This window comes from Pezoporus flaviventris, unplaced genomic scaffold, assembly GCF_033815535.1.
Source record: "Pezoporus flaviventris isolate CSIRO_AGI_PZ_B2104156 unplaced genomic scaffold, CSIRO_AGI_Pfla_v1 ptg000036l, whole genome shotgun sequence".
NCBI classification, from domain to species: Eukaryota; Metazoa; Chordata; class Aves; order Psittaciformes; family Psittacidae; genus Pezoporus; species Pezoporus flaviventris.
In genome coordinates this window covers 44,083,177-44,632,950 of record NW_026892584.1, presented here as the reverse complement: position 1 = coordinate 44,632,950, position 549,774 = coordinate 44,083,177, and the positions used below count along the sequence as shown (strand labels likewise).

General features: G+C 40.7%; 7 protein-coding genes and 3 long non-coding RNA genes across 25 annotated transcripts; 4 read left to right on the top strand and 6 right to left on the bottom strand.

Moving 5' to 3' along the window:
• The first annotated feature begins 35,206 nt into the window (after nt 1-35,206).
• Nucleotides 35,207-36,482, top strand: LOC133274678 (uncharacterized). Its single transcript, XR_009745207.1, has 2 exons — nt 35,207-35,315; nt 35,595-36,482. It is a non-coding gene; the product is annotated as an uncharacterized LOC133274678 (long non-coding RNA).
• Nucleotides 36,483-43,596: 7,114 nt separating this feature from the next.
• On the top strand, nt 43,597-102,153 carry RHOJ (ras homolog family member J). Its single transcript, XM_061464209.1, has 5 exons — nt 43,597-44,393; nt 90,255-90,313; nt 95,651-95,815; nt 97,170-97,265; nt 98,442-102,153. Exons 1-5 carry the CDS (start codon nt 44,219-44,221, stop codon nt 98,586-98,588), a joined length of 642 nt encoding a protein of 213 aa, XP_061320193.1. The 5' UTR covers nt 43,597-44,218; the 3' UTR covers nt 98,589-102,153.
• Nucleotides 102,154-111,228: 9,075 nt separating this feature from the next.
• Nucleotides 111,229-114,010, bottom strand: GPHB5 (glycoprotein hormone subunit beta 5). The gene is made up of 2 exons (XM_061464304.1): nt 113,520-114,010; nt 111,229-111,614 (listed from the first exon to the last, which is right to left on the bottom strand). The coding sequence occupies exons 1-2, from the start codon at nt 113,721-113,723 to the stop codon at nt 111,426-111,428; spliced, it is 393 nt and encodes a 130-aa protein (XP_061320288.1). The 5' UTR covers nt 113,724-114,010; the 3' UTR covers nt 111,229-111,425.
• A 22,913-nt stretch (nt 114,011-136,923) lies between these two features.
• Nucleotides 136,924-212,555, bottom strand: PPP2R5E (protein phosphatase 2 regulatory subunit B'epsilon). Of its 8 annotated transcripts, none has more exons than XM_061464200.1 (14): nt 212,119-212,555; nt 209,188-209,351; nt 167,615-167,811; nt 155,419-155,520; nt 153,278-153,370; nt 148,731-148,861; nt 148,588-148,647; nt 147,838-147,946; nt 146,813-146,866; nt 146,658-146,708; nt 145,474-145,593; nt 144,225-144,352; nt 141,707-141,808; nt 136,924-139,121 (listed from the first exon to the last, which is right to left on the bottom strand). In XM_061464200.1, exons 2-14 carry the CDS (start codon nt 209,342-209,344, stop codon nt 139,022-139,024), a joined length of 1,404 nt encoding a protein of 467 aa, XP_061320184.1. In that variant the 5' UTR covers nt 209,345-209,351; nt 212,119-212,555; the 3' UTR covers nt 136,924-139,021. The 8 variants fall into 8 exon arrangements, with proteins under 8 accessions (XP_061320184.1, XP_061320186.1, XP_061320187.1 ...); XM_061464202.1 differs by having other exon boundaries at nt 209,188-209,348; XM_061464203.1 differs by lacking the exon at nt 146,813-146,866.
• Nucleotides 212,556-240,527: 27,972 nt separating this feature from the next.
• WDR89 (WD repeat domain 89) lies at nt 240,528-257,718 on the bottom strand. 4 transcript variants are annotated; one of them, XM_061464191.1, is made up of 2 exons: nt 257,598-257,718; nt 240,528-242,200 (listed from the first exon to the last, which is right to left on the bottom strand). In XM_061464191.1, exon 2 carries the CDS (start codon nt 242,167-242,169, stop codon nt 241,000-241,002), a length of 1,170 nt encoding a protein of 389 aa, XP_061320175.1. In that variant the 5' UTR covers nt 242,170-242,200; nt 257,598-257,718; the 3' UTR covers nt 240,528-240,999. The 4 variants fall into 4 exon arrangements, with proteins under 4 accessions (XP_061320175.1, XP_061320178.1, XP_061320177.1 ...); XM_061464194.1 differs by lacking the exon at nt 257,598-257,718 and adding an exon at nt 253,756-253,829; XM_061464193.1 differs by lacking the exon at nt 257,598-257,718 and adding an exon at nt 247,926-247,997.
• Nucleotides 257,719-263,620: 5,902 nt separating this feature from the next.
• LOC133274669 (uncharacterized) lies at nt 263,621-268,268 on the bottom strand. Its single transcript, XR_009745205.1, has 3 exons — nt 267,444-268,268; nt 265,664-267,405; nt 263,621-263,703 (listed from the first exon to the last, which is right to left on the bottom strand). It is a non-coding gene; the product is annotated as an uncharacterized LOC133274669 (long non-coding RNA).
• Nucleotides 268,269-271,749: 3,481 nt separating this feature from the next.
• SGPP1 (sphingosine-1-phosphate phosphatase 1) lies at nt 271,750-288,432 on the bottom strand. The gene is made up of 3 exons (XM_061464195.1): nt 287,545-288,432; nt 275,436-275,525; nt 271,750-273,146 (listed from the first exon to the last, which is right to left on the bottom strand). Exons 1-3 carry the CDS (start codon nt 288,157-288,159, stop codon nt 272,595-272,597), a joined length of 1,257 nt encoding a protein of 418 aa, XP_061320179.1. The 5' UTR covers nt 288,160-288,432; the 3' UTR covers nt 271,750-272,594.
• On the top strand, nt 287,756-315,866 carry LOC133274672 (uncharacterized). The gene is made up of 4 exons (XR_009745206.1): nt 287,756-287,890; nt 295,668-295,875; nt 305,628-305,735; nt 315,732-315,866. It is a non-coding gene; the product is annotated as an uncharacterized LOC133274672 (long non-coding RNA).
• Nucleotides 315,867-320,689: 4,823 nt separating this feature from the next.
• On the top strand, nt 320,690-506,243 carry SYNE2 (spectrin repeat containing nuclear envelope protein 2). 4 transcript variants are annotated; one of them, XM_061464199.1, is made up of 115 exons: nt 320,690-320,835; nt 338,962-339,077; nt 347,496-347,557; nt 348,197-348,292; nt 348,556-348,633; nt 348,723-348,815; nt 350,132-350,313; nt 351,510-351,706; nt 352,177-352,277; nt 353,042-353,143; nt 353,923-354,060; nt 354,955-355,119; nt 357,028-357,140; nt 357,837-357,993; nt 359,705-359,801; nt 359,961-360,148; nt 360,297-360,461; nt 361,719-361,892; nt 363,667-363,822; nt 364,094-364,267; nt 365,458-365,592; nt 365,747-365,902; nt 367,075-367,286; nt 367,553-367,628; nt 368,705-368,823; nt 369,388-369,511; nt 370,366-370,523; nt 370,977-371,124; nt 372,793-373,391; nt 374,255-374,434; nt 375,427-375,577; nt 378,118-378,276; nt 378,965-379,126; nt 381,595-381,696; nt 382,950-383,150; nt 384,129-384,294; nt 385,019-385,131; nt 385,887-386,089; nt 386,459-386,578; nt 386,672-386,960; nt 387,715-387,884; nt 389,749-390,061; nt 390,783-390,947; nt 391,849-392,205; nt 392,667-392,801; nt 393,650-393,811; nt 395,033-395,179; nt 397,999-398,154; nt 398,557-398,822; nt 399,952-402,061; nt 403,558-403,880; nt 405,402-405,546; nt 406,281-406,496; nt 406,855-407,120; nt 407,806-407,959; nt 411,278-411,433; nt 414,256-414,396; nt 414,777-414,959; nt 415,503-415,640; nt 417,044-417,229; nt 418,633-418,755; nt 420,092-420,274; nt 424,114-424,236; nt 426,492-426,686; nt 427,265-427,339; nt 428,718-428,837; nt 429,499-429,606; nt 432,737-432,952; nt 434,722-434,889; nt 437,149-437,261; nt 437,512-437,653; nt 438,621-438,752; nt 439,326-439,478; nt 439,724-439,930; nt 441,080-441,181; nt 442,436-442,555; nt 442,724-442,924; nt 444,492-444,665; nt 445,213-445,344; nt 446,657-446,853; nt 447,907-448,039; nt 448,723-448,905; nt 449,329-449,475; nt 450,825-451,001; nt 452,777-452,932; nt 455,117-455,266; nt 459,299-459,469; nt 460,289-460,422; nt 460,734-460,938; nt 462,899-463,078; nt 463,723-463,851; nt 464,914-465,068; nt 465,390-465,531; nt 466,724-466,818; nt 468,790-469,024; nt 470,488-470,682; nt 471,410-471,535; nt 473,398-473,553; nt 477,264-477,422; nt 478,405-478,571; nt 490,375-490,537; nt 494,182-494,369; nt 494,533-494,683; nt 495,162-495,344; nt 496,501-496,638; nt 497,523-497,717; nt 498,514-498,796; nt 499,153-499,221; nt 500,023-500,159; nt 501,055-501,184; nt 502,339-502,550; nt 503,025-503,213; nt 503,896-503,985; nt 504,188-504,234; nt 505,192-506,243. In XM_061464199.1, the coding sequence occupies exons 2-115, from the start codon at nt 338,999-339,001 to the stop codon at nt 505,415-505,417; spliced, it is 20,559 nt and encodes a 6,852-aa protein (XP_061320183.1). In that variant the 5' UTR covers nt 320,690-320,835; nt 338,962-338,998; the 3' UTR covers nt 505,418-506,243. The 4 variants fall into 4 exon arrangements, with proteins under 4 accessions (XP_061320183.1, XP_061320182.1, XP_061320181.1 ...); XM_061464198.1 differs by lacking the exons at nt 363,667-363,822; nt 504,188-504,234; nt 505,192-506,243 and having other exon boundaries at nt 427,265-427,348; nt 503,896-504,156; XM_061464197.1 differs by lacking the exons at nt 392,667-392,801; nt 504,188-504,234; nt 505,192-506,243 and having other exon boundaries at nt 427,265-427,348; nt 503,896-504,156.
• Nucleotides 506,244-511,619: 5,376 nt separating this feature from the next.
• Nucleotides 511,620-546,884, bottom strand: ESR2 (estrogen receptor 2). 3 transcript variants are annotated; one of them, XM_061464187.1, is made up of 9 exons: nt 546,765-546,884; nt 542,944-543,416; nt 536,674-536,849; nt 533,853-533,969; nt 523,756-524,055; nt 518,622-518,760; nt 517,028-517,161; nt 515,195-515,369; nt 511,620-513,177 (listed from the first exon to the last, which is right to left on the bottom strand). In XM_061464187.1, exons 1-9 carry the CDS (start codon nt 546,765-546,767, stop codon nt 512,988-512,990), a joined length of 1,707 nt encoding a protein of 568 aa, XP_061320171.1. In that variant the 5' UTR covers nt 546,768-546,884; the 3' UTR covers nt 511,620-512,987. The 3 variants fall into 3 exon arrangements, with proteins under 3 accessions (XP_061320171.1, XP_061320172.1, XP_061320174.1); XM_061464188.1 differs by lacking the exon at nt 546,765-546,884 and adding an exon at nt 544,679-545,138; XM_061464190.1 differs by lacking the exons at nt 511,620-513,177; nt 515,195-515,369 and having other exon boundaries at nt 516,976-517,161.
• Between the last annotated feature and the right edge of the window lie 2,890 nt (nt 546,885-549,774).

The following is a 549,774-nucleotide window of genomic DNA, read 5'->3' as shown; positions in this document are numbered from 1 at the left end:
TAATTTTGTTGGTTTTGTGTTTAGGTGTTCGCCCCCCTCCCCTGCACCCTCCCATCCCCTCCCCCCCCCCCCCCCCCCCCTTCCCCCAGCACCTCCTCCTTCCCACGCCTGGGTCTTGGTCCAACAAGTGACACTGAGGTCACCTGAACAACTCTGATTAAAGTTAAGCACGTTTAAAATCTCTACCACACCGGGAGCGGCTGCAGGAGCAGCTCCTTCAAGGTGGGTGTGCAGCAGCTGTCCTGCCCGCGGGTCCTCAGGCAGCTTCCGAAAGCGAGAAAGTCTGGGCAAATGCAAATCGGGAGCAGCTCCACTGCAAGCAGTGTGGGGATGCTGAAATAAAACTTGCTTTGAGAGGTGAAACAGACCCTATTTGTCAAACCCTTCTCGTTTTCCATCGCAGCTCTGAAATCTTCAGGGCTCTCATTAGGGTGTTGTGGTTTAAAACATACTCCTGCTGAGCTCAGCCCCAGATACAGGGAAATTTCTCTCCTGGTAATTGACGACTGGACAGCAACACCTTCATTTCTTTCAAGTGAGCAGTAGCCATAAAAACGTCTCTACACAGGCAAATACTGTGTGACTATCTGGACAGTATTGCCAGGACCTCTGCTCCCCAGTTCCACCCAATTTGAACCCAATTTGAATTCTACTCATTTCCTATCCTTGTTTTGAAACCCAGAGTTGCCTACTTCCCTCCCCCCCCCAATGTTTTGATTAATGCTTCAGAGGCTTTCTTTTTCACTCTTTCTACTAAACCTCTCCATTGCGGTGTGGCAGTCATGCCAGACAGTCACTTCATCCTCCCTGCTTCATGTCCTCAACTTCAGATCCCCCCTATTAAGTTTTTCTGCTATATTCCCTGTGGTGCTAATTAAACAATAGGTTATGGAGAGGGACAAGCTCCAAAGTCACATATTTAAATGTCACAGACATCTGATGGAATAGAAAGGGCAGGACATGTGGTGGGATGCTTGCTTCTGCATCAAGGTAGCAATAAACTCCAAAGGACACCTCTTTGTTTTTTTTCTGAAATGCTAGATGAGGCTAAAGATAATCTTGAAATGAAAAGTCTGATAAAGAAAGCAAACTGGAAAGTGACTCTTGGGGAATCTGCAAATTGTGCTTGGAAACAGCATCAAGCCACCACACAGGAAGCTGTCAGAAAGGTTTGAGGTCAGTGTGAGTAGAAAAAAAGGCAGCTAAGCAGTTTCTTTCCAAATAAAAAATACCCCAGTCTCAACCAGCTGCTCTTAAATATGGCAGAAAATCCACTGTGATTCAAAATGTAATTTTTATTTTTTTGTTTTTAATCCCAGAACAGGTAAATCAATAGCTAAGTGTAACAACATTCCTGATGGAAGATCAGAGCATACCTACTCCTTCTTTCTTCTCAGCTTTCAAGCTGTATCTCTTTAAGCAAATAAACTAGCTTTCCTTTCCTGAAAGGAAAAAGGCTAAAAGGGAACAAGCACATTCCTGTACCAGGGCAAAAGAGAAATGATGATTCCTTCCTCTTCTATTTCATCATTTCTTCTGAAATTTGAAGCACCCGCTCAGGGCGATTTACCTCTTTACTGGCATTTCAGCAAAAGGCACTATACATGCAGTGGGCAAACACTGACTCCCACAGCAAGTGGAGACAGAGCATGCTGTGAAATTCAGCTGCATCTGGCGAAGAGCTGACCATCTGAATCTAAACCTATAGGAGAGCGTTATATAGTCCCCTTCAGGAACTATTAAACATTTCAGAACTGGTTCTCATCCACAGCACAGAGCTTTAAAAATATCTTCCATGAATTTATGAATTGAAGAATCATCACCTGGGACTCAGGGGGCTCCTAGAAAAGAGGGAGGCATAGGCCAGCATAAATGGGTCAGGAACTGATTCACCTCAATGGCCTTAGTCATTAAAATGTAGGTGCTGCTGAACTGATTTCCAGCATTGTCTCTGCTTTCAGTGTTTGTACATAGTAACGTGAGTCAGGTTCCCTGGGACCCCTTTGGGCCCTCAATGACCCCCACCCATATAGATCTAAAAATACTGTGAGCAGAAATGAGTGGTGGGATACCCTTGGCAAGGCTTAGAGCTGCTTTCTAACCCAGGTGCACACAGAAGACTTTCCATTCTAAAAATCATAATCAAGATGGACACAAGCTTTAATTTTAAAACACACAATTCATGCAATCAGCCCATGAATTCCAAAACTAGCAGTGCTTGATTTCCAATGGATTTGTGTCTCATGGCTTACAGGTATATTGCTGAAACAAGGGCTAAAACTGGGAAACAGATGCCAGAGGGGGATGCTTGAAGCATGCTAACCGTAGGAAAAGGAGGTAAAGCTTGTTCCTTAAAGTCCAAAGAATCTGCACAGAAGAATGTGACAAAAGAAATATTTCTGGTATCTGTGAGGCATGAGCTCCTTAATAAATCTTTCTTCATGGTTAAAGCACACTCTTGTCACATACTAGAGTGAGGCAACAGGTGAGCTCCTATTACAACTTTCTTCACCTCAGGAGGGAGGACCATAAGGTCAATTCTGTTCTAATTTCTCCAAAATACTACCCAAGAAGTATTCATGGGACTCATCAGAAATCTGCAGGAAGCAAGCATCTCTGGGCCCACTGTCCCTTTCGCCACACAGGTAAAATCTGAGTTTGACAGTTACTGAAGTGATGCATCAGATCTGCTATGCATGTGAAGCCATTTCTTCATTTTGATTGGACAGTAGCCTTCAGAAAGTAGGAAACACTTCTGTTCACAGCAACAGCTGATAATATCAAGAAAGAATACTTAGGAGAAAAAAAAATGTGGGAAGAGGATATAAATTACAGTTTCTTTCCTAATTTTTGTCTTTTGCTTCCTCACCCACTAGAAATTTGGAAATGCAGTTTGACAGAGAGGAAAGCAATAAAAACTTTACAAAAGTTGTTGCCTTTGGTATAATAATTGATGGAAAATATCAATGAAGCCTCAGAGCCAAAGTACTTGCGGTTATCTGATTTGGCACTAAGGAGAATTCTTCATTCTCTGTTGTGCTGTGCAAGTCAGTCTGGACAGCTAAACCTGGAGGCTATGGATTTCCTGTCCCTTAGCTCCTTTTGCAGTCCAAAGCAAAGAGATGCAGAACTTATGTAAGGCAGCAGCATTCAGAGAGGGTTATATGGCTAAGTCAAGCACACAGGAATTAGAAACAGTTAAGGCTTCCTGTGTATCATGTGCCTAGGATATGCTCACGATGGTGCCCAGTGAATGGTTTTCAAGGATGGTGTGATGCACTACATTCATAAGAGAGAAGCAGCAATATCTTTATTGGTACAAAACAGCAATTTAATAAAGTTAGATGGTAAATGCAACAGTGGTTTTAACAAGATTTGATGACAAGGTGCATTTGGTTATTTACTGCAGAAAAGACAGGGTCAGACAAAACTCCCACTGAGTCACGAGTTTCAGAGAACACCGCTTTGCTTTATAAACTTCTCAGAGAGGTGTCTAGGTGCAGTTGGATCCAGACTTAGTCTCAGACTTGGACAAGGATTTATGTCTAAAGAATCATATACGTGCAATCAATCCTTTATATCACTTAGCTAAGATTTCAAAGTTAAGCATGCTATTAATCACTTACCAAGAATCTGTCGTGGTAGGGAATCTGTGCGCCTTGAGGAGTAACCTTGAGTCCATACTCAAAGGGAGATCCTGGCATGCAGCCCACTACCATGCAGGAGAGCTCAGCAGGCCCTGGGCTGTCCACTCTCTATGGAGTAAGATCACTGACTCATAGTCACGTTTGCATACCACTACAGAAATTTGGCTTGAGTTGGGACATGACTAGGATTGTGGTTGGGGATGGTGGTGCACACTGTTCAGATTAGCCTTTTGTTACTGTGTTATCTGTCTCTCCCAAATTGAGCTGAAGAGCCATCCGGCCCCAAAGGAAGCCATTACCACCACCACTGATGGTTATCATTTCAGCAGTGCTGGGAAATAAAGGTCAGGGGGATGGGGAGCACACCAGTACTACAGGTAATGGTTTAAGTCTTTTCCCTTTATATTTCTCATTCAACATGGCTCTGTGCCATGTTCCTGGGACACCAGCCAACCTCTGCTCAAGATAGCATGATTAATTTCTCTGTGATACTCATTGCTAATCTGCTGGTGCTTCGTAGGCATCAGTGACCATCTTCTGCATTTTACCTTGTCATAGAGGGATCAGACAGGAAACTGGAGCACAGTGAGATTAAGGTCAAATTCCTCTGGTAAGTCACAGTGTCCAATTTGAGACATCCAGGATCCAATAGCAGATGATTTCCACTTTAGAAGATTACATGTTTAGTGTCCAGTGACTTCAATTACAGTTGTGAGAACAAAGCATTTGTCTAGATCACAACCTGTGCATTTCCCATGAGCTTATGAAAATAAAACAGGAAGAATGGGCAGTGGAAGACACCAGGTTTGAGTGACTTGCACAGCTTCATGGAAGATCCCTACAACAGATTTAACAATTCCAGCTCATTTGCTTTTAACATGAGACTTTTTATAGACCTTGCCTTATTGCTTTATACCTTCCACCAAAGTATTACAAGCTGAATTTGCATAGAACTTGGAAGCCAGGGGCGGAAGATGTATATACACACACATATATGAAAACTTCTGGGAAATGTAGCTAAAGACCATATTGCAATGACTAGACACGAGGACAAAAGTGCTTAGAAACTCCAACTTCACTTTTCCACAGGCTTTTCCTCAGCCAGAATCTGAAACCTGGGGGAAAAAAAGTTATGTTAAAATATTATCAATTTGTTAACATTGTTTTTCATATTCCTTCACCTGCTTAGGCTGTGTTTCAGCTGTCACCAGTCCAGCTGTGCAGCCACAAGGAGCCATTAAAGCTTCTGAAATAACCTAAAATAACACCTCAAATTTAACAGCATCAAAACTTTCGAAGTCCATTATCACAGCATCAGACAGGTACTGCAAGGTCCAACCAAAACTCCTGTGGACTTTCTCCCTGGAGAGAAGAGAAATTTCTTCTTTTCAAGGGTATAGGGTTCATATTTCTAACCCTGCAAAGAAACCATTACAAATTACATTTACAGCTAGAAAACAGCATGATAAGAGTGAAAGTTTTCATGTCTTTGATACTTTCAGGAGAGAATAGGTGGCAATCTCAAACTTCAACTTGGAAAGGAGAAGAGGAAAGAGTCCTCCAAGTTAACCTAAAAACCTAGCAAGACCAATAACACAGTATAGAAGGGGCACAGTCACAGCAGTCAGTGGTGAAAACAGTTGGTGTTCAGAAGGTCAAAAGGGTGGAATAAGGGGAGGAAACATTATTTCAGTATAAGGACAGCAAATGTCAGCACCGAGGTTAATCACTGGGGGCTCTAATAAGCCTGAAGCAAATTCCACATCTAGGGTTTCCTCCTGAGAAATAAGGTGAGGGGAACCAATAACTTATTGACATATTTCACAGCAAAATAACTGGATTATTTACAGAAACAGAATAATATTACTTTCTTGCCCTTTTTTTTACAGGGGAAAACATTTCTACCCTCAAACAGGTAATGCCTGAAATAACAATAGTGTGAAGATGGGATTACAGAGATGCCCATGCTTCAAAAAGTTATACTCTTCAGGTTATTTTTGCCAATAGCTGAATCACATAAAAGATTTAGAACAGGAAACAATTCAGTTGTATCATAGAAGTGTTGTGCATTTAAATGAATGTCCAGCTAAAAACACCTCACAAAAATATCTTCTGTTTCTCCTGGCCTTTTTGACTACTCCTAAAGTTTTTGTAGCCCAAAATAATCCATGCAAGCATGTTCTGAGGAAATCTGTAACAGAGGAAAGAATTCATGGTCTCACAGGTTCTTCCTGGGCCCGTTTTACAATACACAAAAAACTGCTTTTCCCTCCAAGGAGCAGTGTTTATTGGGATCTTTGGAATACTTGAATGAGCAATAAATCCTTGATGTGGTAAGGGCAGGGAACTCAGAAAGAGATGATATCCTAATAGCAAAAATGCACATTTTTTCAGGCAGCAGTGGATAATAGTCTGGATTAAGTCTAAGGGAGGCCCCAGACAGCAAGCATGATATCCCCCTTACATCCCCAGACCTCCCAGTCCCACCAGCAGGGGGGTGGGGTAGCATGAAATGAATAGGTGCAAATACTCACCACTCTCCTTCTCCACCCACGGTCACACGCTGGGGACCGGAGTAAAGCAAGCACCCTGCTGGAGGATGGAGCCATTTTCTACATCAGAACTGTTTTCCACGCATCCTGCATGCTCAGAAACATGGGTTGCTTCATGGGCTCTGATCTGAGCATGTCTCAAGGCTTTTTGAGGGACTCCCAAGGGAAGAAACTTTACTTTGTTAAACAAGTGAAAGCTGAGAGTCTGTAATTCTATGGCTCGAGGAGCAGAGTCTCTAGGTCTGATTTTGGCTTCTTTTGTTGTTGAATCCTTTTTCCTTCCATTTGGTAGCATGCACATGTGGAAAGCAGTCAGGAAAGCTGTACTAGCAGGAGGGAGGACAGACCAACCAGTCATCAGTGGTGCATGTGGCAAAAGGTGTGGCAGGCTGGACAATCTGAAACAGTCTGTCACTTCATTTTCCTTCCCAGAGGTGTTACAGGTTACTTGGCAACTCATCTGGACTCTTTTCTATGTGAGAACTGTATCAGGTTCTGGAGCTGCTTCTTAATTGCTACAGAAAAAATCCTTCTCCAGAACTAGAAATCCACTGTGTTCATCACAATTTACTGTTACAGGAATGCCTCTGAGAGCCTGAGGATTGTGCATCAAGTACACTAGAAAAATCTCAAGACTTTTTAGCAGCTGAAGCATCAACATAAGTGGATGACAAATTATCCTGAAAATTATATGCTTTACAAAAACAAAACAGCTTCAAAAAAATGCTTTAAACACTTTCAATGCTTTTTATTTGCTTCTAATGTAGGATGTTCAAGTTAAGTATTTTATTTATTGGTTTTGTTGGGTTGTTGTGGGTTGTTTTTTTTTTTTCAATTTTAAGCCTATTTGTGTACACTTGTTTATTTATAAAAGAATGTATTTGAGAAGAAAATGACACCAGGGCTTACCTCAAATGATTTTTTTTTCTTTTTCTTTTTTAGAAATTGTCAGTAGAACTCAGCAGGGGATTAAATTCTGAGTTTAAACATACTTCTTAAAACTTGTATTACTGGGAAACCAGTAAAAAAAAATAAATTTCTGTGGATAGCAAACGAAGACAGAACATTTGGGCTATCAAAAAAAAAAAAAAATATCAGGGTACAGCCTACTATCAGACTTTGACATTCTTACTGCCAGCCTGATACTTCACTGCCTCAAATTCCTTTTCAGACACAGAGAAGGATGACACCAGATGCATATCTGCAATCAAGCCTTGTTCACATACTTCCTCTTCAAGAGATAGCTTTGACACAAAACCTTAATTTCAATGTATAGCGCAGCAAAACCAATTACCAATGGATGCATCACATGACAGTGTGTGATCTGATGATGAACTGATCATTCATGCCATCGTGGAAGACAGAGGGTCATCACCCCTTCCATACATGTTATCCTTCAAGTTATGTCTAACTGCAATAGGAAAAAAGAAAATTAGTTATGAGTCCTTTATCCTAACTACTAAGACAAAAATATCTGGGTTAACAACATATATTGCCTTCTAAACATCTAATTCAGCTAAATATTTTTGCACCACTGGAGTTTTCCACTGAGCCCATTGCTAACATGGACAATGCAGTTTAGGTGTCCAGCCTTAGGATGAGCGATAGCTGGCTGTCCACATTTTCTTCGGATTAACTCTGTGCAAGTTTTCATTGATTTTCACAGAAGAAGAAGGAAGCCTTTAAATTGATATGTTTATTATAGTGACTCTTCAGAGAAGTTAAAAAACTTAGCATGGAATTGCCTTTTTTTTAGTGTAGTTAATCTCAACCTGTAATTTTGCTGGCAGTGTTCTCTCACATTATGTTTTATTAGGATTTGCTGCTGGCACTGCAGAAAACATGACATAGGCACAGAATTTGCTGACATACAAAACTTCTATAACAATAGCATCGCTGCTACTCCAGCAATTCTTTGGAAAGCAGTAACGTCTTATATGACTAATTGATTAGCATGGAAAAAGTGTCCCTAATTTGCTGTTCTGTTGAATACACAGAATAAAACAACTCTTCACTAACACAGGCAGGTCCAATAAATGAGGTGCTGTTTAAAATGCAGTTCAGACTGAATTAAGTATTGAAAGACACCAAATTCTGCTTTATGAGAAGAAAGATATGCTAGAGCATCAACCAAATAACTTTAAAAATAAAAAATAAAAAATCTTTCAAGTTATCATGTTCTGGTTGCTTGCCTTAAGACTGTGAATATGCAGGTAAGCAATGCAAGATAAAACTCACTTGTGTTTTTATAATGAGTGGCCAGTCCTAACCTTACAGACCTTGTACTGCCTGCAGCATCTTTGGACTATGGAAGAAGTCTTAATATGAGGTGTCCCTTGAAGTCAAATCATTGCAGCAGGAACAACAGCATGGTCCCTCCTGGACCAGGACACTTATCCCAGCACTCAGGAGACACCAGAGCTGTCACAAAATGAGAAAGCAAGATTAACACATACATGTAAGCACAGGGAACTGCTCCAGAGCTTGGGCCATAGTAACCCAAGGCTGGTTTTGGAAAAGGTCTATAAGCATCAAAGTGGAATTTAATTTTATTACCTGGCCCTTAGGCTAAAATCGGGCCCATGTATGAAAAGAAATCACTGTTAACGTTAAGAAGGTAGTCAGGTACACGCAGAAATAGGAGCATATTTCAAGATGAAGCTATTGTAGCAATTATCTTTTAGTAACTTAAACTTTGACATCTTTAAGAGGTTCATTTTCTCATGCAGGCAAACCTACAACCTAATAGAAACAATTAAAACTAGGCTGCTTCTTAGAGTGCATTGAAGGGAGTCTAGGTTTCCTCATGCATATATGGCACTTAAAGGAGCTGTCTGTGAGCCCGTGCTCTGGGATGTCTCCTGCAATCTGTTTAATAATGCAGAGCTGTCTGTTAGGATCCCACGAACTGGGCAACTGACAGAGGTCAGAAATTCCAGGCAGCAGCAAATTTGACATGCAAGTATTTGTACCCTTCTTGTTATTTTCCCCAGCCAACAAGGCTGAGAAATGCTCCATAATAACCTCACCCATACTCACATGCATTTACCATTAGGATAAATGCTTGGGAAGCATCCATCCCTCATTGCTTCAGGCACCATCTAAAGACACCTGACAAAAACTATACCTTCCCTTATTGTCTGCAAGTTTGAAAAGCTATATCCATTTTTCTTGCGCAGACATTCTGCTTTACTTTATAAACTCTCTTACCTCTGCAGCACCCTGCTACAGGACTGGCTGGCTGCAGTTGTATCCCCTTCACCTTCACCTTTGCTGCTGCTAGACAAAAATGAATCAGATTCCTCCTGCCTTCTTATGACAAAGGTAGAAAGAGGGCTCAGGGGAAGGAAGATACCGTGTGCCACTGACCCAATTAGAATTTTTCTCTGACTGTTGGGGCTGTTCAGCTTGGAGAAGAGAAGGCTGCATGGAGACCTCATAGCAGCCTTCCAGTATCTGAAAGGGGGCCTATAGGGATGCTGGACAGAGACTCTTCATTAGGGACTGTACTGATAGGACAAGGGGTACCAGGTTAAAACTTAAACAGGGGAAGTTTAGATTGGATATAAGGAGGAAATTCTTTAGTGTAAGGGTGGTGAGGCAGTGGAATAGGTTGCCCAGGGAGGTTGTGAATGCTCCATCCCTGGCAGTGTTCAAGACCAGGTTGGACAAGGCCTTGGGTGACATGGTTTAGTGTGAGGTGTCCCTGCCCCTGGCAGGAGGGTTGGAACTAGATGATCTTAAGGTCCTTTCCAACCCTAACTATTCTATGATTCTATGATTCTATGACCAAGTACTGCTCACAGCATCCCAGATGCACTGGCAGGCAGAAGCTCTGCAACTGCTAGAGGTTGCTCATTTATTTCAAAATCATAACTGATACTTTATTTTGGAAAAAATTAAAGTTATTAGGTTATGTAAAACCCATTTTATCCTGAGGCAGGTAATTAAATCAACTTCTTGAAACTTAGAGCATCTGTACATTTTAGCCAACAATTTGCTTTGACATTGCTTTATTCAAGTAGTTCTCCTCAGCTGTATTACCTAATTATTTAGCATCAACTTCCTTACCATATTTCCAAATGCAACTCAAATTAACTGTAGCCTGTAAAAAACACTTCACCTAGAACAGTTATCTAGCTGCTTGTGTGTGACAGGAGTCCATAGCAGGCTATAGTTTTCCAACTTTGTGTGCGAAAAGAGGAATTGCTTCTGCAGTCAGTGCTGTAAATATAGAAAACCACGTCTCCCTCAGAATGCGTATATGAATAGTCCCACATGCAGAAATATAAATGATTGTAGCCATAATAATTATCTCCATAATAAATATTAATTTTATTTGCAAAGACCACAATTCATCCTTGCACTGTAGCTCTTCACTGAAGTCTTTTGCATTCAGTAATCAAATAACTTAGGGACTGGTTTCCTCCATAATGAAGAGCAGCATTTGACTCTGTACTGCTGAATCTAATTTCCATCAGAAAGATATAATTACTTTAATTTCTGGTTAGAAAACTGGAATTCACCAATACAAACCAATTTGCACCATGTTTCAAGTCCTTTTTGAGCTACAGATCATACAAAAATAATCTGGTTCTTAACTATATCAATTTCACTTATCTTCACCTTGAAATAAACACAAGAGAGACCTAAATAAAGCATAACAGACTTACACAGTCACTAAATCTTGTGGACAAGAAGAATCCTGTATATTTTGTAGGATACAGGATTCCCATCCTGCTGTTTTCAATCAAACAGCTTTTGAGATTTTTCTCTGCTAGGAGTAGAAATACACATTTGATAAGTATAAACCTAATGCCCCCTGTTGGTTATATATAGCTAAAAACCTAGTCTCTGCACATAAGGATTACACCATCTCCTACTGCTAGCAGTAGGATGTGCACATCAAAGATCTTACACAGGGGCACAGACTATGAGCAGGACACAAAGACTATCCCCTTGTCTTGACCTGGAAATAGCATCGGAATTGGAGACATGCAGCAGGGAATTGCCATCTTCTCACATTGTGCTGCAAATGCTGCCACTAAAACAGCTACATTGCAAGGAGTGCTGTGCTGTCCCCTGTTCTTTGAGTCTGTGATGTTACAGACTCCATGTTCATCAGAAAAGAAGCCCAGAGCTAGATACCAGCAAATGTCAGCCTCCTCCTGGAAACACATCTGGTCTCTACCACCAAATACCTAAATTCCCCACAGCCATAGTGACTTTTAGTACTGATGTACAGCCAGGAGCAGGAGGCATAAATACCATTTCACTCCTTTACCTTAGCTCCCAGAGCAGGTGCCTCTTATTGAGGGATAGCCTCACCTTTGTCTTCAAGTTTAAAGCAGATCAGGATTTGGACTCAGAGGGACAAAATAAACTGCTTAGGAAATGACAGAATGTTGAGATGAGGGAAACATCAGCAGGCATTTTGCAACTGCAGGTAGCCCAGCGCATGCCTATCACTGAACAAATGTGGCAGGGCCTTTTCAAAAATACAGAGCACAATCTCATACCCAAACAAACCTCATCTCCCTCAGACACAGCACACAGACAAAACCAGTACCTTTGACTTGTCTTGCTTAGAGGACGAGAGAACTATTTCTTGCTGCTTGCCTTAACCCTCCACACCTGGTGGCAGAGTTACTCCTTGCCCAGGCTGGGTGCAGCCTTTCTCAAGGCACCCAGCTCATCTCCTGCCAGGCCCCTGAACACTCCAGATGAGAGCCTGTGAGCCCCATAAGTGCCACCCAGTCCCTCGCAGACTACCAAGTGTTAATCAGCGGCACCACAACTCTTCCTGACTGTGAAAGGTCCCTAGAGCTGTGCCTCTCTACACGTCCATAGCAGCCACCATCAGAGTGACATGGGGACACCCACCCTGGGCATAAATTCTCCCAGGAGCTCTGCAGGCTGCAGAACCAGACAGGCTGCAATGGAACATGCAGCTGCTGCAGCACTGGCAAAAAACGGGCCCTATTTATCCAGTTTTTATTATTTACGGGGGAAGGTGGGTTGGTACTCATTTAATCACGTGGATCCCACCCTACCTAGACCAGATGGGCAGCTGGTACAGGTTTTGATATTGCACCCTGGGAGCCAATGCCTGTGAGCAAAGTCTTGGAGTACCCACCCTTGAGCCATCTCAGTCCTCTGCTGAATTTGTCTAAAGCCAAGTCTCCCAAATTCCCCACCTATGCCATAGCTAAGCTCTGCTAGAACTGTAAAATACAGAACCAACCTTTCAGCATTTATCTGAGTCAAATCCAGCAAAGCCTCATCACTAAAACAATTTTGCAATATCCAGTTGTTCCTTGAAGAAAAGCAAATGTAATTTCCTCTCTGCCATTAATTAGGAAAAAAACCTACATTAGACAATTTCTTGGTCATTCAAAAGGAGGTATGAACCCCATTGTTAATTAACCTACAATATTTCTTTGCTGTTTTTTACATAAAATATCTCTACTGAGCCACTCTTGAACCACCATTATTTTTATAGAATTAAAATGCTGTTTCAAGTTCTATGATGCAGGTTTGAGGATCTTCTGCTCTTTCTAGAACTCCACCCTCCTGCCACTTTAAACTAAATCCAAGACACCTCATCAGTAATAGAGGGGAGACACTGAAAAGAATATTTGGATTTATCTGCTTAAGTGTTTTGTGCAATCCAGTCTGACTTTATTCCATGCTGGAAAGGCTGATGTTTATCCTCAAACGTAGTTCTTTGTGACCCATAAGACCATGAAATAAGAAAAAAAAAAAAAACAAACTTTTAAAATAATTCAGAGTCATATCCCTAAAAGATTCCTGCAGATCTGCCTTTGAGGCTTCAGGGAGGGAAGGAGAATCCAACTGCACAAAAGCTTTAAAAAATCCATGAGATATGCTACAAAACTCTGTAACCTCCCAATGAAACTGAAAGAAAAAGAGCAAAGAAACACCTGCAAAGCAGCACTGCAAATGGTGTGTGATGCAAGCAAACAATAAAGAAACTCTTGCAGCTTTTAAGGACATCAAGTGAAATGCAGAATGCTCAAAGTTGGCTGGGCTTGCTCTGCTCTTTTTTTATTCAATTTTTCAAGCTCTGATGTGCAAAAAACTTTGTCTCAATGCAAAGATTTGAAGTCCTGCAGGACTGATTGCCTGGATGGTTTTGTTTTGAAGCTGTCTAAAGCTTCCCCTGTCACCACTGCTTCACAATAAAACATATATTCTCTATTGCAGGGCTTAACAAATACATTTTCAGCTGTTATATTTCCCCTCCCCAAGTCAGACTGTTTTCTTCAGGCTCCAAATAGATGCAGATTTCATAGAGAGATCTTTAAAAAATAATGCTTTCCTTAAAGAAAGCAGTAAGTTAAAAGCCATTTGCTGTCTCCTGCTGGCAAATTTTTGCCAACAAAACCAGAAAACATCATATAATAGGAATTATCTGTTCTGTAAAGCCAAATTGTCTGCCTCTTCTAAACCATTCTTTTGTCCTGGTTGCATCAGTTCCTAACACTGAAGTGTCTCCATGATTTCAGCTGCCTTCCAGTGGACACCCAAACCTAGTCCCATGAGCTGAGCAGAAGACAGTTAATGCACATGACGGTTAACAACAAAGGCTCTGCTGCTTCCCTAGGCACTGCATTTCAGCTTCAGTGCTTGGTCCCTGCTCTTACCCAAGACCAGTTTTCCCTCTGCTGAGCTCCAGCTGTTCCTGTGTCCTCCCAGCTCATAGTGAGTATGTTTGGCTTTCCCTCCTTCTGCAGCATTTCTTTCTCCCTCCACCTCATACTTTTGTTCATCCCACCCTGTGCAGCCTGAATAGAGACTCAATGTAGAAAGTATTAGCTCTGATTCCTCTTACTCAAATCTTCTTCTGTGTTTCCTTTACTCTACCTGCTAATTTATTTCTCAAATCCTGCAGTTCCAAGTCACCTTTATGTTCTGAACTTCTGTTCACAGTAACAACCCCAGAAACGCAGATCCTGTGAGATACCCCTTGGAGAAAACAGTAAATTGGTTGATTGATGGCTTGACTTAGCTAGTGAAGATTTGGGAAGTGCTTTAACCACGCTTACTACAAGCACGATGACCAAGGGCATGTGGGATATGCAAACCTGGCTGGAAAAGGGTGCTTAGGCAATCAGGGAGTACCCGAGCAGGACTGTCATCTCCTGAGCTAACTCGAGCTACCCATGCGCTGGTCTGCCCACATGCAGCACTGGATCTGCAGCTTCCCATGCACCTTGTCACCTATGGTTTAGGCCCTCGCCCGTCCATTCAGACAAGTGACAGTGAGCCCTTCCAGCCTGCGCAGTGGATTTTTTAGGTGAGCCGCAGCTTGCGCAGAACTGGCCCCACCATTTACACCTGAGGTTTAACTGCCACGGCCTAGCGAGCTAGGATGGTGACAGCAAAGTGCTCAGGTCGTAGGTTTTGTAAGAGTGTCCTTCTCTTTGATGGAAGACCGTACAAGGCCAGACGAGCTCCATCAGCCAGGGTTTGAAGATAGGAGTTTTCCTTCTCCTATGAGGAAGGCCTGTCTTCGCTAACGAAGATTCAGGAAGGGCTTTAACCCACACATTCTGAGCAAGACTGTCATCTCCTGGGTCAATCTTGAGCGACTGCTATCACGAGCCCACCGAGGCTCTGGCGGCACTGCGGTATCGCTACGTCTAGGCAGGATTATGATTTAGAGGCATTCAGTCATAAACCCGCACATAGTAGCCTCGCGCCAGTGGCTCCTCAGCCAAGCGCACACACCAGGGGTCTGAACCTGCGGTTCCTCTCATACTGAGCAGGATTACCACACTGTAACACCCCATGTCTGAAGAGGCTCCCAGTTCTTAAGGAGTTTCTCACAGCAACTTCACTATATGGTTCTCGGCCACCCACTTTGCATACTCATCTGCCATTCCTCCCCTCTTTTCCTCCCATAGTCCTGAAAATGCTTCTTTGTGCATGGCATGCTGTGCTAAGGTCTTGGATGTTATGCTCCCTTACTCTCCTTCCCCAGCTGCTGGGATGGGAGCAAGGTCTGCTGATGTTATTTGCTGTTGAAGAAGAACTGGCTGCAAAATATATTTTCTGTTTCCTTAATCTCCAAATCCAACCATAGGATTCTTTCACAAGCCTATCTTCATATCTGTCTCTGCTAGCTCACCCCATGCCTCCAGAAACTTCTCTTCGTGTTGTTCTTCTTACTGCCTAAGAAGACATCCCTACACCTCCTCTTCCCAAATCCCATTTGAGACCAAAAACCTCCTCATGTGACCTAATCCCTCTCCATTCCATTCCCTGTCCTGCGTACAGGAGCAGTTCGTACACAGAACCAGAGCATAACCCCTTGTTTCCCTTTGGTGCTGCAAATCAACTGCCACTTCTACTTCCCAGCACTTGTGTATAACCTGCCTCCCTTTAGAGGTGATATGACCCAACTACTTGCAGTGTTTACATCTATCCAGCAGCTTTTGGTAGAAAACATTTGTGCATCTCTGGTATGTATACTTCTGAGGTTTCTTGAACTGCTGCCCAACTTTAATTAAATTGTCAAGCCCCTAGATTTTCTGTATTACTCCAAATTCCCTTGTTAACACAGCTTACTCACCATTAGCTTTTCACAGCTGCTTTGCATTGTAGTGACATTTTCACTAGTTCACATAGATACATAAAGCTGTTCTCTTCAGTTAGGCAGCCCCAAATAGCACAAAGGTGACATGGGTCTATGCTGACTTTCAATTTCCTCCTGTTTTCCTAGCTCAGAGAATCTCAAATGGCAGATTATGAGGAATTAGTATCTGGAGCATAAGTAAGTTTTGCTAGAAATTCACCAAGCTCCAAGACACATATGTATTCCACATTTCTGCAGGACTTCTCATATGTCTCACTGCTTTCAGAGGCTCGGAGGGATCAATGTGTCAAAGACAGCACATGATCCTGCCTGGGCCGTCAGAAGCAGAAGCTGAATACTGCTTCCTGCTGAGTGGATCATAGAATCTTTATAAAAGAATGCAGACCTTAATAAATAATAGAAAAATTTGTAAACTTGCTTGGAGAGGGCTGGTGAAAAATAGGTGTATCCTTATTTTATGTCCTTCCAAGATTCTCAAGTAGCTGTCTGGTTCAAATTAACTTCAGACAGTTGTTAAGTCATGAAGTCTTTTCAAGTTATAGTTTCCCTTTTTGAAAGGTATTTTGATTAAATGTCTTTTCACTTATCAAACTTGAAACGTGGACTATAAAATCTAGGGGGGAAACCCCAATAAAACAAACAAAAACAAAACCAAAAAAAACCAGAATTACATATGGACTTATCTAGACCTCTGGGATATTTTCCAGGCAGGCTAACACAAGACAATGTGCAAATACACCACTCCAGGTCCATTGCTGTGAACAGAGCTAATCTAAATAGCATCAGGGAAGTGTAAGAGCCTCTCAGTACAGTCAAACTGGATTATTTAGCAAGTTGCAGAGAGGTCTTTCTTTCCTAACAAAGAGTTGGGAATGTCTTTAACTAAACTGAACCCTCACTGAAGCCCTACCAGTGGAGATGTCCTGACGGTGACTGTACCAAGGAGCTGGGGAAGTATTGACATGTCTCCTTAATTGGGAGCCGCAACCTCTCAGGACTCCACTGGGTATTTCTAATACGAAGTTTCCTGAGACTTATATACCCACATAGCCCAATTTAAATGCTGTAGTGGTCTGAACCATCTATTTAAACTTTCCACTGGACTGCAGCACATACATTTCTTAGTGCTCAACCTGTCTAAACACCAAGGATGCAGAATGATACCTGAGGCTGAGGAGAAGGATACAGGGATGCTTCTGATTCCGATTCCCTGGCAGCAGTGAAAATGAGCATCTTGGTGATCTGTTTAAATCAGAGATATAAAACTAACCCATTGTTTTTTTCTGCCTTCAAGCGCAGCTGTCATCAAGAGAAAGTCAAGCCACAAATGAGCTCATATGACCAGAACCAACCACAAATGGTTTACTGCTCTGGTTGTTATTTCATGAAATATGTGAATCGCTATTAAGCTTTTAAAGGTATTTTCAAGAGGTTTTATGACATTTCTTTGTAATTTTTAATGGTTACTTTCAAAATGTGATGAATTTTAGATTTACATGGGGGAGGGTGATACCTAAATGCACCACCTTGCTGTTTCAATACATCCTATTCTTTTTGTGTTTCACCTGCAACCTTTATCATGCAGATTACTGTAACAACAAGCTGTTTTATTTTCTTTCATGATGCAGACCCGGAGTAGCTCAAAAACTCAGGTGTGTTGGTGCTGAGAAACATGCTAGAAGCAGCAAAGCTGTTGTGTTTTTACAGCATGAAATAAAAACATGAGGACAGGGTACTGAGATACTACCTCAGGTGAAAGACCCATTGTCCTATTTCCAACATTAGCCGAGAACAAGCGTAGGGAAAGAAATACAAGGACATAGCAGGCATATGAACATACAGTCCCAGGTTACTCTCCAAAGCTGTGATATTCTGCAGCTCAGGAGCTTCCTAAGCCAGAAGTGACTTCTCTGGATTTAATATCTACAAGCAGGATTTTCTTCCATGAGTTCATCTAGCTGCTTTTTGAACACTGAGCCAAACAACTGAACCAAAAGTTTTCTTTGGAACAGTAACCTGAGGAAAGCAGCTGTCTAATAAGTCTTTTACAAAAGGTATAATAAACCTTGTGATGTTCCACAATGCCAAATGTAGAGTCCTGCACGTGGTTTGGGGCAACCACAAGCACAAATACAGTCTGGGGAAAGACTGGATTGAGAGCAGCCCTGCGGAGAAGGACTCGGGGTTGTTGGTTGACAAGACGCTCAACATGCAACAGCAATGTGCACCTGCAGCCCAGTAAGACCCATTCACAAGGGGGAATGGCTTTAAACTCAAAGAGAGTAGATTTAGATTAGATATTCAGAAGAAATTCTTTACTGTGAGGGTGGTGAGGCACTGGAACAGGTTGCCCAGAGAAGCTGTGGCTGCTCCGTCCCTGGCAGTGCTCAAGGCCAGGCTGAATGGGGCTATGAGCAACCTGGTTTAGTGGAAAGTGTCCTTGCTTATGGCAGGGGGGTTGGAACTATATGATCTTTAAGGTCCCTTCCAAGCTAAATCTGTGATTCTGCGATTTTATGATTCTATGATTCATTATTGATGCACTTGGATTCCAGGAAAAAAAAAACATGAAAATAAACTGTGCCAAACAATAAGCATTTTGCAAAGAGCTAACTCTTACACATATAATTAACAAGGTGTAAATAACAAGACCATTTTCTACAGTTCCCTCAGGCAAATTCCAGTAAGAGTCCTGCACTTAATAGAAAAAAATCTAATTGCAGGCAGTTTATTTTTTTTCAGTTAAAAAAAAAAAAGCATCCCGTATCAAACAGCACTGCCAAGCTCTCTCAGAAGATGAAAGAGAGATCATATTTCTTGATCTTTTTCCACTATTTGCAAAATATATTTTCCCAAAATGAACTAATTTTGCATGGATTCCCAAAACCCAGGTAACCAACAATTGCTGACTCCTCCCAGGCCAGCCATTGGAACACTGAAATACAATGGAATGGCCAAGGAGAGCTGAGTATCTGGCATGGTTTGGCTCTGCATTTCTTACTTCACAAATGCTCCTCAGCCCACACAAAGTTAATTTATGCCTGAAAATACCTCCTTCTAATTGTTTTCCCCTGCCATAAACAATCTGATCAAGAAATCTGTACAAGGTATATTTTCTCTTGGTCTGTATTTAACCACAGTAGCATATTTCTACGCAAACATCACTGTTTTATAGATGTGCTGGTGCTGTTACAAGCTTTTCTTATTACTGCTTCTAAAAGCTTATGGTCAGAACCAACCACAGCTTTTCCTGTATGAGTACTCATAGCTAGACAGAGACAGATGCCATTGCGTGGTATGGGATACATCCTTTCCAATCTGTGCATTGTTTACTTTTGCAAATTCAAGACTTCTGAAGGATAAACAACTGATTTCCCGCTTTTGCAGCTGTGTAACTTCAAGCCTTTGCACAGATGCATCCTTTATATCTTGTTTCAAATGAATTGGCAAACCTTGAAGGGAAACTATGTTTTTGGCATCTCTGAATCATAATGAAATACTTCTTTTATAGATATGTGACTTTCCGATGACTTTAAAGATAGCTGTGGTTTACTCTTCGATCACACACACAATGCAGATGTAAACTTGAGGTAAGAGTTTTCTTATCAAATCCATGTAAGGATCAAGACCACCCAGAAGGGCCAGCTAAGCCTGGGACCCTGGTTTTGGAGAATAAAAAGTAAGGCTTTTCTTATGATATTATATGAAATGATATGATATCAGTCAAAATACAGGAAAATTATAGACTCAACTTTTACCATCAGCTCCCTGGAACCAGCATTAAAGGATCATGTCAGTACATAACATTTCAATGAGACTACTTTTCTTCATATTATAATAATGTTACATTCTCAGTCAATGTTTTTGTTAAAATGTCATTGTGTTAGATGAGCTGTTATTGTTTGGTTATTGGTTCTGTTTTTTAAGCAAGACACATTGAGGAATTATTTTCTTTTATTATGCTATAACCTGTCTGCTCCCAAGTAACTGCTACTACCTTTGCTGCAGAGCCACTCCTGCAGGACCTTTGCCACATGCAGGAACTGCTGACGGGCTTCCATTGCCTTAAAATTCATTTCCTTTTTTGGTTTTCATCTTCTCTTTTGTCTTGCTTTTGAACCCTTTTGGTGTCTGAACAACACCTGCACAGTGAGATGAAATCCAACGGAGAGGACACTCTGAAATGCTCATCAGACCATTTCTGCAAATGACTACTTGAAGCAGGACTGAATGAAGTAGGTTTTCCGATGGATTAATTGCTGATTTTTGTATAAGATCCCATCACTACTTCTCAGCCTGATCCTGAACCCCATAAAGGCCACCTGTGACAAGGCAGAAAGCTGATTGCTAAGCTCCTTTCCTTCAGTGGAGATCTCACTGGTGGAAACATTTCAGCCTCTCTACTTGAAAGCAGGGGTTAGCACACAGCATGGAGGCACAACAAGCTCTACTTGTGGGGATGGCAGGGTGGCTTTCCTCCCCACCGGCTCCCTTTATTTGTTCAGCACTAAAATCTTTAAATCCTTTAGGAAGTAAGTCTTGATTAGCTGAAATGACTGTCACACAGACTGGGGTGGGGACAGCTCAAAACTGTTATGGTTCATCTGTACAGTTTCCTTGAAAATTTTCCTAGCACATGCAGGGGTGTTTTTTCCACCCAGAAGTCCTCACTCCATGTCTATGGCAGACAACCTTCCTGCATGATCCTCTACAGCCTTCAATCCACCCTAGAAGGATGAGGAGGCAGCAGGACAACATCTGGTACTTCACAGGTTCAGTGAATAATACTTGACCTTAGGCTTCCCCAGGGCTCACAGCTGAGGAAGACATTGGTGAACATGGCCAATGTCCCATTAGAGCATTTTCTAAGGTCAGGGAGGCCAGAGTGACATAGCTGTTGACTGGCACTAACTATGTCCAGACTTCAGCAGAAGGGTAAACAAGATAACCAGAAAAGGTAGAACTTGGTGAATTTTCAGCCAATTTGGTACTATTTTCCAAAATGATGTTCTTGTGATTTTTGTCTATGAAATGTTTCTACTGCAGATCCTCACCTAAGCACCCGAATTAGGGATTGCCTAATTAACACATGTGAACCCAACTACAAGACAGAGCATACTCACTACTGTGACTGAAGAGATTAGTTCTGAAAGTTTTACCCACACAGACATAATTGTGTTTCAGGATACGTGAAACCAGCCGTGGGAAAAAGATCAGCAAGCATATGTCAAAGGATGTGAAAAAAACCCAAACATTTCATCCAAACTCCCTGCTGGGCACAGAGTATTGCACCTCGTCACCTTCCGAAGGTAAATTTTTTTTAAGTTTTCCCACCCAACCACAATGGAGCTGTCTGAGCAGTTTTACCCAGATCCCCAGCTGGTGTAAGACAGTGTGATCTCCACTAACTCTGTTTATGTTCGTGGAGGATTTGGCCCAAGGTGTTAAAATATTTACTGCAGAGAGACTCACAGATCTGTTATAATTACATTTTATCTACTGATCAAACCTCTGACTGTTCCTAGTGCCTTAATTACCAAACTTGGATTACTTCCAGAAAGAGATAAACACCACCAGACAGATGGGCAGAAAAAGGAATAATTTAACATTTCCCTGGAGAAATGGCAGAGAAGAAATCATTTAACAATAAACAGAATTAAGCAAAGATTAAGATGTTCAGTACGCATTATTCGTAAACAAAATCAGATGCACTAGAAAGGGGCACAAGCCATGTTATACTCCCATGTACCTAGCTAGTTCGTGGTGCCTGCTCACTGAAGCTCCTCTCACCCAGGATCAAATAACCCTTTTCACTGGACTTTTAACACTCCTTACATGGGTTACCCAGAGGCCTGGAACAACACAACATTGGGAATTTTTTCTTGTTATTTCACCTGAGGTTTTACCTTCTTTTGGTTTTCACAACCTCAGCTTTAAAAGCTCTGTGACTGGTGATTACAGTTCTACTACACTTGTCTTGCACTGGTTTTGCAATAATTTGTTCCATTATTCAACTGAAGATGGAAATTAAAGTAACACACTGGTAACTCATATTAATCAACACAACTTCCTAATTCTACAAAAGGCCACAAGAAGCTTTCCTTAAACATCAGGAAAGCAAAAAGGTATTCAGAAATTTTGCAACAAAGAATACACACCAAACCCTTCTTTCAGTGGCTAGGGTGCCTGGGGTCCATGAGCAAGAGCACCAGGAAATCTGTTTCAAGTCCTTTCCTGGATGTATATTGTGCACACATGCTCTTGGCTGTCAAAGAGCTTTCCATACAGACCTCACATGCATGTACTCAGAAAACCCCAACCTAAACAAAACACTGCTCTGCCTACACTTTTCCTACACAACAAGAAGTCAGTCTATACATAGACAATAACTGGTTTATTTGCTGTACTGCTGCAAAGTGCTCAGAGATGGGAAGGATGTGCCAATCTTGCAGACACCTTGTTGGGTGCTTCAAGCAGTGTGGTATGGTATGTACTCCAGCTGGTGGCTTTTAATTTGCTGTCCAGGACCTGCAGATTAATTTTTAAGGATCTCAAATGGTTGAAAGAAAATAAGATTAACATCCAAGCATTTAAATGTACTTCCATAGAAAAACCATAGGAATCTGTGTATGTTGTACTTTGATTAAGTAAAAACTTTCTGCTATTAGCTTATTAAATCTTAAACTTATCAAATCCATGCATAGACGTGGTGCTTAGAGACTTGGGAAGTTGCGAATGTTCCATCACTGGAGGTATTGAAGGCCCGGCTGGACAGAGCCTTGGGTGACATGGTTTAGTGTGAAGTGTCCCTGCTCATGGCAGGGGGGGTTGGAACTAGATGATCTTAAGGTCCTTTCCAACCCTAACTATTCTATGATTCTATGGCTTAGGCATGGATTTGGCAGTGTTTGATGTATTGTTGGACTCGATGATCTTAAAGCTCTTTTCCAACCTAAATGATTCTATGATTCTATGAAAAAAGTTGGAAAAAAAAACTGTTCTCAAAAGGCAATGTGGGAGTGTTCCCTATCTCTATACCAAATCTATGAAAAAAGCCTGAAGGAAGATGAGCATGTGTTGCTCTGCAGGCTCATCTTTTCTGCTCACCTGCCTCTACTTCCTATGGGAACTATCTGTCCAAACTCAGTAAGCAGAAAGGAAGTTCAGCCTGAATCTTACCAAGACCCCAAGTAGTATCCAAGAACATAATGTATGTGTAAAAAACAGGGACTAAGAGTGAAATATCCCACTGTACAGTCATCAGTGGACAGGCAGTGTCAAGAGTTCAGTTCATTTCTATGAATTGGTTCTTAGGAGACTTGCCAAATAACACGCAAGGCAATGATTTCACTGCTGAAGTGGTCATTCCTTCAGTGTAAAGTAATTAACCAAATCTGGGCCTTGTTCCTGCAAAGCACCCAAGCTTGCCTCTTCCTGACTTAATTTGGTCTTTTATTTTGTTATTCCTGGCACATAATATAAAATATATCATGTTTCCTAGAAGAATAAAGGAAGTGACATACTTTGCTCGTCAAAGGTGACAAGGCAGACATAATTAAAATACAGATGTTTTGAAGATACTGCATCTGATGCTTTTTTTTTTATTCCTCAAATCAAAGTTAACTCTAAAGTCATTTGGAACTTTAAAATGAGCACAGATTTCCCAGTTACATTATTACAGTTTTAAAAATAGTCCCCTACATCAGATGCAAAACAATTTATCTGCAGTATTAGTCTTCATTAGTTATATTACTAAACTACTCAGGAGGCTTAGCTGTGAACAGCAATCACCATGAGAAAGTCTCTGTACAAGTAACATAGACAATCATCTTTTGAACTGTTTTTGACATTTACAGAATTTGAGCCAGATTCATCCAAGGAGCAACACAAAAGAAATGATTGAAATGACATGCTGGGTCAATTTAGTCCTCTCCCTCAAATCTTCAGTCAATACTCATCTATTTTCTTAGATGCATTTCCCATTTTCCCTTTTTAAAAACATCCCGTGTCATATATCATATACCACCCCTTAAAATTTGGAGATAGGCTAAAATCTGCTTTTACATTTTTTAACCATCCAGCACTCCCTCTTGGTCTTTACAGTGATACCAACTTTTTCCAAAGTAGCAAAAATGAAGCAAGGCTTTAGTCCCAGAAAAGTTTGCTGTTAGGTATCGAATGGATTTCCACCCCTCTGGCAAAGGAGGCCTCAGCTTCCATGTCCTTTTTATTGTTGGTTTGTACTGTGATTTCTATACCTCCACAAAGCCAGAATGTCCTTTCAGTGTTCCCAGTAGACTGACAATTGTAAACCATATGTATCTTCCTGAGTCAGCTTCAGAGGACCAGCAACCTGCCACCCTGGGTTATAGAAGGCCTAACTGCTGAACTACCAAAATTGCTTAACTAGGCTTTATTTTAAAAAATAACTCAGTCTTTATTATTTCTGGGTGGTCAGTATCAATTTATCATCTCCAAATAACACACCATGGCCAACTTCTGTTATTCATTTGATGTTTCATATTATCAGGGATGCTTTCTTGCATCTGAGTGTTAGATATGTTTATAGAAGTGGTGTACCACTAACTTAGTGAAGTCAGGTACCAAAACAGAGGATTTTCTGCATCAAAGGCTATCCAACACCTCTAGACTGTTCCTAAGTTCCCAGTCATGCCAGTATTACATTGGCAACATTGCTGTTATTGCCCACTTTTACTTTTTATTTAGACTTACTTTTAGGATGCTAGACGTCAGGACAATTTTATCAGCCACAAAAGAAAGAAAAAAGTGACTGTGTACATCTTGTGAGATGTCTTCACAGCTATGGTTTGTTAAAAGTTGAAATAGATCTTGCTAGTATGACAGTCCTTCCTAACCATGAGGACCTCCACCATTTCTTCATTATCAGGAGCAACAGGACAGAAGAGTACTGAAGCCAGTAACCCTGCTTCCCCTTAAAACATAGGATTCATTTTTCTCGGTTTAACTTTAGGTAGCTTACCCAGGAACCAAGATCTGTGCATTTTGCAGCTAACCTCCAACTATTTATTGCATACTGGTATACTAATGGGGTTTTCCAAACGACTTTCTTTTCACAATATTTCCAGTGACCCTACAATTAAATCTTCTACTTTCAAGTACTTTTTAAGGGAGAAAATGGGTATACCTGCACAACTGAGCTGCAGTTCCTCCTGTGAACCTCCCTTATATTGCCTCCAATACTCTATGAACTTGGCTGCAGTTCTTGTTAATTAAGTCTGCAGACACTTGACAGAGAGCTCTCTGAAATGGGAATATTTGAAAACCGGGGTTTGTGACCATCACATTTTTTCTGCTGATTTAATTTCTGCTGACAAAGTACTGAAGGAACAAAGAGATCTGTTTTAAATAATCGGAGTATATGACTTGGGAACATGATGCAGCTGCTTTAGTAATAAGAAAAAAGAACTACTTTAAAATGCTTTATCTTTAGCATGGAAAAGCATTGCAGAAAGGTAGTGGGAAAAGAAAGCTACTTACCACCAGCAAAGGTTACTTAAAACTCATGGTGTGAAGGAAAGACGATGATGGCAGTATTAAAAGAGGGATTTGATTTGGCAACCTTGATCATTGCTCTGTTGTCACTTCAACACTCTCTGTTGTCAGTTCATCACCAATGATATATGCAGGCAAGCTGGACCAACAAGCTCTGAAATGCTCCTGCTGGCAGCTCTCAGGAGAGGAGCTCTTCTTAGAGCAGCTAATGTCTGTGTATGCCTTACTAAGTGCAAAGCACAGAGAGCCCGAAGTGGACTGGTGGATGCAGCTAGTGCTGGGGAGGGGGGCACAGCACAAGAGGTGCCAGAGAATGGGAGGAGATGGACACAGGGAGTGTGGCTGAGGGGAGATGGCACAAGAGTGAGCTATTGCAGTGGAAGTGTCCAGTGCTTGGGAGGCAGATGGGTGAGGAGAGACACGGGTCTTCAACTCGCATAAACTATCCACCAACTTCAGCACATCAGCTCACCAGACCACTTTAAACCACGTGGAAACCTGTACCCAAATACTCTTCCGTGAGTGACATAGGAGGGTGGATTTACAAGCAACAATAAGGCCATGATGCACACCATGAGCAGCTCCTCCAGCATCTGTGCCAAAAAAAGTACTCTGTCTGTCATGCAAAGCTGTGCTGCAACTCAACACGGAATAGCAAATAACAATGATATATTCTTCAAAGAACTGGTATGAAATTCTACAGGTAGTCCCTTTCTGTTTGCTGCAGTAACTAGTGAAAAAGGGAATCCCGATTCTACCATGAGATAGAAGATTTCTTCTGTGGTTATTGTCTCTATACAGATAAAACTAGTAACTGGAAATAGCAATGTCTTTCCAACAGCTTTCTTCACTGTGTGGGCAGTAGCACAGCACACTGCAATGTGTACTGTAGTTAACAATGCTACTGGTTTTACTCTGAAAGAATAATGTCAAATTAAGGGGTTGATCCTGCAAACACTTAAAACTGCCCTCACCTTCAGGAATTCAGTCATCCCTTTGTTTCCTTTAGTGTGTCAACTTGTATGCCCGTGCACAGGACCTACATTTTATAGCGAGCGGCTAAGGTTGAGCCACAATCCTACACTGTAAAAAGAGAGAAGCTCATGAACAACCACAAAGCCATTACAACTCAGTGTTAAATGAACAAATATTTCATGTGATGTTACACATCAAAGGTGTTAGAAACTGAAATTCATTATCACAAGAATGATGGGATTTCCCCAAACTTTAATTTTCTAAGCTGTGAGAAGCAGACACTGTAAAGACAGATCCAAACTAGCAATGAATTTAATCATTTTCTTTCTTTAATGCAAAGACAGGCAAAGGGAAAATTGTAAAGTTATTAGCGATGCAGGTGTCTTCTGATTTCTGTGTTCTTATGGCTTCTGTTCTTGTGTTCTGAATTAAAAAAAAAAAGAAAAGATACAGTTATCAGCAGCAAGAACAGAATAGTTTCCTTAAAGGATATTTGTGTCAAACATAGCTTATTGAGGAAGTTTATAGAAGCATCATGTCCCGGTACCTAATCCACCAGAACAGGTCAATAAAGCAATGCTAGAGAAAAGGAAACTTTTCTAGAAAATAAACTGTTTGGAAAGCTAATTCATTTTTTTTTAAACTACAGGATTCATTCTTTTTTATTTTTTTTTTTTGGAGCACCAGGGATTAACGTGGATATGATTGAAGCTAGAAGTTGTGCATTGGCCTTTCAGTTCTTTCAGGCCATCACTGAGTGCTGGCAAAGGGAGTTTGGCTTTTCAACAGTGGGAGGTGGACAGCTGTACACCAAGCCAACATTGCCCTTCCGGAATATCAAAATACCAAGAGCCAAATACCCAATTGTTTTGATACCACTGATTGTCCAGTGTGTGCAATTCTTGCCTGACAGTTACTTTTCCCTCTGCAGCCCACCCTGACTGAGCCACTGCTGCTGTCACACACCCTCTGCATGGCCTCTCCCTGCTGTTTTGTTATCATTCAGGTCCCATCACTGCCGTTGTTTCTGATTAATCCTGAGGATGACTCAGAATAGTTGGCATAATGCAATATCTTTTTGCTGCTACTTCACATGAAATCACTTGTGTTGCATACAAGGAGGGTAAACAGAGTACCTCTCCCTTTTAAAGGTAGAAAATGAGAATCTGGGGAGCCATTAAGCTGTCAGTCTGGAAAGAGACTAGTGCAAATTATTAAACAATCCGCTTATAAACACCAGGAGAGCAATAAAGGGATTAAAAAAAAAAGCCAGAGTGGATGTGTCAAGAACACGTTGTACCAAGCCCAAACTAATTTCCCTCTTTGGCAGGATTACTGGGAAAGGAGAAGGTAGTAAATGTTGGATATCTTGATTTCGGTCATGAGAAACTAACAACGTATGGTTTCCAGGAGCATCTGCCTGCAAAATCATGTCCCAACAAGTTGTCCTCAGACTGATAGCATGTGTTGTCATTGAGCTCCTGGAGTGGTCCATCCTGCTCAATTGTACTCAATATTTCCATTAATTGTGTTAATAATGAAAAGTAAAATTTCAGGAATATGCAGGTGGCCTCAATTAAGTTTGCACCCACCAAGGAGGGCAGGACGTGCCTGTGATGCCCAGTAAAGCAGAGACCACAGATAAACCAGAACCACCTGTGGCCAGGCACGGGGTAGGAAACGTGATGCTGATGGGGAAGGGAATGCTCTCCTCTCCCATGCTCATAGAGCTAAGCCAGATCAATGATCCATACCCCTATGCAGTTATATACCCCTATGAATATAGGTATATGTTACTGTGTAAATTAGAGTTAGCTGTCAATCTAACCTAATTTGAGATTAATTAGTGACCTAGTCTGCCTTTGACTAGCTTCTTCCATATCCTCTGAAAAGGAAACAACTACTGAAATTAAAAATAAAAAAAACAAGATATCTTTCATGGGCTGCCACTAAGATCTTATTTAGGTAAGACAATGTGCCCCCAGCCCTGTCCAATGCTGTTATTTATTTTAGAAAAGTTAGAAACAAATATGTGACTTTATGTTTAAAGAAAGCAATGGCAGCTGGTAACATTGACAGGCAAGCTCTGTTTTTCTGCTATTTACTGTTATAAGTGGTATTGATAAGAGAGCTAGAGGGAAGATACACATTCCTCTCCATCTGCTTTATTATAGCACTATAAGACACAGAATGAAAGGTCTCCATAGAATCAAGTGGAGAAAATAATAACTAGGTGTGAGATAAGGACAAAATCTAACTTGCACTTTTTCCATCTCAAACTCATCCCACCATACCTTCCAGAAAGGTGGTGTCAGATGTGGAAACCTTCTGCCAGGAGAATTTGATCCTTTTCCATGGTGCCATGGAGCTTTCAGATTTCCTTCCTATTTTAGGGATTTATTAAAAACAAAGTCAGTCAGATAGATGAGTCAGTGCATGGGAAGTCTACAGCAGTGGGTACCCCTTTTCTAAGATGGGTAATGTCTGTCTCCTCACCAGGGAAGCTCCCAGTCTCCTAGAGCTCAGAGCAATTCAAATCCCGGTTAAAAGGCTTTGTTAGTGTGCAGGAGGGGAAGGCTCATCACTGATGGCTATAACAGGTATCTCAGGTGAGATAGTGGAACAGCACCACAAGCAAGCAGACTCAGTTCCTCCTCCACCCAGTGCCCCCAAAGGTCACCTTTATTCACAGAAAGAAAAATATCATTCCCCTCATTTCACAGTTACAGAATAATAAAATTACCATGAAGCACTGGAAAACATGAGAGATCATCTAGCACTGAAGCAGGGAGCTATCCGCAGGTAACCCACAGTCAGCACAAGGTATCACTGGGACTGTTCTCTGTGCTGCTTCATGACGCACTCTGAAAGGGGAGTAGCACTGGTTTCCCAAAAAGGACCACTCCCCATTTAACAGTCCTGAAAGCTGTGTTTCATAAGTAATCTCTTGGAAGGTAATGGAATGTCTTGTGTTAATATTACGACCACATTTTTGCTTTATATATATTCTCCCCATGTTTCTGATAACAAATTAGGGCACTGGAATGGGAAAAATTCAAACAACTCCATCTGCTTTCACTACTTACTCTGCTAGCCCCCAGATTTAGACAAGTCAGTAGCAGACTTTCTTAACATCAATATCAATTTTAATTTCATGTTCTTGTTCTCTCACCCAATGTCACATTGTTTTCAGAAAGAATCAGCGACAGCCAGGCCAAACAAGCAGTCAACAATGAAGATGTTTCTGTTCCCTGTCACATTTCAAACTTACTCTCACTCACCACAAAACTCACAAAGGAGGATTAGAGGAAAGAAAAATTAGCAGCCACTTCCCAATCGTTTGTTAACAATCATTCCCTACCATCAGTTCAGTTTCTTACCCTCATCATATTTTGATTAAGAGTGTATTGGAAACAAAAGGAATCCTCCAGAAATCCTCCTCTCTGCCCTCATCTCAGCTACAACAAAGGGAGCAACCATCTCCTCCCTGTGCTGGCATGGAAAAAATGCAAAACGCATCACTCATGGAGGGCGGATAAACACCCAGGTTTAGGCTACTGCTTTATTAAAAGTCTCTTAATGACCACTAGATGGGGAGAGAAACTTACTGTCCCTGAGACCCTGGAAAATGTGTGAGCAGTGCAGCGTGTTCTCATTCCAAACCCACAGTTTTTAACCTGAGCTTTTCCTTCCCTCAGCTGCTGATGAGTGGTAGGGCCATGAACGAGATACGACTGGAGACAAAGAAATCGTTCAGTATGACCTGCAAGCTTCATTTATGGTCTGTAGCTTTACTGAACTCTGTTGTAATCCCTGAGATATCGGACCTTAAATTTGTTGATGGTGCAAGGGTGAGTTTAATATCACACATAGGAAATGTTGTCCCAAAGTAATTTTTAGGGGAAAGTAAGTTCCTCTTTGGTTACTAAATAGAACATACTTAAAGAAAGAATTGGGTTTGCAACTTGAGAGTCCCAGGAGAGAAGGATCAAATTCAGAAACTTTAAGAAAGATAACTGAAAGACATAAGATATGAATCATCCCTCCAGTTATTTCAGACATGTGTATATTACATATTTCCAAAAATTTAGTCATCTGTGTTCTCACTAGATAAGTACTTATAGCTGTGTCTGGAGTCTTTGGAGGAGTAGATCTCCCTGAGGAAGTAGCAGTTATTCTATGCTGATAACACCATAGCCAGACCCCCAACTCCAGCAGTTTTATGAATTGCATCCCACCAGTTGGCATGAATCTGGGACTATGTGTCTATATATTGCCATTGCAGAGTAATGTGGACCCTAGCAGTGTTAGCTCTAGACAGCAATACAGGCAATATCAGGCTTCAAAATTTTCCAGTGAAGATATACAGGCAACATCAGGCTTCAAAATTTTCCAGTGAAGATATACAGGCAGCGACTTGATGAAGGTGCTCTGCACTGCAGTGACTAGTCTACTAACACGCAGCTGGCTAGTTTAAAGCTAGATTGGGTCTGTCTCTATCACTCTGCATCACAGATATGGCTTCAACATAAACATGTCCTCAGAAACCCAGACTACTGGTTTTTACTTCAAAGACAGAAACAGAAGTTCTCCTTCTCACTTGCAGTCTTAGCTGAGAACTACAACAGCGCCCACAAGCAACTGTGGTTACTATAAAAAAATCAGCCTGTTAGTCACCTTTCAGTAACAAATACCTTGAAAGCACTTGGCTTCAGTTACTGTAAGTTTCTCACTTCATGCATGGTAGTAAACAACATCATCCTTCAAACAAGATGTGAAGGTTGCCATGGAGCTCCAAAATCCTTTTGGTCCAAAAGAAGTTAACATTTTAACAATAACGTTTTGATGAGGATATTGTGTGTGGTCTTTTTCCTCCACATTCCCTGATAGAGGGATCATTACCTATGACCAAATAAGAGATGTACTTGGCAGCTACAGCACGCATCTGCCAAGTTCAGTGTAATGTACTTCCAAGAGGAACATCTGGCTCTCTAATTTTGTTCCTTGGCAATGCAGCTGTTGTCTATATGGCTGGTTACCCCTCTGCTGGCAGCTGTAAAACTGCATTGGGGCATGCTTTGGACGCAGATTGTTTCTTTATGATGTCTGGATATCCTTTCCTTCATCTCACACTTGCCTACACCTAGGAACGATTTTGCTTTGCAAATGAGTGCAAGGTGTAGTCCTTCAAATTATGCCTCACTGCAAATGGAAGCAGCCAGGGAAGCAGAGCAGCATGGGACAATTTACACACTCACTAGGATTAGCAGCAAGTGTTAGTGACCACAGGAAGACTACTTGCGGTTAACAGGCACACATAATATTATATGCTGTCCCCACAGAATATCAGAGAGAAAGGAACTCCTGTCTCAATCGCAAAGCCATTTCATGGAAGCCTCGCTGAGATCTTGAGTGGATCTGAGACAGAAATTAGCAAGCTTTCAAGAGAATTCAAATGGAAGATATATCTGTTCAACAATAGTAAAAATACACGATGCACATTTGGGGTCACCACCATTAAATCCACACAGGGAGAATGTAGCATTAACAACTGCAGCACTTCTTAAACACACACTGACCACTGGCACACTGTGTCACCTAACTGTCCAGTGCATCCATAGCTTTTCAGAAACCATCAAAGTTTTACTCCAAACACAGAGGATAAACATCACAGAGCAATGGCCTGGGGCTAAAAGAATCAGGGGTTTTCATTTATGCTGGAGGAGAAATTACTAGGTGGGAGAACCAAGTCATGAGCCAAGAACAGGTGAAAATATGGATAGTACCATGGATACCTTAGAACTACCTTCAGCAGGTAGATTGGAGAAATGAGCTATGCAAGGGATGTGTGGAACAAATTTGCTTAATGCTATACAGTATCCACTGCTGGACAGAGGTTCATACTCCACAGTGCTGAGCCACTAGATAGTACTGAATGATGCTTTTGTGTTGTATAATGTACCCTTCCACACCAAAGGGGAAACAGATGAAGGAGGTGTTTGCAAACTGGGAAACAGCAAAAGAGAGAAGAGATTGTAAACTATTGAAGAGTGAAGAATCAGTATGGAGAGGATGGAGTTCTTGATTATAGCAACCAGATCATAGCAGGAATGTGGGGTAAAGTCATGAGACTCACTGCGAATGAAGACATATTTTCTGAGAGAGCATTTCAAGTTTGTCAAGGAATGATAAAAGGATGTCCTCCTTTCCAGACAGAGCATACACTGGGTGAACATTGCCATCAAACTGCGTTAGGGTAAAGGAACCTGAGACAAAACACCACATGAAAACAAAAGTCCCCCAAAACAAGAGAATACTCAGATTTGCACATACTGTGGCCATTATCACAGTGTCTGGCAAAAAATAAAAAAATAAAAAAAAAAGGTAATTTAGATAATTTGAGGTGTCCAAGCATTTCTATGCACAGTGTCCTTGTACCAGAAGTGGGCAGAGCAGGAGCAAAAGGATCACAAGAGCACTGGGAGCAGTTTTCCATGGAAACAACGAAAAACATCAGAAGATGAAAAAAAATCTGCCTCAGATAACAAAAGAAACAACCCTTCATTTTAATTTAGTCTACAGGTGACAAGGGCATGTCCCCCCAGGAACAGTGACATTAGGGGTGTTAAAAGCCTCCTGCTACCTGCCAGCTCCACAGAGAGTAGGAGTTTTTGATACACCATGATAACAGAGGTTGGTAGCTCAGGGTGACACAAATCCTGCTTTTAAACTGTAATGTTTCCACTTTAATTCTTCATGTTTTTTCTGTCAAACAGTTGGAGCATTCCCAGGATTCAAACCGCAGCTGGCCCCTGACACTCAGTATAACCTTCTGAGCAGACAAACCCACTATCTTCTGTCAGGTACAGCCGAATGTTTGTTACATCTACCTGGTGAGTTGCTATGAAAACTAGTCTCAAATTAATAAAAACCTTAGCAAAAAAAATGGCAAAGGGTCAGACCCAGCTCCACATTTGTGGCTGCTAATTACAGAAAGGGAGGAGAGGCTGGAATATCACCTGCTCAACCGCACTCTTATCCAGAAAATGCCTTTGCAGCTGGATACACAGGTTAACTGTGTGAAGAGAAAGAGAAGGAGAAGCAAATAGCTTGTTAGGATTTGAAAGCCCAAGTCTTCCCCTGCATCATAAAAAAAAAGCTGTGTGTATCCACAGTGGGAAACAACAGCTGTTAGCAGTTGCCTATAGTGAGAGGTAACCTCATGGTTATGTGAAATTGCTTGCCTGATCAGATCTGTCCTGCTCAGGTGTAAAAGTGTTTTCTATTCTCTGGAAGGAAAGAGAAGAGGTGGGATGCTGTTGTGCAACTGAGAAGATCTCATAGCTATATTGTCATAATCTCTTGGTTTTCGAGCCCATGTTGAATCCATTCTTTTCAAAACCCCAAACTTGCCAACCTGTTGGTTCCTAAACTGATTTCTGTCGGCTGGGAACCAAGGGACTTGCCAGACAAAGAAATTCAGTTGCAGGGAAGTATCCAGAATTAGATTTTGCCCCTTGGGGCAGAATGGCTGCAGCTGATGTGAGCTGTGTCATGCATGCTGAAAGAGAAAATACATAGCGTAGAGATAAACTTAAAAATTTCCCTTCTGTTTCACTGTAAGGCACAAATAACTCTTACTTCCTTTGCATTAACACAGCTCAAATGTAGATATTAAGATGATGCATGTTCTGCAACTTGTATTTTTAACCACAGTGGTTTAAAATGCATGTTGATTCAGGCTGGATGGGAGGAAAGAAACTCTTTACAATGAGGGTGGTAAAATACTAGAACAGGTTGCCCAGACAGGTGGTGGATGCACCATCCCTGGAGAGATTGAAGACCAGGCTGGATGTGGTTCTGGGCAACCTGATCTAGCTGAAGTTGTTTCTGCTCATTGCAGGGAGGTTGGACTAGCTGACCTTTGAAGGTTCCTTCCAACTCAAATTATTCTATGAGTCTATGATTCAAGCACAGCCAACAGGGACAGGCAACAACAGGAGAATGAAAGAGCTAACCTAAGGAAAAGCCCGTTTGTCTTCAGATTTTCACTGCTTGTGTCTTTACAGTCCTTGATACAGCTGGGTAGATGGGTGGAATATACTTTTCCAAGTGACATTTCCAAGCAAACATCTCTGCTGTTATGGAGAAACATGGATGAGTCCCAGCCTGAGCCCATGGGTTGTCTACCACGCAGTGAATTGGCACTGGCAGGACAGTTTTAGCACTGTACTGCAGAGTGACAGATCCCACAGCACAAAAATCCTATAAACAGCTAATCTGGCCCTGATTTTCCTTTCAGAGCAACCTGCTGTAAGCATAGCACATGACTCAAAGGTGTTTAACTTAACAGAAGATAACCACGGATGTATGAGCCAAGGGCACAGGCTGCTATTTCTAGCAACAACACTACTTCACACGTCAACTGGACACTTTCTCTTCTGGTTCCCCTAATGTCGTTTGCACCTTTAGATTGTATATGCTGTGAGCCTGGGGCTGCTCCCTGTACTTTTGTATAATTAATACTTAACAAAACATGAGCACGTTTCCACTGCAGTCTTCAAAGCACTGCTGAATGCAAATTCTACATGCCAGCACAGAGCAATAGGAGCAGGGGACACAGTAACAGGAGGACAAGTAAATTAAGATATTATTATGCAAACATTGAATGTGAACAGAAACCAGACCCTTTCCTGGGATAAAAAATACTAGTTAAGTTTTATCTTGTTTCCACAAGCACGCACTCACCCCAGTTCCATCAAAAGCAAGGCAGGCAGTGACATGGTTGAGTGCTGAAAGGCTGTTGCCCTGCTATTCACAGCATGACAAGTTGCAGAAAGATCTGTCACATGAACCCACTCTTGTATGATTTCCCAATGGACTGTTTTCCAATTCTCCTCACCTCAGTGTAAATTTGGAAAAGGACTGTAACTGAACCTGGTCAAAAAATGTTGGAAGTCTCATGGGAAGAGAAAAACCCACAAAGTTTCTTCCATTTTTTCTTTCCTTTTTTTTTTTTCTTTTGTTTTCTTTCTTTTTCTTTTTATTCCATAATCAGAATACAGCCCAAGATGGTCTGGATAAAATAGAAAGAGACATTGAAACGAGGGATGCCAGTCCAAGTGGTATTTCCAATCTGGAAAAAAAGACTAACAGTGCTCAAGACTCCTAGGAAAGAGGAGAATTGTATATAAGCACCATGCCAGTACTGAAGTAAATAATGAATTACTTAAACTTGGGATTATTATTTATATTATTTTCCAGTAGCTAATACAGCAGAATCGGTCTCAATGGCTACTTGGAAAGTAGACAAAGCTCTGAAGATGATCTACAGGAAGGATTAAAAATCACTGGAGCATTTCAAAGTGTAATGGTAAAGGCTGAAATGAAACACCTCATACCTGATGTTTATTTGCCACCAGAGGAGAGGGATCTCACCCATGACAAAGGGAAAGACACAGCTTCTTCCAGGACTCCAGTGCTTTTCCTTCTCAGATAGAAATGAGACATGGCTGATAGATATGCAGAGAGAACAGGAAGGATTGAAATGCTTTTGGAAGTCATCAGGTTCTTTGGCTATTGTGTACCTAAACAGCACCTGCTGCATGGGGCTCTCAGCTCAGCTGATGATGGTGACAAAGGCTGGTGGGCTCAGGACTAAATGTGGGAGCCTGGCTGTGCTTCACCATCATCACTACCTGTGTGGCAAGGCATTAAAGAAAAATTGCTCTGTAGGGTATGATTACAAGTGGTTCCTGCAGCAGTGTGCTCTCAGGCCACTCAGATGCTTGAGTGGAAAAAGAAGCCACTCTGTGAAAAAAGGAAGGGTTCACACCTGGGTCCCTTGACAAAAGCCAGAGCAACATCTGGTCACACGGCTCATATGAGCACAGTGAGCCCAGAGCTCTGGGAAAAGCTTTTCCAAGAAAAAATTCATACTGGGTGATGCCTACTGAGATCAGGCTGTGTCTCCAGATCACCTGCATTAGTTACAACATGTAAATTGGGGTTTTTCTGCTCCTGTCACTCATGAGCAGCATCCATCAAAGAAGTCTGAAATTTAAATTACAGAAGTTTATCAGCTGCTTGCTGTTATCAAGTTAGTTCTTGTAATGTTTTGGTTCATATGTTAAATAAACCCACTTATTTTGAGACATCTGTTCATCTCCATACTGCACTGATCCCCTTTGGAAAGAGGACATGTCCAAAAGCCACTTCCACAGGTAATAAAAAGTTACATGTTTCGTTTCATATTAGAAAATGTAGAGTGCATCCCTGCATAAGCCAAATAATCAGGTCTGATGCCTGCAGAGTGCAAATCAGAGAGACAAGAAAGAGAATAGATCCCCCGTTCACCTCCTGGACATCTGCTGAAGCAAACAGCCACCTGTATCTGACCATTACCATAACGATGGAGACTTTGCAACCTCTCTGATGTGCCACAGGACCTTTGATGCCAATGAAGTTCAACAAAATTGGAGATTCTTGAGAGTCAGCTTTGCCTGCTAAATCTCTTGACATATCACCATTGCAAAATAGACTTCCATGGAGACAACATGGTCTCAAGTGCTTCTGAACTAAAAAACAACTCACCAGGATTCCTGCCATGTAATGGCAGACACTGGAAGCAACACAGAGAGCTCTGAAGTGGTGGCAAATGTGCAGCCAGGCCCATTTGACATCAGTGTGCTACTGTGAAAGAAAGGCAAGCAGGGAAAGGGAGCCCTGACCCTTAAAAACTTCATGGGGCAACATCACTTAATTGCAGCATGGTGCAGGGCAGAGCACCCTACTGCAGTATTTAAAAGTCACAGTTCCCCAGTGACGCATTATATCTAAATTTCACAAATGGCCACTTCTAAATAAGCAGAGCTTCCTCTGCTTCCTCCCGAGGGATGTCAGAGCCCTCTCATCGGAGGAATGAGCCAGACAGCAAGGAGAGAGGAGGCACAGAAGGGTGAAAGTTTCTAAATCAGCCTGAGAGCACCAGAAACGCCTATAGCAGCATGCCTGCAAAGCTGCGACTGCAGCTCATGCTGTACACAAACCCAATATGTTATCACAGGTACATTAACAGCTGTGCTACCTGCAGCAAGAGCACTACAGAGCTGCATAGATCTCTTGGAAAGCACTGGAGTATATGGTTTTGAAAGCACAGGAACACATTTCCACAGGTTCAGATAGCCCAGGCTGTGGCCCTAAAGCTAGGTGCAGTTTGTAAACACTACAGGTAGCTGAGGAGGGATGCAGGGCTGTGCTAGTGCTTTTGGGTCAGTAATATGATCATCCATGGTGGAGAGGAACTGAGCCATAGGCATTTGCTGGAGGTGATGGCAACCTAGTTCTCCCCTTCGCAGGGAGTTCTGCAGAATCACTGCAGCCACTCCCCGGGGCTCTCATGTACTTCTCTCTGACATCCCAAGGTACTAAAAATGTGTCTGATGGCTTGTGACTACTTTTTCCCCTCTCCCTCCCTCTTCCATTGCATGTTCAGGTACTTAGAGGCCCCAAAGCATTGACCTAATGCTCTAACATTAGGCCTCATGCTGTTTTGGGCATACATTTCAGCAGCCTAGGTAGGGTGCCTACATTCTTCCCTTGTTTTACCACCACATTCAGACACTTTTAAAACAAGAAGGTGATCTGGGAATGTAAATAAAACCTCCGATTGCTACAAAAGGAGCAAAGCAACCTGCTACTACCAGCATTCCTCTCATTAACTCTATCACTGGTGGAAAGCCAAGCTATCCCTATAGTGAGCTGGGGGAGGTCAGCCAGCTAAAAAATAATGTGAAGGGGATGGGGGAGGAAGTAAAAGAGTTTCCTACGTGTTAACTCCTTTGAAAAGAAGCACACTATGAGGTTAAACCAGACACTTTCTTGGTGACAGTCAGCAAGTAAATTGGCTTTCTCTGCCATGGACACACACCCTTCAAACAATGCAGGACCTGGTCCCTGCCCTGAAGATTAACAGTACAAACAGGAAGAAAAAAGGGAAACGTTCTTCATTCCTGTTTTACACATGAGATAAGGGCATCACCTAAATGATCTGCTCCACCTGCGCAAGTCGGAGCAGCAGGTTTGAAAATGGTGTTCCCAGGTCTAATTGCAGTGCCTTTGCCGCAAAGCTTTGCTGATAATAGGCTCAGCAAGGAGACAGAAGAAAGAGCGTGACATCCCTTAGCTTTCCATTTTGATTCTCCTCCCATCTGCCTGTTCCTGGAATGTGGAGACAGCACCAGCCTTCTTCTTATTTTTGAGCAGAAGAAAAATGATCACATGAACCACAAAAGCACATTCCCTCCCTGGAAGCAGCCTGCTCCCTTCTTTCCAGGAAAGTAAAACTCTGCGTGAATGTTGTATGAATCAGCCATGTGTTCATTTCAATGATAAAGCCAGCTTGGCAATTTGGCCTGAAAAAGGGGGGAGCTGAAAACCTACAGATTCCAATTGGCACGTTTTTAGACACTAACTTTCTGTGTCTAAAAGTTGGAGACTTTACATTTGGTCACATCTCACTTGGGAAAGTTTCTCTGCTTTTAAAGAAATTGCAGATTATGTCCCAAGCATTACTCAGAGGTGAACAAAATAGATTTGCTCTTTAATGACTTCACTGCATGCGTGCATACACGGTGCTAATTGGTCACAAGTTTGGTGTCCTCAGTGGAGCTTGATTTCCTGATTGCAGCCCCTTTACATTCCTAGCAGTTCACCATCTGCAGAGATAAATGCCATTTCAAGATGCAGAAAAGGCATAGATGGGGTTCCTACTCGCTTGACTTCCTGCTGTATTGCTAAGCCTTAAAATAAATATCATTTAGGGAAAAAACCTCTATATAAAACATTGTAGGTAGGGAGGAATAAATTCCCTAAAGTGATACTTTTCCTCCTATGCTAATCCCAGGCTGAACGCTTACACTTCTCTCCACTGTCATAAGGAGAGAGGTAAACAGCTTTTATCAGCCATCAGCTCTACTCTGGGGAGAGGGATTGGTAGGAGACATAGGATGGGAGGGGTGAAGAAGGGTGTGGAAGGGGAGAGGAGGAGACAGAAGGGGATGAAAGGGAAGGGGAGAGGCAACTTTCATGCCTCCAAGGAAAACTCATCCTCAGTGTCCAAATACAAATACCTATGAACAGAACAGCTGGAAATCCAGACTCTGGACAAGTAGCACCAGCTGTGTGGATAGGTGAGTAACACAGCAAAGATCTACAGTGAGTGACACAGAATGAAATGTAAGGTAACAAGATGGGCAACATCAGTTCTAGTTGAAAACCGCTCTTCCCATTCACAAACATGCAGATACACCATGTGCGATTCTCATTATATAGCATCTGCCTCTGGGAAGCTGCTGGACATGTTCTGATGGACAGGACATGAATCATCCTTTGAGTGACCTCATCTCCCAGAAGTAATTTGTTTCATAAGCTCATCTTTCCCATAGTGTGTCTGGGAAATCCTGTCACACAAATTGTATCCATGGAAGCACATGAAACAGGGAAGACCCCACTGCTGTCATGGACCACCATGGTGGTGTAATGGTGGTAGTGTGACTGATAGTGTGTAACAGCTGTAAAGAGGCTTGCTCTTACTCAACAAGCCTCAAAGGTGGACGTCATCACCTGCCCTTCAGCAAGCTGCTTCTAAAAAGGCATCACACGGAGCATTTCCAACCCTCCTGTGCTCACTGATAAACTGTTATGTTTTTCTCCTTTAGTTGCTGCTTCTGCTTTTCAATACATCAAATTCACTTGAGGTCTCAATGACCACTTCACTGGAGTAGGAGGCTGCCTAGAAAACAAGGAAGAGGAAGAAAGGATGGAAGCAATAAGGATAATTTAAATTGTTTAAATTCAAAATGTAGAGGGACATACAGGCAACCCAAGAACAAAGAGGAGCCACATCAAAGATGTTCTATCTAGGACTAGGGGTCTCCCCTGAAAATATGGTCACTGTGGGGATCTCTTAAAGTCCCAGATTCTTTTAACTGCAAGAGTCTGGCTCTTATCACAAGTCTGGAAAAGGTCCTGAATCTGATCACCAGGGAAACCAGGTTTTGAACAGTACAGTGATAGTTAAACTGAACATGGTTCTGGCATGTTCAGTCCAATACCAACACAACCCCTACCCTAAAAAATTCTGACAATCTAAACAGATTAGACAATGGGTAAGAAAAAATGTGAGATTTGCCTGAGGTTAATTTAGAATTCAACAGTAGCACCAGAAACCTCATTCCCACACCAACACTTGTAGGTGGAAGGAGGGTGGCTGTACATGGCTGTTTCTAGCTGCAAGACATGGGGAGAAAAGCTTCACTGTAGTGCAGCCACCTTCAGAATTCCCCACCCCATTGTGCTGCCTGTTCTCATTAGTGAAAATGTACAGACAGATCTGTTTGGTTTAGGTCAAGGAGGAATGATGAAAGGGAACGTTTAGGAGAACAAGACGTAAGGAAAAATAAAGCCCCTATAAAACCAAAGTGGTCTGGTCTTGTAAGGAAACCAGTTAATGGAGAAAATTCCTCTGAATGTCAAGTTTTAAAGTGATAAGATTGCACAAAGGAAGACTGCTGCATTGTAAGAAGGGCTAAAGAAATGTGGGAATGGCAGGGTTGGCCAGGGGAAGAGAGCAGGAAGAGCGTTACAGAGCATCATATCCTACAGTGCCTTCAGAGAAATATAGAATAGAGTTAATTGGCAAGCATATTGCTCATTGAAGAGCTAAGTAACAAATTCACAAGTCCTTCATCTCCTACAGATCTCACTAAAATTTCTTGCACTAGCCTTGAATTTGCTAATTCCCAAGGAAGCCGCCCCAGGGATGTCCTGTCAGACCAGTGCTGATGAAGATGCAGCTAATGCTTCCATACATATATCTGGAGTTGGACATACTCCGCAGTCCTAGGAATAGATCTGCTGCCATTTAATTTGCTAATTAATGAGAGGTCAGAGGCACTTCATCTATAGCAGGGTTCTTTGCTTGAGAAACTTTGCTAGAAAACATCTCAGGTGACATCTTCATACCACAGTGTTAACAGCACCTGGCCCTATCTATTTTTTATTTTAGTCTTCTTTCTTGCCATGGTGGTCTTGGCTAGAAAGTAGTAAAATGAATAGGAATAAAACTGTGTTGGAGAACCACACTCATTTAAACAAGCTTTCCAAGCATTTAGAATAACTGGATTCACGTTTTAAATTCACCCAAGTTTTTCCAAACTTTGTGGCTTGGAACCAGCCAGCTCCTATTGGATTTGTGAGATGGGAATGACAGAGATCTTGTGAGCAAACCTGACCAATTCTAACCTGATTAGTGAAAGAGCAAAAAAGCCCTGGATCAAGATAAAATCACGAGACCTTCTGAGCTTTGCTAATCATTACTGATAGCCCTGTGACTTCCTCATTGCCGTTTGTAGGCAGCTTCATCGTGCCAAAGTAGTGCTTTTATCTACTCAGCTACAAAATCGCTAAACAGAGCCAGAGGCTTGGAGTTTGACCTCAATTGCAACTAGAAAGAAGCTTAAAGAGTAAATCCCTGTAACACTGATACCCCTCACTATGACCCAGCTGTTCTGCTGATGGTGGAAAAGATCAGCAGAGTAAATGCTTAGAGAATGAGGATTTAGGTGGTCAGAGCTCACAAGTTTTCTTGGGTAAACCTCAGCCCTGGGCTGTAGTTTTGAAGTTAAGAGGTCGCCACCTGAACTCCTAACTGTGGGAAACCCTGTAGTGATGCCCTGTATCGGTGGTTGTGATGCTGAGCCTAACACTGTCTACTGAGAAACCTGGTGTCAACACAGAAGAGGACATGAAGAAGATTAAGAACATGGGACATTGTGCACAAATTACTGAATGACCAAGACTCCTGATAAGAGACAGGAAGTAAAGCTCCCTGGGGCTCTCCAGGTAAATAAACCAACCTTGTTTAACACTGCTTACATGTTTTATCCATTTGTCACTTCTTGGAAAAGGTGTTCAAAGCATGTCCAGCATACAGTTAGATCACTGAAGAGCTCTGACAGTGGTGGGGCTTAGCCTGTCCAGGGGAGACTGCAGGTGGGTCTGCTGTGTCCCTTCACAGCAAAATCATAGATCATCTGGTCCAATCTGTCTTGGCAAAGTACGATCTAGACTAGATGGCCCAGCACCCTGTTCAGCTAAATCAAGTGTCCAAAAACTGACGAACACACAGTTTGGGGTTAAAGAGGTTCATTATTGAGGTTGTGTTTTACTTCTGCAGTCTGGGGCTAAGACAGTTTCTTTGTAAGGTTTTTTGGTGTTTACACTTTCAGGTGCGCGTTGCTCCAAGCCTGTATGTGCTTTTGGGCATTTCTTTCCAAGCAGGCATGAGCAAGGCAGCGGAAGCGTTTAGCACCAGTGTGCTTCCCGGTGGAGTCCCAGCGGGGAGTGTTTCCCCCTTTCAAAGCCTTCAATTCTCGTGGAAGGGAAACACAGCCAGTGGGATGTGCTGAGCTGCTGTACTGGGGTTTATGTTAGTGTATGGCTCGTTTCTCCTGGAAATAGCAAAATCTTTCCTGTGCAAGGAACAAGGAGCTTGGCCCCTCATGCGCATATACATTGTTATGTATTTAAATGGAAGAAAGACTTGGGAGGCACTTGAAATGACAAAACAAAGTAGGAGAGGGGACAGGAATCACATAGTTCAAAGCTGGTTTTCCACAGATTGCTATGTGGTGTTTTAACTTTTTATATTTTTTTTTAATTTCTGTTGCTTTTAATTTCACATTTTTTTTCTCTCTCTCTTGTATATACGTGCATACTCTAGGAGGGGAAAAAATCCCTCTTTTTGGTTGTTTGTGTGTGTGTGTGTGTGTGCACGTGTGTTTGAGAGGAAATAAACTTCCTGAGTGCCCAAATTGAAAGATCAATTATTTATTCTTTATGACAAATTCTTTAAAGAGCTATAGACACAGAAAGATGACCTTAAACTATTACCTGCCTACTATACCTCCTGTCTGCCTTTCTACCTCCCCCTCTTCCCCTCCCAAATGGAAGAAAATATCTATCCAAGATCAGAGGAGATGGCATCTGGGAACGACAGACAACCCTGAGACATGAGCACAGCCTGCAGCCTCCCTGTACCCCGCCTGGCTGTGTAGGTCCAGCACCCGTGACTTCCACAGCCTCTCCGAAATCCTCCCGGCCGGTCCCAGCGCTGCAGCCCAGAGAGCAGCTGGAGCACGGGATGGAGCAGGAAGCCTAAAAACTTGGGTCTGCAGAGAGACCTCTAGTGTTTTTCTTTCTCCATGTCCTGGCAGAGTTCCTCCAAAGTACAAATACACACAGAGCTCCCATTGTTTGCAGCCCTTCACAAGCCCACTGATCCTAATATGGAATTCAGCAGGAAACCCATGATTTCCTGACACACAGCAAGCTGAAGAAAGAAAGGAAAAACTCCATTAAAAACCTCCAGGCTCTCCTCCATGTTAGAAATGAAATGGAAAATGGAGTGGATTTAACAGGAATCCCTGATTCCTGCAGCCAAGCTGGAGGAAGGGAAACGCGAATCAAAGCTGCAGGCTGCTGATATTTTTTAAGTCGCAATAAATACTGAGAACTCCCAAGCAGGATGAAGATTTCCTGACTCTGACGAGTAAGAAGGGACAGATAGCTTTTTAATGATATTTCTCTCTGTATATTTAATTTATTCACCTCCATGATTCTCTTTACTGATCTGGTAATTGTTAGAAGTGGCTGTGACAGCCTGGAAACATTAGTATGATTTCCTGAGTTTGAGATTTGCTGCCCCCCCCCCCCCCCCCCCCCCCAAACTCAGGAAAAGTCAATACAATCGCACTTCATTTTTCCTTCATGTGCACTTGGAAGTCCTGGGAGAAGCAAGAGCAGCGGCAGCAGCAGCAACAGCAAGAATGAACTGCAAGGAAAATGACAACTGCACTGACGGGAGCAGCAATAACGCGAAGAAGATGTTAAAATGTGTGGTGGTTGGGGATGGTGCAGTTGGGAAAACCTGTTTGCTGATGAGTTATGCCAATGATGCCTTCCCAGAGGAGTATGTCCCCACTGTGTTTGACCACTATGCAGGTAAGAAAGCATTTTAAAAGAAGTTTAATTGAGGATTGCAGCAGAGCCAGGTGTGAGGTATGTGAGGTAAAGGAATCTCAAGGAGAGGAGAGGATTGTTCAAAGGGGGTGCATGGGTTACTTCTTGTCCAAGAACGTGATTCAGGCCTGGGTGGTAGCCAGGCAGCTTAGATGGCAGCTCATATATTTGGGGCAATGCAGGATTTATTCAGAGAATTTATTTGTTTGTTTCCAATTTTTATTTTAGTTTTGGTGAATAACCAGTGTTAGGGATGCAGTCAAATCCCCTGGGTTTTTGGGACAGCAAATACAATTCTGCCTCCCTCAATTTTTATTCTTGGTTTGCTTCTGAAATTCTGAAGTTATGAACTTTGCAGGCTGCAGTTATAAAGACTACATGTATATACACATAAAAATATGTGCTATTGGTGATCTTGTGCTTCATGGCAAAAGATGCATAGACTGCAATATTTATATCCTATTTAAGCAGTAATCTTTGAGAATATATCCTATTTAAGTAGTAATCTTTGAGAAAACCAACATAGTCTCTTTCTGTGCTGTCAGAGTATAACTCCTTTCAGAGACATTTGTTACTCCATCTATAAATAGATTTTAATGCTATAACTTGATTGTAGGGAAAGCAGAAGTGGTGATTGGTTTGAGTACTTTCTTGTGAGGGAATTTGTAAGTATAAGAAAAAATATGAACATAATCAAGATCATCAATGGTGTTCACTGCATCGCTGTGTAAAACAGACTCAGATTTAAGTACAATATTCACAGGCCTCTTTCTGTAGCAATTACTTGCATTACCCAGCTGTGTCCAAAGTTACCATGCAGCTGGTGTGCTAGGCTAAAACTGTTGCTCAAACTTCTGCTTAAATTTTCCTATCCCAGATTCTGCTAGTTTTCTTCTCTCACTGCTCCTTTGGCTTACAGTTGTTGTTTATGAGATCCCTGAAAAACAAATTCTAGAAGCACTGCAAAACTCATTGCTTATCTTGCAGCAACAGTTGGAGTTTCCCTCATTCTCTCCCCACCTCCTTAAAAACTGAATTTTCATGCCATGGCTTATCATAGATTTGGTATTCTGTAATGGGAAAATCTCTGCTTTCATTCTGGCTTCATGTCAGGTTTAGCGGATGAACTGGCCAAACAAGCAAGCTGTGTAATTGCAGAATCTGATCTGGAAATGTGAAGTCCTGTTCCTCCACAAGAGTGGGCAGCATCACTTCTAATGCAAGCAACACTTTCTTCCCTCTACCCTTCCCACCAGATAAACGGCCATTTAAAAAACAAAACAAAACAAACCAAACAAAAACAAAAAGAACCTTTACCCAAACAAGATATAGGAAAGCATATTGCATGTTCTAAACACACACTTGCATGAGCCAAAAACCCTAAGGAAGCCTGGCTGTGCAAATCTATGACTTACAGTGCAACAGCACCCATTTTCCTGTGAAACGCTGAGCTCTCTTATCCCTCACAGCTTCGCTTCTCAGCTATACACCAGTTGCAGCCCTTCTTTCTCTCTGTGCCCTGCAAATACCTCTGTGTGCAATAGCTGGTGCCAGACCACCTATGCATCAGCCTGTGGCTGGGTGGTTTTGGTGTGGAGCGTTGGGGCACATGTGTCCATGGAGCTGTGCACACACACAGGTCCTGATGCCAGACAGGCAGTCTGGCACTCGGTGGAGGCACTACGCTGAGTTTCTCTTCCCTACCCAACTGCAGGTGACTTGCAAGAGCTTGCTTCAATTTCCTTCCCTCTCTGCCAGAAGTAGTAGAAATTGCCAGTGGGCTCAAAAGTTACTGACAGAGAGGAGGGCTGAGAGAAGGATGGGAAGATGAAGAATGTCACTGTGTAATCCTTATTTCCTTAGGGTATCAGGTAAAAGCAGCATAAATGCAGTTTGAAATCAAGCTACATTTTCAGGGTTTGAAGAGTTAGACATCTAAAATATCTCCAGCTATTTACAGCACATAAATATAAACTAAGAGTGCTTTCAATGACAAAGTTCAGAAAGATAAGGGAAAAAATTAGCTTCGTATATTAACATGTTATTCTAAGAAAAAACCTATTCAGCGTCAGTGGTCAAAACTAGTACTGATCAAAGATGTAATTTCAGGGTTTTGAGAAATCCCATCATTTATTAAACCAATTTCACTACAAAACTGCACATAGAATTGAGCAGTGGAAATTACTTCTGGAGCAGAAAAAGTCCCACTCATAAAACATAAAAATATTACATGGCATAAAACAGAACATAATTTAAAATACTGTGGGTATTGAGAGAGTAAAGAGCTCGCTTGGGGCAACCTTACTGCTGAGATTACAGACTTCAGGATATTCTGTAGCAGCAGCCCATTCAGCCATGGCAGCCCATAGTCGAGAGGAAAGGTAGTACAGTAGTACCATGGGCACAGCGGTACCATGGGCACAGCAGTACCATGGGCACGGTGATACCACAGGCACCATGGCATGGAGGGAGCCTTCATACATGGGCAGATCCTGCAGGGTGGTTGAGGCTCTGTAAAATCACATTTGAATTTACCCCAGGGAACCAGTTTTTCTGCCCCTGCCCTTGCCTCTGCCAAATCCAACTGTTTCAACTTTTCCAAACAAGCTGAAACTGTTTGATTCTGGTCTTCCATGCTGGAAATGCTCAAAAGCAATTAATTGCTACAGATTTTTGTGAAGCTGCACTTTCCATTGAAGGTTTTTCACCCACACGTTGTTACCAGCAGTGGTGCGTTAGCAAGCTCTCCCTCTTGCCTCACCAGGTCACAGCCTGGTTGTGAGTCCCAGGGCATTTACCAATTTCCTTCTTTCTAATGGAAAAAGTAGGGAGAGGGGAAAGCATTAAAAATTGAGGACTCCAGTGGTGATCTCAGAGTAGTTTCTCACTGACACAACTCCAGCAACTCGGGGGAGACAGTGATACTATCCAGCCCAGCATTGGGAAAAGCTCCAGATGCACCACTGCTGTGGCCAAGGCATTAACCATTCATGGCCCTGCAGCTACATGTACTTGCCCTGCTGTGTTGCATCTTTTTAGCTCCTTCCCTGGGCAGGTTTCCATGGGACAGGTGAAGCAGGTGAACATACTGACAAGGGTGGCCAAGAGGAAGCAACCAGCATTTCAAAGGGCTGAGCTCCAACAGTATTAGACCTGTACAGTACTTATTCAGTACCTTTCACATGAAAGGGTTTGAAAAAAACTACAAAATTTGGGCCCAACGTCCCTGTAAGAAATCAAAGGCAGTAGATGGATTTCACCTAAGGAATGAGCAGGCTTCCTGCAGACAACTCATGCAACATTTACAACTCAGATATGGTGCTGTCTGGGAAGAAAAGCTGTTCGTGTTTCACCATGCATGCAGCTGCACTGTGCCAAAGTCCAAACCAGTTATTAGCTCCACACTAGTAATATTCTGCCACAGATTCCACCCACAGTCCACAAAAGCAAATTTGTTCGGGGCCTGTTGCCAGGCTTGGGAGTGATGGATGTAGAGCAGGGTCAGAGGCAATGCCAGACAGATGGGAAAGGCGAATTTGTTATTTGGATACAAAAAAGGTTTATTTTGTTGGATGTATGGAAGTTTACAAGTTTGGTTACCTATCAAGGCATTTTGAAGAGGTTTTTCTAGAGATCAGAGCCCTGGGGTTCCCTCACATTTGGTGAATTTCCAAAGGTCCGCACTGAAAGGTTTTAACCACGAAGTAAATGCTATTTCTATGGCAGGCAAACCAAAGTGCTATCCTAGTGACAAACAGGATATTACTGGCAATAACTGTAACAATAGAGGCTGTTTGGATAGTGAGTAGATGCTTTAACATGCTGGTTCCATTCTGGCTTTCGAACATCAGATGCCGATTTTCCATGAGCAAAGGTCTCTCAGTCGGGGTGACTTGTATTGTGTCTAGCTATGTGAGGTTATAAATGTTTAATTATGGCTGAGGTTGTACCAACAAAATAATTCAATTCAACTAGCAAAGTTGGTTTAATAATACCAAAATTAACTGGCTTGCTCTGTGAAATAAAGAAGTGAGATGTGTGCTGTTACTTAGGCAGCCACCAAGCCTCCCATTTGGTATTCATGAACCCTAAAACCCCAGCAATTTTTAGCATGAAATTTATTCCTCCATAAGTTTATATTCCTCCATAAGTTTATATTCAGGCTTCCCAAAGAGTCGGTCAATGCCCCAAGCCTGTCAGTGCTTAAGAAGGAATTGAACAATGGCCTAAACAAGATGCTTTAACTTGGTCAGCTTCAAAAGTAGTCAGGCAATTGGACCGGATGATCACTGTAGGTCCCTTCCAACTCGAATTATTCTGTTCTGTTCATAAAGTAGATATAGAATAAATATGACCCTCCCTCCCCTCATATGTCGGGACAAACTGGTGAACATTTATATAGTGAACCCATTTGAAAAAAATTAGCAGTGGCATGTGATCAGCTAATGAATAGCATACAGAATAGTTCAGCCATGACTGAAGCTCTGTAAATTAAAAGCAATACAGAAGAAGACAGATGTTAATTACTGTTAGCAGACACGGGTTTTGTTCTTTAATGATGATTCAATCTAATTTGTCTGACTTTGCACTGAAGTGGGCCAGGGTGCTCACTGGTCTCTCAGAGAAGTGATCACAGCCTTACTAGTCAGGCAAGCCATGCAAGAAAAGAGTCTTTTTCTCTGGCATTTTTATCAGAATAGGAGCAGTACTACTACTCTTGCCCATAGCAGATCCATAAATACATTAAACCCTGCCTGTATGCCACAGCACTGACTCAAATCTGTGCTCCTTACATCCACGCATGAAAAAGAGCAGTTGGAAGTGTGCTGTTATTGATCATGGCGCTGTCAGTGGCTGGCCACTCTCAGTCCTGGGGCAGGTAGGAGCACCCAAGGGAGACAGCTCATGCATTGAGAAGCTTTGCCTTGCACCTTCTCCCCATGTGGGAGGAAACACTAACCAAGACATTGCAGAAAACAGATGGGAACTGTAACTCCCAAATTTCTCCATTTGCAGTCACAAAAGCACATCTCTCTACACTTTTGATGTGCTAGTTATTTTTAATTGATTGCTAACTCACACCGATTTCAACCCTGCTTGCCATCATGTGTAAGCAATGGCTGAAACCCTAAACCATTGCTTTATTTCCCTGTTGAAACTTTGTTAGACAGGAAGAGACTGCCTAAGGAGATTTGCAATTTCTGTATGGGTGCTGCTGTGGGAGCCTTCACACTACCACATTCTTGAGGCAGTTGTCTCCTATAAAAAGCTTTGGTAGCAAATTAGACAAACCCTTCATGCAATGTTTGGGGTCATTAAACTGAAAGAGCTATAAATAGCACTGGAAGAGAGCTGTAATGTTTATTTGCACAGATGCTTGCAGTGTGGGTTGTTTGGTTTTTTTTTTCCTTTTAATGTTCATCCAGTTTTGATGGCACAGATTTGAACTTTATCCGTGAGACAAGAAAGCAGTGACTCTTTTAAGATCTGACTCTATTTAGACTAGCAGCTACAGAACAGATATTTTAATTTTGCCTCTCAGGAGCTAAAAGGACTTCTCTGCCAATCTTCCTGGTATCATCCAGAATAAATGAGGGATCTCAATAAAACATGGAAGGTACAACACAACAAAAACCCACCAGTGCAATTCAAAGGTTTTCATAGCTGACTCTTTTGAAGATAAATTTTACAGAACTGCTAATTCTTAGATTCCCCACAGAAGGTTTTATTTTGTCTTGTGTCACATAAACCAGAGGAGTTCTAGTGATCCTCAAGCTTTTTCACATCCAGGAAGACTAGACAGTCTTCGTACCAAAAAAAGGTGCTTTTTTCCTGAATCACCATGGTTATTCCACATTCAGATGAAACAGGCACCTTATACATCCCCAAGCATCTTAAGACCTTTTCCTTCTGAAGGTGTTTTAGTGTATGCAAAGACCTGAGATAACTATCGCTCATATCTCTCTTCCTCACCCACATCCCTGTATTGTCCTGCGGGTGCACAATCCACTTGGAGCCCTTGGAGACACTGGTGTGTGGATGCTTTGTAATCCTATTTACTCAGGGCAGATTGTTTCTACAGCAGTGGTCTGAGCACTGTGGTGACAAAGTCCCTGTTGTCCCCTGGCATTACTGAAATGCAGCTGTGGCTGGGTAGGAGTCTGCAGCACCTGAACTGCTTCCTACCTCTGCTTTGTTACAGAGCTTCTCTTTGTACTGTTGCCATTCCTGGTTTGATTTTACACTGATAAACTTTATGTTACAAAGAGACACAATAGAGCTCTCCACCTATCCTTCACATACCCACCAGCATCCTGCTGATCACCCAGGACTCAGCCCAGAAGCTGCTACAGTCCTATGAAGAGAATTCATTTCTTCATCCAGTATCAGCAGTCAAATAGTTATCCTTGTGTGTCAAACACAGCAGGGAACACTGGCCCATGAACAACATTTACAGTCTAAAAACTAGATGTGGAGAATAAGCAAACTACAATGCACATCAGGAAGGATAGTGCCGGGAATTAGAGGAATAGATGAAGCAGCCATGTTATTTCATCCAGACTTATCTACCTTAAATTCCACCTAAGCCCCTCTGTCTATTAGTTTGTATTAGCTATGTGGCGTTTGAAGGGCAATAGGAAATACAAAAAATACTAAGCGAGGAGTTAGACCATTTGTATGTGTATTAGTGGTTTGGATGTCTTATGATGGGGGTTTTTTTTAAGGTCAGTCACAGTCCAGAGGGGATGGGTTGGAAAGATGAGAAAGTCAAGTGGCTTAAAAAGAGATATTTGTTTGCATGGCATGTGATTAACCCAGGGATCTTATTACTGTACAGAAGTTACAGAGGACAAAATTTTAACAAGGTTTGGAAAAAGGAAGATTGGACCAGATATCAGGGAGATTGAGTGCTATCATAAGCTAATGAAAAAGATTTCTGCAAGACACAATAAAATGTGAGCTACCACCAGCTTCTGTCAGAGGCCAGGATAAGACCTAAATTTTGTCTGATGAATGGCAAATTATCTTAAACGTGCCCCCTGCTACCTCAGAGATGAAGACTTAACTCCCTGGGCTGTGAGTTTGGCCCAATCCAGCATTCTTGTACTCAGTGTTGTAGAAAGTGACTTTTTGGAATCATTCTTCTGATAAATGGATGGGCAAATATATTTTGAAATTTTGCTTATGTAGCAATGGACTGCTGCAAAGAGACATGGAGCACAAAAAGTATTTACAGCAGAAGTGACGAGAAAATGACCCTTTCCTTGTCACTACTGCAAGGTAGTCAGTCTTAGTTTTTCCTTCCACTTCTTTGTGGAGGGAAACATTGCAGGAGGTGACATCAACTGAGAAAATCAAAACTGAAACTGTGGCTTCTGGCCCATGCAGGACAATCTCTACAACTGAACTAACAATCTCATTCATTCATTATCTTAAAATAAATAATCAGCTCGGTTCATGTGGTCAGCCTTCTACACCACTTAGAAGGCAAAACCACTCACAGATGGTGCTCGAACAGGTGTGTGTTGACAGCCAGGTAGATACAGATACTTTCCAGCAGCAGATGCTCCACATGCAGGAAAGAAAAACAAAAACTTAGCAAAGAAGTCTAAAAAACAAAAATTCCTAGACATGTACAAAACTGACTCCTTCATCTCTGCAGATATGGCAGCCTTTTTACTAAATCATCGTAACAATGGCTTAGTTACTGAGTAAGTCAATGCAAAATTTCTCCACTAAAACTTATATCTCATTTTCTGTTCTCTTGATAAACCTTGATATCTTGATGTCTGTGCTCGTAATACATATCGTTATCATCATGCACCACTGTGTATCTTCTGCCCTGCAGGCAGTGCCTTTTCCTATGTTCTAACTTTCCAGTTGTTATGGCCAGACCTAATGACATCATGGAAATGGCAAGGGATGAGGAAGAGCAAACATATTTCCTTCAATTGTTCTGTTCAGACAAAGTCATTAAACAATAATGACATCTCCTGTCAAATTCTTATTTATCTTTGCAATGAAAAAATCCAAGTTATTATATTTCTAGGCTGTTCTTAAGAGTGACCATTCACAAGTCTCCTTTCAGATATGTTGTTCTTGTGTCGCAAGCTATGGGTCTTTCAGCTAAGTTAGGGGAGAAGTTACTGAAGAATGAAAGCTTTATGAATTGCCACCCCAAGTTTTATCCCAAATGTCACTGAGTGAATGAATTCTTGACCAGATTTATGAAACTAACTGGCATTCATCTCTCTTTTTTCCCCTGGATAAGAACAGGGAAAATGGGGTTTTAAATAATGTCCAATAATTAAAAGCTTAAAAAAAAAAATATTTACCTTATTTATTATCCAGTACCACTTGCATTCAAATTCAGAATTGTCTCACCCAAGACAAGCCATGCTATCAGCAGTCTTGGCTGAATGCAAAGACTAGATCTTAAGTGCAATTTCTACATGCACTACATTCTCAAGCACCATTCCTCAGCCAATGACTTTCCCACGTACCTACGTGGACAAGAAAGCTCTGCCGTATCTGAGAATGAATCATTGTTACTGCAGTCCCGAGCACCATCTATCATGTCTCAGCAGTGAGGATACAGCCAGGTAGGTGCGACAGGAGGGAGGGCCCAAGGATACAATCTAACCATGTGGTTGCTACCACCTTTGACTGAAATGGATGCAGTTTTCATTATGCAGTGATGATTTTTCCTGAGTATTTATTTCTTCTGTAGCATACATATTCACAGATTTATGAATAAGAGCAAAGCCCTTTTCTTAGTCAGATATCGCTTTTCTTAGTCAGATAGCACTGTGGGCATGGAAAGTTGTCATATGAAAGTAGGCTCAGAAGGGTCCTGGGGGACACAGTACCATCTGCACCCTGTGGCACTTGCTGGAGGTGGTGGGCCCAGCTAGTCCCCATAGCCAAAGTGGTGTAGCTGGGATCCCAGGTAAGGGAAAGGCACGGAAGACCGTGAGAACTCGGTATTTCAGCTAGCACAGCTCCCCAGACTTAGTGTGGGCCCAGTGCAACAGCAAATCCAGCAGCAAGGTTGCCCAAGGTTTGCCCTTCTGCCCTGGGGACTGGCACAGCAATGAATCCAGAAATATGAAACGTGCCAACTGGTCTCAGGGGAGGGGAAGGATGGAAAAACCATTCACTCACAGGAGAAGCACTGGGAAAAAAAGAAAAAAAAACAACTCCCAAAGGAGGGAGGTAGACAGCTGTAAAAATATTCCCAAGCACAGTGGCACCGGAGGCACAGTCAGAGGGTGATAGCTTGGGAGCAGGAGAGGAAGAGCTGTACCAGGATCCTCACTCCTGATTTAGGACAGCATGTGAGTTTATCATGGAAATAACAGTCCCAGTCATGAACATAGGAGGCAGCACTTAAGCAACTGTAAGAGTTAAAGAGGGATGTGTAGAGGGGCTGGACAACAAGATCCTGCCACAGTGCAGAAGGATTCCTGAGATGACTCACTAAATTCTGAGGGGACAGAGGCCATGTCACTTATTAAATACTCTCTGGCACAGACATCCAGCTATAACTTTGAAGCAGTGATATTAACGATATCTGCTAATGCTCAGCTTTCTGCAGACTTTAAGGACAAGAACAGCTTCAGCAATGAGTGGGAAAACATACATGTTCAAACATAACATTAATTTTTATCCCTTGGGAGATGGGACAAAAAGAGCATCTATTTACAGTAATAATTCTGCTTTGCTGAGAACAGATCATAAGGAAAATCCCATTAGATTGGAAAATGTGTTTTAAGTTCAAGGACTGTCCCATGCTCCAGTTCCAGAGTAGGCAGCCGTCCAGCTGCTGTGAGCAGTTTTGTCCTCAAAGGCCAGACCCTCCCTATTTTGGACACTGGGTTTATTATGAGCAATCTCCCCATCTCTGTTTCAGAACTGGCTAGCTTAGCTCAGTATGTTTTCCTCCAATAAGTAGCCAGAGTCAATGTCTTTTTCTAATCTAATGCCATCCAGAGGGACCTTGACAGGTCTGAGAGGTGGGCCCATGCAAACCTCATGAAGTTCAACAAGGCCAAGGGCAAGGTCCTGCATGTGGGTGGGGGCAATCCCAAGAACAAATAAGAGGCTGGGTGGAGAATGGATTGAGAGCAGCCCTGAGAAGGACTTGGGCCTGTTGGTTGACAAGAAGTTCAGCATGAGCAGACAGTGCTCTTGCAGCCCAGAAAACCAACTGTATGCTGGACTGCATCGAAAGGAGCATGACCATCAGGTCAGGGAAGGTGACTCTGACCCTCTGCTCTGATGAGGCCCCACCTGCAGTACTGTGTTCATCTCTGGGGTCCCCAACACAAAAAGGATGTGGACCTGTTGGAGTGAGTCCAAAGGATGATCAGAGGGCTGGAGCAACTCTCCTATGGAGACAAGCTGCGAGAGTTAGGATTGTCCATGCTGGAGAAGGCTTCAGGGAGACCTTTCAGCTTACTGGTACCTAAAGGGTATGACAAGAAATCTGGACTTTTGACAAGGGCCTGTAGTGACAGGACAAGGGGGAATGGCTTTAAGCTCAAAGAGGGTAGATTTAAATTAGGTATTAGCCCATGGCAGGGAGGTTGGAACCAGGTGATCTTTAAGGTCCCTTCCAGCGCAAACCATTCTATGATTCTACAATAATTCTGGGAGGCCAGTTGCTTGAGACACCGTCCATGAGCAGCAAAATACAGAAACCTGTTTTTTCACTTAAAAAGTGAGGTGTTTCCACCAGGGAATCTCAGCTCTGGAGTAAACTCACACTGAAAAGGCCTCCTGAGACCATCTATTTTTTTGCTATATGTATCAAGCAATGGTTTGTGGAAATAATGCCCAGGATTTTGTCTTGGCCATTTGAGCTTAGACAGGAGTGCTGCTATTGACAGGTTGGGTTGTACAATCCTGCTTCTCAAATGGTCCATATAGACACAGAAATTTCACTGAGGACTCGGGGTCTATCTACACGTAGATTAAAAAATGCCTTTAGAGAGGTATTTTGTAATTGTGTCTTTATTTTTGTTTATTTATAACTACATATAGATCTTTTCATCAAAACACAAAGGATACTATAGAATTGCTTGTAATTTCTATCTAGTTTAACCCCTGAAACCTGAAAACCCATTAAAATTTTCAACAAAAACATGAACAAAATCTAGAAGGGCATTTGTATGCTTTTTTTAAGCCCTTAGAATGATCCTTTACCTTCACAGCGCTGATGTGCTTTGCTCTATGTATATAACCAGTAAATCTCAAAATCAAGTACAATTCCCTTTATCTTGTTGTCTTCTAGTTACTGCTCAGAATATTTTAAGCCTGTTCCAGGAATACAAGGGAGTAACATCTCTCATTAAAAAATACATGTGAAATAAAGCTTTAAGAAAGCAATTTGCCAGGAGTACTGTCCACAAAAATAGGCTCAAACTCAACATTAGAAGGGGAGTTCATATTCCAAAAAATATTAAGCTAATCTTCCACAAACCAGACCTTATGGAAGGACTCCAAATTAGCTGAGCCAGTGCATGACATCATTAATATGGAGATTTTCCCTTGCCATGCATAGAAATATTCTCTGATGAAGTGTGCCACTCGGACATCTTCTGGAAATTTACCTAAACCTAAATTGTTCAGTTTGGTTGAAGTCCAGAGGGGTGAGGTTGCTGTGGTTCTTGTTATTTTAATATTTTAGAGTGTTAAGTGCATTTCCTCCCTAACCTCTCCCTCCTGGGAAATTGCTAAAATGGTGAAATAATTCATTCTTCCATTATTTGAAGCATATCGCCGCATTTATTTCTTTTCCTGTAAAGAGCTCCTTGTAGCAATACTGTCAGTCCCTCCTGATGCTTCCAAGGAAGTAAGAAGAGAGTAAGAAGGAATGTTAATACAGAATGAGGTCTCCAATCTGAAATAATGTTTGTCAGAGGAAATCAATGCCAAGAAAATGGTGGAACAGGAATAACTTTTGTCTCCATATGGTGCTCCCAACCATATGGATTATGGTTTCTCTCCCCTGCCATCTATTTAAATGCATGAATGTGAGAGATTAATACAAAAAAAAAAAACAAAAAAACAAGTCTTGCAACAATTTTACAAGGAAAAAAATATTTTGGTATTATGCTTAACAGGGTGGAAACTGCTGAGGACACAAGGGATCCTTGTCCCTGGCTAAGTGTATTCACAGTATGTCGCAGTGAAGTGCCTGAGACAACTCATATAAAGAGCACCTGACTAGAGAGCACTTTGTACCTTCCATCACATTAAGTCCTTCCAGGTCTTGATCCCCTTTACTGCAGTTCCCTCCATCTTTCAGAATGAGTAACTGTGTTTCCTTTTCTTGGTATTTATTTTCCACATTGCTATTTTTAGGGTCTTCCCGCCTGAAATAATAGAGAAAAAGAAAGACAGTTTGTCTTTGCAAAGTACGCCTTGATGCAGGATGGGACATGGAGCTGCCCAGAACTAGATATGGGTCCTGCAGAGCCATCTCTGAGATACCTTGTTCCAGAACCAAGCCACAGACATTGCACATATTGCGGCTGCCCCACAGGCACTGAGTGATAATTATTACCTTGTGTCTCTTCTGATTTCCTCAAGCACTGTCAAGAGGGTGAGGGTTGCAGCCAGGCAAGACATGAGAGCAGATGTTCTTGCCTTCTGACAGATGTCAGCTCTGCCCAATGGAAAATGCCAACTGAGTTGAATGAAAACTAATGTGCAGCCAGTCAGGTTTGTGCAGTACAGTCATGGAACCACCCCTCAGTGACCGCTATCTATTACAGACACTGCAGAGATTATCCAGCAGCCATGTCTTTCCTGGCAAACTCCTACCACACATATAATAAAATAATTAGCTCAGCATTGTGTGTAAGCTATTGAAGGTCAAAAGAGCCAAGGAGCTGCCTGAAAACAAAAAAACCCAGAAAACAAGGATGATGGGAAAGAAATGTACATCCTTAGAGGATGGAGGGGAAAGGTATGCTTAAGAGAAGACAGTCCAGAAGCAACCCATAAATCGTAAACCAAGTGACTTGTAACAACTATGTTTTGGGCAATATGACTCATGATTTTGATCTTTTGGGGTTAGCAAAAGTTCTCACCAGAGCATTTTTGACAAACTATCCCACCAGGAGAAAATGCTGATTCATGAAAGCTGAAGCATTTTTTTAATACTTGGAAGGACAAATTCTTGAGATCCAGGGCCCTTTGGTTATTTCTGACAGTGCAGCAAGAAAGACCTAAATTGAAAACATAGTATCTGAAGGTTTTGTTTTCATTCCATTGTAAAATGAAAACAAATTGTAAAACCTCAGAAGTTGTCACAAAGCAGAATTATCTTCCCCCTGGCCAGTTCTAGTTGGTTACTGTTATTATCCGTTTTACAGTTACTGTATTGTAATCATTATTATTCAAGGGCAAACTTACTCCCACTTCCTTTAAAATAAATGTTTGTGCAATAGACAAAAATTTCCAAGGGAAATACCTCAAATAATGTGAGTTCAGGTGTGGTTTTAGGCTCTTTCAACATCAAGAGCTGCAGCCATTTCAGGGAGAGGTTAGCAATCGTTGCAAGCCTTAGCAAACCTAATGGTAGAACCAGGCAAACTCTTAGGAGAAAAGTCTTCAAACTGTCACTCACTGTGTCTTTAATATCTTTGGTACAGGCTAGCTACAAAGTGAGTTTTTTCTCCTCTTCTTTGATGACTTTTGTCATCACATTACTGACTAATAAATCCACATTTCTGATTAATAAGACCACATACTTTTGATTTCCAGGAGAAGGAAGTTATTCCAAGAGTTTTCAAAGGTTTTCAAAGTATATTTTCTTTCCACCAAAAACAATCTTGCTTCAGTGAGTGTTTCCCAGAGTTAGTGACACTGGAACAGGGGCTTCATCTGTGATGCCCAGTGGACATGGAGGGACATGTCTGTGGTTACATTCTAGTAATGCTGCTTCTATATTATGGAGGGAATATACAGGAAGGACCTGATTGGGAGCTCATGCTGTATAAAGTTAGGAAGGGCATTACTGTGGCTAGGGAAATTGAGTTATGTACAATAAGTCTGAACTTGAAATTCAACCTATATTGCAGTTTCTGAGACCATTTACAGTCTGTTCACTTCCAGTATCCCCCCTATATAGCTGCATTTTTACCATCTGTCACCTTAACAAACCAAGATGCTGCTGTTTGATAGAAAGGATTTATTCCAGAGTTTAAAACAGTCTGTCCTTCCCAGGAGCTTCTCAACAGAGGGCTCAAAATCCTGTCCTAGTATGAATTACATCTGACCTAAGTAAGTTCATTTGGGGTGTCTGAATTTCAGAAGTTTGAATTTCAGATTTTCTATATGAGCAACCCTTTTTAATGTGCTCCTGCTGTGAGCTGTCGGGCAAAAATAAAAACAGAGCCATCAGAGGTAATGAAAAGGCACCACCAATTGTGCCTAGTATATTTCTGCCATAGAAGAGCTGGAAACATAACCTGAAAGAGACTGGTTTCATTTCCTAGTGAGCATGGTGAGTATGGGTACCTGAGACTAGATATAGTCTCTATTAGCTGTAAATATTTATGCCTATGGCCATAATACTGGCTTTTAGTCTGATGATCTTCAGTATGAGGAAATGGTGGTAAATACATTTTGATACTGAAAACAGAGGAAATAATATTTAAGCAATCCTTTTGAAGGTTAGCTATGAACCCACACAAACTGCTGGGTTCATCTGGAAGGCTCACAGAGCTGGGGTCAAGCAAATCTAAGTCAGGAAACCCTTGAAGTGAAGGAATGTGTGGCATATAATAAAACGCCAACAAGTAGATGAATAAAGTAAGGGAAAGAAAATAATTTCCTTAATGCATTTCTGTGCAAACTGCTACTCTCCCCGGAAATCAGAATGAAGATATTTATGACACACAACAAATAAATTCTCAAGAAGGAAATAACAATTTTCCCCTTACGTATCAGCAGGAGATGCAAGGAAATGTTCATATAATAATAATTGCATGATCTATTTTTGAAAGACTTATTAGATTACAGAGAATCCATATGTTGGCGATGTTGATTCCCAGATTTCTTCCTCTGTTATATTACTTTATATATGCAGTTAGAGAAGTACCTATAGTTTCCACTTCAGGGAATTTTCCTCTAAAATATTTGCATAGATGCCTTTTGATAAGAAAGACAACAGTCCTAATGCCACCATTTCACAAATGCAACCCCTATTAGTTTTGGGGGCTAGTAAATGAGCATTATTTCTCTCCATGGTTTTATTAGTATATACAGAAGAAAAGAGGGTCATCAGCAGGGGAATATAGATCCCATCTTGGCATGGGGCAGGGGCACTCTGGCGTTGGAGAATCTCCCAAATACCTTCTCAGAGAAAAGCAACTCTTCCATAATCCCAGTAAGGGCCAGACTACACCAGCAACAATAAGAGAGAACAGTAACAGGAACCAGAAAGGGCAGATCACATGAATAAAATGGGCAAAGCCAGGAGGGAACCTGGACCTTGACATTCATGCTGTATAATACAGTCATTTTGGGGTAGAAAAAATGTAGTTGGATGGAAGAGTTTTCTCTCTTGTCTGGGCACCTCAAGCTGTGGCCAGATATGAGAGGATGGAAAATATACATCTTCCTCTGTCTCTTAAGGCAACTTAAGTCAGAGTTTTTGAAGGCACCTTGTAGAGCTGGCTACTTTATTCAAATTCAATTTGAAAATAAACATTTTGGGTTCCTTGGAAAAATCCCTCCCCTCATTTGATTCCCAAGAGGTTCAAATCCCCTCATTCAGCTTCCTGAGCTGCTGAAGGCTCCCAGTTCTTATATGGCCAAAAGTCCTCTTACAGATATCAGCGTCTTCTCTGCAGGATGGCAGTAAGCCCATCCCTCAGCACCACCTCATTAGATTATAAAATGTTTCATTCAGATGCTGATTAAACCTTTAGCTATAGAAACACAAATGCTAAGCAGGAGTCTCAATATCAGAGATTCTTAATAGCTGTAGAAGATCATGTTAGACATACCACAATTTGTGCAATCACCCATTTGGAGGGAAGACCACAGATTCCCTTAGGTCAGCAAAAATATCTGGTAAATGGGTGATGATCACTGACACAGGGAGTGCAATGGATACACTCCAGATGCCTTTTCAATATCCAATGGGATTTATGTCCACCCATTGACAGATGGAAAACTTCATTTCTGGGGGGGGGGGGGGGGGAATACACACACACACACATACACACACACACACAGACACACACACACACATATATACACACACACATATATATATGGGTTGAGTTTATAGTAAGGTAGCCAAGACTAGATTTTCTTTTTGTCATCTTCCTATTTCTAGAAATACCTCCCTCTGCCCTCTTGGAACTGCAGAATGTACATATCCCAGACATGTAGCTGGCTTTAAAAGCCCCAGATCTTAAACTAGGAAGAAAACTATGGAGATCAATATGTCTGAAGAAACAGGGGTGGGAAAAACTCCAGAGAAAAGTGTTTATGAAGGAAAGCAGATTTTCTAGAAAAAATCTGCAGTTTGCCACATACTCTCAGGTAAGGAAAGAGCTTTTCCAAGTGAGAGAACATACATGGCAACAGAGGCTGGAGAACTGTTCAAAAGGATACAGCCCTGGGACTGCTCTTGAAATTGTTGTTTCACTTTGTTAAAAGAATTACAAAGTGAATAGTAAACTTATGATGATGAAATTATACATAGGATCAAAATAAATTGTCCCCAGTGTTTCCCTGCTATTACAAGCAGACATATAATTTCTCCATAACCAGCCCCCAGATTGCTTTAACACTGGCTTTCTGGATACCAATTCATCATTGACCAGGTATATCCTGTGAGGTGTCTGACTTCATCCCTCTTGTTATTAAACAACAGGGAGTCTGCTCAGACACCCTCAGCTGCCTTGCAAACATAGCAGTAATCATTAAGCATTTTAATTTAAGAAGTTTGAAGAGATATATAGGTATACAATTCCTGATGGTTTTCTCATCTTAATTTCTCCAGAGTGTCTTAGCAGTGGTCAAGCCTTCTGTTTTTCAGAATCTCCTCCCAAACTCAAAGTCTGAAGATCCTGTGTTTACAGAGGAATGTCACTGTTCTGGAAGGGAAGAGATTTTGAGAAACCCCTTTGTTCTGAAATCCTCTTAAAACCAATCCAAACCAGTTTCTCAGTGATTCTCACTGGTGCCATATAAACAAGATTTGATTCTTGTATCTTTTCCATTTTCTCACTGTATCTTTGCCATTTCCCCACAGAAATAGCACCAGATGGACATTATTATTTCACACTCTGGAGACTTCAAATGTTCATCAGCTCTCCCATTCTGTGAGCTCTCATTACCAAGAGCAAGAGAGATTTCTGTGCTGTTTGGTCAAAACCCACATTTCATATATGACCACAGCATAATAATGCATACACTGCCTAATGTTAAACAATTCATTGCACACTACTGAATGCTGAATAATAAAATGAGCCACTGTCATTTTAGACTATCTTGATCATTATAGCCCTACGGGCAGGAGGCATCAAAGTTAATAGAACAGTATTTAATATTAAGTAGTAGGATATATTAAGTAAATATTAAATTTGACCCATAAACAATCTCTAGTATAAGCACAGTAATACATGAGAGCTCATGGGTTTTACATAAAAGCAGGTTTGTGTCAATACTCGTATTTTATTTGGAGGGAAACTGGCATTGGGAGGGTCACACAGCTGCAGAGCAGGAATCAAGGCCAAATCAACTGTGTCACAGACCAAAGCTTTGCCCACAAGCCACCCTGTCTGCCATTCCATGTGCACACAAGCTGCTCCTGCCTTCAAGTTTCACCTGGAAGAGTTCAAAGTTTCAGCCCTTTTTCCTTTGCCAAAAACACTTCCCAGCTGGCCATATACATCATGATTGCTTCTCTCTATGTTTCAGCATCTGTTCATTGAAATACGGTCTTCTGAAGGCAACATGCCTGTTGTCACAGCTGGGGATTTCATCCTGTGCCCCAGAACCTTTCCAGCTGGGCAACCAGGCTTTCCCTTTACTCCTCTTCAGGCTGTTTCTCACAGCCTGGCTGTGTCCATACTCACACAAGTGATGGAGATTGTTGAAATCTGTCCTGAGGGAAATAGCAGAAATAGAGTATGAAGGACCACAGACCATTGCAACCTCATGTGTTTTCTGCCACTAACAGCCACCCTCCATATCTACCAGCAAGACTTCATTTAGCCCCCATGCAGGTGTAAGCATATGTTTGCCTCCATGCACATCAGGAGGCTGAACCCTTAGGAAAGTCCTTTCTATAAGTATGTTAACAGTCTGGGTTTAAACAGTAATTAGAGATAGGCACACACTTGCGTATTTTGCTGAAACAACCCCAGAATGAAGAAAGCCTGAATTACACAATAAGAAAATAACACTCTTCATTTATTAAGCATGTCTTGACAGTCCATAAAAAATTTCTGGAGCTTTCCTCTTGCCAAATATTTCTCCCACTTCATACCATAGGTATGCTCCTGTTGTGCTGGGAGCAGAATGGCAATATTATGACTCATTTCATATTGTAGGCTGAAAGTACCGTATTTTGTTTCAGAAAGAAAGGCGTAAGACTTAAAAGGCAGCTTTATGTAAACTATACTCCAGTATATGCTGGAGCGTATTTTGATCAGTTGCACCATCCAGTCCCTTTTCAGCTGCAGCCCTGGCTGTTCTTATTTTTAAATTTATAACTGTGCTGGGAATATAGTGTGTCCAAATTAACTTACAGTGAGGGAGTTAAATGATTTTTTTATGTTTCCTCCCAGAGTAATTCTCATGGCAGTAATTGCTGCCACACACTTTTGCCATCAATCCAATGCTGTGTCTCTGCTAAAGCACTCAGGCATAGATGAACTGATGCTGCTCTTGTGTCTCATCAGGGCTATTAAAGCAATCCAAACCTTTTTGGTTTTCAGTCTACAGGGAGTGGAAATTATCATTCTCCCTCTTTGGTTTTGCACAAATTACATGGGGTTTGCCCACCAAAACTACCATGGGCTGAAGGTTTAGATATAAGTTTGTTTTGATGGTGGGATGGAAGTGAAAAGTAAATTAATTCCTCAATTTAACAGATCATACAAAATGCCTATGTTGTTTGGTACCCACAGGTTTCATTCATAACAATCAAGCATTGTCCCTCTACATAGGCACAGACATCAGGTAGCACCACTGATCCCATCATACCTGAACTGGAAACTTCAGTAGGGCACATGGCAATTCTTAAAACATCCACAGGGTTAGAAACAAACTTTGGGAAACAAGTTGAATCTGCAGTATTTCTAAATACAACTGCCATGTCTCAAAATCAAAGGTGCATGGACTGTTGCTGATGTTTACTCTGTTAAGTGTCCTAAACACCAAGCATGCTTTTCACTTGTGACAAGCGAAGACCACATGGCAGGGCTTTATGAGCCACACCAGCCAGCTATGATTTCTAGGGCTTGCCTTTTGACGGATAACATCAGTATACTTATCTGGAGCACACAGAAATCATGTAAAATGTTGGGGGTTCCTGTACATCCAGGCCCAGCAGCTGAAAAGTATGTTTCCGTTCTGCAATTCAGATTTTATACCTGTGGTTTGTGTTTAACCGGAAAGGGCCCTGACCACGCTCTGCACAACTCAGCAACCATTACACATCAAGGAAATCAAAGTAGACAGGACAGTGCTTTAAGCCTCCAGCCTGCCTTGGATTGGTCTCTAGCCAGAGATCCTTCCACCCTCCTCAACCAACTCATAAACTCGGAGCTTTACTGGGATCAGCTGCACCTGATGCTTTTGGTTCAGGACCACATTACTCAAGGGAACTTTGAGTCCCCAAAAGGGTCTACTCCAAGCAGATTTTTTTCCTCATATTAAACAACAGTGCAGAATACAGGAGACTTCCTTCAGAGAATATAGGTGCAGATAAAGCCTTAAAACTGTTGTTTATGCAGAAGCAGCTGGATGGCAGACAGAGGCATTTTACTTTTGGCAGCAGCATCCTTACTAGTCCAAAAACATCACCCCCCATCTGACTCTGCAACCTGCCTACCTCTGAGACAGCGCCATGCTCCCGTGGGTGCAAACTGGGGTTGCACACAGCACCTGCGTGAACAAGGGAAAGGGGACTGCAGGATTAAACAGACAGGGTATCAGGGTGGAAACACATGTCCTGTAAGACCCTTTCTCTGTATCGGGTCATTCTTCCAAAGAATGCTCGTGAAATGGAAAGTATCCCAGAAGGTCACAAAAATAATAGAAAGTTTAGAAAATAAGGTCTGTAGGAAAAAGCTTCCACTATTATAAACATCAAGGCTGGGGATTGTGTGGAAAAAAATAATACAGTCCAAAGGGACTAGCAAGGAACAGAGAATAGGAAGCTGAGGGCAGAATGGAATCCTTTTTTAAGGAGTTCATATTGACAGAATAGCCTAAATGACATCCAACAGCCCAAAATCTAGAAAACAGGTTTTTAGTTAATTGCATACTCTAATCTCTCAGCCAGCTGTAAAACTAGATAAAATGCTCTATGAAATTCATGTGGCACAGTCATTGCATACACTGCCAAAGCAAGACTGAGCAGGAAGTGAATGATCATTTACATGGCCCAGCAGCACATCTTTACCTCTGAAAGTCATACTATCAAATTTTCTTCTGTTTATCTGGTTGAATAAAAACCTACAATAATATCCAACAAAAGCCATTACACCCTCAACCTACTGTGATGGTTGGAGAGTGAAAAGGCACAGTAAAACAACCTTCACAGCATCCCTCCTTCTTGAATTCAGTGAAAGGCTCAAGTAGAAGGGCATGTCTTTGATATCCCATTTGCTGTGCATGTCTTTGATATCCCACTTGCTGTTATTATAGCCTCTGGTTTTCAGTTTTAAACCTTCTAATGGTGCAGTAATGAGCTTTCCGTCTCTTTGCTGACGTGGTTGATGCCTGCAGGTTATTGAGTTTAAAAGCCAAAACACACATAGAAAATTTGCTTCAGGGTTGAAAAAATATATATCATATTGGAAGGGTGGGATTCAATTAGCTTTTGTTCTCCCAAATCTCACATAAATAAGCATGCTCATATATCTCTCAGTACAAGGCTAGCTAAACCAAGAGTGCCTGTTCAAACTGGAATCCTACTAGTCCCTGGTGGGTGGCAGGAACATATGTGCAAGTTACTAGGCTTGAAATTTAGTACTTTGCTTCACAAAATGACCACATGGATCACATGAGAGATTGCCACTCACTGAAAGAAATGTGTACGGGGCCAAATCCTGGCAGCCTTAATCACATGGGCCAGTGTTTGCCTGTTCTGGGGCTGCAGCTGCGTTCATTGTTGGTACCTGCATCAGGATATGGTGCAGACCTGTTTTGGTCTTCAGCTGTCATTGAGTTGTTCTCAACAAATACACAGCAACAATCTGTAGAGATTAATGCAAGATAAAAATAATAATAATAAAAAATCCCAACCACACAACAAAACAAGTAATTTCCAAATCCTGTCATGGATAATGCTTTATAATCCATGAAATAGCTGTAACACAAAACACAAAAAAAAAAAAAAGAGGGAGAGAATTTAGGGTTTTTAATTATCCCTATTGCTACATTATAACCATATAATTATACACCAAAACACATATTCTGCCTTTGTAAAATTTCTGGTGTCATTTCTCAGCCATTCAAAGCAGCCATTAAATGATGTTAAGAAACAGTCTACATTGTCTGCTGTATTGCCTGCCTCCTTCTCCTCTGCTTTTGTGTTTTCTTCCTCTTTCCTCCTCCTCCTCCCAGTCAATTTCACAACTATAAAATATCACTGCCTGTCTCAAACTGTGGAAACTGTGAGCAATTCCACGGAAGTCAAACCTAACGGAGGTGGAATTCTTCAAATGGTGAAAGAATCTCATGGTCAGAGAAGGGGTGAAAGCCAGTGTATGGCAAGCGTCTTAGTCACTAAAGCCAGTAATGACAGTGAGCATGGAAAAGCATTGCTCACGATGCTGATGACATGAGAAGAGAGTGCTGTTAATCTGCAAAGACTGCCTGAATGTTTTTCTGCATGTGTGTGTGAGGGGGTGTGCATGTAAATATGCGCCTATTAAAAAAAAACGGGAATTTTAGAATGCTAATTATTGGTGCAAATGAGTCCCCTACTACTACAGCTTCCACGCCTTCTTGTAAAAGCAGGTGCAAATCTCGTTTGTGGAAAACAATTTATATCTAAATATATATGGCCAGATGGGCATGGTAACTCATTGCTGCTTCAGTCACAGAATCACTAAAAAAAGGTATTATTAAGACGGGCCCTTCCCAAACTATCCAAGGACTAGTGTCTGATTTTGGTAGTTGTTTAAAATGATGTGATGTTTTGCTTGATATAGAAAATCAAAGGCACAACTGAGCTTTCTTTCAGAGCAGCACTGACCTCTCGGGACAAAATGATGGCAAATTTTCAGAAAACACCAGGAGAGCTTAGAAAAGCTCATCACAATGCTTTTGCTGTCATTGCTCCGTCTGATTTCCTCGGGACAGCTGATGGACAGCTGTGCCACTGGAGGTGGAATTTCAATTAATGACTTAACATTTTAGTAAGTAGGGACTGTAAGGAAAACTTAGGGAAGCAAGACAGCCATATTAGCCATATTTATGAGCTTGCATTCAAGCTGGGCCTGTAAAAGACAATGCAGTCTTTTCTGTTAAATATGGAAAGCTGAGTACAACAGAGCCATTTTCCTAAGCATGTTGTAGACAGTGGAGCCATTGGCTGGTTTTCATGTTGTGCAAAGCTCAGTCTTGCTGCTCATAGCAGATGGAGTCCCCATTATATTCCAGAGGCAGTATGCACACATCTGTGCGTGGCATACAGTCCAAATTCACCTCTTTTCTGAAGTAAAGATGAGTCCAGTTTCTCCAGTACTTAGTACTTCTGAAAGCTTCTTCCTGAAGCATATTTTTTTTTCCTTTCCCCTACTTTCTTTGTCCATATGTATGAGATGAGCAACACTTCTTGTGCCTGGTCAGAAGCCAGGAAAGTATCCCTGCCAGCAAGATTAGCTGGAATCATCTTTATTTGTCATTACATGCAGCCCATGAGCTCACCTTCAGAGCAAGGGCAAACTCTGCTCTGGTGATCTGAGAGTTCAAAGCAGTGCCCTAAACTTCGCCTGTCATTTGGTGTTGGATCACACTAGCCATGTGCTACTTGAGAGGTGATTTCTATATAGCCACAGAAGGGGCATCACCCCATATCAGACTTGTACTTAACAAGTTTGAAGCTGCTGTAATTTATCAACAGGACTAAACACCAAATGAGCATTTTCTTCTGCTTTGGTTGACCTTAAACACCAGTTTAAGCCATCTAATAAGTTTAGGATTATTTTTCTTTTTTTATATTCAAAGTGACAGCTCTTGAGCCTTCTTGGCAAAGTGCCATTACTATCCTAAAGAAGGATCTCCGAAACCAGAGTATGATGGAGTACAGAGGGGGTGTGCACACATATCTACTTTGCACACTGATTTCACTTTTAATTGTGACAGTTAACCCTCATTACTGGGTTATTATTACACTTCTAGTTGTGTATGCTGTGAATCACAGTCAGCATCTAAATTCAGATTAGGAAGAGTCTTAAAAGCCAGTTCCTGCTTCCAATACAGTCAACAGGACTTTTCCATTAACTCACTGGGATTCAACCCAAGAGGGACTTCTGAAATGCTGAAAATACCAAAGAACAGTAAATATAACCAGAGTGATCGGCTGAGTGCTCTGGGCATATAGGCAAAAGTCACAACAACAGGAGAAGAGCAGGCTGGATAACACTAAATTTGGTAGCAAAGTTGGGGGAATTTCTCTACATTTTTAAGCTCACACAGTGATGGGAAAAAAAGGCAATTTACTTAGATTCTGAGTGTGCTTAACATATTGTCCAACTGTTTGCTGACATTTAAGATTTTCAAGTCTCGTGTTGAAGCATGACCTTGGAAAGCCTAGAAGGGAAGCAATCTTTTCGGATCAGACGCCTATTGAGAGCACAGCTCCTACATGTATCACTGACAGAAGGACAAACAGCCTCTTTGGCAGGACAAACTTCTAGGGCATTTTCTAGCAGCAGCATCTTTAAGAAATACAGAAGTGCTGTGTTCTCACTTAAAACTCACTGTCACAGACCTTATGGAAACTGTGTTGACTCAATTCTCATTATTGCAAAGAAAAAACTTGGGTGTACACACATACCACAGGTCCTAATATCTGAAACTAAGTGTCAAATATTATTTTAATACCTGGTTTGCCATTAAAAAGATTTGAGAGAAAATAAAGATTCAGTTAAACATTATTTTATTTTTACATCATTTATTCAATTCTGCATCCTCCAAGATTCACTGCATATGCAACACACCTATGCAAACCCTATGAATTTCTATGCATTTTTGAGCAAGGCTAATCATCCTTCTGGTTGGTGTCTAGTTGGTTGAAGATTAGGGGTTTACATGAATACTTGAGGGTAAAATTCTGGCCCTCATGATAGCAACAAGGTAGGATTTAGTGCAGTGGAAGAGTGTAAATGTTTGGGAGAAAAAAGGAAAATTAGACTTAGGCAATACTCCTTGAATAATAAAGCAATGCTAGAGTTTCCAAAAAGCTCAAGACACTTACGAAGTACAGCTCCCAGTGAGAATTGGTGGCTTTTGCGCTTCAGTCGTCTGACTGTCTTTCAAAAGCCCTCACTAAGACTCTTTCCAGCAAAAGAAAAAGCAAGGCAAATGTCTGACTTAAAACCACATGTGTCCTCTCCCAGCAGTCAGAGAGGTTCTGCAGGAGCGCACACATCTACTCACACACATCCAACTGCAAAATTAAGGCCAAAGTGTTTACCAGTGGAACCTTCCCAGAATATTTTTTAGATCTGTTTGTATTAATGTCAACACTGGCTTCTAAGTTTTCCTGTGATTTGATAGTAAGTGACATTTAAAGGGACAAAAGATCTTTTTACAGACAGCACAACATGGCCAGTCATGCAACTGTAAAGACTGTAGCGTAAACACGTGAATCTAGAGACGAAAGCGCCATATCCGCTTGGATAAATGCTGTCATCTCTTCAGTCTTGTGCAAGGAAAGCATGTGCCTGTCAGATATGTTCCCCTGTCTTTTAATTCTCCTGTCAGCACAAGCCTCAGCTCTTTACAAGTCCCTGTGTATTAATAACCTTCCTATGAACAGTTTATGCCCATAGAAGCAGATTGACAATTAACTGGATTTGGACTGCACCCATAGGTTGTGCCACAGGAGGGGGAAAAAATTGTACATCTTCCACCCAGGACTAAAAGGTGTTCTTCCTTCTTTTCTGAGGTGTGGATAGAAGAAACTGCACTACCTGCCACTCTCAACAGAACTGAGAACTGATTTAAAACAGGCTTCCTTTCCTCCCCCTCCTCCCCCCCCCCCCCCCCAAGTTTTATTCAGCTCAATATTCTCAAAAAAAAAAAATTAAACCCCTCCTTTGTCTGTCTTTAGAGAAAATTAACTGGTTTCACCTTTCAAATACAACACTCAAACTTACAGACTTCCACTCAAAAGGAAATTTCTTAGGACATTTATGTTGTTCATTTACAGGAACATATCATGAAAAGCCAGCATAAGACACAGGGAAAGACTTCAGCATTAATCCACTGAGTTAGTTTTGGTGCTCCAGGCACCTTGTTGGTTGGAGGGACTTCAGAAGATTCATTGCTTGAAGAGCACTGCATTAAACAAAGCCATAAGCACATTAACCACCCCCGTGTTTTCCTCTCCCTGTTGTACACAGCGCAGCCGAGGAAGCCACGCAGTTATTCACAGTGCTTCAGCTGTGAGCTGCAATGACAAACAGCAAATCTGACTCATTGTTGATGTACCTCCATTACCAAGTGTGTGTAATGAGCTGATATTTTATGGGTATTTCCTAAGCACTGTAATATGAGTCCTACATATCCCCGTGCTGGAAGTTAGCCTGCCATTCCCTAAACACAAGCCTCCGTGCTGCAAGCCAGCCTGGAGCAGCAGTTGTTGAAAAAGGCTGGAATGCTGCGGTGTGAGTGTGCACCACATAGTAAGTGTGGCATGGTGGAGCAGGGCAGGACTTTGCTCCATGTCAGTGTGCACGGGGAGGGTGCGATGCATGAGCAGACTCCATTTCTCTTTCCATCTTCTTGCTCTGGTCCTGGTGCTGCACTGAGTCAGACGCAGGAAGTCTCTCCCCAGTGGGGAGGGTGCAGGCCAGGGCGGCGTGAACCACCAGAGCAAGATTAATGATGATGATGAACCCGTGGGGAATTTGATGGGGGGAAATGAGACACCAGCATTTAAGGAGAAACCTCCTTAGAAGGGACTTATCAGACCTTTCCTGGTAATGTTTTGAACTGGGAATAATCCCCCCCTCCCTCTCTATACCCACATCATAAGATCAATGCCTTCGAATAAGGAGCCCAGAGCAGTGGTGGGATCAGGGTCAGAATCTGTCCCTGGCCAAGAGAAAGATGACCTTTGAGTCACGATGCAGCAAAATTCCTGGAAGAAATGCCACCGACTCAGAGAAACAGTTGGCCTCTGGCCCTCGTCTGCCTTTTGCACAGACACATCGCAGCTCCTCTCTGCACAGCTGCTTTGGATTCCCTGCAGGCACCAGCCACAGTAAGGGGCCAGCAGCAAAGTTCAGGTATTAAATATGCTTTTGACTCTTCATTGACCTGTGGAGCTGGATGACGCTCTAATAATCAGATTAGAGGTGGGTTATCCTTTTACATTAGGCAGGGGTAAAAACACCACAGTGGGAGCTTCCTAAAAATAAAGTGTATAGAAACCACAACCAGAATAACTTACCAGCCTGTCCAGACACACAGAGTAGCAGCAGGCTTCTGCTGTCTAGGCTGAGCTGCTGCCTAACTTTTTAGGATGGTAGGATGTGTGCCAATATTTCAGTATCTACAGCAAAGTTTTGTTCCTTCCCAGTGGTACAGGCAGCATAGCATTGCAGACATTTCACTATATGTGTACAAGAGAGAGGATTAAAACCAGCTAACAAAGTCAGAGGCATGGCAAGAGAGAAACGATTCAAGAATATACACCAAGCAGCAGTGTTTGCCATATGAGCCTCAGCAGTGCAGCGTGTCGGTTTGCATCAGACCAGACTCACCACTGACCACATGGTTCAATTGCTAAAAATAGCACTGTGCATCTCAGCTAGTGAGACAGCTTCATCCATCCTGCTCCCATGCCACGCTGCTATGTTGCATACCTCTGCCCCATGGCTGCTGCCTCCATTTGGTTGGGGCAGAAGGATTTCCACCGCTGCTTGTGATTCATGCTTCTTGCGCTGATTTTAAAGCAATGTCATATGGTGCAGTTACAGCAGCTGGCAGGGGGAAGTTATGCAATGCAAGAAGGATGCAACCCTACCTGTGTTCTCTTTTCCATTCTCCTCCAAATCCTGGTTCTGATTTACAAAACATCCCTAACCCTTACATATTTCAATGGTCAATCAATTACTTTACATGGACTCCTCTATCTCCAATCTTAGTTGACTCCAAGGATGAAAGAGTCCAGGAAGTCACTCCCAGACTTCTGTACCTACATGGTCATTCTCCAGGACAACCAGAAAGTGTTTCAATCTTTCCGTATTTTTATTCACTGAAAGAGCTGACCATTTGCCCTAGCATCCCTCTAAGAACCACAGCAAAATGAAATTCAGCCCTGTCGGTCTGATATAAAAAAAGCCAAAGAAAGCCCTGCTCTCCATGAGTATTCTCAGTGTTATGTAATAATAGAATCATAGAATCATATAGGTTGGAAAAGACCTTTAAGATCATCCAGTACAATATTTAACCCAATACTGCCAAGTCTACCACTAAACAATGTCCCTAAGTAAGTGCCGCATCTTCATGCCTTTTAAGTACCTACAGGGATGGCAACTCCACCACTTCCCTGGGCAGCCTGTTCAAATGTTCGACAACCCTTTCAGTGAAGTCATTTTTTCTAATATCCAGTCTAACCCTCCCTTGGTCCAACTTGAGGCAATTTTCTCTTGTCCTGTCTCTTGTTAATTGAGAGAAGAGACTGACCCCCACCTCACCACAACCTCCTTTCACATAGTTGTAGAGATCAATAAGGTTAAACTGGCCCAATTCCCTCAGCTGCTCATTATAGGACTTGTGCTCTAGACCCTTCATCAGCTTCACTGTCCTTCTTAGGACATGCTCTAGCACCTCAGTGTCTTTCAGTAAGAGGCCCAGAACTGAACACAGGATTCAAGGTGTAGCAGCCCCAGTACTCAGTACTTGGTTCTGCTGGCCACACTATTGCTGATACAGGCAGGGTGCCATTGGCCTTCTTGGCTGCCTGGGCACAAGCTGGTTCACGTTCAGCCAGCCATCAATCAGCATCCCCAGGTCTCAGCACAGAGCCCTGGGGAATACCACTTGTGACCAGCTGGTGAATGGATTTAACTCCATTCACCACTGCTCTTTAGTCTCTGCCATGCAGCCAATTTTTTAGCCAGTGAAGAGCACACCTGTTCAAGCCGTAAACCAGTTTCTGCAGTAGAATACTGTGGGAAAAGGTGTCAAAGGCTTTACTAAGGTCTGGGTATACAAAATACACAGCCTTTCCCTCATCCACTAAGCAGGTCACATTGTCATAGAAAGAGATCAGTTTAGTCAAGTGTTTTCATAAACTGGTCCCGATCACCTGGTTTTCTTGTACATGCTGCATGATGGCAATCAAGGTGATCTGCTCCACAACCTTCCCTGGCACCGAGGTCAGGCTGACAGCCTGTGGTCCCTCAGATCCTCATTCTGGCACTTCCTGTAGATGGGCATCACATTTACTCACTTCTGGTCAACTGGGACCTTCCTGGTCAGCCAGGACTGCTGATAAATGATTGAAAGTGACTCAGTGAGCACTTCCATCAGCTCCCTCAGTACCCTTGGGTGGATCCCATCTGGCACTCTAGACATGTGTGTGTCTAAGTGGGGTAGCTGATCAATAATCATTTCCTTTTCCATTACAGGGCCTTCATTCTGCTCCCTGTCCCTGTCTTCCAGCCCAGGGAGCTGGTACTCTGAGAACAACTGGTCTTATATTAAAGACCAAGGCAAGGAAGGCCTTTTCCTCAGCCTTTTCCTCAGCCTTTGTCAGTATATTTCTCCCACATTCAATAAATGATGGATATTCTCCTTAGCCCTCCTTTTCTTGGTAATGTATTTATAAAAACATTTTTACTGTCTTTTACATCAGTAGCCAGTTTAAGTTCTAGCTGGGCTTTTGCCCTTCTCAATTTCTCCCTGCATAACATCAAAACAATGTAGATATAACTCCCAAGTATTACAGCTTACCTTTTCGCTATGATGATAAATACTTCAAAAGCGAAAACCAGACAAAGTGATTGTATGCCAGCAGGGAAAGAGATGAACAGCAAGTTTGATTTGTACGGTAGGAGAGGGCAGTAATTGCAGTGCATCTATTGAAGCACAGATTTGGTATATGCAGGAGACCAAATTCTTAGAAACAGAGCTGTAAGCATATGGGCAAAAAGAATAAAAAATAAAACAGATCTGAAATCACAGTTGTTCAAACAAACGAGCTAATCACAGCCTTGGTTACACACACATGTGCAGGTGCAGACTGATCTCAGCCAGCATCCATGGAAAATGTCACTTGGCAAGGGAGCACACACACAAAAGCAAATGTTGTGTGCACGCGCACAGAGCTTGCTGCTGGCAAGCTGCACTAGAAAAGGGTCCTCTCTTGTCTACACTCCATGGTGGCCTCTTGAAAGGGCTATGTAAAGTGTCCATTGTCCAGCAGTACTGGGTCAGTTTGGGTACAGGCAGAGCCTGTTTATGACCCACAGAGGGGCTCTGGCTGATGGGGAGCCTTTTGTTGGGCTGCTGTGAGAGCTGGCAGAGGGGCAGTGGCACAGAGAGTGAAGATGTTGAGAGGTTGAGACTGGAGTAAATGCACCAAGCAGCAAATTCCTCTCCCCCCTGCTCCTGGTTCCCACATCGTCAAGATTGCACAACCTTTTCCTTGCTCCTGCTCCCTGCCTGGTTGCATAAAATCAACAGCCAACATGTAGGTACTATGTTGGGTATCTACATGTTGGCTGTTGACTTTATGCATTGGTTTTGTCCTGGTGCTTTTTTGATGGGGGAGCTGTGGATAACCCTGAGATCAAAGAAAAAGTAAAAATAAGTGAGTATAATGTAACTAAAGAGAGTAAAAATATTTTCCCTTTCCTCCTGTGACAACTGCTAGGATGAAACAAGAACAAACAGAAGGAAAAGAGAAAAGGTGCTTTGCTCAAAGCACTAAATGTATCAGCAATTGAAATAAAACAGGCTTTTCTTTATCTTGCAGCAGTTTCTTTGGGCTTTTGGACAAACCTCTGTGGTACACACTTGCTTCCTCTTTCTTTCCACTTTGTTTTACCACAAGCCATAACTGAGCACATGGTGTGGTCACTAATTGCAGACCAGAGCACCACAGTGCATCAGAATACTAGCAGGCAGCTGGACAGACAGTTTTACACATCCCAGACATACAGTGTGCTCCCCCCAACTTATGCAGACAGCATCAGACAGGGTTTAAAACCAGCATTAACCTTCCCCTTGCATTTCTCTCCTGATGCAGCTCGGTGGCAGCTTTCCTTATATGGGTGGGTTTGAAAGCAGCCAGAGATATCCTTAATAATGCCAGCCTGTGACAGCAGCAAAGGTCTCAAAAATCAAGCCTAGGGTTGGTACAGGAGAGCCTTGGCACCGCTATAACCCATGCAGCCATGAGCTTCTTCCCTTGTGACTCTGTTAAACAAGCACTTAGTCCCACAGTGCTTCCTAATGCCCACTGGCATGAGCAAGAGGCGTGGCACAAAATGGCTAAACCCACCCAAGAATCTCTCAGCTTGCTTTTACCCGCCTTTTCTTTACCTGCTTTTACCATGAGGATATTTAAAGTCAGGTAACAAAGTGGTCATCTGCTGCTGTAGGGGAAATGACCACATGGATTTGCACCTGCCCAGACACTAGCCAACCTGGATGGCTGCTGCCCTTCGAACAGTCATTGGTTCTTTGCTGGATTTTTGGTTTGAAATGCTGCATGCTGTCTTGTTCACTCTGGTTTTGTGGCACCAAAGCAGAGAGTTGAGGGTTTCTCAGTGTTTTCTAAATTTGTTGCTATGAGAATGGGCAAAAACGTTCAAAACTCTTTTAAACTGCCAAAAATGCACAAGAAAAAAAAATTTCCACAACTCAGCTTTTTTCCATATGCAAGAGTCCACCTCAGCTGAGCTTAGAGGTGTCTCAATTAATATCTGTTTTGTTTAATCTGGCAGTCTGATTTCTTTATGGGTGTACTTTCTGAATTCATTTCTGGGATCTGTCAGGCACGTAACTCTGAAAGGGCAGGAACCAAGAAAAAACAGTATCTGATAGTTTGGCTCAGGACAAAGTCAGTACAAGACCCCAAGGTGCCTGTCATAAAAGCATCAGCACTGTTTCATTAAAAATCGATGGAAAATTACAGCATGCCTGGAAACTCAGCAGCATCCCATGAAACAATCTCTGCCAGGCAGCTGTGGCTGAGGCAAGTGCTTGACTTGCTGATGCTCAAAATCAATTTCCAGCAGCAGCAATGTTTAGCCACTCTAATCTTCTTGTCAGGGAAATCAGCTCAAAAAAAATATTGCAGGAACTCTTGCTTTCCAAAAGTGCACATGGGCAACATGCTCTGTTCTCTGCAGCTCCCTTACCTGCAAGAGAAGAGGACCCCTGGCTGCCCAACCGGGTTGAGCAGGACATGATGGTCAGGCTCGGAGCATCACCCACCGGGATGTGCTGCCTGCAACTATGGCCAAACCCAAAGACTTCTTGCTTTTGAGATGAGGCTGCAAACTAAAGCTTGGGGTTTTGTACCCCAGCTTCCCTGCGTGGTCTCAAAGAGCAGTGTCCCCTCTGTGCGCCTAGTTTCCCTTGCTGTGAAACAGGAAATTTTCTTTCTCCACCTTCATTGTTGGCATGTTTGCTCTGCAGGGCCAGGCTGGCCTCTGTCTCCCTGTTTTCACCAGCCTAATACAATGGAGTCATAATCTGAGGTGTTGCCATTATAAAAATAGAAACAGAGAACAATGTCCTCCTGAAAAACAAGGTTTTTCATGTGTCTGATCGTGTAAAATATGCTGCTTAAAATCCGTTCACTGTGCTTACCAGTAACTCAAATCAAAGGTACAATTCACATCATACTTGCGAATCATTTGTGGGAAGTAGCTGTGGATTTTCTACCTTGATTCATTCCTCCTTTATCTGCAATGCGCTGTGATTTTTCTTTAAAGTCCCTTTCCTCTGAAGTCAGATGTGATCCCCATTAGCTGAGCTTTTATGTAGCTGAAGAAGAGTGTCAAGATTTTCTAATACAGATTAAAGCTCCAGAAAACAAGGGGGAGATAACTGCTCAGCTCTTGGGAGTGCAGTGTGAAACAGAGAAAAATACCAGGCATGATGTTTAAAATATTCTCTCAAAATGCCTCTTCTAAAGAGCTGCATATATTAACCAATCATTAAGAAAATACAGCCTTAAGTAAAGCTAGGTGGAAAGTAAATACTTTTGTCAGATGAAAAAATAATTTGCAGAGATTCCCAATTTCATATTGGCTAATATTTGATTTTTTTAATTGAGATATATGCTGCTATACCATATTTTGCTGACTATGTTCCTTTCTTGCTTAAGGAAAAAAAGCAAATGACATAAAAATACTCATTTTATCATAAATTTCTCCTCTTCTGCAACCAGTGACCATTGCTTTTTAAGATCAAAACATTTTAAGAGCAATTTACATAAAAATATATACTGCTTGTTTCAAAATCAGTTCACTTTTTTCCCAGCTACAAGACATTATGATTGATGTTTCTCCCAACCAAAAGTAATTCTTCTGAGCTCAGCAGAGCCGCCTCAGATGTTCACAAGGTGAAAGAAAAGGTGAATGAAAGCTAATAAATCTTTTCAAAGGTAAATAAAGTCTAAATGGAGTTACAACTAACAGGGAATGCAAGATATTCCTTAAAACTCAGCAAAATTGAAACAAGTGATTTCATTCAGGACAAGGGGTAACGAGTTAAAACTTAAACAGGGGAAGTTTAGACTGGATATGAGGAAGAAGTTCTTTACTGTGAGGGTGGTGAGTCACTGGAATGGGTTGCCCAAGGAAGCTGTGAATGCTCCATCCCTGGTGGTGTTCAAGTCTAGGTTAGACAGAGCCTTGGGTGACATGGTTTAGTGTGAGGTGTCCCTGCCCACAGCAGGGGGGCTGGAACTAGATGATCTTAAGGTCCTTTCCAGCCCTAACTATTCTATGATTCTATGATTCAAAAAATGTATTCAATCATGGAATGATTAACATTAAAAAAGTTGAAAGTTAAATTAATTAATACTAACCTAAGAGTCAGAAGTTTAAAGAGCTTTGGCTAGAGCAGAAACCCAGTCACAAATTTCTGTCTCTTGGGAAAGCTGCACATTTCAGAATTAATTTTCATTATACATGAGAATGAAAAGCTAAAAATTATAAAATTTTCTTAAGAGCAAACATTCTGCAAATAAAAATTGTAAATAAATGCTGTTCTGGAAAAACTCAACAGTTTAGTTTCAGAACTTTTAAATCAATGTGGTGGTCACATCGACCCATGCAAGCCTTAGGTTTAATGCATTTGCAACAACCTGAAATTTTTGGAATCTATATTAAACCTTGTTTTGCCATTTTGAAAATCACTATATGGCAGCTGACAGCCCAGATCCAGGTATTTGTGTTTTGCTCCCCGACCAGACTGCATTGCCCATTGCTGAGCAAGTCACCAGATGCTGTGATGCCCATAGCATCCTGGGTCTGGCTGGCTGGATTCCCCTCAGCGGTTACTCCTCCCAGGGCAGGAGTCACCACTCACAGCATGCGTTACCCTTACTGCAGGAAAACAGCTTTACATAAACCGGTTCAGGTATTTTCAATAAAGGGAACAGTTCAGATCAAGGTCACTTATTTCACATCATTTCGCTTCACTTCTCCCAGGGGAAACATCCAAACTCTTCTGTTGAAAGTGACAGCTTCTCATGGAAACTTCTGATTCTGTAGATTTTCCTAGCTGAAAATCCCTGACCAGCTCTATAGAGGAATTTGGATTTATTTTTTCTGTCCAAATGAAAAAATCCTCTGGCCTCAGCTCAAGCAGGCACTTCAGCTCCTCTTCTGTACATCCAGCACATTGGCTGGGCTGCAGCCAAAGTGCAGCCTCTTGCTCTCCTGCAAGAGCCAGTGTGTGCTGAAAAGGCCTCCAAATCATCCCTAGTGGTAGGAAGTACCCTTCTTAGATCATGGGGGCTGGATCACGCTCTGCTTCCCATGAGCACAATCATGTTTGAGTAAAGGATAAGAGTATCCTATGCTCGGGTTTGCACTCGCCTCTCCCTTTCATGTGCACACACACAAACACACAGAGGGTTAAGACCAGGCATTTCATCCATCTGCATCTATTGCTTTTCCAAGGTTACAATCACCTCACTGTCTGCAGGGGCTGTGCTGGAAAGGAAAGTCGAAGGCTTCTCAGCAGGATGTAGAGAAAGCATTAACAGCATTTAAAACCTTTATGGTACTTCAGATTTTCTTATCAGGAAGTTTAAATGTTTCCAAGATTTTTGTCTATGGTGTTTAACATTCCTGCTTCCTAAGTCATATAGGTTTAGAAACGCTGCACAAATGTTCGGCTAGTCTTTGCAAGCTGCAGGGTAAATAGCAGCTGAAGTTTGGTCCTGGTGCTAAGTACAATTGGCCCAAATCTTTTTCTAGGAAATGCAAACCAGAGTTTCTGCCATTGTCCTCCTTTGTTTCAGGAACAGGTACTTTGTTTTCAAGCCCTTTCAGGCAATGCTTCTCAGGGGAAAAATGCACAGGAGAAGCCAGCATTAAGGTCAAACTTAAACAAGATGTAGACAAAGCATCAGAGAGGCTGGTGTTGGAAGAAGCCTCAAAATGTCATTTAATCTTTCTCTTGCCCCAAACAAGATTAGTGATATGTAAAATGTCAGCTATGGAAGTGCTGCAGTTTGAGCAAACCAAATGCTCCTGAACTCTTGCACTTGCCATAGCATGCCATGCAATGCATTACACTGGAGACAGCTAGATTCAGTTCAGTGTGCCAATTGTGCCACTGCCCCAGCGGTTCACAGCTAGATCAGATCAGATGCTATTTTAAGTTACAATACCATAAACGTGGAATGAGGCCCGAAGCACTGCTTTGCTCTCAAGTCCGACTGCAAGTGCCTTGCTCAAATGCACAGGGCAGCACCTGGCACACACATAAACACACACATGCACCCTGCACATCTATGCCCAAATGCAGCCCCCAAAACCCCTTGACCCATCACTAACCACATCTTTGCATTATATACAGCAGATAGCTCAGGGCAGATTTGGTCAGCTTGCCTGGCACCTGAATGTAAGGAATAGGGAACTCAGGCTCTTCATAAACAGCAGCCAAGCTAGTGGCTGCTTTCTGGTTTATGTTCCTGCACATCTATGGTATTTCCTCTAATACCAGGTTTTTATGGAAGACACACTCCTCTCCCCTTCTGTGTATGATATAGATAAGTTTTATTTCCATTCTAGCTTTGGCATTTGTTGTTTGTTTGGGTTGGTTTGGTTTTTTTTTTTTAGTTTTTTTTTTTTTTTGAAGACAAAATAGAAAAGCTGGCAAATAGAGAAACCATTTTTCCCCTGAATCACATCTGGCAGCAGGAGGCTATGCCATAGTGCACTGCAAGCTGTAATACTAATGACACTGCTGGGGTAACATGGCTCCCCTGCCCTGATGCAGCATCCAGGACAGGTCAAACTTAGTTCTGTACCCCTCATTCCTTGTCTGTCCTACCAAAATTACCAACAGTGATTAATGTGAGGCAATTCATGGCCAGCATAGACTGCCTTTGGCCATTCTTAGCAATGAACTCTTCAGGAATGCCAGAAATGAAACCTCCCCAGTGTGTTAGCCTCAAGATCCTCAAAGAATTCAATCCACTAAAAGTGTAGCTACTGAAGATTAAAATGCTTTTGTTGAAATCTCTTTCTCACCAAGAACCTGGGACCTCTGTCAATGTGATACTCCATCATCTGAAGATCCAGCCCACAGTGAGGACAACCTGTCCACTGCAGAGCAGAGATTTTGTGCCCTTCCATCAGCAGCATTTGTTCCCACTGCCATCTAACCCAGATCAAAGCAGATCACCATTTTTTTAGGAAGAAACTGTTACAGCAAAGAGCCAGTGCTGTTGGGCAGCACTGCCTCTCCAGACTGCTTTCTTTCGCTCTCCCAGGCAAAAAAATCCTAGTTTTGATCCTCAAGCAGTGAGAGTAGTGGAAAACTGCCTTGATTCATTCCAATCAGACAGGAATCCTTGTCCTCCCATGCTCTGGGAAGCACCTTGTATATTGCCTGGATATATTTCAGTAAAATTTGTCCATTTTCCCCCTAATCTTCCATTTATTTTGATGCTATTTACCAAGTCTCATGTTCCCTGGACAGTGAGATGCTTGATATAGCTTTGGAGATAGTCTTTTCCTCAGCACTCAATTGAGTTAGAGCAGTGTCTTTTGCCTTACATAGACAGGAGAAAGGAGCTAGGCAAACAGTCAAAGGCTCCCTTTATTCCCACTGTTTCTCCTTGGAGTAGAATTCACACTCCCTGTTCTGTTTACTATGATCTCAGCATCAATTTTAAGACTCCAAAGACATCCTTCACATTTAGGTTTCAGCAAACAGTTGATTCAGAGTCTTGACTGACTTTGTCTGTATTAAAATACACATAAAATGACATAGTATCTGGTCTTTTAGAGTCAGGTCAACATAGGTAGCTAAAATACTAGTAAGATTACTCCAATTATGAGTTATTCTTTAAAAATCTCAGAGCTCTATCACCTTTGCTATTGACTTGCATCATAAACCTAGCTTCAGAAATACAGATATTATTCCTAGATACTGCTTTATGGTGATGGGAGCTTCAAAATATTCAATAGAGCCTTAAGTATAGAAAAAATCTACATGCTGCCTTCCAGTTTTTGTATAGGCTTATACTGCAGTCATAGCCAAAATTTTTGCTCTTTTCATCCATCTCAGTGCAACAGACAATCACATGGTCTCAGGAAGGGCACTTCCCCTCCATCAGGGTTAGGAAGATATCTAGTATTCTTCACTGTTTGGGAACAATCATAATATTTTTAATAATATGTTCAGATTCTGTCTATGTATATTCTTCAATACATTTGTTCCTCTGTCTACTATTTGGTTGGATTTAGTGCTATTACTTTCAATAAAGAGCAAAAAGACCCTCAATTAGAGTATCATTGAAATGCACACATCAGAGTTTATTAGCCTGCAAATTTAGTTCATTTACCTAGTCAGTTATTACTAGTTTCTAACTCAGGAGCAGAACTGCCTTTCATTGGACAGCTGATGGTGCACAGTGAGCAGGAAGCACCTCCCAGTCTGCTGCAGTGCACAGCTCTCTGTTTAAGACAAAATGAGATCTAACAAACCACTCTCTTAGACACAATGTCAATTGTTCTTCAATTCCCTGGGCACTATAATCATGTTAGCCTTTTCCATTTAGCACAGCTTTACACAATGCTGAGGTCCCAAGAGGTCCCTCAGGACTGTACTACTGGAGAAACTGGGCACAGCTTTTCTTGCAAACAGAGATCCCAAAGTTCCTTGGGCTCTGGTATCAGTGAAGCTGAATTTGCTCAAGGATTGATTAGCAAAGCAATAACTCCTTGAAATGCAGGGGAAATCCTCCAGTGCTGATTTTACAAACAAAGAGGTCAATGATTCCAATAAATCAACCTCATTCATGCTGTCTATAAATAAGTAATGTCCCAGACTGGGAAGAAGCTGGCTCATGTTTTAATGCTGTGCTGCTTCTGAATGCTTTGGGAATTTCCACTTTATTTCATCCATTTCTGGACCAGATTCATTCTGCTTGATCTTCCTAATCAACCTCCACTGCTTTTGTGTTGTTCTTTGTCATCTAAGCTAGCCAATGCTGAAGTCTGACTTCTCAATGCAATTTGAAAGATTAACAGGATTTCATATCAGCTGCTTGAATAAAAATGATTGGTGGACTGGTACATCTCTTCTGTGTTCTGTCTCTGCATAGCAAATACCCAGCTGTGAAAATCTGCAGCCTTTTTCCTCTTAAGATTTTAAAAAGCCACACAGTACAAGCCATGAATCTTCCAATAGGATGACACTGTCTAAATGAGCCTACTCCTGTTGTAGAATGGGACAACAGAGGTATCATTTGGTGTCAGCCTGCTTCCCCAGTGAAACTCCAGTGTGAGTCTGGGTTGGGCAATTTCCCACCAATTCCACTGGAATCCTCAAACCCATAAGGACAAGGCAGAGGGGAGGGGAGAACAGGATGCCCCGTGCCATGTGCAAGAAAGTAGTCCAAGGTGAAAAGCAATCCCTCGAGGCAGTGGAGAGATGCTTGGAAAGAAAATACTGAAAAGTGTTTAGATATTGCTTTTCTGATGCTTCCAGAAGTACCTGAAAACCTTGTTTCTGCATAGTCAATCTCAGACTTCCAAAGGTCTTTAGCATTAACTTCCATACCATAAAAGCATTGCATGTGCACAACTGTTTTCCTCCCCCTTTGTGAAATGCCTTGAGTGGGCATTTGAGTTACAGTCTCCAGATTTTCCATACAACCACGGAGTTAAAAAGAATGTAATAAAAAGGCTTACAAACACAAAAGCCAAGAATGACTTGACTTTGGCCTTAAAAAAAAAATCAGAAAGGACTGCAAGACTCACTAAATAACAAGGATAATCAACCAATGCAAGTTTTAGATCAGCCACTGAGGGGTGACAGGTAGAAATAGGAAAGTCATGTTACCTCTGGCTAGACTGTTAATGAAACCATTGCTAGACTACACTGCCTAGTCATACTGGCTGCTTGAAAAAGAATTTGGAAAGGGGCTACAGGAATGATATAAGAACAAGAAAATATGCCTTGTAGGAAGACACTAAATAAGCTATTTAGAGCAGAATAAATGATGCTATGAATCTTATCTGGCTTTAAAATCACTAAATATCTGTGGCCTGAAGACAAAGCAGCGAATTGCTCACCACCTCATTAGACCAAGAGCTATACTGAGTGAAATCAGTTGAATCCCAGCCCTGGAGGCCTCTCTGTCCTCCCACTGCAGGGAGCAGACTGGAAATATTTTTCAGACATTGTAAATATCAGATAGGCAAAAGTATTTGCTCAGCAGAACATAGACCTCATCCATTGATGAGGTGACAGAAAATGGTGAGGTTCACTCAGAACCCTTCTTTTGAAAAATGCTGTCTCAGAGGCCTGTACAAGCTAGTGGTAGATGATTACAGAAGCAATTAAAAGCATCTAATATAATTTACATCTAAAGTGTGGTATTTAGGCCAACTTCAGGGCAAAATAGCATGGTTTTGATTTTCCTTTCAGAAAGAATATAGTGAAGCTGCATGATAAGTCTGAAGTAGAAAATCAATTTGGCTGTAATCAGACCTTGTTTGCCATGAAGGAGGAAATGAGGGAACTTGCCATGAGCAACGTGTGACTCAGTTACCTGGAGATGACCCTTACAAGTGGAAGTGAAGAATGGCCCAGTCCTGAGTCACAGGGCACCGGCAGACCCTGAGTGAGCCAAGGGTCCTGTAACACTAGCTCTTATCTGCACTGGGTGTGTTTGCCACAAAATGTCGTAGCACTGCATTCAGTCAAAGCAAAAGGAGTATTTCGAAGGAAAAGATGCTGCAGTGTATTTGTTTGCAACACCTTCTAGATAAAGTCGTAAGCAGTCATTAGAGCTCAGCTGAGTTGATTGTCATTCCTGGCCTGAATGATTAGGAAATGTCATTAATGCCATTAAGGTCTTACTCTTTTTTTGACTGGCTTCCTTTGATGGCTGCCAGACTGTAGCATCCCCAGGGCTTTCATTTGCAGATACCCAGTGTTCCCAGTTCCAGCTGCTGCAATGTAACATCTCCTGAAGACATGTGTGCCTTATAGATTTCCTTTCTCTTCCAAAGGTGCTTGTTCATGCAGGCCTCACCCAAGAAGTATCGATACTGTTTTAAGCTCTTGGCTTCATCTTGTGCCCAGTTTCACAATGCTACTTCAAAACAAGCTCCTTTGCTAAAATAAAGCTTCCCAGACATTGAAACAACCAAAGCTAAAGCAGCATGTGAAATATTAATCCCTGGCAGCCCTACCCCTGAATCAGTAAAAGAAAGATATCTCTAAACACAGGTACAGCTCAAAATAGGATTAATAAATGCTCCTGAAACACTTAGAAGGTGCTGCAAGAATTCACTTTCCACATTTACTTTGGCTTTCTGCGGACTATTCAAAGATGTTGCTTCTTAAAGCCTGTGATATGTAATTTCAGTTCAGTTACTTAGATACCTGACCATTTTATTTGGATTAATTCTTTATATGAATTACTTGACAATAATTTTGGTAAAGAACACAGAGGAAACTGGGAATGAATGGCTCTGGCATTGGTGTAAATGTGCTGATTTCATAGGTTGGTGCTGTGGCAGTTTTAGAGCATATTCACAAGGAAGAAGGCATATCAGTTTATTTGCCACAAGGACTGAGGAGAAGGAGGTTCAGTTCTCGCCTGCCTGTGAGGTGCTCTAGTCCTACAAGCTGACTGTGGTTCCAGTCCTTGCCACTGAATATGGAGACGTTCACCTATTATTTTGCCAATAACGTCTATGTTCCTTTGTGATTTTGAATCTTTCCCTTTTCCAAATGTCCTGGGCAAAATTGGGGTGCCCCAAGTTAAAGCAAAATATTTTACCTTACAACTGAAAATTTTGTTCAACTAAAAAACTGAAATATACATACATCTGTGTATTTTATATCTAAAATGTGTGTGTGCATGTGTATACTGAAGACAAAAATATAGCTTATTTTGTTTCTCATTGCTATCCTCCCTTCTCAGTATCTGATGTGTATTTAGGACATTGATCAGATCTAGTTACAATTTCGTGTAGAGCTTCACTCAATAAATACATGCAGGAGCAAAGGAGCTTGTTTTGAAGTAGCATTGTGAAACTGGGCACAAGATGAAGCCAAGAACTTAAAACAGTACCGATACTTCTTGGATGAGGCCTGCTTGACCAAGCACCTTTGGAAGAGAAAGGAAATCTATAAGGCACACATGTAAAGACCTTTCTATCTAGAAATAAAAAATTTGATCAACTTAAAGCAACAAAACCCTGACCCATTAATCTATGGTCAGTAACATGCATCTGGTACAGATAATCATAGTGAACAGAGAAATGCACAAACTTAATGCTCTGAGCTTTCTGAAAAAGGCAGATGAAGACCCTTGTGAAAGTTTGAGGCTTGTCGCAGCCTAATGTACCAAAAAATTACAAGAAAGCCTCCCAGCCAGGCAGGTGCTACCATCTCTGCTCCCTGTCAGGCTCCTGGCATCTTTCTCTAAAGCAGCTGGACCTAAATTTATTGGCAGGAAAACACTACAGTAAATAGATGACTTCTCTCATGCAGTATCATATTAGACACTGCTTAAGCTATTGTGTATATTCCGGCTAGCCATTTAGTTCTGCAAGCTTTTCTTCACAGGCATAGAAAAATACCCCATGATAGGCACATCCACTCTCTTGTACCACAGCTAAGCGCATCAGAGCTATTGCTCCTTGTTTGGTGTTGTATCAAAGATTTATGTGGGGTTTTGTGATATTAATCAACATAATAGACTCTGGGAGGGCAGTAGATAATTTATGTACCCTTTCTGTCAATGCAGACAATGAACATTGCTGTTGTGTGGCTGAAGGGCTCTTCCATGCATTCAGTTCAGTCCCACAAAGTCATCAGGACTTTGCTGTGAGCAAATGAAACACAGCAGGGGAAGAGTTTGGCAACAAGTGACCATTGATAGGTGGATTTGGGGTAACCCAGGCAACAAGAACACCAACAAAAACTGTTGCATTGTCCCCAGGAACACAAACTAACTACTTATTAAAAAAAAAAGGCTCCCAGTTCAGACCAGTTGATGGTCCACACACCAGATCCAGCCCACCCAATAACTCCCATCTAACACCCTGCCATTCTGCTGTGGCCTCCAAGTGAGATAGCATGTTTCAGAGGCCTCTGTTGAAGACTGTTAGCAAAACCTCCAGGCACACAGACCTGTGACAAAGCCCTGGAGGTGACCCAAAATAGTTACTCAAACTTGCGCAAGCAATACCCAGCTAATTTTTGATCTAACCAATATTTTAGAAGCAGTGCTCTACACATCCTGCACTTGGTTAAAATCACCCAGTGAAAGGAGGAAAAACATCTGCCCTGTCGCATCATCTGCTGCAACCCAGACTGGAGCCAAATGAGAACCAGGACTGTGCAAGCATTCAGCCATGCTTTATTGCAGTCCCCACTGTGCTCAGTGTTAAAGGCCATACCATTTCAGTGAGTAATCAATATATTAATATAGCCAGTAAATGGCAAGGAGAGTTCATATTTATCTTGTTACTCCACGACTGTCCATAAAACTGAGTTCGCAAGCCTGTAAAGAAGCCTGCATTACCCCTATGACTGGAATGGAATTCTTCTTTGGCTCCCCGTTGGGCTGGCCACAGAGAGAACAGGAAAAGATGGTAACAGAGTAAATAAAAGTAAACTGGGATAAAGCCAAGAGTAAGGCCTACAAATCTAGCAGAGCAATCTCTGCTCATAAGTATGACCTACCAAGAGGACACACTGAACAGCCTTTAGCCCAACAGAGAAGGACCGATAAATTCTCAGTATAAAAATACCATGATGTTCTCACAGGCAAAAAACATCTAAATTGACATCTGTTTTGCTTGCAGGAAAGTAGTGGAAGTTTCAGCACCAATATATTAATCTAGACATTGCTGTTTCAAGAGCCAGTGATTATTTGGAATGTCAGTGTGAGCCTTTTGTTCCCCACTGCTTCAGAGTCAGGAATCCAAAGACAGCAGTTTGCCTGTTGCTGAAGTTTAGCCAACAAGATAGTTTTGCTGGGATGGTAGCTGTAAACTTAGGGAGGTGATGTGGACATGAAGGATATTTTCTGATGATGAAACAGATTAGAATCATTGACAATAAGAAAGAAAATATAAAGGTTGATGGGTGGGAAGAGAAAGTGAAAGAAAAAGAAAAGAGAAAAAAGAGAAAGCAAGAAAATGAAAAAGAAAAAAGATATGACTGGTACCACACAGAAATTCACTGCAGGGCCTGTGGCAGGATGCTATAGGAGAATTAAAATGTGATGTGCGAGATAGGTAGACTCAGTATATTTATCAAAAAACCTGCCTTTCTTAGCCCTTGTTTTTGTGAAGAGTAATGGTACAACACCAACAACCTCTTTACTCCCCCTCAGCATTTCCCAGAGGTCACCAAGAGCCAAACTGAACTTCAAAATCAATAACTGTCCAGTGTGTGGCTCCACAGACCTGTTGCAAAATATCCATCATGACTTCATGGACCACAGAGCTCAGATAATAGTTTAGGAGCTCTTGCAGCATATCCTTCTGGCAAAGCATAGTGCACGAGAGACAGATTGGACCTCTATGCAAACAACTTATCTCCAAACCCTATGAACTACTGGAACAAGACAGCAATTTGTATCTGCATCAGGGCTTTTTGCCAGTGTAGCTCTGTAAGTCAGATGCCACCAAGAGATGGGCCAGGAAAGCTTCACAGCAATCCAAGCCTGGACAGAGTAAACTTCAATTTGACTTTTAAGTCTGTAAAACTCCAAAGACCTGAGCTCATCTTTGTAAGCAGGACCCAGATCAGTTTGCCTGTGCTCAGGGTTAGCCAGCATGAGAGGCAGAGCTGCATAACTGTGTCAGTACTGACATATGGCAAATGTCTCTTCGTATTTGTCAGACACTTTAGATCACCTGCACCTCCATGCACCCCATGGCCACACAGCTGTCCTATGAGCATCCCACTTTGCATGGCGAGCACACTACAGCTGGAAAACTGCCTTCAGCTGAAGGGTATAACTTCCAACAGTTGGTCCTCAAGCAGAGTAAAGTCAGGTTGAAGGAAGGTGTTGGGGCATCTGGACTGTCTCCTGTCTGAGTTGGTACCTATGTCCCCACCGTGGTAATTCTCTCCTGGGCTTCCCTGTCCATCCATGGACATCCATGCTGAACAGCTAGCCCTGTTTTGAGTTTCCCTAGGAGCTGCACTGTGTACAAGCTACCTCCTGAAATGAGGAGCAGGATGAGTGCTCTCAGCCCCTTTCCCATGTCCTCTTTCCCCATCACATCACAAGGCAGTCCCAGCAGCGGGTGAGTGCAGCCCATCCTGCTCTCATCAGCAAGTCTGGTCCTTGCTGAGCCTCTGTACTTTCAGGATGTCAATTTTGTTCTGTTTATATGCTAGCAAAATTTCCATGTTGCTTTGCAAGCAAGAGAAGCTGCTGAATAATCAGTCTGTCCAGCCACACTGACAGAGACTTCAGGTCTAAGAGATTTCAAGCAGAATGCTGCTCCTCAGTGCAGGAGCTATTAACTTCCATGAACTGTAGTGCTTTTCTCCCACAAAAGCCTCACCACTTTATGAAAAAATCAGCAAGAACCTGTGTGATGTTTTCAAGCCTCCTCTATTAATCTTTCCCAGCTCTCATTAATTGCAGGTTGTGATCAGCCAGTAAGCACCAGTCTTAACCCTCCCCTACTCCAGCCGTAGCTCTATGTTCATTCCAGCTGTTTGCCTTCACTCTTACAAAAAGCAATAGTCCATGGGCTGCAAGAATACCATTATTATGAGCAACCTTCCTGGTGAATGTATAAATCTTCCTGTTGACTTATGGGTTGCCCCCTTTCCCCCTTTCTTTCCAGCTGAGTAGTAATGATTTAAGCAGATTAACTGGTTAACTAAAAGTTGCTAACACAGATCATATCCTTTACACAAAATAACTGTAATAGTGGGGTTCATCCAAAGGTAATGAGAAAACATTTTCATCAATGCCAATGGGCTCAAACCAAAGTTCAAAGTGAATTCTAGGAAAGGCATAAACATGCTGAGTGTGATCAATAAACAAAGCCATGTTTTCCTTCATTTGCAACAGAATCTGCCCCCAAGATTCCTGAAAATATTGGTCCTCCTCTTCCTCCTTGCCCTTTGAAGCATTCACCACAGAGCCCCACGTTAAGTGCTGCCGCTTTACTTGCAGTTGCATGACACAGGACAGCTTGCCCAAAGAGGCAGCATATCTCTACTGAGACCCACCAAACATCAACGGCTGATGAATGCTTCATCACTGCACAGACTGGAATAAATAAAACAACCATAAACCCCTCTCAATGATCTATGACAAACCTACCCTAGTGCTCATGGTGAGGAGGTAGGAATTCTGTGTTTTCAGGTCCTAGCACTTCATGGAGCTCAGCTGATGGCTGCAGAGACAGAAGCAAAAGTCCCCCAGTCTGGGTGCCTGATAGTAGCAGTGTGTGCAGCTCATTGCTCTTGGGTTTCTGTAGAGAAATAAGAGATTGGCATAAAGGATTTGCTTTTGTTATGACTTTAGATAGCCTTCAATTTGGGTTGAATAGATGTGCTTGGTTTGGTATGCACATTGTAAGACACGTGCTAATGTGCCTAGCACAAGGGGCTATTGGCATTTTATGATTAAAACACAGGAAAATGAGGCCACTGGCTTGTGCATAAACATCTCTTGTCTCTCTCTTCCAGTAACTGTGACTGTGGGAGGACAACAACACTTGCTGGGACTTTATGACACTGCAGGGCAGGTAAATTAGTGCAAAACATTTATCATTTTCCTTTCCCATGTTTGTTTGTTACTACCATATACTAGCATTTGTTGTTCATGCTGTTTCTGTTTGGGGTTTTTTACAAATACTAACAAAAAGTTGTGAGTTACAATGGCTGAACTGCTGACCTTCTCCTTTCTGTTTTATACATTGAGCTTTCGTTCTAGTTCAGCAATAAAACACACACAAATGCACTCATTCCTAAGACTGAATTTAGTCTAAGCAAAAAAAACTAAAGCCTGATTAGGCTGGTCAGCCTCCTATATATCCAGCTTTTACTGCAAATATGACCTTTCATATATAGTCAATGTTTTCTTACATTTACCACATGGTGGCATTGAAGATACAGAGAATTCCCGTTTCCAAGCTCAGAAACCTAATACAATACAGTACCACACTATTGGACACCACCTATTGACTTTTTTGACCCAGCCAGATTGGCATCCATCCCAACATCTTCCTTCGAGGACAAGGGTGTCCATTACATTACATTAGATATATAATTCTTTCACTGTTTTCACTGTCCACAGTCTGATACAGCGTGCTTGCACTAAAGGTTTGCAGAACAGCTCTGGTCTGTGGGCTCATTTCATCCCCCTGAAGAGGAAGAGAGCGTTTCTCACCACCTTGCTCTGCTAATAGAAGGGCAGAAGAGGGTATAGGGAGCAACATATTTTCATGGTGAAACTTTCCTCTCCTATCTCCAAATGCTAGCAACTGACAGAGTAAAGAAACAACCACAGCCTGCACAGAAACCTTGCAGAAAATCACCTACAGAGAATCGAGGGAGTAGGTCCCAGGTCCCAGCTCGTCCCAGCCTGGGAAGGTTGGAACCCACACCCGCCAGCTCCTCCGGTCACAGCTGGAACTGGAGGCACCAGGAGAGGAAAGCAGATCTGGGAGCCTGCTTCACACCCTGGGACCCAGGAGCCCTGGTTGCGGAGCTTTGCTTTCAGGAGCACTTCTTCAGTTCTTGGCTGTGCTTTTTTTGGCCATAACTGACTGCTATGAAATGCATAAACAATGCAGAAGGAGACTCTCCTGTCTCAGAAGGCCACGTACTACAGAAAATACTTTGCAGCAGGATGCAGAGGTCAAAAACCCCATCAGGACAAACTGTCACTTCCAGAAAAACCTGCACTCAGCAGGACTGGGGTTTTTATGCTTTGAGTATCACTTTTTTTTTATTTTTATTCCTTTTATTCCATGTGTGTAGGCAGCAGTGGTCACTTCATAGCTAGCTTGGTGTCATTTACCATCCACCCATCCTTTCTATTCACATGATGGAAACAGTTGATTCAAAACCAGTTCCACAGTATGATGCAAATCACCTATGCCATATTCAATTTTGTACTCTGCACTCATAAACACAGAGCCTGGAGTGTCTGTCACGATCCAGCAGCATGGCAAGCCTTTCCAAATGAGACGTAGTCTTATATTCAGTTCTCAGTCAGCCTTAATATTTCTACTTTTTTCCCACAGGACTGACAGTTCCACCTGCCACCCTTTTCCTCAGTGACACACCCTCTTATTTGTCCTCTATAGGCAGAAGAAACACTAATCTGTGACAAACTTCCCTCCACCATCCACAGGCATTTCGCCATCTCCTGCTTCAAACTAGCCAGAACACCATCTGCCCCCAAGAACCACTTCTAATGCATCAGGCTCATTTCCCTTTCAGACCCTGGTCCAGAGGATGTGGCCATCTAGTTAAAACTCAGAACATGAATCACTTCTTGACGACCAGATTCTATCTCCATGGAGGCTGAAGGGATGATGCTTCCCACATGCTCAAGCTATAACAACAGATCATCTGGGTTGTTTCCTCCCTCCTCCTTGTGTCACGTGGCTTTGCAAAAGGCATCAGTGTGAAGTCATAGCCAAAAATAGCATTTGACATTACAATGCTATAAAACATATGCTAATGAAATAACAATTGGAAAATATACTCCTGCAGCAGGACCCTTTGTCAGCCTGAATGGAGAGCTGGCAGAGACCCCAGATCTGGAGTATCTGGTTTTCTGCATCCCTGGCACAAACAGTTCTAGGAGGAAGAAAACAGTGGTCTGTTTTACCCCAGACAGGACTCAGGTGTGGAGTGCTTTAACAGGCTGACATGGCAGGGAGCCTGTGTAAGACCAGCACGGCAGCAACGCAAATAAAGCAAAGTTCACTGTACTTTCCGGGCCTGAATACTGCAAGGCTGATGGCAGCGACAGAGTGGGGAGGGAACAACACCAGTCTATGTGTCTCAGCTCTGGCAAGTCACAGTCAGGTAATTCAGCAAGGCCAAGGTCTGGAGCTGGCAGCAAAATAGAGCATGAAACAAATTAATAATCATCTACAGCCCAAGCCCATGAGGACTCAGGTCCATTCCCAAACACCACTGCCTGAAGCACCTCCGGTTATGTCCCATACCCAGGCAGAGTCCAGTCCCTTTTCTACGCTATTCATTTGCTTGACTTCAACCATCTCTCAATGAGAAATGATCCTGATGCGCCATATCTCATAATGGTCCATTGAAAGGTTTTATAGCCTTCTCCTGGAGAGCAGGTACAGCGATTGGATCCTTGGATCCAATTGAATCCTTGTCTGATGCAGTTTGGAGGCTCCTGCCAGTCCAGAGACACAGGCATGTAGAGAAGCCCAGATCAATTCTTCTCCACCGCATTTGTGCTTGTGCTTTAACACATCCATGCAAGCCCCATGTGCCCTGATGGGAGATGAGACCTCTGCTATGTGATGCATGACTGTCCCTCCTTATAGTTTATATAATCTTCTGTGCTGCTAATACAAATCAGGAACGCTCCTCCTGAAAAACTATTTTTTAGGGGCGACAAAGGAGCAAGCCAAATAAAATTAAATGCACTCTCCTGTAGCTGTCGCTGCCAGGCAGAGCACCTGGGGCTTTTAGTTTGCAATTGAAATGGTACAGTAAGTTCCAGCCCCTCTAAATATGCACGCCTGGAATATTGAAACTGGTGATACTTAGCCAGTTGCTTTCCAACAAAAATCCTGAATCATGATTCCTCGAGGGCTTGCTGCCACCGCGTGGCTCTTTTAGGAAGGCGATTTGCACCAATTAAGGCGCAGGAAATACCTTCACCAAGCACCTAGTATCAGCCCATGTAGACTGTGATATAAACATACTTAATTTTAGATTTTAAGATCTGGGTTAAAATAATGCCCCATAATCACGCCAGGTCTTCCTAACCCACAGCATCCCCATAAAATTCATCTGTCTCCATAATGCAATTGCTCCACTGATCCCATCATCTTGACATCCACTTTGCCTCTATTAACTCATCTGCTGGAAGCTGGGTGTCATCTCCAGAGCCTTGTATAAATCTCCTCCCACCAACTTTGTTTCTTCATGGCCTGTATTGCTGATGTTCCCACAAACATGTCTGAGGGTTTTTTTCCCTGCTGTTCCCTGAACATGGAGAATCCACCCTTTCTTGGAAGCTGATAAGTCCAGACACCTTCTTTTGTCTTGTAAATCATTCTTCCAGTTCTATGAGGCTGGAAGGACATAGGTCAGTTGACGAGTCCTCTGGCTTTACCCCAAATACTATGGTTGAGGGGCCGGAGGCTGTAACTGATCATTTTCCTGGTGAGGTGGGCTTGGAAAAATGAACATTCAGTTAGACAAAGCAAAACATTTTGTTTGTGGTTCAAGATGTTTCTTTAAACTTCTTTTTAATGGTACAAAGCTAAAGGTGCCTCATACTTCCTTTCAGAATAAATTATTAAGGTTTTTTGTTTAGAAACGGTCGGAGCAGACTATTTTTACATAATCCATTAGTGTTTTTATGCAACTAGTGTTGGTACAGAAGTAGCCTGGGCCATGTTATCACTGCATACTCAGTGAACAAAAGACTTTGGCAAGAAGATTTACCAGTCTCAACTCATAATTAAAGCCCTCTCATTTGCTGATGCAATTAAAGCAAGACAGAAACAAGGCTGAATTAAAGCACCATCTAATCTGGGCACACAGTGATAAAGTCCTGCATCAGTTTCTCCTGCCTGACAGGCAGCAGCTCGCATTGCTCCTGCCCCTAATGTGGGTTTTCCCTACCTCAAATAAATGTTTTCAAGTTTGAGCACCTGGATACTTTTTTGGTTTTCCTTTCTCATTGAGCTGTTAACTGTTTCAGTATCTGCAAAACAAAGCTGCACCAGTTCAATTTGCATACAGTTGTAACTAAAAGAAACCATATTGTAGAGATTAGAGGCTTGCCCAGAATGCAGAAACTATAAACTAAAGACCTAGGTCTCAATCAGGCTTGACAGCAACATATATTGTTGTTCCCTACACTCTAACTTTGTGCTCTTTTCCCTTTTTTTAATTCTGGACTCCTCTAAGGAAAAGTCTTCAGAACAGCAGCATCTGTTTCATTGCACTGACATTTTCTAACAGGTTTCGTTGAAAAGAACCCTCCAGACACAGCTACATGTGCTCTCACTATCAGACAGAACCAGTCTATTACTTTCACCTGGTTTGCAAAACCTCTGCTCACTTTCAACATCTCAAGCCTGAAAACAGAACCAAATTCTTCCTTGAAACTTAGCTGTCAAAGCCAGCTCACAACATGACACAGCTGTGCTTTGAGCTGTTTGAAAATTCACCCTTTTCACACCTAGCCCATAGAGAAACCATCTCTTTTTCCTCAGTCCAGGGCCTGTGGAAACACTGAATCACCATCAGTGATTTACCCAGCCACTGCAGGCTGGATTTGATCTGCTTTGTGTTTTAAAGATGAGTGTCTTCTGCTGACTGACACATTGCTGCATACTGTAACATGACTGCAATGGCATCAAATAGCCCAGAGACACCATTTGTTGCGTATGGTCATGTCTGTAATGCCTATTGGGGAATAGAAAGCCCATAATATTAACAGAAAACCCCCTAGTGATGTGTGCTATCAGCAAATATTATCTAGTGGTGACAGTGAAATGATAATTCCCAGGATGATATCGCAGTGCCAAAGGGCTGAGGCTTGTACACACAGCCTCGAGATCAATTTTTGTTATTCCAGCTGTGATGGATGCTGTTTAGCATTACCCTCTAAGCCACCATCACCACAGATAATGCACATACAAACAAAATGTGTTAGCTTTTTCGGGTAAAGGTGCTGACAAAAACAGGTGTCCCTGGCCCCCAAGGGGTGATTTTGCCCTCAGCAGCTACTCAGAGGTTGTAAATGTGCATGAGCATGGAGGGGCGGTGTTGAGCAGTTCATCAAAAGCCAGCATAATGCTCCCATATGCACTTAGCCCCCAGCCCATAACACACATGCTATTTTTCCCCTGCAGGAGGACTATAATCAGCTGAGACCCCTGTCCTACCCTAACACCGACGTCTTCTTGATCTGCTTCTCGGTGGTGAACCCCGCCTCGTATCACAACGTCCAGGAGGAGTGGGTGCCCGAGCTGAAAGTCTGCATGCCCAACGTGCCTTACGTCCTCATAGGAACACAGGTAATCCTTCTCTGGAGCACTGCCAGCCATCTCAGGGGTCTTCAGAGTGAGGGGATTCCTACTCCACCCCAGGGGGTGGCTAGAGGCTGAGCTTTGTGGAAAGGTTTCCTATTTAACTTCTGATGTGAAAAGCAGCCAGATTAGAGGAAAACTCAGGGGCTAAAATGGAAACCAACATGCAGATGTCCCATACTAGTCACAAGAGGCGAAACTCATTCATGTTTATTCAAATACGTATAAATGTGGCAACAAGGCATAAATGTCTATATGGAGAAAAGGTTTCTGACAGGCCTTTAGTGAGGAGAAAAAAAACATCAGAGTTTGTGGTTAGAAGCAGAAGCTAAACTTCAAACTAACTTTTAAGAATGGGACTAATTATCCAAATGACTTACTTAGAGACATGGGAAGGAAATAGCCTCCCTTCAAGTTTTGATATCAACACTGCAATTAGTGACTCACTGTCCTGCTTGTGTTATTGTGGATGTTGGACAAAATGATCAAATCACTTTATTTTAGCCTTAAAATCTATAAATCTATCAATAAAAATAAATAAATTTTTTAAAAGCCTTAAATATGAGTTTGCCTCCAGGACACAGAGTGGCTAGAGACTGAGAAAAGTAGGGATATGACCGTCTGGAAAACGTGCGAACACTGGACAGTAGGCTAAGCCAAGTTAGATAAAAAGAACAAACTCTAGTCAAAATGAAAATCTTCATGCCACAGGAAAGTCCAGTGGTTCTAACACTGGCTTTGTTTTCCACACTGGAGTAATCTAAATCACCTATTTTGAAATAAAAGTATTGCCCTTTGGATCACACTCTCTGAAAATGGATAGGTTTGAAATGCCAGAATGCTTCACTTTGATGTTTTCCATGGAAATAAAGGATTTTGTTTCAAGTCAGTCAGACTGAGCTGTGTCTGTCTGGCCTGTTAGGATGTTTTTGGGGTGATGCAGTGCAAGAGCAGGCTCCTCTTCCAGTGTGTCTCAGACTTCCACCAACGCTTTTCAAGATGCCTTGTGAGAGCCACTGAGAACTGCATCTTGACTGTACTGCAGCTATCTGAGCTCTGGCCAAACAGCTTGCCAATAAGAACTATTTCACACTAAACAGAAAAAATGAAAATAAAATAAAAATTAAAATAAAATAAAAAAAATAAAATATAAAATAAAAACTAAATTAAAAAAAATAAAATAACCCTCAAACATGTGAGTTCATTTCCAAAGTATCATCTGAGACTATGACAGAAGCCCTTATGCAAGGATATGACTGTGAGTTTGTAAAGCTACGAGTATCTGTCTCAAGCATTAGAGCAAGGCAGTTCTAAGCTCAGGGTTTGTGTATTTTCTAACTAGATCGATCTTCGGGATGACCCCAAAACTTTGGCTCGACTGCTTTACATGAAGGAGAAACCACTCACCTACGAGCATGGAGTGAAGCTAGCAAAGGAGGTAACAGCTTTTTCTGGGCTCCCATGATAACAGCTGATCACAGCTTTTGATGTTTTTTTTTTTTGTTAAAGGTGAACTCCTCTGGGGCACATAGGTTTGTACCAGCCAGAGATTAAAGCCTCTGTTCAAATAGGCTGGATCCAGACACAGGTTGTGTTCTGAGCCTGCTGTTCTGTTGTGATACCCAATTGAGCTCTAAGCAAAGCAACAAGGTATAGCAGTGGCAAAGGGGCAGCAAAACAGATTTTACTGCCTGCTCTACCTAAGTCAAGTTTCTTGCTCAGGCTTCAGGCAGGATGTGTGTGAGCCAAACCCCTCCCTGTGGTCACTTCTTGCCAAACTTATCCCTACCCCTTACAAAGCACAGACAGCTTGATTCTCACTTAGCCACTGCATTCCAAGCAGCAGAGAAGGAGCTCTCAAGGTGTGTGTGCTATTACACCTTTTCACAGGGAAGGTAGGGGGATTAAAAGCCCTTCTCAATCCCTGAAATACAGGCCTTTTCCACCTTATACACTGCTGTTGCTCTTACAGGCTCTGGCCCACAGAGGCCAGCAAGGGCATCCACTAGCAGAATAAGCTGAATAAGGAACAAGGTTGCTGAATAAATCGAGTCTGCTTTCCCAGGCCACTCTGTGTGCTTGTGTCATACCAGCACTCCAGGAGACTCCCATCTCAAGACAATGGTTCGCAATTCCCAGAAACCAGATAGAAGGCTTTCCCCAGGGAACAGCTCCCTGATATTGCAGGAGGCAGAACAGAAGAGCGACAGGTCAGGGGAGAAGAGCCAAGTATATGAAGGGGTTCAGCTAACAACCCAGCATTTCCTTGAAACCCTCCCCAACTGCACAGATGGGAGGCCAAGCTCCTGGTCCAGCACTCAGACATGGGTGCATCTCCTCTCTCTCTGGAGGGTCATGCAGAGAAATCCTGCTGCACGTTAACACCCTGTGGTGAGATAGTGATGTTGATGTTCATCCCTCAGGATGAACACCTGAGCTTGTTCCTTAATCCCACAGGCAGACGGATACAAAATAGAGCAATTATACGACCCCCTTTCTAAAGGTCTGGGCTTCCCTTTATGGCAAGACACGTATGAACATAAATGGATGATGGAACAGGGTCACTCTGTCTCTCCCAGCAGCGAGTACTCACATTTTCTCTGCTCTCTTTCAGATTGGAGCACAATGTTATCTGGAGTGCTCAGCCCTCACACAGAAAGGCCTCAAGACTGTCTTCGATGAGGCAATCCTGACCATTTTCCATCCCAAGAAGAAGAAGAAGCATTGTGCAAAGTGCCATAGGTGCTGCATCCTTGTGTGAAGTCACTTGGAAAGAAAAGCAAGATGAGTTCAATTGAAACAAAGCAGGTTAGAAAGGCAATGAAGGTCACATGAAACTGAAATGCAGAACATGACCAGAAAGGGGTCTTTCTTTACCCAAATATAGGAGCCCTCTGTTCTGTGAAACCTCCAAGTTGAATCACAGTAGGCCAACTCATGTCTATGTGCTTTCCTAACCCTCCAGAGCTGTACGCAGCCTGCTCCCACTACTGCAGACTGCACTGAGCCAACAGAAACCAGGGTGCCTGCTCCTGCTTGACTCTTCAACTTAGGAATAAGGTGAAGGTGGCATGTGGAAAAAAAAGTTCTAAAGGTGGTGAAAGAAATAAGAGAAACTCCATTTCTGGCCTTAAGCAAGAATCAATCAAAATTAGGAATTTGCAGTACTTAGGGATTGAATCTGAATTGACTGAAAGCACATGATCTGTAGAAATCTAATATGTAAGATATACACTATAGGTAGGGTGTACTTTTTAACTACTTTTCTTTTATAAGACCCACTAGTTCAGGATATGCTTTAGTTTGTTCAAATCGCATGGAAGCAAAAGTGGAGCGATTCCAATTTGTTTTCACTTAATGGTGAAACCTCACAGCATCAGGATGTTGCTGCACCCAAGCAATCAAAATGGATCAACATTTACCTCCAGACTTAAGGAATGTCCTTATAACAAAAAAAAATGCAAATAACTGTATTTTTACAGGGGAATGTTCAGGCTGAGCCATGTTTCCATAAGCTGGGAAAGGAAGAACAGAGTTGTAGCATTAATGTACAGAAACAAAGAAAGTCTACCACCAAAGAATATAGCCCTGGACATGAAATAGCAGCATGGAACCATCTCCCTTCCAAACTGAGAACACGAATGATACACATTGCCATGGCAACTGAAAATTTACCTTATAGATCAGCTGGATTTCTACATCTCACCCAGCAGACAAGAACAGCAAAAGCCAAAATGCCAAAGGTCATACTGACTTCAAGTGCTTTAAGGTGATCCAAATGCCTTAAGATTTTTTTTTCTTTTAATGGAGTATCTCATGTAAAAAAACCTATCAAAGTTGAGATGTAAACATGTTGATTTATTGTAGCCTTCTTCCCCCCATTCATTACTTCCTTCTTTGCTCCCATTTTTCCATCTTCGTTACTGTGGGTGCTGTTTAAGTTGCAGCCCGGCTGCAGTCAGCAGGAGGGAACTTTCACAAAAGTCACAGGTGATTGGCTGCAGCTGACAGCACAGAGATGGGATGTCCAGACCTTAAGGGAAGGGAAGCTGCCTGTTAGCTCTCTTTGCTGTTGAAGAAAGTGTGCCTTTTCAATAAAGCCTCTCCAGGGAGGCTGTACATACCGCAGCAACACAGACGCTCAGAAGTGAACTTGACAGATGTCTTGTTACTTCCATCTGCCTTCAGGTACCCTGGCAATACCATGAGACTGTCGTTATGTATTCCATTCCCCAAGCAGAAAACCACAGCGCCAGCAAATGCAGATTTGAAAACCTCTGATGTAACTTCTTGCAAAGGCAACGCCTGTAGTTTCAGGAGTGCTGTAGCAGTAAGCAAGTAACAGCAGTACACCTTCCTAGCCTTGGGGCATTCCCCCACACCCCACTCCAGGGGACTGCCGGTCCACTCCTCCTCAGAAGCACAGTAGCATGGCTGAGCACACGCATGCAACCAGAAGAACTCATGTGATTAGTGGTGAATTATAGACTCACTGTTACTTGGAGCAATTAGTGACTTCAGCAGAACTGTAGGAACTGCACCCTTGCCACAGAGAAGGGAACAAGCATGATGCAGTGCCCAGTCCTGCAGCCATCAAGGATTATGGAGCCAAGCTCCTTTAGCACAAATTCACTTTACCATGGACACCTACAGAAACCACCTCTGACACCCAGAGATGTTTCCAGGTAGAAATCAACAGTTTTCTCTGACCAAAGTGATCAAATTCAAGGCAAGTGCATTGTTGCCATTACCCAGCCAACTTTCACTCACCATCTCCTTCTTGCAGCACACAAGCATGGATGAAAACAACATTATGCAAAATCAAAGACAGACAAAAGAAAGATTTCCTCACTGCTGTCATTCTTTGCTCCTGATTTACATTTTGTTTTATTATGTCCCAGACATTTGCTTCAAATGAACTGGCTGACAAAGCACAGCTCAGAGTGAGGACAGTGCTGAAGCCTGGTGAAGGAGTTCACGTCATGCCGCAGAGGCTGTGTTGCCATCCCCAGGCAGAGCAGTGAGTATTCACATGGCTGGGAGACTGGCAATCAGCTGAACTATAATGTGTAAAGAGATAGTAGGGGAGTATGTGGAAAATTAGGAGTGGATTCAATATATAAATATTTAGGTAATGTTTGTTGTGTTACAACATAACTAGAAGTCCACTGAAACAAAAAGAAAAACCTTTCAACAGTTTTCAGAGAAAATTAGAGCTCTGTTGTGCAGCCATTTACTTCAGTGGAAATACAATGGGATGATTACTTTGTTTTAGCTCATGTAGGTTGCTGTAGAGCGCTAGCCTATATACAAGTCTCTGGTTAAAGTAAGTGAAGTCTGTTTTAGCTGAAGCACAATGCAAACATTCAGGTTGGAGCTGCCAGAAACTCTTAGAGCTTTACAAAATACATAGGAAATAGAAATCTAGACTGACAGCTGCGCTTATCATAAAATAATGAGCACACTGGAAAAGTGCAATCTAGCATTCCCAGCATACCCAGAGAAAGCCACAAATAATCAAATGATATTTTTGTTTGCCACCAAATATCAGGGGTGTCTGTTAATACTAATAGGATGGCATGGGATATGAATATACAATAAAAAACAAATAGGAATTTGTAGCATTAATGTAACTGCAGTGGCTCAAGAAAAACCAATTTAAAAACACACGGTGATGTATAAGCTAAAATGGTACTGTCCTAATGTATTAAACCACAGCACCCTGCCCAAATCATTGCAACTCTGTTTGAAACTATATTTTTTAAAATAAATATTTTTAAAATAGCTATAGTTAATTCAGACCCCATAAACATTATTGCTGTATTAGATTATGTAGATACACTTATCCATGTAATGTTGATCCTTACTCAAGGATCTGCCCTCTTATGCTTATTATTTTGGGGAGGCAGGAATAGCACAGGCCAATAGCTTTTAAAAAGGGATTGTAGGCAGATGGAAGGAGACTCATTGACTATTTGGCAAGTCCTACCTAATACCTTTTCTAAAAGCCAACAGATGGTGCGTGAAGAGGCAGTAAAGCTTATTTTCAGAAATATCACAACACCAGACACAGTGCAAGCACAGGCATAAGGCAGCAGATATAAACTTCAAGTTATTTTCAAGCACCATTAGTAACAAGAAAAGAAAATCAATAAATGATTGCCAGGTGAAAGGAGATAGGCTTGTTCAGTGTAAGATGAGCTAGAAACCAAACCCCAATTTCACCTTCAAAGGAGCACTCTTAGGAGAGTCATAGAGGCTATAAACTGTGGGGAGTGAAGGCGGTAAGATTTGCATGAAAAAGTCTGGGAATGAGCTCTGAGGCCTTGATGAGTTGGAATGTTGAAAGACAAGAAAGGTAAACAAGCAAGCCTTGGGGGATAGGCCGGGATGTTGTTGTGGCAGGGGAGATTCGCATGCTGAAACAACTGAAACACCCCAATCTGGTGAACCTGATGGAAGTGTTCAGGAGGAAAAATTCAGTTCAGTTAGAACTGGACTTTCCTATGGCATGAAGATTTTCATTTTGACTAGAGTAAACCTTGCTCTTTTCATCTAACATGGCTTAGGTTACTGCCCAGTGTTCAGACTTTTTCCAGCTCATGGAGAACTGTGTGGTCACAGTATTTGAAGACCAGATGCAGCCTGCGCTTCCTCCTGAACACTTCCAGCAGTTCACCAGATTGGGGTGTTTCAGTTGCTTCAGCATGCGGAGCTCCTCCGCCACAGCAACATCCGGGGCTATCCCCCAAGCTTGCTTGTTTACCTTTCCTGTCTTTCAACATTCCAACTTATCACCCCAGGGCTTGTTAAGCATCAAGGCCTCAGAGCTGATTCCCAGACTGCTTTTCATGCAAATCTTACCGCCTTCACTCCCCACAATAAACCATCCCTGCAACCTGTTTGACAAAGTCCTCTTCACGCAGCCAATGTCAAAACCTTTCTTGACAGACTTGCCTGTGATGATAGTCTGCTATCATTTCAAAAGCACTTACTGGATCTGCTAGATCCTGTAAAATCCAACTCCTTTGTCCTCATCTGAAACCTTAATGTTCTACCAGGAACTGTTAACCTGAAACTGTAGTTTCAGAGTTCCCAAGGGGTTTTCACGCAAACTCTTGCAAGGATATAATGGAGATACCAGGTATTAGAGAGAGATCTCAAGACATTACAGAGTTGTTATCACATTAAAGCAACCTACAGATGCCTCTGCCCTTCAGAGCACTGCTAAAACAACAAGCCAGTGGAACTGGAGCAACCAGTTCCAGCATGATGTGAATGAGGTACCACAAATACTTCCACAAAAAAAAAATGGGGAGAACCTCATGCAGATCCATCTAGGAGCATTTGTTCAACCAGGTATAAGTCTAGCAGATGTAACTTCACCACTCAAGCTGCCATGTCCTTACAAAAGCCCCTCTAATCCCGTCTTTTTCCATAGCTTACTTATGGTCCATCACCTTTTCTGTAGTTTTTTTCCCCCACGTGGCATAGTAAATACCTCTTGATTCACCATACTGAAACTTCATCTGGATTAAAAATAAATTGCAGTAGCATCAACCAAGTCAGGTTTGTTTAGAAGCACATTTGTCTTCTCCAGCTAAGCAATCAACATATGCTCATGTTGGCCCAGAGACCATTCGTTCAGTAAACAGGTTGCATGCAGGAATCTGCCTGCACATGCCTTTCTCCCTAAATTTTCCTTCTCCCTGAAGAGGGTTTGTAATGTGTTTTATCCTACATAAGAAACCAAATCCGGAAATCACAGAACGTTTTCTTGGTTCACAACTTTCTAGGACTGGGGGAGCATCTGTTGTGACAGGATGTGAGCATGGAGCAAACTATGTCAGGTAACTTCTAGACACATTTGACCTTTGATGGCTGACACATTTGACATTTGTAAAAATGAAAATGAATCTCTACTATAAATGTTATTTTACTCTTAGTGAATAAAGGCCCTCTGAAAGCAGGAAAAAGCCTCCACTCTTTTTGGTAGTGGCTTGTGATCTCAGCTGTCTTCACTTATCAAAACAAAAATATGAATAGAAGTATCTTTGAATCAGGAAGTGAGACAAAACCAATTAGATGCAAAGAGTGCAATAGAATGGCATCTGCACTTCTGCTTTGGGGGAGAGATGCAAAATCAGGGCCCGGAGCTGCAATTAGTCAGTTTGATCCTAAAATTTAAATTTCATTTTAAATGTTAAGGGATGCTCACAACTAGGATGAAAAAATCCTCAAATACTCTTTTCTTTGTTTCGGTTAAAGCTGTCAGAAACATGTGAAGAAGAATCTATTTTTCCTGGGCAGTTCCAGGAACCCCAATAGAACAGCAAAAAGAGTCAGAACCTCATTGTCAGAGAAAAATGAGCTCACAAACCCTTCTATCACAGAGCAACAACCAAAACTCATATGAATTGCTGTCAATGGTGAAAAATCTCTTTATCTTTGAAAATATGTTAACAGAAATAACTTTGAACATGATTCCCACCCCCTCTGAGAATGTGCAGACTGTAATGCAGTGTTTGGCTGCTTCTCCTAACTATAATTTTAGGGTGGGACTTTCAAAGATTCTGTATGTTGGCTTTGTTTCAATTCTCATGATGACAACAGAAAATTTCAATGGGGTCCGCACATTACTAATGCAGAAAGCATCTGAGTCTTTCCACCTTTTCTGCCCTTTACTGTTGCTGACCAAGCTTTGAGCACACAGATATGCTGAGCCAGGTCCAAGAATCTTTCATACCTTTTGGAGGTTGTGGACTCCTGAAAGAAGTTGGGCATCTGGAGGCTTTGCTGGTCTGATCTTCAGCTTGAGCTTTGGAGACTGGATTTGTAACTCTTCTTTTCAACCATTACCGAGGCTGAAGATGAAAATGATGATAGTAACAGTGTAATATTCAAGACAAATGGTATCTATCTTTTCTTAGTTTGACACAGCACTAATTGCTGTCATTTAACTTCATCTTTTCCCATTCAGGATGCCAAATTTAATTTTGCATTTGGTTTTGCCGAAGATCAGTTTGAGCTCTTGCTGATACCAACTCTTCTGAATTTTGACTTTGATCAGAGGTTAATGAGTTTGGAATAAACAGTTGTCACCAGCCTACAGTTTCCAGATCTTTCAACAAAGCAGTTATTTGTACTGATAACACATAGAAGTTTTTGTCTGATATCTGTCAAAGTAGTTTGGGTGTAAGCCATACCCATAACATGACTGTCATACCATCTTTCCCAGCACTTTTCCCCAAAACAGGCAGCTGTTCTACCTGTATCACAGAACTGGCAGGCACTGAACTGCCTTGTCAGTGTGGAGTAAATGAGCACAAACTTTCCTCAAGCTTGTAAATATTAAATCATTGATAAACAATAACATTAAGCAATGTGAGAGGGAAATGACATTGGCAGTCTTCTTCACCCATGAGCAGAAGTGCAAGGTGGTGAGCCCAGATTGCCAGGTGGGAAATGCTAGCATGGTGTCCATGCTGCCCCAGCACGTATGGTGCGAGCCTGGCAAAAGCCTGTGTGGAATCACACTGGGATACCTGGGGCACAGCAGCACCTTGAGACTGGGAGGGTGTCAAAGAAGGCTGCAGAGGAGCAGGGAGATGGACCTGAACTGTCCTCGAGTGCAAGATTAACTGAATCCAGTTTAACCTGTTATGATATCGATGCACTTGTCACATATGAGTGTTTCACTGCAAAGAGATTCTCTGCTTCCCTGAGAACACAAAGACAAGAAAATTTCTTTCCTTCCTTTTTGTGTAGTACTTCAGCAATACTTAAAAGTAACAGTGCAAAAAGTTATTCTAATTGAAGCAGATGTAATAACCTCAGCACAAATCAGGACGTAACACATCATCAGTCAGCTTTTAGCAAGATAAGAAAAAGAGTCATTTATTTGATGTGACCAACTGAATTTTTCTCTCTTAAAAGTTATTGTTTGCAATATTGCGGGAGTATGGGACTGGTAAAACCAAAGGATGAGTACTATAACATTATGTTTGACTTTTGAATGATATATCTTTTTTTCTAAGATTCATGAAAACATCAGAATTCATGTCAAAGCAATAAGATTTCAAACCAAGGAAACTCTTTTTTCCAGCAATTACATTTTTCCTAGTTTAAAAAGCATGTAAACACTATTAGTTTCCTATTTACAACACATGATTCTGTACTCTTTTGCTTATCCTCTTTTAAACATGTAATTATTGTATATTGTAACTGCACATTAATATCATCTATTGTACATAGTTTTATTTTAACAAAATAAATGTATTACAAAATATTTTGACAGCATCATTTAGAGAAGGTGCGGTGCTCTGTTTATTTTCCCAGATGTTAATCACATAAAACCTGCAGGACAATTCAGATAGGAAAAACGTGTACTAACATATAGGGCTGCTTTTTGATAGTTCTGGAACCACCTGAACATTCCAGTGTCCCCTGCAGAAAGTCAAAGAGGAGATGACACTGATGAGGTTTGCTTGTCTCGGGCATGTTCCTTTTGGGAATTTTCCACTAGGAATTTTTAGGGCAGTTCGTTACGCCCTGACAAACCTAACACACAGATTACAAAATTCTTTGATAAACCCTTACTGATAGTAAGGAAGATGAGGAGCTGTGTAGCCTTTTGTTCAGCACACAGGGCAGGGTGAATCAGGAGAGAAAGTGAAATGCTGAAAGGGCTGAAGAAGTTACATAAGGAAAGACAGCCCTTAAATGCTGGACTGGAATCAAGAATATGACTGGCTCTAGACTTCCAGGGATTCGGTGCAGCAATGTGGATTTTGTCTAAAATAAAAATTTAAATTAAAAAAAAAATCAGTTTCTTTGCTTTCTTTAGCATTGCCTTCAAGACCAGAAGCAATCCCATTGACCAGCTGGCCTGGTCTTCAAATTAAGACTATAAATCCCACTATTCCTGAACAGCATCCCTAATAATGATTGGGCTAAAGAAGTAAGTTTCACTAGAGAAAGGCTTTTTCGCGTTCCTGCAGTCTGCAAACCTCAGCAAGCTTAACCAGCCTCTGCTTGGGGCACTCACTTGCAGAACAAAGGTAGCAAGTTCTGTTTCTAATAAGAAGGCACTGCAGCATGAATACCTGGATGCTATAAATAGGTATGTTCCCAAAGGAGCCAGGACAATTCAAGAGGGCACACGACATTTATCTGCCCTGGAGAAAGCTCTGGTATTAATAACCAGACTTTCCACAACTACACTTTCTCTGGGAAGCAGTAGCATGGAGAAACTACATCTGGGATCAACAACAAGATGCTGAATACATCTGCCAGAGCAGAAACTTCCTAAACTGCTGCCTGCTAAATCTGGTGGATATAGCCAGGGAAGGATATATATATCCTTGATGCTTTCACATTTCCCTGAGGGTCCACTGCTGGCTACTGTCAGCAGCAGGATATTGGATGAGACAGCCCTTTTCTCCAACCCAGGGCAGCAGGTCCTATGTTTTCATGTGAATACAGTGAGAGCAGGACAGAGCTGCTTGTCTCATCCCCCAGAAAACAGTGCAAGAAATGTGTCCAGGGTGAAGCAAGGGAAGCACCCTACCCTTCCTCTTATTGTCACTCAGGTTTGAAGACAGGGTGAAATATCCTGATTTCTGACGTGGTCAGTCTGGCTGGGCACACTAACTGCAGCACAGGAATGAGGGGAGCTGAACTGTAAGACCCAGGGAACTTTTGTAACCATCATATAACAGGAAAGCATTGTGAAAAATCAAAGCACTGCATGACTGTGACTATTGATGCTCAAGTTAAAAGAGTGACAACAAGCCTGAGAAACTGAGTGCTGTGCAGGATACAGATATGACTCATTACAAGCAACCTGACAATCTACACATTCCAAAACACACCAGGAGGAAAATAATAGCTTTATTATCAATCCCACTGACCAGAAGGGAAACCGAGCCACAAAAAAATCCACCGATTTCTCCCTATTCACCTGGGATGCTTATGGCAGAGCCAAGAGCCAAGTGCAGTCCCTAAGCTGCACAGTCATGGCTTCGTATATCCACCTTCTCCTTCCTGAGCAGGCAGATAAAGCCATCTCCCTTACACAAAACTTTTCACTGCAGCAGGCATTCCAAGACGGGGCTGCAGAGCTGTGAATGGTTCAATACTGAGACTTTGCATAGGAGATTCTCTCTCACTCGTTGCTTTGCAAGATACAATTCTCCCAGGCAAGTCAAGTTCACCTTATACATGTAGAGCAAAATTTCCTTCCCTTACTTTTACATAGTTCAGTTCATGCCAGATTAACTGTGCAGTAGCAAATGACACTTTTAAGAGCTCCACATTGCAGTATGTGAGGATTTTTGTTTGGTGCTAGTGGGCAGTGTCCTGGTGAAGGGGACAACCAAAGTGCTACAAAAGCACAGTAAGAGCTTTCACAGGAGACAAAATATCTGGGACGTGGCAGTCTCTATAGCAAACACCCCTTGCAAATTCATCCACCAGAGACAGCTGTTTGAGGGCTGTTTAATTGCTTTGGACAGGGAGGATGTTGAGATTTAAATCTGTGGCTTTAAAGAGCATTAAAAGCCCCCCAAGGAGCCCCCAAGGAGATGAAGGTTGCCTGGAAAGGGCATTCTCATGCTTTGAAATGTGTGGGCTATGTTGACTGTCTGTAAATTTTGAGCAGAACATGCCATTCCAGCTGCAGCAAAAAGGGTGTGAAAGCTAAAAGGCCTTGTTGCAAGTATTAAAACTGGTGGGAATTGAACAGAATGAAGACTTAGTAGTGTAATAAATTCTGGAAAAAAGGCCCCTGGTTTGGACACACAAGCAGCAGGAATGGTGCTGGCTCTTTGAAAGTCACTTGTGGGAATCCAGCGTATCTGGATGAAATGGGATATGCACCAGTCAAATAACCTAGTGGGCTCTGGCATTGGCTGTACTTTTGTCACCCACAGCAAATCCACAGCATCTCCATTCACTTTTGCTTTCCTCCTTAAAAGACCATCCAGAAGTGTTAGCATGGTTTCAGTCAATACATCCTTCCCACTCTTCCACCCTCCAGTTTAGCTGCTACTGCATCAGTCAAAACCCTCTTTCACACTCTGCAGAGTTTTCTTCTGAGCACTTGCTGAGGTTCCCACTGTCTCACCATATCTGGGTAGAGCCCATATTTCCTATTGGCTGCAAAGGAAAGAAGTTTGCCACTTTCTAACCCTACTTCTAATCCTGATGCTATCACATCCAGACTCCATGAGAGAAGTCCAGTGAAGGAAATGACTTCATATCAGCATTGAGGAGATGTTTTGCAGGTGTTCACGGCTCTGGCAAAGAGTTTGTCGGAGCTTATACATATTCTATGTAAGAAATCTTTACACATAAATAAATATCAATTTGCTTTAAATTGCTTTCATACTACAATGTTGAGGTTTACAAAGGACAAAAAATATTTGGTAGGTCTCCCATAATAATTGTGATACCAGTTAGAAGAGTAACAAGATCAGAAGGATCGTGAGGTGCGATTTGAAACAGAACACAAGAACATCTTAAAGGGCAGTTAAATCCATCAGCAGAAAACTAGTGCTGCTGCTGTTTGACACAGCACTCTATTCAGAATTAGGGAAGGCAGAGTGATAAAGTCACCTCTTTCCTACTTGTCCTGGGTTCAGCAGTAGCAGTCATTTTTCTCCTTCTTGGTAGTTGGTGTAGTGCTGTGTTTTTGACTTTCGGCCTGGGAACGGTGCTGATAGCGCCACAGTGCTGAGGTGTTGTATTCTCTTCCCTTGTTATTTCCTTTATCATCATTATTATTAGTGGTAGCAGCAGTGGTTTGTGTTATACCTTAGTTACTAAACTGTTCTTATCTCAACCCATGGGAGTTGCATTCTTTTGATTCTCCTTCTCATTCCTCCGGGAGCAGGGGGAGGCAAAAAGGGGGGAAGTGAGAGCGTGACTGTGTGATTTATGGCTGACTTAGTTTAAACCACAACACTACTCAACTATAGTGCAGCTTTTACAGCTCCACAGACAAAAAAAAGTCAGCAACTAATCAATTAGAGATTAAATTAAATCTGTCTCAATGAGGACAGAACACTTGGGGGAGTTTTCAGCATGAAACCCTGGAAATGAATGTGACTGCATCTAGAAGACAAGACACTTAATTGAGGGAAGGCAGGTGCAGACATTAGTCTCAGCAACAGTTCTCTCCTAATGGCTATCTGAGAAGGTGTCTTTGTTTTGTAATCTCCTTGGAACCTCTCCCACTTGGCAACTCTTCCTCCTTTCACATAATTTCCCATTTTATTCAGGGGAGGATGAGGGATGAATATGGATCTGTCCTCCTGCAGGTGGAAACCAGAGCACAAAGGCAACTTACGTGGCTGTGGTGACCACAGGGCTCTTGCAGCAGCTCCCAGGTGTCCCCTAGTCTGTAAATGGTCTGAGAAGGTGTGAACCATCTTTTGGCATGTTTGCTCTCTTTCCTAACTGGGCTTGTCTCACCCACCCTGGCCACATTACTGGCCATTCCACAGCTTTCCTGTGAGCACATCTGACTGCTCACAAGCTCTGTGTGCAGCCACAGAGGAGCAGGTCTCCATGGAGCTGAGCAGCACAGGGAAGTGTGAGACCACCCTTCACAGCCCCCTTTCCCACCAGCTCAGCCAGGGGCTGGCTCGTTGAACCCAAACCACAATCATCATATTTTGTCTTGGTCCCTCTGACTCTGGAAACTGTCAGGAAAGACTCCTTGGGCTCTGCAGAGTCTCACTGATTCTACGTGGAGTCAGTTTCCCTCTGTCCCTGGACAAAAGCAGGTGGGAAGATACATGCTTTTGGTTCTGCAGATTTAATGTGTTGGGTTTTTTTTTCCAAGGATTTGACTTTGGTAAGGCAATTTTTTTTTCAACAATATAGCTCCAATTAAGCAAATCACTGAAATATGTGCTTAACTGTAAAAGTCCATTGATATTAAGCAAAACACTTAAACATGAGCTGAAGTGCTTTGTTAAGTCAGGGCTGAGTATGCATTCACACTGATTTCAAGGTAGCAATTTGGGTATCCATTTCCATTTCATTGGCCTTAAGGCTCTGTCTTTGGCTGCTACTCCTGATAGACCTCAGGGTAAGAAAAACTAATGGCGGGGGTGAGGTGGTGGAGATATTAGTAATTGCATCTACATTACTGGGAAGGAAATAAAACCTGACATGAATAAAGAAGCTGTTACAGAGGTGGTGATGCCTCTGCGGTCTGCTTCCCCCCCTCCCCTAGTGACTGTTAGGTCCATGTGCGCTTTGTGCATGGAAAAAGGTCACACAGTGTGAAAAGCCTCTAAGGAAGGGAAACGGCACCTTTTTTTTTTCTTTTTCCCCCCTCCCTCATTTTTTACCACAGGATTTGCTATTATAAGGCTGTGCACTACATTTCTACAGCAGTAATGCTTTGAACAGCATGAGGAGTGGGGTTAAGCCTCATCTGCCCAGAAAAGTTAACCATTAAGATCATTAAAGGGTATCATCAAATCCTTGACTGTCATAGTTACACCCTCTGTAATGTTGGAGGTACCAGGGAGAAGAAGCCGGAGAAGAAGCTGGCCTCTCCTCACTTGACATGGGAAAGGAGAGCTCAGGCAGTTTCACATTCAGTGGTGGCAGTGGAGCAGATGTCGCAGTCGCAGCGGATGGCCACAGGGTAGGTGTAGAAGGGATCCACATCAGGGGCACACTTGGGCAGCTTCACTGTCATCATCTTTGTCTCATTGTAGGTGCAGACACGGTGGTAAGACTCAATGTAAGGTGGTTCCAGCACCGGTTTCTGTGAGGGAGGAATACTGGCCTCAGACAAGCAGCAAGACAAACATCTGGTGTTCCAGTTTCCTCAGGGGGATTTAGTGTAAATAGGGGAGCCACTGGATCAGGTGGAAGGGACCATGTAAATAAGTTTTAGGCTACATCTTTCAAGACTTGCTTCTTGGAGCCCTGCCATGGAGGAAAGTGGGTGTATGTGCATGTTTCTCTTTGTTTAAAACATAAAGCTCCAATTAAAGCTGCTTGAAGGAAGACAAAAGCCTACCCAAAAAGCTGGCTTTCAGGAGAATATTAGTGTTTCAACCAAATGCTCATGTTTGCCAAAAGCAGTTACTTTTTTCCAAAAGGATTGATTGTCCACCAAAGAAAATGCATTCTGCTGGAAACCCTTCCCTGTGCACAAGCTGCCTAAGAGTAGAGATGCATCCAAGTGTCAAATGGCTGTTTTTTTCTCAGACAGACCTGTCTTCCCAGTCAGGCTGTGCATCCCACAACACCCGATGGAAGTACACCATGGGGGATGAACCTGGCACAGCAGCCAGCCTGGAAGTCTGCAGTTCCTCATGAGAAAAACAGCTTGGCCAGAGACCTCAGACATCAAGAGAAAATGGGAGCCTGAAAGTCCTGAAGCCCCCATTGCCAAGTGGTACCACAGTGGCATTGCTTTTGCTGAAAAGTGAGTTTTTCCTTGACAGGGGCACCCATTTTCCAAAGACTCCAAGAAGAGGCAGAACACACAGGAATGGGAGTCTACTCACTTGTGAGATGGGACACAGCATAAGGTAACACAACCAGGAGACATTTAAATTTATTCTTTCTTTCACCCTGTGCTGTGTAAAGAGCCTGCCCTGGGAACCAAGAATGATAGCATGGAAAAGAACAAATGCAACATCTCAGCAAGAAGATATTCAAACAGCATCCCTCTTCCCAACAGCCCCCTCCACATACATCATGGTGCTTTCTAGAAGCTGTTGAGCCTACAACTGGATGTGTTCAGCTTAACTAAATGCCAGCGGTGTTGAAGTACACTAAGAAAGTCTGCAATGTCTGTGCTGCCAGAGGAGCTTCAGAGTAGGGGGAACAAGGTGATGAGAAGTCCCTTGAAGGAACCTCACCCCATCAGGGCAATCTAGCCACTGCTGGCCTTTCCCCTTACCCTAGCAGGCAGTGAAAAGGGCAGTTAGAGCTGGCGTAAGACCATGTATCCTCCCGTGGTCACTTACAGGGTCCTTGTCTTCATGTGGATGAAATCCCTCTGGAGTCACGAGAGAGTTCCCTGAACAAATTAAATGGGGACTAGCCCCTTGAGCATTCCAGTGGCAGAAGGGCAAAGACCGTCAGAAACTTGTTCTCTGAAGTATGTGTAGAGGAACTTATGCTTTTTTCTCCCCCCCCCCCCCCCCCGTATGCTCCCAAAACATAACCACTTCATATTTATACAGGGCTGTGATTTAAAACGGGACTGAATTAGAAGCAGACATTATCTTTGCGATTTGTTTTTTGGAATAAAATCTATTACCCATCAATTGGGAGCTCCATCTTCATCTCAAAGGAATTTCTTCCAGTAAAGGAACAAAGACCTTCTCTCCGTAAGTGTTCAAGCTGCAAGAGGCTTTCAAATTGCATAATGAGAGTATTACGTAACTGCTTCATTAATATCATCACATGCCCCCTTGAGGCAGTGGAAGGAGGGAGGGAACAACTGACAGCAAACACTGCTGGCAGTGGTAGCGAGGTGGTTGTGGAGCGGGACGAGTTTGCCTGTTTAGTATATAGCTGCAAGCTGCTTAATGTTGGGTGGGTTTCTTTTCTTAGGTGGGGAAGCACCTGTACTATATATCACCTATGGGGAAGCACAGTACCCAGGGATGTTGGTGCCAGCCAGCCCCCCTCAGCGCCGGCACAACCTCACCTCCCAGGTCTCGCAGCGTCCCCAGCACGCATCCGTTGTCACCCGCAGCCCCCTGCAGCCAGGTTTCTTGGCCAGGAAAGTGAACTCGCGCACAGCACAGCCAATGAAGGTCCGCAGGTCGATGGCAGAGGTCTGGAGCACGCCGCCACAGCCAGCCAGCAGCAGGAGAAGCACAGCGCCCAGCAGCTGGTGGTGGAGCTTCATGCTGAGGCAAAAGGGAGAGAATCAGAGGGGTGGAAGAGCCAGCACAGTTCAAGTACAAATGTACAGGCTCAGCTCAAGCTGGGGCTGCCCTTCCTCCCCTCAGACATGCTATTGCCCATCCTCATTCTGCCCAAGAGAAGATGGACAGATGTAAGAACAAGGGGCCACCTACCACTTCACCCAAAAGTGGAAAGTCTTAGTGAAAATGTCTGTAAGAGAATACATCAGCTTGCAGACTTTCCCTGCAGAGCAGTGGGTTTTGCCTGGAAGTGAAAAAGCCACCACCCAGTGCCCACAGAAATCTCTATATTGCAAGTTCACTTTGCAGATAACCTTTCCTACTATCCCACTTGGGTTGCCCTGAGCTTGCACTAGGCAGGTAGGCGTTTGGCTTCTCTCTCAGTGCACACACACGTTGTTGGCTGAAGTCCCTGACAGTAGTGGCCCTGGCAGGTCAGTCTGGAAGGGCTCTGTCCGTCTGTCAGGCACACCTATGGGAGGTAATAGGTTCCCTGCTTTGCTGCACAGGGGGAAGGCAGCGCAGCTGCAGCATCATGCATTCATTAAGGTTCAGTATGCATGTAGCACTAGCATTTTGACTCAGGCACTTAATTCTGGATTTATCCCACTCACCTTTTAGCCTAAGTTAGGAGCCAAGCATCCCTGAACTTGTGCTATAATCTCAGCACCTCCCAAAAGTGTTACTGGAGTTGTCATTACCAATACCCTGAGCACTGGACTGGTGCTGGTCCACTCCCAGGACTGCAGTCAGAGAGCCTGGGAGTCTTTCCTGCACACACTGCCCTACCAGCCAGCTCAGACCCAAGCAAGGCTGCTAAACTGGTGAATGGAACTCTTTAGACAAGGGAGCACAGGAACGAGGGACCAAGGCTTAAACTCCTCACACTCTCTGAGCCCAGTATCAGCCAAGTCCCTCTGATACTTGCTGCCTTTCTGTCTCAGTGCAGAATGTAACCAGTCCCTTTGGAAAACTTCCTCTGTCAGAAAACAAAAAGAGCTGGGAAGTATCTCTAAGCCACAAGATCCATTTTCTGCTTCACATAATTGCACTGCATTTAAAAACGTCCACCTAGAATCCCAGACTTGACATTTAATTTTGAGAAAGTCAGGTACTGCATGAGGCACACAGACTTGTGTGCATTGGCCTGTATCCTCAGATGGACAGATTTAAGTTGAATGAGTTTGTCTTGCCTTTCACCTGACTGATGTTTGAGTCCCCAGGGTTCTGTTAAACCAAATCCTTTAAATTTGCCAAATACAGTTTTAGATTAGCACATGAATTTTGCTTCAATATATGTTGCCATGCATACACTATAGTCTTGTACGTGATTGAAAAACAGTCTGTTTATACTTAAGCTTCAACAGGGCAAAAAAAGGTGAATGTTCCTTATTTTTAAAAGCAGACATCTGCAACCAGAAAAGGCAAACTTCAGAACAAATTGAATATTTATTCTTTGCCACTTTAGCAAAACCTGCTTCTTTATTCACGAGCCAGAGCCATGACATGGAGCAAACACAGAAGCACACTCACCTAACTTCTTGGAGTCAGATCTCCTTTTGCAGCTTCAAATTGCAGATGGTGTTTCAGGAAGTCAGAGTGAGCAGCAGGAGACCTACACAGTGATCTTAATCAGTTTTGTGCTCAGTAGATCTCCCCAGTGGTTGCTACTGGGTTGCTTAATTGCTTAAATATATAGAAAGTGTCCTGTCAATCAAGGCAAGACAGAGGCAGATTCTGACTTGAACAACCCAAAGCATCAAAACCATTGACTGTAAAGTGAGCCTTTCCTTTCCAACAGCAATTAGCTTAAAGGGTATTGTTTTGCAACATCAGCGTTGAAACAAATGGAATATCTTTGAGAGTGAAATAATGAGCAAGCACTGGGGCAAAATGGATCTTCTTTTCCGTACTGGAATTGCAACACAATTTATGAATAGATTGGGGGTTGGCTCTGAAATCATCATTACTCCCCTAATTAACAAGCCCTGAGCAGACACCCTGAAGGAAGACTTTTCAAATGTTTTGTGAACAAATACTTGATTTTTTTGTCAACTGCGTAAGATCTTTTTTTATTTGATTGCTCTGTACAAGCAAAGGCAAGGGATGGGGGAAGGAGGTGTGAGTTCGCAAGAAAAGCAAATGTTCTGCTGAGGACCCAGGCAGCTGTCACACAGATAAGCACCACTGTGCAAACAAAATCTGGAAATTGTGCCCATTGCCTTCACTCTGCAAGCACAATTTTCAGCTATTCACAGGACAGAGTGAAGTCGAGGAATCTCGGTGCTATGAAAAACTTGCTCATCAGTGATTTAAAAGACAAGTGGGTGAGAGAAGTACAGCCATAAGCTGACTCAGTGACCTTGACAAAGTCACCTTCCTTCCCTGTCACCAGCTCATGGCTGAACAGTGACTTCCCAGTGCTCACTGCTCCAATACCAAGGCACACCCAGAAAAGGCAGGGCAAGCATCAGTGTAATTATAGACCCACTTGGGTGATGCTCTTAGAGGCAGGCAAGTGAGTTTGTTAACTTACTTACCTTACAAGCTTCAAATATATGCTCCTGGTAGGTTGTATTCAGGCCTTCTGTAGTATGAGCTATGGAAACCAAAAAGCAGACATTGAGGAAATGTGATATTAAAGTATTCAGGAAGAAACAAGATATATTGCACAGGTGTTCTCCCTACTTCAGGGTGAATAACCTGTGGCTTGAGGTCCTTGTCTCATTTCCAAGGTCAAAAGCCTATATCTGGTGCCACAGCAGGTCTCATACTCATGCTAACACCCCCGGTAACCCGCAAAGCACTTGCTATACTTTACTATTCAGCTTACAGCAGCCACTGCTCAGTTCTTTTTCTGTCTACTATGTGGCCTGCTGTTTCCCTGGTCAGTAAATTACACTAGTTACATACACAAAAGGCTGGTTATTCACCTTCAAAATTTGCCTTTGGTGTCTTTTTTAGGAAATAGTAATTGGAAGAAGTGAAAGAGGGAAGCAATTCTCTACAGCCAAGCAAGCCTCACAATAACGTCTCAGGACATTTCGCATAACAGACAGCCGCTGTCCCCTCTTTAGACATGACATTGCAGCAGACCTTCACCTCAGCATATGCTGAGGTGTACACCAACACAAACGGACCAGACTGTCATCCTAACTTTTCTTCTTCTTTCACCTTTTCTCTCTCCAACTCTTAACCAACTACTTCTGATGAAGCAGCACACTAGGTCCCTACCAGAACTGAGGCTGCATCAGCTGTACAAAGACTCTGCCCTAGAGCTGCAGTGAGAAGACTAAGCCTTGCACATCAAGATAGGGAGGCACCCAAGTGCAGGGCATTCTCCAGCAAGGACTCTCCAGTCACTGACATGAGTCCCTCTATCCAGCCTCAGCCTCCAGGCTTTCACAATCACCTCCTGAAACACAGAAAAGCAGTAAGCATTAAGTTCTATTGCCATCATCACATGGAAACCAACTACTTCAGAAAATTAATTCACTTAACAGAACACCAAACAACAACAACAAAAAAGAAAATTACAAGAGGAAGGGAAGAACAAAGAAAAAAGGAGCAGAATTTTTACTAAATACTTGAGAACCGCCCCGAAGTTAGGAGGAAGGGATGGTTAAGCTCTTTCCCAGTATTCTCACTCATTATTACTCACAGTTTTGCTAGCAGCAAATGACTTTATCTTCAAGTGAAGACCTATCAGGTGGGACATTGTGGAAGGGAACAGGAAGAGACTCAAAGCCGAATCAGATCACAGGGACATCAAGAGGAGCAGCAAAAGTCCTGCCACTGATCTAAAAATATCAGCAACTTTCAGAAAAAAATACCTAAAACCTTTTGTCTGTAATTTTTGCTGACCAAAACTAAAGCAAGAAAGGAAACCTTTACAGGCTTTTTAAAAACGTACGGTTTAAAAGTTCCTTGCAGTGAAAATAATGGTAAAAGTGAAAATATTCATCATAAATTCCTTTATTCGACTCTGGAAATGTGCCAGCAAAAATAAGCCCAGTATTAGAGACAAATACAGGAAATAGCTGCCAGATGGCAGATCAACCAGCTTTGAGAGATCCCTTTTCTTCTATGGATTAGAAAACCAGGTGTTGGACTTTCGGTTTGTGTAATTCAGTTTGGATTCACTGACTGCAGCTAACCAAGATTCTCTTCTGTTGTCTCCATTTGTACTGAATAAAGTAAAATGAAAGACAAATTACAGACTCTCTTTCTTACTTAAGCTTTAGAAAATCCTGTCTCTTCATGAGACAGACAGCAATTTCTGAAGGACTTGTGTCATGTCTCGTGAAATACGTGAGCGTTGGCTTTTTCCCAGGCAGAGTTTTGTCAACTTATTGTTTGTGAGGTTTTGTGTGCATTTTGTTTGGGTTTTTGCCATTGAAGTTAATTGATAAATCTACCACATACACCTGGCCTTCAGTGTACATCAGAAGTTTAAAAGCTGCACATTTTCTTTCCCTGATCTTTTGAATTCATTTGGTGAAATGTAAACAAAGCTTGTAAAGATGACTATGTCCATCACTTACCTGCCTGTTCCTTTTGTGAGACACAGACAGACAAGAACAGATAGACCATGAAAGCACATCTCATGAGGACTGCATATCCACTCACCCATTCTGGCTTTGTGGCTTTTCCCCTGAATTCTGGACAGGCAGAACACAGACATCAAATGTGATGTTCAAGGTGACAGGGTTATGAGAACAGGTAACTTATGGCCTTATCTGCTCCTCAAGTAAATCTCATAGGCTTTGCACTAGAGCTGCCATAGCAGTCTGCTGCAGCCCTCCACCATGTGTAACTTCAGTGGTTATAAAGTACCTGTGGGTTTAATCCAGCCAATTCCCAGCAAATCCTGAGAGGGCTTTGGACTTCTTGGCAAATCCTGAGAGCAAACTTTGGACTCCCAGTGACCAGTTTCTCTTGGCAGGACAGCACCATTCCCAGGTACATTCCTGGGAAGTTTGGCCAGCAGGGAGGACGCTTTGCTCCTGAACTAGCCTCTTACTGACCTGCCATTGCAGAAGTCCCAGTACACAGCCTGTGCACTCCAAAAGGCTCTCTGAAAAACCACCTCTCTCTTTCAAAGACCTTCTGGGCTCTCAGCCTACAACATGGGGTGACTCCATAGCTGCAAGAGACCTTGGGTATGCACAGGTTCTTCATTGCCTTCTGAATACGGCTTGTTTCTGTCTATCCCTGTCTCCTCTCCCATGCACAAAAAACAGAGCAATACCAGGTGCTGCTCACTTCCAGCGCTACATACAATTCCCAAATTAAAATTACCCAAACAGCTTAACTAACGTGATCACCCAAATTCTCAGCCGTGCAGGGAATTTTTGATTCCATCTTTATCCTTCAATGAGAAGCCTTTTCAATGAAAAGTCTTCTACTTTAAACATGCCCTAATATGTTTTTCCTATGATTAACCATCTACAAGGATAATTTATAGTTCTATAAGTCTTGAAATATTTCAGGTGCTATGAGCAACCTGTCTGTATCCTGATTAATTCATAACTCAGAAAGAGAGAGGCACAAATGATGGGGTGGAAAGGTGAGAGATCATACACAAGTGAAGCACTACTGACAGAGATCATGTTAGTTTAGGTTAAAAAGGAAACAAGAGCACCATTTTAAAATAGGTTAAAAGAAAACCACCATGGTTTACAATGGAAAATTATTGCTTTTCACGTTAGGTGCCAAACTTCTGGTTTCAGATTGAAAACATAGATCTGGGGGGTATTTTCAACCTACCATTACTGTGTTTGCCCCAGATTTCTAGGTCATTCTAGCAGAAGTGAGATCTCTCACAAAATTTTATGGAGGAGTGAATAAAATGCATTTCTTGCAGACATCAATGACACTGCTGACTTTCGAGAAAGAACTGAAATACAGTTTGTAGTGGCATTACAAATGTTTTTTGAGATGCCTTGCAAGCATGGAGAGGACCTTGGATAACTGAGTCAATATTACCATGCACGCAGATGTCAGAGAAGGAAGACTGTAGAAGTGGTCAAGGAGGTACAGTAAAGAATGGGCAGTTGACGCACTGCAAGTTTTAAGTGGGTTAGTCATGAGAAAGGAGCTGAGATGTGCTGTGAGGAGACAGACCAAAGGAAATGATGTTGTGTAGCTGCACACAGTAACTGCTGCAGCGAACCACACAGGCAGCTGGCAGGCCAAGAAGAAACTGGCATTCAGGCAAGCAAAGACAGTGACTGGACAGGAGATATTTAATGCACTGCACACACAAAGGTCAGGAAGGGTTGGCTGTAGGTTCAAGAGTGAGAGAGGAGAAATGGATGAGGAAATGAGGTGGCATGGGTTTGCTGGCCAAGTCCACAGGAGTAGGCATCCAAGAGAGGTTAGGATTCATGTTGAACAGGGAGAGTTATCAACTATCAGGTAGGAGGAGATGAAGCGATACAATACTAGATGTAAGTAGATGAATTCAGTAAAAAAACGGCACCAGAATCACTTTTTCCTATATATAAGCTAATATTAGACTTTGTCTCAATGGGTGATTTACTCTTTGCTGGTAGTTCTGACAGAAATAAACCTTTATGTCCTGAAAACAGCATTACAAACAAGTAAGTTAAGATTCCTTAATCCATCCCCACAGCTGCTGGGTATTGTGTTGGAGTGTGACTTTGTCAGTTGCTAAATTTTTGAAGAATGCGAAGAATTGGTTTGCAAAGGGACAGACAAAATAGGTTTAACCTTGAGAGGGCATGACTGATCTGTGAATTAAACTCAAAGGAAGTGAGTAAAGCTCATAGAAATCGTCTGACAGAAATACTGCCAACTGTAAGCACAATGCAGCAATCAGGAAATGTATTCTCAGACGGTAATGAGATAAACATGGACTCTCCCTACTAACAATGAGACACCAGTCCTGGCTGAATGTTTCAGGCACACAAAGCCACTTCTGCTTTAAAAGACTCATTTTGCTTCCTAAGCTTAACACAAACTGGCACTGTCTGAACGAGCATTAGGGTGAGAAGAATGAAGTTAGGAAAGAGGATTTGTCGAGGCTGCTGCGGATGTAAACCACTCCACACTTAGTACTTAGGGTAATGACCCATCTTAGGGAAGAGGTAATTACTTCTTGCTGCTTTTGGGGGTACCTGAGTTACAAGTGGCAGAATGGCCCGAAGAACAGACCTGCAAAACCTAGCCCAGGAGATTCGAATTGCTGTGAAATAGCACTGCCCTGTCTGCAACAATATCATAGCCGCTTTGGCACAGACACCACCTTACTAGCACTGCTGCTGCAAGGAAACTGTCAAACATGATTCATCTCCTTTCCATCCAGACCTGGAAAATGAAGTCCAAGGGCGAGGCTTAACAGTAAGAAAAAAATGCTAATCCACAGTTTGCTTGAGGCACATCTAGCCCGTTGAGACAACACTATTCTGCTAAAAAAGGCCTGCAGCTGTGATAGATTCAACCCAGAAGGGAAATACTGAAAGGCCTACAGCCACTAGAAGAGCTGGAGCTTCTTAAAAATTAGTAGTGAGCATCTCTAACATACAGGTATTGCACCCAAAAAAAAAGGTAATTCCAATAAACATAAATCTATAGCAGAACTAAAGGTTCAGTTCAGAGTCTTGATCTTAACCTGATTTTATGCAATATGGACAAACAGTCTGTATAACAATTGGAATACATTTACTAAAATTCCTGGTTTACACGTTTATATATGTGGTATCTCAGAAAAATTAATTTCTCAAACCTTACATTCTGAGCAAAATGTTTTGAAAGAAAAACTCAGAAGGAAAAATGTAAAGGCAAGTAGAAGTTAAGAATCTCTGTGATAAAGAGAAGGACAGCTTTGAAGAAAATGCATCCTGACCCAATGGTGCAAGGATAGCCATAACAGAAAATAAAAAAAGTGATAAGGTAAACCAGTTTGTCTCATACCTGTCCCAGTCTAAGCAGTGCAAATAGTGAGTCAGGAGTCGTACTCTACAGTGTCAGTAAGTTGTGTGTCGCAATGATTAAGAACTGCTTAACACACCTGACAGCCAGGATGAATCCACCTGCAATAGGAACATTCTTGGGGACTTCCCTGAAAACTTAAGAGTTGTTATATATACAGTGATATCTGGGAAAAAAAAATTATACATCTAAAATGGGTGCGGAGAAGAATAAAAACACCATTGCAAGCCCAGGCTATGGAATTCCTTAGTCACGGTCCTTAGGAAAGTAAGGACACTGCTTTCTTAAGGCTACCATATCTTTGCTCTGGAAGGGTGTGTTTGACAAGCATAGCTCCTAGTAATAATGATTAAGCATCACTAATTAAGAAAAAAGTGGATTGCTTTCTGTCAATACCAAATATGTTACACAATCAGAGCCTGAGAAAAGCAGTTGGTTAAAAAGTGTCAATTTAAGACAAAAAAAACCAACAGGGATCAAAACCAGGGACTGAAAACAACAGCCACCACATAAACTTACAACTGACCATGGTTGACTAACATGCCTGAAATAATGTAAACATGGGTTTAATTAACATAAAAATCAGCCTAAACACAGAGAAAACTTACAAGATAAAGCAGACTTCTACTTGACATTAACACCTTGGTAACTCCCTGGCTCCTCCCAAGTTTTGAGCCCTTCTGACACCTACAAGGCAAGGCAATACGTGGTTGAGTGTGAAAACAAATGACACCCTCTAAATGACACCTGACAAGATTAGTATTCCTCTCTGCTTAACACTTCACCCTGTCTCAGGAGAAAGTTGATCTGGAAAACTGCCTGATCAACACCTGCAGAACCAGTACCATAGGGAAGTTACCCATATGGGCAAAGCAACTATTATTATAAATAATCACTGATACCATAGAATCATAGAATAGCTAGGGTTGGAAAGGACCTTAAGATCATCTAGTTCCAACCCCCCTGCTATGGGCAGGGACATCTCACACTAAACCATATCACCCAAGGCTCTGTCCAACCTGGCCTGGAACACCGCCGGGGAGGAAGCATTCACAACTTCCCTGGGCAACCCATTCCAGTGCCTCACCACCCTTACAGTAATGAACTTCTTCCTTATATCCAATCTAAACTTCCCCTGTTTAAGTTTGAACCCATTACCCCTTGTCCTGTCACTACAGTCCCTAATGAACAGTCCCTCCCCAACATCCCTATAGGCCCCCTTCAGATACTGGAAGGCTGCTATGAGGTCTCCACGCAGCCTTCTCTTCTCCAGGCTGAGCAGCCCCAACTTCCTCAGCCTGTCTTCATACGGGAGGTGCTCCAGTCCCCTGATCATCCTCGTGGCCCTCCTCTGGACTTGTTCCAACAGTTCCGTGTCCTTTTTATGTTGAGGACACCAGAACTGCACACAATACTCCAGGTGAGGTCTCACAAGAGCAGAGTAGAGGGGCAGGATCACCTCCTTCGACCTGCTGGTCATGCTCCTTTTGATGCAGCCCAGGATACGGTTGGCTTTCTGGGCTACGAGCACACACTGAAGCCGACTCATGTTCGTTTTGTCATTGACCAACACCCCCAAATCCTTCTCTGCAGGGCTGCTCTGAATCTCTTCTTTGCCCGACCTGTAGCTGTGCCTGGGATTGCTCCCACCCAGGTATAGGACTTACACTTGGCATGGTTAAACTTCATGAGGTTGGCATCAGCCCACCTCACAAGTGTGTCAAGGTCCCTCTGGATGGCATTCCTTCCCTCCAGGGTATCAACCGAACCACACAGCTTGGTGTCATCGGCAAACTTGCTGAGGGCGCACTCAATCCCACTGTCCATGTCAGCAATGAAGATGTTGAACAAGACCGGTCCCAACACCGATCCCTGAGGGACACCACTCGTTACTGGTCTCCAGCCGGACATTGAGCCATTGACAACAACTCTTTGTGTGCGGCCATCCAGCCAGTTCTTTATCCACCGAGTGGTCCATCCATCAAATTGATGTCTCTCCAATTTAGAGACAAGGATCTCGTGTGGGACAGTGTCAAACGCTTTACACAAGTCCAGGTAGATGACATCAACTGCTCTACCCCTGTCCATCAGTTCTGTAGCCCCATCATAGAAGGCCACCAAATTGGTCAGGCAGGATTTCCCCTTAGTGAAGCCATGCTGGCTGTCACCAAGCAGCTTGTTGTTTTTCATGTGCCTTAGCATGCCTTCCAGGAGAATCTGCTCCAAGATTTTGCCAGGCACAGAGGGGAGACTGACTGGTCTCACCAGTGTCATTGATACAGAAATTTTATATGATCACTGAGACATGACGTGTGCTTCTGTGGATGTGTGTATCAAAACTGACACATGGGTTCCCTGATGTCTATTAGAGGTTGCCAACAGTACAACAACAGTACAACAGTACAGCAGCTTTTGCTCAAGGGCAGTAACATGACAGGTATCCATGATACTCATAATGCCTGAAAAATAGTAAGCACTACTCTTCTGTCAAATTTGCTATAAACAGCCAGGGACCTTGGCAGAAATAGGAAGAATTAAGGTGAATAAACTGATATGCAATACACATTTTTGTTTTTGTTCTTTGGAAAGCCTGGACAGAAATGCTGTAAGAGACAAAACATGAGATGTTTACCTGAGATGACAACATTGTGTTTCACCTTATATTTTTAAAGACCTGGAATGCAAGCTTTAAACATCGTAGCACTTCACTCTTGCACTTTTTGCCTTTATCAAACCTATGCTAAATAACTGATTGTGGACATTGCACACTACTGGTTACATGTTTCTCAGTTTTCACAGACCCTTTTGAAAGTGTGTATACCTTTACATCAACCTTTACAATGTTTTTTTCCCTGTTAAACTGTTCATTTGTGGTGACCATGCTGATTACATTCAGCCCAATGCAATTCAAGAATTCAAATCCAATGGAGTTGCTAAACATTGATGTGGATGAGAACTGGGCTCTCTAATTGTACACCAGGTTATTGCTTGGAGATCTGCTCTGAGTTCATTGCAATGTGAAAAAGATTCACCAAGAAATGTAGGTGCTATGTGAACTATATGTGACTGACATTAACCAATTTAACTGAAAGCACTTCCATGTTCCATAGCTTTCCCTTAATGGTCTTTTGAAAGGACATTTTAGGCTTTTATGACAGACTAGTGGGCAATTATACACCTCCATTAATCATCTCCTCTGGGCTCAGAATGTGAAGATGAAGCTTCTTAATCAAAACTACAGAAGTTCAAAAGTATATTACCATAATTCATTAATTTCCCTATCGTTCATGTCCAGTGCACTAGATAAAAGCCACCTCATTTTGACATGTATCACCACCAGTGCTAATGCTCCGTTTCCAGCAGTTTCTTGGTGATGAGTGAAGTTTACAGATCAGACAAAGCTGGAAATGAAGTCTCTGGAAAAAAAGCTACCGTCTCTTCCTATGAATCCTGTTAGAACAAACCCATAGAACTATTGAACTAATCAAAACCCAGCCAGGAAAACAAATATAATGATAGTCCCAAATCCCAGAGAGGCACTAGGTCAAACCAAACCTCAGCACAGCACAGAGCCAGACAGAAACAGGCAAGAAGTTTCAGCAGCAGACAGAGCTAAATCTTCCAGCCTGGTCTCTTTTTTAGCCTCGGGAGAAATGTGGATCTCAGTCAACACTCTGAGTCCTCAGACTCTTTCCAATTTAAGTGCATCATCCTGTTGCCACTGATTTTAACAAGCACCTCATGGGTGCACTCATTCCATGTCACAGGTCCAGTAGAGCTTACAGAGACACAAGGCCATAAAGAAAAGCAGGCCTCTGAGAAACAACCCCTACAACCATTCAGAGACAGCTTAGGTGAGCAGAGGTTTGCCAGCTTGCTGTTGCCTATCTTGAGTCACCAACTCGGCAGCCACTGAAGAATTACCAGCGGAGGGAAACAAGAACAGCTGGAGATGTCGAAGCTCCGTCTTTCACTTATGAGCATCACTGCCAGGGCCATATCACAGATTAACTGAAAGAGCACCATGGTGCTCTTTTCAGTTTTATGGTGTTATTACTACACACCTCTGCTTTTCTTCAAGCATGCTTTATATGCAGCTGTCTTTGTAAGTTATGTCTACTTTAATTAGGTTAGACAGATAAATCCTGATAAAACCAAAATGCTTTTGCCATTTAAAAACCAGACATTTTGCCGCTTTCAAAACAGACAGTACTATATTAAGATCTGACAGTCTAACAAGAAAAGTTTCATATTTGACAGCACTTCATACTGTATTTGATTCTGACAATGTCTGCTATATCCTCATATGCTCAAAGGTCAAATAGGTAAATCATGGCCCAATATAATAATTTCTTGCTTTGCTGGCGGCTGGCATGTTGCAAACAGTCATTGAAATCCAGCTGTTTAAACCACTGATCATCTATTTAAGTTGAAACCTAGTAGTGAAATGACTAAAAGGTATGTTTTTCAGTGTAGGATGCCAAACTGTACCCTAGGGATTCCCACTCAGGACTATGAACCCCTTCGATATGTAAAGAATACAACATACAGATGTTGCTTTGCAAGGAAAATGCATTACAAATTACTCACAGATTAAGCTGGAAAGATAATAAAATATTGGGTTGGACCCTAAACATAACGCTAGAAAATTAAAGTTAAGGCTTGCCTTTTTAATTAACACCAGTGATGACTAGATGAAGTGAGCAAATGCCCTGCAGGCTCCAAGTTGTATGGAACTGAATGTCTGAACTCATGGCCCTTCAGCATCACTGAAAAGCACCACAAGCTATAGTTAAATTTACAAGAGTTAGCAATAGCCAAACCTCCACTGACATTGACAGGAAAAAACTATGTTGGTCTATACTCCTTTTGGAAAACCCTCCCCAGATTGGCCCCAGGGTGATGAAAAGTCATAGGTACTAATACAAACCTGAAGGCTGTAGTCCTAAATTATCTAAAGTTATCAACTTTGCTGCTTTTGGGTGCTATTCTCTACACATCCTGGAGAACCATGGTGGAGCTAGCAGCATCTCTAAAGACACTGGTGACAGTGACAGCTTCTCTAACATCACAGTTTCAGTCTTTTTCAACCGAGAAATCACCTTTTCTCTTTTTTTTTTAATCCAAGGAGCCACCATGTTGACAGATTGATTAAGATTTGCTAACCCATTCTTTTCCCCCATTTTAGTTGTTTTATTGCATATGCAGGACTGCACCCATGCAAAGGTTTCCCAAATCTCGTTCTAATACATAAGGAAGAGGCAGTGACTCTATACAGAGCAACAAAAATTATGCCCACCCAGTCTCTCTGCTTGACCCCAGGGCAATGCTGGAATGAGGAGGATTCTCCATATCACAGGAATGCAGGAACTTCAAACCATGACCCTGATACTCCTCACTCTACTCACCACCTGCCAGAGCTTTGTCGGTATGTGGAGGAGTTATTTTACCTGGGCACAACTCCCAAACCTGTGCTCGCTGCTGCCACGTCTGGGGAGCTGCATCAGTCATGGCAGGTGCAGAGCTTGGAGAGGCCATGGATTTCTGACTGCTGGATACCACTGACCCCTGGTTGAAGTGGCAGGGCTCCAGTGCCCTTCCTGCAGACCCTGCTGCACACACTGCCGTACCATGCCCCGTTTGCCTGCCCTGTCAGCAGCGCTCCTGGTCACTGGTGCTCCCCAGAGGCTCCTTTTGCATGTGAGGGGGGAGCTTGGCTGCCATTGCTCCTGGTCAAAGAGCTACAGGCTGCTGGCAGGTCTCTCTGCTCCGCTGAGGTTCTGGTTCAGGAAACCCTGCTGTGCACCGTGCTGGAGCTCCACTGCTCCAGGGCAATAGGAGCAAAGCATTTTCCTGGATGTAGATAGATTTGACATGTTCAAAAATTACTTGCTTCCCTAATTTCTTAAGCATGTGCTCATCCCTGCAGGAAGATAAATGTTTTTGCCTTTTTTTTTTTTTTGTTTGCACTTCATTGTAGCACCCTGTATTATAAAACTTCACTTTTTTCTGAGATGTGTTTGGGTTATAAACCCCACATTTTTCCTCAGCATCCCTTCTTCTCTGCATGCATGGGTCAGAGCAGTGCACTTCATGCAAGCTACCTTCTTCCACGGTTTACAAAACATCAGTCCACTTCCATTACAGGGTGCCAAAACAGTACATACCTCGCTTCTCAGCATCATACTGATGTTTACTGCAGTCTGTACTAAACACCTCTCCTGTATGCTTTTGTTATTCTCCAGACAAAGAAAGTGAAGTTGCACTGATTAATATCCACTTTTCCTTAGATTAGAGTCTAGGTAAAGAGGTGTTTTTTTTCCTCAGGATGGCATGTTTTAGTTAAGTAATAATAATGGATAGTCTCAGAGGAGAAAAGGCAGTATCTGAAATGATGTCATGAAATGACAACTATACCAGGAAAGGGTAGTTCCCTGCCCTTGAAAGCAAAAAAAAAATCCTTTCAATTTCCCCAATAGCAGAATAGCATCTTTTGGATGATGCTGGTCTGTTTCTAACCAAATTCGTTTGTACACAGGCATTGTGTCTAGACAGCCTTAGAAAAACTGTCTCTACTTAACCTGAAGGGGTTGGGTTTTACTGTATGTGCCTTAGAGTTTAATTGTATGCTCACATTCTGGTCACAAATATTGCAGCACAAATTTATTCAGTTTTTCTCTGGAGCTGATGGATGCATCATTGTAAGATAGACAGGAAGCAAACAGGGATCACACATTCTTTCTGAAGCTTGTATCTATAAAAGCTTTCTAGAGGTCAGCCAGCTAATATACACACAATAGTAGATGATATGAATAGGATAAGTTTACTGCAGGAAGAGGAAATGAGTTCACATCACTCCTGTTAGTACTGACCAGTTTCCCATACAGACACAGCAGATTTGTCCAATCTCCTCACAGATCCCTATTTTACTTTTGGTGACAGCAACAGGACTTCCATCATTGACTGCAGCAGGAAGAGAATTAAATCAATGCAGTTTAGTGAAAAGCTGTACTATCTCATCATGTTTCTTAGAAGAAGGAAGATTTCCATCATTCAAGGAAGTATAAGTGCACCCAAGGTAAAAAAATAATAAAATACTCTCTTTTTTTAAACTTAGCCATGGTAGAAATCCATGGGGTTTATTTCTGAGATGAAAACAGAATCCCCTTCTACAGAGGGACAAGCTCTGTTCCAGACTAACACACATCTTTTTTCTACATATCCTCTGCTTTAAGCACCTGATTGATTTTGGGTCATTACTGACTTGCTATGTCCAGATCTTTCACATCCTCACATAGCAGAGGAGAGGACGTCTTTCTTCTAAAAGAGACAGGTGAGAGGCACAACTCGACCTGACAAGGGATCCCACAGAATAGTGGGTAAAGAGGGTATGAGCTCTGGAGGGCAGGAGGAGTTTGCTCAAACAAAACAACTGGAGCCTACATGATCTCCACATCAGAGGCATGTCATTTGGAGCTGCAGTGGAGTTGGCAATAAGGAACAAGAGTTGCCTCTTGAGAAAGAAGGAAGAGTTTAGGATGAAAGATGGTCTCTGGTAAGAGGAAGTAAAGGAAAATCGAATAACAGAGAGCACGTGCCAGGTTGGGGCAAGGAGGAGTGAGGAGGTGCCTAATCACTGAGATGCTTAAGGAAGAGTGAGTGGAATGGAAAACCTAAGGACTGGGGAGCCCAGGGGGACTGGGTGAGGGCTACCTCATGGCCCTCTCTCCCCAGGACATACCTGCTCTCTTATCTGTGCAGAGCAGGTATGTCCTTCCTGCATCACTCACACTCCCATCCCACTGGCATGGGAATGCAAGAAACCTTTCTCGTCACCTGCCCAGTTCTCTTTTTGCAGGCAAAAAAATAACTACCCAATGCTGCAAAGAGACATTTCCAGACAGTAAGATGTTACTCGGAAGACGTATTAGCATGAACAAACTGATGAGGATAATGGATGGGAATGACAGAATTCAAACACAGGGAAAACAATTCAAGCCTACAGTAAAGGAAAATAGATTTCAAAGCTGCGTTTTGGGGACTCCAACCACTGCCAAGTCAGGCAGAACAGATGAAAACCAGTCAATATGGAAGTAAATTCACACAATTTTAACTGACTCCTAGTATTTCCATAGCAAGCTTGAAATCACTGTCCCTAAGCCTTACCTGTATTTTGCACATCCTGGCTATTGAAAGATTGTTGTAAGGGAAATACTTCCCTTTCATCTGATTTTTCTGTTTCTGTTCTGTTCAATAAAGCACAGGGATATAATACTTATCATAGTTCTGCCTTGCAGCTATCCAGCCATAATGAATGAAGGCTGGTCAGTCAGCCATCCCACAAAACTAAGCTTATGCAGAAACCACAGTTTAAGCATTGGAAATTGAGTTGTTATTTATTACTGCAGGATCTGTACTTCTTGCTTCATTCTCCCTGCTGCAATAATGACACAGCCAAATCAGGGTGTACTACATCAGTGACTAATCAAAGTCAACTCAAAAAAAAACAAAAAAAAAAAAAAACCCAACAAACAAGCAACCAAAGATTATGACATTAAATGGCTTATTTATAGGCTCTGTTACTCTAGACAATGAATCCAAGCATTTACATTTAATTATTAGATGTCAAATCCCAATAATATGTAGGATATTGTTCCATTAAGTTAGATACCGCATACATTTCATTGCCAACAATTTGAAACTTGTTTGGTAATTTAGAAGAGATGGTGGATTCAGCAGGGACATAAATTAGGCTTAATTAATAGGGGAGAAAAAAAAGGGGGTGTGGTGTGTCTTAACAATCTAATTTAGTTGGTCTCTTTTTCCTTGGCACTGAATTCATAAACCAAAGGATAGACTCTATACATACCTGATACCTGCTGCAAGATAGCATTCTATGACTGCTAAGGCCCCTTCTTGATTTGGTCAAGTTTGAAGCACTTGATATAAACCAGGGGGCTGCTGTTGGAACAGCATTGCTTATAATTCGGGCAAGAAGCCTAATGTCCCTTTATGGTAAGGTTTCCTAAGGAAATAAATTCGGTGTTATTACGCCACCACATGACCCGACTGCTGGCAGTTCTCCTCTCCTCTCTGCAGTTCTGTCCCAGTTAAGTTCAACCAGAGGAGCCAGTGCCTCAGGCTCCTGCAAGATGTACCTACAAAGCTGTACAACTGCTTGATCTTCATTACTAAAGCGCATTTGGACTGCATAGAAAGTTACCAACACATGCTCACTGCAACAAAATCAGACAAAAATTCACAGAAAACAGAAGTCAAAAAAGTTGAAAGTTGATGGACTAAAATGCCTCAGGACAAGCAGCCACCTCTGCTCTCCCAAATTCTGACAAAAACCTACAAACCAGCAACAATACTCTCAGCCTGTCTAAGCTGTGTTAGCAGAATCAAAAAGGCTTACATGGCCTGTGAGGATCTGGTCTTTGCAGATACCGACCAGAGATACCCCTAAATTAAGACATTACATCTCTAGGAGCTTTGGGGGATGACTGCACATCGATTTCCACACAGAGGGCAGCTTGAGGGATGAGCGCTGAAGGTTCTGCTTACATGGACCAGGAGCACTGAAGGGGGACTTCTATGGACCTTCTCTGGAAGCATAGCTCTTGAAAGCAGCTCCTTTTTCCTCTCCGGTTTACAGTGTTGCACATAACCAAACTTACCATCAGCAGAATTAGCTCTACAGCAAGAGAAAACAAAAATAGGTCAGGTGGGGGAAGATCCCTGTCTGATCTTACAATAGGGTGTCAAATCAAAGCCCTTGGCTCCTATAGCTTTATCTGTTCTGCTGCATTTATTGCAGAGGCATTTCTAAATATTGGAGCAAATTTATAGATTTCAACATTTTCAAAGTACTTTAACAACAAACTGAATAATCAAACATAGCAATGGGATTTGAAGTAGGGGAGGGGCCTTTTAATGATTCATGTTGGAAGATTTAGGGGGTTTAATAGATTGAAGGTCACTATGGAAATAAAACTGAAAAGAAGCTTCTACACAGTTTCTGCTAAAGCAGAGTTACATCGTGAAGTCAGGTGAGAACACAGCTCCACAGGACCTCTCAATAAATCTCTGTTCTTTAGCTAACTGCATGGAAAAGCATTTGCTTGGATAAGGCTAAAACACCCCACTGGTCCACTATCACCAATCCTGCCCCCTCATGACAATTTTGGAATTAAACCAAATGAAACAGGAGATTTTGCTGAAATTGCAGCACCTTGGCGCAGGAGGCCAGCATCTCTCAGCAGCATGCGGATAAGAGGGGCAGCAGTGTGAAGCACCACAGTACAGTAGCAAATATTCTTCCCATTGTATTCCTCAGTGTAATTTTTGTCTGGCCAGAATTGATGTTTGAAATGTGGTGCATAATCACCAACCATGACAATTACTGCCTGATGAGTGTCACGGACAGCAAATTGTAATAACATCCCTGTGCATTTGTGAAATAATCTGTGGACTAATAAGCTAAATACCACTCTTTGAATTCCACATTTCCTTGCTCCAGAAATCAAGAGTGCGTTTTGTCAAGTTTCAGTTTACTTTGAGATCTGTCAACTGGCCTGCTGCCTCCCAGCTGCCTGAAACAGAAAGCTATATAATGCAGACACCCATTATGGTTGGAGATAGTTAAGTACACAGTGATTTTCCACTTACGCACATTATCTACATAGTTGAAGTAGCATCTAGAAAAGCATAGGAGTTACCACATAGTCTTAGTGATGACAGATGAGCATAAGCTGTGGTCCTACTCAGTACATTTTGCAGAATTAATACTAAAGGATACCCAAAAATTGAGCTGTACTGTTTAACCAATTTCCTTACACAGCTAAGCCATGTCCGCTTCACCAGAAGGTGAAGATTCAAAATTGATCTGAGCCTGCTCAATTCGAAAAAGATTTACAGGTAACCCCTGCCTTTTGTTGCTGGAAGTCTCCACACATCCCTCTACAAACACACGGTCTTTTCTTCCTTGCTCTCAGGGCAGTTACACTTGAGCTTCAATCTGCTTTGGCTGCCAGGTTGGCATATCGCGTACCCTCAGTGTGCTGCTCCACGAGCAAGATGCTCTACAAATACTGCCTCTTGGGTTGCTGCTTTCTCTGTCAGTGAAGCGCAAGGCTCTGTACACAAGAAAAAGCTTGTCCCAGGTGGTGACAAACTAAGAATTTCAAAAACAAGATTCAGAAGCTGTACAAAAGATCCCTTATCCCTTTCTCATTCTCTTTTTGGAAAACCTTCCTGAATTCAGGGGTAACACAAGACAAATTCCCAGACGTTTTCAAGTGTGTATCAAAGGTATAAGACCGTCCAGCAACACAAAAATACACATTTCTTTAAATGCATCACAAGCTTTCCATCCTTCTTGAGCAATCCCAAGCTTCCCATACCTTCAGTGATTTGGGGGGTGGGGGGTGGGGGGGGTGGGTATGGGTAGGGATAAATACTGAAGAGACAAAACGAAAGGGGGGAGAGAGTAACACAAACAGAATAATAGGAGATCAGTTTCAGCATGACAATTTTTCATCTGATGCAGACTTCCAGAAAAGCCTGCAGTCACTACTCACAGTCAATACACTTTAAGATATTTACTAACAAATTCAGGATTGGCTTCGGCATTTAATCTTTAAAACCACAGACAACTCCAAACTCATAATGCAAGACCTTGTATCAGTTTCTAGTTTAATACCCAAGCTATTGCTTTACTGTACACTGAAGCAATAATTGAGCACAGACTTGGCAACAGCCTTTACCTGCAAACAAAACTACTTTTGTAAGTCATAGGCTTGTGATCTGGGGTCCAAACAATGCAAGATAAAACTAGGCACTCTGCTATTATATGAGAAACCAAAACATTCCTGAGAAGACGACAATGAAAAATTAGCAAAGCAATTATCATTACCAAAAGTAGAAAAGTAACTTTTTAATTCCCATCTTTTAAAGGTTGTTTTCTAACTTTCAAGTACTGAATACAAATTCTACCCTGAAGGCCTATTTACTGCATGCTCTCAGTTTAACTTCTTTGGAAAATACTTGCCTTGCAATAAGAGAGAAGTGAGGTTGTTAAGTGATCTGAATATTGTCTTACAAATATTTGAAGTGATTTGTGACAATGAGCTCTTCTAACAAGGCACGTAAGATGTGCAACTGCTGAAAATCTAATTTGGAAAAACTCAAAATGGAAAGAATTTTTAAGAATTAGGCTACTGGAATAATCCACATAGGAAACCGATATTTAAAAATAAGAGGTAAATGTTAAATACATCTTGTCCCCAGTTTTATTGCAGCATCCATATCTGCCGCAATTCTAGTAAAACAATTTTTAAACCAGCATTGACCCTTACCAGGCTGTATCTGTGGTTCTTCCAGAGGGTGTTTTACACATACATGACCACCTTAAGCCTCTCTCTTTGCTTTCAAACTGCAAGACAGAGTAGTTCCAGGACTTAAAACAGCAGTATGATACTATAAAAGAACAAGTTCCTTCACCAGCTGTGAAGTGTAAGGCTCAAAGGTTTTATAAAGAACATTGTGTGGCTCTAAATCCTCTCTTCTGTATCCACTGTCCTTTACCTTCCTCAAAGGCGTGGTTGTGTGCAGTATGAGGACGCTCATCATCATGAAAGACCTTAAAAAAAAAAAAAAACCCAACTTTGTGAAATGAGTATTTGCTATGGTAAATCTGGCAGAAACTTAAATTGCCACCTCACTGTTTGTTTTTTTTCCCTCGGTCCTTACAGTCAATACAGAATGGGTATCTGATCACTGGAAGGTCACTGATGAAAAGATACAGGAAGTTTAGATGGGAGGAAGTGGAAAAAAAAGCCAAGCACCTGGAAAACACTTCATTGCTTCTTTTATTTAGATGCACCCACAGTACAGAGCCTCTTCAGCATGTGCAGAAGAGGAAGATCACACATTTATAGCTGGGAGCACCACTGAGTTTGAGTTTCTTTGATACCATTTTTGAGAAAGTAAACTATTTCCAAAGAATTACATTTGAATCCAAGAACTTAAGACCTGCTTGTACTTTATCCATCAGTGGAGATTATTTTTCTTTTATTATTACTTCAATGTAAAGTAGAAGACATTTTCAAAGTCTGGTTGAACCAGTCTATGTATTTTCATATGCACCTTCTAATTTATATGAAAAAGGCTTCGTTCCCCCCCCCCCCAGTTAAATGTATCTAAATTTAAAACCAGTAATCAACCAGAGCATTCCTTTGGGGAAAAATGAAATTTTGCTGCCCTCTCCTGCTTAAACAATGAAATGCTAAAATATTAAGATCTATGAATCTAATGCTAACCTTCAACAAAAAGCATGACAGGTCATCTGCTATACTAGAATCAAAAATAGGACAACAAGAAGAAATGTACTGGTACTATTTATATTTGAAAACTCCTCATCATTACATGAGGTTATGAATACAACATATTTACAGTAAGTGATCCAAGTAACAAAACCTTGTATTCAGAGAGGTCATGATAAAAAGTGTTTGCTTCTGTGGATAGGAAGCAACAGTTGGATAAAAGTTTTCAATGAGAATTAGCTCCATTCTGTTTCAAAATACTGTTTCATAGACTTCAAAACAAAAAAAATGGGCTATGCAAAATCTGCTCACATTAGTAACTAGCAAAACTAATCCATGGCTCAATCCAGAGCTGCTAAGGGAAGAGGGTGAGCCAAAATAAAAAAGCCACATCTAAATAAACACATTCTTCAGTCCTGAGCATTGTCACCTTTGTCTTGTTTTAGGGCAACTGCTTCGGGATGGTATTGTAACAGTTAAGAGAATAGGCCATCTTTGTTTTCCAAGACAGAAATAAAAGCAAATTATTTCAGTTTTACTTGAAGGAGAGAAGAAACTTGTCTTTCTCCCTCCTCAAAAACAAAGTTTTTAGAACTCCTAATGTATTCTCCTTTCCACAAAGTGAGAGAGCCTGAGGCTGTACTTAATGCACTTACAATATAAGTACAGCTGCTATATTTCTTACTCAAGCAATTCTTGGCTCTAACACCCTAAATTTTTCCATAAATAGGAGGAAATTAAAAAAAATTAAATCCTTTTATTTATGCTAACAAAACCAAGATTAAATTTACTGTAACCCTTCTAGTGAATACTTCAACAGCATTAGAATACTTTTATTTAAAGCATTCCAACCTTTTGAAGAGACACAAAAAACACTCAAAAGCAAGGAAAGAAAAACAATAAGGGAGACTTGCAACATAAAGGTTGGACTCAGTGATCTTAAAGGTCTTTTCCAACCTAAACTATTCGATGAATCTATGAAGAAAGCAATGTGTGCTCAATTTAAAGTATAAACTTTACTTTTACAGTTGGTATATCCCCATGACCTGATGCAATGCCCTAGCTAGAAAATGCAGCTCTTTCCTTTTACCAGAGAGCATTCAATCCTTTCTCCTGAAATCAATATGGTACAGGACACAAGTGACCACCCAACAACCACCGTATGAGCAGTTAATAAAAACATTTACACAAATAAAGGTAGCTTCTGGAACTCAAGAAGCAAATGAAAGCATAGACACACTGATCACACTTGGGCCCATACACTGCCACCTTCTTTGCCGACAACTCCAATTGATGGGAGCATTGCAGAGTGGCAGGAAATTGCATTTGGATTGTGGCAAACAGTGGACCCTGGGGATGAGGTCGCATCATTGTGGCAAGTGCTTCTTCATGTACATCATACAGTGCAACCTAGCGCCGTATCAGCCTTTTAGACTCAAGTGGCTAATATCACATCATCTCATTCACTTTAAAGAAATGTCCCTTCTTGGAAGTGACAAATCATCTATGAACTTTAGGTACTTCCCACCATCCCCACATCAGAGGTAACATTAGAGGTAACAAAATATTGCAACCCATCAGGTTCTCATCAGTTTCACATGATCAATACCGGAATGTCAGGTCAAAATCAAAAATAGTTATGAACAAACAACACTCACCTAAACTCTAAGTACAGGACAAGGTGCTTTTTCTAATTTCACATTGCTGTGTTCTACTCCACCAGCTGGAAAACATTAATTTTTTTTCCTCCATTCTATCTCAATTTTTCACAACTGAACATTAGTCTTTGAGCATGAGTTTGGGTGCACCCCTCTTGTAAAGCATGATCATTTCACACAAAAATCACACTGTCTAGTATTTTTTTGGTAACAGAAATAAAAGACTGTCAAAATCAATGGGCTAAGGGACACGATTTGTTATAAATTTATTTAATCTTCAGTATTTCAGCTTGCACCTTTGCTTCAGCACTTTAAAATAAAATGTTTCAACTATGACAGTAACTGCCTAATTTACATTGCGTCCCAGTCAATGTTCTTAAAAGAAGCTTGTACTAATCCCACTAAACCATGTTGTGTTTGGTGTTGCATATGACTAGTTCCACTTTTTTTTTTCCAGAATTAACAGTGTCAAGTTTTTACAAAATTGTTGAGTTTACAACATCTGTGTGCGCGGACCCGGGAATACAAACCGTGACCTGATAATCCTGAAACAGTCAGTAGTCTAGGAAGGAATTCTTTTTTACCTCTTTTCCATGCCTGAAAACAAGAAAACTTCAAATCCTACTGTATATTTAAATGGTAGGAAGAAAAATATACAAGCTTGTATTTATACTGTATTTCTATCAATGGCAACAGGTCATAAATTCATGTTTGCAACTATCACAAAGACTCAAGAACACCAATTCAGTTTTATACCGTAAATACTGCTGGATTGATGGTTTAGGATTATCAACTCACTGTTGTCATATGTCTGTAACAGTTCAAAAGCATCCTGGAGAAAAATCCTGAAACACATACCTTTCGGTATATAATAATGCAACTGCATTAGCTAAATATATACTGTACATAAATCTTATCAGCATTTTACCTACCAAAGATGTAAGATTCCACTTTCAGATACAAAGCAGATAGCCAATAATGTATACTTATAATACAGCCCTCTTCTTTGTTTTTGTATTTTTTCTTTAGTTTTAAACAATTTGGTCACAATGCACCTTTGATATAAAAGCATTTTAAACTTTATTATTAATACTCAGAACATTAGGATTTCCAGAATTTTTTTCAGTAGCATTTGTAGAACCAGTTTTGGTAACAAATACAGTAGTTAGGAATGAGCATCCAGATGAGAATGCATAAGTATATTACCCAGAATCCTTTCCAGCTAAGACCATAGGGCTGGTACTGTGATGAATAATAGTACTAGAACCACAAAAACACTATAGTATGTTTTTTAGAGGCTACATCCTCTTTTGCTGGAACACTTTATAAATACATATTAAAAAGTAAGGCAACAACTCCAAACAGTCCAAACTGCTATCTCAACTCAATTTCCAATTAGATTCATGACCACTGGAAACTAATTTCATGCTCACACTGTTTAGCATTTGTCTTCATTCTTTCAAAATGGTCCAATAAAAACATACTGTAATAATTTAGCAATTAGTATTTCTAAAACAACTCTGGTACGTGTGTCCAATGCCACATCACTAATACTGGTTAGGTACTGAAGTCCAGGGTGTTACCACTGCCTGTTTTTAAAGGATTGTGGACACTACTTTGGATTTGCAATAAATCGGTGCTCAAATCCAAAGCTCCCTTTCCTACTATGTTTATCACCTACTTGTTTTTTTTAACTCCTAATGTTCAAATTAAGGAAGCACCAGAGACAGCCTGGTACTAAAAAAAAATGCTCACACCAGTAAACAAAACTTTATTCAGGACCATGTTTTTCATGGCCCTGATCTGAATGGACATTCAACTTATGAAGATGTGCAAAAGGAAAAAAAAAAGTCAAATTACAGTAAAGTTATCCAGAGAAGGAGGATGTTACACAAACTCATAAGGAAATGACAGTCTTTTTTCTCTTTTACTATAAATACATTTAACAGTTTAGCAGAAAGACAAGCTAAATTTTAAGATTGTTCACATTTGAAAGTTGTATTATACTCTCTGCTAATGATAAATAAGGAACAGGTCCTGACAATGGAATTTGACATCGCAATTTTCATCAACAGATCTTTGAAGACTGGTTTTAAAGAAGGGTTAAAACAATGACTATGTTTGTAAAGTTCTGAGAAGTCCATCTGCTGTCCAAACTTTGGATTAAAGTCCTTATTTTTTCCTTTACTTAGAGACAGGTATATACAGTGCTGTTGTAATAATGAAACAAATGTGAAATCTACTGTAAAGTTGCACAATACAGAAAACTGTTGCTCCATCTTCTACTACATAAATGTGTGACTCCACAGGTTAATAATGCTGTTTTGTTGGTTTTTTTTGTTAAGTTGGAATTATTCCATCACGTCTAAGACCTCTCTTTAATTCCAAATCCTCCAGTTTTTTCCACAGTTCTTCACGTTCTTTCTCCTTCTTCTTCTCACTGACAGATGAAATAAAACAAAAAGTTAGCACAAGAGAATACTGTAGAATGTTTATGTTAAAATATCTACAGCTGACATGAATTAGCAGCACTGATTTTGTTAAACATAACTGCAATTTTCCTAACGTATTTAAGTTTCTAAAAAATTTTATTACCTACGTATCACTGAACAAAGCAGCACAAAAAGAATATAAACCATAAGCTGACTGAAGTGACAGCATGCACTGACACTAATTTGTAATGCAGAAGAAAAAAAAAATGGGCTTTTACTATGGAACATTTTAAAATATTGGATATATTATGGAACAAAGATATCATAATTACAAAAACTAATGTTTCAGGACTGGCTTGCATTTAATTATTTTCAAGATACTTTTAAGAAAGGTATTTTTTAATCTTATAAATAGCCACTTTCTAGAACAAGCATTCCCTTATTCTTTTGGAATCACTGTTCTAACTTACATTGACTGGTGGCTTTCATATCACTTAGGTAGCAGCCAAGGAAAAGTTCAAGCTACAAGATGTGCCTTTCAGTGATTTATTCCTTTTCCTTACAAATTCCTACAAGATCTATGTAGCATTTGCTTTAACAACAGACTTTAACAACTAACCTACCATTTACTTTACCTGCATTATTTACTTTCTGAACTTCTGTCTCTGACATAGCTTACTCTGAATAAACCTCCTTGATATTGCAAGGTACAAAATCCTTTCCATTTCTACTACATCACCTTGTAGGTTCAGATTAAATGGAAATCTTAACAATTACAGACACATTCTCTGCCAGTCACATTAAAGAATTCTTGAAAAATATTTCAGTGGATTAGAAAATTCCTACACATCTTGATTCAGTCAAGATGCCAATATCTGGCTCATTTATCTGAAATTTTTATTTTCCCAAGTGTATTTTAAACATATAAAAATACAATCCACTTTCAGATAAATCCCTGAAGAATGTTAAAGGGAAAAGGAAAAACAAACAAAAAAACAAGCCCATTGTCACTAAAAGTATTTCAAATTAAATATAAGAATAAATGAAATAGCCTGACATTCTCAGGCTACTTACCGATATTTATCTTCTAAGCACTATGAAATACATGCCTGCTTACCTAAAAGACTGTTAGAAGATGATCACCATATTCAACTTACCTATTTGACCTATGAAAGTCATTAATATCTAACATATTTCTCCTCAATATTTAAGTCGTATCAAGTTACCTTTTGAAATGCAGTTCTATTAAGATGCTGAACATTTTCTGTAAACATTAAGGCTTTACATGTGTTAAAATGCTAAGTAGTAAATAAAAATGATGAAATGGTTAGCATCAGCCTTGATAGGAGCTTCAACATCAGTAGGTTCAAGGGAAATTCTTTGTGCAGTTCAGACAGTAAGCCTCATGCATTATCCAGACATGGGACATACTAGTACAGTGTCTGGTCCTGTTAAGTGCAGAGTTCCTCACCTTAAGGGGGGTAAAGTGCAATCTCAAATTGATGTTAAGTCACTGAGCTCCCTCAGTAAAAGGGTAGATTAGATGACTGGTCCTAAGATTCTCTGCCTTTTCTATTAGAAAAGCATGCAGCATTGTCTCAACTGCACTAACAGATTGAGCCTTATTTATCCACACCTATCTGGAATTGATCTGGCATCTTAACTCAAATATATATCTACATCTCTAAAACTAAAATACTGTATTAATGAACTAACCTGTTAAGTGTAGACTTTTGAGTGTGTGTATAAAACTTTGTATTTTACAAAAATGAAGCAGAAGGACAGTGTGATTCCAGGCCTACAATTCAAAAAACATGGCCTCCAAGACTTTAGAGACAATGCTAACTAACAAGCTCAAATGACATACAGTACCCTTTGCTTTGCTTGGGAGAGCCCTGAGTCATAGAAAAGGTATGACGTAAATAAAACTGCAAACTGTTCAGAGTTCCTCAAGTTTCCTCATTTTTTTTCACCTGACACTTTGGGTAAGCTTTAATTGCTCTTCAACTGGAAAATGACGATTAAGAAAAATGGGAGAAAAGCCAAAAAACATTTTACTAGGGTGGAAGTGACATATATATGATTGGTGTATCTAATGGATCCTGCATGTTAGAAGACTCCAATGTCAGAAGACCCAGAAATAAGAAATGAAAGGGTTAAGAGATGCTTTTTTGCTTTAAGACCGTATCTAGCCTATGGACAGTAGTTTGGCAAATCAAATCTTAGGATGTGCCCCCTCATGTTTCCAAACCTCAGTGTAACTTTTTTAAAAGTCTTTAAACAAAGTGTTAGCTTTAAACCCTTGTTCTTCTTTTGCTATTGAAGATCTTGATACTCTCAAGCCTTTTGGAATGTGGAGTCAAAAGGAACTCCAGGAGGAATGCAATTGGATACTGTATTTCATAAGGGGTAAAGAACAACCTGTATATGATATCATCTTGCATCTTTCAAGCAGAAGGCTGAAGAGCATGCAAAGGGAAAAATGAAGCATTGTGTCTATTATGTGTGAGATTATGCATTGCACCTAAGTGTGAGGGAAAACCTAAAGAGCAGCCCGTGTGCACAGCTGACAAAAAAAGCTTTAAAAAGTTACCGCTGACGATCTGACTTGTAAGTGGCTGTCAGCTCATCAAACATGGTGCTGTTCATTTCCATAAATGCCTTCAACACATTGTAGACTAAAGCCACAATAGCTCTGTGAAACATTAAAATAGAAAAAAGAAAGGAGTCTATTAGTTTCAGATAAAATCAAATATGAAATAAGTGTCTTCTCTTACCAGCATTGCCGCAAACAATTCTGCTCTTGCAAGTGTGATAATATAAATTCTTTGATTTCAGTGAAACTACTTCTGATTAACATACTTAAAGGTGAGAATCAGCTTTCATGTCTCTACTAACTTCTTCAATGGAGCAACCCAATACTCTAGGGTAAAAGGTAACAACAGAAAGCTATTACGTATAACTACAGACTCTTTCCCTTGTGCTGTGGAACAATTCTGAATTCATCTCCAGGGATTCAAATCATCAATGCTGTCAGAAAGAATAGAATTTAAACATGAAATGGGAATGATTCATATTTCCTTATGATTTCTCTATGAGGCTGAACATTCAGTGCATCTATGCAAAATAAAGCTGTGTTTCAAGCATGATTTCCCTGTACTCATACATTTCATATTCCTTTTGATATTGATACTGCAAAAAACTCTTAAAAAAACCCAAAACCACAGATCCTTGCAGTACCTGTGTAAAAGTATGTGTTTATACATAAATACACATATACATTTTTTCATAGATATATAAAAAAAATGTATGTATCATATCTATATATCTGTCTCTAGATAACCTCTGCCTACTTTGCATATTGCTGTTACTGACCCTACCCAAGAGCCAGTACACTGCTGCTTATTTGAATTCAAGTTGCTTAATTGCATAAAACATAACAGGTATGATATGTTCACACAAGAAGAAATGATGTGTAATCATAATTTCATAAAGGCTTCAAAGGCATTCTGTCCCACAAAGGTTCCAAAAAGAGAGATACATTTTAGGCTTTTATATCATTTGACTGGATAACTATCCTAAAATATACTAGAATTACTAAATTAAGATGGATCTGCCAATCATCTGATTATCTAGAGGTCAAAACTTCTTTCTGGCAGAATTGGAAATAAAGAAACAATGAAGCAACTGAAAAGGGTGAACGGAAAGAGAAAAATCTAAAAACCTTTTGAAGAATTTCGAATAGATTATCAATCAAGAGATCCTAGTTCTGATCCACTACTATTCAGACATGGGGCTGCTTAAGAAACAGCTTAGAAGAAGCTGAATTAGCCAGGAGACAGTGAATCACCATTACAGGTGCTGGGAACCTTTGTAACTAACCTATAAGGCAGGCAGATTCTGTGCCATTTCCTTTGCACCCTGTATATCATTCACTTCTTTCCATAAACTTTCATTTTTGTTGTGTACATTTAAAAATGATGTTACAAATATAAAAATTCTTTAAACACCTTCTTTATTTTACATTTATCTTAACCTGACTTGTGTGTCAAAGGTACAAAATTCCTGGAGGTATGAAAAACTCTTGCAAACTGGGATAACTGCAATATTCTCATTACCAGAAGCATCCCAGTGCTCAGTATAAAGGGTTGGGCAGGAGCACAGGCAGGTTGGAGAACGGTGATACAGTAATGCCATGAGAAGTGTCCTTTTGTGATCAGCATTATTTAAAGCTTTCCAGTAGCATTAGATTCATCATTCAGTCTCACAAATTTGAGAGTTTGGAGAGGTCCAGAACAAAAAGACTAATGTTTGAGAAGAGGAAATATTTTACAAATCCTTTACAGTAAGGTCTTACAGCAACTGGGACTTGAACATAGCATAGCTCATTAAAAATACTGGGTTTATTAAATGGTAGCCATCTTGACTTCAGAAAACTTCTCAACTATAGAATACATGGCATCTCAGTATAATAGTATTTTTCATTAAAATACTTTTTACTAGGTTGTTCAGTTTAAAAATAAAAATGCCAAATTAAGAGGGTATCAATACAGATCAACTGCTCTATTATTGTGTGTAACAGAGACCAGCTGTGTTTAAATCAATTCAGAAAAAAACAACCCAGCCCAATGACTATATGCTTCATAAGACGTTTATAAAAATCCCAGTACCAGAGGTCTACCACAGGTGTCAGTATCATCCACGATACAGCCACAAAGCTTTGTTAATGCCAAGCAACATTCTTCTAGACAAGCTACAATCAGGCTTAAGATGTTAACCAGTTTATACAAAACTGTGTAGGAGAAATGCTTGATGAGCAACACTTTTCCTTCAATAACAACCTAACATCTAATTTCTCTTTTTTCCAACTTGTGGCAAAGTCTATTTTTATCTCACAAGGTACTGATTTTTGTACACATACCAGCTAATTAAAATAATTTTGAGATAAACTCAAGTAAAGACTAATTTATCCTGGCATTAACAGAGTTGCACCTGTTTATGCCAGCTTTGAATCTCGATCCCTCCTGTTCTGATGTTCTCCAGCAGACAATCCCCAAGTTTATCAGCGGCATATCAAATGGTAAGATAAAGTATAATGGCAAAAAACTTACGGATTCCAGTGCTCTTTAGAAATCCTATAAAGGCTGGAAAACATGATGGGAAGTATAACATTTGAATTCTCCTCTATCAAACTCATGATGTATTCATTATTCCAATAATATAGCGCTCTTTCGGCCACCTTTGAGTCAAAGGAATAAATATTAACAGGAATTCAGATAGCTGTAATTTTGCAATTTTCTCAAGGAAAAATAAATCACAGAAATTTTGTGAAGATGTTTTAACAGGAATCATTAACTTTGGAATGAAAACTCTACTTTAATCAGTAGCATAACATGCATTAATGGAATTAAGTTTTTATCCTCTAATTCAAATCACCCAGCATCCACTCTCCGTTTCCCCTGAGTATGGTATGTTGCTACTCACTGAGGACCAGGTGCAGATAGTACATTAATGCTGCAGCTGTGGAGGGGAAGGGAGAGCAGACAGACTTCCCATCACCCCTTTCCCTCAATCCTGTGACTGCAGTCAGAAGGAAGAGAGCTGTGCTGGGATACCAGGGGAAGGAGAAGGGAAAGGTCCAGTAGCTGAGCTCCATGAGGGAGGAGAGATCTTAAATGTGAGTAAGGTGCCAATGATAATAATCACGTTGGGGAGGAGCTGGGGGGGGGGTGTAAGGGTTGTCTTAGGAGGGAAAACACTGATCTAAAGTATGCTAAATACAAATGTAGTCCAAGAACAGACATATCTGCCTCTGAGACAGGATAGGTCACCTAGCTTAATATGAAGGCACTACAGGTCATACATCCTACCTCCTTCACATATGATTCAATTTAAATCCTATTCATTCCCCTCCTTTCTGCTATGCAATGTGAACAGGCTATGGGTAATACCATGTCTAACCAGACATCTCCTTACAGAAGGAGGTAAATAGGAAAACAAGAATGGTGCACAATACTGCGTTAAAAAGGAGCAAATACATCCTACATGGTCTATCAAACCCAAGGCCATATGGTGAGTACACATCACCTACAGTCAGAAGGGCTCAAAGCCTGCCTGGATACAACTAAAGGCCTTATATGGCTCAGAACAGCAAGTTCTGTGCTGTAACCCCAGATGTATCTAACAAGTTATTCATGGAGCTCAGAACTAAACTTCCACTGCAACATAACCTTTTCCATAGAGATCCAGAAGACAAGTATTTAAAACAATGTAACATGAAATTATATATACATTTGGAGGGGTGTTATGTTTGATACTGAGACAATACATTCTATACAAACAATAACCTCTACAACTGACCTGAAAATGAGGGCTAGAGACACACTTGGCAATTTGTTTAAACAAGGGTTCCTGGATTTTGACAAATTGTGATGGTTCGATTACATCCAAGATTTCCTCCAGCTCTCCAAGGAACATGACCTAAAGACAAGGAAGAAAGAATTGAATATAAAACATTTGAATCATCTTGATCAGCAAAATGCTGATAACTCTCAAATTCTACTTCAGGGAGAAATGGAGGCCACACTAGCTTAGAAAGACCCTCTCTCAAAAAACATGATCAGTTCTACCTTTAACAACTTCTAGATTCAGTCTCATAAAAGAATGAGGACCAGTGTGTGCAAATACTGTATTTAAAGTAGTCCTTTACAACAAAATTCAGAATTGCACCAGTATATCCATGCTGAAAACCTAGCCTAATACAGTCAAAGAATTTAGTCAAGGCTTTAACTTCGTGAAGCAAGGATAGTATCTTAATTTCACCTCAGTTTCAGAAGCAGTGTTCAAAATAACGGTTTCATTGTGGCACAGCATCTCATTAGGGAATCTCAGATTTGCATCAAGGATTTGAAACAAAAATATAAAGATCTAACTGCACCTTTTACATGTTTACTAGGTAAATGCTAGACAATAAAATATCTTTAATCCTCCCTGGAAAAATACTACCCTCACATATAAACAATTCCAAATCTAACAGAATTTACCAGTCTATCCTCAACTTTAGGTTCTTCTTCTGAAACAAAAAGAAAATCTCTGCAGAAGAACCAGTGAATAGTCAAACATGGTTATCAAACTTTTCACAGTTAAAACTGGCAAAAAAACTACCCATAATTCAAGTAGGGAAAATCAGCTACAAGAATTAATACCAGGATCCACCACAGCATGTGCTATCTACCTGGAAATATCTAAAGATTGCCTGCCTATTATATTGTAGAACAAAATAATAGTTGTGTTTTGTTAATACAAATAATACACACCCTTAACCCTTTTGTTAAGGGTGGTGAGGCACTGGAATGGGTTGCCCAAGGAAGTTGTGAATGCTCCACCCCTGGCGGTGTTCAAGTCCAGGTTGGACAGAGCCTTGGGTGACATGGTTTAGTGTGAGGTGTCCCTGCCTATGGCGGGGGGGGCTGGAACTAGATGATCTTAAGGTTCTTTCCAACCCTAACTATTCTATGATTATGTAATACTATAATATCACTTACCTCTTTCTGACTGCAGGTTTTAGGCCAGAATTTCATTAAACCTCTAATGACCTAAATTAAAGGGAAAAAAGTTAGATTTTTTTCTTTTCCTTTCCTCTCAACAGGGTTAGCCATTTATGATTTAAAAAAAAAAAAAGTATGAAAGAAATATTTACTGGTTCTGTGAGTGAAGGGTCTTTTTCCAGAAACTGTACTATGCAATACGCCAGCTGTGAAGCAGTAAAGATTTAAGAAAATGAAGTTAGAACATTTCTATAAAGAAAGCACAACAAAACCGTTATTTTTAAAAGAGGGACTCAAGACAAGATGCTACAATAGCTTTCTCCAACTACATCCAATTTTAAACTGAGATGCATGGTTTGCACTGTGCAAATCCACCCAAAGAGCAGTTCAAAAGAAACAACAGAACACATTACAAAAAAAAAATAAATAAAGGTGACAAAGTAGCATATAGAACAATCAGAGCAACTTAGAATTCTAAATACAGTCATACAACCAATGTTTAAAAGCTTCTGTTACTCTCTGAAATTGTGTCTTTTTACACATTTTATACATCAGCAAAATCATGAAAACTCTTGGCAAGATGAGCTGAGACAGCTAAAAACTGGAATAACTATTTAGAAAGTACAGCTTTATCAGCACTACCTGAAAATTGGAGAAAAAGGCAATAGGTATCACTTATCAGAGGAAAAATTACATCATGAAAGCTAGATGTATAAAAAGATACATGAGAGCATAAATACAGTATTGAGAAATATGTGAGAGAGAATGTTAAAGATTATGCAAAAATGTGGGTATTGGTATTCAGAAAGTTGCCAGGGTGAAGAAGAGCCTTGACAGCACAAGACTAAGGAAACCCAAATATCCTCTTGGGAGAGGAATGGAAAACGCAAACTTGTGAGAATGAGAAAGTATCAAAGAGAAATCTAAAGAGTTTACTAAACAAAATCCCCAAAATAGAACCAATTTCTGTTATACTTTTAATTATCTAATCAGAAGGAAGACATTTATAATACAAAGGACATTAAAGGAAAAGAAAAAAAAACACATTTTTTTCTACTTTTCAAAACTTTCCCCCATCTTCCATTTAACATGCAATTAAATTTCCAATGCAACCTTAAAAAAAAAGTATCTTCCTGTATCACCCCACTGAGCAGAAAATATTTGTATTAATTTCTACCTGTGCATGGAAGAGTGATAAACTCCTGACAGTATGTAAAGGGATCAGCACCTTCACCAGAAATTGTTTATGCTCTGCCTTAAGAGGTAAAGCAAACCCATTGATAATACTGGAAATTAGAATAGAAATACTTGTTAGTGTTATCATCACAGAAAACATTCTTGAAGTCTGAACAAGCGCTTCCTAGATTAAAATAATTTAACAGTCAGCACCTGTTTACAAATAGCAGGCTCATCCCATTTGGAAACAGGTGCTGACTTTCATCCTGCTTTATATTAGCAGTGCAGTACATATCTAGGTAGCAATTCAGCTCTGACTTAGGAATAATCATATAAACAACTGCACAAACCTGTTGCCAAACAGATAAGACCTTGTCTATGTGGTCTGTAAATCCATATAAGCAAGATGTTCTGGAGCAATTAACTTAGAAAAGTAGATTTCCTTAAAATATTAGCACTGTTAGTGTGCTCAAGATAACGTAATTATTTCTACAGCATGTAAGGATGAAGTGCACAAAATTTAACACACACATACAGAAAGTCAATCCTACACTTTTGGCTCTAACTTGCATCCAGTTATATATTCTTGGCAAAGACATGACAGAGATTTGCACATGGGCATAAATATGAGCATGTGCGCACATCTGTTTTCAGAATCAGGGCTTATAGTTACACTTTTTCCAAATCTGACGCTATTCTGATGTGTCCAGAAGGGAAGTTCGAGATAGGTAACAAATAAACACTCATTTACCTTCCTAAAATTTCCAACAGTTCAGCTACGCCATTGAAGTGTTCAGTTTCATAAACAAATCTGAAAAAAAAAAGTTAAATATAAGTAATATATTGGTTTCCTAAAGTGTTCATAAGCAAAATGTACCTTCTTCCACAACTCACCGTAGAAAAATATTATTAATCTGTTTTCGGATAAATGCTCTAAGACCCAGAAACTTGCCATAAATTCTGTGCAAGACTGTTTTCAGGTAGTCTCGTTCCCGAGGGTCTTCGCTGTCAAACAGCTCCAACAGCTGTGTTTAAAGGAAAAAGAGAACTGAAGCAGCAGACATTTGACAAGTATGACACGCAGACTTCTATATAAAAGAAAAATTACATATTCATGCATGTAAAAATGCAGTATCAGTTACCCAAGGTGTAGAAATACAGTATTAAAAAAATCTGTAGCTGTAACCCCACTGCATCACCACAAAACTCAGTTTATTAATTTCCACTTCTGGCATAACAAAACTCTGGCAACCTCAAACAACGATAAACTTTTGATTAACTGGCTCCAAAATGCTGCCTTCATTCTCCTCCTCCAAATAAATAAATTCTTAGACGTTGCCATATCTACAAAATAGGACAGTTTACCTCTTACCATTCCCCATTCCCTCAGTCTGCAGAAATAAAAGATCCTCATTTGGTCTCATTTGTTCCCAAAACATTGTCTCAAGGTCACATTTTTCTAATTGCTTGCAATTTATATTGCAAATTCTTAAGCCTTCCTAGTGATTGCATGGCCTTCACACTCTGGAAAGGCTCAACAGTGAAGCCTATGCCAGCACTGGATCTGTGGTTACATAATCTCCACCAATCAACTGAAATCAAAGCACCAGGTGGAATTAATCCTCCATGTTGAACACAATGGTAACTTCAATACCCAGTTTAAACAAACAAACCTCAGAAAACCTACAAAAACAGAAAACCTACATTTACTAAGTAACTTATAAGTACCATTTTAAAACAGCAGAATGATTATGTGGTACTCAGTGAAAAGAGAATGCCATCCCATGTCTTTCACTGTACAAAATATATCCTGAAACACTGACACCTAAAGTTGTGTCTAAGAACTAAGGCATGAAATGAGCAGCAGGAATATCACCTGCAGATCTTTCTTCTATTCCCCTTGAATCCCCTACCACAGAAGTATGAGCTTCCCCTTATCCCGTCTTCACCTTTTTTGACACCACAGCATTGGCTATTCTGGCAGACAACTGGAATGAGTTAGAAAGTAAACTTTTATTTAAAACACAAAACCAACCAAAACACAAAAACCAATCACCACCCCTCTAGTGCACAGATAAAAGGTAAGTTTAAGGTAGTTATCATGAGCAACCACTTGTTTGCATGAAAAAGAAATTAACTGTCAACCAGTACCTGTCTTGCAAGAGAAATTAAGAGTTTGTCAAAGAGTTCTGACAAATGCATAAGATGCTGTCAGAAAATTACTACAGGAGTGGTAGAAAACAATGTTATCTTGGATTCACAAATGGATACTGACATGTATAAGCACATATGGCAGTGTATGTATACTACCTGACCTCTGTTAAACTCCTACAAAACTTTGAGAAGATAAAATGAAAAATATGATTAAAATACATTGTCTGGCATTTTGCTTTCTAATATCCAGATTTAGGACTGACGTATATATCCTTTCACACTATTCTGGATTTTTCTGTAGCTTGTAATAAGATCCCACTATCTCTTCCTTGCAGTAAGAATCTGTGGTGGGAATTTCATGTGGAAACAATGAGGTATATCAACTGCCCTCCAGAGGTTATAAACATATTGCTTTGGTCAATTAGTTCTACAGTTAAATAAATAAACAGTCACCTCATCCTTCCCCAAATAGTAAATTTCACCCAAATGCAACAAACAGCTGGAAACACTTATGTTTTTAATTTTCTTATTGGACTGCTTTTAGGAGCAAAGTATTTATATTTCCAGTTCTCTCACACAGATCCTCTATGGAAACATTGCTGAATTAAGACTTGGTCTCTCGTTTAAAGAAGGACAATTATTTTGATATGCCAAATTTGTTACCAGGTTTCAACAATAAAGACTTATTTTTATGGATAAGGTGCAAGACTTTTGTAATTTACGTGACCGTTCTGACACTAAGCAAACGTAGAGAAGGGAAATAAATTTTCCAAAATAGCAACCTACATAACACAGACACTTGTGGATATATTAGAATAGTATGTCTCTTAGCAACCACTGCCAACCATTTCAGACCGTATATACACAGGCTTTGGAAATGAACAGTTACATTGTTAAACACAGCATTTTATCAAAACATACAGCTGAAATCCAGAAACACATCCATACTCAAAAAAACAAAAGCAAAAAACAAGTAAATAAGAAAAAGCCTAAAAGACACCCATTAGAGTGTCATTTTTTTATAAAGGCATTCTTATCGCTAAGAAATACTTCAATAAAGATCCTCACATTTAAAAAAAAATAATTTAGAGAGAAAGCTGATTTCAGACTGTCAACACTTGTGTTGTCATGAAACATCAAACATGCTTAATGTCCTTAAGTCTCAAATTGGTTTCCTATGTAAATGGTCTATAGTCACAGATTCGAAGGAATTGCTCTAAACACACAACAAATACAATAAGAAGTGGAATAAGAAGTGGAAGGACAAGCTGGTACTTGCACGCTGAAGACAAACACACACAGAGAGATGTATTTCCTTACATGTATCTACACAGCTCAACATTAACTTCTCACAGAAAAAAGGTGAATTTTAAATCAACACGCTGTGCACAACAATACGTAAAAATGCGACACTTAACCATATGGCCAGAACTTAGGACTTCTTAGAATTCTTTTGAACTCTAAACTGTAATATCATACATTTTCAGATACGATGGTTTTAAAATGTTGTATTTCCCTCTTTCAGTAGATATCATTCTTTCACTTAGTAGATTTAATAAACACTATCAGGATTTAAAATAAGAAAGTAAAATCCTTGTTTAGACCCATTCTACCACTCCAAACTCTTAACATGTTTGAACACCTTGAAAGGGCATGAGTGGAATGCCACCAGTCATGACCAAGTCCAGCAGCACATAACAGAAGCATCCAGGAATTATTTTCTCTAGATTTCTAAGTGGAACACAAATATTTCTTCTAATGCAATCCTACTAAAGAAAATAAAATCAGTCTGGAAAAACCTGTAGACTGATTATCTCCCCATGCATATTCTCACATCTCCACCAGGTAACTGTATGATCAGACTGGTGTAGCCCCTTGTTCAAGTCAGCATTTAGATGAACAAAAACAGAACTCCACCACAGAGGCTTGATCTGGATGAAAAACATTGTATTTAGAAAATGGATAAAACATAAACATCATGTTGCTTCTATAGGGTGAAGAAGGTCTGTAATATTAAGAAGGAAACTTAAGTCCCTCATTTGAATCTTTGAATTTAGGGACAGAAGTTGTTCTATGGTTTTAGCTATCCATAAAAATAATACACACAGACAGGAAAAGCACTGCTTTTATTGCCGGACCACTACAGGGGAAAATAAAAGCTGTAGGCCAGAGTGGTAGAGAATGGTCTTCACAAATGCCAAGTGTCTCCTGCCAGTTTTAGTTTGGCTTCGATTCAAGTTTCAGCCCACAAGGAAATTTCTTTTTCTGACTAAGTAGGAATCTTTCTAAATTTCCCTGATTTCAAAAGCAAGCTATAGACAGCATTAAAACTCTTTCTGACTTTGCAGTTATACAAAAATTCATGATGGGAACAGAGAACACAAGACAGGCCTATTCCCAAAAGCTGAAGACAAAAGTCTTATCTGTGGAATTTCCTGGCTTATCCCAAGAAACACCTTCCATCAGCCACCTGTGTTCTGGTGTCTGGACAAAAATTCCTCCCCATAGAGGAGCAAATACTGTAGCTTCAACTGAAATAACGAAGCCTAGCTTGTACAAAAGGAGGAAGAAGGTTAAATCTGAAACACAAAAACCCTGGCTACCAGCTGACCGAGCAACAGCACCCAACTCTTCCATTTAGCCATAACAATGGTGAGCAAACTACAAAAATAAAGGTACACATTCTTTGCCAATGTTGTTTATTATTGATGCTACTTCTTCCATGCTTTTAATAGAGCTTGAACTTCATATAGCCTTTTGATTTACTTCCTCCCCAACCACTACAGCATCACTGTTTTCAGAACTGCACTGGGAATAGGTTTCCTGATGAACTTCTGTCCCTGTTGCTAACTCTCCAGCAGAGACAGAAGGGAGAAATACTGTCCCTTTCCAACAGAAATACTTTAACAATATTAAGACACCTTAAAACAGGCATTTAAGTAGTCTTTCTAGATAGCAGCATTTTTGGACTACCTGACAGCAAACCTTTCATTTTTCAACAATTACTACTTCAGCTCCCTCTCATAACCGGTAAGTCAAATATTTTGATTAAGGTATCAAAACTGGATACAAACCATCCATTTTATATATCTATAGCAACAAGACTGACATATAAAGACACATACTTCCCCTACCTCCATAGACTGAAAACTCTCACTGTATATGCTTGTTTAGCCTTTTTCTGTTCCAAATAAAATTACATTTTCAAATTCTAAACAAAATATTTTTAAAGACTTTTTTTTCAAAAGCAGAATGAAGCCTTAAATTTAGAATAAACGCCAGCTTACCTGCAATACAAATTTCTGATCTATGTATTTTTTGGCAATGCTGGGCTGAAATTCTTGGCTTTCCAAAAATCGTATGAAAAACTCATATACAAGCTGCAAAAGAAAAAAAAAAAAGGTCCACAGTTTAGTTTTTGAGTTTATTACTCTTTCTATTTTAAAGTCTTTCTCTAATTTTTTTTGCTAGAAGATAAAATGCTTATTTTTCCACAGAGCAAAAGGTTGAAAAAAATGAAAAAGGTTTTTCCCCTTTATCAAACTGCTATCTTAGAGTTACAATTAATTATACAAGCTTTTAAAGTTAGTTTTGCTTATTTAAGTCCAGTCAAAGACACTTCATCACCAAGAACAGGCACTGCCATTTTGTAATGCTTATTATCAACTTGTAAAGCTTCTAAGAGTAATTGGAAAGCACATTTAAACTGTCCTCTGAATGCCTGAAGTCACATCAAATACAGACTACAATTCTGAAAGGGCTGGGGAAACAGTTGGAAATATTTAAATTAAATTAGAAACTGCTTAGAGTAGCTTTTACTACAACTTGAAACAAAGAAGAATACAAACCAGAATTTATTCAGAAGTTCCTAACTTACTGTAAAGATTAGCCTCAGGCTGGAGAAAACCTGCTTACTTTCAAGCAATTCCATCTCTGCCTCAACTATTCAGTGGGACAGTAACAGACTTTCAGTATAGTGGAGAAAAAGAAGAGTATGAAAAACAGGCAAAAAGGAAGGGAAGTGAAACAGAGATTGCTGTGGCCTTTTTGTTGAACCTTTTCAAGAGGAGCAGCTATTTAAAACTTCTTTTCTGACTTAAGAGTATGAATATCGATACTGAAAGGAGAAAGGAAGCTAAAAATTACATCTTAAAATAATTTTTAACTTTTCTACGCTAACACCAATATGCTGAAATACTGTTGCTGCTTTACGTCAGTGTTCTCTGACTTCTAAGAGGATAGGAAATCAAAAAGGGGGAGAGAGGTTTAGAAATATGATATGGAAAAAGTGACAGCTTACATAACTAATATTAAATCATCAGGAGATCGATTCCATCAACTCCTGACAAATACTTTGGTGCATTTCTTTCTTCCTGACAAGGGTAAATCATCCACCAGCTAAGAAATGCCATCATTTCCATGTAAATAATGACTTTTAAAATTACAGCACTGCTGTCAATGAACATAAGATAGCAGATACACATGCCTGTGCTGTTTCCTGGAAGGCAGAGCTGTTCAGAGCTGCCTTGAAGCTTTTAAGAGTCTTTTTTTTTTTTTTTAAATATGAGAGATAAAACCTACATTTCAACAAATTCTAAATTCATAGCACAAAAGAGTGAAACAAACTGCTCACAGGCAAGGACTGTGCATGCAACTGTCCAGTAAAATCCTCATTTCAAGCTGAGATCAACTGTGCTCCTTTGCTCACAGAAACTTACAGATTCCACAAACTGTTACCTCTCAGGCAAACTTCTTCTAAATTTACTAGTGATGTAAGTTGTTGTCCTGACTAACGCAGCCAGAATCTGCATCTGTATTTTCTATATAGGATTCTACTGCATTAGCATCAGTGATTCTTTCTCCAAAATTAGTTTATGGTCTTTGTTCAAAATACCTTGTGTTGGCACGTGAGGTACACAGGAAGGGATGATACACAACAGTGAGCATGCATCCTGCTACAAACACCAGAAGGCAAATCTTGATGAGGGAAGAGGAAGGAAGACTTAGATAGGCATGTAGATTCTCATTCGTATTTCTGATCACCTACCAACACCAGTGGACTTTTGTATGAAAATTAACTACCCTCTGTAAAGCAAAACTGTGAGCAGTATCATCCTCACAATGCTCTCGCTGAAATTGCTGAAAGGCACTTGTGCAATGGAACAGTTTGGAAAGCAGAATAGTTTTTAAATCAGTGAAGGAAAACATGAATATGAGTGGCACCATCAATACAACTGTGAAAGAAAGCTTCAAATTTTGCAAATTTCATAAAAGTACTCTCCCATCTTTGTAGGTACTATACTATGGCCATGAACAATATTAGTAAATGTGTCTTACAGACCAGTTCAGATTCACAGGGTAAAAAGCAGCTGAGAAAATTAGATACATTAAGCAGTGATGAGCATTTCTGAGATAAATTATCAAAAACCTGTAAATGTGGCCATGATGCCTCCAAGGTGGGCTCATCTTCTTCTGGATCAAATTCGTTGCTGTCACTAGGTGGGAGAGTTCTGAATATATTGCAAGATACCTGGAAAGTGAAAAGAAAGAATTATGAGATCTGTTTTTCAAATAGGTACTAGATCTCGGGACTCTGTATGTCTGCACCTACTCTCTCCTCCATCACGTAAGCAGTGTTTCTTTTGGCTGCTGTCTAATAAAGTTCTTTAGCAAAAGCACAGGTCTAAGTAACTTGACACTTTACAAACCTCCCATGAGCCTTGCCCTTCTCCACAGTGTTTTCGTTTCTTCTTTCCACTACTATGCTGGCATTACCATCTGCCACCATTTCTGTCCACCATGTTCCAGATGTGCCTACCAAATTGTAATTCCCAATCCTGTCAGGCACCGGTGAGTTGAGAGCCACAACTGTTTAGGAGTTGCAGGAAACGCCATCAACACATATAAGTGTTTTCATTCAAACTTGAGTTATTTCCTGTTACGCAGGGAAAATATTGATGATATCCGATTAAGGTCTCATTTATCAGCGCTTGTTAAGAATTGTGAGTGCTATTTACACATTGTATGCCTGGACACCTCATGCCAAGCACAGAAATCGGTCCTAAATAAAAGCAACAAATAGTATTTGCTCAACACTTGGCCTGCAATTTATTTCATGGTCCTTTCACTTTGCCTAATCTTATTTAGAGAAATTTTGATGAGATTGCTTGGCTTTCTGAGGTTCATGCTACCAGCAAAGGCTGAACCAGAGTGCTTTCCTGGGTTAATTATAGTGCTGAATGGAGTGTACAGCTTATTATGCAGCAAATCTGATAAACTGCAAACATGGTGTACAGACTTTTCTGCACTTTGAAAGTGATGTTGTGCCTTCTTTGCACTCTGCTACTGCATTTGACCCACCTCTAAGCTGTTAATAAAACAGCTGGGAAAAGCAGCATGCTATCCCCTAATCCTGTCTATATATGACCTGTTCATTGCAGTTCAGACAAACTAAGCTATTTCAGAAACAAAGCTAGTATATTCTGCAACATCCTTATTTATTTTTCCAGCTTTTACTCCTGTAAACATTTACAAGTTAGTCTGTAAAGCATATTTTCAATATATCAATAATTCAGTAAGAAAGAACACTTTAAAGTCAAAAGAGTTTAAATACAATTCAAACACTGGAAAAAAATGATTGAAATAGAAAAAGTAAAGCTTTGCAAGAAAATATTTTCAAGAAAATCAGAACAGATTCAGGTACTGCATAAACAGAGAGATAAAACAATGCAAAACTGTAGGAAAGCACATGTGGTGCATACCAGCGAGGAATATTCACTGAGCACACGGCAAAGATAAAAGAAAAGGAAGGCAAACAAGTGAGCAGAGGAAAAAGATAAAGAAAACACAACCAAAACCAAAACCAAACCCAAACCCAACACAAACATAAAGGGGTCACATGGGGTCTCTGCTTGGACTTCTCCCTTCTTGCCACAAGAGGGTGCCTTTCACTACAATTACAGTAAAACACTTTCAGACGCCTCCACTGTGTACATATATCTCATGTTTTCAAGTCACGTGGCTTTCAACCTTAACAGATAGAGCTCTTATTATAGTCTGTGCTGATACTGAACTCTGCTTGCCCTGTGGGCGTACCTGCCAAGTGACTACTAGTATTTATTAGGAGACACTCTTTTCCTCCCTTCTCCATCCTCTTCCCCTGACTCATTTACTTCTCTCAAGAGCCCCTCATGAAAAGACTTGCATGAGGAGAGGTCAAATAACTATTCCAGGAATACACATTCCTGAGCTCCTCCTTCTACTATCCCTGATTGAAAAAAGAAAAAAAGACACAAAAAAACAGGGAGAGGAGGAAAGTTATCAGAATTGGCATGACAGAGTTGTTCCTGTGTTAAGAGCACACAGCAAAATAGGGTAGATGGCCCAAAGGATTATTCCCAAGTAAAAAAGTTAAAATGTACTTATTGGTGGCTTGGTTCTGAACATCTGGGATTCTGCAATACTTACTGAAGCATTTTTGGTTAATGCTTCACATTCAAAAATCTCAGCCTTCCCAGGATTTGGACCAAAATAGGAAACTAGCAAAACCAAAGGCATTCCACAGCTATTTTCTTTTTTTTTTTCCCCTGCTTTAAACCACTTGAAACAAGAAAGAAATTTTCATGCAAATTTAACCATACATAAATTATTGAAACTTGTACCAACAGATCAGAGAAAATATAAGTATTCATCAGCTGTTGTGTTTAGAAACTCAAACAGATATTGAATTACGGCACAAGCAAATCCTGCAAGGAAAAGTGCCTACTTTCAGAATTAAAAGCTAAACTAAGACAAATTCCTCTAAGATTTAAATTAAGTCAAACCAAGCCTCAAGCAGTTAGTACCAGGGCCTTAACAGCATGACAGAAGTATGAGGGGTTCAGCAACAATTAGTTAAGTGCCAGCACTGACATCTGAGTCTTGAGCTTGTAACAAAACCAGTATTTCTGGAGAGCGCCTATGAAAAAGAGGCCAGTCTCAAGGCAACTCTAAAGCAGTTTTTTTTGCGTAAGAAAATTAACATACAAGAGTAAATGAACAAAGTAGAATATGGTCCTAGTATACAGTTTGCTCTCTTTCATTTTCTTTTTTGCATTAGGAGAAAAGATAGGCTATATGAAACCAAAATGCAGATATTCTCTGGAGAAGAACAGACAGAACAGGTTATCTTTAAGCGATTTCCCCAGGTTATCATAATTTTAAAAGATAATGTGTGTCATTACCGTTACATTAATCACCACAACACAGCATGATAGCTCATTTACATACAGTGTCAATTTTATAGCATGCTTATCTGAATCAGTAGCCTCTGGGTGGCTGATGTTATAAGCCTCTAAGGGAGAAGTGAAGGCAACAAGTTCTTCCATGCATGAACTGCCCAGCTGTACATTAGAGACTTTGACAGCCACCACACAAAGATGGGAATACGCTACATCAAATCCAAAAGAATAATTTTTTCTCAGATGGGCATAAGGTAGCTATTTAATATTTATCCCTGGACCCACCCAGCATGCCAAAATTCCTTCAGCTGGATAGCTAAATCGTTTCTCTTCTGACCTCTGTTGCACCATCAAGCCAAAGGACATGACTGCCAGCCGGCATATAGAGTCCCAGATGATTTGTCTCCCATAGCCAACACAAATGACTATTGATCATACTGACTTCCGTCTTCCACTAGTTAGGAACACCTCCAAGCCTGGATGCTATTTTTGTAAAGCAAACCACAACTCTAACGTTGTAGAAAGTTGCATGATGACAGATCTCCTCTTATATCCTCCATTACTGTCCCCTTCAGAAGCATACATCAAACTGGGCATAGAAAAGTACATCACTGCTCCCCTGGTATGCAGAATTTAAACACCCAAGTGCCAGAAGCCAGTTTAACAGATCAGTAATATCTACCAACTGGCATTGAATCTAAAATTTCCATGATCAAGTTAGAAATGCCAAAATGACAGATTTTTAAATTCAAGATGCCAGAAGCCTCTATGCCCCATGTCAGTGTGGCAGTCAGGCACAACTCCGACCAGAAGAAAAATGTAAATGAGTTCTTCCCTGTGAGGGTGGTAAGCCGCTGAAACAGGTTCCCCAGAGAAGGTGTGGGTGCCCCATCTCCAAAAGTGTTCAAAGCCAGGTTGGACAGGGCTTTGAGCAACCTGGCCTAGAGGAAGGTGTCCCTGCTCAAACAAGGGGGTTGGAATAAGATGAGATTGAAGGTTCCTTCCAACCCAAACCATTCTATAAAAACCTTTCCAGGCTATTACAAGTCAGTGTCAATTCATTAAAAACAAACAAGATAGGGAAGGCTGCTCCGATACTCCCACACAGAATGAGCTGCAAATTCTGTATAGATCGGATGACTAGTACCTGGCAATGCAGAACTATGAATATACAGTTAAAGTAATGAGCTTCAGGAAAGCTTTGATTTTATCACCAGATTTATATTTTTAATAGCTTTTAGGAAAGAAAATACTAAAAAGCTTAAGTCTGACGGTAGGAATAAATATTTTGAGAAGTCCATTCTCTGTCCCTCACCAGAGTGCTATGAAAATGACAATGCTGTAACAGAAACACTTCACAAATTTAATTTCAGCTCAGCACTCCTACTCTGTGCTGTTCGAAACAAAGATTTTCATCAGTAATAGTTTTCCTGAATGGAACCTGAAAACAAACATGCACGCAGGGAAGCTTAGTATATTAGCTATAAAAAAAACAGGATAAGTGAATAGCCAACTAGTTCATAGGAAATGCCTCTTCTTCTATTATCAATAGGTGGAATCATCTAAATAAACCCTGTGTGCATATGAAATTGAAACCGAGTATCTCTGTACATGCAATGTTTTAACTACTAAGCATATTAACAACATACAGTAACATGTAACTAAGTCGTAACATGAAGCCATGTTAACTGGGAGACAACAATGGCCCATGGAACAGACACTAAACTTGTCCTTCTTAAATGTATTTCTGTGTGATTTTTTAATATTGTTTATGGATTTACATATTTTAGAGCCTGAAATGACTACTGCAGTCATTCAGCTATGTCTCTATATAATCCATTGAATTGTTCCCAGAAGCTTGACTAAAGTACATCTTACAAAAAGTAACACCTACTTTTATCTTAAAAGATTATAAATGATTTCACCACTCTCCTAGTTTTACTACTAATCTAACGACAGCCTGCTTCACATTTCGAGGTTGAATTTCCCCAATTCCCTGATGGTTCTCGTTAAATCACCAGATCTATTTCACATCTGCATATATATTTACATATGCAGTATATATCTATTTATACGTAGGTATTTTTATATAGACATGACAATTCTTGAACTCTGTGCTGCTAAATGAAGACCTAGAGCTTCTGAACCCAGGCAGTTGTTAGTTTCCTTGCTTGTTTATAATCCTGTGATTACTCTTGCTTCCTTCCTTTGAGCTCCCACCTGTGCACAGCAAGGATACTGGGGTAGGTATAAAACACCAGACCCTCTCCATCTTTTTTTCCTGCATGTTGCCATTTTTATCAACATTCATTTCTTTGAACAGGGCACTGTACCAGAAACTCACATTAAGATAATCATGATAATAAACCACAATGCTCAGGTCCTTTTCTGCACCACTGCTTGCCCGAATACAGTCTTTCAAGGCTTAGTATTATGAACCTTCTTTTTGCCCAGCAGCATTACTTCTGATTTGGCTGCACTAAATTAACTACAGTGGACTGCAAACACAGTCAACAATCCAGATCACAGGGTGGGGGGAAAAGAGTCCTTCTCATCTTTTCTTGAAGTCTTCCAAAGATCTAATCAATAACCTGTAGGAATTTAGCTGTAGATCAGGGTTCTCCTAAACTTGTCAGCTTACCATCACCTACTTCCGTAGTGGTAGCAGCTTTCATCCCTACAGATGAGCAAGCAGCAAAATTGAGATCCTTAGAATTCTGTTGGCTGACAAGTGCAACAGGAGCAAGTTTGTAGAACAAAATTTCTGGTGCTCAGCTGCAATGTCTACAACATGAACGTTTGGAGAGGAGTTTTTCTAGTGATCCCTTGCACTGAAGCCCATTAGGAAGTTGGCAAGCATTAGGTACACTCCTTTAGCAGACATTTTGTCCAAAATTAACTGAATTTTCAAACCCTAACATTCCCCTGTCACAAACATGCAAGTGGAGTGAGAACAAATGGGAGATCCACTTCAAGAGCACACTCAGGATCTGAGTTAGTAGCACCAGCACAGACCCATCCCCAGGCAGCATCCCTGGAAACTGCTCTGAAATCCCACTGCGTCACCTAAACCTGCACCATAACAGGATACCCTACTAGTAACAATCCTGTTCCTCACTACCTACATGTAACTACAGTTCCGAGATGATCCAGGGAACACTTATTTATGTAATGTGTCCCCAACTAATTCTATGCAATGCAGTCGTAAAAATTCACAGCAGAAACCCAAGCATCTTGGAAAAATTAAAGCACGGTACCAGCAGAAGGAGCCCCTCACCTCTAGAGCAGGCATCAGATGAAGTGAAAGCCTGCCAATATCTGAACTTGAACTCTAGACAGCATTACAAAACTCACACTGTCTCAGACTCCAAACTGAAGAACAAAACAAACCAAACCCCAAGAAAACAATCCCCCAGAAGATTCATACTGTGCTTGTCTACAGACACAATGATTGAAAGGTGTTTTAGAAGATGACACAGCCAAAATGGGGGTGGAGATGTGCACTCCTTAAAAAAAAAACAAAAACAAACAAAAACCCCAGCTGCAGTCAGCACACATATTTCTTGGAAAAAGAAACAAGAAACTGTTTTTCCAGTTTATTTCTTTGTTTTAGACCTAGTAACTGTACTATTATGCAGATAAGGTCTGACGAATGAAAGGCCTATGTAACCAGCAGGAGGAATAATGGATACGGGTAAATGTAATTACATACTGTCGGGAAAAATTATTAGGGACAACTACCACAAGAGGAGCTGCCTCCAACTGATTTTTTGAGAGGCGCACAGAACATCAGAGCCTCTTCTTTTAATAAGCATTGTGGGTTTTGTACAAACCAGGTGCATAAAGAATGTGAATAACAAAATGCATCTAACAGAGGGATTTGCAAATAATGCATAAAAGAAGCTAAAGTTAGATTCTTCTCCTGCTTCTACAGAATTGATAGCCCTCACATTAAAGATACAAGAACAGAAATTAAAATATGATGTGATGCTTATCTTTTTTTTTTTTTTTCTAATTTCCATAGCATGCTTGATCCATCACGCTGCATCTAGATGACAATTTTTAATCCAAGTCCATTTTGGGGGTCAAAGGACATTGCATCTTCCTTTCAGCATTTCAGATGGTTTCAGAACAATCCATTCAGCTTCTACTGATTAGAGTTTAAAATTAATTCATAACAATTTACAGAATTCCTAATGGTACATAAAATTCATATTAGAAAAGAAACATTATTTGTTAATCCTTGTAAGACTGTATGATCTCATTTACTGCCCTTAAACTTGAAATTACATTCAGCATCATATTTTTAACTCTAATACAAGAACCAACAGGAACATGCACATGGGTTTTGCTAAATCAAAACAGTAAGACTGAGTATAGGTACATTTGCACAAAAAACTTAATCCAAGAACATTTTAACATTGAAAACCCTATACAAGATGACCAGTTAGCAAGCAGGGTGTCATACTTAGTCAGAAGCTATAGCTAAAGCTGTAGAAAATTTAAAAATTCGGAATTCCCATGAAGTCGAACAGCTAGAACACTTCCAAAAAATACGTTCTTAAGCCATGGCTTTTTTACATGTTAACAAGATAGTCTCAGTGTTTAACAGGTCTGTCACAAAAACTCCTGATCAGATCCTGCTCTCACTTCTGTTGAGACAAACCTGCAGTAGAAGGGATTCAACCCTGCTATATTTATGTCAATAGAAAGAAGAAAAATAAATAAATAAAAATGCAAATTTGGTATTTATTTGGGTATTCATTTAACCAAGTTCCTTTCACTGTGTAACTCAACACAGCTTCTAAGGCACAAGACATCTAATATGATGTTTCACTTTGGCTATGGAGATTAGAGTCTTATTTAACTCGATTTGTCATTACAAAAAAAATAAAAACAACAGGAAGTCAAAGGCATTTCTGCACTTAAAAGAGAGGAGAACAAAGTAACAATATTCCATTCTAAAACATGTATCTCAAAAATGTTTCATTAGCCATCGCTTATGGGCTGACAACCATCCATGGCTGCTGCATAAACAGCATGGTAAATGTCAGGGGTCAGGCTTACAATTTTTGAAGCAGCAACAGAAGAGCTGAAATGCTGCTCACCAACAAACAGCTTCATCCAGACTTCTCAGTTTAACAGCTTGTCATTTTTTTCCATCCGATTTTTAAATTGAAAGACATCAGCTTCCTTAATCTATGTCTTAATACCCAGGAAACAAAAAGCTCTACTTCATACACCCTTTAGGATACCACAGATAATAACAAACATTTAATTCATTCAACTACTATTGCTTAATCTACCAGCAATATCAGCATCATTAGTTTAAGCTTCCACATTTTGCTCAGACAGGATCACATTTGAGATTAAGCATCCAATTATGGGCTCATAAAGCCACATTACTGGCATTTCCTTCTTAGCAGAGTGTGGTTTAATTGGCAAGGGCCTTTTTTCCTATGACTAGCCTAATTCTAAAGAATGTCATATGCCCTTCTGAACAACACATCAAACTGCAGGGGAAGCGCTCTGAGCAATACCCTCCTGAATAAATCTGTCCAGCTTACAGCCATTAACACAAATCCCAACTGCTCTTCCCATCAACTGATATTGATGACAGTGACAAGGACACTGCAAGCTTGCTTTGGTGGCCATTAGTAAATTCAATTTCATTCTTTAAAAAAAAAAACAACACAATAACATGCCGAACACTTGTGTATATATCAAGCTAAAGACAATGGTTTAAAGAAGCACAGGTTGACAAATAGCCAAATGACCTCACATTTAGCTATATTCAGCATCATAGTATATGCTCAAGAGAACAAGATGCAAATATGTGATATTACAATTAGGGATTAAGGTTTTAATACCATGAATTTAGGATAATTGGCAGTAAAAATATTGAGGAGCTGTTATGCTGGTTACAACAAATGACTTTTTCAAACCCTTATAACATAACACCACCACATTTTATAAGCAATTAAAAATCTCAGAGTTTCTGAAGAACTTTACAGGCAATCTCTCTCTATTTTAGCATCTATAAAGCCAAACTCCTTTTGGGTCATGAACAGAGAGTACTAATATACAAATATGTTATAAAAGTTTAAAGCAAAAAAGGCTCTCCCACAGATAACTATATTTTTTGACATTCTAGATTATTAAGATAGGAAATCACTTTTTAGCCATTAACACTTCTTTATAAATACTATTAACTTTTAAAATATCAGCTTCAGACCTTTTCTTATGCACCTTTTCTTATGCTCTTACATGACAAAAAACCTCACAAAATAGCTTCTTTCTTTTTTCCCTGTTTACAGTACTTCACCTCCAAAAGGTGAAGCCCAAAGTGCCAAGCAAGAAATATTAATTCCTGGATCCAAAACCACTAAACATAAGGGAGGATACCTTCCAAGGGGACAAAGAACACTTCTGCTCCATTTTGATCAGTTTTAAGATACTGTTTTTTCAATCACAACACTCCTGTGACAATTGTGGCAGGCAGTCCATGGGGACACTCATTTGCTCAGGACATACATACTGCTGGTTTCTTTACTATCATGACAGATCTGAGATTGCCAATGTGACAGCTCCTTTGTGTACACAGTTGGAGACTTAGATGAAAATCCACAAAAACAGATAAAGGCAGCAGCTGCACTCATGAAGTCAACTATGTGCAGTTGAGTCTCTCTTAAGTACACGATTACAAGCACAGTTCCTCTTGAAACAAGAATATGCACTTCCTGAAAAAACAAGTTACACCAAACATCATGCTTCAGAACAAAGTGACTAATGCTGTCCCTTCACCAGGCAATATGCACTGAAAACTTCTTTCATACAATATTGTAAGTCCTACTTTTCCCTCTAGGGCCTGTTTAACTGAAGACAATGTGATGGGGAAGTCTTGCTTTTATAAGCAAAGACCAGGAGTTAAAAAAAAAATCATTTTTTTTACCTGTAAAATACAAAATACCTGCAGCCCACAAAAGCCCTGATGATGTGGTTCACTAGAAACACTTCATTAGCATTCACTGGGATGACAGATAGAAATCATTCATGTGTTTGCCATGGATTCACTCTAACAAATTCAATTCCAGAGCACTGCATCCTGCCCACATGGGATACAACCACCAAAGGGTTTTTCCAAGAGCACATGCAGCAAGAATGCTGCTGGCTGCAACAGGCACAATTAGGGGACTCCAACTTTCCAATAGCTTCATCAGCACACAGGTGTCTGTTGCAGGCTGAAGTTTCTTGCGAAATTTAAATATTAGGACTTTCTCAGGAAATTCTTTAGGGAAATAAGCGTGTCCACTTCCAAAACTATTTAGGTATCTTTTTATCGGTTAAAACTAAAAAACCAAAACAACCCATGTTTTGGCAGTCAAGTGTCACAGAGTAGCCACATAGACTTGAGAGTATTAGCAGTCTTCCCCTGCTTAGGTACCCTGGCACTAAAAAGAAAACATAGCTTGAGCTCAGCATTGGAGCACAAACGCAAGGCAGAAGCAAGAAATATGAAGGGCATGATGCAATGAAAGGATCAGGGGAATACTGGAGATAAGACAGAACAGTATTCCATCAAAAATGAGCTAAACTGAAACTGAACTCTTGAAGCTCCATCAGCAAGTATCTGTAAAATCCACTAGAAAAATTCAAATGGTATCTTTACTTCCAATGACTCCCTCCTTATTGTAGTTACAGACTATTTGAAGAAAATTATTTAGAACTATGCTCTTCAAACTATTTAGGCAATGCATCACTTCCTTAAGATAAAAGCTGTTTTATGAATGAACATAAATGACTGCAAAGACAGTGGGACATACAGCAGAGAGGTGCTGTGTCTCTTCCAAAGTTCAAGTTCAGACTGCTTCATAGGTTATGATTTACGATTCAAACTGGAATATATGAGCAGTTACATATCAAATTTTTCCTTCTTGGGACCCAACAGACAACACTAACTTCCAGCATCTTTATTCTACAAATATTGCTGCAGTAAACAACGATAACTGAAGTCAATGTGAGAATACAATCTCAATAACAGAAATGCTAAAATAAATACCAAATTATCCCAGGAGGTGAGTCTGGAGGCATCTGCTACACACAGAAAAAATACCTGATTTTATTGAAGTTACCTGTGCACCAGTGTCCTGTCTATACAAAGGGTATTATATACTTTGCTTATTATATGGGATACAAGTAAGATTAAGCTAATGTTTGCAAACCCTTTAGATACTACAGTGCAGCACCAGTGGAAGAACTGAGCAAAGCAGCAGTAATTCTGTATTCAGACTGGTATTTGAATGATGCATTAGACCACATGCTGAATAAAACAGCACAACAGACTGAAAGCAGTTCATTCAGAAGATTGGTCCAGTACAGAAGGGAGAAAGGGAGGGTGAAAGTGGAAGAATCTGATCAGATAATTACAGGCTTTCTGACAATGCACACACACAAAGCAGCCATATCAAGATTTTTCTATACACCCTTAACTCTGTTCTATTTTTCTTCATTATTAGCTGCTTGATAGTTCTGTCACTATTTACAGCTATTTTTAAATATTTCAGACAAACAACACAGCATGTGTCCATGTGTGTCAGAAAAGAAGTTAAGGAGTAAAATCTATTCATGTTTTCATGCTTACAGCACACAGCCAGTGGATTCCATGATCACATACTACCATTAGGAAACCAACATCACCAGATTTATATGTAACTAACTGCCTTCACATTTAGATAACAGGTTATAAGGGTTCTGTAACCCTTATGAAAGCAGTGACTGATTTTGCAAACCACAATGAGCATTTTTTCACCATATAGCTAGCATCTGTTACTACTTCCATTTTTACATTAAAAACACTATTTTACAATCTATATATACAAGGTATGGCTTTATTACCACATAACCTTGCTCACTCTAATGGCAGCTATGATGAATCCACATAATACAACCAGGAAATTTCCATATTGACGCTATACAACACTTTTAGCATTTATTCTTTAAAAATCATTACCTGTGTATACTTTAGGTTATCTCCACCTAAAGTATACTCTCAAGACCTTGGATAAATTTCAAAGAAAGACATTACATTATTTATACTGGAGTGGGGGAAAGAGTGGATAGATGGTGTGGAACTCTGATTTTACAGTCCTTCTCCAACAAGAAACAATCCAGGTTTCCTTTCATGCATTTGTGACACTGTAATAACCATCATCTACTTGACTTTAATTAAGAATATATAAAAATTAATATTTTTCTCTTTGGAGAATTATCCCCAAGTGATGTCTACGAGAAAAAACAAACCAAAGGCCTCATTTAATCCACCTACTCCAGCGTTCAATTTCGCCCACAATGCGTAACTGGAATTGCAAGTGGATTTAAAGAGACCAGGAGAAAGAAGGAACTCACCATTCTAACTACTTCAGGGTAAGTCTGCTCTGTCAAACAGCCTCTGCTTATTGTAATGTAGTCCACCAGTTCATTAAGAGTGGAGCGCTTGTATTCTTTCATTTTAAGGTCTGAAAGCGTGTCCATGAAGTCAAAAATGACACAGCACTGTTGAAGTTTCTTTAGGAACAGTTCAGGCTGCTCTGAAGATGGAACGTCTATGAAACAAGAAAGGAAATATTTGTGAGTCTGACATCTTATTATACAAAACAGGATTTCTTTCTGAAGATCAATTTCAAAGGAAAGCAGCATTCATATAATTTTTGTAAAACAGAGCTCAGATTAACAAACAAACCCCTTATAGAAACTGTATTACTACTGTGCGTTTCAGATCTCTAACAACATGCTGTACAAGTAATTTAATCATCACCTGCTATTAAGAAAATAAAGTTCACCAATAAAGTGCAGGCTGAAGCAGCAAATGCGCACACAACAGCATTCGAGATGTAATTCTGTGATATACCACTGTTTTCACTGAAGGCTGACATTCACCATCAATAACACACACTCTGAAGAAGGATGAAAGAACTGTCAAACAGATCAAGCTTGATTAATTTATATTTCTAAACACCCTATATGAATATACATAAATATGCATATGAATACACAGCAAGACTATAATTCTGCAAACAAGTTTTCAGATTCAATCATTACCCCAATGTTGACACTTTCCATAGCAAAATCAACTTTTCTGAACCATAGTGAGGACTATTTGCTGTACTATGAAGACATAACATACATCAATAGGAACATTTTCACAGAAAATGATGATATGTGCTTGACCAGGAAAGTATCAGAACATACTACTTTTGCTCTGTTTTCTTAATTCTTAGCAAATAAAAGACTTAATAAAATAGGAAAAGGAATGTAAACTTCCTCATGGTTTGTTAGTTTACCAAGCGCATCAAAAGAGCACACAGAAAGCCTAGTTTATCCAACATTCATGTACACCAGAGGCTAACAGCAGCAGAAAGTTGCAGAAATTAAATATGAATTTCTACTCTGAAAGTATGCCCTCAAACTAGAGGACACTTCACTTCCTTTGGTCAACTTTCTAAAGGCAAAAATGGCCTGTCAGCACCAGAATCCAGCAAATTACCTTCCAAGACACAACACATAAATTAAAACTTTTGCTGATTTCAACTAGAAAATTTTAATAGTAAAGAATTGATGTTCATTTCCTAAAACTTGTACATACTTAAAAAAAAGCCAGCCTAAGGCAGAACTTCTTATGGCTGACATGAGAGTATGTTGAGTTAAGGAATACTTGTCAAACACTGGAAACTGTTAATAATTGTAAAGTAGTTTTAAGGACAAAGTACCATGAATCTGTTTTAATTAAAACATACAAAACAGTTATTAATTTGAAGTTCAAAAAACCTGTGAAATATTACAAGGTCACAGTACATAATTCCTAAGAAGTACTGATAGAGATGCAAGGACCCCAAGGCACTTCACATCAACTCTCTGCATTGCTTAAACACTGAAAAGAATAAATACGGACTGCAGTATAAATAACTTTCTGACCTGACATGATGAAGTACAACAGTTTATTCAACCTTTTTCTGCTTATAGTACTGCAGTAGTGACAGGATTCAATAGGTTGTGCAAACTGCATCCCAGAAAATACAACCACGATCCGGGTAAAGTTTAATTGGTGGTATCAGGCAGTACACACCAATCTCTTATTCATTAGGCTTGGGTAAGCTCTGCAACAGCTGTGTCCAAGGGAGATTAAGGGAGAGGAGGGAAGCTTTATAGTTATGACATCACACTTCATATCATCAGAATTGTTCACCCCATGTTCCCAAAGGAACGGTGGAACATCTGTGGCACAGAAGATGCAAGTGGTCCTACAGAATCCCAACAGCAGCAGCTATGCAAGAAAAGAATCTTCCTCAAACACCTCTGGAAAAATGAAGGTCCCAAAACCAGGTCACCCTAAAGCTATTCCTCTGGCCAGCTCTCTTACACAGGTTCCTCTTGCCTCACAGCAGGCAGTGGGGAAACCTAAAATAAGCCAGAGTCAGAGAAACTCATTAGCCTTCACCCATTACAAAAACCGACCACTTCTGTGAGCAGCCCCTTCTCAGGTTACAGCCTCACAGGAGATAAAGGGCCTGGGGAAGCAAAGTACTTGTGACTGCTTTCTTGACTACTCGCCTTCAAATAATACAAGAAAGTAGAGCAGACTTCAGAATTCACTGTTATTAGCATGCAGCCAACAGTTAATCAATTAACAATTTCTTTCCAAAGCTGGACTGTAAATACCAGCTGAAAAGAGAAGGACAACAGGGGAAAAAAGAGAGAGAGATAAAACTGCAATTAGTTACTTTTCAAGAGTATTATTTTTAATTGTAGCTTCCACTCTTTCCTATACGATCTATAATCCACCACAGAACTTGACAACATGTAAATGGTATCAATAAAATCTATGATGTTACATGAACATTGTTTTAGTTGCATTGTTCTACATGGCTTTCACACATTCACTTTGACCAACAAGACTATCATGGTCAAAATGAAAAACAGATTGAAATCAAACAGGACTCCATTAAGACACAGTTCAGCACAAGTTACAACCAAACTCATATGACTCAAGACAACACTCATTTTAAGGTAGGGCTGGTGTTAAATAAAAATTTAAAAATGACTAAAGCATTAAAATAACTAATAAAAGTTTGTTTTCATTTTTCCTCAAGTTAAGTGTCTGGACGTGTGGGAACACAATGAAAAATATAATTAAGTTCTTCTCAAGAAAAACCACTCTAGAGCAGTAGATGAAATTCATTGCTGCCTTACTACATTGAGACATGCGAACTACAGTGGTAAACCAAAAAAATAAACTCAATCATAAAACCCCACAAATAACCAACAAAAAGAAAAAACTACTAAAGCCCCCCGAAATAAACCTCGCAAATCAATTGTTCTGGTTAGATCCACTTTTCTTTATTAAGCAAGCTGCCATTTACAGTGAAAAACAAAACTGCAAGAAATGTCATACAATATTTCTCGTTGCTCCTCAGGATTCAGAGTGCCACCACATGCCTTCGTTTTTCTACTTGGAAACAGCAAAAGTATATGAGTGTAAATTTTAAGGGGTCCTAATGTGCACAGCACAAGAAAAGGGCATCGGAAATCAGTAAAAGCAGCATTCCATGTTCCCAATCTTCCCACAGAGACCATGCTATTAGTTGGCTTGGGTTTGGGGTGGTTTTGTGTTTTCTTGCTTATTTGTTTGTTGAGGGGGGGGAGGGGGAAGAGGGTTTGTGTTTTTTTTTTTTGTGTGTGTGTTTCACTGTTGTACAGACCTTACCGAAAGGTCACTAAGAGTGGACTTTCCCAGCCATTCTCTTGCTATTTGGAGCAGGAAGCAAACTGGTGCTTGGAGTACAGACCTATTGAGCTCCATAGCAGAGCTGAGCTCCTTAACGCAATGACTTGAAAAGAAACATGCAGCTCCTTACAGATGTTCACAGTTTGCAGATGAAAAACAGCAAATAATTTCTTCTCAGCAGAAGCATACTCAGAACTTTCAATGAATTCTGCATCCCTTTACTCTTGCACTAAGGTGCAGCCAAACATTTAGGGCCCAAAATTTGACAACCTGCAATATTACATTGTATCTACTTTTAGTTGAAAGAACTGAAAACTCAGCAACTGCTCTGATAAATCTGTGTAAATACCGGTAATACTTTAATAATCTAAAAAGTTAAACTGAAATGACACAATTAACTGGTGTGTGTGATTTATGTCAAATGCACAGGAGAGTATATATTTTTTAAAATAAAGATTTAAAGAAAGATAAACTTCCATCTGGATGACTGTAAGAACCCTCCTCATTTTCAGAAGGTCTTTGCTACAAGTTAATTTTCAGGCTTGTCAGTTTTCTTTTTGGCCACTGAAACCTATACAGAGCTTTTGAAATACACTGCGTATTCAAAGATTCAAAGGAAACTGGTTTAGTGAAAGCAAGTACTAATACATTGGAACAATGATAATCAAGAGAGCATCAGAGCCTTTAACAAAAGAAACTCTTTCACAAAGTTATCAGGAAAATTGTCTGAAAGTAGTGTAATCGGGTTTTTTAGACATGGACAAACAATTGTTACTACAAGGGTTGAAATACTAATTCTAAAATGGCCAAAGCAATTCAGTTTCTCTCTTAATAGCCTCTCCCAAAATAATCCTAATCCAAGCAGCCCATCCCTTCTCATCAACCATCTCTGCAGTCTCTGCCTTCTGTATCTTTTATCAAATACAGAGTAAAAATCTGACACCATACTACTTCTGCAAATCTCCTACATGCATAAAAAATATTCATGTTTAGACTACATTCATATTTAATTGATGTTATGTACAAGTAAATAATTTTGGATCATAAAAAACTAAAACTATGCATTAGACCAGCAAAACTGCATATAGAGGACTAAGCTATGGTTCTCCTCTCAGTGGTTAAAAGCAAGAATGGAGAGAAACTAAACAGCTGGATCAGTTCCCTGATCCATTTCAGCCTGTAGTTCTCCAATGAAAGGTATAATGCTAGGAAGTGAAGATGGTGGAAGGGATTGAGCTGCTTAAAACCAGCATGGCAACTATAAGGAAAAGTCCCAGGACTGCACACGCAAGAGATAATAGGGCTTTGAATTAGAAGAAAACAGGACAAATAATGCAGATCACATATAAAATATTAAGCAAAACTAGGATATGCTCACAAATGCTACCCTGCACCCACATAGGTACTATCAAACATTTATTAATAATTAAAACTAAAATGCCCTCAGAATTAACTATTGCTTCCAGTATGTAAGTTACTGTTATTAATCAGCTTGAAGGTGATATTTGCATAAGGAATTAGCATCACCTTCTTGTCTGACAGTAAAAGCAAGCTCCACATTAAGCATGAAAAATAAGAACACACACACACAAAACCCAAAGTATGTCCAGAATGTGGGACAGCGAGATTAATACTAACTTTTTTACTCACATTAATTTTAAGAACTTCCTTACAGTTTCCCAGCATCTAAGAACTCTATATTCAATTGCCTCTGCCCACTGGGATTCTTTCATGTATTCTTTCCCTATCAACTTAATACAAAATAATTCCCCAACTTTTCTTCAGTTTCCATATCTTCCAGTTATTAAATAAACCTAGGACCATCATCTTTCTAGTTCACTAAAATTTCCTTGTGACAAAAAAGCCCTAAAAAAAAACCCCAACTGCTCCCACTTTGCTGCCACTTGCCGAGTCACCAATTTAAACACAACCAACTACTGAAGCAAGAACCTACCTGAACAAAGCAGGCAGCTGTGCATAAATCTGTCCCCCACAGGTCACTATGAAGATTCTACTTGGTAAGAATCTAACTTTCTAGTTTTTATTCAAATAAAACTTGCAAATTTGAATTTGAAAGCCTGTTTTGTCTGCTTTGAGAAGTTGTCTTCAAGAGGAGGTCTAGCGACACCCAACTCAAAGATTTCAGTAACTCAAGGTCCTGTCATACATATATCTGAGTACATAACAAGTCACATTTCTATAAGCCACTTTTTACAGTAGAATATTGGTCTTAAGATGTCAAGAAGTACAAATGTTTGCCCTCTCTTTCTTACACATACTTCTTGAGAAAAGTAATCACTATCCTGATTACATTCATTTTATTTTACTGACTGGCTGTCGATACTATAAATGCTTTGTGAAGTCAGCAATCACTCATTTATAATAGGTGTTTTTTTCAAAGCTGTTTTCTCAAACCATTCTCTCTACTTAATAATTATACAGGCAGGGCAGTAGTTAAGCACTGTGTTCAAAATACAGTCTAACCACTACCACCTTCATGCACTCGGCAATAAATATAGTGGGACAAACTCAAGCTGATTTTTATGAGTGAACATGCACAAAACGATAAGCACAACATGAACATACTGTTTCCAGCACGTTCAAAATGCACTATTAGAAGTGCAACACAGGACATACTCCACCAGTTTTCCTGACAAACAGTGTCTCTCCAGATAACCAATCACAAAATTGAGAATTAGTTCCCTGACCATAAATTTCTTCTGATCAAACCAAATAAAGTTCTCACCAAGTGGCAGTCTCCTGGGTAGTTTCACAAGGATCCTAGATATTACAAATCCCTCTACTGCTTGCAAATGCTCCCCAATCATTTCACAGAGGTTTTCAACAAACTTCATTTACGAGGATGAGTAGTCTGAAAGCAGAGATCCAGCATTTCATCTGAGTGCCTTGAGCAGCACTAAAAGCAACAGGGGATACTCCTTATTAGACATATACACTGCCAAATTTTATAGCAGAGATATACTTTTAAATATATTAATCAAAATTCTGCCTTTAATCATGTATGTAAAATCTGACAAGCTTCAGCACCTTAAAAGAATGCATGGATGAAGGACTGCTGCCTCCATCACAAGACCAAAAGTTAAAACCAAACTGACAATTAAAAAAATTTCAATAAAGCGCATTTTTAGACCACATACTTTTAAATTTTGTTAAGCTTCAATTGTACTTTTTTCCTACTTCCACAGCAGCCAAAGTGCAGGCAACACTTCAAGGCTCCTCACTTTCACCCGTATGGCTCAATCCAGAGCCACAGCAGCAAAGCTTTCAGTGCAAAAAGACTCCTTTAGGCTAGGCTTTATCATTCTGTGACCAACACTTGTTCATCCCACTACTGACTACACCAGTGGTGTGTGTGCTGTGAATATCTTTCAACCTAGAAGTGAACAAAGATCACAAGCTTGATTGTCAAAGCTACTGATGAGCCATAGCAAAGTACTATTACATCCATACTTGTTGCAAAAAGACGGTATTATTGCAAATTAGCACCAGTGACGTGTCACTCGCAAGTGAGTAGAGCGCTTCCAGGGTGAGCGCTAGGTTTTAAAGGTTTGGGTCCTCTTACTCATCACTAACTCAACACGATGAATCCATTATGAAGCAGAGCTATATCAAACACTTTGGATAATAAGCAATCAAGTAAATATACTTGAATTCATGAGCAGCCACTGGAAGACAAGATTATCAGGGTATCTGGGTACACCAACTGTTGCTCTGGGTCCCACAAAAATACAAGAGTTTTGGTAGTATACAGTGTCTGTCACACTAGTACTAATAACAACCACTTAGTAGTAATCGTGTCTTCTCATAGTCAAGCAGCAATGCCTTCTTCCACAGGTAAGCAATGCCTTCTTCCACAGGTAAGCTGACAACACTTCTCAACCCATCCTCACAACTTCTTCAATGAATGGGAGGAGTTTAGGTTAATGGAGTAACCCAAGACAAAATTTACCTATTCTACCTACAAGTACGTTCAAGCCAAAATCATGCAGGTCAAAGAAAATAACAGAGAAGGTATGGAAAAGGACTGAGATTAAGCCAATTTTGGAGAAAAACTGATGGGGCAAAAGCAAGTAGATGAGTGGACCAAAAGAGGTGGAAGAACAGCAAAGCACCTATGAGTATTATGACAAGGGGACAGAATGGGAAGCCAAAGAAGGCAGAGCAACAACATAACAAAGTTTTAAAAGATGAAGAGGGAAAAAGAATGAGGTAGAGCATGAGCAGAAAGCCTGTAAAAGACAGAGAGGAAAAAATTGTTCAGAGAACAGGTAACACAAAGAAAGTAGTAGAATATTTTTAAAGGAAAAAAACATGAACTCAAAGTGTTTAAGCAAACAAGAATGAATGAGTTAGGGGCTAGATTTGATTAAACATCTACATACCTGGAGGTTCTGACACTCTTGCGACATCTGTAATATATCCCATTACATTATTTATGGTAAGTGTGCCTAGACATCAAATGAACACTTATTTCGTAGCCCCAAGCTGATCGCAGGTCTTGTAGGTTGCCTTCTCTCTGCTCCCTCTCTCCCAAATTTTTATTATTATTTCAAAAACAATTATTAGCAATTTCTGCTTTTAAGGGAAGCAGAAAGGCAGGCAAAAATACACAGAAATGTCATTTCAATTTCCAAAAATGAATACGTGGCATAAAATCCCAAGATAAGACAAAAATACTCTGCCGAAACACCAAGAGCTATTGTGGCCAATTTTCCTGGACTGACTCAAGGATTTTTATACTGGCTCAGAAAGTTTATGGTAGATAAGTAGGTTATTACTGAATTGCACTTTTTAAGAACAAGCTAACCTTTACTCAGAAGAGCTGAAGTCACTAGGTTTGCTGAACAGTCACTAGAGAGAGCTGCTGCCCATGTGTCCTGACACTTGAGAATACTGACCTGCTATACAACTTCCGCCTAAACTTATGCCGAATCTTCTACCATTAGATATGAAAGACATAATTGTTACTTTTCGAAACCTTCTCCAAGGGGGAGGGGAAAAAAGAAAATGAGATTAACTTCAAATATTCTTAAAACAAACAAAACAAATCAAATAAACTTAAAACCACACCAAAAAAAACACAAAACCAAAACCACCCAAATGATAAAACTCCTGTTTGTCTTCTTCTTTCCACATTTGTATAAACATAAACATATCTATACTTATAGGATTTGTGGTTGTTTTGGTTTTTGTTTGTTGGTTAGCGTTTTCTTGGGATTTTTTTGGCACTGACCTGTTAATTTCATATGCTGGGTTTTTTTACCATGCCTAGTTATGCTGGGAGACAACACTTAAACGCAGCTCACCAGCTCCCAGAGCTGTTATAACATCCTTAGTCTAAGAATCAAAATATCCACAAACTTAAAAGATCTGAGTTCTAACAAAATGCTCCATTACAAACAAAAAATTGATTCTACATGAAAAATCTTTGTAGTTAGGTTTTCTGAGACTCCACAATTAGTATTACTCCTTATACCTTTGCTCAGTTCTAGCTGGTAATGCCTTCAGTGCCGAATCCTCAACTGGTTCCTTTCAGCTGTTGAAGGAGGAGCTGTACATCAGAACTGAATTCGGGTTTTCCTGTAGACATTGTAATAGCAAAAGCTATATAGGTAGTGCAAATGTAAATCTAAACCAAGCTGAACTTACCCAGTTGCTCAGCTCCTCTACCCTAAAGGAGAAGACCAGAGACAGGAACCCAATGTAAACAGAGCCATCTCAGTTTTCAAAGTGATTTCTCAAATTACGGCATAGAGCAGAGCTACACAATAGCAGCTCAGGGCTCTGCTGGGTCACCCTACCACTATCTTCCTTCCCTTTAAGATCACCAACAGTGCTTCAGGCTGGTTTTCAGTGTATTTTTAACTGCCTTGCTAGTCTCTAGGACCCTGCCATCCTCCATCTGTTCCTAAATTCTTAGTAGAGCACTGGAATTCCAAATGTCAACAGACACAAGCTAGCCTCGGCCCATTACTTCAACTTTGTTATGCTGTGCTTATATCACTTTTATCTTAGTCTGTTTCTGTTAATTTTAGGGAGAATGATGGATTACACTGCAGCTTCAACTTTCCCTGGCTACATCATGTGGGTTTTGGGGGTTTGGGGGTTTTGGATTTCTTTTTTTAATGTAAATTAATGGCAAATATCACAAAATTACAAGACTAGCAATTTATAACAAACACCTCATTATTTCCCTCTACTGTGGCCTTGTGAGAGCCCAGCTGGAGTACTGCATTCCACTCTGGGGCCCTCAACAAAAGAGGATGTGGATGTGCTGCAGCAAGTCCAGAAAAGGCCACAAAGATAATCAGAGAGCTGGTGCACCACTCCTATGGAGGCAGGCTGAGAGAGCTGGGGTTGATCAGCCTGGAGAAGAGAAGGCTCCGGGGAGACCTTACAGCAGCTTCCAGTACCTAAAGGGGGGCTACAAGAAAGCTGGAAAGGGGCTTCTGATGAGAGCATGTAGTGATAGGACAAGGGGAAATGGCTTTAAACTGACAGAGGGGAGATTTAGATTAGATCTTAGGCAGCACTTCTTCCCTGTGAGGGTGATGAGGCACTGGCACAGGCTGCCCAGAGAAACTGTGCCTGCCCCATCCCTGACAGTATTCAAGGCCAGGTTGGACAGGGCTTTGAACAGCCTGGTCTAGTGGAAGGTGTCCCTGCCCATGGAACTAGATGATCTTTAAGGTTCCTTCAAACCCAAACCTGTCTATGATTCCAGGTTCCTTGGATGGCAAGAAATCTAAAACCCAGAATAAGGTTTACAAATTCCAGGCTACTAAGAAACACGTTTGCAATAAAACCCTCATAATGGCCTGCTGAACAGGCAGACAGAAGAATCCGAAGAGGACTGTCTTCCTTTTCATAAGATTCTTATCAGATTCCTTTTTTTTTTTCCTGCATGACATGGGAAGCTTTTGCACTATAACAATCATTACATGTAAAAACACAAAGGTCTCACAGAAGTCTTATAGCTACTTTCCATTCTACCTGGGGTCACAAGGCAGTTCAGGATTTGCACTGGAATTTGTTGGTGCATTAAGCACATAACAAAATAATGATTAATTATGTATGCGTACATAGAATCATAGAATAGTTAGGGTTGGAAAGGACCTTAAGATCATCTAGTTTCAACCCCCCTGCCATGGGCAGGGACACCGTACGCTAAATCATATCACTCAAGGCCTCGTCCAACCAGGTCTTGAACACTACCAGGGATGGAGCATTCACAACCTCCCCGGGCAACCCATTCCAGTGCCTCACCACCCTGACAGGAAAGAATTTCCTCTGTATATCCAACCTAAACTTCCCCTGTTTAAGTTTGAACCCGTTACCCCTTGTCCTATCACTACAGTCTCTAATGAAGGTTCCCTCCCCAGCATCCCTATAGGCCCCCTTTCAGATACTGGAAGGCTGCTATGAGGTCTCCACGCAGCCTTCTCTTCTCCAAGCTGAACAGCCCCAACTTCCTCAGCCTGTCTTCATACGGGAGGTGCTCCAGTCTCCTGATCATCCTCATGGCCCTTCTCTGGACTTGTTCCAACAGTTCCATGTCCTTTTTATGTTGAGGACACCAGAACTGCACACAATACTCCAGGTGAGGTCTCACAAGAGCAGAGTAGGGGGGCAGGATCACCTCCTTCGACCTGCTGGTCACGCTCCTTTTGATGCAGCCCAGGATACGGTTGGCTTTCTGGGCTGCAAGCACACACTGATGCCAGCTCCTGTTCATTTCCTCATCGATCAACACCCCCAAGTCCTTCTCTGCAGGGCTGCTCTGAATCTCTTCTCTGCCCAACCTGTAGCTGTGCCTGGCATTGCTCCGACCCTTGCACTTGGCATGGTTAAACTTCATCAGGTTGGCATCAGTCCACCTCACAAGCGTGTCAAGGTCCCTCTGGATGGCATTCCTTCCCTTCAGGGTATCAACTGAGCCGCATATCTTGGTGTCATCGGCAGACTTCCTGAGAGTGCACTCAATCCCACTGTCTATGTCAGCGACAAAGATGTTGAACAAGACCGGTCCCAACACCGATCCCTGAGGGACACCATTCGTTACTGGTCTCCAGCCAGACATTCAGCCATTGACCACAACTCTTTGTGTGCGGCCATCCAGCCAGTTCTTTATCCACCAAGTGGTCCATCCATCAAATTGATGTTGCTCCAATTTAGAGACAAGGATGTCATGTGGGACTTTACACAAGTCCAGGTGGATGACATCAACTGCTCTACCCCTGTCCATCAGTTCTGTAGCCCCATCATAGAAGGCCACCAAATTGGTCAGGCAGGATTTCCCCTTAGTGAAGCCATGCTGGCTGTCACCAAGCACCTTCTTGTCTTTCATGTGCCTTAGCATGCCTGCCAGGAGAATCTGCTCCAAGATTTTGCCAGGCACAGAGGTGAGACTAACTGGTCTGTAATTCCCTGGGTCATCCATTTTCCCCTTCTTGAAAATGGGGGTTATATTTCCCTTTTTCCAGTCATTGGGAACTTCACCTGACTGCCATGATTTCTCAAATATGATGGCCAGCGGCTTCGCAACTTCATTCACCAGCTCCTTCGGGACCCGCGGATGGATCTCATCAGGACCCATGGACTTGTGCACATTCAGATTTTTAAGATGGTCTCGAACCAGATCCTCTCCTACAGTGGGCGCAAGGTCTTCATTCTCACAGTCCCTGCATCTGTCTTCCAAGACTTCGGTTGTTTGGTCAGAGCCTTTGCCAGTGAAGACCGAGGCAAAGAAGTCATTCAGAACCTCAGCCTTCTCCAAATCCTGGGTAGCCAGTTCTTCCGAGAGCTTCCTGAGGGGGCCTACATTCTCCCGAGTCTGTTTTTTATTTGCTATCTACCTGTAGAATCCCTTCCCGTTATCTTTAATACCTCTAGCTAAGTTTAATTCTAACTGGGCCTTAGCTTTCCTAACCTGGTCCCTAGCTTCCCAGACAACATCCCTGTACTCTTCCCAGGCCACCTGTCCCTGCTTCCACTTTTCATAAGCCTCATTTTTCATTTGAATTTTCCTCAGTAGCTCCTTATCCATCCAAGCAGGTCTCCTGGCCCTCCTGCTGCACTTCCTTCTAGTTGGGATGCAACACTCCTGAGCTTGTAGCAGGTGATCCTTGAATATTAACCAACAGTCTTGGGCCCCTCTGCCCTCTAGGGCTGTATCCCATGGAACCTTCCGAAGCAGGTTCCTGAAAAGGCCAGAGTCTGCTCTTTTGAAGCCCAGGGCAGTGAGCTTGCTGCACGCTCTTCTCACTCTCCTGAGGATCTCGAATTCGACCATCTCACGATTGCTGCATCCAAGGCTGCCCTGGAGAGTCACATTTCCAACGAGCCCTTCCCTGTTGGTGAGCATGAGGTCAAGCATGGCACCTCTCCTTGTCAGCTCCTCCATTACTTGCAGAAGGAAGTTGTCTTCCACACAATCGAGGAACCTCCTGGATTGCTTGTGCCGGGCCGTACCCTCCTTCCAACAGATGTCAGGGTGGTTGAAGTCCCCTATGAGAACAAGGGCCTGCGAGCGTGAGGCTTTTCCTATCTGTCTATAGAGTGCTTCATCCGCAGGTTCTCCTTGATCAGGCGGTCTGTAACAGATTCCCACAGTAATGTCTCCCATAGCTATATTCCCTTTAACCCTGACCCACAAACTCTCTGTGGACTGTTCACCTGTCCCCAGACAGAGTTCCATACTCTCCAGCCTATCCCTAACATAAAGGGCAACTCCCCCTCCCCGCCTGCCAGGCCTGTCTTTTCTAAAGAGCCTGTAACCTTCCATTCCAACACTCCAGTCATAGGAGCCATCCCACTATGTTTCTGTGATGCCTATTATATCATACCCCCATACACGTGCACACATCTCTAATTCCTCGTTTGTTCCCCAAACAAGGCTTCCTGGGAGACAACACTAAGACCCAGTTCATCATTTCCTAGAGCTGTGTAACAAAACACTTAGACTAAGAATCAAAATCTCCACAAACTTAAGAGATCTCTGAATTTTAACATCGCGCTGTATTACAAACGAATAACTTATTCTACATGAAAAATCTTTGTAGTTGGGTTTTCTGAGACTCCAAAAACTACACCTTGCTCTGAAACTGCCATCTTTCCAAATCACAGAACAGTTAGGGTTGGAAAGGACCTTAAGATCATCTAGTTCCAACCCCCAAATAAAAATATGCAGCATTCATTTTGCTCAAACTACAGAGTTGCTCTATGAAATTAATGCAAAAACAGACTCTTCAAAAAAAAAAAACAAACAAAAAAAACACAAAAAAAACAACCAACCAAACAACCCTGAACCAAGAACAGAGGAAACCCAAAACATAACTCTCATCCAAAAGGGGTCAGAACCAGTGCCAGGATTGCTACTCTGCTTGGTACTGACCCACTAATTTATCACAGAAGTCACAGGAGTACTTGATTCCCCAGTGGAAGAAGTAATTAAGTGAAAGCTATTCTACAAACACAACCCCCTAAGAGCTCAGGCTTATATTTAAAAATATTTACATTTATTAACTTAAATAATATACATACATATAAAATACAGATTTCTCTAACCATATTTATACATTGAGAAGAGTTTAATTGAACCCTGAAAACACAACTTCCATTCCCTTCTCATTTGGTAGTATAAATTTAGTCAAGAACATATTCTACTCTATGCTAATTTACCACAATAGTCTCCAAGCATTTTCCAGTAATGCACTATGCAATCCCACTGCCTGTCATTAGTTTGCTCTCTCATTCTTTCCATTGAAGGAGCAATGTTTGTAATGTATTAAGAATTTTATGATTTTAAGGAACTGCACACGTGTAAGATGCTATGTTTGTGAAAGAAAAAGACAGGATTTAATAAACATACCCAAAGTTATGATGGAAGATGTGGAAACAAGCTGGGAATTCAATCTGAAGTCCCAAAATGGACCCCCCTGAAAGCTCGACTTCTTACACACATTTCCTCTTCACTGCAGAAACTCAGGCACAACAGAAGGACAAAATTATTTGGTTTGGCTTTCATTATTCATTCAGTCTTCTAAATACTAGTTTCAGCCCACTAAGATCCTCTGAGATCAGAATCAACACCTCAAGCTGGATTTAAATGTATGCCAAAGACAAGCTGGGGTTGCAGGGCATGATGCATCTGCAGCGACATGTCCCTCAGGAATACGAGTCACAGCACTCGCTGCTCATCTGCATTTCCTGAGCACAAGAACATAACCCCCACTACATCCTGGCTGAGCCACGAGAAAACACAGGAAAACCTGAAGGTATATCTTGGTCACACTGGAATAACATCTCTTTGACAACTTGAAACTAGAAAGCATTACTCAAAAAATGCTGTATGAGGAACTTTGCACCCACAAGCAAACCACACGGTTTCTTTGTCAAAAAAGGAGGTTACCACATCATTCCCTCCTTCAAGGTATGTTCCTTGCATAAGGCCTTCCAGTGCTTTGGCTTGCTCAGCTGCCCTGTGATATGGTCATTTGTAAGGCTCAGACTATGTTATTCAATGCCTTATGACAATAACTCAAATTAGTCAAGCTCTTTGTTAAGGGAACACCCTTCTCATGGCCAAGCCCAGTAGATCTGTCTAAATGACAGAAAATAAATAATCTATTTTCTTTTGCTTTTGTAGTTACTGTAGATTGTCTCAGATTCCACAGTGCACAGAAATATATCCCCGTTCTAGACCACATCTACAGCAGCCTCTTGATCTGGATCAGTTCACCAACAGAAAGGAAAAAAATGCCTTTATATAACTCTCCCCTATACCTTGTCAAGTTAAATCTGTGTTATGCTGGATATTTTATGTTACTTGTAGTATCTTTACATATGTCTACATAAAAATACCAGCTGTTCCTTTAAAAATCAGGATCCCCTATATCACAGAAGGGTTCAGCTCAGTTTAAAGGAATGTAAATGAGAGACTCACCTACTAGTAATTATCATTCACCTTTAGAGTCCACTGTTATGTTATACCTAAACCGGGTATTATTGCTAAAACTTAGAAACTTGACTGACAGAGTATTTAGGCCACTTTTCTACCTTTTAAACAGCAACTTTACTTTTGCTGCAGGAATCCTAAACAGGGTAGACATTTTATCTCCCCAACACAAGGTTCTAGAGGGCAAAGACCTCCCTTCTGAATATCTGCAATTGTCTAAAGAACCACCCTTATCATAGCCTTGTATTACCATAACGTGCATGGATGATTTTCTTTACTCTGACCTCGTCCAAAATCACTGAATTTTAAAAATGCAGTTTTCTTTTGGGAGAATATATTTACCTGCATGCATACACATCAGTCATAGGGGTTTTGTGCCTCAGAAATGCCACCTGCTACTGGACAGACAGATCTATCACGGGGCCTTGGCAACTGAAGTGAATTTCTCTAGAGATTACTTAGCTCCTCTGAAATATGACTATAGGTCTACAACAGTGTATCACCTTCAAAATACATATTTGACCCATTACAAATAAAGAGTTTTGTATTATGTTCTTAAGATTCATAAAGAAGTTTGAGAAAACTGAAAAATACAGAGACTACAAGGTTATGTCACACTAATATAACCACAGGTATTGCTCTGCTGTGCTTAGCAAAGTCACTTGCAAAACATTTTTAGTTTAGACTGTTACAAATATCAACCAGACATAACATTTTAGGCATTAAATACAATTAAAACTTATCTTCCCTGGTTACCAAATAACACTGCTACCCTATCTCTTCCAAGCTACTCATCAGTAAAGGTGCTTCTCTTTTGAAGATGATAAGCTGATCACCAACAGCTTATTTATCCTCAGCTGTGCTGTGGTCACAGACTTCATTTTCAGTTGGCATCCTTGCCAAACTGAAGTCAATGGGAGTGTTACGTTGGTTCTTTAGAACTGCAATTACACCTTTGCTCTAATTGGCAGAAAGCTCATTGCTTACTAATCAAAAAAAGAACAGCAATCTCAGCATTTTGCATTCCATGAAAAATTAACGGAGAAAAACTCAGTAGGAAAAGTGTGTATTTTGCAGATTTATACATACACAAGTAGAATCTGAAAGCTCCTCTTCATAAGTGAGATGATCCAAATACATTATTGGTGAATTAGCATAACTTTTAAAAGGCATTTTTACAGAGTCTCTGCAGGTACAGATCACTGATCAGGAAAGCATGTACAGGACAGCAAACATGCTTTTTACCTGATCATATGAATACACAAGCTCCTACACTCTCTAGCTTGCTCATACTTTTTAGGAATTGCCAATCTCACGATTAGGCTACTAGCAGTAGTTCAGATCTTGCACACATCCTTTGTGCATTTAAATCTAGGACTTCAGGTGCAGCCTTCTTGACTTTTTTTTCTCCTCCCCCCACATGATATACCAAATTCACTAATACAAGTAAAGCATGCCATTTAAAATAAAAATAAGTAATTACTGCCACTGAATTGAAGTTTATCAAGAGAAAGCAAACAGCATTTGACATGCTCTTTACATTCAGGCTATATCAGCAGGCACATGCACAGATGGCCTTTCCCCAATCCAATGTCTAATGCACAGTCAAATTAGGCAAGTAAGGAACAAGAGTTTTAAACTACACTAATCCTGTGGCTTCAGTATCCTACAGAAATAACAGACAAGGAACATCAAAACTCTCATCACAGGATGAAGTTATAACTGAAAAGACTAGAAAGCAAGATACAATCCCATGCCATCAAGTTCTCTGCCCTGTACCTGGAATATTAATTGTTTGGTCTAGGAGACTCCAGCAATAGTCAACTAATTGCCTTCAAGCTAACCTGCTGAAGCAGCACTTCTGCGTGCCTTACTCCTTTCTCTGACTGAGACATTAAAGTATCAATCCCTAACATAAGACCTACCAATTGAGAGAGCTGTACACCCACTCCTCTGGTTCCTGTCATTTTCAGAGGATATTACAGCTTGTTTCATTTTAATATCAATACTAGCATTATTTGTCTTGTCAGAAGGGAGTGAGGAAGAATCCAGCTTAGGCATTCCATCAGCAGCAGAGGCCCTTCAGTTTTAGGGTCCAATTCGGTATTGCTTCATGACATTTCTCTGGGCTAATCCTACCTTTGCCTGTGTGTGGAGTTTCTCACAATCATGTCTGTAATACTCCTTTCTGAAGCTTGCCTCTGTCTTGCTTCTCTCAGTCTGCAGCTGAAGACCTTCTCCAAAACAGCCCCTAGCTTCTCCAAATGCCATCTATTTTTACCTAGGCGCTGCCGTCTCACTCCGGATGCTGCTAATTGGCCCCTTAGTCACAACTGGAGAAGTAACCTAGTTGAGTAACTCTTTCTGAGCTGCTGCACTGAGGAATCTGTATGTCTCATACTTGCATTAATTCGATTGAGGAAGCTTCCAGTGAATTTGTTCCCATTCAAGATAAAGCCCAAAGTGTAACACAAATTAACCAGAATTTAGCCTCCAAGATTCTATTTCAAGTTCACTCACACACTTTTAAGTAATGACCTCACACTTTTAAGTAATGACCTTCCCGCACAAGAGTTTAGGCATTTAAAGTTCTAAATCCTGTAAGGAAGCAATACATAACACATGAGATTAACTGTAGTACTAGAGATCAACTGTACTTGACCTATTCACCAGTCTTCCCCCCACACACACACATATTACCTGTAAACTTGCAGGTATCTTCTCAAAAGAACTGACATAAAAAACATGTATAGTTAGAGATTTTTAATGAGTGAAACAAGTGATGACAATGCACACACATAAGCAGCCTATTCTGAAACAGGTTTTTTTCCACACAGACTTCTTTCTTACATACTCAACAGAAAACAGCTGGCTTCACAGCTACAAAATGATGTTTCAGACAACTCAGCAAGCCCTGCTTGCTTCTTAATCACTTTGCTAATGAAAAGTTAAGTTGGAGCATCTTGGAATTTCCTCCTAACTATTCTGTTTCTGCGTAGTTATCAACCAGATTGGTACAAACAGGAAAAAGACAGACTAGTTAGGCAGTTCTTGCTAGGAAAACACTGGGAAAAGTAAATAACTAAATTATCTAAATTCATTCTAAATTACTTTACAGTGATGGTAACACTTTATTATTCGACTAGAATGGCAAATTTAAATGCTAAGTATTTAAAAGCCATTACCTCAGAAATATAGAACGTAAATGAGAAAATTACCATTTATTAAGAGAACTTGGCTCATTTTCACTAATGAAGACTGCAGTCGTTTAATACTAATATAATGAATCCCTTTTAGAAATTTCGAGGTTACCACAGACAAACACAACATGCGCTTTTGACAACATGAATGCAACTATAAGATGTCATGAACATCATCTGTAAAAACTAAAAGCAGAGCTTTTCCACACATTGGTAATCCTGGATTCAGTTAAATACTGGCAGGATTAATACTATTTCCTAGGACAAAAAAAGGATCCTGTTCCACCCCATGAAGACGGCATACACTGCCAAGAGAACAGGGAAGGGCCTTCAGCTGCGAATCATTAAAAAACAGCCATTTTAAAAAAATGGGATGTTTTGGAGAACACAGCATCCGGTAAAACGGTGGAGTACTTTTTCCATGTGGACCCAAGAGAACTTGAAATCATTTATTCTGCAAATGAGAAACTGAATGCTCCTATGATGATCTGTTTTGCTGAGAAAGGACCTTCTTTTCACTTGAAAAGAAGGCAAAAAGGATCTGCTTTAAGTGTGACTCTGCTAAAAGGAATAAACATATACAGCAGACTGCAAAATCCTTGCCCTGCAAGCCACCACCATTAGCCCTGTGCATCCCTACCTCCCACTCCCTCATTAGTTTGGTTTGGGTTTGGTTATTTTTGTTTTTAAAGAAACAGGTCTGTATGGCTGTGTATAACTTTGGTCCAGAATGAAGACTCCAGTAATACAGAAGTAATACAGCAAGAACTCCAGTAAATTATATTACAGAAAAAGCATGCACATCTATTTGGGTTCAAACATATGGTGCCCCAAAACCAATGAGAAATACTTACTTCTCACGACAGCACCGTGACAGACATTCTGTTCCTGGAAGAAGCGAGGAGTGAGCAGAGAGCAAGCTCCCATAGGACAAACAGAGACCATCACAGGAGTACCAGGCAATCTGGGCCCTCGAACCCAGCTCAAGAGCATCCCTCTCACTGTTCAACTCCTAGACTTCATGCTTGTTGATCCAAAGTGTTGGAAAAATGTAGGAGTTTCTAGCTGTGGACACAACTGTAATGGGACAGGACATGGTTAGTCCCAGTTACGTTCTTGGATTATCCATGGGGTGTTCAGGCACAGCCAAAATAGTTTCTACACAGACCAAGGCCTGATGGTGATTGATCATTTTACAGGAGCCTATTCTCCAATGTTCAAAGCAGATGTGGCAGGCAGGTGCTATGGTGATCTGTGACCAGCCTAGAAACTTAAGGGATCTCTGAGGGTACTCAGCTTCAATCAATCCCAATGTCCGGCACTGACCTCAGTACAGGAAAAGAAACCACTGACTTTCCATGGCACTCTTTCCAGAGGGGGCTCACAGGTCCCTGCTCCCCACGGGGCTTTTCTACCATTTCAGTGCCATCTCCTGCACTCACCCAGGCCTACCAGAGATGGCTGAGCTCTCCTGAGTTGTTTGTCCCCACTCACATTAGGGGCAAAGAACAGCCCAGTTTGTCCTCTTTCGCTGCACACAGCCTTACCTGGACACACAGGTTTTCTTGGCCTAATGCAAGGGTTTGATCAGGATACAGCAAGGCAAAGGAAATTAAAAAAGGCTTGCTTGTGCAATGAAGAGGAAAATGGCAGGTTCTTCTGCTTTGAGCACTACTCTTCCCAACTATGAGATAATCCTTGCTTGAGGCATCAGCACCACCTTAGGGCACTCATGGTGCAAGTATCCATCCCTGGCCCTCCCTGCAATAGCTCAGATCACCTGAAAAAAAAATAAATTACTCAAAAACTCAACCAGCTTGTAGACAGATGCAAATTTATTGGTATTTTTGATAAAAGTACTTGTAAAAAAAAAACTGTATTATTGTACAGTAATGTACTTCACCTGTTCAGGAATAAAATTTTATTATCATTTTTCTACATCCTCAACTATCTCCAAGTAACAGCATACTAAGTAATCCTTGAATTTTCTTATTTTTCCAATGTTACAAAAATGCACAGAGTTTCAAAAAGTTGTGGAAAAAGTGGTTTAGATATTAGAGCAAGCTCAGATACCTCAGCAGTTTGCCTGCAGTAGCACTTCCCTCCTCTCTCACACAGAACACATTCACTCAAGCAGAGCTCTCTGTTCCTCAGTACTCAGCCCAGTTCTAGTACCAGTAAGCTCTAATTCCCCTCCACTGCCCTGCACCTGTCCCTCCAACTCCTCCTATACAACAGGTCTGTCCAGTTCCTCTCAACTTCCTCTGTGACTGAGCAACAACTCCCCTTTGCTTTCCCTTCCCTGATCACCCTACCTTTTCTTGTCACTATTTAGCAAGCTGCTACCTACTTCTGGGTATGTCTAAGCTAACAAACTTTGGCCATTTTATGTTTCTGGGCTTTCTGCACATTTGAAAAATAAATTAAAAAAAAAAATGAAGTTTTCTCCCTTGGTATAAGGAATGAACTCATTCAAATCTGTAGGAAGAATAATTTTACAACTACTTGAAAATGTTTAGGTAAAAACCAAACAACAAAAACAAAAACTAATGACTGAAGAAATATCTGAACTATAATTGAAACTCTTAACGTTTTCTGAATGTCCAAGGAGTAGAATACACAATGTGCACAAAATTCTTGTTGGATCGCTCTTTTGGAAGTAGAGCTTTTTTATTATACTATTCTATGACTCTATGGCTAAGAAGCAATGCTGATGTCCTTTCTTAAACCAAACAGAAACAAAGAATTTTTTTTCCTATGGAAATATTTGAGAGCACATTACTGGTATGAAAACATCTGGATTTATAACTTTCACATAAAAACTTGGAAAACTGGAAATCCAACTTGTTTTTACAATTTTACCTTTATTCTGTACAGAATACTCTACCTCCAACTGGAGGAGAATCAAGTCATGTTCAATGACAACTTCAAAACTTGTCTTCACCACAGCAAAAAAAAAAGTCCAACAAATAAAATACACTGCAATCTCTTTTTTGAATTAAAATACAAGTACAGTCCCTCTTAATGTTCTTCAACACAGCAATCAGACTTTGCCTTGTTGATGTTACCACATAGCACACTAGCTAGGGTAACACACATTAACACACATCTCCCTCTACATGACTACCTGTCAAATAGTTAACCTGATTCAGCAGGCCTTAATCAGGAAAAGTGCAAATGTAACCAAATTACACTTGGTTCTGAATAACACAGAAACTGGCCTTAATTCTGAAACGCAGGGAAAACTGTTAAAATGTGGAGACTGATGATCCTACGCATCCCCAGCTCTTAGGGCTCTCAAAGCTAGAAGATTCTGAATATAGGATCAGGTTATAAGTTGATCTAATTTTGACTCACTGTCTCATAAAGCTCTGCAAATACAAGCCAAATAAAACCATCGTTTAAAAAAATAAGGATCAGCTTTCCTCCGAGTCCACAGCTTTGCTACAGCATGCGCAGACAGTATTTTTAAGTGATGCCTGCCACTGAAAGTTTACAGCTGCTAAAGTTTACAGCTGCTAAAGACAGCCATCTCAAGCTGTAAAGCAAATAAAGCATCCTATTCAAATCTTAGCACCTGAAACATGAGTAATTAGAAAAAGCAAATAACAACAACAAAGCCCTACCAAAAACTCACATTACCTTATCCTTTGATTATGCTTGAAAAATTGACAGGTAGTCACTCAAAATAATATCTTAGGAAATCCATCTTTTAAGTATACAAAAAACTATAATAATAATAAAAAAAATTCTTATTTTTCAGACACCTTTAAGAACCTTACCTTCATTACATCCACAAGATGAGCATTGCTTCTTTCCATCAATGGAGCACTCTAAAGAGCATACCTCCTTCTAACCTGACTGCTGGCTGAAGGTATGTTTAAAAGTCCAACACTAGCCTATAGCCTAATTCACTTGCCTAACAAGTGAATTATATTCATAACTGGATGGTGATTAACATTAAACAAACCAACACTCACACAAACAGCACAGCAAATCATTCTTTTCAAACTACCAATCCTTGAGGTCAAAACATCCATGCTTTTAAGTCAAATTACAATCAACTTCCTCCCCACCCATTCTATTATTTGTTATTCATGCATTGACAAGAGCATGGAAACCACTTCACAAAAAAATCATAGGTAGCTTGGAAGAACTTACACTACTTAGAAATGAAACACCCTTTAAAAAACAAGAGAGGGAAAGGGCTTGAGTTTAAAAAAAAAAAAAAATAAGCCACGAAACAAACCCCAACCAAACTTATTTTCCCCTTTCACTTCTTCAAATACTTCCTATTATCCTCTCATCATTTTACCCATTACTTTGCCCCCCAATTACACTCACATTCAAGTACCGAGCCAAGCAATTGCTTTCAACTCCAAAATTTAAAATAAAGTTATCCAAAGATAACACCACTTTGAATCACAGACGATTCACAAAGGTTTGGTGCTGGCCTCTGAGAAAAATGTTTGGTTTAGAATCTAAAATTGCAGTTATCAATTGAAAAAAAAAAAGAAAAGAAAAGAAAGAAGGAAAACAAAAACAAATCTGGTTTTCTGTTTTATTTGCATTCAGATTCATGCTACACCCCCTCTTTATCTTTCTAATCTATGTTAATGTCCAGGAAACTGCTAGTTTATAAATCAAGTATTTTCTAATCAAATGTTAGTAACCTCCTTCAAATACTACTTTTGACAGCAGCAACAGCAAACAAAAGACAACATTACTACAGATTTGTAAGAGATTAAGTTTTTCATGGCTAAAACTCCAAGTAGTAGTGCTGACACACGGCTCTGAACCCGAGAGCGCTCTCGGTTTCTCCTTACCCACCCTGGATCTCTAGAGCAGCCGTGACGTAGGAGTGACGGCCATCGTCCAGCGCTGAAGGCAGCTCCCCGGCTGTTTACTGCCTCTAACTTCATTCCAGTTCTCGTGGGTAAACACACGCTGGCCAGTCCTTTCATTATCTGCATAATCCCAGCCTCTTTGATTACTGGACTGTAATACCAGTGCCCAAGTGAGCTTTCATTGCTGAATTATGGCCACACATAACATGAAGAGGGGAGTGCCAAACAAGATGATTAAGTAGCAAACTATGACAAGGCATGAATTACATTATTCCTATCTATCATTAGCCACAGAAACGAGGGGTTTGTGTAGCCAATAGTAACTATGTGTAAAGAAAGCTCCTCCACTTTGACACGGTTTCAAAATAAAAGCAACCATTTATTTTGAGTAATTTTCTTCTTTGGTTGCTTTGACACTGAACTGGATTTCAACAGCCTACAAATTACTTCCTTTTTCAGACTCTACTTTGAAACGTCAGAGGAAAGTCTTTTAAAAAGGGAGGCTCAGATTACAGCCCTTTATTTTCAGACAAGAAGAGCATAATCATTTTTCGAAAACTACACTGAACAGCTTTCATTTCAGCAACTCACTGCCTCTATATAAGTATATATCAAATCGCCACAAATTCTGGATTCACCAGCATATCATGTTTCATTTCACAAAATTCCTAAAAAGAATAAATCAAAAAGTGAGTTTTAAGGAGTCTGTAACAGCCATGAAACCTTAGTTTTTTTTGTTTTGTTTTGCTTTGGTTTAAATCACATCATCTGAGGTTTCACTCATTTCTGCAAAGGCGGAGGTTCCCTTCTACCTTCAATGGTCTGCTTTACTGGTTTTAACACGTATGTTTGGAAATGGAGAAGGACAAAAGTTAATGTAAGGACGCACAACTCATCACACTAAATTACTGCATGTTACACCACGAAACTGGTGGAACAAACACACCAGAAGTCCACAGAGATGAACTTTTTAGTGCTGTAAAATATCATTTCACAGCACTGGGAGAAGCTGTTCAATGTTCTCTAAGATTTAGAACCAAAGAAGGGAATACCAAGCAAACATACAAAGCATTTGCTACCAAACAGTTTACAGCTGACAGTGAAGATCACAAATGCAGGTGGCATCAGCATTCTCCCCAGCAGTAAAGGACAAAGAGAGAAAAGACATGCAAAGACAGTTGTACTCGGGACAGGCAGAGGGAAGTGAGAAAATAGAAAAGCTTACATAGAATCACAGTTTAAAATTATTTTAAATCTACAGCCCTAATTTAACCTGGTGAGGTTTGCTAGAATGTGCTAATAAGAAGGAACAGATCCTGGAAGCAACAAAACCAACTATGGATTTCAGTTAAAAAAAGGTGGTTTTTTTTTTTCAAAAAAACCCACAGCACACTACCCTCAGGAAGAAAAAGTAATGCAACAATGAATTTTTATAGTGAATTAAAAACCACGATAATTCATTTAAAAGTTTTATTACTTTAAACAAATAAAAAATCTGATTGAGAAGGAAGGAACCTCATGCTTCAGATGAGTCAATGAAGCAACAGTGCTCCAGTCTGGCTCAGACCTGAATTTCACTAGGCTGTATCATCACCTTCAGCTGTGACTTTAAAAAATGTCAATGACAGTCTATAATTTTTGAAAAGAAAACCAAAAATAATTAAATCAGATTTGTTTCTATTAAAATAAGATGAGAACAATCTTTCAGTTACTCAGCTGTAATGAAAGCAAAGAATCATAAAGAGTTTGTATAATGTCATATTTAATTTTTATCTCGTTTTGCTCAAATCAGACATTTTTAAAGACTATCATTTTTACGCTGTACTACTCACAAGATATTAATTTAAAAGAACATGGAGAAATAAAAAGATTCAGATTGAAAGCATCCATTAATTTTTCAATGCCCAATTTGAGACATCCTGATTTCTCTGAATGTTTACTTAGCACTATGTAGTATTTAGGACTAGTTCCCACCAAGTTCACTTGTATTTTGAGTCATCATCCACTCTGTAAATCACGTCCCAGCGTCTCAGACTGAGCAGCAAAAAGAGCAAGCACTTCTGAACAACAAGCAGAGTATAACTGAAGATATAAAAAGCAGAGGAATCAACACATTCTAATTCTTCCGAGGAAATATCCAACTACTCTTAACACATGAAAGCCTCACTTTTCTTCCCAAATCACTCACTGCCTTACCTACAAACTTTCAAGGCTTCTGAAATGGGTAAAGCTGGGGCTGTTACAACTGCGTATGTAGGAAACTGCAAGCCAGAAGGGGCTACCAGAGCATATAGCCCAAGCTAAATGAAACAGCCCCTAAGATTCCCTAATGAAGCAATCCTCTGTGAATTCAGTCTAACAACCGGTGTTCAACTACAATATAACTTTCAGAAAAGTCGTGACTCTTGATTTGGAAGCACAAAACCAGAAATCACTTTGAAGAATTCCTGCCAGCACATATTTCTCCTCATTATTAAAAATGCATGCCTAATTTCTGGCTTTAGCTGACAGCATTAGTTCTTCTTGTGTTTGACCACTATTTTCTCCACGTAAGACACTATATCAGACCTCAAGCTTTTCAATAAACTATTCAAACAGATTATATTTTTTTAACTGTACTGCATAAAGCATTTTCTCTGAATCTTCGATCATTTAATGGGTCTCTGTCACTTGCTATATCTTCTTCAATTAGTTCAAGTCCCAAACTCCACGATGCATCCTAGTACTGATCTTACTAGGGCCACACACAGGAGTAACACTAATGCCTCTGTCACACCTAAGAGGAAACAAATAATTTGCTCTGCAAGGATGACACATGTACACTCTGGTTAATAACAGATGCTAAATTGCCTGATGATTCTTAATTATGATAACCCTGTCTCTTTCTGTTACTCACAAAATTATCTTACTCCATCAAAGAACTATGCCAAATTTGGGCTGGTATTCATGCACAAAGCAAAAGGCTGACCCAGGGCAAAAAACTATCCCCAACAAACCGCAAGGGACCACTAGAGAAATTCTAAAGCAACCATTTCACACAGGCAGAAGGGCACTCTTTCAGAAATAAGTTTCTAGAAATTCCACAAGACTTACTGAAACTTTATGAAACTGTATACTGAAACTTTAGCCATGTTAGTGCATAGTGTAGTAACAAGAAAAATAGTAAATAAATCACACAGAACATATTTATGATACTAGTAGAGACAGATCAACACAGACTCTGTGAGAAAGTTCTTGCTATTTCGTTGCCTCATTTTAGAAGAGAATTGTATTTTTTTTCTTTCAGGTAGTTTTGGAGAAATCTCCCAGGTTTTAGTTCAACTTGTCTACAATGAAATGATCATTTTTGGCATCATAAGGACATCGAAAACTGCATTTTCAATTTAGATTCAGACAAGAGATTCTTGTTCATTTGAATATTATTTTGTGGTTCAATGTGAAGACATGCTGAAAAGGTAATTTATCTTTTTTCTTCCATTTCTATACAGCACCTGCCTGAAGATTTGGGCACACAAAATTAAACCTATTTCAAAAGGTACAAAACATTAATCATCTCTTTTGACTTTTTTCCAGGTTAACTGGATCTGGAAACGCTTATAACCACACATGTACATATCTCTGCTTCTGAAGCATAAGTATCTCCATTGATGTTAACTATTTAATGACCCAGCACAGAGATCCTGTAATCAACTCTCCCCATGGAACAGGTCATAAAGGGAACTGCACTTAGAACCGAATTATAAGTTCATACTTCCTGTTAGAATCAAGTCCCCTGGTCCTGAGCAATGGCTTCCTAGGCTTTTTCTCTCTGCTTAGTCACACAGCACAACAGCTTCACACAACCTCTTTATCTCCCTTCTTCGCCCACCAAATGAAAAACCAAAAAATGCTGGGGTAGCTTATTTCATGAGTCCCTCACAGCATCTCACAGGTCACAGATGGTATGGCTAAGGACACTTTGCCTTGGCAAGAAACAAGGGCAGCTCCCAGGACCATGCAAACCTGCAGAGGAGGCCAGTGCAAGGGATGAGGAAGGAGCAGATGAAGAAAGCTTTCCCTCTTGGCCTGTACACCCCGCTCCACATGCAGCCAGTAGAAATTCAGGCCTAGTCCCACTACCTCACTTCTGGCCTCCTTATGGTGCTCTCACAGGCTGGAGTGCAAAATAAACCCTTTGAAGTAAAATTTCACATTGTTATAGCTTAGAAAAACATTAATAGCAGCAGCTGCTCTGAGCTTTGTGAAAACTTCAGAAGACAACACTCCACAGCTTTCAGCCTTACATAATCAGAAATGTTATTACTCCCCTTGAAAAGGAAAGTCACATAAACTGATATAATCCACAAAAAAAAAAAAGAAAAAAGACATGTAAGAAGAGAAGGAAGAGCTTGCAGATGGATTTTTTTACCCTCACATCAACACCAGCAAAATATTTGTAGCTGAACTCTGCTTTTTTGTTCTTTTTCAACATGAACAGAAATTACATCCAGACATTAAGTACATTTTTAAACCAAAACTCCTCTGTCATATTTTTCCAGCAATTCTTCCAGCCATTAAATGGGTTTTAGGCAAACCTACTAAACAGCTGCTTAATATTTTCAAGTAGGTTTGGTCCAGGTAGCATCTGCCAACCTCTTAGCTACATTTAGTATCCTCCCACAGTTGAAGCCTAACAGACTTCTCTGTTGAGACTTAAATCAGCAGCCTCTTTGTCTCCATGCAACTGCTCTTTTACTGAAAATGGTATGGCATCACAGAAAGCACAATATGAATTTAAGCAGTGAAGCTGATAGAAAACTTGTCTAAATGAAAAAAAAAAAAAAAAAGGGCAAATTCCCACTTACTTCCTCACTGGAGCAACCAAAACACAGGCCAGCCCTCCCTGCAGCCATATGGATGTTCGCGCAATGGCATTTGCAGGTACAAAATAAACATTTCAATGTTCACATTCACTTGCTGCCCTGCTAGCCAGTTCCTATCCCTTCCACGGGATGGATTAGATGACATCATGTAAGGGCAAGTAACAGACTATGACCGTTGCTGCTTTACATGGTATCTTTTTTTTCTGTATAAAGTAAATCTCTACTCAACTAAATAAGGTTCCCTGCAATTTACATCTCCTCACAGGATTCTCAGAAGTTTTACAAATATAGAATGCTGAAATTCCACACTATCTTTTTCCTTCTGTTTAGTATTATAAGAATGTGGGAGTTTCAGTGTCATGCGTGTTCCTAACCATTTGTAAGAACAACAAACATTAAGAGAGATATGCCAGATTTATTTAACATTGCTGATCTTCATCATCTTCTAAATATGAAACCAGGAATACTCGTGCTTAACACCAACTACGTAAAAAAAATAGAAAATAGAAGTACTGGTGGTGTTTGAACCCAGGCCTGCTATGTAGTGTGGCTTCACTGCAACGGAAGTTTACCATTTCACATGATCACTATCCCCACCCCTCCCCAAACTCAAAGACCGTGTAAAATCAGATTATTTGTCACTAGGTGAAATGAGAAATCAGTCATTCCCTGACAAATGGTACCTGATACTTTAGTATCAGATAAACACAGAAACCTGACCTTTAATAACTTGTTGCGTTTAATAATCTTCAACTGCTGTCTTACCAAAAACTACAAAAGCAACAGCAACAATTGGAAAAAAAGATTTACCTGTCTTTGCATCTAATACTGCAATACTTATCTAATAAAATAAAATATCTGAAGTTTACAACCAAAAAACCAGTAGTTTTAATAAAGCTTGTTTAGGGTTAATTAAAAAAAAAAAAAATCTTCTTAAATTTTGATAGCTGCTTGTTGATGACTGGTCTTCCCTATTCTCCTACTTGAAAAATGTGCAGTCTATCAAGTCCTTCAAAACAGACGTCCCCAGCAGCATCAATAATTTTGCTCAAGAGTCACATTTTGCGTATTAATACTTTAATACTTGCCTATTAATACTAATAATATTTAGGCTACAGTCAGTCTTTTTCCAAAATTTTTCTCCTCCCTTATTCAAATGAAGCAATTGCAACAGAAGCTCTTGGTGCAATCCTTAACAAAACCAGCATATCAAATTGTCAAAAAGACTACTAACCAACACCAGGACACACTCGTTCTTCCAAGAATAGACTTCTAAACACGCATGTGCATGTGTGCACACACTGCCCTCCTTGAACCCATGGCTATATTAGTTTCAGGTTAATGCATCCACTCAATCTCAAGTGGCGAGTGTTAAGGAACATGCACTCTGGTTTCCACCTGAGTCATGCATACAAAGGTAAAAAAAAGTAAACATTTTTAATTTCAATTCAACTTCACACAATAATCATAAAGAATCAAAAGAAAAATAAATCATTTCCCTTAACACTGTAAAACTTTCAGATAAGCCAGGTGATAAATTCTACCTTTGATTTTATCCTCTTTCCAGATACGAAATACTGTAAAGCTTCTTTATTATTTGTTCATTTAATAGGAATGAAAATATGCGTAGTATTTAATTTTCTTCACTAGTCATTTCTTCTACCAGTTATTTGGCAAGATCTATAAATGCTGACCTCAGAAATGGATTTAAACTTCCTAAATGTTATGCCCTTAGATTCTGTCTCTCACACTATATTCTTCCCTATTCCAAAGACATAGTTCTGTAGGAGATAAAGTGGATTACAGACATATTGAGGATTATAGATTATGTAGTTAGAACAAACACAGTCAAGTATTTCAAATAGCTGACCCTACAGAAAGGAATCACATTCTGTTCTCAAGATGATATACAAAAATAGAAAGCATATTCCACTAGGAAAATATTTACTTAATAATTTATCATTTAAGAACTACTACTGTACAAATTAAAGTACAAAGACAGCATGTTGAAATCAATGCGAAGATACAATACAGCTTCAATTTTGATTGTAATTGGGTTTACAAAGTTTACTCTATTCCAGCATGAATCACACTTCTGTTTTCCCCTACAGTCCTACATCTAAAACTCATTCCAATTTTGGGGGGTAGGAGAGGCTGAGAAACACTGTACTGCCAAAAAGTATAGAAATAAAAGGATAAAAATCTCTAAGTATCCAGCTGGAAAGAAATGCCAGTGAGATACAAGATTCAATTTAGTCCAGACATTAATAACTTCCTTAATGATCTATATGATTAAAATAGCATATAGATAACATCTTCTGAGGATATTAAATAAGGAACTTTGAGCAGCAGTAAAGTCAGAAACAATACAAAGGAACCTAAGCAAATTCCTTACATAGCCTGAAAATAAAGTGAAATTCAGTATGAAAAACCACCATACTGATTTATCTGGGAAAAAATAATCCCAAATACAGATATTCAGTATGGACAAGAAACCTGGGAAACAACAATGCAGAAAAACTGCATTAACCACAAATGCAGCATGAGCTCAAAAAAAGACGGGATAGTCTAGGTGGCCACCAAATATAGGAATAGGGGAGAAGGCTGAATTACTTTCCTTTCGCCTGTTTGACTCCTCTCCTGAAAATAAGTACACGTGGGTGGGCAATCTATTCAACTATCGTTGCTGCAGCTCTGGACACAAGATAGGTCCTGTTGTTCAAGACAATTAAAACAACATGGGCAAAAATATTATTAAGTACTGAATGCTCCCTCTAAAGAGACTAACTGTAATGAAAAATAGTCTGTGCTTTATTATTGAATATTATGTGGTGTTGTAGAACTGTTCTGTTATATTGGAAATATCAGGGGTTTTCATCCAGAAGTATCCAAACAACAAATAAACATGAAAATACATTCATTTCCAAACTATGTGCTTTTTATTGACCATGAAGGCTTGGCACATTTCACCACAAGTGAAATAACTTTGAAAATGTTGGCTCTCAAATGACGTTTGCTGTAGTGCAGTATCTGTTCATGCTAGGATGCAAAACAAGGGGAGATCAACAATGAACTCCTAGCAAATGAGGTCACCTCAGAATCTATTCTGAAGGGCATGTCAATCCTCATCTCTGAAAAATCCTGGATTGGGAGAGTTTCTGCAACAGGAATGACTGTTTCTTACCAAGTAGGAGAAAAAAGAAACTTGCCAAGGACACACTTCAAAACCTGCTTTTAGCCACCTCTGTTTCTAGATATTATGCCATTCCTTCATCAGAATACCCTAAAAACTTAGGAAAAATACAGTTACATTGCTAATATAAATTTGAACCTCTCCAATCCCCTTACATTCTGTCAGAACCAGATCAGGAGTATATACAGAAATTCTAAGCATTATTTGTGTTTCATAAGGGTTAGTTTTAATTTTGTAGAAGGGCTGCTTTGGGGTAGGGATGTCCGTCATTGTCCCCCCCAGGTGTGTTAGTTGGAAGAATTTGTCCCACTTGAGATCCAGAGCTACCTTAACCAAACCTTAAACTTAGCCCTTCTTGCCCATGAAGCATGGTGCTCCAAATGCCGTTTGTTGAACTTGACTGTGTGCATTATGGATGTGGTAGTTTAGGAACAATAGGACACTGAAGGAACAGGAAGGGGAACAGACTTGTCCTGTGGAATTCAACACATTTTTCCTGCCTTTGGAACTCCCTACTATTAGGAGGAGACAAAATACTGAGATACTCTAATGAGATTACTGACTCTGCAGTTGTCTTTTTGTTAAACGACTGAAACCTTTTGATTTACACCTCACAGCTCTTCTCCTGTACCTTTGCATCCAACATACCATGAGACAACTGCACTGCTGAAGTTCTGACTTTAGCCACTAAATCCATCAAAAGACAGACAATTCTGGAGCTACTCTTCTCAGGAGGACCAGTAACCACTTCTCTCCATCATCATTTTTAGTACTAAAAATAGAATCTAAAACTATAGTGGTGTTTATTCTTGAGTAAAATACCTGTTAAGGTCTAGGTTCAGCCAAAAGCAGATACAGATTTCTACTAGAACCTCTATGAGAGGTAAATCACAGCAGTGGTTATTTATTTTCTCGCCCTCTTTGCTTTGCCTTTTAACCCTTTCTGCACCTTTAGAACATGAACAGAAATCCCAACCACTGCAGTTTCTTAGCACTGGTGGAGAGGAATGTTCTGTTTCCTCTAATAATAAGTTGGGGGGGGGGGGGAAGGGAAGGCTAAAAAATAAAAACCCAACAAAACCAACGAAACACCAAGAGAGTGCATGCAGGAGAAAGCACAGATAAAATTATGGCACAAATAACAGAAAGGGAAGACTGTCTTGCAGTATGGTCTGATTACTGAAACAGAGGAATCATGGAGCTGGCGTGTTTTTCACAGGGTGGATCTCCATCCTGACAGGTCTAGTCTTGTCTCCAGAGGTGCAACCACTATTAACACACTGATGGAGCTTGGGAAGAACAGACTATGTTGTTTTTCTTTAGAAATATAGCTAATTTTATCATTTTGAGATTTTCAATAACCTCTGCTATCCACCCCACCTGGAGCTTGTTTTCACATGTATCAGTGAGTTTTATCACCCTCTTGTGGAAAAATAAGGGAATTGTACCCATCAGAGGTTATAGGAAGAAGAAGTGGGAGTAAGGAAAGCAGTGATAAACAAGCAAAGAAAGAAGAAAGGAGAAGTATGGGTTGGGTGGGATAAAGGGAAAGTGAAGGAGAACCGTATGACTAGTTACACAGTACCACCTCAACTTCTGCAAAAAGCTATCCCAAAAATGCTATTTGAAAACACCAAAGATAACATGCTGCCAAATTTATTCCCTTAGTAACAGACAATATTCAACAAATAAGTTATGTTCTCTACAGTGATTCAAGTACTGTCTCAGCTGTAATCACCACCTTTTGCACCTTTGTTTCCACATAGATAGGAAAACAGATTCTCTGTAAACAGCTTTGAACAGTTAACCTTGTGAAAAGTCAGAAAACACATACTAGATAGACTTTATAATTTATAGAGACTGCATCTAACATCTATGCCATGCTGCTGGTACGTGAAAGGGGAGAGCACGTGAGATAAACTGCCCAAGAAAACTAATGGAAGTTTAGGCATTCACATTACATCCTACTGGGCAACATAAAAGAAAAATAATAATATTTAATTCCTCTAAAATCTGGAATCATCCTTTTGTCAGTTTCTGACTATTCCTAGTATCAATTTGTAATATGAGAAACTTAAGTTGCAGCAGTTTTCCTTTACAACCTAATCCATATATAATTAACAATATATTCAAAATCTTGAGAGCAACAAATTTACTGCCACCTGCATTTTAAAACTTAAAAACTTTAAAACTTAATCCAAGTTTCGTATAAGCACACATGAAAAAGAAGCCAAGAAAGTCACAATAATATTAAACTTGTGACACTGCGAAGAGGTACAAAAATCCCAAACCACAAAAGGCCAGTTCAGATCAGGTAAATAAATATCACAAGCATGGTGAAAAACTTAGAGGACCCACAGAACATATTGTTAGAACTCCCTGAAAATCTTTCAGGAATCCCACAGAAAACTACAGCCTACATACAACGCAAACCACTGTTACACTGCCAGGGATAGAGCATTTACCACTACTTTTGGCAACCTGTTCCAGAGCCTCACCACCCTCACAGCAGAGAACTTCTTTCTTACATTCAACCTGGACTTCCCCTGTTTTAGTTTAAACCCATTACCCCATGTCCTATCACTACAGTCCCTGATGAAGAGTCCTTCTCCAGCATCCTTATAGGCCCCCTTCAGATGTTGGGAGGCTTCTGTGAGGTCTCCACGCAGCTTCTCTTCTCCAGGCTGAACAGCCCCAGCTTCCTGAGCCTGTCTTCATATGGGAGGTGCTCCAGTTAAAGTGTTTTAAAATAAAATTATTCCATTACATTGTTTTCAAGCAATACAACTTACTGTAAGACTTAATATCAGACATACTGTGACAACTGATTCCCCTATAGCTCGACTTCAAGACTTTGTTCAAAACAGCCAATTTTTTCAATCAAGTGCAACAACTAAGGGCACAAAAGTCTTTTACACCAGCTCTTTGGACAGTCGCCTTATCTTTGGAAAATGCTTGATAAGTATTCTCAGACTGTAACTGCAGCAATTTTGGGTATTTTTTATTTTTAAGCAGATAACCACACACACAGAAGCCATCAACCCTGTATAAAAGTTCACCACTATTTCAGTTCTGCTTAACTAACTGTTTGAGAAGACACTGGAGCAACCACATCACTAAAATTAGGAGAAGGTGAAATGTTTTTTAACAATCTGTTTATACTGTGGCCCCACAAACACTTGTCTCAGCACAAATGAAAGGCAGTGCACTGTGGCATATGCTTGGGAACTTCTCAAAGAAGTTTCACCCTCAGAAAAAACCCTCATGTAACTGTATCTGCAATGATGACTGACACAACCAGTGAGGTTTCAAACTTGTATAAGCTCTGCCATATCCTTCTGAAAGAAGACTGTAGTATTTCTCTAAGAGATTTTCTTTAACTTCTAATGTTCATCCACTGCTGATATTTGTGAATTAGACAGTTACCAAGATTACATGGTGCCATCGCTAATCCATTAAATGTCCAAACCTACCAAAACTCTTTTGAACTCTGAGTCCCCTCATCTGTTACTTTTTAAGGATTTTTGCCTGACTGAGCTGAAGAAACAGTAATAACTGAATGAAAAAACTGTAGGTGAAAGGGAATTACCCTGCATGTAAAAATAGTTTTCTGTCCTCCTCCCACTCCCCAGAAAGCATAAATGAAAGTGCTCTTTTCTCAGGGAGGCAGTAGCTTACAACAGATGAACGTGAAGGGACTGCTTTCTAACTATAGTGCTTTATCAATTAACAGAATTAGTATCTCACTAAAAGTATTGAGTTTTAAAAACGGAACAGAAAATTAAATAAGCTCAAACTCTAAACTTTATATATGATATATATCTGCATATAAACAAGTTATATATATTTACTATTATACACATTTGATGTAAAACCACAAATTTTATATACACAAAATTCCAGAGATATTAAAAAAATATACCTTTTATAACAGTAAAGTTCCATATCAAAATCAATTATAAAGGTAGCATTATACTTCAACAATGATGTATACTAAATAGAAATAATTGCATGGCTAAACCAGAAGATTTATTTCTCAAAGGAAAGGAAAATAAAGGAGGTACTTACTACAGAAATAGGAGGTCCTATTACAGACCCATAAGGTTACACTTGAACACAGAGAAGAAAAATGTAATATTACTAAAGAAATAAATAATACTGGGAAACATATTAGAGAGACCCATTGTACAAGTACAGTCTGAAAACTAAAGTTTCTAATGATGGTAAAGTCTAAGTGCTCCTGCAGAAAATTACCAAGATTTTAGACTCAATGTTGTGAAGAGTACAGAAATACATTTTACAGAGTGATTACAAGTTACTTCACTGTTTAAACAACTTAAAAATAACTTAAAAAAAGAAAATTGAAAAGGAAGATGCGGGAATGATGATCATTCCTTAACATTTCCACATTTCCAATTCCCAGCAGGTAGACTTAGAAATTCTGGAAGTAAAACAATTATACTGAAGGCTTCAGATTAAAAAGCAAAGCAAACCGAAACAAGCCCACCTTCCCCAGCTTCTCACCTTTCTTCCCCCTCCCCCCCATTAAAAAAAAACCAAAAAAAAACCACCACCACCACCACCACTATGGCTATAGGAAAATCACCAGACCTAAAGAGACTTAGAAATAAATAAAGACAACTGAATGGAAATATTAGAAGATCAAGGCTAAGCTGACAGAGTTTCTCAGCAACCACAGTTTCACTAATACACTGTTAAGGCAAGGAAGTATTCTTTTATTATGATCTAAAGTTTAAGTCAGCATTTCTACACATTCTGTACAAATGTGGCTACGCAAAACTACATTTCAATTGTAGGAGACAACAAACAGAAAAAAATTCAAAAAGACATAATGTTATTAGTAATGGCCCTTTCTAAACACCATCAAATAAATACCTTTTAGAAACAATCAGAAATCGTTAAGATTATTGCAAAGAATTTTCCTACAACCACCAGATGTTGAAAAAAATAAAGTATATATTAAAAAATCAACTATCAAGACCACAAGAGGAAAGTGAAGAAATTAATTACATATGACAAGAACCTCATATATCAATACCTCATACAAGAAAGCTGGAGAGAGACTTTTTGTAAGAGCATGTAGTAACAGGACAAGAGGGAATGGCTTTAAACTGACAGAGGGGAGATCTAGGATAGATATTAGGAAGAAATTCTTCCCTGTGAGGGTGGTGAGATACTGGAACAGGTTGGCCAGAGAAGCTGTGGCTGCCCCATCCCTGAAATGTTCAAGGCCAAATTGGATGGGGCATTGAGCAATTTGGTCTAGTGCAAGGTGTCCCTACCTGCGGCAGGGGGGTTTAGTTAGAACTAGATGATCCTTAAGGTTGCTTCCATCCCAAACCATTCTATGATTCTGCGAAGTCCTTCTCCCGTTTGGGATTGTAGCCCTATCCCTATAATATAATGATCAAAAGCAAACAAGTGAAAAAGATACTTTCCCTTTTTGACTATGCAATGCTCTTTTGTTGCCACTACAGCAACTCCTTAATGCCATAGAAACTATCTGATAAATGTATTAGAAGCTCAATAAATTTCATAATATTGAGGTAGCAAAGCAATTGGTATTGTTGACTGAGAAGTTCTGTTCCAAGTGCCTATTTTAAGGAAGAAAAGTTTTCTAAAAATAAAAATCATACTTTGAGCTGTTTTCAACAAAAATACATAATAGTTTCAGAAAACCTGAAAGTAACTTACACTAATCATATCAGATCACTGGAAAACGTGGGAGGATGATAGGAAAACGTAGGCACACCTTGAAATTACAAAAATGGGATACATGGATTTAAAATTTAACAGTCTTACTTTTGGATGGTTTGCTTTACCCAACTTATATATTTTTAATGAGGGCAAGGGGGATGGGAACAATACTGTGAATTGTATGCTGATGTTTTGTCCAATTTCTCAAGATGCTAAAAGTACACATAAGGCGTATGATCTTTTTAGACATCTATATGTATGTCTTCATCATCTGGGTACTCCCATGCCATTACAGATACTGGCAGAAACACAGATTAACTCCCCCTTATACAGGCAAAAATTAAACTGCTCTGTTTTCACGTGTCCAGTACTACAGTATACTTTTTTCCTACCAACTGCTTTCTAACATTGTACTCCTACTGATCTACCTCTAGAGACCAAGTAAAAAGGGTACAAAGAAAATAATACATCTATCCAGTGCACACACAGTACTATCTTTCTCTACAGAGCAAGCATGATTTGATGCATGCCACAGACTTGGTTAACAAATTTGGGCTGGGTTTGACTCAGGCTCAGAGGTGGAAATACTCAATCCTGGAAAAGGGCCTTTCACCAGGACTGCTGTTCGACATCCAGATACCTAAGGCACCTGCCAGCCTTGATGATACCAACAACCCCTTTAAAAATAAAGCAAAAATCAAAAGCCATAATGCAGTGCAACATACAGTTGCAGGCAAGAGCCTGCAAACATTTAAAAATGCATGTGAGATTGAAACATTTGTAAGAGTACACATAGTGAAAATACAGGCCAATTGTATCACAACTCTCATGCACTTCTCATCCCATTCCTCTACACTTGAAACAAAGGAGGAAGGCTGGGTTTAAAATGTTCTATTGGATATTAGTCATATTTAAAAAGATAACTCCAAATTAAAGTCACAACACAATAAACAAAAATAATTAATTTTTCTGAAAAGTTAAGACCTTACTGTAGGCAAACAGCACTGCTTTTTGGCTTCTGGCTTTTTAAAGCCTAAACCCAGCCCAGCAGAGCCTTAGAAGACACATTATTTTCTAAATACATCAAATGTTTGTTTACAAAAAGATACAATACACACTTTAAAGCAAACAAACACCACAGTAACAACTTCATTTCTCTATACTTTTTTCTTACAATAAGCAATACAGAAAATTCCAGTTCTTCTTATTACATTTTCTAAGTAGCAGCTTATCCCTCAGACTTGTACACAGCATCAAAATGCAGCATCTTTTCTATTTTTCCCTCATGAAATATTTTTTTTACCAAATGAACAACAACAACACTGACTTATCTGTTTTTGCAATACAGGCATGTATGTTCACAGAAGGCAACAGACTGCATTAAAACACTACCAAAACAAGCCATTTCACTATATATGACTCTGCCCCTAGGGAAAGGAATGAGAGCAGATAGGATGTGACAGATGTGTAGTCACGTCACTTAATACACTACTGGAAGGTGCTCAAATCATTATGGTGACAGGCATTGTATAAAAACTTGCAAAGAATGGACTAAGCATTTATCTAGCTTTCTGCATACATGGTTCGTGTAATCAAAGAAGATCCTGAAGTCCATAAAGGTGCTGTATGAGAGAAGGTAGCCTGGGAATGCCAATATGCAAAAAAACTACTAAAAAAAAAAAGGAAAAAAAAAAAGAGGGGACATAGCATGTCTGTTTCTGTCAGCAAAGTTCCTGCATCATGAATATGGGATGGGAATTCTAAGGTTGAATTCAAAGTCTGTCCTCTAAAAATTTCCTTTACAGGAGTATTTCTTAAGAGGTTTAATTAAACATGAAATTCACCCAAACCAAGAAATTTAAATAAGCACCTATAGATCTCCAAACTGATTTCATTTTTCTGAGACTTTAAAAAGCTGTTTTGTTGAAATCTCTACTCTACTTTGGTTTGAAAGACACAAACAATAAGGATAAAACCGGAAATCATATGGTTACTGGACTTAAGTAATAGGACTACTTACTTGTTTGAAGGTAAGTGCAAACCTAAGAGATTTAAAAAATGAGGATTTTGGGGCAACTGGCCAAGAAAAGTATGAAAAATGCAGGAGAAAATTGTTATCTCACTTCCTTCAGGTTTAATAATCCTGACTGTTACAAATCTAATGTAGGTCAAGAATATTTCCAAACAGTAGCATGATTTTTAACTGCAAGTATCCCTTCAGCAGAGACCAATACCACTGCAGTTTCAGATAGACTGTTAGGCCCAAATCATGCAAATTAATCTGCATAGGTAGACCCCTGCGCCTCAGGGAATATGCATTAAGTCAAAGAGGGAAAACTAACTCACAGGATCAGATTCTTAATTTGAAGCTGGACCACTATAACTCATTATGACGCTAATCATAAATGCCTCATCACCGATCTCTGCTCCCCATCTGTTTGCTTTATCTTATTATGGTTTTATATCTCAATCCATGGGACTAACTACAGTTGTCAAATTAAGCACCTGTATATGCCTCCGTTTCTGCAAGACCAGGTCTTCAGACAACGGCAGCAACATTTTCCTTATGCTTGTGCATATGCCTGGTTTATTCCCTGAATGGGGCTACACAACAGAACAAAATTATTGTAACATCAGTTTCTTCATTTATACAAATCTCAGTGTTTTCCAGTAATTCACCCACTTAAACCAAAGGATAAACTCCATTCACCTTCTGAAGTGTAACAACTAGTATTTTCAAAGGAAATTACCTGCATACCAAAAGTGACCTGAAGAATATAAAACTGAGCTTTAAAATTAATTGAAAGATGCATTTGCTTCTTTATCATACCCTCACAAAACAAGAAAATGTCAGAAAATAATACTCATTGCAGACTAAGTCAAAGCTACTGGCACCAACTGACCCTACACTGAGAAATGCTGAACAGGGGGAGCACTCCAGTACAGCACCACTCTGTCCCTCCTATTCTACTCTCTCTGCCTCCAAGTTGGCCACCGTCAGCATAATGCAGTAGGGCTGAATGTACCTTTCTTTTGACCCAGTATGGCCATTTGTGCCTTCTTACAGGTATCTCACAGAAAGAAGTCCCTGATACTTTAATGACAACTCCACTAGAACTAATCTTAGAATCCTACTTTTTACTAAATTAAAAGCCACACATTTTTACTAAATTAAAGACACACCAGCCCCCTTGGGGGGGGGATGGGGGGGGGGCTGGTATGGTTTTGTGGGAGGGTTTTTGCAACTTCTCTCTTCTTATAAAAAAGTGGGGTTAAGAATGAAACCAAAGTGCAATTACATATTTATTACGTATTTCAATACTTTGATTAACAAATCTATCAAACAGGTAGAGGAGAGAAAGTGGGAGTTACGCTGGCTCACTAAAAAAAAATGGGACAAACATAATATTAAACCTATTAATCTTCCTATTTTCCAGAATTATCAGCACCAACCATGCTTATTTTCACCATTTATAGCAGAAGATAAGAATATCAATGAAAGAGATCCACAAATCTAAATAAACAATTTGAGAATTCAGTGTAAAAGCAGTGCTTCTGAAAGGCAATTCCTGCTTCTTCAACAGACAGACATAATTCTAATAGGTGCTTTTGGCCCCTGGATTTGTACTGAAATTCAGTGACAACTGGAATTTAGGGGAAGCATTCAATATATTACAGAGATATTGGCATCCTTTCAAGAGTAGTAAGCTGGATCATAATTTTCTTTCCCAAATTAGAGGTTAAATCTGCCAGCAGAAACTCAACCAGAGCTGGGATACACAGGCTCTCAAAACAGTAGTGTCTTGCCTAAGACATGATTGGCAGCATCTTCCCCCTTGAGAGGCTGCAGCTCATGGGACCTTTCGATTTCAAAACTCAGCAGAAATTAAGAGCTTGGAGCTACCAGAGGTATGAGAGGGGGTCCCATCTCCTCACTAATACCTTGCTGTAGGGCATTCAAAATATGCCTGTGGGCTGAATTTGGCCCCACTGTCTCAGGCTGCAAGCCCACAAATCATGGAAAGATTCCAAAAAAAAGTTTCCCTCTGCTCACAAGTCAATTTACCCTTACCAAAATTATTCTTCATCTACATCAACTGTTGAGGATTCACTAACTAAAATACTCATGCATAGCCTGAGTACCTTGAAAATTCAAGTCATGGTACAGGTCAACATCAGCATTTAAAACTTTCAAAAGTATTGCAAACAATTACCACACCCTCAAATCACTGATAAAATATTTTGCAGATCTTAAATGCATACATTTCTGGCATGAAACATTTCTCATTGCTGACAAAATCTCCTTGTGATTTCAGGCAATAGAATACTTTGATTTTGGAAGTTGACTGTAGAGTAAAATTGCTATTGTTTTATTTATTAAAACTCATTCTTGATCTTACCTTTTAGCAGAGGCAGGGGAGTTAACTCGATAGGCTTGCCCTGAGACCTAAACTGGGAGGAGCTTTGTGACCTCTTCTGTCTGGCTTTTCTGACGGACTTCCGAGAAAATCCGTCTACTTTATCCACTGATGGAGGAGTAGTTGGTGCTGAGGACATATCCCTACTGAAGGAAAACAAATGTTACCAACATATTCCAAGTGGGTAAAGATTAACTTAAATTTTCAAAAACTCATCTTTCAACACCACTCTCCTATTGACAAGTCACCCAGACAGACTGAGAGCTGACCACCAATGTACGTACAAATTACATGGAATAAACTTAATGCAACAATGTAATAATTCTCACTTTTTTCGTCTGTGTCTCCCATTTTTCAAAAATCCTGTCACAGAAAAATTCAGACCTAGTACTGACATCATTAAGTCAATAGAACTTCATACACCTGTAGAATTGACATAGGATTGTAGCCTTAACCACATATTCTTTGGGATAAAGTAATTTCAACTCATTCTGCAAAGGACCACACATGCAAGAGAATGGGTACACAAAAAGGGCAACTGTTTTTTTTGCCATTACAGTCATCAACATGCATAGGACAAAAAAAAAAAAGTATGACAGAAGAAATGTTCAGTTTATTTTTTTGCCACACCTGAATACAAGTTATTATTGAAATTTAAGAAAGTATAGCAAAAAGTACTGCTATGCTTCACAATTTCACTAACACCGACAAATTCTATATATTACCTCTTTATTCTCCACTTTAGAACTACTCAGTTAGTTTCTTGTAAGCCTCTTTATACACAGTTATTCCACCTTCTGGCATTTCTGTAAGAACTGCAGTGTGGTAACCATAACTTTCTAAGGGCATAAACCAAACAAGGTTTGCAGGAGAGGCAAAGAGCCAAAAAAAGGTTTCTGCAAGCAAAAGTTTGTTTGTTTCCCAGCTCTATTAGCCAGTCTAAGAAATAAGTGTTGCTTCTTTCTAAAAAACTTGCCTTAGTAGTACTCCTACATCTGATTCCCTACTACTATGAAATAATGAAAGGAAACATTTAAACAGTGAATTAATCATCCAGCTATTGTATTTACCAGTCTTGTCCTGCTGCTAAAAAGGCCCATCACATCTTTGTGAAACACATGAGTAATACTTAAGGGAAATGAGACAGGAGGAATTTAGGCCTACATATTCCACGCAGCTCTGTGTACAGTTAACTTCACCAGCATGTGCACCTCTGCTGAAATCAACAGAGCTATATGCGTTAATAACATGATCATTAAAAACAGCAGCTCTATTGATTTCAGTAGGGCTACCCACTTGTGCAAAGTTAAGCATCGGCATAAGCATTTGCAGGATCAGGGTCTTAGAACATGTCCTTGGAAAGCATTACTCATCCTCAATGTCTGTTGACTTCAATTACCAAAGTGACTCGTATGCTAAAAGAAGTTGATTCCACAATATAGAGAACACTTTAGAGTGCTGGCTTTATTAAAATATTTGGTTACTCATATGCTTCATAAATTATTAAATCCATTGAAACACGTTTGGGTTTGTCTTTTGTAAGAAAAGCTTTAGAAAGTATTATTTATTGCAACAGTGTAAACAAGTTCCAAAAGATAAGAACTATTTAATACAAAATTACATATATGTGCACTAAATCTATCAAAAATGGAAGTATAAACTCCATAGCTTCTTCCAGGAAGTATGTGCAGCACCCAGAAGCTGAACTGTGCAGCTGGCAGTACAATAATGAAAAAGCCTTGTTCCATCTTTTTGATTTGTAGATATGCTGTCTAAATATACTATCAGCAACATGAACTCGTACCTTAAACTGGTCTTGTTTATCATTCGGGGAAAAAAAAATGCCACCATCATCACCAGGGCATTCAGGCCCCAGCCAAGATTAATAAATTAAAAAGATAAACTGAAATAGAATTTTCTTTAGCAACCCACTTCTAAGATTTCAACAGTCCACCAAAAAACATGCAAACACAAAGTTACCTGTTATATAAACCAAATTTTGGAAATATCAGCAAAAATACATTCTTAAAACCTGAATTGCTTGGCTCTATTTCATCTCATAAAAAAAGATTCACCTCCTCATCACGTGCATCAGTAAAGTGGAACCATTTCTGCAGAAATGTTTCCATGCTCTCTCAAAATTAAATCACAAAAAATAAATAATAATAATAATGGGCAGGGGCTAAAGTAGATCACTTAAACTGCAGGATCATTGTGTCAGCAAGAAGCTTTACTGACACTTCTCTGCTGTAAATTTAGTAACAGTTTCCCTAACCTGCTTTATAAATTATTAAAATCTAATTCTAATTCAACAAGAATACATCCAGCCTAACAACCTTACAGTAAACACTGATCTCTTTTTTTATCTCTCCAAATGAACATTCGCTTCCCTGAATACACTATCACAGTGAAATACACTGTTTCAAAGAACAGCGGGGGGGTGGTGGTGGAGATTATTTATTGTGTGCGAATGGGAAAGCTGCAAACACAGCCACTGCTTCTTGGTTCTTTCAGCAGGGGATCTTAATTTATTCCCCAAGTATTTTGGTAAATAGGAAGCCACGCACATCAGATCTGCTGGTCCCCGGGGTAGTGGGGGTGCAATGCACAGACAGGCGAGTGAACGTGAAAATACCGACGGATATCACCACCAGGGAAGGAGCCGGAGGCTCGCTCCCCGCCCGGGAAGCAGAGGTGTAATTAGCTGCCTCCCGCCTGCTGCTATCGGCTGTCAATTCCAGAACGGAGCCGCGAAGCACCGCAGCTGGAACATGTCCTCCCCGCAGCCCCCCGCGCCTCCCTCATCGTCGCTCGGCCTCCCCCTCCACGGCCCGCCCGCGCCTCCTGCCCGCACCGCCGCCGCCTCACCTCTCCCCCGCGGGCCGGCGCAGAGGGACGGACGGATGGAGTTACCTTGACTCTCCTGGTAGAGAAGCCGGAGACGGGAGGGAGGCGGTGGCTTGAGCCGGGCTTGGTGAAGTGCGGCCGATGCCTGGCGGCGGCGGCCCAACTGTACTACGCGCCGGGCTCGGTCCCTGCCGCGGCGGCGGCGGCGGCGCAGGAGCCTGTAGGCCTCGGCGGCGTTGGCGGCCTCCCCAGCGCAGGGCGGCGTTGGCGGCGGGTTCAGGAGCGGGCGGCTGCTCGGGCTCCGCTCAGTCCCATGCACTCGGCGCGGCCCGCTGCCTGCGATGTCTGCTGCCTCTTTCACATTCCCGGCGGAGCCCTGCGGAGGGGCCCTGAGGAGGCTGGGGGGCAGGGGGGGGGCGCGAGGGGAGCCGAATGCGGGCCGAGCCGAGGGGGAGCGGCGGGCGCGGCGAGGGCGGCCGGGGGGGGGGGGGGGGGCGGGCAGGCCGGGCTGGCGGCGCGGCGGTGCTGTGAGGGGAGGGAAGGCCTCTTCCGCCGGCGGCTGGCTCAGGTAAGAGGGGGGATCCCGGTGGGCTTCGGGGTCGCGCTCCGGCTCACTCCTATTGTCACTCTCAGCGGGCTCCGGCCATGGCACTCACTCACATACACTCACTCACTCACTCACAACCGAGCGTGCTGCCACCGCCCCCCCCCGGCCAACGACCCGCCCCCCGCGCCCGCCCACTGGATCCTGCCGTCGGGACGCGCCGCCTCATTGGCGCCCGCCGCCGCCGCCGGGACAGCCGGGAAAGGGGATCGTTGCTGGAGGAGGCGGTGCTGACTGGGGCGGCGGCGGTGCCCGTGCCTGGTGGTTTGTTATCGCCAGCTCTCTTCTCGTCTCTCTGCGGGCCCGGGGGCGAGGTGGATGAGGGGCGGTTACTGCCGCCAGAGCGAGGCCCGTCGGCTGAGGTAAAAAACCCGGCAATGCTGAGGTAAAACCTTGCTAATGTTGAGGTAAAAGCTCCTGTCCCGCCGCACCAGGCCTCTGACGGAGGCGCAGAGCCCTCTTGCCGGGGAGGTCAGCGGGCAGGAGGCGTCTCCTTCCGGGCTGCCGCCGGGCCCTGGCGCTGCCTCCCCCGCCGGAGGGACTGAGCCGCCTCAGGTACGGTCCGCAACGCCCTCGGCTTGCCCCGCTGCAGCGGCTCGTTTCTCAGCGGCAGGGCTCTGCAGCCCTGCACCTCCTGGTTTTGTGTTTCTTTAGCCACTGTGTGATTGCTTTCCGAGTCATTTTGTGCCTTTTTTATTAAGTGTATTTATATGTATAGCGGCCCGCACAAGGAGCGTTTATAGATAATATTGTTAAATATCATAGATCTTGTTTAAACTTATTTCCCTGTTAGCTTGGTGTTTGGTGGTTGTGTCTTGTTGCTTTTATTTTTCTTTTTCAAATAAAACTACTGGTGTTCGTATGGCTGTTATGTTTAGAAATACTATCCACTATTTTCCCTGTGTTTCTGGAAGAAAAAAATACCCAACTATTCGTACGAGCAGCAGTCCTGTGTTGATGTGACCAAAAGCCTCTGAGGTACAGTCATTCTCCTTAGGAACTGGCTTTAAGGGCTGTTTGAGAGCTGATTGCTTTGATGGGTCAATCACATTCCCCCTGTGCAGTGCTGGTAATGAGTACCTGAACCCTCTAAACATTACTGATCCTACAAAGGACGCCTAGTTTTTGTTCCACTCAGCTTCTTGATTCAGCTTACCCTTTAGGTATGTGAGTACCGATGTTGGGCTAATAGAGGAGGTGGGGCTCTGGCAGACTTGATTTAGAGTTATTTAAGCTGTTGTGAAGCCGTTTTCATAATTGCTCATTTTCAGCCAGGTCAGTTCCCTGGTCCAGCTCACACTGAGGAACCTGGAACGCTAGTTAAAATAAAAGCTCCCTGCTACTGAAGTACAGCTGTAATGGACATGAACAATATGCTTCTTGCATATCATAAGACGTACATCTCCCCCTATTTTTTTTTAACTGTAGACTAATCAATTCCACATTGTTTCAGTCCTTGTGTGTCACAGTTGTAAACTTCTTAAGATGCATATTTCTTATTCCCGTGTTGTTTCAAAATCATTCACATCTATTTCGAACTGCAGCACCCAAGAGTGGAAACTACTACAATTAAGGACTCGACAGCTCCAGCATCTGCTGTCATACCTGTTGCAGACTACATTCCTGTTTACACATGCCAATACAAATGCTTTTGAGTCAGTATGATCTATTCATGGTTTTGCTGTCCTGTTTTACCCTTGCATCCATTTCTGCTGACCTACTGTGCCAGTTATTTCTCCCTCAAGTAGACAGAAATGCTACTTGAGATTTACTTCAACAGACCTAACACTATCCTTTCATTTTTCTTGCTGGACAGATGGACAATCAAGCAGTCAAGATATCTGTTAAAATAAAATTCCACATGATTTTACATCAGAAAACTGTAGAATTTGTCATCCTTTGTAATCAGTTGCATTTCTCAGAAGAATTGTATTTGAAATCCAAAACTTAACTAAGATTGAATGGTTCTACAGTTACAGAATGGTTCTATAAGTCAAAGTTAGAAGAGATATGTGTCCATATTTGTAAATTCACTTAAACCAACTTAAACCAAACCACCTAAACAATCTTAAGTGCAAGCAGGGGTTGATAACCATGATTGGTAAGTGTTCAAGGCCAGGCTGGATGAGGCTTTGAGCAACCTGGTCTAGTGGAAGGTGTACCTGCCTGTGGTGGCAGGATTGGAACCAAATGAGCTTTAAGGCCCCTTCTAAACCAAACCATTCCATGACTTCATGATTCTCTGAACAAAGAATGTAGGTCAGCGGATTTTGTACTAATATAAGGTAGCATTTGGCAAAAAAACAGTGTAACCTCTGCTCCTGTCAATGAGGGACAGAACTTGCAGATACTTAATTTTGTTAGTTGTGTTCGTCAGTGACATATTTTAATTCTCAGAGTTATTCACTGCCCTGTGCGCTGCTTCTGATCGGGACTGAATAGTGCAATGAGCAGCTTGTAAAGTACTGATAGTATACTCTGCAAATTGTAAGGTTTTGTAGGTGAAGTTGAGCATGTCATTTTACATGGTCATACTTTGGTCTTCACAGTATGAAATGAAATCTGTCTTTTTAAACACTAAGAATCGAAACCTGAAGCATGTGTTGTGGGTGTTTATTAAAATAACTGCCACAGAAGGGATAAAAATGAAGCCTGTCCAGGTCCACTAGCCTGTGTACACAGAGCTTTTCACTTCTTATGATGTCTTTCTATAACAGCTATGGAATTAGTTCTTCAGTATAGCTGAATGAACTGGTAATGCATTCAGCTAGTTTATTTCTTAAATGAAAAACACATCATGTATGTTTTGTCCATTTTGATTGTGTAAAGCATTTCTATGATATATTCTGTATCAGTTAATCTTTGTATGGTAACAATTCAAGAAAAATACAGGCTTTATAAGTGAATAAACAGCAATTTTGCCTTTTTTTGTCACTTGGTCAGCAGAGTTTACAGAATTGTCTTCTCTTTTCTTTCCAGTTTGCATTCTGTTTTTCCACTTTGGTCTTTGAAGTCTCCATCTGTGAGGAGATTTAAGACCACAACATAAGATACGAATTTAAAACTGCTAATATTTCAAAGGGGCACTGTTATGTGGCCTTCTGCTAGTCTCTGTTTAGTCTGTATTTTGTAAAAATTGCTACTTTAAAAATGGTGACATGAATCCCAAGCAAAGATGGAGAAGAAAGAAGTAACACAGGTGTTTTACATAGGTGTGTTATCTGTTTATATATGCATTTGTATAAATACATATAATATCAATTTGCAAGTATAAAAAATAACTATCATCAGATAAAGTTCACATGACCAACATCTCACATACAAGTGTGTAGGCATGCATATGTATATGTATGTGTTCAATACCTACAGCCCTTCTTGAAGACCTACAAGTAATAATAAGTTATGTTGATCACTGGTTCTCTGCTGTTATCAAAGGCATAAGACAAGCCTATCTTTTTTTTTTTGAAGTTATACTGCCTTACTGTCCTATAAAAGGGATTTTAAAATTCAGCTTAGAAAGACATTTCCAAGGCCAGCTCCTCAGCAGTTAGGCACTGTGCTTTTTAGCACCCAGTCAGAATATCAGTCAAGAGTCCTCCAAAACAGAGTTTTTTGTACCGGTGACTCAGATTTGTGCTGCTTCATGTTTTTTTTGTGTGACTGAAGTTCCACTATAGACCATCTGTTATGGCCACCCAGGCAGGAATACAGAGCTCATATCCACATTGGCATTCCGCTCTTTACGTAGCAGCTTATCAAACAGGATTGCTACATAGATAGCACTGTGGAAGTCCTGCTCCATTGAGCGATAAACATAAGTGGATCTAGCTGGAGCTTGTAAATGTTTCACATAGCACATCTGATGCGTAGTTGTCTACAGTAAAGGTCATGTAATGCCCCGTAAAGGATCTCCTGTGTGTCAAAAGGAGCATTATCAGGGCTGCTGTGGGATGAGTTCAGATATTCCCTGTTCCAATGCCAGTAAGCAAGAAAAGACTTGATCTCCCCAGAGAACTAATTATTCAGACCAGCAAGAAAAAGACCAGAAAGAGAAAGTGTTATGGAGGGAGCAGCAGTGCTGTTTCAAGAGGCAAATCAGCATGCGAGCAAGGCTTTTCTGATATACCTTTTAACAGAAATGAACACAGTGAAATAGTGCATCAAAGTAACTGTCTTGCTCCATCAGTTTGATTGAAACAGCACAATCTGAGATTTTTTGTTTCCTTTTGAATCAACTTCATGTGTAACAAAAAAGCATTCTATTTAGTCTGTTTACCCTCCAGTTAACTTCTGATTGATACATTTACATTCTGGGGAGGAATGGTTATGCCTAACTTTTGGGCAATATTTGTAATTGCTGTACCAGGTATTTGTAATAACAAGCACATCTTTATTACTTTTTGCCTCTCCCCCTTGTATCAGCTGTGCAATACTACTTGTCAGTGTCCTGTTAGATACTAGAAGTGTTCTGTAGCTCAGCTCAGAATTGTAGGGAATGCTTAAAAACAGAGGGAATCTTACAGCACTTAAATAAGTTTAAAATGTAAGTTGTAATGGGTTTTCCAAAGTTTGCGGTACAAAGCTGGGCAGAGGAAAGGCTGTACAGGTGCTGAGAGCACTTTCACAGAGCTTTTGAACAACTTGTTAAGGAGCAAAGCTGCTTGGAAAGAAGTGGCTGAGTATTAGTTACAGGTCAAAACACAAATCTTCCTGGGAGTCTGCTGCACACACAGGTGTGCCCTCACATGGAGCAAAACCAAGTAGTCCCTGGTATATATCCACTTTCGGTGGCTGGCTGTTCCCTGCCTGTCAGATACAACAGTAGAGATGTTACTCTAGGGAAGCACTGGAAAGGAATCTACATATTGCTGAAATAGGAAGGGCAGGAAAAGAAAGGTTATAAGAGCACTTTCTAAAATCCTTCCAGATCCACTGTCAAGGTTAAACAAATAGGATAATTTTACCACTGAGAAAGTTATGTGAATAAGGAGGCTTGTAATTCCTTCATGATGCTGTACAGGAAGTACAGATACCCTATAAATTACCTGCAGTAAAGGACTTTACATGAGACAGGAACTGGAGTTGAAATCCAAGTGCTATGAATCCTAGAAAAAGGTAGAAATTGATTAGATTTAGACAGAAAGTAGCAAAGAACCACCTGAACAATCTCCTGACCAAGCAGACCACACAAAAATAGATTATTGGAACAGGAACAAAAACGGTGTTTAAAAACTTAGTTGAAGAGATGAGAATGTCCCACTTTAAAGGAGCACATTGTTAGAACTGATTTTTAGGAAACAGAAGGAATGGCATTAAAGCCTCTCCAGTACTTGATGACAAAAAGAGATGAGAATGCTAAGGGTAGGAAAGGAATAATGAATAAAACAGGAAACATAGTCTACCATTGTACAAACCTATCATGCATCCTTTCTTATATCTTTAACTCTGTGTAATTTGGTGTAGACTGTATTTAGAAAAGAGAATATAGAGAAAGCTCAGAAATAAAATGACTCAGTACAATTCCTGCATGAGGAGAGGCTTAATACACTGTGGATATTGAGCTCAGAATTAAAAAGCTCTAGGCTCAATTTGATAGAGGTCTGTCAAGACCTTCAGTGGAATGGAGATGGGTGAATGAGTGACTTATTTTTCAAAATCCCTTTGTGTTTCTTTTTTTTTTCTGGTGTCTGACAAGGTGGAATATTGCAACTTTTCATGTCCTGTTACAGAAGCAAAAGGTATGAACAGGTTAAAATGAAACAAAATTTTAAAAACCTAGGAGTACCAAGGAGGTTAAATGTCCTTGTACTTTAAGAGGCTACCATAATTGCAATATACATGACATATATACCACATTAATAAGTTTAGAAGCTTATTTGCCACTAAACAAACATGCACCACTATTAACTTGAAAAATGTGTTCAAGAGAGAAGTCTAGACACCAGATTTAGGGTATGAAAACTTGGTAAACATAGAAGAATTTGAGCCAATATGAAATCTATGATATGCTGTGATAAGATTTGGCATATTATTATTAACTGGCTTCTTTGACATGTTATCCAGTCCCCACACTTTGAGAATTTTCAACGTTATCTGGTGTCAGGTGTGTCCAGGAAGAGTTTATAGAAAGAATCAATAGCCAAGACTTGAACAAGAGAAGGATCAAAAATAGAGTTGAGATTTTCCTCTTTAAGAAGATGCAAGGAGGAGTTAAAACCATGATTTGCTAAGGCGCCAAGTAGCACCAGCTGGCACCTCTGGAAAATTAATCTTAAGCTGTATTTAGTATGTTAAAAGAAATTATGGCTCCCACTTGAGCCATTTCAGCTGATGCAGATAAAAAATAATCAGATCTCATGGAGTGTTCACTCATCTTGAGTAAATAAATATTTTAACAGAATTGTGCACTTCTGAGTCATATTTGGTTCCAATATGTGTCTTTCTACACAGAACTCCTGCCTCTGAGCAGATTCATCTCTTAACTGTGATTCTGTAAGTGTGCATCCCTACTTTGTGTGTTAAAGTCCATGAAAAATACACTAGATAATGAAATTCTAATATTGACAGCTTTTGGGGCACAAATGGCTAATGAATAGTCCTTCAAACAAGCTCTTCCTCACAAGTTTGTTTTAGAAGAATTTAGAATAATTAAATTCAGTTACTGGGTTTTAATGATAGGCTGTTGAGATGTGGTTTTTTTAGTCCTATAATCTTTGTAGAGCTTAGTTCTTAAAATTTTATCACCATCTTGTAGCCTGAGTGTGAGATATTCCTGGGCAGCACTGTTCAATGCCTGCTTTAGTACAATTTTTAAATGTGTTTTTTTTCTTTTTCACTCATTTATGCCTAGGTCAAATTCATATTATGATCTTATGTTCCTTTCTTGAAAACTCACTGGAGCTTCATGTAGGATCTTAAAATACTACGTAAGCTGCATCCTGGAAAATATCAAAATAGATTTTCTCCATCTTCTACATAAAACATCCTCTCTGAATTACCAAACTTTCTTCCAAAGTACACTGGTTTTGACCCAGAATTTAATTCCTTGACATTCAAACTGTTCTGATTGTATCAAATGTAATTCCACACCCACTGAAACCCAGCTCAAGCCTTTACCCTATGTCATCCCACCATTTTCAGGGGGATTTTATAGGAAGTTACCATTCTAATACACAACAGTGAATATGCTTCAATATATATATGTAAGCAATTTAAGTTGCCTCCTGTTCCCCACTTTTGCTTTTAACAAATTGACAGAATTATAACAAATATGCATGTCAAAGCTTTCATATGGTACCATTGCCTATCATCCCATTCAAATTCTTTCTTCAAGAAAATTACCATCTAGCATTGGTTCTGCTGGTGATTATCTACATGATGTTTCAACCAGAAAGCCATGCATGCAGAATTCTTTGTTTTATTTTAGTTGCAAAAATATTTGCCCTCTGAAATGTTACCTGCTGATTCAACCCATTAGTCAGAAATACAAGTAAGATAGTCTGCTTTCAACTGAGATTTACAAAAATACTCATTACCTCTTGGGGAAAAAAAAAAAGGTAAAAAACATTTGCAGAAAAAAGTAGGGCAGCTGCTGCTGCTACATGTTTAATTTTATTTGATTTACTATACTTAACTTTTTTCTTTGTTGGCAAAAACAACCTTAGCTGTTGCTAATGCTGTTTGCCAGCATCTCTGTCTGCATCTTTGGTTACTTCTTGGATTCATTTTCTTAGCATTTGCAGAATTCCGCTTGCGTCCTCTGAGCTCTCATGGGAATTTTTCTTCTTTGGTGGTTAACATTCACAGCAGCATCAAGTTATTCACATTGTGGGTGACAATTTCCTGTAGTCAAAGACATGTGAACCCAGTTCCCTCTCAAGTGTCTTGGTGATCACTGTCAATCATGAGGGAATGCCTTTGTCTCATCTTCAGAGGTCTTGGATTCTTGCTGTACACACCCACAATTCAGTTTTGTCAGTAATGCCAAATCCTCTTCTGGAGAGTTTATCTAAATTAATCTCAGCTCATAATTTTACCATGTAGATTTATTTTGAAACCGGACCTTTCCTTATCTTACCTTTTATAGATTATTTCTTTGGGGAGTGGTTTCTGTAGAGCACCTTGGAAAGTAGCCAGTTTAGTCTCTGAGTTAGTGCTGTGTTTGTTTGTTCTGAATTTCTGTCTGGCCTGTTTTCTGCTGACCTTTACCGAAGTGATCATGTATATGTGTGCGTGCATGTATATTTGTTACGTTTTCTATCTTGCTCAAGTTCTGTTTTACTACATAAAACAAGCTTTTCTCCTGAGTTTAACATCCCAGTTGTTTTATTAGTATGGTAACAAGTCTGCTCATACAAGGCACATCACTGCACATCTGAATAAAAGTAAACATCCTGTGTTTCTCAGCCTGCTATAAACCCCAGCAGATGGCTGCTACTTTTACAAACTGTGCTGAATAGCATGGCTCACATTTCCCGTGCAACAGACTTATTTCTGGCATCCAACCCAGTATACTTCTTGCAGGTGGGAACACTGATCTAACCACAAAGCAGTTTAGCCCAAATCAGTCCTACATGGCAACTCTTCACAGCTCAGACCCTCTTGCTTTCTGGAATGGATGTACAATGGGCTGCACCTTATATTGCTGATCCATCCAAAGTTGCAAGAGGACTGATAGCTTCTACGTGTAGGTAGGTCAGCGATCATCAAGCCTAAAGGTCCTTTGTATAATATTTCTGTTTGTTAGAATCTTTGTGTGTTTACTTATTTTCCCAAGAATAAGTATTTTTTGGAGATAGATGGTATTTCTAAGAATGACTGGATTTCATCTTAATCCTCAGAGCCAGTCCCTAGTCAGGAGACCATCTGAATCTGCAGGGGGTGGTGTACGTTTTCTCTACCTCAGCTAACATTCAGGAGACAGGTGCCACAGGTGTATGTCTTGGCCTGGTTGTCCTGCAGCAACAGCACGCTGATGTTGTCTGTGCTTAGCTCCATCTCTGGAATCAAGGGCATTTCAATGCCAGCATTGAATTGGCAGCAATGTGAGCTTCAGGCTTGACCCTGTGTGTGTGTGTGTTTGTTCAGGGAACCATTCCCATCACAATTTCTTTTCCTAAAAAGAAGCAATAAGGGAGCTACTTTGGCTGCAAGTCCAGGCAAGTAGTCCCTGTTAAGTCTTAAAAACAATGTTGAGGATATTTTGTCATGAGGGAAAGGTAGTTTGGGAGTGAACCTCATCTTTTCTTGTTTAAAATGTTTCTCCACTGCATAACAGGCTTGGTCTCAGCTGCTTGCACCCACTTCCCATTGCATGTTGGAGTATTCAACATCAAAGGAAAAATGTTTTGAAAGACCACCTTCTAGAACTTGTGTACTAACCTTCTTGCATGGATGATCTTCAGTGAGCTACATGTCTGTTCTATTGCATTCAGAAGCCCTAAAAATGATGCCATTTGTTTACCAAAAAGGCTGAGTGCAAGTTAGCATAGCATTAGCTATCCTTGGGTACCTTCATCGGCCAGAACCCCTGTGATTTATGAAAACAAATATATGATGGGTGTATAACATGGGATATTTTCCTCTGTCATATGAGTATAGAAAGCTCCCAGTAGCTTTTGAATTCCTATTTTAATTAAGGATCCAGTAGACTGGTCACTCCCATCAAGTCTTTATTACTTCCTAAATCAAAGTTATTTACATTTGACAGTTGTTTTTTTTATGTTTTCTGTTTGGTTTTTTTTTCAACAAACTATTGTTAACCCAAATTTCATTCTATTTTAAGGTATTCTGGACCATGTGCATTTCACTCTTTCAGCCATCTTGTCCTTCAATTCACTATTTGGTCATTTCAGAGTGACCTGGGAGGTGAGAGCTGTGAAACCAGAGATTTTACAGGTCTCTTGCCAGTGTTCGTGTCACAATGGTATCTCTTGTGTACCTCCCCATAATGGGAACTTCCTCTTGGAGCAGTTTTTCTGTGGTTAAACAGAATATACTGTTGGTCAAAATCTCTAACTAGTTTGAGTAAGTAATGAGACTTTATTCAGCCTGTCTTCCAACAGCTCTTCTGCTTCCTTGAGGAGAGACTCCCTGGGTGGTTATGTATGTCCATTTTCCCACTAATGGGACTAAGTGTCATTGACTGGTGTATGCAGCCAGAGTTTCTTGAGATTACGGCTTTTTTACAAAAGGTTGTGCTCAGAAAAATCAATATTACACTAAAAAAATAACCTATCAACATTTTCCATTGTATAGAGAGGAGTTTCCGTTTGCTTTATCTTATGTGTCCTGGCCATAAAAAGATAAGCGCTGAAATCAGGTGGACTGCCTGCATTCACTGAACTCTGCCATAATTTAGTATATCCTGCTAATTGCGATTCCAGTTCTCAGTTTGGTTCTTTAACCCAAAAGATCTTAGAACTGCTTATACTGCCCCCCTTGCAAGTGTGTTTATTGAACCACAGAGTTGTATCTACTTCTTGCCCTTTTTTTTGCAGCTTTTTACAACAGCCATGCCTCTCCAGCTTTTGCACGGAGGTTTTCAAATTCAACCAAAGCATCTGTGAACCATTTTGCCTACTACAGTAAGACACATTTCTCCATGTTGACTTCCCTCCCCATCTGGGAAGCTGGGCAGTAGTATAAACCTGTGTACTACCAAACCAGACTAACTTTTCCACCTGTACAAAAAAATACAGTTCTTGTGCTTGAATAAAAATAATATATCAGTGATCAAATGAGGCATCAGAATAAGTTACTCCTTACCGAGAAAGTTGGATTCAAGTGTGAGCCAAGTCAGTTTCTACTGATGTTTGCTATATTAAGAAGCAATGGGGCATGTGCACAGCCTTGCAAATTTTAAGTGGGAGAGAAGCTTCATATGAAAGCACTAACTGTAATCACAGCCTAAAACACATGCTGCCAGAAGCCTTTAGTAACCACACTCAGCTTCTCGCCTTCTTGCTCCGTACTCACATGTAGATCCTGCATTATATGTCTATCCTACATCTAGCTCGTGGTTTTCCCCCATTAATTTGTAACTGTTGTGCATGCCTCCCTCACCACTGGCCAAAATCTATTCTACCCAGTCAGAGGCTACATCCCTGCTAGAAAGGATGAAAGCAAGGTTGCTAATCAAGCCTTTGAAGAGGGCAGCAACTTGTGAGACTATTGAAGAAGGTTACAGTAGGTTCAAACTGCTAGGAGTGAAATACAAATAACTTATGAGCGTAAATAAGACACTTTCAAATGTGTTTAATATTGCATGCCTGTCTGGAAATCTGGCTCATGACTCTTCTTTCTATTTCTAACTCAAGAGGGTCACTAGTGCCTGAAAACACTGATATGCCAAGGAAGCCAATTCCTCATGGGAGCGTGACTCTGTTCCACACAGACATTTTCCCTTCTGTCACTTGGCATAATTCAGTATGTGACTTGAAAACTCAAAATATAAACAAGAGGGAGGAACCAGGGCCAACAGTGTTGCAAACAGAATTCTCAGACCTTCCCAGTGACTGAGAAATACCTCTCCTCTAGAAATACCACCCATTTCTCTGTTCTTTTTAGCTTAACCGGAACTATTTCTTTGCAGCTCTTAACTTACAAGGAAACTGGGGCAAAAATACCATAGTCAAACTTATATGATTAGACTGTAAAACCACACCACTCGCTGCCTCACTGTGCAATACACAATTTAGCAGGTAAATTTCTCCTATCTCATAGTTCTCTTCCTGTGAATGGTTTATTTCTTTTTCTTTCTCAAGATCATTTTCTCCCATAATTTTGTTGTTCTTTAACAGCTTTTAAATATAGTTATGAAATATGAAAGCACATATTTAAATATATATTTGTTCCTGCTGCTCACATCTGTTACAAATGCAAGTTAAAAACCTTCAGTGTGTTTGCACATCGTTCTAAGGAGAAAAGAACTGTTCCCTGTACCATCCTTCACTGGCTTCCAGTCATTCCCATCTCCCAGGATGGACAAAATTACTGCAATTTTGCAGGTTTTTCCTTAAGATTGGTAAACGATACACCTGAGCAAAACAAATGGGAAGTACTCCAGGAGCACAGACCTATCTTCTGAACACCAAATCTGAGGTGTCACATATCCTTCAGTTCCTTATCCAACCCCAGTGAGTGCTGACCCTCTCCCGGTGTGGCAGTGAGCAGCCCGAGGCAGCAATGTGAAGATATTACTGGAATAGTTGCTTAAATAATGGTGTATCTTCTTCGTTCTCCAGCTGGAGCACCTGGTTCTGCTCTGGAAGGTGAATCCTAAGCGATTTCCTGCTTAGGGTCACACTGTGCTACCTGTGGAGATTCTTTACTAACAGTTCTGGCACCTTCCTCAGCAATTGCTTTGGTTATTGTGCCACTACCTCTTTATACAATTTGCTCTTTTGGTACTCACCAAATCCTTCCAACATCTGTTCAGCACTGGTAATGCTTTAATGACCTGGTGCTATCAGGGCAACCAAGTGAATGGGGAAGTGGTTGCAAAAGCTACTTGCTGCTTTGGCTCCTTCCTTTGTGCAGAGGAGCTCTTGTCTGTAGTTCTATTACGAAAAATACTCAAAATCTAAAAGAGACTAAGCACGTGCAACTTCATTCACTCATGGAGCTGCACCTGCACCACGGAGCATATCCATGCACTCCTGAAACAGTCCAGTGTTGCTGACAACTCAAGTGTCGCTTTAGAGCTGGATTTAGCAAGGTCAGGCTAGCGCAGGTGTTTTAAGGGAGACAGTTTCATCTTTTAAGTGTTTGAATCTGAATTTCAAACAATCTTTCGAATTAAGGAAAGATGAGAATTTATGGGAGGGTAGAGGGCCTGAGACCTTTAAGAGAATTATTAAACTGAGTTATCAAGAATGACAGTTTCTTAACCGGGGGGGGGGGGGGGGGGGGGGAGAAAACACAAGTTGCTGGAATGGTTAATTTTGGCCCCTGCCTTTACAACATACCTTATTTCTAATTCACATGATGTCTGATTTCAGCTCCCAGGCAGTCATCTTGTCATACATTGATTATTGTAATAAACATTGCTATTACCAAATGTTATTCCTACATGCAGTAATGAACTAAAGAGCAGAGTCTGCAGAGCTCACAGGCTGTTCAAGTAGACATAAGCAGCCTCTGTACAGCCTTGTGTCTTCTCTCCCATGGTTTTCTTCGGTGCGTGGGGGAGGTGAAGGACTACAAGGGTCTTGCAGAGGAGAAGCCATGGGGCTGGCCTGGTATATTCTAGGGGATCATATTAGAACCTCAGGTCTCAAACCAGCTTATTTCCCCAGTACCGGGCAGACATCCTGTCTTAAATGGCCTGCACTCACATGCACTTCAGAGAGAGTGTAAGCTGCCTATCATCTTAATGTTACATGGAACATAATTCTACAAAGGTTGATTTCTATAATGTACACATGTAAACCACAACGTGCTGCAGGGGAGGGGGAGTTGTGGGTTGTTTTCTTTACATTATGACCTCTGTGAGGAAAGTTTAGGACTCCCATTCTGAGTAGTCATCCCACCAAACCTGAATTCAGCAGTGCACACAGAGGTGTGGCAGAGTTAGAGACTTACATTCTTGGCTGTTAGTTAATTTTACCTTTAATTCTAATGTATTCACAGAAGCCTCTGTTCCACAAGAAATTTTACACATGGCTGAAGCTGAGTTTTATACATTCAAGGCTGTTTCTGTGGCACACAAGCTGTATTATAAATTATACTTGAGTTAAAGCACCATAAACAACAGTTTAGGGAAATGACAGTTATTTGTAGAGTTCATTTGGTTGTGTATATTTCTATATTGCTAATACAGGCTGTGTTGCTATCTGCACATTTCAAGCCAACTTGCAGGGATGTCATGATGTTGTTACTCTTTGTAATGTCCAATGGCAGAGCCTGGCTCAACCATGAGTGGTTCTGGTTGAGCGCAAGCAGCAGAAACCTGTTCAGAGAGAGTCTGAATGATGGTAGAGAGAAAAGTCAACGCTGTGATCTTAAAGAGCCCCGAGATAAAGTTGAATGAAGGCTTTTTACCATGGATGATGCTAAAGCAATCTTTTTGGTTTTTATTTGTGTGCTTGTGTTCTTTAAAGAGCCATCAGGGAGAGCAGTAACAATGAGTCTAACACATGGATATGAAGGAGATGGTATGAACCGAGAGACTGTAGGGCACACAGAGGTTGCCACCTTCTGACCCACTGACTGATTTGCCTGCTGTATTCCTGTGTGGATTTTATAAATAGCTCTTAATACCACACACACTTGAGCTAACAGCTTGAGGTGTGTGCAGGAGCCAAGGCTGTGCTTGGTTGCCACTGTGCATTATGTAAGAAGAGATGATAGAACAGGTTTGTTTCATTTCACTTATTTGATAAACCCATGGAGCTCTCCTGTGGGTTTGTTTGGTTACTAACAATTTAGTAGTGTTATATTTAGCACCTTGAAAGCACTGATAATCCCTTTAAAATCATCATTCTTGGAAGCCAGAGCAGGTCATAAATGGCTGTGACTATTCATAGCCTCCATCATGGGAAGGTTGAAGATGTTTTTAGTTCTGTGTTGTGCCTGGCTGTGACGGAGTTGATTTTCCCTGTAGCAGCCCCGACAGTGCTATGCTTTGTAATGCTACCTAGAAAGGTGCTGGTAACACACCAGTGTTTTGGCTGCTGCTGAAGAGTGCTCCACAGCAGCAAGGCTGCCCCTCCAGCACTCCCCCCATACCAGTAGGCTGAGGGTGAGCAAGATCTGGGAGGAGACACAGCCAGGACAGCTGAACCCAATGGGCCAAAGGGACATTCCATACTGTATGGAATGCTCAGCAATAAAAGCTAAAAGAAAGGAGGAGGAAGGAGAGCATTTGTTATTATGACGTTTGTCTTCTGGAGCAACTGAAGCCTTGCTTCCCAGGAAGTGGCTGAACACCACCTACTGATGGGAAGTAGAGAATAAATCTGTTGTTTTCCTTTGCTTCTGCACATGGCTTTTGCTTTATTAACCTGCCTTTATCTTGACCAACAAGTTATTTTCCATCTTACTTTCTCCCCTCCCTGTCCAGCTGAGGAGGGGAATGATAGAGTGGCTTGGTGGGAACCTGGTGTCCAGCCAGGGTCAACCCACCACCAGTAGACATTTAGGTTTTCCCAAAGCCATGGAAAATACTTGGGAAACATAAGAGGCAAACCCTAAAACCTATAAACCTAAACCCTAAAACAAATATCAATTGGGAAGCAAAATCACATATTGCCCTTGTCTCCTTGTATACTTACATGGGAGAATACCTCACACAACTGCAGACCTCACATTTGCAGATGCTCGCAGGTGAAGCAAAGGGCAGCTGTTGTCCTTTCAGAAAGATGTCCAAATGCCCTGGTGTAATGCTGCCTCTGAATGCTTTGTAACATTTATATTTGCTTCTTGTAATGCTGCTTTGTAATAAAATTGTGCCTTAGGTGTTTGGGATGTACCAGTGGGCTTCAGCCACCTTCATCAGTGCCAGTATTGCCCAAAGCCCTTTGCTGAGGCAACTGGTAGGAGACTCGTCTGTAAGAGCAGGGGGTGGTGGTGGTACTCTACCACTTGTACCATCAGCCTCTGACTGTGCTTATTGAAATGGATTCCCTTAGTCCTGGGCTGTATGAAATAATGAGATTTTTCCAGAAATAAAATGGGGTTGGTGAAACTGGCAACGCTGAGTGAGACACAAATGCTTTTGGCTTAAAAAAAAACCTCAACACTAGCTTCCTGTGAAAAGTTTGCTCTCATTTTGAAGGCATTTCTGAGGTTCTGTAAGTGGTCAGAGCAATCCCAGGCACAGCTACAGGTTGGACAGAGAAGAGATTCAGAGCAGCCCTGCAGAGAAGGACTTGGGGGTTTTGGTTGATGAGAAAATGAACATGAGCCGGCTGCAGTGTGCGCTTGCAGTCCAGAAAGCCAACCGTATCCTGGGCTGCATCAAAAGGTGCATTAGCAGCAGGTCAAAGGAGGTGATCCTGCCCCTTTACTCTGCTCTCGTGAGACCTCACTTGGAGTATTGTGTGCAGTTCTGGTGTCCTCAACATAAAAAGGACATGGAACTGTTGGAACAAGTCCAGAGGAGGGCCACGAGGATGATCAGGGGACTGGAGCACCTCCCGTATGAAGACAGGCTGAGGAAGTTGGGGCTGCTCAGCCTGGAGAAGAGAAGGCTGCGTGGAGACCTCATAGCAGCCTTCCAGTATCTGAAGGGGGCCTATAGGGATGTTGGGGAGGGACTCTTCATTAGGGACTGTAGTGATAGGACAAGGGGTAACGGGTTAAAACTTAAGAAGGGGAAGTTTAGACAGGGTATAAGGAGGAAATTCTTTCCTGTCAGGGTGGTGAGGCACTGGAATGGGTTGCCCAGGGTGGTTGTGAATGCTGCATCCCTGGCAGTGTTCAAGACCAGGTTGGACACAGCCTTGGGTGACATGGTTTAGTGTGAGGTGTCCCTGCCCATGGCAGGGGGCTTGGAACTGGATGATCTTAAGGTCCTTTCCAACCCTAACGATTCTATGATTCTATGATTTTTTGCCACCTCCTGAAACTGTAGCAGTCCTGCAGGCACTGCCGTGTCTGCTGAGCTGCTCTGAGTTTGAACCAGGCAGATCCCCCTTCAGGGTTCCTAACCCTACATCACTAAACTGTGCAAAATGGCAACTTGTGGCGTTTGCAGCGTGGCCCCAGGGGGCTGCAGCTGGGCAATGGGAGGGAAAGCAGGACAGAGCTCTGTGGTGCTTCACTGGGACGGTCCATACTCTGGTAACGTGACATGCGCATATGGGTGCAGAGTATAAGGAGGTCTGAGGGCAGAGCCTTGCTTGGGAGAAGAGTTGAGCTAAGCATAAACTTCAGCCCTGCTTCCCCCATACCCAGGCCCAGCTACCTGTCGGACTGGCACAAGCAGTTGCTTGCCTGTGCTTGCCTTCCACCAGCGCTCATCAGCAAGGAAAACAAAGTTAGTTGAACAGAGCTGCCAGGAATCCTACCTCTGCGTTTGTTAAATGGATCTGTTAAAATGTAAACAGAGATCACATTGCAGGGCATCATCATAAAACACCACGGGTGACAGCTGATTCCCAAACAGCATTGCTTCCTCCCATGGTCCTGTTGACTTTGACACTGGTGGCTGCTACACAGCTGCTCATCTTGCACATCTTGTTCAGTTACCTCAGTTTTTCCTCCTCTCCCCAGATGGCTGCTCATTGGGTCCTTTGAAGGCTCCTCACTATCCATGCAGCATGGTACTGCAATCACACCCTACAGAGGCAGCGCTACAACTCAGGCACATTTTGGAGAAACGCAATCTGGGGCTTTCTGCTTTAGGGAGATAGGAGTCTGGGACCCTAGTGTCACCTTGCCATCCCTACAGGAACCCTTGAACTTGCAATTTAGCCTTGACAGAGCACATGACAGGCCACACAGGTTACACCCGTCCTACTCCTGCCTCGCTGATACACATCTAATAGGAGTTTCTATCACCTCTTTGTCTGACTTTCAAATGAGTGTTCTGCTTTCTCCCCTGCTTCCGCCCCCATACTGCCCAGGGGCTCCCAGGAATCAAACCACAACATTGTTCTCTTTCAAGAACTCTTTCAAGCCATGTGCCCATTGCCCTCCCTGCCACCCAGGACCACAAAAGCTTGACAGATTTGTGGAGGGCTAGGTAAGGATCAGGGTTTTCTGGTTTCACACCTGACTTGGCTATTGCTGCCCTCTTCACCCTTCCTCTTCTGCCCATGTGTGATACATTCTGTCTGGTGCATCAACTGCATGCTCCTTGTCTCCCTGTCCTTTGGGGGTTCTAGACCTCAACAGAAGCTTCAGAGCTTTGAATTATCAGAACAAGTTACCTCTAATGGTAACATTATAAACTCCAGGAGAGGCCAAAGCAGCAGCCTTGTAGTGCAGGGGAGTGGGAGTGGAGCAGCAGTTCTCAGCTCCAATCCAGTTCTGGTACAGATTTCTTACTGTGCAGATGGGGAGCTTTTTGCCTCACTTTCCCTGTTTGCAAGTGAAAAACACAACATCTGCTCTGTTTGACACACTGAAGTGGTGAGCACTCTGGCAGGACAGTTCATTGTTCACCCATAGAGCACCACTTACAGCAGGCACAGAGCAGTTTATCTGTATGGGGAAACCTGGGCTCTGCCAGTGCCTCCAGCCACGACAAACCGATAGAGCAGGTAGGAACACAGATTAGGAGTAAGTTAGTTCCCTTAGCTTAGGGAAGCTAAAGAGAGATGCTATTTTGTACCGTTCTCTAAAATTGATGTATAGTAACGGTTTTCAAGACCATTCTGCTCATGAAATATGTAATAATGAAACCATCTTAATGGAACAGAATGCCTGTTGTATATCTAAAAGAGCTGCACTTTTAGAAACCCAGTTTCCACTTGGGTTCTTCAGTTTAGAAGTTTTAATTTCACTCCTTGAGAATAACTGTGTAACATATGTCTGAAGATGAGCTGGTTTATTTTAGTTGTACTGGAGATAATGGGGGGGGGGGGAGAGCTTAAATCCTGTCTAAAATCTTAGGAAAATAGTCTTTGAATGACAGAGCACCATTTTCTACCAGAAGATTCGCAGTAGTTTATTATTCCAAGTATATATTTAGACCGTTCCACTTACACAGTTGCTTTCCTATCAACCATCTTAAAAACTTTCCAATAGCTGATCACATTCCCAGGCGTTTCCAAACTCCTCTGTGTGATCTGTTACGTGAAGTCCCCCTCAGACAGGCATTTCAGCAGGCGCACGTACACATGGGATCCCTTTGCACTCCTCTTTCAATATGCTGCATAAAGCCACGTGGCCCAGAACGTCAGCAAGCAAGTCCAGTGCTTTTAGAGCACTTACTTGGGAACATTCTTGCTGTTTGGGGATTAAAAACATCTATTTTAAACCAGTATGTTTCCTGTTTCTTTGGTGCTGTCCCAGTGCTTGTGCTGGTGAGCCAGACAGTTGGAAATCATCCTGGTAACTGTCAAATTCACCTTCGCCTAAAGAGCAGAAATATTCTGAGGCCAAGAAGAGCAAGGCAGGGAACACATACAGGAGGTCCTTAGAGTTACTGAAGAACTTTAGTAACCCTTTCTCTTTTGTAGTAAGATGACCCTGGATTGCATAGTGAGTTAAACCAACTTTTAAAATACTAGGAAAAAGGATGGAGACATGACACAAACACAGAAGTAACCGCTCTTCATATCTTCTGCTATAGGCCAGCTACACACGTACACTTTATTCTCCTATACCTTGGGCTCTGATGCAGCAGAATGCTCTGGTTTGCATCGGCAGGAACTGTCTAGAGCTAACGGTGTGCAGCCTTCCTTCTCTGAGGTTTTGTAGGAGGGGTCATGAACATGGGACGCGTGGAAACCTGCGATGGACAAGAAAAACCTGCGCAGTAGCTTAACTCGCCCAGCAGGATGGAAAAAACGTTACGAAGTTGAGGGGTTTTGTATTCTGCAAACAAAAGGAAGTTCATTTCCTCTGCTAGCTCAGGACGGCGTTATGTGCAAAAACACGCCTGGAGCTTCAAAATACCTTTGCTTATTTCTGCATCTACTAAATTTATTTATAGAGCCATCTGGAAAACGCTGGCTTTTCATCTACAAGATACTATGGAGCTTTTCGGAATTGTTTCATAAACCAAACTCTCTAGAAATACCCACACCTACAGAAATTGTCAACTATAATCAAGTCTCAGGCCTTTTCTTGGTGTATTTAAGGAGTATTGACAGGACAGTTAAAACTGCCACATTAATGTATAAATAGGTAACTTTCCATGTGCTAACTTTACCACATTAATAAATCTAGCTATCAGCAAATGCGTCTAATATATCACACATCCCTGAAAGAAACCACAAACACTTCAGTCATGTCTCGTTCGAATACAGGCTTGGGGTATTTTAAGAGTCTAGAAAATAAAAGCAGTCAAATTCTTAACTGAAATACAATAAACAGGCAGGCTTAGCACATCTGGAAGAGAAGCAAGGTGAAAATACAAGTGTCCTGGATGGCAGGTGAATGCATAAAGGGGAGAAGCTCGGACATGCTGCACATGCCACTGAGCTAGCTCCTAACAACCAGGAGTTACCGTTCACTCACTGTCTGGGCATCCTGGCAATAAACCACAACAGAAATGTTAAAATAATAACACTAATAAAAATAAATAAGCATTTGGGCTTATTTTAACCAAGATGTTCTAACAAAATGCCACCACTCATTCCTTGGCATGTGGTGGGATGCCTGTGTTCTCCTATTACATTCCTTAATTGCCTTCATACTTTCTACTGTTTGCAACAGTTATGACTCAATAAATTCAACCCAACTATAAGAATTAACTCCAACAAGCATTTAATATTCTTGTCACTCTAATACCATATGCATATAGAAGACTACCCAAAACTTGTTGCTACCGTATTAATGGTTTGCTGTCTAGAGGTGCTTCTTCTGACCCATACATAGAATCACAGAATGGTTTGGGTTGGTAAGGAACTTAAAGCTCATCCAGTTCCAACTCCCTGGCATGGACAGGGACACCTTCCAGTAGGCCATGCTGCTCAAAGCCCCATCCAACCCTGGCCTTGAATGCTGCCAGGGATGGGGCAGCCACAGCTTCTCTGGGCAACCTGTGCCAGGGCCTCACCACCCTCACAGGGAAGAGCTTCTTCCTTAGAGCTAATCTAAATATACCCTCTTTAAAGCCTTTCCCCCTTGTCCTGTCACTACAGGCCCTTGTCCAAAGCCCCTCTCCAGCTTTCTTGTAGGTCGCTTTTAGGTGCTAGAAGCTGCTCTAAGGTCTCCCCAAAACCTTCTGTTTTCCAAGCTGAACAACCCCAATTCTCTCAGCCTGTCTCTGTAGGAGAGGTGCTCCAGCCCTCTGAGCATCTTTGTGTCCTTCTCTGGACTCACTCCAACAGCTCTATGTCCTTCTTAACAAAACAAGGTTGTTTTATAAAATGTTCGTTTATTTCTGATAAACATGTGGTTGTCCAGTACTGGCCTCATCTAGACTTTGATTTGTGGGGTGTGAAGCACAAACAGCACTCTGGGTGATCCAAGACACCGTTGTCCTCGTGGGTGTTGTCTCTGCTGTCTTGGCATAATAACAAACAGGATTGTTCCCTGCTTCGTTTTGTCAAAAAGATCTAATGTTGAAACATAAAACTGCTCAGCGTCTAAGTGCTCATTTGGTAGCATAATTGTTATATTTACATGTTCAGGTATGTTTTTAAAGAGTAGCATAGGAAATACAAGTCTGTTTTTATGTGTTCCCAAAATCCATAGCTACACAAACTTGAAAAAATACTGTAGCAGGGCAGGAGACATCCCTCCGTTTCTGCAGCCCTCATTTCTGGCTCCGAAATTGAGACAGTTCACCAAGGCTGTTGTTATAGTGAAGTCTTGAGGCTCCCTTCTTCAAGAGATCCCCAAATCACTGTCAGAAAATGTTGCGCTATGCATTCTGCAGATGTCTGAGTAAAAGAATTTAAAGCAACACTTAAGAGCTCCCTGTATAAGAGTTGCCCTCCTCAAAACTTGTCAGCCTCAGTTTCTCTCAAGACACAGCTATCAGCTCACCTAGCAGCTAGTATCCTCCATGGCATTCTGGTGAGCACTGCAGGCTTTGCTGTGCTGAGAGGTACCCGAGAGACACCAATTGTTACCAGCTCCAAACACAGGCAATGCCTTTCAGGGGCATTTGTAGCTGGGCACTTGCTAACAGAGCATCAGCAGAACCACAGTTCTCAGCCCAGGGTCCACACTTCCTCCTTTCTTCTGATTTGATAAACAGAAACAAAAGCACATAAGAAAGAAACCATTTTTCCTAAGATGAGAGACACGAGACTCTGAATGCAGACTTTACATGCATCAGCCCAGGATTTGGGGCAGGAATCATTCCAGTTGAAGGTAATGTTACAAGCACTTTATTGGTTTCCCTGTCTGCCTTCATTCCTTATACACCCCCAGTGCTGGAGTCAAAGAAGTCAATTCTAAGCATTGTTCTCCAGCACCCTCCAGAAGTCCCAGTAGAAGTTAAATGTCCCTTCCAGCTTGTTTATACTCTCTGTGTATATTCAGTGATCTTTAATCTGGATCTGAAGTGGTGAGCACTGCTGTACACTGTACTCCCAGGTACTCAACTCCATCAGGAATTAAGAATACCTGTATTAAAACCATCCAGAAAAGTGAATTGTGGGTCTGCATTTGTGCTTCAGCTTCAGTGTAACACACTTGCTAGTACTAGTAACAGCAAATACCTGACCTGGGATGCAATAGGCCCTTGGTGATCTACTGCTTAGTTTGAGTTCCATGGACCTTGGTTTTTTCCACTGTTATTAGACTTCCCCAAATGATCATTTACAATAAAGCAATGAGAACTCTCATGAACTCTTCCAGCATTCCTCACTGCCAGTTCGGAGTTCCTGTGGCAAAAGGCTGCTCAAGTACTACCTTCATGGGATTTTAGCAGCATCAAATCTTCATTCACAGCACGAGAGAAGACTTGAAATTTATACTGAATTGAAAATGTAACACATTCCCATGAAAGTTCTGGTGCCAAGACTGCAGCAGGAGTGCACAGAGAGTATTTTCAGTCACTCCATTTGCAAAAAAAAGTAGGTAACTTCCAAAATACAAATTCCAAAGTATCTAAAGGCATGAGGACATATGACTGGAAGAAATGCATGTGTTTAAATCTTGAGTAGGACAGAACATGCTAATGGCAAGCTGAGGTGATGCAGGCAGCAGCAGTAACTGAAGATGACCCCACTCGGCCCCCATCAGCCAACATATCTGTGCTGCTTATGAACTGGTGTCGAAAAAGGAAACAGAAAATGAGAAGTACCAAAGATCCTCACAACTGATTGCCAAGTTATCTGCAAATAATTCTGATAAGGAACCAAGGAATGCAGCACTGCATTGTCACCTGACAGCTCTCAGTTCACAGCCTGAATTGCTGCCTTCAGCTGTCATCTCCACACTCACTTTTGCCTCCCTTTTTTCCAAGGAATTTGAAATCCCCAAATCCATTGGTTCCTGCAGAACCAAGCAGCAGCAGTACTGGCTTGAACAGCAGCTTTCCTCATTGCCAGCACAAGTTAGAGATACCCAGCCCCTGTGAGCAAGGGCCAACCTCCCTTCTCTCTTCCCTCTTTCTGCTTCCCACCCCCCACCTGGTGCAATATGAAGCGCAGAGTCGAGCAGCCTACACAAGGACAGGAGAGCCCATGGGGAAAGGGATGGGACCTGTTACCCCCAGAAAAGCAGACACCAGGACACAACTCATGATAACCCCCCAAAAAAGGCTAAGCAGCCAAATAATGGAACAGTATTTTGAAGGGATGGAGAGAATTAACTCCAAAATAGCCATGGCAGACGTAGACAAGCTTTATGAGGTGGGCCAGAACTGTCAGCTCTTTCAGGAGTACAAAAGCTTTGCGATTAAGTGACCTGGCAATTAACTGCATCCATACCAACACCAACACTTGGGCCAGGCTCCCTCGGGACAGGCGTGAGCCCCAGCACCAAAGACAAGATGTGGCTACAGGAGCGTGCAGGTGCCCAGCCTTGAACACCACAAAAGAACCATTCCTGAGTCAGCACTTCACAGGACAAAATCTATTGCTTTATACAAGAGTATGGCCTGCAGAGTTGCACAAGATCACTAGCCGAGAGAAAGCCACCATTCAAAAACATAACATCAAGCTTACGCTTTATGTCTTTAAAATCTATTGCTGCATCAGCATCTTTGCTAATAAGGATTTCAATGTAGATATGCAGTTACGTCCATTTGAATACATGGCACACACGCTGTACGCAATCTGTTCACAAAATTGTTTCTGGCTGGTTACTGGCTAACTAAATTCCACCTAGAAATGAATCCACATCTTTAGTTTGTCAAATAATTTCCACCGCAGGTCCAGAGTGCGGGTAAAATCCTACACTCTACTGAAAGAATTGCTGAAATCACTCACTGCCTATGGGACGTCATCCTGATACGTCTTTTACTTGAACACACGAAACTGTAAACCAGTACTTCAAGAAAAGGCAGCCAGCTCGTGTTCAACGTGGTGTTCACCCTCACAACATGGTAAGGGTGCAAGTATTGGATTTTACTTACAGAGAAGAGAAAAAGAAACAGAGGAAATTGAGGAACGTGCCAAATGCAAGGAAGTTTATTCTCATGTGTTCACAGCAGGATAATCTCCTGCTGCTCAGAAATACTCCGTGACAGGTTTACTATAATCTCTGAATGAAGATGGACGTTTTTGTGCACTTAGGTAGCCTATCTGGATTTTCACTTTTCATTTACTGGAAAAAATCTGATCCTGCTTCCGGAATGAAAGCCTCCCCTGGGGTTAAACATTCACACGGAGATGATTCCTGAACGCCAGCTGCTGCATAGAGCTTCAATTACATAAGTTTTATAAAGGTCAAATCTGGACTTCTGTAAGGCCTTTGACACAGTCCCCATGGCATTCTTCTCTCTAAACTGGAGAGGTGTGGATTTAATCAGCGGACTGCTCAGTAGACAAGGAATTGGATGGCCAGTCACATCCAGAGAGTAGTGGTAACAGCTCCAGATGGAGCTCAGTGATGAGTGGTGTCCCTCAGGTGTCTGTACTGAGACCAATATTGTTTAGTATCTTCACCAGCGACACGGACAATGGGATCGAGTGCTCCCTCAGCAAGTTTGCAGATGACACCAAGATGCATGGTGTGGTTGACACGCCTGAGGGACAGGATACTATCCAGAGGAAGCTGGACAGGCTCCAGAGGTAGGCCTATGCAAACCTCAGGAGGTTACACAAGGCCAAGGGCAAAGCCCTGCACATGGGTTGGGACTACCCTGGCACCAACACAGGCTGGGGATGAAGGGATTGAGAGCAAACCTGTGGACAAGGACTTGGGGTGCTGGTGGATGAAAAGCTGGACAGGACCCAGAAGTGTGCGCTCACAGTCCAGAAAGCCAAACATGACCAGCAGGGCGAGAGAAGTGATTCTCCCCCTCTGCTCCTCTGAAACCCCACCTGGAGTACTGCATCCAGCTCTGCAGACTCTGACACCCCACCTGGAGTACTGCATCCAGCTCTGCAGACTCTGACACCCCACCTGGAGTACTGCATCCAGCCCTGCAGCCTCTGACACAAGGACACAAACCTGTGGGAGCAAGTCCAGAGGAAGGCCACGAAGATGATCAGAGATCGCAGTCCCTATGGAGACAGGCTAAGAGTTGGGCTTGTTCAGCCTGGAGAAGGCTCCAGGGAGACCTTATTGCAGTGTTTCAATACTTGAAGGTGGCTTATAAGAAAGATGGGGACAAACTGTTTAGCAGGGCCAGCAGCAACAGGACAAGGCACAATGGTTTTAAACTAAATGAGGGTACACTCAGACTAGATAAGACGGAGAACTTTTTTATGATGAGGGTGGTGAAACACTGGCACAGGTTCCCCAGAGAGGTGGCAGATGTGCCATCCCTGGAAACATTCAACGCCAGGTTGGACAGGGCTGTGAGCAACCTGCTCTAGCCGAAGATGTTCCTGCTTATTGCAGTGGGGGATGGATTAAATGGCATTTAAAGGTCACTTCCGACCCAAACCATTCTGTGATTCTCTGTTTCTTAACAATGCTGAAGCCAATTTACAGACATGAAAACTAACCCAAGAGATTAAACACAGACAAGTCAACCTGCCTAATTTCAAGTCTGTTATTTATGATTACATATGTATTGTGCCTGTGCTCTGTGGTCTATGAAACAGCCTTTGCAGTTTACAAAAGCAAGCAATGCTATTTACTAGTTAACATGTAGTTTCCATCTCTATGGATGTTAACCTGAAATTAAGTCAACACAAAAGGAATCAAGTATTTTCAGAGGCAACACAAGCCTGAGACTCCTGACAGCTGCCGTGCTTTTGCAGAATTTTAAGACATATACATACATTTTTTCCCTTCCACTACTGCTGAAGTTATGCATATAAATGGGAGAAATCAACTTAGGAAAAAGCATGGCTTTAACTGTGATGGATATCGATTTGTTATGACAGATTGATCTAATTCAGAAACAAGTTAGCAAATACAGGTTGCATACTTCAAGCACTCCAGTACCAGCACTCCCATCTCTGCTGCTTTAAATTGGAGAGAGCTGGCAGAGCAGACCTTCACCTCGCTCAGCAGACACCTCGGAGCAGGCAGAGGCAACCAGGAGCTCCTGCACTGGGCATTCCTCTATGTAGCAAACAAAACTCTTCAAGCATTAGACAAAGCCAATGACCCTACTCCACTGTGTGCATCAAGATACCAGAAAGAGCGTGGCAGAACACCTGAAAAGCAAGTTAGTTGCTGTACTTGCAATGAAGTAAGTCTCAATCATCCTTTAGTTCCCCACTCCCCAGCTACTGGTACTGAACCCCATCAGGCCCATGAGGGCTTCCGGTCCACTCACAGAATTCCACAGAAATAGGCAATATCGAGTGATCTAGGAGAATAAATCTCAAAAGGGCACATGATCCAGGTGCATCACAGTCCTGACACTGCCCAAATGGTCTCAAAATAGCACAGAGCAATTTGAAAAGCACCAGACAAGGATGTTGGGTGGAACTTGAATTTAACAGCAGGCATTAAAGGCTGAGAAATGTGATTTTTAAAGTGAAGCTGCATTTTTAAATAACCAGCAGTAACAAAAACAAGGGAACCATCTCAATTATCACCAACGCACAGACCCAAAACAACCATGGATGCATAATTGTGGCTCAAAGATATGAACAGTTTGGGAAATGTATTATGTGGAAACTTGATACTTGTGGTTGAATAGGATTTGTTTTCAGAGATGATGAGGACATCTTCAGTGCAGTTGCTAGCATCTACTAGAGTTATCCTCTGTGCCTTGGGAACCTTCTGAACTCCAGACTAATCTTCAAAACCTGACATTCAAGCTTGTTTTCAAAAGAATTACCTCTCCAGTCTCAGATGAAAAAAATAAACCCAGCCCCTCTTAACTCTTTTGCCAACTATGCCATACCATAGCAATACTGAAACACTCTTGTGCTGTCTTCAGTTGTAGTCTACACATGTTAATTACAGCATAGTTACCAACCACCATGCGACCTCCAACGATCCTCAGAAGGAAGAAGGTAATTGTATGTGCAGAGCCACACGCAGAGATTGTAGTCTGCCAGGGAAGAAGAATAAGCATAAAGACTCACCCATTTCGGAAGTACAGGGCAATTTTTGCATCACATAATAGGTATCTGATGGAACACTAAAACAGGGCTGTGCTGGGGAGATGTCTAAGCATAAAACCTCTCTGCAGAGAGAAACACTTCTTAAAGGACACACACTAACCTCTAGAAGTTTTGTTACAGTCTCCTCATGTTGGCTGGCACTCTGTCCAGCCTCACAAGGCATCATTCATTTTTGGGTTTTAACATCCCCTCTTAGCATGTGGTACTGGCTTATTTTGAATGCAGGATTTGGGACTTGAAGCACCACCGTTGTAATTATACCTATCTATTTCTTTAACCAATGGAAGATTGCTGCAATCTTCCAGGTGTACCTCCCTGAGATATACTTACCAGGAGAGAATGAAGCTCCTTACAAGGTTGTTGGGTATTTTCATGGAGGAAATATGCCCTAAATAATGCCAGTTTCACAGTTCTCATACACTTAAAAATGAGATGGTTGGAATCCTGTGTTCCTCTTTGGTTGAATACATTCATATCTTTGCTATGAAACACATGGCTGTATCCACTGCTTCTTTATGAGCCTGCTATAAACCACTGACATGACGGTGCAAAACAGTACTTACTGTTTTACCAAGAAGTAATTCCTTCAGACGTAAAGATGTGACATAAAATCTTTTATTATATTGAGCAATTTCATTAAAGTTTCTGTAAAGAAAGCAAAATACTGCATGAAATACAAAAGCATTTAAAACATGCCAGGGAATTGTAGTGGGAAGGTAAGAAATTATGCAAGCCACAGGCCTGTACTACACATTAAAATTGTTGGCTGAGACATGAAACAACCACAGAAACATTTTTATATAATATAAGAGATATTTTTCAAGAATTCCAGGCAAACATGTACTCCTTTCTGATTAATATTCGCTACTTTAAAAAAATGCAAATACACCAAACAAAACCCATAAAAAGGCATAAGTCATTTCTAATGACTGAAATACATCATTCCCGGGTAGAACTCAAGCACCACAGTTCCTTCCACAGAGCACCTCCAAATAAAGCACAGCTGAGAATTGCCTGAGAGATTAAACACCAGGAAAGCTCTACACGGCAGAGATCCCCGCTTTCAGGATGCTACCTTTTCCTGCTTTTGAGGGAGCTCTTGTGAACTCTCACTCTCTTCTGCACAGAAGAGGCAATCTTCATAGACGCCTTCTTTGTGAGGGCCCTTTCAGCAGCACTGGGTTTCCATAGCAGCAGCTGCGCATCCTCTCCGCCCGTCAGCAGAGACTCATCTGTCAGGTTCCAGCAGAAAGAGCGAACAGGAGCAGAGTGTCCTCTGCAAAGGGTACCCACCAGGCTCAGGCCATCGGTGCTGCAGCTCATGAGGTGAACGTTTCCTCTGGATGTTCCCCCAATAAGGAAGAGTTTGTCTGCCTTTTCGTGGTACAAACCACCTAACAGGTAATGTAAGCTGTCATTTTCAGGATGGACTGCCTCTCTGACATCCACAACATGCAATAGTGTTATTGGGTCTTCAGTATCTAGCTGAGCCATGTCCCACCAACAAAATCCCTCATCATGTGTCACGCAGTAGACCTGTTTATAATCTTTCCCAGACCAGCCAATAAAACTTACTGATGAATCTGAATTGCAAGTTGATATCAAAGCATCATCTTCATTATCCTTGTTAATGTCAAACACATTAACCAACCCATCGGTTGACCCAGAAACTACCAAATTGGGTTTGATAGGATGAAAGCAAATTTTAGTGATATCATCACTGTGACTTTCAGAGTAGACTCCCAAGGGTTCTTTACTTGTGCTGGCACAGTTCGCAACACCTCTTGCATCCCAAAACACCAGAAATGTGTCCTTTTCGACTTTTTCTGTTCCAGCACAAAGTATGGTATCACTGCAGTTGACATCAAAACTGATGAGAACATTGGAAGGATAGCCATGGAATACCTGCACAGCTTTCTGAGTTGATAAACGAATATCCCAACACTTCACTGTACCATCACTGCATGCTGAAAACACTGTGCTGTCACATGTGTGTGCAAATCGGACTCCATTAAGTATCCCAGGATGGTTACTGTACTCCCGCAGGAAGCTTAATGTTTCCCTGTTATAGACCCTAATTGACTTATTGGAACATGAAACTGCCACAAAGCGACTGCTTTCGGATTGAGCTGGTTTGGAAACGTCTATATCCAGCAAGTAAGCAGGCTCCTCAAGTAGCATAGAACGTTTTGCTATGCTTAGACTAGCAAGCTGCTCCTCAATCTTCTCCACTGCTGTCATCTCAAATGCTGTTCCTAATGTTGTCAAAAACCTGTGATAAATACAAACCAAGGTGAGTTTTAATTATAGCATTCTTAAATAACACTAGCTTTAAAAACGTGTAAAAAAGCATCCTGCACAGAAACGATGTGTGCAGTTAAAACTTAATTATCCTGATGTCCTACACACTACCACTTCATTTACAGAACACAGAACTGGAAAGGGCTCCTCAAGTTAAGGAGTTCAGATTCTTATGACTTGTAAGCACTGTATCATAAGCCCCCCGTGAAAGATCCAATAGTCTGTCTGCAATTCCTGTGAAAGCCACTTCACTAAATTCGCTTTTTTTTCATAAAGCAATGTTCCCCACAACTGGAAAGAAAATGAAGTCATCACCACGACCTGAGGAGGTGTCCTAAGAAGCTGCTAGAGGCACAGCCTACAAATAGCTGCTTCAATACAACTGCAGGAGACTTCTTGTGAGAACTTTTCTGCTGAGGGATGTGCAAAGGGTAGGCAGACAATGAGACCAAAATTACATACAACTACTGCCTGAAATGGCCAGATGAGATAAATTTTACAAGTATTTAGGTGTCCAATGACGCACATGAACCCCTGTCAGCATACCACAGACCACCTAAACAGGCCACATGACATCAGTGGAATTCACTGGAGTTAAGCACCTTTGCCTTTTTCATCAATTCTCCTAAGGCCCTAAATGGTTTTTGAGCCTCCTACAAAACCACAAAATGCTGGCTCTTTGTGCAACTGATAAAAATCTCCCCTTCAGAGGCAATTCTCCTCTAGCACAATTGAACCCTCCTAGACACCCCCCCCCCCAAAAAAGAGAGAGTTCTCTCCTATAACACAAAGGCAAATTCAATTCTTTGACTGCAGTAAAGGCTTTCAGCAATTCAGAGTAAAAAAAAAAAATACTGAACAATTTCAATTTGAAAAAGATATTTGCATTCATAAACAATACATGGTTTTAGTGAGTTCACAAGCTACAACCATTTTGAAAAGGAAGCTGCAGTGGAGTACCTTAAGTAAGCACAATCATCCACCTGAATGACCCCTGTTAAAATTAAAGGCTCAATTAGATGACTCTCTTGTGTTAAACCCCCTCCCCCTGAACACTGAGGGAACCACAGCATGTTCTAGGGGGTCAACACCCCCATGACTTCCCACTGGTACAGACTGCTATGACAAAACTGCATTCTGCTGTTTGGTTGATTTTTTTCTTTGAGGTGCTGCTTGTACTTTCAGGGTTTTGCTTTCCCTCCTCCCATTTGGTACATATAAATATTCACAACAGCGTGTGACAAACGAGCAAATTCTTAAAAACAGCTTAAGTAGGCACACTCAATTCCCAAGTCACAAATAATCTCACTAAGCTATTTTCTTCAGTAACATCCTGACAACGAGGTCCTCAGGTTAATCTTTAAATCAAGGCAACCTTTCAGAGCACATCTACAAGTAATTTTTGCCATAAAACGCAGACATCCTGTGGAAACTCCTTTCCCCTCTGAAGAGAAGTTCAGCATGTTTTCTGGCATTAGCCTGCACAGAACCCTACCCACAGAGCTTGCTCCTTACTTGCTTTTCTGGGTATGTCCTCAAATGGAACAAGCTTTTACTAGAACTATTACATAAAGCAAACTGTTCTGAAAGACCTTGTGCCACACTGCTTAAGCACAAAACTACTGAACTCCCATGCAAAATAGTAATTTAAATTTAAGAAATAAAATACTTTAATATTATCTATAAGAACAACCTCTACTTAATCCAATTTACTGAAGAATTGCAACGGAAGCTTCAATTTAAATAGTATCTCAAAAGCATGTGCTTGAAGGTGGAGAAAGAAGTCTTCATAAACCAGCTATCCCGTAGTGATAGTTACTAAAAAAAAAAAAAAAAATGGGTTCTCTCTGCAAACTTTTTGTGAGAAAAATGTACTTTTCCAGACTGACCTGAATTTCAAGCTCTAATATTCAGACTTTTTATACTCAAAAGGCCAAGTAAACTCAAACAGACGTGTTCCTGACAAATGTCATCCATTTGGAAAGCAAGCTGCACTTGTTTAAATATTACTGACTTTGATAGAGAATATTATTCAATAAGCTGTTTCTGCAACACTCATGTCGGAGCTTTTACTGCTGGGGAGAGGAAGGGAGGGAACTCTGCAAGTACCCAGAAGTTGTAAAAAGCCAGAGCCTGCAAAAGCATGTTCATTCAGATTTAATAATATTTTCTGGGAAATAAAATTAGCCCTGGATAGCTCTTATGCTTTTACCCCTGAATGACATCAGTACAGCTATTCTGAAATACCAGAAAATGCTGTTCATGTTTCCAGACAGATGTTCAATTTATACCATTAGGAAGCTGGAGGGTACAGTTTTCAATTCAATACAATTTTCAATGCTCAAAACTCAGTAAAATGTCTGCTCCAGTAAGAAAGTCTTCAGATTCCTATGAAATTGTGATTGAAGGTTATATAAACAATTCATGCTCAAACTTCAGGGTGTAGCTGCCAGCCCTTCCTTTTCAGGAGGGGAAGTCACTGTTGTATTTTGATGGGAAAATTTAAATGGCAGGAATAGGATCTGTGTTAAACTTATGAGACAAATAGGAAACAATGGTCTTCCAAACACAATAGAAGATAACTAAGCATTGGACTGCAGCCACTTACAAAGCACATAGTGCTCTGCACCACAGAAGCGAAGCACTTTTAGTTGAGCACTCCTTAACTTCAACAACTGTTTTGTTTCTGCCACAAAGAACCCTTTGAAACCTGACATATTTTGGATATAGCACAACAGCCCATTGCAATGATCACTAATGAAAACTTCATGTTAACGTGATAAACTGGCTGACATAAAGACTCTGGAGGGCACAGACAGCTTGCTCTTGAACTGCTCCAGTCTCAGAAGAGATCACACAGAGCACTGGCCAAAAACCTTTTCTTTCCCCAAGTTACCTCCTTTGCTCAGAATGTGAGGCAGTTGATTAAATTCAGGTACTTTGCTTATTCCAGCTCACAGCAGCCTGCGGTCTTAATCTAGTCTCAACACAGACAAAACCCAGGTGATAAGGTGCCAAGAAGACACTACCACTGGGATTACACATATATCTGGCTGAAGGTATTTGGCTACCGCCAGTCACTTGTGTTTGAAACAGGAGTGCGGTCCCATCCTCAGAGATCATCATTCCTTGTATGTAACAGCTGCATCTCATCTGCGTTCACATCTGCACCCCATGAGCAAGGCAAAGCCACCTTTTACAAATTAACCCAGAAGCTTCTGTGTTACTGTATCTAGTCCTCCGGGGCTACATTCACCTGATCTTTTCTATGAACTAACTTTATGCAAGCCCTGTGCATCTCCTTGATAGCACAACAAGCAGGAACAACAAGCTTCTTGAAGGACACTCAAAACTCATTACACTTCAGTGTGAATACAGTAGTCTAAAATAACCTAAAATATTTTGACCCCCAAGGGTCCTTTTAAAAAGAAAGAAGCTTGATTTTTCAGAATAGAAGGCATGATGTGGAAGAGATGCCAAAGAGGTGGGACAGGATTTTCAGATGCTTTGTTACACGTTTCTCAGTAGTTGAGCATGGAAACAACCACACAGCATGACTAGAAGCAGGGGTGACAAAAGCTGCCCTATTCAATGACAGACAAATGAGAGGTAAGCACTCACCTGCACAAACTCAAGACTCAATGTTGTCCCAGCATATAGCACTGTGCTCTTTGTGCAGCGTTCCAAATGCTGCAATCTCAACTCAAGCCAACAGACTCATCAGTCCTCTTCAATCCAAAGGTTTAAAAGAAAAAAAAAATGAGCAATTTGTAAGTTATTTTCCTTCTCGTGTTACTGGTGTACACAATATGCTGCCAGATTGCATGGCTCTCATTTCCAAAAGGGAATGTCAGCTGAACAACATACAGAAACACAAAATTACCTCTCTGAAAATTACCATTGAAAATGTGGAAGAAATGGAACTTTCTCAAAGATTTAATCAGTAACATGAGAGTAACTCATGAGTAGGAGGGTAGAAACACTAATAAAAATGAAAACAACCTGTAGTTTTGGCAATCTTCTCTGCAGAGGTCAAATACCAAAAATAGCAAGGGATTTGAACAGCAGTAGATGAAATCTTGCACTGTTCTTTCCTACTATAAACAATACAAACAGACCCTCCCTTCATTTTCACTATTATTAAAAGTTCAAGAACAAACCTGGAGCTCTGGGCAGTGGAAAGCCGTTCATGCGTACATTACATGTGGTTTGCGTTTTAAAACAAACATGCAAAGTGCGAGGTTGGCTGAGGAGAACGCATTAGTACACTGCACTTCACTAATGCAAAAACGCCCATAGAGACCTCTCCTCACTGGCACCACTTCCCAACAGAAGATGGATCAGCCAAATGATCTAAGCACTGAGGAGAAGCACAGAACACTCATTAGGCATGCGGAATTTCTGCAGGATACAAACTCCTATAGCTGATTTTGTCTTCTACCAAGACAGAGAGATATGGTGTTTTTCCAGTATTCCCACAAAGCCATTTTAAGGCAAAAAGAATAGCATTTAGTCTATCGAACAGGAATAGAATGTGTGAGAGGCTACACTGAGGTGCACTGACAAGATGTAAACTGCCAACAGAATTATTTCATCCCTTCAAATCATGACATCTAGTTTCCAAGTGTAATGCACAACTCCACCTGATTTTACATTTGCATAAGAGAGAAAAATATTTATCAAGAAAGGATGAAAAAGACAAAAACACTGCCACAAAGTGTATGGGAAAAGCAGAAAAAACAGGTCCATCAAACTGTCTGCCTTCCATGAAATCAATTCCTGCCCTCCCGCCAGTATGGACCTTGGGAATACAATCCTGTTCAGCAATGGAGAGAAGCGCTGTAAGGAGAGACAGAGAACCCAGTAAATGGCTCTAAATAACAGTATTGGTTAGAGGGAAAAAAATAAGTCAGAGCTAGGAGAGAGCAAAGTTGGAAATTCACAGGTGCCCAGTGCTTTGGGGGTCAACAATTTAAAAATCAAAAAGAAACTACTTCTGTGTGCTCATTTTTGGGGCATAAGCAGGTATTCATGTCAATACAGAAACAAAACCTCTTTTTGAATATTATACCAGACATCCATGGAGAGAGAACACAAAAACAACTTTTGGATTTGACTAAGTGCAGTTTTAAATGCATAAATCATAAAAGCCATACATTAAATATTTTAATCAAAAGAAAATTTTAAGCATTGGGTTTTGGTGTAATACTTTGCATTTCAAGTAGAAAGACCTTTCTACTTTCTACTCCACACTGTGGAGGTAGGCAAGATTCAGAAAATTTAGTCATGACTTCAGGTCCAAGTTGCCACAAATTAACGTTCAAGCTTGAGTAACCAAAAGCCCACCGGTATAAATTCATGAACCAAAGAGATGGTAAAGAGCTGCAAAGGACCCAGACAACAAGCCACCCTAAACAAACCAATGTACAATTTAAAAACTCAAGCCAGAAAACACCATATAAAGCTATAAAAATGCTCAAGTTACTAATTTTGCCTTCAAATTTAAGCCAAAATTATTAAAATCTGATGCCCAGATAGCTAAACTACCTTCTCTTGAGCAGTTTAGGAGACCCTAACATGAAACATGGTTTCTGAATACCCTAAGAAGCATTATTTCATCATTAGTTCAAACACTTTTGAGAATTTTCATTTTTTTATCTTCTCTTTTCATCCATTTCCATTCTAATGACACAGACCTACTAACAGAGGAGCAGCAAAGTCAGTTCTGTCACGCTGATGACATGAGCAGATGGAGCCAACTGAGATCTGTCTCGCGAGGAGGCGGCTTCCTAGTAGTGCCCTCACCAGGCAGAGGATGTTACTGCATCCGGGTGTTGAGGTGGTCATTCAATAAAGGAGACTGCAAAGTAGTAAGGGGGTAAGAGCTGCTCTATTTTACTCTCATGGCAAATCTCAGATCAAGCTGACAGAAGCTGCAGCAGAAGCAATCCTATTTTATAAAGGCAGATCTGAAAGAGTCCCAGGCAAAGGTTCAATTACAGAAAGAGATACTGTAATCAGGACATTTTTTTCTACATTCTATATATTATCATTTATTTTTGTAAAGGATACTGTATTTAAAAACCCTGTGCAAAAGCTCATCTATGTCTAGATTGCACACTCACAGCCTCTGAACAGGTAAACAACAAACTGCATCCTCAGATAGATTCTAGAAAACAGACAGGAGCTGCCAGGAAAACTGGCCTAGCACTGGGCCTTGGCTTTTGCACTGGAGCAAGTCTCCGAGATAGGGGTCAAATATGAGGTTTGTGCCTACTGCTCCCCCTTCTCCGCTCTCCTCCCAGACACAGACAGCACCTAACCTTTACTCCAGCCCAGCACATTAAACAATATATGGGATGAAGCACCCAGATCACCCTCTAAAAGAAGGTTAAGCATCTTCTAGAGAAGGCATGGCCAGTTCTATGACACAGCTTCTTTCTTCAGCAGCCACCTCCTGTGAAGGGACCCAGGATATTGGCTAACACCCCCACAAGGACCGGAAGGTGCATGATGTGCACACCCAACCACTCTGGAAGACTTCACTGTCCAAGTGCTGTGCAAACATCAATGCTCCCAACTCCAGTAGATGCTAGGTAACTCACAGCTTCAGGACACAGCAGCACCTCTGTTGCCCTGGTGTGTGCCTGTAATGTAACCATGGCTATTCAGCCAACCTGCAGCAAAACATGAAGAGAATCCAAGTCTCCGCTTCTTCATTTGTCCTTATCTCATCAGACCACAGCAGCCACAGAAAAGTCACTTCCCTTCTCTTGTGAGCACCTCCCACCATAGACACCATACTGACATTACTTTTTGTAACCACAAACACAGGAGACAAGATAGAGAACTGATCAGTTTCCTAATTATGTACAGGCAGCAACAGCTGAAAAGCAAATGTACAGGGTACAATGTTATACTACATGTAGTAATAAGTTTGTCTCCATTCACATTTCCGGAACATAGCAGCTAAGAGAAGGTTCAGACCTTTCTCTCAACTATTCCTCATAAGCCTCCACACTAACAGCATTTTCTGTTGTTAAAAGGTCAAACAGCTTGTTGTTTGACTTGGCACTAGAGCTATGCATCAACATGGCCACCTCACAGATAAAGAAAAGAGAAATAAAGCTATTAATCCGAGTCCATTTGAACAAGAGCCTGGCCTACGAACACTTACTAGTCCTTATTCTGGCAGAACAGCTTACTCAGTAATTCCCAGCAAGGTGCAGTGTTCCATTCACTCCCTGAAACAAAGACAATATATGCCTAACTGGTAATACTTGTGTACACAAACACTAGTAAGTACAGTCAGTCGCAAACTTCTGAAAGTAAAAGCCTTGCTCTGAACATCTACACTACAAGATAAAATGCAGAAGTCTGGGTAGCGCTGCAATGTGCTTGCAAACTCCACAATCAAAAAGTGCTTTGATGCCCTTTCAAGTTTGGGATTACAAAAAATGAATCCAAGAGCAATGAGTTTCAGAGCCATTTTAAGATGAACAAAACCACCACTGAATGGGCAACCCCAGTGATCCACCATACAGAGAAAGGTGAAAGGAAAAAACTACTTATGCAGCTGCATGAATAATATAGTGACTCTGTAATAACACCATTTATTTCCTCCAATGTAGACACTGCTTCTTGGTACCAACACACTCATATTAAACTAACTGGAAATAACTAAGAAGATTCTTCCCAAATGTCAGTAAGTTTTGTTGAAATTCTTCTGAAGAATTTGTTTCTACACCACAGGAAGCCTGGGAAATTTCAGCCTAAATTTAGCAGCAACCATAATAAAAGGATATAAAGAAACCCAGCTACAGCAGGAAAAATAGCTCCTACTACCACACACAGGTGCCAAAATACCTATAATGAGATAAAATGTTTTGTTTACCAGAATACTTTAGAAATTCTTTCACAACAGTAATTTAGCTTAAGTACATTTTGTTACCAGAGCTCATTCTTCAAAACATGAGACTATTATGTTTTCAAGACTCTCTTCTTAAAAACCCAAGCTTAAATCAGCTGCTGCAGTTCTCATCTTCACTAGGGATGGTGCTGGTGATCTAATAGTAAGATATTCTTATACATGTGCAGCACCCGGATTTTTCAAGCACAGTATTTGTGTGCTTGGCAACTGGTTTAAGCAGTAATGCTGTAGTAGTGTTAACATTCTCTGCAGTTCCAGATGTATTGCACAGGTACAAACACCTGCCAAGCCTAGGCAGAGGAAACAGATTCTCCTCAATTTCCTCATTTGCTTCCCCAGGAACATGCAGATCACTAAGGTATCTTTGCCAGTCACATCCTACAATATCCTGTTGTACCCTGTTTGATTTTTTGATTTTAGCAGTTGCTGCCTGTACATAACTGGGAGACTGATTAGTTCTATATCTTCTCCTATGCTTGTGGTTACTCATATATGTATATACATGTATTTAGCCAATCCAGAACATCACCACATCAGGGTAATTTGCCAGACCCTCTCCAGTATCAAAGCAACAGGAGAAGCTGGAGAATCTTGTGTGCCTACCACAGTTAACAGACTATCAGACAAACAGTTAACAGACTATCAATTAACAAACAGTTAACAGACTATCAATTTCCAAAACATGCTCCAGCCTGACAGCTGGAGGCTCTGCTGAATCCTTATGATGTCCTAAGCTCAATTTCCAATACTTTGGAGGCAACAAAAGGGAAGTGTCATCTAAGTGAAAACAGCAGCTTGGGAGAGGCTGAAATAAAGGGGTTTAGAGCTATGTTGACTCTATGCTGCTCTAAAGAATGTACTTTTCAGTCTCCACAAAAGGTGCCAAGGCATCATGTGTGGGCACAGTGTACCCATGCAAGGCACTGTCTTCAGCTCTTTGTTTTCAGGAGCCTTTAGACAGTGTTTACACTTGAGCCATACACAGACGCTGGTATAGCTTCACTAATGCCACGCACAGATTTAAAAGAAATAAAATCATTTTTCCCTTTCTGTAACATCCAAATGCACAGTGATTTTCCACCACACTGCACGGGAAGTTCATGTTCAACTGTTTTTTCCCAATGAGAACTAGGACACAGTTGTAAGAAATAGAATCACAAAAGGGAAGGACAAAAGAGCAAGCGTGTAGATATTGATACTCTACCACTACTGTATGCAGCAACAAAGCCAACCCCTGCTGGCAAAGGACAACAAAAACTATATGCTTTCATTAGTACCCACAAACCCCTAAGACACGGGTAGAGAATTTATTTCTCTGAGACCCACAAAGACTTTTCCAATCTCTTCAGCAGATGGCATTGCCCAAAACAAGACAAGGGTCAAAAACAAAGTCATAGCAGATTGCCAGCAGGGCTCTTTGCTGAAGCCAACCTCTTGACAAGTGAACCATAATCAAGTGCAGAGGAGGACGGGTCAGATGATCCAGGTAATGGACTGTTTATTTTACAAGAAGTAGCTGTGATTCTTTGCCTTGTATAGCTTGGCAAAGACAGAGACTGAGAAGGGATACGATTGCTATCTTCAAAACTTCAAAGGCATAAATGCTAAAGAGGGAGGGGAGCCACTCAAGAACAATACTGGCACAACAGTTTAAGAGTATAAACTGACCACAAATAAAATTTAGAGCAGAAATTATAAAGTTTATCTTTCAAAGCAGTTTCCAATTACAACAGCAGGGGAAAAAAACCCTTTACTATCTTCATCTACTTTTATAACCTTGACAACCTGGCACCCACAACTGCCCTTGCACTGCAAAGAACACAAATAGGAAGGCAGACTGAAAAACAAGTAACTGTGAGATAAGCTGGCTCATCATTTCTTCCTGAAAGATACCACATCACCAGACAATAGCAAGACACAACATTCTCACTGCATAGTTTCAGAAGCAGCATAAGACAGAAGGGGTTATGCACATGCACAAAGAGGATGTAGCTTCCAGATTATGGTGGCTTCCCGTCTCCATGCCCCTGAAATTGTCAGGATAAAAGCTGAAGGATTTGCATGGTGCTCCTCCAAACAGCTACAGCTTTTTACAAAGGCTGCTGTGTGGAAAATGCAATGCCTGAGTCTCAAGCTTGACTATTTATCATAAAATATCAGGTTGGAAGGGACCTCAAGGATCATCTGGTCCAACATTTCAAGTCACTCCTGCAGTGTCTGCACATCTCCGAGCAACACAAACGTGCCATCAGCGTGGCAGAGGACACATGCACCGCCAGTCCCGCGGAGAGCAGGTGGTGACATGGTTGCCTGACGGAGAGCAGCTGTCATGCGCACCTAGCCCACTAGATGGCACTAACGACCACAGCTCCCGAGGAGCTCGCTCACTCCTCCAGGAGCTGCAGTCTAGGATCTAGACCCCACAATTCAAAAAAGAGAGCACTTACTCTTTTTATTTCATCTATATATTCATCCGCTAATTTTCATCGGTTCTTATAAGCTAATTGTCTCCTTAACAGAATGGCATTCAAGGAAGGAAAAACTTCATTTACAGTGCAAGGCACAGGAAATCAGAGTGAAGTACTGTAAAGAATGTTGTTAAAGGTACCAGCATTTTTTATTTCCTTTGAAAAGCCTCAGTTCCTCAAATATGACTATTCATCACAGATCATAGCCTTTACTTAGAACTGTCTAGCACCAAAACCTGGAAAATAAAATAAAAAACCAAACCCAAATTTAACTACATTGCAACTTTTTCATGTCATCTGTCAGAGAGACCAAAAAAAAGTCACACACACTTCTTTAAAGTCTCATTTTTGTGAATTCAATTCAGAGCTTTTGATCTTTTAAACTTCATGAGGATGCAAGATGTTACTCTCACATTTCCATGCAATGCACACAGAAGCACACAGCAACAACTGACCGCTGTGTTGGTATTTGCTCTTGAATTATTCAGGAAGCATAAAGTCCAAACATGATCATCACCAAATTTTCCAAGAGAAGTGGCAAAAGGGGAGATGACACCAAACCAAATCCAACAACTAAAAAACCCTTCCTGTCTCACTCTGTTACATGTCATGTCTGGCTGCTATGAACATCCCTCAACTGATAACATCCAATACACATTCATGGTAGTAGCTACCCAAGACATTAAACCACTAGAATTAATTTTTCCTTACATGTTTTTCCCTATTTCAAAACCAGGCCATGTATCTCCTTAAATACATTGACAGATATTGAGTGAACTAAAATCAACTTCATTTACCTCAAGAAAAATCCTTCACGAACCATACACAAAACCCGAGTAAGTCAAGTTTTCTAGTAAGAGCTGTATGTTTCTAAACAAGAATCCTTGCTTTTGCAGCCATCTGCTTGTTCCTTCTGATTCCACAAAGGAAAAATAGTAATCCCAGCTCTTACAGTCATTCCCATGGCAACAAACATTGAGAAATGCTTATTACAAAAAGATTATTGAGGAGTGACCAATAGCTGAAGCTTCCTAGTCCAGGTCCTGCCAGCAAACAGCTCCATCTAGCAAGCAGTTTGCCAATTTTAGTTAAATGCCAGGTTATCTTGTCACCAACGTAACTGCTTACCAATTGTACAGCACTTTTACATCTTTTTAACAAGAAGCTGAGCAATGTTTTTGCCTTGAAATAATAAGCACAGGGAGAAAAAGAAAGATCACAGGAGTCACGGCTGGCTGCAGAGAGAGTTATAAGTGAAAAGTTGCTCATCAACTAAAAAAAGAAAAGAAAAAAGAGGAAGATTCTGATGAAGAAAAAAAAACTTGCAAGAAAGATGATTAACAACAAACAAACAAAAAAGTTATTTTACTTTAAAGCTATTTTTTTTAAATTAATTAGTTTAATCCAGCATAGGAACTATGAGTAGTTTAATACACCTGCTTTTTCACAGATAAGATTCAGTTCCTATATTAAACAAAGGATTTCCAGAACCCTTTAGGTTTGATTTTTCATTCAACTTTCATTTAGGTTATGAAACTACAGAATTAGAGAAAGATAGCAAGTGCCCTTACAAAGCCACAGTGAGGTCTTAGATAAAACAAGTCTCAAAGAGTAAAACAACAGCGACTAAGAGGTTTTAAAATACATAAATTCCTCTCTGTTGCAACTTTCAGTCTGAAAGTAAACATTAAGGTCACCTCAAAATATTTTCAGCAATACAATTAAGGCAATTAAAAAACAATAACAACAACCTAAGTAACAATCTGTAAGAAGTGCCTTTGGATTAAGGGGAGATAAATTTATGTAAAGTCTACAAAGGGTATAAGCAACAGTACAGATGGTTTATCTTGCAAAGGAGCTCAGACTAGATAATGCAATAGTCCTCCTGGACCTTACATAACAAAAAGAATAAAAAAATATCAGACTGAACAGTTTTTAAGAAAATATTAAAGTGAACTCATTCCAGTGCACAGCAGCACTTCCTGCTGCTACTTACAAAATAATCTGGATTGTTGAAAACACTCAAGTATCCTTTAAGGCTTAGACACAGGACAGAAAACATATTCTGTGCTGAGACCTTCAGAACAGCCTAAGGAAATTATTCACTATTTGTCCTGCAACTTGAGCATGATTTTTTTCAGTGTCTTAGACTGGCTTTACTCTCTTCTTCAGTGAACTGTCCATACCCATCTCCTGCTTTGTTCTCAAATATTTAGGTGAAACTTGCATCAAAGTATCAGCAAAGGCAAAAATACATCATAGAAACAACTCATCCAAACTACCAAAATTTAATCTGAAGGCAACATTTCTATGACTTAATCTGAAGGCAGTTTGGGTTGGAAGGAACCTTAAAGTTCACTGCCTGCCATGGGCAGGGACATCTTCCACTAGACCAGGTTGCTCCAAGCCCCGTCCAGCCTGGCCTTGAACACTTGAACTTTTTTCCAGTATCTCATCTAAATCTATGCTCTTTCAAGTCAAAGCCATTTCCCCTTGTCCTATTCCTACATGTCCCTCTCCAGATTTCTTGTAGGCCCCTGGAAAAGAACATGGATGTCTGTTCTCAGGAAACTAATATAACACACTCTGGTCAGTCATGACAACCACCAAGTTCCTCCATGAGGATGCAACTAACTAATCAGCCCTAAATTAAATGCTTCTTTACAGACTGCACTGAGCACATCCCAGCTCTACATGCTGACTGCACCAGCCCAACAAACTAAAAACATGCTTCTGCCAGATCTGAACCAGTACAGCTCCACTTCGTTTGTAAGTGCAAAGTGCTGCAGTAGAACTGTTGCTCCCCAGGGCTTCAACAGCTGCAAGCTGGAGTGACAGAACAGTCTGAGAGCAGCTTGGAGGAGAAGAAAGGGGAAGGAAAAGGTGCCAGGAGGAAATAAGAGAGGAAAATGCACCAACAAGAATTTATTTAAGTCTTCTGTTAAAGGAAAAGAGATGGTATGAGAACATGAGAATGTTAAGAGCTAAGGGAGAACTGGACAGTGGGTCAGGCTAACGTCTGAAGAGGGCAAAGGCATGTTTTAAGAGAGCCTTCCTAAACCCACACAGCTATAAACAACTCACTCTTTTCCTGCCTATGTCCTCCATTGTCCATCTTGCTCCTAAATTGCTTGCAAAGTCACAAAGCACACTCATCTCCAAAACCTGGCCTTGCCAAATCTCAACACTTTTTTCATGTCTGGTGTGAAACCCACTATCAGACTTACCATCACACAGGAGAAGCGAACCCACATAAAAAACTTTTCACTCACCAATTAAAGCCAAGTCCTGAAGTCCACACGGGTGACTTTACATCAACATGGCTCATCTATATGGTAGTGCTGATTTCTTTCTGCTTTGTTTTGATTTTTTTCCCCCCAGAGGAGTTCAGAAATCACATTATTTGTACAGTTACAGTAAAAGCATGTCAAAGGTGTAGAACCCAGCAGGGAAGTGCTGCCAGTACGTAACAACGTGTTTTTACAGGAGACCTCCTACAGCCAGGTACAGAGCAGACCCTAGGGCTGCCCAGCAAAGGACCCTTGTCCTCAAGACTGATACAATGAAAGAAAGGACAATTTTAAAAATTCATACTTAGGCCATTTAAAAATCTACCTGAACATCATCAATCAGCCCATGTACAGCAGAACTGGCAAAACAGTAAGATAAATGTTTCCAAGAAGTCTGAAGACACACAAGAAACAGTCAGGCCCCACATCACTCCCTATGTATGCAGAGACTGCAGAGGAGTCCTAGGCCCACCTTAGGGCTGTTCCTTGACCCAATAAAAACATACCTGGAGGAAGATGCAGACAGCTACAAGAGTCTTAAACGCTAAACAAGCAGAAAAGAACACATAAACTTTAAACAAGCATTATGTAAAATTAGCACCTAGAAAGCAATCCTTGGGATACACACAAACAAAAACCTTTTCAGTTAACTCTACTGACAATGACCAGTTATCTTATAGGAGCTGTTCTGCACACACACTTCATAGAATCTGATCATATCTCTCAAATAGGAACCCATTTAAAATATTAGGAAATAAAAGGCATTAATGTAGCTTAGTTCTGAGAACAAACTTTTCACAGACCCAGAAAGGAGCATACTAACAAAAGACCTTGTGTCTCTACATTCTTCCAAATATGCAACATGTTTCTATGGAAAATGGATTTGCAATTATTGTAGAACTGTAACCAATGTGAGTCAGTAACATAACACAGCACTGACAATTCCACTCCCTCTATCTTGTAGGAAAAAGTTAATTCTCCAGCATAGCATACTTTGAAATACCTATTGCTTATATCATTTAAGGATATATGTACTACAGCTTTAGCACGAGTTCCCCTAGGTTTTGGCTCAAAAACATGAAAAAGTTTCTTTTCACTTTTCCCCAGCAGAGTAAAACAACAAAACAAAAAACCCAAATCAAACCTTTTACTTCTCATTCTGACCTTTTCCAGATTTTCTGGTTTTATTTTAAAACTATTTTTGTTTTAAAACTATTTTTGCTTAAACTAGTTAAAACCATTCTTGTTAAAACTATTTTTGTTTAAAAACAACAATATTTCTGTTAAAACTAGTTTTGTTTAAGACTATTTTTGGTTTAAAACTACTACTATTGTTAAAAAAGATCCCACCTTCACAACACCCACACTGGTACTTACCAGCGTAACTGCTTACTAAACACACGTTATCCGCCAGTACAGGTTCTAACTCTAACCCTGGCAGCCCGTAAGTGGCCAGTCACAACTCTCATCAGATGTGCCTATCCAAATTATCAATACACTGACCCAATCCTCATGGCAGGCTCAATCCTCGATTCTCTCCCAGACACAGCATCAAAGCTAGGCAGGGTGATGAAGCCAGTGCCAACCCTCCACCTGTTCTGCCCCCTGTCCAGCGTGCTTTGAGAGCACCGTTACTGTTTTTAAGCCTCCAGGCATCACTGAGTAAGAGGATAAACTCACACCGTAAGTTGAGTGCTTTTATTCAAGCTTTATCAGCAACACAGACAGCATCACAATCAGGCAAGCACGAGACGCCACAGTTCAGCCTAATGGAAAGAGAAAAAACTCCGGTGAGGTACTGAAACTCCAGGAACCCCTCTTTTCCTCTCCCCACCGCACACGGCACGACGGACGCCAAGAGATGCCCAGCCCTGTGCACAGGGACACCTCTGGGCGCCTGCTCTCCCACCCCAAACCACCCTCCACGGGAAACCCCTACCCTCCCCTGCCCAAACCGTACCAAACCCACAGGAACGAACGTCCCCCACACTCAACAAAGGCTCCCGCCAGAGACGATCCTCCTAGGAAGCGCACTCGCCTCGCCCTCCCCACAGCAAACACTGCGCTGCCCCGGCAGCCCTTTCCCCTCCCTCGCCCCAGGAGCCCCCCACCGCGGCCCTACCCCTCCACACTCCGACCCTCAGAAGCTCCGCTCCGCACAGCCGGCTGCCGCGTGCGCCCCGCCACGCCCCCCGCCACGCCATTGGCTGCTCCTGTCGCTTCGCCGGCAGCCATCTTCCCTCTGCGGCGGAGGGAGAGGAAGCGGCGTAAGGAAGCGGATTGCGCAGGGGGCGGAAGGGGCGGTGCAACCTCGCCATGTCCAGCACTGCATTGGCTGCTGGCCGTGGCGGGGGGCGGTGCCATTGTGGGCGCGTCCAAGGCAGGAAGGCGTGGGGTGGCTGCGCTAGTGCCGTGCGGAGCTGCCCTTCTGCAGCATGGCAGGGGTGTTTCCTGGGAGGAGCGCAAGCAGAAAGGGGGGCTAGGAGAGGTGCGGGAGGTTACTGTTCTTGTCATTGCCCGGGGCCCTTCTTTTTACCAAGTTCAAAATAGTATTTTCCCCCCCCTTTTTTTTACTTACAGTTTAAGAGGCTAGCACATGCAGGTTATTAGAAAAAGGACAGCATACTTCACACTCGATTCTTCTTTTTATTTAATGCTGCTCAAATTGTCGGGATTCAAAATCTCTCATTCTACTTTTAATTTCCCGTGAAGCACTCAAGTTTGGCTCCAGCTGCAGAGTACTGCATTAGTCCATGATCCTGGATGTTAATGAATATGACAAATCTGTACCTTTATTTTTGTACCAGTTAAAATCAGATTTGTAGTCTTTTCTGATTAGTGCTGTAAGTTGTTGTAATAATACCAGTATCATAAATACACTATCTCAAGATACATGTTTAAACAATACTTTCATTAGCTCAGTTTCCACTGCCTTTTTTGAAATTAAAATCTAAACGTTTGAGCTGACTATTTTTCTAACAAGATAAAAGCTTTATCTAAACCCAGTAATGTGGTCAAATCACATGGATAATAATGACAGAACATTATAAAAAAAAAAAAGTACCTCAGTTTAATGTCCTCCTTACCTGTGACATGTCATGAAAACAGAATGTTCATCAAAAGATACTTCAAAGTACTGACAGTTTCAGTTGCCTGCCACTAGTAGCATGCAAATTTGTAATTAAAAGTCATGCTCCAGCGTAACTACTGTTATTTTTATTACTGCAGCTATTTATGTACCTCTGGCACAATAATCTTTCTATGGATAGAGAATACTCTTTGTCATCACTGCAACACCATGAGATCATCAGCTTGGCTTGTGTTTTACAGATGGCTTGATGATTCACCTTGATTTCAGCTCAAAGTCTGCTTCTAAATAGTTTGGACAGAGACTAGAACACCTATTTAATTATGAAGTCACAGCAGCTGCTTAGCCAAGCAGCTTACCAACTGCCATGAAGAGGAGCTCTTTCTCATTTATTTTTGCTTCCTAACAGTTATTTTGGGGACCATTTTGCTTCTGCATGGTACACTGAAGATAGGAACATCTCTAAACACATGACAGGAAAGACCCGAATTACATACATATTAATTTCACAGTAAATACCTTCTGCCATTGTAGTGAAGCCAGGTCCTGCTGAAGTCTGTCACCCAGGATTAATCACTGCTCACATTAGCGAGAACTGTTCTGAAAATGTAAAAACAGGATCTGTATGATTTCACTGAAGACAGTATTTAGTTTAGTACAATATACAATATACTTTATAATAATGTCAATATTATAATGAGAAATATTTTTAGTTAATTTTTAATCTTGAGTTTCCTGGGATGGTTTGTATTGCCACAAATGCAACAAATACCTTCTGTTCCTTGTTCACAAAGTAAAAATGGCTGCAAGATCAACTGGAACAACACAGCTCTACTGCCACAGATTTGGTATTCAGTACTCCCAGATGGATCCAGCTATATTAACAGAAAGTACAATTTCTTGATAGCACACCAATGCTGCCAAGTCACTGCATCTATGAGGTAGAAGTGCATATTCACAAAAGTAGTTCCATGACAGTTGTTACAAAGATTGCTTGTAACTCTCTAAAGTCATTTACAGACATTCAAAACAAGACATCTTGAGAAAGGAATCTTTATGATCCCTACTCTAAAAAAAACAGATCTGAGTTTCAGTGTCATGTCTCCAGGACTAAGGTCAGGTGCTCAAACAGCAAGTTCTGTAGAGTGAGAATTTTTTTGCTGTGTGTTTGCACAATGCCAGAACTGTGTTGTGTGACACAGCTGTCCCTGAGTTGCTGAAAGAAACTTGAGCATTGCCAGGGATGGGGCAGCACAGCTTCTCTGGGTGACCTGTGCCAGTGCCTCACCACCCTCACAATGAAGTTCCTAATGTCTAATCTAAATCTCCCCTGTGTCAGTTTAAAGCCATTTCTCCTTTTCCTGTCACTACATGCTCTTGTAAAGTGTCCCTCTCCAGATTTCTTATTGGCCCCTCTAGGTACTGGAAAGGTGCTCTAAGATCTCCCGAGAGCCTTCTCCAGGCTGAACAACACCAACTTTCTCATCCTGTATCCATAGGAGAGGTGCTTCAGCCCTCTGAGCATCTTCATGGCCAACTCTGGACTCACTCCAACAGTTCCATGTCACAGATCATACCGAGGATTACTGAACTTAGTTCAATCAGAAGATTTCTGTAGCTGGAGAATGAAGGGTTTATTTTGAACATCTTTAAAAGTTACAGCTCACTGGATTGTTTAACTTTTCAGTTATCTGTTGAGGGAGACAGGGAGTTGGCAAACTTTTCTTAATCACTTTTTTGCAGTTCTACTTGATACAACCTCAAAATGGGGCAAATTTATTATGATTTATGATTACCAAGTTCCTGGATTTACTGAAGGTATTTTAATGCTTAATTGCCACTTAGTGCTGAATAAGCACTTAATAAACAAAAATCAAAGGTTGATTAAATTCTATACTCTAATTACATCATACAATAAAAGGATGTTTTGATTGCAAAGTCAAGTTGTTGGGATAAGGACACCAGTTTTTAGATGTCAGCTCAGTTACAGCTTATGACTCAAGAGATCCTGAGTTAACAACGTATCCTGCAATAGAAGAGCTGTGTCCATCATCCCTTTTCTGCAGGAATTCTTAATAATGCTGCTTTGGTAATGATGCTCACAATTTCTCATGACCTCCAGCACAGGATGCCAGTTTAAGATTTTATATTGAATCCTGCTGAAAGCAGAAGATTGGGCTATTCACTGTGGGCTCCTCTCAGCCTTCCCAACTGTTCCCTGTAACTGTCCCTAAAAGGCTGATCTGATGTTCCAAGCATAGTTCAGGTAGGGAAAATAGACTGCAGACAAGTGTTTCTGTTTTCCTGGTCACCCTCTCTTTCTGAACACCCATGCTATGGGCACACATGTTGAGATTTGGGGTTTTATTGGCAATTTTGTTAGTGGCAGGAATTCCTGATTCCTCACTGAAGCAGAAAGATCTGGATGCTACAGCAGGAACCTTCCATCTGAGCAGTAACAGAGGGCACCCAGAGCACACAGCCCACCTAAAGGCACTCAGTTCTTTCTGTATTTGTAAAGGCCTAACAGAATAGCCTCGCTTGAGCTATTCCTCTTCTTCCTTGCTTTTACCAAGAACCTCAGTATTAAGCCAACACACTCATGTGCAAGGATCCTGAATACAAAACATTACAAAGCTGCTCAAATCTGCTACCTGTTGACTTTTTGGGGACAGTTTCTTAAAAGCCTGGATTTGTCAGATCCCACACACTGTATGCTTTTTTTGTTGGTGTGTACCATCTTTGCTTCACTGTCTGGTCTTCTAACTGCAGTTGAAATCCGTTGACAAAGAGATCAATTACAAAGAACTGGCCCCCCAAAAATCCTGAACAAGTTCAGGAGCAGTAGTTCAGGCAGCAGTAGGCCCTCAGAGCAGGTACACGTTTCAGAACTGGTGTATCATAGACAGTGTTCGCGTAACTACTAAAGTGGCTCCTATGTATTTCCTGTATGAAATAGACATTTATTTGCATTGACAAGAAAGAAATTTCAGCAACCAGATGTTTAAAAAAGATGCCTGGACATGCCTCTAAGGGAAAAGAGCCAAATCTGACCAGAAGAATTTTTTTATTTTGCTTTCAATTATGTATTAATGAGGTTAGTCAGCCTGAAGTGTAGACACAATACCAGTGCTGTCACAAGGCCAACGCATCAGGAATGAGTAGAACTGCTGCTGCAGGGCAAGCACAGTGCAGTGCTAATTAGCAATGGTATGAAAGCAGTCTGAATATTGAACTGGTTGACTTCATGCTTTTACCACTGTTTTAAAGATGTTGGTGACATTTACTCCCTCAAACCTTATTAAAAGTTATCAGGGACAGCATTATGTCCTTAAACATCAGCCCAGAGAAAATATTCCAACTCTAAAAGCAGCAAGTGTAAATTTGAGTAATAGCTTTACTTAATTTATAGTTCCATCCATCTATATAAATACTTAATTTATAGTTTCCAGCAACTGATCCACAGCAATGACCATGAAGCAATGAATAGCCATTACAGCTTGAATAATGCTGCAGACAGTAAATGACCAAAATTGATTATAGAGTACATGCTCTTGATGAAATTTTAGTTTAAAAATCTTTGCAAGTTAATAAAAATCTAGGTCATAGTGTTCTGAAATTCATTCTGTACGAGGCAAACATGATTGCATCCCTTTGCTTAACAGCATGAGATCAGCAATCGAAAAGCAACTCTTCTTAACAGGCATTTTTTGGGCAATCTTCCCAAGGCAGTTGTGGACTTGATTAGCCACCAGAACTGAATTATCCACAGCAGGAATTACCCAAATATGGCTGTTGGCACACCAGGAGAGATGCTCAAACATGATGGATTAAATAATTCAGAGGAAATTTTTGTCTTTAACTGATATGGAAGCAGAATATTATGCTTATGCTTACTAAGCTATCATGTCAAATTAGCGTTATACACTTAAGAGGACTATAACTTTCAGAAAATGAACTTGATTGTTTTGGGTTTTTTTGGTTGTTCATTTTTATGTTTTGGATTTTTTTTTAAGATTCTGAAAAGATTAACTGCTGAATCCATCTAGAAAATCAAATATGAAACTACTTGTAATCAAACTGCATTAGAATTAGTACAGGCAATGAACTGTTCTCTGGCTACCATAGCAGATGACCACAACCCTAAGCCAAAATTGCTCCCCACTCTCAACTTCAGGGACAAAAAAAGAATAACATTTTTTTTTAAAGTTATTAAAAGATGGAATTGTTCCTAACTCCAAGGATGTTCTGAAAAGTGGAAAGGATTTATAGCTCCTGCCTTATTCACAACACTATTTATTCCTCAGCTCACTACTTTCCAACATCTCTGCAATTCTTTATGTCCTCCACTTACCTATTCCCACAACCCTTTTCTTCTCCATATCCAGTATCTTGCCTCTGCTACACACAGGTGCCTTCCCCCTCTTTCTTTCTTCCATGATCTAGTGACAAACTTTCTTGCTGTTTCTCACCCTCAGCAATCTTACTCTGCACATTTTAGACCAGACACTGTGTAATGCAGAAGGGAGATACCTGACCATGCAGAAGATGCATACCTGAAGGATATCAGAGTTTGGCACATGAAAGCTCTCTGTTGTGAGGTGAAAGAACCTTGTGCTGTGGCTTGTCACCAAGCATGAAGTATGGCTGTAGAGCTTGGAAGGATGCTGTTCTTTGGAGCTACCTGAAAAGAAAAAGCTGAAAAGTAAACGAGAAGTAAGTGTCAGCAAAGGTGAGGAAAATAGCATGTAGCACATGGGAAGGCTGCACATAGGAAAGCACCAGATGGCTGGGAGGCAAGTGGCCACTTGTACAGAATCAGAAAATCATTGCTTTCCCACCCAGGAAAGGCCGATCAGCATCTAGTTGAAGGTAATTTTGCCTACTGCTCACTGGCTGTTTTCTATCACTAACTTGGAGTGTTTTCTAGAGTAGAACAAATGCTTTAGTTCTGCTGAACTAACAAGTTTTAGAATAGTATCCACAGAAATAAGATCCTCTTATTGAGACCACTATTGAGTGGTCTAAACTTCTCTGAATTTCATTATGAAGGATCTGTTTAAGCAGCAGCTTTTCACTGATTTTTATGGCAGTGTAAAGGAATCTTGCTACTTTACTCCTGAGATTAAGAAAACTAGTTTGGCTCCCCTACAAATGGCTGCAATGCCTTTAGAGGGGAAAAAAACCAACCAAACAAACAACAAACCCCACAGATTATTAGCAGATTTAGAATCATTTCCCACACCTAAAAGATTTATTATGTAGTAAAAACACGAAAATACTTCTCTTCAGGATGTAAGCTATGTTCACTAGATGTGGGGACAGAAGAATGTATTTGTCCCAGAAGGGGAGGGAGGGTTGGAACATTAGAGGCAAGTAAAAAACAAGCATACCAGCCATACTTAGAAAGGAATGCTATAAACTGTACCAAACCCACCTCATCTGTAAACCAAGTATTTGCCATGCTATCTGGAAAAAGTTATTGTATGTGGTCAGAATAATTCACTTGTATAAAATCAGAGCATTCAGTTAAGTCAATAATAAATGGTGTAATAAATATTTTACAATTAAAAGGATAGTAAGAAAATCCTTCAAACAAGTAAACCAAGTGTCTCTACATCCAGTTGTTCTTCAGACCAAGTTCAAAGCACAGAGAAAGCTCTGAAACAAAATGTGAAATGGAGGGACAGTTCCCAGTGGAATGCAGTTCTAAGCTTTTGGGTTAGAACTTGCTTTTACTTTTGCAAAGTAATTAGCAAGTAAAAAATTAAATCAGACAATCTACATGTAAATCGTGGCTAAACTGATGTCAGGGTAATATTAGAGATGATTTGTACCTATAAAGGTTTATGTAGTTATCTTGTATCTCATCCACTCTTTTCATTGTAAAGTCTCATGGAAGGAGCAACAAATATACAACTGAGGAAGATCCAAATCTTAGGTCTATGGAGATTTAATTACCAATTCAGAAATATTTGGTCAGGATTGGCTTATCAGAAGAGCTCCAATTACACCTTTCTGGTTTCAATTCAGTAGCATAAACTAAACTGTCATGAGTCTATCAATTAAGCTCCATCAGCTGTTGAAGCAAAGAATGAATAATTCAAATCCTTTCAAAAATATTTCATTTAGTACTAATAATTAGACTAAGCACATATGAGTCACTTCATGAAGCAAGGGACCAGAGATTTACTTTAGTAACAACTTAAATCCTTACAATAAACCTTTGTTTCCTCAGCGGAGACCATAAATAGATAAAACATCAGTGGAATGATGAATTAAAATCTTGCCATCAAGGAGGTGCGATTTAGTTATATTTGTTGAGGTTCTTTTGAGTTTATCCTTTAGGGGGGTTGAGTGTTGGGTTTTTTTGTTGTCATTGGGGCTTTTGGGGGCATGTTTTTGTGTTGGGTTTTTTTTTATTTATTCCCCCCCCCCCCCCCCATTTGTCTCAGCATCTTCAGAAGTAGCTTGAAACTTACAGAACAAACTCTTAACCAACAGATCGTGCACTGCTGTTGTGCTTGGATTTAACATCCTCGTCATCTACATTTTTGACAGCTGTAACAGGACAGAAAGGCTTTGGTAGGACAACAAAACAAAAGTCAGAGCAATCTCTTCAAGTGGCAGGACATTTGGTTAGCATAAAAGTGTTTACCTTATGTAACAAGTAGAATCTCCTGAACTATCTCCACATAAATCTTTCAGGCTATCAAACGGAGGAATGCTTTACAGTGCCCCATTAATGGATCTGAAATGGCCTAACAGCTTCTTTCCAAGGGGCAGTTACCACCTCTTATAGAGTGTTCTGCAACACTGTTCCGAAACATTACTTAACTGCTGAAACTTCCTCACTGGGCACTGTACACAGCAGGGAGAGAGGAAGTGAGAGTTGTGCCGACCAGTATTTTTTTTGCTGCACTTCTCCAAGTAACTTAAGGCTATTTAAAGGTAATGCAAATACACAAATGAACTAATACTTTCTCATGCCCGTATATTAAACAGCAGTTAAAGCATCTTGGGACCATGGTAAAACAAAATTCACAGCATTTGAAATTAATAGTATTCTGCAATTAAGCCTGTTTTACTAAGGAAGCAAAGCTCATGCAGATATACTGCCTACATAAATTCCATGGAAATCTGTAGATATTTAATAGTCTGAGGAATAAAAATACCCACAGTTGGCCAATTTTCAGAGCAGATTCAGGAGGCAGGTAGAAATCACTAGAAGGTGACCAATAGGATACAAATTCATCTGGTTGTTTTCCATAAGGACTCTGATTTCAGTCAAGGACTGAGCTGCCTCATTAAACTGACTGTGCAGTGTAAGTCAAAGCAGCTGTCAGACTGGAAATCGAAACTGAACAGTTCCAGAATTGGGAAATGATTCCTTTTTCCCCAAACAGGCACTTTCATAGAAAGCAAGTTTCTTGTCAGTTAGACTGAAAGCTTCCTTCCGTATTCATTTATCAGTGTGCAGCAACTGACAAAAGCTGTAGACAGACAGAACTTAAATCTTTGTTTACAGTTTGATCAATAGCTTGTTTTATTGTTTATATGAAGCTAAATAGTCCAGATTTTAAAGCAGTGGAAAAAGAAAAACCTCATTTCAGAATTTCCTTGTTCTTTTTTCCTAAACTTATGCATCTTAAGCCCACACCTTAAAAGATGATATTGCTCTAACAGTTACTGATAGATGAGTTTTCTTGTGATCCGTGTTTTACGCTTGTGGTATGTGTCCAACCACATGCCCCTTAGCACTGGAAGGAATAAAGACAACAAAACACAAGTGAATCCAACAATACTTTATTACCCACTCATTGCAGATGAAGTTAAGACGCTTCAGTTACCAGTCAATATGAGTTTAAACATTAGTTGACAACTGCAGAAGTGTACAATGAGTACAAAATCATTAAGGATAATATAACAAAAAGTTCCAATGTATTAATTTTTAAAACATCAGTTCTACACTATTATACAGCAACCATTATATGATACTCTACTAACTCAGGGCTTGCATTTGAAAGGTTTTTGTTTGTTTGTTTGTTTTGCTTTGTTTTTTTAAGTAGTTCTCCAAGAGGTTGAGATACTGGGGGTTACAGCTGCATTCTTTCCTGAAATACTACTAACACAAAACCTTGCCTTGTACAGACAAAGCTGGTTTATATTTCATGAACACTTGCTTTTATCAGGGAATGCAGTAACAAGAAAAAATCTTACATAAAAAATTAAACTCCAATATGCAAATTTTATATATATTATATTACAGATTTCATATAAATCAAGTATAGGCCAAATTTTGGCATTGTTTTTAAGTGCATTAATACAAAATCCTCCTCAGACTTTGCTCTTACTTTTCAGTTTACTGGCTCATGAACTGATCATTCTCAGTTACAATACCTCAGACATCTAGAACTGATCATTCTCAGTTACAATACTTTAGACATCTAGAACAGCCTTAAGATCTAATTTCCATTTCAGGAATATCACACCTGTCTTTCTTTACGCTTCCTAACAGCAATTAAGTTGTGGGAAGACTCTAGTGACTAATTTAGTCAAAGTTTAGTGACTAATAAAAATTTCCAACTTGACAGGACTTTTTACTTACTTGTCAATAACTTGAAGATAATAGTCTCCTTTGTACTCCTCCATTCCTCTTTGATTCTCCAGGAACTGTTATTATTATATGCCGCAAACACATATTGCTTTGAAAGGACTCTTACCAACATACATATTATTTCTGGTGCAGAACAGAGTGCAGAGAAATGTTTCTAATGCATAGTTATATTTGCTTAAACTTCAACATGTGGTATTCGCTTTTTAGAGAACACCTACAGAGCTGTATCTTCTCTGCCATACAGTATCACATTCTGTTTCAATTAAGCTTTGTTTGCCTTTGTTTCATGAGTGACCCAACTAATCTATCAATTTGACAAATACAGTATTTACAGTAAACTTTAAAATAGGCTTATGTATTTTTGCTGAAACAAAAAGGCCACTTAAGCTTTTCCACTAGAATAAAGTTCTGGCATGAAGTCATTCAATAATACTTCCTCCTACAAAAAAAAGGTCAAAATTTCCTCAAAGACATTTGTAGAATATAGAAATTAATTGTATAACCTAGAAACAGCCTATATTAGATCAAAAAAACACCCAAGAATCAATTACAGTAAATTGAGTCACAGTACCGCAAGAAATCAATTCTCTCATTCTTTTACATACTGACATTATTCTGGGATCTCGGCATTCAGTGCAATCATGGTACAGAGTACTGCAAACATACAGCCAAATCCATCGACAGAAACAGCTTCCAAGTTAAGCCCTTTAAAAGTCTTGTAAAAACAGGGCTAAGTGTGAGTTTAAAAACAGCAATCTCAGACCTCAAAAGCAAGACTATTACATTTACACCTTAGAAAGACCTTAGAAAGCAAGTCACTTCACACACACTGATGCCTGCACGTTAGTGCATAGACATGACCTTCAGAACAGGAATTTAACAGCAATGCCTCTTCATATTATTGAGTTATTAAGTATCTGATGTATTTACTGTGTGAGAAAAGAAAAATCTCAATTTTGTATTGAGAAAGTAAATACTGAAATAGAAACAACTTTTAGCACAACAGATGTATTTACTTACAGCATGCAAGGTTTGTTTCTGTGTATTGGAGCAGCTAACAGCCACTAACAGCCCTTAAGTTTTTACAAGTTCAAAATTACAATCTTCACATAAGTAGCAATTGCTTACAAAAAGTTCAGGACAATCCCTGGGAAATAAGCAAGAAATGGAGTAATAAAAACTGAAAGCAGTATTAGCAAGATAGTAGTAAAGGAAAGCATAATAGCTTTTAAAATCCAGACAATTTAACACTGTTCTGGTAATAAAAAAATAAAAAAGCCACATAACCACATTTAGAGATGCCATTTTAAAAGAAATGCATCTTTCTGATTTTTTGTCTGGGTTTTTTTTGTTTATTTACTATTCTCTCCCACAGGAGACAATGTGTACATAAGCTTAAAAAACAAATCTCTAAGTAAGTAAACAAAATACAACACCCTTTGGTTCACCAATTTAACTTAAAATAGCTTATCCACCTCCTCTGCCCCCCAGTTTGCAAGGTAAGTGGTAAGGCAAATGTGATAAAATACTGAACAGCTTCATAGGTGAGCTTCATAGGAGAAAGATGCTTCAACCCCAGTGCATGATATGGGAAGCAGAAGTAATAGTTTTTTTTATAAACATGATTTTTTTCCCCGAAATAATAGCTTCTCAGAGTTGCCCAAGATGCAATGCATATGTTAGTTCTGACTGAGGGCCAGGTCAAGAAAAATCCTATTCCTGTGTTTAACACAGCCTGAGAATAATTCGAGTCTCTTCAGCCTCTTGGAAAACAGAATTTCATGCCAAATTGCACTCTACATGATTGTTTGTTTCAGGTGTTATTTCATATAGTAATCGAAGACAAATTTAACTCGTGGCTTTTTGTAATAAATGTGCATTTGTATCTGCTTCTATACAGTAGCAGTATTTATCTCCTTGGGACGATACAACCTGGAACTAGCAGTGACATGAATGTTTTTGCACCACTTCATGAAAGGTTTAATGTGTACTGTCCTTCTGAAGAGTCATTTAACTACCTTTTAAAGTTATGTTAAATTTATTTATAAATAATTTGGTACCAGCTGATGCTTATACAAGAACCAGTTTTCATGTTCAACTCTAGGAATTGCTTTGTGTAAAGGAAGTGCTCCAGTTATACCTGCTGTTTCATTATGCCCAATTTGAAGGATCTTAGATTCTTATTAGACATAAATATATTAAAATACAAGTATTTCATATTTAAAGTGGATTTTTACATTTTTGCATTTTTTATTCTTTATAACCGTATTCATATTGCATGATATTTTGTGCTCAAATACCCTCATGACTGTAACTCCTTATAAAACATGAAAATAGAATAGTAATATTTTTTTCATGTAAACTTCAGTAGAGTTGTTGCAGTCTTAGAAACAGGGTTGTGAAGGTGCATTGTGAAGTTGCTGTATAAACATTGATATACATTTTCTGTGGACTAGACTATGTGGTACATGGAACATGACATTTTGAAGTTACCCAATGTAATGTATAAAAATATAAAATATACCTTTATGAGTAACAGTAGTATAAGGTACAGTGCAATTTTACTTCGCCCATTGAAAGCCCTACCTGCATATGTTTTTTTTCTCCCATTCTAGTTCTTCCACAGGGGATTTTATTTTCCATTCATAGAAGAGAGCAAGCACGGCTAGGAAAGACAGCTTTAAGAATACCCTTATGCTGTAAATCTGAAGTTCCTAGAATTCAAAAATGTACCGTAAAAGATCAGTCTTGCTTACTTGTCTCTTCTGTGCTACAATTTATACATTTTTTCGCTATAAAATGTAAAGCTAGGATATTCAAGAAGAATATGCCTTAAACTTCAGAGAAAGTTATCCTATTGTTTTCACCAGTCCTCAAACTAGTTTAATCTGATTTGAACTACATCGCTTGCTCAGGGCTTTAAGTGTAAGGCATTTTGTGTGCATTCCCCCCAGCTGTTTATTTAATGACTGTCTTAGTGTGCAAAGCCAAACAAGTGGAAATCCCTCCCTCAAAACCTTGGAAACCAATTTACCTTTTACTGCACATTCAGCATTAAACTGCAAAAGAGGGACAGAGAGAAAAATCAAATCCAGAAACACGCACTGAAATAAGCTAACCATTTTCTACTAAGGAAGGTCTTCTCAACTGTAGAAGTTGTTTAATACACTATCAGTTCTGAATACATCAGTTTGAGTACATTCATAGTGGTACATTCTTAGTGAACTGAAGAAATGCATCAGAAAAGTTAGTTTTTTACATCACCTAGTGCTGGCGTACCATAACTTTGCTGCTCTGAAGAAAGAGATTAACTTTGTTAATTTACATATTAACAGTTTGGAGTTACGAGCTCCAATACGAAAAATCTTTCCAATTCCAAATATTATTTACAAAAAAATTTAAGCTTTGTATTCTGTCACTAGACTTTTCAACCAAATTATGATTTTCCTGGGGGAAAAAAAAAGTTCAATACAAAACTAAGTCATTCACATCTGGCCAGACAATGAGTCTGTTCCTGACATGGGAAGAACAGATTAAGCAACACGTGAACATAGACAAAATGAAATACAAGAGGCACATGAAATTCCAGTTGAAGGGTCATATTCTACTCATCACTGGGAAAAGGATCATGAAAAGCTGAAAAGTGCATAATAATTCAGTAATACTTAGATATGCACAAACTGTTTATACATTGACCATATTGTCTTGGCTGCTCACAATCTACCTATCAGAATGATTAAAAATTTAATTTGATTATATTGTCTTATAGCTATTTAAATGAAGTAAAAGTGATTTTTACCTTTAAATATGTTAATGAATAAAAATATGTGTAATTTTTTGAGAATAAGGATTATATTTCCTAAGAAAGTATCTAAAACCAATGTTTTTTCTAAATTAGTTTGGAATAATAAGTGAAGCCCATTTCTTTGCAGAATGGCATGTTTTTATTGTTTATATGTTTAGATAATTAATTTTGAATATATGTCCACTATATAAACAATCTCCAGAAAAATATATCCTCTTCCAGTAACTTACAATACACATTAAAAATACTTACAAAAGGGATTATTGTCCATTTACAACATCTTGAGCTTAAGAACATGATTCTTGCGTTATTTCATTTATGCATTTACAACATCTTGAGCTTAAGGATGTGATTCTTACGTTATTTCATTTATGCAATTTTGATTAGGCTAAACTGAATACTTTCCAGTTAACTTGAACCATGCCAGCAACATGATGGACAATCTAACATTTAAAAATATCTGCCTAATTATGTAGTATTTTAAATAAAATTTGGCATTTTTACATCACAGTAATATGGCATTTCTTAATTTAGTAACAGAAAGGCACAGTTATTAAACCATAAAATACAGTACCTGGATCATATACACTTTAGTGGTATCTACCAATACAGTCCAGATATTTTACTCTGTAGAGCGGGGTAAAGAAAAAGGCTTCTGTTTACTTCTTTAGAAAAATTCAAACTCATTACAAGTTTGGTCCATTAGAAATGCCTATTAGCTGAAACATCTTGAAGCAAGGCTTCAGGAAAGAATAGAGGAAAACAAATTTAGCAGTCTATGGTCCAACAATTTGAGTAAGTTATTATGAAATGGCAAACAGGTCATGAATGAAGCTTTCTGATCAGCTGACATACCTGTTAAAATGTCAATGTACACAGGTACAGACATTCCAGATACATTAATTGCATCACACACACAGACTTTGTTACAGCAATAAGTCTAGACACAGCATTTATAGAGTTCAGCACTTCTTGTGGATTGATATTTGACTTTTGGCCCCATACCATACCCAAAGATGTGCAAAGTTCTTTAAATGCTTTGCCTTCTATGTATTGCTGTTAAAGTGAAGACCCTGCCAAAGTGAAGCTCACTAGCCTTGCCTTAGCAGACTGTGCACCTCTTTGAAAAACAACTAGCTCTGTTCTATTGAAAGTGATAAAACTGCATCAAGAAAGACCAATGAAGTGGAAGAGGCAAGGAACAATGAACATGAGGGAGAACCCAACCGTTCCATATGTAATATAACGATAGGGAAGCTCAACTTCCATGCGTTGTCTTGCTTTCCGTACATCATCATGTGGTATGCAAAATATTTTACATGCCAGTGGAATAGTGGCTTTTTTCATTGCTACTTTTGTTAACAGCAGAACTATTACTCCGATTAACAATCGCAATATGGCTTTTCCAAACACAGTCACAGTGAGAGAGGAAAGTGATAAAGGTAAAGTCTTGGGAGGAGGATCTAGATTGAGACCCATCATGTAGTTAATGTGAGAGCCGCAGGCTACTCCAGCACCACAGCCCAGTATCTGAGCTGTGTCGCCTCGAGATGTGCTCCAGGTGTCTAGAGTGAAAGAGAAGATGCCCAGGGCTAAATGGAGACTGATGATAATTAAAGGTGCATATTTGTAAGTTAAGTTGAAGTTATCAATCAGGTCCACAACTGGATGGAAGACAACCAAGATAAGAATAGCATACAGAAAGCCAGCAATAACATCCTGTTGAAGAGAGACAAAAATATGGTTTCAGTGTAATAACTATTTCAAAAAATAATTTAAGTTACTTTAGCAAGAAGAGAAATCTCATTGATCTGTTAAAAGCAACTTGTGAATTCCCATCTTCTTCCATTTACTGTCCACAATTACATTTTTTTTTTTTATGTTAAGGGTAAGGAATTGCATTTGACCACCTATTAATAGGACACCTGCATCATAATCAGATCATGAATGGAACTATGATCAAATGATCCATTATCAGAGTTGTAGATCTACAGATTTTCTAGCAAAGCCTGCAGTGAGAAGACAACAGGTACTTGTTTTAAACTAAAAGAGGGTACATCTAGACTAGATGCAAGGTAGAAATTTTTCACAATGAGGGTGGTAAAACACTGGAACCAGTTTCCTAGTGAGGTGACAGATGTCCCATCCCTGGAAACATGCAAGGTCAGGTTGGACAGGGCTCTGAACAACCTCATCTAGGTTGCTCAACAACATGTTGAAGATGTTCCTGTTCATTGCAGGGATGTAGAATCAGATAGCCTTTAAAGGTCCCTGCCATTCCAGACCATTCTGTGATTCTTCTATGACTGTATTTGCTGGCTACAGTGGTCCTTATCCAGGCACCCAGCACAGCACTAGCTAGTCCAGTTAGGTCAGTTCTGCCAGCTGAGTCTGCTGTAACAGCTCAACACTGGATCTGAGTGCCAAGAGTGCCAAGACACAGGCACACTGGCAGCAACAGCTGGTAAGGCAGTGAAGGACCACTGCAGCTAGTCATTACAGTGGCTTAGACTTTCCACTCCAGCTTCAGAATTAACACTGCAAGAATAGAGAATTGTTTGCCACTATTAAAGGAGAGGAAGAAGTAACTTCTGTGGCTTCATACTTGATTTTCAGTTTTATTATTGCTTTTAAAATGTCTTTTCTTAATTAAAAGGTTCCTCAAATTCTTTTTTAATTTAACACTAAATTTCAGTTACTGCTGATTGATCACTCAGTTCCACAGAATTATCTGCAGCTTTTGTCACCTTTACTTTTTAAGGAGGAATTTTTTGAGAGCTTTTGGAAATCCAAGCTGTAGAAACAAGATCACCTTAATTCACATTTAACAACTTTTCCACATGAGCCAGGGGTAGGACATGCATCAGCAGTATTTGTATTGCTCCATCTTCAATGAATCACTCACTTCCACTAATAGAATGCTTGATAAAAGCTCTAACAGAATTGACTGAGAGGAAAATCAGACTTTCTCATTTCAAAAGCAATCACAACAGCTTTCTCCCATATTTACCACCTTGAACCCTTCCTCCTTCCTCCTCCAACTTAAGCACCATGGTTGATTTTATTACAGGTAACACATGGTTAATTGTATTCATTCAAACATTACGGAGGAATCAGATATGAAACTGCTGAATAACCTACTCTACATGATGAATCACTATTTGTTGCATGACTTATAGACTATCTATCAGCTGACACTGTAATCTAAAATATCAGTTCATCCCACCGTCCCCCACATGTTCTGACTTGTGAAGCCTCCTAATCACTAATGCAAATATGTCAGTTTTTCCAAGCTGCCTTATTTTCATATGCTCCTTCTACACTGTGTTCATCAACCAGCTACTCACTACCAGGCTTGCTGTTTTCTGTTAACTTTTCTCCTTCTACCAAGTGATCCTCAAAAACCACTTTAACCATTCCTATTAATCGTCTTAAATTCTGATTACCATTTTATAGTGATCTTATTTTCCCATTCTTACATTGCTTGTATTTGAGTTTCAGTTTTATTCTTTTTAATCCTTTTTAATAAGCAACTACCTTTTTCAAAGATGACAACTTTGTTATTTTGTTTTAGAAGTTTGTTAAGGGAAACTCTAGCATTTGGCATGGCATTCTGAAATGCACATGCTTTGAGTAGGTGATGTGGAACCCGAGTGGACATTTACAGCCACTCTCTCATCCCGCAAAATTATTTCTACTCTGCAGAGGAAACCTTAAGTCTATGATTTAGTGGGTGTCAATTTCAAAACTTAGCTGAAACATCAGCTAAGTTTCAACTGTGGATTGAGTTTATGAAAGAAAAGTATAAATTAACAGAAGTTTGACATCTAGTTTTAGCTATTGTACTCATGTACTGCTGGAGAAGTGCAAGTATTCTTTTCCTGTATGGTAGGCCATCCTGTAAAATGATCTACATACAATTACTGCACTGTAAAAGCTTAAGTGTGATGGAAGTTTATGAAATTAGAACAACATTAAAATAGAAGTTTAGTAGGATTATTTTCTTACCAAAATTGAATGCATTCCCATGTAAATTCGACTACAGCAAACCAACAAACACCAGCAGAATGCAAGGATGAGTCCAAACATAAGGGGATACTGGTAGGGAAAAAAGGTGGAGAGACTGTATTAGAGTTTTGAAAAAAATAATCTAAAAGAAATCACTCTAAGAATTCTGTAATAATTAATTATGTAATTAATTCCTATTAATGCAACTTATGCTTACCCTTTTCCTTGCCCTAGCCTACCCAAGCCTATTAGACCACCTCAAGGAAATCCACTTTTCATAACAGCAAAACATTATTAATGTTTTTCAACTTTTTCCTTGTCCTCTTCCTTTGCATTCAAGATATGAAGTTCAGTGCTTTGATCATATCTTCTCAGACAAAGCAGTAAGAAGTTAACAGATTTCAGTAGCAATTAGTCTTGCCTTCTTAACAGATCCTAAATTGGCAATATGGGCAGAGACAAGCCTTGTGTTATAAACTGCAGAAAAGTTTCACACTGTAGATTAACAATTATCCAGGCATAATCTAGTAGCTTCACCCTTCTTCTGAAAAGGAAGAACTCGTAACAATTTACAAATAAAGTCAATTCCTTTCTGTAGTCCCTGACTCAATATCTGAGCATCCATGTGAAACTCCTGGAATAGTAATCATTTTTGCTCTCCACAAACCCATATAAGTTTCCTATTGCAATCCATATTTATTGAACATAATCAAGGAATTATTTCAAATTATTTCCATCTTCTGATAGATTTTTAAATTAATAAGTACTGTTTACCAGGAACAAACAAAACACTTCATTTTAATCAGCATGTATCAGCATGTGCAGAAACCTAGCATTTTAACTTCCTTAGGTTTTGGATAAAAGCATTCCAATTCACATCTTGCAACACATTATGAAATACTTTCCCTAACCTACCACATTGCAAAACATTGTACAAGACAGGATATGGCTTCCTCCTTTCAGTATTAATTATTCTATAAAAGAAGCAGTCACAAGACAAAATAGCATGCTTCCAACACTGCTTCACTTCCTACATGATAAGCATTTTCAATACAAACATGCAGTGTAGATGTACTCAAATCCTGGAACACAAACTAAGAACTGCAGGCAGTTCTCTTGCCTTCTGCCTTGCTCCTTTCATGGGTAACCTGAAGGGTAGAATATCTAACAAATAAGAGAAAGTATCTTTAATCTTATTGGAGAAAGGTGTATATCCTCTCTGAAGGCCACTTGACAGACTGATAAGCTTCTCAATCAGTTTTTCAGTCAAAGGTTTGGGAGAAGATTATAAGTCTTCCACATTATTCCAACATTCTTTGAATTCTTAGCTCCAGGAGCACATTAGCATGACAAACCTAAAGAATTTCTTAAACTAATGGAAAATTGGAAAGCTTATGCTTCACATAAAAAAACAAATTTCACATTAAAATCAATTCTAAATGCCCAGCTCACAGTTGTGTTACATCTAGTTTAAACTCTAATTCCTGTATCAACATGTGTCTTTTTTTATAAGACATTCACCTACAAATTGTAACCTAAACAAAATTGCGTATTTAATGATTCATTTCTAACTGAAATGAAGAAGGAACAAATTCAGTTTCCTGCCTTTCAGAATTATGCTAATAACAGGCAATACACCACTAACTAGGTCACACTCAAGACATGACTGCAGAGTCATCAGATGCCAGCATTGTTATAGTAGCCACAAAAGCAGTCCTTGTTCCCTGTGCTGCCCCACCAGAATACATTACGCCGTTATGCCTCTTCCATCACTTCCATTGATCTCAGGGTACAAGTAGTGCTGCCTGCACCTGGAAGACACTTCAGCCACACAACCTCCTGCTCCACTCCCCCCTCACCCCTGAGGGCGACCGAAGCAGAAATGCTGCATGTATATAGAGGGGTAAGTATATCCTATACTCTCTGAAGTAGAGAGGAGCTTCTAGCACATCCTTACCTGCTCCACAACATGAAAGCCTGGGAAGACAGACTTCTTGTTTCCCAGAGAGAAACTAGCAAGGGAAGATTAGTAACTCCAGAAGCAATGCAGACCTCTTGACTAGAAAAATTAATACCATCACAATTACTTGGTGGTAGAATGAACTTACATGTGTTCATATGGAAGTTTCAAACATTTTTGCGCATCACTTGATACCACCATATGCCCATTCTTGTTTCCTGGCACACATCTTTAGTCCTTTCAGGCCCTAATCAAGAATAAGATTTTTCTTTAATAAAGATTTTTCCTGTGTTTCTGAAACACCTGACAGAAACAGAAGCTGGAGCTTTAGCAAGAAGACCTATGAAGTGTCAGGCTCAGCAGGCTGTAGCAGCTAATGATACCATGGTTGGGGAGAAGTTACAGCAGCTAAAAAAGCAAGACTCTAAAAAGCATGAAGGAAAAAGTGTATGTGAGAAGTCTTATTTTAAGAGTCCTGGGCAGGTCATTGTGAACAGCAGGGAGAGTCAGATAAATTCTGAAAAGTAAAAGAAATGTTTGCTCTCAGTCAGGAGCTCTCAAGGGAGGAGTGTTTGAGGAAGAAGGGAATTGTCAGAAGCTCCAACTTTCAAGAAAAGTTCAAAAAGAGTATTTGACTCTCTCATATCTCACTCTAATTCTGTTTTTAATAATATCGAAAATACCCATTAAAATACCTGAAACCACTGGCTAGTTTAGTTCTTCTGTAGCAAAGCATCTGTATCTAAGAGCTCAAACACTTCCTTATTGAATCATAAATAAAATCCAATTATACATTTCACCCCAATTCGTATCATCTTAAAGTGAAAGATATTTTAACTTAAACCCAGACAAAATATTTGTACTGAAATAGCTTTAGCATGATTTGTGCACAAATGTATCTGCAGTATTAGGGACATGCTGATTTATGGTATTTTTAATGCATGGTAATAATAATCATAGAAGTCCTAAACCCAGTTTATTTCCACCAAGAGTTTACTCACTACAGTGTGCTGAGCTGGGTTGTCCACAATGAAAAAGCAGAAGAACCAAACAATTATTCTAATTTCCTCTGGAATACTCCACAATACAACAGTTAAGTGTATTTTTGTGCTTAGTTCCCACACAAACCATTCTCTTCTATGCTCTCCCACTATATAACCAGCACTCTTTGACAACTGTCAGTTTATGTCTGAAGCTTACTTACCGACCAGTAAAATAACTATCAGTTTAAAGACATCTTTTCATATGAAGTATGGAAATAAAATTTCACCTAAAGAAGGTTTTAACCTTCATCTGTCCTGGTTTCTCCCCATGTTACATCCATACTTCCCTGCATTACTGATCAGAATTTCTTCCCACAACCCCAGCACCCCACTGCAGAGCATCATAAAGCTGTACATACACTTTGGGCCTTCACAGTTCACTGGCCTCCTTAGATACCACTAGAAATCAAGCAGAACCATCCACTACTTCAATACAAATAAAGCTCACAAATACCCTGCCTCCTCCTCGGACTGCTTTTTCACTCATACCATTTAAAAGCAGCCATTGGTTTCAAGAATTCCTAGGACACCAAACTGGCAGCACCTGCTTAAAAATATACCCTCAGGTGATAAGGCAACCACATGTTTTATCCTCACACATACAGATAAGTGTACAAGGTGACTAAAGGAGAATATTAACACTCCCACACATCTTTTAGCTTAGCAAGAAAACAGCTCAGCAGCATGCCAACCTGACACCACCTTGATGCCATAAATTTACTTTCAAATCACTGCCTGAAAATAAAGCAATGTCAAGGTACTAGCAAACATTTTCTACATGTTGTTTCATCTATAAATGATTAACTGCATGTATTTTGCATATATACATTGGGTATACCATGGTTGTATATCTGTAACCTCCCACTGCCCAGGCATAAGAAATCCGCTTAAATATCAAATACCTTCTATTAGTACAGTGCCTTAAACAACCCTTTTTAGACATAAAGGTCTCAAACCCTGTCTCCATGCCCTCAAGAGCATCGCATGTATATCCTCAAAAATTCATTATACTTACTATCTCCATAGCTATCATGCCACCCCAACAATTTTTAGTATGGGGAATATTTATTGAACTGCATACTGCTTTCTTTTTTGCCAAATTAAGGAAAAATCCCAACTTGTGATCTGAAAATACTAATCTTATGCAAAAATAAAGATACTTGCATAGTACACTTAATGTGAACTTCAGAATCACATGTTGGCTCAAAACCAATATTTACCTGTCACTAATTCTCCTTGAGAAAAGTACCCACATTCCATATTAGATCAAATCACTGATATCTGGCTAGCACAAGCATTTTTCTGAAGGCCAGAATACAACTTTGATAATATGCATAAGCATGTAGTACAACTACAAGATTAGAATATGAAGTAAAAGCAGGTGGAATTGCAGCAAGGCAGAGATCAGGAACAGACACAAATTCAACACAGATATTAAAAAGATACTTTCGCCAGTATTTTGGCTTTAAAGTGTTTGAGGGCATCATACCCATTAAGAAGTGTCCAAGTGTTGACATGTGTGACTAAGGGACAGATCACCAAGCATCTTAATAAAAAAACAAAACAAAAACAAAAAAAATCCCCCCAAAACCCAACAAAATGGTTTATTGATTTCTTAAATTCACATATAAAGTTAAAGAAAAAGCTAGAAATAAAGCTGATTGAATCAACTACTCATCTGCTCTCAGACCTCAGTTTTGTTCCCAGATCCAGAATCTTGTTAATCAAAGAAACTGCATTAAATTGGTCCTATTTGGAAGTGAAACTATTTCCAATAAGCCTTTCAGAATTGTATGCTCTATATTTTCAATAGAAAATTCCCATTTTATTTGATTACATCCTCCAAAACATGCTTGCAAGCTTCTGACTGGATCTCATCAAAAATGTTTCCCTTAGCTGCCTATCCTCCTCCCTCCCAGTCTTCTTCTGACTTTTTGCCAAGAGTCTTAATAACATAACCATTGTTTGAAAATGCTCATAAGGAAGCAATCTGTCCTAAAAGCTTTGACCTAGGTCAGAAAATTCCTTCTTTCATAATGGAACATTCTGAAAATAAACTCTAGATACCCATTTCTTTACTTTTTTAAAGCACATTCTACACTGGGGAAGTTTCCAGCATCCACAAAGGGATCCAAACTATTTCCTAATATTTTCCGTATTCTACAATATTACTCAATGATCTTTTAAAATCATATGATAACTCAGAAGTCTACCTTCAGTTTGAGACAATTATTTTGTGCCAGAGTTCACTGAACGAATCTAAGCATCATACTTTGAAGAAGATATTTGGGCTATGTATTTGCATTAGTCATACAAAAAGCAGAGCATATAAATGATTGTGTGGACAGAGCAGAAAAGAAAGGAGAAGAGGATAATTAAAGAGGAAAGACCACTTATCTTTTTAGGAAAGATACAGACAAATCCCTGTTTTTTCAAAAGAGGCCAAGTGATAAATAACACTGATTAACCTGCATTTATCAATTATTTCCTTCTTTCTTGACTGACAAACATCAAAAAGCATAAAAGTTTGAGAATGCTACATGCCATTGCAAGAAACTCTTCTTTAAATTCCAAGACAAAGCTTTGAACACCAGCCCTGCTGGGAGTTAAAAGGTTTACTTTTCTGCTATACATCTTCTGAAAAGAAATCAAGGAGTGACAATAGGAATTGGAGCCTGTTACTTCTCTTATATCCTTAAAAATAAAAAAATCCCTCCCTGAACACACCCAGCAAGAATCACCTCCAGCTTGCTCTGCTTATGCCACCAACACCTAAAAATTATTTTCCTGCAAACTGAAGTCTGCTCAGGTTTAATCAGCACATCCTATTTGAAAGTGTGAGGAATGCTTTGTGTGTGTGTACAATCCACTAAGAAGGAAGAACTTGCATGAGAAAGATTACTTTTGAATCCTCTCCTCTTCAAAAACTGCATTTAAGTTTACAGCATTTTTTTACATATCCCCCCCCCCCCGGATCATTTACATTAATTAAAGATCTGCTTATGAAAATCTGAAAAATATATTTAATGCCCGTCAACAGAGTTTACTAGGGCAGGATGCTGCATACTTCTGGCAAAGATCCCCATGAGATTTGTATGAACTGGCTATGCTCTTTTTAAACATTTAGGAGCACCCACATCAAACAGGCCACACAACTTTTCCCAGCTTCCTTTACAAATGAACTACAGACATTAATACGGCCCGCGAAATAAGACCTTATAACTCAAATGTACAAGACAAGGCAAGTGCTGACCCTCCAGATTGCCATCTTTCTGTCTCAGGAGCTCTTCAGTGCATAGGCAATTCTAGGATATCAGATTACCCCTTCAGCAAAGCTTTTCATGTCAGAAGAGTTTTTGTTTGCTTATTTTAAGAAACACATCTAAGAAAACCAATTAGACAAGCACGTATCTCTTTGCCTGAGTTTCTTCACCACATTTTAGTATTTAAACCAAAATCCATTTGGGCTTCTCTGAGGTGAAGCATCTCTTCCCCAAAAGAATCTGTACTTGCTCTTACACACAGAATTTGTACAGAAGGGATGGCTTCCTATGTGTAGCTTCCAATTTTATCATCACATCAGCCTTAAACGATTATGCAAGCCTTTCAGCAAGGAGAGACACTTAAAGCTAGGATTTGCCCACTTCCACTAAAATTCTCACTATAGCACTGTCATTATACTATTCATCCAACCCCAACAACCAATTTTTCCTCATTCCCAGTGGGGATCTGAAATAAGCCTTTTGAATGGAAGAGCAGGAGGACAATCCTATAGGTAATAATTCATAATAGTCAATCTCGGAATCACAGAACTATGCAAATCCCTCTGGAATCCCAAAACAGATCCTCTCAAACCCACCTCCTCTGATTAGATTCATCAGCTTTGATTGATAGAAGTAATGATGCAGATGAAAGATTTCTGGAAAGGTGCTGGATGCAGTACAATGTGACAGTCTTACACAGTCAGAATTAAGGATAGAGTCAACAAATCACTAGTAAAAATTATTTTTCAGTTTTTATTAGGTGTGTCAGTCATAGAATCATAGAACAGTAAGGGTTGGAAAGGACCTTAAGGTCACCTAATTCCAACCCCTCTGCCATGGGCAGGGACACCTTCCACTAAACCATGCCACCCAAGGCTCTGTCCAACCTGGACTTGAACACTGCCAGGGATGGAGCATTCACAAACTTCCTTGGGCAACTCATCCCAGTGCCTCACCACCCTTACAGTAATGAACTTCTTCCTTATATCCAATCTAAACTTCCCCTGTTTAAGTTTGAACCCGTTACCCATGTCTTGTCACTACAGTCCCTAATGAAGAGTCCCTCCCCAGCATCCTTGTAGGCCCCCTTCAGATACTGGAAGGCTGCTATGAGGTCTCCACGCAGCCTTCTCTTCTCCAGGCTGAACAGCTCCAGCTTTCTCAGCCTGTCTTCATACGGGAGGTGCTCCAGTCCCCTGATCATCCTCATGGCCCTCCTCTGGACTTGTTCCAACAGTTCCATGTCCTTTTTATGTTGAAGACACCAGAACTGTACACAATACTCCAAGTGAGATCTCATGAGAGCAGAGTAGAGGGGCAGGATCACCTCCTTTGACCTGCTGGTCACGCTCCTTTTGATGCAGCCCAGGATACGGTTGGCTTTCTGGGCTGCAAGCGCACGCTGAAGCCGGCTCGTGTTCATTTTCTCATCCACCAACACCCCCAAGTGCTTCTCCACAGGGCTGCTCTGAATCTCTTCTCTGCCCAACCTGTAGCTGTGCCTGAGATTGCTCCGACCCAGGTGTAGGACCTTGCACTTGTCATGGTTAAACCTCATGAGGTTGGCATCTGCCCACCTCACAAGCGTGTCAAGGTCCCTCTGGATGGCATTCCTTCCCTCCAGGGTATCAACCGAACCACACAGCTTGGTGTCATCGGCAAACTTGCTGAGGGCGCACTCAATCCCACTGTCTGTGTCAGTGACGAAGATGTTGAATAAGACCGGTCCCAACACCGATTCCTGAGGGACACCACTTGTTACTGGTCTCCAGACGGACATTGAGCCATTGACCACAACTCTTTGTGTGCAGCCATCCAGCCAGTTCTTTATCCACTGAGTGGTCCATCTATCAAACTGATGTCTCTCCAATTTAGAGACAAAGTCAGCCATTAGCCATTTGGAGACAGTCAAGCCATTACAGAACAGATGCACTTGACTGCAGAAGTCACTGATGATAGGATTTGCAGACAAGCACACAGGGAGGACAATGCTGTCATATTTAAACTTCTTCAGAAGAGAAGTCCATTCAAACAGTGTTAATATAGAGAGCAGCTACTGCTCAGTTAGAGTTCTGGGTTCCTGATGAATATCAACTTAAAGTTTGCTAACAGTGAGAATCGGCAGTTTCTGACTCAGCTTATTAATGCAGAGCTCAGGAGGGAGTGTTAAACCATCACTTCGTAACCTGAACAACTATTGCTAGAGCCAGGCTGCATCCTGGAGGTACTCTGGAAGAAAAGCATATTTTCTGTGTCTCTTTTTTTATTGTTGTTGTTTTTTCCCCTCCTCAAAATAAAACAGTAGGGTTATGACACATTCGGGTACCATCAACTCAAGCAACACTTCTAGTAAAATATGTAGTTCTATCTATTTGAAATCAGCTATTCAAAGGAATCAAATACAATATAAAAAGACACTTTTTTTCCAGTAATCTCAGCCTGAGGCTTTTGGAAATTTTGTAGGTAATAAGCAACTGACACTATCTCTTCCTCCCCATTGAGAACATGATATAAGCCAGCCTGGCTCAAACTGTCAGTATTTCAAGGAAAGCAGGTTTTCCCCAGTGTGATGAAGTTATATTTCTTCCCCACATTGCATTGAGATCTACAACCTCACTGTCTTTTAAGAGTTTGCCCTTCTTTTTTAGGGTATAAAAGCTTCAATGACAGAAAGAAAAATATTAACATCTATAACACTCCTAAATTCTCATGAGCCTTTGTCATGCATGTTAAATTTCAAGATTACTGAAGTGTCTTCGAAACAAGTGGTTTTCCTGCTGAGCTTTAACAATAATAAATACAGATTATGCAAGCAGAATCAAAAGTTTTAAGCAAGCTCTTATAATACAATGAAAACCTGAAAATTTATATTCCAGAATGGACAGAACAGTCCATTGAAGATTCTCTTAACACATGTCTATCTGGAAGTCATTTGCATTGCATATTCCCTGTGTCCAAAGTATCTAATTGTAAATTGCCACAACCATCTTTAAAATATCTTAATACTGAAAGTACTTTACTTGAACAATGACATTTATAAGCAAGTATTTTAGTTTTTCTCTGTATAGTCAAAACCTTTTTGAATACTACATGAAAGGAAAACAGTTGTAATAGGATTACTGTTAGGCATTGAAAACTTGGAAAGCACAAACTCAGTTCAACAGGTTAAAAGTAAACCTAGTGGAGTCAAAAAGTGTTGGTTTTAAATAGATAATTTGGGCCATACATAGAAAAGTAAGAACAGATATGCTCTGTTCTATTGTTCAAAGGAAAGACTCATAGATTGACAGAAACACCGTAGTACACAGGAAGTCATAGCTCAATGAAAGCAAACTCCAAATAAGCAATACAGGAAGGTGATTTCCTTCACACTGGAGTTAACCTCTTTTAGAACAAGAGTGACTTTATTTGGTTTAGTGTAAATTTCGAAGTGACAAACTCAATTAAAGTTACCTGTATTCCAGAATAAAAGTCTCTGCACAAAACTTATAGCTGTATCTGGTCAAAATCATGCTCAGTCTTGCTCCGCCATGACTTTTCTGAACAAGCAGTCCTAAAATGTGGACCCATCATGATCATGATCAGTGTAATGCTTGCTTTTATGGAATATATAGAAAGACTGAACCCAAACATTTGCTGACAAGTTTAAATCTAATCATCTGTATGTACTAACATGTCTAATTTAATAAAAAAAACAGTTATTAAAAGCTTCTTTATCATTAATAGTTTCCCAAGAAGTTCTGAGGTCAGTCAGTAACCCCACCTATTTCCAGAAAAGTAAGACGAGAAGTTGTCATATAGATTCTGCTCCCTTTCAGTGCAAGTAAAATATGAAGAACAGAAGCAGCATTAGATGAAAGCTTAACTCTCTTTAGGGGTAAAACAAAAGATACTCAACATGCCATAGGTTAACTTTTGATGAATATTTGGAAATAAATTTAAAATACTAAGCCTGTTTTTTTCTTAAATTAATATTTTGAAAAAGCAGAAGTCGGTTTCAGAGAGCTATGTTATTCATAGCCATTTCATAAGAAGAAGGAATTAAAATTAAGACTCAAACATTTTGCTTCCTCATTTCTTAAGCATGGTTCTAAATAAATAACAACAAGACTCAATGTTGATGATTTCTTAATATGCATTCATTATAAATATGTTTAGTCAATTAGCACAGTATTTCACAGACCACAGTTGCAGGGCTGGCAAGCTGAAGATCTAACATGGCTCACTGGCAAAAATACCATTTCACACATTGTCAGTTTGCTGGTACTGGAAGAGCAATCAAACCAAGTTCTTCTCTGCACACATGACAACAGTCCATGTAAAGCCAATCGACTGATACTACTTAATGAAGTTTCGCACATGCAGAGAAACAGAAATCCAGTTCATTCTTCCAACTGGCATCAGCCCTACGTCTCTAACAAGTAATAAGCAAGCATTCCCATTTTAGTCATTTAAAAAACCAAAACAGATACCCAACAACCTGAAGAGCAAGTATCTCACTGTCAGAACTGCAAATACGTATTTCAAACACCCACAAAACATGGCATTATATCTGATGCCTGTTCAACTCTAGCAAAGTGATACTTCATATTTTCCTAGCAAAGAATATAAACCCCTAATAGGTTTCTTTGGGGAACGCTGTATCACCCTGCAGTACTAACTTTGATTAAAGAGAAGCAAAATACAATCTGTAACTTTCAACTACCTTCTTCCTTTCAGGTACCCATTCCATAGCTGAGATAAAACCACCAAGTGTCACACTGTAACAGCACAGAACTGCTAATTGTTAACAGTAACTGGAAAGACAAGAGTTCAGCCCCAGAAGAAAGTTCAAAGAGAGTTCTCTCTACCAAGATGACAAACATCTGACTTAAAATAGGCAGGTGTTATAGTAAGAGTCTGTAAACATTAACAACTTAACAGTAGCCTTATTACATAACTTCTTAAACATCACACACAGCACCCTCAAAACCCTACACTGAATATTTGTTGCCTGGGAAAGCCTTCCCCCTCATTGGGGCAGTGATTTAGAGAGCAGAGTATATGTTGTGCTTTCTTTAGAGTTCTTACTGTTGCCCATACTGCAAACAACAAGCGCTGAAGCAAATGCCTCAGATGCTCAACGGTCTTACTTCATCTATTAACCCAAAGTGCAACAGGCAGATCTTAAAATTCTGCTGAATTAAGGTGCTGAAAGGATCAGAGGTTATCCGTTCCTGCTATTTATTAGTACATTATTAGTAGTAAAAACACCTGAAGATATATGGACTCCTCAGAACAGAAATAGTCATTTCCACTTCATGGGTAATGAGACTAAAAGCATTTTAAAGTCTAAAGCTACAGTCTAACTATACAAAGTGATGTAAAAGTAAAGAAGAATCAGCAAAAAAGCCTGTCTCTTCACCAAGTTTTCAGTCAGCAAACCCAAACGCCTTTAGAAACATAAGATGCTTATAAAACTTTGTACAAAGCACTTACCCTACAAGAAGTTTAAAAAAAAAAAGAAAACTCACAAGAACAAAATGCAGATTGTTAACGCAGACGTTTAATGAACACTGAGCTAATCGTTCGGAAAGTCAGCAGAACTTCGACTCCGAAGACAGAATTATTAGAATAGGTCTTGTTACCTGAGCAATCTCGTGGATCACAGAAATAGCAAAAAAAAAAAGGGGGGGGGGGGGGGGGGGAGGGGGGAACAAAGAAAAAAAGGCACAAATTTCACACTTTCCCCAACCTCACTCAGCCACCTCCCCTCCAAAAAGAAAACAGGTCTGCCACATTGCCACATCCCCATACGCCGGGGCTGGGAAACACTGGTTGAAGGGCAAGAAGGTGCGCGTTACCTGCCAGCGGCCGTAGCTGAGCAGCAGGAGCGCCAGGGGGATGGCGGTGCCCGACATCGCGTGAGTGGAGGGCATGCTGTACTCCGAGTTGTAGAACACTTCCAGCTTCACCACAGGCGGGGAGGCAGGCCGCGGCCAGCGGATGACATCCTTGGTGCACTGCCCCAGGTACATCACCCATACCCAGATGATGATAAGCCTCCGGCCCAGCCAGGCGTCCAAGTTCCAAATGCAGAAGGGGAAGAAGAGGATGTAGAAAAGCTCGTTGCCGAGCTCCGTGCCCAGGCTGAAGAGATAGTAGAGGAAGCGACTACGGGTGGAGAACTCCTGGCTGCCGTCCTCCTCCGTGAGGGAGTTGCGCCGCGGCCTCCTCCACCGCTGCGGGGGACCCGCCCCAGCGGGCACAGTCCCGTTCCCGGCGGGATGCTCCTCCCCTCCCGCCCGCCCCGCGGCCGGCGGGCTGCCGTTAGCCACCGGCCCCCGGGCTCCGGCTCGCTGCTCCGCATCGGCCCAGCCCGTAGGCCCCTCCACCCCGCAGAGCCGTTGGAAGGCGGCCACTTTCTGTGGGTCTTGCAGGTGGGCGGCCAGCCGGGACAGGCGCCGGCAGAGAGCCATGACTGGAGGACGAGGCCGCCCGCGAGGGGCGGGCCGAAGGCGGCTAGGTTCTGCCCGGGCAAGCGGACGGGAAGCTGAGGGGGCTTCGCTTGCGGGGCTGCGGAAAGGACGGGGTATCCCGTGCGTGCGGCGGGGAAGAGAACGGTTCCCTCAGGAGAAACCCGCTCGAGGGCGAGGCGTCGCGGAGCGCGGCCACCGCCCGGCCCGAGCCGCCACCACCGCCCTCGCCTCAGCCCGGCTCCCCGCGCCGCTCTGGTGCCGGCTGGCTCGATCACTCTCTGTCGATCTCCCTCGCGCGCGCGCGACGGCCCGACACCGCCCCTCGCCGACACCACCCCGCCGCGCATGCGTACAGCAGTCGCTCGCGGGTGCGGGGACCCCCGCAGGAAACCTCATCGCAGTGCGGATTGGCTGCTGCTCTCTCCCGATCCCGCCCCTCTGCTGAGGGGGATCCAGTCAGAGCTCGGCTTTGCGCGAGGCAGCGAGCGGCGTGCCTCGGCCTCGAGCGTGAAGAGCCGAAGCGGGTGCGGTGGTGGTGGTGGTTGTTCTCCGCTGGCTGTTAGTCTGGCTTGCGGTCCTCAGCGAGCCGGTTGCCCTTCCTTCGCGTTTACGGTGAGCCACTGCTGCCCTCGCCTCAGCCACCGTCTGGCATCAACACTGAGGCCCACGTCTGGCTGCCTCTGCCCTCCTCTTCCTCCTTCTCCCACTGCCCGCGTCGACCCAGAAGGAGGAATCTGGTGGTATAAACATGAGCGGGAGAGCTGGTTTCAGACAGAGACTGTGAGTGGTCTTGACCCTGGCAGACAGGCCGTTTAGCTGTGGGGGTGGTGAGTTACCCACAGGGATGCAGAGCTGACAGGCACTTCGGGGGGGTCTGCAGGGTATTACGGGAGGAGGTTCCACGCCTCCCTGGCTGGGCGTGCATGGCTTAAAGTTCAGCAGGACCAGAACATTTGCAGTCAGGTACTTTGGAAGTCCACCGTTGCTGGGGTTTCCATCCTAGAAATGCCATGAGAAATGAAAGCTTCAGTCACCAGCGCTCTCTGATGCTGCTGTTTTAAAAAGAGTGAGCTATATGACCCAAATGACTGGTTAGCTTAATAGCTATCCTAACCAAAATAGAACATCTGATATAGAACTTAAATAATTAAAAGTTGAAATTAAAGAATATAACATAAGTCTACACAGTATTTTCGTAAAAACAGATATTAACACTGTTCTGAAGAGGTACTTGACTCAGACTTAGTGCTTCATGATACTGTTACTAGCATTGGGTACATGCAGTGCCAGTCAACCATGTAAATGGAATTTGCTGCCAGATCTCAAGAAGAGGAAGAGCTTAGTTGAAAGAAACGGTGTCTGAAGACGTTCCAGGAGTAGGTTCTATGTTGTACTATATTTTAGCAATGATCTGGAAGCAGGTCTGAACCTGCTGCTGCAAGAATTGAACTGCAGGATTAATGGAGTCATAAATAATGGTGAAGGTGGGCCAATGATCAGAATGGTCGGTACAAGCAGCCCATTCAAATGTCACTATTTTAATCCGGCAAACTATAAAGTTGTCTCTTCAGAAACTGTGGAGGCTGTAACTGGAGAATAAAAGACTGTAGCCTGGGAAGGTAATGACTTTGAGAAGGATTTAGGGGTCAGAATAAGCAAGCAATCAGATAAGGGCTGTCTTGTATGCGGCTATGGCAGAAAAGGATTAATCAATATATAAACAAAGGAATAAAAAAAATCTTTATTTTACCTCTCATGTTTGGCCTCAAAAATGTCATCCATGGGATAGTGCATACAGTTCCAGTTTTCAGATTTTAAGAAGCATGCTGGAAAATAAGAAAGACTGAAGCAAAATGTTCTGATGGTTAGAGAAAATGCATTACACTGGGAGGTTTTAAGCGCTCAGGCTGTTAAAATTTATCTCAAAGTGGACTGGGAGGTGATTTAATTGTAATGTATAGGAATATTCCTGGGGGAAAATCCAGGATATTAAAGGGCTCTTTAATCTATTGAAGAGAGGCATAATAAGAAGTAATGGCCAGAGGCAAAAGCCAGACAAACTCAAATAGGAAATAAACCACACATTTTTACACCAGAACTCATTCCCAAGAGAAACTGCATATTTTCTATCGTTTTATGTCTTCTCTTAAAGATAAGATGTATTTCTGAAAATTATTTTTAGCTGAGCAGAAATTATATTTTATCTGTTGAATGAATACAGTTTGAAATCTGATGGTCCATGGTATACATAGTGTCAGGTTAATCTAATGGGACCATCATGGTTTAAATTTTAAATGCCAGAAGCAGACATTTTCTTAATAACCGTGAGCATTAAAATAAATTTTTATTTTGCCTTAAAATATTTATGTGCTGTAAAAAAGCTGATCTAAATTAAGCTTTTGGCAGCAGAATGCACTTACTAAGACAGTATCTAAAGGTTTTGACCTTTTGCTTCCTAAATTAACACTTTGGGGATTATTTGGAAAAATTTATCTGCTTTTTAATTTAAACTTCTGAAGGAATGGGTCCTTAGAAGTAATTCATTTGGTGCATTCTGATTCTCTTGGCCTTGAGGCAATTTTACATAATTGATGTTCACATTATAAAATATTTCTTGGAGAAATATTACCCAGAGTGCTCAGATAACAATGCACCAAATGAATCCTGATAAATTTCCTATATTCTACAATATGTATATTTGTATGTTGCATATGTTTGCATCCTACATCCTTAACCTCCCTTGAGGCATTATAATAAACAATTATCAATGGAGGAGCAGCTATTACTGGAAGAGGGATGAATGAAATGTAAGTAAGATTTCAGATCATCAGCTTGGCAGAGAAACATGAAAAAAACACCCTGGAAATGGTACATGATCAATTTTTCTATCTCAAGAACGTAAGATATGTTGTCATTTCTCTGCCTTCTCTGAGAAATGAGCAACACTAATCCTGTGAGGAACATGTGTTTCCTAATTTACGTGCTTCCCTGGCTCTTGAGCAGAAAATGCAAAGACAGGAGCTGAAAAACAAGCTGCTGCCTTCTTTTGTGCCATTTTCCCAGAGTCAAGCCACAAACAATCTCCCCTTAAACACAGAACCACTGAAATCTGTTAATTAACTTGATGATGAATTCTGGAACGAGATCTGAATAACTGTACAGGGGAAAAAAATGCAGTGATTACAAATGATGAAGTGAGATGTCTTTTTGGTATGTACTTGGGAACTTGAAAAGCAGAAAGTTTTTTTGTGTGTGGTTGAAACTTGTTTAGTTTGACTTTGAACTGTTAGTGTGAAAATTATGCAACCTAAACTACTGAAGGAGCTTTTAAATCACCTTTGCACATTTAAGCTAAGAAGCGATTGCAGTGGGCACTCCAAGAACAGTGTGGAGTGCACCTGATAATGGAACTTTTCCAGAAAATGTGTTTCTTTGTCCTGTCTGCAATAGCTGGCCCCAAAGATGTTCTGAATACATTTCAGGTTACTGCACAAGTGCTGCCATCTGAGCGTGACATCCATAACGCATGCATTTTCAGGGTTGCCTGGCAAACCAGCCTAATCACAGCCACATTCCCACAGGCTGTAAGAATTTGACATGACAGCTGAGGGAATCAATGGCAAATGAGGTGTACAGAATACATCAAGCTTGCAGCTGCTGCTGTGACCATCCTGCCCAAGTGACAAGAGCAGAACCAGGAGTTCATCTTTGAAGCAGAACATCTTGCTTGGCATCTATTTGGATGACCACTGTTTACTGAGTGTATTTAAGGTACTGGTTTTGCCTTGCAAAGCTTTAAACAATTGGAGACCAGTTTGAGTCATCAGCAGTCAGTTGTTTTCCTCTCCTAATATAACTGAAGGAGCAGGTGGCAGGACATTCTCTAGGACTGTGGGACTTATTTTCTGTCATCATCTGCAGTAGCTTGAATCAGGTCATCTTTTTGTGCAAAAGACATCTGTTTGATACCATTTTGTGAAGGAGAAATGAAATTATTTTCCAGAGTGATGAAGGATGCAAGGAGTATCAGTAGAGGTCTGAATGGCTAGTTTCCTGTTGAAATAATTATTCTAATGCTGCTAGGATTTTATTATATTATTAATGATGTTAAAGTGCCTAGAGTCAGAGGAAGGCTTCATTTTAGATTGTTTTGAATGTAAATGAATGTAAATCCAGTGAGAGCAGAATTATTTTAAGTTCTATTGGAAAAGCTATCATTAGTAAACATGTAAATAATGAACCAATGTATCACTTCTCTTAGATAGGTCTAACAAATATGTTAAGTCTCCATGGGTAAAAAAAGTTAAAGACTTTGGAAAGAATGAGGCTTGGTTCTTGTCTCTTTGGTATTCTGATTGCTATACTAAAAACTTTACCGACTGCAATAAAAGTAAGTTCAATGACTTGCTGCAATCCCCTGATTTCAGTTTTGCCTGGTTATGTATTTATTTCTGTAGGATGATGTCAAAGTTCCATATATAAGTGGTTTATTTTTTGTTTTTATAAAACTTTGTATTATTCTGAAAATTTGCTAAACTGTTCACGCACTATTAAATTGCTGTAGCATTTGGATATGATAGGGAAAGGTCACTGGATACCTCGGAAATCTGATCCGGTGGCAGATCAGACAAAGTGAACATGAAAGCCCAAACAATATTAACTTAGCAATAGCACTGTAAGCAACAAAAGCAAAAAATACAGGCTTTGTTTAAATGGTGGATGTTTGGCTTCAGAGTTACAAGCCTGGATTTCCAGGGAATGGAATCAGGTGGCTTTGCTGTGTTGCTATTTTAGCATGGAGTTGCACAGCAGCACATATTCTCATGTCACAAGACACTTCTTATACTGTCGCCTCATTCAGATGAGGGCTGAGTATGCCCATCATTACTGAATCTGCCCAGCTGCTTGGGTTGGGTTTTCTTTTTTTCTCTAGGTGTTTATATTGGCACATAATCTTGGAAAGGCACAGAATTTTAGTGACTAGGTAATTGTATGCAGATGCAAGGTGTACAATGTTGTTATTTGTTATAGCAAATAATAAGTAAAAAGTTAAAAATAAGTAATAAAAGAGACTGCAGCCGTAGGGTCTCCTCTGTAAAGTCATTCTAGGAATGCAGTTGTTGCAATCTTATCATTCTTCTCTGAACTTAAATCCATCTGTTTAACCATGTCCCATGCCATTTCAAACATAGATAGGGTGACATTATTTAAGGAGTGTTTCTATTGTGTTAAAAAGGAGATTATTCTGATTTTGACATTATCTTAAATTATTACATGTCCTCAATCATAGCATGAGAGTATTTTACAGTCATTAATTGGCACCTCCTCAGAACAACTCTATAAAGGAGTGGAATGTGTAATTGTCACCCCTGTCACTTTTCACCTAGGAATGAGATACAGATTTGGTAACAGTTTCAATATACTTCCATTTATTCCATTTTCCAGGTTCCTGTAATTTTAATTTTTAAATTTTGTAATCTACTGTCTGTATGGTGAGAAAATTGAGGTTTTTTTCCCCATGATGTCTCAAAGTGACTAACAAATCCTAAAGCAATTACAAACCCTTTGTCTTTTTGCCTCCTCATGCCAGGATTTGGAATTGAAAGCAACTGAATTTTGGAAGGTGGAGGGAGAGGTTGGTTGCTTTGTGGGTGGGTACGGTTTGTTTGCTCTGTCTACCAGGAATTAAATTGTATAATTGCTTGCTTTTGCTTGGAATAGCTGACTGTACCTTCATTCCCATGCTCTGCTTGATTATTCACACCACTTGTCTATGGAAGAGACATGTTATTAACCAGATGCATGCACCTCTTTGGGTACCATCCCTGTATTATTTTATAGCTATATTTTATTACTAGCAAGACAGCAGAGGAAGGGTAGAATTAAAAAAAAAAAATTTGTGCATAACTCTTTATCAACCTAAAGACCAGAATTAGAGGGTTCCTTCTTCCCCACATCATCTGAACTTTTGTGCTTATACAATACTTGCAGCCTTTTTATCACTGTAATTTCTGCAGATCCCTTAAAAGATATTTGTCCTTTAAGAAATGAGTAAGTTCTTTCATGCTGACTTGCATTAACTGCAATTACTGCATATTGGATCAAATTTTGTGTGCAAGAGTAGGAGTTACATCAGTGTCTGCAAGCCAGCTGTGCTGCCAGGGCAAACAACTGCTGAGAACTCTCACCAGCAGGAAGCTTCTTGTTGGAACATGCCAAGAGCAGCAGGGATCCCAGTTCCCCAGAGGCAGAACCTGCTTGCTGATGGGCCAGTTTAAAGAGCATATCCCCAGTCCAAGGATGAGAACAAGCCTCTCCACAGGGCACTGAAGAGTTGGGGTGGGGGCAGGACTCCCATCCGAGACAAGTGATCACATCCTAGGAGTTACAGCTTCATGAAGAAAAAGAAAAAGCAGCTTTTCAAGAGGCTAAACCTGTTCTGATTACTTGAACTTCTCAAAGGGGTGCACCCCACACTAGACCCAAGGGAAGGAAATAATGGGAATCAACCTGATTAGCGGATACAGAGAGTTTACCACGTGGCATCCTGGAACATGAGAGGCAGAGAAAGGAAACGTGTTCAGATCCTACCATCAGGCTCAAAAGCTCATGGGCAGGAAACTAGGCAAGGCATGTACATACCAAATGAATCATTAGGGAAGCCAGATTCGATATGATGAGAAAATCAGGATACAAAGTATAAGATATACAGCAGATGGGAATTTGCCTTAACATGCCAGATGCATGTTTTAATCAGTTCTGGACTTTTTTTCCTTGAAAAACCCCAAATTGCCAAGTCTATGAAATCAAGCCAGTTCATGTTCAAGTTATTCATCATTAGAGGAGGAAGAGTGAAAGCTTCCTTAGGCTTCTTTCTGACATTTGTTCATTTTCCATTCAAAGGTGGAAAAGAAGCCACAGTTTGGGGAATATGTTCATAATTTACACTAATTAGGAATTCTCTTGGGTTTCAGCAGCGCCATTTGCAGCGATAGCTGTTATTATACATGAGGTCATCCGTATTTGAAGATTTGATCTGCAGCCAATAAAAAAGATATGTGTGAGCATGTTTAGCACTGCAGTATTGTAACCCCTAACATTCAGACTATAATCTAGAGTCCCTTACACTCTTCCTGCAATTCAATGGAGAAGGCAGATGCCTTGACAGACAGAACAGGAAGTCTACAGGCTGACGAGAGAGCTGTTTGGAGTTAGCTGATAACAAACCAAATGTGAGGATGGCTGTGAAACTCAATCCCACACCTCAGGCATGACTAAAAGTGAGATACCTTGAATTATGTGTGATACAGGATCTCCTCATGGTAGTCAGTTACAAGTACTTTTATTAATAATTGGGTAGATCTCACTTTCTTACAGGATAGGATGCCCACTTTTGATGTAAATGCCAAGTGGGCAGAGCTTTGTCCTGAGAAAGGACCTTTCTAAGCTCCTTTAACAATGTGATAGCCAATATTAATTCATTTTCACTATGGTATTGTTTGTTGCAGGTGTATTGAGAACATTCACAACACCACCAAGAGCCTCCTTCATTCAATCTGCTGAAAATGCCAATGAGCCACCTCCCTCAGTCTTCCATCTTTGAGATATTAAGTGCTCCCAGTCCTGGGAAGGTTCTTCAGAAAAGGCCAGGTGTGCTCAACACACATGATGATACTCAGAATACCTTGCTTGCCTTACTGCTGCACCCTTTTCAAGGTAATGCAACCTATGCATCCCAGAGCAATTCAGAACCTGTATGGCAAGTATTTTGAATGTAACCAGTCGTTCTACAGGCTCTTGCTTTCAGGGTAGCATGAACATTGCTGCTTTTCTTAATTACACAGAAAGTGCTCAGAGTTATGTGTCTGTGATATTCCCTCAAATGTAAATTAACCCTTAAAGTATCAACATGAAGTAGTAATTAGAATTTTAGGGTGGTGAGTTAAAATAGATAGGGGTTATATGACTTGCCCTCAGTCATCCAGGTCCTTAAATAAGTGCATTTTCATGATGAATAAGTTCTACAGTACTTACTTTGGGCACCAGAAATGGATTCATTTGGCCAAGTTAAAGAAAACTACCTATAAAAATCGCCCACTGTGGCAACTGTCTGACCCTACAGGTATATAAAAGTTCCTACTACCTACTCATTTGTCCTGGCAGTTCTCCAGGTCACTAAACTGGAATGCCCATGGCTGCACAGGCAGCAGTGACAGGTGGGGCCAGGCTCTTGTCTGAATCCTGCCCTGGTCAAGGACAGCAAAGACATACCTATGTTCCAGCTGAATCCCTGGAGGAGCTTATTATGTTATGGACACTCGGAGCCTTGTAGAGCTGACTTCAGCCTTGTTCACAGAGAAGCCACAGGGTTCTGTGGAAAGGATGAAGAAAGAAGCACTAGAGCTTATCCTTCCCATAATAGCTTAATAAATGTAGTCATCTAGGGAGTGGGAAATCTTACTTCAGTTTCACCTTGGCCTGATAGGATGCAACCCACTCATGACTCAGAAGGCTGCTGTAGCCGCCAGGTTATGACAGAATCCAGGGCATTGCGTCTTTCATCCCTCCTCCTGAATTTACACTGTTGGCTGTAAAACACAGGGGGCTAGAAAGAGATCCAGCAAGGCTTTACATGACTTACAGTTTGGTGATTGGGATGTAGGATATCTACATTTGATGGAGCTTAACTGCTTTGGCTCAAAAGGGAGCAGAGGCACTTGATTAGGCGATCTGAATTGCCAGGTGTTGGAAGTTGCAATACTTGTATTGGAGGTCGCCTGAGTCCTGCTCTTGGAGTTTAGTGAGGTTAGTCATGTGACAGAAGTTAAGCAGATGTAGATTTGGAGTCAGGATATGTAAATGGTAGAAGTTGGCCAAGAACACAAGACTGCTGATTCACAGAGCTGTGGTGCAAGCATGCTTAAAGCATAACTTTAAGTTGCAGGAGTTCTGTTTTAGTTTGCCCATACATCTTGTGATATATCCTTGTGATCTGCTGTGTCTGCTGAAAAGCAAGCAATAAAATACAATATATAGTAAGAGAAGCATTTTTTAAATAAGTTATTAATATTTGGAGGCAGTGGAAGACTGCAGATTTTTTTTGACCACTGTATTTTAGAGAAAAAAAAAAATGTTCATAACTAAACAGGACTGGAGCAACTTGCAGTGTAGATTTATCAGTGAAGAGCGAAGAGCCTGAGTGTTCTAAAGATTGTTTAGTTTTGCACCTTTATTGTGTTAGAAACTACATACTGCTGATGAAGGGGCTTTTAAAACCAGCTGGGTCAGAGAACAAAGGAAGACAGAACACTATTCATGAAGGAGCTGGAGTTGTCACACTCATCCCAAATTTTGCAGTTTTTCTGGCTAATCAGATGTTTCTTCTCCTGATTTCTTGTAGGCTATATATGCTCACTTTCTCTAATGTGGTTTTGCCTCATGACTGTCCTGCTCTCCACCTCTGTATATCTAGATAGAGACATATACGTATGCATGTACACCTTTTTTATATGCCGCTTTGTTTGGCCAATACTTAACCCATGTGTAGAGTCAGGAAGACCCTCAAAACCCTCTTTGTTTTTGTGTCATAGTGTGTAGGGCAGAGCTTTTGCAACCGCAAACTGTGCAGCCGTTTCTGTCCTAGTCTTTAATCCTACCAGCACTGGTGGACTGCTCACACTTCTGGTCATATTATAATACCAGGGTCATATTGCTGCATCTTAATGTGGTTTTCTCAGTGGCAGCTGAAGGAGGGTACTGACAGGGTCGTGACAATGACAGTAACAAGGGCAAAATTGGATTTGTTCTGGAAAAAAAAAAAAATAGTCCAGACAGAATCACTCCTTTAGCAGAGTCATTTGTTTGGAGGATATGGTTTATAAGTCCTACCTAGGACAGAACTCTTCCTCATTTTTCCTAGTGAACTTCGATTTCATTAAGAAACTGGAGACACAAAGTGACCCACTTGCTTGAGGACACATGTCTTTGGATGAGTATAATTATCCAATACCATTTATACAACCAAATCATAAACAAAGTATAACTAAAATGGCAAAGCTTCATAGATAGAATTGCAGGTTTCTGTGTATGTAAATAGAGCTTTTGTCCTAGAGAAATTTCCAGCCTCTGAGTTCGCAAGATCTGGCGTTCATGCTAGCAGTGGCTTGCTCAGTGTTGTGTCCAAAGAGTAATGGAGAGAACAAGACAAACGCAGTATAGCAATTACTAACAGCCCTGTTTCAGGTGCAGATTTAATAGGAACACCTTCTTAGGTCAACAAAATCACCACCCTCCAACCACGACTATAATGAGACCAGGACTTCTGGCACCTAGATGGTGCAAGAGGCTGTCCATCTAAATCTGTTGCATATCATGTTCAGGGGAATCCTGGCCAACAGGACTTTGCTGAAGTGACAGACCCTATTGTTTAGCTAAATGACAACTGCCTGCAAGATTTTTAATGAAGATGATGTAGTTCCTTCCTGCAACGTAACAAGCTGGTTTGATTTTTAAAACAAGTGCTTGGAAAAGCCACGTCAGGCTCTTAATACGAGCTTGGTCTCTGTTGAGGTGCAGTCTTGCAGCACGCCAACAAACTGAGCAGAGGAGCCCTAGTGATGGCAGCTGCAAAGCTACAAGGAGGTATGGCCATGTTCAAGCCAGGAAGGCAAGTCAAGGAAGCAAAGACAGGATATGACAAAAGGACAGGCATAGAACGGCCTGGAAGAGACTTCTCACAGCTCTTTTCCCTGCGATCTTGTCCCTTCAAGGGACAGAGGTTACAGAGCTGACCCTGAAGATGGTCATCAAACCCCTCGGAGTGCCTGAAGAGGTTGCAGTGTGTTGATTTACAAAGGATCCTGACAGTGTGAAAACTAAAACGCAGTTGCATTTGTTAGGGCATGCAAAATACTTGCAAGAAAACCTGAAGCCAGCATAAAACAGAAATGTGAAGCCCAGATCAGATTTCTGTATAAACCTAGCTAAGTTTTATGATCTGTATCACTGCGCCATGTGTTCAACAAATCTGGCTTGATTTATATATTTGGCTTAAATGGTTTAAAGCCTGAAGTTTAAAACGTTTGTATAAATAGGCATTTACAGCCTTCTGGTTTCAGCTGCCTTTTTGCCACAATTACTAATATAACTACTCTTTTCATGCAGAGCTGGGGGAAGCCTGTATGCATGAACCTGGGTGGCATTAAAAAAAAAAAAAAGAAAAAAAGAAAAACTTAGAAAATGCCACCTTTTAAGGGTTATTTCTTATTTCTTACAAGGCAGTCTTTGTAGGCTTTCAGCATGAAGTGAGCTCTGAATTAAAGCAGCCACACCAGGCTCCCAAATGTGTACTTACAAAAAATACCTCTTTGTAATACCTCACCATCTGGAGAGGGTCTTTTTACAAGGGCATGTAGTGACAGGACAAGGGGGAATGGCTTTAAGCTGACAGAGGGGAAATTTAGATTTGATATTAGGAAGAAGTTCTTTATTGTGAGGGTAGTGAGGCACTGGCACAGGTTGCCCAGAGAAGCTGTGGTTGCCACATCCCTGGCAGTGTTCAAGGCCAGATTAGATGGGGCTTTAGGCAACCTGCTGTAGTACAAGGTATCCCTGCCCATGGCAGGGTGCTGGAACTGAATGAGCTTTCAGGTCCCTTCCAACTTAAACCATTCTATTATACTATGAGAAGTTTAATTTCCAGCGAAGATACCGACCGGTGCTGTGATTCTGCAAGGATTTATCCTTATGCATCATGCTCACACATCTCTTTGGAGTCATGTGGGTTGCACTCATTGCTGAAAATTGGACATACCTGAATCTTGGCAAGGTCGTAAAATCTTTTGAATGAGTTTTAAGAAACCTGTGCGACTACTGCAAACAGAATTAAGATGTAACTTCCTTTCTTGGTGTTGAAATAGTTGCTTAATGGGCCTCCAGGGCTCTCAATGGCAAATAAAGTCAAAGGGAAGCAAATATCTTCAACACCTCTGCAAGCCATTATCTTGTTAGCAGGCATAAACTGTAGCAAGCCCTTTTTCCAAACTGTGCTTCTGTACCAGTAAGAAGGAAATAAGGACACTCTTTTCCTTTGCAGATCATCTGATGAAAAGTGCCAGAAAAGCTGCTATCAATGAATACCTGCATTTGTGAATAATTTTCACATAGCCTTTCAGATGCAGGAACCGTGGTATCCATGTAGAAAAATACTATTACATTGAATCCACTGTTTTTAAATTATCGTTACAAATTAAAATATGAGGTATAAGCACAGTCCTTGATAAAAAAAAATCTGTTCTTTTCAAAAGGTGTTTTCACACTCTTCTCCATATGGTTTAGCTATACTCAAAAGAAAATTATTGAGAATATAGGATTATAATAACATTTGTTTGTTGTGCTAGAAAATCGATTTCAAAGTCCTTTACATGTCCTTCTAACTATACCAAAGCAGTAAAAAACATCACACCACAGCACCCATGTTTCCCATGTTTAGCATAAAACTGTTTCACAAAGGCATAAAAATATAGAATAGAATAAAATAATTCTGAAGATGATAAGAGAGGAGAAGCTTTCCAGAGGCATATCTAATAGAAATACTGACCTACATAAAGCATATGAAGTATTCCCATGACCAAGAGCCACAGCCTCTGTAGTGGATATCTCCAAGGGCTGGGGAGAAGGTTTAGGGCCTTTGTGGGCAGGAGGTGGCCTTGGCCTCAGTGGCTGGCAAGGCTGGGAGAGGTGTCCAGCTGCCTCCCACAGCAGCCCCAGGCTGTTACTTTGCTGTTCCCATCTGGGTGATGTCTCTGCCAGGGCTTGTACTAAGTGACAGGTATCACACAGAAACCCCTTTGTGCCCCCAGACCTGCAGCAGGTCAGGAAGCAGCCCTGGCACAGAAACCAGGCTCGCACTGCTCCTGTGCCACAGCTGTCTGCTCCAGCTTGTGGGCACAGTGACATAAGAAGAGTTGGTAGGAATTCATGGAAGGAAGCGTTTGAAAAGCGTGCAGGACTGGGATCGGAGTTTGCTTCCACAAGGACTGTTGGGCATGTAAATAAAGCTCCATGAGGTGGAGAAGGGACAAGAGAGTGTTTCACCTGAAAAAAAGTTTTGTATAAAGAGCAGAGCTGGCAGAAGAGTACAAAGTTTGATTTAAAAAAAACATCACAGGGCAAAATTTACAGATGTTGGCATGAGGAGGGGAGGCTGCAAAATGCTTACCCAGGGAGAGGGACATGGAACTGTTTTTTAATTACTCTGTCTGGGAAAAGATTATATAGAGATTAAGGGAAGCACATGTTTGCAGAGATAATACACCTTGAGGGACAGCCAAGAGATCAGAGGTTGTCCTGAGCTTTCCCAGTTGTCCAGTGCCTTTTAGTCACATACTGCGGCACTCACTGGTAGTGAAATACTGCCAGCACTGACTGGCAGGGTTATATTTCATGCTGTGCAGGTGCTTTAAGCTATGCTGGGCCAAAGCAAAAGCATGGATTATGATGAAAGGACTTGAGCATGACAAATCAGAACATTTTTTTTGTTACGATTACTGTAACTGGACAGTCTGTCAGTAACTGGTCAGTCTGGACATGCACACCTACATGGTATACTGCAGGTAGGTCAGGGTATGTCAGTGTGGCACACACTGGGATACTGCAGGTGGCTTTTACCTGTGCTCCATGCTCACCAAAAGCTGTGTGCCTGCATTCATGTGGTGCTGAGCCCCAGTAGAAAAGCCCCTAGGAGCCGATTACATTGATTTTGAATCAGCACCAACCTAATGTGGTAACATGGCTTTTAAGCTCGCTGCTTGGACAGAGCTCACTTGAGTCTGAGTGGGTTATACCATGGGCTGTTACACTATGTAAAGGCTGCGTGAAAGTGCTTGTATAATGAAAACAAATGTATTCTCAATTGCTTTATTTATTGAGCTATATTACTGCCGTTTTACTAAGTGCCAGTTTGCTGTAATAAATTTCATTATTATCCTCTACTTCCCCCAGAAATCTGCTGTTAGTCCAGGGCCTCTGGGAAAGCTGTGCATTGAAAACCAGTTGGTGTAAAAAGCTGTCTGCTACAATCAGGGCAGAGACTTGGATCAAAACAGTGCACATCAGCACATGGCAACCCAGAGCAAGTAGTGCTGCATCAAAACAGAGCAGCTCCCAGTGCATTTTTCTCAGCCTCTTGCCAGCCTGGGTCCATCTTTGCTGATTATCTGCAGGTGGGAACCAGCTGTTAGAGGTAATCAAGTTCAAATGCAGCTCTGCTGTTTTCTAAAGCAGGAACTTTCTCCAGCTTTTTCATCAGCAACTGGCTTTCATCTTTGAAATCTTATCTGATGTGTGTAAAATTAGTTTCAGGATTAGTCCCCCTAAAATTTGTGTGTTTATCTCGTGTGTTACTGTGTTCTGCCTGAAAGAGCTGTTGGTGCAGCTTTTCATACCACTGAAGGGGACTTGGCAGGAGAGAGGTTTGTGGTTTCTCTCTAGCCATGTTTGTAATGGAAAATAAGAGTTAACTATATGAAAGGAAAAAATGTCTGAAATGAATGAAAAAGGCAAATCCTGAGCTCACCTGCCAAACTTAATATCTCTGAGGTCTGTGTCTACTCAACCCAGCTATATTTTACTTCCAATAAAACACTTGTTACTGAACATGGCCAAACTTAAAGAAAAACTAGGGGGGTGGTTGGTCTTTTTTAACACAGCTGTGGATTTATGACCCTCATCCTTCCCCCCACACTCTTCTGCACTCTAGTCAATGAGCCCCTCAGGGCTTTTCTCTTTTTAGACATTGAGTGCTCCTTGAAAAAGATACTGTCAATAGCCAGATATTTGCAGTGTTTAGGTGTGAGTAAAGATCTGTAGTTAAAAGGTTTAAGTGAAGTTAAAAACCAGAGTTAAATATCTGAAAAGGCAAACCCTGAGACCATGGTGAGTGAGACAATGCATTTCATTAAATAGTACACATCCTGTTTCTGGGTTATTAATTGGTTTATTCTGATAAATTACAAAAGTGTCTATCACAAAATCAGACACACTAGTAGTTTGCAAAGTTTCATACCTATACAGAAACATATCTGAGCAAATACGCTACTCAAAATCTAGAAGTAAGCTAGCTAGCTGTAACTAACTAGAAACTAACATTAGAAGGATAAAGATATTTCACTGTAAAAGTATGGGGAATTTAAGAGTTCAGCTGCTGAAGGATTAGCTTTCTTCTCTCTTCTCCACCAGTTTAATTGCTGCACTTAAGAGCAGATTCATTGTACTTGTAGTGACCTCGAAGAAAGAAAGAAAAAGTACCGGCTGGAAAAGCCACCTAGTGGTATAGAGAAATGCTTCCAAGCAGAAGCAGGAGGCTCTGAGTTCCGAAGAAAGATTTGTTCTCATACTGGACCAGTGTGCTGTGGCATACTATGAAGGCTGTTTGTTATTACTCATGGGAGCCTAGAATGTGTATTACACACAAACAGGAAATCCACAGACATATTAAATACTTTTTCCAAAGGACAGTACTACAAAACTTTATGTTGGATCATTGCCTGTTCTATATATGCAGTGTAAACTACAAAATCTCATTTAGAGCTATTTCAGAGAATTAAACAAGGATGAATGAGTTTGCCCCATTTTGCTTTTCACCTGTCCAAATAAATGGAGGAGTTACTACTGTCCGCAGCCCAGAAAGAGAAGAAAGCCTATAAAGCATCTGCATTATTTACTTTAATCTTCATTATGTCATTGCTTTAAAGCACAACTTAATGTGTTTGTAGCGCTAAGGAATAGCTTTGGTTAGCTGTAGCTCTTTTCTGGATTCCCATGGTTGCTTTTTTTGAGGGTAATTTCTGCATCTGTTGGAAAGAACTGGGAAAGACACACAATTTGGGAAAGCAGAAAATCAAGCAAAAGGCTGTAGGTGAGGCAGATTCAAGACAGCACATGATCAACACGTGAAAGTCTGCCTCTTAAGAAAGGCTGAGAGCAGTTGGCAAATGATTACAACAGCTCCATTCCTTCAGGACCCTTCATCTCAGCTCAGGCAGTGAAGAATGAAGGCATACCTCCTCTCAGCACATCAATGATTAAACCAGAGCCTTTGTAAATAGTAATAGAATGGGTGGCATGTTCTTATCTACGTAGTCAAAATGCAAAGTTACGACTCGTATGCTGGAGGCTTGGTTTTTACAATGTCAAGATCTTTGCAGCTTTGTGCTCATTCCATAGTGCTTTCTCAGTTGTAGATTCATCTGTGAATGCACAGATCAGGGAGTTTTGCAAACATGGAGGGATTAGCTCATACACGTATGCAGCTATGCATATTGCTTAACCAGACCTTATAGGGTTCTTCAGCCTGTGCTGGTTGTGAGTGGGGATGGAGGGAGGGAGAAAGGGACACCATGCCAAACTACAGCTGGGTTATTGACCTGTTAGGAATTGTGGGACTGTGCAAGCAAACAGACCTTACTGCAGACTGCCTGTGACATGTGCATCTAGCTCTGAGGATTAAGCAGCCCGAGTCACTGCCTACCTCTAATGTAAGGAGCCATGGTGTGGGAAAGGGGGGATGGCAAAGCCCTATAAAAGACTAATATGAAAGAGGGGTCTATAAGATGGAGCTTCTCTAGGTAAATGGATTTTATCTTCAGAATTGGAAGCTTAACAAGTCAAGTTAGGCAATTAGAGTAATTATCCCTAAATGTTTAATTACATAAATGCATAAAGTACACACACACCAGGCCTGAGGTTTACTACATGTTGTAAGTGCATAAATGTGCCAATCTGCGCATCAAATAAATCACAGCATTTATGAAAGTGCACCAATAGAACTGCATCTGCTGAGCTAAAGGACCAGTGAAGACATGCAGGAAAGTACTGGCATTGCCCCAGCTGACATCTCTCCTAGCTGGTAGCTAGGGATATCAGGCTGCAGGAGCAGGGAGCAAGGACAGCTAACCTTACAACTGGCTTGTGCACAATGGGACCTGCTTCAAGTCATGGGGTGTTGCTCTGAAGACATTAATTTCTTCTTTCTGTGGCAGTTGGCTACTGTAAGCCTTTGAGGCACCCTTAAGGCAGGTATGGCGTGGGCAGAGAGAAACCTAAACCAGGGGCATAGAAATCTGTGGCAGAAACCTGAGAAAGAAGTTCTGGAAATATGCCCAATTTGTAGGGTTGTGAGGAGCAGCATTCCCAGCTTGTGTGCACAGACATTACACATAGCATGGAGTAAATTAGTCATCTTTCCAGGTGAAGGTAGAGAAACCTGTGTGAGTGTGAGAAAGCACACGTAATCCTCCCAGGACACTCAAATTTGGTTCTTCCTGCTTATTAAAGGTAATGAGAATAGGAGGGTAATTTGGAGGATGTGGGGGTGTGTGTCAGAGTGCCTGAAAGTGCTAGCAATTACAGATGGACTCAGAGCTCCCATACGTCCCCTGCTTTTCTCTGGTTCTTTCTGTTTGCTAAAGATTTCCAGAAGTGTGGCAGCCAGAATCTCAGTGGACAATCTCCGTGACCACTTCCTGCATGTCAAGACATCCTGCATGACTGTAGAACCTGCATGCTGTGCTGCACATGTGTACAGCCTGTCCTCTGTTCTTCAGAAAACCTCAGCCACTGGGGCACGTTCAGTCCAGCTGCTTGATATATGTCCCAAATGGATTTAGGAGCATCACCCATGTGGGAATCACCATCATAAAAAATCTCACATGATGCTAGTATCCTTGAGTAAGACTGGTTACAGGCAGAGCCGCCTCATCTGGCACCTTTCCAAGCTTTAATAAAGGCTTTTAAAAGACACTGGGAAGTCACTGTGGTTTGCACTCTGGTCACTGTGGTGATGGTAAAGAGAAATGTGGAAATTTCACGAGCAGATACTCTGATGAAATTTCTGCAATAGCTTTTCCCAGTATGCCCAGATTCCCAAATCTCCTCCTGCATTGTATCACCAAAAAAGGTGATCAGTAGAAATTTAGCAGCCTTCTATTTACTTCAACAGGGGAAAAAGAAACCCAAACCTGTTACAGTAAGCTGTTACCATCTCACTGTTTTTCAGTGAAGTTTCTTTGCTGCCCTTCCACAGAGCAAGTTCTCATCCACAAATCCCTTCACTGACAAGGAGCACTCAGAGCTTTCAAACACTGTTTTGTGATTATCTGGTTGTCAACCTGCATAACACAGGCCAGCACATTTCACATGGTACTTCTGCACTGCATCCCTCATTTTTGTGGGGAGTTTTAAAAGATCACAAATGAGCCTGTTGAAATCAGTTGGGCTTAATACTGGAGTAAAGTTCTGCTTGGCAAGGACAGCAAGAATACAGGCACATAACCTATAAGAAGTTACTGATCCATAATAAACTACTGTTTGAGTAAGGATAGATTAAAGGGGGCTGCATCGTGGGGGTTGTGTATCTGCCTTTTTCTGTACAGCTCTGAATACACAACTGGGAAATAAACCCTCCTGCTTTCATTGCTTTCCTGCTTGTGCACTGGTTTGTGCTTTATGGGCACACAGTGGGGACAAAAATCATTAAATCAGTAAAAAAGAAGCGCTGCTGCCTGAGTCACCTTGAGTGGAGAGTAGAGGAGATTTCCCAAGTCTTGGCAACGAGTTCGGTTGTCTGTGTCAGTAACTCCTGTTGTGTGAAGGAAAGGGGAACCCCAAGTTTGCACACTGAATTATAACATTAATTGAGAAGAGGATCAGGACTTGAAGGTTTTTGATCAGTAACATTCAAAGTTGCCTGCAAGCTGCTGGGAGCTGTAAAACATAAGTGGGTATGCATAACACAGCAGCAGCTTTACCACCCTCCATACTCAGGCAGAGTGCAGTGCTGCTGTGCATGTTATCTGTTGTTGTGCATATGCCCCTAAGGTGGGCGCTGGTGTGCCTGGTCCCAGTGTTCAAAAAGAGAAAGTAAATACGTATATATGGTGGGTCTGAAATACTGACACTGTTCTGGCCAAAGAAGCAATGCTGGGAGTTGGTTTTCAGTCTCTAGACCTGGCATTGGAGGTGGTAAGATAATAGTACAAGGCAGTCAAATTCAGATGTGCTTGCATGTTTGATATCATAGAATCACAGAATGGTTTGGGTTGGCAGGGACCTTAAAGCTCATCCAGTTTCAGCCCCCTGCCATCGGCAGGGACACCTTCCACTAGACCAGGTTGCTCCAAGCCCTGTCCAGCCTGGCCATGGATGAGGCAGCCACAGCTTCTCTGGGCAACCTGTGCCAAAGCCTCACCACCCTTCATAGTGAAGAACTTATTTCCAATAATAATCTAAATCTACCCTGTTTCAGTCTGTACAGTCCACTTTGCTCTGAGCAGACACACCTCAGTGCTGGCAGGGATTACTTTCTGTCTTTCTCCAGCAGCTGCACATTTGCTTCAGCCAAGTTTCAAGTTAGGGTCCTAATAAAGCCTTAGCAAAACACCAAACTGCAAACACAAACAAAAGAGAGAAAAAAGGATACCAATAAGTAATGTGTAAAATCCTGTTGTATGACTGCAAGAACATAGGACACTGGGAACTGCTTGTGAAGACCACTTGCTTTAAAAGAAGCTATCCCAGTGGAAATCACTTCAGAAAAGTGCTCCTGCTTTCCAGTGTTTCTGTGTGCACCCACGGTGTGTGGATGAGGAGTCAACATCCCTCCATATCCAAGTCCTGCCATTCTTGCTGAGTCAGGCAGGGAGCCTTGCAGGGGGTGAAAGGGACATTGTGAGACACAAGACCCTTTATTCAGGGAGAAGTTTTATTGCCTATTCAATACACTCCCAGAGCAGAGAACATGAGAACATTTACCTTGAGATTTAGGTTGAACGCTACAGTAATCCCGAACAATCCCAGAGTTCTCTATTATTGTTAGGTTTTAAGGAACAAGCCTAAACTGAGGAATGCTTTAGTTCTCTGTGTAACTGAGCTCATTGTTTAAGGTCTTGATTAATTTTTCTCTTTGTCAAAAACTCATGCTGTTTGCAAAGTCTGTGGGACTGGGCAGCCCTGCCAATACTGCTTCACTGCCCCTCTCCCTGGGGAAGTCCTTGGAAGCCGCTTCTGACCCCATGTTGTCCTGTAGGCAAACTGGATCTTGCAGGAAGTTTAACCGACACAATCTGAAGACTATGCCCTGACATGCAACAGCTTTTTCCAAACAGGATATTTATGGGTAGACCTCATGCATTTTGAGTTGAAGAAGCAAAATAAACCTTAAATGCAGATCTCTCTCCTGGTTTTTCAGCTTCTCCTTACTGGCTTTGGTGGTAGAAGGTTTTTTTGGTAGCCTGCCATAGGCTCTCCCTCTTTAGTCTCACATTTATTTCTACACCATGGGAGGCTTATCATTCCCTTTAATATCTTTCTTATCAGTACTATAGAATGGGCTATAGCCTTTTCAGGTTTCTAGGGAAACAATTCCTCGTTTAACTTCTGATCCAACGTGTTGGCAAACCGTCCTTTAAAATCACAGAGAAGCAAGAGCTACAGGCACAACAATTCTCATTTCACGGTATCTCATGTCAGATATAACTGCGGAGGAGCAATACATAGCATGTGTCTCTATTTGGTGTTTACATAAACATGCAACATTAATCTCTCTAGTACAAAATAGGCAAAATATAGAGTTAAGATCGACAGTGAGATCCCTTCCTTCTGCTGCTTTAACCCTGCAGTTTTAAGTCTCGAACAAGAGGATTTGATTCCATGGTGCTTGAAATCGAATACAAAGCAACAGGGCTGGTCTTAGCGGTGGGTATCAGCTCCCCCCAGAAACTCGAGGTCATGTAACGTTTACAGATAATTGGGACAGACTTTCAGTTTTTGTTCGTTGTTGATGCCTTTCCACCCACTCGCAACAGTGGTGCTAAGTCCCCCTTGGAAAAATCCCTTCCAAACGCTCATTACTTGCTGCCTGCAGGATTAACTGCGATTTTCCCGTTAGCGTAAATAATGCGCTTCCCCGCTAGATGTCATTGTTGCTTCTGCAAATCACATCGGGTTTGATTAAAAGCATTTAATAAAGGTCCCTCATTTAGACAGGCCTTCACCACACTGAGGAGAGAGTCCCCTACCTGCTGGCAATGGGACGAAACGCTTTCTGTAAGAGTTCTGTACCAAAATGCTTTTGACTCCCCTGTCAAGATTTGTCATGTCAGTATGTGTCACCAGGAGCACACCTACTACCCCTGCGCCTGGTGCCGTGCTCCAAAAGCCCACTAAGATCATTGGAGTTGTCTAATTTTCTTTGCTTTGTTGGAAATAAGGCTGTTTGTAATTAAATATGACCCACAGCACCCCAGTTTCACACAGCCATAAAGTCCCTGTGGATTTCAGTGCCTGTATCCTGACAAGTTGCTCTGGTTTGAGGGTCCAGCAGCCAGCGCTGGCACGGGGCAGGGTCCTGGCTTCAGCAAGAGCCTGCTCTGCAGGAGCAGAAGAGTGTTTGTCATTTTAAATGTGTTCAGTTACCTGGTTAAGGATAGCTCAAGAAATTGACAACTGAAAAAGCAGGAAAACTTGTTTTCTCCCTTTTACGTAAGAAGACAGCTGAGAAAGAGAACTAGCACTTCTGGAACCTTGAGATCCAGAAAAAAATCTACATCCAGTTACAAAGAAAGCTTGTTTATTGAATAAATCAGTTTTAATCTTTTATAAAGTATGAGTTCTGTGTCTTGTATATATCCAGTACAGGTAGGATATCTTTATAGTAAAAATACATCTTTAAGCACTTGTTTACTCATTTTTAATTGCAACCTGACCTCCATCCAGTCTGACCCAAGTGAAAAATAATATTGTTAACAAAAAGCATCATTTGATATTTCTAATAGTTTTATTAAAAAGGTAATTAGGAATCTGAATAAATCCATATGGCATACATACTCACTTGAATAAGTAAAACCGACAGGTACCCTCCTGGTTAGTCACATCTAATTAATTCTAGCAGTTGTTGAAATCAATATTTCTTTAAAAATTGAAATAATCCTGGAGACTCAATGTAAAAAGAAAATAAAAATACCAGATAGGTTTTTAAAATTAAGATTTCCTGATTGCTGAACTCTGTCATTGTTAAAGTTCATCTTTTCAGTCCATCCCTGGAATATACTGTTAATTGTCTCTTCTAAATACAATGCACAGGAGGCAGTTACCCTTTTGCAGCTACATCTCTGGATTCAGCTTTTTCATTAAAAAAATTTCGAAGTCATCATGAAAATGAAGGATTGGTAGCATTGAAAATGAAAGGTTGATGGCATGAACCAAACATGAGCTATGAGCAACTTCTGTTTGTATTTCAGCTCTGGCCTTTTACCCCATTCCCATTTCACTTCTGGACTTGCCTGAAGTGAATAAGGAGAACTGAGCCAAATTATACAGTGAACTTTGTTATTAAAACAGCATGGGATAATACTTTGGACTTGAGAGAGATTTACATTTTGGTTTAGACCATGGTGGCAATGGAATAACGGCATCTCTGTGTCACACAGGGCTTTCTTTGGGCCTATCTGGCACTAGCAGATAAGTTGTTTCATTGCTCCAGCAAGTACATGCTCTCCCACATCCAGCCTACCTTTGTCTGCAGTACCAAGAGTTCAGTTTTGTCCTAAAAGATGTGTTCTGTTATAGAAATACAGTCCGTTCACGCACACCTACCTGCAGCTTGTTTGCATTGCTGGAATGACCTTGACCTGGCTTTTTGTTCCACGCTGGTGAAATATCTGGAGCCCTGCGCTGCACCTCGCTACACAAGTGAGTGCTGCCACATGGCAGGACAGTTCATCGCACATCTGTGTGTGAGCATCAGTGTCTGCCTGCTGGCTGGCACTGCAGGTCTTGCTGTAGACCAACTCTGCTTCAAGGTCATATTGGAGGGGTGGCTTTAGGGTACAGCTCAGTGCATCAAATGCTGTCAAATCCAGCTCCCCTGATCCCTCGCGGTGGTGCTTACTGGCACAGTGAGTCACAGTGTGCAACCAGCCCAGACAGAAGCTATTTTTAATTTCTGCAATGAACTGTTGGTTGCTTCAGCTCCCTGAAGGGCAAGATTGCTGTGTGGTCAGTGCCAGTGCTGCAGTCCTGCCCAGCCACACGTGTCATGGGGAGGGGAACAGGGACCCAGCCATCCACGCTGAGGCCTATGGGCAGGTAAATGGGTTCAGCCACATCAAAAAAAACCCATGCTTAAAATTACTACCTTTGCACTGCAGCTGTGATGACATGACCATGGGATGAACTTGTTCAGTATGCTCTTCTGATTGATCAGAAGCATCCCAAAAAGTACCTCCATGAAAGAGCAGAATAGAATATTTCAGCTGGAAAAGACCTACAGCCATCACCTAGTCCAACTGCCTGACCACTTCAGGGCTGACCGCAAGTTAAAACATGTAATTACAGGCATTGTCCAAATGCCTCTTAAATACTGATGGTCTTGGGGCATTAACTACCTCTCTAGGAAGCCTGTTCAGTGTTTGATCACCCTGTCAATAAGGAAAGGCTTCCTGCTAGTCTTCTGTTGGATCTCCTAGTTGAACTGACTCACCTTGGCAGCCTCTCATCACTAAATCTGGTGTAGGATGGAAGAAGAGGACACAGCTAGGGCGGCTCAGGATGTGATCACCCTACTGTGACTGCCCTGCTTAGGTCAGCGGAAACAAAATGCTGGGTCATGCTCACCTACGTGGACAGAGCTGCCAGAACCTGCAGCCTGCGCCCTGCCTGCCCCCCCCTTCTCTGATCGATCAGCCATGGACCCTTGCAGTGACTCCAACCACCCAACTGAAAACCAACTACATGCCTTTTTTCCTGACAATTCTGCAGCTGCATTGGCTCATTTAAGCTGGGATTTATGGCTCCCACATGCACCAGTCCTGGTGCAGAGATGTGAACAGCATCCGGCTAGAGGTGGTGGGGAAGGACAGAAATGCCTCTTGGAGCAGCAGCAAGGTTTTCTGTCAGCTGCCCTCCACCCAAGCTCTGGCCCTGCCAGGAGTTTATCATTCTTCACACTCAGGTTTCCCCCCTCCTTGACCTGCTCCTTCTCATCTCTGTGAGCTTCTGCTCTGCTGGGGACTCCTCTGCTCCTGTCTTCCTCTGGATGCTCACTGGGACCATCTTGCTCCAAGTCCACCAAACCCTGAGAAGCCTTAAGCATCAGTTCGACTAATTTAGGCTAGAACAGGTCCAACCTCCACCTGCCTCCATTAGGAACAAGCTCCTGCATGAGCGCCCATAATGAGTCTATTGGCTCTGACACCTCCAGGGATGTGCACAGGCTCCTTTTACCCCTTTTTCTGCTACTGGCAGTGATATGCCCCTTTGCCACAGGAGAGTCTTGGATTTTATGCACTGCAAATCCTAATAATAACAACCCCCAGAAGAACTGCAAGCATCACAACATTTCTGACCTGCAAGGCGTGCTTCTTTGACCTTTTTCCAGTGCAAGCAGTATACGACACATGATAATGTACTGCCCTGGCCTATATATCAGTGGATATTATCCAGAAATTAAAATTTGGAAAGAGCATTTATTTTGTTTCTGCAGAATAAGGGCCAGGGATTCACTGTACAGCAGATGCCCAGCAGCCCAAAGCTGGAGGGGGCAGCTGAGCACTCTGCTGCACACCAAGACCCAGTCTTGGTAGCTTGTATCCAAGTACGTGATCTGGGACTTTCTGCAGGACAAGTCCACGTCACGAGCAATTTAGGAGCAATAATGAGTGGAGTAACCCTGATTGGCAAAGGAGACAAGGGGTTATCACTGCCCTTCAAGGATGAGGGAGCCCAAAGCTGGCTGCAGGAGGTGCGATTGTTGGTCTCTGAGAGCTGGGCTTGCCTAGGGGCTGGCAGCCACTGTGGTGGGTGAGCTCACCCTGACAAGTTGGCTGTGGGGAGCAGCATCCCCAGGGTGGGAGAGGTGTGGGGAGAATGGGGGCTGTGGGGTCCCACCCCGGGGCCCTGCAGGGCCTGGGATGTGATGACAGCAGTGCTGCACTGATCCTAGTAATTTAACCCCACCTTTGTTCTGCTACCAGCTCTTTTTGTGGTCATTTTCCTTTCCTTTGTTTGAGGTGCGTGGTGACTGCTGACAGCCCACAGCTCCATGGCTGGGCTAAGTGCAAAACAGTGTTTTTTTCCCCTGCCAATTGCAAGCAAGGTGTTCTGCAGTCAGCCCCGGGCAGAGGAAGTGCAAGCAAACCTGTGACCAGTACTAACAAGTGGCTGGTGGCTGCCCCCATGTGAGGGGCTGGTGGTACATACACTGCTGCAGAGCAGAAGGTCCCCCAGCACCCGGCACTGGTGCCTTCATAGCCAAAAATAGCTGGGCCTGTTGCAGAAGAGGAATACTGCCAGGGAGCAGGGGCCACATTTCAAGGGACAGTCTGTCACACAGAAAACACAACAGCATCTTATTTAGCATGCATTTCCCTTGGTTTCAGGAAAACTATTTACAAATAAATACCAGATATTTTGCTCAGCATAAGAGGAGTTGGCTAAAATCCTGCTGTGCAGCTGCACAAGTGTTTGGTAGCTCAGGATCCTCACACTGTTTTTAAGGGAGAAGACGTGTCACCTAATGCTGCTTTTAAAATAGACCAGTGTATAAATGAAAGAGCACTTTAAGGACTCTGGGTGTTGCAGGACAGCGAACAATATGGGAGCTGTCCCCACACAAATTATAGCAGATGACAGTTTACCAAATATACCTGAAGTGCCAAAACAAACAGCAGTAAACACCAAAACAAGAGGTCACTGAAGCCTGTCTTCCATGCACCACAACTTTTCTTTCTGATCTGCAAGGTATTTTCTATTATAGAGTGTATGCAAGTGTCTGCTGGGGAGATGGATTCCCCCCTTGGAAAACACTATCAGTTGTGCCTTCTAGGGACAGTGCAATATCTCATTATAGTCCCTACCTATCCCTGTGACCAAAAAAGTCACAGTCACCCACAAAATCTTACACTGAAGACAACAATATTAAATGGGCAAGGACTGAGACTTTCGAGCTAGAGACCATTATAAATTGGAAAATAATAAAGGCAATGAAAAGTTAATTGTATCTCTTGCCCTGAAGTACATTTCAGATCCTGTCTGCTTTCCAGGCTTGTGCATAAATATGCATAATTCTGCATCTTTAATTGAAATATGTATTCAGCTTAGCTGTCTTTCTGATGACAGCTCAGTGGAGTTACACTGTTAATAATCGTAACAGTTATTCAGTGGTATTGCAGTCCTGCTATGAGAGCTGAGCCATGCTCTAAGAATATAGAAACCTCGAATCAAAATATATTCCCAGCCCAAGAGCTGAAATCCAATCATAAATTACATAGTAAAAAACCCTTTTCTTTCCTTTGTATGAAAATATCAGCCTAAGGGAGTCAGGAACCCACATCAAACTGAAACTCTTAGAAACCATAAATTTAATTCCCTCGGTCCTTCTTGCAAAGCCCGGCCAACTGCGTCAGCACTAAAATAATTATTTTAGTGGGATTCTTACATAGGCCCCTGCACAGGTCTCATCCCAAGTAAAAGCAGTACAGATCAGGGCAGTATCCAGGCAGGCTCATGTTCGCCTGAGCCTTGCAGACAAAATCCTGAACTCAAATGCATGGAAGATTGCTGTTGCTAATCTTATTTCACAGGAAAAAAAACATGTACTTCAACCAGCATCTGGCAAGATACAAGCTGTTAACTTCTGACTTAGAAGAAATGTTGTATGCATAAACTTCATTGGCTGGTGAAGTTTCTGGAACTACCTTTTTCCTTTACAATTTTGAAGATGCAGCCTGAATTCCCCTTTCTGTGCTATCAATCACTGCCCAGTGGCAACAGAGCTGTAGACATTTCATAGGCCACAAAACCAGAATGGGCTTAATCCTCTTCTCACACTAGATTTACATTTGTGTTACTGTTAGTAAAGTTTGCAGCAAAGATGTTGACAGGGCTGAGGGCTGGCTGGGGTCCAAGGGCACTAATTTTTAAAGGTGGTGATCAGGATTAGTAAACCCTGCTTCCAAAAGAAGCCTTAGCCCCACTTCCTACCCTCAAGAGCTTTTTTGTTCTCAATTTAATCATCATTAAGAATTGGCTGTAGCCACCCAAGACATGTATGTGTTGCAGTGGAAGCAGAGGCAAATCAAACCCCTGCTGCCTGAGAGCTGCTGGAGGGAGCCCTACTCTGATGATGGAGGTGTGAGAAGGGTGCCCTGCATAGTGTGAGCGGGAGGCACATGCTGATGTTGTTTCTGTAGTCCTCAGCCCAGGTGTCCTAGAACTATCAAGACCTGCAACTACGGAGAAAGAGGCTTTTCCTGGAGGTGGCAAGGAAAGGGAAAAGGCTGTCAGGAGATTAAAATAGCCTCTGCTTAAAGTGAAACTACTGTAGGTCTTGGCTGAGCCTAAATAAAAGGGCTTCAGAAGTGAGAGGAGGCCATCAACTAAAACAGTGCATAAGACCTTGGGTGCCTTTTGCTGTCCAGTTCTGCTTTACAAGCACTGGGGCTTGCAGATGGCCTATTGGAGCTATTTTGCAAAGAAGCTGCTTACCAGTGGCTGTCATTTCCTTGTATATCCTGCAGGTTTCTGAATCCAGACCTGGCATTTGACACCTATGCCCTGCTTTTCCAGCTTCTGCTATGGTCACCTGAATAGTGTTTCTTGGCAGGCTCCTCTCACCCAGCTTCTGAAAAATAGAGCCAAAACTGAGATGCTAAACTGGTGGTGGGTACAGTGTGCCTGGAAGGTATCAGTCCACCTCGGAGCATGAGGGTAAGTGGATAGGACCAGTGTGATCTCGACCGCAGCCTCGTCACAGTGCTCTTACAAATACACTGCAGTACAAGTGCTGCAGCAGCGACAGTCTAAGGATAGGAGAGGTGATATTTTTTATTAGAATGGCTAATGTAAGTGAAAAAAAGTGGTTAAACTTCTGGGTTTAAGATAAGAGGATTCTGAGCCCAAAACCTTTGTGAGTTTAGCGATGAGATCTTGCTAAGGTCTAAAGGTCCATAAGACCATGACCCAGTCTTATCAGGAGCCTAACAGATTCATAGAACAGTCTGCTAAGCCCACAAAGCCCATCAGGAATGCAAGGCTTCAGGTGGGATCCAAAAAGGCACTTTAGCAGCTGATGCAAGAGGTGGACAGGTTGGAGGTTCCTCAAGTAGAAACAAGTGATCCAAGAGATTCCACTTAGCTGGTTTTGAGGGCTGGGAGAGCTCAGCTTTGAATTTTGATTTTCAGGGTGGAACCTGAAGTTACATCTCTTTGTGTAACAAACTTACTTTGCACCTAACTAAGAAAGTGGGGCACTTTGGAAGATGGGAAAATGTAGACTGGAAACCTTTATTCATGTACAGTGCCAGCATTATAAATGCAGCAGAATGAGCCCTGCCCGGTTCAGATTGCAGATGCCTGTCTTCAGGAGACACTTCGCATGAGCGGAGGCCGATGCCTCTGCTCTGAAAGATTTTGGGGTTCACATCAAACTGTCAGTTCAACATTAAGATAGCTACCCCCTTGAAACACCCCACTTATGCAATGCTGTACAGGAAGATGTAAGTGTAGGCTCATGGATGCTGCTGTAAGGTTCAGTCACTAATTTGTCAGTGTAGAAGTCTTCAGGGGAGAAAGGGAACTGAAGAAAAGGTTAGGATATTTACTTTGAGAAGTGTAGATTTACTAATTATGAACCTATTCCAGGAGATTTACTACAGATTTGCTGTGACTTCAGTGTTAATAACCTGTTTTTCAATTTTGGAGCTCTGCTGCTGTCCTTAAATTAGCCCATGACCTAACAAAAGCATTTAAGCATGTACAGCTTTAGTCATCTACATGTTTCCACTGACTTCAGCAGGAAAGATCAGGTGTTAAAGGCAGCATCCATGCCTAAGTGGTCTGTCTGCTGGATTGCCATCTTACGCACTGGAGACAGTGTCATACGTAATGTTTAGATTAAATGGGAGGAGAAGAGTGAGCATTTCTAACATGACTACAGTCAGATTTCCTTCTATGTTTTGCACAGGAAAATAGTATGCAAATGCTGCACATGCCTACATGGATTCAACCTTTCTTTCCTCTTTTTTGGTGTCTCCAGTTCTGACAAACAAGTTGCCTGTGACTGCTGAAGAGAAATTCTCCCTGAGGTTTTGGGCCATGGGGAGAGGCACTGCGGATTTAGGCAGACCCCTGTTTGCCTGCTTCTGGCTACACTTTCCTACTCTAACACTCTTCCTCCAGTTGCACAGTGGAGATGAGGTGATTTGTGCTTGGGAACTGAGCCAAAATAACTCAGGTGGGGAGTGCGCCGCTTTTTTAAAGAAGCCTCCCGGTCTGTTTCACGACACAATGGCACAAAGAGCTGCACCCGCACAGTGAAGGAGCATAACCCAACCACTCCATCAAAGTGCTGCTACCAAAAATGATGTCTGCAAAACCACAGCCTTGTTGTCTTATTTTCTTATTTCCTTATTTCCTGTGCCAGCAGCATGGAAGGTGGAAGAGTCCAAACGTGAGTTCCTACTCTCACCCCTCCCTCTCTTTCCCAATCCTTCTCTCTCCTGTGAGGGATGGGGTGAGTAGAAAACAGCTGAGCATGGAGGCTGATGTTTCTGGCATGGCACAGATGCCTTGTTCTTTTGCTGTATCATCCTGTTCCCAGCTCCAGCTTGTGCTGTGCATTCCTGTCCTTGTGCTGGACCCTGCTGCCCCCTAGTCATGCTGACTAGTGTATGTCCACACTGCAATCAAATCCTGGGAGCAATCCAGCTGAAAACAAGTATTCTTCTTCCAGGCTAATTTTTCTTCTGGCTTCCAGCTCCCCTGTGCAAGCATGGCACAGGGCGATGCACACAGGGAAAGAGGAGAGTCACTAGGCCAAAGGTTTGTAGCAGACTACAGAGCAAACATGACTTGAAGTATCCAAACAAACTCGGTTTACACAGCCATCACTACCTTTCACAGTTAACACTATCCAGTGGACTTGGGGCATTTGATCTCCCTCCAATGCTGGAATCTAATAGTGCAAATTCTGCATTACAAAAGGAATATCCTACCACAAAGCTCATGCCGTTCACCCACGTGGGGTCTGCAAGTGTGAGCGACTTGGATGCCTTGTACGAGAGATACCCAGCTTCGAGTTTGCTGCCAAAGGTGGTGTGGGAAGGCTGGGGCAAGACACACTGCTTAACTGACCATACATGTGTTGAGGAGTCACATGGGAATTGTGAGGGTCTCTCATCCTCACCAGAGTTATCTTCAAATTGTTGGTCATAGCTTGCACTGCTGCTCTGCAAGTCTTTCCCCCAGTGCGCCATGTATCCATGCAGGCATCTTGTTCTGGACACCCGTGGGCAGTAGGCGAGAGCCCTGCTCACACAACTTTCATCTGTTCACCTTCCACAAAGGCTGACCCCATGGCAGTCACTTGCTAGCTTTGCTGACAGCACCCATATACCTTTCAAGGCATTAGTCTGAGCTCAGGGCTTTAGCAGCTCCTAGCTGGAAGGCTGTGTGTAAAAAGAGATGAAAGTGAATTTTCAGAGTGCCAGGCTGTACTAAGTAATCAAGAGCCAAGAAATATGTATGTAAAGTAGGCATATGTGACTTAATTCTACCTTTGTGTCATGCACCTATTTTAAATAGTATTACTATGTAATTGCTTGCATTATGCCTGTCCAATAATACCATTTAGTGTTAGTAATACTTAGTGTCGTATCTTCAAAGTGGTTTACAAGGTAGTTATGAAATGCATAATTTAAGTGAAAACAAGCACCTTGGGGTGGGACCTGTGCTGGTGTTTGACAAAGCCTGGCAGGTGCCTGCAGTGCTGTGTAGCTCTGTGATACATAGCAGGGTTAAACTGGTGAGAGGAGCATGGAGTGACAGTGCAGGTGGTGTTCTTCAAGGCAGAAAAGTTCAAGACTCCATGAGACTTCTTCTGAATTTGATGGCAGGTGGAAGAGATTCAGATGATCAAGAGGGGTTTGAAATAATTCTTCAAGTAATAGAGCTTGGGTTTGAAACTGCATCTTCTTCTTTCTTAAACAGACTGAAATCTGGCAGTCAAAAGTACTGTATCAGTCAGAAACGCTTGTTTCGCTTCAAGGACATGTTAAAGCAGCCGTAACACAGAAGTTAGGAGACTACAGCACAGCTTGAATGCAGTCCTTTGCCTTCAACCATGTCCATGGAGTATTGAAAACAACTGTGTCAGAATACAAACACTAATTAATCCTCAATAAAACAGGTAAACAAAGTACACAAAGAGCACTCACAGGTCAATTTGCTGCAAGGACAGCATGAATTGCTGCAGGTGTTTTCCAACTCAGGGCAATCCTGACCAGCTTTGACAGATGTGTCCTTGTTCTTGGGCTCCAGCTGAAATAACACTCAAAAAGGTGCAGGGGTCACTTTTGCCTGGAGAAGAAAAATTTCCTTACATAAAATCTGGGCTCCAAATCTGGCAGAGTTTCTTCAGACACATCTGTGGGTAAAAGCTTGAGCAAGTAAGTGTATTTGGCTTTGTAGCCTTCAAATACAGGACCTCAGTTCCACGTTTAAGTCAATGTTTTATCAGCACAGGTGGAGGAGAAATATGATGTATTAGCACTGGCAGGAAGCAGCTTTTGGTAAGTTCCAGTTTTCTTTGGATAGCCAGTAAACCTCTGCGTAGGTAAAGCAAACCTCAATCTCAGTATTTGTGTCCTCTCACTTTGTTACAGCCAAAAATTATCCAGTATCAAATGGAGCCAATCTAATAAATTCCTTCTTTCTCCAAAACCCTTCCTCTGAAGTTCTGAAGAGCCCCTGATTTGCTCCATGTTCACATACCTGGTCCCCATCTAGAGTTCTGGCTGGGCAAGTCCAGGTGATACTGTCCCTAAAACTGAGGGAGGTCTGAATCTTGGAAGAGGAGGGAAAGTGCTCATGCCTGGGATGCGTGCGTAAGCTGGAGGGAGCCGGGCCTGAGGAGAGCTATGGTCGCTGTGTAGGAACCAGAGAGGTCTCCAATTTGTACCCACTTATATTCCATACCTTCTAAATCTGATTCAGGGGTGCTGCAGATTTGCGAAGTATTTTATTTCTTTATATCACCAGGGACCCCAAATCTTCCCAGCCCATAAACCGATTCTTAACACACTCTGTGGACCTGCCTGGCTGTTCCCAGGGGGTGGGAGCAGCGGCACCGTCCCGATTAGCGCTGGGAGGGAAAACACCTGGAACTCCCAGCATGAAACCCAAGCCTGAGGACATGCGTGCCTGGGGAGCCGGGGGTCCTCCCCTTTCTCTCGCTGGGGCACCCCACGGAACACGCACGGCAGCCGGTTACTGGGGGGTTCTGGCAGGGAACTGCCGCCCCAGGGTAGGGAGCAAAGCCGCGGCAGCTCCTGCCTGCCTCAGATCTGGGTGCGGGGCTCAGAGCCCGCCCCGCTGATCCCCATCCGGCAGGACGGGCCCTCCCGCGGCAGCGGCGGGAGGCGGAGCGCGGCCGGCCCGGGCTGGACTGGGCTGGGCTGCGGGGGCCGCAGCCGCGCCGTCTTCCCGCCCGCGGGCGGTGAGCGCGCTCGCTCGCTGGCAGTGGTCGGGGCGGGGAGCGGCCGGTCCCTCCTCCTCCTCCTCCTCCCAACCGCCCGCTCGCCCTCGCCACCCGCGCCCGCCGCCGATGCCGGGACTGCGCCCGCGGTGAGTCTGCCCGCCCGCGGGAAGTTGCTGCGCGGCCCGGCCGCGTCTCTGTCCGGGGAGCGGCTGCTCTGCCCGCCCCAGCCTCAGCCCCGGCCCCGGCCCCACCGGTGCCGCCTCCCGCCTGGCCCCGCTCCCCTCTGCTGCTCCGCCGCGCCGGTACCTGCCGCTCTTTGTTCCCCGCCGCCTCCTTTGTTCCCTCGGTGCCGGCGTCACCTTCGGCACCGCCCGTGCCCTGCGGGACCCCGCTCCCAGAGCAGCTCCATGTTGTCCCCCCGGCCCGGCTGCCCCCCCAGCCCTTTTGCTGGGGACAGGGGGAAACGGAACGAGGCAGCGGCGGCAATTCTCTTGGCGGAGGGGGGGCAGAGCGGCGGGGCTCTACCGGCGGCGGGAGCGGGTCCTGTGGGTCCTCCGCCGCGCCCTGCCTCCCCGGAGCGGTGTCCGGCTCTGCGGGACAGTTTCCCCCGCTGAAAGCCAGAGTGGGCTCGTTGTGGGTGACGGGGAGCGCGCAGGTAAACGGGGCTGTCCTGCACCTCCCGTCCTGGGCAGGTGCCATGGATCGTCGCTTATAAAGTCGCTGTTTCTTGGGTTATGCCTGTGAAAACTGGTGGGGGATACTTTTCGGGCAAAGTTTTCGGTAAAAGGAGTGACTGCTTTCCTGCGAAAGCCACAGGAGGTACAAGCGCAGGGAGGCTTTTCTTCAGCCGCTGTATTTATGAGCCCGAAGTCGCTGCTGCTGCTTCTGCCCTGGATAGAATATGTCCTGCTGAGGGTTCACGCTCGCTGTTCTCACTGCATGTGGGCTTCTTTCTCTTCCCCGCCTTGTGAGCCGGCTTGCCTCCTGCCTTCCCTCCCTTCCCTCTCACAAGGGCTCCTGGCAGCCTCCCGTTTCCTCTCAGAGCAGTTATTACGGATCTGTGTTACTGCAGCTCAGGGCGCTGCTGCATGTAGGGCTCTCGGTCTGTAACTTGGTGCTCACTTTGTGTCAGGTGCTGCCTGTGTAAGGATTTAAGAGCAGGCGCGCTGTCCTCCTTTCACCTCCATGACTAAAGCCAGGCTCAGTGCTCTGCCTGTCCCCTCAAAACAGGGTTGTTGTTGTTCTCTGTTTTGCCCGAGAGCTGCTGGAGGAGTTGGGAGGTAGAGCAGGTTCATGCTAAAGTTACTCAAAATGTACAGAGAAAAAACTTGGAGCAAGTTTGTTTGAGTTTCTCCCAGCCTGTGTCAGATCAGCCACCGTGTTCCACTCACACCTCCACTTCCCTCTGTCAGGGTGCCTCATGTCCTTCTCTCCCTCTCTTTCCATCATTTCCATGTTTTCCTCCCTGTCAGCTTTCAGGATGATCTCCCATCACAGGGCAGACAGACCAAGACGTGAGTGCCATGTGCAGGATCTTAGCTCATCATGGTGGCTATTGGCCAAGCTGACAAAACTGTATCTTGGCGGGCACATTTGTTTACACCTCTGTTCAAAACGCAGTTTCTGCAGGGGTCACATACGCGGCCTCTGGTGCCTGGTGAGCTGAGTTGTGGCCTTCAGCTCCTACTGGGGTGGCTTTACAGCTCTGAGAAGGAGCACGGTGGCGGCTGGTAGTGCTGCCCACAATAGCAGTATCCACCACCCCACAGGCGCACAGGCAGGCACCTCACAGTGAAATCAGGGCAGCCTAAATAATTGATTTCTGATGCAGAACAAGGCATGGCATAGCAGGAGAGGACGGGGTAGTGTGGAGCAAGTGTGAGGCAGTAGGGGAGCAGAAGCCTTGGCATCTGCAAGCAATGGCAGCAAGGATCTGCTGAAGCTGAGAAGGATGAGCAGTGACACCTGGGAACTTGGAGGGGTGGTGAAACATCAGCAGTGACCCGAATCAACGTTTTGCCCTGTACTGCTGTGTACTATGGTGAAGTTTGGGCCCCCCTTGTGCAGGGTGCTGTACAAACGTGTATTCAGAAGAGTATACATGGTGTTTGTTCTTCCCTTCATAACACAAGGTAATGAACGATAATTGCCTTTTTACCCTAGTTATCAATAAAAACGTATAGTAAAGTTCCTTTATTTAAACAGTTCTTTACAGATGAGTTCAGGAAACTGTATTTTAAGTGCTGTTGGTGTCATACCGTGCTAAAAGTTGAGCATGATGGTTTAAGAGGGGCAAAGGAACTTATTTTTCACCAGTTAAATCTGAACAAAGTTCATTAAAGTAAATGAGAACTTTGTTGGTGTCAGTAGCACTCAGCAAGTCCTGCAGTGTGCTAGCTACTTTTTATTTTTTCCATCAGGCACAGATTTTGAGCATAGACACAATGGAGTAATTCAAGAAGCAGCATGCATTACTGGCTAATGATCTAATAGGCTGAAAATGCTTTATCTCCCTAGCTGTTAATTTGAAGTTTTATGGTATAAGGGAAAGTAACAAAAGAAAAAGATGTTACTGTTTGTTCCTCTGCAGTTTTAACTGTGGGGTTTAGCTTATTTCTTCTGATAGGTTTTTGGGCAAAGTTGCTCCATATATCAGGAGAAAACTGCTTTGTTTGGGGGAAAAATGGACCACAGTTTAGCCATTTTACTGAGCTCTTTATACACACTTCAAAACCCCTTTACCAGTAATTAATTCTCTAAATGATGAGTTCAGCCCTGCTTGGTTTTCTTGCCATCTGAATATAGAAATGAACTAAAGCAAAAAGCCAAAGGGAGGCATGAAGTAGCACAGCTTGGAAGATCAGGTATAAAGAGCTTCATTCATGTTGGTTTATCTGTAGTACAGGGATATGCCCTTACTGCATGAATCATCTCCTGACATCTGTTTGCAGTGCTGTTTTCTTAGCAACTATGGCTCTGTTTTAGATCTGGACTCTCACTGGCTGGGTTTGTATGGAGAGATGCGAAGAGACATCCAAACTCCTCCTCGCAAAGCTGTGGCTTTCAGCCCATTTACCCAATTCATTTTCTTCCCTGGGGCACAATAAATACCGGTTTTAAAAGTCTACCAGCTGAGATGCTGTTTCTGTGTATGCGCAGAGATGATTATCTGTTGCTTACCACAACTGAAGTGTTTCCCCAACAAGATCTGGCAGCGTGGGAGAGCACCCGTCAGGTTGCAGTGGTCTGTCCGTGTTGTTTCTCATGTCGAAGGAATGAGCCCTGTGTGCCACCACACTTGCTCTAGCTTTCCTGCAGTTTGTTTTGAACTGTCATGAGACTCTTAGATGTGGGAGAGGACGTGGTCTTGGAGGAATGCTGGAAATGTAGACAGTGGTGGCAAGGACCCACTCCTAGCAACGTGCCTGTTTGAACAAGTAGTCGGATTAGGTGGTGGGATTATACGTGTGGAGTGCTGTATGAGTAATGCTTCAGGGCTGGATCCATAAGATGTGATTAAAGGCAAGGTGACATTCCATACACCTCTCACCTAATCTTTCTTTGCCTGAATTTCATCCCTGGCTGGTGCAGGTTGAAGACTCCTGTAACTGAAACACAGGTGTCCATATAGCCACTGGGAGATGAGGTTGATTTGATTTTTCCCAGCTGTGCTTTGTGGAGGGGATCAAGGCTTCAATTGGGTTTGGGAGAATTTTTTACTTCAGCTGATGTGGATGAATTGGTCTGGAGTGTAAATATATGTTTGGGAGTAAAAATGGTATGTCCATGCTAAGGGCCAGGCTGTGTTCACCCTGCTTCTTCCTCTGCCAACATGCAGCTTCCCCAGGAGGAGCAGGAGATTATACCTGCAGTAGCACCTACAACTACTGGACTAAGAATCAAAAATACAGTGTATGTTACCCCACAGGACATGGGTTTGACTGTCTTAATCTTTCCTGGGCTGACTTCCATCCTGTGGAGCGTGAAGGGTGTCATCAGCAAGTGGTCACTGTGAAGGATGAATGTATTTCAGCTTGGGAGGGGACAGACCCCTGATATCTGGAGATTCTGTCTGCAAGGACATTGCAGAGTGGAAATGGGAAGGCTAACAGTGTCTCTGAATACTGGCCAGCTTCCTGTGACCTTCATGGATCACACAAAAATCCCAGTGTTTGTGGGGAAATGAAGAAGACAGGCACTACCTGAATCACAGTGTTTGTAGCAGGAGATGAAGCAAGCAGCTTCTATGGAGATGCGAAAGGGCCAGGATGGGTAAAGAAGAGGGGGTGGAGAAAACACTTCTGTTTAGCTCAGCTGCACACACAGGAAGGGAGCAGAAATCTGTGCTGGGGAAAGGGCTGGTGCAGAACAGGCTCTTATCTCCCCACAGGAGGGGAAATGGGGCAGAGCTTTGACTATGGACTTAACTTTGGTCTCTGGTCTCTTGTAGGGATGCATGTTTGCTTTCTGACCTTCCTGCAGCCTGCTGATAAGTCCCTACACAATATAGTGGCACAGATTGGCTCAAGAGGCTTTTAAGGAATTGCTGACCCTGGTACGAGAAGTACTGTTTGTGGCCAGGGATGGCGAAGAAGAGAAAAGAATGCTATTAGAGCTTTTTAATGGAGCTTTAAGACTCAGGCTGTAAGTTCTATCAAAGGAAATGACAATTAGGATGGAAAACAAAGCACTTGTAATTCCTTTCATGTAAGTGTAGGGAGGAGACAGAAATATGGGTTTTACAGGAAAAAGTTTTGCTTTCTGAATCTTTTGGCCTGTTGGTTGCCAGGAGAAAGACAAGAAGTTGGTGAATGATGGAGTGAAAAGGTGTGGCAGGGAGGAGAATGAATATGCTGCTGAGCATGTGCCTTGTCAGTCTGTGGCAAGCAGCCTGCATAGAGCTGGCCCTGAAAAGGTAGAGATATTTCATTAATGGGTTCAGTACAGTTTGCATTAATGACACCTGTGTTTCGTGTTGGGTTGGCTTGTGTTGACAATAACCACCAAAACTATACAGGGAGAGAAATGAAACTGCTCCACAAGCAGCATGTCCTGCTTCTTAGAGGCTCTTGTGTAGTGGGCAACATGGAGCTTTGCTTGCAGGAGTAGTTGGTAAAAGCTTCAAGTTCAATGACTAAATGAAGCTTTTCTAGGAAAGCCGAACCCTCTCTGTGGAGGTGGTTTCATGGTGTGTGTGTGACAAGATGTTTATGAGGGAGGAAAGCACAGAGCACTTGCACAGTGTATCCCTGGTGGAATCGACCTTTCTCAAGTGTAAACTGAAGGGGGTGCTTGTTTACTTACTTCCTTTCCCCCAACTTAAAAGGGTGAAATTAATCTTGCCCAACTACAACATAATTATCTGCATGAGAGACAGTTCTCCAGACTACTTTCATAGTCACTAGAGAGGAGCAAACACTTTTGGGCCATGATTCATCCCTTGTGAGTTGGGTATCTAAAAATCATTGGATGCACTGCCTTAAAAGTGCCTGTTTCTCTCCATTGTTTCTGCAGAGTTCAAACAATGAATGCACATGGAGGCATCTCTTGTGTAGCTGTTTAGTGTCAGGAGAGCTGAATCTCAGCCAAAGTGTCTCATATCTGAGCAGAGATTCTAGGAGGGCTCCCAGTGTCCTCATTTCTATGAGACTCTGAATCTCCGTGTAGGGTGTAGGTCGCACAGCATAAGGTGGTGTGCCTGGAGTGCAGACTGCGATGTCCAGTTCAAAGCCATCCTCCTCCTCCCCTGGTCGGTCATTGGATTCGGAAAAGCTTCAGGCTGGACCCACAGCACCAGACAATCTTCTGCTATAAATAAGAGGCTGAAGGGGATTTGTGGAGTGGCTTTTTCAAGGTCGCACATCAGGTTAGTGGCAGAGATGGAAGCAATGAGGACGACCGCAGGCTCTCGGAGGTCTGTTCCTTCCCCTGCCCGTGCTCCTCACAGCTGCCTTGTAATCTGCTGCTCTCCTGCGGGTGAGACTGGCTGCCTGGCTCCTGGAGATGGACAGAACCCAGTAGGTGCTCCTTTCCTTTCTGTGAAAACTTTCTGCAAAATTACATAGCTCGTTACTCATCCTCCTTTCCCTTCCAAAAATCCATAGTTCAGGAACATATATACAAGCCTATATATATATATATATAGCCTATATATAGGCTTGTAGTAGCTTAAGACAACATGTGTGATTGTTCAGTGGTGTTCAGATGATAGGAGGAGACTCTTTAAACAGACATATCTAAACCTTGCAATACATATCTAAATGCAAACTTGGGGAGTTCTGGAGCTGCACAGGGAGCTGTGACCTGCTCTGCTCTGGACTGCTACTGGCACTTCTGTGTTATTTAGCGGCCTGGAAAAAAAAATCACTAGGTTTTCTGGAAAAAGTCTAACTTATCTGTGCAGGTAAACCAAATAGAGTAAGGATGAAATTCCTCCTGTGGGGAGAACTGGTTTACAGCAGAAAGACTTCTTTTGCTAAATGAGCTGTCTAGGGGGAGAATTTGTTGAAGGAATTTGCTTGAACAGCAGAGATACGGAGTACAGGCAAGTACTCAGTGTTAAAACACATCCTGCGCATTTCTGATTTCAGACAAATACCAGGGCTTTCTCCTATCTTTTTTGATATATGAGAAAGAACATGGTAACTGTGAAACAGAAAGAATGTGTTGCCTGAGCCAGGATTTGATTCCTTAAGCTCTGCTTAGGAGGTCCATGGGTGAACTCCAAGAGGTGAAACAAATTGCAATTTGATCCCAGGGAGAACAGCTGGGGAGAGGAGGGAAAGAGCAAACTATTAAATAAGAACCGGGAGAAAAGCCAGTCTCCAAAAATAAACATTGAAGATCAGTTCCAGGTATTTCCTGGTATTGTCATCCTGCTTCATCAACCACTTGGACTGTAACAAGTGGTTACAGTCTGTTTGCAGACTGGCAGGTTTAGGGTTGTTTTGGTTTGGGGGTTTGGATTTTTTTAGAGGAAAAAAAAGGTGTCTGGTAGATTGTTTGCAGTGTTGTTTCTTACGTGGAACTGGGTGGGATGCTGGTGATGAAATACCCCCGGGATGGGGAAAGCAGAGCTTGTAAGAGGGAAGCAAGAGAAGAGTCAGCTTCGTTTTGGAGGAGTGAAAAGACTGAATCTGAATTTTCTTCCCAGTCACATGCCCAGGGCACTTCACCAGTTCCTAAGGGGGAGGAAGCAGATACCTGTGTAATGCAGGTGTGAGCAAACATTGTTTCTGCAGAGCAGTTGTGCCTTACTAATGCTGTAGGTAGACTTGGAATAATAATTTCTGTTTACAGATAATGTTTGCAAGCTTCACCTTTGAGAAGCCTGGAGGTGACTCTGAACGTGTTTCTTCTTCCAAAGATTCTCTGAAAAGCCAGTCCAGGAGTTTACTGTACTGAAAGCCAGTGCATGATTGTAAGGAAATTGAAGCATATCCTGTTCCAGGGACTTGCACTGGTGGTCACACGACAGCTCCTTGCTGCCGTTTCGTACTGGATGATGACTCAGAGAGGTGTGTCTCTCCAAACGGTACAGAGCCATGCTTTGGTGGGCTGGAGTTGGCTTGGGCAGCCAGCTGTGGCTCGCAGCTTACTCACCTGCTTGGCTGTGGCCTTGCTTCACTGCCTGGCCCAGGAGGGAACGGTATGGCAGCTCTGTTTACGCAACACGCATTCTCTGTTGCTTGACTGAACCTGTGTAAAAGTAACTTCTGTGTTAGTAATGTTGCTGCCTTTCCGTGAGGGAGATGCACGGGGCTCATGGGCGTTCGTCCTCTTTTGTCTATGTTGTAAGAAATCTTGATTCTCAAAGAAAGCAGCCTGAACAGCTCTGCGATTCAGACACTGTTGAGGAGACTGTCATCCTGCATATGCGGAAGGTGAATGTGTGAAATACGTAAGGCATCCTTTAGTCTGGGCTATTTCTGCTATGGAGTCCTTGGCTTTGCAATTGCCACTGGTTTGGGTTTTTTTTTTTTAGTACTGTTATTTTGCATAGTTTATTTAGTACTGTTATTTTGCATAGTTTATTCTAGCAGGTTATTGAGTAGCACCAAGTTCTTTCTCTTGGGTTGTCTGTGTGCAGTCTGACTGTTTGATCCTCTGTGACAACAGTACTGGTAAGAATAACAGTGTTTGGCCTGCTTTTCACTGCGCACAAGAAGTTATTCTACAAGTTTGAAACTATGCTATAAATCAGAGATTTAGATTTGTGTGGTCAGCTAATTCTTTGAAAACAGAAACACATTGTATTTTTCTTAAGCAACAAACACAAGTGCTTTACCTGGCCAAGTGGTGCAGAAGCTCTCCTGAGTTGCCTGAGTGAAGCACTGGCTTTCTCCTGGTGCAGAGGGTCCTGTGTGGTCAGTGTGGGAGACACCATCATCAAAGGGCTCTCTTCGTGTGTGCAGAACCAGCACAGGCATGTGCTGCACTTGCTCCTTTGCCTACAAACCTTGAATTACATGGGACAGAAGGTATAAAACCAACCAAACAAGACCCTGGCTAGCACTTTGGAGGGTATTTTCAGCTGGAAGAATTACATGGACGTGGAAAACATTTTGGAGAGGCAGCCCCTCCGTGTCAGAGTGGAGGTGTGCTGGGGGAGGAGTGATAGTTTGCATTGCTGTAGCCTCTGTTGGACATACTTGAGAGAGAAGTTGATGAATTCACGGCTGCCAGTCTAGGACCTATTATTTAAATTGGAATTTGTCCTTCAAATTTGGCAAGCTTCATTTGCAGTTTGCTTGACAAATCTCTCTTTTGTGTTCTTCTGACTGCGTAAAACAGCAAGCACTGCTGGAGAGAGCTACTTGCAGTAGATTCCTTTTCTCTGCTGTATTTAGTGATCAAAACAAGTTTGTGATCTTTACAGGAATACTGCCAAAGCAGATAGGTTTAGCATGAGACATGCCTTTTCTCTTTTGGCTCCCAAATACACATTGCATTTCACTTTCCTTCCCTTTCCTGGCAGCCTCAATGGCTCTGTGCGCAGAGGTCTGTTGTGCAAACACTGCACTGCTGCTTCCAGTGATTTTGCTCAGTAAGGACAAGTCCCTGCTTCAGTGAAAACACCTGCATTTAGATTGCCACTATCCTTACCTTTCCCTTCGCTTAATTTCCTGGAAGAACAAATTACTGCTCTTCAGGAAGATCTTTGGGAACAAGAACAGCCTCACAATTTAATTGAGTAACTCCAGGCTTTTTATTCCTTAGGCGAGCTTCACTCAACAGAATAATCTGTTTGTTAACCATCTACTGTTCCCTTTATTTTGGGGAAAAGAGAATTAGGAAGGCAGTGGAAAAGAAACATTTCAGTTCCTTCAAAGGAAGAATATTCCTGGGAGCCTGATTCTCATTAATATCATGTCATTAATATAAAGCAGGTATAGTTATTACATACTGCTACTTTAAATACCTTTTTACACCATGTGAAGTGGCTCCAGTGTTAATGGGAAGCTGGCTGTGAATCTCTATTAAAACACGAACCAAAGAATCTCAGTTGCCATCCAGGGGAAAGAAAGAAACACTTGTAAATAGAAGAAAGAACTTCCGGCAATACTTCTTGCTTGCTTAAAGCCAGCAGTGTTGTCCAGTTTGCTCTCATCAGGCAGTCCCCAGCATGAAGGTTAAACTTGCTCTGATTGCAGGCAATACCCTCCCCCTTCCCTTCTTTATTGTAAAAACTGACCCTGAGCCAGGAAGCGCTGAGGATGGGGAGCAATGAGCTGTGGGACCCACTTCACTTTTGTGATGGGAACTGCACGCCTGAAGGTCAGAGGTCTGTTTGCGCCCTGCAGTGCTAGGGCTGCTGTAGCCACGCTGCCCTCTTTCCCCTTTCTGAAAGGAAGCCAGGCAGAGTGTGGCTACTCAGCGCTGTGCCTGGCCACTAGCCTTGTCTCAGCTGATGTAGCCGAGGCAATGGGGACACAGAGAGGCGTCTTCGTGTGAAAATGCAGAAGGGCTTGTAGGAGTGAAACGACAGCAATTGTCATCCTGTTGCCTGCTTTCCTTGTTACCCAAGTGGGTAGGAAGAGGTTATGTTTATGCACTGGATGTGTTTCCCAGGTACAGTGCAGCTCTTGAGCCAGCTTGTGTTTCTCATGTTGTTTTTACGATAACCGTTCCCCACAGCCCCGTTATCTGTGGGAAGCAACCTTGGGGCTGCGGCGTGGCTGGTGTTCTGGGTGGCAGGGAGGCGTGTGAATCACCCTGCTTTGGAAAAGCTTTTCCTTTCTGGCCTTGCTGCAACACGCCGTATAAACAACATGGCTTTTGCACAGCATTGGAGGCTTCTGGGCATTGCACAGGTAGATTTTGGCTGGGATGTGCTTACGGGCTGCGTGTTTTAGAGACTGAATTGTTATCCAGCCGCTTGACTTCAATGGAGCCATTGAGTCCCCATAATATTTTTTGCTTCCTGCATAGCAGTGTACCCAGGGGTGATGGAGAGGCATGGCACCAGCTTCCTGAGCTTCCAAGCTTATCACTCCCCTTTTTACATTAAGGATTATGATTTTGAATTCAATGTGGGAAAACTTGGGAACCAGTTGAAAACTGAATGTTTTCTCCAACTTTTGTAAGTATGCTTTAGCGCTGTATTTCCCCGTGGGAATAGATAAATGTGAGATAGGCTCGTATTTTGGGGCAAGCAAATACATCATGCACCGCCACAAGTCAGCTTTTGTGGTTGTGTGAACAAGGCTTAGCTCTATTGATGAAAGCATTTATGTGTGTGTTTGTGAACAACAGCATGTAGTTAGTGCAGTTCTCAAATTGTGTAATTGTACCAGGATGACATATATATTATCACCCCACCAAAAAAAAAAAGGTCAAGAAAGATACTTTTCTGATCACGTTTTTAAATTGATTAATGCAATGAGAAGATCTGTTATGCTTCTATAATAGAAAGTATTACTGATGTGTAAATCAAAGACAAACCAGCAACATTTGCTGGCCTTAAAAAGTGTTGTGGCTTTTGTATGCTCATATGCTTATCCTGGCATGTTTTCAAAAGCTATAAATAGATCACTGGGAAGTCCCTGGACAACAAAAATGTACTGCTGGTTGTCATAAATAAACTAATAAGAGATGTCTTGATCTTGCAGCTATTATTCTTCGGCAGAGTCCTTATTGTGCATATAGTTTCAGTGTGTCAGTTCATACAAGGCAAGACTCTTTCTGTGGCAGTCGAGTGTAGCTTTGTGTCAGTCTCTGGTTCTCTGCAGATCTAATGCTCTCTGGGCTTAGTTCATTCTGAGCAGAGTTGTTCAGCCTTTTCCAGGCTTTTCCCTTTTCAATTCCTTCATCTCCAGCTACTGATAGCTGAGGAAGACCCAAGGCTGGACTTGTTTCAGTGTGTTATCCCAGGCAGTGCAGACCCTTTCTAATGCCATGTGCTCTAATACCACTTACTAAAGACTGGCTGATACCCATCTGACTGCTGTTGGGTATTATGTAGGATCAGAAGGCTATAGCCTCTTTTCTCTATCACCTTCAAAGTGATGGAAACCTAATGAAGCCCTTTTCTTCCTCCAGGAAAGTGCAGAGAATGTGCCATTGTTGCTTACTGGCTGATGAAAAATACTTTTTTTCCTGCCAGAGAGAAGTTGTTGGCTCCTCAAGTCAGGAAGTTGGGGTAGATCTGTCAGTATGTTTGCTGTGTGATCCCACCCCTGCTGTTGACATGCATACAGTCTGAGTTCACCCACAAAAGCAATATTGACAAGCATTTTGAATGTGTAAGGAATGAACTTCAGTCTGAAGTAGCACCTTAAGAAAACAGAGCATTTTAGTACAAAGATCTTGGAAAATGCATGTTTTCCTTCCTCCCCACCCCGACACAGGGTAAAAAGATGTTCAAACCCTTGTAAATGAAGTGTTGAGGAGAAAGCATAACCATCAAAATTAAGTGCTGTGTGAAATTCTCTGACTTGAGAGGTGTGAGACATTGGAAGTCAGGGGAAAAGAAAATATTATAAAAAGTCAAAACCCCAAAACAACATTATATAAGGGATATGATTTAGATTCCAACAAGTTGCCTTTAGGGAGGCTGTGACAGACTTAGGGAAAAACAGTTTGCCAAAAGAAGGCATCTCAGCAGCACTTTGAAGGGTTCAAGACTTGCACTTCTGAACGTTACTGCTTCTTTCTGAAGGTAAAACAAACAGATCTTTATTAATAACCAGAAAGTAAAAGGGTCTTCAGTCACTTTGCATGGTGGAGCTACTTCCTTTGGACTAGTTCACCAAAGATAAAAATCTGCCCTTTCTGTTCATGAGTTTGGCTTGACTGAATACATGAGTAATAATCTGTTGCTAGGAACAGACTTCAGTTTACATGTAGAGGCCTCTATGGAGGGAAAGTCTTTCGAGTCCCTGAGTGGGTCATAAATAATCAGTGGCACTTCAAAGGAGGCATAGTAAAAGCAAGCGGTTGGAGATGCCATGCGAAGATGTCTGTAATTCCTATTGCAACACCAGCGGAAAGCAACATAATTGGGAAAATATGGGGCATGTGTCTACAAAGGCAAAACCAACGAAGCAAGGATTTACTATCAGTGGGTGATAATACTCAGCTACCTCTAGCTGGGCTTGTTTACAAGGTATCTGCTGCTTTCAGCTTTAAGGAGTGTATATCTGGGCTAATTTCATGCCATATGATTTTCTAAGATTGGCTCCCAGGGAGGAGTCTGAGGGTGCGTTTGTGCAGCAGGCTGCAGCACAGTGTAAGGGTACAGAGCGGTTAGCAGTAAACTCGGAAGCTGAAGACTCTCTTACCTCGGACAGCGTTGAAATCACACCAAGTAGTTTACCTTGCTTACTAGTTAGATTGCACAGCTGTTTTGTAGAAGTAACCTTAAATAATTAATGAAATGCACATTTTATATTTTTACTATAGTTAAATAGTTTTTTTCATACAATGAAATCTTACCATGCTAAATACTTGGAACAGCGGAAAGGCAAGGTTTGCAAACCACCCCGATCTAAACTGTAACATTAAGGCTATGCAATCATTGCCAATGAATCCTCCAAATCCATCTGAAACTTTTTTCCCCCTTTCTTATGGGACAAGAATGTCCTTACAAAGACCCTGCTTAGGAAGAGCATCTCTTAGGTCTCACTGGGACTTAGGCTTCACTGGAGACATGGTTGTCAGTGTTGTTTGTTCTTATGATAATAGAACGTAAAGCTTTGGTATATTATCCAGTTAGTTCCTTGAGATTTGCAGTCTGCTGCTTGCTCTTAGGTTTCTCTCTGTCAACGTGCTTGTGTCTGTATGGTAATTCTCAGGAGGTTTTTTTCACTCTGCTGGCTAATTTCAACTGAACTTGGGAAAGGAGGAGAGATTCCAAGAGAGTGAAGTTGAAATTACATTGTATGACTGTGTTAATCTAATTCCTATCTGTATTTTCAGCTGGAGAGGTAAGGGAGAAATATTCTCTGAATACCCACTAGAGATTTGAGTTTTATGATTGCCCTTAACAAAGGAAAAGATTTTGTTGATGGTTGAACCATTTGAGCTGCAGGTTCAGCCCAGGTGGTCAAGAAGTTACACATTTGGAAAACACCATGGAAAGCTTTCCTCTTGATGAGGACATATATATTGCACCTTTCTTGTGTGACTTCTCCCATGCTGAATTAAAGATGAGCTTGGACAGCAATTCTGGTGCAGTTCATATAAGTTAATCAACAGGAAACAAATCCATTGGAAAGAAGGTCCCAGTGTTCCTGGAACTTTCTCTTTGGCTCTGTGATACTTCAGAGGTTATCCCAGGCTGTGAGCAGTTAATGCTTCTCTCATTAATGCTAGATTCTCCAGAAAGAGGGAAGGACATCATTCTCTTTACTTTTTGTTTTATTCCTGCTGAAAAGGCATGGTGTCATTCAAAAACATTTGATTTACTTTCAGCCCTTTGGGTATATATTTCCTAGTTGTCCAGCGTTTCAGAGAAATGAAGGATTGGTTTAGCTGTGCAGTTTTTTAGTTGTTGTGGAACAAAATATTTGACTTAGATACGAAGCAGAAAAGTTGATTGTTCCTACTGTTTATGAAGAGCATTGCTAAGCAATCTTACGGATAGCTTGACTGTTTTAGACTCTTCAGAGATTGCTATGATATAGTTACACTTCATATGCATTATTTGGATGAAATTCAGGGGCAGGGAGGGCAAAGGGACTATCATATTGTTCCTGTATAATCCCTTCTCAGACAATCTGTACCTTGTACTATTTGAAGAATACTAATCCTTGTGATATGTCCTCCAAGAGTGTGTGTCTCCCTTTCAAACCAGCTGTGGAGTCTTCTGCTGAGACAGGGCAGTAACCAGAGGCAGGACAAAGTATTGGGGTTATGCTGTGTTGGATAGTGAATGAAGGTTTTCAGGGACATGAAAGCTTATCATAAACTTACCTTGTATTAGCTGTGCATTTTTATAACCTGCACTGTGGATTTTTTGGGTGGATTTCTACATGTAATTAAAAAGTAATTTAAAATCCCACATTCTGTTGGGAAGGAGGCCATAGTTTGACCTTAGGAGCATATGCTTGCCTTTTTTTTTCTTTATTTTTTTTTTCCAATTGTACATGTTCTATGATCATGTGCCATAATTTAACTTAATTAGTTACTAAATTAAGTAACTTAATAAAAGTTAATGCATTAAGGCTTAATGTACTTTCTGCTTTAAAATCCTGAAAGTTTTATTAACTTCAGCTACTTTCATGCTTGGAGACCTGAGCTGAGATTGGGGTCCCATCAGATGAAGTGCAGTATGGGCACATAAAAGCAGCCAGTATGTACTGTGTGGTTGTATAGCTACCGTAGGATGGGGACAGAGGAGGAACAGCCACAAAAAGGTTAAAAATGCATTTTGTTTGTTTATGAAACTTCCAACAGTGCTGTTCATGCCTCTTGCATATTTTCCTGTTATTATTGAGGAATTTTAATGCCAAATCCTGCTCCCTTTCTCTGGACTGTGCTGCCAATGACTTCAGCATTGGAAAGGTTAGGTGAAGATGACTTGTCACCATCTCAAATTTGAATGTGTTGAAGTTGAACGGATGTGTTTTTACTGGGGATTTTGTGCTGCTTTTGTGCTTTAAAAGAAAATCCTTGATTAGTGATTAGTTTCAAATAAAATAAAAAATAAAGAGAATAAACATGTGTTAAAAGGAGCGTATGTTGTCACTGGTGTTGAGTGCATGCCCCAGAACCACAGGAACATAGATATATGCATAGTTTTCAGAATGTCCTGCTTGCAGGCTATGCTGATGTGGCCATGGTGGGTGTCTGTGTGTTTGCTTCTAGTCCTGTCCTCCTGCTTTACATGATACCTAATTTGAGTTATAACCTCAGGTTCAAATTCAGGCAAGCTCATTGATGTTACCCATGGATTCACTGTTGTCCAGGATGTACTATTACGTAATTATTTCTGAAGGCCTACTGGAAAATTCAAGGTGGAGCAAATGAAACTCCCTGTGTCCCGAGAGCAAAAAGCAACAAATCTGATGTGGTTTGGATTTTGCTTACATACTTCCCATTTGGGTCTTGCTGCTAACTTAATAGCCTTCAAGGTGGCGATCACAAAATCAAATTAAGGGCATACAGTGTTACCAAAAAAGGTTTTAAGGCCATCTGTCGTTTTGCATATTTAGATTTTGGTTTTGTATTGCCTGCTCTTGAGATAAAGGGAAGGAGTTTCCCAGGAAAGATTGCACTGCCTTGGGCATAGGCAGTGCTGCTGGCAGAACTGGATTCTTGTTCAGCCCTTGCCCTTGCTCACTTCCTGCAAGATGTTAGCCATGGCACTTAAACCTCAGTTTTTGTCAGTGGTATCTGTGTGGTTTTATCTGGTTGTCTGACTTGTGAATTTTACTTCTGTCTTGAGAACAGAGGACTTCTGAAAGTTCTCCAGGGTTGGAAGTCCAAGAGTCCCTTTATTAAAGGCAATAACTTTGTTGTCTATTTCTGAAAAATGCCAATCTTAAAGTCATGTAAAGTTTTTGTGCTGCTTGCCAGTATGGGAAGGTTTTGTTAGAACCCAATATTTATCGTAGAATACCATGTTGGAAGGGACCTCAAGGATCATCTGGTCCAACCTTTCTTAGCAAAAGCACAATCTACCAGGGTGTCCCAGCACCCTGTCCAGCTGAATCTTAAAAGTGTCCAATACTGGGGAATCCACCACTTCCCTGGGGAGATGATTCCAATGGCTGATTGTTCTCATTGTGAAAACTTTTCCTCTTGTGTTCAGTCGGAATCTTCCTGGGAGTAACTTGTGCCCATTACCCCTTGTCTTTTCTATGTGACTCCTTGTAAAAAGGGAGTCTCAATCTTCTTTGTTGCCACCCTTTCAATACTGGAACATGGTGATAAGGTCTCCCCTGAGCCTTCTTTTCTCAAGGCCTACACAAGCCCATCTCTCCCAGCCTTTCCTCACATGGCTTCCCAGTCCTATCATCCTCATGGCCCTTCTCTGAACCCTCTCCAGCCTGTCCACTTTTTTTTTGTATAGTGGGGACCAAAACTGAACCCAGTATTCTAGGTGTGGCCTGACAAATGCGGAGTGGGACAATGACTTCTTTATCTCTGCTGGTGATGTCCTTGTTGATGCAACCCAGCGTCTTGTTGGTTTTCTTGATTTCCATTCTAACCTCAAGACATGGCTGATTTGTATCATCTTGTGCCTGCCAAAGATTGAATTAGTCCTTTTTCTCCTCTTTTTGCCAGGCCCCAGCTAGAATTCCCCTTTCTTGAATCTTGTGTGTTGAGTTTCAGTTTTAAGTTGTCAGTGACTTGTAGAAATGCTGCATACTCACCACAGTAGCTGAATCAGTGCTTCAGTAAAATGAACGAATGTCCATTTTTCTGGAAGATTAGAGTCAAATTAGCCACTGTTTTTTCCCTTTATTTTTTCTGTGCCTTTGGTAGTTGTTGGTAAAACAATGTTCTGTGGCAGGGCATTTGGACTTAAATGATCTTTAAAGATCCTTTCCAACCCAAACTGTTCTGTGGTTCTAAATGTGGGCAATAACCCCTGATCTCACATAGATGCTGTAAACATGAATTGATTGATGTTTGTGAAGTGTTCAGATGCTGGGGTGATAAGTGCCATAGAAAATTGTGTGAGGGACTTAATAATCCTGTCATCAGAGGAGCTCTTGGATAAAGCACAAGGACACACATGGTTCAGAGTGAGGAAAACAAAATATTGAATAGCTCCTCATTAAATGCATGTTGTCCTTTCTGTGCAGTGGGGGAGACAGGGAGTGAGGAAAATATAGCATACAGTAGAGTAAACAAAGGCTACCTCATGATTCATATGAACAAGGGAATGAAGGTAGAATTTCTTTGGCATTCTTTAATGTTGTGTTTCTTTACTCATCTATTCATGCCCTTTATTTTGTCGTGTTCTTGGTGGATTAATTATTAACATAAACTGTGTAAATCCTGGTACTTCTGGTGAAAAGGTTAGAGTTAGTTAGGTTGCAAAGTTTGTTTAAGGTTAGCCCTTATTTAATTTTCAGCTTTATTTCTTTTAGAATTTGTTTAAATTTATAATTCTTGATTAAAATGTGTCTGTATTTAAGTATATGGGTTTTACTACAGTGGCAGATTGATCATTGTACATATTGCAGTACCAGAAACAGTGTTAGTATTTGAAGAAAGATATTGTTCACTAAATCTGCATTAGAGATGGGGAGGTATCCATGGATTGGAAAATGGAGAAGTTGGAAAAAGAAACTCCTTCATGGGAGTTGAGGAGTAACAAAGGTACCAGACAGAGACAGCGGTTGTGATTATTCTTATAATCGCTGCTTTTTCATTTCACCTTAATCTGTGTAGATTCTGCCTAAATTGTTCACATTTTGCAGTAATTATCTGGACAGGAAGAAAGGCTTGAAAAATACAAAGATCTTAAAAAATGAGGTTTGGCAGCAACAAATCTTCAAGAAGGCACCCTGGCTTTCTCAAAGAAAGCAACAGTGTTGTAATTTCCCTAGTCCCAGTGCTTTTGTTTTCATGGCAAGACACACTGGGGCCTGTGGTTGTGGAGTACTGATGGCCACTGTTAGAGAAGTCAAGGGGCCAAAGCTTGGATTCACACAGTAGGAGCAGTTGCTGTATTCTGTATAAGCTAAGGAAACAGCCTACCAAGGGAAGAAAACCCAAAGCAAAATGCATGTCTTAGCACTGTACACTTGAACATCATCAGTTTTTATATAGAACTTTACTGATTTTTTTTTTTTTCTTTTTTCCTATGATTTTAGTTTGGAAATTGATTAAAGATTCTCCGTAGAATTCAGTATGGCATCAAAACAGTCATCTCCCTCAACAGAGGAGCAGGCTTCCTCTGAAATAGATGATCTCTATTTGTCGCTGCAAGGTAAGTTACTGTACCTTTTTAATGTAGATTTTTGGCAAAAAACTGTGACTGTGTGTAAGTTGAAGAGAATTCTGAGAAACCTGTAAAAAGTAGCATATGATCATTGTAGTTAGGCTGTGCTTCTTTGCAGATGTTTCTGTGTTTCATGAGACACCCTTCGGCAGCGAAATGAGAAATAACAGCTCTTGTCCTTTCTTGGGATATTTTCAGATGTGGTGCCTTTTGTGGTACAGATGTGGTCATCTTTCTTACGTTTTGTTACTCAGAATACATGTTACTGTAAACTATTTTCAAAGGAACTGCCAGCATGAAAACAGTTATGTCATTTTGTTAGTTTCCTTGCTTTCAATTTGCTGGCAATTAGTTGGTTGCATTAATGAGACTTAATTACAGTACAGTTTTATTTGTTTTTCTGTTCTTACTGCTATATCCCCAAGTGTAGAAGGATAGCTTGTGGCCAAAACATGTAGAAAAGTTTTGTGGCTTGTAAACAAATTTCTTGCAGGTCAGAGTCTTTCATCCTTACTTGTAGTGAGTTACAACTTGTAAAGGAAGCACTCACTGACTGATTTTTAATTCTTCCAATTTAATGGCAGCTACCTGGACTAGTTAGGTGATAATGAGCGCGTCAGAGCTGGCCTCTTGGATAGGCTTTATGGGTTTTCCCTAGTCACATGCTGAGTTTCCTGGGAAGGCTGGTTTTCCTCTGGATGTATATGTGAAAACATTAATGGAGGCTATCTAGGAGGCTAGTCCAGGCAGCAGGACCAATGCTGCTGGTAAGCCTGTCTTTGATGTGTTTAGAGCCTGATTATTCTAGGAAGGATGGAGTAAGTCATGTTTCCACAGAGCTATTTCCTTTTAGCTCACTTGCAATGAAATTACTATGGTGCTTAGTTGAGAAAAAATGTGTTTCAAACAGATGGTGCAAAAGAATATTGCACCAAGTGACTTTTACAATCCATATTTGCACCTGTGTTGTTGAAGCAGTGTGTTTTGATGAGTGAGTGTTAACAGTGGTCTACAGCCAAATGTCTTTAATGGTGAATTTTCTTCCATTTTGCTTCAGTATTACATTTCAGGAGAGCAAGCAAAACCTCATAGCAGACAGGAGCTAGTCTGCCTGTTGCACCAAGCACAGATTGTCAGACACACATTTGTTGTGCCAAACTCAGTTTTTTGTAGAAAGACTGAGTTGGCTGTTGTCATGAAATGGGTTTGGAAAGCCCTTTCTAGCTTTAAAGGAGAGAGTGCTGAATTAGTTACATGTGATGGTAGAATAAGGTTTTATTTTGAAGTAATATTAATGCTGCTTTCCGAAAAGTCATATTGGTGTTTATGTGTCCAATAACAGTAGTTTAGTCCGGGGATTTTACTCAGTGGAGGAGCCCTGATTGTTAAAATTGAAATGACTAAATTATATTTCTCTGCTGTAATAATTTGATCTCCTAGATGACGCTGAAATGAACACACTGCAAATCAGGGGTCAAGTTGTATGTACCTGACTGTTGTAAAACATTTGGAGACATCCCTTAGAAGTGACATAAGCAATTTTTGTAATGATTAAAGATGCAACAAATGGTACAGATGCATTCTATGTGTGGAGCTGTGACGCTGCAGCATTCACCCTTGGTCAAACAAAATGCAGCATTGTTTTTGGCTACCTGAACTAAGGAGGCATGTCACCTCCTTTGGAAAGAGAAGGGCTTTGTGGCAGTGCTTTGAGAACGGCTGGAGATTGACTACTCTGCTGATGAGCAGGAGTGCGGGATTACAGTAAGGAGAATGTGGAAATATTTTTTGCTTTTGGGATGTAAATCTATACCTGTGGGAGGATCCAACCCCACTTTCCCTCCCATGCACAAATCCTTCCCCTTTCTTCCCTAGGACAGCAAACAGACACTATGTGTTATGCTTCCCCCCAAGTCTGTGCAGAACTCTATTTTCCCTTTCCTTTCTACCTTGCTGAACTAAGTCAGATACAGGAAAGTGTGTTTCAGGTCTCGGAGTTTGGAGCATGTGCTTCCTCTTTCACTGTTTAACTGCAGGGGTCCTAATTTTTGGCTCTGCTTATTAATCCCCGTACATATGACTGTCTATTACTGTAACCCAAACGATGATCATTTAAGAATGTGGCTGCTGAAACTGTTTTAAAAGTCTTTAATAATATAAATAAATCATGCTATTTTCATGCAGTTATGTCTAATCCTTTATGAGTAATTTCTTTTCAAGTGAGATTGAAAATATGGCGATATATATGCATAGGTTTGTTGTGCAGCCTGTAGTAGTTTGCATTTATCTCCAATTAAAGAGACCTATTTAATTCATCCTGAGGTCAGGTAGACTACGAATTCTTACCCATCTTTTTTGTTGTTTCATTTCTAGCTGTACGCCTCATCTGTTGCAGCCAGGATGTTATTACAACTATACTTTGTTCTTTCTTTAACCAGGATAATAGAATCATAGAACAGTTTGTGTTGGAAGGGACCTTAAAGATCTAGTTCCAACCCCCCTGCCATAGGCAGGGGCACCTTCACTAGACCAGGTTGCTCAAAGCCTCACCCACCTGGCCTTGAGCACTGCCAGGGATGGGGCAGCCACAGCTTCTCTGGGCAACCTGTGCCAGTGCCTCAACACCTACATTAGACATTTTCCTAATGTCTAATCTAAATCTCCCCTCTTTCATCTTAAAGCCATTACCCATTTTTCTTTAACTACATGCTCTTGTAAAAAGTCCCTCTCCAGCTTTCTTGTAGGCCCCTTTAGGTACTGGAAGCTGCTCTGAGCTCTCCCCAAGAGTCTTCTCCAGGGTGAGCAACCCCAACTCTCTCAGCCTGTCTTTGCAGGAGAGGTGTTCCAGCCCTCTGATCATGTTTATTATGGTTTTTCAAGGTAACTTTTACAAATAGAAGAGTCCTATAGCATCCACATAGAAATGTATGCCCTGTCTATGCTGCTTACTGTCCGGGCGAGGAGCTGGTCTGCAGTTTGGGTAACTGCATAGCTTCGTGGCATGTGATAGGGCTGATGGCACTGGAGAGGCAGCTAACACATGATGCTGCCTAAAAAAGAGTAAGTCATGGGTATTTTTGTCCATTTCACATGCCTAATGAATAAATAGATTGTATAGTTGTATAAATGTGTTCCCTACTAGATAAATGTCAATTTGTTAAATGCATTATCAAGTGCATAACTGGTTAAAAACTGGCATTAAAATGCCTAAGGAGTGGATGGCTTCAGAGGCGGCTATATAGAGCACTGAATGCCATTTATAGTCAATCCTCTGCTTCATTTGTGGCTTTTCTTTAAAATGTTAGAAAAGCCACTTAAGCCCTTATCTTTAAAAGTTTGTTGATTTCTAAATGATATGACTTAATACCTGAATTTAACCTGCAGCCTCTCTATGCCCTCAAGTACTGCAGTACTAGTTCATGGGCTGTTGTGGCAGTAAAGACAGTGGTGGTTCCAGGCAGAGCTGCTCCAGGATCCCAGCAATGAGAAGAGCAAAAGGGTTTAAGAAAGCCAGAGGCCAAAACTCACTGTGAACACATTTCCTGAGTTAGCAGCACCTGTGGTAAATTGGTAATTTGCTTTCAAAAGGAAAAGGAGGTTGAAAGGAATAGTACAGAAAGGAAAGTTCCCACTTGCTGCACAGACATGGCAGCAGTTAATTTGTTAATATTTATGCAATATTTGGTTTTGCAAAGACCCATTCCTGTAGAAGCATTTTCATCACCTTCCTGTGGATAAACTTTTCAATCTTGATTTAAAACATACTGTGGGGTTTTGTTTTGGTTTTAATTGCTTAACGCCATGTTGCTTAACATAAATGCTGGAAGTAAGTGTTTTCCCTGCTTTCCTGTCTGCAGAGAATCAAACTCTTACTGGGTGGAAGGGAAAGGATTATATAAAGGGTTCAGGGGTGAATTGCTCACTCTCTCTCCCTGGGCTGGCAAGTACTTAACAGTTCTTCTGATAGTTCCTGTCACTCACGCTCTGTGGTTTAGCTCAGATCAGCAGTACTCTCTTGAAGGAGTTCTCCCAGTTATCCGTTCTGACCATGCTTTGGTTCATTTCGTTGAGCCATCAGGGAGTGTGGAAATTGTTATTTGGGATGAAACTGAAATAAATGCTCCAAGGATGGAGCACTCCATGGCCCTCTGTGGGCATTCAGGCTAGATAGAGCTAGTCTAACACAGCCTTTCTGCCCTGCGCGTGTGGTGGGTGCTCTACTTCCTGAACACCAGCTCTTTTGAATTGCTGATCTGTTCCTGTTGAGCTCTGCTGCTTGCTACTGTAGATGTAGCCTGAGCTGACCTGAATGGTGAAAGGAAGATAACAAAAATATCATACAAAAGAGATAATGCCTTCTGACAGAACAGAGATGGGAAGATGGCAGACAGACTTGTGCTCATTAATTTCAAATAATGATTTAATTTTTAAAAATTTATTTTAAAGAAAAAAGCCTCACAGTTTTAAATGGTTCACTGGTAGTGATGCACCAGTCCTCGCGACAGAAGAAAACCCATTTGCTGTTTGGTGATGTTGCTTGATGAGTGTGGATAGACAGGCTACATCTGTTCTGCATAGTCTGATTCCCCCAGCTCCCTGCCAAGGGAGGAGATGGTGCTTTCCCTGGAGCTGCTGTCTCCCACCACAGGAAGGGAGGCACGGCAGACAACAGAGGAGAGGAGGTTAATATTACGTCTGGCTTTTCTGTATTGCCGTTAAAGGAAGTCTGAGAGTAAAACCGTGACTGGCAGTGCTGCTGCCCCCCTCTTCCTCCTGGGAGAGCTCAGCACTGCCATGGTTCCCCCTGAGTCTCCATACTGCAGCCCTTAATGATTAGTGTAGTTTGTAGCACTTGCTGATAGCTCATTACTGGGTAAAACAGTCATTGTCCAGCAGTGTGTGTTGATTTTTGGCTAGCCTGTGTAACACACTGCTTCTATGTGTTATTCCTCTCTAAAGAGTTGTTCTGGCGATTACCTTTAAAACACAGGGTGAAATGTGATAGATTTTGAGTGGTTTAAGATTAGGGACTTCTTACTTTGTTTTCTACTTCCACTTTTTGACTTGGTGACTTTTGGCCCAAAGTGAATGAAATTATCAGGGTTTTTTTTTTTTTAATTCTGGGTCAATGACATTTTTAAAAGTAGGGCAAGAGAAAACCAAGGTCGCTCAGTGCCCTATAAAAAGGCCTAACAAAGAATCTATTCATCCTCATAAAAATAAAAATCTGTATTAATTGACCATGTGGTAGAGATAAGAATTTGAGAGCTTGATTAAATCATTAGCACCTCTGAACAGTAGAGTCAAGATGGAAGGTGGGAGGGAAAACAAAGCCTGAAAATTGCTATAAGACTGTCTGCCACGGTGACAGAAGCACATCTGTACCAAGCTTTGGGTTGTGTGGTCTGGGTGGAAGCAGTGAGTGCTGCACTACAGTCTGGGGAAATATTGGCAAGCATGGAATTTTGTTATTAATTCAGGAAGAGATTTTATTACTGTTATTAATTTGGGTAGGAAAATAAGCCACACTGCAGCTGAGGTGGCAGCTGCTTGGAAGGCAGCTTCATGGGTCGCACTAGGCAGCGGCTGTAGCTTAGGGAAGGTTTAAGGTGTACTTAGGTGTGTGCAGTGAAATAACCGGCTTGTACTTTCACCAGGCGAGACATTTGCCTGAAAGCTGCCAATGTGAATCAACACTTGCAGTGTCTGGCCCATATTGCATAATATAGCACTTTAGTAGGGAGAGATTTGACCACAAGACTAAACATCCTCATCCTAACCCTCTTTCTGTGACCAACCCAGGAGGAAGTTCTCTAAATCAGTAACAGTAGAGTGTGGTTGGCGAGAGCTACAGCTGGCAGAATCACTGGCGTCAGTCAAAGCAGTCAATATTTGTTTTCCATTCCTTTCGAGTGCCAGCAATACCAGCCTTGCCTGCCTGATAAAATTGAGCGCAGCTACTCAATAATCACTCATTAGGTAATTGGAATGGCTCCCGCATGCGTATTCAACCAAAGGGTGTGGATGAGCCCTGTGCTAACATGAAGCCAGTATCTCCATGCTATTTATGTCCTCCTTGTGAGCATTGAAACGCTGATCGGTCTGTGTGGCATGTTGCGCTTATTTTCTGTTTTCCAAACAAAACAGAATTTTGAGGTTGCATTTTTGTTCATGGCCTCAGGTCTACCCTTATCTTACAGTACATCACAATCTCTCTAACACTTAAACACAAGCACAAAACAATCCAGCAAGTGGGGGAAATAGGCTGTTTCAGCTCTGATGTGATCATAGTGGTGGAGACTAGAGGAGGACTGTTGAAAGATGTGTTAACTGCAGAATGCAAAACAGCCCTCAACACATGTAAGGAGGTCTGTGGGTTGGATGGTGGGTTTGGGAGCAGGAGTCTGTGTTATCCTTGCACAGCTTGCTTTGCTTCACGAGCTGATGAAGCTCTGTGCAGCAGGCCCTTCAGGCAATCCTGGATGATGAAAAGCCACCCAGAGCTGGGGTTTGTGGCTGCCAGATTCTCAGAGTGATAAACTGTGGGCCATTTTACTTTGAGTGGCATTTTCATATTCAGAGCAGTCAGGATTTTGTTTTTTTTTTTTCCCCAAGGGCTTGCTATTTTTGGTATCTTTCATCATGCCCAGCCTACAAAAACATACATATCTATTACTGAGTAGCGTTGCACTTGCCTTATGATGTCAAACTTGCCTTCACGTTAACCTTTTGTGCAAGAGAGTGCTTTCAGAGACAGAAGAGATGATCTCTCCCACCCCATCTCCCTGCTTTGTTTCTTCTTGCAAACTGATGGCCTTGTCAGTCTCCAGCTGTGCTGCCCCTGCAGTGGGAGGATTTACCTCAGCTGGGAGGTGGGCAGTGAGTACTGCCGCAGCTGCCTTGCCCACCATCTTTCTCCAGGCCTGGCACACTGCCTGACCACCTGCTGGAGGTCAGGGAGCTGCACTGGGGCCATGGTGCACAACACGCATCATCCTCCTCTATCTGGCTGGCAGGGCTGGCATCACAAGGCCCATCTGCCTCCTTGTATGCAGGAGCTCGGATCCTCTGTGTCTGAGCCCCATCCTCCACTCCAGGCTACCTCATGCAGCCCCTCCTGCTGCCTGGCACAGCAGGGATAGGAGCTTGCTCTCGCTTGCTGCTTTTTACCTCTCCTGTCTCTCACAGTTTGCTTCTCTGCTGCCTGCAGTGAGAGACAGGAGCATTGCAGGCCAATCCCTGGGGAAGCTGCCTGTAGCCATGCATGGAGGGGTGTAACCTCAGGGCCAACACTTCTCTGCTGTTACCTCAGACCTGTTTACAGACGTTTAGCAGGAATGTGTGGTTTTGGTGGTGGTGTGTCTTGGGAATGGGATGGTTTTTTGGGGAGGAGCAAGGGCTGTGTCCCATGGACTGTGACCATAGACACGAATGGAGAGCTGGTCTCATCCACTTCTGCTGCTCACACTCTGCTTCACCTTTGGGGGAATCAGACTTTTCTTCATCTCTGCTCCCCACAAACCATGGAGAAAGGCTTTTTCCTCTCTTTAACTCTACATTGGTGCAAGAAGCAGTTTAAATATTCTGATCTTTGAAACATGGGCTTAACCAACTTCCTATCTCCCTTCACAACTGCTGGTAGTTTATCACTGCGTACTGGCCTGGAGGACCTGGGTGAAGAGCTGGATCTCTGCATGATCAAGTCACGCTTTGAGTCCCATTTCACTGTTTTTTTTACTGGGGCATGAGATCCAGCATTTCCTCCTTCTTCCCTCTTATTCTAAGACCCCATGTGCCCCTTTCTGGCCAGATTAATGGTCTGTATACCCTAGGGAAGGCCCAGCACTGGAAAGGATATAGAGGGTATATTCACAGATGACAGCCTAATAACTCTCCCCAGCCTTTCAGTTAGGCAAGACATCCCATTCCTTGGCTTCACCCACAGGTCTGCATTTATCACCTGACGCCAGCCTCCCTCCATTGGTCTCTTCACCCAACCACATTAATGGCTTTTCCCAGATTTCAGGATGGATCTTGTACTGATGATATCCTTGAGCCTTACAAGAAATACATAGGAATGGATGGAGTTATTCTACATGTATTGCTCTGTAGAATTATGTGTTTATAACACTGTTTGCCTTTATTGAACTTTTGGGAAAATCTTCATTAGTTGCTCTTTGCTGTATTCAGTAGAAGTACGCTTGCTGGTTGTAGAGGTCCTTGCAGTGCAAGCAAGAAAATACCAGCTCTAAAATAAGAGTTGAAATAAAGCGGTATTAAATATCTCTTAATATCTGACCTTAGGTGTGAGATGGATGCCATGTATCTTTTTGAGAAAGAGAAATAAAACCAGATAATTTTTCCATTAATCGTTGATTTCTTCTTCCCCATGCCCCACCCCCCCAGTGCAGCGAGAGTTTACACAGAAGAAAACCTTCACTAGCTGGATAAATTCAATATTGGCAAAGGTAAGAAGGGGATTCTTTAAGAAAGACATGCTTTTTGCCTTTTTTGCTTCAGATGTGCTGCTTGGAGATTAAAAATTTTGGAAATAAACATTAAAGATTATTAGGTACTGCCTGGAAAAACAGCCTATGGAAAGCATTTGTTTTATAGGTGCAACAGCATTGTTCTGGTGATTGTCCAAGGACATTCGTAAGGTGTTCTGTAAGAAGAGAATAGTATCTTTCTTGCTGATGTGGTGAAATAAAAAAACTTGTGCTAGATTGTGGCACATGTTTCGGGGTTTTATGGGAGTCTGTATTTGTGCTTGGGATTGTCCTGACCCAAACGCAGGACCTTGCACCTTTCCCTTTGTCAGAGTTTTGGGGTCTTTTGCCACATGCCTCCTTGGAAAGTACAAATGATGCCTAAATAACCCTTATAAAATACAGAGGTAAGGCAAAAGGGAATACGAGACAAATGTAATAATGGGTTATAGAAGCAGGATATGGCTGGTTAGATGTAGGATTTATATTTCATTGTATTGAAAAATTAAAGGATGCTAAGAATTTTTTTTAACAGCAGAGTAACCTGTGATGTTCTGTAGCATGTTGAAGTCAAAATGACAAAAGATGGTGTGACAAGCATTGAAATTTATTTTGCAGCATACACCTCCTTATGTTATCTCAGACCTCTATACAGACATACAGCAAGGACATTTGCTTTTGGATCTGTTGGAAGTGCTTTCAGGTCAACATCTGGTAAGACAGAGTAGTAAAAATAATACCTCAATCCTTCATCAAATCCAGCAAAGATTTCTGGGTATGCTTAATTGTAATCATATGATTGATCCCTCTGGAGTCATAGAGCTTTCTGCAAGTAACTTATACCACTGACACTGAAACACACTGGAATAAGTTGATCCAAAGTAATTTGTGAATCTTTGTAGGACCTCCCTTATCAAAATATAAAATAAAATGAGTTTTTACAACTGAGGGTGTAACCTGTTCTTTCTGCTTTACAGCCACGGGAAAAAGGATTTAATATCTTCCAGTGCAGAAGTAACATAGAAAATGCTTTGACATTTTTAAAGAGCAGATCAGTGAGTATTAACTTCCAAATTCACAACTAAAGACAGTTTAGCTGGTGGAACATTTTCTTTGTTAACAATGATCCTTTTTTTTCCTGTAGCTCAAGCTCATAAATATTCATGTTGCTGACATTATTGAAGGAAAACCTTCCATTGTGCTTGGCCTAATTTGGACAATTATATTTCATTTTCATGTAAGTATTTCAGTGATGTAAGAGAATTTTAGTAGAGGGGAGAAACACAAAAATGTGTTGACTAAACGTGGTTGAAAAATGAGTTAGTACAAAGGAGAAGATTATATTCTGAGATCTGGAAGTAATGGCTCAGGGAGGAGATGCACCAGTACATCTTCCGTGTGTCTCTTAGCTGCTTCACCAATGCAACGATTGCAGCCTAATTGATGAATGCTATCTAGCTGCAAATGTTAAGAAGAAAAGATACTGAGTTTTTTTTAAAGTAGCCAATTAAAAAGTAGGCCAAACTTTGCCTGTATAAGGCCTGTGATGATATGTAGGCTGAATACAGCCTGCATTCAAACCCTTCCTTGCAGGAACTTTGTTGGGGGGTTTGCAAGAAACAGAGACTAGAGAGACCAGATAATACAAATATAGATGTCTGATTTTATGTAGATTGATGAATTTCACGTTGTGGTCACTTCCACATTCAGGTCAAAGATGTAGCAGCTGGAGGCAGAATGCTTACATGCAGAATTGTTTTGGCAGGCACTTACAAGTGGCAGTGCCTGAAATAACATGGAGGCTGTCACAGTGATGTGTCTTATACAAGATGCTGAGCTTGTATCTTGCATGGCATGAGTTTATGGCGATCTTTGAAAGCACATGGTGTTGCTTTAATCATGTTGTGGGACTCTAGAGGATGATGGAGCCAAACTGTCTTCTAGCAAGAACACAGCAGTGAATTAATATGGGCATGCTGGGGGTGAACTGGTGACTGGGGTTCAGGAGAACACTAAGAAGCAAAATTATTTTAACATTATTGTAGCCTACATTTTTCTTGGTAAAGGTACTTTGGTGTTGAAGATTGTTGTACTGTAAGTAGACTGTGCATTATCTTTTTACCAAAACCAAGCTTCTCTAACCAAATGCAGATCTCTGAGGTCTGTTGAGATCTTTCCTGCACTCCAAGTGAGCAGGCAAACTCTGGGCACACCTAATACATGACACTGTTGACAACACAAAACACAGCTGCCAGAGGCTGCTTTCACTGCTAGGAGGAGTGGAAAAGTGCATTGAGTTGAGAGGTCCATTACTGGTACCCATATGGAAGTCTTTGGATGAATATTTCCTGCCAAAAAATCACCTGAAGATGGTAATACAGCGCGAAATGATTTAGATTGAACAGATAAAAAAACCTGATCTGATCTTTGGGGGCAGAGTACTAATGGTACAGCTGTGATTGAGTTCTTTCCAATTGTCTGTGATTTTTCTGCCATTGTTGTCGTTGTAATTTTTCACTGAAGCCTGATTAACTCTCTCATCATCTCTGACAGATTGAAGAACTTGCCAGGACACTTGCTTGTACTTACAGTCAGCCTTCACTTGGTTGTTCAAGTGCTGTTGACTCCTCTCCAAAGGCAAGCCGATCAGCTAAGAAAAGTGCTAAAATTAAGGAACGGTGGAAGATGTCTGCTACAAAGGCTCTTTTGCTGTGGGCAAAAGAACAGTGTTCACTGTAAGTTTCATCCAAGACTTACAAATAATATATTACAAGTTGTATTTACTGTTTTCCTCTAAATGTGGTGATATTTCCCCAGTTTTTAAACATATTAGTGACAGCTTAGCAGAAAATCCTTTAAATTTTTACATGTTGTTACCAGTACTTTTAGCATCAATCAGGCCTTAAATGTTTTGACGTGAGCCCTTTAAATATAATAATGTGAAGCTAATCCTACTAATAATTTACATTGTGGTATCTTGAATTGTTTGGGTTTTCTCTTTTAGGAGCTTCTGTGTAGTAAGTTCAGTAGAATGTTTACTAGCCTTAATCCTCATGGTTGGCACTGGTTCACAAAGTCTCAATTCTTTTTATTCTTTTCTGATGGAAAATGTAGGCTCTCTGCATTTCCTACGTCTCTTGTTTCTCTGTCAAAACACAGCATTGCTTGTTTCTCAGCAATATTGCTGTCTGTCCTGTAGCATCCTTTCTGAACTGTGATTGTGTTGAATGATTTTATTATCAGTGCATACTGTAGCTTTTGGTAAAGGAACAAATCTTGTAAGTCCTGGCCCATTGTTCTGTAACTAAATTTGGTCACCCAAAACCCCACTTCTTTTCCATTCGATAACATACTCACAATATGGAGGCTGTTTCTGGAAAGTTGTCCCAGAATTCACTGTGGTTTGCAGAGCTGGACACCTCAGAACACTGTCCAGGCACCACTTAATAGAAGATGTTTTAAAGACACTAAGCTAAATAAGGGAAAAAATATTTTTCTTGCAGAGGTAGATCAGTTTTAAGGTCTGTATTTTCTAAAATGGCAGAGATGATTCTGGTACTCAGTGCGTTTACAGACAAATACCTACACGTTCTTCAGTGCTTTTCTAGTTGTTTTTCCATCCCATAGAATACATTGATACTGAGCTCCAATGTGATGTTCAGAAAGGATGTTGGATCAACAAGAGTTCATCTTCAGAATGCTACATAAGATAAAACGATTGAGTTATTTTGCAAAAAAAGTATAAAATATGTAATTGTAGCAATTGATAATACTGGCTCTATTGTTGTCTGATGAAGCATCTGCAGAAGTTCTCAATAACTCCTTGGTTCATACTCCATTTTCTTGAATGTATGTTCTATTTCTAAATTTGTACTTAACACATCCGAGGAAACAGACTATAACATTTTGTTTCTAATCATTTTGGGGATAGGCACGGCTCTATCAATGTGACCGATTTCAGGTCAAGCTGGAGAAGTGGTCTCCCTTTTTTAGCCATTATCCAGACCTTACGACCAGGTCTAGTTGATTTGGAGAAGGCAAAAGCTAGAAGCAATAAAGAAAATCTGAAAGAGGCTTTCAGAATTGCAGAACTGGAGCTGAATATTCCACGGCTTCTTGAACCTGAAGGTAAACAATTTGCCTTTTTTTAATCATTGTAATCAAGAGTGAGATTAATATAATCCTGTATGTGTGGACTTGTAATGCAGGAAAAGACTGCTTAAGTTTGAAATGGAACATTGTTCTTTACTGTAGTGTTCAAACCTGAGATTCTTTATATTATAACACCAACTGCACTTAGGATTTGTAGGATTTTTGAATTGGTAGTAAATGCAGGAACAATATGCATAAGAAAGGGTATGAAACTTTCCTGTTCATGGGAGAAACTTTTTCAATTTTTGATCATGCTATATTAAAATATTCCCAAGGAAAAAAAAAGTTCACTACACATTAATTTCTGTCGGTGGTATGTTAACTGAGATGCTGCAAAATAAACATGTTTATGGTAATGTGTTTTAGTACCTGCAGCATAGCGTGTAATTACATGATCAGGCCTAGAAGGCTGCATGATTATGTAAATGGTGTATTGGCTCTTGTAGATGTTGACATTATGAATCCAGATGAAAAATCCATCATGACTTATGTGGCTCAGTTTTTGCAATACTCCAGGAATTCTCCTGAGTCTGAAGAAGACATGCAGGTATGTCATATGGTTTATCACTGAGGCGCTTTTAAATGAACATGTATCATGGATGTCAAGAATATCAGTACTGTCTTTGTCCAGTTTCTAACCTAACAACAGATAGTAGATCTTCTGACACAGCTATTGTCAGGGCTGAATTGGCTTGAATCTTCTGATGCTCTTTTGTGGTAGTCAGGACTCAATGTAATAGATATTTGATGATATATGTGGAAATGCTGTGCAGGTTGTGTTGTTTTTTTCATTTAGCTATTGCAAAGGACATTTTCAAGCCTCGTTGTCTTCATGTGTGCTCTGAAGTCTAGTCTGTCTACCTCTAGGGTAGAGGCAGACAGATTTGCAAATGTGCAAAACAACCAGCTTTAAATTTAATAGCTCACATGTAAACTGGACAGAAATTGTCTCTCATAGATTACCCTGGTTGAAAAAAACAAGTTTTCTGTTCCCTATATTCTCCTGTAAGAGCTTATGTATCAATTAGTTATTCACATATCTCCATACTGATAACCTCCTTTTGGCAGGACTGCAGTCAGTCTCTTTTCAGATGCCTTTATGTATCAAGGTGCCAGGTTTAAAACTTTGGCCTTGCTCTATAATAGTGGCTGACCTAAAATTCATTAGAGTCCAAGGAATTACTGTTTTTTTTAAAATAGCTTTGAACAGGGTTTATCATATGCTCAATATGTGCTGTTTTAATGGCACAATGTAAATTAAAAACAAGGCTTTCAAAATGGGAAAATGAAATTTTCTGTTCTTATTACCAGGAAATAGTAAGACAGGCCAAGAGCTGGTTGGCTGCACAGGAGAAGAAGTTAGCGAAGTTGCTGATCGATACAGAGAGTGAGACATATTATCAGAAGTACAAAGTAAGTTGCGTTTCATATTTAACTGCTTCTGTGAAAAGAATATATGTTTCTGGGAACATTTTTAATATTTTTCATCTTCATTGCCTAAACAGAGGCATTAAATAACCTTTTAAACAAGAGCTGGAAATCTGGCAATGAATTTGATGAGTGTCCTCATCTGATTAAGGGCACTTATCAAAGGGAAGGGTAGGATAAAATCCTTATTGTTAGGGAAAAGATGTGCTGCTTGGTTTCTGAACAGAGAAAGGGTTTTTTGGAGTTTTTTTTGAGTGATTAAATTAGTGTCTTAATTGACATAGTTGAAGACTTGGACAAAACTCAACATGTAAGTCCTTTACAGGGTCACCTTCACCATTTCTGTGATAATAATAACAGTAGGTTTTACCCAATTAATGTTGGGTAGTAGCTGAAATGTTTGCTGTAGATTGTATTGAAGTAAAATTTCCTTTAGTTTATATTGTAGCCAGAGTTTGTAATAAAATGGCCCATGGGGGACAGTGAGGGGAGGAATTTTCCCCTTTGCCTGGTGGGAGGGGAGAACCATGACTTGACTGCACTGACATTATATTAAATACAGATTTTTGCTAGTGAATGGCACCTATAATTTCAGACACAAATACTGTCTGGAGACAGCTTTGCCTCTTCCATCTTGCCTTCCTGTGCATCACGCCCTTTGAAGTTAATGGAAGTCATACTAACTTGTTCAAAGGCAGTGCTTGGCTTCATGAGCTTGTATCTGAAGTCTTCTTCCATGAATTAATCTTTCTTTTTATCCCTAGGAAATGATGTCATTTACAGAAGCATTTAACCAAGGAAAAAAACCCTTTCTGCCTGTGTTGTCATCAAAAAGAAGTGAAGCTGAGCTGAGTGAAGGCCAGCAGCAGATAATAGAAGAGTGGGATAAACTGATCTCTCAGGTTAGAGGCATTTTTAGCTCACCTTGTTACCAGCATGAGCATGTTTAATGGAGAAGCCTAAGTCTACCCCAGAAACTTGCACAGGGAGAAGTGGGGAGGTGATGCTTTATTTGGATTGGTAAAAGAGGTATTGACCCTGAACCTGAAGTCCAGACAAATTGAGTGGTGTACAGTGGCTGAGAGGAGGCAGAAGATGACTTTGTATTACCCTTCTGAATCTTGAGCCTCAGGACTCTGAAACCTCTGCAAAAAATGGCCTGCACCTGATCATCTTTAAGCACTCTTCTGATCAAAGTTTTTGGCCAATCTATGCTTTAATTCTTTTGGGACATAATTATGGCTCAGATAATGATGCAGCTGGTAGAAGTGTGTTAATATATTCTTACCCGTGGCATGGATAGTGATATAGTGAAATCTGATTGGTCAGTGCTTTGCAGTGAGTTTGACTCTGTCATCTCCATCTGCCATGAGTGGGGATGTAGTGGTCCTTGCTGGTAATGCTCTTTAAGGATGTTCTCCTGTCACGCCCATGATGAAGGCTGTCCAGAGCATCCCTGTTTTGCCTCTGTTCTGCAACTAGTTTACTGTAAATTTACCTGTTGCTGGGCCTTGAGATGGTCACCAGCCAAGGATATCAACTGCCAAATTTTCTGTAGTATTTACAGAGAATACAGGCTGAAGAGCAAACCTGGGTCTCAGGTAAACATAGCTGATTAGCAGCTGACTTCATTGGAAGCTCCCTTTTCTCAGTGGTGACAGGTGTTTGTTTTGTTTTGTTTTTTTTTTTTTTCCCTGGGATGTTTTGAGCATCAGTTTATGGAGTTTATATCACTATCTTAGGGATGGGAAAGACAATAATAGTGAGAAATTTAATCATTTGGTTTTCTTTTTAAGATTAATGAATGGAAAGTGAAGCTAGACCAGATGTTGCCCTCCCCTCTGGATAGCATTGAGGCTTGGCTTCAGGAAGTAGAACATCTGGAGGCAGAAGATTTGCCTGATTTACAGCACCCATTTAAAGCAATGTTTGTCTTCAGAGAAATCATTGTAATATTTAAGGTATGCTGATCACAACGGAACATTCTGCCACAGTCTGACCTAGCAAAGTACTTGTTATGGAATTGCTGTTTGACATTTAGGTAGTGGTGTGTATATGTTTATCTTCTGAAGAGTAAAAGCTCTTATGAGCATACCTTTGAACAATGATGAATGTTGTGAAGTCACTTCATGAGTCTATAAGGAAGGTTTTTGACTTCACTGGGGTGAAATTAAATTTGAATGCTATCTGAACGAGTAAATTAAGGTATTCTTTTTATGTGGTTCCTGCAACTCGTTTGTTTGTTAGGTAGTAACATAGGGTAATTGCATCCTTATCTTTATGCTTAGTGCATACCTGTTCAGAAAAGCACTTGGGCTCAGGGTTACATTCCAGTGAGTTCACAAAGTTTGTGTGTTGAAAGTTAAGTATTTGCTGAATCACTCTGTAATTCCATTCAAAGCAATAGGAGGTATTTTGATAACCACGCAGGTGATTTATTCTGATCTTTTAATCATTGCACTGATAATCGTTTAAATGTCCTTTTGAGTCTGAAAAATCAGAAAAGAGTAGATGTGTTGATGCCTGGTTGATCGTCATAGTTTTTTTTTTTTTTTTTTAAATGAATGGGGAGAAGCTGGACGTTTTCGTGGCATGTCCTTACAGAGAATTTGAAAGAATGGGAAATAGAGGTTCTTGAGTGGCTTGGTAACGTCACTTCTTTTTACTATTGCTAGTCAGTTCCTTATATGAGAGATGTTTTTTAACTGGTAACAGGTTTGCCAGACTTCAGCCATTTTATCTATGTTTTATATTGTTCAGCCTCAGTAGTTCTGGCATTTCTAAGAATGAGATAGGGATATTATTGTTTTAGGGGTTCTTCTTTCCCATTGAACATGTATATAAAATCATTAAGTTCCTTAAGAAGAAACCCAAGACACTTAATTCCTGTCAAGCCCACTTTTCCTAATGGGAAGGCATTCTGCTGAGAATTCTCCACCCCAACCCCCACCTTTCCTCTAGTCAGGCCTTCCAGTATGTCTCATGTAGGGATCTTGTTGCCAAGGTGGTGCCTTATAATGGAAACTTTACTTTCTCTTAAGATCCATCAGATTACCTGCCAATGTTCATAACTGTCTGACTGTAATAGTATTAAGGTTACAAAATCAAGGATTTAAAATATGTGCACTACTTTTGGGGTTGAGGGCTGCCCCAGGATGTAGCCATTTCCATTAACATGTTTTGGCAGGTTGTATTACATAGAAATGAACTTTAAACATACTTCTTTTTATGCCACTTACGAATATGTGTATATTCTGTGCAATGCATTTTATGCTTGATTTTTACGTAGCAAATTTGGTGCTCAGACACGTGCCTGTAAAATATTTCCCAGTCATGTGAAACTGGCCATCAGAAGATTACTGTGATATGCCATCAGCATGGTTTTAGATGGAAATTTATTGAGCAATCAGATAAAGTATTAAGCAATAGGAGTGACATAATAGGTTTGTTTGGGCATCCACAGCTTCTCTGGGCAACCTGTTCCAGTATCTCAGCACCCTCATAGTAAAGAATTTCTTCCTTTAATCTAAATCTATCCTCTGTCAGCTTAAAGCCACCCCCCTTTGTCCTATCACAGCCTGCCCTTATGAAAGTGCAGAAAAACCTGATAGGATGGGTAGTGTTGGTTAACGTTTCTTAACTGGATGCATAGTGCTAAGAGAAATCAGGCAGTACTGCACTAAATATGCACTTTATGAGGTGATGAGAGAAATACTTGCATTGTACTTTTATGAGTAAAGACACTGAAATATTGTCTTGTGCTGGCTAGTTCTTAATAGCTCTCACTCTAATGGCAGGTGACTTGCTGATTCCCGGATGTAAGACTCTAGAATTAACATGAAAGGCTTACCATGTCTTTTTCTCCCCAGGGCTTGATGGATTGTTTTGATTCTCATTTGGATGCCCTTCAGTCATTTAAGAATGAAGATGAGAAGAATACCCCACTAGTCCTGCCTGAAAAGTTAGAGGAAATGAAAAGAAGGTTGTGATCTTCATATTCCTGCTACTTTGACTGTGTTGTATTCTAGCTCTGCTATTGACTTGCTCTGCTATTCTGAAAAAAGCATATAATTTATCCATGCCTTGCAGGAAAACAGCATTTTCCACCTAAGCATGGATTAACTGTTAAGTGGAGCAGGCACTTACTTATTCACTTATTGGTCCAGTGAATGTCTAATTATGTGTACAGAATGGGGCTCATCAACAGGACCTTTTTAAATGCCTTTTTCTAGTGTGGATAGGAAACATCCATTAGGGGTAGGAAACATGAATATTTTGTATGTGAAAATTTCTCAGGGGGATTTTGAAATTTCTAACTTCCACCTTTTAAAATCGCTGAGATCTACAGGTTGTGCAACCCCATATATCTGTTGGAGGATATTTTAAAAAATGACCAGTGAATCTATGTCCGTAACCTGAGACACTTTGACATACAGATGGCAGATGCTCCTTTTCTGGGTATTTAAGGTTTTTCATAAATTGAGCAGTCAATATTAACTCAAAATTGTTGCTACTTAAAAAAAATGAACTGTCATTATCTTAAAATTTTACTCTTGTCATATCAAAATAATGTTTACATATATGTAATTTGGGGTTTTTAAGCTAAAAACCTTATCCATTAATGCTTTCTATATCCAATGATTTTGAATCAACTTTTAGAATGTTTCACTGTTTGCAGATTCAGCAATATTCGTTTCACAAACTTCAGCGCCTTTCTTGAATACCACTATGGACTGTGCTCAGCTATAGCCAATGAGGTGATGTTAAAGCTAAATATCTGGGACATGAAATATGGTACAAAAGACTCTGTGGAATCACTGCTGGAAAGTTGGAATGTAAGTTTAAAATATATATATCACACCCTGACAATAATTCTTCTTCCCACCTCTCTTTGAGTCAAGTTTGTGTCTGTCTTCATTGGAAGACAGTACAGTAGTTGATAGAAGAATGGCAAACTTGTGAAATCTGGAATTTATGTAAAGAAGGACAGGTAGTTTTCTTCCCCCCCCCCCCCCCCAGCATCTTCCCATTTTACTCTGAATGAGAGTGCTTTCTTTAGTTTGGAGAAATAGAGCAAGCTGTGACTGTAATTTTCTCTCTGTCCTTTTTTATTCTTTATTGTGAAAATTTCTTTCTTTCTTTCTAGATGATAGAACCAGCAGTAGCAGCCCTTCCCTAGCTTAAATCAACACACACCTCTCTGGGGTAGTTCTGTAGTTCCTATCTTCAAAGCCAACTATGATTCACAATGCTGGTTAATGCTGCATTTTGCTGTTGCCTTTTCCTTTTCCCAGCTTCTTTACCTCCTTATGCTTCGTAGTGAATATGAATTGCCTTGGTTCATTTTGTGCTTAGCTCAGCTTCTGGGCTCAAATTATTAAAATGATGTCACATGTAGACTTATAGGAGGCACTGGATTACTCTACCCCAAATATTGACTAAGCATACTGCATAAAGAACAGAGGCAGAGATGTGAAAATGCTATGCCATCAATTTTGTTCCACTTCTAGTTAATGGGACTCCTTGTGAATTCCATTTTAAGAGTTTCTCAGAGGCTTTTCAGAGTGGCACATCACTAGTTAAATTAGCAGGAATTATACCAGCATTGGAACTGTGGAAAGAGACAGCAAGAGGTTGTATAAACATCGTTTTTCCTGAGCAGTATTAACCTTCCCTCTGGTGAGATGGGAGTACAGACTTAAATCTGTGCTGAGTTTCTTGATTCAGTTGGTTTAATAAATACTTAATCATGTTATTTCTACAGTTCTGGTTCATGGCTCATGTTATTTCTACAGTTGTGGTCTTTCTCAGGCTGGTAGAATATAGAGCTTTCCCAAGGAGTTTAAGGCTTCTTGCTGGCTCTTCTTCTGGTCTCATCATGTGCAGTCCTGGCTGAGTGGTGGCGTGGTGGCCCAGGTTTGTCATGGTCACAGCAGAGGTTGTTCTTTAGCCTGCTGGATAGGGCATTTGTAGAAATGAGGAGCTCTAGCATGAGATGCTACTCAGAGTGGGGCTGAGGATCAACCCTTCTTCCCTGGGTTGAATGTTCAAAGCAGAAGTCCCCTCCTCTGCTCCCATTTCTTCCTCTTTCACTCTTTCCATCCCCAGTTTGGACCTTGCTTGATCTGTGGTAGGAACTAGACATGTCAATATTTCTGTGCATGCAGGGAAACCTACTTTTCATCACTTTTCTGATGTAGGTGACTAAATTCTGCCTGATTTGTTCTAGATACCATTTATAAGTATTGCCCTAGGGCTGTAACTTTTTTAAATAAGCAACCCTGATTCATGCAAACCTATGACTCAGACAATGGCATTGAGGAATTAATATTCTCATTTAAGTTACTCTCTGAATGTGCAGAAAAAAGCCTAGGTCTTTTTAAGACTACAGGGTGCAAATGAGTTGCTGAATGGGCTTTGCTCAATTCACTTTTAATGGCAGGTTTTGGACTCATATTAAAAAAGAAATATATCCCAATCTGCATTTCCTACTTAGTTTTTTGTGGGTTAGTGTTACCCATGAGAATTACTTTTCCCTTTGGGCAGAATTTCATTGAAGAAGAGAGAGTTGAAACACAGCTAGAAACTGCTGCTCACATCTGTGAAGATTTGAAAAATAAAAACATAACTGGTCCTGACTTAGGTAAGTGTGCACATAAACTGGTATGAAGACCTCTTATTTTGAACTGATGTGCTGTCACCAGTTTTACTTCCCTCTTATATTTTGTGTAAAATACTGCTTCAATGTAATTAACCTCCCTGTTTCCAAACATATAACGCTATTCCCTATTTGATGTCCTAGCTGGAAATCCTCAAGAAATTAGCAGACTCTTTAAGACAGTGGAGTCAAAGATTTCTGTGTGCAGAGACTATATTTCCAATGTAAATACCACCCTACAGAAAGTCCTATCTTCCTGGAGTAATTATACAGAAAACATCCATTTGCTAAAGATGTGGCTGGAAGAAAAACGGAATGAGAATCCAAATGAGGTAATGTAATGACAGAGATACTTTGAAGCCTCCTGGATGGAAAGCATTATATAGGACAGTGGTGGTTGTTGTTGCTTTTCTGTTCTTCATTTTGGAAATAAACTTCTGACAGGGTTCTGCTTAAAATTATTTCAATGCCTCTGTCTAGATCCCTGCTGAGATCCTGGCAAAGTGGAATTTGGTTCATGCTTCCTTAAATGAAGCTGGTAACTATCTCATTGAAGTCAGCAAAGACCAAGTTGGATCGAATATTGCCAAAGAGCTGAAGAAGTTGAACAGGAGATGGGCTAAATTCATCAAGAGAGCACAGTTTGTAAGTTTATTAGTTTCATATGACTCTTTTGCCATGCAGCCTTCAAAGTGCTGTTTTCTGGACTTAACAGCTTGCTAATCAGAGATGAATAAATCTTTCAGTCAACTCACTATTGCCTATTTTAAAATGGGAACAGAGAATACACAAGGGCATTCCGTTCTTAAGTCTTTGTGACTCAGTTAAATGCTCTTCATAACACACTGGAAAATGTTCAAATTTTTAAATAGAATATTTTAAACCACTTATAAAAGGAAATCTTTTTGCAGAATAAAGCTCTTTATTCAGTTTTAGAGATGGAAGTAATCAATTTGTTAAGAGCTAGTGAGCCTCTGCTAAATTTTATAATCTCTGCCTCAGCTAGTAGAAAGAAATTATTGCAGCATAGATGTTTCTAGGGTTGTGCCATGTTACACCAGCTCACTTGGCAGGTTTTTAGGCTGCTATAAATTCCTATACAACATGCTTAATGTTACACATATTAAATTTCCTAGAATACTTTCACAAGAATGACATTTTCATTCTGCCTGGGAATATTGGAGCTCTTAATTTTCTAAGCTGAGCCTTTCACTGACCTTTATTAAAGGTACTGCTGTGACATTAAATGGTGGCAAAAGATTACAGTGTCTTTGTAGATGAGCTTAGTGAGAATGCAAGAAGATCAAAGGAAACATATTCCCTAGGGTGGGGATATCCAGGGTTTCCTAGAAAAACCCTTAGTAGGAGGTGCTATTAGGAAATACATTCATAAAGCAGAGATAAAAAGGCCTCTTGCACTCTTACAAGGACTTAAAGACTTCAGGAGTTATTTTTCTGTCATTGCTTTGGACATTGTGGCTATAATATAGGTAATACTTACCTTTTTGTATGAAAAGGCAAGGGCAAATGCTTGAGCTTGCCCTGTGACTGCTGTACCATTAAATTGTTAGCATGCTCCTTGGTCTTGGTTTGACCAGCACCAGGTGGGGGATGCTGCAGCCAAGGAGTTGTTCTCCATGATAGTGTGGCTGTGGCTGCTTGCTTGTAAGGGAGGGAAACAGTTTGTGCTATTCCACTTGAACAGGTTATGTTATTCCACTTTGCCCTCTGAGTTGAAAAACTGAACCTCACATGCCTTATGCGTTTACTTGTCCTTTGATCCCTGTTGGGGGCAACAGCTGGGAAGTAACCTAAGAGATGACTGTGTGTTACAGGAAGGTAGTGGAGAGACACGTGAACTGATGGCAGGAATGAACATCTTATCCTGCTCTTTGTTTATAGCTTGGTGAAGAGAGCACAGATACTGCTGGAAAGACCAGAGAACTTCCAGGGAGCTTGGAGAAAATAGAAGAGCTCCTTGGCAGGGTGGACAGCTGGACAGCAGAGACTGGGCGCCTGCTTAGTGAGATCAGTCATGAGGGGCCTGTGGAGTCTGAGATGGAGGAACATTTGCAGGTAAAAATGGAAATATACTGCTTAAAATATCTGTTCGTCAGATTCTCATCTTTCAGCATGGAATTCATGGCTGGGGTAAAATGAGCCATCACTGGTGAAGTAGAAATGAATGTGGATTTTGTGCTGTAACACTGGTAAAAAATCAAAGCAATGCTAGTGCTTTGTTATTTTTCAGGATCACTCCCAGATGAGCTATAAATGAATCTTCCAGCATCAGTGTGTCCAGGTGACAGGCAGGTGCCAATGAAATGCCATTGGCGCTGCTGATCGGCAGCTTGCTCTAGAGTGATACTAATTACTCCCTGCCCAGCACAACATTTGCAGCAGTCTAAAACTTTGCAGGGTGCCAAGCTGAGAATTTCCCCTTGTCATACAGTCCTTTCTAGCGCCTACCTTCCAGTGCAGGGAGGCTGTTTGAGGCAACTTTGGCTGTATTGAAGGCTTTCCTGTCAAAAACTGGAATACTCGAAGTGTTTTCAGGAGCATGCTGGGTAATTTGTGTATCTCGGCATATAGACAGTTGCTCTACACATTCGCAGTGAGCACTGATGAATTTCTTCCGCTAGTCTCCATTGTTTTCCATGTTTGTCTGCCAGGGATCACTACCCACCCCCTACCCCCTGCAGATGGCGGGTGGCAGTATGTACATATAACTTGTTAGCTTCAGTACAATGTCAGATTTGTTTTCTTCACCTGCCAGTGAAGGTGAGACTGAAGAAAGATGCCAACCTTAGCACTAGAGAAGGTGGAGCACTGTCTTATGTTGCCTTTTGCTATTCCTGCAGCAGGGCCAGTATAATCTAACAGTAGAAAGATGACCACCAGAAGGGAGGTATCACTGGAGCTATTCTGACTAAGAGCTAAAATTAAGCAGAAATCTTTTTTAGTACATTAAATCCACTTACAGTAACTGTGAATCAGAATTACTGTTAGTTTACTTTTGGTTTGCCCCTTTTTGCACTATGTTTAGTCGACAGAATTATGAGTGTGAGCCTACAAAAAGAATCTATTCATATTTTTGTAATTATGGGCATATGCTTATAAAATAAGCCTCATTTTGCAGTATAACAGTAGTTTGTTAAATAACAATGAACTAACTAAATACAGCCTCCAAAAACGTGACTGTTACTGTATCTCTGTGTCTATGAGCAGAAGAGATCATGTCACTTATTACCTGCAGTACAATAGGTTGAAATCTAGAATAAAGCACTGATTATCAATAGAAGAATGCTAACTGACAACTTCAAACAGGAAAACGTGTTGAATATTCATAGATCAAAACAGCTCTCAGAATGACATTTCATGATAAATATTCAAATACTGCACACGGCTTTTGCATGCAAAATATTCAGCTGCTTCCTGCTTTTTGGTAGTGAATGCCACAAGAAAATCAGAGCCTTAATAGGTGCTTACTTTTGGATGACTTCATGATCAGACAATGCATATCCAAATGTGTGGTTTGTACATTCATTTGGAAAGCTATGTGGATGGGAGCGCATATTTAAAAAATACTTGTAATTGGCTCTGAGGCAAAGACATGAGAGAGATCACATTGACAGACTGTTTCAGCAAACGGAATCCCCTGTGGATGGCAGCAAACATCTTTCTCTACACAGAGATTTTGCAGTACAATCCACTCACCACAATTGGAATATAAGATTTTAATTTGACCAAATATTGATCATCCATGATCAAGACTGGCTTTTTCATTCAGTTCCTTTAAACAAAAAGACATAAATGCCATAGAGGCTTCTAATATTTTTCATTCAACCAGAGCTTGGCTGCAAGGGGAACTTCATGCCGAGAACAAGTTGTGGCAGCAGAAGAGAGATTGCAATCCCTGACGCAAAATGTTTCAAGTCAGTTGCCCCAACAGCATTCTTATGCTGGGCTGCAGGCACGAATTAAAGAAGCCAAAGACAAAATAGAGGTACAACTTTATCATTTCTTTTTTATTGTACTTTATACACGCAGACATCTCTTCTCTAAATTTAGCATTATGTGATTATGAAGACTCCTTGTCAGTCATGTAAAATAGAAAAGGCTGTTGGAATTGGTCTCCCAGGCTCTTGCTGGGGCAAAACCAAGAACATTGCAAAGATCAGTATCTCAACCAGAAAAACTTGAGTGATGTTATGAAGCAATAACTTTATGTAATTACTGACACTCGGGCACGTTCTGAAAAGTCTCTTTCTTCCAAGGCTGTTATGGGTGACATGAATAACTTCTTGTTTAAATCTGAGAAGAGACCCACAGAGAAGGAGGCTTTGCTCAATTTTGAAGAATCCCAGAAAGAACTAGAGGCCTTCATTTCCAAGGCTGTGCAACTTGTCAGTCAAGAGTTCAGTCCTGAAGAATCTATTTCAAGATATGAGGTGGGTTTGTTTTCCTAGATAGCTGAATCTGAGTATTTCTTAGTGCTGTTTAGTCCCTAAAAGTCTAAGGTACCGCAGGGAGAAAAATACTGGCTTTTTTTTTAATAGTTATTAATGCTTTTCTCAGTTTTTTGATTTTAACACTGTTATCATATATTATCTTGGCAGACAGCTTGGAGAGGAACTTTACGCAAGAGCATGTATTCGTAAGACAAGGTGTAATGGCTTTAAGTTGAAAGTGGATATAGATATAGATACAGATATAAGGAAGAAATTATTTACTGTGAGGGTGTTGAGACATTGGAACAGGTTGCCCAGAGAAACTTGGGCTGCCTCATACCTGGCAGTATTCAAGGCCAGGTTGGACAGGACTTTGGGCAACCTGGACTAGTGAAAGATGTCCCTGCCCATGGCAGGGTGGTTGGAACAAGGTGATCTTAAGGTCCCTTCCAGCCCAAAACACAATAATTCTGTGATTCTGTAGAAATGTCAGTCTGTACAGGAGTTAGTTCAGGACCCTGTCTTAAATTACTCCATCACCCCATCAGAACTCCTTATCTTCTGAACTACAGCCATTTTTATTGCTTTATTACTAATGACGATTCCCACCAAGAATACTATGCCTGAATTCCTGGACTGGTTTTTAAAGTGTTATTATAAATATTGAATCTCTTCTTTATCCCAGTGTCAAACTAGTAAAAGAAAGTGTCCAATCTCAAAATCTGGATCTCTTGAAGGGGGTCCTTAGTGAGATACCAAAATGGAAGTGCCCAAATTTGTGTTGCCTCGTCTTGCACAGTGAGGCCTCGGCAGTCATGTGCTGGGAGCAGCGCCGAGCCTCGCTCCAGACTGTCTCTAGGACCCCATTGCACTGATGCAGGCCTGTCACCCTCTCTCTGACAGGCAGAGTACATGACCTTGTATATTCCCTAGAAATGAGGCAGAGTTCAGGGACCTTAATCTTTTTTTGGTACCGAATTTGCCTGCAAGAGAAGAGCTACAAGAAAACCATGTACTTTTCTCCAAAAAGCATACACTCATACTGCCTGCAGAATGGTCTTGTACCCCCTCATACAAAGTATGCATGTTTTATGGGTGGTTTTTGTGTACTATTCATGTAATTTTCTTAGGTAAATAAGCTACATTCAGTTCTGGGTTTTTTTTTTTTCATTATGATGCTTTTCTTGCAGGAATTTTATAATTCCCTGGACAATAAAGCTCTTGACAAATTCTTGAAAACAGCTGAACAACTGAAAAATATTTCATCAGATTGTGAAAAGGTGTCAGTGGAAGAAAAGAGTAAAGATGTTCGTAAAAGATGGGAGGTGAGGTAATATAGGAAGAAGGATCCACTGTTTGTTCTCATTAGGCCTGACACCTTTGAAAAACAATTTTTTTTTGTCACAATGTGTTCTGTGATTATTTACTTAGTAATAGTGTCTCACCGCCTCACAGAGACAATATGTTTGATTTTTGCAGGCCGTTCATCATGAAATTACATCCTGCCTCCAGCTCATAGTAGAAAGGGAAAAAAAGAAATTTAATGCAACTTTAAAAAAAATCAATAAGCAATTAGGCAAAGAGAAGAAACTCTTAAGTATGGATAAAACCAGAGGGCTCATCAAGGAACATGAGGTATCTGACACACTCACTTTCTGCTCACCTCCTCTTTGTGAATACTTTGTCTGTCCTTGCTCCTTTTTAGGTACATTATTGCCACATGTATTTGTGGAACATGGCCCTTGTTCTGCCTGCTACATAAATACATAACCAGGAGGCCACCTAAATTATTCCTTTGCCTATTTTGACTGCAGATGTTTGCCTCCTTGCAGACTTTCAGAATTGTTGCGTGGATGGTATCTTTTTTCCATTTCTTTTTTTGTGACAGCCTTGAAACATTAAAACAGATCTACTTGTGCAGAGTATAAAGATAAGAATGATTACCTGTTCTGCCCGTCCCTTGATTTGTTACAGTTGCACAGATGGTGTTAGATGCCTTCAAGTGAGAGTATCTTCTCACAGTGTAATAGCTGCCCTTTACCTCTGTGTTTGTGAGATATATATATATATAAGCCACAGAGTTAGACATCAGAAGTTCATGTTTCTTTTGCCAGTGTGAGTTACAGTGAATCTTACATATTACATAAGCAATGGGTTTCACACTTCATTGCTTCCAGTATTTTACTTCATCTTGCTCTTTGAGATGCATTGATCTGGCCAGTTTACTACTTACAAGGGTAAGAAATTGCTCTGTGATGAAATTCTGGTCTTTAAGGATTTCAGTGGAGTTTTAGTCTTTGCTTCTCATGGATTCCTAATCAGCAAATATTTGGTATGCAAGAGTAAAGAGAAATAGGTGTTTTCAGGTGCATTCTTCTGCTCATATTTTTCTTAGATGTTTAGTATATCTTGATTTCACCATGGGAAGTATTAATATTGATGGGAAATATTTAAAATAGGTTTTCCAATTCTGCTTCTGTTGTCAATGAGACATGTCAGTGTGAGGAGGATTTGGGACTTCTCATTATGTTATTACAATTTTCCCTACTTTAATTTCAAAGTCAAGCAAGAGTCAGTATAGTCTTGTGAAAGAAGCTGGGGAACGTGTTGCCAGAAATCCTAATGTCATTCCTGGCTCTATTTGAAAAAGAACTGAGGGAAAATAAATGTTTCTTTCCTGGTTTGACAGCTTACACTTTAAGTGCACTCATCCGAGAAGACAATGAAAATAGAAAAAAACAGTATGAGAATAACAGCATATCTGTGTGACTTAACATTAAGGTTATTCTTTGCTTTTCTTTGTTTAGGCCTTTTTTTCACATGAAGGCAGCCTGAGGGAACTTAGCAAGTCATTAGAAGACCTTAAAATACTGGGAAGACTATTAGAAGAAACTGTCCCAGGGGTACGGACACTGACTGCAGACTGTGAACAAAAGCTAGAAAAGATTCAACAAATTGTGGCAGATACTCACACAGCTCTGCTGTCTCGAGCTGGAAAAGGACAGTCATCTAAGAAAGGGTGGGTGACTCGGTGCCTGATGTGCTGTAGCTTCATTGAAGTCAGATATATGGATAGATTTTATGATACTGTAAATGTACTGCCAAGTATATTACTGTGGACAACTGTACATTTAAACATTTACTGTTAAGCTTCATAAACTAGCAAGTACTATATTTGAGTACCTTTCATCACAGATACACTGTTTTTTAATCATTAGCCAGGATTTCTTTTTCCCCTTGTATTTCATGTTTTGATCTTCAGCTGAAATTTCTTTTAAACCATAGGAGCTCCATTACTGCTTCTGAGAATGGAGAAAAGCCCGGTTCTTCTCAACAAATAGATATTGTTTCAGTACAGGAGGTAAGAAGTCTGTACTTACTGTAGAAAACAGTGCTCTGTCTAGGGGAGATCATTGCCAAAAGGAAAACTGATTATTTCTCTTACTATTTTTATTGTGGAAGGACCTCAGGCCTCTGGTCAGATGTCAAAAACCCATTGTGCTTGGGAATGTGGACTGAGTAAATACTAAAAAGTAACATGCAAGGAACAGAACTGGGCATCTGAGGAGATGTCTCCAACTTTGCATTTTATTTTTCTAAAGGGTGGTTTTCAGCTGCAAGAATCGTGTGTGAAGCTGTGTTCAAGTGCAAATCCTCTATAGTGTCCCAGTAATCTGATCAATTTTCAGAGGACAGATTTAAAGTAGTGAGGAGTTGGAGGTATTTGCTTTAGAAAAATACAGGGAGAAACAGAACACATGTATTTTCTTAGAAATAACTTCAAGGAGAGAATATGCTGCACTTCGCCATTTGTATGCCACAGAAGATGTCTCATTTAGGGTAAACATTAATGCAAGTAAGGCTGAAGACAGCTCATCAGACAGCCTTCTGAATGGTGATTTATAGGAAGGGACCTGCTGCATTTACATGGAGTTTGAAGATATGTAGGAATTGGCTATTGAGAAGGAACATCTCTTGTAAGGCTGCTAATACTGTCCCTAATACAATGATGAAATCTGTTCTGGGTAATAAAAAGTATGAATTGTATAACATCAGTTGGCTTCAAATTGAGTAGTAGAAAGCATGCTGGAATACAGGCAGGAGATACGCAAAAGCATTTGATATAAGCAGCCTGACAAAAAGTTGCAGAAGACAGTTGTGGTTTGCCCATGTATGTCCATGGAACTGCAGCAAAAACTTTCACAGGGGATTGTGCATGCCAAGGACCCACTATCTGTGGAAGGAATGAATGACCTGGCTGCAAGTGTTCAAAAATTTGCTCTTTTGGTTCATGATAGAGTTTAAAAACAATTTGTATTCATGAATGGTATCTCCCATCTCCTGTGGAACACTTGAGCAATTGGTCTTCTATGTTTGTTGGTCTTCACTATTGACACATGATGCAGAGGTCACTGTCACCTTTTTATTTTTACGTAGCCCTCAAGACCTGTTGCAGATACAGTTTTGGAACCAGATGTGAAACATCATAATGGAGAAAGCTGTGTAAAGAAATTTGAGGAGGACAGTGATTTATCCGTATCAGCTTTATTAGAGAGGTATTTTTTAAAGGATAAAATGCATGTATATTAAAAGATGATACTATGCTAGACATTCATAAATCAACTGAATGTAATAAACATAGGGTACACTTTTGCTATTCAGAACTCTGTTGAATACTTTACTGATTGTTGCTCTGTAATTGATAAGAAAGCACTACAGTAGCTACACGCTTCAACCATTAGGATTTTCTAGCAAGAACACTTAAAGTTATAAAACTTCTTCTGCTCTTTTCTTGGGCCAGAAAAATTTGTACCTGCCTTACTAATAACTTAAAATATTGCAAAATTTTAAAGAACTGTAATTTTTGCATTCATAAAACTTAATGTAGAGTGTGCAGGCAGGCATTCATACTTGAAAATTAGCCAGATGAGCAATTTATCAGCTGTTTTATATGCTTCTCATCTATGCCCATTCATTTCGGATTTAGGTAAAAATATGCATTTGCAATAGACCGTGCTTATTTTATATGGTAATCTATTGGTCAGCAAGTCCCATACCCTGCTATGTTCCATTAAATTACAAGTAACAGTGTTTCTGCAAGTGACTGCTTCTTTCTTTAGCTATAATACACAGATAGGGAACATGGAGGAACTTCTACACATCAGCAGAGATAAAGTAGCATCTGGCTTTACTGATGAAATAAGAGGCACTTCATGCCTTCAGAATAAGCTGATGGAACTACAGGTAAGTATTTGTCTTTCACAAATATACTTGGTGCCTAAATTGTTATTTTCTCACCTTTCCCTTATGTGTATTGAGGAAAAAGGGGCATCCTTACAACCAGGTTTATTAGAAGTAGAGGGGAAATCAAAGGTTTAGCATTCAGGAGAACTGCATTCCTACTTAGCACTAGAGTTTTATGAGTGCTGCTGGAAGAAGAAATTAGGGTGTCTCAGTTTGTGATCTGCAGGCTGAAGTAGGTCTAATGCAAAAAATAACTACAGAAAGCAGCTTTTTTTTCAGCAGGAGCGGTAAGTGATGGACCATGGTCAGGGCTGGAGGAGTCATCACTGAACCATCAAATGGCAGTGGTTTATGTGCAGAATGGAACTGTTCCAGAACTTATAACTTGATTATGTTTGTGAGAACCTTAAGGGGATGATAAAAGGCCCATAATTGATGTTGAGAAATTTATTACTGCAATTTTTCAAATCTTTGTTTGAAAAGAATACAAAGTTCATCTAGCATCTCAGAACTTCGTTCAGTTCTACGTTTGTTTTTTGTTCTTTCAAGAAGAGCTAAGTTGAGGTATCTTCCATTCAGTCTTGTAGTAAAAATGGTTGAGCCATATTTATTGAACCTTCTCTAAAATGTAGACAAGGTATATGTCTGACCTGGGAATTTTCATCATAAAAAGTTGTGAGGGATTTGCATGTAGCTAAAAATAATTAATGAAGAAGAAAGCAATAGATAACTCTTACTTTTGGGTGATAATTTCACTTTTTCTGTAGACTCTTGTGACTGTAATTTTATGAACTGCCCAATCCATTGAGAAATACATTATGATATTAATGCAGGTAGTGCTGCATATCTTTCAGGTGATAGAGAGTGAAATGGGTTCTGGTTGGACACAATTGGAAAACATCTCATCTACCTTAGAAAATCTTGTGGTTGAAGTACAGCAGGCTGCTATCTCTGAGACAAGAGGCAAACTGAAAGGAGAATGGAAAGAGCTTCAAGATATTATAAGTACCAGGTATAGAATAACATTTCATAATATTAGCTAAGGAACAGTTCATTGTAACTAATTTGTGTATTGTGAAGGGAATAGTGTGTGTTACAGAAAATACCTGCACATTTTTAACCTTTAAAAAAAGTAATTAATATGATTAAGCTTTTCTTAATTATCCTTGCTTCATACACACACTGCAGACAGGATGAATCTCTCCAATAAGCACAGCGCCAGATCTTCGTAACATGACTGTGCAGTATTCCCGTTTGCTGTTAGTTCCTTCAACCTTTTGGCTAAATTCACTGGGATTCACACTGCTTTTTTTATAAATCAATAGAAAAACTCCTTTGACCTCAGGAGGACTAGGATCAGATCTGTTAGTCAATTACATTATCTTTGTGGCTTTTTGTGCTGTAAAATATTGTGTGTCTTTTCTTGTTTGTTTTCACAGTTCATGTTTTGTTACCTTTCTTGTAGAACAAACTCATTAAGGACTGCATTGGAAATTGTTTTGCCAATAGAAAATGAATCCATTCTTCTATGTGAATTAGATCAGCGGATGAAAAAAAAGGACATCCAGCAGTTTAATCTGATGAATAGTGATCTTGCTTATAGGGAACTAAAGGTAAGGGAAAATGCAGAGACCACACCTTAGCCAGAATGTTTTTTAATACATCTAGTAACTGGGGAACTTCATGGGATTTTCACTTGGGAGTTTGGGACCACTTCCCAGATCTTCTAAAGACAGTAACAGCATTTTACTTCCTTTGCTTTAAATGTCATTGCTCCTGTAGAGCCAGACAGGGACCCTCGGTAGGTTCTACTATAAAAACCATGGTCGTGAACATCTTATCTTACTTTCCTTTGATCCAGATTTTGTCTTCCCTCCTGGCTTTTGTATCACTTGAGTTATTTACATAATGTGGTGTTAATCTGTGAGCCAAGCTAAGCTACCTGTGTCATATCTGCTGAGGTGTCTGAGCAAACCTCAGGATGCTTTTGGAAGCTTCATGTATGCAGTAACTTGTTCACCTGCTATCAATATCTTATTCTTAGGCTCTGCTCTGTCTATTAGACAGGGTGAATATTCATAGAATCATAGAATGGTTAGGGTTGGAAAGGACCTTAAGATCATCTAGTGCCAATGCCCCTGCCATGGTCAGGGACGCCTCACTCTAGACCGTGCTGCCCAAGGCTCTGTCCAACTTGGCCTTGAGCACCTCCAGGGATGAAGCATTCACAACTTCATTAGGCAACCTGTGCCATTGCCTCACCTCCCTCGCAGTAAAAAACTTCTTCCTTATATCTAATCTAAACTTCCCCTGTTTAAGTTTAAACCTATTATCCCTTGTCCTATTGCTACAGTCCCTGATGAAGAATCCTCTCTGGCATCCCTAAAGGCCCTGTCAGATACTGGAAGGCTGCTATGAGGTCTTCACACAGCTGTCTTTTCCACGCTGAACAGCCCCTGTCTTTTTTTTCAGTCCTCACTCTCATAGACTTATCAAACCAAACTCTTTTTCTGCATAGGAGACTGTTTTTCCATCTGTCTCTTCCCAGTTTCTCAGCCTTACTTCATATGTGAGGTGCTCCAGCTGTCCAGAACTGCAAGTTTGCATTTGTCTGTCCTTGGCTCTCAAGCAAAGCATGGTTTAGGTGTCTCAAGCTGTAGGGCAGCGAGTATGTGCACTCTCTGTCTGAGGTAACTCTTTTTGGCTGGAAGGACCCAGATTTCTTTCCCAGGTCTTAGCACTTTTGGAGTTTCATAACACTGACACACTGCTGTTTGCCTGAGGGCTGTAACCAGGTAGAACGCAGACTTCACCAAGAGATTTTTAAATGCATGTAAGTCTCCTCAAAAAGTATAGCACAAAGAAATTAAAAGTCAGCAGAGTAACATCTATGTGCCTGCCTGTGCTCTGGGTGATCTGCCACTGCAAGAGCCTGCTGGTTTCAGTCTCAGGACTTTCATCATCTTTCTCTCCTTTTAGACTGATTGCTGGAAAGAGGCTTGGGGTTTCTGTCATACTGACCAAATTCCCTGTGTGTAGCGATTTAGCTGTTTCTTTCTTCCTTCCACTGGAGTGTAGATTAGGGAAAAAGGGGTTTTCTTTCTTCACTGCCCTTAATAAAATTAATATAAATAAATACAATAATAACCACCCTAATAACGTAAGTTTAGTGCTTATTTTATTGCTAGTATAATTTATTTTTCAGTCATAAGTTCAGCTTTAATGCAGGATACAGGTTTTCCTTCACTTGCTAACACTGTTGGTCATTCTCTCAATTTTAGGAACTGCAGAGATCCATATTAAATCAGATTGAAGTGTGCAAACAATTGGAACACCTTGATAGTTCAGCAAGAGATGAATTTAATCCAATAGATCTGCAAGCTGCAAGTAAAATTATGATTTACTATCAAAATCAGTTTGAAGAAATGAGCCATAAAATGCAGATCCGTGAGACAGTCCTTAAAGATCTGGAAATTTTCATGGCCTCATTGAGGAAGATTCAGTGTTCCATAAAATGCCTCCCAGATCTCCCAGGTGAGCCTGAAATGCATGGAAAAGCATTGAGAGAGGCTGCACAAGAAGTTTCTCGTATGGCAGAAGAGGCCAAATGTTTGGATGAACGCTTGAAAACAGTTGATATCTCTTTGGAAGATTCTGAATGCGGGAGAAAGACTTGCTGTGAAAACCTTGTTCTGACTTTATCTGAAGAGCTAAATGTGACTTATGATCCCTCAAGGGAGCAGATGCTTACAGACAAAAAAGACTTATACAAGACTTTTTCTGCAAAAAACAGTGAACTCCTTAAAAGCATTCAGGATCTACGTGACAGAATTAATAAAATAGGCTTGAAGGATCCAACAGTTCCAGCTATTCAACAAAGGTGAATTTGTTTTTAAAGCTCTTTCACTTTCATAATTTCAGTGAACTCAGAGAGCCTGTGGCACTTTCACTGAAATCTGAATGTGTGGTGAAGCATCTGTGGAGCTTTGGAAGAAACAGTAAACTTAACATTTTATTTCTTTTGCTATAGCCTAAATAAGGAAGCCTTCTCCGTGTTTTCTTTCAAACTCCTATTTATGTGTTTGTTTGAAGCAGTGTTAATGAAGAAAAAATAGGAGGAGGTTGATTATGATCTTAATTTTGAGTGAGAAAACTGTCAAACAGGGAGATGGGTCTTCTTGCTGAGCACTAATGCACGTGGTCTGAAACTTCGCCTTCTGTTACTTTACCACAACCTGAGAAAGCAATAACATGATCTATGTGTCTCAGATAATGTTATTGGCTGTCAGAGGAGCTTTGTGCAGCCTTGCAAAGGATGAATAAACAACTTAGTACTGTTTATAGGAAGGAAAAAAGTGAGGGGAGAGGGGATGATAAGATGTGACCATTTTTAAGTTATGGAATCCCACACTATGGTATAGCTTCCTTTCTTAGACCATATTTTAAGATAGCCAGAATGTGCTTAAATTTTAATACAAAAGAATTCACTACGTTCATACAGACCCTATTGGTCTCCAGGATTTCTGATTACTTTGTCAAAGGGCTTAGGTCAGCATAACTCATCTGAAGGACCGTGTCAAATTACTTCAAAAACTGAAGATAAATTTAGACTTTCTGTGATGTCATTCAGTATAGTATGTGCAGCTCGAGATGAATTTCTTAGGAAATTTCTATAATTACATTGGGGAAAAATCAGAGGCTTACTTTAATATAAAGCTGTATTTCATTTTTTTCCTAATGAAGGGTAAAATCATTAACAGAATTGGAAGAAGAATTGGCTTGTGCTGCTGTTGAAATGAAACCTATGCAAGAAATTGCTAATAAGCTCCTACAGATCAAAGAGGAAAAAGCAGAGGAAGCCAATGAACTGTGCAGAGTTACAGAGAGATTATGGGAGGATACAAAATTCTTGCTTGCTGAATGGTAAGGAGAAAGGCTACATCTTAAAGTAGAATTGTACAAGTAAGAAGTTTGCTTGTAAAATGAAACAGCAAAAAAGCCTTAGACCATACTTTAAAGTAAATGAAATACTGGTACAGTAGCAAATGTTACTGTTAAGATGCTAGAACTGTCATAAAGCAAAGAATTGTACATGGAAGTTTGCATCCAGTGCTCCTGAACGTTACATATTTTAAAGACATCACAGTCTCATCATTTAGCAGGTATGTAGTGGTATGTTGGACTTAGTTGGTACCCAAAATAAAAACCTGGCTGCTGCAGGGAATGATGTGCTTTCTGTATTTGCTGTGAATTTCATGCCAGCACATTCAAAAAGAAAAGTCAAACTGAAGCAAACGAAAGAAGAGAGCTGGAAAAACAGTCTCTTATTCAGGAAAAGACTAAAGGAGCTTGGTTTGATAAGTCTGTGAGAGTGAGGACTGGGAAAGGCTATGATTGATCACCCAGGGCATCTGTCCTTCTCTTACAGTTTTTAAAGGTGCCTGGAATCTTTGTATGGACTGGCACAGTTCTGCTAATCCTCATGGTTTGCACAGGTGTCAGTAGGAATAATCTGTTTCCATATCCCACTGAAGGCTGGGCTGAGGTGGCATTTCCCACTGCCCAGCACCCAAGCTGCATGTTGTATTCCAGTTTACTGGTGACTGAGCATGCCTTTCATGTGGAGAGTATCGTACAGACAGAACTGCTCAATTCAGATCACAATTAAATGTAAATCAGAAGCATCCAATGGTGAAGGGAATTTTTGATTGCAAAACCTGTCCAAATACCACACCAGGTATCCCATAGTATCGCGGGGTTTATGACTGGTACAATTCATCTCCCTTTTCTCTCTTCCAGATATAGTAATATAAAATCCCCACATGTTTGAATATAGAAGAAGGAAACTGACAAGAGGTTGAGGCTGCTGTTTTATGCTTGGGCCTTAAATAATGCATCTCTTTTATTTTTAATAGCCAGGAGCAGTGTGCAAGGGCTCTGGAGCTCCTGAAGCAATATCAAAGCTGCAAAACTAGTCTGACCAGCATTATCCAGAAACAGGAGATTGTGCTTTCCCAGCAAACGTCTTACATGGGGAAGGAGAATTTGAACAGACTAATAACAAAGGTGAGTTACAAGAACTTACTGAAAAGGAAACAAAAGCCTTTCCTGGGAGCGTTTATATGTAAGTTTGCCCTTGTACACTCAGCCTTCAAGGAGTATGTTAAGACCTTGCTTCCACTTCAGCTTCCAAAATAGATTTAGAGCCCATACCCTGGTTTTGTTTTAAGTTGATGTCTAGTTCTGCATAGTGAGTCTATGTCTTGCTTCATAGATTCGGAAGGATTAAAAACCCACCAACCAACCAGCCAAACCCAAAACAAACACAAAACTCGACAACAAGGGAAAACTACGATCTAGTATGAAAATAAGACAAAATCCTGTTCTACCAAAACTACATGTTGGAATCAGCCATTTTCACCCATACCCATTAGAATATTTATTTTCTACCAAGTTAAACAGCTTATAGTGGGCAGTTTGTAACTATACAAAATTAGTGAATTAATCTATTGCTAAGAAGATGCTTTAAAATGTTGTACCACCAAAAGCTAAAATAATAGGTAATGCAGCTCCTTGTGGCTGCTTTTTTCTCTGCCATCACTGTAGCTTATAACCAAGAATTTAGACCTGTATTATCTCCTTGCTCATGTTGCTGGGTCCCAGGCCGGGCTGTGGGGTTTGTCTGCACTGTCCAGTGCTGTGCAGAAATCTTCAAGCAAGCTGGATCAGGAACAGTAGCAGTAAGGTTATGTCAGCATGGCACATCTGCTCAGAGACTGTGTCATGATAGATCTATCCTGCTTCCCAGGCTGGAGCTTGTGTACCTCACTATATGTCATTGCCACCAGGGACAGCGTGGAGCTTGGCTGGCGTGCTGCCACCTTAGGATGTGGATTAGGAGGCCAAAATGGTTTTGAGTGATTTTACAGTGTTTCCTTGAGCTGCTTACATTTGCAGCATGATTCTCTGCCATCACACTGACTTTGCTGACCAAAATTTGTTGTGGTTAGAAGTCATAACAACATAGTTCAGTATTTCTCCTCTCACTTGTCTTATGTCACAAACCTACTTGGAAGACAGACCTTCTGTATAATAGCCTTGGCCTCTGTCATTAGCATTTGCTGCATGCTGTCTGTGATAGCAGTTCAAACATTTGCAGTAGCTTTTACATTAGCTGAGGAGACTGAATGAGCAGGTATTGCTGGACACCCCCTCAATTTAGTTTACCACCTTTTCAGGCAAAAAATTGGGTAGCTAGCTACATTCTTAGCTAAGTGAATACAATCATTGGACATAATTGTCCTTGGCTAATGGGATTACTGAACAGCAGCATGTCCATTGTGACCATTTTACTGTACAGGTTTCACGTTTCCTGGATGGGTTATATAGTGGGCTGTTCAGATCTGATTTTTAGGCTTTCTCATGAAGCATCACCCATATGAACACTTGCTCTCAGGCAGTGCCTGGGATGGTTAAATTCAAGAAGGAATGTAAGGTTTCTTCCTCCAGGCTTTGGTACGGTGTCTCTGTGTGCCACACTGTTTAGGTGAGACAGAATGAGACTCTGGCATCTCGTATCACTCAGGCGCATCACATCATTTCACCAGTGAGACTTCTGGCATGCCATATCACTCAGGCTCCTGCTGCAGGGGATATTGCCTGCATACCCTGGTCCCTGCTTGTATGAAGACCCCTCTCTCTGGTTGCAGCTCTTCATCCTCGCCCTCAGTTTTGCAATTGCCACTCTCAGAACTGTGGTCTGCAATAGCTGTGGCACAGTACAGGCATGTCCTTGAGGCCTGGTAATTTTTTTATTTATAATTATATAAATAGTAGCAGAGAAGCTCCTCTACTTTGTTCTGATCTGTGAGTGCTGCTCCGCTTATCACAGTGGCTGTAACAGGCTCGTCTCCGTGACTTGAGAGCTTTTAATATCAAGTTGTCTAACACTAGAGGTCAGTGTTTCTTTTCCATCGAGCTTCCATGTTGTTTGTAAACACTGATGTTACAATTAAGCACAAAGAAGCAGTCTAGTGTTTAAATAGAAAGTAGGAAAAAGGGACATACCAGTTTCTGGCAATGGCATATTTGACAGTGCTATATTTAAGTAGGATTTAAGCTTTTTTAAAACAGCAGTTAAAAACCTAGGGATCAGAATGCCAGGTTATATTTTTTTATTAGTTGTAATAGTATCTCAGACAATTTTTATATTATGCATTGTGTATTTCTGTGATTGAGGTTCTGTGTATAGATGTACAGTCCCCTTAGATCTTTCAATTGCAAATTTTAAAGCAAACCATAGTTTTGGCTCTCTTAGTCATACATACATTATCCATAGTTCCCACTCAGCTGCTTTGTAACCAATAACAGAATAATACAGTTTTCTAACAAAGAAATGTTCCTATCAGCATGACAGGGATATAACAATGCAGAATACATTCTTAGTCTCGTTATATATGAAATTCCTGATATAAAAAATAGGTTATTTTTTGTAAGGCTGTTGTTTCTCTAAACTGAAAAGAGCAGTGCATCATTTAAAAATATTTTGCTGAATAAACAGTCATAAGTAAGCATATTCATAAGTATCCATTTGACATTTTTCACAGATTGAAGAGGCAAAAGAGGAATTTAATGATCATGCTGAAGATGTAGACAAAATAAATCAGATCTGCAAAAATCTTCAATTCCAGCTCAATAAAATGAGAAGCTTTGAGGAGTCTCCGTTTGAGAATGAGGCTAACGTTATTGTGGACAGATGGCTGGATGTATGTAAAAAGTAAATTATCAGGGTGGTCTTATCTCTTATGCATTATAGTAATTGATTCTGACATGTGTGTAATATTTGCAATAAATTAAGTGCAGAGATTCTTAAGAGATAAATCCAAGTGTTTACCAGAGCAGAGCTTGTCGAGCGGCTATTGGCGTAACGTTTCTCATCCCTCAGGTAGTTTATATCATGGGTACTCCTTGGCGGTAAATAAATCTAGAAAAGGCAGAAAGGCAATATTTGAGCTTTCTGCATGAATCTGTAAGCTTCCATAACAACTTCTGTGGATTTAGACTTTGGAGACAATCTGGAGAATTACAGTGCTGGTGCTTTTGGTGAGAAATGTTTGCCACTGTCAATCTAAGCAGTGCATCAGTACTGAGATTAGATAGTATTTTCTGAGAGTAGATAAACATACATGAGCAAGGCTCCTTCCTAAACCTGCCCTAAAACTGGCAAGCTGCTGTTGTGATTGGTATGTTTGGTGACATGTGTGGCAGGGATTTAAATATCTTCTCCATGACCAGTTCACTGTGAAGGCATGAGATTTATTTTTTTTCCCTTGCCCCACTTGTTTTTGTGGGTGGTTTCATTTTGCTCTGATTTTATTATGCTGATTTTGCTTTTAGAATATAACTCTCATTTTGAAATCCGTGTGTGTTTTCTGTACATAAATCTCATGGTAGATCAGTGAAAAGACTGAAAACTACTGTGATAATTTGGGAAGAGCTCAGGCTTTGTGGGACAAACTTCTTAGTTTATCTGGCACAATCGACGCTTGGGCACATGCAGAACTTAAGAACGCAGAAGGCCATTGTCTGACTGAAGAGAACCTTACACAGTTGAAGGTAAGTTGAATGGAAATTTTTTATTCTTAACTGGAGTGATATGGACTTTGGACTGTAAACATGCACATCACAGAAATATCAGCACTGCAAAAGCGAGGAAGTTGTAACATTTGCAATTGTATATGCGTAGTTTCACTCAAGATACTGTACAATATATTGGGGTGCGAGTCTTGGAAACATAAATGGAGTATATGTGTACTAAATTGTTTGAAATTAATGCAACACGGCAAATGCTGCTTTAGACTACAGAAACCCTCTCATTCCTTTGTGCTGTACAAACAGCAAAGAAGGCTTGGGAAGCTTGTAGTCTAGAGTACAATGGTGCACGTTTCCTTGTGCCTAGAGAAGAAAGAGAAGAGATTGTGTATAGGGTAGTTGCTAGTTTTCTAGTTAGAAATTGCCTATCAGTGAAGATGCTGGAGCCTCAGAAATGACTGGACAATGCACAGTTCAGGAAGAGGTTGCAGAGATGGCTTATTTGTTCCTGCAATCTTCATTCCGGTGTGCTCTCCAGCAAACATAGTGTGGCCTTAGTAGTGGCTGGCTGCTAAAGGTCTCCAGAGGCTGCATCAGCAGAGCCTGAGCTGCCTATGCCCCTGTTGCACAGACTGTATCTTTAACTCTTGGTATCATGGTGCAGTTGGATGTAAAAACACACACACAAGCTCTGTGCCATTGAAGATCCTCACATACAGGGGTAAATATTTAGATTTCTGGCTTTAGATCCATAACTGACCAGCTATGCCCCTTTGTTGGTATATACTACCTATATGCCAGTATCTACTAAACAAAAATCTTTCCTGCTTGCATAGGGTTGAGACATAAATATATCTCATATGTGCTTGTCTGAAAATATGCATGCATTTTTTTTCTCAGTGTTTACACACTACAAATGCCCTGGTTTTAATTACACTTATTTGCAGCATTTCTGCTACTGTTAGCACAGAGCACAGCTCATTTATTTTAATTTGCAGAGCAGTAAAAAGCCAAGGTCTTCTTTTTATATAGATTTTCTCAATGAGCCAGTAGTATAAACACTGTGCAGAGGTTGATATTTTGTCACATTGTTATTGCCTTTACCATTGTATGGTTGGAATTTACCTGGGGTGGTTCAGGTCCCTGATGGCTCCAGTAAAAATGCACCAGCTGCCAACTGCATTTTAAGAGCCATTTTGTTACCTGGAAACTGCTCAAGCCCAGCATGATGTGACCATGCCCCCAGCACGCCTCTGTTGGTGCTTAGGAAGGGCTGTGCTGGAAGTGGCTGCGATAAGGTTCCTCTGCTGCTCCTTGCGAGAGGATGGCTCTCAGAGGGGAGAAAAGGGCAAGGGAGAGAGAAACCATGTTTCCTATGAGCTACTATAAAAGCAGAATAGAGGAGAGAAAACTGAACTCTATGTGTTGCTATTTTTTTTTTTTTTAATACCTCAGAGCACCTCAGGTTCATGTATCCATTTACTATTATTTCTTTTGTTGTTGATCCTGAAGCATCTCTACATTAATGTTAATTACAAAAAAAAAAACAACCCAGGGTCCTTTGTGACCACTCAACAGAACACTGGTGCTCCTGCTTTCAAGAAGCCTGCCACCAAAGAAAAGAGTAATGAATTATTTGCCTGTATACTTAAAAATAATTTCAGTATAAATAATGTGAGAGAAGTCCTGCTTTCCACTGTAGCAAGTCTGCAAACACAAATGGGAACTCTTTTAAGGGCTGCAGCACATGAGCTGGTTTTGATGATTGCTTGTATAGAGGCTGTAGAAAGAGTACTTTGTCCTGAGGGAGTTTGGAGTACCAGTTTGGGAATATGAGACAACGTGACTATCCTGTTTCGTAAGTTGAACCTGGTATTTTACTTCCACATTACTGGCTTGTTCCAAAGTCCATTCAAAGGTAGAGGTCTTTTCATATACAAAGGATCTACATTAAAAAAGTGCTTAGAGCATGACTTGTATTTTATCGAGTCCCTAGCAAAGTGTATCATCAGGATGCCAGTTCTAGGCTGAAACGTCTAAGAATATCCCTTTTTATTAGTAGCAGCAAAAAATAAATACAAAATTAAAGATTATTTTCTTGCAAATATATTTTGCTTAATATAGAATAAGTTATTCTACAATAAAAATAATATATAATAATAATATAGAATATTATAGAATAAATATTCATAATAATATATTTATATATTATTATAATAATTATATAAATGTAATCATACAATAAAATAATAACTATTGTTAACTTTATGGTAGATTTGCATTAACAACTGCTTTGCCTGCAAAACAGTGTTTCTGACTCTGACACAAAAAGAAGTCTGAATTATTAAAATGAAAATCAGGATATGGATTAGCTGTGAAAGCTCTATATGCCGCATTGCACAATCACAATATAAGCCATGTAATTTTCTAAGAGAAAGATGGAAGTTTAATCTGGGGGAAACACAGTTACCAATGTGTTTTTCCACCTTTAGGCATGCTTACAAGCCCAAGAGGAGAAACTGCAGAAATTTGATAACACAGTGGCTGAGATAGAAGAACTTCTAAATAGTAATGAACCTCCACTGGAGCTACAGGTATGAAGGCACTTTTACAGCTAATACACCAGTACTTCTATTATCATCTTTGCCACAAGCATGTCTTGGTTTGACTTAAATCAAGCCAAAGAGAATTGGAAGCATTTTGTTGGCTATTAGCAGCGACTTTTCATTTGTTGCCTTCCTACAGCTGTTAGAACCAAACCTGTCATTTTAAACACAAAGGCCTCTTTCAGTCCTGCGCCTTTTAGGAACTTAGACATGACCCAACTGTTGTGCAGACCTGCTGAAAGAGGCCAATATGAGTGATATCTGGCTTTTAGCTGTTGGCCAGTAACAGTGGGCCTCATCATCCCTTTGGTGATCCCAGTAACTCAGCATGCTGACTGTTTTAAACTGTACCTTTATCTGGATACGGCATAAGGTAGCTTGGTAGCATGTAGCTATTTGCATAGAGTGGTGTTTTCCTGTGATGTTTTCCTTTGGGATATTATAAGGAAATCTACATCTTTTTGTGTTAACTTCACACAGCAAAGAATAAATTTATTCTCCACTGCTTGAGACCACGTTAGCCTACGTTTATCCTGTACCAGTTCCCTAAACACATGATTCCAGTGTCCGTCAGATGCACCTTGAGCTTGACCTGGTTTGCCTATTTGTGTTTATCCTCAGCAAGCAGTGAACTCAGAGGAGATTCACTGGGTAAAGTGATCTAAGGAGCTTAGGAAAGGACTCGGCAACCTTGTACCATGCACACTGCTCCTTGAGAGCACCAGATGCCCTTGAGTTGCTGTCTCTTGCAAATCTGCGCAAGCCTTAAGGACAAGGTTAAGGACCTATTGTTCCTTGTGACTGGTCTGAGCCAGAGCTCCCCGCCTTTCTGCTCTCCTTGCCTGTTGTTTGGATCAGCATGGGGAATTTCCCCTAGTGGGATCACTGCAGGGAGGTGTGTTACAGGGAGAGCTGGCACCCTCTTTTTCATGGTAGCCAAAGTGCAGGTAAGGCCGTCATCCACCTGAGGGTAGACTGACAAATAAATTTGTTAGTAAAGCAGCACCAGTAAATGACATCACAAATAAAGATGAAATCAGCCATGCTAGGAAGAACAGGGCTTAAATACTATTATTTTTCAATTTGTGGAGTGGGAGAGAAAGAAACTGAAACAAGCTGTGATTGAAATATCTGGATTTCAGGTAATTTTATTGCTTTTTAAGTCTGTCATGGAGTTCAGTAATATTCTAGGACATCAATCTGCTATGGTTTCTTAACTATGTTTTGTTTTCAATTTTAAGGTCATCAGATCATCTGTTGTGCAAAAAATGGAGCTAATAAAAGAGCTCTTGTCAACGAAGAGGGGGACCAGCGAACTCAGCTTGAATACAGCAGAACTAAAAGGAGACCTTGATTTGGCCAAGACACAGATTGGAATGACTGAATCTCTTTTAAAAGCTTTATCTCCTTCTGACACCTTAGAGATCTTTACTAAGTTAGAGGTAGCGTGCCACAAATTATGCATCTTTTATAATTTTGTTCATTATTTCTCTCCTGGGCAAGACTTCATAAGTGTTTCTCCTATGTATGTTGTAAAGTGCTAGAATAATTCAGGTGAAGAGCCTGGCTTGAATATTTTCTTAAGCTGCCAGAAGCATGAAAGAAGGCCTGTTTTCACTAGATGTTATCAGATGTAGTTAGTTAATCCTTGCAGCTATTGCAAAGAGTTAGTGATGGGCATGACAACAGTGTACTATCGACTGTAGGTTGAAGCAGTAGGGGGGGTACTAGGTTATATCTTTTCCAAGACTGGGTAACACACAGAGGTTTTCTTTGTGCAAGGGAAGCTCCCAGTAGACAATTTGAGCCAACTTTTCATACTCTTTGCAGCAGGGATAGAGGTGAATAAAGCTACTTCTTGATTAGAGCTTGAAGGCTGGCAAGATTTAAGCCTTCTGTTGAGGAGTGGATTATGCACATTCTGAGCATCAGACTGCTAGTGTTTGGGGCCGTGAAATCACAGGCATTGGAAGAAAGATGCTTTTTAAAGCTCCCTCCAAGTTGTTTTTCAACCCACAGGGACTTGACCTACAGAGAAAGGCATTTAGGGGTAGAATAATACCTGTGGCAGCTAAGGCATTATAGTTTCTAAATATTATATTCTCTGGAACATACTATATTACTGTGAACGTCACAAACCTATTTTGTGTGATGCCAAAATGTTCAAGGGTGACTATATGTGTGATTATGTATGCATACAGATGTATACATACTGCTCAAGGAGAGTTTAGTGCTTGTATTTACCTATTTGATTGCCTTATTAATTCAGTATACTTTCAGAAATTATTTTGGCACATAGACAGGACTAAATCCTTTTGCAAAACCCCGGTTGGTACGACAGCAGCTCTGTACAGGGAACTTCTGCTTGCACTTCAGCATTTTTTTTGTAACAGTTGTCCTTTTTTTTTTTTTATATTCAGGAGATACACCAGAAAATTCTGCAGCAAGAACACTATGTGACATTACTCCAAGAAGAGACAGATTGTCCTGATGTGGATGAATTAAATAAGCAGCTTAAATGTGTCACTGATTTATTTAATAAGAAGAAACATGTGTTTCAAGATCACTTTATTGGTGTTCTGAACCGTAAGCAAACATATTTCACATTTACATAGGTTTATAGGTTTGTATTGACCGTCATAATCTCTTAAAGGTTATACAATTAATTTATTCTTGGCTTGGTGTCTGAAACTGCTTCAATAGCTCAAACAGCTTCAGGGTTCTGAACAAGATAAAGATTTGGATAAAAATGGCTTTTGATTCCAAAAAACCACTCAGTCTGAATCAAAGTATTTTGTTTCTTATTTTCACATGTAATAAAATAGGTAAATATAAATATAATTCAGGAAAATATGTCAGAACATTACCTGAAAAAAATACAAAAATCAAAATATTTTCATTTTTTCCAGTCATTTTTTACTTAAACTTAGTTATGAGAATGAATAACATTATTAGGTAATTTTTAGTTTTATACAGATACAGGGTTGTGCAGGTGTAGAATTAGGCCCAAAGGTAGTCTCATCTTCAGATAGTTTTTGAGTGATATTTATTTGTGTGGAAATGCTAAGAGTTGCCAGTAGGCAAACTTGGGACGGACACTGTCCCTCGCAAATGAACAGTTATGTTTATTGCCAATTAAAAAAAAGTATGAGCTACAGCATTTTTTGTCACGAGTCCTAGTGTGCAAAGCAACCTTTGACAGTAGCACTGACAAATGTAATTCCATATTGTCTGAAATCTTCATGTTAAATAGGATTTTCTTTTACACAATACAGTTAATGAAGAAAATTGGAATGTATGCTTTTTTCAGGTCAATGCAAGAATTTTAATGACTGGTTCAGCAGCACTCAGCTGTCTTTGAAGGACTGCTTTGACCCCTTGGAAACAAAACCGATACTGGAAGACAGACTGCAGAGGCTAAAGGTAAAGTATTAAAATGTTCAAATTTCTAAAGTTGACTGTACTCTGTTTTATTTTTTACACAGCAGACTGTTCTTGGGAGCAAATTCATCTACAGTAGTTTTGTAACTTGAGGCTGAAAGAACATTTCTTGTAACTTAAAGCATTATGTCAGTAAGTAGATTGAAAATAAACTATTTCAAAATGGAGTATCAGTGTTCATGTTCAGACATAGCTGGGCAAGTGAGAGACAGGACAGTAGTTAGTGAAAGTCAATGGACCAAGTACTTCAGTGTGCAAAGATGCAGAAAATCAAATAGGGGAGAGTAAAATGAAATTCTGACTCCCATTTGACTCAAATATGAAAAAATTGCATTCACTTTTCTGTGTCCAGATTTTCACTCTAAGTCAGACAGAATCAACAGAAAAGAGGGAAAGTCACAACATCTGTGAGCAGCAATCACACTTAAGCAGCAGCAAAAGACATAGTGATGCCAGTGCTAGATATGAATGCTGCTTGCCTATTTCTTCTCTGTGTATTTGTACTGTAGAGAGGAAAATCGAAGTCATCTGCCTCCCTTTCTCCTTATTTTGCAAACAGCAACTTTTCCATTTACAAGTGGAATCGTCAGCAAACTGTCAAATAACATATATTCTGTTTCAGGGACTGGAAGGAAATATTATGGAGATAACAGGAATTGAAAAACTCTTGTAACATAAGTATCTATTATACAACAGAAAATTTGACAGATGCATCTTGTGTTTATTCTCTTATTCAGCACTTCCTAACATCGGAAGGTAAAGACAGAGATATCCAAGAGGTTAAAACTTTGTTGAATAAAGTGAAGCATTACTTGCCCAAAGCAAGCATTAACCACCTTAACAGCCGTGTAAGAGATCAAGAAGCAGAACTACAAAGATTGATCTCCAGATGTCAGAAACGGGCAAAGGAACTTGGTGCTTCTCTCCAGAAGCTCAGTAGGTAGGGAACTCATGTAGTTTCTGACATTTTAATCACAAAGGATGCAAAATGATTCATTATTAAACAGCCGTAGTGAATGGCAAACAACCCTGCTTTTTTATTAAAGATGGATTTTCATAAAGGGTAATGAGTGTTTTGTTGTATGGTTTGTGTGTTTTTTCACTTCATAGCAGACTCGGTGTTATATGGGAGTATGTGCTTATGGATAGTCTCAGTGACATGAACGGAGATACTAAAAATTAAGCTTATGCTTAAAACTGCATGATGAGGCACATTACGTTACTTTTTCAGCAAAACACTGCTATCAGCAGGTTTTAGTCATGTAATGTCTCTTATTTTGACCTATGTTTGTATTTATATTCTCTTTAGCCTTGAAGAAAGCAGTACAGTCTTGGAAGGATGGCTCACTGCTCAGGAAGAAAAACTGAAAGAGATTAAAAACGATGAGACAAAACTTGAAAAGTTGTATAGAACACTGTTAATGCAGAGGTATTGTTTTCTTTGGTCTCTGTTGAAGAACTGTCTTCTAAAGAAGTTGTTGTCACAGCAAATAGGTGTTTATTAATTTTTTGTATTTTTCAGAAAACCATTTGACTCCATGGCTCAGCTTGCAAGTTCCTTGAGGGAGGTTGGGCTAACAGAATATCAAACTGTTTCAGAAGCCAGTGGTCTTATTAGTAGATACCAGACACTGATAACACATGTAAGTGAAATGGCAGGGAATACTGAGAGACTTCCTGTGGAAGGACAGAATTTTGAAGAATTTGCCCAGGATGTTTCTTGCTGGATCAAAAAGCTCGAGGAGGCTATTAATAAGCTGAATTCACAGGAAAGTGAGTTGCCATCAGACGAAAGGATTAATCAAGTAAAGGTATTGGGTAAAAAGTATTCCTTTTCCACTTCATAGTTCATGCTAATATCAGGGGAAAGTTTTATGAGTCACTACCGCGTAAAAGATACTGTCCCTGCTGATTGCCTGTGGTTTTGGGACTTATTTGGGGGCAGAGAAGTGTGTTTGGATGGGTTGATTGATTTGGTTTTGTGTAGTTTATTATGCACATAAGATGAGATTCTCTGTTGTATGTCTGGGTGGAGCAGCACCCGGTGGTTGTGCAGCTTCCCATCATAGCCTGTTCCAGAGGTGAAGTGGGTGGTCAGTATTATAGCTGGGACATGTCTCATGGCTTTGCAGGTGTGCTGAAGTGCCATTGTGCTGGGCTGCTCCACTGCCTGGGTGGTGGGTCTCTCAGGCCTCTTCTGTATCTCCTCTCTCTGAGTAGTTAGGATAAAGATGCTGGGTTTTACACGTGGAAGGGGTGGCATTGTGACAAATCTCTTTCTCTAAGATTTGAAGCATTTTTTTTTTATTTATCAGCACAATACTGTGGGTTGGGTTTGGGGTTTTTTAATGTAGAGAGCAATTAATATATCAGCTTCATTATCCCAGACATTCTAAAACTAGGTGATCTGTCCATCTATGAATCAATTATGTAATATATTGGAAGGAGAATTCTTTTGTCTTGAACAGGAGTGTACAAAAGTGTGAACAAATTGTTGGTAGTACCTTCTATTTTGTACCCAAAAATAGTTGTGGATGTACTGTGTCTGCTTCTTGTTTAATACAGGAAATCACAGCTCTCAGAGATGCAGGAGAGGCCAAAATACAGCACATGGTAGCTCTAGGAGAAACTTTAATGAGAAATGAAAAAAATAAAAAGCCAATAGTTCAGCAGACTATTTCTGAGCTCCGGCACAAGTGGGAAAGCACCTGTCAGCTAGCCACAGAATACAGAAGGTAATGTGGAATTTGCCAAGAGGTAATTCTGCTATACTGACTTTGTTCTCTTCTTCCTGTACCAGTTCCACTGGATTTGTGTTCTCTGGGGGCAGAACGAGATAGCTACAGAAATCACTGGCTTTCTGCAGTGTTGGGTTGAAAGGTCAAGTGGGGGATGTAGCCAGGATGTGTTAGGGATGTGGCAGGACAGCTGATGGGGTCTGCCCAGCTTGCCTCAGATTTGCTTTTGATACTGAAGTAGCTCAGCCACTCCTGTAAGGAAATGAAAAAAAACCAAAACCAACCCAAACAAATATGCACCCAATGCTCCTTGTTTCATTAGGCTGTGCAGTGAGGGTACACTGATTTAGCCACTGTGGTGGCCCTTCCATGCTCTGTGCCCCAGGCATTGGGGTGGGATCCACCTTTTCACAAATTTGTACTGTTTCAGAAGAGAGTTTGGGATAAATCCAGGAGGTTGGGATTTTTTAATTGTTTTTAAAGCCTATTTTAGTCTGGCTTTCTGAGAGGCTTTTTTGGCTCTAGCAGCTGGTAAAGGCACTTTGGTGTTGCTGGCACTGTGGCAACTGTGTCTGAGAGCCAGATTGATCCTTTAAAACATACCAGATGATTTCAGGTGTGTTGCATGAACATAAACTTGCACATACAGACACTTTCAAGATATTTGTTTGCCATAACCTCCTTGAACCAGCTTTAAGTAAAAGCACTGGAAACTTTGCTGTATGCTTCTTTAAAATCGTCCAGGGAATGAATTACTAAAACAAGTATTTTTTGAGAATATTCAGTTGCCTTCCCTTATTACTGAGCACTTGGTGCAAGCAATACGAGTGGCATTCAGAAAGGTAGAGCTTTGGCTGTATTGGATCCAATACAGCAAAATGCAGAGCACCCTCTTCACAATGTGTTGGAGGGAGGAGATGGGGTGCTGAGCACATCTGAAGAGTTTTTCAGGACTTTACAGGATCAGATCTATGAATAACAGGTGTGACATGGTAATGGCAGCAGTGCAAAGCTGGAATAGGGAACTTGAAGCAAAGAGTACTTAACACATGTGAGGCTAACACTTTATTTCTCGTTTTCCAAAAAATACGAATCATAAGGGGCAAAAAATGAAACACTTAAGCTTTGCTTTTGTCCTCACTTATCCTCATGTACTTTACAGAATTATAACCAGACTTTATTTATTTGGATTTGATTGTGTGGGATCATAATTTCAAATGTTGGCATTTAAGTTCCATCTGGAAAATATCTGAGTTTCATCACTAAATGTGAACATAGAAATCTCACTTTTGTCTCACTGATCATAGTTGCATATTTCCTGTGGGCAAATGCAACTTGTTCACCTACAGCAGGCCAGCATGCATGGTCATAAAGCACACAATCTGCAGTCCAATGTCAAGGTCAGGAAAGTAGGCACTGGGTTGTGCTAGCATGACCCATATTCCATATGCTAGTTTTGTTGTCTATATCTCTAAAACACTCCTGCACCTCCCATCTCAACTAATGCAATGTGTATCATCTACAGAACATTCCCTTTCAGGAGACTGTCATAAGAAGTTGTTAAAGAAAATGAATTCATAGCCATACTGTAGTTTTTAAACAGAACTTCTGCTGTAATGAAAAGTGAAAAAATACGAAGCCTGAGCGTCATGTCTCAGATGCTAGAAACTAAGGCTTTAGAAGACTAAGGTTTAAGCAGGTTAGTCACTTGTCCAGTTCAGTAGCAATAACTTCAATAATTTAAAACCTGAAAAAAAAGTATTCAGCATGCTCTAAGTTCAGTCTAATTATTGACTTGTTCAGTTTGACATTTTCTAAGAAATTAATAAAAAATTTTAATAAACACAGTATTTTTTCTTAGTCCTCAGGAGCAGCTTCAGTTCAACAGGGAGCAATATGAACAAAGCAAAGAAGATCTGAGACTGGCTTTAACCAATCTGGAGAAAAAGCAACAGGAGATAGGTTTTGCCCTTCAACCTGGTTTACAAGAGAAGCAAGCTCAGCTGACAAATTATTCCAGCCTCCTGCAGAAAGCAGAAGATTTGACTTCCCTATTTAATGAATTGAAAAGCCAAGAAGATCACCTACGGGGTCATGCTGGGGATCCTTGCTTCACAGAGTTGGAATGGTTGGAATTAAAGCAACAACATGAAAATCTGCTTAGCCAGCTACAGGTTGGAACCTCCCTCTCTTTCCTTTCAGGATTATTGGTATGCCTGTTGATTGCAGCTCTCACTGTTTGCCTGTAGTGTCATTCAGTTGGCAAGTTTATAGGTAAAACTGGGGGTTGAAATTTCCTCTGTAGAGCAGGGAATTTCCCCTTCCCCCCGTAGGAAAAAGAGCACCAGAAGATCATTTTTTTCACCACCTTGTGCTTTGCAGAGGGATAAATTTAAACAAATGAAACCACAGTATGTACGAAGAACATTTTGTACCTGTATAAACAAATTCAGATAGCTGTAATATGAAGCATTTGTTCCTATAATAAGTTGGTTATTTTTTTTTTTTCTTTTGGAAGGATGAATGGCTTTTTCTGCATCTTGTTTGTTATTGGTTCCATCCAGTTTAGCGCAAATTGCTTTTGCACCCTGTGTGGCATTCTGCATCTAATCTTTAATCTATTTTGAGTAGCAGACATCACTTTTAGAGGTATATTATTATGGAGGGCAAATTCCTCTGCTTTCTGCTACTAATGAGCATTTTGTTCACCATGGAGGCCATGATGTGCTGGGAAGAGGGACAGGTATTTCTTGTGCACCTACGGTTAGCTATGTATTTTATAGCAAGCCGGTTTTTTGTGCTGCTGAGGTCCTGGGAAAGCTGTAATAGTCTGTGGGTAAATTACATTTGTTTGAGCTAATGGTAGACTAATCCTAGAAATTCCTTGGCTTCTAGACCATAGTGCAGACATTAGAAAGTCATGTTCAAGAGCACCAGCAGTTTCAGGATATGGTATCAGACCTGAGCACTGAGCCGAAAACTCCCTCTGAGAAGCTTGCTGATTGTGAAGGTCCAGCAACAGAGCAAACATCAGTGGAGCAAGCCCAGTTGAAATCACAGGTATGCTCCATGTTTTGCATCATGGAGAAAGTGGGTCAATGTCCTAGGGGCTTGTACAGACAATCATTAACAAGAACTGGTAATGTGTCAAACCCCCCAAAAATAAGAAATGTTTCCAAAATACAAAGTATATGTTATATTCATTTTATCAAGATAACTGTAGGCCTAAACACAGTCTTAATGAACTGAGTGGACTTTTATTGTCAGCTGAACTGAAGACAGGATTGTCCTAGCTCAAGCAAGGCTTCTTCAATTTTGTTGTTTTGTTTGGGTTTTTTTGCTGTTGTTGTTTGATTTTTGTGGGGTTTTTTTTTGTTTTCTCTCTGGGCATAACTAGGAGAGAGATTAAATTTGGTGTTAGTCGGTGTCTTTAAATTAGCCAGAGCAGAAAGTTTAGGAAGATGTTGGTGAACATTTTTAAGAAGTGTCCTTCACACATGAGTAGACATTCGTTTGCACTGTGGCAGGTTGGGTAACAAAGTCTTGTAGCTGTGAGCATAGAGAGCTACTGAAAGCTGAGACAATAGCTCAGATATGGATCACTGCAATTCCCCATTCTCCAGTATTTGCTATACCTCTAACTAGGAAAAAGGAGTAAGAGAAGGTGGGGATTATTTGCTCAGAACTTGGAAAGATCATCATACACTTCGCAGCATACCGTCTGATTATTTTATCTTGTCTTGATGCTTATAGCTTCAGGTGTTCTCTGCTTATTAAAATGACTCGCTAAAATTACTGGTTTAGTATTTGACCTTTTGCAGCAAATAGGTCTGCCTGTGCTTTTTAGCACACTTTGTTGCTCACAACAAATGCTTATGATTTTAATGATTGACTTTAGATCTTAACATTAAATATATTGAGTGAGGATACTTTCCAATAAAATGTTTCTTTGTGTTTAAAGGAACAACAAGGACCTCTTAGTAGAGGCGAAGACACGTTAAAGAAGATTTCGGTTTTAGCAGAAACTGTTAAACAAAACACCTCTTCATCAGGACAGAAGTTTAGTAAGGATGAGATTGAAACACTTCAAAGTGAACACAGAAGTCTGGAAGAGAAACTTGAAAATGTCAAGCAAAAGAAAGAAAATGTTTCAAGTGGAGCCCTTGAGTTTAAAGATGAGTTTGGTACTGAAATACAGATGAAAGTTAAGGCAGATACAATGTTGAAGAGAGACATACAGATCACTTCTGATACTCCTGTTGCTGCAGAAGAGAGCCTGACTGCACTGGAGTTAAAGGAGCCTTCGGAAAAGCATGATGTGAGTATATTTGTTGACAGTTATGACAGTGGAAGACAGATTAAAAAGGCATCTGTCTCTCAGATGCATCCTTTATTTCATTGAAATTAAACCTGTAAGTACATGTGTATAAAAATCAAAGATGTGGTGAAGAGCTCCCTTAACTTGTTATACGAAGTCTGTAACAAGCCAGTAGTATCTGTTCAAAAGTGTAGTACAGCTTTGTCTTGCACTTAATTAGAGCAGGTATCTTTAATCAGGACACAGAGGGAGAAGGTATATAGATGAGAAAATTTCAGATACACTTCTGCAAAAGAACTCTGAGAGCTTCTTTTAAACCAGTAAGACTTGTTTACAACTGCAGCACAATATTTGTTCTGTTTGTTTTCCTAGAAAACAATTTTTGCCATTCAGAGATTTAATGGTAAAATACAATATTTACAGTCACACAAGTGGGTTTTGTTTGATATCATTTCTCTTAGGGTCAAGATGTAAATGGAAGTATGCCAGAGAAAGAGAAGCAAAATGATCCACTTTTGGAGGAAAACAGTGTATTGTCAGACAGCCCTTTACAGGGTGTCTGTCAAAGCAAGGATAAATTGGGGCAGACTGTTCAGGTGCTTGACCAATATGTTGCAATACATGTCAGTGTATATATATCCGTGTGTGTCTGTCCACTAGAAATGCATATGTAATTCCTTAAAATTTGTAGTCTTACAGAGACTTAATTTACTTATCTGATGAAGGGAATAATAAAGTATTTTCTCCAAATTATCCGTTCAGCCTTGCACATGAGAAGTGTGTGAGAGATCAATGTGATGATCTCTGTAAGCCCACAGGGCTTGGACGCGCTTTCTCCATGATGCAAAACCTGTAACATACCTGTAATTTCAACAAGTTTGGTCAACTATGTGGTGACAAATGAGATGTAATGAGAGGTCACTGACCTGGAACTGCTGATCTTTAGGGGACGTAAAGAAAGACATTCACACTGTAAACGACTTCACATGCACAAAGCTGAGGGAACAATTTAGAGAACTTCCTCACTGACCTGAACATGGAGTGGTAACAGCAGTAGGGAGAGATCAACATTATGAGAATAGAAACATCAACATTATGAGAGTAGAAACCGTCTGTACTGGCATTTCTGGAGAAGGAGCAAGACCAGTAGTTAAAAGTTGCCAAATGTGTCTAAATAGAAACTTCTGTGACAGTATTAAAAATCATGTGAGCACTTATTCCAGTTCAGTTTCTCCTGGAACTCTTCATTGTGATTAAGGTCGTGATATGGCAAAATGAACTGAACAGGTGTTGCTAAAAGACTCTGAGTTTGGGTTACCTCAGCCATTTCCTTCATTCATTAAGTTAATTGAAGATGGCTTGTGGAGTGTGTCATTCCTTTGTAAACTCAGATTTTGGACTGTGGCTTTTACTAGTTGTAAACATTTTGTATTTTTCAAAGCAGGGGGATGCCAATAAAGAGAGCCCAAGTATGGAAAAGCATGGTAGGGTTCAAGATGAAGTTCTGGACAGTGCAGTTCAGGGTGGTGAAGCAGAATTGGAAAGACATCAGAATGGTGTTGGTGTTGAAGGTGATGACACAAGAAAGGCGACCCATCCAGCAGAGGTAACTGGACAGGAGATTATGCAACAGTGATTGAGTCTAAGGGTATATGTAGTGGGGATACTTCTAATAAATAGTGAAAACCTCAAGTTACATCAAGCTATTTTTGTCTGATGTGCTGTATACTTAGTATGCATTAACCCTCTGAATCCTTTTCTGTACATTTAAAATCAATATGGAGGGATTTATGTTTTCTTCATTAGTGGCTTCCTGAGGATATTGCATTCTGAGGGACCTGTATGTATTGTGAGGTCATCTTACCATTTTCCTTGAATTCTGTTATTGTGCTTGAGTCTCATTTATTTAGATTTCTAATTTACATATTCTGCATTTATGAGGCTGCGTTTGAAATGCTGTGTCCTGTTTTGTGCACCCTGGTACAAGGGGAATTTTGACAGACTAGAACAGCGTTTAGGAGTTGGAACCATAATAAGTGGGAAGAGGCTAAGTTCGTGTTAGACATAGAAAGCCTAAGAGGCATATAAGCAGTGTATTTGTGACAAGATGGAGCACAGTATGCACCCATGAGCTGGCTGAGAATTAGGGTAAATTCATTTATTCTGGCTGTTCTTGGCTACTTTCAGTACATCTAAATTGTAGCCACCAGCTGAGATATCTGTGCAGCATGGACAGGTCCCTGATGCTGTGTTCTCCCCCATGGTCATACTGTAAGGATTTGCCATTCTTTAGTTTGTGTGGTTGGCTGATTTATTTTATCTGTCTCCATATGATAAACAAACTTGGGCAGAACTTACAGTCAGCAAATACCTTAGCATGTACATGCAGCAAATCCCCAGGCTGCCCCTGGGAATATCCTGCCTGGCTGGGTGTCATAACCACAGACTGTCTGTCTACAGTACAAGATTGGAGCCCCAGGAAGAAGCTAAACCTTCTAAAAAATGCATTCAAGACTGTATCCAGGGGTACACAGTCCATGCTTAGAATAATGAAAGATGAACAGCGTAGGTCAGAGGAATTATATCTGCACTTTTTCTACAAATTTATAACAAAATTATAGCACTGCTGCTTCTAAATGGTTTCATCTGCCATAACCCTGCCCACAATAGAGATGTAACTGTGGTTTTCCTCATCTGCCTATAATTACGGGCTTTGTAACTCTGTCATCTTGAGCACTGTTATTAGTACTGAGCAGGTTTGATTAGGGCTTTTTGAATACTTGTATGTTTGTTTGTTTGGGTTTTTTTTTCATTTCTTACAAAAAAGGAGAAATGTAGTGATGTCAAGAATCAGTCATATAAAGAAGACTTGGAGCAGGTTCAACAAAAGGTGTTCCAGAAGAGTTGTGTCCCAGAATCTTCAGCAGCTGAGAGAGATAGTCTGGAACCTAATCCCTCAGTTTTTGCACATCAGGTAACCCACATTCTGTTATTTCAAGCTAAATTTCTCACTCATTGCCTTTTTTGTTTCCACATGGGCTTCAGCTGAAGTTCTGTTGTAAAAGAAGAGGAATTATTGTCACATCAAAATCGAGACCATTGTGTGTAGTTCTGCTTTGTGTCCGTGGTAGTTACAAACTTTATCCAAAGGGCTAGCCGCACCATATTTTTCAGTGGATCTGTTCAAAAAGAGAAATATTGGTTTTCAGAGCCATCATAATCAATCTTTATGATATTTAGAGTTTCTATTTAAGTTATTAATCAATGCAACTTATTTCCATGTTATTGTCGTTAGCTGTGATAGTTTTGCCATCACAAGGAGGGCAGATCAGAAAACTGAAATCCAAGGTGATCCAGCATAAGAAAATAAAGGAAATAGAGAAAGGAGAATTAATTCAAGCCGAATGAATAACAATTTACAAATTTGAGAAGGATGTAAAAGTCCTTGAATGCATCCAGAGGAGAGCAACAAAGCTTGTGAAAGGGCTGTAAGATTTGACCTATTAGGAGCAGCTATGGACTTTGGTGTTGTCTAGTTTGAAGAAAAGGAGGCTGAGGGGTGACCTCATTGCTCTCTACAGCTTCCTGAGGAGGAGAGGTGGAGAAGGGTGGTGCTGATCTCCCTGTTATTCGTGATAGCATGCATGGGAATGGTCCAAAGCTGCACTAGGAGGGGTTTAGACTAGGCATTTGGAAGCATGTCTTTACCAAGAGGGTGGTCAAAAACTGAACAGGCTTCCTAGAGAGGTGGTTGATGCCTGTCAGTTTTTAAGAGTCATTTGGACAGTGCCTTTAATAACATGCTTTAACTTTTGGTCAGCCCTGAAGTGCTTAGGCAGTTGGACTAGGTGATGGCTGTAGGTACCTTCCAACTGAAAATATTTTATTCTATTCTAGATTGACTAATTTTCAGTTTTAAATGTGATCTTTAAGCATGACAAACTTGGGGTTTGCAAAGAGAAAGGGATGTAGGTTTTGCTGATTTCCTGAGGAAGGTATTGGATAAGAAAGGATTTTGAGTGAGGGCTATGCCTTAGCCTGAAGCCAGAGTCATGTTTTGTCAGTTTCCCTTGGCCCTACACTGTGAAGAGTCAGCAGTGGAGCCCTGGCTGCTCTGTACCTGAAAGACAGTAGCTGATTAGCAACACCCATGCTCTTACCTTCTCATTTTTTCATCCCTCTCCAACCATCTGATGATACTGAAAACATTAAAACTAGTGTCTGGGGAGAATGATACTGTCTGTATGTCTGTGTATATGGGGAGGCAGTGCCACAATATACGTTGAGAACATGATGGAACAAGCAAAATGTCTACACAGCAAGCCTGGGGTTTTCCTTAGTGTTAGGACACTTTACTGTGTGTTTTGATGTGTTTATATTTTATTCTGCTAAAGTGGATTTACTCCTCACTCTGTGATAACTTACCTGAGTTTTTCAGCTTACTTAATTCAATGGCACTCCAAAGTTTCCTAAGATGAAATCTTATGTTTGAATTGATACAACTGTTGCAGATGTTTACACAGAGAAATGAAAAAGTTCTCTGATGGACTATTTTTTGAGAGCTCCCCTTCAGTTTTGACTGAAAAGAACCAAAAGAGTTCAAATGAATAGAGTTATTATTTTCTGATAATGTCTACAATGTGCTACCTGTTTCGCACAATTGGAAGCAGGTATATTTTGGATAGCTCATGACCAGCAGGGAGACAGAGACAGTGATAGCTTACAAGGGATATGGCTGCTGGGATAGCTGGCTGCTTCCTAGTAAAATAATCTAAAGTATCAATATAGTAAATTTGTCAAACAAGAATATGTCATTGTTACTCGTTTATATGTTGGTACTATGAACAAGCTCACACTGTAGTTGCATCTGTATATCTGTATGTATTCACTCACACAAAGTCTATACGTGAAACACATCACAGTTTACACCAGGTATAGGGGGAAGGTAAGCACAGAAAGATTTTTAAGTTATTGCCATGTGACAATAAGCCTGTGACATTTCATTTATATTGTTGTCTGCAATAGCTGAAGCTGATATAAAGGATTACATTTTGCATCTGAACTGAGTTGAGATGAGAGTATCCACCTGGGCAACCTCAGCTCAGCTGATGGGCTGTTAAACCTGGCACACCCCAAGTGACTTGTCCTTCTGTCATTGTGGGAATTGATGTGCCAGGGTCTGGTTCAGGAGCCCCCTATTCCCTTCCTCCCCACCCCAGCTGAGACATGGCTCCCTAGCACTCTTGTCTTACCCCTGATGTCAGATAGCATTTGTAGTAGCAGCCGTGGCTTTGTGTCACATGCCTGAGTTGCTTTGTGCTTCATGCATGAGTTGCCCTGTGAAGAACAGCTGAAGAAAAGGTCCTGGTAAAGGCTGCATCAGTGTATCAAGGCATGTGCTGAGCAGAAGGAATGTGGGGATGAGGGGAGACTAAAGATCTATGAATTTATAAGGAAGAGGGGAAAAAGACAGGATAGACCTGTGAATATATCAGTAGGAGAGGTGGGTGCAGGGAGAATGTTATTTGAAGGTGGGGATATCAGAATTTCAAATTTAAAACGATGGGCAGGAATTACATAGCTAGCTGAGCAGTGCTGTCAAGCTGGGGTGACCACAAAGGTGGGTGGTTGTGGTGTAGGTTCCAACCTCTGGGTCGTGGTTGACCCACAAAGGCTGTGGAGGATGCTGCAGTAGGATTTAGGCATGACTTAAACATGTGAAGCCAAGTGCTGCAATCAGAAAACTTTCTGGTTTAGGACCTTCAGAAATAAGAATCCTGTTTTGTGTTGTAGGACACAGATGCAGAAGTGGTTGTCCAGAAGGAGCTACTTCCTGGGGTGCAAATAAACACTGAATATTTTGAAGAGGAACAAAAGGTCAATGAGCTGAAAAATGAAGCGGCTGAACTGGATATTGTGCTTATAAATGAACAATTAAAAGAGCTGGAGGTATGGAAAGTGCAAAGCCATTCCTCATTGTTAATGTAGTGATACACTTACAGAATTATGATTCACTTGGGCAAAATGAAATTGTTGCATATCATCCTATCTGAAGTTTGACTGCATGATTAGTCAGTATGTCTACCAGGTAATCTAAAAACACTGTGCCTTAATGCAAGTATGTCTATGTAAATACCATATTTTGTAGTGCTGTTCTAGAGTGCAGTAGTAGATACATCTATGATTGCACATGTGCTTCCATGATGTACACAGGCATGGATGTTCATTTGCATGTGAATGAACAAGTGTATATTTGTAGATATATTGGTATTTAACTGTATTTTGTGTTGAAAGCTGAAAGTGGTTTGAGATCCTCTTTTAATCCCCTCTCTGTGGTGGGCTTGATTGTAGAATTTACAAGCTGAACTGGAAACATGGAAGGCAAAATCTTTGTGTCATAGTCAAGAAGCTTTTCCCAATGCAACAGGATCGAACAGAGCAGGGCTGCAAACCACAGATTCTGCAGTGCCCTGCTGGGACAGGCTGCTTCAAGAACTTGATGCTGTTAAGGCAGTGAAGCAACAACAGTACTGTTTAATTAATGAGTACCAGAAAAATCTTTCTGCTGCACAGTCCTCAATGAAAAATCTGTCAACAGAAAAAGATAACATAAAGCTGTAAGTATAATTGAGAGTTTCTGATAATAGGTTGCAGAACAAATATGGTCCTAGACTGAACTTTGTGCCATGCCTGAATAATACTCAGCAAGAACACGATGTTTTATCCATCTCATTAATAATTGGGTACCCAGAGAAGTTTCATTGGTTTGTAAATTTAAGAACCTTAAACAGAAGCATTTTGGGGGGTTCTCTGCTAATCTTTAGCAACATCAACTCTTCTATTTTTTAGGCAAAACAAAGAAATGGTTGCTGTGATCAAAACCTATGTAAAAGCCATATTAAAATAATTTTTTAAAATTATGGTAGATGTGAAATACTAATTTTTCTTTAAGGACTCATCAGTTCTGTTTTTTCCTGAGTGAAATATCTCATTACTCTGAAAATTAATCTTATTTGATGGGAAGAATTCTGTGGCAGGAAGTAAGTCTACGGTATCAATTCAGAGGTAACGATGCACACAAAATATTTAGCACCTTTTATGAATTAGCCTTCAAAACATGGAACTAGCCTATCATTCACAATAATGTATCACAATAATTTTAAAATCTTTAAAATAAATAATGTTAATTTACAGCACAGAGATTCACAAAAATAAAAATCTAGCTGCTGAATGTATTTTAGGTGGGAATTTCAAAATACTCCTGGAAATAAAAGATGAATAGATAATCTCTTGAATAAATGGGAATTTTTAAAGTTTTTCTTATAACTAAGCTCTATCTTCATCATAAATAAGAAATTACCATAAAGTATTAATTCACTTAGAGATGAACAAACACTTTTGCTGATTTTTAAAATTTTATTTATTATAACTTTAAAGGGAGGTTACATTCCTTTAGGAAATCACAAATTAACAAATACTGCAGTTTTAGAGAATATAAATTAGAATATACCTTTCTTGCAGAGTTATCTATAAATAACTAGTGATGTACAAATAAGCAAGAAATAATGATACTGAAACAGTGGTGAGGAAATTTGTGAGAGAGCATTGAGAGATACATATGATTAAATGAATAAAGTGAGTGAATAATTTTCTAAAAACTAAAATAACTTTTTTTTTTTAAATGTGTCTATTCCATGTTTTAGGAGTTGCTTTGTTATTCTAAAACACTACTCATATTTTTGGCAGGGGCCCTATGAACAACACAGTTCTTCTGGAGAAAATTAAGGCATGCATAGAGTCCTTAAAAAAAGAAAGAGATGTCTTAAACCAGTTGAAGACTCAGCAAGAAAGTTTATCTCAGCATTTAACATGCATGGATAAAGTGTTAACTGAAAGCCAAATGAGGCAACTGGAACAATGGTGGCAGCACATGGAACAAACAGTGCAAAAGAAGCATGATCAAGTTGTAGCAGAAATCGATGAATTTAACCTGCTTATGGATAAAGCACATGATATTCAGAGACTGATACAAGAACAGTATGTACAAGCAGAGTTACATTCTTCAGCTGCAGGAAAAGCCAATTACCCTGTACTTTGGACTACAGAGCTACAGGACATTAAACATGGTCTTTCTCTATTAAAAAGAAGGATTGAACTGCAGATGAAAAGAATTTGGAGTGATCAAGAGAAGGTAGCTTTGGAGAACTCTATACATGATTTGCAGAGCAAATTGGAAGCATTATCAGCACAACAAACTCTTCGAGAGGATGTTCAGGTCACTGGTCCTGCTCTCATGAAAAATGAAATTATGAAGAAGCTGAAAGAAAATATTTCATGGGTCAAAGATTCACTGTCCTCTCTTGATCAAAAAGCAGCACTTTTTCCCAGTAATGTTAAATCACAAATCGGAAGTTGTCAGCTTCTGATCACAGAAGTTCAAAACAGAGAACCTGTGATTCTGTCACTGAATTATGGGCTCCAGCACATCATTCCCAGCTTAAAGCCAGAGGAGAGCTCTGATATGACCTTCCTTGTACAAACATTGCAGAATTCATACAAGGCTCTTGTTTTAAAATCTGCTCAAAGATTACAGCACCTAGAGCTCCAGCTGGAGGAGAGGCAAAAACTTATTGCAGAAGTAGAAAAAGTTCACTGTCAGCTTCGCAATGCTGAGATTCTTGCTAGGCCTGACATGAACCAAAGCAGCACGTGGTCAGAGTTAATCAATCAACAAGCCATTTTAAAGGAGATTTTGAAGGATATACAGGAAATAGAAGGGCTGATCTCATCCCACTGTACAGAAAGCCAGGTCACAGCTGGGGAACTGAGCCTGTCTGAACAACTATTTTTGATTGATCAGTTAAGAAGTCTGAAGAACAGAGCAAGGAAGACACAGAGGCAAATTCAGAGTAAACTTCATGAAGTAGAAAGAAAGATAGTTGTCTACAAAGAGTTTGCTGAGGGAGTAATTTTACTGCAGAGAGATCTTGATGATCTGCATTCTGGTGAAATTAACCTGGAAGAAGATGAATTACTAAGTGCCCAGGTGGAAGTGAAGGATAAATGCAAGGCACTTCAAGAAAAAGTAATAGTGTTTCAATCCAATTTGTCACAAATCATGAAGTACAAAGAAATCTTTGAATGTGTAGGCCTAAAATGGGACTCACTGCAGCTGGATGAATTGCGAACTAATTTTTTAAAAATTAAAAATAAAATTAAAGGGAAGATAATACATTTTGATAATGTTGTTAGGGAATATGATGAGATTCAAGCACTGCTAAATGAAATCCAGACTGTGATATCTACTGTAAGAAAAGAAGCTAACATTCTAAATGATAGCTGTAGCTCTTCTCCAGCTGAGGATCTTATATCTGCCCTGATTCTGTTTCAGACCGTTCAACAAATATTGTACTTAATCCAGGAGGCAGCAAATCAACTAAACAAAAATGAGGTCTTTGGTACACCATTCAAAGAATCTAAGAGGAAAGAAATAAAGAACCTGGAGAAAGATGTTGAGGAATTGAATCAGCTTCTTAAAAACTTGGTCTCTGGTCTCCAGGGTATAAACAAGGAAGGTAGTCAGAATGAATCAGAGCATCTATCCCACATCATAAAGTATATTCAATCAGAGCTCCAGCAGCCACTTCTGGTAGATATAAAAACAATGCAGTATGAAAAAATACGATGGGAAGCAATTCAGAATATGATCCAAGCAAAGTTTTCTGCTATTAAATGTGTAATGGAAAAAGAGAGGGAAGAAAAACAAGAAAAATCTATTGCTGCTGGTACAGATGCAAAATTAGAGACACTGCAAGATCATGGAATACAGCTGAAGACAGACATTGCTGCCCGTGTTGTAAGTATATTTAATAAAAGTAAGGTATGGCTTTATGTCTTTTCACAATAATCAGATGATCTGTGGGTGACTAGCATTTATATTTTCAGGACTTATATCCTTGGCTCATGATCATCTCTGCGTTGGGGGATATGATAGGAATCATGATAAGAAAATAACGATCCAGAAAAATTGTTTTTTTTCAATTTGATTATAATCAAGCAGTGGGGATTTGCATAAAAGAAAAGTAAAGGGGAGGAAGGAAAAGGTTGAGTTGAATATTGAGCTGAAGAGAGACTGGGTGCAATTTTTGTGGGACTATTCTTGGGACTGATTTTATGTACCATTTTCAACTGTGACAATGATAAAAAATCCCAGAAGTTCGTTGTTTCTACTGTAAAGAAAAAGCTTATAAGTTGGGAATGATCAAGGAGAGTAAAGCACGGGTCAAACCAATGGGATCAGGGCTCAGGAAGAGTGAGGAAAGGAATGGCAACCAGGATCCAGGGCTTCAATTACAAGTATATAAGTCATTGATAAAGGATTGTTGGAGGGTTGACCTGATTCTTGATGCTTTTGTCAGGTAAAGTCCACTTAAAAAAGAGCAGATGGTGTTAGAGGGATGAGGAGTGTTGAGAGCAGTTAATAAAAGTGAATTTGCTCAAGCTGGTAAACTGTGGACAAATGGGAAATCTAGCTGAGATATAATTAAGCAAGGGGTAGACTTAATGGATTGAAAAGGACTGCTTAAGCTAAAGAGAAGTGTTAATACAAAGAGAAAGTGTTTGTGATAAATTTATGTTGGAAACCAAAAGAGTGGTAATTTTCCTAGCAGAAAGGTTCTGGAATTGTGTTGTGATCGAGAAAACCTGTGCCTTGACTGCTCAAGAGATTCATGGGGACAAACAAGGAAATATAAGGTAGTAGCTAATAACAGGGAGCAGAACTCAGTGTCCCTGATGGACTTACGGTCCTGCTGCCAGATTTCCTGGTTTGCTGTGCTACATCTTTGCTGCTTGGGTATTGTGTGGAAAGCACAATGCCAAAAGTTCTCTGCCATGTGGGAATCCAGTAGCTGGCAAAGTCACACGTCACACATTATTCTGTGTATAAATATATACAAGAAGAGGCTTTAGCTTGAAGCAGTTCTGCAAGTCATAGCAGAGATATCCCCTCCATAAACAAATACAGCATCAATGTTTGGGCTTTCCTTGTCTGAACGGATCATAAGATTGTATACTGCCATATCCATAAGGGATCTTGCAGCTCTTGTGTTCTGCCATCCTTCTCTATTGACTTTTCTAGTTTTGACCTGCTCCTATGGTTGAGGGCAGTCAGTCCATACTTACAGCACTGCTCTGTGACTGCCTACGGAGTATAGTCACCTCCTCAGGCCAATTACGGGGAATATTAGTCTCAGTGACAGCCAGGTGTGAAAATCTGAGAAGACTATCTGGTATCCAGAGGAGCACAGTAGCTTTTTTTTGATTGTTCCTGTGTCTTTTTAACATTTTCAGAGTACTCTGGAGGAGGCATGTAAGGCTGGTGAGCTTTATACCATGGCTGTTCAGAGGGCTGCCAGGTTGCTTGAGGACTACAAAACTCAAGTCCAGTCTGCCGCACCAGAGCTCAGTGGCTCAGAGGAGGGCTATCAGACCCCACAGTGGGAACCAGAAGTGTTCAACTCTGCAAAGGCTAACATAGAAAACCTGTACTCCAAGCTGAAAAGCCTAGTGAAACCAGAAGACAAAACATATCTGGAAAATACTTTAACAGAATTAATCAATAAGAGTTTGGCATTAAAGAATAAGGCTCACAGAAAGGAAGCTGATGAACAGAGGTAGGTTTTAGAGATCTTAATGTTCCTTATTATAAGAAATTCGACTGATAATAAATGCAGTGTTGGTTTTATGGTAATTTAGCAGAAAGAACTTTAAGCATTTCTGTTGTTCCAAGGTGTGATTGGAAGGAAAATTACTAGACAATAATTACATTGCTACTAATTTACAATGCAGTCATTTTTAGCATATTCAAAGAAGTATCTATGGGATATGACTGAGGGTCATAGGGTACCACAATCAGAAGAAAGCATATTTCCATTGTCTCTAATCAGTGCTGGTGGAGGTTAGAACAATCTTCAGAGGTGCCAAGGGACTCTAATGCATGTCTTCCATAGACTATTCTGATGAATTAAGAAAGTAAAGACCAAACAAGATGCAGGCCATAGTTTCTTTCCTTCAAATATAGGTATGGAAGAGAGCTGAAGGTGCCTACCTTCAGATGTACCTCCATGTGTATACACTGAAAAAGTTTGTGAGATAGTGTAAAAGGTCCTGCACCTGCGTCAGGGCAATCCCAAGCACAGATAAATGCTGGGCAGATAATGGATTGAGAGCAGCCCTGAGAAGAAAGACTTAGGGGGGTTGATGGACAGGAAGCTCAGCATAACCTGGCAATGTGCACTTGCAGCCTAGAAAGCCAGCTGTATACTGGGCTATATCAAAAGAAATGTGACCAGAAGGTTGACGGAGGCCATTCTCCCCTCTACTCCTCTCTTACCCCACCTGGAGTACTGTATCCAACATAAGAAGGGCCTGTAATGGCTTTAAACTGAAACAGGGTAGATTTAAGTTACATATTGGGAAGAAATTCTTTACTGTGAGGGTTTTTTGACACTGGAACAGGTTGTCCAGAGAAGTTGTGGATGCCCCATCCCTTGCAGTGTTCAAGGCCAGGTTGGGTGAGGCTTTGAGCAATCTGGTCTAGCAGAAGGTGTCTCTGCCCATGGCAGGGGGTTGGAACTAGCTGGTCTTTAAGGTCTCTTCCAACCCAAACCATTCAATCATTCTATGTTTCTAAAATTGTGTGCTGATGATCCAGTGCTTCTGGTTCTGTTGAGCATAACCTTCAAATCTCCTTTTAGAATAAAAGAATTGGATGACTTTAAAGGCTTTATTAATAACAAAGAGATGGCAAGATATAGAAATAAAAAAAAAAACAGAATTGTACAGTCCCCACGCATTGTAGGGACAAATAGACTGTGTGGAATATATGAATGTGTGGGAACTAACTTTTGGTAATGCCTGGGGAGGACGGAGACTTAGATCACAGCATACAATTCTTTTGAGTAGCTCCATGTCTGATATATGGATATACATACCTGCTTTTCTTTACCTCTGGGGCACTTAGGCCTCTTGACCTAATAACAATGCTCCAGTGCCCTAAGAACAAATGCTAATTGAAGATAATTTCTAAAATAGTAAGGACTACCAGCTCAGAAGATTTTCTTTTTAATTCTAGTGAGCATTATGGTTGGAGAGAGCAACCGCAACAAATTTGATTGGTCTATTGTTTCCTACAGGTATTTAGAAAAATATGAAAGCTACATAAAAACCAAAGATAAGGTGTGTGATAATCTTAACAGACTGGAGAAGATGCTTAGACAGTCTTTGTCTCAATCACCAATGTCTTATAAAGAAGCTTTGGACCACTTAGAAGAAAGCAAGGTAAAAAAGGCTCTGAAGAACTGAAAAATCTCATGCAAAACTGTTATGCAGTTATGAACACTGTATGAACACTGTTCCATCCTAGTAGAAAGAAGTGAAATTCTTTGACCTATATTTCTGTATATATAAACCCACATGATACGTTTATATACCTATAAAAAGACTGGATTATAATAGGCCATGTCAGATGAGTACATCTTACTGCTGTAGAAATCACACATTATCAGTGCCTATGGTAGTGCTGCATTTCTGTTCTGATTCCTTGTTGCTTCTTTGCAGCACCTGGACTGATCAGTTTTCTAACATTGCTGTTGTTTTCCCTCAGAAGTGGAAATCTGAGATTTTCCAGTTTCCTGGGAAGTTTTCCCTTGCTGTTTTCCCCATCAAGCCACTGCTATAAGCAGCCTCTTGGCTGCCTTCTATTTTACTACTCATTGTATTGCAAGCTTATCATTTTATGTATCTGTAACTCCTGCTCATTTCTCTTCCTTTCCAAATAACAACAAAAAAGTAAGAACAATGTAATTGCCTAGGCCCACTGTTCTGTTTGCTTTGTTTTATTTACCCCATCTTTCTCCATATTCTTAGCAAAGAGAATTCTTGTATTGCAACCATATTTAACCAGCTCAGGGGAGTGACTGCCATTTTATTTGAGGATCCTAATCATGTTACTGAATGCTTCATTAACACTTCTGACTGCATTATTTTGTCGATTTATTGATTTTTCCTATAAGATTTTAGTCTCCAACATTGAGTCTGCTGAAGATGATCTTGTGAAGCTGAGGCAGGTCTCTGGAGAGTTGATGAGATTATGCAGGAGAAGTGACAGGGCCCTGCGCAGGATGGTGACAGCACTGTGGGAAAATTGGCTGGGTTTGCTTGAGGTGGCAAAAGGGCTGGAAATAAACTGTGAAGAACTAAAGCAGGAATGGAAATTCATCAATGAAGAGGTGAGTTGCTCAACAAACCATAAATTTTGGGGAATGTGGTAGAGATGAGGTTGAGGTTAGTGCAGAACATCATTTCTTTCCCACTGATCAGCCACTTATCCCCAGCCTTTCTTGAACTTAGATACAGAAATGATGGGGATATTTATAGCATGAGTTCTCTAGACCCAGAGGTACTCTATGGGGGGATTATGTGCTTTGTTAGAGCAAACCCAAATGTTTTGGCACACTAAAGAGATCAAGCTCTCTGGCTATGTAATTCCCAATAGTTAGTCATGCGTATGAGTAAATGAATAATGTAACTTAAGGTGATAGAATAAAAGAGCACTTTATCTCATGCTTTGACATGCTGTTTACTTAGCTGGAACGAGAAACAATAATTCTGGATAAGCTCCAGGAAGAACAGCCAGAAGGTCTTAAAGAGAAAGAAAAGGCCACCAGAGAGGAACTGGTAGAATTACTAGATTTTGTGAACTCATTAGAGGAAAACATCAACCAGCAACAGCTCCTCTTACTCCTACTTCTTCAACGAATAAGAAACATCCTGAATACATCTGAAAATACTGAGGCAGAAGCTGCCCTTCCTGCTTTTTGTGAGATAAAGGCAATGCAAGATCGCTGTAAAAAGTAAGTAGTGTGAAATTTCTCTTGAAGAGAGACATAGGACTACTTAGAAGCACAGTGTTTTATTGGGTATGCACTTAAAAAGATAGTGAATTCTCTCCAGGGTCAGACTAATGCTCCATCTAACCCATCTGCTATCTCCTCCATGGGCACTGGAAGGTATTAGTTAGGGGTGATATGACCATGTCATGTGTGGGCTGCAATTTATCTTTAAATGTAGCAGGAATCAGAAGGGATAACTATCAATTTTGGAGGTTCCAGGCTCTTGTGAACTTGAATGAGGTTTGTGGGTCTTCCAGTCTTATGAAAATGAGACCTGGTGCTTTTTCAACACTTCAACCTTTGCCTTACTGAGTGCTACTGTTTGAAATTTGCCTCAAATATTTATTTATTTTTTTTTTTTCAAATCTGTGATTGTACTTGCCCTCTCTGTGCCCATTTTTTTTACATGGAAATCTTTGCGATGTCTTCTGTTCTTCCAGCATCTTGAGACTGAGAAGCTGAGCTGTTTGCAGTTTAAATATGCATGCTTTTGATTCAGTCTACCAGACATACTTTGCTTAGCAATATCTGAAGTCTCATTTTTGGAGAAAAAGAGACAATAAAGGCCAGAATCTCAGAGTTTTGTTACAGACGATAATTCTAAAATAGAGTATAACCATGTGTTCTTGCTGGAAAACTTTCATAGGTTGTATGAAAAGATCCAGGACCATAAGGATTCTGTACAAGCTGAGATTCAACAGAGGAACAAGTTCGCTGAAGAAATAAGTGCTGTGACACATGCGTTACAGAGTGCTCCTGTGTTACTACAAGGTGCTTCTGGAAAGCCAGGACAGTTGGAGGTTGGTGAAGGCTCTGTTATTGTGTGTGGACATTCAGAATATGTTCTCTTTTATGCTGGGCCTTGAACTTGCTCCAAATAAAATTAGTGGCAAAGTATCTACATAGGCATATGCACATTATCATAGAATCATAGAACGGTTAGGGTTGGAAAGGACCTTAAGATCATCTAGTTCCAACCCCCTGCCATGGACAGAGAACCTCACATTAGACCATGTCACCCCAAGGGTATGTCCAACCTGGCCTTGACTTAAAGAGAATGAATCTGACTCAGCAGGCCATGATTGGCCCTGCCATGTCCACAGCCAGATGCATGCCTTTTAGAAGGACTGCTTATATGTCCTGTCCCCCTTCCCCATCTGGTACCTAGTCCGGGCCACTTCAGATGCTCTGGACTTATATCCCTCATCAGGGGTTAACCTGCTAAATGGTTCTTAGGAATCAAATTGTGATCAAGACAACAGTCTCCACCAGCAGCAACCAGCCCTCTGCAGCAACATAGTCTATACGTTTATGTCGTTTAACTATTTTTCTGTTGTTCTTCTTTGAATTACTGACTTTATGAAATTCTGTTATTCATAACAGTTTATTATTTTAATTGTATTTATTTCAAACTAGTTTAACTGTGTTTATATTACTGTCTTAATTATTTAATCTTGTTTAAAAATACTTTTAATTATATTTGAGTTATCTTTTAACAATAGAACTTCATAATTTATTTATTCTAACCTACTAAGGTCCATTACAAATTCGGGTTCTCTGCTGAGTTTTATATAAAAACTAGTTGCAGGTTCCCACCATGTATTTTCTTTAGAAGATGAATGCTTGAAGCTGGTAAAGCACTAGGAAAAGTACAGAAGCTGAAGACCATAGTGGCAGATATGAGCATTATTATAGGGGTTAGCATGAGAGAGAAATGTTAACTACATCTGAGAACACATGAGCCAGCATCACTGTGGTAGAACCTTGTCAATTTGTCTGAAAGGGTTGATTTTCTATTGAAAATTATCTAGAATTAGAATTGGATCTACTGTTTTACTGAATTCTTCGTATCCAAGAGGAGATGTTACCACTGCAAGTGCTTGATGCCTGGTCTTTTCCCTTGCACCCAAACTGTGCTACTCTGAGCACCTAAAATTCACCCAAAAGTGAGTTTAGACCTGTCGTGGTTTAAACCCAGTCAGGCAACTCGTTCACTCACTTCCCCCCCTTTCTTGCCCTCCCCCTGCTCCCGGAGGGATGGAGAGGAGAATCAAAAAGAATGCAACTCCCACGGGTTGAGATAAGAACAGTTTAGTAACTAAGGTATAACACAAATCACTGCTGCTACCACCAGTGATAATAATGATAAAGGAAATAACAAGGGAAGAGAATACAACACCTCAGCACCAGCCAACCGATAACTTGCCCCCCTCGGCCCGACCAAGCTCCGACCGATACCTCCTCCAACCCTGCAGTCTCCCAGCTCTTCCGGCTAACTCCCAGTTACATCCTGGGCGTGACGTGCTGTGGTATGGAATACCTCTTTGGTCAGTTTGGGTCAGGTGTCCTGTCTCTGCTTCCTCCTGCCTTCCCCTCCTCCTTGGCAGAGCATGAGGCTCACAAAGTCCTTGGCCAAACCAAAACATCGCTATCAGCTCTGTTCCCAGGCTGAAAGTCAAAACACTGCACTGCACCAGCTACCAAGAAGGGGAAAAATGACTACTACTGCTGAACCCAGGACAAGACCTTGTCCTGTTCCTTACGTCAGTTGGCACAAACAAATGTTAGCAGCAATCCTGTTAAATGATTTCTTTGTAGCAGTAGAAAATTCAGCTGAAAGGATTGAAAATTTTCATAATTTTAACTAATACAAACACCAGTAAGCCAAAATCTGCACTACAGTTTCATCTCTTCTTCTAAAGAAAACCTAGTTTCTATAAAATCTATAACATTACTTGGTGCTCCATTGCATTTTTTTAAATGGAAATGCCTATTTCCCTTCCAGATGACAAATCTAGGTTAGTCAGGTGGTGAAGTTTTAACTCGCCACCACAGATGAGTGTGCAAATGGGAGATAATTTCATCTAGTCCCCTAGGAGAAAGATTGGGACAGTTTTCACAAGCATATGGTTTCCAGCTAAATAGTCTGTGAAATGTGAACATTCATTTATATACAGAAACCAGTTTGCAAAGAAATGTTTCGTTTTGAAGACTGATGTATCTGATTCTTTCAAATTCAAGTCAGGGAATCTATAAACCCCTGTAAATACTGGCACAATCTTAACTGGGTCATTTGACAACAGCAGCCTTCTCTATGGTAGAACGAGGCACGTAGCTGTTTCATGGTTTTGAGTTTTCTAGTATCAGACCCAGTTGTCATGAGATGATAGAAAATAAGTCAATCTCAGATTCCTACATATTTCTTCTGTGCATTGTATTTGTATGAGGGAAATGATTTCCAAGTGAAGACTAGGAGTTAATGGATTACTATTACCCCTGATTGAAAAAGCAAAGGATTTAATTTTAATGTCTTTCATTGTCTTTCATTGGTAGGAACTTTGGATCATTTTCCCAAATAACTTGACTGAAAATTTGAGTTTCTTACATAGCTGAACAGTGGGAAAAGGAACCATAAAGCAAACAAACGGAACTTTTCAACTTGAAATTCTAGAAAGCCTTCAAAACAAATGAGTTTCTTCTTTCTTTCTGCAAGAGGACTTAGATCAGATTTTATTTCTAGGCCACAGGTCTAGAAACAGTTGTTCAAGTCTTTTCTCATAAAACCTGCATTCTTTGTGCAGAACTGGAAACTACTGTTTTGAAAGGAGCCTGCTGTGCTGCTCTGCGTAATTGCCTGAAAGCAGACACTTCAGCTTGAAACCTGTTGCTTTTTGAGGTCTTTGTGTTGTTTATAATAATGAAGGAATGAATGTTGGCTATTAAATGTCTTTCAAAGAGAAAATGCACTTTTGGCAAAAGGGAGAGCCCAGAGGTTAACATTTAATCATAGGGGCACTTCAAATATTACATTGCTATACCTCTCAATATAATGTAAGTGCGTCAGTTGCTTGACCTGGAGTACTATCAAGTTTAATTAATTCTTACAGATTGAAAAGCATAATTTGGTTAAATGAGTGAGTATTTCTCAAAGTTAATCTGCTTGCAGAGGTAATCAAATGAGACTTGATATACCCCCCCCAACTTTTCCAGACTATAATCATGGTAAGAAATAGCAAACACAATATGTATGCGTGTGTATATATATATATACATATGTACATATGCATATGCACTCAGTGTAAACTGGTGAAACTGCTGAATTATTCTTAATTTTGTAGGAGATTCAGAATGTGATTGGTAAAGAAAGTCAAACTCTAAAGGACATCATGGAGAAACTCCGGATCAAATATTCTGAATTGCATACAATAATTCCTGCAGAGATCGAAACGCAGTTGGAGGACTGCAAGAAAGTATTGCAAGACCTAGAAGACAAGGTAACTGTTGATGTATTTTTCATGTTTACGTTTTTGTAGTGTGTAAATAAGTATAGTAGTATTTGATGAAAGCTGTAACTGTAAATTTCAACTTGAAACATTGATTATATATATTTGCACTTTTCCTCTCTGTGAAAGTGAATGCATGAGGAAAGATAACTCATGTTAACTGTCTCCTTTACAGAATGACCTTGCAGCAAGCAGTGTGAATATAAGATTTTTCTTTTCCATTAAAAAAGGGCATGGCAGACCCACTACTAATAAAGTCTTGGGTATGATATGGGTGCTGTCTTGTATCCAGTCTGGTTCTTAAACTGAACTAGTAGTTAAGAGTTGATTGGGAAGGTTGTATAGCTTAACTGAGAAGATATTTTCTAAACTGAGTTAAAAGAGGACTTTGAAAACAGATTTTTTTTTTTTTTTTAATCTAATTTGCACATGTGTTAGGGTATCATGGCATTCTTTATACCACCCCTCGGGACATGGTTGCATTCCTTTAAAAGCAGGCCGGGAATTTAAATAACTAACTGACATTGCATCGACTTTTGGCAGTGTTCTCTATTTAGGGGGGATATAAACAATTAACTGGAAGCAAAATTAAAGGAAAATGGAGTTATACTATAAGTTTGGGGTAAAATTTTAGCCTGGTATAATCATGGTCATTTTTATTTATTTGTGTTACTTTTAAAAAAAAAAACAAAACCTTCTTTTATTTCAGGAATAATAAGTTTAATGCTAATTTTAAAGGGTAAATCTCAGTCAATTTGATGACATCTGAAAGTTCAATAAAACAATTTTGAAGTCCGGTTACTTGTTAGTATCTATGAGGTTATTCATTCTTTTTATCTTGTATTAAGTATTTAGAGACTTATTCATTACAGCTTATTAGTTTTCATTTAGTTATCTTTGTAACATCTATTTCAAAAGAAACCAGGCTTTTCAGAGCCAACAACTGGGTAGGAGAGAGGAGAAGAAAGGAAATAATACAGTATTTATGCTTTGGGTTTGTTGGGGTTCTTTTTGTTGTTGTTTGCTGTTTCATTTACTGAGATAAAAGATTATCTCAATGTATACATTACACGTCAGAGTGAAAGAACTGATACTGGAAACTAGATGACATCTTCTTTTCACATTTAGGTAGTGGAAAACAATATAAATTATCTTGGAAATTTTCAAAATGCATTTAGGAAACAAAATAAATCCTGGTGGAACTGGTGGTCAGTTTAGTTACATACTAAGAAATACCAGCATGTGTTAAATTGAATTAACTTATCATATTTTGATGGCATTCTGCCTCCTTCTAAACCTGCTTAACCTGAAGATGAAAATAAATTGTAATATTGATGCCATGCATTTTATGTGAAAAAATATAATAAATTTATCCCAGATTTATCCCAGTAAGAACTCTAGAAATTAAAATCCTACCCTGCTGATCACAACAGATGCAGCATTTTTTCTGAGGAAACATATGAAGTCAGTGCTTGGTCTGCTTTCTCATTTCCAGCTGTTGTATCACTCCTACACGGTTCTCTTCTATTTTGGAAACTAGCACTACAAACATCAGTATTTTTTCATGTTTCGTATGCTCTAGGGTAGTTGTAATGGTCAAGTGCTTGGTGATTACAGTCTTGAGTTCCTTCTTCTAAAGAGTCTTAGGCACTAAGTACAGCTTGGACATCATAGCTTTTTTTGTATAAGCATGAGTATTTGAGAGGAGCACTGTAGTTCTTTCTGGTATATATTCATCCTGATAACACAATTTTATCAATGCAATATTTTGCAATCGGTATGATTATTTTGGTCTGATACTACATGCTGGAATCCATAAATAATGAATAATTTTAATAATATTAAGAAATAAAATGGATAAATAATTCATTAACTTACTTATCTTAATTCCTCTTCCCAGAAAAAGGATATAATGTATAGGAAGCTTCAGAACAGAATAACTACTAAACTAGACATCTTTGCGTCAGTGCAACATAAAGCTGTTCAATGTGCATATGCCCCAAAAATCCTAGGGCTGCAGCACACACAGAATTTACCATGATTTAACAATTTCCTGGTGCTTGTCTGACCCTAAGAGCTAGCAGGGTTTAGTAAGAAAAGATGAAACTCTGGGCCAAGAGCAAGAACTTTCTCACTCCCTGCACTTCATCTAGTCCATAGTAACCTGGTGCCTAGTAACTGTCGCTCAGGCAAGTACTCAGTTTCAGCTTACTTGAGAGTTTCTCTTATTACATAAAAAAAATCAGGCCTTCCAGTGTACTGATTTTTCATTCCTGTGGAGTTCTTCAGACTAAAATTAATTTCCACATACTTTTGGGGCTTGGAGCCTTTTATTTTGTTGCTAAATCTCTAAATGTTTATTTAGAAATTCATAATACATTGATGCACTTCTATATTCCCAGATTTGTTACATGGAAGTAATAGCTGTCAGCTGAGACATAGAGGTGTCATTCTAGGTTTCTTACAGTATGTATCTAAATGTGACCCTTTCCACAATGCAGCATGATTAGCCTCTGTTACAGATCAGTTTAAAAGGGGCAGCTAAGCACCTAGGGAGCTGCAGTGTCTTATTGTTAGTTTCTTCACGGATTGTATTTCTTGAACAGTTACTTTTGAGTGAGAGGAAATTACTGAACAACACGTAAACATTGAACTTGCTCACATTAATGCTTCTTCCTGCAAATGTAATTCCATTCCTGAGGTTTTAAGTGACTCGTCAAGAGAAACATAAAAAGAATATGAATAATTTTGGTGAGGAGGTGTAGAGAAACATGCAAACCTTTATAATCTTCCTTCTTGTTTTCTCTTTACAGGTGAGCTTTGAAACCTTGCAGAGCTCTCCTCAGAATGTGCTGAAAAGAAAAGCAGAAACTATTAACAATGGCCTTCAAGCTATTGAAAAGATGTTGCAACAGAAGAGTGAAAACATTGCAAAAGCCAAAGAAGTTCAGAAGGTAATCTCGCAAAAAAACAACACCAAACCCAAAAAAACAACAATAATAAAAAAAAACCACCTGTGAATGTTGAAAGATTTTTGGTTGTTTCTACAGAGCCTGTTTTAGCAGGAGCATAAAATGGCCCTACATTCATTTTACATCTGTAAAAGGAGAGGTACAAGCAAGCATTTAGCTGATAAATATTTACCAGTTCTTTCTCATAGTAAAATATGTGGGTTTTTTCAGCTGTGAATCACACCTGTAGATGCAGCATGTTCTGTTTGCATCATATCAGTTCCAAAATCTTTAATTCTTCATGCCCCACAAGAAGAACAAATAACTCTGCTGTTATCTTTGAGCCTAACCTCTTATTTCATTTCCCCTCTCTGTCCATGCAGCAAATCTGGGATATGCTGGACCTTTGGCATTACAAACTCAATGAACTGGATGCAGAAGTGCATGATATAGTAGAGCAAAATTCCTGCCATGCACAGGAGTTGATGGATATCTTAGTGTCCCCCCTTCAACAGTATCAACAGGTCTCACAACTTGCAGAGTGCAGAACTGCTATTTTGAACAAGGTAGATGCAAATGTAAAAGTATAAGACAAAAAAACCCCCACATCTTAGAAAAACCTTAAATAAAGTCTTTTCATAAAATATCATCCAAAGCTGTCAAATGAGTCAAAAAGCTCAAAAGCCTGCTGTAGGTGTATCATCTTATTGTAGCTCAGTTTCTGGACTCGCAAACGTCACATTCAGCTGCAATCCCAAAAGACCAGTTACGCACCATGGCTAATGTGGGTTTGCATGGGAAATTCATGCCTCTGGGTAGGCGATAGGAGGGTTCTCTATGACTGTGCTAATGCGCTATCTGTTAAATTAACATTGCAACAATGCCTCCAGTAATTTGCTTTGATTAGAGGAAACAGCCTGAAATCATGAAACTGTTTCAGAAAAATTATGATCTTTATTTCATCATACTAATTAAACTGAGCTTCATGAAAACGCATTCTGTTTTCCTTTAGTCTTGTCCATAGATGCATTTATCCTATACAGTGAATAAAAGTGCATTTATCTTCTTTGTAAAATTTTGTCATTTATGCTTCTTTGTAAAATTTCTAGGCTGCCAACAAGATGGAAGAATACAATGAACTCCTGAAGAATGTGAAAGTTTGGATAGAAAACACCAACTGCTTGCTAAGAGCAGATGCTCAAAATGACTCTGCAAAAAGTTTGTGCAAACATACTGGTGACCTTCAGGTAAGTGTTGATGCAGATACATGGTCTTATTAGAACAGATTGCTCTGCGGAAACACAAATTTGCATTCTTAAGTCTTACTGACATAAATAATTTACCATTTTCAGTAAAGCCTTTAAGTGAAAAAGAGAGAGACACTCATGAAATATAGATTGATACTTTTTGGTGTTGGACATGCCTGTCTTGTGAATGTGCTGAAATACATGATTGTCTTCTGTTACCCTACTGTGTGGCTATAATTGGTTTTGACTGCCTGAATATACATGGTTCTTTTTGTATAGTGTGTATGTAATCCAAAACGGGTAAAGTGGTGTTTAATGTCTGTGTGTTAGGTGGAAGCTTCGAAGTAAACTGTGGTTTGGAAGGCCATTTTCTCTATATTTTGAAGGGCATTCTGACTAGTAATTTCATGAATCAAATGTTTGTCATGTTACAGGGAAGATCAGGGCTAAGCAAGTGCCAAGATGATTTATGGAAATTCCAGATTTTGAAATTTAATTTTTTATACATCCATTCCTTGACTTATGCCAAGGGACAGTTGGTGCTCTGAACACAGGTTTTCATACTAAAGCTAGTAAAAATTCCTTACAAAAACTAGCTGACTGCTCTGGGCTGATATGTTACAGAGCATGTAGCCACGATCAGGAGATTTTGATTTCTAAAATGTGTGAACATTTTTGTGACAAAATTTTATTGTCCCCTGCATTTGTGAATTTTGTGTTCTGAGCTGGGAAACTAGTGGATTTGAAAATGCACACAAAGTTTTTATTAGAGTTGAGGTATGCATTTGGTCCTTTCCTTCATATGCCACAGAGATACGTGGATCACATGCATTTCTTGCAACCCTCGCTTGTTCTTCGTGAAGACATTTACTATAATTAATCCAAAAGCTCATCCAGTTAGCTGCAGATGGGAAGAATCTTCCCATCATAAACAACTGGCCAGGTACCTTCTGGAGCATCTTATTACATCTGCTCTCTGCAAGCTGGTGTGCAGAAAACTTTTTTCAGGTGTCTGGCTGACATGTCTTGCTCATATACTTGGGGTCAGCCTGACCATTGCAAAGGAGCTGGAGAGGAATCTTCTCCAGGATCTCATACTTTTTTTTGTAGTGGGTCCTCTCTCTGAGTTCATCCTCCTCTTTATACCTTTTGTCATGCTCATGTAGACTTATTTTATCCGATTCCCTTAAAATCGTGCCACATCTCTCATTTTTCTGCCTGCAGAATGCAGCAGTTCAGTTCCCTTATGAGTGAAGTGTTTTGGTCTGAACTAAGCTTTTGGGAATATAAGCAGTGGTCAATGACATATAGGAAATTAAAACTGATTCATTCTGGTACTAACCTCTGTGAAACTTTCATGTTCACCATTGCTGAATCAAAGTAAGCTCTTATTTTGTCTCCAGATGGCTTTGGAAGATTCGGAGCAAAAGCAAAACCTTCTACACAGTGTTTACTTGGAGCTGGAGGAGCTAACACCAATCTTTGAAACAGACAGTATAATGCAGCAGCTAAATGAAATAGATGAACAAGTCGCAGCTTTACAGCATGAGATAGCAGAGATTCTTCCACAGATCCAGCATGTGGCTGACGTAAGTGCCTTTTATCAGGTGCTTCATCATATGTTATGAAATACAGATTATATTGCCTTCACAGGTAAAAAGGTGTGCTGTTTTTAGTACGTGTAACAAGTGAGGAAATAAATTGTTTGGAAACAAACCATCTCAGAATGTGTTTGATATCTAATTAAGCTGCAAAGTTCAGGAGTATTAATGAAACTCCTTGTTTAGGAGGAGAAATGCAGGGCTGGTTGACTGACAAATTAAAAGGACTTATCTTGCCAGAGGGTAGGGCTCCTGTTCAGAGGCACCCAAACTCACACCATGGCTAGAAAAGTTGATTAAGTTCAACAGAGACAAATGCAAAGTCTGGCACCTGGAGGGGACATGTCCAAACAGAGGCCAGGGGGCCAACAAGCTGGAAAGCAGCTCTGCCAAAGGATTGTGGTCCCGGTGGACAAGTTGATAATGGTGTAGTAGCATGGCCTTGCAACAAGACCATCAGCATCCTGGGCTGCCTGAGAGATCATATGTGGGTACTGTGCCCAGTTTTAGGTTTCCCAGTGGAAGACATAGACATTCCTGAAGTGAGCCAAGGAAGGCTTTCAAGGTGGTTGGGGGACTGTAGCATGGCACGTAGGAGGAAAGGCTCGGAAACCTGGGTCAGTTCAGTATGGAAACGAGACAGCTGGGGGTGGGTATTACTGCTGTCTACTACTACATAATAGGATAGAGCCAGACTTTTCTTAGACTCTGCAGAGTAAAGATGAGCAGTAACAGACCCAAATGATAACAGAGGAAATACCATCTACATATTAAAAAGGAATCTTTTTCTTGTTTGTTTTGTTTTGTTTCAGTAAGATTGGTTAAAAACTAGATCAGTGGCCCACAGTGGTAGGTTCAAGTCCCCATCCTAGGAGATACGTAACTGTCAAAAGGATCATGCCCCAGACAATGTGCTTTGATGGGCACCAGAGATCTCTCAAGGTCCCTTCCAACCTAATTTATTCTGTGACTCCACAAGAGTTCACAGCAGCTGGACTTTATGCGGATCCATTTTCAATGTGACGTAATACTCTTCCAACAGAAAGTTGCAAGCGTGTATTTAGACAGTTTCCTATGCTGATAACTGTCACCACTGCAGAAATGTCTTGTCACTACTGGTAATTTATAATGTGACTTTTCAAGGATATTTCAATTCTGTATTCAGGGTTTAAAATGGACCAGGTAACCTTAGAAATTTAATTCCTTTAGAAGTTAATTATGATACATAATCTATAATAACTAATCTTTTGTTTAATAGCATCCATTAACATATCCTGCATACACTGCACTAGTTTTTCAGTATTTCTTTTTAAATGTAAGTGAAAGGCAGAAATGCAAGCTGGCTTATACTTGTGCTATCTACAAATACTCTCTCTTTTCCCAAAATCTAGCAATTGGATGCCATCGAATCTCACATTAAAGTGTTTGAGAAGGACATTGTCAAAATGAAGACAAGCCTGTCATCTGAAGATCTGTTAGAATTTTCTCCTAAAGACCAACTTAAACATGGACAGGTCTGTGAAAACTCCTATATGGACTTTTATGCTAACTTATGCATAAATATATAAAGAAAAATATGTTTTCACAAGCTGCTTTTTGACTTCTGCAATTTACCAGCTTCTAGCATATGATTTTGAAATGTTAGTATCACACAAATTCTAACTTTCAGGTCAAAGATTGAAAGTATTTTTATAGTCATGATTTCACCTACGTATTTCTACAGTAGCAAGTAGTGCAATCCAAGAGGAGCACATTGGTAGGGCAAGACAGTTGGTGCAAAGGACCTGATATCTGTGTTGTATGTGTCTTGGGGGCTTACTTTGGACTGATCCTGTAGAATGGACTTCCATTAGTGGCTGGGTGTCTTCTGCTTTAGCTTTATTTGAAAGGAATACAGTTTGCATGGTCCAAGACAACTGCTCAGTGTAAACACCAAGGTGAGACTGTTGGGAGAGCCCTTCAAGCACAGTCGTGGTTTGAGTGAAAACATTTTAAATTAAAGCACTATTGAGAAAATGCCCATAATGAACTCGAATATGTAACTTAAGTACATGTTGTCAGACATACCTGCTGCATTTGAGTGTCTCCATTTTTGAACAGTTTATGGCCTCACTCTCAGAGGCGCTGCATATCACTCTACTTAGCATCAAACAGTAAGTAATCTGAAAGTCTCAAGATCAGGCCCTATTTTTCAAAAAATGGAGGCAAAGTTTAGTAGACATTTCTGGAAAGGCAAGCTGGAGTGACTTGCTGTAAAACCGTTTCATCCTGCAGAGGCTTCACTCCAAAGACTTCTCGGCCACATGGTTTTCCTTTCTCTGCTTGAGTGAAGCAAAGCAAAGCATTATAGTATCTTTTCTTCTATACCACATGCATTTCAGTTAGGTAACTGAAATGCAAGAAGCATGGATTCAGTATCAGGGAAGAGATGAGTGTCATCGTATCTTTCATAGATTTGTTATCCAGAGAATGATTTTGTAATGGCTACATTACATGGTAAAAATAAACTGATATTTGTTCTGGAAAATAATGTTCACCCACTTCCTCATTTTAAATTGAAACGATATGCTTAGTAAATAGTAATTAATCTGAATATGATCCTTTGTCACTGTGCAAACTGTATGTATATGCAGAAAAGGCAAAATTGTAAATGTTAGTTATATATTTGTCTTGCTTTAGACAACCTCACTATAAATTTTCAGTTGTTTGTTCCAAGATTAAAATATTCTTCATTCTTAAATGGGAAACTCACTAGAGAGAACTTTTGCACATTATGACAGTAGTATAAATTTTCAGTTTTGATTTTTTCCAACTCAGTATCATGTCAATGATCTCTCTGTATCCTAATAGGTTATACTGGGCCATGTTGGTCCCATGATGAAAAGCATTGTACATATACAGTCCTATGAAGATACACTACTGCTACCAGGAGTGAAAATGCAACCTTTCTCAGTCTTTCAGAGAGCAAGGCAGCTTTTGAGAGATTTGAAGAAATTAGAAAAAATTACTAAAGAGCAAAATGATCTTCTGGAGGTAACTGATTTTTTTTTTTCTTTACTGTCACCTAAACCACCTTTATTTTTTAAGAATTTTAATCACTAGACAACACATCATGCCCACTATATAAACTTGGGGGAGTTACTCAGAAGGCCCCAGTCACTGCTTGGGTCATGCTGGGTATCGGTTGGCAGGTGGTGAGCAATTGTATTCTCTCCCCTTGTCATTTCCCTTATCATTATTATTATTGGTGGTAGCAGTAGTGGTTTTGTGTTATACCTTAGTTACTAGAATGTTCTTACCTCAACCCATCGGAGTTACATTCTTTCCATTCTCTTCCCCATCCCTTTGGGAGCAGCAGGGGGAAAGGGTGAGAGTGAGCGAGTGGCTCTGTGGGTCTGAGCTACCAGCTGGGCTTAAACAACGACACAGGTATATAGCACATCTTCTATGACTCTATGTAATGGTTTGGGGTCTTTTTGTGATTTGATACAAGGCCCAAGTGTCTTATGATCCTGGTTTGCGCAGCTAATGATTAAGTCCAGTGTTACATGCAGGTGCTCACATCTGCAAAGTTCAAGTACTTAAACTTACTTGAACATGAAATTGAATAGAAATTGATGACAGCAGAAACTGGTTTAGTAAAGATGATCTTCCCAAATCAGTGAGCCAGGAAAGCAACTGTTTTCCACTAGTGTCACTTGGTTTTGAGGCATGCCAGCTCCTGCCCTCAGAAGGTCCAAGAGTGTATCCACATAAGTGAATATGTGAGGGGGAGGGGGGGGGGGGTTGGAGATGCTGTTGACAGGTTTGGAAACAGAAACGATGTAACAGCATTGGTGTGACACATGGCTGTAAGAGAAGGCAGTGCTGATGGGTCAGTGAGTGTTAACTCATGGGCAGTAAGGATTATGAAACAGCAATACTGGCCCCAAACCTGAAGTGGTATCTCTGCAGCACTTCACTGAGTGATGTGGTTGTACCAGCTCAAGAAGGTTTTAATTCAGGGATATTTCCATCATGTTCCACTGCCCAGGGTATATATACTTGGGGACAACCTGGAGTTTGGTTATGCATGTTCCCAAGTGAGCAGAGGTATGAAAATTCTCATATGACCCATCCATTTCTCAGCAGGATTATAGCAGCACTTAGAAAAATAATACAGTATCTTTACTGATTTGGTTTTCCAGCCCTATTACAGTACAGCAGATGCTTTAAAACATCCAACTTCCTACTGGGTATTTCAGAACCCAGACAGAAACAAGTGACAGCTAAAATGTGAACGTCCATCTCTGATTTTCAGTTTGTGAAATGAAGAGCAGCACACCAAGAGAAAAACTCAAATATGGTACATGACTAATGCTTGGAGTTTGGGGGAAAAAAACAAACAAACAAAAAAAATGACTGTGTGAGATCCATATGATTCCTGCGGTCTTAGTATTTTTAGTCCATACAGTTTCTTATGTCTGAAAAATGGATGTGGTAAAATGTACCTTTTTCAACGAGTTACCAGATTAAATACTTGAGAATTTTCAAAACACTTTAAAACTATCAGAAACAGGGTGCTTTCCAATTATAAAGTGTTACCATGAGATTTCTAACTGGTTTATGTGAAGCATTAGGTCAAAGCTTAGATCTTTCTCCTTTTTGAAACAGCTGTAACCTTTTTTGCTCAGCATTTGCCCTTGTCTTGTAAGCACCCAACAATCTGTAGCTGAGTGGTATTTGTGAGAGAGCAGATTGGGAAAACTGCAATTCTTGGCAGCTAGGATATCAAACTGTGCAAAAAAGATTTTCCAGTCCTGTTGAATGGGTTGAAAGAAGGAGTACTACAATAGAAGTCTAACACCAGCAAAGACATAACAAAGAATAAAGCTATTAAAGGATGGCATGTTGAGTACTGCATGAAAAGGTAGTAAGTATCCTGATAGAGAGGAAAGCAAATGGGAGGCAAGTTTCCTGTACAAATATATATACGTACTAATTTTTTTCCTGAGGATTAGTTTTGAAACCTCAGTGCTTGGGTGCATTTGCCCATATTTTGCTATTGGTGATGCAACAGGATATTGCAGTAGTAATTTTTGCTTAATTAAGTTGCACCTGAAAAAGTGTAACAGTAACAAAATGTGAAAGCTTTGGGGAAGGATTTTAGGTAACTTAGATCTGAATTGAATGTTGCCCTCTGTTATTATTATGGCCTGTCAAGTAGTTAAAGAACATCATCAGGAGGAGGAGTTGGAAGACGCAGCTGCTTCTACTGGTTTTCTGTGCAAGAGAGTGTCTCTGTTAGCGTAAATGCTGGTTTACTGTGTTCATTTTTAGAAAGCTCTTTCATAACAAAAAATGTTGCCTGCCTGCCTGTACACTATAGGCAGGTGGCCCTTTGCCATGGGTAAGTCTTCTAGTATTACCGCAACAGGAAAAGTAAAGAGCAAATGTCAAGCAGGAAATAACTTAAAAGAGAGTCAACGCTCCTAGGAAGATACTCAGTCCCACATATATGGCATAATTTATGTTCTATTAAGAGAAGGATAAAACAAGATTTTTTTTTTTTGTGTGCCTCAGTGCAAGGCAGAGAACTGATGAGCTCTCTTCAGGCAAGTAGCTGTGGTCACATGTTGGCGCATGACAGGAGACATTGGAGTCTGTATACAAATTATTCATATTCTTTAATCAATGAAGTTTTGAGGTAGTACACATTTTACCTATTACTAAACAGTCCTATTAATGTGGAAGTGAAGGTATGGTAAGAGAATCACCCTTTTAGAGGACTTTTAGTTTCTCATAGAACTGAAGACCTATTCTTTGTTTTCCTCCTCTGATTCTTAATGCTATTGTATTAAGATCATAGGCCACAATTAAATATCTTCTTCTCCAATCTGGCTTTTTTTTCTGTTACTGTTCATAGCAGGAGAGACTCTTTGCTCTGAAAGGCAGAATCTGTGCAGTTTGCAGAGAGATTAGCCTGTCAGGCTCAAAAAAATGCTGCTATCAGCAGCATTTCAAGTAGACTGCATTTTGTTCATTACATTTTGCAGACACCTGAGGAACAGCTCATGGGTCAGAAACAGAGAGACACCGAATGTGTTTTGCAAGTTAACTCGTTTCAGAAAATATTCTGTTTTGTAGATGTAACAATTTCTTAATTACCTGAGACATTGTAACAGGCAGTGGCTTGCAAACACAAGCAGTGTTGGGGGGGAACTGCCTATTTCTGCACAAACAATAAAGCATGGGGGTTGATGAGATTTTGCTGTCACTCTCAAATAAGTAAATTTGGCTCTTTATAATGTATATGTTTTCCAGTAAGCTATGTAAGCAGCAGAAGCTCACACCAAGTAGAAATACTTACCCTTTTTATAGGAAGTATTCAAATTGTCAGATACTGTGGTTAGCTTATCCTCTGAGCTGCAGTGTCTGCTTGATGTGCAGCACAGTTCATTTGTGGTCAGTGCAGAACTAGCTGGCAGTAAAGACCTGAGCACCAATAAAAACCAGGTAGGCTTTCTAACTTGATATGACTCCCTGTAATTTCTCCCTTTTTTTCAACCTATTATAAATTGTAGTGAATATGATTTAATATGCTTTTTGCATTTTATAACCAAATTCATAGTTCCACTCTGGAGTAAGCAAAGGCTTCTAAGCAGAATACTCCACCATACTTCAGTTTATGGATAGAGCAGTTTGTCTTTAGCAAGTGAATAATAAATAGTGAAGATAGGGTTGTGCAAAGTTAGCAGACCAAATACTTTTACATGCAACTACAGATACAAAGCAGGCGTCAGTACTCTTCAGCACAAGTTTCTTCCATTACTGACTAGTTTGTTTCTCTATTACTGAATTCACAATTATTTATGAGGATTATAATTTCACAGGAAGCTGTAAAGAAAACAGAAGAATGTGAGCAAGAAATGGAAAAGTTGAAACAATTCCTAAAGAACCCCTTAGTAGAAATATCACAAGATCAATCACTGGCTCAGAAGACTCATTGTCCAGAGGTGAGTTTTACTGTTTACTCTCTCATGGCTGCTACTTTTCCTGGCTAACATTAATCACGATGATGCGGAGCACTGAGAAATATCAGTGTGCTTCCCCTCCCCACCGTGCATGGTCAAGCAGTCAATTAAATGACATTGTTTGACTATACATATGTAAGTTGACATATACCGAGAGATATTACAATTAATATTAGTTGGGTATATTTTCCATAATTTACTTCCTATTGATTTTGATGTGTTGTTTGTACCTATATCAACTTTTAAGGAAAACTTAGAATGTTGCTTTCATGACAGCTGACAGCTGTTTTGGTGAAACAATATGTAGAATTCATATCTTGCCTGTGCTCAGCATCCAGATAATGTTGCTGAGGTAGCAACTTGGGATTATGCATAAGCAGAGAACTGAGTCCATTTCTGATCACTGACCATGCAGCAGTACTTTTGGTGGCTCTATTTAGAAATTCTTTAGACTCCTTTTGCTGTCCTCACTGCCACACTGTTTTCATTAACTCATAAACATGTGTTGCTTTTCTCCCTGCAATCAGCTGCTTTCTGTAGTGGATTGATTATTTAATCAGAAGTAAGATGTGTTTTAAGGACAGCACTGCAAAAGTCAGGAAATGACTAATTGAGTGTAATAGCTGTTTATAAAGTGTCTCTGAAATTCAGCTTTTTGCAGTCAGTCCCAATAAAGTTAATATACATACATTGTACTTGCCTAATAACTATAATTACTTGGTAGGCTTCTAAATACATAGCTGCTTTGCTTTCAGGTGGTTGGATGTTGCAGGCTTGATGTTAGTATGAGGCATGACTCATTTCCCTGTTCCTGTTTTTGTCTTTTAGTGTAGGATTTTCTGTTTAATAGCTCCTAGTTTAGAGGAAAACCTTTTCACAACTGTAGCATTTCATGAATAGATGTGGGCAATGGAATTGCCTATCTTATTGAGGGGCTTCAGATGAAGAAGTGGCATTAATAATGAGTTGGTTTCTGAGGAAGCTTTTGGCTAGTGAAGTTTGCCAAACAGTATCTGGTGAATGTATGCTGCAGTCTTCTCCTGCAATGAATCAAATAGAAATATGCCAAATTGTCAGGATGGCTTTTTCTTCATTCCAATGGCTTTTTCTTGTCTCTACCTTTGGAAGATTTTTATCTTGTGGGTTTGAGTATACAAAAGGAAAAAAAGACTCTTGCCTGAGCCAAGTTTCCATGTCCTTTGAAAATTTCCTGGGATTTTGCCTCTACGTACCCAGTCCTGCAGCCACACTAGCATTATTAACAGAAGAAGCTGTAGTTGAGATGGAAGCAGTAGTCTCTACTGCTTTCATCTGTCTCAGATTATTACTTGCATAGCATCAAAGCTTGGTCTGATGGACTGAGCCCAGTGTGCAATGAGATATTTATCCATATTACAGTTTTCTGAGCAACTAACAATGCTTCAAAGAGCTTTAGCACTTTCAGTAATGGAGTAGGGCTTTTTATTCCTTGCCCTGTCTTACTCTGTGATTTGTTGTGCTTTCTTTGCTCACCTGGAGACTGAGTGATAAGGAAAGGTCCGAGCAGAACACCAGCTGGAGCCAGCTCTAGCTCTTCAGGGAGGAGACAAAGACAGATTTGTTTCCCTCCCTATAATATAAAGATATTATAATCTTTATAAATGCAGTTACTTGGATTATTGTTCAATCCCTGCAGACTGGGGATAATTGCTCCCAATGTCACATTGAAAGACATGGGATAGTTTTGGCCCAGTACATGTCACTAAAAGCCAGTGAAGAGTTTGTTTCCTTCTTTTAGGCCAGCTTCAGCAAAGAAAACTGAGCTACCCTTATTGTTGTCTTTGACCTCATCAAGGCTATCCTAAGTGGTTTGTGTCAGGTTTCCAGAGAAGGTAGTTCATCACCTGCTCTGACACACAGTAATGTAACCCAGCTGCATTCCCTCTGTCCTGAAGGAAACTCATATCCCCATGGCTATGCAGGACCTAGTTAGAATTAGTTACCCAGCCATTTACTTCCAGGCCACCAACTTCTGCATTACAGGCAGCAAGTGCTGTTCTGAGTTCAATGTGTTGCTGCTGTTTTGCATGTATCTAGACATCTTCTGTAGTGACAATGGGGAACTGTCCGAATGCCCTGAAAAAGGAAAAAAGGGAAATAGCCCCAGTTTCAGTAAGATGCATCACTGTTATCATGAGTTACATTACTGTTTGGTTAAGTAATAAAAATGGATGCTTATGGATATTGTTGCTCCTTAGGGAGACATGGAAGCTGTAAAAGAAGAAATCATAAAGCTGTGCCAAAGAAAGGAAGATGTCCTTACCGGAATGAAGAATTCAATGTCTGAGCTTCACCAGCGCTTACAGCAAGAAGTGCCTGAATCAGAAGATGAACCTACAGCCTCTGTATTAGCACAAAGTGACTTGGTTGGAACTGATGTTTCTGGTCAGCGGGTAAGTGGAGCACCACATTGTGATCATTTACCTGAAAGCTGAGGAGGCAGGTAAATAACCTTTCTTCCTCCAGGAGGAGTGGTATTGAGAGAGGAGCACCCCTGCAGCTGTGAGTTAATACTTCTCCTCCCCGTTGTGCTTCTCAATGGTCCCAGAAGGACTGAGTATGATGCATGTATAGGAGAAGGCAGAAGAAGTGTACCTCTGATTATTTTTTTTAGCGTGAGCAGATCCAACATGAAGTTTGCATCAAGCAATCAACAGCAAAATCCTCAGTGTGTAGTTTTGTGGATAATCAGTTGTTATGGGATTTTCAGTAAATTGTTTTTATGGAGCAGAATGAAATTTGACCTTATTATAGCTGTGATGTTAAAACAGTATAGCACAGAAAAAGTCCCAATTTTCAGAGGTGCTTAGTACCTGCAGTTTTCAATTACTTTAATGTAGCATGGCAGATGTTCAATGCTTCTCTAAAAATTGACCTCAAGTGGTAGCTTTCTTTTGGTTTACAAGCAGAAGAGGCTTTTATTGTGCTTGTCATGAATAACTGGACTGTCTTTTTGTGTGTATTTTTATAGTTTAAAAAAAGAGGAATGATGTCTCTTCTACCTTCCTTGGATGAAGAATCAGAAGACTCTTCTTTCCACAGCAAGGTGAGTTTGGTACTTATCTTGCATATACAGACGTGTATGTAAGACACCAGATTTTGGTACAGGACGAATTATGAAAAATATGTTAATCCAGAACACTTTAGAACAAATTAAAGTATCTTTTATTGCTCCAGGATACTAAGAAATTGCGCTTGAGCCAGCCTACCAGTATTACAATATCAGTGTTACACAGCACCTCATTCTGTGATTTGTGATCCTTCTTTTGGTGGCATTGTTTAGACAGTAATACCCCCTTTATGGAAGTGTTCATGGCAAAATATGAGCCTAAATGCCAATATTTATATGTGGGATGGGGTTTAGAGAGAATTGGGCAGCCTCTGAAATGTTAAAACTTAATCAAAATTATTTGTATGTTTGAGCTTAAGAAAAAACGACATGATCAGACTATTGGAAGGAAGTGAAGGAGAGATTTCTGGGAGAATGGTAGACACTGCTCAGCAGGTTGCTCTGAACCTGTGGAGTCTAAATGCCCATGTAAACCGCAGAGGAACAAAGCTGGGGTAAAGTTACATGATGTAGTTAATAGCTTTTGGGAAAAAAAAAAAAAAATCCATGAAAATTTCTGCACACTTTTTCTGCATCCCAGGGACTAAATGAGAGTTACTTGAATGAAATCAGGAATGTGCAGAAGTGCCGGTGAACTTGTAACCTAGATACCCATTCACACAGCAGTTCACAGCCTCCCTGGGCCAATAATGACAAGCTGCCCTCGTATACATCTCCTGGAAGGGACTATGGTCTCAATCAAGTTTTGAAGAATCTCCATTTCTCTGAAGTCCTTGCTATGGATATTAATTAGAATTTTTGATACACCTTTGTAACAAGAATCAAAAGGAAATGAGTCCAAGAGGTGATAGGGTGTTGAAGGGGTTGTTTTAGGCTAGGCAAGGATGAAAATACATGGCTTGACAGTGTGAAGAAGTCCCAACAGCCTGCATAGAGGTTGTGTCTTACTACTCTGATCCAACCACTTCAGTTGCAAGGTTTCTGCTCCTTCATTGCTGTGGTTTTGTTTACATACAGGGTGTTTTAGGGGACAGGAGAAAGTTTGTTTCTTGGGTTTGTTGTTTTTTTTTTTTATATATAGTGTGAAAAAAATGAGGATATTCTGTGGTCTCTAGAGAAAACTATTAGTGTCATCGAATTGCCATTCATTTTGCAGCAGAGCTACAGAGCAATGGAAGGAGTGGGTTTGGGAAACACAATAAGGATAGATAAAGCAGAAATAGACCAGTGTGTTACTGAAGGTTTAGCAGAAACAGACCAATGTGTTACTGAAGGTTTGCAGTAATTTACATTGCTTGAAGGAATATGAGCTTCCTGTTCACAATCTAATGCATAGCTGTTTCTGCTTTCAAAGCGAGGTACAGCCACAGAGAAAGATGAAAAATTCTGGCCTTTGGAAAGGAATGATGAAAGGCACAAGGAAGACAGTGCAACCTCCTGGTCTTCTGGTACCTTGTCAGATGGCCTCGTTCAGGTAATGCACCTGGGGTTATCTCCAATGGGACTGGGTCTCATCTTTGTAGAAAAGATCTGCACAAGTCCTAGGTATTGCTGAAGTGTGCAAAGCAAGAGAACCGTATAAGTGCAGGACATGATGGCCTTGTTCAGATCTTCCATCTTCCACATCATGCTAAATCTTGCCATTTAAAGTCTCTTCTCTTGTTGCACATTTTGGTTGAACTCACTGACCTTGGGTTTTCCAACCTAAGTGATTCTGTTATTGAATATTAATTTCTTCTAGCTTGTCAAAACCTGCAAAGACAGAAATGAACATTTGGTAGCAGCAATTTGTTTCACTAATTACTAGAAAGGCTATAAAATGTGCATTCTGTTGGGGGATCCTTTGTGGAAGAGGTTCTCTTTGTACATAAGAAGACCAGCATCTGGTCATTTTGGTTGTGGTCTGTTTTGCATAGTGTCTCAATAAGGTAATAACTGCAGTTGTTTCTGCAGAACAAAGCAATAATCATAGAATCATTTAGGTTGGAAAGACTTTTAAGATCATTGACTCCAACTGTAAACTTAACACTACCAAGTCCAGCAACAAACTAATTTCCTAAATGCCATGTCTACACTTACTACACATCACATTACTAATGATACAAATACTTTCAGTGTTGCTTCTCTTTCTACAGGATGTTGATGACATGACGGAATTGCACAGTAAACATGGTGAGGAAACTTCTATGCAAACTTTGCAGAGTACTGAAGACCCTGCTGCAGGTGATGGCAGTCACGCTATGGTGAGTTTGAAGGCATGAAGTAGGCTGAACAAGGTGATTTTCTCTGCTTGTTGTGCAACCTACCTAGTAGGCAGAGGCCCTGATTCATTATGGTTATGCTACTGGAGTTTGTTGCAGTATTTATGATATGGTAGGATACCTACAACCCTTTGAGGTCCTCTTCAGATTACTGCTTTGGGTGATTTTGATTTGCTCCTTGCAAATGCCATTTACTAACGAACAAAATGGAGAGTTTTCAGGAAATAAAAAGCTGGCATTCATACAGGCATTAATGGAGGCGTTCAGGTGATGCAAGTGTACATCAACTATGGGATTTTTAAGTGGGAGTTAAAGGAGAAATTAAGGAGATTGAAACTCATATATATTGCTGCTTTGTGGAAGGCGTGCTACAGTCTAAGGGAGGAGTGAGCAGTAGCCCATAGGTTATACATAGTATAATATCTTCTGGCTGTTCAAGAAGTTAATCAGTACCCCCTGGTGAACTGCCCTGAGGGACTAGGCTGCAGGACAGAGCTGGCAGATCTTAATGACACTTTCCATAGAGTACAAGAGATCTCAGTCTCCGAGTGTACGAAATCAGGAAAGGATGACATGAATGCGTCAAGGTCTTGCATGACTTAGTGGCCTTCTGTGGTGGAATGACTACATCAATGGACAAAGGAAGAGCTATGGTTATCATCTGTGTGGAATTCTGTAAGTCCAGATTTCTATAAGGCCTTTGACATGGTCCCCCACAACATCCTTTCTGAATTGGAGAGAGGTGGATTTAATGGACAGACTGGTGGATGAGGAATTGGATGGCTGGTTGCATCCAGAGTAGTGGTCAACATCTCCATGTCCAGACAGAGATCATGATGAGTGATGTCCTTCAGAGGTCTGTAGTAGGACCAGTACTGTTTAATATCTTCATCAGTGGCACAGACAGTGGAATTGAGTGCACACTCAGTAGGTTTACAGATGACACCAAGCTGTGTAGTGCACTTGGCATGCCTGAGGGACAGGATACTATCCAGAGGGACCTGGACAAGCTTGAGAAATGGGCCCATGTGAACCTGATAAGGTTCAGCAAAGCCAGGCACAAAGTCCTGAACCTGGGTCAGAGTAACCCCCAGTATCAACACAGGCCGGGGGATGAACAGATTGAGAGTAGCCCTGCAGAGGAGCACTTGATGGATGAAAAGGTAGACATGAGCTGGCAGCTCACAGCCCAGAAAGCCAGCCATATCCTGAGCTGCATTGAAAGGACCATGGCCAGTATGTCAAGGGGGATGATTCTCCTCCCTGCTACTCTGATCTAGCAAGATCCCACTTTTACACTTCAGTGTTTTGCTATACTGTGACAATTCCATGTTATCCAAATCCCTGTAGAGAGTGATATTTTTCTTTCTTTTTTTTTTTTTTTAATGATGTTAGTGATTGCTGAATGATACCATGTCCTCCCTCTGGCATGTTGTCCCTTCCGTGGAAACGTTTGTGCTTCCAAATTCAGTTATAGCAGCCTAAAACATGATTTAGGATTCAGAAAAACATTTGAATTACTAAATGAGGAAGAAAAGGTGGGCTGTAGTGGTAGGTGATTCCCTTCAGGGTAACAGAGGGCCCAGTACTCTGGACAGATCCTACTCTGAAAGAAGGCTGCTGCTTCCCTGGCACCTGAGTTAAAGGCATCGCTAGGAAGTTTGGTTGCCTGGTATGGCCTTGGAATATTATTACCAAAACATGCTCTTCCACATGAGTGATTCTAAAGCCGTGACACGCAGTCAGAAGGTGGTCAGAAGATTCTGCGATTGTGTTGTCATTTGAGCCATGGTAACTGTCCATTGTTGCCTCCATGAAGTGTACACAGACAACCGTGCACACCATACCAGTGTGTTTCATCAAACTGATTTGACTACATATCTGAATTTCTGTGGAGGAGGGGGGACCAAGTTTACTGCAATAACCCTGCCTAGCTGGGCATGCTGGCAGTGTAAACTAAATGCTTAGGTGCACATACGTGTGTGATGAAAGGGTGTCAGCACAGTATTATACATTTGTACTGTTTTCTTATTTTGATTAATGAACTAGAACACACAGGGCTAGAACTGAGTTGGAAGTTTCTGGTGGAGGCTGAAGTAAGTTGGTACTTTTTTATTTCTTCAGTCATGTATACCTCAGGAGACATAGTTAGACTGTTCTGGGAATTGTAAGCTCAGATATCCTTTTTGTGTTTAATGGCACTGTCCCATGGTGTCTCAGAGGCAAAGAACGGTAGTGGTTAAGACATTGATAGGTGAAACCATGCACTTTTGCTCCCTGTTTTTCTGCCAAATCTCATCTTAGCATGAAGCTTGTACACTACCAGTGACTGTCTCAGCTGCCTGAATGTATGCTCTAGGGCCATGGTAGTGTATAGGTAATTTTATTCTTGGTATAGGTAATATTTATAGATAATATTTATTCTATAGGTAATATTTACAGGTAATATTTATTCTTGTGGTGTTTTACTTGACTTACTTATCAAGTATCAGTATTTGTATGTATGGGGGTATATATACACCTGTACAGCCTTCCAAGCAACTGCAGATGTCTTAGTACATTCTAGATTTCTCCTTATTAAAAGTGTGCAATATTGCTTTTTTAAAGGAATGCAAGTTAGAAAGAACTACATGAGACATACTTAAAAATATATATTATTTTTCTGTGTGACCTAAAGCCCAAATAAAGCACTGGTTGAATTTTGGAACAGAACATGTGCAAGTAGCTTGTAAGCATTGCCCAACAGCTTGCTTTGCAGCTTATAAACTGCATAGCTTTTACATCTAACTCCTGCAGGAAAACATCTCTCCTCAGGGGAGAGCTGGTTAATGGTGCATCATCCCTCTTCCTCTTGTTCAGGTATACCTGTGCAAATGCAAATTGCTGCCTGGAAACCTGTTACACCAGATCCTGGATCATTTGGCTTGCTGAGTTTCCCTTTCTTTTTCTTTTTTCCTTTTTTTTTCTTTCACTTTTAATTTGGGAACATGATGGCAGAGTTGTTTCGGAGCTCTGTGATTGCAAAAGTTAAATATTTCCCACTGGTAAGGGGAAGGGAAAGAAAGGATAAAGCAGATAGATAACCACATTTCTTCCATGTGCTTTCCTTCAGAATGACAAGCCGCCTCCTGTCCCTGACATCACCTGGGGCTCTCGAGGGAAAGCTGTACGTCCCAGCAGGTTGGAACCAGAAAAGATCCTCCAGGTGTGCCATGCCCAAGTTGCTGAGGTAGAGCAGTGGCTAGACAAAACTAAAGTGTCCCTGAAGTCAGACCCCCAGACCCCCAAAATGCAGCATGCGGTGGAAATGCAGCTTGCCTATTACCAGGTAAGACAGAGCAGTTTACTGCTGCTATCCATACACGTTGCACTTCCCTGAGGGGTGTGTCTGCAGAAAAGCAATGCTCACTGCTTCTGCTCTCCCCACTTAATCGCCTTCATTACACTGTACAGAAAACATGTAACTGCTTGGCTTCAGTTTCAGGTGCAGCTTTCCAAGGGCTTAGTTAAAAAAACTAGATTTGGGATCTTTATGCATCTGGGAATTTAGGTAGAATTCTTGAGTATTTTTAAAGCTTTTTTTGTCTTTGGATTATTTTCAGAAACATGGCTTAGTATAGTTTGAATCCTCCATTAAAAGGCAGTTTTTCATTGGTCTCAATTGTGAAAAATCAGCTAGGATAAAATGATTTTGTTTTCTGTGGCACTTTCACTTGGTTCAAAAGACTGGTGTAAGAATGCTTCCCAGTTGGTAAAATTTTCCTTATGCAGGGCAGCTGCCAGCATGGGTAGAAAAACAGGGACTTGTCCCCTGCCTTCTGTGAGCTGTGGTGGTATTTGGACCTACCACCAGGGCATCCTATTGCCAGGCGCAGATGGCAGCAGGATAGGGGTAGGTGGTACTTGTTGGTGAAAACAGGTGGATGCAAGCAGGACTGACATGAGATGCTGGGCTGGGTGGGAGCCTGGCATGCAGCTTTTTCTCTGGCATGCAGATTATAAGAAAGTGGCAGGCATGCCACTTTGAAGTTCCCTGTGGTGCCAGTCTGGTGTACCAGTTTGCTCCAAGCACTGTCTCTACGTGAAGCAACAAATTTCACTTGCTATAAAAGACCCAATACCAAAATGTCCCCATTTAAAATTGCTAGGAGACATTTCCAGCTGTTTTGTTGTTGTTGGGTGGTATGTTTTTTAATAGGAACCGAGTCCATGCCAAGAAATGCCTCTAGGTTTAAGCTGTTATTCAGCCGAGCACTCAGGTGCTGAACTCTGCAGGAATTAGGGTCTTGAATGCACCTAAGTAACTGTGTCTGGATCGCTTTTGAGGTTCGTGTTGGCACAGGCAGGGCAGTTCAGCTGGTAAAAACAAGGTGGCTTCAGGCAGCTGTAAGTGCTGCTGAACTCCTGTCAGCATTTAATGACTTGCCTCAATGTTAAGACAAGAGCTTGGTAGTGGTGGGAGGTTTTTCTAACCTAGTAAAGATCTACAGAGAAAAACTCAAATAGCATGAGCAGAAACAGTCTCTAGATATGGATGTATGATGTAAAGCAGTTAATTTACTGCAGTTGATTACTTTGCAGTTGAGCCATAGTACCTTGTCTCCACACTCACCTGAAAAATGTGGGTTTAAAATAATGCAGTAACTTTGATTCAGAGCAGCTTGAATCAAAAAACAGATCCCAACAGTTTACGATAGCCTGGCTGACGTACTGTAATGTTACTATGTTTTGGTAATTCAGCATCATTCCTCCCAAAGGGTGATGTGATCAGTCTGTGCACTGCCTCCTTCCCCACTGAGGTGTGTTGTCTTCTTGGTTGCATCCAGATGGAGTCTTTCATTTCTCCTCTCCTCTTTTATTCTGTATCTGAGTTAATACAAATTCCTGCGGAGGCTATTGTTGAAACACTTTTATGACTAACTGTACAAAATTTATTATTTAATTGTTTAGAGAAAATCTGGGGGGTTTGAAGCTCTGTCTTTTTTTGCCTCCGTGTTTCTTTTGGCGGGGGAGAAGTGTTAGCATTGACTTCAGAACATTATCCAGAAAGAAGTGTTGTACTTCTAAGAATGAATAATTGACTGCTGTCCCTTCTAGGCGGTGATAGCAGACATTGAACTAAAGATCCTTAATTTAATGGAAGATTCTGGGGCTAGTGCAGACTATGAACAAGAGGTAGAAGGTCTTTCCCTGAAGCTGAAGGAAGTGAAGTGCAGTTTGGAAGAATTCCAGATGATGCTTCAAGAAAAATGCAACGAAGAACAGGTAAAGCGTATGAATGCTATGCAGAGCAAGAGTGAGAGAGTTAATGGCACTTTAATGTGCGGTAGTTGCTGAAGAACAGTTAGAAGTAAGAAAGGGGGAAAAGTCAATCAGAAACATCAGACTTGCTGTCGTTCTGCTATACAGTGCTGTAGAATTATTTATAGTTTGCATCAAGCAGTGGATTTTTAATGAGTCTCTGAACAACGTTTTCCTGCTTTAAGTTCTCAGTGACAAGTCACGATTTTGCAAGCAGTACAGGAAAGGGGTTGTTTGGTGGTTTTTTTTTTGTTTTTGTTTTTTTAAATGCATTTAAAATGCTATGATATTTGTGACAGCATCACAGCAGAGAGTCCTTTAATCAGTAGTTTTCTCTTTGAAGAATCTGTAAATGGCAATGATAGTGACTTCCAGCTCTTGTGAGCCAGAGCTGTGCTCTCTTTTCTGAGTTTTCCAGTGAATGAGACAGTAACTCCTGGCTCAGCAGCATTCCCCACTGTTCAGGGAGCTGGAGAAGCTCACCTGATGTGCTTGGTTAAAGTGACTACAGTCTCTCCAGCACTGGGGGAGCACAGTCTTAAGTGGGAGCTTGCATAGCCCAGGAGAGAACTAGTACTTGTAAAGGCTCCTGTTGAAATATGTCTGTCATCACAGACAGGTAGAAAATGGAGTTGTGTGAGCAAATTTATAAGCATAAATTACACATCCCTTTAATTTGGTCAAACTGGAAGAATAAAAGATTAGTATAAATTCATCTGCTAACAGGAAAAGCAAAACAAGCCTTGTAACTGTCAGGGAGAGAAGTGTGAGGACTTCAGCAGCAAGTTAGAGTAGATCAAACGTTCAGTAAATGGAACTGAAAGTTTGCAAGAGTAGCAGCTGTGTTTCATACACTGCTGATTCTGTGTATGGTTAAGTCTGAGCTCCACTTTTGCCATTTCCCCAAACTGCACCTATAGGTTCTGCTGCCTTGTCAAGTCTGGAAGCCTTCCTATAGTATTCCTTCCTTTACAGATTCACAAAAGACAATGGAAAGAGCCCCTTGAGATCTGACACTCAAATGGCTCTAGCATGCCCCAGTTTGCCCTTGCTGAACAGCTGCTCATTTGGAGGGTAATTCCCCTACCATCCAGGAGCCAGGCTATTCCACATCCCCTGTGGCTGGGGGGCACAGGTGCATTTATTACCTGCTGCAGTTTTCATTGTGGGATCAAATCTGTTCAGGGTTGGTTTCAGCCACCTGTCACCTCCAGGATTTGTTTGCATGTGTTGGTCAGGATGGAAAAAGGCCTCACACCTGAAATCCCATGTGCAGAAGGTTTAGTAGCACTGCCACTTGCCTTGTAGGGATTCAGATGGCATCACCCATTCTTCCAATCTCCTATCTTTGAAGCACTGATGTATTATGAAGTTTGAACTTATTTATTGACATTGCTAAAGCCAAAGCTTTGTGAATGTTTTTCTATGGGCTAACTGACGATGACTTTAAAGTTGTTAACACAATAAAAAAATCCTACTATATTCTGTGCTCTGTAAACTACTTCTGTTTTGCTAACTGAAAATTTGCTTTTGCCCTTTTCATACTATTAGAAAAGAGTTAGAGAAAATGATCCAGCATGAGCTGCTAAAATTGCTCACTCTTCACTTGACACTCTTTTTTACTAATGGAACTCCGCCTCATATTTGAGCAAATCTCCATTTTCTTTCCTTTTTCTCTGTAAAAAGATGGCAGTTGATGGCCTTTAAATTTCTGTATGTGAATAATTTTTTTATGACTGGTGGGTTTTGCTTTTAAAACTGGCTCAGTCAGAAATATATTCTGTAAAAATACACATCTTCAGAAAGAGGTTTGTTTGGTAATCTCATGTTTACATATAAACTGCATTTTATTCTGATAGATATATTCTTATTTTATATTTATGTATTTATTATTTATATTTAGATATAAGGAAGAAGTTCTTTCCTGTCAGGGTGGTGAGGCACTGGAATGGGTTGCCCAAGGAAGCTGTGAATGCTCCATCCCTGGCAGTGTTCAAGGCTGGGTTGGACAGAGCCTTGGGTGACATGGTTTAATGTGCGATGTCCCTGCCCATGGCAGGGGGGTTGGAAATAGATGATGTTAGGGTCCTTTCCAACCCTAACTATTCTATGATTCTATGATTTTCTTTGCTAAATGAATTCACGTAAAATGTGATTGGAAAAGCACAATCGGATTAATACAGTGCACATAATTTTACTGTTCACACTATTTTCTGTCCACAGGATCCAGAAATAAAAGCAGCTGCACAGAAAAGCCTCTTTGACTTCATTGAATTGTGCGTGGAAAAAATGCAGCCACAGGTTGAGGACAGCGTGACTTCAAAATTAGAATCAAGGTACAAAATACCAAAACCAGTTACCAGATTCAGTGATGTGAAACTGAGAGATGGAGGCTGTCAGCACGCCCATCAGGTTTTTCACAGGGAGGGAAAAGCCCAAATAAATGTATCAAAGTTTGGATTAAAGATCATCCATGCACTTGGTTTCACTTTGGTTTTGAGGCAGGAGCAATAGGAAGTCTTGCAAATCTAATTTTCCTTATTCTGTTTCAGTATTTGCCATGCTAATAGCATTTTCTCAATGCAGCAATGGAGAATCTGATCCAGAGATCAAACTGGCTGATTCCTCTTTAGCTCCAAAGGACCAAACTGGTAATAAATGGCAGTACTTACAACAAGAGCTGTCATCAAAGATGAAATCTCCTCTCTGCCAGCTTGTGGAACCTCAGGTTTGTTTAAGTTCAGTAAAACACTCTTTCTGTGGGCAGTTGGTTGTGGTATAAAGATAGCAATTAGGCTATCTTCCTGCGTTGTCATGTCATGTCTCTTCATCAGGTAACTGAAATCTGTGCAAACATTTTCCAGATGAAATTGTTACTGCATACTGTTTTCATGATTGTCTTTTGATTTTACTGCACAGTAATGTTAATAATATCTCTGAAGTAGTGACTACTAAGCATAGTGTGGGAGCAGATTGGTGAATCCTTGTAGTTAACATTCAGACAAGATGTTATCTGCTTAATTCTTTTAAGAGAACTAAGAGAGTTATTTAACGAGTTCCCAGATGATTTTCATGGATGTGAGTTAAGTCTCAGTTCTTGCAAGTTGAAAAAAAAAAAAAATTTGTCAAAGCAAATCTCTGCCGTAAATTTTGCCATTCACTGTTGTGTTCTGTCTTTCTCACATACCAAAAGTGGAGTTTGAACTGCAACAGGAGCACACTGTGTATATATACATATATGTGTGTATATATATATGTATTCTGAACAGACTGCAGAATTTTACTGTTTGGACAAAGCTGTAATTTCTGTCATTCACAGTTTTGATCACATTAAATTGACTACATTTCCTGTTCTCTAAAATTGCTGTATTACATGGAACACTCTCAGTCATGTAGAAGAATGAATGTCAGCTTTTTCAGGCAAGACTTCCACTGCAGTAGGCAGTAGGCCTGTCTTATCACAAACTACAACTTGTAACCCTTAAAGCTGGGAATCAGAGGCTGCTTTTTCAACCAGTGTCCCAACAGAGCATAGACTGCCCAACTGATTTTTGCCAGTAAAAAGGGAACCCAAATGCTTTATATAATGCCTTGAAACTTTAATGCTTTCTGAGAGGTGTGTTGTCTAGTTGCCCAAAGCCCTGTCTTCATTTGAGCTTTTCACCTAATTGCAATGTTCTTTTTCCAAATGTTAGATTACAGCAAAGATGAACATGCTACCCCGAGGCATATTTGCTAGTGCAGGCACCCCCACTGTGGAAGAGCTGAAAACTTACACTGTCCAGCTGGGGGACCTAAGCCAAGAAGCGAATGTGGTTCATACGCAGGTAAAAATGTCATGTCCTAGCACTGAAAAAAAATACAAGGAATTCTAGACACAAGGCACTGTTTGGGCACTGGGAAGTAGCAATAATCATATTATTTCAAATAGCACTCACTGTAGTATAGCTTTTGCATCAGGTGTGGACTATGAAATAGAAATCATCCTAGGATTTTGAGAGGAAACATTTCAAGTTTCAGCTATGATATTTCTGCTGCCTGAATCCAAAGATTTGCTAGTGTGGGTAGAACGCCTCAAACTGTATAAAGCAAGGAGCCTGTGAATGATTTCAGTAAATCTGCAGTATTGGTGCTGACAAGTTGTGTTGTGCCCATTCATGAAATTAGACACTTGTAAGACCACAGCCACTTTCAATACATAAATGGTCATTGTCTCAGCTTTGGCCTTGACAGCTCTGAATATTACATGCATATTACTGTCTCGTCCAAATATGTTCCTCGGTATTTCATTAATTCCATTTTGTTACTGGCTGACTGAACCTCTAACTTTTCACGAGTGAATAAATCTTAGCCATGACTTGGATGAAAATAATGAAAACTTCTTACTTGCCTTTACCCAGCATAATGTTGCAGAGGAAGTCTCTTCTTATTTGGACAGAAAATTATTTGAACTGCTTCTGGCAATCAGCCAGTGTTTGAATAACATGGAGGAGATGCTAAACACCTCGGTTCTCTCTGCTGAAGAGGCACCTGTGCAGCAGGCTCTTTACGAGGTAACTGTCCTAAAGCATCAAGGGAAAGAGAATCCCCAGTAGATTTCTTTTACAGCAGAATATACGTGGCATGATATTTTCTCTCTGTCATTCAGGAATAACACTATCAAACTCGGTGTTGCACAGATTTGAGCCTATTGCTTTTAACAACGATTATCAACTTGAAACCTGCTTCTTTATACGGTCAAGAGTCCTTGGAGAGAGAGACTCATTTCACTCTTGTTATCTTTCTTTCAAACCTTTAGACTCTTTCTGTGGAGCTGCAAAACCTTCACGCTGATCTGAGTGATAAAAAGGATGATCTAAAGTCTGTTATCCGTGCTGGTGGGAGCACAGATGTGTTCTCTGAGTGCTTTAACAACTTGCAGGCACGGCTGGAACAAACTCAAGCTGCCACTGCTTTAAGGAGCAACTCAATGAAAGCTGGGCTGAATCATAATAGCAATTACCAGGTACTCCACTGCCAAATGCATATCTTACTTCACACCATCTGTTAGGCTTGTCAGTGTTAATGCATTTTGGTTACAGATGAGTAACCTGTGATGGGCTTTCCTTTTTCTTTTGGTACTAAAAAAGCTTGTCTTGGCCTCTCAAGAAGCAAATTAATTTTGCTGTTTATGCAGTGCTGTTTGCAGTGCTGAGTGCCATAGAGGCCTTGATCACAGGAGAAAGTTTGCATGCAGAAAGGATGGAAGTCACGTGGGATCCCATGCACACTGAGCTACAGGCTAAAGCAAGTTTCTGTGTGTAGGGATCAGACCAAGAAAGATTTTGTGTATTCTTTCTAATGCTTTGTGGGCTCTTTCCCTTTTCTGGGTTCTTCGCCTTTGCTGCCATGTCTGGCACTGGGCAGCTACATACTGGAGGTTGATTTGACCCTTTGTATTTACTGTTCCTTTAGATTTTGTGCCACAGTAGCAGAAGCTATAGTTCTGCAAATTTGCCTTTTTTATTCATCTTCAGAAAAGCAGATAATAAGAAAGTTTTATGTAGATTCTCATGTTGGGCTAAATCTACTAGCTGTTGCTGGGAAATATTCAGATCGGGTATTTAGGCTGAAGTAAGGAAAGAAAATCCTAATCTTTGAAATACAGTTTGCAATGTCCAGCAAAACTCCAGTGTGCTCATCATCTGCAAGTCAGCCTAGTTCTTTACTGTTGAACATTAAAACAGTTCCTTTGAACAGTGGGATGTTGTCTCCAGACAGTAGCAGGACTAGTCTTGCAATGTCTGCTTATGCAGATCCGTGGAGCTCCATCAGTGGCCAGTAATGAGCACATTTTCAGAAGGAAAGAATTTTTTTAAGTTTCACAGATTTTTATGGTCATAGAGGATCACTGTTATGGGAGTAATCTGCTTTTATACATAACACAGACTACAGAATTTCCTTCTCTAAAATACTGCTTTAAATAATGCACATGCTTTATTTTGTTGTGGTGGTTTGGGTTGGGTTTTTTTTGTTTGGTATTTTGTTTGGTTTTTAAGAGGAAAAAAAGTGCTTTTGCCATAACAGGTAGTCATTTTGTTTGTTATGTAATTTTGTCTGGTTGTTACTATATTCCTGCTACGTGATATACCTCTGATGCTTGTTTCTTTTGCAGAATGAAACCAGGCTGCTTTATGATCAGTTAACTGAGAAGAAGGCTGCTTTGCAGCAATGCTTGAATGCAATACATGGACATAATATTTCTGAAGAGCTTCAGGTAATTTCATTCAACATAAAGGAAAGGAAGAACTCTCAGCATTTGATTTTATTTCCATTTTTTTGCAATCTGTTAAGTTTCGTGTTTTCTAAAGTTTGAGTCTCACTTAGGTTTTAAGAATGGGAAAGAAGAGAGTAACAAAAAAAAAACCCTTTTTTGTTGCTACACCTGTTTCTGTAGTCAGACTTAATTCCAGTCCTTTTAGTAGTTGGGGTGGAGGAACTGTAAACTTCTTCTCAGTGAGGGTGACGGAACACTGGAACAGGCTGCCCAGGGAGGTTGTGGAGTCTCCTTCCCTGGAGACATTCAAAACCCGCCTGGACATATTCCTGTGTAACACTATCTAGGTGTTCCTGCTCCGGCAGGGGGATTGGACTAGATGATCTTTTGAGGTCCCTTCCAATCTCTAGCATACTGTGATACTGTGAACCAGTCTCTCCGCAGTCTCTCAGAGCAAATACGCTCCACCTTCTGGCAGGGAAGAACAGAGCTGCGTAAGTTACAGCACTTCACATGTGATGTTTCTTTTTATTTGTGGAAATAGGACTGCAGTATTTATATCTACTCATTCAGCATTTCTGAGCACTTTATCGTAGGACATTTGACCAGTTAAGCTATTTTCTTCAACTTTCATAAGGACCAGCAGAGAATTAAAATTCTCTATAGGCTACATATCCTCCGCAGAATGGTCATCTGCTATCTGTCTACTTCTTGGTGAAGCAACACTTTCGTTACAGGCCCATAACCTTGTTTATAGGCAGAATTTTTCTGTCAGGGTGAAAGCTACATTCAGAACTGCTGAATCCCCTAGCAAGGACTGTTGCCTTACATATATTCTGTCAAGTAACCACTCTTGAAAAAGGAATGCCAAAAGTATATAGCTTCCCTTCCTTCAGAAAGAACCTGACTCAATCCACCCCTGACTGGGTTGTTCTACTTCATAAGAAAAAATGGTATTTTCTGAGTACATGATTCCTTTTAGTGGCTGCTCTTGAATTAGTAAACTGAAGTGCATGTTGAAGGTTGGACTGAGACACAAGGCCTGAATTCTCTTCTGGCTGTGCCATGAGAACCCAATAAGCTGTGTCATGAACAATTTTACCTATTTAGTTTATAAGCTCATTGGATATCAGTGTTTCCTTGTAAACTTATGAAGTGCTAGCACAGCCACTGGATCTGCTGTGCTACTAGTGATAATGGAAAGTTTAATGGAACTAGAGCTCTTCTTAATAGCTTATTTTGTCCTTAATTCAGAAAACTGATGCCTGTGCTTTGGAGCTGCAAGACCTTGAAAAACAAGTAGCAAAACTGAGAGGCCATGGGGAAAGACTTCAGTTACCTATCACCTTAATCCAGGAAGTTTATAAATTAGAGGTAAGAGCACAGTACAGTTTCCACTTACTCAGCAAGGATTAATCCTCCAAACAATATATTTTTAGCATCAAAAGGCTGATGATTATTTTGCATTCTGGGAATGTATGTGCAGGTTTGTAAAATCCGTTTTTGTCCTTCGTAAATCACTAAACTGTGTTTACATTGTAGGATGTTTTGGACGACATGTGGGGGATCCTGAAAAGAAAGTATGAGGAGCTGAACTCTACTTCCATCAGTAGAAGCCAGTATGAGGAGTTACTGCATGGATTTGCAGAGCTGGTAGCTATTGGACAGGAGAAAATTGCACAAGATCCAAAGCAGCTAATCAAAAGCAGAGCAGCTCTACAGTCTCACCTGGAAGATCACAAGGTATAAGATGCTTATCACAGCACTGCTCAGATCAACATAGCAGGAGCACTATATTCTTTGACTGATTTCTCTCCAGTGTTATGGAGAAAATAACTAGCTTATAGCATAGGGGAGGGACTGGAGTACATGCAGAAAGCAAAACAGAGTTTTTCCATAGATCAAAATAGGACACAATAAAATATGAAAGAGAGGTTGTTACTACAACTGCAGTTTTGGTGATTAATCAAGATCAGGATTTCAGTTTTGTCAGTTTAATACTACTGTGGCTTACCTCAGAAGATATTGATGTGTGAGGAAAACACATGTACTCCTAATTACTGGTAATAAATCAATAGTGAGGTTCTTGAAGTTGCTGTCTAGCAATTGGGAGGGCTCTTTTGCTTTCAGCATTCTGCACTATCATGATCGAATGGAAGAAACTTACGTCATAACAGCTCCTTAGCTCCTTTCCTAAATGGAGGATAGTTTAGATCCTCCCCTTGGCAGCCCTGTGTCCCTGTACTCAGCTGCTACATGCTTGATGGGAGATGGCTGAGAATGCACCTGCATCCTCACTGTCTTGCTGTTTGGCAAGAAGGCCTGGCCAATGCTAGTCACTTGATGATGACTCTGTTATGTCAGTGCTTTGATTTAAGTGGTCCACATAGCTCAAACTTCCTTAAAAATTGTTTCAGGATGCTAAGCACTGCAAATCACTACGCCATAGTGGTAAGAATGGTGTTTGTCTCTCGCAAATTAACCCTTAATTGTCCAAAGCAAAATGTTAGGAATTCATTTACAAAGGAAAGCAAAGAATATATCTGCAGTCCAAATATACATACATTGTTTTACAAAAGCAAAAAAAAGTGCAAAAGCCATTTTCCCTCCCCTGGTAATCAGGACTTAGCAGGATGTTCACATAACCTATGCCTGGGTCCGTAAGTGAAATTCTTGGTACTTGGTCATTAGTCCTTAGTAAAGATGATCTTGACTGAAGAGCGTGAAGTTAAACCCTCAAAACTTTTTTGTGGGGATAAATGTTTTGTTCAGACATTTCTCAGGAGCTCAGCTGAACCATAGATAAAGCAAGCTGTTACCTTATACTTATCCCAGAGGATTACTGTGCCTTGCATACTACTTAACCCCTAGAACTGCTAATACCTTTGGTGCTTGGAGTCATCTTGCATCCAGGTGAAACAAATTGAATAATGGCTATCCAGTGATAACTACCTCATGCTAAATTATGAATTTAGATATAGTTAAATTCTTCCTACCATCATCTTCATACAGTGTATTTCACAGTTCGTATTTCATATGAGCTGAAGGTATAAATGTAAATCTTTTCCTTTAGAAATGTATATCTGAGATTAGCGTATGCAACTCATCACTGGTTCCTGACTAAATGTAAAATGATCAATAACTACACGTCTAGGGGTGATGCAGAATTTGGGTAGAAAGCTCCTGAGTCCAGCTATGAGAGACCTTGAAACTGGATGGTCTTCTTGATGAGTCTTCTCTGTCTTCTTCATATTCCTGCTGTGGGTATGTGGTCTCTCTTAAAAAGCAAGTTTAAATTTGTTTTTTTCAGGACTTTTTCCGCAGCCTCGTTACCCACATGGCTTTCATACAAGCGTTTTCAAAGAAAGTGAGTCCTTCCATCCTACAAAACAAAGAGGAATTTTGGAGAGAGACGGTGAATGAAGTCACATTGCTGGAGCAGAAGGCCTGCCAGTACGGTATACACTTAGAGAGCTTGTTAAAGGTAATGAGTCAAAAGAAACCCAGAGTAGAGGCTGGAGGGAAGAAAAAGAGTTGCATCTAGGGAAACCCTTTCTGCACCAGTGATTTCTTAGTCTAGTAGTTGTCCTTTCATGTCTCCACTGGACAGCAGAAGTCTATTACTTGTTCTCTGTGTGTCTGGCTTTTTTCCTTGAAAACCTCTGAAAGTGGACATTTCAAACCATTACTCTGACATGGGTGGGAATTTATGACTTCTTAGTCATTTTGGAGTGCCTGGACTGACAGAAGAGTCCTTTAAGGCACAAACCTACCAACACCACTTTAAAATAAAACGTAAAATAGATCTTAAAGCACCCTTAGAGAATAAAAAAGTAACCGTACCACTTTAAAATAAGAAATGTTAAAAATATTGGCAAATTAAATAATTCATCTGTGCTAAAATCATTCTTCACCTTTTTTTTGTGTTCTGTTTCATTAAAGCAAGAGCTGCTCATGATAGAATAAGCAGTCTAGTGTGGCAAAAATGCAGACAGATATGTGCTATGTTCATGCTACAATGTATTTTTTAGGAATGGATGGAATTTGAGGATGAATACCTACTTTTGAGTAAGGAGATGGAGGCAATTACCTCTACGTTGCCTTCTGTGAGTTTGGTTGATGAAACAGAAGAAAGATTGATGGAAAGGATTGCACTTCTGGAGGTATTTATACATCTATCTTTCTGACTTGTTCTCTTCATGTAGCTGTAGAATTGGCAAAAAGAATAGTTAGAATATGAGGTGAAGATTGTTTGCAGGGCACTGTTTCCTTTGTGTGCTTGTCTGTGTGTGGATGCAAGCTGAAAATTTACATTTAAAAGTAGCAGGGGTTCAGGCTGCTAATTTCAGCCAGGGCTACAAGTTCATTTAAGTGGGAATAATGACTATAGCTACTTTAGAACTTGGTCTTCAAATACAAATAATTGGGAGAAAATGGTGTGATGGCTACATGGATCCCAAGGACAGCAGGGAGCCTTGGAGTGAAAACAGAGCTACTTCTCTGTAACTCAGGAATGGTTTTCATGCCATGATGTAAAACCTATGGAAGAGGAGAATCAACCTAGTAGCTTCAAATATCTGAACTTCTAGTTACTTCTGAACAGAAGGTCTACAGGTTTATCAGCTACTTTTAAAATCCTGAGAATTCAAAATGAAATGTTCTGATTTCTGTCTTCTGGGGGGAAGGGGAGGAGTCCCAGCACTTGAGCTTCACAGTTTCAAGGACACAGCAGAATCAAGTTTCCTTATTCTTAATTCTTAGTTCCTGTGAGAGAAATATCCCTATTAACAATATTGTAGAAGCCCTTTATTCCTGGAGGCAAATCATGCAATTCCTACTTTCTGCCTTTTCCCTGGAATTGATTTACTTCCTAAGGTGTTTTTTCTTTTTTTCCCTTTTTTCATTTTGACCTTGCAGTGAAGCATAGTAATGCTAAAATGATGCTTTGCTTTTTTTCACCCATCTAAGCAAACCAGACCACTCCTTTACTTAATGTCTTCACTGTTAATTCTTCATTCCTCCCTGCCACCATTATTCAATAATTACACCAACAGCTTCCTTCAAAAGACTGGTGACATTTTTAAAATAGGATAGAGTCTGAAGGCCCTCTAAGAACAGGAGGGCATAACTTCCTGCTGAGGACAGTAATATGTTTGGACAGTGCAACCAGATGTGATAGAGAGTGTTTGTTCATTGCCTGAGGTTTAAATGTATCAAAAAAGCCCATCAAATCATAAGACAGTCATTCTACTAATGTATGAAATTATGCCGAGTTCTGTCTTGATCTATTCAGAGGAAACAAAACAAGCTGTGTCCCTTTTGCATGTAATGAAGTACAGGTTCCTTCTGTTTGGAAAACAAAATGCATGATAGAGGAAATGTGAGATTAAGAAGTTAGAACAAATGATATATTTTGCTAGTTGTTTTTTCAGTTTTTAAAATATTATTGTTTTGTAAACCTCCGTATTCTCATAGCAAATCAAAACCAGTGTTAATGAAAAGCATGCCAGGCTGTACCAGATGGTGAAAGAAGGGAAGAAATTGCTGACTGCTGTGAGCTGTCCAGAAATAAGCTACCAGATTGGGAAGCTGGAAGAGCAATGGTTATCTTTAACCAAAAAAGTTGGCCATGAACTACACCGACTTCAAACGTTACTCAAACTCTTGGTCAGGTGGGTATAGGAAAGCAGTTAGAGATATCATCTAGAAATTATTTTCTGATCTCTTGTTGATTTATTTTCTGAAATATGACAGTGAATTAATAAATACGAGAGCTCCTTTGACCTAAAAATGAGGGGAAAAAAAACCCAACAAAACCAAAAATACAAAAGCAGTGGTGATCAGAACAGTGGCTCCTGATTAGACAGCTGATCTCTCACTGTGTAGACAAGTCATTTACTTCCTGCTTACTTTGTAGGATCAATGTTTTAATTGCTGCCATTGCAAAGTCAGTGCAATGGTGAGAGTTAGCTGCATCGTGCTGCAATTTTTACGTTGGAAGTGTTAACAGAATCTCTAGTCACGCTACCCTAAGCATTTTGGCCTGCTACAAATGCAAGCTAGGCTTGATTTATATGGAAAGGTGTAATGTGTCAGTCTGTGCATGTACACTATCCACCTTGCAAATACCGAATACTGGCTGATATGCTTTTCTTTTGAAGCTCTTCAAAGGGGAAAGACCCTGTGTTTTCACATGCCCCAAGCCAACTGTCAGTGCAGTCCTGGCAGTCGGGTGGAGAAAGTTTGGGGCTCTATATCACAGTCCACCACCTGATGTACCAAGCATACCTTGTCTGTGTGCTCTGAGCTCAGGATGGCTGGACCCATAGTGTGGATGGAGCATACTAGTGTTTGTTGGTATTTACCCCTGCTGTGTATTGTACACTGTATCTGCAGTGTGCACAATCTCTTCTGGTGGTTCTGACCTCCAGCAAAGCTTTCTTCTGCCATGTGAGCTTGTCCTGGCAACTGCTGGGTGAATACAGAAAGAGAATTTCAGGGAGAGCAGACCAGCTGAAAAGAGCTGATAGGAACAGTTTTGTGTACATCCAGCAGAACTGTTGTGTTGCACATTGATCCATCCTGTAGCCATTCTGTAGGGTTATGTAGCAGCATAGGTGCCAGATAGCCCACCTCCTAACAGAGAGGACAACTTGGAGGGCGAGAAATGTATCCTAGACTCACCTTGGAGATGTATGTTTGTGTGCTTTGTTTTCTGCTTGTAGCTACAACAGACACTCAGAGGAACTAATGAAATGGCTGGATTCTGCTCAGCAGAGAATGATTATTTTGAAGGAGGAGTCTCTCAATGTGGCACAATATCCTGTCACCATCAGAAATAACATCAAGAGCTTGTTTGTAAGTAATTTCTCTTGTCAGGTTTAGATAAGACATTGTGTCTTCCAGTGAAAATGACCTTTTCAGTGGTTTTTGTGTTTGCCATGACCCAGAAGCTGCCCACATAATATAGTATTAATGGCGTGTGTCCCAAAGGCACCCCATTGCGTGTGAGAACCATGAGGATGGGAAACTACCAAAGACCTTCCTTCAGACTGGGAGGCCAGGTAGAGTGCATAAATTGTAATGGAGTCCTCATAATGAACTCAGCTGTAAGGCATCACAGCCCAGACAGGATCTCTTAAACACCTGCAATGTAATAGTATGATTTCTGTCTTGCTCCTGATGCCAAATACAGCAGTTCAGCCCAGCTGATGGGCCACTTACCAACTGAATCTGGAGTGTGGGTGTAGTGAACACTAAGGCTGTTCCTCACTAGGGACCAGGTCTGTGAAGATGGTTTCCCAAATGGTGTTCCCAATCCCTGTGGAGCAAAAGGTGGAATTCAGCTTTGTATCAAGGTGGGCAGGAAAAGGCCTTGCCTGCTGCCAGAACATGTTGAATTTAGGTTTTCTGAACTTTACAAACTTGCTAAAATCTGGTTGTTAAGGCAGCTCATCCTTTGACTAAAGAACTTGTTTGTCTTCTTTATTTAAAAAGATATATAAAAATTTACCCTCTGAAATTTCTCCTGTGCATCTCAGACATTATCTAAGGAGATTGATGAAAAATCTTCCCTGAAGTCATCTGTGGTGAGCACTGCCAACCAGCTCTTTCACATGAAGCAAGGTGATACTGCAGCAATTAAGTCATCTTTGGCAAAGGTTGAGCAAGAATGGGGAGAACTGATTACACAGCTCCCAGCCATCCAAGAAAAGCTTCACCAGGTGAGAAACTGCTGACATCTCTCAGTTCAAGCTAAGTAATTATTTTAAAATGTTTTTGTGGGATTCAGTTGGCTGCTCCATAAACCCCTCCTTCCTAATTAGCTGTCTTCTTGCTGTCAGAATATCCCCAGTATTGTACTGCAGTTTAATTATTGCTGTGTTCTTTCTGGGCTGTTTTGTACATGTCTATCATATTTACAGTTCGATGTGTAAGTCTGTGACAGTTAGAATTTTACCTCGAATTTCTGAATTTTCAACCTTTTCTTACATCATATATCCCTCTGTAGTACAGGGCTCACTTTCAAGTTCATACCTCAGTAATTGCAATTATAGTGCCCGAGCCTTTCTAAAAGTATGGGTGTCATCTTCCTTGATTTTTCTAACAAGCGGAGTGTAGAGGATTTATTATATGATCTTCCCCAGCTTCAGATGGAAAAGCGTTCATCAATGGAAGCTGTTGTTGACCTAATGAGCTGGCTGCATGATGAGGAATTTGAGCAGAAATATAAGGAGCCAATAAATGCACAGTGGAGTGCTGTCCAAGTCAGAAACCTCCTTCAGAAGTACAAGGTAAGTGAGAAACTGTAAGTCCAGGCCTTCTGCAAGGTGTTTGGCTGTAGAAAGGATGAAAACAGCCTACAAGCACAGTGATATCCTTCACCTTGCTGTAAAGAGGGTTCCTTAAACAGTTTGAAAGGTGCCTTAACATCTTCCTTTATAAAAACCTTTTGTGTCTATGGCACACAAAACACTGCCAGCCCTGCAGTACGGCTACTGCCTGCTGTGCTATAATCTCATGCTGTCCCATCTGTCTCGCTTATCTTCTCTGACATTTAGATTATAAAACATGTTCACTAGGAAAGCTTTCCTTCCTTAGGAAGATAGACTCTGTGTTTATGCTGTATTTTACTCTGTCTTTTCAACAAGGAATACCTTGTAATGGAGCTCCATAACCACAATCCCTTTAACTAGAGAGCAGGGGTTTTGAATACTATGTTTCATCAGCTGCAGTTCACAGGCACGTTGGTACTGCACATAAGGCAAGTGCCAACATAAAAATTTCTTTCAGAGTGCGTTAGTATAGCATTATATAATATTTTGGTCTATATCAATTCAATTTGGTAGTTAGAACATGTAGATGAGGTGCTGGTTTTAACCCTTTGGATATTTAGGCATCAGTTTGTTGGTGTGTCTTCTGCACTTGTCAGCAATGTGGGGATGCGTGTGCTGGGAAGAAAGCTGGGATCAGGGTCACAAATTCCTACAGGAAAGCAGCTACAGCTTCAGTACCTCTACTGTGGTATTCCCTAGTGGCTTTTCTCCAGGTGCTACTAGATACAGTAAGGAGCCCTTTCCTCCCCTCTTATAAGACCTGAAATAAAAAGGCATTCCTTTATGATATTCTCACTTTGCATGTAGTTTCTCACTCATCTCTGTGGGCAAGTACACTCATACTGGAGGACACTCTCCTCCCAGATATTCTGATACCAGGTATTTTGATAAAGGAGCATAAGCCCTTCTCTACACTTGTCTGTGACTCATGGGAGTGTGGGAAGGCCTCGATCTTAGTGTAATCTGGGCCCATGGCAGTGTGATGGTATTGTCCAATGGATAAAGTACTGGGTCTTGTACCTGCAGGTTTATTCACTGCTCCAGCACTAGTTCCTACCTTGAGCTAATCACATAATGGTAGGGATTTTCTGCAAAAGTTCCCAGTGAATGGAAATAGCTACAAGAATGTAAAAGTTGAGAATTATTCCTACAGCCAGGTGTCTTTCAGAAAAATATTTTAGGTTCAGAATAAGCCATCAATGTCCCATAACTATACTTGAAGCATCTGTGGAACTGATCAGAATAAAACTGGCAAACTGATTGTTTTATGTTTTTGGTTTTTCTTGTGTCTTCCCTCCCCCCTCCAGGAATATATGATGGAAATGAACGTTAAACAGTGGACAGTAGATTTTGTTAACCAGTCACTCTTGCAGATGAGCACTTGTGATGTGGAAAGCAAGAGATATGAAAGGACAGAATTTGCAGAGTATCTTGGAGAAATGAACCTGCAGTGGCACAGAGTGCAGGCATCTCTGAACAGAAAGGTTTGACTGAGTTCTTCCTGCTTTCTTTCTCACAGCTCTCATCTTGCCTCTGCCAGTGCTCTGTATTGTGCAAGCAGCCTTTCTCTCTAAGTCTGAAAACACTTTTGAACACAGTAAAGCTCCCTGTGCTCTCTGCTGTCTATCCATGATGCTGTCCAGCATGGGAGCCTATGGAGTGGCCTTGTAGCACATCAGCTATCAGCTAGTGGGCAGGCATCTAAACATCTGCAAGGTCTGGGAAGGTAAACTCTCCTGTAACTTGCATGATCAAAAAGTAGACAAAACCTGCTCTTCATGACAGTCTGGGGTTTACCCTAGTTAATTCTATTAGGTGGAAAAAATAAGATTCCTCATATGAAGAAAATGCAGTCAGTGACATGTCAACAAAGAAGATCTATATTGAGAAAACTGTGTAAAAGAAGAATTCAGGATAGTGTCTGCAAGGAAACCTGTTAGTGAGATCTGTCAATTGGGGAAAATTAGGGAGCTGTGAAATTTGGGGCATTTAAAACTTAATGGGAAAATATACTGGATGGTTTGTGGAAAGAAGAGGTGCTACACTGCTTGGTACAAACAGTCAGGCCCTGCTCAGCAAACACAGCACCAGAAAAGCAAACCCCTCTACATGCCGTATGATGCAAATAAGAAATAGGGATATAGTTAAGCTATCACCCATTTTCCTATTGTAGCAGTTGGATTTGCCAAAAAAGTAATTAATAAGAAAGAAGTGTTGGCAGCTGTATTCAGATAGAGATATATGTGCTGGAAAAGGCACAGCAGGGATCAGTTCCCAGTCCTGCTCCAGCCCTGCTAGGTCACTGGAAATGGGTTGCTGTCTGTCTGCGTCCTCCTTGTGAAGTAATTAAATATGGTTTCCCAATGGAGTGCTTTAGAACAGCAGCTATAGACAAATTCTACATGTAGACTAACTGTAGATCATCTTTCTCAGTAGAAAATCTGTTTCAGGCAGTGCCTCGGAATTATTGTAGTGAGGCTACAAAATAATCCGTGCATCCAGAATTAGATGCCACTGCTTGTGTGGCCCAGTGCGTAGAAAAGCTAGTGTGACTCATGTGATATAGGGAAGGTTAGAATCCCAAAATGCAAGCATGAGGCTGCTGGAATGCAGCCTTTTACCAGCACATTCCTTTTCTCATCTCTTTTTCTCTCCTGAATGTACAGGGAAAAAGCTATGCTTTGGGCAGCTTTGGGAGAAGCTGCCCACCCTGAATCCAGATACAAAGTCTGCTGAACAAACAGAAAATTCCCAAATTTTTCCAGCTCATAAAGCCTTCAAGAAACATGTTCAAGTGGAAAATCTGGTTCCTGCACAATTGAAACTTTCCATTATGAAATTCAAATTGGAGGGGGAAGTTATCTTCTCTAACCATTTTCAAGAAACTGCATTCTAGGATTTAATAGGTCCTCAAGGCCTAAGATTGAGGTTAGGAGACTTGAGCTCCCTTGCTTTTGGGTTTGAGGAAGAATGAGGTTTTCAGACTTCATATGAATGTGTCCACATAGCCTAGGGTCCCCCACCTTGTCAGGTCTACAGGCTGCCAGCTCTAAAACCCCCACTGCTGTGTTTTCTTCCTAGGGAAAAGGTCAGATCCTAAAATGCCAGTAAAACTTTTCAACTTTCCCTTTCAAAATGTTTTCTCTTAATAGTACTTTCAATGTAGATACTGTCATCTCAAATTTTGTCATGGAAGGGGGAGCCCTGTTTCTGCTCTCATCTAGGTTTAAGTAAGTTAAAATAGTTCTGTAACTTTCAGATACAAGACCTGGAAGATGTTTTGGAGGATATTACTGAAAATGAGAACAAAGCACAGAATCTACACAATTGGCTGGAAGCTCAGAGTGAGCGACTGAGGTCTTTACAAACTCCAGCAAGTCTGATCTCTGCACAGAACACATTAGATGATTGCAAGGTAAAGCCTTGTATGTGTGATGTTATTGTAAAAACATTTAGTGCTTTCTTGAATCCAGACTAAAGAACTGCAAAGATTTTAACAGAAAAAATAATAAGGAAGTTGGTGTTTTCTAGAAGAATGCTACAGTGTAATTCTAATTAAGCATGTTAGATTCAGGTGATAAAGAGCCAGATCCACTTTGTCCTGGGTTCAGCAGTAGCAGTCATTTTTCTCCCTCTTAGCAGCTGGTGCAGTGCTGTGGTTTTGACTTTCAGCCTGGGAACAACACTGATAACACCGATGATTTTAGTTGTTGCTAAGTAATGTTTACTCTGACCAAGGACTTTCTGAGTCTCATGCTCTGGCAGGGAGGAGGGGAAGCCGGGAGGAAGCAGAGACAGGAAACCTGACCCAAACTAACCAAAGAGGTATTCCATATCACAGCACATCATGCCCACCATATAAACTGGGGGCAGTTACCCAGAAGGCCGAGATCACTGCTTGGGTCGGGCTGAGTATCAGTTGCAGATGTAGAGCCGTTGTATTCTCTTCCCTTGTTATTTATCATTATTATTATTGGTGGTAGCAGTAGTGATTTGTGTTATACCTTAGTTACTGGGCTGTTCTTATCTCAACCCGTGGGAGTTACATTCTTTTGATTCTCCTCCCCATCCCTCTGAGAGCAGGGGAGGAAGGGGGGGAGTGAGTGAGTGGCTGTGTGGTTCTGAGTTACTGGCTGGGCTTTAACAACAACACACTTTTAATGTGAATTGCTATTTTATGTTTTTTTTCTTCCAATTGAAGATGCGTCTGCTGTTGTTCTGTGGTATTTGGAATGTTGTGCAGCAATACTGTAGATCTTATTCCGCAATGTCTCCAAAGGAAGTTGTTCTCAGTTCAGCACAGCCATGGCAAAAGCTATCCATCCCATTAGTTTGAAGAACTGTGGTGAAAGTGTCGGAAAACTACACAGTCCCATTTGGAAAAATAGCAACTCCCTCTACTCTTGCCACAGAATGTAGTCTGTCTGCACCAGCTTCAGGCATCTGGGTGTCCTTTGGTTTTGTTGTGTTTTACTAGGCATCAGCTCCCTCAAAATAAGTATAGGTGGAGCCAACTAATAATTGGCTCCTATTTCTCTGACAGTCTGCTCTTTTCATTGATTACAGTGTTCCCTCTCTATTTTTTTAACATGGAATATTTGTTCTTCCATTGCCATGGTTACATCTCTCTCTTGTTGGTTCTCTCTTGGGCTGCTTTTATTGCCCAGAGTGCTCTGTTACACACTTGTGTCTCTGAAGTACTCTGAAATATATTGAGGGGCCAGAATGGAAGAAAGGCACAGGGTATCTCTGACTAAAATACTAACCTGCTTCCAGAAACGTATATTGCTAGCATGCAGGTGGCTAAAATGTTTCATTAAAATTCATTTTCTCAATAAAAGTTAGGTCTAAATTTGAAAATGTTTTAGGGACAGTAAGAAGGGGGAAGGGAAATGGTCATGGCTTTAAGTATAGTGTTACAGGAAAATTTTACAGCCCATTGCATGTATGGATATTTACTCACATTGCGAAGAGCTTACTGCTGAGCTTTCCCTGGCATGTTAAGACTAGTTTATAAACTTGTTGATTGTGTTGGGGGAAAGTTATTCTCCCAGGCATTTCCATTGATTTCAGTGAAGTTCCTCGCCTGGGAGGACAAGCTGAAAATAATTGTCTAGAAGTAGTTAGAATGTCAGGGACTCTCATATTAAAAATCAGTTCCTGTCTTACATCTGTCTGGTGGAACAGACGAGACCTGAATGCTACCCTGCCCAAGAAAACGTTCAGCTGCATTAACAGGAAAACTTTGGCATCATGTAGGAGAGGTACAGAGGCCTGCGTGGTGGCTGCGGAATTGTCTCCTGATTATGTCCTTCCCAAGTAGGATGTACAGTGCTCATGCTGATACTAAATGGACTGATTCTTGCTCTACTTGCAGGACACTGTCTGAAGCAGTCACTATCATTTCAAATTCCTGTAAAACAGTTGTTCTGTATGAGAGTCGAAATGGTGGTTTTGTTGCACGGCTGAAGAATCACACATTTGTTTTAGAGAAGCTTTTAAGCTTTTCACACAGAACGTTTTTCTATGATCTATCAAAAGATCTTATTTCTCTTCCTTTTTTTTTTTAATGTATTTTTTATTTTCTTCTTTAATTTAGGAGCTAGAAGATCAACTTGCAACTAAATCCAGAACTCTTGATGAGCTCAAACAGTGTTTGGGTTTGAATAGTAGTGCAGAACAAACCCCGGAAGCTCAGCCTGTCACATTAGCTGAGCTGAGTATAGCGCTGAACAGCCTTACAAACCAGGTAAAAGCTTTGTTTGCATTCAGATTTCCTCCACTACATGTTTTTGCCACCTTCTGACTGATGTGCCAGGCCATCTGATCCACAGAGTCCAGTAAACATGAACTGGTTCTCTAGTTCAGTTGTATTATTCATTGCCAAGGTTTGGGTCATTGTCATGCTTGTGGTTGGGGTTTGAGTAGTCGCAGGTACTGGTCACAGGAACTAAAACAGCTGCAGCGCTTGTCACCGAAGATTGAATTGCCACCATACTTGCTGCTGGGGTTTGAGTGGCTGCAGTGCTTGTCAAGGGGATAAAAATAACTGCAATTGATGCTGCTGGAGTTTGAGCAGATACTAGTCATCAGAATTTGAGTAGTTACAGTGCCTGTTGTGGAGATTGAAATGGCTCCAGTGCTTGTCACTGGAGTTTGAGTAGCTCTGCAGTGTGTGTTGCAAGGGCTGAAGCAGCCAAAATCCTTGTCACTGGAATTTGAGCAGCCACAGTGGCTGTCGCTGAAGCTTCAGTTCCTCTTCTTCTCCTTCAAGCCGCAGTGCTTCTCATGCAGGTTGGAATGGCTCACATACAGCTGTTTAAGCCTAAGCAAGATATGAACTGTATTCAACAACATACTGATTCCTAGCGGTAGGGCCAGGCTGGTTTAAGGATCCCAAGATGCTGAAAGAATAGTCAAAATTTTCAAACTTCTCAAATGCTGCTGTAAATAACCTGGTGAGGGAGATACCCTCCATTGGTTGGCATTCCGAGGAGAAATGGCAAAAGGTATAATTATTAATAGCTCCTGTTAGATGGCTCCCAAAATATAGAGGCGATGAAAATGGTGAGAACACATACCAGATAAGTTTCATGACCAGCGATTCTACCGTATCACAAGCCACTATTACAAAGCACAATAAAACAAGAACCTTAGCTCAGGCACCAAAGCCAGTAAACACCAAAACGGGGAATGCAGGCTGTAATTATGGTGTTACAGAACTCTGAGACCAAGTGCAACAGCTACAAGAGCAAATAACATTGTGAATGGTGGCTATTAATACAATATAATGAATGCTTATAGCAAATTTGTTTTGACACACCCTGGTCAAATCTGTCATTATCTCAACCCTTTGATCCCCATGCTGGGTGCAAAAAAGGACTGTTGTGGTTTAAACCTAGCCGGTAACTAAGTACCACTCTTCCTTTTTTTTTCTTTTTTCATTTAGAAGCTAGAAAATCAACTCACAACTAAATCCTTAATTCTTCATGAGCTCAGACAGTATTTGGCTTTGGTTAGTAGTGCAGAACAACACCCAGAAGCTCATTCTCTCAGGGTAGTTGAGCTGTGTGAAATGGACAGACTTGTAAACCAGATAAAAGCTTTGTTTGAGTTTAGTTTTCCTCCAGTGCATATTCTTACCACCAGTCTTACCGGTATTCTTCATAGGATTGCAGGAGCTGGTACAAAAAAGATGCAAAGTATTCCTTATTTTTAACCTTCCTAAGATTTTCTTTTGAAGTCTTTACCATAATGTAAATTAATGTATTAACAGAGAGAAAGTCTGATCTTGAAGTAGTAGTAGTAGATAATCTGCAGTTTAATAAAATAAAAAATAAAAAAAAACAGCACTGCTATTTTTCTGTCAAGTTGGAACCAGAAACCTGTTTTCTCTTACTTGATCTGGTTCTCTTTCATGCCCTGGTCTTTCTCCCCTGTAGTACACTGGTGGAAGGTACTTACTCCTGCCCCATTCTCACTGCAGCTTTTCCATCCTCCAGCTATTCTCTTGTCAACACAACTGGATGGATTTCGCTATCTTCAAATCCTATGAAGTTTCCAGTTGTTTCAGGGAGAGTCTTGCAGATTGGTTTCCCATGCAAATTGACTCTCCAGCAGTTTGTCTTTGTAGTTATATCCTCTTTATACTTGGAACTGATCTTTTTAATCTAGATTTAATTGATAGGCGCAGAAGATATAATAACAAGTACATTTGTTTAGATGCAAATTTGTGATAATAAACAACCATCTGCTGCAGAGAATGTCTGCACGTACAGTGAAACACTGCATACTGCTTACTTCCCATGGATGACTGCTCTCAGCTCAGCCAGGATGTGATTTCAGACATAGGTCTAAGGAGATGCGATACCTTGATTGCATTGTTCATAGGTTGATCTCAAGACTGTGAGTCTGTGGCCCAGAGCTCTCATGAGCGTAATGTCTTTCCATCTTCCTTGTGTGGCGGTAATTAGCTGCAGCCTACAAAAAACAAGTAAAGATTCCTCCCACCTATACCATGATTCAGATACGAACACAGATGATTAATCCATCAACACATGCATGCCTGGAACTTGGATACTAGGATACAATGATCTATGCAGTATATTTAGGGTGAACTATGGTGTAGAAAAGTTTTCATCTTCCATTATGTGGATTCATAGTAAGAACTAAAATATAGCATCTATTTTTGTCAGGTCCTATGCTTGTTCATTTGCCTGGTTTTCATGCTCTTAAAAGTATCTTGTACTGGTATGACTTAAAATAGATATTGAACTAGATGAATATTGAATCTAACCCAGGATAAGCTTCAGCAGGGCCAAGTGCAAGGTCCTGCATCTGGGTCAGGCAAATCCCAAGTACAAATAAGAGGCTGGGTGGAGAATGGATTGAGAGCAGCTCTGAAGAGAAGGACCTGGGGCTGTTGGTTGACCAGAAGCTCATCAAGGTGCAGCAATGTGCACTCATAGCCCAGAAAGCCAACCATATACTGGGCTGCATCAAAAGAAGTGTGACCAGCGGGTCAAGGGAGGTGATTGTCACCATCTACTTTGCCCTCGTGAGACCTCACCTGGAATGCTGCATTCAGCTCTGGGGCCTCCAACACAAGAGGGTTATGGACCTGTAAGAATTAGCCCAGAGGATAGCCATGAAGATGATCAGAGCGCTGGAGCACCTCTCCTGTGGAGACAGGCTGAGACAGTAGGGATTGTGCAGCCTGGAGAAGAAAAGGCTCTGAGGAGACCTTAGAGCAGCCTTCCAGTAATTATAAGGTCCTACAAGAAAGCTGGAGAGATCTTTTTTGCAAGGGCATGTAGTGACAGGAGAAGGGAGAATAGCTTTAAACTGAAAGAGGAAAGACTTGGATGAGATATTGGGAAGAAATTCTTTACTGTGAGGGCGGTGAGGCACCTAGCACAGGTTGCCCAGAGAAACTGTGGATTCCCCATCCCTAGCAGTGTTGAAGGCCAGGTTGGATGAGGCTTTGAGCAACCTGGTTTAGTGGAAGGTGTCCCTGCCCATGGCAGAGGGATGGAACTAGATGATCTTTAAGGTTCCTTCCAACCCAAACCATCCTGTGATCATATGATATGCCTTATATACTTACCAGATAGAGAAGGGTAAAAAGAACAAATAATGATGAGTTAGGATTGTGATTTTGTGTTTGCAGTGTCTAGGACTATGTGGCAAATAGAAACCATGCTTGCCCCCATATCAACAAGTGCAGCAATTAAAGAGATAAAGAAAGTGGATATCTATAATTTAGTTTTATATGAGAATCCTGAAGTTCCTAGACTGTGATTCAGAGGGGCCTACATTGTTAAAGCACAATGGGATAAGAGAGATGATATCTCTCCAGAGTATCGTAGTAGCGTCTTCTTCCATACAAAGCAATTTCTGTTCAAATTTTCTCTAAAAGGAAACTTGATCTCTGGATCAAACTATATGCTTCCTAAGAATATTAATGCTCTCAACTTCTTCCCATGTCAGGTTGATTTTGACAGGAAGAAATAAGCAGTTCATTATGTCAGTATCTTTTACTTTTTGGGTTCTTCTGGAGTTTTGGCTGACAGAATAGTGCTACCTTTGAACCTTGGTTAAATTTCTGTTTCCGTGAAATATGCATGGTTTGAAGCCTGCACAGTTCCTTACCAAGTAGGAAAATACTCCAGTTCTTTGGATTGTCATGGAGTGAGCACTGATCCTAGATTTTACGTCAATTTAAGATGTTTTATATGTCAAGACTACTTAAGAAGGAGTAACAAGAGTGACTCATTTGCAGGTTGCACAGTTAAAGACCTCAATGCAGTCAATACTGGAGCAGTGGAGAGTATATGAGGAAGCTTATGAAGAAGTCAGCCTGATGACGACAAGATATTTGTATTGCATAGACCAGTGTAAACCTTCCGAGGTGTCACTGGAAGCTTTGAAAAAGCAGATCAAAACTCTTCAGGTAAATCTACTGAAGTTGTCTTACTTCCAAAAATAACTTTCTTCCTGTGCCTTTAAACAAAGACAAAAAAGCCCCAAACACAACTGAAAAAAAGATAGAAAAATTTATATGAGCAAATTCAGTGGAGTTTTATTATTTTTTTCTTTTACCTCCAGAGATCCTTGGGTGTGAGGTGTCCCTGCCTATGGCGGGGGGGTGGAACTTGATCATCTTAAGGTCCTTTCCAACCCTAACGATTCTGTGATACTGAGGACTATTTTTAGACTTCTTACTATATTTTGTGCATAAATTCAACTTCATTGAAAGTTAGGTACCAAGGTTCAAGAAATAAGTACAGGTCAGCTGCTAGTCTGTCTCCCTGCAAAGCCTCTATTTTGGATTGCAAAGATCCCTTGATGTTTTTAGTCTTCTGCCCGTGCTGAAAAGCATCCCAATGTGAAGCATCAGGTCCTCATGCAGCCATGGAGAGGGGTTGTCAGGTCAACTTTATTGCCAGTAGAAATTTTCCTGAAACAGTGGCCTAAAATAAAAACCGTTCTGGTTTCCACTGAATTAATTTAATCAGTTCAAGGCTGTGGGTTTGTTAAATGAGGGGTTTCTGTAAGAGCAAATAAATTACCTCCTGAACAATTTTTTTATTTTTTAAACTTGAACCATTTCACCTCTTTTTAGGATCAGGTCTTATCACATTTTTCACAAACATTTTGATCCATGCTGCAGACCTGTGGCATTATTGCTACCCTATCCCTACCAGACTCTAAGGGAAACTGTACTTAGGTCGTTCATCTCCACAACTAATTGCTCTAATCCATTTTGCAGTCTCTTCAAGATGAATCAGAGAACAATGAAGAATGTTTGGCCAAGCTCCAGGCTGCTGCCAGTAACCTGAAGAAGAAGTGCTCTCCCTCCTTTGCAGAGATTATTGAACGGAAGTGCACGGAGGCACACACTAGGTAAGCGTGCAGAAAAGACCTCCAGTTATTAGTATTTAAAAAAAAAAAAAAAAAAAAGTAGCTGAAGCAGAACTTGAACATGTCTGATTTGTAAATCCATATTAATACAACTCACCTGTCTAAGGGTACCTGAGTGGTGAATTACTGAGGCTACCTTTTTGTGATGGATCAGAGCACAAAATGGTGCTGTTAGTGGGCTTTCAATCACATGGGTATGAATGCAAAGAAACTCCCACAGGAATCCTACACCAAATCATACTCTGGAGGAGAATCTGCTAGAGAAGTGCTCTTATCTTTTGATATGTTGGCAGGTGGAACTCAGTAAATGAAGACATCACAGATCAACTGCGGGCAGCACAAGTGACCCTGCAGCTTTTGGAGCCCTTTGATACTTCATGCACGGAGGCGGCAGCCAAGTTACAGCAGCACAGAGAGCAGTGCACTCAGCTCTTGGATGCTCACATGCCTGAGGATAACATGATAGAAACCCTGACGAAGAGGATACAGGATTTAAGGGTACATAAATATGTTTTTGCTGCCTGTAACAAACCAGGCTTTATTTTTTTTTTGAGCAAGAATACCTTCTTCCCCCTCCTCACCCAAATCCAGGCAGTGGAAAACTAAAAAATCTGTGGATTTTTTCCAGTAACAAGCACTTTATATTTCCTTTAAATACTTGGACCAGATCCTGAGACCAAACAAAACAAGAGTTAACATAGGATGGGAAGAGAGAGAAGGGAGCAATTGTCTTCCATCTTTGCCCCTTTCTGCTCTATACAAAGAATCAGACCTGTGGTGGAAAGAATCATTAAACAAAAATTATTTACTTTATGGGGCACTGCTTGAGAGGAGAGATAATATCTACTAGAACTGGGGAAAAAAGACCAGTTTTCCAGAACACCAGACTATTTTGAGGTCTTCTGCAGTCTTCAGATAGGCTTTATTTTGGTTTGGTACTTTTTCTTTTAGCCTGGTCTGATAAATTCACAGATTTCTAAGCTTATTAGATTATTCTAAGTGCTTCTGACTTCAGGCAAATGAGATCTCATGCTGAGACCACAGGGTACAGTTCACTCTCTCAGGCAGCAAAGCTGTCATTAGGTTCTCACACTGCAATAAAGAAATACAATAATCCTGTTTCAGGACAGAGCAGTGATTAATCATGCTTTATGCACCTCTAGCCACACATTGGAGGGAGTCCAAAGTTACCCCATTGTGCTTGTGGCCAATTAAGAAACTTCACATTATGAGAAAGGAAGAAATATATGAATTCTCTATGTCAGAAACAACTGACAGCAGCAAAGTTTAGACCAAAACATTTTCACTTTCTTCTGATCTGTTAATGGCTGTGACATAAATTTATCAGTATGTCAGCAAAAAGGCATCACATTTCTGGAATTTTTTGGGAAGAGTTTTGCACGTGCTAAGCAAGGCATAACCACTAGAGTGCCATTAACAGTATAGATCCTGTCCTGGTGTGTGTGAGTAGGATACACAGAATTTATTGTGGTTTTTTTTAAAGTGACAAGTTAGAAGAATGGAGATCAGTGATATGGCATATGATTATGTGCATTTGAAAATGCATATGCATTACAAAACTGTATTTTAATATCTCTAATATTTTCTCTAGTCTATATTAGGAAAAATTATGGATTTATAGAACTCTGTCACCGCAATAAATAAAAATAAATGCAGAGAGAGTGTAGGAAATCAAAATGGGTTATTTATTAAGTGGCTGAAGTGACAGTTTACAGCATGATCCTTTCCAAAGACAGGGGTTGTGAACCAATAGCCATCTTGATTTTTAGGGAAACATGTTTGTTCTTTGCTATCAATCAGAAGTCTTTGTTCAGTACTCACAGAAAAGACAATATACAGTGGCAAATTCCAGGGGATTTCTTAGCTATAAGTAAACTGCAGCTGTCCAGGTTAAAAAAAAAAATTGATAAAGTACATTGAACAAGTACAACATGACTTATCTTTGTTCTTGTGCCATCTTTAGGGTTTAAATTTATAGCATCACTTCTGTAGTAAAGGCAAACAAATAAAACCAAATCCATAATCCTCCATCACTAAGGGATCCAAAGTACTGATGTGTTTGTAACGTGATAGCATTTCTCATCTGCAGCATGGGCCAGTTTATCCATCTGCTGGTGTATATTCATTCTATAGAGAAGAATATTCTGATTTCTCTCCATAATCTCCTCTGTAGTAGTAGCATCCCACTGCCTGAAGTCTCTGGTGTTCACTGAACTTTGAACTGCACCTTTTCTAACACTAGAGTCAAAGGATGCACTTCCAATTATCCTCCCAGTAAAAGACTGAAACTTTCACCATAGCTGAATTCGGCTCCCAAAGGAGATCAACAAAAAGAACTCAGTTACAGAAAAAAAAAGATACTAAATGAAATTGGCACATGACTGATGATCTGATTCATTTGCTGACATTTTTTTTTTCTTTCCCCTTCTCTCATCAGAATTTACAGCAGGACCTTCTAAACATAACAGTGTGCCGTGACCAGATTTCTTTGATGGCTGGTAGGATAAAACAGCAGGCTGGAGTAGCTGTACAAGCCTTTCTATTGGAGAAGATGGAACCACTCCAGAGGCCGTTCTATTTGGAAAAGACAGTACAGAGGAAGTTACATGAATTTGAGGTATTTTTTTATAATATTAAATCAGCTACCATTCATTCCTTATTGAAACGTGCTGCTTTGATATTCTAAGAGATGTGGAGAATAATTTTTACCAGAAAGAAGAAACTTTCCCAGTGCTCTTCTCCCTGACCCAAAGAAACCAACCTAGGGAATAAAAAAGTTGAATTCCAGCCCTAGTTATTTCCCCTGACAGAGTGCAGGCAAGATACACAGCCTTGGCTGTAGGCACATGGGAACATGCTCTGTGTGTAGCTCAAAGGAAACTCATTTTCACAAGTTTCTTCTCTCTGATAAGCTAAGTTTTGGCTTTCCAATTTCACAAAAAATCAAACATCCCAAAGCTACAAAAAGGTATCACAGGTACCCTTATTCCTTCCAGATAGAGATGAATCTCTCAGGATTTAGAGATTCGGTTTCTTGTCCTCTGCTTTGGCTTAGATTTTTGTTTTATCCAGTGCAAAAAGAAAGAGTTCAGTGAGTGAGTTAAAAATACAGGTGAATTCGGGTTTAACATCTTTTTGGTTTCCTGACTGTACTGCTTATTGCACCTTTTTGTATACTGTGTATTAAATTTTTGTATACTGTGTATTTTGTATACTGTGTATTAAATAATAATTAACATAAATATGCAATATTTACCCTAGTTCAATCTTCTGCAACTGGAGGATTTCAACAACCGCCTTGAAACACTGGAGAGCAATGTCAATAATTGCATAGATGCCTTTGATAGTCTCTGTCTAGCGGGAGAAACGGACGACTCAGAGTTGCTCATGGTATGTTCGGATTGCCAAGTACAAAAAGATAGTACTCAGGATTTTAGAGCCTACAGGATATCAACTGTTGCCTACTTCAAGAAACTCTTTGTGTCCCAAGCATTATAGTTACCTCATTTCCATCAGAGTAACTATAATCTCATCCAAAACACAAAAAGCAGTGATATAAGTTCATAAAAAGTCTAGATACACATTGCAGGCCAAACACCTGCATGGAGGGGAGGAAAATCACATAGATTTGAGATTGATGGAAGATCCTTTTCCCCAGATTTGGTGTGGAGCTAACCTGTTGCCCTCAATTTAGGGTCAAAGTAAATCATAGAATCAATCACAGAATCATAGACTGGTTTGGGTTGGAAGGAACCTTAAAGATCATCTAGTTCCATCCCTCTGCCATGGGCAGGGACACCTTCCACTAAACCAGGTTGCTCAAAGCCCCATCCAACCTGGCCTTCAACACTGCTAGGGATGGGGAATCCACAGCTTCTCTGGGCAACCTGTGCCAGTGCCACACCACCCTCACTACTTCCTAGTATCTCATCCAAGTCTTTCCTCTTTCAGTTTAAAGCCATTCCCCCATGTCATCTCACTGCATGCTCTTGCAAAAAAAGACCTCTGAGCTTTCTTGTAGGCCCCTATAATTACTGGAAGGCTGCTCTAAGGTCTCCTCAGAGCCTTTTCTTCTCCAGGCTGCACAATCCCTACTGTCTCAGCCTGTCTCCACAGGAGAGGTGCTCCAGCGCTCTGATCGTCTTCATGGCCTCTTCTGGTCTCATTCTTACAGATCCAATTCCTTCTTATGTTGGGGGCCCCAATATATGGGTACCAGCACTTGAGTATCTGTTCAATACTGTTGGAAAAATGGACATTGTGTAAGGGAATTGCGAATTTTTTGTTTCCTATAGCTGAAGTTAGACAGAAATGGCTTGGGGTTTGGCTGAGCACTTTGGATGTGTAGCATTCAGATGCTTCCTACAGAAGAGAATAGGCTTCTGTATTTCTTTGAAATGCACCAAAGGCAGTATTTTTTGCAATTAATTTGGCTTTTTTTTTTACTTCCAGAATCACACTCTGAAGCTTGCTGAGCTTTCTCCAAGCATAGAGAGTTTGAATGAAGCAAGCATTAGGTTGCCACTCAGTGACTTCATCCTGAAGAAAATGCAGAGCCTGATTCGGCAGTGGAGTCAGAAAACATCAGCTGCTCTGGAATACTGCAGGTCCGAAATGCAAACACAAAATCACCACTAACCATTTCTGTGAGAATAATCAAAACCAAATTAAAGCATGGGAAGTCTTACAATGTGTTCTTAACTTTCTCAGAAGCTTTCCAAGCTTGAACTCTTGCCCTTTCAGTAGCTATGTGTATTCCAAATCACTTGGAGCAAAAATCTGGATATTCATAGGTGAAGAAGGTAGCAAAGTGCCAAGCAAAACCCCACCATGTTATTATTACCAAGTCCCATGTTAGACCATATGCAAGCATAGGCAGAAAAACAACCACAACACAATAGTTTCTGATTATTTCTTTTGTTTTACAGCATGGAAACTGAAAATGATGAAAAGAAGTTCTTTCAGAAATGTGAAAACTGGATGAAATTCCTAGAAAAAATGAAAGAGACCTCAAAAACAAATATTCCAGTACGGTTTGAAGAACTGCAAGAGCAACAAAGAGTGTATGAGGTAAAGCTAACTCCAAAAATGGAAGCATCTTGGGGGGAAATCGCTAAAAATGCTACACCTTTTGAAATTAGACTTGGGCAGAGTTTTACAGAGCATGTCGCTCTTGAAATGTGGCCTTGTACTTATTGAGAGGAAAACTTTGAAATGTGAAAATCTTTTTTCAAAATGAATGGCTCCTTTTTTTGCAGCAATTAGACCTTTAGGACTGCATCCTCAAGTGCTGTGTCATGGAAGTCCTAGATTTCTCCAACTGTGAGGTTGCTTGCCTGTCTGCCTGTCCAAGGGCACTGAAGCCTGTGGCAACTAGCTAGGCAGTTTGTTGGCAATCTGGCAGGAACCTTAACAGTTTCTGGAAGAACTGCACTTAAAACAAAATGTTTTCACAGTATATTTCCATTTTGACCAGTTGTCAGATTTTGGTGGAAATCTGTTTTCTCTGGCATTTTCCTAAACACTTGCTAGTTGTTAGTGTTTCACATGCGTATGATACTATCCATTCGGAGGAGAAGGTACGCTGCATGCTAGTGGCAGCATGTGGATGTAATTCTGAGCAAAGTGTCTGTCTACAGACTTTGTCCTATTGGTGGGAGGGTGGGAAAGCAACCAAAATAGAGAAAATAAATAAAGTAAAACCAAGTGGTAAATGGTAAACATCATGAACAGTTAGGGTGAGCTTTGTGCTGCTGCAGTGGAGCATAGCTTAACACTACCCAAAGTGCTGTCGCTAATTCCATGGGGTATTAAGTGATGTTAGTGATACTCATTAGGGTCTACAGAAAGTTATTTTCTCTCTTTTACTTAGACTCTCCTGATCAATTCAGTCATTGATTTCTAGAATAAACTTATACTTGTTGTGATAAAGAGTAAATTCGCCCTTATAGGTAGCTTTTTTAACACCTTTTCTATGGATTTCTGTCTAGATTGCATTTCTCCTGAATGAGTCCAGTAAACTTTAGGTATCAGATTACTTACGCAGCTCGTGGTGGGTTCTGCTATTGCATATGTGCAAATTCCTCCTGTTATCCAGAAAGTGTGGAATTTTTTAGGATGCATTTGATGCTAGCTCTTGAAAATAATAGAGCTTTCAGCATTTAAAATTAAATAAAAGCTGCCCCTCTAGAGAAGCAGAAGCAGCTTTCACAGCGAAAGTTGTTCAATGAATAGATAAAACTCGTTTTTATGGTATTTTCAGATGCTGCAAACTGAGATTTCCATAAGTCAGCAGACATGTAATTCTATCACAGCAAAAGTTCTACTCTCCTTGGAATCTGAAGAAGCAGCACAAAGGTAATCTATCAGATTTTCTCCCTAAAATCTCAGTAATTTAGTGAATATGCTCTCTTCCTTGGATGTGTTGAATCTTTGTTTTCATGAGGACATAAACCCAAATTCTTGAGTTGGTTCACTCTTTAAATAACTTCATGGCACATTTTGCACAAGTGTGAAGAGATGCAAAGACAAAGAAATGCTGGTGCCCTGGCCAGACTGCGTTTTGGATCATAACTGGATGTTCTGTCTAACAAAAATAATTACTCCTGAACAGGAGGCTTCCTGGGCTACTGCTACCCTGGAGTTGTTGAAACTACAGTGGTTGAGAAGCTACTTTCTTACAGAGCATAATGAGAATGCTGCATATAAAGGATCCTTTCTCTCTTTCTAGACTTCTACTTTTTAAAGTGCAGAGGTCTGAGATTATCTACGTTTCCCTTGGCACGCATGATAGGGCATTGAGTCACCAGCACACAATCCAAAACATATAGTAACTAAACCTGTTTTTTTAAAAAAAACCTTACTTTTCTCTCAATCAGTGTAGAGTGTGAAGCAGCAAGTAATAACTGTAAGCAGAGGTTCAACTGCCTTAGGTGTTTCTGCTGTGAACACATCACCTCTCTGCCAGAGCTTGCTGCTCCCAGAGATGTGGCAGGACATTGTGTGTGCTCCCCTTGACCACTTCAGTATGAAAACCGTAGCTTAGCTTAAAGCTGCTAGGGAGGTAGGACTAAACTAAGCAAAGCTGCTGGATTTTTGTATGGAAACTAGCTCCACAAACACAGGTGTTTGTGTAAGAGCTATTCTGGGGGCCAGGGCCTCCTGCAGAGGAGCAGAATTGATAGATAGGAGTTGTCTTAATCACTCCAGCTAGACCTGCTGGATCTATATACTGGGGTACATCAAAAGAAGCGTGACCAGTAGGTCGAAGGAGAGGTTAGCCTTCCCCTCTGCTCTCCTCTCGTGTGACCCCACTTGGATCATTGTGTGCAGTTCTGGTGTCCTCAACACAAAAAGAACATGGAACTGTTGGAACAAGTCCAGAGGAGGGCCACAAGGATGATCAGGGGACTGGAGCACCTCCCGTATGAAGACAGGCTGAGAAAGTTGGGGCTGTTCAACCTGGAGAAGAGAAGGCTGCGTGGAGACCTCATAGCAGCCTTCCAGTATCTGAAGGGGGCCTACAAAGATGCCAGAGATGGACTCTTCATCAGGGTCTGTAGCAATAGGACAAGGGGTAACGGGTTTAAATTTAAACGGGGGAAATTCAGGTTAGATACAAGGAAGAAATTCTTTACTGTGAGGGTGGTGAGGCACTGGCACAGGTTGCCTAAAGAAGTGGTAAATGTTCCATCCCTGGTGGTGTTCAAGGCTGGGTTGGACACAGCCTTGGGCGACATAGTCTAGTGTGAGGTGTCCCTGCCCGTGGCAGGGGGATTGGAGCTAGATGATCTTAAGGTCCTTTCCAACCCCAACCATTCTATGATTCAGTGATGTAAACCATGTTGTAGAAGAAGCAAAAAAATGGCTTGAATGGGTTCAATAACAACACAGAGCCTTTTCACTTTGCAGTCAGGTCCCGCTGCTGTAGGATACAGTGATGTTTGAACTCCTGCTTACAGCCTCGTAAAAGCAGAGATCAATTTTGCAGCATAATCACAGACCTTGTCTTACTTGCATTGACCTTCTTGTTCTTCAGGGAAGTGTTTAGTGCTTATTGTTTCTGTGATTGCTGTACTATGTATGTTGCTGTACCGCAACAGCAGGAATGACTTGCATTATCCATTGTTGTATCATATAAAAAGTTTTTTAGATTGCATAAAAGATGAAATACAGAGAGCAAGGGTGAATTTAGGGCTGCATGGAGCTTTTTGCATAGTTGAGCATCATGACTGGCCTAAAATGTTGCAAACTGAAATCCGTCACAATTACTGTAAAATGCAGCCTTGAGATCAAAATATGTTAACACTCAGCATTTGTCATTTACAGAACAGAGTTTATTTCCAAGCTCACATTGCTGAAAGAACAGTGGCAGAATATCATCCGGATGGTTCAGCAGAGGAAGATGGATATTGATGGACGCATGAACCAGTGGCAGCTCTTCAAGAGTTCTCTGCAGAGTCTCAGCAGACTTCTTGATGATACAAACAGCTTCCTTATAGCTGTGAAGAGCCAGGACTGCTATAGCCTTTACCAGCTTAGAATTCTAATTTACGATTGCAAGGTACCGTATTTATCTCTTCATAAATCTAAAATATGTGGGTTTTTCTCAGACTGAAACAACTTCTGTCCAGTAGGGTGGAAAAAAAAAAAATGATTGCATGCTTTATGGGGAAAACCAATTGCTGACACTTTGTCTTAAAGCTGAGCACAGATGAGAAAACAGTGACATTGTGAAAGACTCATTATACCAGGAAACTCCCTGGTCATTTAGTAGCCTTGTATGCTTTAAAAATATTACTGATATGAACATGGAAATGCAGGGTGCTAGGGAAATTAGGCAGAAACCCTGGTAAACAAATACCCTCTAGGTATGTGTGGATCTTATTGACATGGCTACTGAATGCAGGCCTTGCAGTTCACCTGAAGGAAGCAGAAACATGCGTGGCAGGATGGGCTATATGGGTCCTGTGTGTGCAGGGACAGGCAGGAGGAGCCGGGAGCACAGAATAAAGCACTTAGAAGGGGGTCTGTCCTTGAAGCCACCACTCCAGGATGCACAGACCTGGGCAGCAGTTCTTCAGAGCATTTGAGTTCTGCATTTTACATGCAGTGAGAAAAAAAAAAAAAAACAACACCAAACAATAAACAGAACAAAAACCCCAACATTCTCCTTTGTTAATTTTGTATATTTTGGGTTTCAATTTAATTATGCACCTTTTTGTTTTATAGGAAAATAAAAACAAGCAGTGAACTTGACGGTTACTTAAAGCAATCTAAAACCCTTAAAAAATATATTACTGAATGCTAGTGACACAGTCTGAGATTTACTGTGTTCCCGCACCCCTAATGTTGATGGGTTAGCACATTACCACCATTCCTTTTGGTGCTTGCCATATTCATTTCATCTGTATTTTTACCTGCTGTGGGAAGATGATTTTCAGTAGATTTTACAAGTTAGCATTCATGCTTTTCCTTCATGAGAAAAGCCATAAAAGTCTTCTCCCTCCTACTCCAAATTGGCCTTCCCTCCTGCTGTTGTTTTGCAGAAAGAAACAATTATCATATCTGCTTGTGTTATAGACCAGTTTGTGTTTCAAGCAAAGTATTAATGATGGCTTACTTCACTTGGAACATGTCATGGTTAACAGACTTGTTATCTCCGAAAAAATTGTGCTAGTTGTTGATGCTAGAGGTACTAGCAGAACTTAAACTGGTTTGTTACTCTGAATAACTCATACAACGGAATTTCCATCTTTTTGTAATTGCTGCAGTTTTACTCTATAGATTCAGTCTGTGAAAAGCTACTGTACAATTTTATCAATAAGATCAAAAAGAATCTTGTTTTTTCTGAAATTAAAAAAGCAGATAGGAAATGAGCTATTCATTACTGTTTCATGAATGTGAACAAATAGTGCCTTGAAACTCCCTTTGTATGTCTTCACTTGTTCCCTAGTGAAATGCCAGGTGTGTGCTTCTAAAGCTTGCTAAGAAAAGCTTAGAAACTTTCTTATTTCTCTTTTAAAGGCTAAGGCAGTGATTCTTCAGAGGTGGCAAGCCATGTACTCCTTAACAGTTGATGTCGGGGAGAAATTGCACACTGTTTCGGATCCAGAGACCAGCACTCTTCTCCAGGAGCAGCTCATCCAATTACAGAAGAGTTGGGGGAACACCGAGACCCTGCTGCAGGAGAAGATAATGCAGCTCAGCAGTACCATACAGGTACATGATGCCCTCCCCAGGGAGGAGCAGCACCTGCTTCTCTGACGTTGGGTCTCAAGAGCTGCCCTGCCCCATTGTCCTCAGGGCTGAGCTCTCTAGCAACAAGGCAAATGCTGAACTGCTGCTTACAGCAGAGGGGCTCTGAGAGAAGTGCTTGTCATATGCCATTAGGGCTTGCGGCAAACTGATCCCCTGATTCTCCAAAGGGAATGGGTTGGCATCCATTTCTTGCAGCAATGGATGTACGTGCTCTGATTATTCTCATGATCCCTGTGGCCTGGAGAGCTTTCCTGTTTTGGGTTGTGAAGCCTGAGCTAAAATTCAGCTTAGATGGTTTTGATACTCCTGTTGTTGCATCTCTAAAAAGAAGGGTAGCCATTTCCTTAGAGCAGTGAATTTTCTTTCATGGCTAACAGCACACATGCTGTCATCAGTACTATCCCAAAACCAAAGACTACGCTTAACACCTGTTGGGTTGGACAAAACAAGATGGGCAAAAATGCTTTGTAAGGCAAACCTTAAATACAAGAGAGGGTTCAAGTTCTGTAAATCCATGAGTCAAATTCTTGTGGGTGGTATGTAACGAAAAGAAAATGCAAATAACCAGAGCACATGATTGTTTATTTAAGTTGGTTGAAGAGGCTATTTTGCAACATATCCATGTGGTTCAGTATGTCATACTGAAGTATCTTCACCTTTTATAACTTCCTTGTGTCTCCTTGAGCAGAACTGGGACTGCTGTGAAAAGCAAACAAAGGAATTAGAAAGCAGGCTGCAGGAGCTAAAGGAGAAAGTAAAAGATCCGCTTCCTAATGAACATGAAGAGCTCTACAAAGCCAAGGAACACATGAAGGTATCAAACTGCCTTATTGTATTTAAATAGATGTAGTCTTTGCAGGACACCTGATCCCTGTAAAATCAGTTTTCTTTCTTACCTGTCTTTAGTGACAGTGCATTTCTCTCCTTTATATGATCCTGACTGCTGCTAACAAGAATAGTAGTGTTTGGTTTTTGTTTTTCCTGCTTCTGCTCCCTTTCCACAGTCTTAATTTACAAAATAAGCAGTTCCTTAAACAAAAGGAAAAAAGCTCCTGGTCTCAGCTCAATTGGCTGCTGTCCTAGTGGCTGAATCTCCCTTTTTGTTTTCAGTCCATTTTGGACAGGGAGCTCCTCAAGCAAGAGACTTTCTATGTCTGCAGAACACCGTGCACACCTGTGGGATCTGACCGTAATTAAAGAAAAGGAAAATTAAGAGTAAGGGAGTGGCAGAAACCCTGGCAACCCATAGTGCACCCTGAAAATTAAATGGCAAGGAAAGTAATTCCAAGTGGTAGGAGGCATTTTGTCTGGACTGGTCAATCTTTCATCATCCTTTTATGAAGTGAATTGTTGACCTATGTAGTGGGAACAAATAAGCTTATTAACGAGCCAAGGCTTTGAACTCATTATCAGCTGTCTGAAATCTTCTTTGTGAGTTCTGGCAGCCTTTCCCACAGCAGCAGTCTTGCTGTAGCCCTGAATTATTTGTGAGATGGCAGCACACAGCTCCTGCCCCTGACTCTAGTAAGAGAAATTTAGCCGCAGAGGCATCAGGGTCAGACAGTGCCACTGCAGTTACTACTCTTGGGTGTCACAGTATAATAAAAAAAAAGGGCCAAAATGGCATGGGGGGGACGTTCTTTCCTCTCCCTGCATTTCACTTTTCTATGGAATAAAGCTGTTTTTCTCTATAAGCCTAGACCTTATACAAGGCTCATACAAAGTCCCGTGAAATTCCATCATTAGTTCAATTAATGCAGAGATTCAGCCCTTGTCAAGATATATAAATGCATATTTGCACATCCATAGGGAGTGATTTGTCGTGAGCTCCAGTAAATTTTAGTCTCAGGTTGTGGGTTTTTTTTTCCTCCAGCGTTGAAGCAGATCAGAGTTCTTTTATGATTTAGGTAAGTGACAGGCTCAGAAGACCTCTGAAAATGCTCACGGGGCTTGGACCCAGCACACGTCTCCTGATACAAACACTCGCCATTTTTGCCCTCTGAAATGAGACAAATTGGATCCTCTGTAGGAGCTGGTTTTTGTTAGAGGAGCCAATGACCCTTCCCAGCAACTGCTTTGCAACAGAGACTAGTACCTGGTGTGTAGAGTGCCATGTTTCCCAGATGTGTGCAGTGGTGTCTCTGCTTTTTAGGTGACAATTTTAACACTGATAGGAAAGTGTATAAACTTGTTATAAAGGGAAAGGAGAGTTGGAGGAACAACAGAGAAAAGAGACTGTTTCTGTGAATGAGCAGTTCGAAATCTCCACAGTCTGATAGAAGTGCCTGTTAAATCACTTAATTAGACAAGGGAACCAAATTTACTTTATTTAAATGCATAAGCTGAAACTGGGGAAAAAATGCTGGTGGAAAGCAACTTGGCCTAAATAATAGAAAAAAAGAAGTGGGCGCATGCCTTCTGGGATGTGACACCCCGAACGCTGCCGTGAAGCATGGGGGGCTGCAGGGATCATGCAGCGGGGCTGCCACACTCCTCAACAGCTCTGCCCTGGAGTCCGGGGGCTCGGAGCTGGCCCTCAGCCCACCGGAGAGCCTGCATGTGCTGTGCACGTTCCCATCCTCTCCTCCCCCACGGGCCGGGCAGAGGATTAACGAGCAGGTTTGGAAACTAGAGGAGCTTAGTGCCAAGGCTTGTTCTGGGTGCGTTTCCATGCAGGAGCTGGAGCAGTCGCTGGCAGATTGGGCCCACAGTATGAAGGAGGTGCGAGCCCGGACGGTGAAGCTGGTGGACTGGGTCCTCACCGAGGATGCATCGGTGCTCAAGGAGCACATTGAACATCTGCACAGGCAGTGGGGAGAGCTCTGCTTGCGGGTAAGGCTTCCTCCTCCTCTGGAGTCTTGTAGTGGGCCGTTAACAGGGCCTGGCAGCAAAGGGGCAGCGGGTTAGCAGGCAGGATTTAGGATTTCTCTTGGACTGGGTCTCGGATGGGAGCGTGGTTTCTCCTGGTACTGCTGACCAGGGCTGAAGTTTGCCCTTGTTTCCTGGACCTAGACTGCTGAGTTTTCTTCTTTGCAAACCCTTTGTAACTAGTGAATGCCTGAATTGCGCAGAGCTCTGATGCAGCTGTTTACCGAAATAGGTGGCTTTGTTCTGGGCTGCCAAAGGGAGGGAGGAGGGAGGTAGGGGAGAGGGAGAAATACAGGAATTGCCTGAGGGTATGAGGCAGGGAGAAGAAGGGGGAGGTCATGTAATCTGATGTTAAAAAAATGCCAGGAGAGCTGATAAAGAAAACTTCGATGTGTTTAAATACTGGCTCCTTGGGTTTAAACACATTAAGACCTCACTTGTTTTTTCTGTAACAGTACAATGCTGCGAAACATTTGCATTCTTTGTGGCTTGTTGCTATATTACACTTAATTTAGTGCTGCGTGTAAAATTGCTGGGGAGCATTTACCAGCAAAGTCACATGAACTTGATTCGGGACATTGTTATGCAGTTTGTGTGTTTGCTTTACCCTGTTAACAGGATTGGAAGAAGTAAAATACTTCGGGGTCTTAAGTTAGGCTGGATGGCTCTACATGCCCACAAGCCAGACTCTTGCCTCTTTTACTCACAAGTCAATAGCTTTTATTTTACACTTTGTAAAGCAGTAATTATGTGAGTTAGCATTTTGTGCCTAAGCCTTAATTGGCCAAAGGTAAAGCAGTCTTGGTGGGAATATTGCCAGAGTAATGAACAGCTGTGCTTATTTCAAAAACTTCGGTGTGATGAAAATAGTAATCTGGGTTAGGTGTTTGGATTCTGTTTTGCATTGCAGTGGGAAAGAAAATTTAGTTTATTTGGCTTAAACTGGGCTTTGCCTTTATCTACAGCCAGCTTTCTCTGTGTTAATTCTTTCTGAACTCTGAAAATAATTCCAGAGACACCTTCCCCCTCCTGAGATAGAACATTTTTTTTTTAAATCAAAATGCCTGAACCATTTTCCTAATGGAAATCTGTGGTTGAACCTGTAAGTGAGAGAACTTTATTGTTTTTTTTGGTCATCTGCTGATGCTGTTTCAACTGTTGTGAGCAGCTCTGAAAATTAACCTGTCTTTTGCATGTACCCCACTACACTCCACCCAAGTAGTAATTTCCTGTAGTAATTTAAAGTTCTGATTTTATTCAAAATTTCCATTTTAGTTTCCTGAGGGAACAACATTTAGTTCGGTCTGACTTGGAGACAAGAAAAGGGTGACATTAATGTGACACTGTTAGGCACACACAAGTCTGTAGTGGGAGGAATCTCTTCCGTGCTGGAGTGGAGGGAAGAGTTGAAATGTTTACACAGCCCTGGTGGGCCTTCGTGCTCAGCCTGCGCCGATGCTCAGTGCTAGACACAAGGGTATGAAAGCAGACTTGATGGGTTGTGCTGCTAGCATGACTGCCTTGCTTTGGCTAACAAAATAGAGGAGTCAGGATGTACTGTGTGAAGAAAAATCTGCAGTATAGATGCAGAGAGGTGAAAGCTGTTCAGATGGAACCACTCTGCATCTGTCACAGCCACGAGAGCAGGGCGGGCATATGCCTGTGCTAGACTGGGCAGGGACACTTGTACACTTAGTGAGCATATGCACGCAAGTGATTAGTGTTTACATAGCTGCCCTTGCAAGCTACATGTAGGTCAAAGATTCAACTACTTATATCAGCAAGTACCCTGTCCTAACGAACACTAGGGTATAGGTTGCACCTGACCTTGATAGAATTTTTAGCCTCCCTTGGGAATGCTCAGGTTGCTCCTGCATCATACTGTGGGGACAAAATGGAGCTGGTACCAGAGCACCTGGTCCAAGGAGAAAGTGCTCAAAGCAGTGGCTCGAAGGGGCCACTTGTCTGGGAGATTTTTCCTGGTTTACCCCCAGTCTGTACTTCTTAGCCAGGTAAAAGGTGCTTCTTGCTCTTAAAATCCTGCCTTGTCCATGCTTAGCAGGCAAAAATTGAGTCAGGATTGTAACAGTGGTTTTGCTGACATGCGTAGTGTCTTATTCCACAGACCAAGTTAAGTTGTATCAGCACAAGGGAGATTGGGGGCTGGAACTAAATGATCTTAAGGTCTTTTCCAGCCCTAACTATTCTTTGATTCCATGAGATGCTGCAAGTGGTAGAAGAAGGATGAAGGATTTACCCTTCATACTTCTGAGGCTGAAGGAATGAGGGAGCATCCCAGAGCAGAGGCCTTCTTAGGGAGGCTTTTTGAGGTCCCTGAGGTCTCCAGGAGACTTCTTCCCATTCAGAACTTTAAAGATGGTCTCCCAAGACACAGTGCTTTTGGCTCATCTCTTTGCTTAGATCAGCATTAAAGATTCAGAAATCACTTTCATTCCCCACCTCTTTGCTTATATCAGCATTAAAAATTCAGAATCACTTTCATTCTCCATTCCCTGCTTAAAAAAAAGAAGTTGAAATTTAAAGGACAAAAGCAATATATTGGAAGATCACTTGGTGCCTTATGTTTTGATCCTGGTGTTATGTGGAGCTGTTCTTGCTTCCACACTTAACTTGACCCTGAGGTACAAAATAGTGTTAGAGATTAGCCTAGCAGAATCACTAGTGGAATTTTGAGGAGTCACATGTTGTATATGGTGCACATGAGATGTGAAGAGGGAGTCTTTCTTGCCATTGGGTGATATTTAGAGTGGCGATTTATGGCCAAGGCAAGCAAAATGCTCAGTCTTTACACAGAGTTCTTTGTCAAGGGTAAAGGATTAGTTGTTTGTCTTGTTTTATTTTAGTAGAACTTCAACCATTTTTCGCTTCCTTTGTCCCATATATCTTAGTACAGGAATCCATCAAAACAGGTAAATGAATAAAAAAGTGTTATTTAAGACCCCTAGGCTAAAACCAAGTACTGTTAGCTAGTAGAAGAGTGACTGTGCTTCTTTCTGAGATGTTGGAGCAGTGATACTAACTTTGGTGGTTCAGGCAGCATCAGACCTTAATTTCTCTGTCTAGACAATTTGTTTATCCATTGTGGCAAATGTAATTTTGATGGGAAAAAAAAAATCCATAGTTCTCAATAAAAAGGATAGATTTTTGATGCTGATTTTTTGGAAGCTCTCCAAGAACTGGTGAGCAAACGGAAAGAAAAGAGGGAAGTTTTTATATAAACAAAATAATTACAGTCAGTACTTGCAAAGTTTCTCTTACAGTTGCAGAAAAATAAGAACTTACCTAGCTATTATTTCTCTTGTGTTATAAATGAGACCGTACTAAACAATATGTAGTAGTTCTTTGTTTGGCATTTTCAGGTTTTCACTGAGGAATATTCAAATTGTTATTTAAGCTCATTATGTATAAAGCTGTCACTCAGTTTAATTCTTCTGAGGGAGAGAATCTGGCTAGTCAACTTTTTGCTCTGCTATCCAAAATAAGATGCAGTAACAATCTGCTTGCTGGCTTTGAAAAGAAAGCTAGAGATATTTGATAACTGCTCTTGCAAAATGGAATGTTATCAATGCAGACTAGAAATTAGAAGGTTCATAATTGCTGGTTCCTTCCTGAGAAAGATGTTGCCAGCAGCTGATGTGTGTGTTTATCCATAGGTGTCTGTCCACAAGCAGGAGATCGAGGACAAGCTCAATGCCTGGATTGTGTTCAATGAAAAGAATAAGGAGCTGTGTGCCTGGCTGGTACAAATGGAAAGCAAAGTATTGCAGACTGCAGATGTTAGCATTGAAGACATGATAGACAAATTGCAAAAGGTAAGTAGTAATGCCACTTTTCTTCAATTGCAGTCTGATAGCTCATTATAAAGACACCATTCCTCATGTCTTCCTTGGCTCTCAAAAGCAATACATGATATAAAACCAGTATGTACAGGCTTTTAGGAGAAGATGAGCTTTTCTAGGATCAGTTCTTAACCTTCTTCTTGATGTTCAGACTTGGAGCATAATGCAAAACAGAAATGCTGCCTGACTGCATTTAGGCATGGAGCGTGATGTTTGTGAGTATGGGGGGGGGGGGGGGGGGGGTCTGGGTTGTTGGGTGCCAGCACTGCTCAGAGCTTTCCCTGCTGGTGCTCAGCTGTGTCCTGGGAGCCTCTCACTGTTCTCAGCACCTCCACCCTTGTCATAAATTACAAAAATAGTATTCAGAGGGCAAAGAAAAGATGGAAGCATGGGGTAGGTGTTATGCCAGGCAAACAAGAAGTTAATTTCCCCCTTCTCCTTGCTAGTTAGTGCTTTTTAATACTTTTGTATTAGCTTGATTTTAAACAGAACCATTATTTTGTTGCAGTGTTCCTCCCCATGGCTTAAATGTCTCAATATGTAATCCCAGGTCTCCTCTGGATAATACCAGCAAAATAAAGCTGTCATTGACTTGAATTTGGGTTCTTTTGAGGTAGCTTGATTGAAAAATTATGTTAAATCAGGAAAGCAGACACAAAATTAGAACATTAAACTGCTATTTTTAGGAATACTTGCTCCTGGCACTTGCAAGTCTTTAAGCTACTTATGTTTTTCATAGTGGCTTCATTGTGAGAGTGCTTTTCCATTGAGGTTTGATTTTGGTTTAGTTTGTTTTAAGTGAAAGAGTTCTACATGCTAATGTAGAAACCTCAGCCATGGCAAGCCAAACCTGACTTCAAATCACACACATGGGAAAAGAAACTGATAGTTTTGTTTTGGTTTTGTTGCTTTGTTTTGCCCAGGAATTAATCAATGTTTGTGTGTATTTTATCAGGATTACATGGAAGAAATAAATCTGTTCAGTGAAAATAAGCTTAATTTGAAACAAATGGGCGATGAGCTAATAAAGGCTAGCAACAAGAGCCGGGTTGCAGAAATAAATGATAAACTCAACAAAATCAATGATCGCTGGCAGCATCTCTTTGATGTCATTGGAGCACGGTAAGAAAATCATTTTCAATATTTTGTATGAGATAAGTTAGAGGCCAGTGCACTTGACCATCAGAAACAGATTGACATAACTTCTCAGTTCTGTTGAAATTTATTGTGAGTCAAATTACACTGAAGTTAATGTTTTTTCGTTATGACTTGTTTCTGTATTATGACACCAAATGTCTTAATTTATTTGATGGTTAGAGGGCAAAGCATTAAGAACTCATATGTAGTATAATTTTAATGGTAACTGCATAAAAAGAAGCGTCAAAGTGATTTCTTTGTTGCATGTGTTGAATTGCAGCTTAATTTTAAGGCAGTGTGGTAAGAGTTCATTTTTGCTCTTAGGAGAGTCTCCTGTTTTAAGACAAGCCTGTATTTCACCCTATGTCTGAATGCAGAGAAATTTGTGATAGACTCTTGGCCTACCTCTGTAGTCAGTCATATTTATATAATTATAATGTTCCTTTCTTACATTCAAAAGTGTATGACATTTCATTTAATATTAGTGCTATTTCTTTACTCAGTCTCTTTCCTAAAAGCAACTGGAAGACCATGCCATGAGTTTATTTTTTAAATTCAGGATTTTCTGCATGATCATGAAATGGAAAATACTATCAGTTGAAATTAAAACAAAAACCAGCATAATCTAAGCAATAACCTCTTTTTAAAGGATTTAACATCTTTATTATAATTGACAGAGCTAAGACCATCATGATCATTTCAGTATTAGCCTTACTGAGATGATGCCATTTCACTGTTATGTCTGGGTAAAAACCCAGATAAAAATCACAGTTTGGGAGGAGGATGCTGGGTCTCATGGCCTGTCTGGGTTTATTAGTAAGCCAGAAACAGTAAGGTTAACATCAAGTTAGTGTTGGTCTAAACTTCTCTCTGAAGGTTTTGCTTTGCCTGTAACCACCCTCAGACACTCTCTTGCTTAGTTAGCTTTTGGGACAGATAACGCGGGTGGTTGTGCTGTGACAGTGTACTGCTGAGTGTGCTGGATCTTAATCAAGAATGAGATCTGAATGAAGAGTGACACATGAGCTGTGAATAATTAAGCACAGAAGATGCCTTCTTAAGATGTAACACTTAGCAGATAGTCTTGCAACAGTTGTCTCTAGGTGCCTTTGTGTTTGAGATGGTGTAGGAAACAAAGACTCTCTTTTATAACAGCACTTTTTCTGTTCTGATATTAGGGTAACATATCACTTTTCAAGCACTTTTCATGATCATGTTTTGCTGTGTGTTAGTTTTGAATTGTAGCAATTTTAAAATGCAGATCAAATGCACCATTTTAAAACTGAGGTAAACGTGGCACATTTCTAGTAATCTTTAGGAAAATGTGCTAAGGAACTGATAGAATATTTAAGGAGAGATCTGTCAGTCTTACTCAAGTAGTCTGTGACAGCAGAGCACTTGTTTGTCTACCTGGGATGTCTTAAATCTTTACCTTCAGACAAGTGTATGGTGGTGCTTTGAGGTACATTAATGCGGATTTGCCTAGAGCATCAGCATAGCTCCCAGTATTGGATATCTAAATGGATATTGCAGCTCTTGGAGAGTTGGTATGATGCTTTATGCTCGTTCCCATGTTCTTAATCCCAAAAAAGGTCTGGAATATGCCAGTTTCTACTTGTGATTTCCACCAACTTTGTGCTCAGGGCCAGAGTAATGAACTTGAAAGGACTTGACAGATTATGGTTTGAAGCAGCTCCCTCAGTGGTCCTAGGTTATCAGGCAGCCCATTGGGCTCTGCTGGTCCTCTAGGATTCAATACTCATGGAGGTTCAGCACTTTGCAGCATGGGTGTAGCACATCTCCTTCCTCACCTAACCAATCTTGCTTGGGCTTGGCTTCCAGATCAGCTGTTCTCAGCTGTTCAGTCATCACTAACCTTCAGGCTGGACACTCACAATAGAATCTGTGTATGGTCCTAAAGGTTTATTTTGCCCTGTTTACAACCTTCCAACTTTTTGTTTCAAGATCCCTGCCTTAGTGGTGGTTTGAAGGAATTAAATTAGGCTTCAGTTGACTGGAATTTACACCTCAGTCACAGGTATGCTTTGGGGGTACCTGGGAGGAGGATCTTCCTGTGCTTTTGGGTAGCCTTTCTTAAGTTCAAGTACTGGGGAGGAGGCAGCAGTTCAGCCGATCACTGATGTGCCATAAGTTTGGCTTCCTGTGGGAGCAGAGCAGAGCAAAGGAGCCTTGGGCTGGAGGCAAGATGAGCTGTGAGCATGGATTGTAATGTCCCGTGCTGACAAACTGTCTCCTTTTTCTTCAAATTGCTTTTGCAAAAAACTTAAAAAAAAAAAAATTATTTAAGTTGTGTTAAAAAAGCTCATGAAAATAGAGTGGTGGCAGAATATCATGTTGGTCCCATTGCATGAAGCCATCACAGTCCAGACAGCCTCACACCATTTCAAGAACCCACAGTCACCAGTTTCATATGGTATATAGAATGGGTGGGCTCCAGGGAGCTCAGAGCCTGTGTTTCACAGGGGCTGTGAAACCTCTGCTGTCTGGCAGAAGGGAAATTGCAGCATTGCACAACTGCTGCTGTAGCAGCATGCTGAGCACTGCTTCATTTCTTGGGGAAGATGAAAGAGATGCTTCAGGGCAGGACTACCAGAGGGCTGTGGGAGCTTTGAGGCAGCTGAGGTGGGAGAATGCTGCCTGGAGAGAAATGGTTGATTTTGACTGTGACAGGGAGGCTATCTTGTCTTGGTCCTGAAGAAACTACTTGTAGAAACTTCTATTTTTACAGCACCTCCATATGCTGTAAAATGAGAAGGTGGGAGGAGTATAAAATAATCTGTATCCATAATGGAGTATAAATGAGATTTATAGCTAGTATCAATTCTGTAGTTTCTGATGTCTTCATGACTGACCCTGAAACCTTGAGTAACATTTTATCTTCTCTATAGCACAGCGTATGGCTGTATGATAACAAACATGAAACCAAACCATTCTTGAGCCAATGTGTCAATACAGAGCATTCCTCCAAACAGTTCAATTTCACCTTTTTAAACCAATAAATGTCCTGGGACAGATGGACAGATTAGGGGAGCTCTCCATTTAGTCCCTGAAGTGATTCTCATAGTTCATGGTGACAAGTTCAGATTGGCCATATGGTGGCACTTGCAGGACTTAACGCTTCCGTTATATGCCTGTGCTCAGCTTGTGTGGAAGTCTCAGAATTTTAATTCTCATTGGGATAAAGTAACCATCAAGACACTGGCATGCCTGGAAAGGAGAACAAATGAATTTCTGTTCAGCTTGCAAGGTACTCTTACCAGCAAAGACTTTTTATGAAGTCTCTGTTGATAGAGCAGGAATGCAAACATACTAACAGGCAGAAAGGGAGCATTGGGCTATATGTAAAAATGGACACAGTAAACCTCTTTTGTTCTCTTGTCACCAACCTTGTAGCATCACCCTGTCAGAAGAAACTGCTGCATGCTTGGTACGCACTTGGTATACAACAGTAGGAGAAGGAGTGCACATGCTGCATGTGGGTGATAGACAGCCAAAACCCCTTTGAGTAGCATTTACATCCCCAGCCATGAAGTTAATGGGCAAGAATTGCCAAGGAACTGTGGTGTGCGTGGCCATGTTCCTCAGTGTACTTCCCTGGTCCATTCACCACTGATACCAGCTTCCCAGCCCCACGGGGAAGTGTTTGCCTTCTGTGTTGATATTTGCATAGTGCCTGCTGGCAGGCTGGAGGAGCATCTATGTGTTATGGAAGGATGTGTGCACTGCCTGGCATAGTGCAGTGTGTTGGGATTTTGCTTGAGCCTTCATTAAAGCTACCAGCTTCATCAGGGGCTTCCTCCAGCAAGCTGGGTCTGCAGTATTGTGTTTACAGTAACACGTTGCATTTCTATACCTCAAGGCACCTGGCAGCTCTTCTCACTGCTGCTAAGCTGTGGATGAGGGATGCCTTTTCTCAGGTGTTCTGGCTGTGGGAACTCTCTGATGTGTTTTCTTTACTTGGTGGGTCTGGTCCATGTTTTCAGCCTTGTAGAGAAAGGCACATTTTTTTGTGAAGATAGCAGGAATGGGATCAAATGACCGATGAATGTGAGCATGAAAACACAGGGAAGCCAGCAAGGCCAGATGTGCCTGCACATTCTGTTAAATGTTAATCCTCAGCAACTAGTGTTTAGAAGCTGCCAGCCATCGTTGCAGTACCCAGGAATCTTAAATTGCCACAACCAAAGTCAGCCCCTTCCTTCCCACTTGGGAGAGTCATGGTGTTTTCATCTGTTTTCCTGCATGCCCTAGCTGAAATTCCCAAACAGCCTGAAACTGCAGGTTGCAGTAAAATGGTATGGAATTGAAGTTCTCCAGTGACACCACTTTGAGCTGTGCAAAGGCTCCATGGAGGTTTTATTTATATAGCTGCTGCTCTGTGCCTACCCTTCCTCCCTGCACTGCACTGCAGCTGGGCTGCCACTCCAGAAGCAGCTGGCTTCAGCTTGGTAGGCGCAAGGAGCAAACAAGTTCACAGCGCCTCTTGGCTGGTCTTTCTATTTATTTTCCACCACATTGCTTATTACCCTTTGGCAGGGCAAACGCTCAGGCACCACGTGTTGGTGTGTTGTCTTACCCTGCTGCAGCTCACAGTCAGTTCAAAGGTCTTTTTAAATTGCTGCAGATTAGTATTGCATGGCAAGGGAAGCAAAGTATGCTGCAGGGAGGCCCCCAGGTGAACGTTAACAGCCATGTTCAGCAGAGTTGTGCTGGTTTGTGTCAGTGCCACTGTAAAAATCTCATTCTTGTATTTATTTTGGTGAGAAAAAAAAAAAAGTAAAATACCCGGACAGTTGAAGTCTCCCTTGCAAAGTGCACGATTTTTTCAGTGTTCTCCAGGCTCCCTGTCCTTTAGGGATTATGCTTTTCTTCAGTGCAAAACCTGTGACAGAATTCATTATCTTATTAGGCAGGATGGTTGGACTTATTTTGGTTATGCAATGTGTGCTGAGGTGTGGCAGCAGCAGGGTGAGCTGCCTGTGCAAGGGCAGTCCTTGTCTCCTCTAGGCTTTCACCATTCCCAGTGCCTGCCTGTCAAGCTGCAAGCGTTATTTCCCCATTTTCTGAGATGTACCATTTTGAATGTGTTTTTGAACCTCCCTGGGCCATAATCGGGTTAAAACTGCCGAGTGACTGGGCATGATTTACCTGTGCAAATGTCTGAAGCTCTCTCAGTGGTGTGCAGGGTCTTCCCAGGCACTTTTTATCCTGCCATGTATTGAATGAGTGATTGGCAAGCCAGTACAGGTCGGTGGAAAATTACCTGAATACTGAAAAACCTTCGCATTTTTTGTGGGATTATCATAGCTTCTTTATTTTTTCCCTGATACTGCCTGGGTGGGGAGTGACTTTTAATCCAAGGTTCTCCAACTTCCGCCTTTTTTCCCCACCCCGTGATCTCTGGCAGTCATAACACAAATCATGACATTGTGTTTTTCACAAATGAATGATGACATAAATGAAGATTAGGGGTTATTTTGTCCTCCAGTATAACAAGCTACTTGCACTGGAGGCCTTCTGCCTACACTGGAAGGTTAAAGAGAGGACAGGTTAGTGTGTGGGAGATTTAATTCATGCTTAAATACCTGGGATACAGTGGTAAAGGCGTGAGAGCAGGGGAAGTAAGGATATATCTGTGTGCATGGTGCCTGTGCATGGATGTACATTTTCTCGTGGTGTTTTGTGCTCGCTTCAAATTGACTCTGCTGCAAATCATCTGGGTCCGAGGCTCCAGTCCCTCTCTCACACAAGAACGAGCACCACATCTACCTTTTTCAGTGCCGAAGTCTCCAGCGTGCAACCTTTTTGTCGCCAGCTGCAGGCAACCGCTCAGCTGCATTTCCTCCTGTGCTAATTCTCTTGTGTCAGAATAAAGCTCTCCTGGCTTTGTTCTGAGAAGGGATGCGGCCATTTGCCAGGTAAAATACCAACCCAAAATGCAGGGGTTAAAACTGGGGAGAGCTGCAGTGTCTCCCCTCCTCGGGGGTCGGGGAGGAGGATGACGGGCGAGCCTGCCCCCCGACACGCGATGCTAAAGCGATGAATAAATAGAGCATCTGTGGAGGAGGGGTTTCCTCTTCCATGCCTGCCGTGGTCGCACAGACGGTTGGTCCCCCTTGCAGCTTGGGATTTGCAAGCTGAGGAATGGTTTTTTCTTGCAAACCGTAAGTGCTATGTTGGTAGGCGGCTGCGGGTGCGGTCGCGGTGGGGTTAGTTGGAGCAGGCATCGCTGGCGCAGCGGGTCTGGCCTTGGCAGCGGGGGGGGCGGAGGGCTGCGATGCGCCAGTGGCTCCCTGCGATTCGCCTTGGACAAGTGGATGAGCGGGAGATGCGGCACGTTAGCAGGAGGAATAGTGCTCAGACGCCTCTCGCTTAAAATCAGCCGTGTTTAGGGGCTTTGCACCCACGGCGGTGGAGGGCTGCGTCAACCTTTTGGGCTTCCTGGCAGGGTAACATGAGAAAAGCCTCCTCCGGCACAGTCGCTGTTTGCTCTGCTTACTGTGCTAACACAGCCCACAAACACTGGGGCTTCCTGTCATTGTACTGGGGCCCCGTGCTGTACAAAGAAACAGCCTTGCATTTTATATGAAGGCCTAAAATTTGCCTTTGACATCACCTCTCCAGATCAGGTCTTCTGTCCCTTACATGGTTAAGCTCAGCCGGCAGCTTACTGAACAAAGGTTTCCTGGTCTGTGCATCTCATTTGCTTCACGGGATGGTAAACAATCCTATCAGCTGGAAGGGCAAGTTCAGCTCCTCTTCGGTTAAAAAGAAATGTATGTGCTATCTTCTTCTGAAGATGTTTGTGCTTGTGAAGGGGAGTTTGGAATATATGTCAGGATGTTTTTCGTCAGGCACTAAAATTTGAATGTCACTTTTTACCTTATTTGAGCTTCCCTGTACCTTTTAATGCAGCAATTTGACAACTAATGCAATGCAGTTGCCAGGCATTTTGCAATTCTTTGTTTGTGTGAATACATTTCAGTGAACCTGGAAGTGCCTTCTACTCCTGTATACTTCCTGAGTAGTTTCTACAAAATATTCTGTGTATCTGTGGGCTGTGCGGTGGTTCAGCCTGAAGCAGCTTAACGCATTTCTCTTGTAACCCAATGCTGGCAACTTCATGGAGGGTATTAAGATTCAAATCCAATCTTGAGTCAGGTCAGTTAGTCCTTCTGTTCACTTTTGCCGCCAGCTTTTAGTTACAATCTACTAGTTTTGTTCTTTTTCTGCCATTTCTATTTTGGTGTAAAGATTAAGACATTTTTGGCTTATTCCAAGCGTGTTATGCATGTGTCCAAACACTGTTTTGAATCAGGGTATCTTTTAAGCTGGGCCCATTGCAAAGTACAATAGATGTTTGAGTTTGTTGGGGTTTTTAGATTAGTGGTGATATTTGTTAGAGTTTTTCAGTTGTTTTTTTGTTTGGTTTTGTGGTTGGTTTTTGTTGGGTTTTGGGTGGGTTTTTTTTTTTTGCTTCTGGGGGCATGTTGACTGGTGGGTTCTCATTGGGAAGTCAACTGCAGGTAGGTAGTCCTTTATTCAATAATAAGTCAGTTTTGCCTGTTTGACCAAGTAACTTGAGAACAAGACTGTAGAGGAAGAATTCAAGCAACAGTGGTGGCAGCCTATTCAACTTCTGGGTAACTGGGAGGAGCTGCTGCACTTGAATTTTTATTGCTCTTAATTCAGTGTGTGTTCGGTGATTTGTTACCTGGATGTGGGGGGAGCTTTTGCCTCCAGGCTTGGAGGCTTGCACTGCGTACCCCCTCCAAAGCTCCCAGGAGGCCTGTCTTTCTGAACAAATAGCCCCTTCAGGATGTATCTCAGAGAAGCTGATGAGGTTTCTTTCATGCAAAGAGCAGGTAATTTGCAAGAATACTGACAGGGTGCAGAAATGCAGCTGAGAATGGTTGTTGGGAAATACTTTTTGTGATTGTAATTAGTGTGTTTCACCTTTTTTTTTTTGAGCTGTAGCCAGTCAACTTGCAATTCCCTGTGACTTCTGTTGCTTCAGTGTAGAACCCTACCACCTTACCTTGGGCTCTTTGTCTGCTGACTGCAGCAAGAGCAGATCAGCCACTGTAAGCATCTGGACGTGGCTGCCTTCCTATCAACATGCTGCACTAGTGTGAACTTCTGTTAGGGTTTTATTCTTCTCTGGCTGCTTAGCTCAAGTTTGAGATTAATGATTTAGAATATTGAGGGTGGTTAAATTACTGACAAATGGCATATTCTATCCAGAATATGTAACAGATTAAATTACTAAATTACAATGGGGTGTCTGTAATGGCAATTGCTAGACAGTAAATACAAGGTTGCAGTACCAACAGTGTTGCTGCCTTTGATGCTGTTGCTTCTAGTAACACTAGTAGATAAAGCCCAACCTGTTTATGGTAATATCAGTAATGGATTTTAGAGTGATGCCTAAGCCAAAATAATACTCTTGGGGATTCTTTTGGTGCAAACCCCCCACTTGCGTTCTAAAACTATTGCTTTTTAATTTATTCCATGTGCTCTCAGTCATAGAAAAATTTATTTATAATCTAATATTGCTTTGTTTTTCTTCCTTTGCTACTTTCACCTACCTGTTATCCAATATGCAGACTGAAGAAAGATATCTTGCAACCCCTGAGGTTTTTTGTAATGCAGCTTCATGATGGCGAAGAGGTGGATAGAAACAGAGAAGGGAGTACAGGGAAGCAGAGATGATACACACCACAGTAAACTGTTGTCTCAGCAGGTCAGCTGTGGCATCAGATGGTCCCAACACGTTCATCTTTTGCAGTTCACCAGAGAGAAATATCCAAAGCACTAGTGAGGAATGTCATAGAATAAATTGTCACTGTATACAGCCAGGGAGGGACAGCTCAGCAGTGGAGCCTTGCTTTCCTCCTGACTGGCCTGAAGTCATGCAAAGTTAACAATGCAACAGCATAGGTGTTTGGCTTAGACTTTTCCACAGGCCTGTCTCTTCTAGTGCTTCTTCCCTTCAGTGCTCAGTACAGAGCCTGTATCATTACACCTCTCCAGGGAGAACAGTTTCCCAGTCACCTGTCTTTGGTGGGCCACATACCCTGGGGAGTCACAGGCCCTGTTGAGCATCATAACCAACTGGATCTAAAGTGACTGGTGGGGCAGAAGCAGGGGATAGGGTGGAGAAAGAATTTGTTCTCCCAGGTAAGTTACTGCCAGCCCATGATAGCACAAGAAAGTGCAGTTACAGTTACCAGAGTAGGTCATGTTCATTGAGCACCACTTAATAGAAGCAGAGCCAGGAGCAGGAAGATTTATATAGCAGCTGTTTGCTTGGGAGCCAGATGCATTCTGCATGCAGGGTTGACCTTGGGAGCAGAGCTCTGAAAAGAGCTTGTTAAGGAAAGCAAGAGCAGCTAAATGCCTTTCTTACCCACTGACTTCCTCTCTGTCAGCTGCAGCAGTAGAAAGTACTGTCAGTGCACAGGGGCAGAAGCAGCTGCTTTGCACGTTACACCAGTATCAATGGCTTTGTGGTTGCAAGTAACAAGGTGGATCATGGACTTCTGTCAAATTCTTCAGGCTGGCTTGCAGGGTTGCATCAACCAGACAAGACTAATTTTATGTTTTAGAGTGTGCAGAGTTGCTAAATGCTTGCCAGGAGTCCTGCTGTAGCACTGTGCTCTTCTCACCCTCCTTGTAAAACAACTGAAAGTGCTTACTCGTCCTTCTGGGACAAGATGCAGGGGAAGGTGCCTCCCATGCTGCGAATCCATATGAGACTCCAGATTTGCTAGCCTTACTCAGTACCTTCACAGTAATGAATAGGACTGAAGAAATCCAGCAGGATCATTTCCCACATCTCCTCCCTAAGTGCTTTACCTTAAATCAGGTCTAGCTGCTGTGTGTATCCTCTTTGATTACCTTCAGGTTGCTAATAAGATGGGCTGTTGCTTAGCAAGTGACATATTCGTTATGAATTAGCTGTCCTGTATTTCTTCTGTCATTGTATCATATTCTGCAACAGGCAGCTGCAAAAGCCACTCTGTTGCAGGCAGTTTGGATCCTTCTCCTCTAAAACTTTCTATAATAGTTTGGCAGCAGGCAGGATGGCGGGCCAGAAAATGGATTTTTCTTGCAAAGAAGGGCAGGACCAGCATCCAGGTACCCTGTCAGGACACTGCTGTCTTGGTGTAATCCTTCACTGCACTAGATGAGTTTACATCTCCCCATGATGCTCCAGACCTGGCCTGTAAAACACTGGTTTTGCAAAGTATGTTAAAGTTTGTCTCAGACCCCTAGTGATAGTTCCCAGCCGAGGAGGCTAATTAATGCAGAATGTTTTGGCCTTTTCACAGTGCATACTTTTTGTCCTGCACTTAGATAATGAGGCTAATATGGGTGGTTGCTAGACTAGGCAGTAACTGAGGGTTTAATTCAGGAATCTGCATTTTAAAAATGACATGCAAGGTCCAAAAATCCCTCCCAAGGCACAGGGACAGAACTACATGTCAGAGGGAGGCAAGCAGCCAGAGCAGCGCAGTGAAGCAATGCTGGCTTAGAAGTGGGTTCTCCCTAAGGCAGGTATGGAATGATTTCACCTGACTTAGCATCTGCAGTGTTCATGTTTATAATACTGCAGGGGAGACCATTGCAGTTCATGGAGACAAGTACATGCTTTTTGGTACTGTTCATCTCGTCTGGTGATTTGAATGTTTAATACAGGTCTGATGGAAATCATGATCTAGGTTATTATATTTTTTTCTCCATTAACTACAAAGTCTAGATGGCAAGCTCTGATACCAGTCTGAAGACAGAAGAGAGAAGTGTCATCCCACCCTTGTGCTTTTTAGTGATTTTTGTTTGGAATTGCGATAAATGAGAATTTCAAGGAAAGATCTGAGAGCAGTGAGGTAGTTTAACAGACATTCTTCCAACACATGGGGTTGTACAAAATGTACAAATATGCTACTCGTGTAACCAAAGGGGCTGGTAAGGGGTTTTGACAAGGGAATATGCTGTAAAGGCTGGGAATAAAGAAAACCTTGTCTGCAGTTTGAGACCTGTGCTACAAACAGCTGTAAGAAAAGTAAATTGTTGTAATGGTTCATTTGCTTGTCTCCTTCACAACTCTCTCTAGTGCTTGGGTGTTCTCTCTCTTCAGGATTGTGTGTGTTTTTTTCTTTTTTATTTTCACCCACCAGGAGGGCCTGGTACATCTCTACACATTTCAGAATGTTATTTAGAAGAGCTATAATGTTGTGGCGCTGTAAGTTCATACCTTTGTTCAGGCCGTCTCCTCTCTTGCCAGCATCCATTTGACTAGGGTGTTGGACCTGTGCTTTGGGAAAAGTCTGCCTCCATTGGCAGAGTGGTACCTTGCTGATTAGAGTGGGCCTGTTGGTTACTGAAGAAGACACTGGATATAATTCACAGCAGGGAAATCAGACCATAGATACCCATCTTAGTTTAACTGTGGCATGTTATGGTATAAACTCCCACTGAAACAAATGTCCAGAAGCTGAATGAAGAGCTAACTAGCATGTGAAAATTCACTCTGCTCATATAGTTTCCTTAAAGAATTCACACAAGAGCTTCCTGCAGCTGTAGAGCAGGGCCCTGCTGAGCCAATTTAGGTAGGTTTTGACTAAAACATGGCTCCTGATTTACAGGCAACATATTGGTGCAACAATAAGTGCTTCATAAAGCCATGCCTGTCATCACCTTCTGCTAACATCATTTCCACTTATTGCAGATCTTTGTAACGAAGTGTTCTTACTGGTCTGCTTAGGGTGAAGAAACTGAAGGAGACATTTGAATTTATGCAGCTGTTGGACAAAAACATGAGTAACCTTCGCACCTGGTTGGCTCAGATTGAGTCTGAGCTTTCCAAGCCTGTGATTTATGACATCTGTGATGACCAAGAAATCCAGAAGAGACTGGCAGAACAGCAGGTAGGAAATAGCAGCAGCCAGAGTAAATGAGCCAAAATGCTGCTTATTACATTGGTCCTGGTTTAAAATCACCTGTTTCTTTTCTTTAGCAAGGCCTTCTAACTGCTTGCTTTTCATGGCATATTCCTGCCAAGATGCATTACATGGAAAACTTTAATTCGCTTGCTGTAATTTCAGTATGTTGTTGACTTATCCCCCCGCTTCTCCTCCTCTCCACCCAAGGAAAACACAAACAAAAGCATTTTTACATTTGCTCAGTTAAGTACAGCAGGTTTCATAATGGATAAGCAGGGCACAGGCAGCGGACAAAATACATGAGGATGATTTAGGCTGACAAGGCGTGAATGCCAGGTCTCCTGCAAACTAGCTGTGACAGATTTAGGTGCTGTGATTTGATATTGATATAGTGCCCTCACTAGCTCAGTTCTCTTCTGCTACTTGCAGGCAACAGAGCAAGCTTGACAAAGAAGGATGTTTTAAGTTTTGGAGGGTGGACTTGTGCAAACAAACGTTTGACTGAGGCCTGATCCAGTAAGCAGGCCTCTGATGATCACCTCAGGGTTGGGTGAGATGGTGCATGAATCCTTAGAGGCGTGTGAAGCAGCCTAGCACTGTTGAGTGCTGGCTGAGTGTGTGTAGGCATTTGTCCAGGACAGTGGCTTACCAGGGAGATCTTCAGGATTTATCCTAGTTTTAAATGCTGGAGATTGCAAGGGTTGGGTACAGCTGAATGTGCCAGGTATCCAGCCAAGTGGAAGTGTGAGATGTTTTAGATAGTCCTGGAGTAAATGTCTGTCTTTAGCAGCCAGGAAGAAAAGAAACAAAACTTCTCCAAAGCACAGGCTTGCTGATGGAGGCAGCCTTTTCTCAGGGCTGTGCTGTAAGTCTGCTCCAGGTCAAAGTGCCTCTGTGGGAAGGCTGAGAACCACCTGTAATCTTGCCCTTGGGTTAAACAAGAATATTTACCCTAAAACCGAGGATCAAGATCAAAGCTGTCAAGCATGGAAGCTTTATGGCATCTGCCTTTAAGAACACCTATGGGTGTTCTTCCCGTCATTCCCATCTTCTCTCTCTGCCTGCTGCTTTCATGTTTAAGGAAAGATCCCTAAGTGACCCAGACCTGAGGGCTGTGTTCCATGGTTGATATGGCTCTCCATGTGTTCATGTCCCATACATCATGGGAAGGGCCAGCTCCACTGCAACAGGAGTTGAGATGGCTCCCACCAGCTCCACTGCAGGAGTTGGTCACACACCAGAAGCCTTGGTCCAGTGCCTCTAGTGGTTTCACCCTGCGTTATGAATGGTTGTATAAAGAATAAGAAATTATTTTCTCCCCATCCAAACCTTTTGCATTCTCAAAGGCTGTGATAAACTGCCAGGTTGAGAAGAATGTTAGGCACAAAGGAATTGTGTCTGAACTGTTTTTATTATGAGGGTTCAAGCTTCAGCTCGCTGTTAAGAGCCATCATTTGCTGCTCAAAGCTACTTACTGCTTTGTTGTTTGGATTGTTTCGAACACACCTCTAAGCACCTCTAGACTCCTGCTGCAAACTTTTAGTAGACTGTGTATGAGAAGACTATGCTGATTAAAAAGACCACAGTTAAAAAAAAAAAAATCACAAAAAACCTCTTTTGCTCTGCAATAGCAATAGAGAAAGCTTTATCTGAGTGTGACAAGTAAAAGGATCTTCCCCAGTTATATTCAACAGTTATTTCAGCAAGAGCAGAATGATGGTGAGAAATATGCCCTGCAGGCTTCTTTTGTTTGACATCCATGACTAGAAAATCTTTACCTGTTCAGTCTTGAATAATGACATTCAAAAGCATTGTGCATCCACAGAGATGTTTTATAGCATGTTTGTTCAATTAAAGGATGAAGAGTAAAATGTTAGTAGTATTAATTTTAAGATTTCAAAGCTGTTCTGGTAATGCAGATGTCTAGCAGTAGCATGTAGTCTGTTTAAGCTCTCTGGGCAATGCTGTGCAGAGTTGGAAGGAAGAGCACCTTTTGGGGCTCTGTGTATGTTCCTGGCTCCATTACTTAGTTTGCTGTGTTTGTTTCACCATAATACAGTCGGGTCATTTGGAATAACACCTTGGAAAATGGTGAGGATTCTGACTAAGGTTATTCTATGAACCCAGCCATGACTGAAAGTAATGACATTGTGTCAGCAACATTACCACAGTGCAATTAGAGTGGATTTGTAATCTGTGGTCCAAATTCTTATCTTCACTAATACAGCTGTAAATCCAGTGCAATTTAATGAGTTCAGTAGAGTCTCTCTGGTACTAGTAGTAGGGTAGAACCTGTGTTAAAAGACACTGCTGCCTCTTGCTCAAAAAATGGCTGTAAATCCTTAGTAAGCTGTCAAAAATTATGCTGGGTCTGCTTCTGGCAGTCTCTCATCTGTGTAAAGATTTTGGCTTCCACATTCCTTAAAGCTGTACATTACCACAGGATCCCACAAGCCAAATTTTGACCATTTATGCCTCAGACCTTCTGTCAGGTACCCATGTAAGACCACTGAAGACTGCTACCGGGTGATTCTGAGGTCCTTGCAGCTTGTTGACTTCTGGGAAGGCCTTCCTTCACCTCTTTTTGTATTTACAACAAGCTGTGTCTGTGTTGGGGCTTTTTTATTTGCTTAATTTTGTTTTGGTTTTGTAAATCTAAAGTAACACCAGTTCGGCTTCATCTGCCCACTGAAATCACTAATACCATTTAATGGGAGTTCCTGTTCACCGTTCTCAGAAAAAATGTTCCTTTGTATTTGTTGTTCTAGTATTATTCAAACAATAGAGACTGTTGCTTGAGTAAGTGTTATCCAAGCAACAGTCTTCATATCCTTTGTTAGGAAAGCCAGAAAAGGGTTGAACAAATGGAATTAGGGTGAACACTGTAATTTCATTCATATTTACAGTTGCTAGCATTGTACAGAGCTGTCTTTTCAATAAGAAGTACTTAGATAAGGCTTTGTTTTTCTGTTATTCAATTACATTGAATAGGTAGGACTAGGTATAGGTACAGAATGAGACTGTGCTGGAGACTATGATGGATATGCAGGCTCTGGAGAAGAAATCTGCAGTGTAGATTAGAAAAAGGGTCTTTTCCAGAACCTTTAAAATAGTCTGTCAAAACGGGAGCTCTGCAGGAGGGGGTAAGAAAAGCAGTGTAACATCAGATACTCGTGTGCTGTGTTTCTTGATACCAGCCTGTGATCAGATAGTCAGTAAGTACATGAACTGTTCTACGAGTTCTCTGTCAAGTCTCACAGGGTAGTAAGCTGATACGAGGCACTGTCAAATTTAGTAAGTATGTGGTTACTTTTTTGTGTTTGTGATGCGTGTAAGGTTTGGATTTTGTATGCACATTAAAATGGTGCATGCAGACTGTTAATGAGAAAATCGAACTTTCACTGAAAAACGGAAGCCAAACAATCCCTTTTTGCATGGCAGTTCTGTTCTGACCTGTCAGCCTGTCATCTGCACAGCTCATCCTGCAAGTCTGTTTTCTAAAGCTAAATAAGCTTTTCGTGACATACATATTGCTCTTTCCTCATCTTCTGCAGCATTTTGGAAGGATATGTGTGAAGTCTAGCCATGCATGTTTCCTTCTACTCAAGCTATTCTTTTGCCAATGGCAGGACCTGCAACGAGACATAGAGCAACACACCGCAGGGGTGGAATCTGTGTTTAATATTTGTGAAGTCCTACTACACGATTCAGATGCATGTGCTAATGAGACAGAGTGTGACTCCATCCAGCAGACTACCAGGAGTTTGGACAGAAGGTGGAGAAACATATGTGCCATGTCTATGGAAAGGCGAATGAAGTAAGTCTTTTTCTTACCCCTCTGAAGAAGCCTGTGGCAGCATTTTTGACAAACACTGTAGCTTTTGCCACAAGCTGAATTCTGAAAAAGGAAAAAAAAATCCAAATTAATAGTTGGCTTGTGATAAAATCTCTCAATTTTTACATCTTCCTTTACATCTTAGAATTGAGGAAACCTGGCGCCTATGGCAGAGGTTTCTGGACGACTACTCTCGCTTTGAAGATTGGCTAGTAGCATCAGAATGGATAGCAGCTAGGCCTAATTCCTCAGAGGTTTTGTACACACATGCAAAGGAGGAGCTGAAGAAATTTGAGGTGAATTTTTTAACATAATTTCTTTATGGTCAGCAGCAGGCTGAATGTCCAGACTGCTGAATTCTTAATGTCTCAGTCACTGAAAAAACACCAGTTAGGCAGTGGTGGCATTGAGAACATAAATAATATGGCCACTGTGTGGCTGCTAGATGTCTGGCTGATTCATTTGGTTTGTTTATTTTTCTTTATTGTGGAGAAGCAAATACTATAAACAGACAAGATCCTGCTCATAAGTTAAATGTTTACATTTTGTAGGCTGGAGATGTTTATGGGTTGAATTTTTTTCTTTTCCTTTTCTTTTCCTAATGTACTGAGTCTGAGCAGATTAGTGAAAATACAGGTCCATCTCCGAATTTAATTTTGTAGTTAGAAAGTCTGATTTTAAGGGGAGGGCATCATCATCTCTTGTGATAAATAGTATCATCCAGATCCTTTCTCTTACTGGCAAGGGAGCTGACTTCCTTGATTCACCTTGTAGGCATTCCAGAGGCAAGTTCATGAACGACTCACTCAGTTGGAGCTGATCAATAAGCAGTACAGGCGCCTTGCCCGCGAGAACCGCACAGACTCAGCCAGCAAGTTGAAGCAGATGGTACACGAGGGCAACCAGCGCTGGGATTATCTCCAGAAACGAGTCGCTGCTATTCTGAGGAGACTCAAGGTAATTGCACGGGGGGGTGAGAGAGTGAGGAGCACTTACAAGTTTCTGTAGGAATTACCCAAGGGCAAAACCAATACTGGAGCAACTACCTTGTGTTGTTTTTTGTCTTGAGTTACCAGTGTAGAAAAAGAGATCTAGAGAGGTATCACCAAGTATATGGTGTAAACGTATCCGTGGTAGATCATAGAATCATAGAATAGTTAGGGTTGGAAAGGACTTTAAGATCATCTAGTTCAGGCTCTCCTGCCATGGGCTCTTGGTAGTTGAAGACTATAACACATTGTTCTTCTGTGCTTTCTGCCTGACAGAGGAATGTTGTATTACACTGAAGAATGTATTTGTGACACATCAGTGAAGTGTCCTGCTTGTCCAGTTAAACTGATTTCTGAGCAGATATTCTGTGCTGTGCCCTGGGGAAAACTTATCACTCCCTGACTTGTAATTATAGCAGTGCTGCAAGCAATTGACAGGCAAAAACTGTTAGATTCTAAAAGTCAGTGAATGAGGCTGTGAGAGTGCTCACAGGTTTGCTCTGTGCAGTTAGAGTTTGGGATGTTCTGCGATTCCTTTCCTGAACAGTAAATCCACTGAGAAGAAATGGGGTACCACAAGATGCATGTCTTTTAGCTTTTGTGGGAGACGGCAGCAGGGAGAAGTCCTCCTGGCTTCCATGCCAAATGATGCATTAATTACACTGGCATGGTCATCTGAGATCTAGCTTCTTCATTGTTTTACTAACGTCAATGTTATAGTTTTAAGCACTTTAATTAACGATGGGGCTTGCTTCCTTTGTCTGTCTTCTAAATTTAGAACAAATTAGATGTTAAACCTGAGTCCAAATAGCTGTTACACTGGTGTAATGATGTGGGAGAAGATAGCCAGTGTGGAAGCAGGAATATAATTTTATAAGCACATCTTGCTCTGCCTAAGTTTTACTGTCTCTCTCGTACAAATAATGTACTAACATAGGACACTTTGTTCCAGCATCACTACAGGAAAGGGGCAGTTTTCACACATGGCATGCTGCTGTTTGTTCCCCAACAGCCCTTAAGGTTAACAGCAATTTTGAAACAAAACACTGTTTTCAGAGGGCTTCTATGACCACCTTTTTTAGTAGCTGAAGTCTTATAATCCTGCCTCTCTTCTTCCTATTCAGCACTTCACCAATCGGAGAGATGAATTTGAGGGGACAAGAGAAAGCATCCTTGTTTGGCTCACAGAAATGGACCTCCAGCTGACAAATGTGGAGCACTTCTCAGAAAGTAATTTTGATGACAAAATGCGCCAGTTAAATGTACGTATCCTTGTAAAGTAGTTGTTTAATAGCAGCAGTCCAGCTAATCCTGTTGGGTTGCCCGCTCTTGACAGAATCATCTTATTTTCTGGAACTTCACAATAACCAACAGATCTCTGTAGGACTATATTTGTATTAAGACACCACTCATTTGTTAAGGCCTATCCTTAATCAAGATTAAACTGTATTTAAATTCAGGCTCAGTGTTCAAGTTCTGTTCTATCCTGCCTGTTTTTCCTAACACTGAGAGTCAATGAAGTGATATCTCTCTGGGAAAGGACCACATGCAAGTTAACAGTAAAAGCTACGTTCCCAAATTCAGGTGTTTTTTTCTCATTAGAAGGTTTTTTGAATTGGCATTAAGGTAGGATCTCTCCTCTGAGTGCATTGTTTGTAGCTGGGACTTCCAACTGAAAGGCAGCAGGTGTGTGCAGTGATTCTAAAGAATATACTAGTTCTGTGCTACCTGTTCATGTGCTTGTTTCTTCCTTCTCCCTGCACTGTTAATCTTTTTGGGATGTAGATTTACTGTTGTGTAGGCTGGAGGCCCAAGCAGGCAAACAAACTTCTTCATTACTGAGGAAAAGAGAGCAGAGAAGGATAAATTCTGATAAGCTGAGCTCCTCTGTCATGATCCCCTGCAGGCCCAGGACACTGCAATTATATTGAAATACACATGGGTGCAAAATGCCACTTCACTTGGAACTGTAATCCTGCTAATAAAACAAACCTCTGGACCTCTTGAGTAAAAGTATATTTGCCAAATGACATTAGACAACAATGTCAATGGCTGCTTTTCTTTCAGTGCAATGAAAAGAAACCCAAAACTTAAGCTAAAAAGGGGTGTTGCAGAAATAATTATTTTTCTTCTGTGTTCCAAATAGGGTTTCCAGCAGGAAATAACACTAAACACCAACAAGATTGATCAACTAATCGTTTTTGGGGAGCAGCTGATTCAGAAGAGTGAGCCTTTGGATGCTGCTGTTATTGAGAACGAATTGGAAGAACTTCATCGATACTGTCAGGAAGTGTTTGGGCGAGTTGCCCGCTTCCATCAAAGACTGACTTCAAGGCATCCTGTAAGAAGCAACAGTTGTTTTGATGCTTGGGGAAGATTTTGATGTTTGAACTGCAATTCTTATTGCTTATTCTTAGCAGCTTAACCAAGTGGCTTGAGCTCAAAGGTGTCAGGACCTACTCAGTAGTTTTGCCAGCTTTGCTAAACGTTTGTCACCAGTCTTTTCTCCTCACACCTCTCGTTTTGGGACTCCATCTGCAGAATCTGGATAATTGCATGGAAGTAGTTTACAGGGTTAACATTATTACAGTAGTGGTTTGAGGGCTTTTTTGGTGGGTTTAGTATCACTTTTTTTTTCTCTAAATTCAGTAATGTGCTTAGAATACCCGTTTGTCCAATTTCTTGGGATAACCTTGAATGGAGAACAGCATGCTCTTCTCACTGGAACATTTAGATGATTCTCAATTTGCTTTGGCTCAAAAAGAAAGAGCATCTATTGGAAAGCAAGGTTGAGGAAGTAACATGAACATCTATGAGCAGCTGTTCACCCCGACCTGAGCATCATTTCATTGCTGCCTATTTGGAACTGGTACCTCTCTCTGCAAACTAGAGAAAGATGGTGGTGGTTGCGTGTTGTGAAAAAAGGGAGGTTGCTGCTGATGCGAGGATTGTTTTGGCTAAAGAGAAAGGACGCAGAACTGATGCTTCTCTTCAGTTTTAGGCACATGGTCTTCGATTGCTGCAGCTGACCAGGAAATAGTCCCCCGTAGTAGCATGTGGCTCAATCATTAGCTCATTAAGCAGCTTAGATCTATTGTAAATCTTATTAATATGCAATAATTGTTATTTATTTTTAGGGACTGGATGATGACAGAGACACCTCTGAAAATGAGACAGATCCAGAAGACTCCAGAGAAATCCAGAACGATCCCTGGTGTAAGAAGGCCATCAGCGAGGGGCCCAATTCAACACAGTCCCTTTGCCACCTTATGCCCCCTACTCAGGGTCATGAAAGATCAGGCTGTGAAACCCCTGTCAGTGTTGACTCCATCCCACTCGAGTGGGATCACACAGGTGATGTGGGAGGTTCTTCCTCTCATGAAGATGAAGAAGAAGCGACATACTACAGTGCTCTGTCAGGTGAGAACCAATTGCCAGCTGTTTGTTTTGACATGGACAGCTGCAGGATGTCCCTGTGTGGGAAGGGAGGGGGATTGAGGTCTTCCTCCCACATTGTTGGTTCATTTTCAGGTACTATTAATAGATGTGAGCAGTCTCATCTCGTAGATGTCTCGGTGAAGGGAATGGTATTGTCTAAACCAAGCTTATCTTTTCGGAAACATAAGGGTTTTAGAAACCTTACTTTCTAAGACTGTTAGATGAAAATAGTACCAACTTATTTTGTGCTTTGTCTTTGCTGTCCTTCATTGTTTCAGTTGTTCTTAATAGTTGGAAAATATTAAATAGTGAGGAAAATGACATTATTCTTTTTTCAGATGTAGAAATCACTGAAAATCCTGAGGCATATCTTAAAATGACCACAAAAACTTTGAAAGCATCTTCTGGTAGGCACCTGCTAATGCATGTGTCTGAACATGGCAATCTCCCTGTGCTGCACGCTATATTCCTCAACCTCTCTCATACGTAATGTCTGACTTCCTGCCTTGTGTGGACACCATGTCTCATCCTGCCATGGTGTTCTTACGCTGCAGTATTCACATGTACATTACAAAGCAGTCAAGAACATACCATTTAGATTTTGCCTGGTAAATGCCAAGGTGGTTAATGTGCATTTCTTTGTATTGATCCAAAGTCTTTTGGTACTTTCTTGGTGGTTTGCTTTGGGTAGTGTCACTTTTTTGGTTGTTTCTAATTTTGATTGCATAATTACTGAAGGCAGTAGTTCCAACTCTGCAGGTGTTTTTTGTGGTTTGTGCATGACAGAACTGCGTGTGTCCTGTCTTTTAAATCCAAACCAAACATTCCCCAAATGAGGACATGTCTATAGTTGTCCCTATTGACATGTGTTGCAGATGTGTGATAGTGTTATTGGGATGCAAACTTTCCAAAACCACAGTGCAGCCTTTTTATTTTTTTTTTTGAATGCTCAAACATGTGTTAAAGCATTTTCCAGAAGAAAACAGAATGTCCCATAACTGCATGGCTCTCATCTCATTACCTTTAGAACACTGTTCATGTTTTGCAGATGTGCATGCTTTGCAAGGAAAGCTGCAAAACTATCATTTTTTTGCCATAAGTTGATGCCATTTTATTCAAAGCGCTTTCTAACAACACAAAGCAACATCTTCCTTGTGGAGATGGGATTTTGCACTCATGGTGTATGGGTTTGGTTTTATTTGTTTCAGGAAAATCTGTTTCAGAAGCTCATCCTTGGCATTCCCCAGACAGTCCAGTCCGCAGGAAACACCAATATAAACAGGCAGAAGTGGTTGGAAATATGTCGTCTGATCCAGAGACGAGTACTTGCTATAAGCCAGACTATGTGAGTTGGAAGGTGTATGGGCACTAAACCTTTACTACACGGTCTATTGTTCCTATAACTCCATCTTCTTCCCTCCTCCAGCACCAAGGAAAAGATTAGTCTTAGGGGGAATGTTCACTTCATGCAAATTTAGACATTATTCCTGGTGGCTCAGGTAACCAGTGAGAGTCTCTATCCACTCACTATGGAAGCTTCTTTAAAGGAATTCGGAATAATCATGCTAAGCTCCTGATAAAAGTCAGTGTCTGGAGGAATTTATTTCCTTGTTGTCATAAAATCTAGGGGAATCTAACCTCCCCAGAGGAGAGAGTGTTGAATGAATACCCTCCCTTGATAGTTAGTGATGTATCTATCTTCCTTTCCTAGGCAGACCGATTTGAAGGGTGCTTTTCTAACATGCAACCCACCATTTAATCTGCTTCTGGGCACTAAAAAATATGCCAAAATGGCTCTTGTTCATTGGTACCTTAGCCTTGGTGGCTGGATGCCTGCTGTGACTTTGCCAGCAGCTGCCAGCCTTAGTGGACCAGTTGTAAGCACTCTTCTGAGCACAAGATACTGGTATCTGGTTGCTTTTATCAGTCAGTAATCCAGTTTTAGTCAATAATACAAGACCCAATATCCAACAAAGACAGTTGGTAAATGTACATTGTCTACTACATGTAGTGCAAAAACAATTAATTTGCCGTGCTCAGTCTTGTAATAATTAGTGTCACTATGGTATGTGTTTGTTTACTGAGAAGGCATGGGGAGCCAGAATAAACTGTTAAAAAAGGTGCAGAAGCCCAGTACTAAAACTGATGCACCACCCAGCCACCCCAAAGTAACAGAAATTAAGCTTGAGCTTTGACAGCTTGACAGCCTGCAGGACTCACCTACCAAAATGTCATTCCAGGTGCATCAGCTCAGCTCTGCAAGCAGCAGCAGCATCAACAATGAGAAAATTACAACTCCTGACATGAACAATGAAGAACCCCAATTTGAGCAAGAGCTTGTGAATATAGCAGCTGCAGAGAATCAGTCAGGTACAGAGCATTTGGAGTGGCTTTGGTGCTGGGGTATTTGGCCTGTGACTGTGTAAGACAAAGCAGAGATGGCACAAAGGCAGCATATTTGCCTTGGAAACAAAACAGAAGTAAACCAATATCCTCTAAATTGATGTATTTTGCTAAAATTTGCTGAGCTGCCTTCTCACCTCTTACCATCCAACCTGTATTTGCTGTTCTAAGTTTTTACATTTTCTGCCAGATTTGAGATTTTTATCACTCATAGTATACTTCTTTCTTTGTTGATTGGAATGAATGGGAACAATTTCACTTCTGTGTGATAATGAATACTTCACAGACTTAATCATATTTCAAACCAAAGTAGTGCATCTCTTTTTCTAAATTAAGATTGCTGTAGTTAATTTTCTCAGTTATTGGTACTCCATATGACAAGATGCTACAGCTCCCATTTACAGAAATGCTTTGTCAATGCTGGTAATGTATTCTGTCCTTCACTTTTTCGCTGCAGCCCTTTCTTCCAAATAGGCTAACAACCTGGTTCTCTTAACCTTTTAGGACCTCGTTCCTGGTTTCAGGTGCTTGAGATTGTAATAACACATCTGTACTGCAATCACAAAAGTGAATTAAGTGACTGCAAGACTGCAGCTATATGCACCAGGTTACTTAGGTTTTGTCACAAATGGACCAGGATTGAGTCCCATACATGGGATGGGCAGGAAGACCTCTGAGAAGGGCTTAGATGTGCTTCCAGAAATAGTGTTAGTGAACACACAGGTGGCGTCTGCAGCTCCTTTAGCATGGGACTGATGAATCATAAACCCAAGTCCTAACTGCTGTTAGGATCCTCCTAAAAGATTATACTTTATCACATGATGAATTTTGGTGTCTACTAAATCATGGCTTGGCTCATTGAATTCTGTCTCCTTAGATTTGAATTAAAACATCTTCAACTAATGTGTAGCATTACTATGTGGATAACTTGACCGGTAATATGAAACTTACAGACTTGCAGAATCTCAAGAAAATTGTGTCTGGATAACAGTAGTACTTGGTAGCAATTATTTGGCCTTGACTAGATTGAAGAATAATGTACTCGTAAACCTCCTTTCATTGTGTTTACACACTCTTCACCTTACTGAAGATTTAAACATTTGTTGTTCTATCATTTGTAGGCATTATTGATAGGCAGGAGCTCATCCAAGCTCAAGACTTCAGAAGTGACCTTGAAATAAAACAGAAATTGCAGCAGTGGCAGCAGCTGAACTCAGATCTTAGCAACATCCCTGCTTGGCTTGATAAAACGGAGGAAGAGCTGGAGAAGCTGCAAAAAGCGACAGCTCAAGACAGCATGCAGATGTTGGAACAAAGGGTCAAGAAATTGAAGGTAAGTTATGGCATACTGAGAAGTGGGATTTCAAGATGCTCATGTTTTTTATCATTGTCTTTGTGCTCTTGGGGTCAGTCAGTAGCAGGAATGCTGGGAAGTTTAGACTGGATATTAGGAAAATTTCTTCATAGAGATTGCCTATATTTTTTTCCATAATTATGCATCATAATAATAATATGGATTAAGTTTCTTATGGACAGTATATTCTGGTGTAAGACTTCCAATTTCAAACATTTAATGTCTTTTTGCTATGGATTAATTACTACTAGAATTATTTCTGTTAGTTCAAGCAAGTACAATCAGTCTCTTCGAGAGATCTTCATTTCATATGTAGGTGTAATAGTCATTCTTGTGTATTGCGGATTCTCAGGCAGGTTGAGTTGTTCTTTAAAGCCTTCTAGAGTTCCTCCATGAGAACATCCTTAAAGTTGAGAGTAAAAGTCTGTTGTACTGGTTTTTATTTGTTCTAAGCAACTACAGAAAGAGCTGCTGGAACAACAGCTTAAAGTGAACTTGCGTCAAGAACTCACAGCTTATCTGCTGCTTAAATCAAATGCTGATGACACTGAAACTGATGAGAAGGTCCGTGTAATTGGAAGGAAACTGAAAGACCTTACTGAACAGGTTTCATGTGACTTAAAAACCATACAAGGAGATCTGGTGAGTTAAAGTTTCAGTACTTGTTCATGGATCTTTGATACTGAAAAGTAATAACATACTAAGAGTAAAGGCATTTATAAAAGTCTGACTTTAAACTTAAGTGCTTTCATAAGCTGAAAAAAAGAATAATGAAGTCTGTCTATAGGAAAAACTTCAGCACCACAAGGTTAGTACAGTATAGAAGCAGATTGTCCAGAGATGTTGTGCAGTCTCTATCCTTGAAGGATTTGAAGAGCAGACAGGATAAAGCTTTGAATAAGGGTTTTGGTTTGGTCTTATAGGTGACCTTGCTTTGAGCAGGGACTAGATGAACTTCCTGATGTCCCTTCCAACCTGAATTATCCTATGAGCCATACCAAGTGTTGAGCTAGGAGTGTGTAATGAATGCATAGGAGTTGTAGTTCATAGCAATACATTGCTTATCTTGAGGGCTGTCAGATAAAAGATATTTTCAAGTTAATACCTGTATGCATCTGTTCCATTACAATTCTTTTGTGTTGTGCATAGTAAAATATTTGTTTATGCTGGAGAAGTGGAGCATCCATTTACCACTGGTTATGCACATGTAAAGAGGCATTTGTCTGTGCACGCACAGAGAGCCAGTGAAGCATGGCTCTTTGCACTTCACCTGTTATGAGTTTTGAACATGCATTTTAAAGAAGAATACATGGTTACCTTTTAGGATACCAGAGCATTGCTGCTAGTTCCAGATGACTTGGACTCAGGGGTCTATAATCAAGTCACAGAGAAATCCAACCCTGCTGCGAAACAGGCAAGTATTTTTTTCTAATATTTTCCTGTCAGCATATAGCATATTTTGACATTTAGCCTGAAAGTTCCTGAAATGTAATCATTTTACCTTTTAGGTGCATGTACATTATTACAGAATTTACAACAGGGCTGTAAATTTTACAACTGTCTTCTTTGAGAAATTCTTTGTAGTTTCTGAAAATAAAAGCTATTTCTTTCAACAGATCACCATACAGAGAGCTTCAGATGACAGAAAAAGCAGCAGCAGAAGGTATTATTTTATATTTGCTTGCCTCATCCCTGACGGTGTTCAAGGCCAGGCTGGACAGGGTTTTTGAGCAACCTGGTCTAGCGGAAGGTGACCCTGCCCATGATGTTTAAGGTCCCTTCCAACCCAAAGCATTCTATGATTCTGTGATCTCTTGAAGGATAGTGAGAAAGACAGAGATGAGCTGAGAGCCAGCAGAAACCCAGGCAGCTATTTTCATAGGTTACATATGTACAGGTAGAGGTGATTTCTGCATACCTGTAGTGTCTCTTCTACTGCCCAGCTCTGAGTTGCATCTTGGTGAATGCTTTCCTTTAGCACTCCTGTTCCTAGACCTCTGCACCAATGTGCAACCTTGGCTTGTCTTTACTCTTGAGAAAATACTTTTTGTGACAAATGAGAAAATATTTCAGTTGTAAAACCTCCTTTAATTCCACTAGCATCCCTGGAAAAAGAAACTTGCAGCTTGGAGCCACTTAACAACAACACTTACAAACAGACCATGAAGGACAAAGGTAGAACTTCACTCCAGTAGATAAGGGCCTGCCCAAAGGACATATCTCAGTAATGGCAAAAGAGAGAAGAGGCTAAGCAGTCTGAATGATGGCTTTCCTTTATACTTTAATATGTGTTTAGAGTGGTTTGTTTGTCTCCAGGGAAAAGTTAAGTTTGTATCTGAAAATAGGGTAAAAATGCAGTGATCTAAGCTATGGCAAATAAATGTTTCTTCTTCAGCAGTAAGGACAGTAAGCCCAGAACAGCCGCTGGCTTCCCACTGAGCAGCCTTGCACTCTTTCAAGTTACAGTTAGTGTATTTTGCTGTAGATGGGCAGCCCTGCATCTTGGAAGGGTAGGGTGAACCCTAGAGACCAAGTTAAACAACTTGTTTAATTCAGACTCTAAAGTGCTTTGTTTTTTCTCTTCCCTCCCCACCCCCACTCCTTTTTATCTCCTTTTCAGAGGTGAAAGCCATCCACAACCTACTCAAGCAACTCCTCAGACTCCCTACTTCTTTTACCGTGTATTACGAGCAGCGTTTCCACTTCAGTTGTTCCTCCTACTGCTTTTACTAGTGGCTTGTATAATTCCATCTTCTGAGGAAGACTACAGCTGCACAAGGGCAAACAATTTTGCCCGTTCTTTGCATCTGATGCTGCAGTATCTTAATGGGCCTCCACCAATTTAGGAAGGAGCCCTTGCCTCTTCAGTTATACCAAAATGCATTCTTTTGGACTTCTAAATAAACTATAAGCAGCACACTTTATACGCTAAGGCAATAAACAGAACATTTTATAGGTTAAGTTGTCTTAAACTTGCAAGATTATTTTATAGCTGTCTTAAATTTGCAAGGTAATAAAATACTGAGTAGATGCAGAAAGTACATCACAGTAATCTTAAAGATAGCACTCTGTCTCAGGTTAGCATAGCAAACTTTGGGGTTTAGTATCACAACTTTAGAAGAGGCACTTTGGCTAAAATGATTACCACACACACTTCTTGTTACCTGTATTTTTTAGTACTGTAGTCACTTGTTGGAAACAAAAAAGAAATATTCAAAAATCTAGTTTTGAATCTTTGTCACAGTATTTTATTCATCTAAAACATTTAATAAGTAGGTGCACATTTGTTTTGTATTACATATTGTGTTCTAGGGACTAGGACTGCTGTGTTGTCTTTTTATACTACCTTTGAAATAAGAAACTGTTGCATTGCATGGAAGTGGTTTATAGGTTTATAATGCACATATTTTCTAGATGAATATGATTATGTAGACTATCCCTGGTGTATACAAATCATGTAATGACTTTTTTAATGAAAGATTTTTTCAGTTTTTAACCTGCTGAATAGTGTACAGTATCTTGGGAGAGAATTGTGCATTTTTATAAGCTTCATCTTTAAAATGTAACTGACACTTGGCAGTGGCTGGAGAATCACTGTGTACTGTCAGCATTGCCATTGCTTCTTGGTTGTACAGTTTGAGTACTGTCATTAAAATTTAGCCAATGTCTGGAGGGACTCTTGGTGTGTCTAGTGGGGGGCAGCTTCTGTGTATGTCAACTCAATTTGCATCCTACTGCAAGTGTCAGAAGAAGCACAACCACTCATTTGTTCGTCAGAGCCAGAGATTATAACTTGCAAGTGGAGCCTGTGTTCAGTGGCACAGATCCTTTCCTTTGCAACTAATTTCCTGAAGGAAGAATACAAAGTTTCACCAGGCATTTCTGTAATGCTTGCCTATAGAAATAAGGATTTATCATTAGCCTGTAAGAATTCTCCACCTTTTCTTCACTTGTCCCTACTGGTGATTGCTTATTCCTCATCTTCTGGCAAGGGGATTTATGAAGCAAGTTGCTTTGCATTCTTATGGTCAGTCCCTGTAGCAAATTAACAGCTTCTTCCCCACCTATGGTTGCAAAAAAGCATGGCTTATTTCCAGGATACTGTACTAATGTTTTAACTGATATGGTTAAGCTTGCAAAATTAGCAACATGGAAAGTCAAAGCCTGCAATTTGACACATCTTATAGTAGTACCATACAGTAGTTTACATCAACCCTCTGTGCTCAAGTATGGGTCAAGGCATGCCAGCTCCATACTGGTATGTCTCAACCTCAATCCCAAGCACAGGGCTGAAGCACCTCTCCTGTGAAGACAGGCTGAGAGCACTGGGTTTGTTCAGCCTGGAGAAGAGGAGGCTCCAGGGAGACCTAAATGTGCCAACAAGAAAGTTGTAGAGGGACATTTTACAAGGGCATGTAATGATAAGACAAGAGGAATGGCTTTAAACTGATGGAGGGGAGATTTAGATTACATACTAGGAAGAAGTTCTTCATTTATGAGGGTGCTGAGGCACTGACACAGGCTGCCCAGGGAAGCTGTGGCTGCCCCATCCCTGGCAGTTTTCAAGGCCAGGTTGGATGGGGCTTTGAGCAGTCTGGTGCAGTGGAAGGTGTCCCTGCCCATGGCAGGGAGGTTGGAACTAGATGGATCTTTTAAGTTCCTTTCCAACCCAAACCATCCTATGATTCCAAGTAGCAGTGCCCGGGCTCCAGCTTGCTAAAGACACATGGATCAGCAGCGCTTCCAGAGCTTGCAGTGTTCACAGCCTGTAAGCTAGCACACTGCTCCATGTAGCTGTGTCTGTGGAGCCAGGCTTGTGCTCCAGCTATGACTTTCACAGCTACAGCTCACAGAAGTGCTGTATCCATAGATAAATGACGGATCCTCTCCACCCCTTGCCACACAGAGACATTTAAGCTCATTTAAGTTTCTGCCTCTGTAGAAGTCAGCCAACTCTAACCATTATTTCATTGCCAGGTTGTCACAAAATGCCCATGCAAACCTTTCCACCAAGAAGTAATAGTCAGTTGCTGACATGATATTCAGTTCTTCTGCCATTAAGGAACCTATGCAGGGGAAAAAAAAACTGAAGCATGTTAAAAGGTCTAAAGAAAATTCCATAGCCAGCAATTTCATTTCATTATGTACAGTTACAGCAAATAGTTCAGTTGATGTAATAAATAAAAGGAAGAGATTTCATGAGATTGTCTCAAAATGTCACCAAAAAAAAATAATTCTAGGAAAGTAACTTTTTTTTTTTCCCTAAAAACCTATTTTAAATCGTTTTTCTTCTAGTTGATAATAACCACGGCACTGTAGGCTGACACTGAGTCTGCTTCAAACAAGTCATCATATATACCCACCAGTTTCTTAGTGGCAGCCTCTCATTCAGGACTGGGTCATTAGTGTTCAGTGAAGGGAAGGGAAAAATTAATAGAGTGCAAGAACAATAGTGAGAGCAAGCATGCATGTCCATGCTTTTGCACATGCATTTTATGAAGGAGTGGAACCAGGCCAAAACTAATTTTGAGTTAAGTCTTCTTTCTTTGTCAGGGAGATGAGACCTCAATCTGCTGTCAGCTATACCTACTCCCTATTCCCCCTCCACCCATGGAACCAGGCTGAGCTCAGCTACAGGAAATAAGTGAATAAAAAGCCATGTATTACTTAGGTTTCATGATACCTGTTTATTCAGCCACAACAGTCTACAACTGAATGAAACACACATCACTAGACAAATACTACAAGTAAATTCACAGAACTGAAGAGCAGCTGAAAGGATGGAATCATGTTTTTTTTTCACATTAGTATTACATACATAAAATACTTGAAAAGGCACCAGCTTCAGTCATAAACCTGTTTCCATTACAAATATGCAGTGAAGGTGGAACATTTAAACTAAAATTACATACAAAATGGCACTCAGAACAGAAAATTCTGGGGAGAACGGATACAGGAAACATGCAATATCACTGTTAATGGCCATGCTGGCTCCTTAGTACAGGATTATTGATGACCTAACGTTTTGTCAGTTGAGGCAGTGGCAGCAGAAGTTGGCGTTTTTATAGCAAAGCAGTCTTGTTTTCCTTACGGAGATAAATTGAAATCACTGACACTCAATAATGCATGAGTGGAGGTGACTCTTATGTATAAAGATGGAAAGAGATCATAAGTAAAATGAAGCCTTCACTAGGAAACAGTGTGCCATGTAATTTACCACAGTTCAGTAGTAAAACACAGTGAAAAATTAATAATACTTATTTTCCAGATTTTAGCAGTTTGCTTGCTCTTCATTTCCCCATTTACAATGCTCTAGTGCTGGTTTAGGCACTGGCTCAGCACAACAGATGACCATGTCCTTAACTGCTTTGCTGAACAATTATTTTGCAGGACATAAATAATGTTAAATGCTTTCTTCCAAGACAAACGGTGGTGATAGCAAGGTGCTCCCGTGACTTCCAACTCTGTGTGGAAGGATCACGGGACCATGCACCATGGAAAGAAGTGGTGCAGCCTATAGCTGAGCTAATAAAAGTAGCTGCTGGTGACTCTCCTTGGCTGTGCTCACTTGCAGTAGCCAGGAAGGGGGTTTATAACCTTCTCTGCCATCTAAAGAACTGAGCAGGATAGATCTTTTGAATATTATGTACATTCACTCTTTATCCCTATAAAGCAGTAACCTTGTGACAGGGTTAGGCTGTGCTCACTTTAAGGCCCCTCAAACAAAGTCATGTGAATCCACACTTTGTGTTTAACTTTAGCTCTCCAGGTAAGAGCAACTTGTCTCCCAGGGGCACTTCCCTTAATGGGGAAGGGCAGGGAAAGGAGAGAGATTAGGAAGAAGTTCTTTACTGTGAGGGTGGTCAGACATAGGAACAGGATGCCCAGCAGTTGTGGATGCCCCATCCCAACCATTCTAAGATTCTCTGATTTTATTATAAAGTCCAGACAAGACAAAAATTCTTACCTCAGAAGAGGCCGGTCACTGGTGACAGCTTGAATAGGACCAAGAGGCAACTTTCTGGGGCCTCACTGCATTTTTAGGCTCTGTTAAACCACTCTAATAATGCAAATACAGAAAATGTCTTCCATACTTCACATGCCATCGGGAGGAAAAGAAAAAGTTCCAGCACTTGAAAGGATGCTCTCCTTTCATCACAGTGACCCTTGTATAGATCTATCATTCAGTCAGTAAAGAATTAATATATTACTGTTGTGGAAATACGCATATTTATTGGAAAAGAAAGCTTTAAGTGCTACCTTTCTTAGTTTGCTACACATTTTATAGGAGGACTCATCCTGTCAGTCACTATCTCACAGGAGAAGGTTCCAACACATCTTTTCCCCATGTTCTCCTCTCTGACTGGCAACATGACCGTACTAAAACTGAGTTATTTGCAAGAAGGCAGAGCTGTGGGAAAGGTCACCCATTCCTGGAGACAAAGCACTTCACCTGCCTGAAATGCTGTGAGACTTGCCACAGTTCTTAAAAAAATTCAGGTTTGTTTTACTCTTTAGCTCTAGCTCCAGTCTCGAGCAGAACTTGAGCACGATTTTAACAGCATGAGGAAAAGTTGGGGCCTTTTTATTTCCCTATTTTAATTTTCTTCTTTAAACCCATGGCAGTCAGCACTCCTGCATGAACCACATTCACTCACAAACATCCCAGAACTGCAGCATCATTTCTTCAAGTAGAAACAGCCACCTCCAGCCAGGTCCCAGCAGAAGGTGGTATACAGCAGCACAGTGAAGGAAAGCAATAAACCAGCCCTGCCCTCCTCACAGCCCTCAGTTAATTCATGCTGAAACTGGAAAAGCCTCCCCAGAATCAGAATTGAAAAGCACTGTGGCAGCTCTGCTCAGGCTTGGCAGGGACATGGATGTGCTCCACAGCAGGAACACAGCATGTGAGAGGGCCTGTAGGATACAGACCCATGAGCAACCCAACATCTCAGGAGCCAAAGGCACCCTTGTTCAGTCCTTGTCACACAGCACCCTATTTATAAACCGTGCTGTTTTAGAGATGTGCACCTCCTCTTTGTCCAAATACAACCACAGCTACTTTAATCCAGAGTCAACAGCGACTGGCTTTTGCCCATTTTAAAACAAACACTAGTAGTAACTTTTAATAAAAGTATACTAACTGAGACAAAAAGTATGTGTTAAAATAACATTTTCCTATTTGCACTCTGCTAGTAACGGCACATATTAATCACAACACGTGGCGCAAATCTGCAGCATCGTCCTTTCACAGTCAATCCAGAGAAAATTTCCATTTAGAAGCTAATTTTTACAATTTATACACACTCCTTCCCATTTTCCTTTTAAGAAGATGTTTGTTTCAGGATTGTACATAGGTTCAGCACTTCTAATGCAAAACAAAACCAAAATGATCACTTCAACCTTTCTTTGAAAAACTGTATTAAACAGAAAGATTGCACAGGATAGGAAAATCAGAGAGAAAAAAACAACAGGCACAGAGGCCAGAACATGATCAAGCCCAAGATACACCAAAGCACTTTTGTCTCACAGGAAAACCTCCCTCAGAATGAAAGTACCACTAAATTCCAGACTGAACTCTCATTTTTTCCCTTCTCTGTAGTAAATATGACACTGATTTCAAAGGGCACTGCTATATTACAGTTTCTTAAAAACACTAAAAAGGTAACCAGTAAAAATGTAGACCACCTGCAGCATCTGGTATAGTACAAGATCAAAACAAGACAACAGATTTGTGCAACTTACTGAAAACTTTATGCACCTCCCATAAAAAAATACTCTCCTTGGCTTTAAAAAAACACCAAGATCAAAAGTTTCATTAATATTCCAAGGAGGCAACTGGAAAAAAGTCCCTAACCAAAAGACTTATTGGCTCAAAGCAGACGTTTGCTCTGATCCCAGTTTATTTTCTCCATACCTGAAATGCCCAGAGAATGCATGCATTACATTTGAACGTATCCACTTAGCGTGATTCTAGCTCACATCAAAATGCAATGTTGGCAGTTGCCAGACTGAATGATGCCATTCTGCTCTACACTGAGGCCTATGTTGTTTTATTTTCCTTAGTGCAGCTTAAACACATGCAGAAATCAGTGGGGGGGGGGGTGTAAACCCACATCTTCAGTGAAACTCAAACAAGGCCTCACACTTGCACAGTGAAGGAAGTGCCAGGACTGTCCCGTCCCTGCTCTTTGAAGCATCCAATACAAGATATGAGAAGGCGCTTTCTAAACAAGCAAGCAGCAAACCTGAGGGCAGCAGGCAAAACCAAGTCCCAGCTCATGCTCCAGTCCACTGCCTCCCCCCTGCAAGATGGCTGGAAGAGGTTTCGGGTGGGCAGGACATAATTCCACAAGCAAGTCCAAAGGGGAAGGAAGATGGTTTGTTTATAGCTGATTTCACAAGCCCAGATCAGCAGATCATATACAAATGCAAACAGTTAATATTCACAAAGCAACCTCTCGTACCTAATTATTATAATAGATATAACATCATTAATAAATATGTAAAACAACATGTTAATCTCACAGACAAAACACATTTCAAAGGTCAGCATTGACTGAAATATCCAGGCAGTTTGGTCTTCTTTAAAGCACTGAAGAATTATACACAGATAACAATGTGAGTGTTCAGAACAGGCTCACAAAATACAAACTTAAGCTTGGTTTAACAATTCTGAAAAGGCTCTGATCTGGTCTTAGAAGCTATTCTGAATGGCCTTCAAATGAAGGCCCTTGCAGCCATTGCATATTTAAGAATAGAAGAAACTCCTTTACATTGTACATATCTCAGCACTTTATCTATATCAGCAGCAAAGCAGGATTACCCAGGGACCAGCACACAGAGGTAAGCGGATCTATCCCAAAATGCTGCTCTACATTTTATACAGCCTCATGCTGTTTTAGGTAGTCCTGCAAGGAGCAGGAAGCTGGATTCAGTGGTCCTAATGGGTCCCTTCCAACTTGAGATATTCTATGATTATGATTCTATGAAAGAGGAAATTGACTAGTCATCACATAAAAACCTTGGTCTGGGAGACAGAAACCTAGGTGCTCACTCCTAGTCCTGACACAGATGACTTCTGTCATCTTAAACCAGTCCCTTTAGCTCTCTGTCACAGTTTGCCTGGCTCTGAAAAGGAGAGGCAGTAATTCCGTGTCTCGCAGCACTGTTCTGAGGCTTAATTTCATAAGGTGCTTTGAAGAGTCTCCAAAAAGGCACTGTTAAAGTGCAGCTATTAAAATGTCGGAAATATGGACAGAAGCATGCATCCCACAAGCTTTTCCCAAGATACCGATGTGCAAATCTAGAAGAGATGAGGACTCGCACTAGGTCACACTTCAGTAGTCCCAACACAGCAGTTTTGTTTTCTCACATAGCTTTGAACAAGCATCACATCTCCAGGTCTCAGCAGAATTACTGGGCTGCCGCATTCCGCAGACTGTCTCCAGTCTCCATTTGTTCTAACGGGCCAAATTCAGGATGCGTGGCTGGGGACTTCCTTTGCCCTCGGAGAGTGTGTGCATTCAACATCTCCAGCAGCAAGTCATACACTGGGACCACATTTTTACACTTCATGCTCAGGAGATGCTCCATTCCCTTGTTACTGTGCAGGAGAACAGAAAATAAGTCAGTGATCTGGGTCCAGCAGTGTAGAGAAGGAAACACGCCTGTGGCTTCAAGAGAGACCTTTTTTAATTAGGGGTTAAGAAGTTTTGCTGCTGTAGTCCCTGAGATCACTTACCACTATCAATAGTAACAGCATCCCAGTACTTTAAGGCTGAGTGGTTTACTATTTAGAGAACCAAGATTTGTTTTACACCACACAAACTGACTTCAGAGAAGAATTGGATGTACGGACCCTGTTAAAATCAAACAGAAAACCTCTTCGATGCTGTAAACGTGGGAGGTTCACATGCTGCAGCTTTATACAAAGGGAGAATTTACAATGTGCAGCTCTAATACCTACCTGGCTCCTGCCTGACTGAGTAGGAAGACCAAATTACCCTGTCTAACTTCAAGTGGTTTGTTTCCTCTCTGCATGTCCGGTGTCAGATCTTGCAGATGGCTACAGGCCTTTAAAGCAATCTCTTTTTTTGTTACGCACTAAGATACAGCAACACCTGATTAGCCTGAATGCTCTGTGGCTATATCATGATTTGGACTAAGAGGAGATGGTTATTGCTGTTGCGGTTGCACATGGATATACTTCAGATGTACTCAAGATTTTGGGGTTGAAATCTAACTGAGCTTGCTCAACATAACTTTATCACAGTGGAAATAGTAGCAGGCAGTCAGCACACAGATGACCTAGGAAATTGGATTGGGAGGGGGGCAATGCTTCCAGAAAAATGAGGTTCTGCTACAATTCAAGAGTTATAAATACCTTAATGGCAAAGAAGAAATTGCAGCCCCCTTCCTACACCCTGATCTTGAGAGTCCTGCATCATTTGGTAATCAAGGCTGAGAGCAGCAAGTATTTCCAGAACAAAGCATAACTGACTGACCATTGCTAAGCAAGAAGGAGACAGGTCACATGTAGCCTCCAGACTTTGGCTGAGGCAGGCACAGCAGAAAAACTCTGAAAAAAATTCCCAATATTTATTCACATTATGTCACCACAAGAGCTCCTGCGATGCTGTGATGTGGTGTCACATCACAGCGGGCAACCCAGGTGACAGCAGTGCACTGGAGCCCTGAGTCTGTTTTGGCTCTTGCTGGTGCTGTACCTCTTGTAGGGCCAGCTCTCAACCTCACCCCCAGTCCACAAACTGGCCTTTTGCGCAGTCAGGTGCTCGCTGCTGTCACCCACTCTCCCAGGAAGCCTGTTGCAAAGATGGCTGTCCCTCTTCAGCGTACCTACACAGTCAGATACACCCGTCTCTCCCCTACATAGTCCAGTCTGGTCCCAGGACCGCCTGCCCTGGACACACAGTCCGAAGTGCAGACATAAGACAGCTTTGTGAATAGCTGGGCTTTGGGTGACAATTTAGAATTACAAACAGCCTGAAAATTAAAGCATCTGTTTGTAGGACCATGTGATTGAGTCTGCTGTACTGCAAGCAAAGATGAGCAGCTCAAGGTCTAGGGACTGGCAGGGAGCAGAGGAACTGCTTCCAATGCAATCGGGAAGGCAGGAGTGTGGCATCGGTGCAGCACAAGCCCCTTGGCAGAAATGCTGTGGTTCTGAGTAAAAGACACCAACTTTGGCCTGGGACAAACATGGCACCCACAGTACACTTTGCTCCACCTAAGCCCACACTGCAGCTGAGTTTGGAAAAAGACTTTCATTTTGGACAGAAGAGTTCTGATGGCTGGGTGGGTCTTCTTGAAAAGCTGAATTTGTGTAATCAGTGTTAAGCATTTCAGGCAGATCCATAATGAATAATTTAATGTAATACAGTTAAAGTGGCATTTTAATATCAACACAATATTTCTGAGTGCCAGCAAGCACTTGAGTACAGAGGCTGTTTAGCTGTGCTAGGAAGGAAAGCCTTACAATGGACAGGGATGAAGAGCAGTAGCAGGATTCCCTCAGGAGTGCTCTGGAGCTCAAGCCTCACTTTGTGGCTGTAATAAACAAGCACCAACACCGTATGTTACACATGTTCTGTAAAGGGTACCTTGCGTGTCTGACATGAGAGAGGAGCATCAGCAGGTTGGCCAGGCGAGTGGTCTGCTGCTGCGAGGGGACTCCGCTCTTTGCGATAACCCACATCAAAGCATCTGTGACCACATTAAGCAGATGATGCAGTTTCCTGTTGCTTTCTGGTTCTTCTCCTGACAAGGGAAACATGCCTAAACAGAGAGACAAATACAGACTTGAGGAAGAAAAAGAAGCTACGACCGTGGACTTTTTTTCTGATATCATATTTCAACAGGATTAGAGAAGATACATTTCCTGACATCTGCCCCTCAAGACTGTACAAATGATGTTCCATGTGCCACACCAAGCTTCAGCTTACATTCCTTTGCCAAAATTTGACGGCCACATCCTTTGGAAACTGAGCAATTCTCCCAAGTCCTCCCATGACAACATGTTGAACATAGATGTGCCCTCTGTTCTCCAGGGTTTTTTTCCCTTTGAATCACTCTGTACCTTGTATTTTAGTACCTATTATGAATTAAAGCATTATGCTTGCTCTAATCTCTTCTTGCTGAAAAAAACCTCTTTTGTGTGAGTATATCCTAAGGAGGGAGGAGAACATGTTGAGAGACACTGCTCACAGACCCAGCCTGCATGGTCTCCCTACCACTCACTGCAGGAGCCATAACACAGCATTTACCTACAGTGGGAAACCTTAAAAGTCAGCAAAAAGCAGGGAATTGGGGGTAGAGAGAAGAGAAGAAATCACCACTAAGGAGGTCTGAAAACACACAGTAACATCATTGATGGAGCAGAAGTGATCGGGGCGGGGGGGGGGGAGAGGGCAGCAATCCTCTCAAAGATACTTATGGAAGGACAGAGCTCCAGAACACCTTGGAAATTAGGATTAAAAGATGAACCTTGACAAGAAAGATGAGCAGGGAGAGGTGAAAGGAGTGATTTTTTTCTGGGAGGTGAGGGTTTGAAGGAAATAACAGCCGACAAACATAGTTTTGTCTGCTTGGTTGGTGTGAGGTTTTTTTTTAAGTAAAAAAAAGACCAGCTTTTGTTGTCTGTTGAAATAATGGGATCCATCTCTAAACAAGTGGGATCACTGCTGGACCATTCCCCTTCAGAACTGGGCTGAGAATTACACAGCAGCTCCTTGCTGAAAACAGTCCATGCAACAGCTGTTGTTATTTTATTGTTGGATTCTTTGGACAACACTACTCACAAAATGTTCAGGGGAATAAAATTATTTCACTGCAGACAACCTTAAACTGGCAAACACGCTCCTGTTTGCCTTGGGTGAAACACTGCAAAGCAAGCCTTTCGCAAAGCAAAGCTCGTATCCTGAAACTAAACTCGCAGTTGAGTACTTGCAATCATTTATACCAGTTAATTACCTTTAAATAGGAACACTATTAATTATTAATTATATATTATTAATTAATCATCACTCAATTGAGTAACTAGTTTTACTACAATTAAGAATTAAAGACAGGTTTGTAGAGCTGCACAACAACTTTACGCATCCCCAGGATCCACAGAGACACAAGTAAAAGTTCTTGCTGAAAAGGACATACTCACATCCTGGGTCCCAAGCCCCACCTTGTAAGAAGCTTTCAGACTTTGGGTCTTTCATGCAGTTCTTACAACAGGATATAGACCATAAATCCAGCAAATGATACAGTTTAGCATTTTCCTGAGCAAACATCCTTACCAATCTGGCAGTTAGTCCTTTCCTATTGTTCTCTTTCAACAGCTTTATCTCATTTGATAATTCCGCCATTTTTAGAGGCTGATTTCACAGCCACATTCGATATAGAAAGTACAGTTTAGTGAGTGTCAGAGCCAGTCACATACTTACTGGAATTGAGGAGGATCATTGCCTTGACACACAGATACTCCTTGTGCTGCAGTTTCAGCTCTCGTAACCTTGAGGTCATGGCCAGAAGCATATCAAAGATCTCCAAAATTCCCTCTACGCATTTCCCCTCGTCCCTATGGAAACACATTCAAAATGTCATGGAAAAAGTAGAAAGAAGAAACTCCAACTCAGTCAGATAAAAAGGCCTATCCATCTCATCTTCGGGAGAATTGAAAAGTTCTATCATGATATCTAAATTGAAAATTACAGTGGTATAAAAGGTCAGCACCTCTAAGAAACTGATTTTCTCATTAAAGCACATGCAGGATGGACCACAGGTAAGTATGACCATATTTCTGTAAGAGGCTTTATCCTCACAGCCAGTGTAATTCTGATAATCAGTTTGAGACACTATAGTGTTTCACAGTACCACCTCAAATCATTCTCCAGATTTCTTTCGCAAGGAGTTAGTACCTATTTGTACCTGAGGGAGGTCTGAGGACCTGGTGAATAAAAAAGACTCCCTAAAATAAGTTTCTTGGAGTAATAGGACACTTTTAAAGAATAAACCAAGTTCTACTCCCAGCCCCCAGCCCCCTTTTTACTTGAAGGTGTTGATGTATAAATAGATTGGGGAGGAGGGAGGGGGGTGTTGGCGGCTTTGTGATTGTTTATTGTTATGCTTGCAAGTGTTAGCTGAATGCAGCTTTCTCCATTTTGGATATTAGAAATGATCCCATTTTCAGAAAACAAGCAAACACACAAACAAACAACCTTAAGTCACTGAAATAGGTTTAAAATTAAGCAGCAGCAAACTTCACACCACTTTAGTTAGTGTTCCAGTTTTTTGGTTAGGTTTGTTTTTTACGTGTACTGGACTAAAAAAGCAATTAAGTAGTATACAACACGGTATTCAAAAATTCACAGTATTGAATACAACACAATATTCAAAGGGATGCTTCTTATGCTTTCTGTAATATGCTGCTTTTTTTTCCTCCGTAAGGTTTTTAATAAGAGGAAGACTTAAGCACAGCAATGCAGGAGAATTACAAAACTCCAAATCCTTCTAATGTCTTGTAGAAAAACCTCCTTACTTATCTGTATTCTTCCCTGCTATTGAGAACAGCAGCAGTGGCAGGAAGAAAAACAGGCAGAAAAGCTATTCAATTAAAATATGGCCTGACATTAAGTCTACTTTTTTGGAGGGAAATGGGGAAAATCGCCAATGTAGTGCATTGCGTTGCTGTGTCAACAGTTACAGCATCCAGAGACCTGGACCATAAAGAACAAAGCCGACAGAAGGTGTGAAAAATACAGAAAAGCTTCAAACTGTCATGTGAAGCTACAGGAATTCAGGAATATGCAGGTTCAACAACACTGTTTATACTTAGTATTCCTTTACCTGTAGGTAAGGAATGGGTAGGTACAGGTAAGCCCCTGTAAGGATGTGGAACCTCAAGACATTATTGTTACAAATACAAGTAAATTATGTTGTTGGATAAAATATTAATAGCATCTCCATACTTAATCCTCTTGCTCTTACCTCCAGGCATGCTAATGTGAAGTGCTCTCAAGGAATTTATTATGCTTTTACCTGTCTAAGACAAGGTCTGGTGCAAAAATCAGTTTCCCAGGATGGTCAATTGATCTCCACATCAAACCAACCATTAAAACTTCCATCCAGCAGCTCTCCAAGAGTCTTACTTGGTCATAGAGGCTGAGATCAATGAAGCCTAAAAAAAATGAAGATAACATAAATCAACCTCTTTATTTCTGTGTTTTGATAAGGGAGTCCGAGTATATGAGAAACAAAAAGAAATAGAAAGAATTACGTGCTGTGAAGAAAGCCAGAAAAGGGAGCACTGACACCAGAAGCAGCATGCTGCTGTCTCAAATAGAAACATAAATATATATTATTATCATTCTCAAATCTTCCACAAAACATTTGAAATAACAGAGTGATGTTCCAGTGCAACTACCCGTATACAGCTGGTAAAACTCAAGTGGCTGCAGAGGACTAGCCTTACGCTGGGCCAGTTCTTTAGATGACAGCATCCAGAAAGGCCCCAGAGAATCACTTGGGAAACTCAAGTTGGAGGTTACTGCACTGCACTGCAGAGGGCTCCTAAGAAATTAGTCTGTTCTTGCCCCAGAATGCAAATGGTTGCTCTTTGCAGTTGGTTTGTTTTTTTTTTAATCTCATAAGACAGACATGTTCCCGGGTTTCTTGCCTAACTGTTAAAGAATCTTGATGCCTCTGTGTTGTCAGTCCCTCTGTAAATGCCATGAGTTGACCCCTCCCATCCCTTTCCTGCTGCCTCCCTCCTCAAAACTGCAATAAACCAGAACAAGCAAACAAACAAACAAACCCAGACAAAAGGAGACAGGGGTGGTTGGTGAAGGTAGCAATGTCCCCACTGCATTCACAAACAGCATTCCAGCAGCAAGAACAGGATAAATACAATTGTGCATAAAACTGTTTCATCATTTAGTTCTCTCCAGAATTTACATCAAGGCACTGGATCACACTGCAGCACAGCCAGAAGGTAGAGACAGTCATTGCCCTCCTTTTCCCTCCCCCTGCAAAAAACACTAGGGAAAAAAAAGATGTATAGTAGCCATATGGATAGACATAAAATTTACACACCCTGAAAAAAAAGGCCAGAAGTGTAAATTACCAAAATGCAAGTGGGAAAGCAGACTGCTCAGTCATAGTAAAACAGATATGATGAAGACCAGTTCAGTGGTCAAAACCAAGATCAGGCCACTTTTCAAAGCAGAGCTGATAGGTCTCTATCTTATCCTAAGGTGCTTTGAGATGAGCTGATACCTACTGCTCTGCACGGGGAAAAAATCATTACAGCCTGGCCATGGGAGACAGGCTCCCCATTCTTGCCAGATGTCTGACGTCTTAAAATACACACAATACGTTTGCACCATCAAAGAATCTGCTGTCAGCAATTTATACAAATGCTCCATATATTTTAATATTATTAAACTACTAAGCTGGAAGACAGTCGGTGACAGTCTTGGGCTGATATAAACTGGGTAATGTGCACACACTCTTATCATTAATAGAAGTGCTGCCTTTCAAAATGGCTTGCTCATCGTTGTGTAAGAAGGCTAAAGAGGAGACAGCGAACACCTTCCCTCCCGGATTTCACTGTCACATAATTTAGTACAGAATCCACATCCAACAACAGATTGTCTGCCAGACACACACTCAAAATTTTAAAAATGCTTTTAGAAAAATAACCATGGAAGCGTGAATGGGAGAAACTAAAAGTGGCAGCTTCCTGGGAAACAATGACCAAGAGACGTTTCAGTTCATTTAAATAAACATTTACACAAGAGTGCCCTGATTTCTCCAGCTCAAACAAACAGTTATTTGGTTTAAAAAACTATCTCAGTTGAGTGAGATGTTAGACCAAATCCCAGCGTGCAATCTACAGATACTCAAACATCCAGCTTTATCTGTATGTCATCTGCTAAACTCACATTATCCGCACTAGCAGTATGATTTATGAACCCTGAGCACAGCCATTAGAAGGACAATACCTTTCCTTTTCATAACAATCTTGTGCATTACTGAGGGCAGCACACAACCACCACAGCTTCTACTGGAGTGTCAGAAGTTCTAGTTCATTTGCTGCAGAATACATTAAACTACTTTTCTATGGCTGTACTACATGTCCTTTAAATTGTGCGCTCTACACCTAATCGCTTAATTATGAATTATTAAAACAGACTAGAAAAACTGTTGTGCTGGATGGGTAGTGACTAGCAAAAGGCATGCTGCTCTGGTCAGCAGCACACGAGGCTGCATAATGAATCCAAGTTTCAGTATTATGACAACATTCTATTAGCAACACAGTTCAGCTTTGAACCACATTGAACTATCTTAGACAAGGTAAACAAAGTAAAAGGCAGTTACAGAAGTTCTGCCATCTGACAATTAAGGATTAAAATGCTTGTAATTGAGAAGGAAAAAAATTCATGTATCAGATTCTAGTTTACTGAGCAACAACAAAAATACAATCCATTAAACTGAAAGTACAGACAAAATTACAGACACAGAGCACAACTGCTAACAAAAGAATTTCATTAAATATTAAATATGAAAAAAAAAGCCCTCAAAATGTATCTTTCCTGTTTAGGGCTACTGTTAACATAAGCATCTGTGAGGAAAAAGAAAGATTTTCTTTCACTTTCAGTGAGTGTCAAAATAATATCCAGTAATAACTTAGAGGTAAAAATGGGCTTCTAAGCCCTGGCACACAAAACCAAACATTCAGCTTTACAGAAGTTAAAGTTACTGCTCAGTGGGCCATTACTCAAGAAGTCTGCGTATTTTTTTCCTAAGAACCTACCTCCAGGAACCAGGCATGGATCGAGATGATTAACTTCAGGCAAAAAGTTTCAAAACCTGAAATTCTGTGTCCTGAGCTTTAGACATCTTGGTTATTTTAATGTAAAAAATAAATAAATCCACATCAAAGTAAATGCTCTAACTGCCATGTGCTATGGCAATATTATTACATTAGGAACACATTAAACAATCACATCTACTTTTGACATTGTTCTAAAATGGTGTTTCTGTTCTGTGTAACAGGAGTGATCAGAAAAAGAAACCCAAACCAAACATACAAGATGAAGGGTCAACATTGCCTGGAACTGTTTTGAAGGGGGTTGATTGTTTCAGTGGGTTTTCTTTATACAGTTCTCTTACTGCCAAGAAAAGGATTTTCTTTTCTGACATACGTTGAAAATAAACTAAAAGTTATCAATGTCAAAATTTGGGTTGCTTTGGAAGCTGATCTTTAAAAACAAATCAAAAAAATCAATCTCAGCTGGCTGAAGCTTTGGGCTGTGGCTGTTTTCTCAAAAAAAAAAGCTGACATAGTTTAAAAAAAAAATAACAAAGAAATTAAGAATAAACAGAAAATTGAAAGGTTGGTTGGTTTCCGCCTCCCCCCCCCCCCCAAATATTCCTTAAAATGAGGTCATTTTCAAAGAATTTCCCTGGTTTTCCTTCACAATTCACTTCCTACCAGGTTAACATAACCATACAGAGTACTCTGAAATAGTACTTTTTAATCAAGTTTAGTTTTTCCGATTAAACAAGAAATTTTAGCATCGACACTACTTAAGATTTGGGCTTTCAGTGTAACACATTCCACATTAACAGCAAAACCACTATTGCGCTGCAGATGGCTAGATGGCTTAAGATGTTCATGCTGCACAAGTATCTGCTCCCCAGTAGCTTAACAGCAGACCTGGAATTTGCACACCCAAAACTATCACACCTGCATACTCCAACACAGTGGCTAAGCCGTGAAGACTGTAATCTGCACTTAGAAGATATGATCCAGCAGCTGGAGCTAATAGCACCTTCAGCCACTCCACCTAGATCTGAAACAGGATTGGCTTCTTAGTTCAAGGATTATATGAAATATTCCTTGTTTCTTGTACTATGTCCACTCTCAGTTTATCTTTAGATGTAACAATTACTGCCAAGTCTTCCTGTGTATGTGTATTTAAACAGCAGCAAATACTGTTAATAGTGCACAAGCATGACAAGACCAGGGCATGCACCAGCACGCTCTGACTACCTTCAGCATAAAATCCAAGTGAGGAGCTGTTGTGTGCTGGCTCCTCAGTCATGATGGACGTGGGGTTAGAACTACCAGGCACACTGCAGAATATGTTAGTCAATTCTAGCAGAGTACTCTACCTTAAATTAAGGATTAAGCCCCATGCTGCTATATGTCTATCAATTATTCAGCGCTTCTTTCAGCTCAGCCCATGTGTTTATTACGTCTATCAATTATTCAGTGCTTCTTTCAGCTCACTATTGTTAGTTGGTCACTTTAGCTTTTGCTGAAGGGCTACAGTCTGCGGTTTAGCCTATGCCAGCCAGCAAGTTTTTCTGCACACTTTTGCCAACTACCATCTCTGTGTGCTGGCTGCTTTCATTCTGACTTTTATTCTTTATTCTGTTTTAATCATGGATGCTTAATGGAGAAGGAATTGCAAATGCTCACCACCTGTAGGTTATAAGAAGTGAAATGGTACATTGCCATGATACTGGGGTGGCATTTGAGACCTTCAAGACAATAACGCATGTAGTTGAACTTCAGTGTACGTTTTCTGTGTTGCCAGCAACCAAACGCATCCTTACTGATTTTTGCTTTGAAGGACAGCACATGATAATTCAGAGATTGATACTATGCACCACTTTGCAATCTGACATTCTTGTGTAGTAACTATGTCAAACGAAGTGATTGTAGACACTGACTGCTTGGACACAATTTTGTTTTCAACTGTATTAGAAACCTTTTAACAGGATTCAAGGAAAATATTGGTCTTTCAGTCTTTTATAGCAAACCAGTTAATACCCTTTTAAAGAACCTTTAAATCAGATTAATCAGGTATTTATAGCTAACGAGGTAGAAATTGCATGCAACAGCAACTATGCTTTTTAGCAAAATGAACAAGTATTTGACTAACAACAGGTAGCAAATTGTGAGCTAGGTCACTGTCTAAATGAAAATACATCTAGGTGAATTACTGAGAGCAATAAATTGTTTATTATTTTAAACTATAAAAATCTTAAGACTTTCATATTCATGTTTACTGTGCTGTGCTGTTATTTCAGGGTAGACAATGACACACTATTTAAGCCAATGCTTTTGCGATCAAACAAAAACCAAGACTGAAATACTTACCAGGAATTTTTTTGGCCCAAGCAATCATGTGAACCAGCTCTTTGTCTGCCAGTTTTGTCAGGGACATCATCATGGAGGCCTCCGTGAATGGTTTGCTGGGACGACTCACCAGTACATTGGGAGGCTCTGCTTCAAGTAGTGTCAAAACAAATTGCTCTGGACTGACTGTGCTGAGCAGGATCTCTTTTACACGGGTTGCTGTCTCACTGTATTTCTTAGCTTTGCCAATGCAATGCATGTGATCTTCTGAATTACGATGGCTACGCAGGATCCGATACCCACAACGTTCTCTTCTTGAGCCTGACACAAGAGACACGTGATTACATTTTTCTCTTAGCGTTGCATTATGTAAATCCAAATGCATGGGGACAAGTGGGAAAACCATTTAATATTGGATATCCTAGTACTGACCATTAAGCTTCAGAATTTCTAGAGCATTCAGCATTAACTTAGCTTTGTTTTACTGACTTCAGCTGAGGCTTTTGTTTCTTCTACTAAACAAAAAATAACTTTTAAAAATGTTTGCTTTTGATCTTCAGTTAACTGACTTTAAACATCCATGGGAAAATTCCCATTGACATGAAAAGAGAGATACATCATGTCTTTAAATGCAATTAAAGATAGCTGTTTGTAAATTCTGTTTTTAAATTCTGGTTTAGATGTAAACTGGGGGAAGAGAAGACTTCTGGAAGTCTGGGCCATGATAGACAGTAAATATGTCAGCCAGAAGCACAGCTGGGCTTTACTGCTAGCTGCCTGTTCAGCTAGGGACTCACTGAGATGCAACCCATTTTTTCCCTACATCCCATTAAGACAGCAGGAGTTTCCCCAAAGCTAATTCAGATCTACAACTGGAAAGAGCAAGCCCCCTGTTTGGAGGGCTCTGCATGCAGAATGCTATTTGTGTTGCAAGGATCCCTTTAAATTATTGGACTTAATTTGTTGTTCATTCTATCAATACCAAACATTCTCCAATTCTCAGTCAGTGTTATTGGTAGGATCACTGTTACCTGTTCTTGCATAGATGCCATGGAAAGAGTCTAAAAGCATCTCCACAAACATGGTATGGGTATTTACTAAAACACTCAGCCATGGCTTCTGCTTCACTCACCCCTTCAGTATATTATATAACAAGGACTATGTTCACTGATTTACAGATAATTCTTGGCAGTAACTAATGCACCATAGATTGTACCGTATTGAAAACCAGGATATTTAAAAATATTAAGTTACTGAAGAGATCCTTCAACTCGAATCTTTCAGCACTTAATATGTCTAATATCACAGCTGAATTGTCCTCTAAATCTTTCAGAAGTTAATTTTTTGTGCTGGTCATCAACACTTTTACTGACATATGATACTCAAAAGTTGAATTTTCATAGATATTAAAATGCCTATGCTAACATAAATCTATACTACATCAACATTTATTATTGCACGCATAGAGACTAATGGAGTCTCTATGCACAGTAAGCTCCTCCATTTGGTTTCAATTCCACAATAAATTTGACTAAACCATCCTTTTTGCTACTGCTACTACTTTGACATTATTATATTTATGAACTCTTTCCAATGTATTGCCTGAAGACTTCATGCCCTGGTCACAAACTGGTTCTTCTTCAATAGGGTATGTAACTAAAGGCTTCATAAAGCTTGAGGACAAAGAAGTAAAGGAATGATGAAGATAGAAGAATCCTAAGAACTTGTAATCAGTGACAAAAAACACACTGCCTAGGCTACTTTCAGGGCTATCAAGGGAGAATGTTCAGCCTATGGTCTGGGCACAACACCCTGCAGACAAGTCAACAGCAAAGGCTTTTCAGTTCACCTGGAGAGGCCAGGTACTTCAAGCCACCTACTAGAAAGACCAGAGGACCTGGGTGTCAACTTCTGGTAGGGCAGTAGGTTTGGACCATGCTGCCATGGACCTGTTTTTGCATGTGTATGTGCATGTGTGCTCATGCATACAGGAGAGTTTGCACCTGGAAGAACAGAGGGTCCAGAGGCCAGCTACTGGATAACACTGACTTTCTAAAGCCACTTACTGGAGGGATCTATAGTACATGTGTGTTTCTGTGGCCATTTGTGGGAGGGAAGGGCTGAATACCAGCAACTGGGGTGAGGCTGCAGTCCCAAAGGCCATCAGCTGAGGAGATACTGAGATCCACCGGCCAACTACTTGACAGAGTGTCTAAACCCAGGTACTGAAAGGATTCATACTGTATGAATGCATGTCTTTTGCACTGCTTACTTGCACGAGTACTGTATTTTCTATCTCTGCTGGTGCATGTGGCTGACTGCGGATACAGGTATTGTGTGTATATGTGCCTAATAACAGTACACACTCAGACTCACTACTTGTGGACATGGGAATGTGGCAGTCTCCCTTGTCAAGCTACTGGATTCAGTGATTCCTACCGTTCTTCATCCATAGCCACCATGTATTGTCTAAATTCCATCCAGGCAATGCAATTCTGGCTGTGGGTTTCAATTAGCAAAGAGATTCAAACATAAGCCAAATTAAAAATAAATTAAAAAAAAAAAATTCAGATGCTGAAATTAGTGACAAGGCTTTGTCTTGCTAAATAAGATTCTGGGTGAATGCAGCCTCTCAGTGGTGGAGGTTCCTCAGATGAAGTGGCTTTCCAGTTCATAATCATGGCTTGTCTTCAGCTATCAAGCACCATTTGAGCAACCCGTGAAAGGGGTGAGATGCAAAGGCCAGCTGGGTACAGCCTGAAGGCATTGAAAAGAATAGATAAGGATGCACTTTAAGGATGTGGAACTCTCAACTGCATATTGCTATCATTCTCACTTGCTGCATGTTTAGTAAACCATTTCTGATGGAAAAGAGAACAGAATGACCACTACAGAAGTTCTCAATATCACAGAACACCCTCTACCTGGAAATGCAAGAGACTGAAGACAAATAGGCAATGCTGGTCCAATAAACAGTCCTCAGTCATGGAGGAATCCAAGTGTAAGAAGGCATTTGAAACTGGAAGCATTATCAGCTGGAAGTCCAGCTTGAAAGTCTGCACAATTTGGGGCAAGGACGGTTTTGCATCCTTAAACGGAATATGGATAGGATAAAATGGGTTGAGTACAGACAGGATATTTGCACAAATAATGGATTGAAGGAAAACAATCAGTGATTTGCAGAACCAAATGCTTGGCCAAATGACATCTAGTTGCCAGAGCAGGTGAACTGTACTTATGGAAAGATACAACATATCAGCAAAGACAATCAGAACTTGAGACATGTTATGGTATATTCATAAAATCAGACTTGATGATGATACTCCAAAAAAAAAAAAAAAAAGGATAGCTGGAGAACTGTGCCAGTCACACAGCAATTTCTTCAACCATTTGTCTGGGCAAATCCTTTTCTTCATTAGAGAGTCAAAAGACAGCAAGACATAGACTAATTTCTACAAAGACGCTTGGACAATATAGCGCATGTTTCAATAAGCCTCAGAGAACTCTGCGCTAAGCCTCATTTTGGACTAATGCACCAAGGTCAAGAGGAAAATCTTGAAGTGCTTTGTCAGCTTTAGAAAAACAGAATGGCACATTGGGCTGCCGACTCTTCTGAAGTCATGTCATGCATGAAAGTACGTAAATATTTTCCACCAGGGAAGACAAAGAGGAAAGGTCGACAGTGAGCTAAGCAACTGGAACAAAGTACAACTCTGAAGAGATGAGGAAATACCTAGATATCAGGGTGCTCTCTCTACAGAGATCCATAGCTCTGATTTCCATATGAATGTTTATTGTAGAGACAGTAACCACCAGTAGGCATCCAAACTAATGCAAGAAGAAACCCCGCACATTGTTTCTACTATTGAGAAAGCAGAAGAACATTGAAAATGGGCACCTCGAAGGACAGAACAAGAAAAATAGCACAGAGGAACTAAAAGCCGTAGGCAGTACAGAAGAGAAATTTTCTTGCGCTATCAAAAAATACCAACTGCTCCACAATAGACATAGTTTTCAGTTAGGGACCATATCTACAATTATAAAGTCAGAAAAAATACTGGTTTAAGAGGGAATTAGGGTGAGGAGGAGATGCCTGATGACACAAGGAAGAAATTCCAGCGGTTTGGATATACCTGCCAGAAGCAATGTGTGGTCAAGCAAGCACTTGCAACCAGATCACTGACCCTAGTTCAGTTCCTTGCACTGAAATGAACCAAGCACAGTCTTGTGGGCTCCTCATCCTCTGATCACCTGTCCTTAGCTCTCCTATACTGTCACCCCGACTTCTGTGGCATGGAAAATATCAGGTCTTTGGTGGCAACACTTGAATTATCCTTTCTAATTCACTATTGTAAAGATTTTTAATAACATTCTGTAACCCATCCAAGATATAAACACACAGGTGTGTTTATATTATATATACATATATATATAAACATATACATACACACACACATATATATACATACATATAAACAGGTGTGTTTCTATACTCTTGTGTGTATATAAACGCACAGGTAAGTGACCAGGTACTTTAACAAAGACCAAAGAAAGAAAAAGAAAGAAATATTTGTTTAAATTAAAAAATAATAGTCCGATATCCTGTTCTGATACAATCTTGTACAATTTTCATCCACACAGCTGCACTCCATCCTCTGTCTTAATATAATTCAGTCAGGTTGTGATATTTACTGATAGTATTAAAGCTCTCAGTAGCTGTGAAGGGTTCTTACTGGGAAATAGCAATCACCTTTAAATTACTTTAGGTTATTTAACTAAATCAGACTTTGTATACAGCCAGTACTTATTACAATAAAAATGCTTTATTTAAAATGTAAAAAGTTTCTATAATCACAACTCCAGTGTAGAAGCCAAACCAGGAGTGTTATGACATTTCTGCATAAAAAACTTGTTAGTAAAAAAATATAGCTGGTGATGAAAAAAAGGGGAGGAAAGAAAACCCAACAAAACCAAATTCTGAATTATTATTTGCAATTTTTAATCAGCATATATTGTCAAAGCAGGTGAAGGCTGATTCACTGAGCAGGGCATAAAATTACTTTGTCATTAATTAAGAGATATCACTTATTTCTACAGTAAAATTCATTCTGCTTGTATTTTTAAAAAGTGCATTGTAAGATTACGCAGCTATGAAAACAATATTTAAGGTTGCTAATTGCTTGTCAATTAAGACATCAGAAAGTAGCAGCCTTTCCAATTGACACACATTTTAACAACAGAAAGAAACTTCAGTACTTCCTAATCAAATCCAAAATTTAGGTGGGACCCAGAAATCTTACATGTATGTCTGTTAGCATCCAAGAGGTATGTTTAAGTGCTTATAAAACTATATATCATAAATAATTATAGGCCAGCTTTATGTTTGGCTTAACCAGACACAGAGATGGGGATCAATCTGCGTAAAGTCATGGCATTAAAATACATAGAGCTTCCCAGATAAGGGACTATCCCTGACTTCACCACAAATCCCCCAACTATATTTAATAGCTAATATTCATTCATATAAAGGTAATTCAGGCAACTGCAGAAATTCACAAGATGATAAAATTCCTCCTCCTTCCTACAGCATTCTCCTTATTTAGATCTATTATTTACACAAGAAAATAGCTGTATTCAGATGAGAACGCTGCGCCAAGGGCAAGACCTCAAACTACAGCATCATAGACCACATGGGTATACGATCACAGGAAGATAGGAAATAAGACAAACTGAAAAAGAAGTCATTAAAATGAGCCTGTTCACTTACCCATGAACAAGCCACAACAACTATTATTGGCAGTGAAACACGCTATTTTTAAAGCAACTCCTGCTTTACAAATTCTTTGAAAATGGCAAATGCTGTCTGTTATGGTTGGTAGTTACAAGTTGCTCTTGATATTGATCTTGGTCCCTGGCAACTGCTAATGTAACTAACCAGTTCAGCAGCAACTGCAGGTTCTACCACTGAATATATTATAATAAGTTTTGCAAGTGTTTGAGCTTAAAACTCACTCAAGTATACATTAGTAAATCATTATCACTCCAGTCTCCCTTGAAAGCAAATGCAAATCTGGTGAGTACACCTGTATTCACAGAGCAGACCTACTGACAAAGAAGCTGCCATCTGCCATACACACACAAGAACACGAGCTGAAATTCCAGTAATATCTATAATAGCTAAAATATAATTAACACATCTTATGTCCAACAAATGACATGAAATATTTTTGCCCCACTTACTTTCTGTATGAAAAATAATTATAGCATTCCAAAGTGCTCTCTGGAAACTGCACACAGTAGCCACACACAGGACATAAAAAGAGCCAACTCCTGAACCATATCAGCCCACAGAGAGTTGTGGTTTCCTTTCTGCAAATTTGTTGAATAATGCCACTATTCAAGGGCAGCACCACTCCATCACTTCTTAGTATGCCCCCTCAACCTCCTCACTTGGGGCAGAGAGGGGACAGAAAGGAAGAACTTTTGGGGCATTTTCAGTATGTTGAGACCTGGCACCTGGGAGAAAAGGAGTGGGATGGAGTGGAGGAATAAAAGGTAACCTTAGGAACTCCTTATGGAGGAAGGTCTATTTGAGCCTCAGGAACCAAAAAAAGAAAAGCACAAGTATAGCTGCTCCCAGAGTGGCTATAGCTAAGTGATGAAGTAACTCCCCTCTTCTTTACTACCTTTGGCAAACAGCCTATAGTCCATTTCAGCTGCTCAGGTAAACACCAGAAAACTCCAAGAGAAGATCAATTTTATCCCAGTCCGGTTTATTTGAGTTTGCTGGGAAGTTTACTGCAGTATTTCTGTTTTCCTTGTTCCTGTTGACAGTGCCTTGCAATTATTTTTCTACCATTTCTGGTAGTCCTAGTGCCAAAATCTGGCAGTAGTGTTCTTGATTGGAACAGCGCACAACACAGACTTCCTACAGTGAAATTGGCAGCTGCAGTGTCCAAGCCCCTCACAGTGCTTTTGGCAATGATGGTATATTTTGTAAGAAAATTCATTATCATATTGATACAAAGAACCCCCAGCTGGCTTCCACTGAAATATACGTGGCTTCTTGGGTTGATTCTCAACATTTATGAATGTTATGACATCCAAGAGAACTTCAGACCAGGAAACTCCAAAGCCACATTTGCCTACTGTCTCCTCCTCTTTTAAAAATGGCATGTACTGCATAATCACATTTACACACAGAAATGTATGCTATTCACACACAGTTTTTTTTCTCAAGGTGTCTATTGATAAGATGCAAAATAAGGACTAAAAGATTTGATCCAAATAGCACAGAATTTTTATGGAGAGCTTTCATAAACTACAAAGCAGTAATTGAGGTTCTTTTATCACTTCTGTTGGACAAGAAGTCTCCACTGAGCAAAAAACGCACTTACAAACCATTCTACCTTATTCACGGTTTTAGCAGATGTGAGCCAATGTATTCACTAAGTGACCTAGAAAAGGAGCAGAGATGGGGGAAAAACCTCCATTAAAAAGAAAACATACTCTTTTACAGCTTTCTACAATGAAAAATTGGCATTAAAGCATGGCTCTAACAAGACAAAATTTGAAAGATAATCACTGTGGTCTGCAGGAAATAGCAATTACATTTTATGCAAGAAATACAGTCTTAAAATCTGTCTAGTTTAAATGGCTGTCACAATGTGTCCATGCATCAGCATTACTCACAGACGCCACTTAACTGATGAGGCAGCTCAGAAAATTCTGACTAATTTTTATATTCAGTTTTCTGAAATTTAACTGTTTAGGTTTTCAAATAAAATTCTCAGGAGTCTCAAATTTCACTGCTACTACTTAGAAAAATTATTTTTTAAATAAAATTCCTCTTAACAGTTTCAAAGTATCATTTTTGGTCTGGCACAGTCATTAATGCCCTACAACATTCATTATTGTAGGAAAATATGCTTAGGAATATGTGACAAGATTAAAAAGAACACAGGCTAAGACATAAGTACATATTGTTATTTATTACTTGTAATACCATAGTGCTTATGAGATCTAATCACAAACCAGGACTTTCTGGACAATTAGAAAGAAAGTATTAGCTTAAGGAAAGCATTGGTGAGGACCACCGTATAATATCATACTGGAATCAATCTTTGCAAAATCTCTCCAACTCTAGAACTGGGGCTTGATAAAAAGCCCTGTTCAAAAAACTTTGAATAAAATATCAGATCAAAAAGATCTGATCAAAAAAAAAGACAGTAACACCATTCAAAAAGTAAGGTTTCAAAAGGAGTCTCATTTGCAAGTGTAAGGTTTTACTTTCTGGAGACCAGACAGCAAAGGTAACTGAGACCATAATAATGAAAAACATCCATAATTTTGAGATGCATCATCAGTGCAGAAGAAGAAAGGAGCTTCATATAGCAAGAACTAGATGACTTGAGCAACAGAAACTAGATGTACTTCACAAGTACAGAAATAATACAAGGAACAATGAAATTGTAGCTTTAAGCTGGGAGTTATCAACTAGAAATGAACTGAGAAGCTGAAATCAACCATGAACAAGGCAGATAGGATCCTGGGTTGTAAGGAGGGAAAAGCTCCCATGGTAAGAGATACTAGTGCTACTACTGTGAAGGGAGTTCACAGAAATACTGTCCAGGGTTCTGATCATCCAAGTGAAAAATGGATTAATTCTGGGGCAGACAGGGACAAGTTACCCTGATGACTTTCAGATACTTTCCTATTTTGCAAAAAGAGGAGACTTCTTGGTTTATGAAGCATAATAAAACAAAGATTATGAGGGGATGTGATGTAGACCATAAACACAACCAGACCGTTAACAATAAGGAGGAGCTACAGGACAATGTTGCCACAAGAACAAATGGGCATTAATTGTCCATCAATAATGGAGGCTGTAATTCTAAAGAATTCTCCTAATAAAAGAAATAATATTCTGCAAACAGCCTTCAGATCAAAGCAGTGGGAGGACTAAAACAGTGCTTAGCCTTGAAATAGAAATAGGTATCTACATTAAATGGGATGAATAAGATGCATGCCTGCAAATCACAGCAGACCAAGCACAAGGCCCTTCTTCTTTTCACTCCAGTGTTCCTATATAATGTTTTCCCAGCCTATTTCTATCATGTACATTGGAGAATCTGTAAGAACCAACAGACCTTGGCTGCGAAAGTATATTAGATATTGAAATATCTTAAAGTTACTTTCTTCTTAAAAGTAACCTTTAAAATATAATCTGTAAATGTGCAACTACATTGAAGTCACGTTACTGCAAGTACAAGACAGGAAGAGAAAAGGTTGGATAATTCTGAATGGTGCAGTAACAAAGAATGTTTGCTCACTACTTCTTTTGATAGAAGAGCTGCGTGGCATCATCTGAAAATAGCTTGTTGTAAAAAAGAACAGAGTACCCACTGCCTTCCCCTCACTGCCCCACCAAGCCCCATAAAGAAGCCTGGCAAGCAAGGATCTGGTTCTTCACATGACAGGTGGTCAAGCTGCTGTGGGATATTGTAGATGATAAGACTTCATAGGACTAAAAAGAGGGACAATGGAAAAGTTGCCATTCTCTTAATATATTAAGACACCTACAAGAAACCTCTTCTAAACCAGAAGTCCTCAACTTCAGGGAGCTGAGATGTCAGCAGTAGTTTCACACAGGTGCTAGTCTCATTCTTAACGCTCTTCCCAAAGCCGCTGTTGAAGCAGAATACTGGGTTAATTAACTACTGCTTTGATGGGGCACTGCTTTATATTCAGCCAGCAGAGCATAGTACAGGCTCATCTACCCCATATTAGAAAGGATTTCAGTCTGATTTGAGGCTTAGGCAGCAGCTAGTCTTGGGTTCCCATTCTGCAAAACACAGCGTGGAAGTAAACTGCCTTCAGAGAGCTCTGCAGAGGTACTATGGTTTTCATGTGTCCAACCTACACCTTACGTCTTCCCACAGGTTTTCTTCTGAAAATGAAAATCTTTTGCATTAAGAATTGGTACACTTCTTCCTATAAAACCAGCTTAAACCTTGCTTTAATTGCCTGTTGGGCCTTTTTAGGATTCCAAGTAAAAGAAAAAGGAAAAAAAAAAAGCCAGCAAAACCAAGCAATCAACACAGACATGCAAAACTCACCACACTTCATCATTCCCACTTCATAACATTTCCGTAGCCGACACGCCTGGCAGCTTTTGCGCCTGTTTTTATCTATCGTGCACTGATTGGTAGCTGGGCAGATGTAATCATTATGTCCTGCAGAAGAGGAAGAGGAGTAAATTTAACATCTCCAACAGTCTCTGTGTCATTTCCCAAACCAGGACCTTCTTGGTTTTAAGCATCACAGCTTCTTCACATGCATCTATCTAAGCTCCACTAATTTAACTGATGAAAAAATGTACGTTTTCTTTTACCTAAAACATCGATCTGTGGCCTCAAAAAGTAACCAGGCACATACACCAGTTTTCAGTGATGACTGTTAGACAACTAAGCACCTTCTAATACCAATTCATTTATGAAAGTGAGACATACACTCTTGTGGAAAGTTGCTCCCAACCTCCAACTTCTTACTGGGACTGATACAGGTGGTAGATAGTAAATTATTTTTTCCTCAGCAGAGTTGAAAACAGCAGTCAGGGCACACAGCTCTAGTCCTGCAAAGCTTTAGGTAAACTCCAGCTCTATTTAACTGCACTCTCTGACTTGGTGAGTTCCAGGAATGAAGAAGCCTTTGGAGGATTGACTCTGGATCAAAGTTAATTTAAAAAGCAGCTCAAGATAGAAAGAAGACTAGTTTAAAATGACTTGTACTGATTTGTACAAAGAAAAGCACAAGCAGAAGGTATAACTTATAGATAATCTGGACAAGTGTTTCTCTTACTATTACTAGTTTCCACTACAGCCTCTTCTGTTCTCTTCTCCTTTTCTCCCACCTCATGTCACCCCTACCCAAATTCCTTTACGTTATTGTATTTCATTAATCAGTAATCTGGTCCCAAAGTTTTATTACTGTAAACTGGGAGGTGCGCTAGGTGTAAATACAGTCAAATAACCTCCTGCCAAATACTGCAAAGGATGAAAAAAATATTCACGCATTTAGAGTTCTTACTTCTCTCAGCTTGTGGGTTTTAAATTTATTTTTTCAAGCTTTAAGAACAGATTAGGCAAAGATAGCATTACTAGAGGCTTTTTTTTTACTTGATGGAAGTCCAAGAGTTCATGTCCCCAAGAGTAACTGTTTAACTGAACCATTGTGACTATTTCTTTGCAAAATTAAAATAATTTTAACCTTGAATTTTTGAAATGGCAATTTTAAAGAGATCAGGTTACAGTTTGTCCCATTTCTTACTGGCAGATATGACTGAAAAACAAATTACTGTTTATCACTCTTCACACAACATGCGGGGTAAAGGAAGAAGAAGCTTTCTGTTGCACTATAACCCAAGCACACAGGAGTATAAATTGGTCTAAATCTCCTGTGACCTTGGGATAATTCAGCCTGCAGGAAGATGTTCAGGAATGTGGGACAAATACACTACAGTACAAACTTGGGCAAGCAGAGGAGACCACACACAGTTGCTCAGTCATACCATGTAATTTTAATTAGACACTGGCCCAATGTTTTGGTCTATAAGTAGGCCCAGAAGATTTTTGGTTTTATAAGCACTACCCCTCATAACAACAGCTACAACCGAGTGCTTGCTAGTGTTTTATGCCAAGAACTTACTTTCATTTACTTGAATTACAAGCAAACGTTACCTGACAGGGGACATGAAGATGTACAAAAGGCCGCAATGGGTACCTTGTTCATGGCCAAAGCACATGTGAGCAACCCAGAGCAAGCAAATAATTTTCCTGACAGAAAACACTCTGAGATCAAATTCATTTGTGACAAATGGAAGACAAAGTTCTCTTCAATTATTTTAGAAATCGAAAGTACCTGCACTAGTGTATAGAAGTTGTTATTCATCCATGCAGAACTTGCACAATAAATTGAAAAGCCAAACAAGTTTTGAATTAAAATTGATACTAATGGTGACACCAACTCTGCCATATTGAGCCGAAACCCAAAAAACCTCAAGATTGCTAAAGGCTTTGTGTGCAGAAGAGGAAAGGAACATTATAAACTGAAAAATGACAGGATTTGCTGTTAGTATCTGCATGTAGTATCCAGTGTCAATCCAAGTAAGTTTCCACCAACAGACGCCAAGCGAGGCCAAATAACATGTTAACTAGAGCTATGGTTCAAGAAATGAAGAGGTCCAAAGCTCCAATACAGTGCATAAATCATTGCCCATAGGCTATGATCACAAACATGGAGACCTACATTTACTTCATACTGCAGCCACTCAACAAATTTGAACTAAATACCAAATACTTAAGGATTAAAACCCTGAGGTACAAATCTTGGAGAGATCTGGCAGTGGAAGAAATCCTGCAGTGTAGGCTCTCAGGGGTGGAGGGCTGAGAAATAACAAAAATCATTTTTGTACCTAATAGTTGCTCCACATATTTTTATATCCTACATGTTGTGTAGGTATCATGTGCTATGACTCAACAGCTCCAGGCAACACGCTCTAGTCAGGAATAGCTCCTGTCTAGCAAAGACTCCAGATATTTACCTACTCTGTGTTTATTATAAAAAATTCACAATTACTGTATCTACTCTGGGACACAAACCGCAATCAGATTCACAGGTTTGCAGTGCCATCCCACTGAGGCTTTTGCTGCAGGACCTTCCCATGCTGTGTTTTCCACCTCTTCTCTAAAGAAATCAGTTGCTCACTTTGTAATGTTTCTTGATAACAGCCAAAAGATAAGTTATTTAAATCATGTGTTGCTCTGTTTTTCAGCTTGCAGCACCACATGCCAGGATTTTTGGTCAACTCATTACTAGATCAACCACTGCAACCCTGAAACAACATTTTTGAGCGAAGTTATCAAAAACTGATAGTCCTACCTTGAATACTTCTTTTAAAGAATGCTTTGCAGCCTTCACATGACCAGACCCCATAGTGGTATCCTGAAGCATAGTCACTGCAGACTGCACAGAAGTGGGCATCCCGTTTTGAGCCAGGAGTATTTGCAACTGGGCTTGTACAGTCATTGCCATTAGTTTTTCTTTTCAACGTTTCTCTGACAGAAAAAAAAAAAATCTGTTACAAAAGAGGAAAAAATTAATCTACATTGCAAATAGTATCATTATTCTCCATTGTCGTCTATTCTCCCTTTATAAAGTCTTCTTATTACTGAACACAGGATAGTGTTTCACAGGATAAGCCTTTTTCTGCTATGGTTATTTAAAGCATAAAGTCTGATTCCCAGAGCTTTCAATGTTGAGAAACTATGAAGTTTTAAAATACTTACAGGCATGAAACTGGACTGCTGATGTGTTATTCACATGAACTCTGGGAAAAAAGGAATTTGCAAACCAAGTGGACTTTGCCTTTGGGAAGCTTTGCATAAAGTGTGAACTCAGACAGCTCAGTCAGACATGATAAATGCTACCACAGGCAGAGGAGCAATTGCTCTGTACTGTTTGCAAGGCAAAATTCTAGATGGAGCAATACACACATAACCAGTTTCAAGTATGTCATCCTTTAAATGAGGCTTTGTTCATTCAATGAGATGCTGGAGACAAATATCTTGAGATGTGAATCTCAGGCTACAAGATGAAGTCACAATGTTAGATAAAGCTTTCTGTTCAAAGTGACAACCCACACTGATCACCCTAATGCCAAGTAAAAGGTAGTCTGAATACAAGAAGAATGGAAAAACACAATTAATAAAATACTTCCATACATCAAAAGAAAAAATGCTCCATATAAATTAGTAATACATATGCATTCTTAAAGTGTGCAAATAGCTACAACTTAATGGAACTATTCTTAGCAACTGGATTAAAATTAGAACAGGATAGACACATGAAATAACAGCCAATTCCTGACAACAAGATCCTGTAAAAAAACAACAGAGGAAAGGAACTTAGATTACCAGTGGAGAGGTTTTTATTTATAGGAAGCACATCCACTGTACTTTTTTATCAGGGCCTCATTTTCTTGGTGGTTTTGGCATGTTTTACCTTTGCAGAACCATAGCATTATTGAGGTTGGAAAAGACATTTAAGATCATAAAATCCAATAGTAAATGGTTCCAAGACAAAGAGAAAATAGTGACATATGCAAATGCACAGTAGCAGTTTGACAAAAGAAACCTGAGAATCAATTTTTTGGTATAAACTTAAACACAGAGGCAGAAGTTAGAAACTCTAGAATTTTTCGCATCCCAACTTCCAGATGGTTTATGAAAGAGAAGAAATGTAAGTTTGGATAAGACAGCAGGGAGCATGGTTTATGACTTCTAAAGCACATTGCCAAGGCAGAAGAAACCTATTCACTAACAAGAGCAAGTTTAAACAGAGCAGTAGAAACACGCTGAAAATGCTATCAAAGAGACTTTAACTAACATAGACTTTGTGCTGGATTCATGAGAGAAGATAAGGACAAACACACCCATGTGCCAAATAAATATCACCAAGTTTATAAGTATTTGAGGAGAATGTGCTCGATTTCCTAGTAGAAAGTCTGGAAAAGAAGAAAGGTGGTTCTCTGAGCAAATTCCAAACAGAAAAAATATGGTATTTGTTGTTTCATTAAGTTACTGCAAGCTTTTAAATAATGTTCCTTCATGTTCCCTGTCTTTGACTACACACAGAGCCCTGTTAATGGATTGTTGAATCACTAATTATTTTCCCTTCTGCCATGCTAGGAAGACTAGTGTGGGGAACTCCCCTTAGAATAAAGGGACTGTATCACACACACCTAATATGCTGTTAATGCAAGGAGGAAAAAGCATTGTTATTCCTTTCTGTTTTCCTGTATTTGGAAGAAAAAGTAATTCGGCATTTCACACTAGCAAATGAGGTATGTTTTTAAGCTCTGCTTGGAAATCATGATCCAACCATGAGAGCCAGAAAATCAAAATTATCTAGAGAGTACCTCAGCGACTGATTGATATGCTGTAGAGAGCAATGATTATTGCCACTGTTAAAGCATCAAGATGTTATGGATGAAAATAAAGAAAAAGCACACACTGCAACATCTCACTGAGGAGTGTTGCTTTCCACCTTCCAGTCATGACAATTGTTTTAAAAACACTTTTTCTTTCCCTGCCTAAAAGTTTAACGACAGTCACCCTGCACATATGCAAGCTGTGTGACTTCCACAGGTTATGGCACACAGCTTGCACACAAAGCAACAATCTGGAGTGAATTCCTCCTGCAGGCCAAACGAGCATCAAATCTACTCATCTCTGATAGCTGCAGCAGCACAGCAGGAGGTTCAAACCCAGTCATTTTGTTACTGTTGTCTTTATGGGCAACAGAACTAGGAAATAGATGAGAGCTTTAAGGTACACATTCTTTACCCTAGGAAGTGTACAATCAAACAGTGTATCCACACAACAGAGAACCGGAGCAGGTTAGAGATCAATTCCCTGGGAGGTGCTCCTGGGACTGGCACACTCCAGCATGCTCAGGAGATGACTGAATTGCCAGGTCCTCCAGAATAACTGACCGTAGCTGGCTGGATGCCCACAAAGCTCCTGCGCCAAAGGATGCAGGGCAATGGGGGATGTTCCCTGGCTGCTTCCGAGGAACCACATACGTTTGCTTTATACCTCCTAATACTCCTTTCTATTTTATGATCATGGTTTCTATATAGAGATGTTACATTTCCATAAAAACAATAAAGAATTTTTTTAAAGTAACAGGTCAGTGATTTCCTACTAGTCATCAACAGTGGCAGGATGATTACCCTAAAGGAGAAGGGATTAGCAAGACCATTTATGTTATTCAGTATCTATCATGTCTCCTGATTACCTCTAGCTTTGCCACGTGTTTTGTGCGTGCCATACCTGGAAAACTTGAACATAAATCCAACATATTATTAAAAATGGAAAAGGATGACAAGGATTTGACCCAGAAAGTAGCTACATTTGCTCACGGCATTTGTTGTCTGCCAGTTTTTTAAAAAACTTAAACTACTCTATAGTATAAAACGAAAGAGAGAAAGAAAAAAAAACAAACAACCAAACCACTGAGAAAAAACATTTCTAACTTAAAAATTTCTCATTCAGTGCCTGAAGATAATCCAATCTCATACCAGCCAAAGCTGTAGGACTGAAGAAGGCTTTTCCCTTCTCCCAGAATGTGTCAGATGATAGGTAAAAACAGCTGAAGAATACTTTTCATTCTTTATCTTCCTCGTTTTCTAGAGACTCCCCCCAGTATAACTTCTAGAATTGTTAATACCACACAACTGTCAGTATTTATCTCTCCAAAGCACAAGTTCTGCTATGCTCCAAACATTATTATGCTGAAAATCAGGACATAGATATCTCAAAATTAAGAGACATTTTTCCTTAATCTCTGTAACTATTCCACTATAAAAGAGATGCCAATCCATCACCTCAAAGACACTTCAAGATACTTTCAACTGCTTCTACAGAATGAACACAATTTAAAAAAAGAGGCATAAGAGAATAACGCAAATAATTATGGCTTCAGACCAAAGTTTAAGCAAAATAAAATATGAGTGCATAGGGAACAAGACAAAGTTATTAAATAATTCTAAGTAAGCACGTATTACTAGCCTATGTACCCAAACCCCTTTACTTACACACTGTAGCTGCAATTGATCAGAAGCACAAGAAAAATAATAGGAAAAAAGAACAAATTAAGTTCCAGAAATATCACACCAGCAACTTCATTAAAGTTTCCTAATGCTTTTTAGAAAGCAATCTTTCTTTTCATTTTGAATATAAACTTTTGATTTCTTTAATTAAAACCTTTTGTTTAGAGGACGAAGGCAGAAATAAATTTCAGTGTAATTATATTTTAAAGTAGTCTGTCACATTCCTTTTATCTTCATGACTATTTTTATAAGAAATACAATTCATTTTTCTGAACTATTGGTGCAAAGTAACACTACACTGTATAACATTTGCATTCCCAAAGTTAAATACATTCCTTTTGAATTCATGTAATGCACCTATTTGTGAGAAGAGGAACCTGAATTCACAGCATTCCCTTATTTTAAGCTCATGTACAAGGAGATCCAAATTACACAGTGATCAGTTTTAGCAAAGTAGATCACATTAGTTTAGCTAACATTAACAGAATTTTACACCCAGGGAAAATACTCTCCACTCACTGTGAGACTCTTGCTTCATTTTGAAAGGTAAAATGAACTGTGTAACAGACTTAAATACGTAGCAATGCTTTCTTACTCATTTTTTAAACAAAATCCCTTTTCTCAAACTACAACACTTTAAAAATTACATTTTACAGCCTTAGTCTCTCCCTTCTCACAGAGCTATTCCTTTAAGTTTCAATCCCAAGAACCCTTCCTTTAAGGTATAACCTACAAATCTCTGGGGTCACAGTCATTGTTCCCGTGATAATAAATATAGTGTTCATGACATTAATTTAAGATGTCACCAAGGGATAAAGCAAAAGGAAACACAGGGTTTTTGGTTTTTTCTTTACAGCTTTATTTCAGAACAGATATCCCCAATAAGGGAAATACAGCTCTTGCTTTTTGTGTTTCCATGTCAAATTAATATTTTTTCTTTTTTTACAACTTCTGTACACACATGGGAGATGAAAATGCATCATGCTGAGACAAATGAAGCCCTGAGAAGGTCCAGCTCCCAAGCAACACAGTAGTTACTTGCTGCTGAACAACAAAGATCATTCATAGATCATTCCTAAATTTAGACTCTAGACTTCATCGATTTCTCCTCTTAGTTAGGTCAGCATCAGCTACAAGTGTAGTCCAGAAGGATCTTTACAATTGGCAGAAAACTTACTTAAGCTCCAGTGTGACAGGTTTGGCTTCCCTTCTGCCTATTCAGAGAGCACAGTGTAGAGCATCAGATGATGTGCTCTTGCTCCCGGGTTTTCCCAGCTGCTGTCCCACCATCCGGACTGCTTCAAACATTAACCTACCACAGCCTTCCCAGGGCTGACAAAGTTTTGACATATTAATGCAAGCAGGACGAGTGCGGATGTTAGCCCTGTTTGCATTAGACCTGCTAGGGGAATTCTTATGGAAGTGCTACCATAACGGCCCCTCCCAGTCCACATGCCTGCACTTCAAGCAGTTGCACTGCAGAACTGCCTGCTACTCTCTGCTGACTCCAAATACAGAATAGTCCAGTGACCAGGCTTAAGATATGTGCAGCCTACAAGTCAGAAGTAGAATAGATCTCACGCCTGAGCCCTGTGCAGACAATATAAAGCCCACCCGTTGCAGAAGGAAAGTGGGTAGTCACAAAAATAGCACCAATCTTTTATTACAAATTGAACTAAAACTGTTGCCAGAACGCACTATTTTTCATACTCACAATGACTGCTGAAGTTAAATAGGAGCCCTCTGAATAAACACACAGCTGCTAAAACAGAAACAGCACCCCCAACACCCTGAGATTTTATCCATCCAATAGCTGTTGCGCCAATGAATAGAGTTCATCTACTGATGATCTACACATGGCTTATGGTTCGTAATATGAGTAAATGTGCAGAATGGGAACATGTTTTTGCAAATACATTTTCTTTACAGCTTAAAAATTAGGCTATGAATCTGCTGTTCACAATGCCTTTATAAAGTCAGTTGAGAAGAGCAACAAGAAAGTGTCAGAATTTTTCAGTAGCAGTATCACTTTGAATGTGGTGCATGCTACTATGGGACTGTTAATACTAAAACCAAAATAAATCAAGAAAACATTTCCCTTGAATTGTAAGTTCATGAAAAGCCTTCAGAACTATTAGATGCAGTAAAAAAAAATCCAGATAAAATGAAATACAAACAACACTGCATGGAAAGGAAAAAAGAATGAATCTTTACTTCTTTCACTCAAAGGACTTCTTAATTTGCCAGAGCAAAAGTCATTTTTATAACACAAATTAGTACCTAGTTGTCTTGAACTTTTGTTTGGTGTGCAGTTGTCTAAGGAGCTATTGAAAAAAAAATAATCCAATTTCAGCAGTTACATGTAAAAAAGCCTACAAAACCCAGGTCTGATTTGGTATTTGGTGGAGGGTTTATTTTGTATTGTTTTTCAGAGAGACCAGCACAGAGAAGTCAAATGTAAAAAGAAAAGACTTAAAAGAACTAAAGAAACAGTAAATACTTTTCAGCAAAGTTTTAAGGAAGTGAGTAGCACTGACCTGGTCACAGGTAGAAGAGGCTCCATTGGTCTTGCTTCGCACCATGGACTCTTCGGTTGCTCTGCATACAGAAGCGATGACTGACAGTGTAGTGTCAGAGGGGAGCGATGGCTGGGAGCAGACCATAACACACTGGGGCTTGACGTTTGCCTTGTGGATGCAGTCTCCGAATCACCAAAATTGCTGGAAATGTTGTAATTCATCATAGCAGGACTGCAGAATGCCATTGCAGAATAGTCATGTCTGCTTTCCATGTAAGATGAGGGAATATAGACTGGACTGTGTTCTGCTGTCAGTGTGGGCTGATTACAACTGTAGGGAGCTGGAGAGACGATGCTAGCAGGTGAGTTTTTAATTTCTGTCTTACTGCCTCCAATATCCTGAAGTGGCAGCAACTGAGAAAAATCCTTGTGAGAGGATGCACACAGGGACATTTTGAAGCAAGACTGAAGACTGCTGTTTAAATATTCATCCTAAGGTGGGAAGGTATAAAAATTTGAATTAAAAAGTAAGAAAGTACTGTATTAAGTCTTTTCTATAAAAGAAAAAAAAAGGAATCATTAAATGAGAAAATATAAAAAGATCCTATTAAAACAGATTACATACCAAATGCACTAAAACAGTCAATGTGTACAAATTTACTACCTTTAAGAAAAAGAAAGCTTTCTAGAACTTCCTTAAAAATCAAGACTAAGAAGCATGTTAAGCTTAGACTCCCTTATAAAATGAAAACAAAACAAAATGAATCACTTGAAGTGTGAAACAAAGATGCAGGTGACAACTTGGATCTTAACACAAGTAGCTCATTACAACCAGGATAAAACTGCTCTATGTCAGAGGCAAAATTACCCTGTGATCCACAACTATGGGGTGAGTGCCCTAAGAAATCAATTCTCTTTATAAGAACTCATTACCTCCTGCTCTCACTACAAGTGTACTACTTCAGCCTTCCCTTTATCAACATGAACATATAACAGCAGATATTTTAAAAACACACAAACACACAAACACACCCCCATCTCCTTACAAACCCAGAATTCCACTGCACATGCCTCATCACAAAGGAGGAAGACATGTAACGGATGTCAGTAAGCAATGCAACTTCATCACTGAGAGGTCCCTGAATATGGCACCTCTGAACAGAGCCATTATAAATGCAGAAACTGCAAAATGCTGATTTCCAAAGCTGACAACACAGAACTTGCGCGATTTCACAAGGTCTGGAAGTTATATGATTTCCTGCCACTCTCCATCTGCATCTCAACTACTCTCCATACTTCCTCCCATCTGAATCAGCTATCAAACCAGACACCTTAATCTGCTCACAGCAAATAATCTTTGCCAGATTTATGTACATCCAAATTATTTAAGGGAGAAAAAAAACAAAAATAAAAAGAAGAGCTGACAAAAAGCATGCTCCTAATACATAGCCCCTGTCTCGGAAGTGTTAGTTTTACAGTAGCATTTAAAAATATTTCTTATTTATTTTTCAGTAAGGGTTTCATCTGCAGTTCATTTCAGCTTTGAAGACAGACATGCAGCCCTCCCACAGCTTGCAATCCAAAACAATTCTTTTTCCAAAACAGAAAATTCCAGCCCCCAGAACTGATATTGTAGTGTACTTTTACAGATGGTAGTAAGATCTTAACAAGAAAAATCACAGGATAATTTAAAAGACACCCACAGCTTAGTTAATTCCAGAAGTGGCCAGTGTATTGATGCTAAATATTCTTACCTTTTTCCACCTCCCATGACCATAAAGCAAGATGAGGAAGATTAAACCACAGGTTTGTTGAAGTACCAGAAATCTCCCTGTCCCAAAAAAATTTTCAGCCAGATGCAATTCCTAGTATGCCATCTTGGGTCATTGACACATTTTTCTTCTCTAAGGCCAGGAGTGAGGGTAGAAGCATTAACAAAACATGTAAGAAATAGTATTTTTGAATAAAGTGTATAGTTTACTGTCCATCCTTCCTTCTTACTTTGCATTCTGTCGATGAAACTGAAGGTATCTATCTGTAGAAATAACCAGGAACACGCCTAAATCAGTTGAGGCACTTCAGACCCAGCTGCTGTTTTTTCCTTTGTGGGAAACAGGAAAACGAGATATCTCAGCAGCTGTTTATGTCCAGCAGTTGTTGGACTGGAACTCCAATGCAAAGGAGGAGAATTTGACCTCACTCCTCACACAATCTGCATGCTTCATTTGCTCCAGCCAGATGCTTCACTAAAAGAAACCAAGCATCTTTCAATTTTCACTGCAAAAAGCACTGAAAATCTCAAAGGTGCTTTCACTCCACCATAATGGTGGGGTAGCCCAAATAATTTTTAAGCAGCAAACAATGGAACTAAGAAATGATCCTAAAACTATTTTCAGTGGTTACTATGAATGGGCCCAGCGAGCAGAGCACACTGAATTCAAAATACATTTAAAGGTTCTGCATGGGTAAAGCTGTATACCATTTGCAGTCTTAGAGGTTGTGTGTATTGAAGTGCATGTGGACACTCTGCAGGAGCATCTGGAGTGTCCAGCAAGAGCTGACTGTGCCAACTGCATCCCTCGGCCCCCCTTGGAAGAGCACACAGTGCAGGGTAACCCCAAGCCCTTTGGAGGGAAGGACTAGAACAGGACATCTCTGTTCTAGTCAGCTAGAGACATTCCTGTGATACTACAACAGTTCTTGTGGCAGGCTACTGGTTGCATATTTTCCCTCAGACATTTGGAAATTGTATGCATGTAAGGTGTAGAAGCAGAGAGAACACAGAGCTGGTACTGCACAATCTTATAAACTGAAATCAGCAGGGATTTAGGTCATATTTTTCCATAGAGGTAATGCACTAGTGTGGTATGCAGGATAACTGTGTGTTTAGCAGGACATACTGTCTCCAAAGCGCTACATAAAGGATTTAGAAACATACACAGAAGTTACGAGAAGCAAGAGTAGAGTTTGTATTAGAGGGAGGAGTCGAGGTGAGCATGAAGTCAGTACAGCCTTCCTCAAAAACAGGCTGCTCATGCATGAGTTATTTACAAGAGAAGGGACCGTGGGTTCCAGGAGGTTAAAGAAAACTGTACTTATGGTCTTCAGCAGACTGCAATATAGTGAAAAAAATAACAGCATTATCTTAAGATAATTAACTTGGGTAGAAGAAATAGTTTAGCCCCAGTAGAGCATGGATCTTCATGAGATCAAGTTGTTCTCATTTCCTCATACCCACACAACGTAGCATGGGAAGCCCAGAGCCTCACAAGTAAAGTGAGACTGCTGAATTTATACAGTATTACTCAGAAGGTCCTAAAAATTGACTGATGGACTGTGAAGTTCTATGCCTTAAAGAAGGACTGCAGATTGAGGTAACTGGATCTTAATATTTAAGGCTCCTCCAACACCAATACCTCAGAAGAAAGCATAACCACATTTGAGCCAAGGATTACAATAAGTAGTGCAACAGGGTAATAAATGTGTTCCATCCTGATACACCGTCCTCATATTGTAAGCACCATTCATTAAACAGAAATTAACTTCTTCACAAAGTGAACTCCTGTCCCAACACCCTCTTTTTCTCTGAAGAAAGATTTTTTAAAAGCAAGATTCAACTGTAAAGATAAAACTATTTAGATCTACTCTATCAGCACTGCACTAGATCTGTAACAGACATAGAAACAGAACAGGTACCTGTTATCTTTATGCTACAGTCTTCTGGGAGTCTGCAAATGTTTCAATCCAATTAAGTCAGCTTGGCTTAGCGGGACACTCAACAACCAAAATGCCATTATTAAGTAAATAGCCATTCTGTCCAGTTCCTTGAGTAACACTTACCATTCACAAATCTAAGACACCATGGGCAGGGTTCACATCTGGCATAGGAAAAAACAGTTCCATTGGCTCTAGTACCCAGAGGCTGATACCACTATCCGTAAGGATGCAAGAAAAAGAAAAGTGATGTTATCAGTGCTCTCCACAACACAAAACAAAACAAAACAAAAAAACTTTGTCTTTAGGTCTGCATACTGAACTCAATGCATCTTGAGAGTCACCATACAAGACACACCAGATCAGACACAAGAGCTGGTTTAGATGTCATAGTCAAACAGACACATGGGTAAATAATTAAGCCATCTGACCTATTTGAACAAACTCAAAAGCTAGTTATTGCACATTACCTACACCAAGTATCTTTTTAAAAGCCTTGAATGAAATTATCAATTTAAGTTTTTTAATTTTGGAAAGGGGAAAAAATAGGTAGAGAGGGCAGGCTGCCATGTTTTAGAGCCTACTTGCAAATGTACAAATACAATAACTTTTCCTAGAGAAATGCAACACTGAAAAAAGAAAGAGAATGACGGATGTGCTCAGCACCCTTCCATCAAAATACACTACAACATGCTTAGAATTTTCTAGGCAAGTCATGTATTTGAGTAGACTTTTTTCCAATAGAGAATTAAGATGACCTATTCCTCTGTTAGGCTTAGATTAAAGTGCAATCGTTCTTCCTTTCATTTTAATATGCACTCTACTGCCCCATAGCCTAGGCCCGTCAGTCATCTTGTAAAGCATTCTATTAATATTCTGCTAAGTTACATTTTACACAACTCTTTGCAACAATGAACTGAATCATTTTCTCATTTGATCATTAAAGGAAAGTCATTCCTGATGCATAACATGGCACATGTGCTTCAAGTTTTGTGAAAAACTTATTACTCATTAAACACAGCAGTGCCACATACTGCCAACAGAAGGCATATAAGTAAACAAGTTTATTATTACCTGAGAAGGACTAGATGCAACAAATAGGGGACAGATAAGGAAGCAAAATGAAAACAAAGCTATCTGTCCAGACCTCAGATATTGTACTCATGCCAACAAAATGAATAGCCTGCTCTCAATGGTCAAAGGCAAAAAGACCTCTTCTCAGGAAAATGCATCAGGAGAAGGTTTTGGGGAGACCTTGGAGCCACTTTCCAGTACCTAAAGTGGCCTACAAGAAATCCAGAGAGGGGCTTTTTTCAAGAGCAAGTAGCAATGGGACAAGGCGGAATGGCTTTAAACTGGTAAAAGATAGATTTAGATTAGATATTAGGAAGAAATTCTTCACTGCAGGGGTGGCAAGACACTGGAACAGGTTGACCACAGAAGCTACGCATTCCCCATCCCTGGAAGCATTCAAGGCCAGGTTGGATGTGCCTTAAGGAAACCTGCTTTACTGGAAGGTGTCCCTGTCCGTGGCAGGGGGGTTGGAACCGGATGATTTTCAAGGTTCCTTCCAAGCCATTCTATGATTCTATGAAAATACTGCAGATTAAAAGCACACAGGCAAGAACACTTTGAAACAATTAAGCAAAATAAGCATCTCATTGGCCTGTCTTAGTCCTACTGAGGACACTGGCAACTTCTAGGTTATTTTAAACATTTATAAATATGTATCAGGGCTCAATACATGACATACACAGAGGCACCAAGGGAACTTGGTTTGTACCACCAGAGGAATACAAGGGGGCTCTAAGTGCAAGCAGAGTTAGAAAGACAACAAAGCCAGACTTTTCAGAAAAAGTGCACAAGCCAGGACAAGAGGTTACAGTCACAAGTCAGCACAAGGGACATTCCAGTGGATATATGAAAAAATTCTCGACAGTGGAAGTTAAGTACAGGAACAGGATGCCCAGAAAAGGCTGTGAAATCTCCATCTTTAGAGACAGTAAGAAAACCCCACTGGATTGAAAAAGGCCCTGAGCAACCTGATCTCTCTTTGAGCAGGATGCTGGAATACTTGCTCTCCAAATGTCCCTTCCCAACTTCCCACTACTGGAAATAATCATAACAGAGGAAATTCCATTTTACCTGTACTGGAAAGAATGAAGCATATCAAAGGGTCATGGACACTGGCCACCTTGTCAACTTTGTTCAAGAAGGTAAGAGCTGTGGGTTTTGTCAAAAGACAACCAGCTTTTAAAACTTGGTGGTACATTACAATAGCTGTCTTGCATATACTGTAATGGGATTAGTTCACTAGAAGGTAAGCCTAGCACTGGGGAAGATTTTTGATCTCAGTTCCAACTAGAGTTAAGATTGCAGAGATTGCAGTGGTCTCTATACTTTCAATTGGTAGACCCTTAAAATGCTATCAGATCTCAGAATGGATTTAAGCTAAGATTTGCATTTTTAGCTACGTTTCACAAACTTGGGATTCAGACAAATGGAAAGCCACTATCCTGCTAAAATACACAAACTCAAGCTGAGAAAATTCAGCTCCTTTACTCTCCATGTCATTACTTCAAAGTACAGCATGGACATGCAATATGTATTCAAACAAAAAGAATATTTGAATTTCAGTGCAAAAATTTTAGCATGTTCCATTAGAAAATAAATATTTATTACAACTATTACACAAGTAACAATTACAAGGATCTCAGGATTCTGTAATCATGCTTCAATCCACAGCAGTACCACGGCAGAAGCCAGTTTATAGAATATCCCCCTTGTCCAATAAAAACTTTCAATAATGAAGAAAGCATCTCCCTTTGATGCACGGAAGGGCAGGGATCCAGGAGGAATTGCCACCTTCAATCACTATTTCTCCCTTACTGACTGTACCCTAGGATAAGCATATGGGAGCCTTCCAGCCTTCTTCCACACCATTACTTTCTAGTCATTAGCAAAGCTTGTATTCATAGAATCATCACAGAATGGTTTGGGTCAGAAGGGACCTTAAAGATCATCTAGTTCTACCCACTAGAGCAGGTTGCTCAAAGCCCCATCCAACCTGGCCTTGAACACTTCCAGGGATGGGGCAGCCACAGCTTCTCAGGGCAACCTGCTCCAGCATCTCACC

Excerpts from the sequence above, each read along its gene's own strand:
- RHOJ (XM_061464209.1), top strand. The coding sequence starts at position 44,219 with ATGAACTGCAAGGAAAATGACAACTGCACTGACGGGAGCAGCAATAAC. Across the intron at positions 44,394-90,254 it reads TGTGTTTGACCACTATGCAG|TAACTGTGACTGTGGGAGGA; the intron begins GTAAGAAAGCAT and ends TCTCTCTTCCAG. Across the intron at positions 97,266-98,441 it reads GAGTGAAGCTAGCAAAGGAG|ATTGGAGCACAATGTTATCT; the intron begins GTAACAGCTTTT and ends GCTCTCTTTCAG.
- GPHB5 (XM_061464304.1), bottom strand. The coding sequence starts at position 113,723 with ATGAAGCTCCACCACCAGCTGCTGGGCGCTGTGCTTCTCCTGCTGCTG. Across the intron at positions 111,615-113,519 it reads GACGCTGCGAGACCTGGGAG|AAACCGGTGCTGGAACCACC; the intron begins GTGAGGTTGTGC and ends CCTCCCTCACAG.
- PPP2R5E (XM_061464200.1), bottom strand. The coding sequence starts at position 209,344 with ATGTCCTCAGCACCAACTACTCCTCCATCAGTGGATAAAGTAGACGGA. Across the intron at positions 144,353-145,473 it reads TCTCTAGCCCTCATTTTCAG|GTGGCCGAAAGAGCGCTATA; the intron begins GTCAGTTGTAGA and ends TTTGACTCAAAG. Across the intron at positions 141,809-144,224 it reads TCTAAAGAGCACTGGAATCC|AGCTATTGTGGCTTTAGTCT; the intron begins GTAAGTTTTTTG and ends AATGTTTCACAG.
- WDR89 (XM_061464191.1), bottom strand. The coding sequence starts at position 242,169 with ATGACAGCAGTGGAGAAGATTGAGGAGCAGCTTGCTAGTCTAAGCATA.
- SGPP1 (XM_061464195.1), bottom strand. The coding sequence starts at position 288,159 with ATGGCTCTCTGCCGGCGCCTGTCCCGGCTGGCCGCCCACCTGCAAGAC. Across the intron at positions 275,526-287,544 it reads TCAGCTACGGCCGCTGGCAG|TATCCCCTTATGTTTGGACT; the intron begins GTAACGCGCACC and ends TTTCCCTACCAG. Across the intron at positions 273,147-275,435 it reads TGGGAATGCATTCAATTTTG|GATGTTATTGCTGGCTTTCT; the intron begins GTAAGAAAATAA and ends TCTCTTCAACAG.
- SYNE2 (XM_061464199.1), top strand. The coding sequence starts at position 338,999 with ATGGCATCAAAACAGTCATCTCCCTCAACAGAGGAGCAGGCTTCCTCT. Across the intron at positions 378,277-378,964 it reads TTGTGGACAGATGGCTGGAT|ATCAGTGAAAAGACTGAAAA; the intron begins GTATGTAAAAAG and ends ATCTCATGGTAG. Across the intron at positions 439,931-441,079 it reads ATCATAATAGCAATTACCAG|AATGAAACCAGGCTGCTTTA; the intron begins GTACTCCACTGC and ends TTTCTTTTGCAG.
- ESR2 (XM_061464187.1), bottom strand. Across the intron at positions 533,970-536,673 it reads CTTTAAAAGAAGTATTCAAG|GACATAATGATTACATCTGC; the intron begins GTAGGACTATCA and ends CCTCTTCTGCAG. Across the intron at positions 517,162-518,621 it reads CCAGACCTTGTCTTAGACAG|GGACGAGGGGAAATGCGTAG; the intron begins GTAAAAGCATAA and ends GTGTTTCCATAG.